This window comes from Peromyscus leucopus, chromosome 8b, assembly GCF_004664715.2.
Source record: "Peromyscus leucopus breed LL Stock chromosome 8b, UCI_PerLeu_2.1, whole genome shotgun sequence".
Taxonomy (NCBI): domain Eukaryota; kingdom Metazoa; phylum Chordata; class Mammalia; order Rodentia; family Cricetidae; genus Peromyscus; species Peromyscus leucopus.
The window spans coordinates 24,562,659-25,139,374 of NC_051086.1; the positions used below are offsets into that span (position 1 = coordinate 24,562,659).

General features: G+C 45.1%; 1 protein-coding gene, 1 long non-coding RNA gene and 1 pseudogene across 3 annotated transcripts; 2 read left to right on the forward strand and 1 right to left on the reverse strand.

Moving 5' to 3' along the window:
• Positions 1 to 25,002: 25,002 nt before the first annotated feature.
• Grin2a (glutamate ionotropic receptor NMDA type subunit 2A) lies at positions 25,003 to 462,012 on the reverse strand. Of its 2 annotated transcripts, XM_028872877.2 has the most exons (14): positions 461,208 to 462,012; positions 460,438 to 460,628; positions 458,496 to 458,927; positions 219,449 to 220,041; positions 164,496 to 164,610; positions 127,124 to 127,329; positions 118,874 to 119,042; positions 118,616 to 118,769; positions 112,631 to 112,756; positions 108,327 to 108,556; positions 99,786 to 99,946; positions 69,026 to 69,213; positions 41,575 to 41,813; positions 25,003 to 35,678 (listed from the first exon to the last, which is right to left on the reverse strand). In XM_028872877.2, exons 3-14 carry the CDS (start codon positions 458,907 to 458,909, stop codon positions 33,879 to 33,881), a joined length of 4,395 nt encoding a protein of 1,464 aa, XP_028728710.1. In that variant the 5' UTR covers positions 458,910 to 458,927; positions 460,438 to 460,628; positions 461,208 to 462,012; the 3' UTR covers positions 25,003 to 33,878. The 2 variants fall into 2 exon arrangements, with proteins under 2 accessions (XP_028728710.1, XP_028728711.1); XM_028872878.2 differs by lacking the exons at positions 460,438 to 460,628; positions 461,208 to 462,012 and adding an exon at positions 459,061 to 459,150 and having other exon boundaries at positions 33,879 to 35,678.
• Positions 268,658 to 268,896, forward strand: LOC114695533 (annotated as a pseudogene).
• Positions 462,013 to 531,692: 69,680 nt separating the features above from the next.
• On the forward strand, positions 531,693 to 539,087 carry LOC114695534. Its single transcript, XR_003734878.2, has 3 exons — positions 531,693 to 531,971; positions 533,311 to 533,740; positions 538,228 to 539,087. It is a non-coding gene; the product is annotated as an uncharacterized LOC114695534 (long non-coding RNA).
• The last annotated feature ends 37,629 nt before the right edge of the window (positions 539,088 to 576,716 follow it).

Sequence of the window (576,716 nt, forward strand, 5' to 3'; positions counted from 1 at the left end):
GTGGCCATTGAGCAAGGTCCCAGCACTGGTCTCAAGTACATAGCTTCCCCTGCTGCTTAATAAGATTCTTTTGCTTTCAGGCTTATCCATTGTCTGTGGGTTTCAATCTTTTGATGATTCATGTGATTCAAACTAGGCATTAGCCTTTGGTGTTGGGAGCTCAGGTAACCACTCATTTCCCAGTATCTCTGAACCGGACTCAGAGGCACTTAAGGAGACCCTGTGGCTCTTACTATGTTAAACACATACCCAAGACCACACGCTGAATGAGTGAGTGACCTGGACTGAACTTTGTCTATCCCCAAAGCTTACATATTTCAGCCTCATCCTGTCACTCTGGATAAAACATAACTAAATCATTGAATAAATTTCACTGTATTTGTTTCCTCTATCTTAGAAGAAAATGTCAAAAACCATTTTATAAAACAATTTCATCTAAACACACTTAAAGGCTTACCAGGCGGCTTGAGGGCTTTAGTCACAGACACTGGGATGAGAGTTTCTCACTGAAGTGACCAGAGGCAAGGGTTGGTCATGTTGTGTTCCTCATGACCAACACAATGGCGATGGACTGCACTTCATTTCTTCAAAGCTCACATTGGCTGGGGAGGAGGCCCAGTCAGAAAAGTACTTGCTGTGGAGGTGGAAGACCAAAAGTTTGAATCCCCAGAAGCATGTAGCAAAGCCAAGCAGGGTAGCACCTGCCTGTAATCCCAGTACAGGGGAAGCAGAGACCCTGCGACTGTCTGGTCATCCAGTCTAGCTGAATCTAGCTCCAGACCAGTGAGAGACCCCATCTCAAAAATAAAGTGGGGAATAATTGAAAAAGATATTGGACATTGACCTCTGGCCTCCATGCACACAACACATTTGTGCATATGCACCTACATACACGTCACATACACACACACACACACACACACACACACACACACACACACACACACACAAGTTAAAGGAGTAAATGCTGTAATCAAATCACTTAAAATTAAAAAAAGAGGCTGGGCAGTGGTGGCACACGTTTAATCTCAGCACTCGGGAGGCAGAACCAGGCGAATCTCTATGAGTTCAAGGCCAGCCTGGTCTATAGAGCGAGATTCAGAACAGGAACTAAAACTACATGGAGAAACCCTGTCTCAAAAAAAAATTTAAAAACAACCTTACCCACTGATTCTCTGACCCCAGTCAGGTGTGTTTGTCCTGATCCTTTAGAGGATGTGGGGGTTTTTATGTATACCTGGTACGAGCTTAGAGTCACTGCGTGGGGGACCTCAACTGAGAAAATGCCTCCAAAAGACTCAGCTATAGGCAAGCCTGTAGGGACTTCTCTTAATTAGTGACTGATGTGGGAGGGCCCAGCCCACTGTGGGTGGTTCCACCCTTGGACTGGTGGTCCTGGGTGCTATGAGAAAGTGGGCTGAGTAGTGGGAGAAAGCCAGTCCCCGACACCTTTCCTTGGTCTCTGCGTCAGCTCCTGCCTCCGGGTTCCTGCCATGACTTTCCTGGATGATGGACTGTGATGTGGAACAGTAGCTAAAATAAACCCTTTCTTCTCCAAATTGCTTTTGGTCATGGTATTTTATCACAGTAATAGAAACCTTAGCTAAGACAGGAGGTAACTAAGCATAAGTGAGGTCCGAAGTGTTTGATTCTGACCCCATAGTAATTAGTGTCCTTAAAGAGACACAAGAACACTCACCCACCTGCCCCTGCAGGCACATACCCATGGAAGAGGAGGATAAGAAAGCCTCTTCAACATAGGAGAAGGTCCTTCCAGACACTCAGTCATGGTGGAGTTTCACTGTGGACTTGTGCTGTGAGAAAGTAACTCCCTGTTCTTCAAGATCTGCCCAGTCTATGATATTTTGCCATGGCAGCCTGAGAATACCAAGACAGATGGTAATTAATTTTATCTGCCAGGAAGGTCAGACACGGCAAATTAAAGCTCTATCTAAATTAGCCATAGAGTAAGCATGGTTATTTATCTGTGGAGCCTAGTTGAGAGTGGAGGAGCTCAGAAAGTATGCCTCTGAAAACCCCAGAGAACCCCAGAAGACGTGTGTGCGCGTGTGTGCATGCGTGCGTGCGTGCGTGCGCGTGTGTGTGTGCTTGTGTGCACGCACGCTCTCCTTCCCTCCCTCCTCCTGCTCTATCTCTCTGTTTCTCTCTAACCCTCCCTCCTTCCCTCCATCCTCCCCCTCTCTGTCTCTGTTTCTGTATCTCTGTGTGTGTCTGTCTCTGTGTTTCTGTCTCTGTGTGTATGTGTGTGTGTCCTTCCTTCTTTTCCTCCCTCATCCCCTTTTCTCTCTCTCTCTCTCTCTTTCTCTCTCTCTCTCTCTCTCTCTCTCTCTCTCTCTCTCTCTCTCTCTCTCTCTCTCTCTGTGTCCCTTGGTCTTGGAGATCATTTCTAGACAAGCCTCAGGGCTCAAAGCAGATTTGCTTATTCTTTCTCCAAAGTGAAAGCTGCCTTGTTTACTTCTTCTCTGTTTATAAAAATAACATGCTCTTATGTGGAAAATAAACCAGCAATTTTAAGATGTAGAAAGGAGAAAGTAAAAGCTGACACAGCCCTCTGCTCAGAATTACTCCTGTGAAAATGTCGCCGCACAGCTATCCAGACCTGTTGTTTTTCATTCATTTCCATGTATATATAGACACAAAGAAATGATATATGTGCTTCAGAAATAAACATTGGATCGTATTACAACTCCAGTTTCAAGGCTGCCTTTCTCACTCAAGAAAAGTGCCAGAATAGCAGGCATCGCTTCAGAAGCCAGCCTGCCTGGTTGAAGTCCCAGCTCTGCATTGCTAACTAGGAAGCTAGCTTCTCCAAGATGCACGTTCCTAGTCTGGAAAATGGATACAAGCAACTTCTGTGTCTTAGGAATGTTTGGAGAATTAACAGTCTGGTGTCTGGAAAATACTTTGGGCTATGGCTATGACATAGGAAGTATCACAGAAGAATCCCCTAAGACACATACACACAAATGCATACATACACCCATACAAATACACACACGTACACACACACACACACACACACACACACACACACACACACATATACACACTCTGTAGCCGAGGACAATCTTGAAGTCCTGATCCTTCTGCCTCTACTACCCAAGTGCTGAGATTTCAGGTATGTAAGCCACAGCCACTTTGTATGATGTTTGAACCCAGGGCTTCATGCATGCTAGGCAAGCACTCTGCCATCTGAGCTACATCCTCATCACCCTGGGTCCCATCCTTGACAGATTGGAGTTGTAGACCCACTTAGCTCCTAGGTAGGTGGGTGCAGGTTGATGGGGTGGAGAGCCCTTTCTGGCTGCTGCCACGGGGGAATCTACATGAATCAGAAAGTGGCTTCCACCTCAGAGAGGAAGAAGAACAATGCTTTCTGTGACTAAAAAGGGACCTGAACTTAAAGAAGTAAGGTAGACACCCACACCCCAGCTTCTGCATTGAGTTCCAGGACTTGAACTTGCTGCCGTAAGGGGCCCTGCCACATGTCACACCTCTTAGTCATGCTAGGTACCTAGTCCTGTCCACTCGTGACCATGAGTGAACTACTGAGCTAAGCCAATACTCTGCCTCTCTGCCTATGTAAGTCTAAGCTACATTCTGTAATCGTCACTTTCCCATCACGGTGACCACAGTACCTGATAGAGACAACTGGAGAGAGTAGAGACTTAGGGTTCACGGTTTCTGTCATGGCAGGGAAGGCAGGGTGGAGCAGCTCAGTTCATGATGGTGGAAACATGCAGCAGAAGCTGTTCCCATCTCGAGGCTAAGAAGCACAGGGCAAGGCAATGGAGGTGAGGTCGGTTTGCAGTGGTCAGCCCTTAGCATCCTACTTCCTGCAGCAGGACTCCAGCTTCTCAAGCCTCCCACATCGGTATCAGCTGCTGGGGAACAGACATTCAAAACTCTATACGACTATAAAGGGAATTTTAGATTTAAGCTGTAATGGTCTTCACCCTTTGAAAGCAGCCATCCTGTATAACACAGACACCCAATCATGGCCCCATCCCTCTTTCCCAACCAATTTCAACCAAATTCCTTTCCTTCCTCAAGTATAAATAACCATGATGTCCATACCATTGTATGTAGAAATGAACATGACATAAGGAAGTGGCTACCTGAACCAGCCATGTGCCCAGCATCTCTTCTCACACACTCACACATGCACGCCCCCACACACATACACACACCCATGTAAAATATTTTCAATGTCATGAAAGTTATGTGGATCTAATAGCTGAGTAAATGACTTTAACCTGAATAAGAGGCATAGATTTTTTACTCAGATTTCCATCCATCTCATGAAACTTCCCATTAGCCCCCAGGCTCCTAGGATCTCAGTGACTCTGGCCTTTTTCATGTCTTTGTTTCTCCCTCTTAGGAGCACTGCACATTTCTCTCATTCCTTTATGCAAAGAGTCGCTTTCTCTCAGCTTCTCTATGAACCACACATCCCAGGCTCGTCTTCTCCATCAAATGCTTCTCCAATGTATTCTTTAAGACAGCAAAAGAATCTCAAGTCTGCATCCCTGAATACGCCTAGTCTATCCGACAGAAAAATGTCATCTAGGAAACATCACAGTGGACTGACAGTGGGTGGTCAGGTTACAAGTTAGTCTAACTTCTTTCTTTCTCTCTCTCTCTCTCTCTCTCTCTCTCTCTCTCTCTCTCTCTCTCTCTCATTCATTCTTTCTTCTTCTTCTTTTTTTTTGGGGGGGGGCTTCAAGACAGGGTTTCTCTGTGTAGCTTTGCACCTTTCCTAGAACTCACTCTGTAGTCCAGGCTGGCCTCAAACTCACAGAGATCCACCTGCCTCTGCCTTCTGAGTCCTGGGATTAAAGGTGTGCGCCACCACCGCCCGGTTTCTAACTTATTTCTTAAAAAAAAAATAAAACACGTAGTATTTTCAGATAACTTTCAATAGACTATGTAGCACCTTCTGGGAAGGAAAATAAAAACAACTAACATTAGTGGCCCACACAATTATTCTTACACTCCCAGAACCCTGGCTTTCCTGACAATCTATCAGCTCAGGAGATGACTAAGCTATCTGACTGTCAAGGATGCCTCTCAAGGATACTTTTTCTTCAAAACACTGACATTCAGAACTTAGGGCAAGCAGTTTCTCTGAGAATGCACAGCCAGACAGAGGCAGAGCAAATGCAGAGCTTCAACCATGCCCTGACAAAGAAAACATCTTTTGTGTTAATCACTTGTGTGTAGTTGCAACCAGGACACAGAGGAAGACAACTCATTGAAGGCTGGTCTTGGCTCATGGTTTTGGAGGCCATGGCTGCTTGGTTCCAGGGACCTGAATAATGAGAACATCATGGCATCATGGTGATGGAAAGGTGGGCAGAAGAGAAACTTTCACTTCATGGCTGACCAGAAAAGGGACCACACAGGCCCTGGAACATGCTGCTGAAGGATGAATGACCTTCTCATTTCACAGCCTGGGCAGCAAGCATGCCCCAAAAGACACCTAGAATTCTTTCTTGGCTGCCTCCAGTAATTCACTGGCTATGTGAAATGATGCCAGGAATGTCTTTGGGACAATTGTTCCTGTACAGTGATGTGGTTGAGACATGGTCTTTTGAAAATGGAAGTGATCAGACTCAATTAGGGAATCTTCCCACTTTTATTAGGCCCAGGGCATTGTCGTCATGGTTTTCTGCCTGGTGGTTTAGCATCAAGTTTTGTTCCTACTCTCTTACACTCTGTTGCAAAAAGAATATAATGTATAAAGAATGTGTTCTGTCTGTGTGAATTCCAAGTCAGTTCTCAAGCAGAAGAAACTAGCGAGGTTCGGAGTTGACCTACGCCAGAGAACGCAGTGTCTGTTTCCCTAAGTACTTCCCACAAGATTTGCCTCTGCTAATACTTGAATGATGACATATGGAAAATGAAATGGCATCATTTAATGCCTAGGATCTTGACTCAGTTTACATCCCAGAGATGCATTATGCATCGGATAAGTGTCAGGTGCCATTTTGGGTTCTGGGGTTCTAACACCAATAAGTGGTGGTCATTCTTCTTATAAAGTTCATGGTCAAATTCAAGAAGACAATATGATATAAAAATGTCACAAGAAGAGAATACTGTAGAGGAGAAGAGCAGATGGTGGCGTATGCCTGTGGGGGCAAGAGTTGCTCTAACTGGGTTCCAGAAGTATAAGAGAATACTTCTCTGTGGAAGTTACATTGAGGCTAAAACCTGAAAAGAACAGACCTGCCTGAGAGATGAACTCCTGGTAGGCACTGCTCTTTGCTGATTGTGCCCCTGTGGAGTGTCTTCTTTCTCTAGGAGTGACTGTTTGCATCTGTAAAGCAAGAGAACAAGGCCTGGGAAGAAGGCTTAGTGGATAAAGTGCTTCCTGTGTAGACATGAGGACCTGAGTTTAGATGCCCAGATAACATATGAAAAGCCAATATTATGATAATACTTTATCTGTGCTGAAATGTGATTTTATTTGTATGTTAATAAAGTTTGCCTGGAGATGAGAGGTCATAGTGAGCCAGGAATAGCAGTCAGGCCGTGGTAGCCCATGCCCTTAATCAGATCACATGGCAGGCAGAGTCTCTGTGTGGTCAAGAACACAGCCAAGTGTGGTGACCTGAACCTTTAATCCCAGTACCAACCATAGAGACCTGGAGGTCTGTATAGACAGGCAGTGACAAGGAAGTCATGTGGCTGGGCTTAGAGCCAATGAGAAAGCAGAACAGGAAAGCAATAAAAGCACAGGTTAGGCAGGAAGAAGTCTCTCTCTCTGGGGAAGCTACTGCTGGTGGTAAGCTAAAGCTAGTCATGGCTATTGCTCTGATCTCTTTGTCCATTTCCTCTGTATTTGGCTCTGTGTTTCTTATTTACTAAGACTGTTTAGAATTTTGTCTACACAATATTGGTGTCATCCATCTGTAATGCAATCCCACTCTGAAGGGCGTGTATAGCACCCTACTTCCATCGAACTTAGTAAGCTTAGGGATGTGGAGATGTGAAGTACAGCACAGCCAGTGTTACTCCAGGATGTATTGTTCACTTGTTTAGTGTGCATTGTTATGCAGCCGCATTATATATATTGACCTTAGAGAAGTACCTTTGTCCTTCAGAGCTCTATACTGGTGGCTCTCCATGTACTCAGCACTGCAGTGATACTACTGTGGGTAAGAGTAACTTGACTTTACCCTCAGGTACCAGGTGCTGGAACAGAAGTGGTCATGAGTGAATTGCACAAAACCCATTGATAACATAATGTAAGAGAAAAAGTCACAAAGAGAGTAAACTGAGGCCATGAGATGGAGTGTAATGCCTTTATCATAACTGTCTTAATGACACAGGCTGAACTTTGTGTTTGTCCCCAAAGAGATGCTCAGTGACATCTTATGCTCCAAGCTCTGTTTGGTGACAGCCCGTTTAGACAATACAGCAGATTCCCTTCTAATCCACAGTTCTACAGTTTCTGTAATTCATGGCCAACATTTGTCCAAAAGTATTAAGTAGAAAATTCTAAAAGTAAATCTTAAGTACTCAATTACATGGTGTTGTAGATAACAGGATGAAATCTCATACCTCTTAATCTATTCCACATGGACATGAATCATATCTTTAACCAGTGTATCCATGCTGTATGTGCTACTCATTCTTCAATCATGTGGTAGACATCTCAGTTGTCATATTAGTTGTTATGATGTTGAAGTGTTTGTATAGAGGTTAAATCATAGTGTCTTATGAGTCACTAAGGGAGGTTGGGTTTCCATTCTAAGGGTAAGCAGATAATAAAGAAGAGGATGGGAATTGAAACAGAATGACCACAGTTTCTGCAACAATCTGGGTGGAAATGGGATGAAGGAGTTAAAAACAGGCAGACTGGTGCCACGGGTTCAATATTTGTGGGGCCAAAAGAACAAGGAGGTAAGCATGTCTTGAGCTAGCCAAGTGGTAACCCCAAACTTTGTAGTGAGGGAGATTGTAGGATGAATTGATGATTTGGGGATGAGATCCAGGGTTTGTTGAGGGGGTGTTAAGTCTAAGATTAGTGCTTGGTGTTTAAGTGGCAATGTCATCTAGGCTAGTAAGTACTGTAAATCTGCAACTCATGGGGAAGTCTAGGCTAGAATTATAAGAGCTTTGAGCTGTCAGATTTCAGATTGTATTGAGTACTGTGATATTGAGAGGGGTCTAGTCAGAGAAAATGGAGGAAGAATGGTTTGGACAAGAAGGAGATTGAACTAAATGTACTCTAAAATTAAGTGCTCACTCTCACACACACACATGCGTGCATGCATGGCAGCAAGCACCAACTATGGACCATGAATTGAAGATCACAACTGTTTGCACTCTGGATCTGACCTTTATATGTTTGCTCACTCTGGACAAGTTCCTCCACCTCTCTGAACCTATTTGCGTTGTAAGGGCTTCAGCAATTATGTGTGCCTACCTCTGGTGATAGCTTGTGGTAGCAGGTTTCATGGTTGTTTCCCTTCTGGACTTTCTGTTCTCCCAGATTGTGTCTCCAACTCTGCAGTTCCTTGATTCCTGCCTCATCTTTTCCTAACCTCATCCCAAGCCCCCAGCCACAAAAGGCAAACCGTTGATAACTCTCTGTGGGGTTTCTTTATTTTACATCTCTCTCCCCTTTCTTGCCTCCGAGTAATATCTGGCTCATCTGAGCAATCTCAAAACTTCTCATGTGTAAAAACAGAGTATTTGGGATGAGCCGCTTTCTAAGCTGCATGCTAATAAGTCGTGTTCTTATTGTTATTATATTTGCTTTCAAATCAGCAAGTATTCTGATTAGGTTCTGTAGATGCAGATGATATTAGCCAGTGGTGTGGGAAAGATAAAAGCTATTCTTAGGCAATCTCTCTCTTGATTAGTCCCTGATGCTTATTTGATAGTTGATGACGTCAGTAGATAATCTTGAGATGCTGTCAGTGGTGCTTGGGGAAAGCTGCTGGGGTGAGACTGAGGATAACTATGAGGCACTGGTTACGATCCAAGCATGTCTTACCACCAGCATCCCTTTGGTAAGCACTTCCAAGGTATGGCCGGAGCCAGACACTTCCTGAGCATTGTGTATGAGGAAGGGTAGAGGATGTGTTAGGATCTTGGGTCCTAGGTTGCATGACTTGGGTTAAAGGGTGGTCTTTTTCTTATTCTGTGTATAGATGCTTGATTGTTTTAGGTCTTCATGCCTTTATGATAATCTAGGGAAATGATAGCCCTGTCTTGGGTCCTCATGTGAGGATTCTATAGGATGCTCCATGTGGAAGATTAATCATTGTAGTGGGGGTAGGGTGGCCATCCCCCAAGTGTCAGCAGATGACATCTTATTTAATGCTTACATAGAGCCCTGCATTCTGTCTCCTCATTCCCAACATACCCAAGCCGAAGATCAAAGAGGGCTTTAAGGGAGCAAGTTGGCTAAAACTGAATTTGAATCTTAGTCTTCCCTTCTTGAAGTCAGTGTCTTTCTCCTATGTTCAGAACAGCAAATGTGTGTCTGAAAACTAATGAGCAAATCTATGTCAAGACAGATGGTACCTGAGGCTGTAAGTGTGTAAGGCTGTAGCTCAGTTGGTAAAGTGCCTACCTAGATCACACAAAGTCCTAAATTCAATACCCAGCATCCAATAAAAGTAGGTGTGGCAGTGTATGCCTTTGGTCCCAAAACTCCGGAGATAGAGGCAGGAAGATAAGGAAATCAAGGTTATCTATAGCTGTATAGCAAGTTTAAGGCCAGCCTGAGCTACCTGAGACCCTGTCTCAAAACAACATCAACCAATAAACCAACAATCCCCCAAACAATAATAAGAAATAATAAAAATAATAAGAAGAAACAAAAGCCATGATCTTCTGGAAGATAGATTTATGGCATTCAACAGCTAACATTTACATCTAGCAAATATTTATTGATTTCCCAGAAGCATCTCAAACTGGCCCAGATAGAGAAGTAAATGAAAGTGGTCCACAGTATGAAACATACATCTCTCTTTCTTGAAGAGTGTGGAATTAAGTGGGAATGCTGATAAAAGGCAAAGAACCATCAATCGATGGAAGAATATTTGGTCTACAATGAAAACATTTGGAGTCATTTTGTGCATGTCTGCATACAGTATTTAAATGGTGAGTTATTCTACTAATGGGCAGCAAAATGAAGGTAAGACGCCAGTGTTACCTCAAATACAGTCATTAGAAATGCTAGTTTTTCTCAAAATAGAGCTACCTATCACATGACTCAGCCATACCACTCATAGGCAGGCACCCGGAGGACTCTAAGTCTCAAGGATGTGTGCATATCCATCTTTATTTCTACACTATTCCAAGAAGTGGAATATAGTATCATATCCAAGAAGTAGAACCAGCCAAGATGTCCTTCAACAGATGACTGGATAAAGAAAATGAGGCACATATATACAATAGACTTTTTTCAGCCTCCAATAATGAAATCATAGTATTTGTAGAAAATGATAGATGAAATGAAAATCAATATATTAAGTGAAATGAACCTTTCTCAGATGAATATCAAATGTTGCAATCACCTTTATTCTGAGGCATCTCACTGGACCATAGACTCTAGATTTAAAATGTATGTGTGTTTGTGTGTGTTTATGTGTATGTATATTTGTGTGTGTGTTTATGTGTATGTGTATTTGTGTGTGTTTATGTGTGTGTTTATGTGTATGTATATTTGTGTGTGTGTTTATGTGTATGTGTATTTGTGTGTGTTTATGTGTATGTGTATGTGCGTGTGCGAGTGCGTGTGTGTGTGTGTGTGTGTGTGTGTGTGTGTGTGTACATGTAGGTGATGAGAGCAGAAAGGAAAATGAGTGAGAAAGGAAGATGTGATCTTAGAGGCAGAGGGATGGAGAGTCAGGGCAAGCCCAGGCATGGAAGCAGAATGGAGAGCTATTTTAGGGAAAGGAGATCAGAAAGAGGGAAAAGGGAAGAGAACAATCAGGAAGAGATCACTTAAAATTAAGTGTCATCATAAGTGTATGAAAAAGGCCACAAAGAAACCCATCATTATGTATATGGACTCTGAAAGCTAACCAAAAGGAAATACTGAGTTTTCAAAATCAGTGTTTGTTTATTGTTTGAAGTAAAATGTTTTCTAATGGCATCTTGATCTATCCATATCACACACTTGGAGCCCACTGACCCTGTATTAGTCTTCCCTGCCCGTCTCCTCTCTGTCTTTCTCCTCTCACCACATTCCACACATGAAAGAAGCCTGAGTTATTTAATTGTATGAAGTCACCTTCTTTCAGCTGGTGATCTCCAGTTCCAATTTTCTGCAAGTGACACTCTTAGTTCTTTATGGTGAGCAGCCCCCATTTTGGGCACGCACTACATTTCTTTATCCATGCTGTGGACAGGTCCCTGGGCTGATTCCACAACACCACTGTGGGGTTTTTTTTTAATCTCTATTACTGCTGTTGATGTCCCTTAAAGGGGACTGAAGTAATTCTAGGTGAATCCAGAGATGTGGTGGGGGAATGCATTGAAGTTACAGAGATGTTGATTTTGCATTAGTGAGGAGAGAGGAACCTTCCAAGAAGCTGACCCACCATAACAGCAACAGCCTTGGGAATGGTTAGCTTGCCAGCACAGGAGCTAGCCTCACTAGGCTGGACATCACACATGGAAGTGGAGGGACCAGTCCATCAAGCTAGGTTATGCAACCTTCACAGAACTTCATAATGAGAATCTGATTCTCCCTCCCCCACTGGCTCTAAAGTGACGACGTTTGTTTGTGATGTGGAGTAAATCTAGGGCACTTGTTCCAAAAATAACCACAGTACGCAGAGGGAGGAGGTGGGTTGAGCATATATCACCTTCCCCTTGACACATTCCTCTTGTATCTTTAAAGGCCAGACAGGAGTGGGGACTAAAAGACAGAGTCATTCTGGCCCACCTTGACCTTCTGAAGTGTCTCACCTTAAGCCATTCCTGTCACTCAGCCTGGATACACGGGACCCTGCTTTGTGGATACTCCCAAGAGAGGACTCCATGACTTTGGCCACAGCAACTGTCTTAGGAGCTCTTAGGCCGCCCTTGTCAGTCTTCTTACTTGGTATTTCACAGTCACCATGGTGAATCAGCAGGGCCTCTGTGCTTAGCAACTGTAGTAAATCCTTAAGACCTCTGGAGACTGTGCATGGTGAATTGGTTGACCTTTAAGCAACACAAGAGCTCTGGAAAGATAGGAACTAGATTTTGTTCATATTTATATTTCTGCCAGCTGAATACAGCGCTTTGAACATAATGCATGCTCCATGAATATTCAATGAATGAATAAAGGAGTTAATGAGCAAGTATTTGAATGATGCGATCACTTTATTCATTCAACAAATAGCCACTTACTGGGCCTCCAGTTCAGTTTCGTTGTTACAGTAGAGGAATTAAACTTAATGCAATTGCTAGTATGTGGGTGCTAAGTATGTGGGTGATATTAAGAAATATCAAAGGGAGAGTGGAGGAAGGGAAGAGAGAAGAGGAACTGAGAGAGACAAGCAAGAACAGAAAAGAAGATAGGAACTCTTAGTGGGTGATGGATATGAGAGAGAAAGAGAGAGAGACAGAGACAGAGAGACAGAGAGACAGAGACAGAGAGACAGAGTTGTATGACCTTGTATAAATGAGGTGGGAAATATGGATCTCTGGTGCTCAGTTATCCATATGGTGGTTCTGAAATGTGGTCACAAACTTTGTAATGTTCCTTCCATTAAAAGGTGAAATCGAATTCCTCCATTTTCAGTGTGAGCCACGCATGCTTCATATGTATCTGTCTCAGAGAATATGGTGGATAAGTTAGGGTTTGCTTCTGAAGCTCCACAAAGGATTCCAGCTTCCTTCTCTCCCTTTTCCTTCTACTTCCTCCTCTTCTCTCCCTCCACTTTCTTCTCCTTACTTTTCCCACTTATTGCCTCCTTCTTTTCTCACATTACTTCATTTCTTTCTTCTTCCCCCTCATTCTCCTCCTTCTTAATCTTCTTTCTCCTCTTCTTCCCTCCTCTCCTTCTTCTTCTTTTCCCCTTCTTCCTCCTGACACAGACAATCTAGATGCAATATGCGTAACACTCTGAAACAGGTCGGTGGAGAGGCCTGGATGATAAGAAAGTGAGGCCTCTAGCCATAAGAGTCATTTTAGAGACAGAACCTCCAGTGTCTGCCCAAGTTAACATCCTGACGGTGGCCCTATGAGAGATTTTAAGCCAGAACCACTCCGAGGAGCCACTCCTGTCCTGACCCACTTTAGATAGCAAATTGTTGGAAGCTACATTTGGGGATGGCTAGCTTTATAACAACCGATAACATAATTTCACTGAATTCTTAGTATTTAGCCACATCAGTCGGGGTTCTGTCAAGAAGAGCCATCAGGAAACAGTTATACCGGGAGGATCTATTGTAGATCGATGGAGAGCAGGGAGGGATGGATAGAGCAGGAGAGGGGATGGGGACGTGACATGTTGGCTGCAAAAATTAGTTCACCATCTAGTTAAATGGTATCTACACAGCTGTTGTCCTGCCCAGCACTGAGACTTGAACTTTTCAGGGTGAAGCAGGTTGATATAGAGGGAGAGGAGACATAAGACACCTGTCAAACTCAGCTGGAACTCAAGATTGGGAAACAAACAATAGCCCAGCCAGTTCTGACTGTAGCACAGCACCCCTGACTCTCATGGGTATCCTGCCCTGGGTGCCCTTTGCCATGGAGCTAAGTACACAGCTGGCCTGGGAGCTAGAGAAGTTGAAAGAGGATCCAGGAGATCCTGGAGCAATGTCAAGGAAGCCTGCTGCCCTTTCCCAAAGAGGCCACCCAGGACACAAACTAGAGAAAGCTCTATCCTACCCTATCAAGAATTGAAAAGGTTGATATCTTCCTTCAGATCCCCTGTGAAAGACCCTTGTGGCCACCCTCATGAGGAGAATCAACAGCACAAACTCAGCATCGTGTCTCCCTGCTTCCATCCATACTCAATTTCTTAAATAAATGTCTTGGTGGCTTCCAAATCACCTCCAGTCAAGCCTTTCCCACGCTTCACGAAAGCCATCATTTTGAAGAGGAAGTCACAGTAGGGAGGCAAACCCACATGTAGGGGCACATGTAATATGTCACACTGGAGATGGTTTTTCAGAAAGAGAGAGAGATGAGTAGAGGTTGTCACAGACTCTGAGGGAAAACAGAAGGAGTGTGTGAAAGTGAGGCTGGAGTTGGCTTCACAAGATGGCCACTCATTTGTCAGGTGCTTAAAGGGTCTTCAGAAAGAAAAGGAAACAGTATTTACAAAGGTCAATAGGAGTTGGCAAACATTTGTCACATCTGGATTGGCGCCTGTGTGGGGGACAGTGCAGGACAGACATCTGAGTGTGAGGACAGTGTCAGGACAGACATCCGAGTGTGAGGACAGTGTCAGAACAGACATCCGAGTGTGAGGACAGTGTCAGAACAGACATCCGAGTGTGAGGACAGTGTCAGGACAGACATCCGAGTGTGAGGACAGTGCAGGACAGACATCTGAGTGTGAGGACAGTGCAGGACAGACATCTGAGTGTGAGGACAGTGTCAGGACAGACATCCGAGTGTGAGGACAGTGTCAGGACAGACATCTGAGTGTGAGGACAGTGTCAGGACAGACATCTGAGTGTGAGGACAGTCAGGACAGACATCTGAGTGTGAGGACAGTGTCAGGACAGACATCTGAGTGTGAGGACAGTCAGGACAGACATCTGAGTGTGAGGACAGTGTCAGGACAGACATCCGAGTGTGAGGACAGTGTCAGGACAGACATCCGAGTGTGAGGACAGTGTCAGGACAGACATCCGAGTGTGAGGACAGTGTCAGGACAGACATCTGAGTGTGAGGACAGTCAGGACAGACATCTGAGTGTGAGGACAGTGCAGGACAGACATCTGAGTGTGAGGACAGTGTCAGGACAGACATCTGAGTGTGAGGACAGTGTCAGGACAGACATCTGAGTGTGAGGACAGTGTCAGGCAGACATCTGAGTGTGAGGTACAGTAGCAGTGGTGATCAGTTCTTACAATCAGTAAGAACAGACTAGGGGTGTGTCTGGCAGACAGAAGAGACCTCAGGTTTCCTCTCCAGCCATCAGGAAGCTGCCAAAAGGCTCTCTGCTGAGTGATGCCTTGGTCAGAATTCTATTTCAATACCACCGCTCTGTCAAGTGTGCTGAGGTAAAAATTAAAGGCAGAGAGGCCCGTTATTAGACTGTCACAATAATCCACTAAGGGATGATGAGCGATGAAAATCAGTTGTGGGGTGGAGAACACAGTCATGCAAGAAGGTCCAAGTGGGCAATGGACGAAGCAGGAAAGGTCACGTGACAGTGGCTGTTACTGCTGGGACTTTGAGCTGGAGAGTGGAGGCTAAGGAAGCTCTGCTCAAGAAAGAAAGTTCTAGAAGAAAAAAAGAAAAAGCTGTGGCAGAGGGAGGAAGGTGCATGCTTTTCAATGAGTTGGGATGGGGACAGGTTGTGTCTTCAAAAAATCTAGGAGAAATGGGCAATAAGGTGTTGGGTATTGTTGTGATTTGTTTATTTTTACATAAGTTACTTCTCTCATTGTTGTGGAAAAGCAGCTCCAAGGAAGATTTATTTTGGCTTTAGTTTAAGGGCCTAGCTGAGGACAATGGGTGAGATGTGGTGGTAGGGACCCAGGGTGGCTGGTCACACTGTCAGCAGTCAAGACTCAGAGAGAGAAATGCTGCTGCTCAGCTCACCCTCTTCTTATCAAGTCTGGAACCTTGGTCCATGGCATGGACCACGTTCTATGTTGGTCTTCATACCTCCATTAACCCAGTCTAGAGGCTCCCCCAGACATGCTGTTTCCACGGTGATCCTAAATGCCATCAAGTTGGCAGTGGAGAGTAAGGGTGTGCTTGCTTTATCATTGACTGCTGGTAAACGTGGGTCCGTGACCCAATTCTTTACTCCTACTGCCAAACAAGGCAAATGCTAAACCCAGTAGAGTTCTTTCTGGGCCAGAAGGCAGTGCCAGTGCTGACCATGTTCCTCTAGGTTAGTCCCATCCATAGCTCATGGTAGGATTTGGGTTGCTAAGATCACAGGAGAGATGCTGGATGTGCATGGAATCTGGCCTGTGGTTTAATCTTACAGTCATGGATTTTGGATTATAAAGCCTTATGCTCATGTTGTGCTAAAAAATGGCTCATTTCACCATGTCACTCATTCTGGTGGTGGCTGTGAGTCTCAAGGTTAGTTTACTGTGCTGTGGTTTTGAGAGCAAGGCTGGTACCAACTTTTTCCTGTTGTCCTGAGCATGCTAAGAAGGCCATAAACAATAATCTTCTTAACGTTTTTTTTTTTTTTTTTTTTTTTTTTTTTTTTTCATTTTTCAAGGTGGAACTCCACATGCCCCGGCATGTGCATCTCTGTGTGTGCATTTCTGTGTGTGCATCTGTGTTTGTATGCACATATACATATAAGTGTGCATATGCCTGTTTACCCATGCTTGTGGAAGCCAGAGGTTGACATCTTCTGTGGTTACTCTCTGCAGTTTGGGGGAACAGGGTCTTTCACTGAACTTGGAGTTCACCTATTGTGTAGAATGACTGGCCAGAAAGCCTCCTGGGTCTGCATCTCTGATGCTGGGATTGCTGGAGCATGCTACCATGCCCAACTTTTTTATGTGGGTTGTGGCACTCTGAACCCAACTCCTCATGCTTGTGGCAAGGGCTTTACCTAGGCCTGACACACGGTTCTTCAGGGGACTTTTATGATGAGGGAGGTCTGTTCTCCATTCTGTCTCTTGCTGACCCTCCCTTTCCATCATTTCTGGCTTGCATTTGAGGCCTCAGGCAACCAGATAGCCAAAATGTTATGCTGCCAGAAGAACCTCTGTCCCCTGCCTCTGAAATGGTGGCTGGTATTTCCTAGATTTAGGAAGAAGTAGAAGGGAAGGAGCCTTCAGAGTTAAGAGACCCTGGTCAGTTTCTTTCTAAAGCAGAAACAAAGAGACACAGAGAGAGGCAAGAGAAAGGAGGATCAAGCCTCTGAGACAACCCCACGCCCACCCCAGAAGTCAGCAGAGAGAGGAAATGGGAAAGAGTAGGCTCTTCTTCGGGGGTGAGGAAGGAGTTTTGCAAAAAGAAAATGTAGGCAGTACAGTGCCTGGCTTCCTCCTGCATGAAAGCTGGATGGAAGCTTTTGCTGGGCCAGAGGGCAGAGGATTCATGCACACTCTGTGGAACTTTCAGTGTTTGGAAATTTCAGGAAAACAACTGCAGGTCTATTTTCTCTACATTGGCTTAGGGACACAGCACCAAAAGGGTTACATAAAACACCTTGGAATTTGATACGGACAGCACAGAGAAAGCAGCCAGGCTGCTGCCCTTGGAAGAGAGAGACTCTGTGGCTTTGTGGCTTTTAAAGTTTTGTGGGGTTTTTTAAAACATTTATTTGTTTGTTCCTTTATTAAGACATTTTCTATTCATTTTACATACCAACCACAGATCCCCCTCCTCGCACTCACCCCCAGCCTTCCCCCTCAATCCATCCCTCATTCCCTCCTCTGAAAAGGAAAGGCTTCCCATTCAGTTGAGGCAGGTCCAAGCCCCTTCCCCTGCAGCAAAGCTGTGCAAGATGTCCCACCATAGGTAGTAGGCTCCAAAAAGTCAGCTCATGCACCAGGGATATATTCTGATCCCACTGCCAGGGGCCCCTTAAACAGACCAAACTACACAACTGTCTAACTTATGCAGAGGGCCTAGACAAAGATGGTATTTACTCAATCACAAGTGGATACTAGATGTAAAACAAAAGATAACCAGACTACAACCCACAGCTCCAGAGAAACCAGCTAACAAGGAGGACCCTAAGAGGGATACATGGATTGACCTGGGAAGGAGAAACCAATGAGATCTCCATGAGTAAACTGGGGGTAAATGGGGCAATAGAGGATAGGGGGTAGGGGATAGGGGATAGGGGATAGGGGATAGGGGATGAGAACATAAGAGAATGGAATGGTCGAGCTGGAACAGGAATGGAGTGGGAGAGGGATGAAAGAGATATCTTGATAGAGGGAGAAATCATAGGGATAGGGAGAAACTTGGTGCTAGAGAAGTTCCCAGGATTCCACAAGGATGACCCTAGCTTAGACTACTAGCAATAGTGGAGGGGGTGCCTGAGCTGGTCTACACCAGTAATCAGACCAACAGCTGTGGGGTTGGACACATGCATGGGACTGGACATTTATTCTTTAAATTAGTTATTTTGAAAGTTTCAATTTCTTACGATGTGTTTGGATGATATTTTCTTCCTAGCTCCACTCCCTTTTTCTACCCACCCAATTGTGTGTCTTTTAATTTTTTAAAACCCTTCCAAACCATTTTTTGCCACCCAAAGTTCTTGGATGTGTGTATGTATATATGTGTGTATCTATTTGTGTACTCATGTGTATATATATATATATATGTGTGTGTGTGTGTGTGTGTGTGTGTGTGTGTGTGTGTATCTATCTATTTGTGTGTGTGTGTGTGTGTGTGTGTGTGTGTGTGTGTGTGTGTGGGTGGGTGTGTATACTTGTGGGACTCAGAACAACTTGCAGGACTTGGTTCTTCCACTATTATGTCCCAGAGGATAAAACTCAGGTCATCAGGCTTAGCCACAGGTGACCCTACCCACTGGGCCATCTCACCAGCCTGTGTCTCCTAGTTAGAGATTGGTGTACCTCAGAGGAAAGCTGCTGTCTGTCCTCAGTGAAGCTTGCTTGGATGCCGAGGCCCACAGCCACTCCATAAGTAATTTATTCTTGGGAAAGACCCTATACTACAAATCTCTTAAGTTACAGAGCTAAAATGGTTCAAAACTTTTTTAAAAAGTGTGTGTGTGTGTGTGTGTGTGTGTGTGTGTGTGTGTGTGTGTGTGTGTGCAGAACTACCATCATTTGTTAACAGTGCTTCTGAATAAGCTGATGAATGGACAGAAAGAGCTGGGGCTTCAAAAAAGAAAGAAAGAAGCTAAGAGTGAAAATTCTATAAAGAAATGTGCTACTCTGAAAGCTAATTTATAATTTAAAAATACTTTTTAGTTATTACTATTTAATTTTATAATTTATATATATATATATTATTTTACAATACCATTCAGTTCTACATATCAGCCATGGGTTCCCCTATTCTCCCCCCTCCCACCCCCTCCCCTTACCCCCAGCCTACCCTCCATTCCCACCTCCTCCAGGACAAGTCCTCCCCCGAGGACTGCGATCAACCTGATAGACTCAGTCCAGGCAGGTCCAGTCCCTTCCTCCCAGACTGAGCCAAATGTCCCTGGATAAGCTCCAGGTTTCAAACAGCCAACTCATGCAATGAGCACAGGACTTGGTCCCACTGCCTAGTTGCCTCCCAAACTGATCAAGCCAATCAACTGTCTCACCTATTCAGAGGGCCTGATCCAGCTGGGGGCCCTTCAGCCTTTGGTTCATAGTTCATGTGTTTCCATTCATTTGGCTATTTTTTTCAATAATTGAGTAAAACTGAAATTTATTATAAGCCACAGTCGTCCTAGGGACCTCCATGTTATATATATAGCCTCTATGGTTCTATGGGTTGTGGTCTGATTGTTCTTTACTTTATATCTAGAATCCACCTATGAGTGAGTACATACCATGACTGTCTTTCTGGGTTTGGGTTACCTCACTCAGGATGATTTTTTTCTAGTTCTATCCATTTGCCTGCAAATTTCATGCTTTCATTGTTTTTCTCTGCTGAGTAATACTCCATTGTGTATATGTACTACATTTTTTTCATCCATTCTTCCGTTGATGGGTATCTGGTTGTTTCCAGGTTCTGGCTATTACAAATAGTGCTGCTATGAACATAGCTGAGCATGTATCTTTATGGTATGAATCAGCATTCCTTGGGTATATGCCCAATAGTGGGAACATCCAAAGGTTTGCATGAGAAGACTTAGAGAGGTTGACTGACTAGCCAAGGATTACACAGCAAAATGTGGCCAATTCCTAGAATTCCAACTCTTCTTTCTACATCTCATATAATTTTTTTACAGTGTGTGTGTGTGTGTGTGTGTGTGTGTGTGTATACACACACTTGTGAGTGTATATATTGGTTGTATATAAATGGGGGCACATGTGTGCAGGTATGTTTACCCATGGAGGCCAGGGAGCAATATTAGTTACCTTCCTCTACAGGTATCTTATATTTGAGATCGAGTCTCTCACTGAGTCTGGCTAGCCTGGCTTGCCTGTGGGCCCCGGGGAACACTCTTGTCCTGCCCTCTGGTGCTTGGGTTACAGTTGCATGGCACCAGATTTTATTTGGATGTTGAAGACCTGAACTTAGGTCCTCATGCTACGCAAGCCCAACTAAGACATCTCCTCATATCCATTCATCTGTTTCCAAGCATGAACGGTCAGAAGTCTTAGGACTCAGAGGCAGCAGTGCACATGTGAGAACATGAGGCATGCTGATCACAGGTGTACCACAACTTCCTGGTTCCGTTATCTCAAAGGAGTTGCTTCTTCTCCTTATGTGAAAACAAGGGCCATAATTTCTGCGAACAGGGAATGCTCTAAGGGATGGTCAGAAGGTCCTTTATAAAGATGGGTTAACTTAGTGAACTTTGACAAATTTTATCAGAACTCTCAGAAGAGAAGATAAATGACCCCAATTATTCTGTTTCTAGCAGAAGACTATGGGGTTCTCCAAGAAAAAAATGACTTTATTGGTGGACTTACTGCAAATTTGACTGGCAAGTGAGAGTCTTCCCCTCTTGCAGGACCTGAACTGCCTGTTAATTAAGTTTAGAGTCTGTCTGTTCATTTGGCTGCAGTCAGTAGAATCTTGGGGGAAAAGAAAAGAACTGAGCCATTCCAGAGAGCAATGTCACTGGCAGAAGCAAGTGTCCCCAGTACTAAGTATAAATCGACTCCTCATTAGGAAATAATTATGCCCCTAAATGGAGCTACATGGATGTAAAAGCAACCCACAAAATGCCAATTAGTTTCATAGCAGTGATGGCATTTAGTGCCACTTCAGTTAATGGAAAATGTGTTGGAAATAGCCCATCATCTGCTGCTCCAAAAAAAAAAGGCTGGATCATGGAAGATCGAAGACAGGATGATGCAAGAGAAAAGGAAAATATTTCTTTGCCATGAAAGTTCATGGTGTAGAGTATCCGGGTCTGCAGATCCCTTCCTGTGCTGTGTACCAAAGTATGATGGGTCCTGGATTGAGTTGCTTATGTCTGTAAGCCTCCATCTCTACATCAGTCAAATTAGCATAGGAGGTAAAATTAGCATTAGGAGGTAAATAAAATTAGCAATGTAAGGGCTGGTCTTGTAAGCTGGAGGACTTGAGTTATCATAACCCCTGCTTAAAAAAAATGTGGAGTGATGTAATGGGTATGTGTAATCCCAGATCCAGGGAGGCAGAGATGGGAAGACAAGGCTCTCTGGCTAGCTAGCCTAGCCTACACGGTGAGCTCCAGGCCAGTGGGAAACCAATTCCAAAACACAAGGTGAAAATGCAGAAGAGTGGAGCCAAGTTGTCCTCTGATGTCCACGCTCATGGACGTACATATATGCGTTCACTCCCCTCCCACATACGCAACTGCAAATATACACAAACCCACATAATCCTCCCCACCCCCACCCCCACCCCCCGCGCGCCGCCCCCGCCGCTGTTCACTTTCATAGAAAGCAAAACATGTTAGTTTCCTCTGTGCTCTTCTGAGGTCAGCGGTTCTTCACTTTCTGTGGATTTAATTGTTTGGGGACTGAAGGGGTGTTCTCTTGCTCACAACAGCAGTACCTCATGACAACATTGAAAGATTGGGTCTTGGGTTACATACATCCACATTGTAGTGTAGTGTGTGCTGATCATAAGAGACCACGTTCTGAGCTTTCCTATGGCTCGAAGGATTTATTAACATGACATTTGTGAAGAGATCTTGGAATCTGGAACACGGCATGCAGAAAATGCTCAAGAAATGGTGACTTTCTTTACCCATTTCAGCAGCGTTAACTGACAAGGCACAGTCACTGTACCTGAGTGAGATATTATCCTTCATCATTATTCACAAGCAAGACAAGAAGTGACCGAGAGGCTGTTAAGGTCTGGGTCAGAAACACAAGAAAGGGTTAAGATGCTGAGTATCTTCTAGCACAAACTCTATAAAACCATCCATTTCTTGTAGCTTTTTTTTTTTTTGTCTTTTTCTTTTGGGTGCTGGAGATTGAACCCAGTGCCTTGGGCATGTTAGGCATACTCTTTTCCACTGAGCTGCACCCCAGGTCCCATCCACTTTGAGGGTATGATGCTCCTGAACACGGAGATAGCTATACTTGACACATACCACTGGGTGCTTACCATGTAGCAGACACCACACACCACACTGTGTTACATGCTAGTAAAAAGGTAACGAATGGATTAAGAACAAATCTGTGCACACAACAAATAAATAAAAATAAAGCTGTGATAAAAATTAATATAGTAAACATAATCTCTGAAAAATTTTCAGGAGAAGAAAGTATTGCAAGGATCCAAAGGGGTCCAGAAAGGAGACTGGATGCAGAAAGTGTGATGCAGAAAGGGTCTATTTGAGGAACTGTGCCCTATGGGCCTCACTTAGGGGATGCCATTTAAGCAGAAGTATAGTAAGGATGAGACCATGCAAAGGTCTAAAGAGAGAGTTAACTGGAAAGGCAAAGGCTCAGAGTTGCTTGTGTTTCAGAGTTCATCCTGGCAGGCCACTGGGAAGAATGGTGCAGACTGGCTGTACATGAGGTGGGAAAGGCAGACCAATTAGCACCTTGCCACCATGTGGGAAGGATTGAGGTTGCATTCTGATTTTGATGGGCAGATACTGGAGGCTGGAGTCAAGTGAGCCATATCTAATTTGTGTTTTGGCTATGGGACTCTGTGCTCTGCTAAAGACTAGGTCATGACGGAGGCAAGAGCAAAAGCAAGGGGAAGGATTAGCAGTTTTACAGTTGGATTAACAGCCACTGAAGGACTGAGCAACAGTGGCAGGGGTGATGAAAAGAAGATAGACTTGGGGTATCGTTTAAGGGTCAAGCAGACACATCTCCCAGTGGGTTGTATGTAAAGGGAGATGGAGTGAGAGATGACCACTGGACATCTGGCCTGAGAAATCAGTTCTGGAGCAGAGATGCTTCCTGGGATGAATGCTCTAATTGGCCACTCTAAATAAGCAGATCTGTTCATTCTTCATGAGCCAAAGGATGGGGCTGTGGAATGTCTGTGTCTGACCTCGGCATAGGGCAGTAGCAATGACAGTGATGAACCCACATGGTCGGATAAGGGAGTGGTTCTCATGTTAGAGGTCAACATCAGAGCCAAGACTGTGAGTATGGGGGATGCCCAGGAAGATAGGATATGGGCAAAGGATAAAAGCAAAGCTTTCAGCTGAAATCCTGAAGATTCTCCCCAGTTTCATGATTTATTCTTCCCTCCCCCACTACCAAAAGTGGGCAAGATCAAGTTTGTGGTAGGGAAGACCATTAGTAAGAAACGAACATACTTGATCCATCTCTTTCTCTCTCTCTCTCTCTCTCTCTCTCTCTCTCTCTCTCTCTCTCTCTCTCTCTCTCTCACACACACACACACACACACACACACACACACACACACAAACAGAGAGAGAGGGAGGGAGGGAGGGAGAGAGAGAGAGAGAGAGAGAGAGAGAGAGAGAGAGAGAGAGAGAGAGAGAAAATTCCTGCTATGAAATTTTTATGTTTGGTCAAAAAAATCTCAAACAAAATAGTCCCCCTCCAGGCAAATTGGAGTAGTCTAACACAGCACCGCAGAGCTGCAGCCTTGATCCAAGCTTCTGATCAAGACTGCACTTTGGTCAAACAGGATTGCCTTAATTTACATGTATGTGCTTTGATTTGCATGTGCCTGATTTGTATGATCCTTGTTTGTGTGCCAGAGATCACACAGCTGGAGATTTCATGCATAGCATCTGTTTCTAAACACACAAAACCGCACACACACAGAAGCCAATCTAGACTTCCCTTGTGTTCATGGCTTGAATTATAGTCAAGAAGCTGCAGACAAACAAACTCGCCCTAACAGGACAAGGACTTCTTTACAGCGGCTGCACCTGCCCCGGCCCATCACCTGATTGCTGGCAGCACACCATCACTGCCCAGACCACTTCTCCTTGCTATCCACCAGTCCTTCTCCACTAGCCATAGTAGACAGTGTTATTCTTTTCTGAGGAAGTCCCACACAGCAGCAACGAGAACACGACAAAGACCACAGATCCATTTCTCATTTTCATATCAATTGGCAGAAATTATCTTTATTAGAAAAATGAAATTTCCTGTATTTACATTTTTACACTGTATGATGGGCACTTTCATTGCCCTGGGAGTTATGTACATATCAGTTTGCACACACATGTCAAATCCCATTCCTTAAAACAGTTGATAACACATTGAACAAAATTAAAAAGACATACTACAAGAAGACAACCATAGGATATACTTCCTCTATCATAGAAAGGTGTTAAGCAAACGTGTAATTTTGTAGCTATGCTTGGAAATATTTAATACAGTTATTAGCACTTCCTCATGCAGTGGATCAGAACATGACAGGTATAAACTGCTGTGACTGGTAGGTGAAGATCTACTCCCAAGTGAAGACCACTGAGTGGAGCACACAGCTGTCCTTGGGCTCCACCATACAAGACATCAAGCCAGTCCTGATGTGAGTTATAGATGGTGTTTCATGTAGCTGTGGATGGAAACCCTCTGCATATGAGTTCAATCCCACTCATACTGGGTTAAAGATAGACTCATAGGTAAACCCTTTATGGATAAGCTGTTTAATTCAATAACTCTCCTGTGGGCAATGGGTGGCTTGTACATTATGTGAGTCTTGCAGCATGACTGGAAAATGAATAGTTTACCCTCTTTTACTGTCTGAGAAGGCCACTATTTATGAGTTTTATGACCTATTTCTTATTCAAGCCACCAATTAACTCACTGAATTCTTCCTGATATTCAGCTTGAAATATCTAAGTACACATACACAAACATTCCAGTGCCATATAAACTATGATGAATTCTACCAATTAATTTGGCAAGGATATGCTCTTAAATATGTTTTATCAGGGGAATGAACAAGATTAACATTCAGACTTTGAAAACAACCATAAAAACATCTTTGGGGACCCTCCGGCTGGGAAAACATCTGACCCACATTTATTTTGTGATTATTTGTGTTTTTTTAACAACCATGTTCCCTACATATTCCTGACTTAATATCTTCTTTGAAAAAAAAATTGTTCTCTTACATCCTTTCCAATGAAATATTCAGAGTAACATGAATGTTAGAAATGCTAGTTTGATCTTTCCAAATCCACCAAATTTTCAAAGAAGATGGCTCAGATTTGCCACAAAATCATGTTTAATCTTCTGTTTCTGACATGGAATATTTCCCTAATAGTCATGGCCCCAGAGCTGTGTCTGCAAACTTAATACATTTAAGATACTTTTTAAAGGAAAATAGGTTTTAAAAGTCAATACCATTTCCTAATGTGAATTAGCCTGACCTGGAAGAGAAACAATTCAATATATCATACATGCTTAATGCAAAAACCTCCAATGAATTCAAAAGGCTGTGATTGTTTCTCATGGAAAAACAGACAATGTATTCTTATATTTCTGGACCTTCACTATTAGCTCAGTTATCAATAGTCTTTGATTTGAGCCCTTTAAAAGCTTGAAACAGCAAAATGTCAGATCAATGAGAAATACTGAAAATGCCAAAGACAAACTTATGCTAGTTGGAGAACAATTAACCTTATTAATTGAAAAGGCATCTGTGGTATTGGCTATGTGTTATGCTAATATCCTTTTGAAGGTTTTTAAATCCTTCCCAAAGGTGTGAAAGAGAATTAACTGGAAGAGGTTATGACCCAGGGCTACTGATAATGAGGAATGTTCTAGAATTTTAAAAATGCAAACTCATCGGTTTGCTGATATGGTACCTAGAAGGGGTTGATGAGTGATAATTGCTTCTGTCTTATTTCTTCCTGAAGTCAATTGACACCTGATTTGTGAAGTGAATCTGAGGAATAATTCCACCTTAAATAGTTTGCTTGTGGTTTACTGGGGAATTGTGTGCTTTGAAATACAGCTCCAAAGAGGTAGAGCTCTCAGCCCTGACACTGGAGGCACTCAACTTCTGCAGAGTTCAGCAGCCCTGGGAGAGGCTCCTTGTCTCATGCAGAAACACGTCATCTCAGAATAGCTATTAAATACTAGTAACCTCTGTGTTTTTGTTTTCATTTTGATACAGGGTCTCTTGTAGCCCAGGTTGGCCTCCAATTCACTATGTAGCCTGGGTATAACCTTAACCTTAAACTCATGATCCTCCTGCATCTGCCTCCTGAGTGTTGGGATCCCAGGCGTGTGTCACCACACCATTTATGCTCACAGTGCTGGGCATGAAACCCAGGCCTTATGTGCCCTGTACAAACACTCTGCTAATTGAGCTGTACCCCTAGGCCCACACTCCTCTATACTGAGGCTTTTGACTGTCAGCTTGAAGGATGGAAACACCTGGAGAGCTATTCTCAGGAATTAAGCTAAGGGCATTTATACTGTGTTCAAAGACTCCCCAGAAGCACTTGGAGCAATGACTACATTTTTTTTTAATGAAAATGCAACTCTGGAGCCTTTCAAAGCAATTTTCCTTGTGATCCCAGCTCTATCTTCTCATCTATAAAATGGGCCTAGTACACCCCACCTCACTGTAAATATAAATGCCAGAAAAGAAGTGTGGTTTAGAACACAGGTGGGAGGGGATGCACAGATGGTACCTGTGTGCTTGGGAGCAACACCTGCATGACATATTAGACACCATGCCACTCTTGGCTCCTGTAAAGTGCTGTGGAAGGGTCCCAATTCAACACTCTTCCTTGGGATATTAACAAGTGTTGGTGTATCAACAATTATCCTGATACTAACGACCAGGAGTGCATCTCTAAGGCAATTTAACAAATGAAACAGACTAAGAAAAACAACAACAACAAAAACAACAACAACAGCATTTTAATAGCTGGCCCTCAATCACCCTGATGACTGAAACACTCCATCATTTATACAAAACTATTCCCCATTCCCTGCCCTACCTCTGAACCTCATTCTGTCTGCCTGGCGAAGATAAACCAACACAGATGAGTAGGAGGATCAGTGAGTCTGCAAATAGCATCCTGTTTAGAAAGGGGTCATGGTGCTTAAGAGAGCTTTGATTGAGGACCACAAGGCAGTGTGTGCATATGTGTGTGACTGTCTCCACACACTCTCGAAAGCATACTATGTACATATGTCTAATGGTACTAGCCCTGATGCCAACTGTTAAAGAAGAAAAGAGATTGGGAAAGGGATACTTAAGGTTAGGCACATGCTAAGTAGAGAAGGTAAATTTTCGAAGCAAAATAAAAAATGAAAAGGTTAATGCTGAGTGCAGGCACGTGGAAGAGAAGAGACATGAACAGTGTTCCAGGTTTGGAAGAGACTGTGAACAGAGGAAGGATCCCAAAGAGTTCTTGATATCCCCCAAACCAGGCATCCTGGGTAGGGACAATCCTGGGGACCTGAAATGAGCACATCTCTTTCTGCTTCTACTCTACCTCCCTGTTGCTAGTGAGGCTTAGAACAATCTCAGCCTTAGTTTCCTCATCTGCAAAATGGGAAGAATAACACTTAACTTCAAGGTTAAATTCATTCAGTGTAGACATAGTTAGGTATTTCAAGATTCAGACGCTGACCCATGGTGCATACTTGTGATGAGCAGAAACTGTAGCATTCTCATATACACAGAATGGCACATAGTGTGAAAGCATCTCCTTCCACACCCCTCCATCCCTCCGTCCTGCCAGAAACACACCCGGATTCCCTTCCTTCACACCCTTGTCCTCTTTTTTCCACTAGGGAACCTGGCATTTCTTTTGCCATCCATAACAGTAGGCACTTGGGACTCCACAAAGCACATTCTTACCCTCTCCCCTGACCGTCCACACCCTGAGCTATCAAAAGTCTTTAAAGGCCATGAGCGACCCAGCTGGGAGAACTTTCTGTTCTTCTCCTCTTTCTCCTTTACACCATGGTCTATTTTTCCACACCTCTGAAGGCTTTCCAGCCCTCTTGAGGCATCCGAGGCATGATTTGGTAAAAGCCGTGCAGGGCTGGCTAGAGCCGGAGACAAGAGCACTTGTGCGAAAAATAGGGAAGTGTGAGTTTTTCACCTGTTTAGCTGCTCCTGCCCCCCCCCCCATGTCTCAGATACATCAAAGAAATCAAGGCCATTTCCAACAACACCAACTGTATTTTCCACAATTCCTTAAAACTCGAGGAAGAACTTTTAAAAAAAGGTTTGATTATAGTATCGATTAATTTTGATCTTACAACAGCAAAGTATCGAATTCTGATTTTCACTATTTAATCTGTTTTTGTTGTATGGTCCTTGGTTATCTTTTGTATTTTGGAATTAACTTTTTCAAGCATGAACTACCTATAGGAAGAGAGTTTATTTTCCATTCCATTTGCAGCCCTTTACTCCCCAACTGGACTTAAGATGAAACTGCCCCTTGTCTAGTCCTATGGGCTGATCGGGGCCTCGTGCGCCAGCACAGCACACTCCCCGGGTGCTGCCAGCTTTCTTCTTTGGTTTGGAGCTTTAAACTAGATCCTTTGTAGATTTTCTCTAGAGGATAGGCTCCCCAGGAAAGATCCTCTCTTCCTCAGGACCCTGGGATTGCAAAGGAGCTTCAAGAAAAACCAAATTCAGAGAGTCATGCTTGGATCTGCAAAGAGCAAGAGGCAAAGCAAGCCAGGGCAGTTCTCAGTTTCTCTGGCTCTTATTCCAAAGGGACCCATGGGAAGTGTCTTCCTAAAAGAAACCTAGAGATATGTCAGCTTAGTAAAGAGTGCCAAGCCAGAAATCAGACCACAGAGTCTTGGGTTCCAGCCCCAACTCTGATGCTTTCTGATTTCACCTTAGACAGATTACTGTCCCTTAGACTACCTTAGACAGTCACTTGTCCCCTTTCCCTGAAGTCTTGGTGTCACTCCACAAAATCCATTTAATCTCAGATCCTCCTGGACAGGCATCTTGCACTTCTATACTGATAGCACTTCTAGGCACAGAACAAGCCAAGAGAGGGAAGAAATGTAAATAGCAAATCTATGTCTTTTGATGGGTTTACAAAAGTCACATGTAAATCCATATCAGCATCATATTCAAAAATGAATGTAAGCAGCATATATTGCACACGCCTAGCTCCAGAATTTTGTTTCTTAAGGGGCCAAGAACATCAATGCTCAAAGCCCCTTGAGCCCTGTCATCCTTCCTAGAGCTAATACTTAAAAAAATATAATGCCCTCTCTACATAAATACCCTCCTATCAAAATAATCAGAATGGGTTTCTGTGTGTTCACACCATCACCACCATTTAATTTTAACATAAACTTTACAATATGTACAGCTTTGTTTGGATAATACACTTAAGTGTGAATTGTAGAAATCAAGCATGTATAATATACACATGTGTACATGAGCAACTGTATTCACAGGAGTGCATTTGATCATCTCTGATCTGTATCAAGCTGACCTCATCAGAGACAATTAGAGATGAACACAGTACAAAAGAAAATGGCTGACTGGAAAACGGCAACTCCGCATTGGAAAAACCTTTCACATAGAGACCCACAAACTCCCAATGAGTGCTTCTGATCCTGTTCAACCAAAAGAAGAGGGAGGGCACACAGACAGGCCAAATTTTGACTCAAGTGTGAATGAGCAGTGTTTTGGGAAGGAAGGCCTCTTTTCTTTTCACCTTGAATTACTATTAAATACTGACTGATAAATTTGGCTTCCTCCTGCTTAAGCTCTATTTCTTGAAGTCCAGTTAATTCTAGGGTACAGCCAAGGGTAGTACCAACCAGCTCCATCTTGAAACAGTTCACATCCTTTTCTTAAGGATTCACACACAACAGCTCTACACAAAGAAACAGTACAGGAATGTGCATCACGCTAATGGGTACATTCAGCTCCTCTGACGGAGATTTCCGTTTCTCACATTAGTATTTATTTAGGTCTTAAACCACAAGGGACTTCAGTGCAAGGTATTTATTTATATGACAAGCAATTATTAAAGCTGCACTTTTTAGGTTTAAGGGAGATAAATTTTTAATCACCATTTAATTAACACCAACTTTCATTTTCTTTTTCATTAGCAATTCTATTTGCAAAGAATTCAGGGCATTTGTCATTTCCTGAGAAGGATGCAGAATTTTAAATACACATCAGCGGTAGACACATCAAATAGAATAAACAACATGAGACTGTGTGACTACCGTGGATCTTTTGACTAATTAACTGCCTTAGCTAAAGTCCCACTTAAATGAAACTATTTCATTTGTAAACAAGGTGTAATTTTCATTTTCTCTCCCCAGAAAATAAGTGTGAACTGATAGGATGTTTTTTGCTGAAATGGATAGATTTTAATGTTTCCACGAGAAAGCTAAATATTAACTCTTCTCAAGTATCCTTTGAGGCAGGGAGGGGGAACCCCAGAGCATGGCAGTCACTATTTAGATTGCTACAATAATGCAGAGGACAGAGCAGTAGCTAGTGGTGAGGCTATCACCCTTGCCCTCAGGAAGGTATTGCTGACAGGAAGACAGATCACTGGGGACTTGCTTTCTTGCAGCACTGAAGACAGAAGTGGCCTCAAACTTCCAGGTCTAAGGGTGGCAGAACTGTTTCCCAGAGCTCTGAGGTTTGGCAGGATGGGGGTCACGCCCTGGAAATTTTTCTTACACAGGATGTGGAATCCTGGCTATTTGCATTCAGGTACTTCCATCTGAAGAACGGTTTGGTGTTTTCCAAAATGGGCCAAACCAGCCAAAGCTGCTGAGATGTCAGGCTGCAGGAAACTGCCCTGACTTACTCCAGAAGGCCAGACAGTTGGAGTCAGGGATGCTGGCTTCTTAGCACCTGTGAGCCTAAGGGCTTGGAACTTGGGTTTTGCTCAGGGACCCTCTAACTGATACAGAGTCCAGGACTTCCTGTTCAGCCTCACCAGCTCCTACTGTATGTTCCATCTGCCGCTCCTCACGTTAGTTTTCCAAAGAAAGGTACTCACTTGGATTACCTTCAAACAGGTCCACATGATTACCCTGCAGTTGGAAATTGACCATCTTATGTTCTTCTTTGAAAACATCACATGTAAGAGCCAGTGAATTAGTGGAGGAGAAAAAACATTTTTACCACACAGGCCCTAACTACTAATGTTTACTTATATCTTAGTGTTAAAACAATTGTATTCTTTCCTATTGCATGATTGGTTCTTCTAAAAGCCTCATTTTAATTTCTTTTGTATGGGGTTACTAGAAGAAATGCTCTCTGGATTTTCTTGAGAAGGTTTTGAAGAGGCTGTAGAAGTGTAATTTGTGGTCTCATTGGAATGCTGTAGCATTGGACAGTGCCCCCTGGGCTTTGAGGACAATACAGGAAGCAGAGAGCTCTTGGGATTTATGGCAAGTCAGTACTCCGTATTGTGAGGAAACTTAAAATTCACTTCTGTGAGGACATGGCAGTGGCATGCAGTCTGGGATGCCACAGGGAGCCAAACTGGAGGAGTTTACCGACACTGAAGCCGACATTTAAGATCCGAAACTGGGGAGACTGTTCCAGGTTCCCTAACACAGACTTCTCCATCTTTGGGACTTGGGGAGGAAGGACGCTGAATCCATGGGATAAAATGTGACTTTGAAGTTTGTCAACTTCTAGCACTGCCTCAGCCCTTTCTGTGTCCTGAGGACAAGAGGAGACATGCTCGTGCCCACTCCCCTCTGCCACTGCATCCCCGGCACTCTGGCTTCTTGCGTCACTTTTTGTCATTATGGTATACTGCAGACTGAGTGGCCTGTTCCACGGCCAGCTCCATTTGAAGCATCCTCAAGCTCTATGATCACCTTCCTCTCTCCCGCTCAACTACAGGACAACACCAGCTACAAAACAAAACACCCCATGAGGGAAAGAAACACAATGAAGCTTCAACCCGTGGTGCTGCCCTTTTCTCCAAGAACCCAAATCAAAATTCGGTAAAAAGAAAAACAGGAAATGGTGAGTCTCTTTCATAGCAGCAAGACACCAAACTGGCTAAATCTCGTGCAAAATACCATCGCTGGCTAGCCCAGCTATTTCCAAGACAATAATGCATTGAAAATATAATAATTGATAGAAAGGAACCATATAAAATGATTAATTCATATTATTTGCTGTTTTGTGATATATCCTTGTCTAATAAATATCATAACTACCTTTTGAATCTTTATAAAAAATGTGGCAGAAATTTATGTGCTAAGAAATTTTCCATGCATGAATATTGCTCTCACTGTGTCCAATTTTTTAAAAATAATGAGTATCTGTTCTATCATATACGCACAGGCTTGAGTGGGCCAAGAATAGAACAACACAGGTGACTCAGGAAAGACAAAGGCATTGAAGACTTCTCATTTGTCTCTGTTGGTGCTGGGGAAATGGTTCACCTCCAAGAAGGTGCATCTTTCAGAGGAGAGAAATCCCTCGTCTTACTGAGTTTATCCATAGCTGGGAGAGTGCTCAGGGTATACGCACAAGTGGCTTTAATGTCTGAAGGCTTTTGATTTGAGGAGGTTTGTATAGAAATAAGTGTCTAATAGAGTTTCCTGATATTAAGGAAGATAAATGTAAAACCATGCTAGCCTTGGGCACACAGATGGCATGGTACTTCTTACAGATTACACATGGCTGCTGGCACATGTCACCACATTAACAACTCTAGGAACACAACACACAGCTAATTAGACACCATCATGGCTGTTGGGGGACAGAACAAGTTACAATTACTTTGGGAGGGATCGGGTAAGAGATACTATACAACCCTGAGTCATCACCAGAAGGGAAGAAATGCAAACTTACTTACATAAGAGTCTTCAAGATAAACTACAACGGCCACTATGTCATAGACAGAGGATCCACACCTAGATATCGAAGACATAAATGTGTTTATGCAGCTCCGAACAAGACCATTGAAGCTGAGGGTGAGAGATACACAAACATTAACATTCAAAGAGATTCTTATAGCTCTCCACCTGAGAGTCCCTGTGGCTATTTTTTCCAGATGTGTATTGGGGACAGACTACAAGGAAAGTAGCATACATACAATGAACACACTGATTTGCTATTCTTTGGGGGAACCTGGAGTTCTTGGGGGCTGAGCCAGGGTTGTAATGGAAGGCATAACAAGAAAGCTGAGAACTGTTACAAGCCAAACTTCTTAATCCTTGCACATGTCAATCTTACTAGAGTGCAAATGCATTCTTAACTGTCTTATTGTCTGTGTCAGACTTACATGCATACCATATTGCTTATTCTGTATTAGAGAAACGGTGAGGCATTTCTGATGGGGAAGGTACATGGTAGATTGATCTTCATGGAATTTGGAATATAGGCAATCACAATATCACTGTCGCCATCCGATGCACCATTATTGCCACCATACCCAGTCGGCATGTCTAGGAGCCTTGCCCATATTTATTTATTTGTTTTTGGTTAAGGATTTATCTATCTGGTATGTGCTGAGTACAGTACATACCTCATAAGATTCCTTGAGTGAAAGATTATGGCATGGAGCCATGTGCAAAAGAGCCAACAAAAAAGTACCTCCCTAAATCCTTTTCCTCTTAGTAGGGTGCTATGGGACATCCAACATTTACCCTCCAGAACGTTGGCCATTCCATGTTTCCTTATAGATAAACACTGATGGAAGATTTTAGACATCAGATTCGATACTAGGCATTTTCTTGTACACACGTCTATTGCTGCAGGAATTTAAAACCCTGGGGTTAGAGTACATGTTATTCTTATTTGCAGCATAAGGCATAACATGCTCTGAAATGTACACATCACTGTGGCCCCGACTGTCCCTGGAGCAATACGATGCTGTGGACCTCAAGGACGACCGAAGATAGCTGTCATTTACTGCCTGTGATGGCAATGAGTGTTTGTAAGGGTCCGAGGGACATCTCCCAATAACTAAGCGTTGGTCATCCCCATACGTGTGGAGGAAAGGATTATCAGAGGTGTGGTCTGGCAAGAGAGACTTGCTTCTCTTGCTGTCCTCCAGACCTTGGGGGAAGAGGGAGCTTTTGTTCCCCGAGAGTTTGCTTGAGGGAACACTGAACAGGCTCCCATATAAGTTGCCCTCCAGTAGCCGTTCTCTGTCCTTGAGGCTTATGCTCCGGGAGGGCCTGCTGAGGTCTAGCTCCCTGGGTTTGTCCAGAATGTTATCATAGGAGTGCTGTCGGTTAATCCTTAGCTTGTTCTTCTGGAACTGGAGGGCGTTGTTCTGGGACCAGTCCTGCTGGTAGACCTCCTCCTGAGTAGCTGGGTTACCTGTCTCCTGAAGCATCTGGTCTTCATCAATATCATAGAGGTTCCCCATCCGCAGACAGGCATCACACTTGAAAGGAGACCTCATGGTAAAGTGGCCTGAGTAGGTGGGCAGGTTGGAAAGGCAGCTTCTGCAGTGTGTGGAGTTCTGCCGGTATCGATCACTGCCCTCGCTGTGTGGGGAACCCTTGTCTTTTAAGGTAAAGTGCTTGGCATAGAGTTTATACTGGTCATTGTTGGGAAGCCCGTCTTCACTGTGTAACGGGTTCCTGTTCATGGGCAGCGTGGAGTCTCCCTTGCGGAAGTTCTCACTGTGGTCTTGGTAGGGATCTGGGAAGCCCACATTCTCAGGGAGGGCTATGTTCTCAACAAACTGTGGAGGATCCAAGTGGAAACTGGGCTCTTTCTCACCATCAATGGTGTAGATCTTATCCCTGGGAGAGCTTGCTTTGGTTTTCATGTAGGTACGATCAACCTCACTACAATCCTTGGGGTATTTGGAGGCCATTGACCTTTTGAAGTTATCCTTGGTCTTGTGGTTCTTATTGTTATCTGTCTCCCTGTGGCATGTGGCCCGACTTGAAGTTTCTGAAATGTCAGAGTGGGCTACCTCTTCTGGAAGATACCTAGGACTCTTTAGGGAGTGGGTTCTATTCTCTACAGTCTTTTCATCCCTCTGTGAGACAGGGTTCTGGTTCAGAGAATCCTGGCGTAGAGACTCCATGGATTTCTTCCAAAGCTGCCGCGGTCGGGAGTTCCCTTTGGATTCAGTGCTGACAGCCACCTCTACTGTGTTAGGGTTGGACTCATTGAGAGTGAGAGGATGCTGTCCTTGGAACACATAGTTACTGAGGTTATCTTTGTGCCTATTGGCCACAAATGTTTGGAGTTCATTCATGTTGTCCCCAAATATGCTCTCCTTCCCCTGAAAGGACCTGTTGTCTGAATATATTAAATTCCCCTTGTCTGAAACCATGTCCACAATAAGTGACCCTCTTTGGATGAAGTCAGTAGCTCTTTTGGGTGAGTCCATTCTTGAGGAGTTCATGTTGGACATGTTGGAGATGTTCTTGGCTGACCGAAGAAGCTTTAGCATGTTGCTCTGTGACCCAGTCAGATTGAAGTCTGGAGACTTCTTCTTTTCTTCAATGTGCACACCATGGATGCAACTGTAGATGCCCTGTGAATAAGGAACACAAAACACACATCAACAGAAGACACTAGTATGAAACCACTTGCCCATCAGAGCTTCATCTGCAAAGGCGAATTACAGATTTCTTGTGGGAGTCATGGAGAGATTGAAATTCATTCTAAATCCTGATTATCTTACTTCAAGATCTTACTTGTATTGTACCAGTGCTATGTAACTATTTATTCAGCATTGAAACATTCTATGAAGACTCAGGTAGTAAACACAACTCATAAGTTTCAGAAAGCTTCTGAAACTTTAATGATTCACAAGACTTCATCCAGATAATATAAGCAGTAACACTGGCAGGGAGAGAAGACTTCATGACCATTAGAGCTGAGAGATACTTGCAGGTAGACCATTGGAGCTACCTGCAAGGCAGCAGGAAGCTCCAGTAATGAAATTAGCTGTCTACCGTTGGCAGGGGAAGGGCTCTTTTCTCATGCTGCTGTAGTAGCTAGAGCATCAATACTCTTTGGCTTTGTAACCACCTTGCTTTCTTCTCCCCATATCCAGATTTTGGCCACCATACCTAATGCAAGCAATTGGATCAAATTTGTAGAATTTGATCTGCCTCCTCCTAAGATTGCCAGGAAACCATCCCAAGAAATGGATGCATGAAGCAGATCTGTTGTTGACTTTGGCACAAAGTAGCAAGAAGTTTTGCCATGTAACTCTGAACCTGGCTTTACCAACTCCCATGGCTGCATCAAACATAACCCAAGAGGGATGCTCTCGGAACTGTGAAGTCTTAATTCATCTGGACAGCTGCATTTACTGTCTGAAGACAGTCTCCAGCCTCACAAAAATGCTGCACACAACACATGACTGTCTCATGTTCAAGCAGCATTTGCTGACATTGTGTCAACCTAAGCCTTGTGGTTAAGGTCCAGAGCCCAGTGGCAAACCCTGCATCAACTTCCTTCTTCCTTCTTTTCTTTTCTCTTCTCCCTTTTCCTCCCTCTCTCCCTTCCTCTCCCTTCTTCCCCTTTCTCCTTTCTTCCATTTCCCCCTCATTCCCTCCCTCTTTTCCCTCTCTTCCTTCTTTCCTTCCCTTCCCACCATCTTTCCATTTTCTACCCCTTCACCTTCTCGTTCTTTCTTTCCCTTTCCCTCCTTCTGTTCTTCCTTCTCCCCTGGAATCCTTCCCTGCCTTCCTTCCCTTCTGTCCCCCTTTCTTCCATTCTTGGCCTCTCTTTCCCTCCCTCCAACCTTTCCTTCCCTCCGTTCCTTTCTTCTCTTCCTTCCCTCTTTGTCTCTCTCCTCCCCTCCCTCCCTTTCCTCCTTCCTTCCACATTATCTTCAGTCTCCTCTATCACGAGCAGTTAGGTGGCTATTGATCCTGCCACAAACCACACTTCTCCCCTTGCACTAACAATGCTAGAACATTCAGACTGTGGACATAAGAATTATGTCATACAATTATGCCGTAATCTGTCACACAATATGATCTTACATGTAATCTAGAGGGACTCTGCACTGATGGGTGAGAAACTGATGTTTCCTCTATGTCAGAGTCAGGTAGGGTCTTTGTTTCCTCTCCTTGTTGTATTATGAAATATATAGTCTTATTTTTTCTAAACCTGCAACTTTATTCTAACAAGCTCCTGTCCTCCTTCAGGAGGACCTATAGACTTCTCTGCACCTGTTACCACTGTGCAATGAGCTCCCCTGCCTCCTTGAACTGCTGGCTGTGCTCCCCTGCCTCCTTGAACTGCTGGCTGTGCTCCTCTGCCTCCTTGAACTGCTGACTGTGCTCCTCTGCCTCCTTGAACTGCTGGCTGTGCTCCCCTGCCTCCTTGAACTGCTGGCTGTGCTCCCCTGCCTCCTTGAACTGCTGGCTGTGCTCCCCTGCCTCCTTGAACTGCTGGCTGTGCTCCTCTGTCATCTTGAACTGCTGGCTGTGCTCCCCTGCCTCCTTGAACTGCTGGCTGTGCTCCTCTGCCTCCTTGAACTGCTGGCTGTGCTCCCCTGCCTCCTTGAACTGCTGGCTGTGCTCCCCTGCCTCCTTGAACTGCTGGCTGTGCTCCTCTGCCTCCTTGAACTGCTGACTGTGCTCCTCTGCCTCCTTGAACTGCTGGCTGTGCTCCCCTGTCATCTTGAACTGCTGGCTGTGCTCCTCTGCCTCCTTGAACTGCTGGCTGTGCTCCTCTGCCTCCTTGAACTGCTGGCTGTGCTCCTCTGTCATCTTGAACTGCTGGCTGTGCTCCCCTGCCTCCTTGAACTGCTGGCTGTGCTCCCCTGCCTCCTTGAACTGCTGGCTGTGCTCCCCTGCCTCCTTGAACTGCTGGCTGTGCTCCTCTGCCTCCTTGAACTGCTGGCTGTGCTCCCCTGCCATCTTGAACTGCTGGCTGTGCTCCCCTGCCTCCTTGAACTGCTAGCTGTGCTCCCCTGTCATCTTGAACTGCTAGCTGTGCTCATGCTCTTCTGCTGTGCTCCCCTGCTGTGCTCCCTGCCTCCTTGAACTGCAGGCTGTGTTTGGAGGAGGCTCACAGCATGGCCAGAGCTGGACTGTGCTATAGGAGATGGTTGGGCTGTGGCTTCTCCTTCCTGGTTCCCCTGGGACTGATAAAACACAGCTAAAGCAATTGATCTTCCTAGTGGGGCCAAGGAAGGGAAGAGATGTCATAGGATTGTCTAGGCTGAAGCTGTTTTCACAACAGCTTCCTCTATCTGGGTCAATCCATTTTCCCAATAGGCTGTTCAGGAGCGGGGGATACATATTCCAGTATAACAGGATGAGTCAGAGACCGCTAGATGTGGCCTCAAATAAGCTGTTATCCTCAAGTGAACCTCAACTTTCCCAGCTGAGAAGTGGGAAGCATATCCTCCTCTGGTGGGCACAAGGCAAGATAGACTAAAGATGTGATTGTGGAGTGGACAAGCTGTGGCCTGTCTTTGCTCATTTCTTCTTTCAAACCTGCTTGAACACATAATGCCCACCTTGTCAAAACTACAAAAAGTGCATGCCACTCACTGCTACAGAAAGATTGTTCCAGAAATCACACTCGCCTTCTGGTTAGTGAGGCTGGCTCCTGTGGAACTCAATGAGCCCCTGGCTAGAGCTTCTACCTTTGTTAGTTGGCACTCTCTCTTTCCCTCTATTACTCACAGATTCTGAATGCCTCCTATGGGTTATGGAAATGAGGTGCCCTCTTAGTGTACCTGGTGGGCTATGTGTCTCCTGGTCAACCGGCTTTGCTTCTCAGAGCCCCTGACTTCTGAAAACATGCTCAGTTGAACAAGGGCTCTATAGCCCTCCTTGGTCCCATTCATCCTGGGCTAGTCCTGATGGTGTCTAGCTTCTGTTGGTCTTAAAGGTCAGATAGTAAAAAGCATCTTTCATTCTTTAAGCTCCCTGCCTTGGAGCACAGTGGGAAGGCATCACAATCCACACCCCTTGGCTTCTGTTTTTACCAAGCTCTTATTGCTCACACTTCAAGAGACAGTCAAGGTGAGTTTTGACTGGAGATAGCAAGATTTTTCAGTCTTTTTTCCACAAATGGTGTGTGTCGGGGGAGGGACACTTTGGAGAGAAAACTAACATTAAGACCATCCCACAGATTGGAAGGTGGAATTGTTTAAGTCATAAAAATATGACAAGGGACAGTCATTGTAGAAGCTTGGTTCCAGTGTTTAATAAATGTCTCATTTGAGCTATTATATTTCCCTTAACAGTACCAGGAATGCATTTGTCCCAGGTTGGCATCCATATTGCATCTCCAGGAGCTCACCAGAGCCACTGAGCCTGCAAGGAGAGCTGCATGTGTTTACTGTATGGTGATTGTTTTACTGTGGGATGCAAGGTCAGTGTCTTGAAAGAACTGGCAATTAGGAGATGTATCCTCTGTGCAGCAGATACCTGCCTTGGGAGACTTCAGAGCATCACAGATCAGCATCCTTAGAAAGAAGCCCACACTCTGAACTTGACTAATGTATGTGACCCAACTCTGTATACAGGTTGTGTGTGTGTGTGTGTGTGTGTGTGTGTGTGTGTGTGTGTGTGTGTGTATGAGAGAGAGAGAGAGAGAGAGAGAGAGAGAGAGAGAGAGAGACAGGAGGGGAGAGAGAGGGGGAGAGGGAGGGAGGGGAAGGGAGAGAGAGGGGGAGGGAGGGAGAGAGAGGGGAAGGAGGGAGGAGGGAGGAGGGAGGGAGGGAGGAGGGAGGGAGGGAGGAGAGGGAGAGAGAGTTCACTCATGTCCATGACCACATAACTATTCACACATGTGTGTGAGGCCAAACGACAAACAGGGTGTTGCTCCTTAGGAGTTGTTATCTCTTCAGTGCCTCCCACTTATGGCCTGGTGGATAAAGTGCAAGCAAACTTGTTATTTCAGGGAAATACGATGAAAGTTTTTAAAAAGCCCCATTTTAAGCTTTGAGGCCCCAGTTTCCTCATCCACAGAATGGGTGTGATCATATTAACCTTGGGGGGGTGTTTCACAATGAGACAAGAAAGAAAACATGTCTGGCTCTGACCATCATCCACACAGTAGCTGCACCTTGCCATGTCTGCCAGTCCTCCACTGTAGGCTTTTTTATGTCAATCAACATCAGGAGCTGAACCTTCCACGTGTTTTCATAGTAAAGAAGGGAGGTAGGGAAATAATGGGACCTCCTTATTCATACTCATCAGGCTGCTCTGATTTAGAAGACAAATAATATTGGAGGAGGAGAGCCTCTGCCCTACTAGACTCCTTGAAGCCTCCAGGATGCATCAGTAGTGGCTGGGCACCCCCCTCTGCCCTGGAGGGCAGGAAAGTTCAAATTCTACCAACAAAGCTTCACCTACACTCCATAGTCCTCTCCATTTCCACCCCTAGCATGCTGGGACTCTGTTCATTTTTCATAATGATGATCCTACCAACTTGGCTGTCTGTTCCAAAAAGAAGCTAGATTTACAAGCAAATGCAACAGTGTGCATTTGCTTAACATAATCCCAGAACCATTTGGATATGAAAAGCCTTTAGTAATTGGCTGGGAGAATTAGTTTAAAGTTGGCATAATTCCTAGCTATATGCATGCACGTTGTTATTTTTAAGCAATCTGTGTGTTTAGATGCCATCAAGCTAATTAGGAAATATGTATTTGCACAGAACCCAAGTCAAGTGTAATTGAATGGAGAAAATAAATCCTTCTCACAAAGCTAATGTGTACCTTTTGAATCTCCAAAGTTCTCAAAATCACCTCATGCTAAGAATAAACAAATTCATTTTAAGCTGATTATTTCATTTCCCCCAATAAAAATCAGCATATGAAACTAACTGTTGTTACCACTAAGATGGGAAGATGAAAGAAACAGGTAGATAAATTAAGGAAGGATATATGATATATGATAGAAAGATAGCTAACCAGGTGATAGATAATAGATCGATGACAGATACATGGTGATAAGTATTAAATAGACGGATGTATTGACAGTTGGTGACAGATAGATGATAGAGTGATATATGACAGATGACAGAGATGCATGGACATATATACATACATACATATATAAAGTAGATAAATAGATAGACAATAAGTCACTGATAGATGATAGATGTATAGATGATGGATAAATAGATGTCATATAGACTGATAGATGATAGTTAATTGATAGGTGATAGAGATAGATAAATAGACATATAAATGTTAAAAGATAGTTGATAGATTGGCAGGTGATAGAGAAATGAAAGATACATAGATGATGATGGCGATGATAGATTGATTAAGATAAATAGATGATTATGATAAATAGATGATTGAGATAGACAGGTAATATATAGACGATCTGATAGATATTAAAATGTCTCAGCAATATGTAATATGTGCCTGATTCTCTGAAAGCCCTGTGTTGTTCTGGACCCGCCTGCTGTACTGGGAAGGAGCTGCTTGGGGTACTGACCCTGCTAATGGAGAAGAGCAGCCCGGGCCGGTCAGAACACACGCCGGTGAAGCAGAAGCGCAGCTTCCAGTAGAAGAGGTGCTCCCAGATGAAGGTGATGAGGCTGAGGGCCATAGCTGCGGCCAGCATGTAGAACACGCCCGCCATGTTGTCGATGTCCAGCTGGCTGCTCATCACCTCATTCTTCTCATTGTGGCAGATGCCTGTAAGCCACAGCGTCTCCAGTTCCTCCATCTCACCTGCATAGAACATAACACCAACTGGCAGTGAAGACCTTGCTGTAGGCATTTCTGAGTTGGTAACAGGTACATGACTTACAATTGTGTGACCTTAAGGTAAGTTACTGAGCTTGGCTGACCTTTGGCTGTTCAGTTGAGGATAACACCTCCCTGCTACTATTATGAACTCAAATTAGATGGTATTTACAGTGTGATGAATTTGGCAGCACCTGGTATAGTTTTGATCATGGTTGCAGCCTCCCCATTATTTTTTTTGTCCTCTATACACCCCAAAACCCTATCCACCCAAGTTCATGCAGGATAGGCATGATGCAGTGGAAATATTTAACCTCCAAACCCCTCACTTCCATGAATAATGTGTATAGCAAGAGTGCATACTCCAGGGAGTTGTGGTGAGGGTCAGTTGAGTCTGGTTCACATCAAGTTTCATAAACAATAGCTTGTGCTACTATTGATTGTAAGGAGGAAGATGCCTGGAACTATGCCTGACAGATGGTGGACCTCAGCTATATCAGTTTCTTCTTTCTCATGTTTAGAACACCCAAAACCACTTCAAAAAACTCACCCACAAGTGATGAGCATAAGATGCTAGACATTAGTGGAATAAAGACGTCTTGGCTCTGAATGGCCCCTTGCAAAGCAAACATCTTCTTCACTTCAATAGGTGACTAAGGAAACAGGTGTGCTTTTCATTGGGAATGAAAAGGAGGCACACCTTACACTATTTCTTTGGTGCATTTTATCCAGTCCCCATTGAAGATCAAATTCCAGGATCTCAGTGTCTAGTAATTACACCAACCATCTACAGTTTACTAAGCACTGACATTTACTCCATGAATCAGTCTTAAGAATTCTATCTCAGGGACATTAATCATCACAGAAAACTTATATGCTAAATGCAAATCATGACTCCATTGTGTATGTATGTAGCTGATCTCTAAGCTGAGTAGGAGGTATCTGATGGAAAATGAAAGGATGATTTTAAAAGTTTGTGCTGCCTCTCTGTTATCGTTATGGATTTCAAGTGAGTCTTGTTTTGAAGTTTTATGAAATCAGTGTATTATCACCTCTGTTTTTCTCTCATTTTTGAATGCAAGCTGGAGGTGATATTTTCTGGGCCTTGTGGTAACATTCAGTTTTCCTCAGATCTGAACTGCTGTCGTGGGGTCAGGGTCTGCTCACTGCCATTTGCTGGCTTCACGATCTCTATTTTCTCTCTTCCTTTTGACTTTGGTGTAGAATCTACATGTGGATTTGCTTTATTTATTGAGATTTTGGTCTCAGTGTGATTGTTCCAACTGATGACTCTCGGGGAAATGTTCTCACCACGGGCAAGTGAGATGACTTGGCATATAAGGGTACTTGCTGCCAAGCCTAAGACCTGAGTTTCATCCCTGGGATTCACATGGTGAAAAGAGAGAACAGACTCCTGATAGTTGTCCTCTGACTTCCACGTGTGTGCCTGACTTGTGTCTTACTCATGTACACATATATAAATATTAAAAAATAAAATTTTGTCTACTATTGCTTTAAATATTAATGCCCCCATTTTAACATTTTTAAATAATTCATACCTCTCTGTAAATCTTCCTAAACTTTGGTAACTACTTATCTATGGTGTTATCTTTTCCAGTGTCACGTAGTTGGAAGTATTTCAGACTGGCTTCTTTCGCTGCATAATATGCCTTATAAGGCTCCCTTGTCTCCTCAATACTGAGTTCCACATTTGGATACAGTTTGCTTATCTGTTCACCTGTAGATGTTGATGTTGGTTCTTTCCAAATTTGCACCATGACAAATAAAGCCACTACAAACATTGATTAGTGAAGATGTTTATGTGTATATTTTTTATTCATTTGGTTAAAATATCTAGAGAAATTTTGTGAAATTCTCTGGATTATATGGTAAAGAAATGCTGAGCTTTCTAGGAAACTGCCCAACTGTATTCCAAACTGACAGTACTGTTGGCATTCCCCGTACCCACCGGACTTGGATAGTTTTGTCAGGTTTATGCAGGACTTTTGCTCTTTTCCTAGCTGACAGTGCTACCTGGATGCTGTAATTAGCAATTCCCTGAAGACCTGTAATAACTCATTTTGTTCTGAAAATTGTAACAAAGAGTGTTGCCAGTCTACCCTTTAGGTTATTAATCTTGTTTTCATATTTATTTATCTTTGTGGGCTGGAACAGGTTGATCCACACAAAGATTCATTCTCTAGCTCATTTGTTCTCTAATTGGTAATATTTCACTTTATGCTTCCATTTTAATCTCTTTATTTTACATGAGCTATTTGTTTGTTTCTTTCAAAGCTTCAGCTGTTCTTTTCATTATGATTTTCAAACCTGTTTAGCAATTTCAAGCCTATAGCCAAGGGGAATCATTTTTAGACTTTTCATTCTGTTTGCTCTGTGCTCTCACTCATGGTAGTTGATTTCTTTGTGACAGTTGTAATCTTTTGAATTTTTTATTTAGTCTTTGGTGATTTCATATGTGCATACAATGTACTTAGATCATATCTCCCTCTGCTCACCTCCTTCAGCTCCTCCAGGTTGCCTCCTACATTCACTTCCAAGACTCACAACTTTTATTTTTAAATAACCCACTGAGTCTAATAAACGCTGCCAATTTATGCACAGGTATAGGGCATCATGCCCTGGAGCACTGGCGACCTACTATGGGCCACACTGCTGACGAAAGCAGATTCTTCTTTCTCCATTGCCCATTAATTGCCAGCAGCTCCTCTGCTGGGGGTGGGACCTTGGGAGCCCCTGCCCTGCCCATGCTGGAATGGTAACTGGCTGGATCTTGTCCCAGCAATTGTAGCTCTTGTGAGTTTGTGAGGGCTACGGCCCTGTCATGTCACAACAATCTCCCCCGACCTCTGGCTCTATCTTTCTGTCCCTCTTCTTACATTCTCTGAGCCTTGGAGGAGATGTGGTATATGATATAGACACCCCATCTGGGGCTAAGCATGCTCCTATCACTTTTTCCAATTTCAGGTTTCAGTATTAACTACTGCCTGCTGCATACCTTTCTAGTTTTTGATCCTGAGTTAATCCTCTGCAGAGTTATTCTTCCTCTAAGAATCATAAGCTCCCCAAGATCACAGGGTGACAGAAGTGTCCCTAGAGATGGTTTTGGGGTTGCCTTCTACCACAGCTCCAGGAGTTTTTAGCGTACTCATTTTTCTGTATGAAAAGACTGAATGCGGTTATTGCATCATTTAAGCGATGCACATGTGGATGCTCAAAGGCTTCTCGGTTCAGTTTCTCACTCAGCAGCAAGCAGATGGAAACCCTCCCTGCATTTTCTTTGCTTTGATGGACAGAGATTTTCCCAGTTTCCTTTTCATAGACAAAATGACTCATTGAAGGTCTCAGAAGTTGTACATTAGAAGGGAAACATGCATATTTATGAGAGGAAAAAATATTAAGAACTCTATCTCCCAGCAAGTTCATCACACAAGATGGCAGTTCTGGTGAATCAGCTTTGAGGACACAGTGGCAGGAAGGGCTGGCCTGGCTGAACTCCTTCCCTTTCAACATACTCCAGCACCACACACAGTTGGAAATGTCATGGAAGATGAATATTATCTCTTGTCTACCCAGCACTGACACAGACTCATCCGAAGCCCTCTGTCTACCATGAGCCTCAAGGCTTGTATAACTGCTTCCTCTCTTTCTAAAGCCACTAATGCCACTTCCTAAAAACACAATGTATTGTTGAGTTGCCCCCTCCCTTGAGTTTGTGAGGACACACATACAAAAATGGGTCTTTCTCCCTAGGATTCATACAAGTCCCAGAATATCTTCTCTTTAGTGTTGTCTCAAAAAGAGCCAGGTTTGTAAGCCAGTGACACTGGGAGTCTGGCTGAAAGAAACATGGCCTTGATTCCTTTCAAGATGCAAGTACAAAGATTTTTTTGTCTTTGTCCTTTGCCCGAGCATACCACACCTCTCTTTAGAATTAAGCCAACTTGGTAAACCCAAACCAGATTCTGAAAGGAGAGTGACGTTATATTTCTCAGCACCAATTACAGCCTATTCGAATCATTTTCCAGTTAGATACTTCTGGCCTGTGGCCCTCTTCCTAGTGTAGGGAACTGTGGTTCAAATACTTTCTTATTCTGTTTTTAATCTGCTCAAGTATATTATAATATCCTTGAGGGAGATCAGGGACCGTGCTTTATGATTTTGGCATTTTTCATGGCTTACAGCACATACTAAGCATCAGATCCATATTTTCTGTTTCTATTTTTTTTAATTTGTATCCCCAAGCTTAAATTGTGCAGGACTACAAAAATTTGCAGATCTTTTTTGCTGTTTTCCTGACTTATAAATAGATGGGAAACCAGAACAAATGGGGAGTGCTGCTGTGGTTTGGAGAGTGAGTCTTGACAATGAGGAAGCCCTGAGCTGGTGTGAGGAAGCCCTGAGCTGGTGTGAAGCATTGAATATCATTTTCATAAGGAAGAGCTTGGCATTACACATCCCATCGTCATTTTAACCTCTTACAAAGAGGTTCCAGCACTGTTAGTTTTATCATAGGAAACAGGGCTGGCAAATGAGATTGCTAAGTCTGTTTCCTGAAGGAGGCTCGTTCTTGCTGGGAGGACACAGACCAGATTCTCCCAGGAGCAGGGAAAGCGTGGCTTGTGGCCAGACCACATCATCTTCTCCCTTCCTAGGAGAAGACTGGTGGCAGCAAGGCCTCTCTTCTGTTCACGCCTCTAATGACAGTGACCCATGGGACACTGCACCTATGTCAAAGGTTCTTATTTTGGTCTTCCAGGGATGCATTGCCATGTGCAGGCATCACTGGCAGATGTCCTGTGTACATGAGTTCTGGAAATCACATTCAGGTTCCCACAAAGTGCCTTGCTAGCACATTAGTGGCTGAGCTATCTCCCTAGTCCACATTTTTTTATTCAACAAAATTACATAAAAGCTACTATATTCTGGTACTGTCATGATTTATTTTTATTTATTTTTTAAAACTAATTCATCACCCTCATATTGATGTGCTGTGGCTGGTTCCATTGCCATTGCCATCTGCAGCTGAGATTTAAGGTAGATAAGTTCTGGGATTTCCTTTTGCATTCCAGTTTAGACATCTTCCAAGTGGGAGCACAGGGCTATTGACGTCATAGGAGATTTGTTAGAATTAAATGATGTTGGGTGCATGCTACTCACATGTTAATGGTTCAAAAGTGTTTCTGGGGATAGTATTCTTACCACATGAAGTCAGGGAAGATGGGGAGTAGAGTTGGCCACACAAGCCTTCCTGTGCTCTTCTAACTAATGTATTCTGGAAATCCAAGAATACCTAGCCGTGGAAGAGACTCAGCTTTTAGAAGACTACTATCCAAAGTGAGAGGAACCAGCCTCTTACTGGCTGGAGTCTTCAGCACTTCCACACTTCTGGGGGAGTGAGTCCCCAGTGCTTCTGGGGAAGTCAGTATCACCAGGGGAAGTCCTCAACACTTCCAGGGAAGTGCAGGTGCTTTTCAGATTCAATTTCACTCTATCCTGTAAGACCACCTATGAGCTAAGGGGATTGCTACAGGAGGGATTTTATAGCAAGCAATGTGACTGTTTTCCCACTTCCCAGTATGTCTTCCCTGAGGTCAGTTTAAAAAAAATACATTTTGAACCTGTATCCTTCAGGCTTTGTCCGGGCCTAAGAATGTGCTAAATACATTTTAAAAAAAAAAAAAAAAAAAAAGTCATCTCCCATGTACAACCTCACAGGCAGACATCTACTTTTTTTTGTTTGTTTGGTTTTGGTTTTTCTAACCAAAGTCCTTGTTCCTCAGCAGGGATGATATGAAAAGATGTTTGGGTTTTCTGAGGACTTTATGGTTGGTTTTTTTTTCTTTACTCACTCACACATTTTTAAAGGTGTATATATTTTTCACTTAGTGATAAATAGCATGCTGCTTTTGGCATCTATGAACTCAGAGTCCTCCAGAAAGAGACTGCCATGCAAATCAGCAATTATGTCATGGTAAGATTAGGTTTTCATAAACATAGAGTGTTTGTGGAACAAGGAGGAGTTTGGAATTTTGGGGAAGGAGGAGGGAACTCAAATGATGGGCTAAAAGAACATAAGGACTTCCGGGTACCCTGGAAACAGCAGACCACTGGAGTCTTTCCACAGTGAACACTGACCTTGTAGCTCAAGATGCTTTGGCTGCCGCCCATGTTTCTCCACTCATAGTCCCCTGACAGGAAACCAGTGTTCCTTCACACAAAGTATAAGACCAGCTGGAATAGGGGTGTGTGTGTGTGTGTGTGTGTGTGTGTGTGTGTGTGTGTGTGTGTGCTATGTTGTGCCTCATCCAAACTTCAAATTTGGATGATAATTCTGAAGTATGGCAGAAGATTACTAGAAAAATCTATCACAGTGACATAATCTCTATTAGAATCCTGTCCTTTGCTCCAAGGCACCCAGAGCATGTAGAGCAGACTCTCCTGCTTAGGAATAAATTGTCATTGGAAGAAACTTGAGAGAACTGACTGGATTCACTGTAGGATATCATCAGGGTCACCATCACCCATAACCATCAGCTGTGGGTATTCTATGCATTTCTGAGCACAAGTGGGCATATCTGTGAGAGTGTTTCTAGACTGGATTGCTTGGGGAGGAGAGAACAGGCCTGAATGTGGACAACATTACTCCATGGGCTGGGGCCCTAGACTGAATAAATAGAAAGTAAAAGGAGCATCAGCATTTAGTTTTCTCTGCTTCCTGACTGTGGACACTTGGGAGTAGAGCCCTTCTAACTGATGGAGTGTGTGAATTAAAGAATGCAAGGCCAGGGAAGAGACTGCCCCATCACCGTGATGAACTGCCTCCCCCAGAACTGTGAGCCAAGACAAACCCTTCCTCTAATAAGTTGCCGCTTGTCAGGCATTTGATCACAGTGCTAAAACATGTATCTAATATAGGAAGAGACCACATTTTCTCCCAACATGGCATCCTGGATACTGCTTCCACATAGACAGCCACAGTGGAGTATAATTGTGTCTATGTCTTCATCAAGGGGAGGTACGTTTAAACAGAGAAGGGGTTTTTGTTTCATGTTTCTGGTATTCCCAACACACAGTGCAGGTCTTAGCATACTAACCACAGATGGTACAAGGGTCTTCTCTTCTTGTCTGTTTCGTGATGCACAGATCTAAGAACCAGCAAGAGCACCAAAGAGATCGGTCTCTGAAGCCGCAAGCACAGGCTTAGGAACAGTTTATGGAACTCAGCAATGAGGGCTGGCTTTTAGGGCAGACTCAGTCCCATCAAAGCTTTTGGACATGGAGATGGTGGTTCCCATGGGGTGCAGCTTCCATCTATAGCCCAAAGACGTCAGCATGATGTTGTTGCTGATCCCATTAGGTTTTCTTGAGCACCACAAGGGGAACTGACCCCATTCCATCTTGTTTCATGTCTTGCTAAGGCTTTGGGCACCTTGAGCTTCTCAGAAGCCCAATTGGAACCGAAAATGGCAAGGCAACAGCTTTCTTTGTGTGAAATCTAGGGCACAGAGCCACACACACTTGTGTTTTCAACAAGAACAGACTTTGTGTAGCTGCAGTCCTGGGAATGAGAAAAGTTTGGGTCCTACATAGTCAGGGACTCTTCATGTGGAAGGAAGATGCTGCTCAGATTGTGGGTGTGTGATCATCAACAGAGAAAGACCAGTGTGGTGCTTGACCACTGGCCTTGGGGCTTTTACTCATTAACTACACATGCTAGACTCAAAATCATGTAGGTCAAGTGCAGCTTCTCAGATGTAGAGGTGAAAAACTGAAGTCTTTTTCTTCTTGTAGTGACTCCAAACCCTTAAGTTTAAATAGGAAAGGAGGGAGGGTATGGCTAGAATGATGGCTCAAAGGGGAGGGGCATGGCTTGAGTGATGGCTCAAGGGGGAGGGGCACAGCTTGAATGAGGGCTCAGCTGTTAAAGTACTTGCTATATAGGACATGAGGTTGGACCCCAGCATCCATATGAAAATCCAGGTGTAGCAGTGTGTGCTGTGGGATGTTCTGTATGTCCTGTGGGAGCCCTTCTTGGGTTCTTTGTGGCGTTACCCAGCAGGTCCGTATAGAGGATGATTAGGACCATGGGCCTGAGTGCAGGTGTCTGAGATGGTTTGCACTTGGCTGTGCTGGGGGATGGTCTGTATGTCAAGTTGTTCTGATTGGTCAATAAATAAAACCTGATCGGCCGTGGCTAGGCAGGAAAGATAGGCGGGACTAACAGAGAGGAAAAATAAAAGGACAGAAAGGCAGAAGGAGACGCTGTAGCCGCCGCCATGACCAGAGACACTGCAGCCGCCGCCATGACCAGCAGCATGTGAAGATGCCGGTAGGCCACCAGCCACGTGGCAAGGTATAGAGTTATGGAAATGGATTAATTTAAGCTATAAGCACAGTTAGCAAGAAGCCTGCCACGGCCATACAGTTTGAAAGCAATATAAGTCTCTGTGTTTACTTGGTTGGGTCTGAGCGGCTGTGGGACTGGTGGGAGGGGCAAGGTGGAAAACTCAAGCTACAAGTGTGTACCTGTGATCCTGGTCCTAGGAGGCAGAGACAAGAGGCTCTTGGGGCCTTGACCAGCAAGCCACCTTTGACTAATAGGCCAATCTAGCCAAACTGACAAGCTCCAGGTTCAGCAAGAAATCCTGTCTCAGAAAACAAGATGGAGAGTGATAGAGGAAGACACCGATATATCCACATGCGCTTGCCAGAGTGTGTACATCTCTCCCCACATGTATATAGCACAAACACATGTGCACACACACACAGGGATGGGGAAAAAATCTCCTAAACCCAAATCTAACCCAACACATCTGACAAATAAGAAAGAAACAAAAACTAAGCAATGTGGGGCATAGGAATAACATTCTGGAGCCCATGACCTCTCAACCTGTGAACTCAAAGGGTCATCGGGTATTTGCTAAAAAGGCAAAAAATATCCTTGATGGTGGTATGATGAGAAATAGTACGAGATTCTGGATACCAGTAGACTGAGTTTAGAAGATAAATAGTCTTTATTTAAACGTCAGAATATTCCATTTCTGCATAATGCTGAGAAGTCACAAACTAAAATAAAAATAGGGCTCGGATTAAATGTATCCAGTTAGATGCAGAGACAAGATGTCTTTGGCATAAATTCTTCAACCAGCACCTTCCAGTTGAGGTTTTTGCTCTGGGGATGGAACTTGACTATTGCAAACTTGGTTTCCGCTTGTCACCGTCTGTCTGGGGGTTCACAGACCATGTGACCAACTTTGCAACCAGGACTCAGAACATTTAAATGCACACAGATTCCCAGTGTTTATCTTCTTGGAGAAGATGAATAAAAAAGATGAGAGGGTTGGGCAGGTTTTTGAATATCAAACAGTGTACATGGTCAAAATTTCCCATCAGAGGATGGAGTTGGAGAGAAATACTTTTCTAAAGTAAGGCTGAAGGTGTGTGTGTGTGTGTGTACAGTGAGGGGGACAGATGCTGACCTCAGAGATGCTGACACCAGGTGCCTTCCTCGGTCACTCTCCACCTTTTGTTGTCGTTGTTGAGAAGAGGCGTCCCCCTGAAACTGGAACTTGCCAGTTTTGGAATTTGGCTAAGCTGGCTGGTCTGTAAGTCTCCATCGTCATAGCACAGGGATTACAAGCACATACATACTACCATGCCAGGCTTTACAAATACATACATGCCACCATGCCTAGCTTTTCACATGGCTTCTGTGATGAACATCAGATCCTCACGCTTGAACATGGAGTACTTTGCCAACTGACAGCCTGTAAGAAAACTTGCAGGAAGCCCATGGGCATCTCTGTGGACTAGGCTTTTCTCATACCTCTCAGCCGGTCTGCTTGCACAGACACAGTCAACCTGATATAACTTCAAAGGCATATAAATATGGAACACAAATGAATTCACACTAATGTTTTGACATTGCACATTTTCTCCATCCAATGTCCTCAAAGTCTTATGACTCACACTGTAATGACATGAGGATTTTTAATATCACTAAGGGGCCTTAGTGTTTTAAAAGACTGTAGCTGTAAGAAAAGAAATGATAGCAGTAATTTCATATTTCATGCCAAGAAATATATCCTTTCTTTCAGCAAATAAAATGACCTCACTACTTTTCAATTCCATTTTTATTGCAGTGTTGACAACCAGCTCCCTGGGACTGTAAAATCCACGGTAAAATGGACTACTTCCATTTTATCGGTATTCTCCATGGCCTAGGACAGTGCAAAGAGTGTAAGGTACACTCATTCATTGTGGAATGAAGTTGAGAGAGAGGGAGGAGGAGAGGGAGGGAACGGGAAAGAGATGCTGAGGGAGACAAAGAAAGGGTTAAGGACAGAAAGGAAGGAACAGCCCCATCACGGGAAGGACCACATTTGCTTTCAGTACCATCTGCGGCTGAAACAGGAAGAAGACTCTTGCTTTGTGTGGAGTATGGAGAAGAGGGCTAGTGTACAAAAGATGCCCCTCCATCAGCTCAATTCAATTCAAGACAAGGGAGTCACTATATTCAGATTTCAACTTGGTATGTGAACCAGATATGGTGATCCTCTGTCCCTATCCCACTGATCTGAGGCCATGTCCTATGGACCAAGGTCACCAAATATATCAAGGTCAATGCTGGGGGAAAAGTCTAGGTTTCCATCCTGTTGGCTATGATCACATGACACTATTCAGCTCTGCAGCTAAACACTAGGAGTTCAGCTGTGCTTAGTTCTCTCTGTCTCAGCCACAGGCCAATTACCCACAGGAAGAGCAGCAGGTATTGCTGGTGGACGTGTGACTGGTTGTGTATCTCCTGAAAGCTGGTAGGACAGATCTACCAGCACTTAGTATGTGTGCTATGTGACCATCAACGTCACTCAATTGAGAATTCCAAAGCTAGTAAGTGAATGGTGCACAGACAGATGCACAGGGATAGTCAAGGCAGAAATAAGCTACAACTATTGCAAAGATCCAAAAGTACACGGAAGAAACTTTGCTCAATACAATACCTCATACCAATGAAAAGTTGGTTATCAGTGCCATAAAACGGCACGAAGGAGGAGCTGGAGCAGGGAACAGGGGTGTGTAGGCACCATCTAACATGATTTGTGTGTGAAATTACCAAATAATGAATAAAAAAGGATGAACATGAAATTTAAAACCTCATGTATGTGGTTTGATTCCACCATGTCTTTGAAGGTCAGAAGTAGGTAAACCTAACTCCAAACCATGGAGAGAAGAATGGTAGATATTGTGGGGAGGGGATGCAGGCTGACTTGGCCCTAAGGAAGCTTTCTGGGTTGTGTTCAGCATCTTAAATGAGTGGCATCAATGTACAAAAGTTAATGAGGCCTTGAGGCTTGTGCCGTGTAATGAATGCACATCATATTTCTCAATGACCAAAGGAAGAAAGACCAAGCATCATAGCAAAAGTACAAGACAGCCTTTCATTTGGGAAATTAAGAGGAGAGAGTAAAAACAAGTATAAGAAAACAGACATCCTAAGAGAGAGGAAAACCTTCTTCAATGTGTGATTTCTTTACAAAGAAAGAGAAATGCTTCAAGGGTAAAGGGGGAATGTGCTATATTTTGTTAAATTCATTATTGTTAGAGTTATTTTAAAACAACCACACTTAACTTTTATCACTTAAACAAGAGATCAGAACTCTTTTGTCTGAAGAGAGCCAATTAGCAAATATGTGCAGCTTTATGATGATATGGTCTCTGCTACTGAAGTGCCACTCTGCCCTGGTAGCAGAGAGTTCTAGGTGATGTGTGGGTGTGGCCGTGTGGCCATTAGTGCATAATGGGCAAGAGGGCACAGTCTGTAGAACACTGATTCAAAGAAACTGAGACTCACAACTGGCCATGTGGAAAATAAGTGGCTATGGAGTGCTCACCTTAATGGAACGTTTATCACACACACACACACACACACACACACACACACACACACACACACGCACACACGACTCAGGAGAGAAAAGACTAAGAATTGGAGGTTGGAGAAGATCACTGCAAAGAATGTCTTCTGGATACAACAGAGTTGTAGCAGTCATGAACCACAACAGTTATGGTTGCTGGGATGAGACCTGAATAAGATCAAGCTAGACACCATTCCAGCATGCACAGGGAAGTGGGGAAGAGGCTCCCAAAGCTCCAGCCCTAGCCAGGCGCCACTGACAGTTGGTGGGAGAGTCAGTTTTCTTCAGCAGTGTAGCCCACAGTAGGTTGCCCAGGCTCCAGTGCCTTACATACCTGTGTATGGGCAGCAACACTCAAGTTAAGTGGACAATAAAAAGGGAAAGAAAAGAAGGAGAAGGAGGAGGAGGGGAAAGCATGAAGATGGGAGAGAGAAGTGAGAGGGTGTCTAGGAGGAATTGGAGCAGGGAGCCGGCATATGTAGATATGATCTAACAGTGTATTTATATATGAAATAACGAAAGAATGAATAAAAAGGAAAGTGAATAAATTTTCAAACCTTATACATGTGGATGGGAATAAATTGCAGTGTAAGGAGACCCTAAATACATCACCTAAGCTTACTGGGCACTCACTGTTTCACCAAGATATTCTCATGAATTGTGTTCAACACCCAGTAGCACAAAACAAGCAAACAAAAACAGGTAATGTTTCCTTGGTTAAGTATTTCACCCAAAACTAAAACAACTGCTGCTATCAGATAATAGACACACATAAAAATGTTTAAAGTCAGCAAACATAGAAATATCTGTATGTGTGTCATTAATTATTATTTAAAGAAATGCACTCCACATGACAGGATCCAGTAGGCAATATATAAGTTGGAAATAATAGTGTGAAGGTAGTAGATCTGTGTAGTTTTTTATATCTATCTGTCCATCTGTCTCTCATTGCCTTTCCAAATGAGAGTGTTTGAACAGTGTGGAGTGGAAGGATCAGAACCCACTGTTTCCCATCCTGTCAAGCTTGCACAAGGCTGGCACTGCCTTGGACTTACCAACAAGCCACCATGTCTCATTTCTATCTTTGATGGTTCCCCTGACACTCGACTTTGCCTCGTTTAAGCGATTCGCTGCTTGTCAGCTCATGCTTGATGCTGCAGACTTTTTGTGAACCCGGTTGTCTGTCAGACTGATAACAGATACTGAGATTCTGAAAACCAAAGGGTCTGTTGGGAAATTCTCAGGGGGAACTCACACAGATGCAGATTCTAAGAGCTTCAGTGCCCAAGGGAGAGTCAATGACCCTTGTGGATATTTATGGATTTTTATCTGTTTCCTAAGTAAGTACTGTTCCATTATTATTCCAAGTATGTTGCTAGTTAAAATTAGGAGGGAAATAAACAAGTCTAATTTTCATGATACCATCTGGTCACAGGCCAATGAAGAAGCCATTAAGGCTTTATTGCTAATGTATGCTCAGAACTGACAGATCTCTTCTCTGAAAGCACTGTTTCTGAATGGAATAGTTTGTCCTGGGTACAGCTTTAGGATTACAGGACAGTCAAAGTGACTCAGTGGCTAGGACATTAAAATGGTCATTTATCAACACCCTCTTTGAGTAGATAGATAGATAGATAGATAGATAGATAGATAGATAGATAGATAGATGATAGAATCAAAGATGCTGTTCACATGTAAATGAATTTGTGTGCATGCAAACATTATCCATATTGACCATGAACAATAATGAGATCTACATGAGAAAATTAGGCTCAGTCAACTTACCATCCATCAATAATTATCTTGCGTCACATCGGGTGGCTTCTGATGAAACTACATCCACACATGTCAGGAATCTGACCATTTCTGGTCTCTCTCAGTCAATCAATGGCCCATTCTCCAACTGAATGTGGAGCTTCAGCCAAGCCTATATTATTTTCAACACCATTATAACAGCCAATAATGGAAAGTAAAATCTTTGGCAACAGCAAAGATTCCCATGCCTATTTTGATCCTTTCTGAATGAGGAAGCACAGCATTAAAGACTGCTGCTTCTATTCACGCCCTACCCTCAGCCTGCTATATTCTTTATTGTGGTTGCTATGGACTGATGCTTGGAGATCCTATGGCATCATTCCTCATGTTTTCACCCTCACCTGCATCTCAATGTAAGTCAATGGTGATCCTCGAGAGAAGGAGGATGGAGAAAACTCCAGGCCAGGATTGGATTTCATGGACCCCATTTGCCAATTAGAAGAGATGTCTCCAAATGTTAGAAGCTGTTATTCCAGAAAGTGACTCTTAAGTATTGGGTATTTGGGCCAGCATAGAGAAAATAAAGGTGCCTCAGGAGAGTGAAAATTAGTTGAATCTAAAAGTTTTTTTCTGACACACACACACACACACACACAAACACCCAAATTCCATACCACGCCCGGGACTGAGGAAGTAAGCCAAGGCCTCATGCATGCTAGACACATGCCCAACCTCTAATCTATATCCGGAGCCTCTTTCTGATTTTTATTTTGAGACAGTGCCTCAATAGTTTGCCATAGCTGGTGTTGAGTGTACTCTGTAACTTTGACAGGCCTTGCCATTTGTGATTCCCTCCTGAGCAGCTGGGATGACAGGCCTACACCGCCAGGGTCAGCTCCCAAGCAGCTTTGTAAGTAAAGGCAGCAGGACAGGGCTGTTTCATCATCATTCTGTCCCGCCACCGAGCTTCAAAGCGGCTGCTATTCTCCACTGAATGAATGACTAGAGGGAAGAGTGAATGAGTGAGTGAATGAACAGGTGGGTTAATGAAAACTGGGTGCTTTGCCAGTGGCATCTAGTCCTCACTAACTGGATTAGAAAGTTTGTAATTTCCACAGTTCAGCCCAAACGGTGACTCCAGCCTTTGAAGTCTCGATTTGATTAAAACACATTTAGCGAACAATGATAACATTCTAGAATGCTGCGGCTTATGCTTGGCTGAGAATCTCCGCGGGGGAACAAGAAATTCCGGCAAGCGAAGTGGGCCTTTGTGAATGTGGAAAGGCAGCTCTGCACGCCTGTATCGGGCCAAACATCAGACTTCTCTTAATTACATCCTGTCCTTGCTTCCTCCCTTCTCATCTCTTGCTTCGCAGTCCTGAGTTTCCCTAAAACAGCTAGGCTTGAAGGATCTCAAAAATTAGGATGGGTCTATTTCCAGGGCACCAGGGCCTGAGGCACAAACAAGTCTCCTTCACCGTGGAGAAGAGAATGATGGCCCAGGCCCCTTTATCATCCTCGACCTCTGCTGCTAAGTGAGCAGCTGTAACACATGCCACTCCACCATGCAAGAAAAATGTGGACTGAGCCTGGCAGGGATCTAAGATGTGAGTGGCCTGTGAGGGTTACAGCAGTCACACAGCACAAGACAATTAAAGCAGAGGTCCTGAGAACCCTTCACATAGGCCCCACCCTCAGATCTGCTGGTAGAAGCACTACGGTTTGGAACACTTCAGTTAATTTCCTTGTTACTCTGTTGTGAGGACTCAACAAACCAATGCACACGAGGCTTCAATGATTTGGTGACACACAGCGATCCCTCTGTGACTGTCAGTGTCTGTGAATGTGCACGGCGAACCTCGGGTTTTCTGCACCTTCTCACTCTCCATCCAGTCCCTACTCCATCCTTATTTTGCACAAATCTCTTTAAATTTGTGCTGCAGGTTGTCATAGGTGCTGCTGAGTCATCTGAAGACGTAGGGACCTGTGTCAGAAAGGACTCCTGGCGGGGAAAGCCAGAGACACAGATCACATCTCACAGGCAAGAGTGAATCAGCTGTGGTCCATTCCGGGAGCCAGGACGGGGTCGGGGATGGCTCTGAGGCTCCATTTTCCTCTTCAACACAGCTAATTGCTCATTTGCAAAAACCCAGCCTGCTTTGTGGATGCCTGAACTAAAAATGACATAAAGTAGCCACTCAGCAAATCTTTCTCCAGTCCCTCCTCCCCCGCGGCTCCCTTTCTCTGCTCTTTTCCTTTCCATGTCCTTCTTTTCCATTCCTTTTCCCTCTGTTCTTCTTTGCTCCTGCCAGCCTTCTCTTTTTCTTTCACTTTCTATTTCCCCATCATGGACCTGTGTGCTCCTCCCTTCCCCACTTGTCTGGCCCTTCTTTCTCCTCTTTATCCACTCTCCCCCCCCACACACACACAGAGCTAGTTGTTCTAGAGTTTCTGACCTTCTTTTCCTGTGCTCTTTGGTAAGTTACTTAAGTGTGGAGAAGAGGTTTTTGGATTCTCTGCACCTCCTCACCCTCCATGCATCCCTCCATCCCCCATTTGCACATATCTCCTTAAATAGGCTGAGGCTTTGGACAGTCCAAACAAGGGATCATCAAACTTACTCTGTAAGAGACTAAAGAATAGATGTGGACAACTCTGCAGGGCAGTTTCCACTGAAGCTGCTCAGTCCTGCTCTTGCAGTGTGAAAAATACCACAGCTAACACCTAATGCACAGGTATGCCTGCTACCCAATAGTCCTTCATTTTTGCAGACAGTGACAGGACTTAGCCAAGGCACTTCCGAACCCGATCAAGCCCAGAGGAAGCACAAGTTTCAGCAGTATGTTCCCAGTTTCCAGCTGCCTGGAAAGACCATGAGTTCTGATTTACATGGTTGCTAGTTACGTGGGCACACTCAGAGCCCTGTCTAAAGTTAGAGAATTTGGAAAACAAGTCTTGGTTGATACAATATATCAAACGTATGCATATGTGCACATACACAGAAATTATGAAGGAAACATTTGTGCGTTTTTATTCTTAGGGATTGCAGGAATGAATTCAGCAGAGAACACAGTGGGAGTCGACCCAGTTTAGCTGAAAGTCTGTCTAAAATGAAACTGCAGATATCATTCCCAGCTCTTGCTCTGATGATGCCTTTGCAGTGAACAAAGCCATACGTCAGTGAGGTAAAAACAGAAATCGAAGGTGGGGTGCAGCAGCTTGTTCTCATGAACCCTTCCTTGGGACAGAGACTGGGGTGAGTGGTTGTGGGGGGTTTGCATGGAAGCTGTGAAGTGAGGTGAATAGAAATGACTCAGAAAAATGAAAGAGAAGGGGGAGGGGCTGGAGGCCATGAACACATGTGTGTGCTTGAGGACTCAGTGTGCGCCTGCCTATCGCCCCATTAGTGACGCATTGCCTGAGAAGAGCCAGGTGGGCTCTCTGTCCACACACCTCTTCTGTCTGTCCACACTGTGCCGTAGCAGGGCAGGGGCTTGAGACACTCCTGCTCTTTATACTGGTCATGTCTCCATCCTGACTGGGCTGCTGGCCACTGCAAACGGCAGCTGTGCCCCTCATGCCTTGCTCTTGTCCCACACACCGAGTCTTCCTCCAAAGGAACAAGGCAAGGGGGTCACTACATGGCTTCTTCTCCCCATGTTTGTTTGGGACATGTTTGGCCTAGAAGGCAAGAAAACCTGGTTGTAGTCTAAACTCTGCCGCTCCCATACAACCATAGGTAAGGCCAGACCTTGTCTTTCTTGGCTTTAGGGTCCCAGGTGTGAGACAAATGTCAGTAATTGATACTTCTCTTCTGTCATAAGAGCCAGGGAATGCACCACCTTGCTGACTCTGTACATCAAGATAATTGTGTTGGAAAGATGAAATAAACCAGGGATATTGACATTATTGTACACAGATAAAACAATTGAGAAAAGGTCCTGCCTTCCAGTGAATATAGGGGTCCTGAGGACTGTGACACTGGACTGCGGTTCATTGATTACCTCCCACATCTCTCTCCTTACAACTACTAGTTATAGTTTGAACATAAGATATTCATAAGCTTGGGGGCTTGAAACGTGGTTCCTGGTTGGTGGCCCCACTGTGGGTGGTTGTAGGTCCTTGAAGAGGAGGGACCTAGGTGAAGGAAGTAGTCTAGTTTACACTTGTTTGAGCATTCAATCTTTAAACAATTCTGATTTAAAGATGAGGAAACCAGGACTCAAAGAAATGAATTTTCTTAGCACTGTGTGGCTTGGAGAGTTTTGACCAAACCCTGCCTCAGCCTTCAGATTGTTCTGTTTCCTAGGACACTTACATGAAAGCAAGCTGCCACACATCCTCACTCTATGGAATTGCCTGCCACCAGGCTTTTCCTGCCACAATGGACTATCTCCACAAGCAAACATAATCTTTCTTCCCTGAAGTTGCTTGTTGTCAGGTGTTGGTCATAGGAACTATTAATAATATGAGCATCTAATTTCTTTCCTTGAAAAAAAAACTCATTGATCAGAGGAGATAAGCCAAATAAGCCCTGCAAACATATTTGCAATACTGCCAGCTCACTGAATGGGTTTAAATTGAGCATCTGATGTGCAGAGGTCATCTGTGAATCCAGCGGAAGAAAGGGAAGCACAACAGACATAGACTTAAATGTGGTTCACCCTCAAGGGACTCCGAATCAGATCTCTTCATAGGGCCAGAGAACATGAAGCGGTCCCAAACAAGAACACGTCAAGTGTATGTCAGGCACCGAGCTAGTTTGTCTGAGATCACCGTGTGTGCGTGTGTGCGTGTGTGTGTGTGTGTGTGTGTGTGTGTGTGTGTGTGTGTGTGTGTTTGCATACCACAAGAGCCTCTGATCCTGCTATGTCTATTTCCCACCCCAGCACCTGGGTTACATGTTTAAGTGCTGCTTCACCAAGCCATTTGTGTGGGTGCTGGGGATTAGAACCCAGGTCCTCATGCTTGCACAAGTATTCTGGCCACTGTGTCACCCCCAGCTCCTACTTCTTAAAATGTAGGCATTTGTTGCTACAAACTTTCCCTCTATATTGCTTTGGTTGTGTCCATGGATTTTGGTAAACTGTTTCTATTTGTCTTAAATAAAGGAACTTAAAATTGTCCTTTTAAACATTGGTATTGACTCACTGATTTGTTTATACTCATTTTAACTTTTAACCTTTAAACAACTCAGATTTAAAGATGAGGAAATTAAAACTCAGAAAAATTAATTTACTCAGGTTCCAGGGCTGGGAAATTATAGAGCCTTCATCATTTGTCTTTTGCTTGGCTTGCATTGCTGAGTCCCACAGGATGCTCTGAGCTCAGAGCTCAGCAAGTTGAAAGGAGAGGTACCTGCCTTCAGGGGAGTCTTTATGGGGAGCAGAAGACTAAAAGACAGGCCACATTCAAATCTAGAAACAGAGTCAGAAGAGAGTAAAAGGAACTCCCTTTTCAAGAGGGCAGCATCAGAGAGTCTATGCTTGCCTAAAAATCCAAACAGCAGGATTTTAGATATGTCAGGAGAGCGTTAGGGTGGAGGATATTTAGGGACTGCCTTTGTTCACACAGCCATATCCTTCTGAGCCAGTCAAGGCGACAGCCTGAAAAGACCTCTGTGTTATTCCTCAGAATGGAGGCATGCATGGTCATTACCAGCCACACGGCAGGGTGTCCAGCTCCACCCAAGGAAATTAAGCTTGGAAGTTGGATCAGGACAGTGTTGAAGATATTAGCGGCTCATCCAGTGGCCCAGAGCAATTTATGAAAGTCCTAATTAGCTACAAAAAGAACATCTCCAGTTACAGGAACACTTTGCACTCCAGCTGGCAGCAGGGAGTCCCTAACTGTCAAAAGCACCCCACCATGTCCTTCAAAGGAAAAGCTGATGAACAAGGAATGATCAACAGTGAACCATTTAGAGCAGTGGTTCTCAACCCAGGGGTCACATAGCAGATACACTGCTTATCAGATATTTACATTATGATTCATAACACTAGCAAAATTACAGTTATGAAGTAATAATAGTTTTATGGCTGGGGTCACCACAACATGAGGAACTGTGCTAAAGGATGGCAGCACTGGAAGGTTGAGAACACTGACTTAGAGGCAGGAAGTGGTCCATTCAACCCACTTCCCTTCACTGTCACCTTACTTGCTTCAAGACTTGTGAGCATCAATGTGCTGGGTTAGTGTTGCCCAAAACTCTAGGGCTCAGTTGCTGTGGAACCCTACAGCAATCTAATTTGAATTACTAATACAGAACATAGCTGTGGTCCCCTCAATTCGTGTAAAATCTGGATGAACCTTTAAAACAATTACCACAAAACTGCCAAACAAAAGTGTGGGGTGTTCAGTGCATCCATCTAATTGAAATTATACATACATACATACATACATATTTCAATATGTCACAGATGACAACTATCAGAGAAGCTTAAATACAGTATGACAAGAGTCATGAACTAGCCTTAAGCCTTGGAGAGTCCCAGAAAATTTCAATAATTTGGTGACAATGTTTATATATTATTGTTTGTGTGTGTGCATGTATTTGTGGGGGGATGGGTTCATGTGCACATGAGGGTGTATATGCACATTTGTGGGTATGTGTGTGAAGGTCAGAGTTCAACCTTAGTGTTCTTCAGGAGCCATCCACATTGTATATTGAGATAGGTTCTCTCATTGAGACCTGGAGATCTCCAACTAGGTGAGGGACTTATCATTGAGCTGCAGGCTCTGCATCTCTGTACTCCCACAGCACTGGGATCACAATCTCATGCCACCGTGACTGGATTTTTACATGAGCAGTAGGGATTAAATTCAAATCCTATGCCTGCTCACCTTAGACTTTATTGATGAGCCATCTCCCAGGCCTTACTTATGCAAATACATAAACAATAGAAATATGTCATATCTTCCAAGTATTTTGTATATAACATTTATGTACCTAAATATGGCATACTACAATAGAATATACTATATAAAAATGTATTAAAACCTATGATGATATATTAATGTGATTATTAGTATTTTTATTTTCATTTATTTAGTGGACTTAGTGTGTACTGGGGACAAGTAACACATTTCTGAGTTTAAATGGAATTCCACAAATCTGAAAACAGAGCAAAGTGCAGACAAGTACAGATAAACATTAAATATTTCTGGGGGAAAAAAGTCCTGTTAGCGAAGGTGAGCTGGCTCTGTGGCCAGACTGTTTTATTTTTATTTATGTGTATGTGTGTCTCTGTGTGAATATGTGCACATGCTTATGTGTGTCAGCAGCAGCCAGAAGAGGGCATCAGATTCATTAGACCTGGAATTACAGCTGCAGAACATGCATGCTGGGAACCGAACTCAGGTCCTCTGCAAGAGCAGCATTACCACTGAGCTATCTTTCCAGCCCAGTCAAGATGTTCTAAAGCAGTGGTTCCCAACCTTCCTGATGCTGTGACCCTTTAACCCAGTTCCTCATGCTGTGGTGACCCCAGCCACAACATTATTCCATTGCTATTTCATAACTGTAATTTTGCTACTGCTATGAATCATAATGTAAATATATGTGTTTTCTGATGGTCTTTGGGGGTCATAACCCAAACCACTATTTTAAAGGCAATAGGATCATAATGTATAAATAAACTTGGTTGAGTTTTTACATCTGTAATAATCTATACAAGGTGTTGGACACAGTATTACTATTTGGGAGATGATAATTGTTAAATCTTAGGCCTTCTCAAATGAAATCTTTTCTTTGAAGTCTGAGCCTCACTTTCCTATACTGCAAAGGCACTGATAAGATGCACTCCAGCCGGACATTCTATAGTGCTATTGGGGTATATATGATGTACTTGGTATGATGCTGGGTCACCCCCCACCATGTTCTAAGCACCATTTGCTCACAAATAATCCGGACTCTCATTCCCGTGATGCTTCTTTTGTCCTTGGTTTTCCTGGGAACGGACCCATGGTCTGTGCATGTTTGTAAGTGTGCCCCCATGTGCTACACTCCAAGCCCTGGCTTCTTTTCTGCTCGTTTCAGCATCCTCAGGGCTGGGATTGCAGGCATGTGTCATCAGGTCTGGCCTCTCGATGTCTTGTTTACTAGCCTTTGTATAGCAGAGGGCTTGGCCTCTATAATATCCCTTGTCCCTCCAAATCCCAGAATCATGATGAAAATCACAAAACTCATGAGCCGTATAAGCACTAATAGGTCCCTGTTCACCTCCACTTTGAAGCTAGAAACACCATTCTTAATGTGCCAGGCTCAGTGAGCTTCTGTGGTCAATTACGTCACCTTTTAGGTTCCAAGGAGATACCAAGTGCCACAGAAATTTACTAGCTGCTGGGTGAGTGCCTCCCTGAGAAGCCTATGAACACTGGTCTGTTCTACTCAGTCTCTAAAATCTCACTGCTCAGTTTCTTTATGACTTATTCTTTCCATTCATTCTCATGAAAATCTAGTGTTTCATAGATGTTTGATGAGCCACTTGTCTATGCAAGATATCTAATAAAAGTGCCTATGTGTATAGTCTACATATTTTACATACATGTTCATAGATGAATTTTTATAAATATGTTTCTATTTTAAATTTACATATTTAAATGTATACATTGTCAGCCACCTGTGAGTACCTTGAAGAAAAGAAGAAAAGACAATTATATCTTGTCTTGAATCAGCAGTGATATTCCTCATAAATGTTCAGTGTTGGTACTGATGGGGCCAAATGGCACTTAGGAGCTTTTTGACCAAGGAACTAAAGATCCTATGGTGCATCCCATTGACCCAAAGGGGACATGGACAGACAAGAGAAGGAAACCAAGGCCTAACTGGGATACTGTGCATCTCTAGACATAGATTAGTAGTTTTCTTCCTAGGGAGGTGACTGGTAGATTTTACTTAAGAGGTCTTCCTATAACCAAACACTTCACTCAGAGGTTATATTTACACAGCCCATTAGTAAATTTTTTTATACTTTTGACACTCATTAGACTCATAATCGTCCACTGGAGCTACTCTATAACAAGAGATAAACACTCCATTCTAAGGGATGAATAATAATTAGGTACTGCTTGGCACTGTGCTCTTTACAGGTCTAATTTTAGAGCATAATTAATCCTGCTGAAACTGCATAAGATAAGTGAAATATTTATGCAGCTGTGTTAATTCATGTATTTACTCCTAGAGAGACATTCAGAATTGGACAAGGCTTTCCGGGAAGATTATCTTAAGATGCCCCCTGGAGCAACGTCATTTTCTCTCCCATGTCTTTGCTTCCAGATGGCCTCTGAAGATGAAGCTGAAAAGATACATTTCCCAATCCCAGCAGTGTAACTGGGAAAGCAATGAGCCAGGACATAAACTATCTAAAGAAGTCAATGCTCTATATGTAAGTATCTCCAGTCAGGACATAAACTATCTATAAGAAGTCAATGCTCTATTTGCAAGTATCTCCAGTCAGGACATAAACTATCTATAAGAAGTCAATGCTCTATTTGTAAGTATCTCCAGTCAGGACATAAACTATCTATAACAACTCAATGCTCTTACATGTGAGCATCTTGAAATGAGGCTGGGAAGATAGTCCCTGTTCAGCATCACAATGTTGTTTCTGGGATGTAACCTAACTGCATTATTGCTAATATATCACGGACTGAAATGCACTGAACATGAGCATCATGCATGGATGGTAATGGTGGATGAGAGAAAAGAATATGTTGAGAAGGTGAAAGAGGGTGATGGTGGAGTGGTAGATGATGAACACGCAATTATAGTGACACCAATGGTGATGATGATTATGGGAACCAATGGTCCCATGATGCTGGTGTTTCTGATACTAATTATGGGGCTAGATGATGGTGGCAATGGGAATAACAATGTAGGTGTGGTGATAATTATTTAGAGGCTGATGGTGTTGATGGTGGTGGTGATAATAATGAGGATGAAAATGTTGGTGATTATGCTGCTGGTGCTGATGCAATTAGAATTATGGTGGTGGTGGTGGTGGTGGTGGTGGTGGTGGTGGTGGTGGTGATAATGATAGTGTTGATGCTGATGATGGTGTTATTGTTGGTGAAGATGGTAGGGGAGTAATGGTGGGGATGGTGATAATGATGAGGACATTGGTGGTTGGTGATGCCAATGGTGTTTTTGTTAATGGTGGTGGTGGTGATGATGACGATGCTAAAGAAGAATATTTTGGTTTTAGTGACTGAGATGATTATATTATAAAAATGATGATCATCATCATAATGATGATAATAGAGAGAAGATGGGTTTGACAGCTTATATTTTTGAACCATATTATGCTGCAGATTCTGTGCTAAGCTAAGATCTTTACATATATCCCCTCATTTCATTTTCCATTCTTATTATGTAAATATATCTGTACCTATACACAAATGAGTAACTGAGGCTAAGAGAGGTAATTTCACAGAAGTATTTGTAAGAACAGCAAACACAGATTTAGTTCAGATATGCACTGAATCACTTCTTCTTGGAGTGCCTATTAACATCAAGTGTCCAATCAATCAACTTTGCCAGACATCTTAGAAAAATAAAAAGAACAGGATTCTGGCTTAACTGAATTCTTTCTAGACTAAATTCCCTGAAGTTGAGATATCACCACCTTCCAGCGAGGGAAGTTCCAAGCCCCCTGAACTTCAGTTTCCATCTTTGTAAAATAGGATTTCAAGAGGTGCTTCTGAAGATAAACTGAAGAATATGTGTAGGGCATCAACTACATTGATTGACATACCCTGTTTTCTAAAGATGTCAGCAGTTTCCTAACAGACACTCCAAGAGTGACAACAACCATGAAAAGGGCTAGAGTTAAGGCTTTCTCATTTGACAGACACCCATCACATTTAAACATTTCCTGTCAAATGAAATATACCTTGACACCAAGCATTCATCCATACATGTCTTTATGCACTCAAGCCTTCATTGACCAATTGCCTGCTGTGCTCAGGGTTCTATGGGGACATGGTCAGCCTGTGAGGAGGAGTGAGAAAAATGTCACCAAACTTCCAGTGTCATCACAGTGTTCATCCCCTATCCTTTCTCTTCCCATAAAGGAATATAAATCCAATATGTTGGGTTGGGGATTTGCCATCTGACTTGTTTTAGATAGGAGAATATTGGAAGAAAACCACGGAACCAAGCAGAAACATAACATGTCCCTACACAGCGAAGTGCTTCATTTGTGAAGAAAATACCTTCTTCCAGGTGACTAGTAACAGCCTGCCTGAGGCTCATAACCAGCAAGCACGTGGCAGAGGTCACACTTGACTCACTGACTTCATCTCCATCAAACTCATCCAACCCTGAATCCAGACTTGTCCACTCCATTTGCACTCCCATCAGAAGAGTAAAGGCATCTTGTTGTATGCCTCTGAGACCTCACAGCAACAGCTGACCAACATAGCCACAAATCACAGCTACACAGCAGAGAACATGACCAGTGATCCGAGGAAGAAACAAATGCCCGGGAGGGAATCCTGAGACTCAGATGTCCTCATTGGAGAGGTAAATAGAAAACACATTAGAATGTTTGATGGCCCTGTAAAAATTAAGGATTTAATTTTGTGAGCTAAGAAAGAAGGAAAGCTACAAAGAACTACAAACTCCATTCAAACCCACACCAACATGTGCATAAACCTTTGCTCATTTTAATATCGTGTTTGACTACAGTGGTTGCTATATTTTATCCTCTTAGCTATACACAGCATGGCACAGTCTGTAATATGTCTGACTATAGCTCCAACCAATTTTGAGCGAGGCTTCTGTCCTGCACTCTGAGCTTTGGTGTCTCACACTGAGGGAATACTAGCCTGCACTCTATGCTGGCATTCTACTTTTGTCTTTGCATCAGCCACCCAGATAGAAACTATGGCTCAGAGTGCAAGACAAGAAAACGTGTCTCGTCATGCTAAGAATGTGGCAGGATTATCAGCTGTTGAGGTTAGATGTGAAATGCACACAATAGGTTCATGTATTTCAACCCTGGGTCCCCCATCTGGTAACCTGTTTGGGAAGGCTGTGGATCTTCTAGGAGGTAGCACTTCACTGCAGGATGTGAGCCACTTGAGCAAGGCTTGAGGTTCTATAGCCAAGCCCCACTTCCTGTTCACTCTCTGCTTCCTGTGTGTGAATGCAGTGTGCCCAGCCTCATAATCCTGCTGCCATGATGGGCCTTACACTGTTTATTGTCTGATGTCTGATCCCACAGTGAGAAAAGTCATTAAAACACCAGTCATGGGCTGGAGAAGAGCAGGCAGGAGGGAGCGCACTGTAGTCCCAGGTAACCCATGTGCCAGTGTGCCCCAGTCTCATCAGTAAGCCTGTGCGAGGAGGAACTGTGGTTACTTTGCATGGTGGGCGGCAGAAGAGTGGAAGGCTGGTGGAAACCATGGGCTTCTTCCTTTTCTGGAGACTTTCTTTTCTTCACTCCTCCACAAGAAACTGAGAACCACTGAGTTAGTGGACCCTGACTTGCTCTGCATTCACTGCTGATAGGTCCAGAAAAGTCTTCCTTTAATTCAAACCCTATGAGGAATGCTTCTCTACTTTGAGATGTAGGGAACAGACATCAGGACTTAACTAGTGTGTTGGTTAACTCTAACTGCTAACTGGACACATCCTAGAACCACCTGGGAAGAGGTTTTCAACTGAAGAATTGTCTTGACCATGTCTATGTGGGGTTGTCTTGATTGTTTATTAAGGTAGGAAGACTCACCCAAGAATGTGAGTACTAGTTCATGAATACAGTCCTGAGTTTGGTAAAGTGGAGAAAACTCTCTCAGTATAAGCAACCAGCAAGCCAGGATGGAATATCCTCTCGTTGCTCCTGACTGTGATGTAGCTAACTCCTGGAGGTCCTGATTGGCTCCCCCCAGTGATGAACCATAATATGGAATTGTGCCACATAAGCCTTCAACTGTGTTCTGAGATAGGAATTCTGGAAGGTGTTTAGATCATGAGAGATGTGATCCAACCCATTCAAGCTCATCAACCAATTTACAGATTCATAAGTTAATGGGCTACTGGGACGTGGTGGAAAACTTAAGGCACTGTCAGAAGTGGGTCACTGGAGACATGCCCTTGAAGGCTGAACATTTGTCTTGCCCCCACTGCCACATCTTGGTCATCACAGGCTCGGCAGCTTCCCTCTACCATAAGCTTTACTCACAATGCACTGCACCACCCCAGGCCTAAAAGCAACTGGGCCATAGAGGAAAACCCCAGAAACCACAAGACAAAAAACTCGTTTTCTCCTTTAAGTTGCTCAGCCTGGGTATTTTGTCGTAGCCATGAAAAGCTGACTCACCCCGCAGCTGGGTTATGTAATGCTGTACAGCCACTGTCCCGAACCTAACCTATACTTGGGGTCACACAAATCTGCATGCTGAAGTACAAGAGGCCTGCCTGGGTATTTGCAGGGATTTGTTGACATCCTTCATTCTGAGTCTCACCTTGTCAAGCACAAGGTTCCTCGGGGCCTTACTTACCATCACCAACAAACTGGAGCAGCGCCAGGTCGATCTGCCTCTTCCAGGGCGAGCCCTTCTGGAGGGCAATTCCGTAGCCAGTGGTGGCAAAGATGTACCCACTCCCGATGGTCACCAGTTTACAGCCTTCGTCCCTTCCGGCTTTGTAATTCAAGACGGCCGCGTCGTAGATGAAAGCGTCCAACTTCCTGAAAAGACAAGACACCAGGGAGTCAGGGGGTGGCCAGGTGCCATCTCAGGGCCCTGCTCCCCCAGCCAACTCCAGCACCTCACACAGTGGAGATGGTGACTCATGGTTGCTCCAGCCCCTTGTCATAAAAGGATCTATTTTTAATGAGGAGATAAAAGCCAAAACCTTTCCTTTTCAACTTACAAGAGGCAGCTAAATTAAGACATGAAGAATCCATATACCCAAGTGAGTAAACAGGCAGGTTTTTTGTTTGCTAAGTGTTTGTCCTTAGCACCTCCCAGCAGTGGGGAAATGGTGGCCTGTTTAAAAAGTTTCCTTCGGAACACCATGAACCACTAAAGGACAGTAGAACTAGGTGGTGGCATGCAAGCAGTGAAGAGGAATTAATCAGGAACGAGGCCTTTTTGTTTTAAAGACTTACATAAATACATTTGTGTTTGTGTTATAAAATCATTACACAGGAACATTTAAAAACTCAAATAATATAGAAAGGTATTAAGATAGGATTAAAATTACGTAAGTGATTAAATAAGTTACAAAATTCTATAACTCACAGTCTGTAACTATGAGGTTACCTCAATCAGCATATTGATGGGTATTCTGGGGTTTATATGTATTCTCTCTCTCTCTCTCTCTCTCTCTCTCTCTCTCTCTCTCTCTCTCTCTCTCTCTCACACACACACACACACACACACACACACATTCAGGAGATAGGAAAACTTTTATGTAAAGACAAGATGAACAGTTAAGGTTTTGTGAGTCATGTGTTCTTGGGTGCAACTGTAAATTTGCTGTGGTGGGGTGTTGTGGATTAATGGTCCCTCTTTCCATCAAAACTCTCAGTATATGGTCTATTTTGAAATTCAGTCATTGTGAATGTGACCAGTTAAGATAAGGTCTTACTGAATGGGCCCCTAATCCAGTATTGCATACACACACACACACACACACACACACACACACACACACACAGGAATTTGCATTATGTAAAGACTATAATTATGCAGCTAAGAACAATTGTACCTGTGAACAATGAGACCCCTAAAACAGACCTTTCTATCTCCTTCTCAGAGGCAGCACGGCCCTGCCAACACCCTGCTACCTAACTCTGAACCTTCATAACTTTAGGACAGCAAATTTCTCTTGTTTAAGTCTGTTAGTTCAGGCTACTTTGTCAGGGAAACCCAAAAAAGCATAGAGTTCCCAAACAATCCGATAATACAGCATGAACAAGCTCAGTTCTGTTCCACTGAAACTTCTTTATAAGACCTGGCTGTCCGTCCAATGTCGTTTCCCTCCTTTATTTCATCCCCCAAATGGATCACACCAAGGCACATCACAGAGTGCTCTCTTTTCTCATTTCACATGTGCTAAGCACATCTTTGTATCAATAAAAATAGTCTTTTTTTCTAATAAGTTTACTTTTATTGCAATACTGCATCTGTGCTTTGATTTGCTCTGTAGATTTTTGCATGGGGGCACATCTTTGGAATCTCCATGAAGTTCAAAACTGGGGCCACAATCATCAATTCAGAAGTCCTGTGTGACACCCCCACACTCACCATCTCCCAACAGCAAGCATCATGGCATCTTATGAATGATGTGGCTGAACCCAATAATTACTCAGGACCCAATTAGTGAGTATACACATAATTTCAACAATTTGAAGTTATCTGAAAGGGCCAAAACTATTGCCCTGAAGTGCAGGGATGGATGTTTCCATTCTAAAACAGGTAGGAAAACCACATCACAGATTATTCAACTTCCTGCCATGGTCTCTATTTCATTCTCTTTCTTTCTCTAAGGAGGAAACATAAAACATTGAAGCAAAGAAAAGTAAGAGTGTCAGGAGAAGATGCAGCGGGCTGCCTTCTGTCAGAGGCAGCCGCAGGAGGACTCCCTGTGGGAATACCAATTTGCAAGCTTTATAGTTATGTTCATCATTTCCATTTTCTCTGCTTTTGTTATGGTTTTTGTAATGATTACAGGTGAGGCAACCCTACAGGGCTTATCTAACTTATAGAAAGACTCCAGATCGTCTATCCCAAACACTAGGTATTAATCTCTGGTCTTGTCAAAAGGAATCAGAGCATCCAAGCATCAGCACCAGCATGAAGTTGAGTGTGGCCAGTGGTACAGGCAACCAGAGCTGCCCAGAGAAGCAGGTGCAGCCTTTCTGCAAGGTCAGCTATATGGGAACAGCGGGGATAATGGGTGGAGAGCTGCAAAAGACGTCAGGTCTCAAGAACTCACAGCAGTGGTGGCTTCTTGTGCAACCCTTGCATAAGACTGGCCTGCCAACATCCCATCACAAGGGGTGGGGATTTATATTCCTCAGTAGTGTAGTCACTGGCAAGTTGTCTGTGGTCAAGTAAATGTCCCCAACCCATGCTCATGCAAGCAACCTTAATCAAATGCAGTGGGTCACAGGAAAGGGCATGAAAATAGGAGGTGGCTTGTTGGGAAGAAGAATGGGGTTCAGTAGGTGAGAGGGAAGGGAATAAGGAAGGATAATGGGGGATATAATTAAAGACGATATATGTACATAGTCTTTATAATAAATATAAAATAATATATAATAAATATAAAAATAAAGGAAAGGTTCAAAGTCATTCATAGTGTAGGACTAGAGCACTGGATTGGTAGATAGAGCATATTTGAGTCCTAGGCTGGGTTTGGATGAGGCCATGGCCTCGGGAAGCCACTTCTTCCCTTTGGATAGTGGGCTCTTCATCTGTGGGGTGAGGGGGTCACGGTGTTCTGCTGCAATTCTGAGACATCCTAGGATTCTGTAAGCTGCGAGTCGCCTCCCGTGACTATCAGAGGGTGGTCAGACATTGGATCCTGTATCGGCGGAATTTCTCCTTTTTGATAAAGCTGAGGTGCTTGTTATGTCAATACTTCACATACCACAGTTGCCATGGAGATACTGAGAACCTTGGTTTTATAAAGACTTTCTGAGTCTCAGCAAACTCCCTCAATTCCTCAAGAAATAACCATAAACACACATCTACAGACTTACATGTATGCAGAACAGTCTCGCCTTCAGCCACCCTACTGATATCCCTAGCATCTGTCATCTCACCATCCCTCTAACCCCCTCTAATACACTGTTGGGAGGGAAATCAAAAGATAAGCTTGGCAATCACGCAAGAGTTGTCCAATAGCAGCTTCAATTGGTGTTGTTAGGGACAGCCACAGAATTCTGCAAATCAGTTCCATATTTCATGACACGTTCTGCTGAGCAACAGCCAGATGAAGAGATAGGAAAAAGGCAAGACGATTCATGGCAGGGACATGGTTGATCCTGACAAAAACACTTATACACTGGATGGCTGGAGGGGCCAAAGAAACATGTCTTCAGGGCTATAGCCACAGGAAGCCACAGACAGAGAATCCTGTTCTTCTTGGCCCACCTCTCTGTGTTTCTGGGGCCACAGCAAAACACAAGCAGTGCTAACATTTGAAACTGGGAGTGCATGAAGTAGATCTCCTCTCTCTCTCTCTCTCTCTCTCTCTCTCTCTCTCTCTCTCTCTCTCTCTCTCTCACACACACACACACACACACACACATACACACACACCAGTAGTTCTAGAGTACTAGGATCTAGACACACATGGACAGAGATACCTGCATGTTCAAAACAATATCCTTGGGCATCAATCCAATTGAGACATCACCATTGCCCAGGAGACAGATGACATCATTCCTGTTCTTTTCTATTTTGTTTTCAAGCATACAAGCTTCTGGAAAGCTAAGGCAGTCTTGGGTGCAACTGTGGTATTCCATACTCTACACCTCAACACTCTCCATGGATGCTTTCTGCAGTGATGCAAATGTCCTGCTTCTGCAGTCTCCTGTGGGTAGTGGTCTTTGAACCGCAGTTAATGCAGCCAGCCACAGAACCGAGTTTGTAATTTCATTGAACTGCACTGATTTAGATACTAATAAAAATGGCTAAATGTGGCTGAGGGCTACAGGAAGGGACAATATCCACCAGGTATCCTGTCATAGGTAAGGGGAAGCCTGGGGTAGCCAGACTCTGGACTCTCTTCCTTGCTCACACTGCAAAAGTTTTATCTGTTATCTGTTTCCCATCAGAAACAGTGCTGTCGTTAGGAAGAAAAAAGAATTAAACTGCCGATATGCTGGAAAGTGGTCCTTGTGAGCTGGAGGCTTTGGATGCTGCACCTGTATTTCTAAGGCTTGGGTTTTGTTTTGTTGTGGGTTAGGTTGGGTTTTTTTTCTCTCTGCAAAGAGGAGCTGAGAGTATCTGCCCTCAGAGGGCTGTTGGGAACAAAGTGATGTTATGTAAGTAAAGTATGTGCAGTGGCCGGCTTATAGCAAATGCTTAAAATGCATAAACGCATTCAGTTAAGTTCAGTTTATGGCTAAAGGACCCACAAATTTTATGCACCCTCTGTAATAAGTCCAGTTCCAAATACTTTGCCAGAATTGCCTTCTTTTATCTATTCCCATTATTATTTTCCCACTTATGTTTAAACAGACACTTTTTTTTTGAAAGGCTATGGCAGCCAAGACTCTAGGTGTGCAAGGATGAGTGAATCCTGTTGTGTGCATTTGCTAACTCTCTGGTTGGGAAGCTGAATTTGGCTGGACACCATCACCCAGCTTCTAAGTGTCCCATGCTAGATTTAGATTTCAGGGGATGCCAAGGCCACTGAGGCCCTAGGACTTAAAACTAGGAGGGTGCAGTTCTGTGTACTACTTAGGAAATTCAAATTAGGATTTAACACTGTAAATCAAGCCAGATACACACATACACACACACACACACACACACACACACACACACACACACACACACGGCAAGGATGAGTCAGAGCAGTAAGAGTTTAAAGACATCAGGTGCGTGATTCAGCTTTTGTCTGTTCCCCCAGTAAACACCTAGCATGTAGGTGTGGAGTTACCTGCATGGGACGCTCTTTCTGAATTTAATATATCCTAATCTGTTGGTTAGCTGGTTGCTGATGGGCACAGACTCTTGTTGGAAACAAAGGTTGATGAGGAGGAAGAGAGCACCTCGAGGAGTCTGGTTGGCCACAGACATTTGAGCTGTGACTGCAGGAGGCCAGAGTGATGAATCTGGCTGCAGATGGTTAATTGTCAGTGCTGAGCTCTGACCAGCACAGAGCAAAGGCCAGCCCTGGGGGCCTCCATCCTTCAGAACTAAGCATCCACTTGAAAGCTCAGGCCTCAAAGGGGAGGGAATCTGACTACTTGGGTTCTCTACATCTTCAGGAGGAAATCATCCTCTCACCTATCCAGCCAAGGGCTTCTCCCGCTGTGCAGGAGGAGGTTCAAAGGTCAGGGCCTGCCTGTGGTGGAGACAGAGTCCTATCTGGCACCCTGAGACCAATACCACCTGTTCTCAGAAATTCCACCCCTTTTGTGGTAGATGAATTGACACTCTTGCTTCTTAACATGGAGCCTAAAACCCCAAACAACACACACACACACACACACACACACACACACACGCACGCACGCACGCACGCACGCACGCACGCACGCACGCACTCACACAACACCAAACATCACAGAATCTGTAGATGCCATTGCTCTCTCTGTCACCAGCGGTCTTCAAGAAACACAAATGATTAGAAATGGTGGTAATTCCAAAGAAGAGAGGGACCAGACCTATGCAGGGAAGCACAGGTGAGGAGGCAATCTCACAGAGACCTGAAGCTACTTGAGCCTGCTGACTTCCTGCTGGGGACTTTTGACAGCTCTGGAGAGCTCTACAGCCTTCAGGCATGTAGATCTGACCTCCTCACTTCAGGGGGTCCAACATGCTTGTATCTATGCAATGCCCTTGCAAGGCCACTCTAGGTTCCAAACTATTTTTTAAAGAAGTTGATTCCCCATACTCGAGTGATGACTGTACCCCATCATTGAGGAATGGGTCCTTTCTGGGAATGGGACTTGTGTTGCTAGGCAGCCTGATATTTCCTAATCAAAAGCTTCCGGTTTTAGCTCATCATCTTATGCATGTTTTCAGATGCTCTCTGGGGGTCTCGGCACATTTAAAGGCTAATTATATAGTTAAAGTTAATTATTCATTCATTAACATTCAAGAAGCCTCTAACAAGACAGTGACTTGTTCTGATGAATTAATAAAATTAGAGCGTGTGTGTGTGTGTGTGTGTGTGTGTGTGTGTGTGTGTGTGTGTGTATGTTTGGAGAACTAGTCTCAAGTGTTATGAAAACAGAAATGTCTCTTTGATGATAACCGAATGCATTTTTTTAGTTCATGCCAAAGCTTTGCTGGGGAGATGCTCAGTAGGTAAAACACTTGCTCAGCAAGCATGAGGATCTGAGTTCAAATTCCCAGAATCCACGTGAAATCTGGACACAGTATTCATGCCTGCAATTCTAGTGCTCCTACATCAAGATGAAAGTCTCTAGATGTTCATGAGTCAGATATCCTGGTGTATGCACACACACTGCACCAGGCTATTTTGCACATTTAGACAACTGTGAATTAGTGCACACCTCTCACATTCTTCTTCACAGCTCTGACAAGGAGGCCTCATCACAGGACCTCTCTGAGCCTTGGTTTGGCCTTCTGTAAGATGGGCAAATGACCCTTCTCCTGCAGTGCTGGATGTTGGATAGATAAAAATGGAAAAGAAGGTGCTTTGTAATTGCAGATCTTGATGAACCTTGGGGGATTGCAAATGTTAATTTTGTATGAGAAGAGAAGGGTGTATGGATCATGAGCAAGCACCAGACACGGGGCTGTTGGCAGAGGGCATGTGTGGTTCCCAGAAGGTACTCCTGAGGCTTGACATCCTTTGCACATGTTTACTAGGAATAATACAGTCAGTCAATACCCACCCTCAACCAGACTGGTCTACAGCTGGCATTAAGAAAGTAGCTTAGGCTCACAGTTGTCCAAATATATTTTTAAACATTTATGTATCTATTTATTTATTTGTTTGTTTGTTTTTTATGTGTATGTGTGTGCTTACATTATACACCCGCATGTGTGTTATGGATCCCATACGGAGATCAAAGTACAATTTTCAGAAGTGGGTTCTCTCCTTCTAACATATGGGTTTCAGGCATGAAAACCAGGCAAGTGCCATTACCCACTGAGCCATCTTGCAGGTCCCAGGCTTACACTTTAAAAAAAAAAAATGCGTTTATTTATTTATTTATTTATTTATTTATTTATTTATTTATTAGTTATTTATTTAGTTAGTTAGTTATTGTGTGTGTGTGTGTGTGTGTGTGTGTGTGTACTTGTGCATATAGGTGCCTGCTGAAGACAGAATAGGTCTTTGGATCTGGATCTGGAGTTAAAGGCAGTTATGAGGCACTCAACATTGGTGATAAGAACAGATTCCCCATCCTCTAGAAGAGCAAGCATTCTTAATCACCATGGTATCTCTCTAGCTCCAGGCTCACATTTTTGACTCTGAGTTTGTGAATGCAAACATTGAAATCAGAATTATACTGACATTGATTAATTTTATAGTAAATTCCATTAAGCTGACTTAACTCCTAGATCAATATCTTGCATGGCATAGTCACATTGTCCCTGTCCCCTTTTTTATTTTGGAAACTGTTTTCACTGGAGTCAATTCTGTCTAAATTTTATGAAGATTTGATTCATTGATCAACTTTTGGAGCACAACAAACTCAACTAATTTATGATTCCTGCCATTTGGGATTTTTCTTTTGTAGTTATTATTTTCACCAAGTCCAATTCTCTTGAGTCAAAATTGTGCAGAAATACAAAATTAGCAAAGAAGACTCCAGTCGTCTATGGATTTTTAATCAATAACGAATTTCATCCTGTGTGCTTTTAGCTGCTGTCAGCTTAATTTGTGTTGATTATTCCTACCAAGAACATGCACTGTGAGCTGGAAACAAAAAGACACATGCTTAATATTTATTTTTACTGTGAAGATTCTGAGTAAATTTGTAAGACAGACAAGAATGGTAGAGAAGTGGAGAGGATTTGAGAGGAGGAACAGATGTCAAGAAAAATAGGAAGAGAGATAGATGGGAGCGCAAGAAAGAGAGAATCAGGAAAAGAGGCAGAAAGAGAAAGAACTTCAAGCACCCGGAGGAATGAAGTGGAGAGCAGATAGTAAGGCTCCAAGAGAGGCAGAAAAGAGAGGCAATGGGATGGGAGGGAGGAGGGAAATGATGGAATCGAGGCTACAAGGTGGCTGTGTCCTTGGCCCCCAACTTCAGACACAGGAAAGGACTGAAATGATAGAAGATCGCTGCTTTTATTCCATTTCATTTACTTTGGACCCAAGTTGATTGCATCCAAAGGGTGGTAATATCATAGAATAGTGTGTGGAGTTTTCACAGAAGGGAATTGAAACCCACAATTCTCCATTCAAGAAGATGTACAGAGCCTGTATTTCCAAACCCACCCACTGCAGACCACTGCAAGTGCCTGCGCTGAGCCAGCATAGGGCTTCCCACACGCAGGGGACTCTGGAGGAACAGGGTTGGTCACAAGCTGGAGGAGACAGGCCAGTCTGTGTCTCACAAAGCCTTGATCCCCCATCTGACCAGAAGGGTTTCATGATCCTTCTTGTGTGTTTATAGTAGGGTGAGATAATAGCTGTAGACCTTCCTGTGAAGGAGGACATTACTCAAATGCCACTCTTTCTCCTCACCAGAGTGAGCTCTGGTGTAGAAGCATCATTCCTTCTGGATGGTCATTCACATGAGGAGTTCCTTGTCATACTTCTCAGTGGTTGAAATCAGAGCTCATGGTTCTGATAGCAAGAAACAATGTCCTTGTTCAGACTTTCCTAGAATGATCACTTCCTGACAGACACTGTGTTCTTTGCCTGACTATTCCAATAATTTCCACTCATATCCTATGGAGGGGACAAGCTAAAGAGCACTTTTGTTTAGAAAAAGAAAAACCTTCAGACATATTTATTTTACTTTATGTGTATGGTTGTTTTGCATGTGTGTGCCTGGTGTCTGTAGAGGTCAGAAGAGGGCATTAATCTCCTGGGACTGGAAATGTGGTTGTGAGCCATCATGTGGGTACTAGGGAATGATCCCCAAGTCCTCTCTAAGAGTCACAAGTACTCTTAATTGCTGAGCCATCTCTCCAACTCCTGAAAAGCATGTCTTCTAAAGATGTGTTTGCTTTAATGTGAGTACCTGCATGTATGTCTGCATATCATGTGAGTGCCAGGTGGCTTCAAAGCCAAAAATGGGTGACAGATGCCCTGGAATTGGAGTTACAGGGCTGTGAGCCACCATATGGATGCTGAAACCAAATGAGGTCCTCTACAAGAGCAACAACGCTCTTAACTACTGTGCCATCTCCCCAGCCCCCAGATAGCATTTTATAAGTGGGAAAGGTAGAGTTCAAGAGGCAAATTAAGTTGTGTAAGATGTCCCAGCTGAGTTTTAGCAGAGAACACATTTGAGTCTAGGAAGCTAAGTCCCAAACACCCCCATTACAATGTAGAAATGATGGGATATGAAGACTTTGTCGGGTTCCAGGACTGAAACACAAGGAATCTGTACAACCAGAAAATACAAAAATCCAAGAAAGATTCTAAGTCAGTCACATTCTAGAACGTGGGGACTCAGTGCCAATGGCTTCCCTAAGTCAGAGTATCTAATTCTCCAAGGAATTACAGGTCATGTGATATGGGACATGGGGTCAGAGAGGTGTCAAAAGACACACAGTGAACAAGTTAACTAGACCCAGGCTGTGAGACTGAGTCTTTCTCACTAAGTCCACAATCTACCATGAAGTCACTCAGAAAGAAGGCAAATTAACAAACCAATCAGTTGACCATAGGAGACTTGAAGTTTCAAGAAAGTCTGACTATTTTGATTGAGGAATTCTATTTACAGCTTGCAGAATGGAACTGAGGATTCATTAAAATGTTTAACATAGATGCCCAACTACTAGCCCTCAGCTTACCAGAGAAGCTCCAGCTTGAGTCAACTGTGATGCAAAAACATGGGGTTTCCCAGCAGCCCTAGAGAGTGAAGGCAAAAACACCTACAGATCCAGAAGCTCATCAAAACATTGTAATTGAAATTTTTGACCTACTGCATATAGTTGGGTTGCATGTGCAGAAATAAATATTGTAATTACAGATGAAGGTATAAATAGATGCAAAAATATACAGCAAAGGTCTAAGAGAAATGGACTATACATCAAATCAATGATTATCCAGCTAGGGCTGGTTTGATGCTGGCATGTGGTCAATGGGATATTTATTCATCTCCAGTTATTTTTCATTTTTGCTCCGAGAATATGTTTTATAATGAGAAGCAGAAAGCATGATAGTCCAGGACAAAGCTCCTAGAACTAGTTCACTTCAATTCTCAAGTTTGCTGGTTCTGTTCCTGAGCACATAAATTTACCAGTGATTAGCTGTCTGTACAGCAGAATGCTAATCAGCACAAACTCAACAAAAGGTAGCTATGAAGAATCCACTGATAACAAAGTGTGTGTGTGTTATACTCCAACGTGAATTGAGAGCTACCTAAGCAACTACAGGTGGGAGGCACAAGAAACCAGCCAGCACAATGGCCACCCAAGGGTGGGGTTCCCTCACAAGGTTTAACACTAGACACATGTGCATTGTGCCTTCCTGTGGGATACAACCCCATTTCCTACAGTGCATCTGCAGACGGGACCTGAGCAGTGCATGTACCCAGGCATCTAAGGATATTCTTCTCTGCAAGTGCTGACACTGGAAATCTGCAGGGAGGAGGTGCTGCAAGAGTCCCACTGTGGTTGGTGACTTTCATATGATGAACAGTGTCAGCAGGTGCTAAACAGGGTCTTTGAAGATGTCATTAACTGAGGATCTTGACATAACATTACCTAGGGTATATATGTCCAATGGCCTCAGCTTTATAAGAAAAGATACACAGGGAAAGAAGCCCATGTGGACATGAAGTCATAGGAGAGAGAGAGGCAGCTACAAGCCAAGGGAACCAGGAGCCCCCAGAAGCAGAAGCTGGAAGTGAGGAAGTATTCTCCACCAGAGACCCTGGAAGGAACATGTCCCCATCATCATCTTGACTTTGAACTTCTGGCCTCTAGAACTGAGAGAATGCATTTCTAGTTGGGAAAGCCAGCATTCTGTGGCAGGTGCTTGTGGGTGCCCTCAGCCATCACTGCAGGAGGGGACAGTGTCACTCTCCACCTACATTTCTTGTCTCTTGTTGTTTTGAGATAGATCCTCAATATGTAGTCAAGAACGTCTGCAAATTTGTGATCCTCCTGCATCTGCCTCTCAGGTGCCGAGATGACAAGCCACGGTTTTGATCACAGGTGTGTCACAGTGCCCAGCACCTACCTGCAGTTCTCTACAGGTGGGACTTGTCTGCCTTTGCAGTTGGGACAAGGCTCCCTTTGAGATGTGGATGAAGTCTTAAAATGTGTACTAGATGATTTTACAGCCTGAGCCAGCCCGACTAGTGGAAGGCTCACTTCTCCAAAGGCTTATTAGACAAGACATTGATAAGACCATCTAAGGTTGACACTTAGATGCTGTGATCATTAGTACCTGATGAGTGGAAGCCTGTTTGTAATTTTAGCTGTTGGGAGAAAGGAGCCTGTTACTAAGACACAGATGGTCAAGAGCACACAGATTCTCTGCTCCTGCTCCTACACCTTATAATAAGCAAGTCTGGCCTGTTTCAGAGTTCCCTTCTCAAGTCGAAAAGAGGGACAGCCCATTGTGGGTCAGACTCTGAATGCTGGCTCTACCTCAAGTAGGTCCTTGTGCAGGTTGCTGCTTATTCCCAAGCCTTAGTCCCTTCTGCAAAATGGAGAGGTTGCATAACCAGCAGAATGGAAGGGCAAAGAAGCAGTTACAGATTTGAAGTTCCTACTTTGGGTGGGAGACACACCCAAAGAATACAGAATCTGGGCTGGGACAGCGGCTCAGTCAGTAAAGTACATGACTTGCCAACAAGAGGACCGGAGTCCATCCTCAGAAGCCAACATCCTTATCATCACAGTGTTGAGGAGTCAGAGACAGACAGACAGAACGTGGTGAGTTCTAAGCCAGTGAGAGACCCTGTCTCAAAAAACATGGTGGCCAGGGTTTTGAGGAAGAAAACCCAAGGTTGAACTCTGGCCTCTACACCCATGTGTACACACATGTGTACAAGGCTGCACACATGCACACATATGCTTAAAAATAAGAATATCGAATCTTCTAGGGAGTTCTGACTTCTTTGAGTTTCTCAAGAGAAACCACACTGTGTATGGCTCTACTCTTAAGGAATACAGTTTCCTCCCTGGAGTCTTTGTCTTTTCCATCACAATGGAAGCAGAAATATTCTTGAAAATAGCAATAAAAATTTCAAAGAAGGAACAGACATGTTGAAATGAGAACTTGTACAAACTTTGCACTGGTTTTATATAACAGTGGGCAATTAGAGGCACCCTGGCTGTGTGTTGTCGCAGAGATGATCACCGCGTTACTGTATTTAAGTTGTGACTCAAAGCATTGGCTCTGGAGCGATACTTATGTACCCTAGAAACCCTGTTCCATCATTCTGTGCCTGTGTCTTCTGTTCCAGAATAGAAGGTGGCAATGATGGCAGCCATGGCCACAGTGTTGACAAAAGGTTTAAATAAGATTATGCTGACCAAGCCACCCAAACAGGACCTTCCCACAGGTCAATGCCCAATAAATGCTACCCGACGGTAAGAAATACCTCACTTAGTTCCCAAACAATCCAAAATGCAATAAAAAGAGCTTCAGATGGGTGGATAAAGCAATTTGAGTCAAGCCCATTCGGAGTGGAACAGTATCGAGGCTTCAGGGAAGCTAGGGACCATTTACACTACACACTCTCACAACTGCTGAAGGACAATCACAGATTGAGCTGTGAATTTTCAAGTCATAGCCCAAGCACAAAGCCAACCATTATTAGTTGCAAGATACATGTTGTCCATAGAAAAAAGTTTGACTTAAATGGAAAATGAAACAAAACCAAGGCTGTTACTGGTACAGAATCTGAGATGACACAAAATGACATTCTCAGCAGACTGCCCTGCAAGACGGTTGTTAGCAAACTTTTCAAAAGTAACCATTTCACTTGTGGGGGGGGGGGGGGGGCACGCGCGTGCGCGTAAACAGGTACACATGGAGCCAGAGGACAGCCTCGGGAATTCCACCTAGCTCCTTTGGCCTGGGGCTCATCAGGTAGACAATCAAGGCTGACTAGTCAGTGAGCCTCAGGGGTCCGCCGGTCTCCACCTCCCAGTGCATGCCACTATGCCCAGCTTTTTATGTGAGTTCTGGGGATGAGCTTAGTTCCTCACACTTGCAGGGCAAGCACTGACTGAACTGTCTCCTCAGCCCTCTGTCAACATTTTTCTGTATTTTCATTTAGTCTGCTTTCGTCTTCTTCCTGTCTCTCTGTCTCCATCTCTGAGTTTACAGAACTGTGAATGTACTTCTTTCAGTGTCTCCCCCACCTCCAGTTTTCCTATTTTTAACAGTTTTCATGAAGGGCCTTGAAAATCTCTTAATATTGTTTTTTATGGGGTATAACAAGAAGTCATTCCAAGGACAAAAAGAAGAAAGATATCTCTGATTTCTTGAGTTTTTATTAAGGAAAAACAACCCTAACCGTATGATGTGGTACCAATTATTTTTGAGCTGTATTTGCAGTGTGGGGGTGGATCTCAGAAACCAGGTCATTGTCGATCTGCTTTTCTCTGGAGATGACGCGATCCCATTTAGAACATCTCGCTGAGCGCTGATGTCTACGCCTGCTTTCGAACTCAACAGCTGAAAATGATCCACGCGTGCCTGATTCTGTCTGACTGATAAAATATAGCAAATAAGCCCCACTCAGATGGTATCCTTGAAAGAACTTGCTTGGCATAGCAACCATCCTGACACCCCACATCTACCTTTCTCTCTGTCTTTCCTGTATTGTTGGACCAGTTTCTTTAGAGAGTAGAAATAAGGATGCTGTGTTTTTTATCAGCTCTGAGGTCATCACATAATGAGTTACATAAGGCATATACATTATACAGGACCATACAACTCCACTTACCAATCCTGCCTTGAACTCTAATCCTATCTATCCAACTCTCTAGCCAGGATTGCAAGTGGGAGGTGAGTCTGAGTCCTGTGCTTAATAATTCTACAATACAGTGATTCTGCTAAACAGCTCATTGTACCATCTGTTCATCTCTGTGATCTTCATGTTCTTCATCTTCTGAGGAGAATAAAGTGGTACCTAGCTCAGAGCACCGAGAGTTGAGTGGGGGTATGCCAGTCACTCAGGGCTGCAGCTCATAAACTGTAACATCAGTAGGATGCAGGTGGCATAAAGGTAATGGTGTTGGTCAAAGATACTGCCAGCTTAATGTATCCAGACCTAAAGTCACAGTCCCCCACATCTCCAACACCCTGCACTTCCTCCTAAATGTCTCCTCCTCTTCCTCATCCTGTCTTCCTGGGGATAACTCCATCTCTCGATATTTAAGAGATTAACTTCTAAAAGCCTGAGGATCATGGATACCTGAATCACAAACCCAGTTCCTGATAAAAATTATGCAACCCTGAAAGCCTTGGGCTTTGAGAACTGGTGTGAAAGACTAAAGATCACTGTTTTGCAGTGAAGATGTTTCTGCCCTTGCGAAGATGTGGGATCACAGTTCAGTTTTTTTACAGGCATATCATGAAGAAAAACCTGAGACTTAGGGGAATGACTCAGTATGTGCGGAACAAGCAAAGGACCTGAGTTCAATGCCCAGCATTCAGTGTGATAGTGTGTCCTTGTAGCCTCAGTTCTGAGGAAGCATGGACAGGAGAATCTCTGGGGCTCACAGGCCAGCCCAATTAGCTGGATCAGCTGAGCAGGGGTGAGAGACCAGCTATTAAAAACAAGAAGTATGGTACCTGGGGGGGGGGGTGATGCCTGAGGATGCTCTCAGCCTCCACACGGAAGTGTACACAATGTATACTTGCACACCTATGCACCTGTACACACATCTGCACATATAATCTCACACCTGCAGGGAGGATCAACCTGAGCTTTGTAGATAAATGTTCATGCAAAAAGATGAACTTCCTTAATGCTTAAAAAATGTGTATCAAAGATATTGCCGACGGGTGGTGGCGCACGCCTTTAATCTCAGCACTCAGGAGGCAGAGCCAGGCGGATCTCTGTGAGTTCAGGTCCAGCCTGGGTTACAGAGTGAGATCCAGGACAGGCACCAAAACTACACAGAGAAACCCTGTCTCGAAAAAACAACAACAACAACAACAAAAAAGATATTGTCAACATAACTGAAATGTAAAATTCAGCCCACAAAATAGAAGAACATATTTTCAAATCATGTGTGTGATAAGAGATTAATATATGAATATGCAAAAGATAAAGAGAACCCCTAAAACTCAATAACTAAAACACAGAAAAAGTGGGCAAATCACTTCTCAGAGAAGGTATACAAATGGCCAATGAACACTCAGCTCAACATCACTAATCCTTATAAACAGTCACGGCTACTAACGAGGAACAAACAGGCATTGGAAAGAAAGCAGGGAAACTGGGACTCATGTATAAAATACCAGAAAATCTTACAGACGAGTGAGAAAAGAACAATGGATCCTCAAACATTTAAAAATGAAATTGTATATTTTAAGTAATTTTAAAATATTTTTGAGATTATAATATAATTATACCATTTCCCCTTCTTTTTCCTCCCTCTAAATCCTACCATTTACATCCTCATCACTTTCAAATTAACAGTTTTTTCTTCAATTGTTGTTACACACACACACACACACACACACACACACACACACACACATTCCTAAACATATAAATACTCATCTTATGACACAGTAATTCTACTTCTGTAGATGTATCAAAATAACCCATTCTGGGGACTCAAAGAGACATTTGCGTACCTATGCTCACTCTGCATTATCCAAACCAGCTGAAAGGCAAGGGCAGTGACATGTGTCTATCAATAGATGAATACAGGAAAGCATGTGTATAAAAACAATTGAATATTATTCAGCCTTTAAGAAGGAAATAAAAGTAAATATATACTATAATATAAATTGACCTTGAGGACATTGTGCTCAGTGAAATAAATAAGTACACACGCACACACACATACACATGCACACACAGACACACAGACACACACACACACACACACTGTTCAATTCTATTTAAACAAGAGGCTTGCAGTGGTCAAAATCATAAAAATAAGAACTAGGATGGTGGTTACCAGAGACAGAGGAGGGAGAACAGAATTTGTGTTTTCAGGACACTGAGTTTGAAGCTTAGAAAGTGAAGAGTTTGGGGAAGGGATGGTTTCCTAAGTGAGCTTTAGCTGTCAACTTGACACAACACAGAATCACTTGAGAAGAGCGTTTCAATCAGGGGACCTGGCCTAAGAGCTTGTCAGTGGGGCCTATCTTGATTGTTAATTTATGTATCAGGACCTAGCCTACAATGGGCAGCAACATTCCCTGGGAGGGTGATCCTGACTGTGTAAGAAAGTCAGCTGAGCATAAGCCAGCCAGGAAACCAGTAAGCAGCATTTATCTATGACTTCCGCTTCAAATTCCTGTCACGACTTTCTTCAGTGATGTACTATGACCTGGAAGTATGAGCCAAATAAACCCTTTATTCCCCTAAGTTGCTTTTGGTCCGAGTGTTTGATCACAGCAACAGAACAAAACTAGAACAGTGGTCACGATACTTGTACCACGTCTTGAATACATTTGACATCCCTGAACTTCTACACTGAAAACAACTAAGGTGGTAATTTTATGTTAACTTTGTCACATTAAAAAATCAAAAGAAAAGATAATTCTCTCTTTAAAATAATTCTTCACTTTACTGCGTCTAAAGGAGGACAATGAGATCGGTCTGTTTGCCTATGGTGTTGGGTTGGGAAGAAGTCCAGTAGGAAACTGGAGAGCGGGGTATGAGGGCTGAAGAGGTGAGCTTCTCAGGAAATGTGTATGACTGCAGTGTTCTGCATTTCCATGGATGGAAATGACATAAAGAAACTCATGACTTTGCAGGGATAATATATGCTAATAAAAATCGTAAATAAAAGAAGGGAAGGAGAGAGAGAGGTTAGACTTTTATATTAATGTACAAATAACTGCACATGAAAAATCAACTAAAATAAAAAACACCAATTATCCTACTGTGTCTTAAACTAGTAGCTCTCTGGAGTCCTAGGGACCCTGTTTCACTTAAATCTGGTATAGAAGCTTTTTAGTTTACCCCTTGCCAACCCTGGGTGAATGGCACAGCATTTGTAAGTCTAGATGTCTCTGCCCCACTCAGCTTCTGTCCTCTCTTCTAGAGCAGATGTTCTCAAAACCTGATTAGCATAAATCTCCTGAAGGACTTGTTCAGACCCTTCCCATGGGGACTCTGCTTCATCTGGCTTGCTGGGGCTCTTTCTGTCATTATCCCCACTGACTTCAATTTAGGCTACTCTGATAGCTAGTTCTGCTCATCAACATAACTGGACTGAGATGTACCTAGGTTCATATGGGCGTGTCTATGAGCAGGTTTCCACACAGGACTAGATCATCAGCACTCAGCCCTCATTAAGGATTTGAACAGGCTATTGGGAAACAGTGAAACTACAGAATGCCAGGATTTACTGGAGGAAGTATGTCATCCTTTCCTGTTTCAACTGTACTCTGTTCTGTCTTCCAGGATGTGGGCAGCTTGTCCACACCCTACTTCCATGAGAGTGCGAGCTCTTAAATTCTAGTCCAAACAATTATTGAGTTCCCAGATTGTTTCTGTAGGTAACTGGTCATACGATGACAGCTTTATTTAAAGAAGCTTGGTCTATAAACCTGGGCTTACTAACAGCTCTTCTTCCATAGCCCATCTCTGAGATCATTCTGATCTCAGCATTTACACATCAAATCTATTTTTTCCTGTGACTTTACTTGATAACATCTTGAGTTTCGTTTATTGCAAATCCAAATATACAGAGAAACATACTTTTAAAGACTTTCTCCCTCTCTGCTTTTCTTCTAGCCTTGATTTGTTCTAAAGAAAAGCATTTGGTTTGTCTACTGTTTATAAACCTGTCTCAATCCAATGTTTATGAGACTCCTTTAAAGTAGCTGTTCTTAAATCCTCTCATCCCTCAGAACCACTAGCACCTGGTAGAGGATGCTCATCAAAATGAAGATTCTCCATGGATACACAGAAAGCCACACAAGACCCCCAGGAATCTGCATTTTAACAAATTAACATGTGATTCATGTTGTTTTGGCTCATCAACAAGACTTGGAAACACTAGAATTAGAGTTCTTTTCCTTAATCTTTTATGATTTTTATGTGATCTGTCTGAATTCCAACTACATATATAGTTGATGCAGATAAAAGAATCTCAGGGCTATTTCAGAGATCAAAGTAGCCAGCACCTTTGCTTTTGAAATGGAGAAAGTGAGACTACGAGACGGCATGGCTTGTTCAAAGCCGTGGCTGGATGAAGAGCCAGAACTCAAACAGGGCACAGAACCTAAGCTGAAGCTACTAGGTATGCAAAACCGTCTCAGAAAACAACAGCCAGCACTTCCTGGCCATGCTTATGGGGCTTGTTTCCTATTCTGGAGATGCTACTGAGACCCATATAGGCAGGGACAGGAGCCGATAGTTGAACTCCACACTCAGGGTGTTCTAAGTAGTGTCTGTTGGACTATAGGGTCCCGAGGGCAGTACAAAGGAGATGCCATAAATCTCAGCAATTCGAGGATAGATTGGGTACCTATCTTCCAGAGAGATGAAGCTTTCCTGAGATGTTGTACATGGTAAGGCAGGGCACTGACTCATCATCATCATCATCATCATCATCATCATCATCATCATCAGAAACTAATATATTTAATAATAACAAAATTTAAGAACCAAGACGTGAAAGGAAGGAAAGGGGCATCTAACTGTGGCAGAGCTCATGTTTAAAAGACAGAAGTGGGAGGTTGTGGATATAGACACAGAAGATGCACGTGGGGTTTCTGGACAGTTCTGGGACAGCAGCGCATTATCTGAGGGTTTGGAGTCAGCTCTCATAAAATGACCCAAGAAAAATCCTAAATAATTGAAAGTGCAAGCCAGGGGCTGGAGATGGGGCTCTGCTGGTAGTGTGTTCACCTAACACGCGTGAGGTTCTAGGTTTGATCACCGATAAACCAGGGTGGTGGTGTGTGCCTGATCACTCAGCACTTGTGCGGTGGAAGCAAGATCAGAAGTTTAAGGTTGTCTTCGGGTACACAGAGAGCTGCAGATCAGCCTAGGATACATGAGACCCTGCCTCGATAAAAATGCAAGTCAGCATGGGAACCCATACCTGCAATTTTAGCACCTGGGAAAGTGTGTCCATAAGGCTTGCTTGGGCAACATAGTAAGATCTTATCTCAACAAATAAAATGAAATAAATAAATACATAAGTAAATAATAAAGTAAACTAAAATGGGAGAGAATTATTCTGTAACATTAGGGTAAATAAAGATTTTTGAATTATAACTCAAAATTCAAAAGCCATAGTAATGATTAATATATTTGACTACAAAAATTAAAATATGCATGGGAGAAATATCTTCAACAGGATCAAAAAATAAACTGGTTAAAAAAACTTTCTTTTAAAAAAAGGAATTACTGATGATTCTTAGTTATATAGAAAAAGATGTTCAAACTCATAGATAATGAAAATGTCCAAATTAAAACATATGTTGGTGCACTTTCCTTAGTGGGAACTGTTTAGAAGATCAACTGGGAACTGTATTGGTAACAACTTTGGAGAAACAGATTCTCTTTTATGGGGTAGATACACATTTCCTTTGAAAGGAAATTTGTCAACATCTGCTGAAGTTACAAGTATATGCAGTCTTTGACCAACTATTTCAATATGTTATATTTCATGAAACGTGGGGGGGGTAGTCTCCACTGCACTATCGCTTGCAAAAGCAAAATGTTGGAAACAACTTAAGTTTCTGTCAATTGGACATTGGATAAATCCAGCATGGTTCATTTACAAATAAAAGCCTATGCAGGACACAGAGCAATCTGGATCTGCCAGGGGTGGTAATGGAGCAAATGTACTGGGGTACTGGGGGGAGGGTATAAGGCAAATGAAGAGCAGCATGGAAGGAGAATCTAGGTATTCACTTTTTTTTTCATGTATTTTCTTTGTTTGGGTTGATACTGGGGATTAAACCTAGCTCCTTTATGCTCTACCATTGAACTATATCCCAGCCCTCTTTTTATGTTTCGTTTGGAGACAGGGTATCACTAAGTTGCCAAGGGTGGTCTTGAACTCATTTTGTAAGATGGCAGACCTGAATTTATGTTCTTCCTGCTACAGATTCTTGCATAGCTGTGATGATAGGCCTGCAAAATCAGGCCCGGGTACTATGTTTTTGTTGTTGTGGTGGTGGTTATGCTTAATTTTTGGACAATGCAGATGTCTTGTTTATTCAAACCTTATTCACATAATTAACCATGGCGACTTTTAAGAACACATGTTGTTTTCTGCCAGCATTAACCCCACTGAGCCCAAATCTCCAGGATGCAGCCCTAATGTGGTCTCGTCCCTTTCAGCCTACCATACAGCTGTCACCTGAAGAATAACTCCTATCCCTTTAGCTCTGGCTTCTACTTTGAAGAACCAGCCCAAAGCAGCCCTTACGTGGCGAGTTTACGCAGCAAACCACCATCTGCCCACGCTTTCCAAGATGGATGTCATAATTAGTACATGGTTTTCAGGAAACAATTTGTACAATTTATAGCCTTGGCTGATTTCTGCTTCTGCAATCCCTTTTTTGTATCGCATACTTTTTAAAAATGAAAGAAAATAACCCATTTTGAGCTCTGGGTGACAAATGAATAACAAGGAGACAGACAGCCCTCAACCACGTCATCCACACTGTGGTCATGGTCTGTCTGAAGCAATGATGTAGTTATTTGGGGAAAGAACCCATAGACCCACACCATGCCTAAGCTTGAAAGTCATAAAAAAGAAAAACATTTTATGGTATCTGCTAAAGTTGAATGTATACACATTCCATGCCCCAGCAATTCCATTATTAAAGGTATACAGGGAGAAGCATGTGCAAAAGAAGGTACATACGAGGGTCTCTTTAGACAAGTATCCAAATACTCCAAACAGGGCAGTCCTCACACATTCACCAAGACTGAGAGGGATAAACTTGTGAAGTGTACCAACCATGAAAATCTATACAGCAATGAGAAACGAGACCTAGGATTCAATGCAACAGTCTCACAATGAGAGTGCTGTGGTAAAGAAGACAGACAGAATAATGGAACAAACGAGATGATGTTATTTATAGATTGTTAGAGTAGGGAATGAACCTTCAGCCTGGAGGTGACAGGCTTGGTGGAAGACACTACTAAGGATGACCACTGCTGGGTACCACTAACCAACAGCATGAGTGAGTAGAGAGCCATCAATTTATTTAATATCAGAGTTCTGTGTTTCTATTGTGCATTTAAAAACTTAAAAAAATCATTTCAAGCTGGAACAAGCCATGTGTGAGTTTTAGGTGAGTCATGGATTAACCTCTGAAGAAATATTCTTCCTGTCTGTGCTAACATACCAATCAAAGTCCAAACACAGGGCTGGTGGGGAGAAATGCCCTCAGACGAAATTCCTGAAGAACTGTGCATTGATCTGGGTTTAGACTGACAGTGTAGAGGAGTTCTTAGTGCCCCAAAAGGTAAGAAGAAGAGGAAGCAGCTACTGAGGTGTGGGGAGATTGCTGCTGTAGTCACATGTCAGGTTCAGAAACCCTAGACGACTGAAATCCCCATCAAAGCTAATTTTCTAGATAATCAAAACTTCTCTCATTATACAACTCCTTCATTTAAAATGAAATCATTTTAATGGAATCCTTCTAAATTGTATTTCACACATCCCTGACTTTCTGAAGATCCACAAATGGAGTTTAACCTTTGCAACAAATGACAACAATAACAATAAATACCATCTTATGCCAGGTGCTACCCAAACTGCCCTTTCTAACACTTCCGTCCATCTTATTTGCCACATAATTCTAGTGAATTAGGTCCTATGATTATTCCCACTTTAAGTATGAGGCTCAAGATGCTTAAATAAAGGTCATAAACATAAAATAACCACAGAGCCAATAGTGGGGAGAGGCAGTGACTGTCTCTGACGGTGGTGTTTTTACTTCTCTTATGTATGGGGGGTTGGAGAGGGGTGCGTTCATGTGTGTCACATACATGTGGCAGCCATAGGTCAGTGTCAGATTCTTCCTCAAGTGTTCTCCAGCTTATTTGTTGAGAGTGGGTCTCTCACTGGCCTGGAGCCCACTGACTGGATGAGTCTGGCTAGCCAGAGATCCTCCTGTCTCCACATCACCACTCACTCCTGCACTGGGATTTCAGGTAAATACCACCACACCTGTTTTTTTTTACACATAGGATCTTGTGGATCAAATACAGGCATTCATGTTTGTGTGGTAAATACTCTGACCCGCTGACCTGCCTCCCCAGACCGCACTACCTTTTCTGTGTGTCTGTGTGTGCACGTGTGTGTGCACTTGTGTGTGCAGATGCCCTTGCCTATGGATGCATGTGTGAACTCCAGAGGAATCTTCTGTTGCTCTCTACATGATTCATTGAAAAGAGGTCTCTTATTGAACCTAGAGCCTGCTGCTTTGTCATGATTGGCTGGCCGGAAGCCCAGGGAATCCACCTGTCTCCACTCCCAGGCTGTACATTGTCATTTAGCCTTTGTCATATGGGGTTGTGATGGCTATTCTTGGTTGTCAACTTGACTACATCTGGATGATGTGACTGGGCACACCTGTGAGGGATTCTCTCCTCTCTCTCTCTCTCTCTCTCTCTCTCTCTCTCTCTCTCTCTCTCTCTCTCTCTTCCTTCCTCCCTCTTATCCCTCCCTCCCCCCTCTCTTTTTTTTCCAAGACAGGGTTTCAGGGTTTCTCTGTGTAGCTTTGGAGCCTGTCCTGGAACTTACTCTGTAGACCCTTGAACTCACAGAGATCTGTCTACCTCTGAATGAGTGCTGAGATTAAATGTGTGTCACCACCGCCCTGGCTGAGGGCTCTTTCCTTAATGAAATAATTTAAAGTAGGAAGACCCACTTTTAATCTAGCTCCTTTGAGCTGGGAAGATCCACATTTAATCTGGGCCACACCTTCTGCTGGCAGCCAAAATAAAGATATGAAGAAGGAAGCTTGCTCTCTGCCTGCTTGCCTTCTCTGGCAAGTCTATTCACTGGCATTAGAGCCTATTGCCTTGGGGTTCTAGTATATACTGAAGACAAGATGAGACATTCAGTCTCGTGAACTGAGAAACTACTGGATTCTTGGACTTTCCATTGGTAAATAGACATTGCTGAACTAGCTGGACCACAGACTATAAGCCATTCTAATAAATTCCCTTTATACTACATATACAGATATATACATATATAGTCATTACATTATATATAGTATATGATATATATCATATACATAGCCATTCTATCAGTTCTGTTTCTCTAGGAAACCCTGAGAATACGATGTTGATACCAGAAGTAATTCTAGAGTAACAGAGGTATAAGGATGAATTTTCTAAGTATCTAGCATAGGCTTTCCAATTTGCCAACATCTCCAGTTACTGAAGCCTCTCCTAGAAGCTCAAAGAGTTCTGAAAGCCCATGTATGAACCATTTTAAAACTTAAGGAGACAAATGCCTTTGATTACCCTTATTCACTGGCTGTAAGAGGCAAATGATTTGGTGACTCTGCAGAAAATGAAAAACCTTTGACAGATTGTGAAAAAATAAGGAAAATGATGCTGCTTGTTGGTTGCTCTTAGCATCTCTGGATAAATTGACAAAGAATAGGAATGAACTTGGGGATAAAATTAACCAACTCCTAGCATCTCAATACAGTGAAGAACAACAACAAACTTGGTGAGAAAATTGACATGCTCCAGTGATAAACGGTCTAAAAGTTCCTAGTGTGCCCTGGAAGAGAATCTTCTCTTCAGCAGCCACACAGCTCAAGTTGGGGAAAATCAAACCAAAGCCCTCATTATAAGGTTGGCTGAATTACAGCAAAAGTTCAAGTCCCAGCTCTGTAGGGTGTTGGCAGTTAAAATTAGGGCATTAATTGGGACCCTGCAACTCGGGATGGGGATGTGAGGAAGGACCCTATGGAAGCTAAGCACTTTGAACCCTCAGATTCTCAAGGGCTTATCTCACCTGAGGAGGCAGTCTCTCCACCCTCAGCAGAAGATGAACTAACAATCCCACCTCTTGAAATATTGCCCTTTCTACCGTTGACTGATGAAATCAAGCCTTCATTGTCTGCTAAAGCAGAAGTGACTTTCTCTGAGGGAAATGCCAGGCAAGATAAGACCGATGTCCCTCAGAACCACCAATAGTTTCCTCCAGACCTATACCCAGACTGAAGGCAAAAGCAGGCTCCTAGGGGAGGTAGAAAGTGCAGTCCATGGGGAGGTGCACTACACTATTCAAGATCTTAATGAGTTTGCTCATTCATTCAAGCAGAAGTCTGGGGAATATGTGTGGGAATGGATTTCAAGGGTGTGGGATAATGGTGGAAGGAACATAAAACTGGATCAGGTTGAGTTTATTGGCATGGGTCCACTGAGTGGAGATTCTGAGTTTAATATGGAAGTTTGAACAGTTAAAAAAGGTATCAACAGTTTGTTCAAATGGTTTGTTGGAGCATTTGTCAAAAGATGGCCTACTGAAAAAGAGTTGGAGATGCCTGCTAGTCCTTGACTTAGTGTTGATGAAGGGATTTTTTAAGACTCCGGGAAATTGTAATGCTAGAGTGGATATGCTGTGTAAATCCTAACCCTCCGCAAGGGGAAGGCCCAGCCCTTCCCTAATTCTATAAGATGAAAACGGAGAGGGGGCAACAGCATATCTGAAGAGCTGTTTGCCGCCCTTTTCCTTGTGCCAGACCTTAAGGCTGGAGACGCTGCTGCTCAGGTGGATGCATTAAATGCAATGGGTTTAGTTGGGTCCTGAGGTACAGGGGCCAGGTGACAGCACTGAGTCACCAAAGGCAAGGTGACCCTGGTTATCATAACGTCATCATAGGCAAAACAATGTTCATAATGGCCTGACCTGTAATGGTCAGCACAGACAAAGTGATTGTATGGTGGCATGACTTGTATGGACCTTTGGTACTAGCTAATCCAGTGGTTCTCAACCTTCCTAATGCTGTGACCCCTTAATACAGTTCCTAATGTTGTGGTGACCCCAACCACAAATTTATTTTTGTTGCTACTTCATAATTGTAATTTTGTTACTATTATGAATCATAATGCAAATATCTGACATGTACATTGTAGGGAGCCGCTATTCAAAGATGGCGCTGGCTTCCTGGTAGCCTAGCTGTAAACAACTCCATATTTGGCTATGATGCACGAGTATGGTAATTGGTCTTATGTCCTCAGCCTATCCCGTGGCTCCCCGTGCTAGCATTCTGGCAGGACCCAATCACAGTACGGCACGTTTGCCTGATTCCCTATATAAGCAGCTGCAGTTTAGTCCTCGGGGCCCCTCACCTCCCGCTCTCCCTTAATCAAGAGGCGCTCCAATAAAGTGTGTTCTGAGAAGGATCCTCGCATGGTGGTCGTTCTTCCTCGCTGGCCGAGGAGCGCGCCGCAGTACATAGTCTTAGGTGACCTCTGTGAAAGGGTCATTTGACCCCCAAAGGGGTTGGGACCCACAGGTTGAGAACCACGGGGGTGATCAATCCTGCTGTTTCTAAGCAAGAAATAGATAAGACTGCCAAATTTTTGTTTGATCTGCAGAAGTGGAAAAATTCTCAAACAAATGAAAGAAAGGCTGTATTGGATTATGGCAAAAGGGAATCTCAGTTCATGAATCAATTTCAAGACTTGAGCCAGTTTGCAAACCCAGAACCTCTTGAATGAAGGGGTAGCCAGGTTCTCCCAAGGAAGGAACTTGACAAAATGCCTAAAATTTTACTGTTAGCCTTTCTCCAGTTCTTCCCTAGAAGGTCCTTGGCCTTTTACAAGGGTACCTGTACACTGGGGGAAAGGAAACAATCAGACTTCCTGGGGTCTGTTAGACATGGGTTCTGAACTGGTGCTGATTCTGAGGGACCCCAAGAAACTGTGGCCCTCCAATTAAAGTAGGGGCTCATGGAGTTCAGACGACTAATGGAGTTTGGGCAGAAGTCCAACTCACAGTAAGTCAGTAGGTTCTCCAAATCACCCTGTGGTTATTTCCCCAGGCCCAAAATGTATAATTGTGATAGATATACTTAGAAGTTGGCGGAATTCTGACATTGGTTCGCTGACCTATGGAGTGAGGGCTGTTATGTTTGGAGTGGAACCTGGAACAGGAGGAGACTCTTTAACAGGTCCAGGCTGCTGTGCAGGCTGCTCTATGGCATGGACCATAAGATCCAGCAGACATGATGGTACTCGGGGTGTCAGTGACAGATAGGGATACTGTTTGCAAGCCTTTGGCAGCCCCTATAGGTGAATCACAGAGAGACCTTTGGGATTTCAGAGCGAGGCTCTACCATCATCTGCAGACAACTATTCTCCCTTTGAAAGACAGCTCTTGGCCTGGCATTGGGCCTTAAAGGAAACTGAATGTTTGACCATGGGCCATCAAGTTACCATGTGACCCAAGCTGCCTACATGAGAAGGGTGTTATCTGACTCACCAAGTTATAAAATAGGACATGCACAGCAGCAATCTGTTATCAAATGGAAGTGGTATATACGAGATTGGGCCCAAGCAGGTCCTGAAGGCACGAGCAAGCGACATGAAGAAGTTGCCTAAATGCCTGTCGTTTCTACTTCCGTGGCAATGCCGTTTTCTGCCAAGCATGCACCTGTATCCTCATAAGGTGTTCCCTGTGATCGGTTAACTGAAAAAAAGAAGACTAGGGCCTGGTTTACTGATGGTTCTGCACGTTATGAAGGCACCCAGAAATGCAGCATTATGCAATCCCTTTCTGGGACAACCCCGAAAGACTCCGGTAAAGGGAAATCTTCACAGCAGGCAGAACTTCAGGTTGTACACATGGTCAAACAGTTTGTTTGGAAGGAGAAATGGCAGATGTGTGATTGTTCACTTGTTGGGGAATATTGTTTTAAGCTGTGTTACTTTTGTTTATGTTTCATTTGTTTAACTCTGTGAAGCTGTGTTACTTTGCCTGTCTAAAACACCTGATGGTCTAATAAAGAGCTGAATGGCCAATAGCAAGGCAGGAGAAAGGACAGGTGGGGCTGCCAGGTAGAGAGAATAAATAGAGGGAGAAATCTGGGAGGAGAGGAAAAGAGATGGAGGAGTGAAGAAAAAGAAAGGAGCCAGGGAAGGAGGAGGACTCCAGGGGCCAGCCACCCAGCTACAAGCAAGCCACAGAGTGAGAGTAGGATTTACAGAAGTCAGAGAACAGGAGAAGCCCAGAGGCAAAAGGCAGACAGGATAAGTTAAGTAAAGCTGGCAAGCAACAAGCCAAACTAAGGCTGGGCATTTATAAGTAAGAATAAGCCTCCATGTGTAATTTATTTGGAAGCTTGGGTGGCAGGCCCCCCAAAAGAGAAAAAAACAACCAACAGCATTCACTGATACATGGGCTTTTGCCAATGGATTGGTCAGGGACTTAGAAAGAGAATGATTGTAAAATTGGTGAGAAAGACATCTGGGGAAGAAGAATGTGGATAGATCTCTGCAATGGGCAAAGGATGTGGAGATAACTGTGTCTCATGTAAATGTTCATCAAAAAGTGACCAGCAGAGGAAGAGTTCAGTAATCAAGTGGATAGGATGACCCGTTCTGTCAACAGGCACCCTCTTTTCCCAGCCATGCCTGTCATTGCCCATTGGGCCCACAAACAAAGTGGCCATGGTGGCAGAGATGGGGTTATACATGAGCTCCTCAATACAGACTTCTCTCACCAAGACTGCCCTGACTACAGCTGCTGCTGAGTGCTAGATCTGCCAACAACAAAGACCAATACTGAGCCTCAGGTATAGCACCATCCCCCTGGGTGACCAGCCAGCAATCTGGTGGCAGGTTGACTATATTAGACCACTTCCTCTATGGAAAGGACAACGCTTTGTCCTTACTGGAGTAGAAACTTATTTTGGTTATGGATTTACCTTATCAGAATATATTTGGACTTATAGAATGCCTTATCCACCACCATAGAATTCCACAGTGTTGCTTCTGACCAAGGAGCTCACAATACAGCCAGAGAAGTGTGACAGTGGGTCCATGATCATAGAATGCACTGGCCCTACCATATTCCCTATATCCTGAAGCATCTGACCTGATAGAAAGATTAAATGGCCCTTTGAATACAGAGTGAAAGAGCCAATTAGGTAGCAGCAGCCTGGAGGGCTGGAGCAATGTTTTCCAAAAGGCAGTATATGTCTTGAATCAGCATCCAATATATGGTCCAGTTTCTCCCATAGCCAGGATCCATGGGTCCAGGAAGCACGGGGTGGGAAAGCATATAGTTCTATTCACTATCACTCCTAGTGACCCACTGGTAAAACTGCTTCCTGTTTCTGAAACCTTAAGTTCTGTTGGCCTAGAAGTTTTGGTTTCAGAGCAGGGAGCACTCCTGCCAGCAGACAGAACAAACATTCCATTGAACTGAAAGCTCAGATTTCCCCCTGGCCACTTTGGACTTCTAATGCCCTTAAACCAATGGCTAAAAAGGAATAAGTATTATGAAGGGTGATTGGTCTAGGTTACCATGGGGAAATTGGATTGCCTCTCCACGGTGGAGGTAAGAAGGATTATGTATGGCGCTCAGGAGATCCTTTAGGGCACCTCTTGGTGCTACCACGACCTGTGATAAAGTCAACAGGAAACTACAACAGCCTAATCCAGGCAGGATGACAGGGGGCACAGACCCATGAGGAATGAAGGTGTGGGTCACTCCTCCAGGAAAAGAGTCAAGGCCTGCTGAGGTGCTTGTGGAGGGTGGAGGAAATGCAGAATGGGTAGTAGAGGAAGGCGTTATAAAGTGACCAGTTGCAGAAATGACGATTATGATTGACATGAATATTTCTGTCATATTTTGTTAAGAATGAGTTTTTACAGATATTTGTTTTCTTTCCTCAATTAATTTTTCATGTAATATAACATCAATTAAGAGATTATCAGGGATTATTATATTTGAGTTTGAGATACTAAAAGAATGTCCCTTGAGGGACATTGCCACCTATTCTAAAATTTATAATGTGTTTACAGTTGTATAAGTGATAGTTATGTTAGGTGTAATTATGACACAGTTATTATCATTTGTAAATGAAAGAATAATATAAGGAGATATGATTGTGTATCAGGTTGACAAGGTGTGGATTTGTGATGGCTATTCTCAGTTGTCAACTTGACTACATTTGGAAATAACTAAAACCTAAATGGCTGGATATACCTTTGAGGTTTTTATTTCTCAATTAAGTCATTTTAAGTGGGAGGACCCGCTTTGAATCCAGATCTTTTGAGGTGGAAAAATGCATCTTTAATCTGGGCCACACTTTGTGCTGTCAGCCTGGAGATATATATATATATATATATATATATATATATATATATATATAGATATAGATATAGATATATAGATATATAGATATAGATAGATATATATATGATGCATGGATGGAGGCTTGCTCTCTTTGCTTTGCTCTCTTTGCTTGCTTGTTCTTGCTGGCAGTCATATACTGAAGATCAGCTGAGAAATCCAACCTCATGAACTGAACAACTACTTGTATTCTTGGACATTCCATTGGTAGACGGACATTGTTGGACTAGTTGAACAACAGCCTGTAAGCCATTCTAATAAATCCCCTTTATATATATAAATATACATACCTACATATGTGTATATATACATACATACATTACGCATACACACAAACACATACATATTCCTTCCATCAGTTATGTTCCTCTAGAGACCCCTGACTGATACAGCTCTATTCCACCATGTCGATGAGTAGACCAGAACACTGGCTGTGTCTTTAGAAAGGATTTGAGTTCTTATTTCTTTCCTTTCTCCTTCACCATTTTGTTCAGTGTGTCTAAAATGAAATTTAGGACTTCTGCATTCCAGAATTTGCTCTGAGCCTCATCGCCAGCCACCTTCATCAATATTATACTGTCAAGCTGTTACCAGTATCCTACCCTCCCCAAATAATCTAATAGAAATCTAGTTTTACTTCTTTAAGCTCTCAACCTTTTTAGGTCTTTCTACTTGGCTAAAATATCCCATGGAGTTGGACAAACTTCTTTTATCAGCTTACAGAACCCCTGGGCTTTTCAAGTTTTCACACTTTGTGGGTTGCCTCGTCTTAACAGGAAGCCCATGATGCTCATCAGATTAACACAAACACTCCTCTACTGGCGGCCATCTAGCCTGCAGTAGCTCTCCAGAAAATAGACAGTCTCACAGATAAGCACTGTGACATGCAGAGTCTACTGCTGTCACCTTTAAGCATTGATGCCTGCAGAGAAGAAGAAAGCATTGTCCTTACCCTGTTTTCAAGCTGACCAAGGCGTCCTCCACTCCCCTCTGGTTGAATTTGGTCATGTACTGATGCATATAGGGGTAGTTGTTACGGATATTCCTCTCTGTGCTCCCATTGGGTACTGTCCCAAATCGGAAAGGCGGGGAATAATCATGAGGTCTCTGAAACTGGAGGGGGAGTTGGGGGAGGGGAAGGTGAAAGGAAGAGCAAGAAGAAACCAGAGAGTGAGCATTCATGCAATGACAGAGGTTGAGCATGTAGAAGTACAGAGTAGTAAGAAGATCCTTTCAGCTTTCTTTGTGCTTAATCCCATCTCCTGTGGGGCTGCAATCCCCAGGAAGGTGAAGACAGCATCTAGCTTGCGTTTTCTGTACTATTCCCCAGAACCAAACATGAACCTTGGTCTGTTGCTCAATGAATTTCTGCTGAGGTTAGCTCTCCTGTTCCATTAAGAAGACCAGCATCATGCTAGGCACACAATTGGCACCAAGATATGCTGAAGGAGTTAAGGGTCTGCTTTATCCAAATTCACTTACCTGTTTTGTGATGAAGATTTTTCTTTCTGTGATTCCTGCCAGTCATATGTTGCTCTCGTCTCCAGAAAATGGCTGTATGCTATCACTCGTTCATCCTCCATTCTCTCAGTCATTTACACAGACAGTATCTGTGGAATCCTAACAGTTGCCAGCTGCCGTGACTGGCTCATTACAGACCCACGGAAAGCCTATGGGCCGAAGCCTCCACTGACTCTGCTTCCTGGGATCCTCAGGTTTGCATGGAAGTTTCCTATGCTCCACGATTATTTCTTGACTGACTGGCTGGTACTACCTGCCACAGCTTGTGTGAGTGTGCGTGTGTTCATGTGTGTGTGTGGGGATGCTCATGTGTGTTCCTGTATGTGCAGGGTAGAAGCCAACTTTAGATATTCCTCAAGAGAAATCTATCCTGTGTTTTGAGACAGAGGCTTTCACTGAATCTGGAACTCTCCAAATAGTCTAGTCTGGATGGAGTTCTGGGAGATGAACCTGAGTCCTCACACCTGCAAGGCACTTGGCTGACTGAGCTGTCACTCCAGCCCCACGTTCACAGATTTAAAACATTTTATTAATATAACATTAATTATATGCAACTATAGGTTTTGTTAGAGCTTTTATGTACATATATAATGTACTTAGATCATGTTTCAGGATATTCAACCCAATTAGAAATCAACTGATGTGGCCTGAAATCCTAGAAATACAATTGATCCTAGAGGCAGCAGAGGCAGGGCCCATGCAGTAGGGACCACACCAGCAATTCTCTCATAGGGTCACTGTGAAGACTGAATAGCATAACATTTGGCAAATTGCTACAATGGAGAAAGCACTGGAAACTAATGCTTTGGTGTTTTTTGTTCACTGTGGGCAAAAACAATAGCCCAAGCTGCATTTTATACAGACCGTGAGCTATGAAACTAGAAGGTTATGGTCATAACGACCCATGTTGCCAGTTTACTTTGTAATAACTGACATTTCCCCAGGACTTACATGAGGAAAGCAGTGTGCCCCAAACTTCTAAAAACACTGATCATGTACCCTCACAGCCCCTCAGATATGAGTCCAATCTTATGCCTCCATTTTGTATATGAAGAAACTGAGGCTTGGACTATATGACTTGTGTAAGTGCTGGGCATGGTGTACACACTGTATTAGAGCACTCAGGCTGAGGCAGGAAGGTTACAAGTTCAAAGCCAACCTGGGTCACACATTAAGACATTGTCTCAAAAATAAATGAAACGTAGACAAGGACCTGGAGATGCTGAAGGGTAAGAGTGCCCAGCAAACCTGTGCCAGTGTGAGGGTCACAGCCCAGGGCATCTCTCCAAATGGCAGACCCACATGCTTTCCACAAAACTAAGAACTGCCAGAGAAAGTGTCCAAGTTTACTCAAGAGGCGCTAGTCCTGCCTCCAGAACTCACACTTCTTTTCACTGTCAACTAAAAGTTCCAGTTGAAAATCATTTTCTTTAAATGAGTCATACTGCTGCAGAATTGGCAGCTGTAACTGGATCTGGGAAAAGGGGCCATGCTGTGTCTAAGCTAGAGCCTCTTGCCTGGGTGCACCTTGCATTGTGAGAAAGTGTATGTGTACACATGATATGTCATGCATGTACGTATTACATGTGTGTATGTTTGTGGGTGCATGCATGTACAAGGAGATATATGTATGTATGTGTGTATGTATACATGTGTATGTGTGCACAGGTATGTGTGTAGGTGTTCATTCACATGCATTTATGTATGTACATGCATACATGTGTATGTTGAATGTATATGTGTGCATACATGCACATGTGTGTATATAGGTGTGCGTGTGTATGTGCATGTGTGTGTGTGTGTCGCGCGCGCATGCGCGCGCAGCATAAGGCTCTGTGCACAGCAACCTTGCTCATCACCAGAAGAGAAAGCGCAAGCTCAACTTGCAGAGCAAGCTGCAGGCTCTGGGGGAACAGGACTCACAGCACTGCTCATAAATCTAGTTGTTGTAACAGCCATTCCCCATCTCCAGGGACACGAGGAGAGGGTCTGTTTGACTAAAAGCCTTCCTCTTCGCTCTGCAAGTGTTGCAGGGATGCAGCATTAAGATGCACTTTCCCCTCTGCCTCTGGTTTGCACAGAGACAGACAAATCTGAAGTCTCTGTGATGGTCCCATGTCCTCAGACTTCAGTAACAGCCCCCCACAGCCAGGCCCAACACCCAGAAACCTCCCTTACTAGATCAAAGATTGTCAAATTTTCAAACAATGATTCACTGTAGACCTTTCGCTGCTGCCTGTACACACAAGCACACAACGTAGAGGAGCTCGTTCTTTCTACACGTGACACACTGAAGTCACAATGTTGTGGCCTTTTTTCTGGATTGTAAAGTATATTCATATATTTTAAAATTGAAATAAAATGTACAGAACATGTGATTTAAGACATTCAAGTGTGCCTTTCACTGGCATTAAACATGCTCCCTTTGTACGACCATCACTACCATCCATCCACAGAGAAGGTCCTTGTTTGAGGGTTCCAAACCCTTACATCAGTTCTGCAGCTCACTGAAGAGTCCTGACCCTCAGTCTGAAAAGTTAGGGTCATGAGTGGCTCATCTTTCTCAACCAGATCTACCCTGTAGACATCCCATGTTTCCTACTGGAATGATTTCTGGTGAGAGACCTCCTCCCAGCCTCCCAGCCAGGGTCCCACGCAAGCAGAATGGAGCCGGTGCAGCTTCAATGAAGGCAGGAGTGGCCCCTGTGTAGTGGGTGCACCGAGGAACGGCACCACAGGTCCAGATCAGGAAAGCCCCCCCCCCAACTTCGGAACTGGGTTGTTTGGAGCAGTCCATGAAGCTCACTGAGCCTGCTTCTCTTATCTATACATGATACATAGCTTTGGAAATCAGCTATACCATGCTTGAAATGGCATGCAATTCAATTGCTTCATGCAGATCATATTGCATGTGCCATAGTGATCACATGGGTGTTGTTCTTGGTAACTGTCATCACTGAGCATAGCTTTAGCCAGTCTCCTTCCAGTGTGGAGAACAGAGAACAGGTTCCTAATTTCCTCTCATCTATATTCAGTGTGAGGACAGGTCTGAAGGTCATTTAAGTGAATAAGTCATGGCATGCATTTATGATGGAGGAGATAGACACAGAGCTAAGATAAAATTTCAAAATAAATTCAGCAATTAACCAGTGCATTTCTTCACCCTGTATCCTTATGAAGCTAAAGCTATAGACTTGGGGAAGAAATGTCTCACATATCTATAAACTGGAAATACCTAGTAGGCAGGGCCTCTGGTCCTGGCATAGTCTTCAGAGGGTGAATCATGTGTGTACAGGTGCACACACATGTGAGTGTAGTGCATGCTGAGGTCAGAGGGTAACGTCCAGTGTGGTTCTTTAGGGCCCATCCACCTCTTTTGAGACAGAATCTCCACTAGCCTGGAACTCTTCAAGCAGGCCAGTGAGAACCAAGGACCAGCCAGATGCCTGCTCCCCAGCACTGGGAAGACAAGCTTGTGCCACCACACCTGCCCTTTTTGACGCAGGTTCGGAGGATTGAATTCAGGTCCTACTGCACTTCAAGACAAGCCCTTTAACAGCTGAGCTATCTCTGTAGCACATACCACATGTTTCGTGATGGGAGACCAAACAGACTTGGCCTTCACCAAAGTAAAGATTCCCTGCCGAGACTGACATGACCCCTGCTCAACAAGGCTCCATGACTCTGAGAAGGAACACACAGCTCCCCTACCTGGGAAGCCCCTAAAACCCTGCAGGGTTAGTTGCAGGAGTCCAACTCCATACAATAACTTCCCAGGCTCCAGAAGTGCAATGATAGTTTGAACAAGACAGTAATGAAGTAAAGAAGTAGGAGGAGGAAGGACAGGAAGGAGGAGGCAGTGCAAAGAGGAAGTGGGAAGGAGGAAATACCACAGAAGCAGTAGCCCACACGTGGTAAGGAGCTTATGCCTAATCCTCAGATCCACTTTCCAGAACAGAATTAGCATATTCTCTTGTCCATAAATTAAGGCCTGAGGATACTGAGATATGGGAAGCCTTACGCCCATCAGAGGTCAAGGTCGAGTTTGACCCCAACAAAGTATTCTTCCTCTCTCTGTGTACTGTATTAACAGATTTACATTTTGCAAACTTCCCTAATGTAGCTGCCTTTAATCTTCTAGGAGCATTTAGATTATTTACTCAGAACTTTTCTGTTTATCGAATTACATCAAACATTTAATTAAAGGTGCTATCAGTTTGCGTTTGGTGCTCTGAGCATGGGAGCAGAGCTGGGTCCCACCGGGATACGGCATCTGCTACTGGGTTCTTCCAAACCAGGGAAGGTCAGCCATGCGATTGGTGCTTTAAGTCAGTCTTTTTGCAAGTGGTCATATTTTTTAGACTCCAAACTACAATCCAACGGATTTCTTTCTCTTTGACTTTGAAAAATAGCAACAAGGGCTTAGGGAAATGGCTGGGTGGGTAAAGTGTCTGCTGCATAAACTTGAGGACCTGAATTTGGATTTCCATAAAAAAGTTGAGCATGGCAGCATACACATATAACCCTAGGACTGGGGAGGGAAAGGGGGATAGAAACAGGGGGACCCTAGGGGCTTTCTGATCAGCCAGTCTATCCTAAAAAGTGAGCTCCTGGTTTAGTAAAAGGTCTTGTTTCAAAAGCATATGTGGAAAATGACTGGGGAAGACAATTGGCATTGACCTCTGACCTCTACATGTACCCACAAAAGCACGACAGACAGCAAAATAGTTTGTCAACCGATTTCGTGGAAAAGCTTCCCATTCATGGCAGAGTTCTGCACTGGCTCTCCCAATCACTTCCTCTAGGAATTGCATCTTTGACCCTATCATTGAATAGTACTTTGGGTTTGTTGGGTTTTTTTGTTTTTTTTTTTCCGTTTTGTTCTCCATGTAATTTTGGTGCCTGTCCTGGCTCTCGCTCTGTAGATCAGGCTGGCCTCAAACTCACAGAGATCTGCCTGGCTCTACCTCCTGCGTGCTGGGATTGAAGGGGTGTGCCACCTTTGCCCAGCCTGTAGAAGACGTCAAGGGGCATAAAGTTGTCATAATTTTCATTAATTTGACATAAACCTAGACAAGCCTAGGAAGAGTGAATCTCAGTTGAGGAATTTCTTCCATCAGATTTGTCTGTGGGAATGTTTGAGGAGCCTTTTATTAATTGCTAATCAATGAAGGGGGGTCCAGCTTACCCTGCACAGGTGGTCCCGTTTATAAGGTTACATGAACCTAGAAGCAACCACTAAGCAACGCACCTCCACGGCCTCTGCTTCAGTTCTTGCCTCCAGGTTCCTGCCTTCAGCTCCTGTCCTGGCTTTCCTTTGGTAATGGCTATGTTGTTTTTGGTCAGTGTTTTGCCATGACAACAGAAAGCTAATTAGGACAAAGGCACATGCACAGTTCCAGCATCTTTTGACCTTCTCCAAAAGGGTGAATCCTAGATTCACAGAGAAGAACCAGCAGGCAGTGAGGTCATATGATGTGGCTAGTCCTGGAGGAAAGAAAATGGAAATCTAACTTTCCTGCCTCTAGATGCAATACCTCGGTGGCCTGTGGATGCCCCTTGCTTCAGATGGGGCTCTCACATCTAAACCATGAGCCAAAACTTCAGATGACAATCACTTAAGAATGACAGACTCCAGTGAAAAGCAAACAGGGAGAAGGGTAAAGAGTTAAAGGGGGCAGGAAGCTGGCCAAGGGTCTGTCTGGTCTGACAGAGGCAAAGTCTGTATCTCTGTGTGATTCTATGGCTAGTCTGAAGAGTCCACATGCCTCCATTTGTCCCTCTAAAGAGTGGGGGAGCACCTGGACTTTGCACTGCTCATATTGGTTACAGGTGACCTTAATTCTGCCATTGCAGCGCCGAAGACCTTTGCTATGAGCCTTTATCAGCAAAGCATGCAGAGAGCAGGTAAAGTGCTGAGGATACAGATCTGGAGAGGTTCCAGTGGACTCAAGTGAGGGGTATGCATGTCTAACATAGCATACATGCATTTATGCATTCGACCGATACTCATACCAAACACCCCCTAAGTGCTAGAATTGCTATAAAAAGGACTTTTCTACCAGAGCCTGGAGGCACAGACATCTCATTCCAACTACTCAAGAAACTGAAGCAGAAGGATTACAAGTTCAAAACTTGCCTAGACCAGAATGAGTTCACAGCCAACCTGGGCAATGTAGTGAGACCCTGTCTCAAAGCAGAAAGCAAAGAGTGCTGGAGATGTAGCGCAATAGCCGAGCACTCAGGGAGTATGCAGTGACTCTAGACTCAACCCCACTACTGAAAAATCAAAGAAACAAAGACAGACAAACTGACTGACCAACTCTGAGCCCTTCTTTCTGAGACAGCTTTAGTCTTATCAATGTAACCCCTTAAGTTCCTTCCCCGCCTGGCAATTCCCTTTCCTCTGCTGTTTACTTGTGCACTGTTTATTTCTTCCTACTCAAAACTCAGGTTTCTCCAGAGCTCTGGCTCAGTCTGCCAAGCTCACTCCAGTAGCCAGGAAAGATCTCTCTGAGGGCTTGATATTTTCTCTCCAACCTGAAATTCAAGGAAGAGCAGCCAGGAGAAAATCAAGGTGAAGCAGTCCACACAAAGGACCAGGAAGGCCAAGGCCGCCCAGCTGGGAATGAGCCTGGGGTGTATGGGAATGGGAAAGAGAGCTTGGTGAGCAAGAGGGGGGGAATATGTGGGAGAAGGTAGGAATGGAAGGGCAGCTACCCCCGTGGTGTGGGAGTTTTCTAGCCCTCTGAGGCAGGCTGGGCATTCCGAAGTCATGTTTGTGAAGGTGACTCCATCTTTGACCCTCTCGCTGTTTCTCCGTTTCTAGGACACCGTGTCCCCCTTTCTCCAAGAGTGTATGGATAAGCTGCAGAGGCTTTCCACAGACTGATTTTCTACTCAGCAGTTTGTTGATGAATGCTGAAAGGGTAGATGCAGACTTATGTCAACAAGATGCGACAGGGAGGTTTTATAAAGAGACAAATTATCCTCACACACGAGACAGAAAATCTCTGCTGCGCTGCAGGCTCAGCACTGCTGAGTTTAGCAAGTCGGGATTTGTTCCTGGGCTAAAATTTCAATAGGAGAATGAACCCACTTTACCTCTCTTCATCCTCCTTGAGGTTTCTGAATAGTTAGTCAAACCACATAGCCCTCTCTGGGATCCAGTGCGGGGGTGGGGATGGGGGGAGGGGTGGGGAGGAGTAGGGGAGGATGGAGAGAGAGGACAGGGAGAGGGAACCGGGAGAGAGGATAGGGAAAGGGGACCTGGAGAGAGGACCGGAAGGGAGGACAAGGAAAGAGGACCACGAGGAAGTACCAGGAGGGAGGACGAAGGAGGATTGGGAGAGAGGGTGCTATAGAGCCCAGCTTACTGGGCCGGGTTGTTGAAGAGCAGCTAAGAAGAAACCGAGGGGGCAGACACCTCTGTGCTCATTCCAGAGTCGGAAGTGCCCCCAACCAGGCTGACCTGATTACAGTAAAGAACAGACACAATAATTGTCTCTGGATGGAGTTTAGGGATGACTTTTTTAAGTGTCATATGCTGAGAATCCAAGGCATGGCATCTGGATAAGACCCATTCGAGTTCCCAGAGGGCAAGGGGTCCCCACAGCTCTTCTCCCAGTTGCTTCTTGTCCAGGGGCACACCCTCCTCAGGATCAAATCCCCGAGTTTTCACCAGTGCTTCAGGGTGATCTGGAGCTGCAGAGCTGCAGTATAAGCATCCTTAGGAAGAGCTTATAAATGTGAGAAGGGACCACACAGAGAGGCTGGGATCCAGAATCTGCTACACACCGGGCAGTAGCATTTAAGATGGCGTCTCTATTTCATGAATACGCAATTTATGGAAGAAATCTCCTGCTCTTGAGTTATAGAGTAGACAGTTGAGCCCTTAATCATCTGAATCACCCCTTTTGAGAATGGCAGTTAGCAGGGGACCTCAGTCAGCAAGGCCAAGGGGTCTCCTTACCTTCTTGTCACTGAGGCCTGTCACTTGGTCCACAAACTCCTCTTGGATCATGAAGGCAGCCAGGTTGGCTGTGTAGCTGGCCAGGAAAATGACAGCAAAGAAGGCCCACACCGACACCATGATCTTGCTGGTTGTGCCTTTAGGATTCTGGACTGGCACAGAGTTGTTGAAGACCAGGCCCCAGAGAAGCCATATAGCTTTTCCAATTGTAAAAGAAGGCCCATGGGGAGCTGCAAGTGGCAGAAAGAATAGTCAGAGCATTCTCTGGGAGTGCACACTCGTGTGTGTGTGTGTGTGTGTGTGTGTGTGTGTGTGTGCGCGCGCGCGCGCGCGCGCGCGAGCGCTGTACACAATGGCAGTCACTAGTAGCCCTGGAGGGTGGAAGACAGCAGCTCATTAGAGTTCTGCCTTTCCCTTGTCCCCAGAACCTTATTGCAGTCAGCTTCTTTTTGCCTTAAGATAATTTGCATTTTCCTCACATTTCTATCTAACTGAATTTTACCACATGTCTTAAAAAGAAAAGAGTTATGCAAAGTGGGGGTTTCCGTGAAAAGTGGTGTTAGGACATGTTTTTAAATTTGGATTTGGTTTCCATTTGGGGAAGACAAACTCCTTAAAAAATTAAAGGAGAACTTGAAGGAGAGAGAGTTGGGGGTAGATTTGAACAAAACACATTGTATGCATTTATGAAATTCTCAAATAATTAAAATACATAAAGTAAATGTAAAGGAAGCCTACAGAAGCATGTACATGGGGTGGGGTGCTTCACTATTGGCTGTCCCTAAGAGCCATTCAATCTGGCAAGAGCATGCTTGGGGTTCGAATTCAGTTGTCCCTGGAAATTGCTCCTGTTCAAATTCACATGTAAAGTGTGCACAATATACGAGTCAAACTCCTTTCAAATGGAGGCGTTCAGGAACAGAACAATAGAGCCTAATTCCCCCACACTTCACAGAAGGGAGACATTTCGCTGCAGGTCACTGAGAATGGACTGACATCCCATCCCTTTCCCTCGCTCTCCGAATCCTGTTGGCAGTGTGTCCCTTTCAGTTTTTAAGTGTTCCTTGTGACGGGCTTAACTGGGAGGCAGAACAATGTGTGGAAATTTATTGGGATAGGGCATATGAGGACAGTAAACCACTCAAGTGAGGGTTTTCAAGACTTCGTCTTGTACCAGAAGAAAAAAAATCAATTTATGCCCTCACTCTGAGAGAGAAAAACGCCTTCTTTAAGCAGAAGGTTAATTTTTATGTCATTTAAGTAAATGAAGATATGACAAAATGATCTACCGAGACCTCAGCTGGCAGTGTTAGCTGAGTGGGCAATAAATAAAGTAGCAGGAGAGGATTCGCTTGGATGGGAGTTAGGATGCTCTGGGCAGGGACCGAACAGAAGACTCTTCCTCCTCTGGAGACCAGACTCAAGCTCCCACATACCCACAGTGCCCACCATGCAACGAATGAAGGAGAAGGCAGTTAACCCTGTAATTCTCAACACATGAAGGAGAAGGTGGTTAACCCTGTAATTCTCCATCTCAATCTCCCACAATTCTCTTTGCCTAGTTTTATGATTTTCTGGACTTATTCCCAAGAGGTCGGGAACTCTTGAATCAATCTTGCTGACTTTATCAGCTACTTAATTACAGAATGGCTGACCAGAAGTGACAGGCACGTTAGAGTCAGACACAGCTAGCTGAGAGGGGGATCCTCAGGACACTTTGGGGAATTCCTGATGTGTGAATACTGTTACTGCACTATGTAACTTAGCCCATAAAATGCAGTGAAATGTAAAAGAAAACATTTTGCAGAGAAACGAAGTGCTCTTATTTCCTGAGCTGTCACGTGCACAGGAGCAGGACACAGGAAGCAAGTGGGTTAGAGGTGAGGGTTGTATGCTTGTTTAATATTCTTTTGATGGTTTTCTTATGGTAATCTTCCAGTGTGTACCTTGTCCAAGGGATGAACTCTGAAGAAAATGATCTTCAAATCATTTTTATTCTCCATGATGTATCACCAGTATATCCACCTGTTTCCACCTTCATAGCCTTTAGCCTACTCCAAACTACCCTAATCTTTTTGGTTTATTATTTTTGAAATTCCATAGGTATATACAATGCATTTTGACCATATCCATCCCTTACTTCCCACTCCAAACTCCCCTGAAGAACCCCCATCACATCTTCCTCCTAAATTCACATTTTCCGTATTTTATTTTTTGTTGGTTTGTTTGTGCCTCTGGGAGTGGAGCCTGGGGCCCTACACATACTCGCCAAGCACCCTGCCATTGAGTTGCATCCTCAGTCCTTCGGAAAGGTCAGTCACAACTTCCCCAGGCTAGTCTTTGTCACCCAGGCTGGCCTTGAGCTTGGACTTCTGCCCAGCCGCTCCGGGAGCTGCGATGACAAGCCCTCCACCACCAGGCTTGCTTTCATCCTCTGTTTCTTCAACATGTCAGGATGGGATCGAGCTCCAGACTTTCCTGTGGGTGGCTGCTTCTAATTGAATGCTCTTTTCTGTTTTTCCCACAGCTAAACTCTTCCTTTCCACCTCAGCTGAACCTCGCTGGTTTGATCCCTTCCTGGTCTTCGCGCCCCATCCCTCACCATGGCGTGAGACTGGCTTGTGCTCTTCCTGCACTTACCACTACCTGTGATGACAATCAATGTGCTCACCTCTTGTCTCCCCACCTAAGTCCTAGGAGGCCTCCATCTGATTCACCTTGTCGCCTGCAGCCACATGGGGCTTGGCACACAGAACAGACTCAGTGAATATCCACACGTGGTCTGTGTGAGGGCACAACTGCTCTGTTGGTGAAAGTCCTACTTCACTTTCGTGTGACCATCACGAGGAATCACCTTCCCTGCTGTGTTGAAAGATCCTTCATGGTTCAGCCCCTACTTAACACATGCTTATGTATGGCCCTTTCGTGGTTTGGGAGATGGCTTCTGTAGTATTCGCTGCTCTTCAATAGTTAAGAAGTAGAAAGATTTTAATGAAACAATGTCCCTAATAAATTCTCATGATTTCTTGACTGTTTCTAGTATTAAATCTTTCAAGTTACATGTGTATGTGTCAAAATAAAGGATGTCCTGTTCTGGAGGGATATTTGAGACACCAAGGTCTTCATTTTTTGTGTGTGTGTGTGTGTGGCAGGAGCCTTGAGAGCCTTGAGAGCCTTGCACATGCTGGGCAAGGACTGTAGCCCTGAACTCTATTCCTGCTCCCAAGGTCTCCTGTCTCTGCAATATCAAGTCGCCTTGGGGGAAAGGGATTGGGTGCTTTCTAATAAATAACATCCACTTACGAAGGTTCTGTGCATTAAGGGAAATCTACTCAAAACGATGTGATGTGTTTAGCAAGCCTCTTAGTGAGTTATAACCAAAGAATATCTTTAGATTCCACTTTCTACCTACCGATTCTTATCAAGTACAGTACACTACAATCAGCACCATCAGGGAAAAATTTAACTCTGAGGAAATACAGCACTTTATAGTTACATTTATTGTCAAACTAATGCAAATAAGATTCACTAGTTTGAAGAATGTTCTTAAAGTCGAATCTATTGAGTCATTTTATTTCCATAGATTGAAATTGAGACTTGCTGTGACTCTAATATTTCATTTGATCTACATTTTTAAAATAAATTGCCAAAACCCTTCAACTCTGTTTTCTCAACAAATTGAATATCAATGATTTTTTACCTAACCACTATTAACCTTGAATTTTAATAAAATTAAAATGTTTCATGCTTAAACAGATCATATTTGTCATATCAATTCTGTGCCAATACTATTCTTATGAAGATTCACCACAACAACTCAGCAACGTGTGGTAACGTGCTCTAAAACTAAAAGTCTCTCTCTCTCTCTCTCTCTCTCTCTCTCTCTCTCTCTCTCTCTCTCTCTGTGTGTGTGTGTGTGTGTGTGTGTGTTATGCACATATGTGCATGCGGGTGTGTTCAGCTGTGAGAGCTCATGCACATACACATGTGGAAGCCTGAGTTCAAAGTTGAGCACCTTCCCTCTATAACTCCACACCCTATTTTTTGAGACAGGGTCTCACTGAATCTGGAGCTCACCAACTGGCTAGATTGGCTGATGAACAAGTCCCTGGAACCCGCCTGTTTCTGCTCCGTGACCTCCAGTGCTGGTTATGGATGCTCACCATGGCATCTGGTTTTCACATGGGTGCTGGAGATAGGAACTCCAGTCCTCATCTTGCACAGCGAGCACCTTACACCCTGAGCCACCTTCCTGGCCCTGAAACAGCATTCACTTTGTACCAGGCTTGTGAAGGCTTCCTTACCTTTCCCTTTGGCTAAGTTTCTGTTGTATCCAACAGGACTGAAGTATTCAAAAACAAAGACAGCAATGGCAGAGACAATGAGCAGCATCACAAACATCATCACCCAGACAGAGGCGCTGAAGGGTTCTACAGGAAAGAGATAAGGACAATCACGTCATCAGTCAGTTCTTCCTCAGCCCCAGCAGGGAAGCCCACTCACCCAGCCGAAAGCTTATGGAACTTGCTGTCATCAAATCTGATCATTCCAAAGAAGCTGGTCATTTTTATTCATATGTGAAACCATTCTTTATAAAATGATTTGAGACACTTCATAAAACTGTACATGAGATAATAAAAAATAGAGAAGAGAATGTGACATTATACAAACCAGGTCAAGGATAATATAAGCAAAAAAGAATGATAAGATGAGAATGAATATGTTAGACTGCAAACAAACAGGTCACAGGGCCCCACCTAATCATAGAACCATCTAGAAAACCAAAGGTGAGGACAAACAAGCCAGACTCAAATAGGTAGGATATGGATGCTACAAATGTGTGGTTTAAATTTTTACTTTCATTTGTATTTTTATATACTAGTGGTGAGGATGTGTGGGGAATTTCAAAAGTAAATGGAAAATTTTAACCTGTTACAAAGGATTATAAAATCATGGACTTGATAAGAATATTAGAAAGTCACAATTTACCACCCTCTGCTGCAGATGGATGAGATTCCTGTGGCCTACATGTCTTACTGAGGTGGGTGATGGGCTTAACTACAACCAAAAGCTATTCTAAGCTATTATGTTCATGGAATAACACCATCAGACATCATTTAGAGCAGAGGTGATGAAGCCTTAGATGGGTAAAGAGTTGCTTTCCTTACAAGGCATCTTAATAGTTCACTGTACGTAACTTGGGCAGTGGGCAGGTGTCTCAGAAGCATGTGGGGCACAAGGTTCTAAGTCTTACAACATTCTAGAAAGGTCAGAGATCCTGTATATAAAGGAACACTTCCACTTAACCTGATTGAGAATATGAAAATTAGCTGATTAAAGCTGTGTTATCATGCATGATATGGATGGGCTAGAAAATTCAGCAAAAAAAAAAAATCTTAATGAATGCAACTCCAACTGATTGCATCGTGGGGAGTATATTACCCACAGACACAAATTAACTGAAAGTCATTTTTCCCCAGAAGAAACACTTTTGAGAGTAAAACATAATAAGCATGACAATGCCATTTGATGGTAAATACTTTACCATTCTTACAAGTTTTATGAAGTGCTCATGTCAGTCAGGAATAGAGCCTGTGGGTCCCTGACACAGGCAGATTCCAAAGAGATGATCTTAATGTACAGCAAGGAAGTAGTGTGGATGATACTGGATAATTTAGAGCCTGGTTTGGGATGCAATTTCAATAGTGTGAGTGTGTTAAAGGGCAACATGTGATGGGATTGCTTCCTTGTTTAACGCAAAAATGAGCTCAAGGAATTGAGGCTGCAACTGAAATTTATCTTAGCTGATTTCAGCTAGAGTAATAAATAACATTATGTTCCTGGAATCACTGCAGCCCGGTAATGAGGTGCATCCAAAAGGAAGATAAGTAGATGGATAATTAGGAAATCAAAAAATTATTTAATCATCAAGAATAAAGATGTTAAAGTAATTCTGCAAGTAGGGTGTACTTGCTGGGACCCATGATGAGTGCATGAGCTTTCCCGTGGAAAGCCTTTAACCCTGCCTCTTAAATACTGTATACATACACCACATAGTGGACGGAATGACTGATCCCACAATTAAAGCCAAAAATGATAAGTGAAATGCCATCCCCAGTGCTGAAAAAGCACCTTCAGTTAATAAAATCACACTTACTAATTAACTCCCATTTCGCTGTAGGACCTGACACCATCATAAAATTAAGGGTAAATCACTACTGCATTCTTTTCATGTGTCAGAATTTTTAAAACTGCAGCAGATCTTGTTTGGCAGAATACATACTAATCCCTAACATACTAGTCAGAAAACTGATCCTAGCCACTGATCCAAATGTTTCCTCACTTGAAGGTGACATCATTAGTCTCTTGGCTTGTGATCATGCCTCAGAAATCAAGGGCTCTGCTTCAGGAGTATGATTTTAAATTTTATTGAGTTTTTATTTACTTATTTTGCATATGTCATATATGTAGTGTGTGTGTGTGTGTGTGTGTGTGTGTGTGTGTGTGTGTGTGTGTGTGTCTGTGTCTGTGTCTGTGTCTGTGTCTGTGTGTGTGTCTGTGTGCTTGCCAAGGGTCATTTGTGGAGGTTATCAGACAACTTGCAGAAATCAATTCTTTCTTTCCACCCTGTGGGTCCCTGGGATTGAACCCAGTGGTTAGGCTTGGTGGTGAGTCCCTTTACCCACCGAGTCATCTTAGTGACCCAGTATTCTGGTTTTAATAGATGAAGTACCTGTTTGTGCCCTGCTACTTACAGCCCCCCCCCACACACACACAGAATGGACCAGTCCATAGCACCTGAGGGGTGACCCAAAAATATCTTAAATTGCTCTGAGTTAATATCATCCGATAGTTTAAAACAGATTCAACATTTATCTATGAAGGAACTTCAGTGTAGGAGACTCCAGGTTAGCATTTCTATGGATGTAAGAATCTAGCCTACTCGGCAAGCTCTTAGAAAGAACTGGATGGAAATATCACACGACGTCATCCCTGTCCTTGAAGAGCTGCCTGGTTATGGTTTCACACAAAAGCTCAGCAGCATTACCTGCCCGACGTTTCCCAAGCGAGTTAATGGAATTTGTGGGGGAGAGAGAATAGGAACTAACGAAGAGCGGCACCATCAGATTTGGAGTGTTTAGGCTCTCTGCATGGCTGAGCCCATGAATGGAAAAATGTAGCTTAGCTCGGCTCATTATGACTTTCAAAACCTGCACATGATGTCTGTAAATAAGGGGTGCACAGTCAATCAGACAGGGATGTAATCTGGAGACCAGGAAAAATATTTTAAGCTTACTGCATGAAAACAGCGTTGAAAGCAGCTCCCTCATGAACAATTTATTTTTAAAGAGACAGTATGAAGAAGGGGTGTTAAACTGGGCAAAAGAGTTGACTTCCAATGGAAATAGTCTACAGACAGGTAGGATTAAAAAAGTCTACCAAAAGGGTTGAGGCCAGACTCTATATCGGTGACCCATTTTTATGAGACAAGCCACTTGATACTCTTGGTCTCTGATTGCACTAGAGAAAAGTTTTCTCTGGTCAGGGACATGGGCATTTTGTGAAAAGAGATGCATTTCTTTCTACATGACTGCATGGATTCAGTCCTTCCCCCATCTTTTCTTAACCCCAAGAAGAGCTGTGTTATGTTAAACAGTCTGGTGGGCAATGCAGGAAAAATAAGCCAGGGAAGCTAATCGAACGCCCATCTCATAATGACTAAGAGTCTGCGTTACTTGCAGGATGAGCCAGTTGTATTTGGCTGGTGTAATGAGGCTCCCTCCAGATACGGATCTGTCAAACGAAAGGACAAAGGGGAGAACATAACAAGATATGTCTTTCTCAAGCTTGTAATTAGACCAACAAAGGTTGGAGAAATTGAAGTAACAAGTGCAAAACTCAAATGCAGTGAGTGGCAAGGATTTCAACAGCTTAACTGGATTATCAGAAATGAAAATAGTCATTCTATATGCTGCTGTGAATAAAGCGGTCTCCAAAAATCCTGTTAGTCAACACTGTACTCAAGAGAAAGTGGCTTGGCAGTGATACTGGCTGCTGACGTGACATAAATAAAGGCTTGGGGAGCAAGATTATAGGTTTGAAGTTGGTATCCACAAGTCAGTGTGAGTTTGTAATTTATTTATTCAATGTGTATGTGTTTGTGGCTGGGTGTGTCTATGTGCACTAATGCGTGTAGTGCCCATGGAGGCCAGAAGAGGGCATCAGCTTCTCTGTAACTGGAATTACAGGCCATCATAGGCTGCCATATGGATGTTAAGAACTGAACACTCATAAGTAGATACTAGAAGTAAAGCAAAGGATAACCAGACTGCAACTCACAACACCAGGGAGGCTACCTAGTAAGGAGGACCCTAAGAAAGACACAGGGATCGCCCAATGATAGAGAAATGGATGAGATCTACATGAGCAAACTGGCGGTGAGAAGGGATAATGGAGGGCAAGGATGGGGGCAGGGAGAGAGAGTTTAGGGGAGTGGGAGGTCCCAACTGGATCAGGAACAGAGAGAGAGAACAAGGAAAGAGATACCATGATAAATGAAGACCCCATGGGAATAGGAAGAAGCAGAGTGCTAGAGAGGTCCCCAGAAATCCACAAAGATACCTCCACTATAGACTACTGGCAATGGTTGAGAGAGTGCCTGAGCTGACCTGCTCTGGTGATCGGATGGCTGAACACCCTAACTGTCATGATAGAACTCTCATCCGGTGACTGGTGGAAGCAGATGCAGAGAGCCACGGCCAAGCCCCAGATGGAGCTCAAGGAGTTCAATTGACCAGAGAGAGGAGGAATTATATGAGCAAGAGATATCAAGACCATGATTGGAAAAAGCATAAGGACAAATAGCCAAACTAGCAGAAACACATGAACTGTGAACCAATAGCGGAGGAGCCCCCATGGAACTGGACCAGGCCTTCTGGATAAGTGAGGCAGTTGATTAGCTTGAACTGTTCAGGAGGCCCCTAGGCAGTGGGACCAGGACCTGCCCTTGGTGCATGAGCTGGCTTTTTGGAATCTAGGGCCTATGCTGAGACACTTTGCTCAGCCTTGGTGTGGGGCGGAGGGGACTGGACCTGCCTCAACTGAATCTACCAGGCTGGGCTGACTCCAAAGGGGAGACCTTGCCTTGGAGGAGGTGGGAATTGGGGCCATATTGGGGGGGATGCTGGGGGGGGGAAGAGGGAGGACAGGGGAATCTGTGTCTGATATGTAAAATTTAATTATAAAATAGAAATATTTAAAAAACTGATCTCAGATCCTCTGCAAGAGCAGTGAAGTGCTCTTAACCACGGAGCCATTTCTCCAGCCCTTGTGGTTTTCTTTAATGACGTTTTCCTGTCTCTAGAAAAGTATAAGAAATTCAGTTGACCTTAATAAAACATTTTTCCCCTGCTCCTAGAGTTTTCATCCCAAGACAAACCTCTGTCTTCACTGTCCCAAATATGGACAAACTCATTTATATGGGAATATCAGGGAAAAGTTAATAATCTGAACTTCAAGATGTTCAACAAGATAACTTCTAGAAAATAATTTCTGGAAAGCACACAGTCACTTTAAAGAAGAGATTAATTGCGCTTGGCTGTGTGCCAGGAAGTTTCTCTGACTCCCACCAGGATGCCAGCACACATCCAGTCCCGTGCTCATGGCGAGTGGGCACTGGGAGAGTAACTCCACCTTGATTGTCTTTTATGTAAACACATTTATGAAATTCTTAGAAGGAAAGTTGAAAGCACTTCCTATTTCAAATTACATGGCAAGAAGGATAGGCACACTTTAAAATACGAGTCTATTAATTCTATATCAGTGTATATTCCTCAGACTATTTCTGTTTATTATAGTACTGGAATAAATCACTCAGCAGTTTCCATTACTTCTAATAAACAAATGATTAGTGGAAGGTAGGTGTGTGTGGATGGTGAATCAAGACCTACAGGTTTATTTAAATTAACTGTGCACAGACAGGTTAATTCATTTTTTTAAATGTTTTCCTGGTTTTAGCAATATATTAATTTTCATTCTACATAATCAAGACCAATATCTAAATATGTGATGGTATTTACCAGCAGAAATACCCAAGTTAAAGATAAATGAAAAAATATGAGCTGAGGGGATAGGGTGGCCATTAGCTGGAAGAGTTCACATGTAACCTGGGGGACAAACTCAGGTCCTTATGCTCACACAGCAAGCTCCGTACCAGCTGAGGCAGTTCCCCGGCCCAGAATGCCCATGGTTTTTTCCCCAGGGGAGTTATTACTATGAAATTCGCATACCAAGGAAAGCAGAAGGGGAGACAGTGCCATTACTCCTGGAGACCATGACACTGATTCCTGTCTCCACAAAGGGCACCGAGAAGTCCACCACTTCCGAACGCTCCTCATTGATGGTGAGCGAGCCCACGGCCATGACTGCTCGCTGATAGACAACCTGGATGGAAGAAAGAACATGGTCTTCATCCTCTCTTCCCAGCACCACTGGACCCCAAGACCCTCTGATGGGATGAGAACCTGGAGGTAACAAAGATGACTTACTTCACCTATCATGCCGTTCCACACATTGTTAACCTTTTTCCCATGTTTCCCATTGGTCACCAGGTAGAGGTCATAGGTGAACTTCACAGTCCTGGACAGCTTCTTCAGGATGTCGATGCAGAACCCCTTGCAACACTTCTTCACGTTCATCCCTTCGTTGGTTGAGTTGCTGCCAAGAAAATCCAAGGATCACAGAAAGTTACTCTTGGAAGGCTGTGTTCTTGGCTACATATACATTTGTATTTTTGAATGAGATGTTGAAGCTCAAAAGGGGAAGTGAGTTCTGAAGTTCTTTAGTGTGTGTGTGTGTGTGTGTGTGTGTGTATGTGTGTGTGTGTGTGTGTGTGTGTGTGTGTGTGCATGTTAGTGCACATGTGTAGTATTCAGAGGAGAATACCCACACTTCTGTCACTCCCCACTTTATTCTCTTGAGATGGGGTCTCTCACTGAATCTAAGGCACCTGCTACTTTGGCTAAGCTGGCTGGCTAACAATATCTCCGAGTGTGTTTCTTCCTATTCCCTGTTCAGGGCTGGTGTTACAGGCACATACAGCCATGCTTACTAGCTTCTGACATAGGTGCTGGTATTCAAAGCCAGGTCTTTGTGCATTCATGTCCTGAACTCTTATCCACTAAGCTGCTTCCTGAACCCCTTGTTTTGTGAGACAGGGTTTCATAGTCCAGGCTGGCCTCAGATTCTTTATGTAGCTGAGAATGATTCTGAGTTTCTAATTCTCACATCTCCACCTCTTGACTGCCAAAAGTAAGAGCCATTGCATACTAAGCAAGCCCTCTACGAGCTGAGCTACATCTTCAGGCCCCCAAACTGCTAAATGATGACAGTTGGCATTAACTGAGTGATGCTAATTGACTAGGCACTCTGATAAGTGCTGTATACTAACTGTGGGCTTCACCTTCACAAAATATCTCTGAATTTGGTACAGTTCACACCTCCAGAGGAAAGTTACCAACACTTATTTTTTAAAGAGTTTTGAACACATAAAACCTCTTTAGACCGGACTGTTGTCATCTGATCTAAACTAATCTTGGGGGAAAAAACTTATTGGGAAATAGAGCAGAGAATTAGAAAGCCTTGAGGAGAGGAGGGTTTTTCTGCATCTTCACCCTGATGAGCTCTTAGAGCCAAAGGGAGAAGTGAGTGCTCCTAAGAAAGTGCCTTAGTCGGGGCACCTGAGCTTTCTGCTGTTCTGGAATGGTGGATTTCACCTCTCACCAGAGCTGCCAGTCTCCAGTGAGGGTTTATTATAACATTCTCTCTGTGTAAATGCATGGTAGGAATTACAAAGATGGCACTTTCACAGGACAGCTCCTCAGGGCAGGGAAAAGTCCTGGGAGGACACAGCAGAGTCTGGGGAGGTGGCTCAGGACGGAAAATGTACAAATTCCTGCACAAATGTAAAGATCAGAGTTCAGATCCCAGAACCCAAAACATAGAGGCCAGGCAGGCATGGTGGCTGCCTGTAATCCAGAGGTAGAGATCGTCAACTGGCGGGATAGACTAGGAGTAACTGGTAAATTCTGGGTTCAATACGAGATCTTGCCTCAATAAATAAAGTAGACGGCCATTGAGAAAGCAACCTGATGTCAACTTCAGGCCTCTACAAGTGTACATACATACATACATACACATATGTGCTCCACATAGTTGAACATACACCTACCTACACACCACATACACATTCATAGGCAAAAAAAGATTCACATAGCATTGCCATATTGAAGGTGACCTTGTAACCTCCAAGGGCTCTACTCACTCTTCTTTACAGTCACCTGGCTTTACTCACTTGACAGGTCAGATCCTAGAGACAGCCATACAAATCCTTCACAACCAAAGGAAGCACCACCATCTTTGAAAACAAGTAGGAAATTTCTCCCAGAGAACCTTACCAAAAGATCTTTTTGGTACTGCACTCAATTCTGCCTTGCATCAATGGGCATCCTGTGAGCTCAGTCCTGCAGGCGAGTCCCACAGTCATGGAATACCTACTCTATTGGAAAACTCCATTTTTCATACATCTACACAGTGGACTGTTAACTAAACATCCAAATAGTGTTTATGGAAATTCAAGATCAAAATAGGAAAAGGTTTACATGCCTTATGAAAAAGTAGGGTACAAAGAAATACAAACATAAGCACAGCTACACAAAATCAAACCTCTCAAAATACCATCCAGAAAAAAAAATTAAATAGGAAAGGTAGCTGCATTTGACAGGCAGGGTATTTTTTCTTTCCCATGCTTTTGAGATATTCTCCCCACATTTTCTAGTGAGTATGCATTCTGCATCTAATTGGATACACATGTCAGGCCTCCTAGATGTCTATTAGTGTCTGCATACATGGTGTGGAAATGTTTGGCAGTACAAATGTGGTGATGGGAGTGAGCTGCAGGTTAGATCTTTTTTCTTATTTCAAGGCCATGGTGGCCTCACTTGACTCACTGTTGTAATCTTTACACCTGATCCTATCCCAGACTTCTACTCAATGACCTGGCTTCCTTTGGACAGACGTGTCATGGTGACTTCCCTGTCTTACCCTACAACCTAAGTGATCTTCTCTGACATTCGACCCTCATCTAAGAAGCCACATCTTCCTACATCCACATATAATGACTGGTGGGGTCAATGTTATAACATTATAGGAAGTAAGTACCCACTTCTTCCCTACTGAATACTCAGAACAGAGGGTTTACAGTGGGCTGAAGAACAATAGAAACACAGCCTAGGTACACTCGGTTAATGACAAGAGCAGTTACCATTTTCCTTTCTCTATATGTAGCTTTGACATGTGTGCCCTGATTAGATTCTCTTTCTTTCTGCTGGTGACTGCACCACACACTGATTCCTATTCCTCCATCTGGCTAAGATTCTTGGGATATCAGACAAAAGTTACTGATGCTCCGTATGTTAGAGTCAAGATCACAGGTATTCACTGGCCTTGCTGAAAACCTCAGTCAGCCTGTAAGCTAATGACATCCCTTGACCACAAGATTTATTTCTAGATATAGATGGCAACAGTGAGTGTTCACCCCATATGCACACAGTGAGTGCCTCCTCTATGTAAGCAACTAGGTCCTAAAGACACAACATGATGCTGTTCTTAAGGTCGCTTACTTCTGCTTCTTCTACTTTGTGATGTTCAGGTCTTGCTGTTGGAGGAGGGCTAGGTTCCGGTGATGCCATATTGCTCTTTATGTTGTTGCATGTACTTCTGCCTTGACGTCTGCCCATCTCCTCCTCTAATAGGTATAAGAGGTGCCTATGTCTAAGGGAGTTGCTGTTGGTCCACTCTGTGCTTGTTGTGTCTGTGTCTCAGGGGGCCCCTCATGAAATAATCTACTTCATAGTGAGAGAGTAAAATTAATGTGGGAATGGAATAAGTCACCTGCAGTATTGAGGCTCCAATAGGGATAAGTGATCAAAAATTCTAATTTTAATTATGAACTGATACACTAAAGGTGGTATATATGTGTAGCTCTAAAAAAGAATAAAATTCTGACATATGAGTGAAGATGTGTAATAAACAAGTCACAAAAAGACAAACCCGATGGCTCTGTTCACACGAGGGACCTGAAGAAGTCAAATCAAGGAGATGGACCATAGAATGATGACTGTCGGGAGTTGGAGATGGGGGAGGAATGAAGGGTTGTTAGTCAATAGGAATGAAAAGTCATATTGGGAAGGTGAAAAACGCCATGAATGAATAATAGGAATGCTTACAATTCCAGTAAACCCTACACTGGTAGATTTTGTGTTATATTTTGAAATATCTAAAGTAATTTGTCAAACTAAAAACAAAACAAAACAAAAAGACACAACATGAAAAAGACAGGCAAAGTTACTAATTAAATTCATTATGCTGACTGAGTACAGAGCACCTGATGACTACAAACATCTGCTGACTCCTTTTCCAGCCTTTGTGAGTGTGAAGGGGGTGTGGCTTAATCACAGAAAACCCTAGGAAATGATACCCAGGCTTCTTCAGCTCTTCACCAGCACTCAAAGCAAAGACGATTCATAGAAACAAATACAAGGAAAGGGAGCCAATAAGATGCGTGGTTCAATGGCTTTGCAATTCTCCTCTGTGTCCAGTGGTGGAGAGCAATGCAAATCAGTGCTGTGTGCAGAGCCTGGGCCTGCTGTTACAGACCAGGGAGCTGGGATGAGTGCCCTGACTCCTGAGAGGAGAGGCCATCACTTTACAGGATGACTAGAAACATGCGCAGTTTGAGTGTGAAGTGTCTCCCACAGGCATATATGTTAGAATGTTTAGTCACTAGCAGGTGGCTGCTGTTTGGGGTGGTTGTGGAACTTTTGGAAGGTGAGGCCTCACTGGAGAAAGTGGGTTGTTGGGAGGAGGCTCTGGAGGCTTATATTCCAGCCTCACTTCTTCACGCTCTGCTTCTTCATCTGCTGTATATGAAGACATCCAGGCCAGTCTCCAACCACCATGGATGGAGCCACACTACCACCATGCCTTCCCCACTGTATGAGTTAACTTTCTAGTTATTGTGACCAAATACCTGATGGAAACAAGAAAGTGAGCATTTCACTTGGCTTTCAGTTTGAGGGTACAGCCCATCATGGACAGACAGGCATGGGAGCAAGAATGGGAAGCAGCTGATTAATTGCATCTATAGTCAAGAAGGAGAGGGAGAGAAAGAGAGAAACAGAGGGAAAGAGGTAGAGACAGAGACAGACACAGAGACTGATACAGAGACAGAGACACAGAGACAGAGAGACACAGAGTGGAATGCTGGCCCTCAGCTTGATTTCTCCTTGTTATTCAATTCAGGACTCCAGGCCAGAGAATGGTGCCTTCTACATTTAGGATGGGCCTTCCCATCTCAATGAACCCAATCTATAATCAGACCTGCCCAGAAGGGTGCATCCTAGGTGACAACAGATCCTGTCAAATGACAGTTTTAACCATCACATTGCCATAATGGACTGAAACTCCTCTAAAATTATGAGCCAAAATAGACCTTTTAATTTTGACAACTAGGATGGATGGTTACATGAAAAGGTATGTAAGGCATTTCTAGTATAAAAAAATTATTGATACTATAAATCTAGCCTATCACCTACAGCTGGTAAGGCTATGGAATCCTGAGGAGAACCTACTCCTGCCTCTTTCCTAAACCAGGACAATTCTAACCGTATTCTAAATATCTGCCTTTATAGCTACAGAGAAGTGTAAGCCTCACTCCTCAACAAAGATGCTTCTTTTCATAGCAGACAGGGTCCATTACAGAAAGCCATAACCGGTCAAGGTACAGAGAACAACTTATCATGGGTTCCCAGTCCAAATTGCTTTACCTACACCACAACCCCCAGACCTAAGGAACACTGCAGAAGAGGAGGCAAAAAGTTCGTAACAGTCGGAAGACCAGGACATCTGCTTCAAGGTAGTGTCTTCTAATAATATATACACACATGTGTGTGTATATATATATATATACACAGAGAGATATACAATACTTGAATATGCAATATATAAAATAATTTCATATATATACACATATAAATTTAAATGAACTCCCTCTCTTCCCGTCAATGATTTGACAGGTAAGGAGTTTATTAGTACAATGACCATTTCTCCACACAGATCAAGGCAAATAATCTTTCCAATTTTCTCTCCGTGCCTTCAACACTTGGTGGGGCAGATGGGAAGTCATTCCTCAGATTCTGAAGAGCCGTGAGTCCACTCGAGAATCCACTGTTTTAGAGATGAGATGTGAGGCACAAAAGGTCTTCCAGAGAATTACCAAGAAAACAGATGTCTGGTTGGGCTCTTTCTGCAGGCCTGCACAGAGCCTTTCACTTTGGGAAAGCAATTGTTCTCCTCTGTGTTAATGTCGGCATCAATGGATCCTGGTATCTTTCTACTGATCTAAGTGAAATCCAGCACCTTAATTTTTCCTCGACACACAGGCACAGCAAGCTCTTCACATTTCCACGTGGAAAAAGGGGAGCTGAAAGCTACCACCTCCCTGCAGGAACCCAAACCATGAACCTGAATGTATTAAGCTGTTTAATCTTCAATAGAAAAGTCAATTCTTTTAAAGAGAGTAATTTATATGGGTTCATGTTTCTCCATAGAAATATGACTCAGAACTTGGATCTACTTAGTTTTGCCTCTGAGGCTACTGATTATAATATATATGCATGTATGTATGTATGTATGTATGTCATATCATATCATACATTTATATCATAAACTCATGTACCCCAGGCTGGTCTCAAATTCATTATGTATTTGAGCATAACCTTGAACTTCTGACCCTCCCCGTTCCTCTTCTGGAGTGCTAGAATTAAAGGCTCACACCACTGTAGTCAGCGGTTCTGGGGATTGAACCCAGGGCCTCCTGCACACTAGGCAAGCTTTCCACCAGCTGAGATGGTTCCCAGTAAGGCTACTGACTTGACACTCTAACTCCTCCCATAGATTTGGAAACACAGGGAGCCCCACATGATTGGCTGCTTCAGGCAGAGTGCTGTGATGGTCAGAGGTGTCCTGCTGAGGTTACCCTCTTTGATTTGTGGGAGACACTGCTTTCATCTGATCAATCTCAGCTCACAGAATCCTGCCCCTGATGCCTGAGCCCCTTCCCACATTTTCTCTTCCATGATCCTTCCAGCTCCCTCCTCTCCAGGCTTCAACGGGTTTCCTTTGGTTTATCAAGCTTGCTAAGCTCTTTCCAACCACAGGGCCTTTGCACTTAGGATGTCCTTCTTCCCGGCCTTCGAATGTCTAACCCTTACCTTATGAGCTGTAATTCTTCTACAGATTCCCTTCACAAGGCCTAGCAGATTCATTTGCCCTGGTCCTTCATTGACTGAGTTGCTTTCAGACATTTTCAACGCATGACTGCAAGATCTTTGTCTTGGCCGTAAATGCGTCTGTGTCCCAAAAGGGTTCCTTCATGAAGGAGAACTCTAAACTTACTGCCAGCTTTCTCCTCAGAGTGACAAGAGAGAAAATGGCACAAATGCATCCTCTCCCTCCTGGATCCCCCATAAAAGTCATGTGCAAGGCTGGTGTCACCCCGAGGTCACCCCCAGCTCAGGCAGGTTTTCATTTAAACTTGGAAAGTGCCCATCTGGGAAATGTAAGAGGCAGAAGGGAGAAGAATGTGCTGGAGGGAGGGGCCCAGAGGGGCGGAAAACAGGGAGTGTTACAAGGAGAAGACAGAGGGGCAGGTATGGGGTGATACTGTTTGTTGGCCTTGTGTTCGAACCCCACCTTTCCTGCCCATTCACTGCAGGGCCTTAAACAGGTTTCTTCCTTGTGCTTTGTGTTTTATTTGTGTGTGTATGTGTGTGTCTGTGTATATGTATTTTATGTGTCTGTGTGTCTGTGTTGCAGTCTGTGGGTGTATGTGTGTATATATGTGTATATGTGTGTGTATGTATGTGTCTGTGTATATGTATATGTATGTATATATGTGTGTGTGTAGTCTGTGTATGTGTGTCTGTGTGTAGTCTGTGTCTGCATGTGTGTGTAGTCTCCAATGTGTGTATATGTGTGTCTATGTGTGTGCAGTCTACGTATGTGTGTGTGTCTGTGTTTGTAGTCTGTGTCTGTATGTGTCCATGTGTGTCTGTGTATGTGTCCGTGTATGTGTGTGTGTGTGTGTGTGTGTGTGTGTAGTCTGTGTGTGTGTCTGTGTGTACACATGTGAAGGCCAGAGAACAAACCTGGATGGTTTCTCAGCAAAGCTGTACACCTCACTTTAAGACAGGCTCTCTCACTAACCTGGAACTCAACAAGTAGGTTAGACTGGCTGCCCAATGAATCCTAGGGATCCATTTGTCCCTACCTTCCTAGTGTGCCACCATGCCTGACTGGTTTATTATTATTACTATTGTTGTTGTTGTTGTTGTTGTCGTCGTCGTCATCATTATTATTGGTTTTAGGGCTCAAACTCAGGTCTTGTGCTTGCAAGACAAGCCCTTGACCAACCAATTCATCTCTCTAGCCCTGAAGAGTTTCTTAATATTCCTATAATCTGCTAGTATCACTTTCCCATGAACAAAGAACACCCACTTCATATCAACATTGTAATTAAATGAATGCATATTTGGTACATCTCCAGGCATGTAAGTCTTCTAATCTCCATGATCATGACCATGGAATATATTTGATATTATGACTGGATTCTGGATACTGTTACATAAGCTCTTAGGTAGGAATGAACACATCTAGCCAAGAACATCCCCGGAACTTACTTGATCTTGACAAACTTCCGACAGGGCACCGTGTTCCTCACACAGGTCTCTGTCAGCGGGTCTATGTCTTCTACGATGACGAAGGGGGCTTCCTCCAGGGTGACAATGCTCAGGTGGTTGTCGTCTGGCTCACAGTCAGAAAAGGACTTGTACCTTGGCCACACAGCATGCCTCAGGCTCAGGGTCTGGTTCTCCCATTTGCCCACCTGCGTCACAAACACAAAGACACACTGTGCTTTCATACATCACCGACTTCAGAAAGGCAGGTGTTTCTCACAGGACACAGGACCTCTAACAACCTGAGGAGCTTAACTGCCACATGCCTTGATGTATGCTTTGCTTGTGTACTAAAAAAAAAAAAAAAAAAAAAAAGTGAAGACCTGAATATCGGGCAGCTCCTCCACCTCCCAGATCCCTCTAGGGGCTAATGAAATGTGCGTATCTGGCAGTGATGTACTTCTGGGGCTTCCCAGAAAGATCCAATGTTCTGGCAGAGTTCAGGGCCATGGGTGTCATGGAAACTGCATGGACTGTGATAGTCACAGACATATAGACTTGGATGTGCATCCCCCCACTTCTCAACTATGCAAGCTCTTCATTACAGGAGCATCTGTTTCCTCATCTGTCCCATGATGCAATTCCACCTGCTTCCTAAGTGTTAGGAGAATCAAGTAGTGCATATACAGAAAAGCCAAGTGCCTGTCACATAAAGGGGACCTCAGGCTTCTACTGCAATTAGAGAGGAAGGAAAATGTGAGCAGGAAGCAGGAAAATATGCTGAGAAACAGCAAGGAAAGGAAAGAGTAATGTGAAGTGAGTGAGCAAAAAAGGAGAGGAGGGTTGAATGAAGAGACACCTCAGGGGCCGAGGCAGTGATGGGATTAGAAGCATCATTTCACCCTCATATGGTCCCATTTAAGTTGCAAATGAAGGTGAACTTTTACTAATCCACAGAACGGAGACTGCTACTGCCTAGTGAGCATCAAGACCTGTCAAAACAGAATCGATTGTATTCCCTCTAAGCAGCAGCCGGCATCTTAGTGAAATCAAATTGAAGGCTGTATGTTTTGAACCTTAATTTTATTTGACAGTTTATTGGCGCTGTTCACATACTCGCCAGAAGAAGGCTGCCTCCACGCCTCGCTCTCTCCTTCCTCCTCCGGAGCAGCTGCCTGACACCGCAGGTCAGCGCTTTATTTGTAATACCAACCAAGGAAAACACCTCAGCAGAGAAGCTGGGTGCCGAGTGCAGGCTTGTCTGTGCTGATGTGACCCACTCACCTCTCCTCTGGTGACATGAGTGTCACCAGAAATGAATCTCAGGCCCTTAAAGAGAATCCAGACACACTGAGTACCAGAAGGTGAAGAGGGTGAAGAAGAGAAAAAGAGTTTCTGCTCTCTGAGATTACCTCATCATTTGCACTGGAAAATTTTTGCTGGCTGTAAAGAAACATCCCATGTGGCTAATTACAAAATTGTCTTTGGTGATAGCGTCCTTTTTTAGACAGAGGTTGGCAGACTCATTTGGTGAGGCAAGCATGCTCATCTATCCATGTTGTGAGGTAAAAGCTAGGGAGAAAGTGGAGCCTGTAGAATTCTTTCTTGGTTCATCATTGATTTATTGCACACCTACTGTGTGCTGCTACCAGCCTAGAATGGTTCCTGCGCTCCCAGTCCTATCAGTCAGATGAGGGACAGTGATCAAATAATAATACCAAATCAATACATACATTAAACCTTGCTGTTGGAGAGAGGGCACAGGCAGAGCTTGTAGCACAAGCCTGGGGACCTGAGCTCAGTCCCCAGGACTCACATGACAAAGTAGGGCAGAACAGATCTAATGGAATTCCACTACTGGGGAGGGAATGACAGGTGGATCCCTGGGTCTCGTAAGTCAGTGAATTCCAGGACACTGAGGGACACTCAAAAAAGGAAAAAAAAAAAAAACCTTCACCCCCAAGCCAGGTAGACAGCATCTCAGAAACAACACCTAAGGTCTGAGGTTGACCCCTAGCTTCCACACACATATGTGTACAACCCCACACACATACACACATGCATACATACACAAGCATAAACAAACATTTTTAACAATAATTTCCATTCCTTTCCAGTTGTCTTGAAAAACTCAAACCTGACCCCAGGAAAGACTGGGTGATGGAGTGGGTTCACCCTCTGGGGGTGAAGAGGTTCTGAGTGTTCCTACCAGCTTTACCCTTTAGCTGAATGACTTTGGGAACGTCACCTCTCTGAGCTTCACTTTCTCCATTTGCAAAATGCAGAAAACAACCGAGGACTGTAGTGAGGTCCAAAGGAGGCAAAAATGTGCACAGTGCACAAAGCCTAGGACCTAGCAAGGCACAGGATATACACAGCGGATGCTCTCATTCTGTGTTCAGCATTTATGACAGAACTCCAAAATCACATCCTCTGAAAAGCCATCTTTGCTGTCCCCAGAGATGGAGAACTCTGTGCCTGTCTCTACTACAGCATTCCATACTACAGTTACACAAGGTCACTTCTGTGTAGTGCAAACATGGTCACTTAGTCTGTGTGCCCTCACCACACCCAGATCCCACATGGTACACATGGTTCCAACTTAATAGTTCACCACAGAGGGGTTGTGTAACTTTCCCTAACTCACACAGAGAAGCTACTGTTCCTTTTGGCTCTCCGAGACTCAGACACACTGTCCCACCTACTCTTGATGTTTCTACTCATTCGTTCTTAAAAATCACACTACAGTGTCAAGGTTCTTCCTGCCTTCCAGGCCTAATTCCCAATATAAATATATGCACGTGGATGGATGAGCCAATGAGAGCTTTCTTTGGAAATGTTGCTCAGCCTATTAGGATACAGTTATCATGACGAGCACAAGCTGTTAGAGAGTGAATACTGAGCTAGGTAATAGAAAAACCATAACAATATAGTGATAACATGGTGCGTGCGCACACGTGCGCTCATGCTGGGGGTGTGTGCATACAAGTGCATGTGAGTAGAGGTCAGAGGTCAGTCTTGGCTGTTGTTCACCAGGCACTGTTTACCTTGTTTCATTTTGTTTTTGTTTATGAAACCATTTGTTTTCTTTTTGAGATTATATTTTAATGACATCCCTCCCTCCCCTTTCCTCCCTCCAAACCCTCTCATATTCCCTTCCCTCTCTCCTTCAAATTCATGGTCTCTTTGTTCACTAATTGCTACTGCATGCGTGCTTATACATCTCTAAATAGAACCTGTTCAGTCCATACGGTGTTACTTATATGTTTGTTTTCAGGGCTGACTGTTTGGCACTAGACAAACCATTGGTGTGCTCTTCCAACTGGCCACCTCTCCTCCTTCAAGCGCTCCCCAGTTGCTGGTAGTTCTGTAGAGTTGAGGTTGGTTTTTGAGATGGAGTTCCTCACTCATCAAACCAGCCTAGTTGGGCAGTGAGCCCAGGGACAGACGTGACTCTGCCTCCCTGGCACTGGGATTACAGGTGCACACCACCTGGGGGTGGGGGATGGGACCCAGGTCCTCATGCTTACAGGGCCTTTTACTGACTGAACCATCTCCTGGGCTCCCTTTGGGGCTTATGAGACTGAATGCCGACTTTTCCTGAGCTCTTATCAAGTCTGGCACCGCTCTCAGTACCATTTTAATTTCTACATACCTCCTGTAAAAAAAAAAATAAAAAATAAAGTTATGGGCAGATTTTTTTTTTGAAAAATCTCTATCATGAATATTTTCATCCTTAAACACAGCCCTCCACTCACCCAAATAGGCTGTGTGGGAGGAGGAAAAAAAAATCTTTAGCCTTCAAAATAAACTGAATTTTGATGATAGAGTTTTGGGCATTTTCAGCAAATATACTGAAGTTTGGAGGACAAAGAAAAATAATTGACCTCTGATGGAGAGAAGTGATTTCACTGAAAGAAAAATAAAAAGGAGAAATTAACTTTGTAAGGATTTTTTATCCATTCTTATTAATATAATTTAAATACAGTGCTTTGAGGATGCTAACTGCCTTCAGCTTCTAGAAAGTGCCCTGTGAATGGGCAATGATTACTCTGCAAATGTTCAGCCAATATGTTCTCAGAGCAGAGATAATTTCAGCTCCAGAAACTGCGTGTCTCAAGTTAATGTCTCTGCCTCTTCATGTCTGGATAAGCTCAGAGGGATGTGACAGGAACAGCAAGCAGCTGAAGAATTTAGGTTAATAGATGTGTGCATCTCTTTTTCCAAAGGGCTGTGAGTGTTTGATCCTATTTAATCTATTTATGAAATTCTTACAAGATACAATTAAAATAACTGCATATTTGGCTTTCAGATCTCCAAACCATAAAAACACATACATGAACACCAGAACACCAGAGGCGGGGGAGGATGTAGCTCAGTTGGTAGAGTGATGAGCTAGCGTACACAAAGGCCAGCATTTGATCATCAACACTGCATAAAACTGAGTAGCAGAAACTCGAGATTATCCTTGGCTACAAAGCCAGTTTGAGGCTAGCCAGGACAATATGAGGCCCTGTCTCAAAAATAAGCAACAACAAGAATGCCAACGAGTCTATCCCTGATCAAACCCTCGGGCTGCCTATGAAACTGAAGCCCCACCCACACACAGCTCCAACCAATCTTTCTCCATCTCCTCTGGTTTTGTCTGTCTGCTTCTCAATGTCCCATCAAACATTCTCTGCATTCTCTCATAGTATAACATGTACACTCAACCTTCATGCTCTTACAATAAATAAGCATGCACCAACATGAGCCAGCGCATCTATACATGAACTTATACATAAGCACATACCTGTACATGCTCATAACCTCCACATACAACCATACCTACAATGTGCTCTCACACATCCAGACACATGTTCATGTAAGCACACAGAGAGACAAGATGCTAAGCTATAATACATGACATACACATTTTTCACCAAACCTCCCCTGAATAGCACCCACTTGAGTACCTATAGCTCCTGGATTTCATCTAGCTGGACTCCTTCACCTGTAATCCTGAAATCCTACCAGATCTTTTCAAGTCCAACCACTTAAAATGCCAATTCTCCAGTAGATGGTAATTCTTCACATGAACTGCGTGTGTGCGCGTGTGTGCGTGTGCGCGCGCGTGTGTGTGTGTGTGTGTGTGTGTGTGTGTGCGCACGTGTGTGTACCTTTGTATTTCCCTCACTTGTTCTTTCATGAACTCCACACACCTGCATTGAATGATTCATTTCGCTTGCGGCAGGAGCTCCTGGGGCTGCACCAGTGACAGTCCTCAGAGAGTCCGCCCCTCTCTGCAGCACTTCCTGTCTGGCTGGAGAAAAGTGGAGGAGCTTCAGTCCCATTACAGGGCTGGGAACACAGATAACGTAGTGGTAGAGTGATGGTGTGGCATGCGCAAAGTCCATCTGTAGCACAACCGAAGGCATACATAATGTAGCCAACAGCAACAGGTGAGATGAATGCTGTGCTGGGTTAGCACGGGGCGCTAAGGAAGGACCAGTTTCCTGCTGTGGGCATACAAATGGGAACCAGTCCAAGAGCTGGTGTGCATCTTTGGGTTTTATCTTTAGCTTGTGGATGATTGGAATGTATGGGTGGGACTTAGGGGAGATTTTCAATGAGGGGAGTATTTTATGGCACACCCTCCTCCTAAAGCAGTGCAAAGAAAGAGGTTTTGCCGTAAAGATTCTGACTGCAAAGAGATGTGCATCAGGAGGCAGCTGATTAACTCTCATAGAACTCAGTGGTAAGATTGGCATAAACTCATAGCATCTCAAATTAGGAGAACTGATAGAATTCAAAGATGTATCCAGTCCTTACAGGTGGGGTGGGACTGGGAATGCCTTGAAAGAAAACTCTGCAGATGCTCCAAGTTGGTCAGCCTGCAATATGAAGCCCTTGGTTGTTGTAGTAGAGCAGTCAGTGACCAGCTACTGGTCACTGGAATACTTTCTGGATGGAGCCACAGCAATATCATCTATTCTTTTTAATAGAATTCAAAGTTAAAAGAGGGAAACTGCCCATTTACCCAACTCCTCTCCTTGGATACAGGGCAATAGAGATTATGAAATTAAAAATCAGAGACATTTATTAAAAGTGGCAATGGAAGCTGAGTTCACACCAACTATGCCCCAGTCTGTCTGGGCCCCGGAGCTCAGAGGGTGAGTTAATAAACAGAAGAAAGTCGGCTTTGAAACAAACACTTCGCTTGTGCAAAACATCAGAGAACATTTCACTCCAGTTAACAAGTAGAGATTTACTTTCGAGCTGGAGGGAGGATGAGGAACAAGCTCTTCAGGCTGAAGCAGCTACAGAGGAAAGTAAAACAAACAGGAGGCCAATGTCTCTCCACCTGAAACGTAAAAATCTCCCAAAAGGTGGAAGAGAAGCGACTGTAAAGGATCTCATGTCTATCTTTTGCCTAAGTAGGCCCATCCATTAGTGTCTCGGGCCTCTGCAAGCTTATCTGTGGACATGCAAGTCAACAGCAGGACTACACTGGGTCATTTAGTGTCAGAGGTGGCGGCTGGAAGTCCCAGAATGATCTGAATTTGATGGGTCTAGGAATGACAGCACAAGTTTCTGCGCCACTGCTCTAGCTTCTTGGTAAGCTACAATGTGCCATGACCAGGGTGTTTCACAATATGCTGTGGCTCAGTAGTTTGTCATATTTTTAAAACAAATCTGGTACTTCAGTTCACCAATGGTGGCTAGTACATGGAAGCCAGGTATCACTGTGGAACTCAGGTTTCCAGGCCAGTTACATGCAAACAAGCCCTACAAAGAAGTTGCTGAGAAGCAGTTGTAAGTAAGCCAGCCTTGTTTCAAGGCAGTAGAGATCCAGGGGCCACTTGAGAATGAGACATTTTCAACGCAGCAATTGAAGGAGGTGGAGTTGTGAACTTCACTCTTTGGAGATGATTAGAAAGGGAGCCGGGGAGGGCATGAATGGAGACATGCGCCTTTAATCCCAGAATTGAGAGACAGAAGCAGGAGGTTCTGTGCATTCAAGGCCAGTCTAGTCTACATAGTGAGCTTAAGACCAGTCAGGGATATACAGTGAGAACCTATCTCAAAACAAGCAAACAAACAAAAACACAAATAAACAAAAAGAATGAACTTGAGCCAGTGAGATGGCTTGATGGGTAAAGACACACTTGCTGCCAAGTCTGACGACTTGACGTAGACCCCTAGGCACCACGTGGTGTAAGAAGAGAACTAACCCCTTCTATTTGTCCCGTGAGCTCATCATTCACACGGAGGCTCACATGCACAAATGTACACAAGCAGAGTGAATAGATAAATGTAACATAAAATTTTAAAAGAATGAACTCATATGGCTGGGGATACTGAATTAATGGGCAAAGTGCTTGCCACACAGGCATGAGGACCTGAGTTTAGCTCTTCAGGACCAAAAATAAAAATAAAAATAAAATAGGAAATGTCATGGTGCCTCTGAAATCCTAGCACTGGGGAGGCAGGGACAGGGTCATCTCCTCATCTCACTAGTCACCTGGTGAAGAAGAGTCAGGGAGCCCCAGGCTCACAGAGAAGCCCTTTCTCAAAGAATAAAGTGAATAGACATGGAAGAAGACCTCAGATATCAACCTCCATTCTCTACATGTACAGACACACGTGCACACACAAACATATTCTTATACACCACAGGGAGTGGGGGGAAGAAAGGAGGAAGGGAGGGAGTCCGGGATTTCCACAGTGCTGGATCTGGCTGGAGGCCTGGGATCCAGACATTTCTGCTGGAGTCTTAGAGCTTTCTGCTCTGGTCATTCAAGGGCCCTATTTTGAGGAGCACCAAGAAGATTATACCTTTGGCTACAGGCAGAATTAAATGAAGCTGGAGAAATGGATGGAAATCTTTCTTCCTGGGTGACTTACATAACCAGTGGCAATTGCCAGCAGATCTAAATGAGTTTAATCAGCTATTAGAGCCTTAATTAAATTCCTCTCAGTTGAAATTTCAGAATTGCCTAATTGTTACACAGCTCACATTGAAGCTGTTGACTTTTTTTTCCTTCTGTAATCACTCTTGGGTTAATCTAATATCTCCACAGATAAGAGCACCAACCGTTGTAGAACTGGACACCGATTTGGTCATCTGTGGAGATGTGTTTTGGTCTTTAACATTTCCACAAACAACTCAGATATCTACATCCATTCTTTTTTTGATGCATATTTATTATATGGTGTTGGGTTTCAGAAAGACTTTTTTTTTCAAGTCTGTAATGTTCTTTGAGTATATCCCCTTTCCTCATACTCTCCACTAGTGTTCTTCCTTACCTGTACCCCCTCTTCTGCATTCACACTGTGTGCATGTGAGAGTGTATGTGTGTGTGCATGTGTGTGCATGTGAGTGTGTGGTTTTATATGTCTATAAACAAGCCTAAAACTCACAAATAAGAAAAAAATATGCAGCATTTTTCTTTCTGTGCCTGGCTTATTTGACCTGATATAACGGTCTCCAGTTGCAACCATTTTCCAGAAAAAGATGAAATTTCATCCTTTATGGCCGAATAAAATGCCATTGTGTGTAAATAGCAAGTTTTCTTTATTCATTCACCTAGACTATTTTGTTACTTGGCTATCACAACCTCTGCAGTGACAGACACAGATGTGCAGATATCTGTGAGGTATGTTGACTTAGAGTCCTTCAGATACATGCCCAGGAGCAGTAGAGAAGGATCATATGTAGCGTTCTTCTCTTCAGGCTCAGTCAATGGGAGAATAGCTCAAGGCTTGTTCACGTTTGAAATTTAAATTTAAAAGTGGAAGTCTTTGACTTCATTTTCTTCAGGAGCTTGTGTATAATCTTTGGAACTCCTCTGTTCCTAGGTCCCCAGGGGTGGACAAAAGTCCTATTTCTTCAGTATCCCTTTAATTATTAAAAGTGATGTGCTTTGCTAATTAGCTAAGCAGCTAATGTGTTTTCTTCCTCCTCTTTGATTCCACGTTGCAAAGATCTAACATCAGAGACTTGAAAATTTATGGAAAAGTAAAGGGACCTCTCATAATCACTAATTAATTTTTTGAACATGCTCCTGGGAGTCCTTCTTATTGTATAGTTTCTGTATCAGTCAGCTTTTCATGGGCTATAATAATAACTATTGAATAACTAGTAAGTATAGTCAGTGGCATTTATTGAGATACTACAGTCCCCCCAGTAGGCATTTTCTTATTTATTGACATGGAATAAAAGGAATTCTACAAGGAATAAAAGCTGTCATCCTCATTTTGCAAATTGAAAAACTTGACGACTTAAGTGACTTGTCCAAAATCAAACAGCAGGTTATAGACTCTGAGCTCAGCATGCCAGACTTCAGAGACCCCAAGGTTTCCAAGGTTGGCATCGGATCTACTTGTGGACTTTTCAAGGAAAATTTTAAATGCTTGAGTACTTTGCTTCAGCAGGGAGAGTACCCCATGACTCAGTCAGGGAAGGGAGCACTCAGCACTCTGCAATGGACAGAGTGATGCCCTGGGAGCTGGGATGCACGGGTTGGGGGCCCCAGTGTGTAACCTATTTCCTTTAGAAAGGGACTATGCTTGCTTCCCCTGTAGAGTACAGGGGAGAGAAAGAGAGAGAGAGAGAGAGAGAGAGAAAAAGAGAGAGAGAGAGAGAGAGAGAGAGAGAGAGAGAGAGAGAGAGAGAGAGACAGACACAGACACAGACACAGACACAGACACAGACAGACAGAGAACTGAGGTGGTCTTACAGCTTGCTTTCATGCATGGCAGCTCTATTTCCCCAGTTTTCCCGTGAACTTATTCTTCTAAGGACTTGAACTCTACATGGACAATGCCTCCAACAGCAGTGCTATTAGTGGGCTCTGCTTTGTGGCCTTGGGGTAGAATGCCAGTGCTATGCGCTATGAGCATGGACATCCAAAAGGCAATTAGAATAATAGATCAGGGGAAAGAATCCTCCGCTCAAATGTGAGCTGCGTGACAATCGGGTAATTTGGGGATTTCAAACAAGAGGAATGTAATTAAGGCTCTAGCAGCTGATTAGGCTTGTTGGACTCCACAGTAGCCTCCATCCCATTTCATAAGCGCCCTTAAAGGAAGGTCTGCCTCCTGTTGTGTTGGTGGGCTTCGGTGCTGGGGCTGAAGAAGACACTATCTGTCACATGGCTGCATCTGCTTTTACTGAAACCCAAATGCAAAACTGTGTGGAGCTCTTTACAGTGCCACTATACTGAAGAAGAAAGCAAGGTCAATCTGTTCAAGGAGGCATCAAAGGGGCTTGGCGCACAGACATTAGGATTGGGGTACGTAGCTAAGCACCCCACACTGTTAAAGGAGAACTCAGCCTGAGATCTGGCCTCTCTTAGAATCAGTAGTCCTTTAAAAAAAAAAAAGCCCTCTACAAAGACTGTTTAGAAATGTGGCAAAGGTTTCGTCTTGACCTTCTCATGTGCTTTGTTCTGGGTAAATTTCAAAGATCAGCATCACTTCTGACTGTAGAATAAATGAAAAGCTGTTTGCAATCAGGCCGAGTCAACAGCTCTTCGAGGAAGCATTTACCTGGACAATATTTAGTAGCTCTGTCCCCTTGGCCATGCTGCCAGTGAGTTAGAAATTGGTCAGAGAGGCAGGCATGCTCCCATCCTGGGAAGATGGCCTAAGACAATAAAGCTAAAATGTAAATACGGGTAAGACGCTTCCTCTTTTTTAATGAAATCCTTTAAAGTGGCAAAACTTTGGTCTGAGACTGTAACTATTTACAAAACAGATAACTTCCATGAAATCAAATGCAGACTAAGGAAGCAACAGGCATCAGTGCATCAAACGTGACTTGAGGGATGTCACAGGCAAAGAGCAAAGAGATTTCGTCACTCAGCACTATAAAGAAAAATAATAACAACAACAGTTCCATATGGTGTTAGGCCTGAAATTCAAATTTAACCTCCTGTATAGTGTCTACAAAGTTTTAAAGTAAGGCTGCAAGACGTGAGGGTACCAATTGGTTGAAAGACATTGCATCTCCTTGCCCGTGAGAAGTCAGAGAGCTGTGAATGCTGAAGTGTTGGGTCTCTGATGGGCATCTGCTTTTGTATCTGGGGCAAACTAATCAATTTAAATCCTGGAGGTGGACATTTGTCTGCTTCCAAGATGAAGGGGAGTCAGGGTTGATGCCTAAGGCACCAATAGCTGTTACAAGGATCCAAACCAAGCCCTTGTGCAGGGGTTAACTCCAAGGCCGTGACGAAATGCCTGCTGCTCAGAGCTGGTTCTCCTTAGATAAGATGGTGCTTTGACAGGCCTTTTTCTTTCCTGAGTTCTGGCCCTCAAATGACTTTGCTCCAGGCTGTCTGAGCCCTAGAGGGCTCCAGCAAGAGGATCCTTGAAATACTGAAACCTACAGAAGATTTAATGGTGAGGAAATTGTAACAAGCTTAGCCACAGTTCTGTCCACAGTTAGAAATAGGATGACCAGAGGCTGAGGAGACAGCTCAGTTGGTAGTACTTCCTGCAGAAGCATGAGGACCTGGGTTCAAATCCTCAGCACACTCATTAAACAGGGCCATAGTAGTGCATGCCTGTAACTCAAGCTCTGATTGGGAGAGCTTAGAGGGGCAGACCCCTGAAGCCTGATGCTCAGCTAATCTAGTCAATCAGCAAGCTTCAGGTTCAGGGAGATACCATGTAGAGAGAGAGAGTGAGGAAATGAGGAAAAATGCACACACACACACATACAATCATGATTATTGGATGTGTTGGAAGGGAAGATGGTCCTTATGGGATGTGACAGCTAAGAGTCATTATTTCATTAAACAGAGTCTAAGTAACTCTTGACTGTCCAGTCTTGCACATGAGTGTCCTTATCCCAGACATGAATGCACAATTCCAGTGCTCTGTAGAACTACTGAGAGGAAACCAGAATCAGACAACTGGCCCAGCAGCACCTTAGCATTGCACTTCTTGATAAACTACACCACAAACACAGCCACTGAAAAGAACTCACAGTGGCCAGAAAAGTAAAGCTGAGTGAACATCATCTCTGTTAAATTTTCAGATTCATACAAATTATAGTCAAATGTAGAATCCCAGGGTCCCTGGTTAGTGTCAAAACTAATTAGCAGAATCATTCTCTAGGGTTACACAACAGGATGTCTTGGTCCATTCACTCAATAAATGTTAGTGCCTATTCAATGACATCAGCCTTCCCAACAGCAGCTCTTCAAGGCGATTGACCTCTCACCCTGAGGTCAACAAAGTATCATACAGGGGTCAAATGTTTTAGAGTAAGTCATGAGTCACAGATAGGGCTTCCTGTTTCACTTTGGTTGTTGATGATGTTGTTGTTTTGAGTTGGGGTCTCCCAATGGAGCCTAAGCAGGTCCTGAATTCACAATTCTCCTGTTTGAGTTTCCAGAGTGCTGAGATCACAGGTATATACCACCACACACAATGGGGTTTCTATTTTTAAATGGTTGAAAGAATAATACTTATGACACATGAAAATTCTATGAGATTTGAATTTGTGTCCATAAATAAAGCTTTATTGGAACACAGCCATGCTTGTTTTCCCTATATGCCCTTTACATTTCTTGACATGCTAACAAGGGTTGAGGGCTTGTCAGAAAGACAGTGTGGTCCTCAAAGCCTAAAATATCAGTAAACAACATTTGCTAATCACCATTTTAAATGCCTACTGGTGAAAGATTATTAACTGGATAATAAGGAAGATAAAATAGAATGCCCTCATAATGAATTATACAACATTTTTTTAACATGGTAAGAGCAAAGGGTCAAAGATGAAATTGATGCAGAAATCCCTCAGAAGTAGTAAATAAGGAATTAGGAAAGGTGGCAGACTCAGGGTGTATGGAGTCTGCAAAGGAGGGAATTAGAACAGAGAGAGAGAGAGAAGCTGGTGGCGGGTTGAGGGTACAGTGTGAACAGAGGCTTAAGAGTTGAACTGAAGGGGTGTGGTTATAAGTCAGGAGTTCATCCAAACTGGATGAAGCACACTGAGTACAAAGGGAAGAAGAGAAGATCAGTAAAGGGAAAGGCTTGAGATGGGGTGCAGCAGCAGGTGGATGTTGCTCTAATATCCCTGCGTGCTCCCTGGATTCGGGGTGCTTTTGAGTTCACGTCTGTGCCTAGCTTTGCAATTCCTTCCGGACTGGCTCCGAACCTATGCATGCTGTGGGTGGCAACTTTACTTATGTATGCCACTATGCACCACACTGAACTTGTCCTGTTTGCAAATAATTGATGCCATTCATTTCCCAAATGTATTCACACTTCTCAGGTAATTTGGTTGAACTTGGAGGTCCATTTTTGAAGCATCCTCTCTCCATGAACCACCTCCAATCCACTTTAGCCATTTATCCCAGTGACATAAATTCCATTAAAAAAAAAACTAAACTTCAGTGATTCTAAGAAAAGCTACAGCCTCATTCATGGAAGCAAACTTCTGGCCTTCTCCAGTGTCATGTTGGCCCTGAACATCTCTATTTTCTTCCAAATGACCCCTCCAGGCTTTCTTTCACATCTTCACTAGTCCAGCCAACACTTTTCACTCTCCGTAACCACAGATCTGTTCCCATTTGCACAAGTGTCTGTCTCCACCTCTCCTCTTATCACACCCACTTGACATGTCCACCCCCATCTGAGTCAATCCAACCACTTTTGCACCTGTAAACCAGCTGTACAGGTGGAAAACATCACATGACCAACTAGCTTAATGTTCTCTGACTAGAAACATTCCTCTCTTTTCCTAATTGCATCTCCACCATCCCCTGGAAACTATTTCAAACCTTCACACCTGCCCACAAGGCTTCAGGCTGCCAGCAACATCTTTGCTCTCAGTTGATGAATCTATCTTTTCTTTCAGCTTAGATGGACAACCCATGTAATCCATCAACTTACCTTGCCCCAGCATTTGCCTTCCTTCGGCATTGAGATTGAAAGAGGCACCTTTCATCTAGACCATTGATTCTCAACCTGTGGTTCAAGACCCCTTTGGGGGCCAAACAACCCTTTCATGGGGGCTACCTAAGACCATTAGAAAACACAAATATTTACATCATGATTCATAACAGTAGCAAAATTATAATTATGAAGTAGCAATGAAAATAATTTTATGGTTGGGGGTCACCACAACATGAGGAACTGTATTAAGGGTCACAGCATTGGGAAGGTTGAGAAGCACTGGGCTAGACTAATAGGGATTCTACCCCTGTGCTTAGATATCCCTGTTCTGTAGTCAGCCCTCCTGTAAAACATGCTCACTAAGGTTTCTAGTGCATCACTCTTCACTAAATAACAAATGTATCATATATCAGTCCCAAGAATTTTCATTGTGGGCCACCCCAGCCTCCCCAAGTGTGTCTACACTAGGCTGCTTCCTGCCTCTTTGACTGATACAAGCCCGTAAGTCTTTAGTCTGCCTCTTGACCTCAACTCTCCGTGCTCATATCTCTCCTGCTCCTCAGTCTTCCGTTATCAGCCATAGGTCAACAGCATGTAGTTCCGACTCCTCCTCACCGGCTCCTTCCTGCTGCCCCCAAGGAGTCTCAGTCACTGACATGATTAGCGTCAGTGACTCACCCTCTTCTCTTAAGTCATAAGAGAAATACAAATTCTATCCCATCTGCAAGTATGAATTACTGAAATCCCAATGCTCCAAATGATCCTCAGCTCCTCTCTCTTCGCGTCTCCCCTGTACATATTAAACCAAGCACCCAGACTTGACACTACCAACACAGTGTGGGCTTCTAATCTGCCCTGCCTGTGAAGAAGCTTCTCATTGGATTGTCCTGCTTTGGGGTAATTTTCCCATCCGTCCATCCTCCGGGTCATAGACTCTAAAGGTGTCTGTTGTCTGGGCATTCTGCTGTCCCTGTTATGATTTCCAATTCCAACTGGAATGAGATGTAAATGTCGTGGTCTAAATGACTCAGTCTCTGGACTGGCCTTTCTAGCTTCTTGCAGTCATACCCATGTCATTCTTGATAGCCAACTCTTGACCCCATTCTGCCCCATGTGGATTCATAAAGCACAGAGAACTAAGGCCAGCTGCTAGGCACATCAGCATTTCTCTCTGTTACCACTTTTAACACTACCCACCCTGTCCAGAAAATCCCCGCCTCCCCATTTTCTAGGCACCCCTTATCTGTCATTCAGACCCCAACGCCAAGGAAAAGAGTCTCCAGTTCCACAGGATCGGAGAGGTGCTCTTTTCTCTACTTATTCATCAGTTATAGTACCCAAATGTTCATCTGTTGCTCTAGCGGACTCCTGCAGTTCAGGAACTGGGTTCTGCCTACCTTTCTGTCTCTTGTGTCCATCTCAGGGCTCTAAGTGCTCATTAAATAAGTTAATTAACAACCTAAACCAATTGGACCATCCTAACGGCTCCCTCTGTAGTCAACCATCAGCTTGAGTTGTTGTCTTAGGTGTGAAAAACAACACAGACTTGGGAGTCAGCTGAGCATGGGCTTTCACTTGGCTACAGAGCTTGTCCGTTATGTGAACTTGTTTAATGGTGCCTCTAGAACTCTGACCTCCTCATCTGTGAATTGGGCATAAGAGGAGTCATCATACTGTGTAATTCTTATGAGAATTAAACAAAACAAAGAAATAAAACAATTCAACGAAAGTGCAAAGGACTGATTCCAGTCTCTTTCATGTCCAATCAGTGTGACCTGGTTCATATTATTCAGGGATCTTGGAGTGATTCTATTCATTCACACAAGTAAACCATTGGACAAGACACCCAGCACTTAGAAAGCCTTCAGTGAATGTTCCTTTCCACCTCCAATGTGCATATCCTCCTACAGACATGACATGACTCCAGAGCTTATAAAGCAAGACACTGACTAGAAACCCAGTCCCACGGCTTGTCTACCAAAAGGACACAGGCATTCACTTCTTTCCTCTGTAATGGGAGACAGATCTGCTTTGCACTTAACTGCTGATGATTTTAAATAGAACTCATATTGTCTACTAATACAATTCTGTGCACAGAGAAGGTCCTGCCAAAAGCAGCCTGCCATTACCTTAGTTCTCCAATAAACCCAAAGGCCTGGAAATTATTTCATTCTCATTTTTCTGGATGGAAGTTTTGCACTATTAATGTGTGTCATTAATTTCATAACTATAAATGTAACTCAAACTTTCTTGGATCCGTATGCACTAGCTTGTTACTGTTTGATTGGCCAAGAAGCTGTACTGGGAAAAGATGAATAGAAACAGACAAAAAGAAAGCTTAGAAAACAGGCACATTGGAGGAAATATCTTAGTCAGAAAGCTGTATTATTATAGGGATGATAACACCAAAGACGCCTGAATTTATAAGGCCCTCTATGAATAGCAAGTTACTGTTAATAGAGCATTTTATTTGTCATTCATGACAGTCACATAAAGAGGAAAGAGAAATTGCTACCATTAAGAGGGGTAAAACAGTGTTCATTCAAGTAACTTGACCGAGAAGAGATAGTATTCCTGCCAACATTTGCTTAGCTGTGAGTACTTCACTATTACCCTATTGTGTGGGCTGTGCAAATGGCCAATGGTTCCTGAGGATGATGATCTTTAGAGTCTAAACCAGCTCCTGAGAGAAAGAGAGCATTGCTAGCAGTTCTCAGAAATCCACTCAAAATGCAAAAAGCAAGAGAAAATAACCCAAATAAGTGTCATTAAAAAATCTAGCCTGTACTCTGAATGTGCTGTCGCTCCCTTTGTTAAGCCCTTTCTACCAGGTCCCATGCTCCCTACTATGTATTTGTCATAAATTACCTATAACTCTCACAATTTCAAAAGTGGCTGGGTGATGATGTTCAATTAATTCACATCTCTGGCCTTCACTTGTCCCATCTGTAAAATAAACTATATCTACTGCTTAGCATTATGAAATGTGGGAGGGGAGCTCAATGTGCTTAGCTAGAGACCTTCTAGAGCTTGGAAACTATGATCATTTTGTTTTCATGGTTAGAAAAGAGATAGAAAAGCTAAAGTGTGATTCTTATTTGAATTCTCTACCTCTTACAGCACTGAGTGATATCAACTGCACTGTAGAATTTGACTGAAGAAGGAACATAAGAGAACAGTCAAAGCATGGGCTTTGGAAGCCAACAAATTAAGTCATAATCTAGCTCAGACTATTGGAAGTTGACTCTTCTTTTCCCCTTTGATTTCTCATTTACAAAATAGACATCATAACAATACTAATATCATAAAGTTTTTTTGTAAATAAAAGGGGTTATGAGGACTAGAGTTAGATTGGGGGCAAAGTGGTTGCTGAACAAAGTGGTTAAGCACGTGAATTCAGACCCCCAATACCCACACAAAGCCAGGTATAACAGCACATGTGGTCACCACAGTGCTGAAGACAGAAGCAGACAAGATGATCCCTGGCATCTATTAGCCAGGCTAGTTAAACAGTGAGCTCCAGAGTCAGTGAAACATTCTACCTCAAAAATAAGTAGGAAGAAGCAGAGGAAGACACATGATGGGAACCGCTGAGTTCCATAGACTCACACACACACACACACACACACACACACACACACACACCATATACACATGCATGAAAGGCCGCATATCTAAAGCCTCTCAGACTTACAGGAAGCCTTTGATGAATGATGGCTTTAATAACTCTCAGACACATTGTGGATAGGAAGGGCATCATCATTAACTCCATTCTACTGAGGTCTGAGAAATATGAATAATGATGTTTCAAGGTTGGCCAGGGTATTAGAACTAAATGAGTCTCACTGCCAAACTTACCCCCCAAAATATTCAACACCCACACCAGTGGTTCAGCTATTGGCCTGTGGCAAGCTCAAGGAAGCAGGAAGCTACCGATCCATGATCTCCACTGACCAAAACATTTACCCTATTTGTATACTTAATTATGTGCTTCTCTCTTGATGGTAATTTAGACTTCACATGCTTGTCTCTGACTCTAATCCCCATAGGTTAGAGCATCGCTCCATGGAAGTCAACACCCATACTCTCAAAACCTTGTCTGTTCTTAGTTGAATGGCAATTCCTGACTGCATAGCCTTAGGTTTTATTTTGGTAATGAAACCCAAATCTTGCTGTGTGGATTCAAGTGACCATATTGAATGGTCTAAGTGAAGTGAAATGAAATGTGCAGTACTGGCAGAAGAACTTTGAACATTTCTCTACCTGTGAATCTTGGGGTTATCATCAGGGAAATACCCTTGCTTCCATTTTTAGCTAGTGGCCATTGGGATGTGATAGTCAAAACTGATACTGGCCCTTTTGTTCATGCTGTAACTTGCCGGCCCATACAGAGGTAGGGAACCAGCACCAAGAATCAGAGTTCTGACTCCACTTCAAATACTGCTAAGAGAGAGGCCATTGGTTTCCAAGACTCCTTCCGAGGGCATACATGTCGATTCACGGGTGTCTTCTGCACTGTGGGTATTTGTCTGTGCTTCCAACAGGCTCTTCCCACATGGAGAGAATCCAGATGGTTCAGCCCCTGCTCTTTCCTTCTCTAGTCTCCCTCAGTCTTTCTAATTTACAGGATTATAATTCAAATGGCAGCAATATGGACTCTAAAGATGCTATGGATATGGCAATGATGAGTTCTGTAACAGTTTTCAAAAGACAATGGGTAGATGGTAGACCAGATGGTGGAGCCATAAGCAATGAAGAAGTGGTTTCTGCAGGGGTGGGGACTCATTTACATCCTCAGATTGTCAGACTGCAGAAGCTGATTGGCTTTGCAGGAAGAAGGGAGAACTGATTAGGAGACTGATTTGCATACAGCCCAGAGGAGGGCTGGGGGAATGCTGAACTGAGATGCAGAAGAAAAAAGAAGAGACCTGTAGCACAGCAGGGGCCCTTGTGCCTATAAAGCCCTCTTTGAAAACATTGGAGCCAGTCCTCTGCACAGGAACAGGGACTGCCAAAAGGGGCTTCCATGGTGAACCTCTGGCTACTTTCACTGCCTACATGCAAAGAAAGCACCCATGACATGGAAATGAAATGAACTTAGGAATCCGACAGAGCTGAGCTGTAATCTAGGCTCTGTCATCTTGGTCAAGCCACCAGTCACCTAAATCCTCAGTTTCTTATATGTCACTGTCATGGGAGGAAAGGGTGACACTAATTATCTTGACTATTAAAAAGTAATCAATGTAATTAATATAAAGGTCATGAAGCAAAATGATTAGCATTATTATTGTTTTATAAAATATAGGGAATTATTCAAGATATATACATATATGTACATATATACACATACCTTACTACACATCTATGACATGAAAATAGAACTATTATGTGTCATACACACATACCATGAAAACTGAGGGGAGACTATTTGAGGAGAGAATGAGAGGAGAGGAGGAAGTGGGAAAGGAGAGGGTATTGGGAATAAATCTGGCCAAAGTGCATGACAATATACTTGAACAAAATGTGATCAAGAAATATCTGTATAACAACTGTATACTAATGAGCTTCTGAGGAAAGTTCTGGGGTAGCCATAACTCTTGGCTGCAGAGTCTAAAAGGTACACATTAAGCTCCCAAAGCTTAGCGATTAACACTAGAGTATTCTACCTCTCTGTTTCTGCCTCTCCTGTTGGTCTAAGCTAGATTATGACCCAGGGTGGAGGGTGGAGGTAGGGTAGTTGCAAGAACCTCAGTTGAGAAAATCCAACTGCAGCCCCAGAAAATCCAGGCCCACTGTCAGTCACTTGCAGCCAGGAGCAGAGTGCCGGGGTGGAGTACCTCACTGTTCTGTCTCTTTCCTAGAGGACAAATGTCCTTCCTGTTCCACTATCAGCAGACAAATGGCAAATCACAGACTGACAGGGCTGTGCTAAGACCATGATAAACATCTCCAGAAAGCCAGCAGTGGGGTCTTGGTGCCTGTGGGTGGATGGGAAAATAAAGATACTGCTACCCAGGTGAGCTAGGAAATGAAGTAGGGCAGGGCAGTGGTGGCGCCTTTAACCCCAGCACTCCAGAGCAGAGGCAGGAGGATCTATGAGCTCAAAGCCATTCTGGTCTCCAGAATGAGTTCTAGAACAGGCAGGGCTATGCACAGAAGCCCTGTCCCAGGGGGGCAATAAAAAAAAAAAGAAAATGAAGTAGGCGACAAAAGGCCTCCTATGTCTTCGGTTCAGTGATCTCTGAGGCTGCGGTGGGTGCCTCTGATAGCTGTGAATTTGGAGTCACAAGATCTCAATTTGAATACTTCCTCAGCAGTTTGTACAAAATGTCACTGGGTATCTTCAAGTTGGCACTACTTAAATATAGTCAGAGACTGCCACCTACTTCCCAAGATGCGGCTGAGTGGAGTCATAAATGTGAAAGTCCGTATTTAAGGTTTGCTGTGGACTCCACGCTCAGCACAGCCTTCCTGTGTGCTTGTGTTGTGTTCTGAGGGCCAGGATCATTAAATCCAAGCTGAGGCTCAACTCACTTTCAAACTTCTTTTAGAAATATAATCAAGAAAAATATTGTATTTTCTCCAAACAAAACAGCTCACTTGAAACTTGGGAGGGAGGGAGGGAGGGAGGGAGGGAGGGAGGGAGGGAGGGAGGGCACAGATAGAACTCTACCACTTCTGCTTGAGTCTAGACTCTGCCTCCTCCATCTCCTCACTTACCCAGAGCGCCCAGTAGCGGTCTAAGCTCTGCATGAATGTACCATCCCAGAGAACACAGAAATAACTGTAAAGGCCCAGTGACTGTTTTCTTTCCTTTCTCCTTATCCTCCCACTCCTGTTCTTTCTCCTCTCCCTTTCTCTTTCCTTTTCCTCCCCCTTCCTTTCTTCTGTGGTTGAGATAAAGAATGTCTCCCAAAGGTTGATGTGTTACAGGTTTGGTCCTCTAGGGGACATCACTTTGAAGTGTTAAGACTTTTAAGAGGAGGAGCCTAGTGGAAGTTCTGAAGGTCATTGGGAGAGTGCTCTTGATAGGAATGGTGATACCCAGTCACTTTCTTCTTTCTATTTTAGCTCCCTAACTATGAAGAGAGTAATTTTGCTCCTCCACATCCTCCCACTTTGACCCACTGCAAGAATCAGTTAAGAATGAACTGAAACCTCCAAAGCTGAGCCAATACAAGCCTTTCCTCTTTATAAGTTGATTTCCTCAGGTATGTGATGTTGTTCTAGTTCACTTCTCTGTTACTAAGATAGAACATTGGCCCAAAACAACTTGGGGGAAAAAAAGGTTTGTTTTAGCTTGTAGGTTATAGACCATCATTGAGAGAAGGTAAGGCAGGAACATGGAGGCAAGAACTGAAACAAAAACCTCATAAGAATACTGCTTATTGGTTTGTTCAACTTGGTTTCTTATACAACCCATGCCCACATGCCTTGGAGTAGCACTGTTCACAGTGAGCTGTGCCCTCCTGAATCAATTGTTAATCAAGAAAATGTCCCCACAGACATGGCCACAGGACGGTGTGATGGAGGCAATCCTCAGCTGACATTCCCTCTTCCCAGGTGATTCTACTCTGTCATGTTCACAAAAACTAACTAGAACAGGTATGATGATGGAAATATGACTTTGACAGTCTGTCTTCTCCTCTTCTTCTCCCTTATTCCTTCTTTCCCACTCCTCCGGCCCTCATCAGTCTCTCCTTTCCCCCTGCCCAGAGACACTTAGTTCTTTGGAATCTTCCTCAACAGAGATGAGTTGATGACCCTGTCAGAAAACCTAAATGGTTTTCATTTGTCTGTTCAGAAGTTTCTAGAAATACTTCTGACTGAGAGGCTCTTTGAATAATTTACTCATCTGGGGTCATTTAAATAATCTTATTCACTCATTTTCATAATTGATGGCAGTGGCAGACTATGCAGGGAGCAGCTTTTGTCTCACATTTGTACTTTCTGTCAGCATGATTGTGCCCCCATCACCCTCAGACAGTTTCTGAGTTGAGTAGATGTGAGCACTGCCATGACACTATGATTGTACCAAGGTATCGAATCCAAGTCTCCTTTACCACTCTGTGACCTTGGACAAATCTTTCTGTTTTCCTTCATATACTGTTAGAAAAGAAGGACTTATGATTGGAACTGGCAGTTAGTGGACATTCTCCATGAACTTTTTTCCTTGTTAGCCTGTGGTGTCCATCTTCCAGTCAGTTTTCTAAGCATTTAATACACTATTCAAAAAACTCTATCGAAGAGTATTGTCATCATGTCACTTTTAGAGATGTGAAAATGAAGAGAACATTCTAAGATCAAAACAAGATATTAGAGTAAGAATACATCATTGTGCATGGTACATAAGAGAGCTCAACTAATGGTGGCTCCTGCCATCAAGATCGATGGTGGTAAGCTCTCTTTTATGGTCTGTGGCCTGTGAGCCACATGCTCTTGACCATGATGAAGACTCCAGGAGCAGGTTGCATCATCCAATCAGAAAATGTCTGGTTACCTGTCTGATGTCCCTGCCACTGTTACACCAGTGGGAGTGTCTTGTCAAGGTGGTCATTCCTATAGATTAGGAATTCAGAGCTTAATGAGATGGAAGTAGTGTGCACAGCACCTTCCAGCACCATGAAAGCTAGCCAGTTGTGATGAAGATTTCAGGTGAGTATAAACTTGACTTCTCCATGTTCTCTTACTCAAGTATGTGGTGTCTTCAGCAATAGAGTTTTGCTGTCAAGTTCTGGTAGACAACCAAGATCAATGACAATAACTTGTAATGTTTAGGTATCTATGGGATCTCAGTGGCCAACAACTCCATTTCCAGCATTGGACTTCTTTGTTACCCTATGATGTCTAGTAAGGGCATCGTTGCCCCCATTAAAAGTTAATTCCACTTAAACTCTTTTTATGTATCTACATACACATTTTTAGAAAGTTTCTACAGTAGTAGATTTCCATATGACTTTTTAAAAAAGGTCTTTATTTAGTGTTAAAGGAGAACTTACTATTATTATTCTGCTAAATGGATGCAGAATTAAACAGACTAAAATGACTTATTTTTATACCCATAAGTTAGTACATCTCTAAATCATAATTGGAAAAGGATTTTTGTTTTTAATTTTGTTTTGCAGTAGATTGTGATTAACACAGATGTACAGCAGGTCAAAGTTCAGAGACTCAGAGAGTGTAGAATGCTCAGGCCCCCTCCTCCCAAGGCTAAGGATCACAGCAGAAAAGGGACAGAAAGATTATAAAAACAAGAGGGAGCAGCAGCATTCTCGGACACACAGGGGCCATTGCACGTGTGAACACACAGTGATTATGACAGAATGCACTGTCCCTGTGCCAGCTCAGGCCGGACAAAATCCCAGCATGGAGAGGGGAAGTGGCACCAAGTCCCACCCCTAGCCAAGGAGCTACTGTAATTGATGCATACTGGAAGAGGAAGAACGTGTTTTCTTTAAAATTATGTCCACAGTTACTTGATTGTGTTCCAGGAGAAGGCCACACATCTAACAATTAAGTATGATCAAAAGGTATTATATGAAATTCTTAAAGAACAAATAAAATAAACAAAATATTCACACATCATCAACACTCATCATTAACACACATCATCACCATCACCGTTTCAGCAGCAGCAACATCACCATCATCATTCATTATCAGCATCACATAGCTACCCTACCATTATCACCTCTTTATAGTTAACAACCCTAACAATGCATGTTCCCACAGAGATGCCTTTTCTGTAAACTGCATTTTGTTGTTGCTGTTTTAACTTTTGGAATCTAGAAAAATTTTATTAGAATGTTGCCTTGTAGGATACCACTGGTTCAACATCAGTTTGAGGTGGGTTAAAACTATATATACAAAAAATTTAAACAAGAGAGAAAATAGAACAGCTTGTGTAAAACCAGAACATATACACCATTAGGAGACGGCATTCCGTATCCCAGCTGGACAAGTTAATTTACAGAGATCCACTGTACCTTCCCTCCGGTGACCTGACATATTGTACTATGTGGGTATTTAAAATAGTTCCTGTGCGTGACTCTGGGGAAGACAGATGATAATTTTAAGTCCTTTGTAATGACTTAACTTTCCCTCTCTGGTTCACATCATTTGAGAAACTTAATGATCATTATATAAGGAAACAAATTAAATTCCATAAGACTTTGCTAAGGTTGGTGATATTACCAAACTCATTTTACAAAAAGCGCACTTGACTTTAAATGTGGATTTGGGGAAAGGAGAAGAGGGAGGAGAATAAAGGAGGAGAGATGATCAGTATCAGTATCATAGAGATGCAACAAATTTGCTCTAGAACTGTCTAATCTATGAGTAACTAACTCAGACCTACACCTAAAATAATATTGTAAAAATCTGACTACCCACTTCCTCCCCGCTCTACATCTTTCAGAGCATTGGTTCTTCACAACTCCATTTTCCTTAAATAGCCCTTTAGGAAACTTCTCGAAGAGTCATGCCAACTACCACTTTTGTATGAGAAGCATCCCAATTTATGAGTACTGGCTGTTGGGTGAAATGTCCACACTTTGCAGCTCACCAGCTCTGCATGCAAGCTGAAGCATTTCTCCTGGCCTCTTTCCTTCTGCTGAAAAGAAAAGCCATGGAGTCTCAGTGCTGATGTTAGAGTTAGACCAATGCCCAACACCTTCCATAGCATGCCATAAGGGCTAAATAAAGATTTTTCTTCATTTTATTTGTATCCAGTCCTCTTACCTCAAGATCTTCAACAGTGCCTTCAAGGGTCAATACATAAAGTCTTATATTCTATAATGCTTATTACAGTGACCACAGTCTTAAATTCTTTTAAAAAGTTTGTATTTTTCTATTGTTGTACAATAAACCCCTGAATACAGCCATCTGTAACAACACCCATTTATTGTTGACAGCATTGTAGGTCTGAAGTCCAGGAGGGCTCAGCTCGGTTCTCAGGGCACCACAAAACTGCATTCTGGATCACCTGAGAGGATGCACTGCTGAACTCCCAGAGGGTGTTGGCTAAATTCGGGTCTCTGAGGTCAGAGGACTCGTGTCCTACTTCTTTTCTGCATAGAAGCAAGGACTGACTGCTCTCCTGCTTTCCACTTACACAGCGCCCTTGTGATGGTTACGTTGTCAACTGAACAGGAGCTAGAGTCACTTAGGAAAGGGGACTTTGGGTATGCCTGTAAGGAATTATTTTGATTGTCTCTGGAGGAAAGACAACACCCCCCCCCAAAAAAAGATGAGTAGCACCATTGTCTAGTTGAAGGTGTTTTGTTAGAGCAACAAGAAGAGAACTTCCTAAGACCCCCTTCTGTCCTTAAATCCGAAAAACAGGAAAACCCATCTCACGATAGTAGCATGGAAGCCCCTCTCCTTCCTGAGGAACCTCAGTATCAAATAACAAATGCCTTCTTGCCATGTAACACTATGCGACCACAAGAGCAATGGCCCATCAAAACCATGAACTCTAGGAGGGGTAAACAGCTAACACAGACCTCTACTGTGATCACTCTTCACAACTCCATTTTCTTTAAACGGCTCTTTAGAAAATTGCTCCAAGATTCATGCAAACTATCATTTCTGTTTAAAGGGTGAATGCTATTGAGCCATTCTTAGAATTCTCTGTCACAATCTCTGTTTAACACACACCAGTCACGCCCAAATAGAACTTGAGTGTGTTTGCCTCCAAACCTTGGTTTGAGGTGTTTCAGCTTGTGTGCATGGCTCTCCATCAGCTCCTGAAGTCCACCTCGTGCTTATTCCCTGAGACCCTGACCAAATGAGAAGCATTTTCAATAGATGCTCTTATTTTTTCTGCCTCATATGTATCTTCTCTGACACACTAGACTCACTTCTCAACATCTGCAGCATACCTCATGTTCTGCTGAAGTTCTGAGCACACCCCAGTGGCCTGTTAGACTCCGAGTCTCTTAAAGAGCAGATGCTTTATCTATTTTTCAACCCTTAACAAAAATGTGCATACAGCTGGTGTTCAAGAAAAAATCCTTGATAAAATGAATGTGAATAGATGAGGGTTAAGTATCCCCAATCCAGTTACTCCTGATTATGTGGGAAGATTTAACTGAGGTGATTATTTGATAAGTTCATATTTATTACACATTGAGAACAATGTAGGTTCTCAATCACAGCCATATCTAGCACTTCATTTGATCTTACTAGTAACTGTCTAATTTCTCAGAGTGAATTCAAAATGCAACGAAAGCTGGGGTTGTTGGTGCCTGCTTGTAATTCAGTGGGCAAACGAAGACGGGTCCCTGAGCCTTGCAGGCTTGCCAGGCTAGCTTATTTGGTGAGCTCCAGGCTAGTGAGACATTCTGTCCCGTAAAACAAGGTGGGTGGTGCCTGAAAAACAGCACACAAGGCTGACCTCTGGCCTCAATATGCACACACACACACACACACACACACACACACGCACGCACGCACGCACGCACGCACGCACATGCACACACACACTCCTGCGTGTGTACCCTCCACACACAGAAAGACTCAACAAGATTCTAATTTCTTTCCTTCTTTTCCTACATTTGGCCTAAGCATTTCAGCTAAGCAGAATCTTCCAGAGCAGAAAAAGAGGCAAAGGCCAGGAAGCAAAGGTTCTTGACAAGAGCTCTGATCTTGGAATCATGGGGCCACATGCATGTCCCTAGCAGTGGCTCCTCACCTTTCACAACCATTGGAATCCCTAGGGAAGCACATGAAAGCTGCAGATGCAGATTCGGACATGGTTGGCAGCCCAACTAATGCCTTTACCTCTCTCCTCAGCTGGTTCTAAAACAGCCCAAGAAACTGCACTCCTTAAAAAAAAAAAAAAAAAAAAAAAAAAAAAAAAAAGGATGACTGTGACCCCTCCTCATTGAGGATGTTCCTGGGTGTGAGTCCCATTCAGTCTCCTCTCCATCCTGTGAGTGTGTGCTGAGCATCTGAGCATCGGTATGTGGATACCAAAGATGGGATAGTTTAAAAAAAAGATGGAAAATACAAACCTAAACACAGAACGCCTTTAGTGCTGACTGTAATCAGAATGCATGGTTTGAACTACAAGCTGCTGCTGTTGTTGACATAAGCATATTCATGTGATTGTTCTACCCATTGTCATGTACTGACAGGCTCACAACTATGACTTTCCTTCGTGCTTTATTTTTAAAATATTCGTAGGAATATTTGTGCGTGTAAGCCAAGTACACTGTTTATACAAATATTTCAGTTCTTGGGCAAGATGGCTCTTGTTGTGAAATATTGAATTCTCTCTCTCTCTCTCTCTCTCTCTCTCTCTCTCTCTCTCTCTCTCTCTCTCTCATGAGTTCTATGATTCCCTGAACCATCCTAGAATGACCATGATAGTGGAGATGGGAAATGATGATGGAAAGAGGAGTGTACACACAGCAATTGAATGAACACACAGTCTCTTAAACTGAAAAGGATGGATAAAGGAGTAGAGAGCAGATCTGTAATGGGTCCAGGAGTAAGGTTGTGATAGAAAGAAAATGTCTACTATGCTGTAGTACTGTGGGGTAATTATGACTGACAATAATTAACTGTATATTTCAAAATAGCTAATGGAGAGGATTTGGAATTTTTGAAATGCAAAGAAATGATGAATGGATTTGTTAATTACTTGATCAGATCATTACACATGGTATATCACCATGTGTAATGGTGATATCACTCTGCATTGTATATATGCATACAATTATTATGTAGCAATTAAAATTTAAAGAGCTGGAGATGTAATTCGGTTGGTAGAGTGCTTGATGGGCACCTGCAAGGCCTTAGGCTTAATCCCTAGTACTGAAAAAAGGAAATAATACTATCATGTTAGACCAGGCATTGTGGGTGGTGCTTGAATCCCAGCTGCATTTTGAGTGTGAGGTCATCCTAGAATATATGAGGCCTTATTTCAGAATAAACAAAGTTTGGGCTGGGAATATGACTCAGTACTATAGCACTTGCCTACATGGGTAAGGACTTGGATTCAATCCTCCATACCACAAAAAAAGCCATTAAAACAATATCTATACTGTATACATCATCATGCCTCGTGTAATCACACATCAACACACTACAACCCGCCATAGACTCAAAGCAAGCTTAGCTTGTTTCTTTCTTTAACACAATCACCATCTAGGGGTGGAGTGATCCCTCAGTGGGAAAAAGCACCTGTGCCCAAGCCAGATGACCTAAGTTCTATCCCTGGGTCTGATGTTGTAGGAGGAATCAACTCATACAAACTGTTCTCTGACATCTTACCCCAACAAACATGCAATAAATAAACAAATGTAATGTTAAATTCTCTGCCGATACCAGAAATTATTCAAGTGGCCCCGATTTTATTCTGTGTAAGACATACAAGACAAGGTACAACCCCTTCCTTAATGACCCAAATTGAAAGATACATGACTGTGAGACATAATAAATATTTATATCTCACATTCCAATTAGTTGGCTTTAGTAGAATCTTCTGCATCCAGTGAGAAAGATGAGCATGAGTGTGGGAGGTCAAGCTCTCTGCCCTTCTCCTTTAAATATTCCTCTGCCCATTATTGGGCATGACACAGTGTTGGGGAGCACAGCTTTTGGATCAACCAGACCTACATTTGCTTCTGTTTTTGTCAGACCCTAGCTGGAAGATCTTCATCAGGTCACTAGCCTCTCTGATCCTGAATTTACATGTCTGAAATAAGAATTAAAAAACCTACTTTGGATGGATTTTTGGAAACACCTACATGAGATTATGAATGTAAAATTCTCAGTCTAGTTCTTGGTACAGAACAGCTCTTAACAAATGGAAAGTGAAGTCATCACGACTAACAGATTTAGAGGGACCCATCTGTGCCCATGTACAAATCCTTCTGATGGAGCTGAAGAAACAGATGAGCTGAACAGATCTTTCCCTGAGTGGGCTTCTAGTCTAAGAAGAGATGAATGTGCTCCCAAGCAATTGCAGAGCACACTGCTGATCCTCTTAAGAGTTGGCACATGGGTCTGCAGACAGTGCTAAGGACCCAGCCCACCTAGAACCACCCCGAGGCAGGGTTGCTGCAAAAGGGATGGATTCCTGACAAAGAAGGAAGAATGCTCAATGGGACAGAATTATCAGAGGGTCTAGCAGATGCAGACAGCAGCTGAATCTGAGGGCTTGCAGAACAGTGGGAGAAGAAGAACAAAGCTTTGCAGGCTCAGCAAACGAGCCCATTTCAAGGATGGCCTTGGCTTTGCATTGGAGGAGTATTCTGGAGGCAACTCTGTAGACTAGGAGACAGAGTTATGCAGAGGGAAGGATATGGAAGTGTCTCTGTGTGAGACAACCCAAACTAAGGTTAGAAATGAGAGTCATAAGAATGGGAGAAAATCAGATCTATCAGGTCAAGGACAATGGGAACTTTACTTCAGGAAAAATTAGTGAGGTTCTCCACTATCAGTGGTGATATTTTATTTGTGCTCTAACAAATAAAGCTTGCCTGAAAATGAGAAGGAGGAATCTGCCACTAGTTAACCATAGAGGTCTGGAGGTCTGTGCAGACAGACAGGAAGTGACAGAGCTGGGTGGAGAGAGAAAGTGACATGGCAGGATGAAAGGAGCCCACTCTCTTTTGGTGGAGGATTTCGTAGGAGTAAGAACTAGTGGCTCGCTCTCTGCCTCTCTGATAGATAGTTCAACTTTTACCCCAACATCTGGCTCTGGGTTTTTTTTATTAATAAGACCATTTAGAAATTTGTGTTATATCTGTCACTCAAAATGAGGGTCTCTCCCTTTTATTAGTATCATTCTGTCACAATGAGGGTCTCCTTTGTTAATATGAGTGTCTCCCCTGTTATAGTGAGGGTCTCCCCTGTTATAGTGAGGGTCTCCCCTGACATATTGAGGGTCTCCCCTGTCACTGTTATAGTGAGGGTCTCCTCTGTCATAATGAGGGTCTCCCCCATCATAACAAGGCTCTTCCTAGTTATAATGAAATTCTCCCCCATCACAGTGAAATTCTCCCCCATAATAATGAGGGTCTTCTCCCCTTCATAATGAGGGTCCCCATGTGTTCTCAGAAATCTCATCTTTCAATTGTTGGGCCCTGACTCTTGTTCCTTGGGTAGCTGTTGCCTTGCTTGCTGATCTTGACCAGATGTCCTCCCTATGCTAATTCCCTGCCAGTTTCCTTCATCCTGAACAGTTTACTGGAGGTTCCTTGTTTGTGTATTCTGCATATTGGTGTAAACAGTAGGATGCAAGAATGTAAAACATCTGTAGCGAACTTCTGCCCTCCAGGGTTCTCCCACTGTGCTGTAAGCCTGTATTTAAGGCTTCTTCCCTCCTTAAATAAACGGCATTCTACTGAGATGAATGACCGCTGTCTTGTCTCTGTTTTAATCCTCAGCCCCTTACTCAGACATGGTAAATGGGTAGTAGTGTTGAATCTTCTGAAGAGAATAAAATCTTTGTTTTACTTTAACCTGTGTTGGTTTTTGTCCTATCTGTATGTGATAGTTTAAGCTTCAAAATGTTTTAAATATCTCCTTAAATCTCTCCTCTAATCCACATTCCTTTTCTACCTAGCCTGGGATACATCGCCAGGCTGGACTCACTCTTTCTGCAACACACATAAGTACGAAAACCACATTTCCCACCACCCATTGACTCAGTTTTACTTATTAGTTTAAAATATAAAAATAGTCTTATGTGTGTATATGTGTTTACATACATATATCTTTTCCTTAAAAACTATTAAAACTTTAAGTAACTAATAAAATTGTTCTGAAGGCCCTGGGAGTTATTAATAAGAAAATGGTTGAGTCTGATAAAATGCAATTTATCACTAAGCCCAATCTAAAGTTCCCATCCTCAGATGACCTGACCCAGATGACAAGGTCAAGGTCACTTCCTCTCTTCTCTGTGATTGATACTATAGCAGTAGAATATAGACAGCACCGTAGAGAGCACTGTACTAAGGTTGGCTTATTTGTAAACTACTTGAGGATATGGATATCTGCAGTCTCATATTTAATGGACATGGGATGTTGGTTGCCCTGGACTGATTGTTCATTAGATCTCATGTGAGGTATTACTTTCAAACATCTCTAGAAACCCTGGACCCACCAAGTTCCATGATGAGCAGGTAAAAAATAGAGACAATGACCCAGAAATTCTGATTTGCAAGAGAAAGGTTGCTTAGCTCTGGGTTCTGGAGAGGTGTATGGCCTTAGAAGAATCCATGCCAGCCACACACAAAGGCCCAGCAAACACCAGCAACCCTCTGAGAGTCCTTAACGTTTTTCATAAAACCCTCATTTCATGCACTGCTTGCAGTGACGCCACTGGGTGATCCTCAGATGAAAAGAACATGCCTCTGTGTTCCAGAATTCCAAGTCCCCCCGGCAGTCTTGCCCCTCTGCTGACCTGCTGTACCAGCATGGTGCTCTGGGAAGCTCAGGGAAAGCATGTCTGGTGTTTTCTTGCTCCACTGGCTTCCTTGTCTTAGAGACAGAAGCACAGGGAGTTATTCTGAAGCTCTGGATCTCTGTGTGCCAGGAGAATAGAGCACTGACAGGAACTATTTGGACATGGTAAGCTCAACTGGGCAACAACTCCCAGAGCTGCATTTGGGGCGCTTGCTGTATCTCAACAGGAATGTGAGGCTATACAAAGTATTCAAAAGCATTCTTGTATCTGGAAGTGGAGAATGTCAAAGGCGTCTTTCTTTCATTCAATGTTATCGCCTGTATTGCAGCGACCTGCTTGTAAGCTGGCTCCTTGGCATATAAGCCCAATCCAAAGGCAGCAGAGAAATTTCACAGTTGTAAGCCAAGCCCAAGCCTATCAAGCACAACCAACAAGAATAATTTTGCAGCTCAAGGGTGACCTCTAGATTATGCCAACAACTTTCCTACTCAACAACACACACATTCTCTACCTCTTGTCATGATCACAAAACAAACCTTCCTATTTTGGTTTTGCAGGTATCTGTGGAAGGAAACCCTGGGAAATGGGGAATTAATAAAATAAGAGATACACAAAAGACAAAGAAACAGAATGTTCAAAGTCACAGATGACTTAGGAACACCATAGATGGATGGAATTGTAAGACCCTTAACATGGTGAGTGACAGAGTTTATCAGAAGAAAGAGGAGAGAAAGCCCAGGGTTGTTAAACCAGAAGATAATGTTTTATTCCCTGAGGGCATAACAGAAACAGCAAGACTCCCATCTCATCCACATCTCCACTCTTCAATCACTTGCCTTGAGTTTAGAAATTATCCTCTTACTTAGTGATAGAGTCCAAAGATAAAACAGTGCCAGGTACAATGGAGGCATGTGTTCATTTGTTCAATTAATACACAGTGTTTTCAGTCATATGTTTGGTAAATCATCAAGAGGATGAACAGAGCAAATCAATGACCATTAAATGATGAATATTGCTATTCTAGATAATGTCAGTACCTGGAGGGGTCATATGTATGAGTCCTCAGCAAAATCAATTGGTTACTTGTGCTGAGTATCACAAGCTATAGAACTTAATTTTTAAAGTTGGGTACAAAGAAATGCAATAAGTGAGCAGAACTGCTGCCATAGCTGGATGCACTCTGGGAAATGTTCAAGAGTGAAAACCCTTGCCATCACTCTAGCAAATTCTCTGAGTTTCTTTCTCAGCAACAGTCCTTCACTAGGACAGCAACCAGGGTTCTGCTGTCGAACCTCGTTAGAAAGTTTTACCTCTTTTTGAACTTCATATAAAATGAATAATGCATTACAGTATTTAGTTTCTATCTCCTTTGGTTCAACATAATGCTTTTTAGTTATCCCCATCAATATACATATTAGCAATTCCTTCCTTCCTATTAATGAGAAGTAGTTAATTTTGTGAATCTAGCATATTTTATTTATTCATTTCCTTATAGACATAATTAGAATTATTTCTGATATTTGCTGTATAAATAAAATTGCATTAACATTATCATACACATGTATGTTTGGATGTATACATATATGTCTTTAACAATGTAACTAGGGATGGTGCTCCTGGGTGGGAAGGTCTGTGTGTATTATGTATGTTTCTCTTTATAAAACCCAGGCCAAACAATTTCCCTTCTGGTTGTAATTTAGATTCTCACCTGCAATGTATGAGACGCTAAGCCCTCACCAGAAAATAATACTGTCAATATTTTTATTAATAACCACTAAGTGAGTAAGAACCTGAATCCTATGAATGATTTTAATTTGCCTGACCCTATGATGGGGATATAATCAGGGGTGGAGAACTTGCCTAGCATGTGAAACTAACTGGTTCAGTCCTCAGCACAACACACACATATAAATATTTATATTCCCTTCAAGAACAGTGATATTAAGCATTTCCTTGAATGTATCAACATTTGAATAGTATCTTTTATGAAGTATCTAAGACAATTTCTATTTTTATTAATACTGTTGATCTTTTTTATTATTGATTTGTAAGTTGTTTACATATCCTAAATATGTATTCTTCACAACATACATATATTATCTCTTCCAATTTGTATTTTGTCTTTTTCATTTTTAAAATGCTTTATATAAGCAAAATGGTTTTTTATTTTGAAATATTGCAATTTTTATGCTTACTGGATGTTTAAGAAAAAAAAGAAATCTGTTGTCAGATTGAGCCAGTTATATTTAAGGATATATATTATTAAATGCATATAACAATTAATGAAAAAAGAGGTCATGAAGAGAGCTAGGAGGTATATATGGGAGGGTTTGGATGGAATAAAGGAAGGGAGAAATGGTGTAATTATATTATAATCTCAAAAATAAAAGGAAGAAAAGAAATCTGAGGTCCCTTTGGGCCTTCCAAATCCTCTTTCATCACCTTCTAGAAACTTTTTGATTTTAGTTTTGACATAAGTCTACAATTTGCTTCAAGTAGTTTCTGTACATAGTGTGAGTAAATGGTCCAGGTTTATTTTTAGTTCCTTATGACCCTTGAGCTGACATGATGCCATCTAGAAAGTCTTACAACTTTTTATCATCAATCAATATCACTTCACTGTGCATTTTCAGATCTCTTTTCACTATTTCATCATTAAATAAGATACTAACTGTACTGTCTGATGGACATGACATGGCTGCTGCTCTCATGATCTCAGAGCAGCTGTGGTTGTCTGCACAAGACCTACACAAGGTCAAGGCAGTCAACAGCCCATCATAGGTGGGGGAGGGGCTAGTGAGCACTCTTGCCTAGTTAAAGAGTCACTGATAATTGATGGCTGCTGGGGGATGAAGAGTCAGTTTTCTTTGGGGGTGTAGTCCCATGAATGTGTATAGGAGCAGCACTAATTGGGTTCAATAAGCAATAAGGATTAAAATTAAAAATAAATAAAGTTTAAAATAGGACATGAAGTTGAGACAGAGACATGTAGGGAGACCTAGAAGTATTTGTAGGGGTTGGAGTAAATATAATCAAACTTCGTTCTATACATGTATAAAATTCTTAAAGAATGAAAGAATATTATATTTAAAAAGATACTAGCTATAGGATTCTCATAGACAGCCTCATCAGATTAAGGAATTAATTGGCCTTCTTATCAAGATGGATAGTGAATTTTGTCAAATGTGTTTTCTGCATCTGTTGAAATAACTATATAATTTCCCCCTTTATTCAGTTAATATGGTAAATTACATCAATTTAGTTTTTGAATGTGAAGCCAATATTGCATCCTAAAATAAACGCCTCTTCTCTGTGATGCATTATCTTTTTAGGCAACATTATTGCCTGCGATTAGGAAGATGGTGAAAACCTGGGTATATTGATTGCTCTTACTGACTTTTTAAACATTTGATTGAATTCACAGTGAAGCATTTGGATATGAAGACTGTCGTCCTAACACCACAGTAGAAAATGGGAGCACTGCAAATAAATTACTTTTTCCCACCAAAATAGGGGAAGTTTTCTGTTATATATTCAACTTCCTAGCAAATATAAACTATTCAGATGACTTCTTCCCATGTCAGTTTGGGAAAATCATGTTTCTCTGAAGTAGTTGACCAGTCTAACAATTTAACAAATATCAAATTGGTTGGCATGAATTTTATGTGATATTCTTCTTTATTACTTTGAACCAGTAATGTCTATAGTGGTGTGAGCTTTCTGTTTTAGTATTAGTTATTTGTGTTTCCCTTTATTAATGTTTTCCTAAAGCTTGGGTTCTAAATTGTTGACCAGGTTCTTTTTCTAGCTTTCCATGTGCTGTGAGACAGAAAGACAAAGTCAGGGTCTCACTATGCAGTTGGATACAGTTATGATTTGCAAGCCTTCTGGCTCAGTCCCCAGTGATGAGATTATAGAGCTATGTCACCAGATCTCTATTTTTTCATGGATAAATTATGGACTTTACAATTTGGCTTTTTAAAAAGATCTATTTTATTTTATTTTATTTTATTTTTTTCGAGACAGGGTTTCTCTGTGTAGCTTTGCGCCTTTCCTGGAACTCACTTGGTAGCCCAGGCTGGCCTCGAACTCACAGAGATCCGCCTGGCTCTGCCTCCCGAGTGCTGGGATTAAAGGCGTGTGCCACCACCGCCTGGCTGGATCTATTTTATTTTTATTTATGTGCATGTATTTGTGTCTGTGTGAATGTATGCTGTGTGTGAGTGGATACCCAAGGAAGCCAGTAGAACAGCACTAGATAGGTGGGAGCTAGAGCTGCAAACAGGTACAAGCCACCAACCATGAGTGCTGGACTCTAGTCCTCTGGAAGAGCAACAAGTACTTTCAACTGCTGACCCATAGCCCCAGCTCCACACACTCCCTCTAATTATAACGAATTGCAGCCATCAATTTCCCTCCTAACACATACTCAGCTTTACCCTTCCAGTTTTGATACGTATGTTTTCACTACCATTCTGTTCGAAATATTTTCTAACATCTCTTTTATTTCTCCTTTGACCTAACATTTAAGTAGAAGTGTGTCATAATTTCCAAACATGCATTTTCTGGATATATCTTTACTGCTGAATTTTATTTGAATATTGCTGTTATTAGAGTGTTCATTCTGTAACATTTCCATTTTTACAAATATGACTCTTATTTTGTATTCCAAAATATAGTCTACCTCGGTGAATTTTGCACATGTTCTTGAAGGAACACATGACTTTTAGCTGGTGAATGTAGCTGCCTTGTCACCCTCTAGGGGTTTGTCGCTGAGCCTGTGAAGGCTCTGCTCCTCTTTATAGTGTTTTCTCCTGGTCCCTGCCCTGGGCCTTCCTCCTCTCTTGGGCCTCTCACTCTTCCATTTGATGTGCAAAGCAAAGATAAATTTTAAGATGCCAATATCATTTAGATAAGGCATATTTTGTCAAATACTAGTCAACAATACCACTTTATATGTTGGTCTTTTTTTAATTTTATTTTTATCTGTAACTCACTAAGGCCAGTTGATGCTGCCTATCTATGCATGGGTCTGCTGGGGCATGGGCAAGTTCCTAGTGACCACATTCCAAAAGAAAAGTGACTCTTCCTTCCTAGCAGTCCTCGATGCGAAGAGCTCCTCAACTAGGTGTAGGGCCTCAGATTCTCTCCCACATACATGCTGGACTTTTAACTGGCTTGATCTTCTGCAGAGCTTGTGCAGGTGACCACGGCTGCTGTGAGTTCATGGAGGCAACATGATCCATATTCAGAAGATAGCATGTCACGGGATCCTGCTCCCCCCCACCTTTCATGTGTGTAACAGCCATGATCCATGTTCAGAAGTCAGCATCTCAGAGGGCCCTGCTCCCTCCTCTGGCCGTTACACTCTCTCTGCCTCTGCTTACCTGATGTGTCCTGGGCCTTGACCTTTTATTGCACTCCTTGTGAATCAGTGTGGGGACTGACTTGGTGGTTGGGATGTGGAGGAAGGTGTGCCATGGGGACAGGTATCATTGCGCATCTGAGAGCTCAGTGAATTCTATCAGGTCTCTCTTCTGTGACACAGGTTGTACAGTTTACGGCGTGGGTTTTTTTCTTTATGTTCTGACTTTTCAGCGTTAATATACAGTGCTTTGATAAGTGCTTTGTAAGACTTATATGCTCCATTTCCTCAATATGATCTACAGAAAGCCATAGAAGGGATACACTGAAGTTTTGAAAACTAGTTTACTTAAAGTAAAAGACTAAGTAAATAATACAGGGTGTTCACAAAATGGCAAATGGTGAACATGGTACATGCTTAGAAGAGTCAAGAAAATCAATGTGATCTTTGCTACAGTGGACATTTGGTACTGCTTTTCTGTAACTGGAGCGTAACCATCTTTAAATTGTCCTAAATCTGTCCAGAACTATGCCTGCTGGGACCTGAGAACAGCACACAACTGTAAGTGCATTCCTATACATTTGCCTGGTTCTCAGAAAGGCCAGCCTGGGCTTCTGAAGGGAGCTCAGAACCACTGCACAGGATGAGCCCTGGGAGGAGGTGCTCTCCCTCTACCCCTGCGTTCTGCACACACTTACCTTTTCCCACTCTCGGTCCTTGTTCAACACGATCACCACAAGTCTGGGGTGCACCTGATAGCCTTCTTCAGTGAAGGACAAGTCTTTGCCATCCCATGTCACATTGACCATAAATCTAGATGGAGGAAGAGAGAAAGACATGTTTTAGGGAAGACTTAAAGGAGCGTCCAACAAATGAGTAAGTGCCGCCATCAACACAGTATTAAGGAATGAATGTGCACAGCTATTGCTTACCACATCATACAGAGCCTCCAGCTGTGGACCTGTCAGGACCTATGGGGACACTGCCAACTACACACAGCCCAGTCCACCAGCCTGGACTCATTCTCGGAATCCCAGTCCTGTATCTAGGCATTAATAGTCAACTGTTTAACACTTTTGACTATTAAATCATTGGCCTGGGCTCACATGATCTTCTTATGTGAAAATTTGAACACACATCATTCTTTCCCCTCCAACTCTCTCTCTCTCTCCTCTGTCTCTCTCTTTGTGTGTGTGTAAGTATGGATGCCCACACATATATGGGTGACTACAGAAGCGAGAAGAAAAAAGGGCATTGGATTCCACAGAGCGGGAATTGCAGGTAGTGAAGAGATCGTGTATCGTGGGAACTGGTTTCAGGTCCTCAGCAGGAACATCAAACACTTTTAACTGCTGAGTCCTCTCTCTAGCCCTGTGTATTCTATTCTTTTTCCATAGGTTTCCCAGAAGGGAATTGCTTCCTCATAAACCACACAGATTTTGATTCAAAGCAATGGTATCCCATCTGTTTATTACTCATTCAGCTAATATTTATTTGCTACCTGTCAGGGCTTAGCTAGTTGGGTGGAGATAAAAAGGAAACAGATGTGATCCCTGCTCTCATGAGGTTTATAGTCTAAGGGAGAGGACAAATATTAGCTGATTAACTACAAATCTCTGACATGCTACAAGCAAGGGGATATGGGGCTGAGGAGATGACTCAGTTGGCAAAGCGTTTGCTATGTAAACATTAGGACCTGAATTCAGATCCCCTGCATCCTGTGAAGAGTCTGTGTATGGGCACACATGCCTGTAACCCCAGTGCAGCAGGAGAGACAGGATGACCCCTCGGGCTTGCTGGCCAGGCAATCTGGCTGAACTATGATCTCCAGGTTCAATGAGAGATTCTGTCTCAAAAAAATAAACAAACATGAAGAGTAACTGAGGAAGATACCCAGTGTCATTCTTTGGCCTCTACACACACACACACACACACACACACACACACACACACACACACACTTTTTAAAAAGAGCGAGAGAGAGAAAGAGAGGTATATTATAGGAAAGAAAAAAAGACTCAGGAAGTATGTTTTGATCTATGGGGTAAGTTGGCATTGACGGTGTAAAGACAATGGGAATAGGCTAATGAATCAAGGTCAGCAAATGTCTGTGGTACACACAAGACACCAGAAACAAATAACTGAGGTTGAAACAGAAAAAGAAAGAGAAGTGTGACGTTAGGAAAGATTGAGATGGAGGGTGAAGCAGAGAGTGTTGAGCTTTGTTGGCCATGTTTGGTTTTATCTTAATCTTGAAATGAAAAGCCATTGAAGGGTTTTAATCAGTGGAGTGAAAATAGCACTTAGTGATATAACTGTGCAGAGATTAGGCAAGGAGACTAGAAGCCATACAGGGTGCTATTTACAGGGCCATGCTGTTCCTTCAGTCAAGATGGAAGACGGGGTTGGCTTTGACCATGGTGGTTGCCAAAGAAGAGAGAGGGAAGGAGAAAAGGAGAGAAGAGCAGCAGAGAGAGGAGATGCCACAAGAAAGGGGATATGGGAACATGGAAAAGTAGCAGGATTCTGAGCTGGGTGTGAAGTAAGGACGAAGTAGCAAGTCATCAGGGGCCTGTGTCCTATCCACAAAACCAGCTCTGACCGGGGACATCTGTCTGCTTAATGGTTCTTGTTCCCTCTCTACTCTGATCCTCCAAATTCTCTTGCATGTGATCAAGTTGGATTCCAATGGGCATACCCAGCACAGTTCATCCACCAGAACTGAGATGAAAAGGTGCCCCAGGGGTTCAATATCTCCATGAAGCTTAAGATAGGTATGATGTTAAATATGTCTAAGGGCCAACAGTATGCCTCAGCAGGCAAAGAGACTTGCCACCAAACCTGGAATGGAATTCATGTAGTGGAAGGAAAGAACCAACTCCTGAAAGTTGTCCTCTGACCTCTACACACTATGACATATGTGGGTCCACACATGCACACAATAAAACAGGGAAAACAGTTTAAGAAAACATGGCTGTTGATCCTTCACAGAGACTTCATAAAAATAGTATGATAGACTGAGACATTTGAAAACTTCATCAGAAAGAGAAGGCATGAAAGCATTCTCTGGCTTTATATTCACCTCATCAAAAGCAGATAAAGAAGTGTAAGTATGTAAGGAGGAGAAAGAAACTACAAAGTCCCAAAATAAGAGACTGGCCTAGTGGATCACATGTCCACCTTTGACCTTCTATAGTGCAGAAGTGACCACATAGGAGAAACCAAATCTCCACGGACAAGTTGAAAAACACAACGGAAATGGTGAGGAGCCATGCTGCATATCCATCCATGGGCAACTGCACTACTGAAAGCCATGCTCTCGGGGCTGAGTAACTCAGTAGTTAGGAGCTCCCAATGTTCTTCAAGTTTGGTTCCTAGCACCCACATCAGGTGACTCACAACTGCCTGTAACTCCAGCTCCAGGACATACACACCCTCTTCTGGCCAGCAAGGGCCCCCATAAGCAGGTAGCATAGACACACATACACATGCCCATAAATTAAAATAATAATTATTGTTAAATATCATGTTCTCAGGAACAAGCTAATGATGTAGGAAAAGCACTAAAAAGCACTCGGCATTAAATGCTCAAGGAGCAGGAGAGGGTTAAGTAGAGAACCTGCCTATGCACCAAAGGGTTTCAGGTACTTCCCATTTCCTTTGTTCCCCTTCATTCTTTAAATTGTTTGTAATGAAGCACTTCAACAGAAACACTGTTCCGAAAACAAAGCTGAGCAATCACTATTCTACTTGAGGCATTGTAGTGTCTATGATAGTTTGCTAGAAAGACATCTTCCTTGAGTATGTATGCAAGGGGGCATATGTATATGTGTGCATGGATGCATGTACACATACAGGTGGGGGCCAGAGAACAACCTTGATATCATTTTCAGGAATGCCACCCACCTTGTGTTCTGAGACAGAGTCTCTCAGTGCCTTGTCAAATAGGCTAGGCTGGCTGATGAGCAAGCCTCAGGAATCCACTTGTCTCTGCCTCCCCAGTGCTGGATTTCAGGTGCTCCATAATGCCTGGCACTTTTACATGGGCTCTGAGGGTCAAACTCAGATGCTTGTCTCTGTAAGCCCTTTACCAACTAAGCCACCTAACCAGACCTAGAAAGATATTTTTTGACTCTGCAACTGTTTATTACGAGTCTCTTATGTGTCAAGCCTTATAGTGAGTCCTATAGATGCAGAATTAAAGGTACAGTCCCTCTCTTCCCTCTGGCCAACCATTCTCACATTCACAGACATAGGCACAGCAATGGAAGAATGACAGCTGGAGAATGAGAAAGTTGCAAAAGTTGATGAGGGGCTCCTAGATGAAAGCCATTTGGGCAAGAAACTGTTCTTGCCTGGACTGCTTGACAAAATGTTGTATCGACTGGACATGCAAGACCCATAGGAAGGTGACCACTGAACTTTACAACGTGAGATGGTCCTTTAGGTTCCTGTTTTGCAGAAAAAACTGCCAGACATTCTACAGGACACAGAAAGAAATGACTGAGAGACTAGGCCTATGGGCTGAAGGTAATGTCCCAACATTGCAGAAGAACTTTAGGTGACTGTCCAGGCAGCCAGCTGTCTCTGTCAGATTTTTAGAAGTTGCTTACAGTGCACTTCCTGTTTACTTAGGTAATATTATATCCTTCTCAGGTCTTTGATGTAGTTGAAGACTAGATAGTTATAATTATGGTTTTCCTTGGTTATGGTAAGAGATAAGGTAGATATGAAACCTTAGACTCACAAATATAAGATATATAGAATATTTTCTTTAATTTTGCCAAATACAAATAGACTAGATATAATAACTATAATTCTTGTGTGATAAATGTTTTATTATATGTAATTTTACTATGTTGAAGTTAAAAACCTTCCTTTTAAACAGAAAGAAAATGAGAAATGATGGGTGATATCATTCTGTATGCTGTGAATATGTGTTGTTCTGATTGGTTGATAAATAAAGTTGTTTGGCCAATGGTGAGGCAGAATAGGGTTAGGCAGGACATTCTAACTAGAGAGGAAGAAGGAGAAAGACAGAACAGAGGAGATGTTGCCAGCTGCCGCCAGGAGAAACAAGATGTAAAATACCAGTAAGCCACAAGCAATGTGGCAAAGTATAAATTTGTAGAAATGGGTTAATTTAAGATATAAGTGCTAGCTGGGAGGCAGTAGCACATGCCTTTAATCCCAGCACTCGGGAGGCAGAGCCAGGCAGATCTCTGTGAGTTCAAGACCAGCCTGCTCTACAGAGCAAGATCTAGGACAGGCTCCAAAACTACATATAAAAACCCTGTCTCGAAAAACAAACAAAAATAGATATAAGAACTAGATAACAAGAAGCCTGCCATGCCATAGTTTAAAAATAATATAAGCCTGTATGTGTTTATTTGGGTCTGAGCAGCTGTAGGACCATGAGGTTGCAGGAGCCAGACAGAACCAGGAAAACTTCAGCTACACATTAATGTCTGGGGAGCCCTTTTGGGGGATACTGAAGAAAAAGGGAGAAGTATGAGGAAGCATTCCGGTCAGAGGAATTACCAGCTGAGATAGTGATGTACCAGAAGAAGCAGGAAGCAGCTTCTTAAGGAGCTAAGTCTGAAGGACTCCAACAGTGGTTCATGGGGCCTTGTACAGTGTGCTAAAGCACTGGGAGTTTGTTCGGAAGTCATGGGAAACTGTGAAAAGAAGGTTGTAAGGAGAGAAGCATTCGTGTTTGCCATTGGCAGAAAAGACATACAAAGCCTCTCTGCATTAGAAGGAACGCCAAAACTTTTGTTCATGGATTGAACACCATTCATTATTTAGGCAGTGGAGACTTGTTTGCTCTTGTTCCTTCCCATTGATGGTTCTTGGCTGCTATATGATGAACCAAACAGAGCCACACAGGAACATCTAGGGAACATTCCATCTCACATTCTATCTCATACCCTTTGTGCATAGGACTCATGAAAAGATTTTGTGTAGACTGACGAATTAGAGGGACATTGGACTTCCATTAAACTCTTCATTGTCAGTAGGCTTTCAAAGTAACTAATTGGGAGCTAAATTAAGCTGCTTTTATCTTCCAAGCTGAATTTTTGGTTTCATTTCTCATAATTATTTTTGGTCCTATCAAATTGCCTAGCACACAGAAGGCACCCAGTTGATGCTTGATAGTTAAGTTTATTGACATATCATCATAAGATATGCCATCTATCCATCCATCAATACATTTTACTATACATAATTGCATTCATCACCCACAAATACATTTACCCACACATCCATAAGCCCATCAATACACTTATCCATCTGTCTATCTACCAGTCCATCCATCTGCTACACATCAATAGATTATCTATTCATAAGCCCATCAATAATTCATTAATATATCCATTATTCCATCCAATAGATACATTTAAGGACCTACTACATATCAAGCATGCTCTGTATCATATAATCTGCTAAGAAAGTGGTACAAAAACAACCATACAGTTTTCAAGGTTGGAGAGAAATTCACAAAAAAAAAATAACAATAACAATAAAGAGCGGCGAATAAATGAATGATGTCTACCCATTAAGCTGATAATGTGCATAAGGTACATTGTGTTAAGTTCTATTGTAACTCCAGGGCTAGAATCAGGAGACAAAGTAGAGCATGTTTGGGTCATGTGCAGAAAAGAGCAAGAGTCAGACAGACAAACAGACGGTAGGGGATAGCAACAACAGTTTGCATGGGAAAACTGCATAGTCAAAGGGAGAGAGGTGAAGCTTCATAATGAGTTTGATCAGAGTTAGAATCTGGTCAGAGGATCGGGAGATGCGGTATGGGGGGAGGGAAGTGGCTTGAGAAGAGAAGCTAGAGACAGAAGGAAATGTCTCATCAGCTGTACTGAGGGGATTGTACTCATCCTGTTTATTGGGGTAGAGGCAGGAAGAGCAAGTTCTCAAGGCACCAAAAAACAGAGAGGACCAGGTAGTAATCAAGGCAAGAAAGAGGGCAAAGGAAACAGTGTGTGAGGTAAAGTGATTGCACCAACAGGCCAATCACTAAAACAGGACATATGTTGAATGCTGTGTAACTGCTGTAAAGATGAGCCAAACCATTATAAAACAACAAACAAACACAAAACAAAACAGCCACCTAGGAACTTTCTGTGCCTCACATCCCAAACTTGTAGGACCAGTTCATAGAGATATCTCTCAATGAACCAAGTGCACTGTCATGCCAAATTTCAGCAATTCAACAATTTTGGATTAATGGAGCTTAGACGGGTCTAGTTCATAACCTAAATGTCTGTACAAATTATCAAGAGGTTTGGAAATATCCTGCTTATTTTCTGTTTAGAAAGGTAAGTGCTCCAAGTTGAATCTTGACTGTCTCCCACAAAGACCTACATGCTAAAAGACTGAACCCCAGGGTGCTACAGTTGGAGGAGGTAGAAGCTTTGAGAAGGCAGGAGGTAACTGGATGCTGCCCTTAGGAGGACAGTGGATACCCTTGTCACTTCCATTCTTTCATCTCTGTAGCGAGAGGTGAGCAGTTTCCTCTTCCATGGACTCCTGCCGTGACATGTTGCTCCACTCTGGCCCTAAAACTTAACTTCCCAGTCATACATTCCCAACCTGAGAACAAAGAAATGTTTCTTCTTCGTGGGTTGATTGAAGGAAAACTAACTAACACAGTGGGTCAGGGAATAAAGACTTCAGTTTGGGCATAGGCAGGTGGCCCGCAGGAGAAGCATTTGCAGGTGACATTATGTGACCTGAGTATCACACTCATCAGTATGGGTCACCATCCTTTTTTGGATTTATCTGTTGAATTTGCTCAAACCTCTAATTTCTCATCTTGATTCCTTATGCACCATTCTTTTCCCTCCATCTCCTAATTAAACAAGGTGCAGTTAGCAGCGTGGTTTTTCAGATTTGACAAATCAGCTTCAGATTATATGAAAGCAACTATACAGAAATCCTCATGTCCTGATTTTTACTGTGTTCCCTTAACATTCAGTATTCTAGAGTAGTGACTCCATGTACTAAATGTTAATATCGTCTCTTTCTGTCTAGCTCCTGTCTTTAGTCCTTTGGGAGAGGAAAAAAGCTCTAACAGAAATTCCTGCTGAACACCAATTTCATTATGAAGTTGGCAGGGAGCAAGTACCTATTCCCTTCAATTCCTCCATCCAGTTTCTAGAAAGACAGCCCATGTTTCCTTAGGCTTTCTTCCCACTTAAACTTAGACTAGGGCAAAATTCTTTACCTCAGGAGATACTATTATATACCACTTTGCTTTGTCCCCGTTATTACCTGCTGAGCACTTGTATTAAACAGTAAAATCCTATCACTGTCTTGCTTATCAAAATTGATTACACACCTTTAGCAATCAGATAAACATACCAGAAACCCTGGTGGCTGCTAAGCTTCAAATTACATCTTCAATATTTCCATCAGGAACAATAAATACAAGTATTCTAGCAAAATTCACAAGGCAGTGAGACCTGGTGCTCTGCAAAGGTTTGCCTCTGTCTTCTCATCATCCAGTGGTGGTGAAGTGGTCTACATAGCACTAATCCAAACAAATATGTACTACTTGCAGCACATGTACAGACAAGCTTCCTGTAGTAGCTATGGCCGTGGAGATGTAAAGCTGGTGCCTATATTGAATGGCCCTTTCTCTGCTGCTTGAATCTTCTGTTCTATGAATGGCCAAGGCCCAAAGGGAGAACAGGGAGGCCATCTTCCTATTTCACAAATGGAGTGAAACTGGACCAGAAATTCCAAGTTCACACTAGACCAGTAGTGTCTATGATGGAAGCATGAGTCACAGTGGGTCGTGGGGCACTTGCTATGTGGGTGGTCTGGATTAAGACATGCCATAGGTCTAATGCAAACCCTGTATTTTATTTTTTCAATATGTATGTTGAATAAATATTTCAATACTATTCGACATTATGCTGTTGTTGAATTACATGTGTCTGTGTGTGGGTCTGTCTTCATTTGTTCATGTACCTATGGAGGCCAGAAAAGGGTGTCAGATCCTCTGGAGCTGGAGCTACAGGCAGCTGTGGCCTGTGTCACATGGGTGCTAAGAACTGAACGTGAGTCCTCTTAACTACTGAGCCATCTCTGCAGTCCCACACCCTGGATCTCAGAAATGTTTTCTTTAAAACAAAGTGATAAGATCACATGAGGGTTTAGAAAGATAGCTCAGCTCCATGGATGGGTACACAAGCGTGAAAGCTGAGCTTGATCCCCCAGAACTCACATTAAAAAAAAAAAGCTAGCTGTTCTATTTCCATTGGACAGTTGGCTTAGGCTCTCTTTGGGTTTTGGTAATTTTGCTTTGTTTTCTAATAAGCAGAATGTAAACATCATAAAGAAAAACCCCTTTTTGCTTGCTTAATGTAACCTGAACATAGCACCTGGCAGAAATCTAGTAGTGATAACCATTCGAAGAACACAAACAGAACCAGGGTTTCTATGTGGTTGAAGTTTCATGGTGTTAAAGAATGAGATGCCCCTGATGCTTCCTGCTGGGTCCCTGGGCAGGGCAGCTTACATGCTCTGAGCCCCTTCCACCTCCTCCACTGTAGATGAATTTCTAAACAGTCTTATTAAATAAGAAACACAGAGCCAAACATAGGGGGGAGAGCCTTAGAGATCAGAGAAATAGGAATAGCCACCAGCTAACCTTAGCTCACCATGCCACCGTAGCTTCCCAAGAGAACCACCTTCTTCCTGTCTAACCTGCACTTTTATCGTCTTCCTGTTCTGCCTTCTGATTGGCTCTTAGCCCAGCCACCTCACTTCCTTGTCACTGACTATCTGTACAGACCTTCAGGTCTCTATGGTTGGTACTGGGATTAAAGGCGTGTGTCACCACACTTGGCTGTGTCCTTGAACACACAGAGACTCTGCAATTAAGGGTGTGTGCTACCACCACCTGACTTTTGTTTATGTCTGGCTTTGACCTCTGATCTCCAGGCAAACGTTATTTATTAACATACAAATAAAATATCACCACATTTCGGCACAAATAAAATATCACCACACTCCACTGTTGGAGAGTAAATGACTGTTGAATGCTGAGCCCCTAAATGGAACATCTCACCAAGGCTTGGGGACCAGAAGAGAGAACAAAAAACAAATGTAGGAGCTGAAGGAAGGACTGAAACGCTTCAGAACACTGTGTTAGGGTGTGGCATAGCCATTATATGCCTTAATTCTCAGCCGCTGTGATCACCTGCACAAGATCACCCAGACCAACATCCTATCACAGAGTGACAAAGAGGCTGCTTCTCTGAGGACCTATGGGCAATTAATGGTTGTCGGCAGAGAGAGACATTTTCTTCAGTATAGCAACAGGTAATGTTCCCATGGTCCTGCAAATAACCCTAATTAAACTCATTGAGTCACCAAAAAAAAAGAAAGAAAGAGAGAGAGAGAGAGAGAGAGAGAGAGAGAGAGAGAGAGAGAAAGAAAGAAAGAAAGAAAGAAAGAAAGAAAGAAAGAAAGAAAGAAAGAAAGAAAGAAAGAAAGAAAGAAAGAAAGAAAGGGAAGAGGGAGTCAGTAGAAGTGTAGGGGGTAGGGGAACAAGAGAGAATAATAGGGAGAATATAACCAAAATACATTTATACAAATATTAAAATGTCATGATGAAACTTACTATAATGCATAACTAATATATGATTAAAAACACTTCAATTAGAATAAACCTTATAAACTCCTCATCACCTAACATAGCTCAAAAACACACAGGACGTCTGAACATGCCTAGTATACAGCTGTTGTCTAATAAAGAGCAGTTAGTGAACCCTTCCCACATATTGTCGTTATTGTCCCACTCTGTCACTTTGCCTAACACCGTATTGTGATGCAGTTCTGTCTTTTTAAAGCCATACTTCTCTTGGGCACCTGGGCGTGGTCATGTCCAGGGCCCCTCTAGTCCTGCAAGAGCCGTGTGAGCCTGTGTGCACAAAATGCCTCATTCTTTCCAATTTCTACTTTATCTTCTTTACCTCACAGTTGTCTCTTTTAACTTCCACAATCTGATTATTTCAAATGTTCTCGAGACATATTTATTATTCACCCTTTCTCTTCAGACTTTAATTCTCTTACTCTTTCATAAATGCCACCATAACCTGTTTAGTGTTTCTCAATTTTTGGTTAATTTCCCATTTGCTCTGCCATTTCCCGAGTTCCAAGGGCTGGTTTCCTGAATTGCACTTAAATGCCTCTTCCAGCAGACCTGGGTGTCACAGGTTTTCCATTTTTCACTTTATTTACATGTTTTGGGAATCAGAGTCATTGTTTTTCTTAAATCTGTTCATGTTTTCCAGCTCATTTCTAGAAGATTTGGGTTCTTTTTTAAATGTCCTCCCCCAACTCCTCTAAGATGCTTCCTGTCCTCCTACCCAGCCAAGGTTATGTTCTCTGCTCTCACTTGCTCTCTGTCTCACTCTTCCTGGTGATCTGAAATCTCTTTCACACTGGTGTCTGTTTAGAGCTTCCTGGTTTAGCATTCACTGTTAGCTCTGGGAGGAGCTCTGGCCCAGACACGGACACTTGAGTCTAGAGTTGATCTCCAGCATTGCAAAAACAAACCTAACGCTGTGCCCTCATGAAGGAAGGAATCCTCAGTCCTCTAAAGCAACCCCTTTCTACTTTTTCCTGTGTCTGCCTCTCCCTCAGATGTCTCCGTTCGCCTCCCTCACCTTGCCCATCTCCTGTGAGCAGCATCTCAATGGGCGTGGCTTTCCATTTTTCCTCCCTTGTGCGCAACTCATTTATTTGTTGGATGTTTCTAAACACCTAACAACAGAGCCAAGATACCAGTGTAAGGGCTGAATTCCATGACTCCAGCCCACATTCTGCACTGTCCAGGCCAGTGTCACATGAGACAGACTCAGAAATGGTGACATAAATGAACCTTTTAAATGGAGAGAGAGAGGGGAGAGAGAGAGAGAGAGAGAGAGAGAGAGAGAGAGAGAGAGAGAGAGAGAGAGAGAGAATATCACTCTTCTAACACAAATTCTATTATTGTGGCCAACTGAAAAATACCTTGACTGACTGAAAAATATTGATTTTTGTTGTTGTTTTCTTTCTTTGTAGAAACTGAGAGTTAAATGCATACTAAGCAACTGTTCTGCCCCTGAGCTACATACCCAGCCCCCCTTTTACTCTGTTTTGAGACAGAGTCTTGTTAGATTGCCCAGGCTGGACTTGAATTCACTCTGTACCGAGGCAGGCCTTGAACTTGTAATCCTTGTGCCATAGCTTCCCAAATTAAATGGGATTGCAGTCCTGCACCACCAGACTTGGCTAACGCTGAATTTTAAAAATGTGGAAAGCAGGGGTTGTCTTTGTATCTACATCTAACATCTAACGCTGCTGATGGAGTGTGCAAGTCCTAGACAGAGCTTCCACGTGCTGCTGAACAAAGGAACAAATGAATGAGCAGACATGGGTCTGGAGGCTTTCCCACACTCAGCATTTACTTCCAGTGAACCAGCTGCAGAAAAGAAATTATCTAAGGCCACTTGTCTGTTTCTGGAATCTCGTTTATTTATTGAAAGTTACTGGAAGTCTGAGTGGCCATTAACGAAGTGTTTTGTGTTTTTTATCCCAGCTGCCTATTGTTCCTTATATGTAGGCTATGCCAAGGGACCTAGAATAGGGAATCTGGTGCCTGGGAGATATTAATAACATATTAATATAGCACTGAATGCACCCCTACTTACCTCCAATGCCTTGCTCGACTACTGGGAACAAGCTGGAAGAAGCCACCACTACCAGCTTCTGTGACGATTCTAATTGAGAGTACAGTAGAGGTGGGCAGCGAGCGTGACAGCCGGCAGCTCACTCAGTCACCTGCCCCCATGCTTCCAAACCACTTGACATCTTTACTTTTTAGTTTTTGGACAGAATCTCCTGCACCCCAGACTGGTCTTCAACATCTGATTCTTTTGCCTCCACCACTTAAGTGCTGGGGTTACAGGTGTGTGCTACCACAGCTGTTTTGTGGAGTGTTGTAGCTCATTCCCAGGGCTTCAGGCATGCACTCTACTAACTAGTCAAGATCTTGAGGAAGCAGATGTGCATGGGATCTTGTTTGTAGCCACAAGGAGGAGGAGAAGGAAAAGGAGATGGAGAGGAGAAGACAGAGGAAAAAGAAATATACAGGAGGAGGTATGGATCAATTGTCACTCAATGTAAGGTATAATCTTATATTCGAATCTCTAGATACCCCATAATGGGACATGGGTTCAACAGATGCAAAGGCTTGCTACTGTTAATAGCTGTGTGTCCCTTGTAGACTGTGGAACAGTATGTGGCCCTGTGTTCAGAGAAGCCACTGAATGAAGAAAGTCACAGATCTCTGTCTTTTCTTGTTTTCCTTTTGACCCAAGCCCAAGTCCAGTCACTCTCCACCTGTTCTTCACGGAGGGTGGGAAATCTGACAAGGCTGCCTGAAGGCTGAGAAGAAAGGCTTAGCCAATGGGACTCTAGAGTTCCTGTCTCCTTTTCATTCTTCAATACATCGAAAACTTCTTACATTATTGGGGGATAATTCTGTTTGTGTTCATCAAACCAGAGAGCAATTAAGATGTGTGTTCTTCCATGCTACTGCAGAGAAGAATCCGAACATTCAAACCAGGAGACCTCAGTTCTTGGCCCATCTCCTCAGATGTGCAAGTAAGAGCAACTGCTTAAAGTGAGGTACTTAACTCACTGAATTCCAGTTTGCATTGCATGCTGTTCAGGATGCTTTCTCTGTATTACCTCAGGCAGAGAGCCAGCTATGTGTTTCTCCTTCTAGAGGGGAAGAAGATGCTTTGAGGCTTAGAAACCATGGGGAGGCAGGCAGGGTGCCAGGGACTTCTGATTGCTCATCAATACCTTCCCTTCTGCTTCCAGAAGTGGAAATTTATGGACTGGGCATGATGGCTCAGGCCTGTCATCCAAGCTACCAAGGAGGCTGAGGCAGGAAGATCACAAGCTCAAAGTCTGCCTGGGTTACAGAGAGAGTTCAAGGCTTACCTGGGCAACTTAGTGAGACCAATAGGAAGAGAGAAGACAAGTTCAACTGTACAAATTATAGAAAGTATCTTGTACTGAGAAGGTAAGCCCACCACTGTTCCTTCCACTTCCTTTTGGTTGCAATGCAGATGTGATGGTTGGAGCACCTACAGTCATTTTGGACCAAGAAGTAGAAGCCACTGGCCAAGGCAGCAGAGTCACAAAGTAGAATGAATGTAGATAATTGGACTACCACACCAGCTATGAACAACCTTGGGACCTCTGTTACAGAACATAGAATCCAGTGCCCATCTTATATAAGCCATGTGTGTCTTAGATTTTATATTATTTCATATGTATTTATTTGCTCACTTAGTTTATAGTTTGGAAAGAACTATAGGGCTTCATGAATGCTAGATAAGCATTTTTTCCACTGGGCTATCTAGTCAGACCATTTTTTTCATTTTAAAACAAAATATGTCTTAGCAGATTTGAACTGTAGAGACATGACTATTTGAACCACAGTCTTTTGGGATGCAAAGTCTTTGGATGCGGCAGCACCAGCCCCAATTTAAACTCATCCTTTATCAACACAATCATTTGCTTCCAGCTCAGTGATGGGGGGATCTCTCTCCAGCTCCCCACTCCCAGCTGAACACATAAGGATGTGGTCCTGCCCCCGCCTCTTGTAACTCCTATTCAGATATCCCCCTGCCTCTTCACGTCCAATCGAAGCTCAATAGTCTTTTGTTGTTATTTGTTTTTTGGCTTATTTTTTGTTTTGTAAAGCTGATGGTGTTGGGGGGAGGGTATGTGCGTGTACACATACCAGCTTTTTTTTTTTTTTTAACATGAGTTCTGAGAACCAAACTGAGGTCCTCACGTTTGCAAGGCAAGCATTCTGTCTTAGTGTTCTTGTTGTTGTGATGGTACACCATGACCATAAACAACTTGGGAAAGAAAGGGTTTACTTCGTCTTGCAACTCTCAGGCATGGCTGTAGCTCTCCCATCACCGAGGGAAGTCAAGGCAGGAACCTGGAGGGAGGAACTGGAGCAGGAGCCTTGGAGGAGCACTGCTTACTGGCTCACTCCTTGTGGCTTGTTCAGCCTGCTTGGTGTAGTGCCTAGAGCCACCTGCCCAAGAGGGGTACATCTCACAGAGAACTGGAGCCCTCCCAATCACGCATCAATAAAGAAAACATACCACAAGCTTGACCATAGGCCATAGGCTTGGTGGGGGCATTTTCTCAACTGAGGTTTCCTCTTCCCAAATGACTCTAGCTTATGTCAAGTTGAAATAAAACTAACCAGGACATACTCTGTTGGCAGATCCATTTCCTCAGCCCAAGGCTGACTTCAAGCTCCATTTCTGCCCTAGGGTTTTGCCTGGTAATGTTTTCTTTTCTTGGTTCTTGTGAACCCACACCTCCTGGGGTAGCCCTTGGCAATACACTACATTCAGTGTTCTCAAAGCATCTCATTCTCACACACAGTTGGCCAGAAGCAAAAGCAGGGTCTTCCCATGGGTCATCTGTGTTTATTCAGCACCACACTGTTGGCCTTGGTCCCTTCAGTAAGAACTGACTTGACTGGAAAGCAATGTCAATGTTCACCTCAGGGTCATGCTGGTCCACCCCACAGCAGGCATGAGACTGAGCTGGGACAACAAACAGAACTGAGAGCTCCATCTCCACATCCTTGCCTTTCTATATTGCTGAGCCTTTACCAGCTCTCCACTGGATGGCTCTGGGGGTCCCACTTGATTTGGCCCTTGCATTTCTTTTTGGTGTTGGGGGTAGAGAGGTTTGCAATAGGGTATCATGTATCTCTAGCTGGTCTTGAGATCACTGTGTAGCCAAGGATGACCTTGAAATTCTGATTCTCTGACCTCTTCCTCCTACTATTGGATTATAGAACGCCACACCACTGTGACTCATGTATATGGTTCTGGGAATCAAACTCAGGGCTCTGTGCATGCTAGGCAAGCACTCCACCAACTGAGCCCCCTCCCCAGCCCTGTCCACATGACTTTATTCCTTTTGTTGCCTATATCATCCTTATGAGTCACCACTCTACAGGACAATCTCAACACCTTCCCTATGAAGTACTACTGACCTCAGAGTAGGTGAGTCCTCCAGCCATTAACTTCTAGCAAGTTGCTCCTCTCCTTTTTAAAGTATAATTCACCAATTAAATAAACCACTTGGAGTGGATTTGAAAAAAAAATACTTGCCTAAGACCTTTATTTTCATTTGCCAGAACATCCATGAAAATGAAACACACACCTTGAATGAATATTATACGAAATGTGTCTCTATTCTTTCCTGGTTCACAGTCTATACAACTGCATCACATAAGCTAGATTATAAACTTCTTAGAGACAACAATCTGTGGCCCAGAGTGAAGAATTTAGCAGCCTGTGAGCAGAGAGAACAAATTTAGAGACAAGCAGGCTAGAGTTCATTTCCGTAGCTTGTTCTGAAAGTGCTACTGCCCTCCTGCCTGGAGAGTGGCTGCATCTACTGGTCCCAGATTCTCTTTATTCTATCCTGTACATCTGATTCATCCCACTGTCAGGTGAGCGTCCTGAATCTGCAATAAGATCATGTGCAGCCTTCCTCAAAAGGCTGAAATGAAGGGCTGGGGACATGACTCAGTGGGTAAGAGGACTTGCTGGAGGAACATGAGAACATCAGTTTGAATTCCCAGCATCCACATAAAAAGCTAGGCATGGATGTGAGCTCATCTCAACACTGTGGGGAGATGGAGACAGGGGAATGACCAATACTTGCTGGCTGACAGTCTAGCTCCTAGTTTAAGATGGACTGTGATAGGGCAAGACACCTGACACCTCCTATGGCCTCCATGTGTGCACAAGCACACACACACACACACACACACACACACACATACACACACACACGTGCCACACACACACACCACAAAAAATATACACAATAAAATAGGTTGACACGGCCTCCTATTACTCAGAGGATAAAATCTCCATGTTCCTTAGTTTTTCCAACCCCATTTGCCATAACTGTTCTTTCCATATTGTGCATCAAAACAGAGTTGAGAACTCATGAGGTTCTGACAGACACTGTGATGCTCTGGTTCTCAGCTCTGACTCCCACACTCTGCACTATGAAAAAAGCAGCGGGGACTGCTTCTGGATGACAGGCTCCTAATCATCACAAGCATTGCTTCTGGCTATGGTGATTGGCCCCAGGATGGGTACTCCATTCTACCTCATCCAATCAGATTTCTTCTCTGGACACTTTTTCTTGCAGCTTAGAAGGAGTTATTGGTTTTCTGGATTTAAGAAGACATGATGTTGAAAGAATGTATGTCAACATTTATTTAGATGGAGGTAGGTAGATCTGAAGACATCACTTCAGCCTGAATCTCAACATGCCAAGATCACTGCATTCTTTCTATTGAATGAACCCATATATCCTTTGAGTTTTTGTTTCTCTGTTTGTCTTGCTTTGTTTAACAAGAATTTGTATTCCATCACTTAAAAAGCATACCTCTTGTCTATTAAGCCATAGAGGACAGTAAAGAATTTGTTTTCAGCATGGGGCAATTATGAAGAGAGGGTCTCTCTCCCTCTCTCTCTTTCTTTCTCTCTCCATATATATATATGGTTTACAGGTTTAATGTGATCATAAGATTTTATTTCCTTAAATGAAACATCTTAGAGTGTGATTTCTGGGAATGCATACAATGAATTACTATATGGTTATACAAAAAATAAACTATAGAAACACAAAAGAAATTGACTAACAAAGGAGTTCTGCTGGAATGAAAGGAGTGATGCTTAAAACATCACATATTGTAGGTTTCTATTTTATGGAATGTTTTCCAAAAAGCAGATGACAGGGACAGAGGACAGATGAGTGACTGCCAAAGGTTAAAGTATGGAAACATGTGACTGTAAATTGAGAGCATGGGAGATTTTTGTGCAGAGAATGGAACCATTTTGTAACTTGGTCTTAGTAATAATGATGACGTGAGTCTGTCATTGTGTGTTAATCAGAGTCTTTGCTACTGTAATAAAATGCCTGACATAATGTAAGGGATGAAGGATCTATTTTGGCTCAAGGTTTCAGAACACACAGACCATGGTGATTTCGGAATAGCCAGTCCCATTGTCTGTGGCACAGTAGAACATCCTGGCCATAAGAACATGAGGCTGAAGTGGGTCATTCAATGGAGCCAGGAAACAGAGAAAGGAAGGGACTGGACACCTGGTATAACTTCCCCAAACAAGTCCTCAGTGACCTGTTTCTCTGTTGAGGTGTCAACTCTTAAAGCTTCCAATATTTCCCAACACGGAGCTGGGAACCAAGTGTTCACTAGCCTATGAAGGACAGTTCAGATTCAAACTATAAGAGTTTGAATAAGCACTTGAGTTTGATTCCCAGAACTCATGTTTTTAAAGCTAAAAGCTAAGCATAGTGGTGTCTGCTTGTAAGCATGGCACTGGGGAGGCAGAGACAAGCGGATCCCTAGGGCTCACTGTTCAGCCAGTCAACCTAGTCAGACAGTCCCAGGTCAGTGTATTAACCTATCTCAAAAGAAGAACAGCACCTGAAGTGGACCTCTATCCTACTTTGCTTCTCCATTGCGTGATGAAACACTGACCAAAACCAATTTGGGGAGGAAAGGGTTTATATCAGCTTACAAAGTATAATCCAGTGTTGAGGGAAGCCAAGGCAGGAACCCAGGTGCAAGAATGGAAGCTGAGACAACGAAGGAACACTGCTTAAAGATTGCTCCCTGTAGCTTGCTCAGTTTGCTTCCCTATACAACCCAGGACTGCTTGCCGGGGGTGGTGGTACCACCCATAGTGGGCTGGGCCCTCCCACATCAGTTAAAAAGGAAGAAAATGATTCACAGGCCAATCTGATGGAGACAGTTACTCAGTAGAGATTCCTTTCTTCCTAGGTATGATCTAGGTTTGTGTCAGGTTGGCAAAACTACCTCCACATGCACACATATACACATGCACCCACCATAGCATATACCCACATAAGCACAGAGCTAGAGAGGGAAAGGAAAGAAAATATCACAGAAGTCTGCATTAAAATGCAGGGATCTTTCTCTCTTAAATATTTATAGACTTAGACCCTCCAAAACTGAGCAGAGTCCATGCCTTCTCGAAAAACCCATGAAGCTCCCATTGCCCTGGCTCCTCGGAGCTCCTGCCTTCTTCTGCATCTGCCTTTCCTCCCTGCTGCTGTAGGATCCTTCACACCCCTCATCTCCTTTGCTGGAGGGTGAACTCCAGGGGAACAGGGACGGCGTCTGAGTTGTCACCATGTGTCCTCACCACGAACAGCATCTGGCATATGGTGGGCGGTCAGTGCCCATTTACTGTATGAAGAGGAACAGATTTTTATCTGTCCAGTGCCAGAGTCCTCAGCAGTATGGAGAATTTCCTGGTGTGCTGGATGGCAACTCAGAACCATCAAGATAGAGTTAAATATGTCCTGGCCTAAATAGCAATCTCTATGCTGCCCAGTCTTGTAATGAAACTTGACAGCCCTGCGTAAATTCTGCAATAGCCATGTTTCACATCCCATCATGGGTTTCTGCTGTGGAAATGTGTCCTCTAAAAGGACCTAACAGGACCAGCTCTGCAGTTCTAGGAGGTACTGGATATTCTTCTCTATCCGGAATTGCAAAGGCCACCCTGTTGAAGGAGAAGATGATTCAATTGCCATGCAATGGGCACAAGAGTGGCTGCAGTAAAGAATGCCACGTTCTCCTGCCTGGCTTTAATTTCAGTGTTTTCTTTACCTTTGGCCAAGCACGGTCTGAATATATCAAGTTGAAACTCCACAGAGACTTTATACACCACTGCATCAGCAAACCATTCAGTGAGCAAAGAGTCTGCTGTGCTACTTAAGTTTGATCCTCAGAACCCACATAAAGGGAGAAGAGAAGTGACCCACAAACATGTCTTCTGACTACTCCATGTGTCTCTTAGCATGCCTGCTCCCACACACATCTCTCTCTCTCTCTCTCTCTCTCTCTCTCTCTCTCTCTCTCTCTCTCTCTCTCTCTCTCTCTCCACAAATAAAGATGAATATTTGGATTATAAAATTGCATTGAATAGAAAGATAAAATATTGTGCCGTCCACACCCCACCCCACCCTAGATGTGAATTTGTTGTGTCCACACTGTATATGCTCCCTCCTTCACATCATTAAGGGTCTATGATCGAGAACTACTAGAAGCAGAGGATCCCTTTTGAGGGGCCAGTAGTTGCTGTTTTACAGTCCCTTCATCATTTCAGCTGACTTCATCTCATCAAGTTGGCAGAGTGTCACCTGACATCTTCACAGGAGATACAAGGGTGAGTAGGACACATACAATATTCCAGGTGACTCTGGGAAGCTGGCTCAGTTGCTGAAGTACTTGCCATACTGAGTTCAAGACTGACAAAAAAAAATGTCAGGTGTGGTGGGGCACACATTTGAAAGCCCAGCTCTGGGTAAGGAGACATCTGGTCCCTGGCACTCACCGACCAGCCAGCCTAGTCAGTCAGTGAGCACAGGCCATCAAAGGACTGTCAAAAAACAGTGGATGGTAACTGAGGAACATCCATCCCAAGGTTTTTCTTTTGGCATCCACTAATACACACACACACACACACACACACACACACATCTGCACACATGCATGTATGTACCCACACACATGCAAACAAATACAAAATACTTTAAATTATAAAAGTATCTTCTGAAATAAAGGGGGAAAGTCAGATTCATATAACTTTTCCTAGAGTGGATAGTTAAAATTCATTTCTTTTATAATTAGATATTGCCAATGTCTTCTACCTAATTTTGAATTAAACTCCTCATATAGGGAAAGCCACAGAGGACTCAGTTTACCTGAAATTCTAGGTATCCACTGGGATAGCTCCCCTACAAAGGAAGACAACTTCAATGTAAATTATATACATATATATGTATGTTTATATGTATATATGTTTACAATAGCTTTCTTACTATGTATTTTCCAAATAGTTGTAAACCGTTAATTTTACAACTACAGAGAAACAATTAGGAGAAAAGGAAGAGGAGACAAGAGAGTTGAATGGAGAGATAAAAGCAAAACTCTTTTTGAAGAGGAGGAGGAGTGTGAGAAGTCTGAAGAAGGGAGCAGATGAGATGAGAGACGTGGCCGGATGATATGAGTCTCCTTCTTAACAACAAAATGGAGCTGGAAGCAGGGCCTGGCCTTCTGCAGAGCTGGCTAGAGCTCCGTGGAAGGAGGCCCTCCCGTCAAAGAGTGGCAGGATGGATCTGGTCCAGAGCAGGCAGTGAACAGGAAGGGGAGTGAGGAGAGGCACCATGCTGATGGTTGGCACCAGGCCCTTCCTTGCTGGTGACATTGGGAAAGTAGGTCAGTTTCAGAGCCCGCCAGGGAGGTGACCGGTCAGCCAGGACTAGGAGTGAGAAGTAAGGGCTCAAAGGGAGAGGTGTACTTGAGCAGAGGACCAGGGACACAGAGGACTTCAGCAATGCCTCAGTGCAGCCACCCAAAGCCCAAAGCTGTCTAGTAGCACTTCCTGCCATGGTGGTGATGATGTCACAGGTCTGTGAAGGCATCAGAGCAACTGCATGCTTTGGCTACTGAGTCCTGAGATACGGATGGGACTGAGGAATCAAGCTTTCAATTCGTTTTAATTGTGATCAAGTGCAAATTGAATAGCCATGTATAGTTCCTGGCTATTTTACTGGACAAAGCACCCACATGTGCAGAAAGGAGCTGTGTGGCCCCCACCCCAGAGGGAATGGACTGTATGTAAAGGAGCCAAAGGCTGTTGTCCACAGTTCCTTACATTTGCTGTATGGAATACACAGATTCATTTAGAGGACCCATGGTAGGCTCTGTTTTTTCTTTTAATTAAGTTATATTACTTCCACTTTGATTTGAAGAATAGAGCTAGCATATAAAGCCCAAATTTCACATATATCATTGCTAAGGAATGTGCTGTCCTATTAAATGAAAATCTCTTAGGATGTACAGTTATCACAAAAACTAATGACTAAATTTCATATAAAGTGAATCAGGTGATATGTGGGCCTTTGTTCTTGGATTCTTTCGCTTGGTGTCTTGCTTTCCATTTCTGTGATAAGACACCATGACCGAGGTGATTCATAGAGGAAAGAGTTTATTTGGGGATTACAATTTCAGAGAATGAGTGGTGACCATCCTGGTCAGCTGTTGATGGACGTTTGGGATGTTTACAATCTGGGTTACTATGACTGGTACTGCAATAGTCACATACTAGGTGGGTCTGAGTAACTGTTATTAATTCTTTGGGGCACATAAGTAGAAGTGGCATTGTGTAGAGTGATTAGAAAGCTCTAGAACAGTGATATTGTACAACATTGTGATATACTAACTACCACTGAACTGTGTGGTTTTAAATTATTAAAATGGTGCCTAATATGTTACATATGTTTTATTACAATAAAAAACAATTTTTACAAAAATAACAAAGTGGATTTCATGTTTTCACATCTGTAGGCTAGGTATCTTAGGGTTACTAGTGCTATAATGAAACGCCATGTCAAAGCAACTTGGGGAGGAAAGGGTTTTCTGGCTTACACCCCCACATCACTGTTCATCACTGAAGGAAGTCAGACCACGAACTCAAGCAGGGCCAGAACCTGGAGGAAGAATGCAGAGGCCGTGGAGGGTGCTGCTTACCAGCTTGCTCAGCCTGCTCTTCCCATAGAGTCTGGAACCACCAGCCCAGGTGGCACACTACCTACAATGGACTGGGCCCTCACATATCAATCCTTAATTAAGAAAATACCCTACAGGATTGCCTGAAGCCAGATCTTCTGGAGGCATTTTGTCAGTTGAGGTCCCTCCTCTCAGATGACTCTAGCTTGTGTCAAATTTATGTGAAACTACCCTCAAACTAGGGATAGTTAAAAAAAAAAAAAACCACTCATATCACACAGCTATTGTGAATATTTAAAGGGAAATGCACAAGAAGCACTTTGTGCAGAGCCTAGAACATGGAAACTCAACAACAATCATTAGGTCTTGATAGTATTTATGGGCACTGTTAAAGAGAGTGATTTAGTTCAAAGGGAAATGCTCCTGAGATCCATGCCTATAGGAACTGCTAAACTATGACTGTTGAGCAAGTGTGCATGGGAAGATTCAAAGACAGAATATTTTTGTTTTTACTTCTTTTTGTTTTTGAGATTATAATATAATTGCTAAATTTCTCCCTCCCCTTTGCTCCATCTAGACCCTCCTGTAAAACTTTCATTGTTCTCTTTCAAATTCATGGCCTCTTTTTTCATTAATTGTTCACACACACACACACACACACACACACACACACACATATGTGTGTGCATATGTATATATATACATATATGTGCGTGTGTGTGTGTGTGTGTGTGTGTATATATATATATATATATATATATATGTATATGTGTATATTCTTTCCTAAATATAACCTGTTCAGTCTGTATAATGTTGCATGTTTTCAGGGCTGACCACTTGGTATTGGATAACATATCAGTGTGCTCTTCCCTGGAGAAGACAGTTTCTCTGGCTCTCAGTATTCCTTAGTTGCCTGTGGTTCTTTGTGTAAGGTTGGGGCCTCTGGCTCCTCTCCATCCAATTTGGCACATCTATTGGTGTCTCTCTTACTCAGCTGATGCTGGTGAGACTTTATGGGTGGAGCTTCTGACGTTGCCAGGAGACACAATCTCACAGCAAACTCCCTGATCTTTTGGCTCTAACAATCTTTCTGCCCCCTGCTCTGGAATGTCTCCTGAGCCTTAGGTATGGGGGTTGTTTTATAGATGTATCTATTGGGACTCAACTCCACAGCTCAAGGCAGAGAATCTACGTAAAATAGCTTAGTTTATTTTTTTAACTTTTACATTATATGAAATTTAAGAAAAGCTTAAATTTTCTAAAATGCATTCCAGGACATTAATTATGAACATAAGTATCCACACTCTACATATATTGTTGGATTTATACTATGAAAAACCTCTACAATTTAATTTTCATTTGTACAATCTTTGTTTTTATCTGGGGTTGTGATTTATGAGGGGCGACCAAGTTATTCAGATAAATTAATCTAGTTACTTCACTCAGCCTTACATTTCGATAGTCAGAAGTGGTCTGTGTAAATTCTTTTCACCAGTATTTGGATGTTCATTTAACAAACATATATGTTATGTTAAAGCCCCTAGCATAAGCAAACTATAATGTTGAACAACAGGCCTTCGTGGAGTTCCTATTCTACTGTAAAAAATTAAATTTATTATTAATTTGGAACTGCTTCTAATCCTGGTTACATGGAAGGAAAATGCCCGAGGAAGGAATGACTTGGCAAAGCTCTAAGGAAGAAAAGAACAGCTTATATAAAAGAGAACATGTGATACAAGCAGAGGGTGGCCACGAGGGAGAGATGGCCATGCTGGGCCCATTTAAGGGCTTAAGGCCCTAAAGACCAGTGTAGTGTAGTTGACCCAAACAACAGCCAATGTGTTCTAACACACAGAGAGGGCAGATAACCCAAACCATCTCTTGCTGGCATTTGTTGAGGATTGAGGTTTTACCATAAGAACAATGGGTTTTTCGGGGTCTTAGACTCGACAGAAGAGAAAGTGAGGCATAGGCTTGAACTCACTGGCACTAGAGCCAAATAGTTTCCGAGCAGAAAGATTTGCCAAGTCATCTGTTACATGGACAGAACGTCTCGCTCCACCCTGCTCCACCCTTCACCGTTTCTGCACAATGCAGAAGCAACTCTCACGCTTCCTCACACCTGCCCTTCCACTTGGTGTCTCCAGGACGCTCTCTTCCTAGCAGGGTGCCTTTTACCGGAGCTGAAACATTTAGAGGGCTTCACGACTACGCAGGAATGATTTCCTTAAAGTTCCAACCCACTGATTCCTGTTTTCCTCTATAAGAAAATGATGGATTTTGCTGTTTCCAGGGAACATCTCTTTAAAACCTTGAACATGTTCATTGGACTACCTTAGACTCTCTTCGTGGGATCCGTCAAGTATTTCACAGGGTATTCCTGTGGTGCCCGCACTCTATTACATTGAAAAATACATGTGTAGGGGTAGGGAGATAATTCAATTGATAAAGGGCTTGCCTTGCAAGCATGTGACCCAAGTTTAATTCCCAGAATGGGGGTGGGGTAGGGGAGGGGGGTTAGAGGGAGGAAAGGGAAAGAGAGTGGGGAAACTTTAAAAATTATAAAAAAAGAAAAAAAGAAAATTTTTAAAAATTAAAATGTTCTTGGCAGGAAAAAAAGGTGGTAGCACACTTCTAACCCCACAGCTGGGAGGATGGGCAGATCCTCAGGGCTTTTGACAAATTTCTGTAAGTTCTTCAGATGAAGTCAACCTAACTAAACCAGTGGTCACCAGGACAATAAAAGGCACTGTATCAAAAAATAATCTGAACAGCTCCTGAGGCTGACCTCTGACCTACACACACACACACACACACACACACACACACACACAAATTCCTTCTCTTTTTTCTGGATACAGTCTAGAATTTTCAAAATGATACTTCATCCCAAAGAATTTTATGAAGAAATTCATTTTAGTTCCAAACTTGTATTTCAGGTCATAGAGTTAATCAAAATAAATTCCTTTGTGATTATCCTAGTTAGAGTTCCTATCGCTGTGATGAAACACCACGCAAAAGCACTTGGGGGAGGAAAGGGTTGATCCACAACACTGTTCATCACTGAAGGAAGTCAGGACAAGAACTCAAGCAGTGCAGGATCCTGGAGTCAGGAGCTGATGCAGAGGCCATGGAGGATGCTGCTTACTGGCTTGTTCCTCATGGCTGCTCAGCCTGCTTTCTTATAGAACCCAGGACCACCAGCCCAGGGGTGGCCCTGCCCACAATGGCCTGGGCCCTCCCCCATTGATCACTAATTAATAAAATGCCCCACAGCTGGATGTCAAGGAGGCATCTTCTCAATTGAGCTTCCCTCCTCTCAGAGGACTCTAGCTCGTGTCAAGTTGACAAAACTAGCCAGGACAGTGATTCACCTCTATGTGGGAATAATTAATTATCGCTGTAAACCAGGGGTACAACCCTTGTTAGCAAGGTGCTAGATGTTTAACAGAAGTTGTTTCTGCTGGAAACTTCAATAGCTCTGCATCTAAGCCTCTCCTGTTTTCAGTGGTGAGAGCATTTGCATGTCTGGGCTTCCCATCCTGCAAAGGATTCCCATCCTGTGCTTCTTTCGCACTTCCCACATCAAAACACTCTCTCTGTAAGAGCTGTTTGATGTCCAAGGGCTTGTTTTTTAGCTTTGCCTCTAAGAGTTCACATTTTGCATCCTCAGCTCCATTCCTTGGAGCTGCTCAGCCTGCTAAGGACATAGAAGGCAGGTAACTTTGAAGAGAATTCTCCCATCTTATGTTGCATTTCTTATGCAGGAATTGTTCTAACTGCTGATCTTCAAAAATTCACTAAAATAATGTACTAAGTCACAAGTGTGAGAAAACAGTGTAGTAAGGGGGTGGGGGGTCCCAAGAATCAAAAATCAAAGTTCTGGAGAAATCCATCTTCAGCCAAAGATGAAGTACCTCTGGATTAGCATAAAATCAGAGACTAATTTTGTCTAGTTGGAGTCAAACTAGGAGTAAAAAAATGCCAAGTCATCAAGGAAAAGGGGGAAGGGCGGGCAAGGCTGGAGTGATGGCCTGTGGTTAAAGTGTGTGCTGCTCTTCCGAAGACCAGAGTTCAGTTCCCAGCACCATCATCAGGACCGTGTAACTCCAGTTCCAAGGGATGTGTCATCTTCTTCCGGCCTCTGACACATGCTCATGGCATACACTCACACAGACACACATACACATATATCGACAAAAGAACAAAAAGAAATCCTGTTTTTTAAAAATAAAAATGGCCAATCTGGGTCTTTCTCTTAACAACAACAAAAATACCCAAACAGACAATACTAGTCTGCAGAATGGCAAGTTTTCAACATGTTGGCAACAGTACCCAACAGATGTACCAACAAGAACGGCAGACCTCCACCAGCCCAGCAGGGGGCACCGTTTGGCAAACAGGCTGCCTGCCACTATACTAGTTTCTATTTCAGAGGACAAAATTGTCCAACAGTGGCTAATGGAGCTAACTCAACCAGCTGTGTGGCTGACAGGTCCGTCGGCACCTGCTTTCACCGTGGATCTGGCTTCGGAACAGCATGGGTCTATTCTGGTCCTTCTCACCACGTTAAGCCACTCTAAAGAGAACAATTCCCCCCCACACGAGTTCTACAGCTTTACTCCTGTGCATATGCAGATGATCCACTGTGTGCTCAGGGAAGATGGAAAAATGGCTCCATAGTGAGAGGAGTTAGAGTCCTAAAGGACCACAGACTCAACGCTGAGGGAGAAGAGTGATTTGAAACTTGCTGTTGATGCCCTACTATTTCTGTCACCTGGCTATGACAGTAGTCAGACATGCCACCAGAGATGAGGGGGCTCAACTAGAAGCTGAAGCATCTTGCCACAGAGACAGTTCAGCAACCGCACAGCCAACAGTGACATTTCCCACATGCGGGGAGGTGCATATGTTTCCATTTATTTGCATCCTATTGACTATGCAGAGTTCTAAACAAGTTAAGTGGAAGAAGCCGAACCAGAAATCAATACATACACACAAAAAAGTAGGATTCAACTGGTCAAGGATACATACATTCCTTAGGAGGCAATGCTGGGGGTGTGTCTCGGTGGTAGAGAGCTTTCCTAGGGTGCACACAGGCCTAGCTTCTATTCCTAGCACTGAAGAGACAAATGAAACAAAGAAAGAAAACATCAAAGGACTTAAATTGAGCCTACAATCCTTAAGGTCAGCAGCTCTCTTTGCTTGGAAAGAGTGACATGGAGCTACCCAGTTACACACGCATTGTAGCTAACGCTGCTAATGCATACAATTTCTCCCATAGTGCCAGGAAGGTTAGACTTCAGGATCTAACTGTTTGCCTCGGTAGGCAAAGTCAGCATAATAATCATCTCTTCCTAACATGTTTGTTTGTTCCCTGACAGTTAAAAGGTGTGGTTCTCAAACAGAGATAAGGTCTACCCGGTGAATTGGTGCTATTGATGTAATTGTTCTTCTGGGAGAAATACGCCATCGACAGAACAATATCACAACGACCAATACTGGCCTTGAGATTAAATGTCTAGGGTTTGTGAATGACTTCGGAAGTTGGGGATGAGGGCAAGTTGTTATTTTGCCTCAGTTTTTCTGTGAAATGGACATGTTAATATTAATTAACCTACCTCTGAGGATAGCATTAAGTTAAACTGGTTAACACATAGAAGGAAGTGACCACGGTGTTCCAAACTCCAGACCCCGGATAAGGGCTCATACATGGTAATTTAGGATGATGTGGCAATGCCATTAAATCTTCATCAGTCTCTTCCTCTTCTCTGAGACTGCAGAGAGAGATGGAGAACTTTCAGTCTTCCAATCTTGTGTGGTCTTTCTTTCTCTTCTGAATCCTAAGGCATAAGAGCTGGACCAGTGCTTTTGAGGCATGTTAGTTGTATTGTATCTGCTTTGTCATCTTTCTGTGTAAACTAGGAATAACTTTATGTGACTCGGTTTTGTGTGTGTGTTGCTCTCTCTATTTTTATTATGTGTATTAATTACGTAGGAGGTAAAATGACCATCCTGCTGTGCTATGTGCCACAGCCTGAAAACATCATGACATGAGTCCTCAGAAAAGGCACCTGCATGTCACACAACTTCAAAAGAGCCCCTGAGGCTGGAAGTGTGGGATCTCTGTGCTCCCTGAACTTGCAGACTTTTATAAACTCGGTTGGCTCCATTTCTCCTTTAGCTTCAGTAAGGGAACTGAAAGTTCTGAATTGAAAACCATTTGGAACTAAAGACACAGCTCGCACAGAACAGTAAGGCATGGAGTGGTCCTTCCGCTGTGCTGCTGTGGACTAAGAGAGACACCTAGTGTCCTGCCATGGCGCTGGCTGGTGACTAGGGGTCAGCTGGAGTCACTGAGCATCTTCTAGTTCCAGCTTTTCTTCCACCATACCGACTTCTCTTTCTATTTCCTTATTAATGTCAAAGTCTTTCCCACTCCAGGGACTTGGCACACTCAGTTCCCTTCGCCTGCAGCAAATCTTCTCTGCTTCTTTTCATGCCTGGTTCTGCACCTTCCAGCTTTCCATTTGAATGTCTGATCCCTGGAGAGGAGTTCTCCCTCACCCCGATAGAGAGAAGCATCTCTCACATAGTAGGAACTTTTCCTCTCGGTGATCCTCACCCTCCCTTCACAGCCTCCAGCAGGAGGAAACATTTCGTTTCTCTTCTTCTCTCCTCTTTCTTACTTTCCTTCCTTCCTTCTTTCTTTTTTTCAAGATAGGGTCTCATGTAGCCTAGGCTAGCTTGGAATTCCCTATGTAGCTGAGGATGACCTTAACTTCTGATCTTCCTGTCTGCTCATCCCAAGTCCTGGGATTATAAGTGTGTACCAGCACATTCAGTTTGTGGCCCTGGGTATAGAACCTAGAACAGCCCCTAAAATACTTTCATTTGTTTCATTACTCACCTTTTTTCTAGATTCCCTATGAAATTGAAGTGCTGTGGGAAAAGTAAGAGCTGTATTCTTGTTTCCAGTTGCATATCCCTTGTGGGGTTTGGAAGGGAACCCTAGCTATGACTGTAGTTGCCTGTGCTGCCCACTGATAAGTGAGCTTGAGCCCCAACACACACTTTCCCTATTGGGTTCATTCTAGAATGCACATCTTTCACACTTCAACCTTGTAAAAAATAAAGTCATCTTGCAATCAGGGTCTTTCATTAAATAAAATATAAAATCTCACTTTCAGTCACTTGTTGTGTGTGTGTGTGTGTGTGTGTGTGTGTGTGTGTGTGTGTGTGCGCGCGCACATGTGCACACAGGCATATTAAGACTAGAGGACAACCTCAGGTGTCACCCTTCAAAAACAGCAGAGAAGAGTGTACCAATCGGTTATCCAGCACTGTCTTTGAAAGAGTCTTTCACTGAGCTAGAACTCACCAGTTAGACTAGGCTGGCTAGTCAGCAGGCCCCAGTGATCCTCACCCCTGCTCCCCGTCAGTGCTGAAATTACAGGCACACACATGGCATTTATATATGGGTTCCTCATGCATGCCAGACAAGAGCTGTACTTACTGGACCATCTCTCACAAGTTCTTCTCAGGTGTGAAAAAGGAAGTGTCTGTTGGCACAGTTGTGTGTCTGAGCATGTGTGCTGACTGCGAAGGGAGCAGACAGCCATCAGTTGTCATGCACCCTTTCCCCATGTGCCGCCTGCCCCTCTCAATTTCTACCTTGAAGATTGCCCCAACCCTACTCTCTAGCTAATGAGACTGTCTTTCTAAATTTTCTGGAAAATGTAGCTTTACTTTAAAAGCCCCAGGGATTTGGAATAATGAAACATACTTAATTAAGCTATGCAGAGAAATTCTGCTATCTAGGCGGCATTTTTTGTCCCACTTTCCTTGGTTATTCTGAGGATTGTGTTATTACATAAGAAGCGGCATTCATAGATGGCTTACTATGTACTGGGCACTGAGCTAAACGCTTTTCATGCATTATTTAATTCTCACAAACTCCCCCACCATGAGGGGGACCAGTAATATTTCCATTTTATGGAAGACAAAAATAAGCTCCACATACATTTAGCAACTTGTTCAAGGTCCCACAGCTATAAGTGGCAGAAAAAGCTGGAATCTGATCCCAAAGCTCATGAATACGGAAGCCTGAAGCCTCTAAAGACACAAACACATGCAGTGTAAGCCTGAACTATGTCCATCAAGGAGATTTCTGTCTGGAATCAAAGTGCCTTGTGTAGATCAGCCCTAGTCTACGTACCTGTTGGTCAATTCTCCTTTGTTAAATGTAGTCATGTAAGTTAAATAATACAGTAGTTCAACTATTAGCAAAATACAACAAAAAAAGCAGTTATATATGCATATACCTCAGAGTTCTTTTTACGGAACTGGACAGAGTGGCTCTATTCAACTTAGGTCGCTATGGGTGTTTGTTTAGTAACATCTGAGAAAGTTGGTGTCAGAATGGAACTCAGGTGTGGTTTGATTGTGGCTCTGGTGTGGGAACCCACAGAGGTTTCCTAGTGAGATCTGAGCTTGCTTTACCAGCAGGGCTGCATAAGAGGATGGTTGGACCACGGGCCTGGGTACCAGGTGTTTGGAAGGGGCTGCACTTGGCTATATTTAGCAAGGGAAGTCTTTTGCCTTGATCTTTGGCATTGTTATAAAAAGCCCCTTTGAATAAAGTTCTGGGCCAGTTGGTAAGGATCCGGGCCCTCCTGAGGCTATCCTGTGTTTCTGTTTCTCTCCCCTCTATACGTCTATCTGAATCTCTTATCCCTCTCTCCTCAAGAGTACCCTGGGGGAAAAGATGGGGGTGGGTCCCCCACACTCTGGCTCATTTTTTGTATGGCATTTGTTTTTTTTTTTCTGCCCAATTGTGAGTTCCCCTTATTCTCAGCCAGGTTTCTTTTGGAGAAAAATGTCAGGAGAAATTCTACTCCATACATTTGCACACTTGTCACATGTCAAATAACCCTGAACTTCTTCTACTAGACCTCCTTAGATTCCTAACCAATTGCAGAAGAGAGAAGAATGGAATTCTTCAGACTGGCTGTGGGAAATAGGACCTATCCATCTAGACCTCATGATGGTGGAGAAAGGCATATACTCTGGAGAGGAAAGTTCTTCTGCATCGCTCTGTGCAAAGCTTACTAGAGATGGCATTCGGGGGACAGAAGGGGCAATGAAGCACATGCACAGCTGTGTGAGCTGTGGAATCCATCTTCCCCACCCTGACAAAAACCACCAAAGCCTCCCTAGTGCTTCAAAGACACCCCCGAGCCACTGTGCCTCAAAGGCACAGACTTAGCCCCCCTCTCTAAATGCATCCCACTCACCCTTCAGTTTCTGCCAACTGAATGCCTTGTGGGTCTTTGAACCCTGTAAGTACTTTTCTTGCCCTTTGCACAGGCTAGCACCTCATCCTACACCCTCTTTCCAGATCTTCACATTTTTTCCTCATTCACTTCATCTAGGTATTTGCCAAAACTTTTCTTTCCAAACCAGGTATCTAAAATGGCTCCTCCCACCCCATTCTCCATCTCTTTAGCTTCCCCATCCATCTGCCCTAGTTTACTTTCTGTGGCTGTGACAGAATGCCCTGGCAAAAAGCAACTTAGGAGGGTTTTATCTCACAGTTCCAGGCTACAGTTGATAGCATGGAAGTCAAGGCAGGAACTTTAAACAGCTGGTCACATCACGGCAGCAGTCCAGAGCAGAGAGACTCAGCTGCATCCATGCTCACTTGATTGTTTGCTAGTGCTAAGCTCAATTTCTCCATCTTAAACAGTTCAGGACCCCTGTCTAGAGAATAGCGATGCTCACAGTGGGCTGTGTCTTCCCACGTTAAACAATGTAATTAAGGCAATCCTCCACAGGCATGCCCACAGACTGACCCAATGTAGACAATCCCTCATTGAGACGCTCCCCAGGGGAATCTAGGTTGTGTCAAATAAACATCTCAACACCAACTTGTCTTGACATGATTATTTATCTTTAATCTGTTCACTAAAATAAAAGTATCAGGCTGTGTGCACATCACTGTATGTGCCTTATATCTGCTCACAGCATCATGCACACAAAGTGCTCATTGGATGAATTCAGAATACATGAAAGGTCAAGGGAATGAAAACAAATGAACGTATGCATGGAGCAGAAGCTATTTGGGTGCCAGGTCCAAAGAGCTTTCTCCCAGAGTCCAGGAAGATGCTGCACACCAGTAAGGAAAAAATCTACTTATCTGAGGGTATAAGAATAAATCTAGTCACACTGTGCACTTTTAGCCATCTCTTTATTGTTCTAAGTAAACTTCTCTAAATCAACAGCTTCTTTTCAGCTCCCATTAGCTCCTCTGTTGCCTGACTATCTGTACATTTCTAACAGGAGACTCTTTGCAATCCTGAGAAAAGTTTCAAAACCCTCAAGGTCATAGCACATTCCTAGAATAGACAATAAGGAGTAGAGCCATTACCATGATAATATAAGGTTCCAAGGTCTCAGGACCAGAGGGAGGGGGCACAGTGGCCAGTGCAACAAACTCTGAGACATAACTTTTTGTCAGCAGACTTGGCAAGTGAAGAATTGAGAGGCTTTTCTTAGGATGGTTTGTGTTAGTAACCTTGGTAGACACCTGCAACTCTGACCTTGTGCATAACTGTAAAGTTTTAAACTTCTGATCTATTTACAAAGGTCTTTAGTCTAGTTTGAACTTGCTCTGAAGTAAAAATGAGCTAAATGTGTGCAGTTTGTGTTAGACTGAGGAGAGATTATTATTTTCTGTGTAAGTCTAAGCAAAAGGAACAAAGCAGGTTTTAAGAGTCTACAGTCTCGTGGGACAATGGATCTGGCTATGAAGCATCTCCTAGTATATTTTCTATATATCAAAATTATACAGCTAAATGAAAAGTCATCTTCCTGACCACCCACAGATATATGTGCCCATAAGATTGAGGTGTAATCATGAGATTACATATATACATTTTATGAAAGAGCATGGTAATGGGGAGCTATTGTAGCTGTTATTGCACAAGAAATCTACAACAAGAAACAGCCAATTCATCCAAAAAGCAATAATTCCAAAACACCCTGCATTTTGGTTTAATCATCCATCAGAATCCTTGACTCTGGTGGGTTGACCTTTTGGAAACTAGTTATCACCTGCTGTATACTCCCACAGCCCTTTGCTACCAGCATCTCTCAATATATACCAAAGGAAAGAATGAGTTATACAAAGGCTATGGATAAACATGGCTAACAGATGTCTCAGGACAATTTTTATGTTTTGTTTTCACCTCATAGACTAGAGACAAACACTTTCTCAAAGATCTGGATTCAGAACTCTGAGTCTGCTTCAGTAAAACACAGTATTGAAAGCCAAATATTTATTAAACTCAAGATAGAGCTTAACTCAAGTCAATGGTGCAGAATCACACTGGCTCCCTTACCACTGCCCTGAATTGAAAGTATTTACTAGTAATTTGGCCTCGATCATATACCATGTGGGAATCAAACACTTTAAAAATCAAGGCAGACAGCCCCATTATGAACTGGACTGCATCCAGGACCAAAATTAAACCTCGGCTTTCCTCTCCCTTTCTACTTTTATTTCCTTCTTTCTGCTTAGTCGGTATTGCTGAGGTTCCTTGGTGACATTTTGCTCAATTCCCCGAAGAGTTAGCATCTATCAGCCCTTCTTAGAATTCACAAAGTCCAAGAGACCCATTCTAAAATGAATTGGCAGGGACTTGATCTCATTACAATTCTCCCAGAATAGACCAGCTCCTCCCCTCTCTTCTAAGCTTGTTTTATTTTCAGTAGTGCTCAAACCTAGACCCTTTTGACAATAATAATTATTGGTAATTGATGGCAAGAACATTAGCATTTTTAGAATGGTTTTGTAGCTTATAAAATGAATTCTGGTCAATCACATTTTGTAATAAAGACAAGCAGGCAACTCTGGTACACAGTATAAGGCTTTCTATGCAGCAGCTTTACCAAATCAGAAGACATTGCAGGACCTCTTGAAATGTACCTGACATGCCTTCTTTTTCCTACAAAGGCAGAGAATTAGAGGACTGAATGTGAGTGTCTGAAATAGGAAAAAAAAAAAAAACACCTTCATCTGAGTCTTCCATGAGGATATGAGGCAAAACTTGGAAAACCACTCTTCTCTCAGATTTTCCTAATGTGAAATGGGAATAATAATACACCCTATTTTATAGAGTTGTGAAGATAAAAAACAAGGTACATGTAAGAATCCCTCATCTTATGAGAGCACCCTCATCAAGATGAGTACTATTTTAGGATTTATCCTTATTAATTCATTCAATACCTATTTATTAACTGGCCGCAATATGCAAAGATAAAATGGGCAAGGTCCCCATAGCCCATCCTAGTCATCACCATCATCGTTATTGTCGTCCTACCATCACAAGTTGTGGACTATTAGTTGAAGATGTGTTGCATTTGTTTATGCTGTGGAACACTTGCTTAATGATGCAAAGATGTGTTGCATTCTTTTATGTTGCATTTGTTTAACTCTGTGAAGTTGTGTTTCTCTGCCTGTCTAAAATGCCTGATTGGTCTAATAAAGGGCTGAATGGCCAATAGCTAGGCAGGAGAGAGAAATAGTCAGGGCTGCCAGGTAAGAGAATAAATAGAAGGAGAAAAAGGAGAAGAAGAGAGGACACCAGGGGCCAGCTGCCCATCTACACAGTAAGCCAAGGAATAAGAAGTAAAGAAAGGTATATGGAATAGAGAAAGATAAAATCCCAGAGGCAAAAGGTAGATGGGATGATTTAAGTTAAGAAAAGCTGGCTAGAAACAAGCCAAGCTAAGGTCAGGCATTCATAAATAAAAATAAGTCTTAGTGAATTTATTTGGGAGCTGGGTGGTGAGCTCCAAAGAGGAAAAAAAAAAACACCTACACTCACACTCACACTCATCATCATCATCGTCATCATCATCATCACAGTTGTCATCACCATGATCATCACCATAATCACCATCCTAACCATCATTATCATCATCATAACCATCATCACCATCATAACCATCATCATCACCTTCATCATTCTCATCTTACTATCATCTTCATCAAATTGTTACTACTAATTACAAAGAACCTGGAAGGGAAGAGAATGGTATGATAGGAGCAGCATCACATACTCTTGGAGAAGGAAGACTGAGGCTTTTGTCATTAACTGAACAGTGAAAAATTAATCTTGTTTCTTTTGGGCCTCAGTTTCCCCATACATAGATAAAGTACTTTGCAATAACTGTTATAAATCCAGTCAAAAACAATTTGCTACAACTAGAAATATATTTTATTATTAACATTAGCCAGATTCTATAAATAATTTATGAAACTATAAATTAGAGCAAAGCTATTGTTAGTGCTCACTTGCACTCTGATGTGGTATTGAATTCATCACACATACTCTAACAACTGTGGTGATATTGCACAAGCATCCAGACCCTTCCTTAGGCAAAGTGAAGGGAAATCAATAAACATTATAGAACATCTGCCTGCTATGACACCTGCATAGCATCTGCCTGCTATGACATTGCACAATCCAATTCCAGATCATTTCATCTTTTCCAATATGTAGATGTACAGTGAGAAAGGCCAGACCCATAAATGTTTAAAAATTTTCCAAGATATCCACAAGAAAAAGTGTGGGCACAACTTGATGTCCTAAACTTCAGGATTCAGGACTATTTCTACCACAGCATAAAATTTCTGCAGAGGGCAAGTAATGTGGATTGCCTGTGACTAACACCCACACACCCATCTGGACTCAATTTCCCCTCATTTTTGTCAGGCAGTGAAATTCTCATGGCCTCACACCCACAACAGTCTGTATGGACAACCACTCATGACTGTCTTAAGTAACAGGTAACCAAGCAAAGAACCAGTCATTTCCATGAACTGGTGACATGCTCCACACCTCAGGAAGAACGCTGTTCCAATCAGGCTGCACAATTTTTAAATGATAATCTGGATAATTTTTAAAATTTCTTCTTTGGCATCTGAGATATTTTAAAGTATGGTAGTTAATATGCAAATATCTAGGAGTTTCTAGAGATCTTTTGTTGTTGAATTCTAACTCATTCCAGTGCCTTCTTTGAAATACTTTGAAACTGTTCCTTTCAAATGCATCAAGACTTATAGCCTGAAACATATTTTTGTGCTGTTGCGTGGAGGGCTGCCTGTTATGTCAGTTTGGTTCTGATGTCAAGATCATCTGTATGCTTACTGATTTTTCTGCTTGTTGTATCAATTATGAAGACAGTTGTATTAAATCTCCAGCTGTAATTGTTAATTTTAAAATTCTTCTTTCAGTTCTCTCATTATCCCTGTCACTTTTGCCTCATTATTTTGAAGCTCTGCTATTGTATATATACATATTTAGACTGATAATGTCTTCTTGTTACATTGACTCATTTGTCATTATGAAATGACATTCTTTCTCACAGAAAATACTCAAGCTCTGAAATTCACTTAGTTTATTACTAATACAGCTAGTCTAGGCTTTTTCATTCATGTTGGTATGTATATTTAAACGTTCAAAGTGTTTACATTTCATTTATTGTCTGTTATCTCTATATTTACAATGAGTTTCTTATAAGCAGCTTATAATTGGAATCTGCTTTCTAATCTAATTTCGTGACCTTTCCCTTTTAAATGACATGTTTATGCCACTTACATTTAATGGAGTTAGTGAGGTAGTTGATTTTAAATGTACCATCATGATTTTTAATATTTGTTGCATTTAATATTTTGCCCCTTTCACATGCTTTCTCTTTTCAGGTTTTTATAATTACCTTTTGTTTATTTTGTATGATGTTAGCCAAAGATCTGGTTCTTTATAACGTAGCGGCTCCTTCGGAGTCTGTTGTTTCATATTTATTGGTCATATTACAGTTCTCAGGTTACATTTCACTTTATGTACAACACAAAAACCTTTACATAATTCGCTTCCTTTCACTTGCAGCTCTTGTGCAGTTGCTCCTGTAGACATTTTACTCTTTACCACATTGTAAATCCCTTGACACAGTTATTATCTTTGTTTAAAAAACATAACTTTTAGATGGATTAGTTCTTTACAAACACGATGTATGGCAGGTTGTTTTCATTTCAAACACTTTTCACTGTGTTACACTATCCAGCTTCCCATTTAAAATCACTACCCTTCACCCTAAGGGTTTTCTGGAATGTTTCTCACAGTTTGGATTTGCTGATAATGAACAACACAGTTATTCTGTATGTTAGAAACTAGTATTTCACTTTCATTTTGGAAAAATATTTTCATCATGGAAAATATTCTAGGTATTTCGAATGTATACTCTGTGGGTAAACTGTCATGTGCTGTTTAAGGTTGCTGAAAGTGAAATTTTGGAGTGAAGAGGCTTTTCAGAATGCTTATTTCAAGCTTCCCCCCAAATGCCTTTTCCACGGGCCAGCTAGAGATCTTAAGTCTGTGACAAGAATGGAAGAGAAGAGAAAACCGGCCCTAGAATCAAAACACTGTGTCCTTGAGACTAGCCAGGAGGAAGCTGTTTCTAACAGTTATTACTATTGTTTATCCTGGTGAGTGTGTATGTGTGTGCATGCCTGTAGTGGGACAAGAAGCCAGGTGAGCCATGAGATGCTCATGGAGAGAAAGCTGATTTTAAATTCTAGCTGATCTCCTTAGTTTCTTCAATCAGTTTCTGCTGGAGGTTGTAAGCACCCAATTCATGATGTCAGCTGCCTGCTACTGTCTATTTTTGGAAGCCTCACCTGAGGGAGTGATTTGATCTGCTCAGGACTCTCAGGAAGGGACTCCAACTGCCTGCTTCAGGGGAGCCTCCCCAGTCCATTTCTGCTGGGTGTTTGTAAGCTCTCAATTTGAAGGGATTACCTTCGTCTGCTTTCTCAGCTGAGCTTCTCTAGTCATCTCTGATGGATGCTCAATTTAGGAGACGTTTTGCTCTCTGCTGTCCCTCTATCTGCTACTCACTATTGCTTCCTTGCTTCAGCTTGCTATGTGTTTAGGATGCTCACTCACTGAAAATTGAAAGTGCAGCTCTCTTAGCTCTCTCTCTGGGCTGTAGCTGGAGGTGGCAGCTCATGGTTGTCATGCTAGCACTCAGCAGATAGACACAGGAGAGCTGAAGGTTTGAAGTCATCCAGGTTGGCTCAGTAAGAATCCATCCTAAACAAGCACGTTCTAGGTTGGCATCGATTTTCCCTGTCAGGACATCAGAGTCCCCATTATCTTTTACTTTTTATTGTATCTGGTGAGAAATCTGCAGTTGTGATTTGTGTTTCTGTATACAATGTCATCTTATCTTGATTAGTATCTTGTCAACTGGACACAAGCTCCAGTTATCTGGTAAGAGAACCCTCAATTGATAAAATGTCTCCATCTGATCATCTATAGGCAAAGTAGTAGTGCATTTTCTTGATTGGATGGTTGATATGGAAAGCCTCAGCCCACTGAGGGTGGTGTGACCCCTTGGGCAGATGGTCGGAGTAGTACAAGAAATAAGAGGGAGCCATTGAGAGCAACCTTGAGTTTCTACCCTGACTTTCCTCAATGATGGACTTTGATGTGGAAGTATAAGCCAAATAAACTCTTTCTTCCTCCACAGCAATAGAAAGCAAAATAAGTCACCTTTAGTAGCTTTAAAGTCCAGTCACTGGTAAGTATTTAACACAGACCTTGAGAAATTTGATTGTAACATGCCTCCATCATTCTTCTCTCAAGATTCAGAATTTCTTAAACTGTGGATTTATAGTTTTCATCCAATTTGGTGGTGGAGAGGTAAAGAACATTTGAAATAAGCATGCAGATGTCTAGAGCAGAGGAGCCCCTCCCTGTCTCTGCCCTCTGAGACTGGAATTACAGGCAGGTTGTGAGTCCACCCAGAATTTTGTGTGGGGTTTGGGGGTCTGAGCTCTGGACCTCATGCTAGTGTGGCAAGTGCTTTAACTGATGAGGCAGCTCCTCAGCCCCTCATCATCTTCCTTGGGGACTCTGGGACCTTTGCATCCTTACACTCAGCTTTCTTTCCATGTCACCAAGTCTCCCAGGATTTGCCTGGGTTCCCCATCTTTAGGCTTCAGCCCATAACTCCCTGGGAGTTATGAATGATAACTCACTTGTTTACTTCTTATTTTACCCAATATCCACTGTCACAAAAATGATCATTTCACTTTTGTCTGTTTTGTTTTCTCCAGCCCACTCTGTTTATTATTTCACTTTGGTCAGAAGAATCAGTCAATGTTAATAAAAAGGGGTGTGTGTGTGTGTGTGTGTGTGTGTGTGTGTGTGTGTGTGTGTGTGCAACCTCTGGTACTACTCCTCAAGATCCATCGGTATTGTTGTTGGGTTTTGTGGTTTTTGAGACAGTGTCTCCCACTGGCCTAGGGCTTACCAGTTCAGCTGGCTGACTGGCCAGCAAGCCCCTACCTGCTTACCTCGCCAGCACTGGAGTACAAACGTGCACGCGCATGCCTGTTGGTCTATTCCGTTTGTTTGTTTTCATGTGGGTACGGAGGATTGAACTCAGGTCCTCACGCTTGCCCAGCAAACGCTTGCCGAGTGTGCCGTCTCCCCAGCCTCCAGTAGGATAAGATTTAATAAAGGTGAGCAGGACCATCAAGTTTGTCTGATATTCCCCTAGCAGTTAAAATTTACAATCCAAAAAGTTATATTTATAGCAAATATTGAAAACTCCACAATCATAAAGAAGAAAAATCAGATTTTAACTGTGTACCATGCCAGGTTAAATGATAAACCCGACTTTCTCGGCAGTGACTGTTAGCGGTGGTTACCGCAACCTTCACTGTTTGCCGCCATTGAACAACCAGAATAACACTGCAGAAAAGCAGGACACCCACTGTCCTCCCTTAGAAGGGAATCTACAAACTAACTCTCTTTCATGCTTGGGAGCTGCCCCTGAGTAGTTTACAGAGCTTTTGACTTAGGGTAAGCTATGCTCAGCACAAACAATTGAAATTTTCAGTGAAATGAAAAAGGTTCATGATCTATGGCTACACAAAAGGATGCCAGTGATGGTTGGTGGTTTTTTTTTTTTTTTTGTAATTGTCAACCTGAAACAATCTAGAATCATCTGAGAAGACAACTTGAGTGAGGGTTGTCTAGACCATGTTTGCCTGTGGACCTGTCTGTGGGGGCGTTGTTTGGATTGTATTAATTGGGGTAGAAAGACCCACCTACTGTGAACGGCACCATTCCCTAGGCAGAGGATCCTGGACTGTATTTGAGTGGGAAAATGAGCTGAGGACAGGCAAGCAAGCATGGTCCTCTTCCAGTGACCCCACTTCAAGCCTTGACCCCTGCTGTGACAGACTTCGACCTGAACCGTGAGCCAAAATAAACCCTTTCTCCTGTGACTTGCTTTTGTCAGGGTATTTGATCACAACAGAAAGCTAGGGCAGTCTCTTAGTCTCAGGTGATTGTGGCCCAGAAAACTCCAACAAGAACTCTGGGTGCCAGTTTTATTGATCTGCTTTGAGAAAGTGGGGGTGCAAGGTTAGGATAACTCTCTAATCCCAGAGAGTCATCTGTGGTCACAGGAAACCAGAGACCCACTGGTGCTTTGTGATCTCTCCAGAAGCTCTAGGTGAAAACATCCCTGCAATGAGATGCTGTTGGTGGAGAGGAAACAGGCAGAGCCAGGTCGTGGAAGACTCAGTTTCCTAACATGGGATAAAGTTCCCTAGAAGCATGAAAACAAACTTCCCGTGTGAGCTGGGGGGCGGGTGGCACAGAGGGTAAATCACATGTCACTGATCATGTGCATGTAAGATTCAGAGTTGTGAGCCTCAGAACTCACAGAAAAAGCCAAGCAGGCAGGGTGCCTGCCTATAATCCCAGCACCCGGGAGGTACATGGAGAAAATGAATCTTCAGAGCAAGATAGCCGGAGTGGCTGAAATGGAGAATTCTGGGTTCAATAAGAAAACTTCCTGGGTATATAAGATTGAGTGCAATCAAGGGAGACACCCACCACCAGTCTCAGGTGCACATGCACACATAACTGACACATATGTGAACACAGACACTTAACACACATGCACACCACACATATACACATGCAAAATAAAACAACATTAAACTTCCTGTCATCACTCATATTAGTGTCTGCCAGGGATCGGTCATTCTGGTTGTGTTTAAGTAATGATGATCAATACTTAAACAATAAAACTAACACAATAAATATATTCGTGTGCGTGTGTGTGTGTGTGTGTGTGTGTGTGTGTACTCAGATACTCATGAGCACAGCACGTGGTAGCTAAGGAACAACCTCAGTGGTCATTCCTTAGTCAGCATCCAATTTTTGTTTGTTTTTTGTTTTTTTTTTTGTTTTGATTGATTGTTTGCTTCTTTTTGAGACAGAGTTTCTCATTGGCCAGAGCTCATATGGGAGGCCAGGCTGGCTGGGCAGCAGGTCCAAGGACTTGCTGTCTCTGGCTCCCCAGTACTGGGATTACAAGTGCACACCATCCTGCCTGGCATTTTTAAAAAATGTGGGTTCTGAGGATCAAACTCAGGGCCTCATGCTTCTGAAGCAAGCATTTTACATACTGAGCTATCTCCCTAGTACATTTTTTAAAAAACAAAATGCTTTAAAAAGCCATAGAAATACTATGAATGAGGGAAGCTGGTGGGAACTAAGGTCCCCTGGGGAGGTCCTTCCCAGATAAGAGTTGCAGCCATTCCAAATTTCCAGTTGACCATCACCAAACAAGGACATAGGATCACTGTCCACAGCCCTTTGTATGTTTCAAGATGTTACACAACGTCTGTAAAATCTTGGAATTCCTTTTTTTATGTGTGTGTGTGTGTTTTGCCTGCATGTATGTCTGTATACCATGTGCATTTCAGATGCCCATGGAGTACAGAAGAGGGCATTGGATGCCCTGGAACTGGAGGGAGGAATGGCTGTGAACTGCCCTGTGGGCACTGGGAATCAAACCTGGGTCTTTTCCAAGAACAGCCAGTGCTCTAAACCACTGAGCCATCTTTCCAGCTCCAGCATTCTTAATCATTGGGACTTATATAAGCACACACACACACACACACACACACACACACACACACACACACACAGGGGAGGGGGAGAATGAGAATATAGGTAAGTCTGCAACCTTTGAAAATGTATGCTGGGGGGCTGGAAAGAAGGCTCAGCAGTTAAGAGCACTGGTTGTTCTTCCAGAGGTCCTGAGTTCATTTCCCAGAACCTATATGGTGGCTCACAGCCATCTATAGTGGAATCTGATGCCCTTGTTGGGCATAAAGTTGTACATGCAGATAGAATACTCATAAACATAGAATAAATAAGTCTTTAAAAAAGAAAAGAAAATGTATAGTGGGATGTAAAACCAATAAAATGAAATTTGAATCCTAGCATTATTTTATATTAGCTGTGTGGCTTTTGGGAAGGTATATAACATCTCTGGTACTGTTTCCTCATCTGAAATAAAAGGATAATGGAAGGGTATTCTATCCAACATTTACCTGTCTCTCATTCTTAACAGAATTCATATATCCCATGCCCTCCATATGAACCTGTGTGCTTTGGGGGATGTTCATCCCTGTCCCAGCAACAGATGTTCCGATTCAATTTAACTGTGTCTGTCAGCCTTGTCAATGGAATTAAACCAGCCAATGAGTAGCACTTTCACAATGTTGTCCCAAAGATGGAAACATCACTGGCCTTGAACAAAAGTTATCTCAGGTGTTGTTCACAGAAAACCTAAAAGTAATAGAAAATATCCAGCTAGAGAAAAAAGTTGACTCTCACCAAAGATCCAGAACCTTGATCACACTGCATGTGAAATCCATTACACGTCTGGAATTTCCCTTATGTGAAATAATCCACTATATTGATTGAGTTAAAAGGATATTGCCTAAAGGAGAAAACATTCTAACTCACATCTAAAACTTGCAGGGAATGCGTTAGAACTCACTGACATATAGGAAGCAGCCAGTGAGTTCATGGCAGCCTCATCATTAAGACACATTCACATTCCTATTACATCATCTGTATAGATGTATAAACTACCTAATGAAATGTGTGGAATGAAGTCTCCACCTCCCTCACACATAATGGTGCATTAATTAAATTTTTAGAAGTTCTTTTTACTACTAGTGGTAAAAATGTAGAGGAAGTGAGCTCTTCTCAAAGCACTGTTTGCTACCTTGTGGGAAACTGAGCAGTATGGTTTATTCTTGTGGCTAGCCAAGACTTGACGAAATGAGGTGGATCTCAGGAAACTGTGGTGATTTGGACAACACACCAGCCCTCGGCAGATCTGTCAGCTCATTCACCAAACTTCGGGGCTGTGGTAGAAATGTGGCTGGCCTACCCTGCCCACGCATGCAGCCAGTGTCATTGGGCCTGACAGTGATTCTTCCATTCCTGGGATCCATGCCAAGCTCTGTGTCACCAGGAGCTGGACAAGGGCTCAGAGGCACCTGCAGCAGGCAGCATCCAAGTGACAGCAAGAAGAGGGAGCAGAGAAGCCAGGGACAAGGGCAGAGAACAGGTGAGGACACCCAGCCTAGCTCTCTAGCTCCCCCACCTGGCTGGGACGGGGAGGGTCTCAGCCCTGCATGGGAGGAAGTGCATGTGTAAAAAATAATAATAATAATAATTAAAAAAAAAAACGGTTCCAGGATACCCACTCAGGGGCAACCTGCACACGCACACTGCCTCTTTGCACTCAGCCACACCTTCCTCCTCTTTCCATAGCAAGGATATTTAATATGGTCGCTTCATGGAGTGTCAGTTGCTTTCCAAATCACTTCCATAAGGAAACAAATCCAGAAATTGTTTCCCTTTCCGAAACTATCACCTCATCCCTCTCCAGTTCCACAGCCTCTCACCTCCTCATCAATCCAGATCAAGCACGTGGCTTGCCATCTGCATCCTAGCTCAGGCTCAGTATAATATGGGATTGACTGCCTATGACTCAAAGGACTAACTGCTGAGAAGAGCAGTCTGATAGTTCACCACATGGGACTTTTTACTTCCTCCAAGTATTGATTAAAATTCTTGGTGTGATTCTGCTAGGTTGTAGTAAGCCAGATATATCATCAGTGGCCACAGTTAAGACATCTTTAAAAGGGTCACAGTACCTGCCTCAATGTGGAGCACCTAGTAGATGTTACAAATACCCACCTGGCTCCAGGACAGCGTAGGACACGAAGCCAGCATACCCACATGAACAGGCACAGCTGGAAGCCACAGTCTAACACTGTCTCTCCTTCTCCTCACACTAATTAATATTCAGGCTCCTCTCAATTTGAACCTGTATCCTCCTATTTCTCATTTTCCCCTAGACATCTGTATTAGTTGTTTTCTCATTGCTCTGAACAAATACCTAATAATTAGCCACTTATTGGGGGAAAGGTTATTTTGTCTTACAGTTTAAGGACACACTCCACTGTGGTGGGAAGAAGAGGCTGCAGAAACAGACAGCTGGTCATGCAGTACATAGTCAGGAGGCAGAAAGCAGGCAGGAAATGGGGCCAGGCTTTTTTGTTTGTTTGTTTGTTTGTTTTTGGTTTTTTTTTTTTTTTTTTTTGGTTTTTTGAGACAGGGTTTCTCTGTGTAGCTTTGCGCCTTTCCTGGGACTCACTTGGTAGCCCAGGCTGGCCTCGAACTCACAGAGATCCGCCTGGCTGGGACTAAAGGCATGCACCACCACCGCCCAGCTAGGGCCAGGCTTTTAAACTTTAAGGTATACCTCCAGTGACTCACTTCCTCCAGCAAGGCTCCGCCTCCTGCAGGTCTACAATCTCCCCAAACAGCACCACCAGCCGGAGACCGAGTGTATAAGCACCTGAGTTTATAGGGGCCTTTCTCATTCAAAACACCACAGCAATCTCACTCAATTTGGGGACTGTGAGAGCCATCAATAATCTCAAACCCTGTGCGTTGTATCTTTGGTGTGAGTTGAGACACTCCTTTTGAATTGCCTACTTGAGATTTCCACTTGAATCCTTCAAAAGTATATTCAGTTCAGCATTTCTGAAATGTACACTATCTCTGATTCCTACCTACCCAATGCTTCTTTTCCATGTTTAGTAAAAGATGTAACCATCCACCAAGCTGCACGGGTCTAAAAAGTGGTCACTGTCTCCTTTCATAGCGTCATAGTTGTTCATCGGGCCTCGTTAACGTGGTACCCACGTGCACCAGGTGAGTCACTTCCTTTTGAAAGCAGAGCTACAACTCCCACCAAGTCGCCATCTCTGCCATCGCCTCCTCGCTGGTCTCTGTTCTTGCACATCGAGACCTCCCACTCCCAATATGCACTCTGCCAGCAGGCCCAGAGTAATGAAGGTAGTGCTTTTATTTACTTTATCTTTCACTGAGCTGATTCACAGCAAGCAATCACTATATATTACTAAGTGACCAGGTTTCAGAATGAAAGTGTCTCCAGTACTCCACCCTGAAGGAAAAGAATCCATATGTCTTTTTTTTTTTCTAAGTGTACAGGTTCCAAGACCTAACATCTGGCCTTGGGCGAATTTGAACAGTATCTGTGCTCCTGGGTGACCCGCCCCCACCAACAACCCAACCACCTTCCCTTCAAGGTAAAGTCACAGGCAACGGCTGCTTCTTCTGAGTTGCCAACATCAAGTTTCCACCATTTGTCGAGCTATTCACTGGGTGCCAATTGGAAATGATTGACTGGCATTGCGGGGTTGGCATACGGTGCTTTTGACTTCCAGCCAAGAAAGAGAAGGCTGGGTTCCAGGAAAGATGGCACAAAGAGCGACAAAGCTGAAACGAGACTGTTGACTGAGCTCCAGGGCTGGGTACCCAGAGCACTCAATCCGCCCCTCCTGGGTCCAGCAAGACAACCAAGAGAGACAAGATCAAGAAGCAGTACCCTGTAGAGTGCTCACTGTGTCCTGAGTGCTTTGCTGAGACGCTCACATGCATGTCATCATCACTACCATCCTCCAATACTCTGGGTCATGTCACGTTTGCGGATAAGGAAATGGAGACGTTCAGCCACTTGTCCAAGAGAGGCGGGGTCATGGGGCCAGCACTGTTTAGATCCACACTCTACCATCAGAGCCTGGTGCAGAATACCTTGTCTCATCTTGGCAGCCACCCCTGTGTTCATGACATCTGTCCCTTGAAGACTTACTCGGCCACTTTCCCCATTCCTGAGTTGAGGGTCCCCATCATCAGAAACGTAGCCCAGGCTCACGGGAGAGCTTGCTCTCTGGAGTGGCTAGCGCACTAAGAAATGTTTGTGCAGCAAAAGCCGATCCCACTGATAAATATTTGCAAAGAGTTATCACATTCGCCCAGGGAAGCTTGACTGCAGTCGAGCTCGGAGAATTAACGGAGCAGGCTCTTTTATTGGCATTTTAAAAGAAACCAACAGCGAGAGTTCTGATTATCAAATAAAAACACACCAAGCAGGTTTAGTGCAGTCTCCCGGTGGCCATTAAACCCTAAACCTTTCTTTCCTCTGCTTCCTTGGGAGACAAAGCTGAAGGGGGAGTAGCAGTGTTCCCGGATACTGGTTAGACTCGCTTTCTCTCTTAGACTGCCCTGCCTTTCCCTGTCCTGTCAGGAAAACTGAGTGCTGCAGATTCAGCAGAAGCCTGACTTGCAGTTCAGGCCATAGATGGTGGCCACGCCAAGTACTAAGGAAAGTCAGTTAAGTTTCTTTCAAATACTAATCTACAAAACCAGGAGGGAATGTTTCTCCCACTCCTTTGTGCTAAAGATGTACTTGAGTGATTCCAGTGCGCTGAATTCCTCACATTCCTGCAACTAAAATAGTAGCCACAGGACATAAGTTGTAAGGCAGTCATTAACAAATAAAATTGGAGGCTGGAAAGATGGCTCAGTAGTTTCAAATGCTTCCTGTTCTTGCACAGGACCCAAGTTCAGTTCCCAGCACCTCTATCAGACAGCTGGAAACAGCTCATAAATCCAACTCCAGGGCATCCTCCACGGGCACCTACACTCATGTGCACCTACACTCATGTGCACCTACACTCATGTGCACATACACTCATGTGCACATACACTCATGGGCACCTACACTCATGTGCACATACACTCATGGGCACATACACTCATGTGCACATACACTCATGGGCACCTGCACTCATGGACACCTGCACTCATGGGCACCTACACTCATGTGCACCTACACTCATGTGCACCTACACTCATGTGCACATACACTCATGGGCACCTACACTCATGGGCACCTACACTCATGGGCACCTACACTCATGGGCACCTGCACTCATGGGCACCTACACTCATGTGCACCTACACTCATGTGCACATACACTCATGGGCACCTACACTCATGTGCACATACACTCATGGGAACCTACATTCATGGGCACCTACACTCATGGGCACCTACACTCATGTGCACATACACTCATGTGCACATACACTCATGTGCACATACACTCATGGGCACCTACACTCATGTGCACATACACTCATGGGCACCTACACTCATGGGCACATACACTCATGGGCACCTGCACTCATGGACACCTGCACTCATGGGCACCTACACTCATGTGCACCTACACTCATGTGCACATACACTCATGGGCACCTACACTCATGTGCACCTACACTCATGGGCACCTACACTCATGGGCACCTGCACTCATGGGCACCTACACTCATGTGCACCTACACTCATGTGCACATACACTCATGGGAACCTACATTCATGGGCACCTACACTCATGGGCACCTACACGCATGTGCACATACACTCATGTGCACATACACTCATGGGCACCTACACCCATGGGCACCTACACCCATGGGCACATACACTCATGGGCACATACACTCATGGGCACATACACTCATGGGCACCTACACTCAGGCGCACCTACACTCATGGGCACCTACACTCATGGGCACCTACACTCAGGTGCACATACACTCATGGGCACATACACTCATGGGCACATACACTCATGTGTACATACACATATGGGAACCTACACTCATATGCACCTACACTCACTCATGTGCACCTACACTCATGGGCACCTGCACTCATTCATGGGCACCTACACTCATGTGCACCTACACTCATGGGCACCTACACTCATGGGCACATACACTCATGGGAACCTACACTCATGGGCACCTACACTCATGGGCACCTGCACTCATGGGCACCTACACTCATGGGCACCTACACTCATGGGCACCTGCACTCATGGGCACATACACTCATGTGTACATACACACATGGGAACCTACACTCATGTGCACATACACTCATTTGCACATTCACTCATGTGCACATACACTCATGTGCACACACATTTATGTGCACCTACACTCATGTGCTCCTGCAGTCATGTGCACATACTCCCACACAAACACAAACACAGGCACAGGCACAAGGTGAAAAGATAAAATAAAACCTAAAACGATGCAATTCAGATACAAAGACAGCTGTTTCCCTCTCCCCTGCTTTCTGCATAGCTTGCAGCATGACCAGTGGAAATTACAGGATGGGTGAGATGAGAACGGATGACATGATGGGTACTGGAGAAAGTCTCTCTGGCTTGTCAGGAGCCACAGTAAGTGTTTGGCATGTAAATGTTCATTTAATTCTGCTAAAAGCAAAAAGATATAAATGGATAGTGCTCTGTACACACGTACACACACATACACAGACAGAGAGAGAGAATGTGTGTACGTGTGTGTGTGTGAAAAAAAAAGATATGATAAAGAGACAGAGGGGGCCTGGCCAACTTCAGGAGAAAAGCCAGTGTTCAAAGTGGTTGGTAAGTTACATTGGTGGATTCGTAATAAGTTCAAAGTCAAGCCCACTACACAGCTAACACAACCACAAGTTCTTCTCCCCATCAGACACACTTCTTCTGAAGTAAATCTATGACAAGATTTGGTCTGAAAAACACTCATCTTCTGTTTCCCTGAGTCCAAAAGGTGTCCCCTCCCAAAGTGTAAGCATGGCCACATACACACACTCATGCACAGGTAGACACACGTGCACACTCACAGCAGATGTAACTCTCTCCAGCCCATAAAACCACAGTCCAGGTGTGATAGGGAGTTCACCTGGGCCCACACTTGTGGCCTGAGAGACAATACAGGGGTTGGGGCAGAACTTTAGTCATCAACAGAACAAACTAAAAACTATCAAAAAGAAGCCTGGAACCCAATCACAGAGCACTTTGTCACTGGACCCTGCTGTCTTCTTGAAGAGCTGTGCTCACTCCAAGAGCGCCCCTCCTCCCCGCACCTCTGCTCTAGCCCGCAGGACTCTGCCTTGCTCCACTTTGAGCATCTTGCAGAAGACCAAAGGTAGAATCAGTCCTCCCTGGCCCCACAGTCGTGTGCTGGGCTGCGGGCCTCCACCCCCACAGAGAACTGGTGCTAGCATGCCAAAGGCTCACACTGCTTTGTGTAGTGTGAACACCGGTTTTGTGGGCTGTGGTAAGCAGATTCATCTGCTCTGTGCACAGTTTTATTCCTTTGTGTGTCATCAGTCCAGGCTGCGGATCTCAGAAATGCTCAGGGCTGGAAGGATTGCAGCTTTCAGAGTTCTATGGATGTAGAGACATTTGTGCAGACATAATGGAGTGTCTCGGGCATGGGACCCAAGTTCTAAACCCTGGAGTCATCCTTCCTTTTCTCTCTTTTCTTTTTCTTTCCTTCCTTCCTTCCTTCCTTCCTTCCTTCCTTCCTTCCATCCTTCTTTCCTTTCTTCCTTCCATCCTTCCTTCTTTTCTTTCCCAGGGAGACCCAGGCTGGACTCAAACTCACTATGTAGCCAAAGATAACCATGAACTCCTGATTCCCTTGCCTCTACCTCCCAAGTGCTGTCGCCATTAGAGAGAGGTGTTCACTACCACCAACCACAGTTTATGCTTCACTGGAAACTGAAATTCAGGCTTTCCTACATGCTAAGCACACTCTACCAACTAAGCTCTAGCCCAAGGCCCATTTATGTTCCTTAAGCACCAGGCCTGAAAACAACTGTATCCTTTTAGTGACCCCAAGAGATTCAGTGTGGAATTTTCCACTTGTGGCATTATATCTGCACTTAAAGTTTTGAATTTTGGAGCATTTAAGAATTTGTATTTTCATACTAGGGCTGCTCAACTTATGACAGCATCCATTTATAATCTGCTTGTCCATGTGCAGGCACTGGCCAAACAGTCACATGCCTTCCTCACCTCCATAGGACTTCCAAGAGAGTAGACGTGAAAGAGTTGAGAGGCTCTCCCAGAGCCTTAAGTCTAGAGACCCATACATCAGGGACTCAAGCCACAGCAGCCCAGACTCCAGGGAACACACCCTACCTGTGCTGCTGCCCTGGCGGCTCCTGAATGGGACAGAGCGTTGGCATCGAACTGGGATGAAGAGCCTGGCATCCACACCAGGAAACAGGTCATGGTTTGCCCTCACATTCTGGGAGTTACGTGTGCTGTGCTCTGTGCTTGGTGAAGGAGCAGATGTTTAATAACTTTGCAGCAGCAAGGAAGAGGTTGCATAACGTGGCTGAGCTATTTTTGAACTTTGGAAAATGCTGACTGCTCTTTTCAAAGTATCTTCTATAAAACCAGGAATATTAAAAGATGGAGACATTTCCCCTTCTCTACGCCCCACCATTTGAAAGCATGAGGGCAGAGACGAGTCTATGGTAAGATCAGAAACACTCTATGCCCTGCAAGCTGCCCCTTGCACACTGTGGGTGACAGTGCATCACTCCAGTACCCCAAATGCAGGAACTCTAAGATAATAATCAATGAACTTGGGAGCCATAGAGTCAAACACCCGGATAGCCCCAAGGAGATCTCAGTTGGCCAAAGCTGCTCTTAATGAGCCATCCTGAGAAGCAGGTATGGATTCAGCTGAAACTGTCTCCATCTTCCATTCTACACAGTAGAAGTAAAGAGAGCTATCTGTTCTCAGGATGCTTTGCAAATTAAGGCTTTATCCAGCTGAAAATTTAATAATAATAAAAAACTAAAGTAAGAAACCTCTAACTCAAGAGTCTCCAGTCCCACTGAGCAAGCTCATGTACCCAGTTCAGCCTTATCTGCTCACTGCCTTCAGATGCCCAGAGCCCGTCCTTATCAGTAACCCAAATGCCGATCACCCAGGCATCGTTAGATAAACAGTGAGGCATGGGCGTGGTAGAACACAGAAACAGCAGCTGAGATGAATGCACCGGAATGACATTATCTTCACGGTGATCTTGAAAATACAAGGTTAAAGGCAAGCAGATTGGAATGCATTCGACGTGTCTAGGATGCATTGAAAAGAGCTGTGGATTGGGCATGTGGATGCACAGGTATCGTTAGAGAAAATACACGAGCACACGTACAGATTGCATATGTACTGGATTCACTGTAGCGATTCTCTCCCCTGACAAGATTGAAAAGGGAAGCAGCAGCAGGACTTCTACACTGCCACTAATATGCTGTTGGTTAAAGCGTTCAAACAAACGTGACATGCCACCCTCATTCTGTGTTGAGTATTGGCTGAGTGCACCATCATATTCTCTACCACTCACTGTCTTTTTCAGTATTTAAAAAAAAAAAAAGAACTCTTGAGCCAGCAAGATGGTGCAGTGGAGAAGGAGTCTTGCTGCCAAGCCTGAGCGCCTGAGTTCAATTCTGGGACCCGTGTAAAGGAAGGAGAGAGCCAACTCCCAGAAAGCTGTCTCCTGACCTGTACATGCTCACAATGGAGCGCGCGCGCGCACACACACACACACTAAATAGATGTAAAAAGTGAATTCTTGGGGACGAATTTCTCCTCTTTTCATCAGACTGCATGGTCTTTGGGGAAAGAAGCCACTTCTTAACTTCACTGTGTATTCCAGGAGCCTTCACAGGATTTTCTAGGTGTGATGAATGACAGCTCAGAGCCAGAAGAAGGATGCAGGGCCCTCAGTTCTTCTCAGTTACTCCTTTGGGGTGTAACAAGGGCACCCCAGCAGGGCTCCACTATTTCCTTGTTGGGGTGCCTGTGAGGAGCACTGTAGAGAAGAGGAGTGTGGCAAGGAGAGAAGGATGGAGCCACTGTGAGCCACTACCCGGCCCGCGTGTGGTGACCAGCCGTTTCAGTCCAGGGGCAGTGGGTACCACACTACTGTGCATGGTGTGTTTCTTCTCTGGGGTGGAGATGCCATTGACAAAGCAGAACATCTAAAGGAGCCAGCACAGCCACACTTCACCGCCTCAGGTTTGTTGTTTTCTCTCCTTAAAGAATGGAATCTAGGGTGGTCCCTGGAAAGGAAACTGAATGTCTTGGCAATTATCCCGCTCAAATTCCTTTTCCTATATATATATATATATTACATTTCAATTGCCTTACAATTGAGTTATGTTTCCCACAAAATGATAGATTTCTAAGTCTGCCAGCTGCAGGGCACATCTTATTAAAGTGAATGTGAATTCATTAGCCCAGCCCTTGTCTTAGGCTGGCAGCAAGCCTGACTTCCTAAGAAACTCCCATGTCCACACTGAGTTATCCGAGTTCTTTCCTGATACGCGGATGATTATTTAGGATGCTAAATGAGGCTATCTAGAAATGGGATGGGGGGCATTGTCAAAGGAGCTTGGTTTCGTAATTCAACAATCCATTTTTCTCAGGTGTACGTTAGTTATGAAGAAGTACATCCTGGGCTAGGAAGATGGCTCAGTAGGTTAAAGTACTTGTCTCACAATTTTGAGCACTTATGTTCAATTTCCCAGAATGCACATAAAAGGACACAATGTGAGGATCTCTCATCCCACTGACAGAAAGATGGAGGATGGAGCCAGGACTGTGCACAAAAGCTTTTAGGCCATCTAGCCTGGCACCACAGTGGGAAAATAATGAGATACTGTCTCAAACAAGGTGATGACTGACAACTGACATTGTGCTCTGACTCCCCAAACTCAGGCATGGCATGGGCATACCGATACACACACACACACCCCTCTGGTCCTGTTTCAGAGGTAAACTCTGGAAGGTAGCAGATTCAAACTCACAGTCTTCCAGAGATGTTTTAGAATGGCAGACTCTGCAGGCAGCCAAAATGGCCCGCTGACTACAATCTTGGATGGTGCCACATTTATTGATAACTCTGATTCTTACTGAATGGTCAGCAGGTGTCAACACATAAGAAGCATCACTTCTCACATATCATATACCCTCTTTTCATACTCATGAAAACCCCCCAGAACCATGATTCTCAAAGAATGGCCCCCATAGCAGCAATGTCAGCACCATCTAGGAACTTGTTAGAATGTCAATTCTATGATCTCACTCCAGACCTACTAATACAATAAAAATTCTGAGTGTAGACCCAGAACCTTACCAAGCCCTTCCAGATATCTCAATACATGCTAACATTTGAGAATGAAAGCAGGGGCCATTATTACCATTTTATGACAAGCACTTGAGACCCAGAAAGGTAAAGTGATTACCTATGTCCAGTAGAATGTGAAGGAGACAGGACTTTCTTTCTTATTTTGGGTTTTTTTTGGGGGGGGGGGGTTATTTGTTTGTTTTGTTTTTTCAAGACAGGGTTTCTCTGTGTAGTTTTGGTGCCTGTCCTGGGTCTCGCTCTATAGACCAGACTGGCCTCGAACTCACAGAGATCCACCTGGCACTGCCTCCTGAGTGTTGGGATTAAAGGCATGCACTACTGCCACCTGGCAGGAAACAGGATTTGAACATGAACAGCACCGATTCCCAGCCTAGCCTTTAATCACGGTACCACACTGCTCATTATTGAGGAATGAAGCACAGATTACATCATCAAACATCAGGCAAAAACATGCAGAATGGGTGTCTGAATAATAATTCTAAATCTTAGCAGCTGAGCCATAATGATGGGCCACAAAGAATAATGACACTTTCCAGAAACATAAAATTTAACTCAAATGCCCACCATGATGGGTCAATTAAATAAATTATGCTACAGGCATATGGCAAAATGGAAGTAGCTTTAAGAGTGATTGCCAAGATCTCCAATGACCTACAAAGATTCTTGCCATAAGAAGAAAAGAAATTCAGACTCAGCCGGAGACCAGGAGCATCAGTGTGGACAATTTTCCCAAATCAGGCCAAGCTGGTGAGGATGTGAGATATCATATGATTCCACAAACTCTCGTGTGAATATAAATTGGTGCCATTGTTTAGTAGAGTAGTTTGACAATGGATACTTAAAGGTGCCCACATTGATCCCCAAGTCCTACTTCTTAGAACCAATTCTAGACAATCAGCTGCACACAGGCAAAAAGAGATAGCAGAACTTCTAATGGGAAAAAAAATCTGGGGAAAAAACCTGAATTCTCATGAATGTAAAGAGTGAATAAATAAATCATGGTATATGAATATGGAAGAATGTGGCACGGATATTATAAAGAATTTACCTGACATATAAATAGATAATAGATAGATAGATAGATAGATAGATAGATAGATAGATAGATAGATAGATATGAGAAAGGAAGAGAAAGAGAAAGAGACAAAATGGAATTCTCAAGTAGATGTTTCCAAGGTATGTTTTGAGTAAAGGAAATAAAAGCAAGATGCAGAAAGCCACTAAAATATATTATTATTTGCCAGGTATTACAGCATTACTTGTAAACCCAACACTCTGGAGTTTACAGTAGAGTTGTAAGATGGAGGCCAGCCTGGGCTACATAGCAAGTTCCAAAATAGCCATGGCTATACAATGAAATTCTGCTTCAAAAAATAGCATTATGTTACTTATTATTTTTAAAGTGTGATGGGTAGAGAGGAATATAGAAATGAACATAAAATCAAAACAAACTTCCTCCAAGTAAATACATACATTCTGTATGTCAAGTCTATACTTTCATCAATGACTATTAACCCAAACATTTATAAGCAACAAAATTCTGACCCATCTTTGGGAGACAACAAAAGAGCCCTTTCTTACTGGTGCAGAGTGTGATGAGGGGTCTCTGGCTTCTCTGCCTGCCCATAGCAGCTGGTCTTGGCCTCAGGGATGTAGGAGAATTTCTCCAACATGGAAGATGCGGCAGTGGTTAGGATCCCAAGACCATCCCTCACTCTCGCCTCCAGGCTGTAGTCCCAGTCATCGTAGGAGACTGAAATGAGTCCTGATGGAAACTCTTTGGGGATAAGCTCTGTGTTCCCAGAGACCAAACTGGGGACAATCCAGAAGAAGTCATAGCCAGTGAGGCCAAGCGAGCGAGCCTCACTCAGGATGAGGACAGCCTCATCTTTGGAACAGTAGAGTAAGATGACAGAAGAATGGATCTTCTTCAGCTGGACCTGTGTCTTGGCATCCTCGAAGGAAGTGTCCAGTGTGATCACGTTCTGCATGTCCCAGCCCACAAAGCTGTTGTCCACTGTTGTCTTGATGAAGCTGATGAAGTCCCTGTAGCCAGGAAAGATGGTGGTCACCAGGGAGAAGACATGCCAGTCATAATCCTGCATGATCTTCAGCATAACCGTGGCTTGCTGCTGGATGGACGCTCCAAACTGGAAGAATGTGGACGTCGGATCCTGCCGACAGATAAGAAGACAGAAAAGCATAGGGTGAGGCCAGAGGCTGTGCAGTGTGATCTGTCTCTGTAGACCTAGAGATGCCCTTTCCAGAAACCAGAGAAAAACATCAACTCATTCCAAACACTTCTGAAGAACTTGGGGCATGACTCGGTTGGTAAAAGCTTGTCATGTAATCATGAGTACCTGTGTTTGATCCCCAAAAACCACATTAAAAAAGAGAGACAGGTGGATCCCTGGAGCCAAGCTGATATGGCAAGTTACAAGCCAGTAAAAGACTGTTTAAAAATGAAGTAGACAGCTCCTGAGGAACAATACCTAAGGCTGTCACTTAGTTTCCACATGCATACACACATTGGCACACACATGTACACATTGATCACACACATGCACACATACATATACACAAATAATAAAAACAAGCACTGCTGATCTGTGCTGGGCTCTGGAACATGCACAGAAAATGCAGACTTGAAGAATTCATGCTCAGAAGCCTGTGGCTAGCACAAAGACACATATTTACTATTTCGTTCATCATCATGCACTCTAATTTCCCTCTAGATGCCCTTTCCCTACCCATTCCTGTCCACATAGTTCCAATAATACAATTTGGTCTAGTCCTCAGGCTCATGTCATGAAAATGAAGTCAACAGACACAAAGAAGCATCAGGAAGTACAGAAAGGTGCACTAGAGCACAGTTGGAGCTCCTGGACTCTGACATACCTGAAGCGGGTTAACCCCAGAGCACCAGCTAAATGAGCCCCTCAGTTCCCCTGTTCACATGATCTAGTGCAAGCAGGGCTTCTGTAGCTTCAACTTAAGAGTCTCGTGTAGTACAGTACAGACAATAATCCGTGTGACCATCTACCCACTTGATCGGCCAACATTTGCAGAACACTTTGCTATGTGCTTTAGACCTTGGGAAATCATGACTAACAGGACAGTCACATCTGGATCTCTGCTGTCACAGATGTAAGGTGAACTTGGGAAAGAGCAGCTACTGTGAACTGGAGACTGAGAGAGACCTGTGGAACTGTAGAAGAATTAAGGCAAGGGAGAGGGGAAACAGGCAAGCATGTTGTGGGGTGTATTTTTTTAGTATAATAGATAAAGGCATTATGTTATATGAGGTAAAAAGGATGAAATTCTACTGAAAAGCTTGTGAGACCATATCTAAAGGCTTAGGCGCTATTCTGATGAAGCCCTGGTAACTTGTATTGGACTAAGGGGACACTATGATCCTAACAGCTTCACAAGCTGATATATGATCATGAGAACAAAGTTTCACTTGGCCCAGCAGGTGATTATAGGGTTGTCAAACATATAATCCCCCACACTCCTCAACTCATTAGTTCCCACAGTGGTCTTATGACATTGGTGCTATTGGCAGGGAGACCTATGATTAAAGTGTCATACAGCAACCAAACTTAGGTAGGCCCAAGAATGCCACATACCAGTCTCCCCTCCCATCTGCAGCCACAGCCCTCTTGGGATCATTTCAAACAAGTACATGGTGAATGCATAAGCCACGTTGCTCTAGTTAATGTACTACAGAAATGACAACTCAGGGGATGGAGCTCGTAGCTCAGCTGGTGAAGTGTTTGCCTTGCAAGTGTGAGGACCAGAACACATTGTTTTTGTTTGTTTGTTTGTTTGTTTGTTTGTTTGTTTTTGTTTTAAAGCTGAGCATGTGCATGCACCTGTAATCCCAGTGCTGGGGAGGTGGAGACAGGGCATTCCTGGAGCTCATTGGTCAGCCAACTCAACCTGCTTCGTCTCTCAAAATCCAAGGTAAAATGGCTCCTGGGGAACAAGGCTAAGGTTTCCCTCTGACTGCTATATGCATGTGTACATATGCATACCTGCACATACATATGCCCACCACTTGAACACAAAACAAATGCCAGCTCAACAAAAATATGCCTCTGTGTTACCACAAGACAGGATCCGACCAAGGCTAGGGTATATTATTTATTCCGGAAACTGAAAGAATTGCCAAGGTGGTCTTACCCTATTACAACCACATTTTCATTTGGCACTTTTTATTTTCTGTTTAATGCCACCTCAATTCAGCAGTAATACTTATGTGGACTGCATTGTGTGTACACTCGTGTGTGTGTGTGTGTGTGTGTGTGTGTGTGTGTGTGTGTGTAGAGCGGTTCCACGATTCCAGTCATGTCTTTCAGAGAAATACTTTGTAACTATGAATGTCAACTTTTTCCATTCCATTTTCTTGATCTCAGTGGCCAACAAGCTACAGTTCTTGGAAACACTGTTCTTTCTGGAAGGCATGGGTTTGGTGGATTACTTAGTGCAACATGGCCTGAAAACAGAGAGAAGAAATGGGAATAAATAAATGGTTTCTGGGCTCCTTCCAGCATTACAGTTCTATGAATTTTACCTAATTAAATCAATTAAAATGGGTAACAGATTTAAAGACTTGGGGAAATTATCCTTTTCCCTACTGTAGCATTTGGAGGAATCCAATATTCTTGAATTGATGGATTTTTTTTTTCAATCACATCTTGACAAGACTGTGAGCTCTTCAAGGGCAGAGAAGCTGTTGTACTCATCACTCTGTCCCCACGGCTGGCAGCAGGCTTAGCCCATGACACATCAGTGAGTGGAGAACAAGGACATGCATGAGTGTGGAATTGAAGTCCCAGAAGAATGTCCTTGGGTTACACAGAATGCTCCAAGGTATAATTCAGTCTGAGATTGTGTGCTTTGTGGATCCTGAATGTCACATCCAAAGCAAGACCTTTATTAACATCACCACCCACTCCCACACACTCCACAGAATCACTTCTGACCAAAGCCCCAAGTACATACATATTTGTGAGCATGTACATGCATGCCTTTGTGTGTGCATGTGTGTGGGGGCCAGAGGACAAACTTGGATGTCAATCCTCAGGTACTATCTACCTTATTTTTTCTAACAGTTATCTGTAATAGGTTAGTGGGTGGGAGCATGGAGGCCATAGTGCATGTGTGGAGTTCAGGGACAATTTGTGGTATCCACTTCTCTCTTTCTAACATGTGAGTCCCAGGGATAGAACACAAGTCATGAGGCTTGAGAGCAACACCTTTACTCCTGAGCCATTTTGCCAGCCCCTTGTTTGGCTTTTTTGGACAAGGTCTCTCACTGACTTGAGACCTGCCAATGAGGGAAATCATGCTAGCCAGTGATCCCCAGGAATCCACCCGTGTCTGCCTCCCCATCGATGTGGTTACAAGTGTGTACTATCATATCCAACTTTTCCTCTTTTAGGTTCTGGGAGACTGAACTTAGTTCTTTATGCTTTCAAGGAAAGATCTTTAATAACTGAGATATCACTCCAGCCCAAACACACAAAAATTCGGTGTGCACTTTATTGATGGGAGGAGGAACATAGAAAACTTATATGCTTCATAAGTGTCTCAGATCTTCATTGAGTAACCAAAAAAGACAAGAACATATAGAATCTAGCAGATGACACAGAAGTCTAAAAGCAACTATAGTAGTCAGCCCCTTACACCATTGGATGCTTCCTAAGATGGGACCAAAGTGTTGCAAACTGAATTACCAAAGACATGCATTAATTTCCAGTGGGCACTGAAACATCTGAGGATGGTGCCACCAGAGCCACAGTGTGACTGCAGAAGACAACTTGGTATCTTCCTGCACTGCATCCATGAGGAATAGAGGAAGTGCTCAACATGATGCAAAGAGGGCCCAAGAGGGAATGCACTAGAGTCCTTGATGCTGTGTGCAGCTTTAAACAATCACTTACACACTGCAGAAGAGGGGAAAAGGGAGGTGAGGTGAGGTGAGAGTGGTTAGCATGTGTGGCATACATGTATGAAATTGTTAAGTAAATAAGTCTTTGAGACAACCCACATATGCACACATTTTCAAACAACTAGAGGTGGGGCCCAACATGCTAGATGTGGCTGGAGTTGGGGCTCCCGAAGGTTCCTTGCCCCATGTGCAGTAAATTGTAGCATCACCAGGCTGCCTGTGAGATGCTCTATGTACTGAAGAGAGCTGTAGTCGGATGCAGTCTTGCCTCGTATTCTCTAGATGGAAGAGCGTGTGCCTTCAATGTGACCTTCAGGGAGAAAGATAATGACACACAGCAGTTCAGCAGCCCTGGGAAAAGGTCCGTGCAGAACACTGGCCTGGCCATCCTTCCTCTCCATCGTAGACACTTCAGCATGAGCTTCTGCTGAGCCTCCAGTTTTGTTAGGACCTTAAATGAGTTTGTGTGTTGAAGGCTTACTGCCAAACACAGTAGTACCCAGAGTCAGGACCTTCAGGAGACAACTAAGCTCGTACAGCTCTGACATCATGGGTAGGTTTATCCATGAGGGCTGTTGGAAGGTGCTGGACACTGCAGGAGGGGTCTCACTGTAGGATGAACGTCACTGGGAACACACCCTTCAAGGGTATATTTTGTCTCTGGTCCATGCCCCCTCTCTGCTCTCTCTTCCAGGAGGGGAGCTGCTTTGCTCCACCCACGCTCCCTGTTTTGATATTCTTTCTGGCTCAACTCAGGACCAGAAACAATGGAGGCAAGTGGCCAGGGGTTAAAAACTCCAAACCATGAATCCAGATAAACCTTCCCTCTTCACACTGCTTCCTCTCATGTATTTGGTCATGAAAACAGGAAGCTGACCTCCACACTCCCATTCTCACCCTACTCCAATGGAGCACAGTGTACACCTGGGGCCAGATTGCTCCACTGCAGACTTAATTGTATGCCCTTGGGGAAAGTTCCTCATCCGCATGATAGGTGTGGGTCTAAAGATAACTAAAGGGGCTGGAGAGATGGGTCAGTGTGGAGTCGCTTGCCGTGCAAGTATAAGGACATGAGCTCGAATCCCTTGAGCCCACACCAAGCCAAGCACATTAGCACACACTGTAATCTCAGTGGTTCTCTAGTGAGGTGGGAGATGGAGGAGACAGGAGGATCCCTGGAATTTGAGGGCTAGCTAGCCTGGTTTGTGCATTGGAGAACTACATGTTTTCCTCTGTCTAGAATGGTGGAAGGCAAAGATTAACACCTGAAGATGTTCTCTGAGTCCATACCCACTGGGGCATGTGTGTGCTCCCACTCACACATACAAATATGTTACATATTAGACACATAGACAAATACACATAGGCATGCACATTATCTATATATAGAGAGGCAGGAATCATAGTTAACATGCAGAAGTGCTTACTGGAGAGTTGTATTGCTCATTACATTCTAGTGACTGTCAGCTAATGCCAATCTAAACATTCTACAGAAAGCTGACCCTTATACCCCGATGAACAGCCTGGCCCTAGGGTGGACAATAGTGAACCAGGGCTAAGCCCAGAGGGGCAGAGATTCTTCCAGGATGTCAAGTGATCCACTCCTGTGCTTTGCCATTAGGATATTAAAATTAAGTGACCCCACCCTCACCCCATGCCATGTTGGCCAGATACCAAGTATTCAGCAAATGAGGTTTACCCAGGGGTCAGGATCTATTGTTATGTTCAGCAAGAGATTGTGTTACCCCAAAGTGCTCTGGCCTTGGAGCTCAGACTGTTCACAGTTCCAGTGCAGGGCAGTCAACAATGGTCCCGCATGCCTCTTTGTGTATACCAGTCAGTTTCTAAGTTGGTATACTGTGAGTTCTGGGACATTTCAGACCCAAGTTCAAATTCTGACCCAAAATCAAATACTGTGATAAGTAACCATGTCACTCTAGGCAATCACTTAATCATTCTGGGTTTGAGTTTCTCTGTATACTATCTGGGTATAATTAACACAATTCCATAGGTGAAGAAGGAGATGAACTGAGAAAAGTCTGAGGTTTGTCTCTCCTTGCCTCCAACAGTCTGGGACTTCCTCTTCACTGTCTGTCCTGTGGACTACATGAGAACTGCCAGAACCCTGAGGGTCTCTACCCTAGCTCATAAACTGGGGTATCCAGACCCATCGATACATTGCAAACCAGCCCACGCTCTCTGAAGTAGGAGCCTTCACGAAGAGTAGGACAGGGAAGGTCAGACCGTTCTATAGTGAGAAACCCACACCAACGCCCTTCACAGGCTCATGTATCCATAACTACGTTGAGTGACACCTAGACTGACTCCACAGTGTGGCTGTTAGGATTTGTGCGACAATAGACATGGATGAGCAGATGTCTCTGTTCTGTGCTGACCTGGAGACCGTGGGTGTATTCCCAAGAATCTGCACCATGTTTCCTTTCTGTTTGATACGCGTTAAGCTCCACCTTCAAAACCACTGAGGGTTAGGCTTGCAGCCCTGTAGTAGAGTTGGCCTAACATGCATGAGGCCGTGACTTCAATCCTCAGTAACACACACACACACACACACACACACACACATACTCCACTGTAGACATTGTATATCCTCTTGAGAGACAGAAATGAGGAGACATCTGCAAAACAATTGCAGAATGAGGCTCCTTTTAGCCTTGATTTTTTTTTGTCTATGGTGATTTTATGGACTGGCAGAAGGTGATGGGGAGTTTGGCCACCCGCCCAGGAGACAGCAGATATGCCAAATGGCCCAGTCTTCCATGTTCCCACTTCCTGCCTTGATGGTAGAGGCGGTCCCTGATACATTCGCCCCTACCCCTGCCTGTCCTCTGTGGGCTCAGGAGAGCTGTCTCTGACCACCTCTGGCACTCTGGCACTGGGCTTCCCTTGCCTGTGCAGTCAGGGGAGGGAAACAGATCTCACACGCCCACTGTGATGCTGTGGCAAGAGCAGCTCTCTCCCCAAGCTCAGGAACTGCAGAACAAACTGTTTCAAACATAGCAAGGGAGGCAGGGACATTCAGGATGCTGTCTGTCTGTTCTAGACTGTTTCCATCCTGTGATGTATGAGGTCTCAGTCCATCAGATCTAAAGCATTAGTCCTATTCTGGAACATTCCAGAGATCACTGAGTACCCATGGAGACACCCGACTCTATCAGGTCCAGGGATAATAACTAGTTGATTCAAATATCAACTTTCATTTCACTCACCTACTTACCAAGGTATATATACATAAACTACTCAAGAGATGAGGCAACAGTACAATATCTACAAATGGTCCTTCTCATGAAGACACAGTGGTCAGGGGACTCTCCTAAGATCCTCGTGGTTCCAGAATGACAATAGTGTGGTGGTTGTTGCAAGATTCACCCAATGTTCCCTGTACATACACCATGGCTCTCATCTCTAGCTGCATATCATCATCACATATACAAATATCTTTTTAAAAAAATCCACGCTGCTGGCCCTGTGCCAGTCTAATGGAGACACAGTTTCTCTGACAGGATTATTTGAATCACAAAACTAATTCTTTTGATATCCCCTGTCTTATCTCAATGGCAGGATGAGTTTCATCAACTAGCATCTTTTCAGAGACTAGAGCTATGCCAGACACACAGAAAGAGCCACATAAATATTTGGTGAGGAAATGGGTGAGCCAGAAGCCTGTCCCCAGGAAGCATGGTTAACTAGTCACTGCTGTCGACTCTACAGATCTTTCTACGGCATCTCTTCTGCTGCTTAGCAGGGTGGGCATGGCTGGTAAAGAAAACAGCTCAGCCCTGGCAGCAAAGATGCATGCAGAAAAAGAATTTGGGAAGTTGTTTTGTTCTACAAGCAGACTGTCCCAGAGAGCTCTGACATACTTTACAATGTTCTCCTAATGGACCAATGGAGGTTTTCAACAGATTTTATCTTCATCCCTATAAGTAGAAGGAAAAAAAAATCAAGATATCACTCAACTTCAGTCAGAAGAGTTTTATCTGCAGTGGGTAGTGGTTGATCAAAGTCTCACAACTGGTTCAAGAGCTGAGAATAATCACCGTCAAGGCTCAGGGAACATTGCATAAGGGCCTAAAATAATGTAAGAGCTAGAAGGTGGAGAGGAGCGCTGTGAGATCATGTCTTCTGGACAAGGCATGACCATTACATTCAGAACTCAGAGCAGCTGTGGTTACCTCTATAAGATCAAGCCAGCCAAAACTCCAGCACAGATGACTGTGGCCTTCAGGCCCACCCCTTTGCTGAAGAGCTATTGGCAGATAACAACTGCTGGGGCGGGGCATTCTTCTAGGGTGTCGGCCACTGGTAGGTTTCGCATGCTGCAGTGAATGGTCTCACACCTATGCATATATGGGCAGCACTGATGTGACTTAGTAAGATATTAGAAGGAGAAGAAGGGAGGAAGAGGGAGAGAAGGAGAAAGAGGAGGAGGGGAAGAGGAAGAAGATGATGAAGAGGAAGAAGGGGAAGAGAATGAAGCATGAAGTTGAAAGAGGAGGTGTGTTAGGGGACATGGAGGGAATCTGAAGGGGAAAGAAGAAGCACGTATGATATTTTATTGTATACATGCATGAATCTCAAAGAACAAAACAAACAAGTTATCAAACTCAATAAGCCTGAAGGTTTGGATAAGAGCACAGAACAGGCACATAGGATGAACAAGTTCCATTAGAGAAGTTTATTAACTCCCATTCTCCTCCTCCATCATCACATCTAGCCTTTCTGCTCACTGTCACCACCATAGTCATTGTCACAGCCAATATCCAACATGCAGCACAGTGTATCACGGGAAGTATGGTCCACCATCCCTACATGCCAAACTTTCAAGCCGAGGCTCAGAACGTGACTTTGCTAAAATTCATATAAAGTAGGACATGGCAGAGCCAGGGGTCAAAACCAGGCCATCTCAATTCAGCATCTAGAGGTTTATCCACCGTGAAACACTGCTTCCTTCCAGGTATCCAGACCATAAAGGTGTGCATGCTCTCCATTGAGGCACCCAGCCAGCAAAGAAGATCCCCAAGAAGTTGGAAAAATGACAATTATATGTCATTTCATTGTCCTTTGATTCAAGGAGGAAACTGAAGCAAGAGAGGAATGAAGTGGCATCCGAGCGTCACACCCTAACATCATACCAATCCCACCACCGCCACTGCAGCACTCCATCTCAAGACACCCTGACTCCATAGACCATTTATCATCTGAATTCCGTCCTCCAGTTTACTCCTGTTAGGAAGAAAGGGTGTCCCTCCCTCGCTGACTCCTGCAGCCAACCAACACCCAAGCTGAGAGGCAGCCATTGCCTCTTCACCACCCTGTGGGTTTCTTTACTTTTCCTCTCCTGGTTGTACCTGCCTGTGTTCCGGTGCTGGGTGGCACAGTCAAACCAGAGTGCTGGCTTCTGTCTGGCGTGCTACGGTGGCTTTCTCGGCTCACCGTTCCCCACCTGCTACTGGAGCTGTCATTCTAAAGTTCACACTGGAGCATGGCTCCCCTCCCACTCCTCTTTAAAATGGTTTACCAGTTGCCACAGCCTTCAGAACAAGACTGCACCTCCCGGCAGCCCCGTTGCAAGCCGTCTGGGACTCGGCATCTATTGCAGTGTCTGGGGGGCTTGTGTAAAATTAGGTGAGGTGTCTGACACATTAGTAATGAACGCAAGAAACGTGTGGAAACTTTGGGATAACAAGCACACGGCACCATGCCTGTCTGTCTTCCGTGGCTTCTGGAGCCAGAACACAGGCCCTCATGGCTGCACAGCAGGCCCCTGACAACCGAGCCCTCCTCCCACCCGACGGCCTCCTTCCTGTTAACAGAGCACCATCTTCATGTGTGCGCTCCCTTCTCTTCAAATCAGAGTTCCATTGTTTCCTTTATTTTTCTGCTTTATTGAGGAATAATTAACAAATAGAAGTTGTATATATCCAAGGTGCACAAAATAATGTTTTGATATGTGTATACACTGTGAAATGATTACCATAATCAAGCTAATTAGCACATCCATCTCCTCACAGTTACCTCTGTGTGTGAGAGATGAGAATATCTGAGATCTACTCTCAGCAAACTTCAAGTACACAGTACAGTATTAGTAACTACGCTCACATTAGGTCTGCCAGCACTTCCTAATTTTACAAATGCAAATGCATGCCCTGTGACTGACATCTCCAAACTCCCCCTGTCCTCTGGGCCCTGGCAACCATCATTCTATTCTCTTCCTCTGAGATCAGCTTTTTATAACCCATATGTAAGAGAAATCATGAAGTATTTGTCTTTCTGTCTCTGGCTTATTATGTCTTCCAAATTAATCTATGTTGTCACAAATAGCAGGATTTCTTCTTTTAATAGACATTATATAAACACACACATATGCATATACACCTATACATATGCAACCAACCCTCTGTACAGATGCACAGATTCAACCCACCATGGGCTGGAAATATTTTAGAGGTGCATCTTCATAGGGCACACGGGCCTTGTCTGCCCATTACTCTCTCAGCAGTGCAAGATAGCAGCTCTTTGCGTAGGATTTGCATGTATTGGGTATTATAAGTAGTAGGGGGTGTCTATTCAAATTGCATGCAAATATACACCCACCTTCTGTAAGGGACCAGCGTGTCTGTGCATTTTGATGTCTGGATGAGGGTTCTAGAAGCAACCCCTTGAGGAAACCAAGGAGTGCACAGTGGTTCTCAACCTGTGGGTCTTGACCCTGTTGGGGTCCACATATCAGATAGCCTGCATATCAAATATTTGCATTACAATTCATAACACAGTGGCAAAATTACAGTTATGAAGTAGCAGTGAAATAATTATATGGGCAGTGATCACCACAGCATGAGGCACTGTATCATAGGGTCACAGCATTAGGAAGGTTGAGAACCACTGACTGGGTCTAGAAGGTTTTCGAGGTAGTGACTTTGTTTCCTTTGGATACACACCGGCCGGAGGGAGGAGTTAAATGTGCAGTTTCTGGTGAGCACTGAGTCCCCAGCTAGGGCAGCTATGTCAGGCGCCTGAAGTGCTCCAATACAGGGACAAGAAGAACATGATCTTTACTCAAGGTTTGTTCCCTGGGCTCTCAGAGTGTCAGGATATGCTCAGAGTAAGACAATTGCCACCGCCACTTACCACCCCAAAGCCTCAGCCTAGAGTGGCTCTCAGAACAGGACTGCTGCATGTGACCACTTAATTTTAAATCGAAGGAATTTGATCTTGACTTAGAGTCACGCTCCTCGTATCCTTGAACTTGAAAGCCAATGTTTCCTCACCCTTGCTGCCTTACCCCTAAATATGGTCTGAGTGCAGCTCATAAACATTATTTGATTCCTTCAGGGAATCTAACAGGATCCAGCATTGCAGAAAGCTAAGCTGAAACTTCAGATAAGGAAACTGAGGGTCCGGAACCACGATGGCTTACTCTAAATTTCATGTGAGCTGGTGGTACAGGGCAGACAGTTCTCTGACCCCACACCTGGCACTTGTCTTGCTGAGTCGGGACATCCTCACATAGAAAGCACACCGCACAGAGAACCTACGAAGTGCCGGGGGCCTGGGCTATGGGAGGACATGAGCAGGGCTGGCAGCAAGCAAGTTGTTAAACCTTTCTGTTTTGACATCTGAAAAAAATGAGGAGAGAAATAGTCACACAGGCTGCAGAGATGGCCCAGTGGGTAAGAGCACATACTATGCAACCATAAGGACCTGAGTTCAGATCCTCAGCACCCATGTAAAAAATGACAGGCATAGCCATACACTCCTGTAACTCCAGCTCTGGAAGAAGAGGATTGGAGACAGGAGGATTGGAGACAGGAGGATTACACTGGCATGCTGAGCAGCCAGCCTCTCAGTAAAACAGAGCTCCAGGGTCAGTAGTAGAGAATGACAGAGGGCACCTCACACTCTACCCTATGCATGCACTCACGAGTGCAGGCATGCACACACACACACACACACACACACACACACACACACACAGGAGAGAGGGGGGGGTGGAAGGGAAGGAGGGAGGGAGGGAGGGGGAGAGGGAGAGGGAGAGAGAGAGTGAGTCACCCAGAAATTATCATACATATTGTGAGAGACAATGAACATGAAAGGTCAGCCAAGTTCGGTGGGTATCAACAGTGGAATGATAGCAGCTTTAATGGGCCCTGGGACCCACATCCATCACCTACTTCTTAGGTCCTGCTTCCCACTTACTCTCCTCTTTTGAGTTCCCAGCACTCTGTCTTTAGCCCCACATCTAAGCCCTGGTTCACCAATGGTCACCATGTCCAGATGAAGGCAAGGCACCATCCACCTGGAGCGCTCCCATGCACCTTGCAGATCCCTAGGCAGATGTTTTGGGTGTCTTCAAGGCTTCCAGGACAGGGAAGGATCCACAAGTCACTTATCTGAGCAGATCTGCCAGGTCTACTGTGCAAGGAGGAAGCTATCATCTATGGGTTACCTGTCATTCACTCAACAGGTTCAAAGGATTCCTGCTAAACTCCAAGTGTTTTTCCAGGATACAGAATCTGGGGAAGAGGCTGCCTAAGGGAAGGTACCTGCTTCTGTGGATTTTATCTCATTACAGAAGGAAACCGACAAGGAAGAAATAAATGTATGAGTGGAACAATTTCAAAGGAATTAAATGTCATAGTTCAGGCCTGGATTTCAATGGAGACACTTTGGTTATCAGTCAGGACACTGAAACAGACCAAAGGAAATGATGGGGCCTGGGGGATGGCTCAGTTGCTAACGTGCTTGCCACATAAGCACCAAGAGCTAGGTGTGATCGATCCCTAGCACCCACGGGAAAAGGCAGCATGCCTGTAACCCCTGTGCTCAGGGAAATGGGGGTGAGGGCAGGAGGATCCCTTGTTGGCCAGCCAGTCTAGCCAACTGGTGATCTCCAGGGTCATCAACAGAGCCTGGATTTTAAAAAAAAATATATAAAAGGAAGCAAGAGCACACTGAACATTGACCTCTGACCTCCACACACGAGCATATACACTTGTACACACATACAAAAACACATATGTAAACATACAGTCCCACACATACACACCAAAAACAAAAAAAAGAAAAGAAAAGAAAATGTAGGATGAATCAGCCACGCAAAATTTAGGGTTGGGGCAGAAAGAGTATCTGAGCAGGAAACTATGGGAAGGTCAGAGCAATTGAAATTTAATTTGCAAGACAGATGGGTGAGAGATGAGCTAGGGCAGGACACAGGGGCTGTTTGGCACAGAAGGCGCCCCCTAGAGAATGAGACACACTCAGGGATCCTCCTGCCCCCACCCTCCTGCATCAACACCCTAGGGAGATGATACTCCCAGCAACTCCTCGGCTTAGGTGCTATAGGTACCTGGGAAGGATGCTCGGACTCCCAGGCTGTTTCCCCCCTAGAATTCTGACGCAGGCACTCAGAGAGCAGCCAAGCAAACAAATGCATGCTATGCCCTTTCCTCAACTGGTACCCAAATCTCACTGCCATGGCTCAAACTTTCAGGTCTTCTGAGGACACTGGGCCTTTCCCTAACAGGTCATCCAGACACATCCAGGGCTTTCCCTCTAACAAGAGCTTCAGGGCTGCAGAGAGGAGTGCATTGAAGAAGGGTGAGGCAGTACACTCCTATGATCCTAGCACCTACACTTGGGAGGCAGAGGCAGCGGCTGGTCTAGCAAATCCCAGACCGATCAAGGCTGTATAATGAGACCATGTCTCAACAAAAGAAAAAACTAAAGACCATATCCATGCATGGAGAGGTACACCACTTGAATTCTGCTGCAACTCATTTAAGAAAGCCCAACACAATCTACACTAGCCAGAGCCACGGCCATGCTTTCTAGATCATTAGGAGCCAGGCATGAAGGGCTGAGAGGCGGGCCCTTGTTTCTAAATAAGGACACAGCAAAGGCCCATGCTGGCTTCATCTGTGCTCTGACAACTCCCAGGTGAGCCTCTGGCCCCAGCCTGCCAAGCAGGGCCACTAACAATTATGGAAGTCTGCAGTATGGTCCGTGGAAAAGCTCGCTCCCACCAAAGCCAGAGAGAGATTCTACCCGCTCAGAGGCCACAGGGTCAGGTGTCTAGGGAGCTGAGAAATCAAAGCTTCCTGGAGTATCTTTGTTTGGCCACTTCTGGCTGTGACTTCTCTGAAGCCACGTATCTGAGAAACCATTTTATGAGCCACGTGATGAACAGCTGCCATTCTGACCACTAAGTATTCATTATTCCTTTACTGATAGTAGTGAATTTTCTTGGAAAGCCATCATTTCCCCTCTCCTAGACAATCCAATGGACTCATTTAATTCCCATGGTGTGCCCATAATTAATTTCAGGGTAAAAACTTGTCCTAAGGTAGTCTAGACAGAATGATTCTCAGGGTTAGTGGAAAAAGGGGTTTTAAAAACTGTAGGTTTGCCGGGCGGTAGTGGCACACACCTTTAATCCCAGCACTCGGGAGACAGAGCCAGGTGGATCTTTGTGAGTTCTAGGCCAGCCTGGTCTACAGAGCGAGATCCAGGAAAGGCACAAATCTACACAGAGAAACCCCGTCTCAAAAAACCAAAAAAAAAAAACAAAAAACAAAACAAAACAAACCTGCAGGTTCTTTCTCTTCAACCTGGAAGTTTCTTCAGCTAAAATTTCTGGCAGCCATCAGACTTCCTACCTTATACTATCTTGAGAAAGAAAACCAATGGAGAGGCATGGGAAAGCTGGAAGATGGCATTACCAAGCCATGATATCCTTCTTGAGTGCCTTGGTCAAGCCACGCCTGAAGCCAGCATACCTTTGTCAGATGCATGTCTTAACTCGTTATCTTCTTTTGCTTAAAACTAATTGGAATTAGCTTTTCTGACCCTTATACCAGAAGATTTCTAATGCCCCTTTGGGTAGGGAAAGAAACAGAGACTAATATAATAGTCTCCACTCATCTTGATGAACTTGGATCAGAAGAACTCAAACAAGCCTCTTCCCTCTACCATCTCCACTTTCTTTATCCATGTTTCCCAGAGGCACCTGCCATCTCCACTCATCTCCTTCTTCCCTTCATGAGCTCTGCATCCTTCTTCTGTTTCTCTGTTTTTCTGCAATAGACTGCCAAGATTGGCTCTTCCCAGACAGTCTGACAGCCACAGCTGCTGCGACCTAGACGTGAGACATGACAAGTTGCCACCAATAATAATGGCTTGTCATTAAGTCATTGCACTGAGGAGAAGAAGCAAACAAGTCGTGTGCTCATTAAGATATCATCTTGGGCTATGGAAGGAAAGAAGGAGGCAGCTTTCGTTTTGGAAAAACATTGCCCCAGGCTTTCCAATAACTTTTGCAAGGGGAAAGTCCTAGTGGTAAATATTAAAGTAAAGTGACCTCTTTAAAAATGTTCCCCAGGTCTTTGGAAATGTCTATGAATCACCCTGAGACCTCAGCCTCTAAAGGAAATTGCCCCTCCCACCGTGTGTACACATGTTTTCATGTGCGTAAGTGCATGGGTATGGAGGCCTTTGTTGAAGTTGGGTGTCTTCCTCAATCATTCTCTTTTAAGACAGGGTCTCTCACTGGAATGCACTGATCCAGCTGATCACCTGACCAATGAGCCCCAGGGAGCCTTCCTATCTAAGCCTCCCAGGACTGTAAATATTGTGGATGTGCACAGCCACATGTGGGTTTCCTGTGGATTCTGGGGATAGGCCTCTGGTCTTCATTCTTCCCTAGGATGTATTTCCATCTTCTCACCCCAGGTTCAAGTTCTTAAAGGGACAGATGGTATCAGATAGAATATGCTTCAGGCTTGGACAAAAATCCCCATAACTCAGAGGCTCTGTTTTCTCACTTTCAAAAGGTTGTTGTGATTAGAAGAAAGCATGCACTGCTACTCACACACCGAAAGCATCATTAACGAGAGCTGTGATTATTGTGGCTGTGTAATCATGAACGAACCAACCACAATGATGACAGAAAACCCAAACAGGACAACCCACCAGAACAGCAACACAGCGAATACAAAACAAAATCTCCCCGTGACTCTTTCCCAAGTGTCCTAACTGACGCAGATGGCACAAGTATGCCAGGGATTGGGCATCAAACAGGTGGAAGACTCTTCTCAGGGTTAAAACGCAAATCCCTACCTCCCAGGATCCCCTTCGGCTCTGGGCCAATTGGCCCAGGAAAGCCACTAGGAAAGATTCAAATATGTTTAATGCTCACACTGACTTTGGGGGAACATATTCCATCCCCAGTTTCAGTTAAGGAAGTGAAGGGGCGGCTTCCTGACTCTAAGGAGCACAGGAATCATTTTCGAGAATCTTGTTAAAATGCAATTCAGCAGACAAGGCTGGTGCATCGCTAACAAGCTTCCAAGTGATGCCAGTGCTGCCAGTCCACACCCATGCTGTGAGCTGTAGAGGTCAAGTAACATATCCAAGGTCACACAGCTAGTGTCTGTCTGCTTGGAGTTTCAGACCTGCAGGTCTTTGTGTGAATCTGCCTGGGCCATGGCACCAGGTGACCTCTGCCTCTACCAGGAAGAAGTACAACATGACACAAGGAGGCATCTACTGCCTGGCATCTTCACCCTGTGTTTCCATCAGGCATTCCCAGCTGAGACAGCCGCACGTCATAGCCTGTCAGTCCCCATCGTCTCATCCAACAAAGAGCATTGGGGAGAAGCTGTGAGTTAGAGCCTGCTGCGTGGGAGGGGAGGAAGAGAAGCCATCCTGGGGTGAAGCATCCCACTCCTGAAAGAGCTGGAACCACTCAGCATTAGAAGAGCCTGGAGAGGTAACTTCCAGTCAGCCAGGGACTCACCACATCTGCTCTTTAGCCCCCAGAGAATACACCTGCCTTCTGGAGCAGTTTCAGCTGCAAGTAATGTTCAGGAAACTCTCCAAGCCTCTGTTTTTCATCTATAAAATGGACTTAATGGTATCCAAAGTGTGCAGGAACCTCTGTGACATGGTGATAAGCCTTAGCTCTGTGAACTGCTAAATGAAGGACCTATTCATGAGTCTGCTTGGTAAATGACAAGAGGATGCCACCTCCTTTCTCCCTTCTACCCCCACTGTGCTCCCAGAACACACTGTCCAGGCTTCTATTGTTGATCTTGTATTTTAAGTGTCTATTTGAATATCTGTTTCTATGCTACCAGATTAATGTCAATTCATCTCCGCAGTAACAATACCCAGCTCAACTCCTGGTACATGGTGACGCTCAGAACATTTTTGTTAAAGATACAAGTAAATGGATGGGTGACTGGATGGATGCAGAGATGTAGGAATGAATGGGCTTGTGAATGAATGGATATATACTGAAATGGAAGGATGTAGAGGTGGATGGTTTGATAGACGGTTGGATAGATGAGTGGGTGGATGAATGTATGTACATGGGAATGTGTATGTAGAGGGATAGATAAATTGAGGAATGAATATATAGTGGATTCAGGGTGGGTGGATGGATGCATAGGTGAATGCATAGGTGGATATTTACAGGGATGAATGTAGACGGATACATGAATGGATGTGTAGATACATACAAAAATGGAGGGATGAATGGATGGGTGTAGGATGGATAGAGGAATAGATGATGGATGGCACAGAGGGACAGATATATGGAGGTGTAGATGGATGGATGAATTAATAAGTAGATAGATGGATGAGGAGATGTATGAATGTATGAATGGGTAGATAGAGTGATAAATTAATTGAGAAATTAATAATGAGTGGATCCAGGGATTGATAAATAAAATGGGTAGTTGGATAAATGAATGAGTAGATACATAATAGATTGAAGGATGGATGGATGGATATTGTGATGGGTGAATAGACAGAGGACAATGGGTACAATGATTGGTTAATGGATAGGTGCATGGATGGATAGATATAGAGACAGAGGAATGCACGTATGGGTAGATACATGCAGTGGTGGAGGGCTGCAGGCATGGATCAATGAATTAATGAAGTTATGGGTATGAGTGAAATAATAATGAACATTCAACAAGAGAAATAGTGGTTGAGATAGGGTGTATCAGGAGGGTTAGAGTGGGTTAGAGTGGGGTGTGGAGAGAGCGGCAGTAGGGGAGGTGCTGGGATGATGGAGGTCAGAGGCCGAGCTGAAGCTCTGAAACATGGGACTCTTGCAAATCTTCAGGTCCTGAAAGCAAGCAGTGAATGCACATGGAAGGGGGTATCCTCATCCTCTTCAGGACTCAGAACCCAAACACCTTCAGACAAAGAGGAGTACTTGTCCATCCAAAGCCAGAAACTGATTCCAGCAAGCAGTGTGTCCTGACTGCTCTCAGAGCTGACCCTGGGCTCTCCTTAGCACAGGGACCATATGTAGGCCGTTTCTCTTCTCTAGCTCACTCCCAGGCCCCATCACTTTCTCCACTTTCCTTCAGCAACAGCAGCCAAGGACAAGAGTCATGGGCACTGTGTGATGCCATTGCTATGACACGTCCTGAACAGACAGATCCATGGGGACAGAAAGTAGTGGACCATGGAGCTATAATTGCATTTAAGAACCAAGAAGATGCCCAGAAGTGGCCTGGGGGAGCAGAAGACATAGGTTCTGGGGTGACACTGACTCCTAATCTCGGTTGTTCCTCTTACTGCATCTGTGGACTTGACCGTGATCCAACCTCATTAGGCCTCCATTTCTTCTGCTATATGATGAGAAAAGTTGTCACCACTGATGCCCATTGCTTCTGTCTACTTGTATTTATTGTGTCAATCACTTCTTCCATGTGACCTCATTGATTCTTAGTACACCCCTATATTAGCCACTTTTCTCATCGTTGTGAGGAAGTACCTAACAAAAGCCACTTGGGAAGGTTCAGAGAGTGCATTCCCCCCTCATCACACACACACACACACACACACACACACACACACACACCATGAAGTCCCTCATCTCACACACACACACACACACACACACACACACACACACACCATGAAGTCCCTCATCACACACACACACACCCCATGAAGTCCCTCATCACACACACACCACAAAGGAGGTCATATTAATGACAAAACACATTTGTTTGAATGCTGCTGGATTCCAAAGCCCTTGCTTGCCTTGGCAGGGCACACACTTCCCATTTGTCAAAGATTAACTTGCTTCTTCCACATCTTGGCCCAATCATGGCTCCTGGAGCTTATGTTCGCATAGCACCTGGAGATCCCCCATTCTAGAGCAGTTTCTGGCTGTGGCCAGCTTCTTCCTCTAAGACATGCAGAAGAAAAATGAAGCCTGAACTCAAGCCAGCCAATTTAGCAACCTTTTACTCGAGCAGAATATTCTGCTTGCTACTCACTTTCCCACCGATGCTAACAAATCACATGTCTTCCTGTAACTTATGTAGATTGAGAATCTTATGAGCATCAGATTTATGCACCTCTCCTACACACTCTTGGGACCAGCAGACCAAATATAGACTATTACCATCCCATTTAATAAAGTAGCATGATATCTCCACATGCATATTTAGGTACAGGGTGTGCATGTGCATTCCTGCGTAGATGTCAGAAAGCTAATATTTGTTTGTTCCCTCCAGTAAGTGTTAATCCAAGCCACTCATCTAAGCCCCACTTGATGACCGCAAAAAGGAAAATTGTGACCAGTGTTCACCGTCACAATTGAACTCAGCGGCATGAACAAGGGAAGGAAGGGAGAGATTTTTAACAGAAAAATGGAGGGTTTGAGTGTCTTTCTGAGAAGTGATATAACAGGGGAAATTGGATGCTGGTCTCTGCAAAGGGTTCCAAATTACTGTTTGAAAAGAAAAAAACAAAATCGATGGCTGTCCATTTATATCTGTGCCCGGCCACGGGGCCTCCTGCTTACAGTCACACAGATAGCATCAGGCAAAACTCAGTCAATGAGCACCACCACTCGCCACCACCCCCACATTGTCCCCCGCCCCAGCCTCAGGCAGGAAAGTGTCTGCAAGCAGAAGCCTCAGCGGCTACAGGAATCCTGACATACTCCAGCCACTGATGTCCCAGTTCTTAGGAATACCTTATATTTCAGCTGCTGCAGTTGCTGTGATAAAATACCCAGACAAAGGCAACTTAAAGGAGAAAGGGCTCACAGTTTGAGGCATAGTTCATTGTGGTGGGGGAGTCAGGGTAGCAGGGGCTTGAACCAGATGGTCCCCTGGCATCCAGTCAAGAAACAGAGAGCAATGCATGCATGCTAATGTTTCACTCTCTTTATTCACTCTATGCATTTCAGAGTCCCCTGAGCAGGGAATGGCCCTGACCACAGTTAAAAATCTTCCAACATCAATTAACATAATCAAGATAATTTTCCACAGCCTTGCCCAGAGGCCCATCCTCCAGGCTATTCCAGATCCTGTCAAGTTCATAAGTAATTCTAGCCATCACAATAAATATTGCAAATTTTACAACAGCCATAGAAAATCAATAGAAAGCTCTCTTTCTCCCCATGTTACATATAAGAAAGTTGAGGCTGAAGCCTGAGATCTCACTGGCCTCTAGGCTCACCCAAGAAAGAAGCCACAGAATGCAGCCACACATGGCATAGTCTAGGAATGCTGAGAACTGTAGCCAAAGAAAGCTGCATGTACTGAAGACAAGGGGACCCTGAGCTGCTTCTGAATGGACAGCAGCCAGACAAATGCTAGAACATTCCAGAAATAGCAGAGGGGTCAGTGTGCAAAAATGCAGAGATATGAAGAGCAGGTGTGTGCTGGGACGGTAAGCAAAACAGGAAGAGCACCAAAGCTTGGGTCTGGGAAAGAGTCAGGACTCAAGAGAGGCCCACGTTTGGCTGGCTCATGCTGTGGACCTTGAAATAGGCTCTATGATTCACATATACTGCACTTTTTAATGCATTCATCTCCCCAAATGACAAATACAGCATGTTCTCTCTCTTATGTGGAACCTAAGTTATATACATAGATAGACAGACACATAGGGAGGTATCATATGCATACATGCATAGACAACACACAGACAGGTATCATATGCATACATGCATACACACATTTGATGTGAAAATAGAAAGGAAACTGACTATTTGGGAAGAGGATGTTGAGGAGTATGAGGGGGTAGGAAGGACAGGAGAGGCTAATGGGAGTGGGTTTGGTCAAAATACTTGATATTCTTCAACAAAAATATCATTATGAAACCTGTAGCTTTGTAATATGTATTAAATATAGTTATATTAGCATATATGCATATGCTAATGAAAAGGACTGAAGGAAACTGGGGAGGCTGGACAGATGGGTCAGCAGTTAAAAGTGCTGCTGCCCTTCCAGAGTCCCTAACTCTGTTCCCAACACCCATGTCAGACAGCTTACAATGGCCTGTAATTCTAACTCCAGAGAATCCAGCACAGCCTGCTGGCCTCTGGGAGCACCTGCATACACATGGGAAATACACACCAACACATATACATATAAAAAAGTAAACCTTTAAAATTTTTAAGAAGTCAGTTGCATGAACGATGTCATCCTTAACTCTGACATGATTTCCACGCTTCCTTGTGCCCTTTCCTGCTGGAGTGCTGTGTTACCTGGGTGACAGGTTATAAGCACCAGAGGTCAGAGGTGGTTTTGTTTGTCCATTGATATATTGTAAGTGTGTGTAACAGAGCCTAGCACAGACAGAAACTCAATATTTCTACTTGTAGAGCCGAATTGAAGACATTTAAGTTGGTCTTGGAAGAAAAGAACAAAATGGGTAAAAAGCAAGGGAGGAAGGGACTCTGAAGAGACCCAGAGCAGAGAAGTAACAATGTGTTCATGTTTCCTAGGCTTGGTGAGAGGAGACCATTAAAGAATTCACAGAGATGTTATGTGATCGGATTTCTGTCCCTGAGAGGCATCGCTCTAGCTAGCATGTGACGAGTGTCCTAGAGGAATAAAGGAGTGGCCATTAGATGAGCAGGCCAAGAAGCCACTGGTTCGATCACAGGGAGGGGAAGATCGCAATTAGGAAAGGGCCAGAACAGTTAAAGAGAACAAAAGCCTAATGGACTTGGAGGGAGTCGATTCAATTGGTCCTGGCAGCCAGGTGGTAGGACAGGCTGGGGTATTGAGTGCGAAAGAAAAGGGGGAGCCTCAGATGACAGTGAATGGGGGTGCTGCTTACAAAGTGGAGAGCATGCTGGGCTTTCTTTCTCACAGCTATCCCTGGCACCCAGCATCCTGGCTGACCAGGATGCATACAGCTCATAAATGTTTACTGAGTGAGTGCATAAACAAGGACAAGTAAAGAGGAAGGAAATGCATGTGGAACTCGGGGGCTGTACACTCAGCAGCCCTCCACATCAGGAGCATGAAGAACAGCCAGAAACACATGGCCAAGGCCAGGCGAGTAGTGGCAGCTGCAGTCCGAGATGAGGGTTCTAACAGCATCTCCTAACATGGGTGGGACGAGAAGTCTGGGAACAGAGGAAGAGCCATTAGCAAATGGGGACCAGCATCAAGAGAAACTTCACGTAAGGAGGAAGCAGGGATGAGGACCAGAAGGGGAAAATCACCGCTCAGAAGCCAAGAGAGCAAGGAGAAGCCGTCCTGCACCCACGAAGACAGAGGCTGGATAGCACTGCTGTACAGTACAGAGGGACAGTCCCTGTGGGCTCTGTAGTGGGCAAAGGACCAGACCATGGCACTGCACAGAAGCCCCAGAGACACAAGACCTGAAGAAGGTACTGTGACACTTTCTAACCACCATAGACTTCTCAGACCTGAAGGCGTTTTGGAAACAGAGAAGTCTGCTTCTAAATGCTGGGGTCAGAAGGCTCCCCATGCTTCTCCACCTCCGCAAGCCTTTCCTCTTGAGCTAGACACCAAGTAACCTAAGCGGCTCTACGCATGCTAAGGGAAGGTAGAGTGAATGCATTCCTTTTTCATTAATTCCTAGTCCATGCTTGCATGGTACCTCCGCTATCAAACAAAGCTCCCTGAGCTCTTTGCTTTGAACTGCCCATTTTCTTTTCAAAGAAAACCTAAAATCTAATCCTCATTTCCCAGAGAATGGGGAGGAAGCAAAGGTTGGATGTGCCCATGGGAGGTGGATGAGGATGAGCAGCTTCATGGGGTTCTGGGGAGTCTGGTTGGTGGCTCTGTCTGACTCACAGACACTGTTTCATATCCTGTTGACATCTTCTGGAGGGCTAGTTCCAGAACCCTTGAAACTGAGGAAGGCAGAAAACAGAGCTCATTACAAAATGGACACTACATTTGATTGGGGGAACATGGAACCACAGCTTGTTTGTAAGCTACGAGGTACCTCCATTTCTAAAGCTCACATGAGATGCCCAGCAGGCGTCCTTGGCCTCTCTCCATCTTTTTAACCCCTGACCAAGCAGATGTTCAGGCCACGAATAATGAAAAGAGATTCCATCGGCATACAAAAGAAGTTCGTGTTTGAATGAATCCTCTGATTCTAGATGAAACCCTCTGCTCATTCACCAGTGTTCTCCACTCTAGATAAATGAGTCAGTAAGGAGTCAGACCACTGTCCAAGTCCCAGAATCCAGCAATCAGAGTTCTCTCTCTAGGCCCATGTGTTGTTCATTCCTCACGTCAAGGAATGGCCAAGTGTGAGGAGGACAGCATTAGACTGCCTTGCCTGCAAAGGGTGGGGCGATGCTGTGTTCCTCCCCCCTGGGATCAGGGCATTTGCTGGGGTCTTTCCCTCTTAGCCTAACTTCTGCACTGCATTTTATCACTGGATCCTGCTTTTCTCCTTTTCGTGTGTGTGTGTGTGTGTGTGTGTGTGTGTGTGTGTGTGTGTGTGTGTGTTTGTACATGTATGTCTGTGTGTGGGTGGCAGAGGTTAACTCCAAGTTGTGTCCTTAGATGCCATCCTTACTGACCTGGAACTTGTAAAGTAGACTAGGCTGGCTGGTCGAGGAGAGCAGGGATCCACCTGTCTCTGCCTCCCCAGTGCTGGGGTTACAAGCATGAGCCCCCACTGCCTGGCTTTTTTTAGGTAGTTTCTGGGGCTTGAACTCAGGTACTCATGCTTGCACTACAAAGACTTCACAACCGGATGCTCCTTTCCTTGGGGGTGGCTTGTATAATCTCCTGGATCGCGTCAACCCCCTCTTGACTCTCCATAGGTTCTCACGGCATCTCATGTTTAAGACTGAACTTTGTGCAGGCATCACTGTGAGTGAGTCTGCCTCCCCTGAACAAGTGCTCCTTCCCCAGAAGCAGGGACCGTTTGGAGCCCTGCTGTGTCTCTTCTCTCTGCCCTGTCGCTCACCGCATCTCCAGCACACACAGGGCCTTTGGGGTTTGGTTGAGGGTCACTGGCTTGCTTCGCATGAGGTCGAACCCCAGTTGTCCTAGTAAGCAAGTGGTTCAAGTGGCACCAGGGAAGATATTGGGTTGCCTCCCACCCCCAACTTCGAGGAGCCAGGGAACATAACGAGCTGTGTCACCACGGGGCAGAAGCAAACAGGTGTGGGAAGGTCCTGTGACCAGCTTCCTGCCAAGTGCTGATCCCCATATTCCGGCACCATCCTTCAGGCTTCCGCCATCATCCTCGGAGAGTTTTATCGCTAAAGTGACCAAGATACAAAGCACTTCCTGGCTGCCACCAAGTGAGCATGCAGCTTCGTGCCAGGTGACCTAAGAGGGGCAGGTCTCCCAGAGCCGGCGGCCCTGAAATGAGATGTCGGAAAACAACCCCTTGTTCCGCTGACTTTGGGTCTCTCTTTGGCATCCATCATTTTCTGCTTTGTCCCTGTTTTAACTGAAAACAAACAAAAAAGACCTTCTACTGCAAAGCGTCATAATAGCCACATTTACAGCAAAGGTGAGGGACAGACTCTCAAGGGTCCCAGAGGGGTCCTGGTGTCACCACACACGAGCCACGTGCTCTTGTTAAAGTCACCTCATCATATAGGACGCCCCCCCGGGGAGGGGGGTTTCCAGGGAATGGAAGCTCTCCAAGGCCCGGAAGCTGACATGGCCTCGCTGGATCTGCCCCCAGTTCTCTTCATCCGGCCCACTCTCCTCATCTCTGTGCCAGGTACTGTGTCGGAGGCTGGGACCCAGTGCTCCACAAGAACAGCCAGGGAACCCACGCCCACAGAGCTTATGGCTGAGATGGAGGAGACAGCCTCGAACAAACTGCCACACAAATGTGAAACTGCCTTTGCTGCTTGCGTTTCCACAGAAAAGTTTACGGTGTTTTAAGGACCCACCGTGGGGGCCCATGGACCTATCTAGATGATCAGAGACCTCCCTAAAGCACATGCTGGAGATATTATCTCGTCAAACAGGAGAAAGGAACGCCTTTGTGAGAAGAGCTCATGTGCAAAGGTCCTGTGGTAAGAGGCAAGCATGAAGCTCTGAAGGGGAGCCACTGAGGTGAGGGTGGCTCCCTGCTTATGAAACATGTTTTCTTTCGTTCCTGTACCAGAGAAAAGGCAATACCTTCCTCTCACCTCTTAGCTGCCTGAGCCTCTTTTCACAGTTTCCATCTAATCCCTTTCAATAATTCTCTGGCTGCTAATCAGAGGAACGTGCTAATTACCTTCTTAGCAATGCCTGCTTCTCTGCCACAGCCACATGGGCCTCCTTCCCCCCCCTCAGGAATACTTCTGTCTGTCACAGTGGCCCTGCGTGCTCCTTGGCAGGGCTGTCTTCAGTCAAGAGGATCAGAGCCTTCTCAGGCCAGAGCCCACTGATGTGAGGGAGCCCCCTGGGCTCAGCACAGGGAGGGCAGCTGTAGGACTGAGCTGAGGCCTGTGGCGTCTTTCACTGAGCCACTGCCCCTCCCCACAGGGAAGTGGGTTCTTTTAGGGACACCTCACCTTCCGGCTTTCCCTTGTGAAGCCCCAACTCCCTTCCAGAGAAGTAACCAAGAGCCAAATCACAGCCCACAGCTGCGCTCTGCACACATCTGGCAGTTAATGGCAGAACTGGAGCAGGTACAGCCCTGAGACCCTGGGAACAATGCCAACACTCTGTGCTTGGTGATGGGGCCAGAGTCCCCACCCACAGCACAGGCCAGGGACATGGGTGCTGCCTCGACTCTTCTTTCACAGAGCGATTTAACAGCATTAGAGTAGCATGTGCCACTTGTGAGACTAGGCTACCCAGGGAAGCTCACTGGGCTACCCCCGACCCCTACCTGGTAGCTGTCCTGTAGACCTGGGTAGGATGGCATTGCCTTCCATCTTTCTAGAGGCTTCAAGAAGCCACTACTTTTGCATCATGTGGGTCACTCACATGGGCAGCACTCACCAATAATATAAAGACCTCCCCAGAGACAAATAGGCTCAATTTGCGTTCTTCTTGCCTCTGAGGCTCTTTCCTCTCACTTAGGCCAGGAAGAAGGATAATAGTGAAGTGCGCTGGGCTCCCAGCTCTGCTGTCTACTACAGCCAGCTCTGGGTGACTCTGGGGAGTTACTTAGCCTCTCTGTGTCTGGTTTTCTCCACCACAGATTGAGACAAAAACCAGTATCTTCTACGTAAGTGGAATTTGAGGATTGAAGATGGGGTGCAGTGATCCTCAACTCATTTAATTTAGTTTGTTAGTTGAGTTCTGGTTTTGCTTTGTTTTTGAAACAGGGTCTCATGAAACCCAGCCTGTGTAGTTGAAGCTGACCTTGACCACCAGATTCTTCTCTCTCCAAAAGGCTGGTACTGTAGGCATGTGTCACCACACCTGGCCCAAAACAGTCCTTACTCTAGGGACAATAAATGCAGCCAGTTCACCCTCCACATGACCAAGTCCACCCTCCCTGATTCTGCATTTGTCATAGGACCAGGTCTGCTCTGCCTGATTAGTAATGCTGAACCTCAAAGCTTGTGTGATTAAAACCCAACTTCTTCTTCTTCTTCTTCTTCTTCTTCTTCTTCTTCTTCTTCTTCTTCTTCTTCTTCTTCTTCTTCTTCTTCTTCTTCTTCTTTGTCTTCTCCTCTTCCTTCTTCCCCTTCCCCCTCCTCCTCCTCCTTCTTCTTTTCTTTCCTTTTTTTTTTTTTGAGACAGGGTTTCTCTGTATAGCCTTGGCTGTCCTGGAACTTGCTCTGTAGATCAGGTTCTACTCACAGAGATCATCTGCCTCTGCCTCCCAAGTGCTGAGATTCAAGGCATGCACCACCACGGCCTGGCTAAAGCCCAGCTTCTATGGGCAGGTCCTCCCTGGCACCACGATCACACATACACACATTCACACATACATGGCATCATGATCACACACACACACACACACACACACACATACACGCGCGCGCACACACACACACACACACACACGCACGCACACACGCACACATGCACACACGCACACACGCACACATGCACACACATTTCAGTCCATTTCCACATCTTTACCCACAGTAAAGGTCTGAGGTGTGGACCAGGAATACATATATTTTGTTTGCTCCTGTGTTAGTTGGGGCATGGTCTCTTTGTAGTTCAGACTTGAACTCACTGTGTGACCCTGTATTTTAGGGTTGCTGAAGAGGGCACAGGGGAGGCAGCACTCGTAAGAGCATGGGAGCATTACCAATGGCTGTGTCACTGAAGAAAACGTCTCTCCCTCTGCAGAGCAGCCATTAACTCACAGTCGTGCCTGATCCTCCTGCCTCCACCCTCTGAGTGCTGAGACGACAGATGCACCCTGTGCCCTGCAGGAACCCGTAAATGCTAAATAAATACTTTAGCGTCCACTGCCCGAATGGACTCCCAGCCCACACCAGCAAGGGCTTGCTCAATATTGAATCTGTGGTGTTGGGCCTGCAGGTATGGATCAATGTTTATGGGGTGAACGAATGGACATAGAGACAGTGGCATGAGAAAGGCACAGGATGAGCAGAGTGGGTGTGAATTTATGTCGGTTCAGACAACATTCAGTGTCTGCCCCACTGCATACTGTTTGACATCATCTTCCTCAAGACATGCAGCAATTGTCAGGGCCTCCAGGCATGGTCTGTCTCAACCACTGCATAATACTCCCATCCATTTAAATCTGCATTTTAAGGGGAGCTCTTGGGGTGCTCAAGTGTATCTGCATGTTCGTGTGTGCAAATACACATGTGTGTGCTGATGAGAACACACATACACATGTGTGCATATGTGTGCACATGCGTGTGCAGATAGAGGCCAGAGGTCAACCTTGGGTGGTGACTGGTCTGGAGCTGGTGACTGGTCTAGGCTGCCCAGCTAATGAGCCCCCAAAAAGCCTCCCATCTCCACCACCAGTGCCAGGACTATGAGCACCTACCATCACACTAGATATTTTAACTTAGGTTCTGGGGATCGACCCCAGCTTCACATTCTTCCTAGGTGTGCACTTTATCGACTAATCCCTATTCCAAGTCTAAAATGTTTGGTTTTGGGAAACACAAAGATGAGTAATTCTAGGAAGCAGAGATCAGGCTGGATTAACATTCATGTGTCACCCTGAAATCAGCCTTGCATTCAAAATCCCTTGAAAACATCCCCCACCTACGAGTTAAAGAGCAGCTTCATCCAGTCCCCTCATGCCCACCCAGTAGCTTCCACCCCTAAGCCCAGGAGAAACAACTGTGGCAGCCTATCCTCCTGTTTAAACTTCTTACACTCTCTCACCCTCCCAATAAAAACTCATCATGGGTTTGATGGTTCTTCCTGACTCAAAATTGAGTTCTGGCCCTCAGCTTTTGAATCCCTCGAACCCACTTACACAACAAGCCTCATGAGTATGTCGACATGAAACCCAGGTCTCTGAGCATCCTCTGACTTCTCACCTGGGATGATGTGTTCTGGGAGCCCTTGCTCTGATTGGCTACCCAGCATTCCTGCTGGGCCAAAGCAAGGAGTATAAAGAATCTGCAGGGAGCTCTTGATGCTGTTTTAGCAGTTTGGTTCTTTCACTAATTAAAAAGTAACACAGCAGCAGCAAGTCTAGGAGTCTATTCAAGGCACATAATCCAGCAACACTGATACTTTAAGGTAGAGATAGTGCCACCTCCCTATTGGGACCCATGAAAGCCACGTCAGGGAGGAGACAGTGGGACCTGATGGAAAATAATGTGATCGCTGCACAATGCTTGGTGTTTGGTAGAGCTCATTGAACGATGTCCACAGTACACAATATCAGCTGTCAGCTAGATGAAGTAGAGTACAGCCATTGAGTATACCTTAATGGTTTCTGGGGAAGGAGAAAGCTTTTCTTCAGTAGTGTAGCCACTGGCAAGGAGCCCATATAAATAATGTCTCGCCCCTTTTCCTGTAAGCAGCCCTATTTGAGCTCATTGGGTCACCAAAAATAAATTAAGACAGAAAAGTAAAAGCGGAACTATTTGGGAAGAGGAAGGGGTCATCAGGAGTGGAAAGGGGACCAGAGAGGGTAAAGGGTGAATATAATCAATATACATTATATACATGTGTGAAGCTGTCATAATGAAACCTATTATGCATGACTAATATATGCTAATAGAAGTTTTCTTTAAAGTTTCATGGAACTAAAGTATAGTTTTGTATGCACTATGATTATAAACAAAGAAATAGCAAACCATGCACAGAAATCAATGCTAACAGATAATAGACTCCCAAATCTGAAGGGTGACTATGCTCTGGTAGAAGTGCAGTGTGGCCCTCAGTGTTGTGTCTTCTCCTTTATGCATTTCTCTGTTTCTCAAATGTCCTATAGTTTACCTATGCTTCCTTTATAAAGAAAAATCAATCACCATTAAAGATGGCTCATAGACAGCTGAGCAGGTGGGTGAACATATGGTTGCAATCAAGCAGTCCATCTATTATTAATCATATCACCTAGGTCCAACAGGTAACTTCCTTAGCACCAATTTATTAATTTATATCTTAGAGTTAACAGTACTTACCACTCAAGTGAGTTGTTACTGTTATCATTTCAATTGTGTGAGATAAGAGATGTACAATGTTCAGCACCATAGTGCCCATGAGATGTCTAGCACCAGGTAATCATTACAGAAGCATTTGCTTGTGTACTCATTGATTTAATGATCTTTTATTGAACCTCACCAGCCTACTAGGAACTCCCTCTCACTAAAACACTAGGCTTCTGAAACTTCCAAGAAGACATTTTGAGCCAGAATCGGCAGCTATGACTCATATGTAAATGAAGAGCTCTAATGCAGTGGTCAGTCACACAATCTACACCAGGACTTCATCTAGATGGGGGAACATAGACACCAGATGAAAAAGCATAGAAACAGAGGGCTTTCGACATCCGATGTGATAGGTGACCCTCAAAACGCCATGCTAACTCAAAAAAAGCCAGCACAAATAACACACCTATATAGTCCTATGTACAATGGGGAAGAATGAGGATGTTGTGTGATATTCAAGATCAGGCAAAATGAATCGACAGTAAATCCACAATAGCAGGGCACTGGAAACTCATGCTTAACCTGGGTGGTCACAGGGCTGTGCACTTGACATTCATGCATGTCATCATATGTAAATTATAGATTATTGAAGTATGGGTAGAGGCTTGTAGATAATTACTACAGGTGTGTGAGCCTCCGGTCCCATGGGTATAGTTATGGAGAGGATGTCATTTACTAATTCATCCAATCAACAGGTATTTGTAGTATATCTACAATGCATCATGCACTATTCCAGACACTGTAATGCAGCTGTGATGCATGAAGCCCCTGTGGACTAGCCTTTGAAAAAGAATGATTGTCATGCAAGAAGTAGGGGGAATTCAATCTAAAAGATGTCCACAAAGTTAGCACACAGTGTGTAGCAGTCTACATCCATTCTCTATGAAAATGAAAACAGTAACAATAACTCACGTGAATAGTAAACATGATAGTAAGAAGGGGTGATCTGTTGGGCTTAGCTGAGGCTCTGATTAGGAGAGGAAGCCACTGATGGAAAGTACCATAAGTACTACGTTGAGACCTGTAGATGCCCTAGAAGCACAAGGGATTATGCTACCTGATTGCAAACATGGCTCTGAAACCAGCAGTACCATTTGATAAGTAGATGACCTTGAGCGAAGAGTCAGCCTGGAGCTCATCTTCCTCAGCGTATGACTGAGGTTAGAGCTTGACTTAGGGGTCTTGTGAGGACTTGGTGAGGTCAGCCATGGTGTGTTAATTCTCTATTGCTGCCCTTAAAAAAGAGTGTCCACTGACTCGGCAGTGTCTCAAATAATATCTGTTTTTATTATCTCACACGGTAGCTGAGAAGTGTGAACTAAAGAGATTTTAGTCTCAGGAAGACTAAAATCAAGGTGGTGGCAGGGTTGTGCTCCTTTTCGAGGCTCCAAGAAACAACTCACTCTCTTGTCTTTCCAGCTGAGAAGCCAGCTCCAGCCCTTGGCTCATTGGCCCCTTCCTCTGTCTTCAAAGCCAGCGCTGCTGCAACTCTGGCCATTCTTCTGCCTTCACATCTTTCTCTGATTGAAGTCTGGAAAGACTCCCTGCTCTTAAGGATTCACGGGATTAAACCGGGCCGACCTAACAAGATCCCTTCCGTTACAAGGTCCTGAACCTTAATTGGAACCACAAAGTCCCATTTACCATGTAAAGTAACACATTTACAGATTCCAAAGGTGAGCACCTGGGTGTCTTTAGAGACCATTATTCTTCAAAGCATGCATGATATTACTTCATGCAATGCCTGGCTTGTACTATGCACCTAATAGTTGTGATATTACTGCTGCTATCCTGTGAAGAGTATGAGGAGGGGATGTCAAACCTGGCCCCAAGAGGCATGCAAATGTGAGCCAAATTAGTTGTGAACTTGGGAACAAATGCTCAGGGCTTAAAAGATGCACAGAGTTCTGCTTGAGTACAAGTTTTGAATAAACAAAGACTTCCTGGCTAAGTACCGTCTGCTGCGTACTTCCACACTGGCAGCACAGCCCTTGAACCTCGTTTCAGCATTTCCATCCCAACAACTAGAACAGATTTCTCTCCCAGCCCCATGTGCCATACCAACCAGCTGGTCTGGGCTGACTCATAAATGGCTATAGCCTGGTGGTGGGTGATGAGAACTCTATAAACCATTTGTAAAGAACCCCAGGCAACTGGTGGGATGGAATCAGAAATGTTCCCTAAAGTTGCCTCAACTTCACTAGGAGTTGGGTAGTCGGGGAAGCCAGGAAGGAGAGTGTAAAGAGAGTTAGCCGGGCTGTGGAACACAGACTCCAGAGAAGGCAAGTCATTCCTCCCCCTCGTTTAAAGCACAAGCCACAGTAAATTGTAATCCATGTAATTATCCCCACACTAGATAGACTGTAGATGTGGGAGGAAGGGTCTTTCCATGAAGCCACCAGTCAACCTCTGATGTCTGATCAGGTTCTGGCAAATAGCTGTGACCCAAGAAAAGGTATTGGATTAAAGAATGAATGAATGAACATGAACAAAAAGTACCAAGTGGTAGGACAATATGCAAACCAGAAACACAATGGAGAGAAGGTACGGAAACCATGAATGGATGGTATGGAAATCAAAACCACTATGATTAAAGCTGTGCAAACCAGGATTACAATGACAGAAATGTCCACAGACTAGGATTTCTGTGACAGCTCATGTTCAGACAAGTATCACAAGGATGGGAAGACATACAAACCAGGATCATCAAGGTAGGAACATACATAACTGGGTCACAACCAGAGCAAGGCTTAGATTCTGAAGCAGAGTTGGGTGATCCATGGCCCACGGGCCAAGTATGCAGTGAACATCCTCAGAGCACAGCCACGCTCTTTCCTGAGTGTCTTGATTGTGGCTGATTTTGTGTGTCCACAGTAGTGTGGGAGGCCCCTTGGTTTGACAAGCATAAAGTGTCTGTCATCTGGACACTTTCATATGGAACATTTGCCAACCTGGTAGCTCATTAAAACCATCTTCTGACCTTTTCAACATGTTGGTTGCTGGGCCCATGATACAGATTTTGAACTGTCTTTCCCAGTGTCGAGACCCCTTGGAGTAAGAGAATTGATCTAATTCTACCAGGGCCAGGTTCTCCACCTTTGGGTTGAAGCAGTCTCAAGAACAGCTTGTTAGAGCATGGCTCCAGACCTACAGTTTCTGATTCAGTAGAACTTATGGTGTGCACATTTGGCCACACTCCACATGAAGCTGATTTATCCAGGGACCACAGTCAGAGAATCATGGCACAGGCTTCTCAGTACCCACGATTCAAGCAATGGATTCTGGGAAACTAGTCTCACATTCAGAATTTTGAATTCCTCCTTCAACTCTGTGTCCATAAGGAATATGGACTATGTATGTTTTGTGGGTATAAGCACCTCAGGACAATGGGTGAAATTCTTTCTAAAATTATTTTATTTTTTAGTTTTATATTTTGTGCATGTGTGTGTGTACGTGCTTGCTTGCCTGCACAGAGATCCCCTAGAACTAGAGTTCCAGGCAGTTGTGAGCTACACAATTCAAGTGCTGAGAACCAAAGGCTGGTCCTCTGAGCCATCTCCCCAGTCCCTGAAATTCTTTAATGCAGTGTCATATCAGCTCCAAGTTGATCTTTAGTCTTAATCTCATTCAAACACCAGGACAAGCCTACAGGGAGGCACTGTTGTTGAAACAGGTCCTCATTCCAATTTCGCAGGAGAAAAGAATGAGGCTCTAGGGAGTAGAAGATGGGTCCAGTGTATCTCCCCTCCACTCCTCCTGCCTGGTTGAAGAGGATCTCTCTAAGCCTTATATTTTTCTTCTTTTTCTCTCCTGTGGCAAGTGACAGTTTGCACGTAATGAGGTTTATACTTGGCCTCAAGCGTGCCCTAGTCTTTCCCTCCTCCAAAATAAATCCTCTGTAGCAAGGTCCCTTCTCCCAGCACACAGTAAATCACCCATCTTCCATGTCTGATCCAAGAACAGCCAGCCCATGCACTCCGATGTTTCAGCTCCCTGTCAGCAGTTTTTGGCCCTCACCACCACCATATCCACCAAAACCTTCCAACAGAGACACACGGCAAGCTGTATAGGTCATGTAACATTTTCTAGCAACTATGTTTTAAAAAGTAAGACCACATTGAAATTAACTTTAGTAATGTAACTTCAGATCAATTATTCTAGTTTCATTTAAAAGTATAATCAATATGAAGCCAATTACTGGTATATTTTACATTCTTTTTTTAAATTTTGTTTGAAATCCAGTATGAAGGTGGTATTTGTGGCACATTTCAGCCCAGACTAACCATACTTCAATGACTCAAGGGTCGTTCTTGGTGTCTTGCCATTTTGTTTTGTTATTGTGGCCCCTGTCGGTGGTGCTGTTTGGAGAGATGCTGTTTAGGAGATGGAGCCTTGTTGGGAGAAGAGCACCACTGGGAGAAGTGCGGGGTTTCCCAGCCCTGCCCCTGCTTCCTGCCCCATCTTTACGCTTCCTGTGCAGACGAACTGTGATCTCTCTGCCCCTGCTCTCATGGCTGCACTTCCCCACCACGGTGTGCTGAATCTTCTCCTTCAGATGCTCGGCCATGGTGTTTTATCACAGTAACAGGAACGTTAGCAATACAGTGGCCACTGTGCTCTATAGCACAGACCTTCAAGGTCAAGGTGGCCTCCTGGAAGTCAGGTCCAATGGGCCATTTGTGGACTTGGTGCTACTTAATCTCTCTGACCGTCGGCCGTATTTTCTCCTGAAATACTCACTCTCTGTGCTTTCCCCTTTTGTCTGCCTTTGATCATGTTCATGGCTCCCAAAGCCAACTGTGGAGGTCTGATCACTCCTGAGGTCTTCTATTGCAAAGAATGGAATTTCACTCTCTAAACCAAGGAGCCCACCAAAACTAAAAACCAACCTTATGACCCATCCCAACCTGCTCAATAAATGAGCCACCAATCTACTGGCCACCTAGACCAAGCAGCCTTGTCTTTAGCAGTGATCATGACCTACCAGGAGACATTGGGCAACGCCTGGACACACACTGAGTTATCCAAACTGGAGGTGAGGTGGGTAATGAGTCCTTGGGTCTAGGTATGCTGCTAAACACTCCATAATGTGCAAGCAACTCCAAGAAAGGCTTGTTTGCTCCCCCCCAAACCAGTGTCTTCACTGTTAAGAAATTCTGCCTTCGATCGTTCACAACATCAGGACCACAAGCAAAACCAACAAACATACATAAGCCTGGGCCTCATTCCAAACTTACCGAATTAGAATTTCATAGAATGGGGTCCGGAATTGGTGTTTCAACACAATCTTCATAGATTTTTTTATTCTGCTTATGTGTGTGTGTGTGTGTGCGCGCGCCGCGCGCGCGCGCGCGCGCGCATCTGAGTGAGTGAATGTGGATGCATGCTGCCATGGCGCATGTACAGAGGTCAGAAGACAACCTCAGGTTTCAGTGCTCACCTTCTGCTTTGTTTGAAACAAGGTCTCATCACCACTGTGTACACAAGGCTAGCTCCTGGAGATTCTCCTGTCCCTACCTCCTGTCTCCCTGGGATTGCATATGCTCATGCTCTGTCCAGCTTTTACATGGGTTCTGGGAACCTGAACTTGGGTCCTCCTGCTTGGATAGTAGACACTTTTACCATCCTCCCAGTCCTCCACATGACTCTTTTTTTAAATTTAGTCTTCATTTGTCTTCCCCCTCCCCCCTCCGGAGCTGAGGACCAAACTCAGGGCCTTGTGCCTGCTAGGCAAGCGCTCTACCACTGAGCTAAAGCCCCAACCCCTGCATGACTCTTAATGTACACTAAAGTTTAAAAGTCGCACCTCTAGAGCCCTTCTTGGTATCCGAGGGACCCACTGTGTTTCTGCTCTATTCCAAACAACTCCATCTTAAAACAGAAAGTACAGCTCAAGTTTCAAGTTCAAATAAACATTTGATCTCAGCCTTCATGGTCCAACTTAGTGGGCTTTTAACTTGCAGTTTCCCTTTTAACAAAATTATTCTAGAGACTACGGGCCTGGAAAATTCATGGTCTAATGCAATGTCTTTGGTGAACTCTCTCTCTCTCTGCCTTTCAGTCCTGGAGCTCAGAGCTTATTTCTTTAAATTGAAATCTAGGAAACAGAGCAGGGTTTACTATACTGTTCACTAGAGAGACGACACCCCAGAAAAATCCTCAAGACTTCTTAAGCTCAGTTTGTGTTTTAAAACATATGAAAGCAAGTGGCTCTTGAGATATGGGGATAAAGGTATAACTGGATATACTACAGAAAAGAGGCCCTGAGGATTATTTAGCTACTTGGGAGTCTGAGAAAGATTTAACTTAGAGGGAGACAAATCTGGAACTCAGTCTTGGTTCTGTCTTAACAGATTGCACAAATTGTTTAAAAAATTGCTCCAGTTAAAGAACTATTTATTAAGTACCTCTGATAAGCGAGGCATGAAGCCAGGCACTGGGTATGCATGCAAGCAAAACCCCAGCCTCAAGGAAATTACGAGTCTATGGACCCTCTCATAGGGAGGATGCAGGATGAATCAGATCTGGTCCTTTCCCCTAAGAAATCCAGACTAGTTGGTTATAAAAACCAAATCAATCTGAAAATAAAGGTGTGGTGTGTACAGAATTCTCTAGAATATGGAAAGTTCATTCATCTTGGGAGATTCAGGCTTTCAGGAAAAGTAGGGAGCTATGTTGATAAATTTTGAGAGAAGATAGCCTGGAGAGAAAGGAACAGCCAGAAGATTATCTCAAAGATCCGACAGAGATTAGGCAGGCATGAACAAAGGCCCAAGGAGGAGCCAAACTAGCCCAAAGTAGTGTGAGAGAGCTACAGGTGTTAATAGAATATGCAGGTGCAGAGCAATCCCTTTACTGGTGCTAATGGAGATTTCACGTCTTCCTTCCAAATTTGGATGGCTTTTTTTCCCCCACAATCTCTCTGGCTAGAACTTCTCAGCGGGAAGAATGGGTGTCTGTGTCCCACTCCTGAACACAGGGGGAAGCTTGCAATTTTCACCATCAGGTATGTTGTTAGCTGTTAATTACAGTCTTCATCATGGAGCCATAGAATTCCTTCTATAACTACTCTGTGAACATGCAAATACCATTTGTATATGTTTAGATGATCATTTGAAAAAGATCTGCAAAAACAAAATTCTAAAGTTTCCTCAATATTTAAAAGAGGACAGGAAGGTAGACACGACTCCCAAAGATGCCGATATCTCCATCTTTAGAGACCGTAAATGTGTTTTAATTACATGAAAAAGAGAGACTTGAAGATATCATTAAGATTACCTTAGACCTTAGGACAGGGACAATAGGTACCCGGGGCCCACCGCTGAACAAAAAGAATGAGAAGCTTCTTCTTGTGGAATCAGAGAAACAATAAAAAGAGGCTCACATGTGGAGGGTCTTGGCTCAGCACTGATGGAGAGGGACACAGAAAGAGCAAGGCAGCACCTGGAGCAAAGGCTAGACCACCCTCAGACAGCAAGCAAATAGGGACCTCCTACAGGCGCTGAGTGTGTTATAATCATTACAGCAGCAACAGAAAACTGGTTCGGCAGGAAATGGAGTAAAGAGGAATGAAAGCAGAGAGAAATGAGGATTGCAGCACTAGAATGACATAAATTGGAACGTTAGACTCCAAACTCATCAATTGCTGCTTTAAGTGACAGCAGAGTGAAAGGCAGAGGCTCTCAAGATGGATTGTGTAAAAAACAAGACCACCTAAACATACAGACAAACTGGCAGTCAATTAATCAAAGACACACCGTGCAACCAGTCAGCATGTTCAGGCCAGAGCATATCTGTTAGCATCGGATAAAATAGAGTTCAGGCCAAAAAGAATCCACAGAGAAGTACGTCATAATGAAGAATAAAGGGGGTCAAATCACCAGAGAGACACAGCAGGTGTAACTGTGTAAATCTAGTCACAGAACCCCAAAACACTATGGAATTGAGAGGAGACACGGGTGAGCCCCAGTTGTAGCTCCTCTTGAACTTCAATTGCAGATGTTTAGCATCATTTACTAGTAATCTGTAAATCAACTCACTTTTTAAAATGCAATTAAACTATTTAAGAGGGATTTTATTGCTCACATAAAAAGGAAGCTGGAGTAGTTCCATAAATAATGATACAAAAATAAAACAAACCATATTATTAAAGCCTACTTGGACACCATGGCATGCCTACAGTGGGACTCAGTGTTCTCTATGACTACAGCTGTGTACCACCTACCAACATTTCTAGTGCCTGAGGTGGCATGCATTCTCTATTCTTGGAAATACAGATGTAGCTCAAATCTCATGCATGCCAAGGAATATACTAACTGACCATATATCACAAAGCAAGATACTGCAAGAATTCAGAGTAGAGTGTTCCTTCCTCCACACAGTTGAGTTCCTACCAGCAGTGAGAATGGGACTTCCATCCACATCCAGGTTGGTACTTAGAACCCAGTGGAAATCATAAACTGTGGGGTCCTGAGCCAACTCAGAGTCAGGTGTGCTGGGCGCCATCCCCAGCCAAGACCATAGCACCAGGGCTGTGCTGTCTTTAACAGAGCTGATGTCATCACTCGTGTACAGAAGAACAGGAGCCAGCCTGGCAGTGCCAGGACTGGAACCACAGGAAGGCACGCTCCCCGCTCCCCACTCCCCGCTCACAAATGATGCATGTCCTCCGAAGCCATCCGGCCAGCGAGACTTGTAGATTTATTCCTCGGAGGGAAACCACTATCCATCAAGTGGCCAGCCAGACTCCACATCGGGTGACGAATGAGAACTGGGAAGCAAGGCTTATCAGGCAAAGGCTGTCGCACTTATGGAATACAAAACAGCTCATCCTGCTGTGGTTGCATCACAGTTATAAATGCAGCTCATGGAAGACCAGAGGCAGGACAGCCAGGAATAACTTTGGTTCTGTCTCTACCAGCAAAGAGAGAACCATCTTCCCTCACTGGGCATGGTGATTAATTTATTTTAATTTAAAAGTTTGATTTATTCATTCTTTATTTTTTTGGTGAGTAAGTGGATGGGTGCACATGCCACAGTGCATGTGGAGGTCAGACAATGACTTGTGAGGGTTAGTTCTGTCTTTCCAACATGTGGGATCCAGGCATCAAACTCGGGGCATCAGACACAGTAGCAAATGCCCCTACCCACTGAGCCCTCTTGCTGGTCCTATGATGATGAATTTATGATCAACCAGTTTGCTACATGGCCCCCACTTGGCACAAAGCCAGCATGCAAGCTACAAGTGCCTCAAATCAAACAGACCTGGATGTGAATACCAGATCTTTTATTTCCTGACTGAGTGACTGGCAAGTAGTTATTTAAGACTTTAAATCTTAGTGTCTTAACCTATGAAATCAAGCAAATCATCTTTACATCCTAAATGAGATAAGTACAATAAAAATTAATTTCATTGCATGCCATTTGCTCACCATAGTATGGTGAGCCATTCATGAATATGGGACACATATGTAGGATACAAAGAAGGACTCTGGGGGCCAAAGAGATGGCTCAGTGGTTAAGAATGCACACTCACACTGCTCTTGCAGAGGAAGCATGTTCAGGCAACTTACAACTCCCTGTAACTCCCAGCTTTAGGGGAATCCCACAACCTCTTTTACTTCAAACATGCCAGAACATGTATGTACATACCCACATACAGAAATACAAATACATACTCTAACATACAACAGAACATGCATGCACATACATACACACAGAGAGAAACACAAATACACGTAATTAAAGGTAATAAAATAAATATTTTGAAATGTGTTCTGTGCTCCTGCCAAATGGTCAGTGTACAGCAAAATGGTCACTCTGAAAACAAGGACCAAAGCTCAAGCAGCCATGGACCACAGCACATGTTTAGGCAACTCTGCCACAAAGCTTTTAATACATACATAAATGTGCCTGGCTCTCTACACCCCATGAAAACACACACACACACACACACACACACACACACACACACACACACACACACACACACATGCTTCCATTCAGTGGGTTGGTTTTCTTAGGAAAGTATGCTTGGGTGAATACCTTACTCTAAATCTTAACTCCACGCAAATCAAAATTATTCCCCTATCAACAGACGGACAGTCTCAGCCGGTTCATCCTGGAGCAGAACAACAAAGGCAAAGATGAAAAAGGCTTCACAAGAGGGGGGCAGCGCTAACCTGAGCACACAGGGGCGGGGCTAACCTGAGCACACAGGGGCGGGGCTAACCTGAGCACACGGGGGCGGGGCTAACCTGAGCACACAGGGACGGGGTTAACCTGAGTACACGGAGGCGGGGTTAACCTGAGCACACTGGGGGGGCGGGGCTAACCTGAGCACACGAGGGCGGGGCTAACCTGAGCACACAGGGGCGGGGTTAACCTGAGCACACAGGGGCGGGGCTAACCTGAGTACACAGAGGCAGGGTTAACCTGAGCACCCTGGGGCGGGGGGGGGGGGGGGGGGGGCAGCGCTAACCCGAGTACACAGGGGGTTGGGGGCAGCGTTAACCTGAGCACAAACGGGACAGCGCTAATCTGAGCACACAGGGGCAGCGCTAATCTGAGCACACAGGGGACGCCAGCTCCGCTGCCTTTGCTGGATGAGTTTGGACACATTCTTCACCTTTATCATTTATTTCCTGTGTGTGAGAGAAGGCAGGCAGTTGGATGTGCTCCTGAAATCCTGCGATGCTGTCACACATATAAAGGCCACTTGGATAGCAAAGAAAAAGGCAGTGTCTGGCCAGTGTCCAGCACAAGCTAGAGTTGTGTGTTGTTTAGACTGGAAAGCACAGGATGCTTACTTCAGTGTCTGTGTAGAAGTTGTGTGACTTGAGAACATGGATCCTTAGGGCCTGGCTTTAGATGAGCCTTGATTTGCTCATTTGTGAAGAGTGGTGAGAATTCCTAGTCTCCATGGATCATTCTATCTATCTGTCTGTCTGTTTGTCTCTGTGTGTGCATGTGTATTCATGTTGGGGGTGGTACATACGTGGGCACATGCATGTGGAAGCCATGGAGGCCATTCCTCAGTAGGCTGTTCACTTAGTTTTGGAACACAGTCTTGGACTGTCCTGAAATCAGCAAACCCAGTGATGCTCCTGCCTCTGCCATCCCAATCCTGGAACTAAAAGGGCACACCAAAAAGCCCGGCTATTGACATAGGTTCTGGGAACCGGAGTCGAGCCCTTGTGTTTGAATGACAGGTACTTGACTCACAGAGCCATCCCCCAGCCCTCCCGATGGATTTCTGTACTGATAGTGCTTATTGTCTTGTCCAGAGCTGGCATATTCCTCCACCTCTGACTGTCCCTCACCAAGCAAGGCTCTCCTCTCCGGGACAAGATTGAGTTTCTCCCACTCGTTCACTTGGGCCAAGTTCACTGTAAAAGCTCTTTCTTTCTTCCAGAAGGGAGGCTCCCCCAGGAGGCTTTCCATTCTGACTCCCATAGAAGACAACAAGCCAGGAATCAACTATTGGCATCCATGTAAGATGAAAGCCAGCAGATCTGATGCATTCCATCCCAGCAGACCCAGAGTGTGGTCTTAATGGACTGTTCTAATGGCGTAACTCAGGTCTGGTTCTGCATCTCAAACAGCAGCTTATTCGGAAGGGCAGAGAGAGAGCAGCAGATGCATGTGGCATTGAGTCCTGCTCTGTGCCCACAGGCACTTCGGAGATGTTCAGAAGCTGCGCTCACATTTCCTCTTCCCACGCCGGAGCCTGTGAGGAACCCTGTTTTCGCTTTGCAGAGCACGTGACCCTCCGCCTCTCTCTTCAGTCTAAGTCCCTCATCTTGACCACAGCAAGCAATGCTTCAAGTGACCCCTCTGGTTGTGAGAAAAGTAAGGGTGGAGGAGACTAAATCTGTAGCTTATCTTTCTGGGGTGTATTCATGCTTCTGTTCTGTGATTTACTAGCAGTGACGTAGGAAGTTGTCTACATTGTGCCAGCCATGAAATGGGAGGAATGATAAGAATAGATTTCCACATGGTTATCTAAAGCCAAAACTAGATCCTGTCCTTTGGGCCACAGTCGCTCTTGTTCACGACAGTCTCACCACACTTAGCCTCCATGTTTCCCACACAGAAATCATTTTCCTTCTGCCTCAGTTTTCCCTGCACTCTGGTTCTTTTCCCTTAGCTCTTCCCGATGTTAGATGCTCCCTCTTCTTCACGATCCATCTAAATGGCACACACTCTGAGAGGCCCTCTGTCTGCAGCAGGACCTGGCCACACTAGTGCTCACAGCTGTGCATACGTTTTTTCTTGTAGTACTTTTCAAAGTCTGCAATTTGGGGTGCCAAAATGGCCAGGTAGTTAAGGCCCCAGACTCAAAATCTGTAATTGGTGTGTTTATGTGTGTCTTGGTGTCATCCTACACTGGGATGTTGATTAGAACTCAGCCTTTTCATACCTCATGTTCATCATCTGGTATAATGCCTACCATTTAAGCATTTGAGAAATACTCATTGAGTGAATAAATTTAGTGGAAAACACTTGGGGACTGGAAATCCCTGTATATGCAGACACTAGTCCTTTATACATATTATATTCACATGTGATAAAAGTATATATGTATGTATGTATGCATGTATGTATATGGGGTGTGTGTGTGTGTGTGTGTGTGTGTATTTATGGCTTCATTGAGAAATGTCCCCCACAGGTTCGTGTATTTGACCATTTTGTCCCCAGCTGTTAGCACTGTTTGGGAAGGTTTTAGAACTTGTAGGAAGTGGAGCCTTGCTAGAGGTAGTGAGTGTCTGAGGGCTGGCCTTGACGATCTGTAGTCTGTCCCCACCTCCTGTTCAGTCTGCTTCTTGAGTGAAGATGCAATGTGAGCGCCAGTCCCCTGCTCCTGCCACCTCACCCTTCCTGCCTGTCACCACCCTTCCCACCGTGATGGCCTCCATCCCTCTGATCTGTGAGTGGAAACAAATCCTCTATCCCCCAGCTGCTCCTGACAGGCATTTTATTACCGTGATGAGAAAAAACCCAGACAATATGTGTCTAAGATGCATGATGCACTTTAACCTAAGGTAATAAACAGGGAAGGTAGCCCTCATTCTGGCAATAAGGGGCCATCTTCTCCTTCTCCATAAGACCAGAGAGCGTTTCACCCTGCATTCCTCAGAGCCACTTAAAGACGGAAATGGAATTGGCATGGGCTCCAGATTTAAAAGCTCCCAGTACTTGGGGCTGTCAGGCTCCCACTGAAAGAACAAGAAGACAGCGAACACAAAATTGTTATCAGAATAAAATCGGTAAATGCTGCCTGTGTCATGCGAGTGTAATTCCTGACTGTGTGGATTCCCTTCTGTGGTGTCCAGGGGCCTTGCCACTCCAGTCCAGAGCTCCCAGCAGGGCTTGAGAGGACCTGGGTTAATAGCCAATCTACAAGACGGAATCATAAGCAGTTCAGTCATTTATACAGATAGCTACAGAAACTTAGGTCCCTGTATCTTCTTTTCAACATTTACCTGTTTGTTTGTTTGTTTATTTAGTGTGTGTGTGTGTGTGTGTGTGTGTGTGTGTGTGTGTGTGTGTTTGCATGCACATACTGTGTCACACATGTAAAAGTCACAGGACAACTTGCAGGAGTCAGTTCTCTCCTTCCACCATGTGGACACCAGGGATCAACCTTGGGCCATCAGGCTTGGCAGCGAGCTTCTTAACCCACTGAATCATTTTGCCAGTTCCCCCCGAATTGTTCTGAAGGGAACCCCAAGTGTCAGATCATTTTATCTGTCGATATTTCAGTTTGTATCTCTAAAAGTCAAGGACTCCTCTTATCAAATATGTCCACAATGCCATTACAGTCAGACGTCATCTGTGTTCATATTTCTTTGGATTGTTCTAGACACTTTTTAAAACACCATTTTATTTGTTATGATTGAAAAATATACCACTTCCACATAAGATCAGTTAATACGATTCAAGACCTTTTGATGTGCAAATTCATCCTCCACCTCTTAATTTATTGCATTGTATTTGGGTCTGGAAGTGAAAACTGGATCTACTTGTTATAGTTTCCTATAGCCTGCGCTTTGTGTGGCCTCCCATGGGGTTGTACACTAGACTTACACCTCTCTCCCTTCCATATTTGTTGAAAATTGATAATTCAATCTAGAGGCTAATGCAAGCTTTATATATTTTTTCCAATCCTATTGCCTAGGTAAACTGTGAACCTTCTTTAAGAAGTACAATTTTCTAGCTGTCTTTTTGTAACCGTGGATAGTCCTGGTGACAGTGGATGGTCCTGGTGACTGTGACAGTGGATAGTCCTGATGACTGTGACAGTGGATGGTCCTGGTGACTGTGGATGGTCCTGGTGACTGTGAATGGTCTTGGTGACTGTGGATGGTCCTGGTGACTGTGGATGGTCCTGGTGACTGTGACAGTGGATAGTCCTGGTGACTGTGGATTGTCTTGGTGACTGTGAATGTCCATGGTGACTGTGGTTTGTCTTGGTGACTGTGGGTGGTCCTGGTGACTGTGGATGGTCCTGGTGACTGTGACAGTGGATGGTCCTGGTGACTGTGGATGGTCCTGATGACTGTGACTGTGGATGGTCCTGGTGACTGTGGATGGTCTTGGTGACTGTGGATGGTCTTGGTGACTGTGGATGGTCCTGGTGACAGTGACTGTGGATGGTCCTGGTGACTGTGGATTGTCTTGGTGACTGTGAATGTCCATGGTGACTGTGGTTTGTCTTGGTGACTGTGGGTGGTCCTGGTGACTGTGGATGGTCCTGGTGACTGTGACAGTGGATGGTCCTGGTGACTGTGGATGGTCCTGATGACTGTGACTGTGGATGGTCCTGGTGACTGTGGATGGTCTTGGTGACTGTGGATGGTCTTGGTGACTGTGGATGGTCCTGGTGACAGTGACTGTGGATGGTCCTGGTGACTGTGGATTGTCTTGGTGACTGTGAATGTCCATGGTGACTGTGGTTTGTCTTGGTGACTGTGGGTGGTCCTGGTGACTGTGGATGGTCCTGGTGACTGTGACAGTGGATGGTCCTGGTGACTGTGGATGGTCCTGATGACTGTGACTGTGGATGGTCCTGGTGACTGTGGATGGTCTTGGTGACTGTGGATGGTCTTGGTGACTGTGGATGGTCCTGGTGACAGTGACTATGGATGGTCCTGGTGACAGTGACTGTGGATGGTCCTGGTGACAGTGACTGTGGATGGTCCTGGTGACTGTGACTGTGGATGGTCCTGGTGACTGTGACTGTGGATGGTCCTGGTGACAGTGACTATGGATGGTCTTGGTGACTGTGGATGGTCCTCGTGACTGTGGATGGTCCTGGTGACTGTGGATGGTCTTGGTGAGTGTGACTGTGGATAGTCCTGGTGACAGTGACTGTGGATGGTCCTGGTGACTGTGACTGTGGATGGTCCTGGTGACTGTGACAGTGGATGGTCCTGGTGACTGTGACTGTGGATGGTCCTGGTGACTACTACTCGAATTATTAGTACATTAGCATTCACAAAACAGAAATTTCCAATTTACAGTCCTTCATCATTTATTACCCGGAATGATGCCAAAGAGAGAATTTTGTTCATTGGCCATTTGATTAGCCTGAGAAATTGTTGAGCTAAGAAAGGCAGAATCAATGCTTGGTTATTTCCCTTATGTAGTTTTCAAAACAATGAGCAGGTTTCCTAGCATCCCCCAAAGGGCTCACAAATAAATTATGATACAGTTATGACTTTTCTGTGTTTTAACTCTTTGTACTTAACATCTTCATTGATCCTGAATATTTCATCTTTAGCTTGTTGGTTCTTTTCAAAGCTGGCTTCTGTGGAGGTTAATCTCATTATCAACTTGATTGGATTGCAAGCCACCTAAGCAATTCATAAATCACACCTCTAAGTGAGTCTGTGAGGGTGTTTCCAAAGATGATCGTGGGGACTCTTACATAATTAATGGACTAATCCATTGATGGATTCAAGTTTTAAGTAGAGCATTTTCGGTGGTTTGAAGGAAAATGCCCCCCAAAGGGGGTGGCACTATTAGAAGGTATGACCTTGTTGGAGTAGATGTGGCCTTTTTGGAGGAAGTGTGTCACTGTGGAGGCAGGCTTTGAAGTCTCATATATGCTCAAGTCATGTCCAATGGGTCAGACCACTTCCTGTTGCCTTCAAGATAAGATATAGGACACTCAGCTACTTCTCCAGCACCATGTCTGCCTGCACACCACTATGTCGCACCATGATGATAATGGACTAAACTTCTCAAAAGGTAAGCCATCCCAATTAGATGTTTTTCCTTTATAAGAGTTGCCATGGTCATGATGTCTCTTCACAGCAATAGAAACTCTAAGACAGTGTTGAAAGGTGATGGAACATTAGAAGTTGGGAAATTGAAGGAAACAGGTCACTGGGGACATGACCTTGGGGGTTGTATCTTGCCCTGGTCCCTTCCTGTTGTAACTTTCTCTACTTCCTGGTCAGCCAGGAAATGAACAACTTCCTCTATCACATAGTCCTACTCCCATGATATTCTACCCAAGTTCATGAGGGGCCAAGTGATCATGGACCAAATCTTTTGAAACTGTGAAAATGACCCCTCCTCTCTCCCTGGAACTGTGGGAACCAGCCCCCATCCCTAAAACTGTGGGAAACAGCCCCCATCTCTGGAACTGTGGGAACCATCCCTGAAATGGTTTCTGCTGGGTTTTCAGTCACAGCCACAGTGACAACTAACATGACATATGGGTCTTTGTGACCTGTGGTCTAGTAACACTTTGTTCTTTGCTTTAGCAAATCCTGGAGCGGTGTGTTGTGCTTCTACCCCCACTTTAGCGATCAGCCACTTTCTGGGTTGGTCTGCTGTCATGGAAAATAAAACCTAAAGCCTCAAATCTGGATACAGGGATCCTTTGTATTGCCAGGTTGATCACTGATCTAGGTGTATGGATTTTGAGTTAAAAATGCATGATGCATTTCTAATTATCACATATGAATTATGTCTTCTTACAGTGCGTCGTGTTCTGTTTTCATACATAGACACATTGTGTAATGATCAAGTTAACATAATTAGCATGTACATCACCTCAAACATTTACCATTTCTTTGTGGTACAAAATCCTCCTTTTGGTTACTCATATTGCTGCTTTTTTTAAAAATTATTTTTTAGTTAATGTATGCATACTTATTTCTGGGGTGTACAGTGCAGCCATCTGATACTTCCACACAATACTAATGATCCAATCACAGTCAGTCCATCTTCTTGAATGCTATCATTTCTATGGGGTGGAAATCTGCATATTCTCCACCAGTTATTTAAAAATGTCCAGATTGAAGCTGCTTTGGTACATAACAATGATCCAGAATCAGGACTCAGCCTCACAGATCTTTCTCTCATGACAAAATGCTCATTTTGCCATTGTCCGTATAGTTACGAACATTCCGCGCATCCCACAATACAAGAAATGAGCCTCAAGGAGGTAGTCCTGTTCCTTTCCTGTCCTCCACAGTTCTGACAGTGGCTTACAATTTGCTTGCTGTTTTTTTATACTTGGAATGTGCACCCTCAGGTCTAAAAAGAGGTCCCTCTGATGTCACTTAGACTGGAGTCTTTCTGTGTCATTGAAAAATTAAAGTTGTTTTATCTCATATCTGGCACTTCAAAAACGATTTGTTTTATTTTTTTAAATGGAGTAAAGCATATATAGTCAAGTCTGAAAGGCCATACACATTTAGAAAATATGGCTATTTCCTCTGTCCCTGAATGTCTTCTATTTTCACAGTATCTTATTTTGCAATATATACTTTATTCTATGGCAATTTTTATTTTAATGAGCTGGTGGTTACTTTTACATATCTGTCAGGAGTTGAATTGTGCCCCTCCGAGTTTGTCAGGATATGGTGATACCCATGAGTTAGTTAGCTACTTTGTTAACCAATTCATTTTGCTGTTTTTATTTTTATGCAAGTGGATTCACAGACATTGGGAAGCTCTGTTTCTGCAAGGCTCCCTACTGAGCCTGCTCCTGGTGTGAAATCATTCAGCTCTAGTCTCACATGAACCGGCATGCCTTGCTTCTCTCTTGTGTGCACTCACATGTGTGTCAGACACACACAAGAGTAACTTGGAGTGTCTTTATCTTCAGATGCGCACACTGCTGAGCCGACTGAACTTCTCTGAAGAGCTCCATACCTGTCGTCCCACAGATGGCCATAGTTAAACTCAGTGGGTCACAAAACAAAACAAAAAGATGTGACTGTGGGAAAAGTGTTGACCGAGGAGGGGCAAAAGGAAGAATGGGGTGATCAGGAAATTAAATACACTTATGACATCACCAAAGAACAAATTTAATTAATAAAAAACGTAGCTTGACTCAGCACTCGGTTAGAAACTGCAGCTCTCACAGAGGTTGCCAACATGCCAGGCTTGCCTCTTAGTTAAGCTGAGACCAACCCTAAGTTAATCAGTTCCTTTGTCATCGTAAGACGAGGTCTGATGGCATTATTACAGTATCCAGCCGTGGATCCAGATGATTTATGTTTTCATTTGTGTGTGGCTCCATACGGTGTGGGAAGAGACTACAATTTATCCTCCTGGCTCCTATCTGCCTTTCTCATCAGGCAGTGATATGTACTCATCAGTGTTTTAAATGAAAACACCATTACCTGGCCAAAAGCATATGCAATCATAGTCATCTGTGCTTTGGGAAATAGAGGATTCTTCATCATTTCATTGGAATAACAGCTTTGAAAGAAAAGAGAAGCATCTATCCTTCTTCAGAAGCACAAGTGATCAACTGCACTGCCCCTGGCTGGGTACCAACATACACTGAAGAGCAAAGACATCCACCTGGGAGTAGGCAAGAAAAATGATTATCTTACAACTGAAATAAGTAGGCACTACCATGGGAGATATTAAAGCTGTGCCCAGAGTATACATACGAGACTGTCTTTAAAAATACTAGCATGAAAACTGATCAGGTGTAGACCGGGTGACCATGGCAGTGTTTCACAATGAGATGGAGATTAAGGATTTTAAATATGATGAGGACTCGGAGACACATTTCTATCCTTGCCCCTGTGGGAATAACTTCTCCATCACCAAGGAAGATGGTTCTTGGTTGCAACATGTCATAGCTGCTCTCTCATTATAAAAGTGATTTATGATGAAGATAAGTTTAAGTGTGGAGAAACGGTCCCAGCACCTTCAGCCAAGAAAGAGTTAGTTAAATGCTGAAGAAGCAAGCCCCTGGGAACCCAGATCCTGAAGAGCAGGGAAGGAGCCCGGGTGGCTGGATCAAGTGCTGAGTAGACAAGCTCTTCCCAGGACAGCTGTCTGTGGCTGGCTCTTCCATGTGGATCTTCATCAGCCGCTGAATTCATCATAAACTCAGGAGCCTGTGACGTGTCAGACCTGGATTTCATGTTCCCATGGAATTGGAAGGATTCCTAATTGTCCATCTAAATTTGAAGCTGCATCATTTGAATATCTTAAATCTAAAAATCTTCTGAAAACAACATCATCCACTTCAATCCTGAGGCTCTTTATTTTTTTTTTAAGATTTATTGTTTTATTTTTAATTATGTGAATGTGTGCATTTGTGTAGGGGTATGTGCATATGAGTACAGTTGCCCAGGAAAGTTAGAGGCACCGGATCTCCTGAAGCAGGAGTCACAGGCAGTTGTGAACCACCCGACATGGATGTTGGCTGATCTCTGTGAGTTTGAGGCCAAGGCTACACAGAGATACCCTGTCTTAAAAAAACAAACAAACAAAACATATATAAAATAAACAAACAAATACATTAGCTTATGGAAGATACTCTCATTCAAACCTCAATCAGGAAGTTTCGGTGTGGCCTTGTGAAGTATTGAATGAGCTAATGACAGACACTGAGTCTTTTGTGCAAGGATACAATGCTATTGTAACTCCAAAGGGAATGCAGCATTGTTTGGCCATGAATCATATCCTAACAATAAACAGAAGTGCCACTCTCAAAAAAAAAATACGTTTGTGTGTGTGTGTGTGTGTGTGTGTGTGTGTGTGTGTGTGTGGTGTGTTGCCCGATGACATATGCATAACATACAGTGATTACATCGAAATAATGGCCATTCCCTTCCTCTCAGATACATAGCATTTCTTCAGGTAAGAACTCCCTTAACAACTTTGAAATCATTACACTGTCACCTCCTGTTATCCATTCTCCACATGTGTTCATAGCTAGAGGCAGTGTTCTAATGAGCATCAAAAAAATTCCTAAGGAGCTTGTTAAAAAAACATACTCAGAAATGCTGTCCTTTGAACACGAGACAACTGCTGCACACACAAACTCACAACAGCTGTGGTTACCTATACAAGATCTGGACAAGATCAAACCAGTCAAAATTCCAGCATGTGCTGAGGAGGGGCAACTGAGGACCCAGCCCAGGCTGAGGAGCCATTGGCAGTTGGGAGAGTCACTTTTCCAGGGAAGTGTGGTCACTAGGAAGTTACCATCAGTGCATGCCCCAAACCTATGCACATATGGGCAGCATTGATTCGACTCAATAATCCTGAAGAAAGAAAAAAGAAGGAAGGAAGGAAGGAAGGACGGAAGGAAGGAAGAAGGGGAAGGGAAGGGGAAGGGAATGGAAGGGAAAGAAGGAAAGGAAGGAAAGGAAGGAAAGGAAGGAAAGAAGGAAAGGAAAGGAAAGGAAAGGAAAGGAAAGGAAAGGAAAGGAAAGGAAAGGAAAGGAAAGGAAAGGAAAGGAAAGGAAAGGAAAGGAAAGGAAAGGAAAGGAAAGGAAAGGAAAGGAAAGGAAAGGAAAGGAAAGAAGAAAGGAAAGGAAGCCCATGAAATTGGGAAGGAGATGGTTAGAGTGGAGGAGTTGGAGGTCATGAATGGATGGAGAGATATGTATGTATGAAATTTTCAAGGAGTAAATTTGAAAATACTATTTTAAAATGACATATTCCTAGATTTTTATCATGTCCCCTTCAAGTTGGAGTCTTCACCTCCTATTTCCAGAAATCTGCATTCTGAATCAGTATCCATGGTCATGGGTGGACACTGTCCATAGACACTGCTTAGAATAACTGTGCTGTGGATACCACAGGATTTGATGTCTGAAAATGTGGGTGCTGGTTTCTGCAGAGCATGTCTAGTATCTGCAACCAGATCACTAAAGGCCAGAGAACAGTCACAGCTGCCCCAGAATCTCTAAAGGTTTTGAGGTAACAAGCCAATAAATATGACCCAAAGATTTGGTAGACTTTCTTAGAAAAAAAAAAAATCCTGACATAGGTGCACGTCTGTACCCATGCACTTCCTCCTGAAACTTAGAGTCAGGAAAAGACAGAAAACAGCAGTTGCAATAATGTAGCTTTGTGTGAGGGCATTAGGTTCATATGTGGGATTCCCATCTACTCACTAAAAACAGTAAGGACATGATAACAGAGAGTTTATTCTATGTCCAACTGCAATAAAGTAAGTGCAGTCACCATAAAGCAAACAAATATGCCAACATGTATTTTTAAACTAGTGCACTAAATATATCTAGTCACCTCTCCCTTAAGCTAAGAAAATAAAATCAATGGCCTTAATAAAAGAAAATTATTAGATGGTCTAGTTCTGTAATATTTACCTTAAATAAAAGCAAAGAAGTCAGGGAGTGCTCACTCACACACTCTGTTGACTTTGCTAATTCTGAGTCAGGAGAAATGGCCTCAAATAGTCACTGATAGATTAATATGGATTTGTATCCAACCCAGGTAGGTACACCCATCCTAGAAGTCAGCCACGCCCAAGCATGAGATCCAATAAATACCAAGAGGCCATGTTACCACAGCTGCAACACTTCGAGACCAGAGCCAGGGTGGTCTTGAGAGATGACTCTAAGGGTGTGCACCCAATCTCCGAGCCCGACTGCTTCAAGCTTGGTAGTGAATCTGAGTCATCTCTAGTCTTCATAGCAATCAGTTTGCATACAGGAAATCTATAGCATGTCAAATGAGACCCAGGATTTGAACCCTGATCTCCCTGCTGCCAGAGACAGCAGAAGAATGTCTGGTCAGAAAGAATAGGGATACACTACATCTATAGGAGGGGGGAGAATCAGCAGTGAAGCGGGGGACTGGGATACTTGGGGGTTGTATTTCCTGTGGACACAGAAAGAAAGAGGCTAGTAGCTATAGAAACACGTGTGACATGTCTCACAGACACACTGCTCAGTCACAGTTTTAAATACAAAAGCAGTGGGTAAGCGATGTTTTTATTTGAGCATGTTCGTGTGACCTTTTTTCAAATAAATATACCCAGCCTCTCCAGAGACTATATCCCCAGAGACGTCATCCCCTCCAAGTCTGCTGGCCATGATTTATCTGATTCTCTGTCTCTCTGTCTCTGTCTCTCATTCTCTGTCTCTGTCTCTCATTCTGTCTCTCTTTCTCATTTTGTCTCTGTCTCTGTCTCTGTCTCTGTCTCTCTCTCTCTCTGTCACACACACACACACACACACACACACACACACTTTTTTAAAAATCAAGGACAAATGATATTTACAGATCAGTGAGTTTGAGCACTACAATACACGCACATATTGAAGGCTCACTCACTACCCCACAGCCACATACAATTTTTTGTTGTTGCTGTTTTTTGATACACAGTTTCTCTCTGTAGCCTTGGCTGTCCTAGAAGTCACTCTGTAGACCAGGCTTGCCTCAAATTCAAACATTTACCTGCCTCTGCCTCCCAAAACACACACTGCACAATTTTTATGTTATTCAAATAAAGGACATCCTCTGCATACTAGGCACTGTGGCTTGCCTTCACTTAGCTTATTTAATCTACACAAGATCCCACTGAACGAGGCATGACTGTCTCATTTTGAAAAGCGATCAATAGCTTTCCTGTGTCTATTTGAAATACCCCAAGTCCTGATTTCATATACATCACACTAACTCCCAGCCCACACGATCCCATACATGGATCTCCTCCAAGATTCCATTTTGGATGCAGGTCACCCCAGATCCTTGTTGATCAGGATGATGAACAAAGCTCCATAAGTGATCCCTGTTTCTTCTCCCTTACGCCACTGTTGAAGACTTCCATTGGTCCAATCCTCTATCCTAATAAGGAAGGAGCACACAGACTCCTGATTCTGGCAAGGTTTTGATATGCTCTGAAATATCTATGCTTCTACCTTAGGTTGAGGGAAATAGATAATGACCTTATTTGCTGTCTGTGAGTAGAGTTTTGACTATATTGTCTGTTTTTTTTATTTTTTTGTGTGTGAGCATATGTATATATGACAATTTATGTGTGTATGAATAAATGTGAAGGACCAAGGTTGATGTCAAGATTATCCTCAATTGCTCTCCACCATATTGACAGTCAGGCTCTTTCAGTCAAACCCAGAACTCTCTGATGTGGCTAGCCTTGCTAGCCAGTGTGCTCTGGGGATCCTTTGTCTCTACCTTGGAGGTTGTGATTGCAGCTGGTTGCCACACTCTCCCAGCATTTACTTGAACTTAGTGGACTCTGAATTCTGGTCCTCACAAGTGTCCAGCCAGCATTTTAACCACTAAGCCATCTTCTCAATCTCTTGCCTGTATTCTTAGCATTGCATTGGTTTTGCCTCTGTGAAGATTAAGGGCAGGATAAAATTTGGAGAACAGATTTTTAAGGTAAATTTTGGAAAACAGATTTGTAAGATAAATTTTGGAAAACAGTTTTATTTTTAACATATAACCTAGTTCTTCTGAGGTGTTGGTATCCTCATTAAAGATAAAGTAGAAAACAGAAAATATCTGGTCTTTCTTAATGACATTATGTGGATCAGCAGATATATTTGCTCCAACAAGGTCCTTAGAGGTACCATTATCAACATTATTAAGATGAAGAATCCAGGTCCCAGGGAACAGAAATGATGTCCTCAAATCAGAGAAATAGGTGATCTTGGCCATCTGGCCCCAGAGTCCAACTCTGAAATCTTAAGTGCCTCACTTGGCAAAATCAATGTGATTTCAAGTAGCAGCCATGACTCTTAACAGGAAGCAATTCAGAGGGGAAGACAGTGAGTTGTGAGGACAAGAGAGAGGGCTGTGTACATCTGTGAACTCTCAAACTGATGTGCCCTGTGTGGAGATGGAACAGGGAAGAGAGATTCCGCCCCTGTGAAGATGGACCAGAGAAGAGATTCTACTCCTGTAAAGATGGAGCAGGGAAGAGAGATTCTGCCCATGTGAAGGTGGCGCAGGAAAGAGAAATTCTGCCATGTGAAGATGGACCATGGAAGAGAGATTCCACCCCTGTGAAGATGGAACAGGGAAGAGAGATTCTGCCCCTGTGAAGATGACCAGGGAAGAGAGATTCTATTTGCTTGGCAGAAAAGAGGCAGCTTTGTCCTCAGCAGTTGAGGCTAAGATGTTTGTGACTTACTTCTTTATACTATCAATGGGAAGAAACAGGTCGATACACTTCTTGGTTCCTAGAGCTAAGGAGAAAGCATCGACAGTGAGAATCATCTCCCCTGCTTTAGCACCGTCAACCAGAGGCAAGGAGACAGGTCTAGCCTAGGTATTTCTGTGACTAATGGGCTAGATATTTGATGACCAGAGAGGTTATAAATTGGTTGTGGCTTTACACGATGTTAACTTTCCATCAACTAATAAGTCACGTAAAAAAGGACTTGGAGAAGAATTGAGAATATAGCTCCACACTAGGTCTGGTAAGGAACACCTGCAATCCCAGTGCTTAGGAAGTAGAGGCAATAGGGACAGAAGTTCAAGGCCAGCTTCAGCTACTTAGTGAGTTTGAGGCCAACCTGGCATATATGAGACCTAGTCTCAAAACAAAACAAAACAAAATAAGTACTGGAAGAAGTATGCAAAATACAGATCCCAGGGAAATGTTTGCTCCAAGCAAATCTAAGATGTTTTAAAGACACTATCTTGCTCTTCCTCAGAGTTGAGGTCCACCCTTTCAGCTCTCTCATATTGCAAGGGCATGCCTCTGTCCTATGTTGAAAACAAAAAAATACATTGTACACACATAACAACTCTTTTAAAGGTAAACAACTCTGCCCCATCCCCAGGGGCAGACAAAGGCCTCAGGCTGCCAGTCCATGAGGCGCAGGACCTCAGGGTGTGTCACAAGTCAGTGCAGGTACCTCAGTGGGAAGATGCAGTCTTTGGGCTCCCTCTGTCACAGACTTCAGAAGCATCACTGCCGATCTGGCTTCCCACTGCACCGTCGCTCCTTTTTCATTTCTCTCGAGTGAGAATATGTGATGCGGGGCAGGCATGTGTGTGCCGCAGTATTCATGTGGACGTCACAGACAGACTCAGGGGTCAGTCCTCACCTCATACATTGTTTGAGTTAGGGTCTTCCACAAGAGCTAAAGGTTCTCCCATCTCTTCCCACAGTGCTGTAGGAAAACTGGGATGGCAGAGACAGTCCAAAGAGGGGAGATTAACTCCCAGAATGCCATGGTCCTGCACACCGCAGCCTCACATCTCTAGCACAAATGCACTGCACTGGAGGTGGTGCTGTGAAACATCTCCCTCTTGCTTAAAATAATTAAATGAAAACTCCACACTTTCAAACTACTAGGTCCATTGATCCGGTTTCCAAGGTAAACCGCTGAAGAAGGCTTACTGCTTGTCAGAGCACAAAGCCCATTTGCTGGCTTTTGGATCTTTTTGTTGTTCTGTTTGAAGAGGTGAAGTGGGTTACTGGACTCATATTGCCTGTGCCTGCCCGCACCTTGTATTTCCTTCTCTCCCAGGTAATAAAGCAAAATGTCATTGTTGGGGGGTGTTTCTGTGAAGCCCTCCACATCCCTAGATGGGAGGAGGAAGAGGGTCTCGGCGAGAGAATCCAATCAATTAGAAGAAAAACCTCTTAACTACATTGTGCCCTGAGGACCAACTTTCCAAAGATGCTAACCTCTCCATGTCAATGGGATAGGGAGACTGGAGAGTCAATTTGCTATTTGAAATGCAGGGCAAGACAAGGTGAACTATTGATTTCTATCAAAATAGACAAGGAGCAAATGGAAGAGAGGATGGTGGGCAGCAAGAAATTTGAATACAGATGGAAACTGCCCAGTGTAGCATCGTGAGCTTCTGACTGCTTCAGGCCAGAGCAGCTACAACACCATAGCACGGAAAAATCATGAAGGAAATTGGCTCAACAGCTCCATGTCATTGGGTTTGTTTTATACTGAAAGTCCTTCCTGTTACCTACAGTTGCTATGGTAATGGAGGTATTCTTGGCTGGGATCTCGATGGTGGAAAATAAGCAAATAAACAGTCTCATTTTAGCGAATAAGAGGCCTAAGGCAGAAATAAATGGAACCTAATGCAGTGTGGTGGGACAAGGTTGGGGGGCTCTTTTAGAAAACTGAGTTCATAGGAGAGCTGACTTCAAAAACCAAGGGTGAGCTTCAAGTTACTGAGATAGCCCCTAAAATTTAGTAAAATGAAAACCATGCCATGTGCATGGAATTTTTCCTTCACATACGCCAAAGTGTCACCCTACACACAATGACTATACACATGACTACATACGATCACAAGAATGAATGGCTGGAGGTGATCCTGAGGAGGTAGCATTTTATCTGAGATCATAATGACAAGAAGAAACTGGCCAGGTGAGGACCCAGAGCCCTTGGGGAGTGGATAAGGCCCCAGAGAGGAGATGGGGTATCAGCATGAGCCAGAGATGTTCAAGAGAACCTGGAGAGCAGATCAAAAAGAATCGCGAAAGCACACAGCTTCAAAGGCTTCCAACGTGACCATGCCACAGAAGGTTCAATGAAGACAAAAATGTGTTTATTTGAGCCCAGACATCACAGGACACTCCTGCTCTCTTGACCATGCAAATGACCACAAGAAAGGATCATATCAGGCCATCATTCTCCCGTGGTCAGAATGAAGTCAACATAAATGTTCCCAAGTTCATGCTCCTGTAATAATAGCACCACCTGATCCCTTCTGCATCCTGTGTTTACATCTTTTATTCTTGCATTTGATATTCTTTAATCCCCAGCCACTCTCCTCTGAATGACTCCTATACCCACACATCTGAGAATAAATTTTCCATGCAAGAAGTCTGTGGTCCCCTATGTCCCTCACTGCTGTGGCAGGTGGGCAGAGTGAAGCTGACCCGGCACCTGGAGTGGTCCCTGAATCTAACATGATAGTGTCAGGGTTAGAGGAAGGTAAACAACATTTTTACAAGGGAGAGCTAGACAGCTTGAACAAGATGAGTAGAGAGGTGAATTTATAGACCAAAGAGAGAAAAATGAGAGGGGAAAGAGACAGCAAAGATGGAAAGGGAGACCAGGAAGGGAGATGAAAAAAAAAAAGGTGTAAATGAAATAAAGCTTCAGAGGGCTAAGAGAGGCCATAGGAAAATTAAAATGAGGAAGATTTATATGCAAGCAAGGGAAGACGCGAGACAACCAGGAGAAGGACAGTGTTACCATTACCACCACCTGCATTATATGCAGCTGTTGTTATGTCCAGCTGTTATATCCAGCTGTTCTCTGACTTGAGGAGCAAAGCCTTGCCTCCTCCCCTGCAACTCTCCTTGGGAAAGCATTTACTTTGGTCTGCACTGCAGGCTGCACCTGGGAAGGTTCTGAGGTCCTGCAATGCTGCATGCTCCATAGCTCTCACAGACAGTTTTCCAGGCTCACACGTGCCAGAAACCCGCATGGCTAAACACAAACCTCCCTGGGAAACATGCCCCTGCCCTTCTCCATAAGCATTAACAGAGAAAATTGCCTGAGGCCAGAGCGCAGAAGCCCGATCAGACATCTCCTCCCAAGTGATGTCCCTGAGTGGACTGCAGTGGTCACACCGGCAAGTGACATTTCAGCCCAATTGTCTACACGGAATTTCCTGTCGGGATGGGTAACCACATATATGTGTTTGTGTGGCTGGTGCTGTCACCTCCATGAAAAGAGATCACGCCTGCTTTTTTTTAAATAACACAGCATCTTAGTGCAGAAGAAGCACCCATTAAATAATTCTGAGAATGAATAAATGAATAAGGTATGTATCTCAAAACAGAACTCAACCATCAACAAGAAAAACAATATAATGTTATAACATTTACACTAGTAATGTGATTCATCCATGACCAGGGGGTTCTGGTCTTGTTTTTAAGTCATGGAATGATTCCTCAAGAACTGGTTAGTTAGTGCCTCTCAAGCACCTAGCTTGAGCAGCACCTGGCTGCTTCCCCTCCCCACCCCTCTTTGAATAGTATTTTTTTATTGATTCTTTACTGACTTCATGCATGTAAGCAGATGGAGAGATGGACCCACGGCTAAGAGCATTCTCCCAGAGGTCCCAAATTCAGTCTCCAGCACCCATATCAGGCAGCTCACAACCACCTGCAACTCCACCTCCAGGGAACGCAGTGCCCTCTTCTGGTCTCCTCAGATACACACACACACACACACACACACACACACACACACACACACACAGAGAGAGAGAGAGATACAATCATACAATTACACAGAGAGATATATAAAAATAAATCTTAACTTTTCATACATGTATACAATGTCTCTTAATCATATCCAACCACCTCAAACGCTCCCTCCAGTGACCCGTACTCCCCAATGCATCTCCCTTGCAACTTCATGTCCTTTTTGTTTTTAAAGCTAACCCACTGAGTCTGATTAATTAGTACTGTTCCTATGACATGGATGTAAGGCAATGCCCCTGGGATTGGGAACCTACCAGTGGCTGCACCCCCCCCCCAGAGAAGTGGCTCTCCCTTCCCCGGCAGCCATCAGCTGACAGCATCCCCCCAGTTTGGGGTGAGCCTCTATCCATGCTGGGGTCTTGACTGTCTGGATCGTGTGTGGCTAACCACAGCTGCTGTGAGTTAGTGTGTGCAATAACCATGTCACGTCTCCTCCCTAGCCTCTGGCTCTTACATCCTTTCCATTCTCCATGACTGTGCCTGAGCCTTGGCAGGGAGAGGTTGGGGTAGATGTCCCGTCCACTGCTGAACACTAGCTTGTTTTTCCTTTCAATTAAATACAGTCCTTGTACAAATTAATGGGTTTCATTATGGCATTGTCTCGCACCTGTATCTTTTGCTCCTAGGGTTACCTTCTCTCCCCCCCCCCCTTGCTTCCTCGTTTGACCCCTTCTCCCCATAAAGCCCCCTCCTACTGCCATGGTGTGTGTGTGTGTGTGTGTGTGTGTGTGTGTGTGTGTGTGTGTGTGCATATTTAAGTATAGATTCCACATATGAAGAGAGATAGTGATGTTGATTTTTTTGAGACTCACATCCCTTAACATGATGATCTCCCGTTCCATTCATTTACCTTGATAACATCATTTCATCCTTCCTTATGGCCGAGAAGGACCCACTGAAGAAGCACCATTGTTAGGAAATTCCTTCACATATGCTTCTTCCTTCATTTAAGTAAACTACAGTTTTGTCTTATCACCATCACCCCAAAAATTTGTCATCCTGACAACCCAGGAAGAATAACTCGATCGAGCTTGGGAAACTTCCTACGAAAATGGAGACACTGATGCTGAGTGGGACTCAGAACAGTGTCTCTTCCTGGACTGGCTCCTGACCCCTCGCTCTGAAGCAAACAGCATAAGGGTGTGGTAAGCAGTCAGCTTTCAATGGGGAGGCATGAGAACCACAGCTCTCCTCCAATCAGCTTCCCCCATTCACAGTTCTGCTCCAAAGGGTCCCACAATGGTGTGATGTTTTCACCCAAATTCTCTCTCAAAGGGTGTCTGCCTTCATGCCCCTGTGATTTCTCTGTGTGTATGTGGGTGAGGTAAGTGGGTATGGATGGTGGTGTAGGTATGCACACACACACACACACACACACACAGACACACACACACACACACACACACACACACACACACACACACAAGCAGTGCACGTGCACGAACATTTCTGTGAAGGCTAGAGGCCGCACTGGGTGTTGTCATCCAGTGCTCCTCACCTTATTTTTGAGGCAGGGTCTCTAACTGAACTGGAATCCCCACTTTGGCTAGACTGGGAGGCCAGCAAGTCTCCTGGGATGTATTTGTCTTCATGCCCTCCATGCTGGAATTATAGATCCTGTGCCCAGATTTGATGCGGGTGATGGGGACTGAACTCAGGTCCCCACACTTGAGTTACAAGGACTTTAGCCACTCAGTCCCTTCTGTGCTTTTTCTTGACATTGTTGGTGCCTTTCCCCTATCTTGCACCCTCTCTGTTTTTCTTTCAAGGAGTGCCATTTATACAGACACATTTAACATCTGACTGTGTTCTCCACTAACAACTGAGACACACTACAGCCCTATTACCCATTCCCTAGTCCAGGACATCCTGTTGCCACACGCCCCTGTTCTGTGCATTTGTTACATAGCCCAGCACCTCTGCAAGTGCATACATTGCCAGCTGGTAGCAGTGCATACTTCTTATTCCGTCATTTATTGTTTTCTTCTGAAGGTGTGTCTGAGACCACCCAATGTCAGTACAAGGCTCTGCCCCATTCAATCACATCATTTTTCCTTTGTGGTAAAGGTGGGCACTACATCTATTCATTCATGTTTATGTCAGCACTATTTACTATAGCCAAAATGTAGGACCAGCTTAGGTATCCATCCACAGAGAAGTAGAGAAAGAACATGTGCAATCTACACACACCCGTAAAGACCAAAATCATATCATTTGCAGAAAAGTCTATGGAATTGAAAAGCATCGTGTTAACAAATGAAATCCAGACCCATGGAAATAAATATTACATATATTACATGTTTTCTCCTGCAAGCAAACCCTGGTGTCAGAGAGAGAGAGAGAGAGAGAGAGAGAAGGAGGAGGAGGAGGAGAAGGAGGAAAGGAGGGAGGGAGGGAGGGAGGGAAACCACTCAGAAGAACAAAGAGGTACAGAAGATAACGGGACAGGAGGGGATGATGAAAAGTGGATACAAGGCAAATGCCATTATGTCACTTTGTAAAAGAAATGTCCACTAATCAAGTTTTAACCTGTATCCTAGCTTAAACATGGAGCTTTAACTGACCTTTCTTCCATGTCTAATTGTGGGTCTTCTCACTGGCTGCAAAAGGACGGACATTGCAAACATTATGCTTAATGGAAGAAGCCAGGTCCATTTCAACGGTAAGATTCCCTGACATGATGTCATTTGAATAAAACATCCCAAATGGGCAAATCCAGAAAGACAGACACAAGTTGCCAGTATTCAGGGATGGGATGAAGTGAGATGCCACATCTGGTAGTGATGCATGTTTCCACTGCAAACACAGAATGTTCCAGAACTAGAGAATGTGGCCACCAGTAGTACAACATAAATATGCTTCTGCACTCTTGTAAATGGTAAACTTTGTGTCTGGGTTGTAGGTGTTTTACCAAACTAAGGAGAAAGTGAGGGGTGGGAAGATGGTTCAATGTGTTAAAAGCATCTGCTGTGCAAGCCTGGGACTTAAGTCCTCATCCCAGCATCCACACAAAATGTCAGGGATGCCATGCATGTGCCTGCAATCCCAGCACTGTGGACTGGGACAGAGACAGGAGATGGCTGCGGCCTACTGGCCACCAGCCTACTTCAGGTTCAGTGAGAGAAACGGTCTCTAAAGGATAAAGTGGAGAGTGATAGAGCAGGACACACACAGCCCTCCTCTGGACTCCATGCATGCACAGCTGCATTCATACACACTTGTGTATGCACTGTTCGCACACACACCAAAGATAAGCAAACCCACAAGATCATTGTCAATGCTCTGGTCATTGTAGCAGGGTTGGCAAATTGCCCCACAAAATCTTCCTTCTGTTTTTAAATTGTTTCATAAAATCCTTCCTGGGCATCTTTCTTACCCGTTTCAGCTCATACCCTCCCTTCCTTGCCCTTTCCCTATCCCTCAACACCTTCTCTGTTTCTTTCTCCAGCGAGTGGAAACACCGTCTGTCTGGATACCTCTGTCTCCTCCCTCCCTCCCTCCCTGCAGAAATTCCCAGCTGATGTGTCATTTCCAATGACATGCATGGCTTTCTCCTTCCAGCTGCTCACGGAGGACTACCTGGGGGGCTAGCTAAGGCACACATGTGTAATGATGCAGCGGTCAGAGGTGAATAATGGTACTTAAAATCATTTTCTATTTAAATAGATCTGAACCAACAGAGGTTTCACTTCAGGAGGATATAAAAGTTACATTAGAAGTTCCAGTCTGAAAGGATGCCTTAAAAGTGATCTATATGATGGAGCCCATTGGTGAGTGATGTGTGAAACAGCTGATGGAATTTAAGGGTGAGACCTCAGTGTCAGTTACCAAAGAAAGACTGGAACTTCCAGAAAATGCAAAGGAGAAAAAAGAAACAGGAAGAGAAAAAGACAAAGTTTGAAAAGCTCTACAAAATTATGAAAGACATCTTGGAGAAAGGGGTTGCATCGGCTGATTGGTGAAATCTCCAGGTGACACTGTCACAAGTGCATGTGGGTGGACAGCAACATGGAGAGAATCCTGAAAGCTCAAGCCCTCAGAGACAACACAATGACGGGTTACAAGGCAGCAAAGAGACTCCTGGACACAGACCCTGACCGCTCCAGTATTGCGACCCTACGGCAGAAGGCAGAGGCCGACAAGTCTGGGAAGGGTCTGGTCATCTTGCTGTGTGAACGGCTCTCTCGTCTCCTGGCTTCAGCCTGGAAGATCCACAGACACATGCTAACAGGATCTACAGGGTGATCAAGCTTGGTCTCGGTACTGATGAGGCTGATCCTCCTGTGGATGATGAGTGGTACTGTAACACTGTAGGCTTAACTGAGCAGGTTGGCAGAGGGCTTGCTGTATGACATAAAGTAACCTATTGTTGACTTTGTGGTTGAAGTGTTTAGCTGTTGATCTGGATTCCTTTGTCACTAAAGTGTTCTGAGCTGTGTCTTCATGTTTTAAAGGAAAAAATTGTGAAGATGGCTTCAGTTTCATCTCCTAGGACCTACTTTTAAATTTTTCATCCCCTGTAGTTAATGCTGCATGTACCAGTCTTAGAAGCAAGAATATAAGCTGAAATAACTTGGTAGGAGTTCCCCATGTGGCTTGTTTTCCAAAGTAAAGCACTGAGAACAAACCCTAAGCTTCCCTGAGTCTGGTAAGACAGAAATGCTTGCGAATGGAAATATAGTGCCCAATCACATTCTGCTTTAAAAGGTAAATACAAATGAGATTAAAAATAATTTAGGCTGGGCAGCGGTGGCACACACCTCTAATCCCAGCACTCAGGAGGCAGAGGCAGGCAGAGTTCTGTGAGTTTGAGGGTAGCCTGGTCTACAGAGTGAATTTCAGGACAGCCAGGGCTAAACAGAAAAACCCTGTCTCGACAAACAAAAACAAAAAAGTAGAAGTTCCCATGGACCACTGTCCCCATTCTGCAGGTGTGGTACTTCCCTCAGAACAGCACAGAACTATATGCTCTCTCTCTCTCTCTCACATACACAGTTTTAATTAAACAATATTTTTAAGGAACCAAGTAAGATATATACCCAAAACACTCAGCACAGGCCAAGATGTGATCAGTAGGTACCATTCACTGCTGTAATTACCAAAGGCATGAAGGTTAAACACACATTTATCCTACAGTTATGGAGGATGTAAGTTCCAGATAGGCTTCACTGATCTATAATCAAGATGCCAGCAGGACTGTGTCCTTCTGGAAGCTCCAGGGGAAAATGCATTTCTTTATCTTTTCCAGTCTCTAGAGATTCTGACATCCCTTGTATCATGTCTCACTGCACGGTGACTCCACCCCTGGCTTTCTGCTGTCACCTTTTCTAACTCTCTCCCTTCTCCACTAAGAAGGGCTCCTTCGATTACACAGCACCCCAACCCCTGGTGAGCCAGGCCAACGCTTCCATTTGAAGAATCTTAATCACAGCTGGGCAATGTGTCAGGTGCCAGTGATGAGAACAGAGAGCCTTTGAGAGATGTGCTGCCTACCATCCCGGAAGAGCCGTCCTGTGGTGAGTGCTCCTTCACGCACACTGCTCTGACCACCACAGGGAAAGTAGAATCTCCCCATGGAAAGAAAATGAAAGGCTGTTATATCTCAGCTGTCAAGAGTAAAAGAAAAAAATCAACATTATCCCTCTCTTGGAATTTTAAGGTACTTGATACCCTCTCCTTTTCTACCAATGGGCTACTTGTTGGAAGTTATGTTATGTCATTGACTGGGGAAGAGAAAGGCAAAGATTCTCTTCTAGGTATTGTGGCTCCAGTGAGGCCAGCATCCTCTGAGTGTCTCTTTCATCTCTTCCTTCCTTGCCCCCCTGGTCTCATTCACACCCTTCTTCCTTTCTCTGAGAAATGGTGAGACACTGGGCTCCTTGTTTTCCTCCTGATTCTTTAGTGACAGCCTTTGGTACAGGGAAAAGGGGGATGTGCAGACTTCACATATGAGTCCCAGACCCTGCTACCCCTGGAGTCTGTACCACCAAATCTATTCATGATCTGTGGCTGTGACTCCGCCTTCCTGGGAGAAATGCATGCAATTAGCATGTGAAAACAACGAAGTGGAAAAGTGCTCAGACTAAAGCAATATGCTAGGACCACCTATCTAGCCTGAATGCCAGTTGACTGAGAGAAACTTCCAGTCCCTCCTTAGCTTGTTTTCTTGTCTGTCACACAAGAGGCTGAATAAGACAATCCTATGTGCCCCTCCCATGCTGATCTCTTTCCATGAGTCTACCTTAAGAAAGTTCATCTAAGCTAAACATCAAAAAGCTGAAATGCCACACATTTTCCTCCCAGAGAGATCTGTCTTGGAGTTACAGTTTCACTATTGACGAACGGGCAGATGGCTTTCCAGTATTCTGATTGGAGGCATGACCACATGCCTGGCTTGTAGACCTGAGTTCTGAGGACTTACCTCAAGTTCTCACACTTTCACACAAGAAAGGCAGAGAGGTAGTCATGTGGGGCTCATTGGCCAGCCAGCTTAACCTAATCGTGAGTTCCAGCTTTGCTGGAGAACAGTCTCATAAAACAAGATGAGTGCTGTTCCTGGGGAATGACACCTGAGGATGACATCGGCCACCACACATGCATGTGCACCTGTACACACACAAACACAGACATGTGCACACACAGGCAGGCATATTATGGGAAGGCGCAGGCCCTGGTGCTTTGTGATCAGTAAATGCAAAAGTCAACTTGCCAGCCCTTTCAGGACTGGAGCTCCTTAGAACACAATGAAAATCAAGACTGGGAAGGATAGAAAAATGTAGACAGATGTCCTTCTGCGGTTCTCCAACCAAGGAGGAGAGTCTAAGAGACTAGAAGGCTGTTACAATCCTTAGAAGCACTTGCCCAGAGAGAAAGCTGGTTCCAGAAGGGATGACCGTGAAGGAAGGCAGCAAAAACTTCATCTTTGAGGCTAAATGACCCACTTTAAGATGGAGGAAATGGCCATTTACGGACAGGGTAAGTGGGCAGGTGAGAGGCAATCATAGCAGGCTGCTACCGGTGCCTCCCCATTGCAACTGCAGGGTTCCGTGAGAACAGCTGCAGAGTTACATGCTATGGAAGTCAGACAGGCCACACTTCGGGAAGGTAGAAGAGAGCTTAAGATGAACCAAGCGTCAACACTTCATCCCCGGGTCCAGACTCCGGCTGTGCGTAGTCACAAGAGAATGTTCCACATGGCGTTGACAGATCTTCCTGTATTCATGCTAAGTCAGAAATCAGGTTTTTCTGCAGAATCTGACATTTAAGGAATTGCTCAACATCCCTAATCATCAGGGAAATGCAAATCAAAACAACTCTGAGATACCACCTTACGCCTGTCAGAATGGCTAAGATCAAAAACACTGAAGACACTATATGCTGGAGAGGATGTGGAACTAGGGGAACTCTCCTCCACTGCTGGTGGGAATGCAAGCTTGTACAACCACTTTGGAAATCAATATGGCGCTTTCTTAGAAAATTGGGAATCAATCTCCCCCAAGATCCAGCTATACCACTCCTGGGCATATACCCAAGAAATGCTCAATCATACCACAAGAGCGCTTGCTCAGCTATGTTCATATCAGCATTGTTTGTAATAGCCAAAACCTGGAAACAACCTAGATGCCCTTCAACTGAAGAATGGATAAATAAATTGTGGCACATATACACAATGGAATACTACTCAGCAGAAAAAAAACAATGACATCGTGAGGTCTGCAGGCAAATGGATGGATCTAGAAAAAAATCATCCTGAGTGAGGTAACACAGACTCAGAAAGACAAATATGGTATGTACTCACTCATAGGAGGATGCTAGATGTGGAACAAGGATGACTGGACTGCTACTCACATCACCAGTGAGGCTACCTGGAAAACGGGACCCCAAGAAAGACACAGAGAAATGGATGAGATCTACATGAACAGCCTGGACATGAGTGAAAGCAATGAAGGGTGAGGGTCGAGGGAAAGAGAGCGGGAGATCCTAGCTGGATCAAGAAAAGAGAGGGAGAACAAGGAATAGGAGACCATGGTAAATGAAGACCACATGAGAAAAGGAAGAAACAAAGAGCTAAAGAGGCCCACAGAAATCCACAAAGATACCCCCACAAAAGACTGCTGGCAATGGTCGAGAGACAGCCGGGACTGACCTACTCTGGTGATGGGATAGCCAAACACCGTAATAGTTGTGCCAGAAACCCCATCCAAGGACTGAGGAATCTGGATGCAGACATCCACAGCTAGGCCCCGGGTGGAGCGCTGGGAGTCTAATTAGTGAGAAAGAGGAGGGTTTATATGAGTGAGAATTGTTGAAACCAAGGTTGGATAAAACACAGGGAGAAATAACCAAATGAATGGAAACACATGAACTATGAACCAAAGGCTGAGGGGCCCCCAACTGGATCAGGCCCTCTGAATAGGTGAGACAGTCGATTGGCTTGATCTGTTTGGGAGGCATCTAGGCAGTGGTACCAGGTCCTGGGCTCATTGCATGAGTTAGCTGTTAGAAACCTGGGACTTATGCAGGGACGCTTGGCTCAATCTGGGAGGAGGGGACTGGACCTGCCTGGACTGAGTCTATCAGGTCAATCCCAGTCCTCGGGGGAGACCTTGATCTGGAGGAGGTGGGAATGGGGAGTGGGCTGGGGGGAAGGGGAGGGGGACAGGAAGGGAGAGAACAAGGGAATCTGTGGCTATTATGTAGAACTGAATAGTATTATAAAATAAAAAAAAAATAAAATATAAAAAAAAAAGTTGTCAACTCATTCACATTGAAAGTCACATGTAAATCAAAGTACCCAGGTCACCCAATTGATGCAAAATTGTGAATTCTACAAGAAAAATAATTTCTCTACATGAGGTCATGAACCTATTTATTCATGTCAAAATTCATCAATATTTTTTGAATGGAATCAACAATTTTCTTTTGTGTGTGAGGAGGGTGCACACAGATGGTTGTGCAAACTCATGCACAGTGAGCATGGAAGTCACAGGAGGGAGCCCAGAATCTTCCACCCTTCCCTATTATGTCTGGAAACAGGGTCTATCACTAGACTTGAAGTCCACTGCTTCCACGGGTGTGGCCAGTTGGCGAGCTCTTGGAGTTCACCTCTGTCTGCTCCCTAATGCTGAGGTTAGGGGCACATGCACCACAGTCAGCTTTTTAAAAAAAAATGGACTCTGGGGATTTGAACTCAGGTCCCCATCCTTACATGGCAAGCGCTCCTGCTCACTGAGCCATCTCTCCTGGCTCATTCAATGGAATAAAGTTCTAAACACCAACAACTTTCAAGGCATAACACATTGTCATCATGTGGGCCACAGCTGATAATTAAGGCCATTGGGGTCACATTAGTTCCTGAGGCATGTTTCAGGGGAAAGAGACGACAAAGAACTCATTGCAAAATTAGAACTACATTTTGTGGAGGCCTCCATATGTCTTTCTATATGGAGAACATGATCCTTCATCCATTTTTTGGAGAGATCCAGCCCAGATGGAGGGCAGAAACGGAATGTTAGATTCTAGTTCCGATGGGGGAGGCAAGGAGCAGCAGGGAGGTGAGAGGAGAGAAGGGACTGAAGATGGTAATTACCACAGAGGGATTCCAGATGCTCTGCACAGGGAAGGCAGAAGAATTCTCTAGGAGCTATTAAAGGGCCATGCTAATAAACTCAGAAACAAATCCATATGCCTGCTAAAAACATTAATAAAAGTATGAACAGAGATGATCGTGGAATCGTTTGCACTATTCTGGCTATGGAAGACAAGAAAATCAAGAATGCAGTGGGAGTATACCAAGTTGATCTGAGTTCTTGGACAAGGCTGAAATTGTACACGCTCCCACTTCTGGTTGCCTTGGCAATGAGACTCCCACTTTATCCCAGTGACATGAGAATGCGTAACCCCCATGTAAATCAAGCACATTGTAATTAGAGGCAGCGCCTCATGCCTCATGCAGCCTGGTTGGGGCCTTGTCAGAGCAAGGTGTAGGGGATCGTTTAGGAGGGCTTACACAGCAAAGGTTGGTGTAGCAAGGTGTAGGGGATCGTTTAGGAGGGCTTACACAGCAAAGGTTGGTGTAGCAAGGTGTAGGGGATCGATTAGGAGGGCTTACACAGCAAAGGATGAAGTCACAGAAGCAGAGATAGTGAGACATAAAATCTGAGTAGGGGAGACCTCTGCAGCCTGTGCCTGCCTCACACTGACTTAGGTCACGATGTGGGTGACAGACCCTATAGTCATGTGTCCACGTTGTCTCATCTGCTTTATTGTTCTCTGTTCCTCCTGGGAAGGAATTCTGGGACAAGGAATGAAGGTGCCCTAATGTGCTGGTCTCTGACATGCAATGCCTCTCTTTGCCTATAAAGAAGAATCAGAGAAAAGATGAATGAGATTCATGGAGAGACTTGAGAAGGAGGCATTCACGAGATATATTAGTAGCCTGTGGTTACTGTAACAAATTGCCAGAAACTTGGTGGCTTAAAACAACATGCATTTATTCTCCTACTGTTCCGACTGCTGGAGTCTCTCCATCTGTTGCACTGGGCTGCAATTACAGTACTGTTCTCTGTCCTGAGGCCCTAAGGGAAATTCATTTCCATCTCCTAAAACTGTGGTCCTTATTGCCCTTGGCTCACTGCCCTTCATCTTTCAAACAAGAAGCATATTCCTCCTCAGCTATTTCCTAGAATAATTTTCCTTTTCTCCCTGTATTAGACTTTACCTCTCTCTTCCGTTATATGGACACCTGTAACTATGTTAATGGGGCTATCTGGATAATCTGAGATAATCTCAACCCCAAATCTTTACCATAATCATGTCTGAAAAGTCTTTTTGCCATATGTCTTTGTTTATTCCAGTTCTGTAATAAAATACTCTGACCTGAGCGATCTAAGGGATATTTTGTTTTAGCTCACAGTCCAAGGGTGTAATCCATCATGGTCAAGAAGCCAAGGAAGCAGCAGCTTGAAGCAGCTGGCCACATGACATCCAGAACCCGAACCTGAGTCTAGGATCCCTGTCGGAATGGTGCCACCTACAGTGGGCGGGCCTTTCCCCCTCGTCAATCAATCTCCTACAGGCACGTTGTTGTGTACCAGTTCCTTCCGAGATTAAAACCTTCCATCTTTGAGGGGAACTTCTTAAGACTGGACAACGACAGGGAGATGAAACAACTGCATGTTCTAAGGGGAGGTGGAATACTACGGGGAAAGCCTGTAAAAACAGAAAGTAAACGACTCAAAAGAGTTTCAGGAAGTCCCTGACCAAATCACTAGACCCCTCTCTCCCCAAGGGTATATAAACAGTAAAGACCTCTGCAGTGCACTCCCAGACAAGCCTGGGATCCTGGAAGAAGCAGCGAATAGCCAATTGCCTATTCAGATTAGACTTTACCTCTCTCTTCCCTTATATGGACAAATATATATATATATATTCTTTCTTATATATAAAGAAACAAAAAACAGATTAGCTACCTGGAAGAGGCTCAGACCAACTGAACCACCTAAAAGGACACTCTCCGACCTGCTGAGCTGCCTGCACACTGTGTAGTATGCTCTAGGTTTCCAGCTTTTGTGGGCTGTCACCCATACTGGGCAGAGCTTTGGCAATGCAGAAGTCTTTAAGTCGTTTCTGCTCCTCTAAGTAACCCCTCACCCATATCACTGTAAGTAATCCCAATAAAACTCATTAGTTCACCAAAGTCAGACTTCGGTGATATCCATACTTTGATCTGTTGTCAGCTCCCTATCTGGGGATGAGTAGACATTGTTTACATTTCCTGAGGAATAGTGTCACACAACACAAATCCAGAGACCCATCTCTAAGGTGACCCTAGAGTCCATTGGGGTGACAATCAACACTAACCACTACACCATATGAGATAACATTTCAATTAGAAGTCTAGAAGCCAGGGAAGGACATCTTTGGTGTCTGTTATATAACCTCTTACACAGGGCAAAAGGAAAGAAATACAAAGCAAGGACAGTATGGAGAACTGTGCCCTGAAGTGTGTGATAGGTTGGATCCACTCATGCTGCTGGCAAGACACAAATAGACTTGGGAGAAGAAAAGGGTCTCGATAAGCATTTGCTATGTTTCTCTGAATTGGACACAACTCTGACCCTGGACTGGGCACTGTTGTAAGCACAGGTCCCCAACACAGATCAATTAAAATCGTCACTGAGAACAGTCATTGCCAACAGCATGGCATCACTCAGTGTGATCATTTCAAGATGTTCCCTTTTTGTCTGAATTTATTTTAAATAAGTATTGGTGTGCAGATTTAGATGTGAAAAGCTACCCACACAGAGAGCCAATGTGGCCTTAAATGTTTCCTCGCCTGCTCCCTCAGTCCCCTGCTTCTTGTATGGGTAAGCTCAGGCTATTGCACAAGTTAACAGACATGAATACATCATTTTTATTTTTATTATTCATTACTTGATATTTCCTATGCTGAAGGAAAACATATAAGGAATTTCAAAGTGAAGGGCATTGTACAGCTACATTTGGAAAAGCTCTTGCCTAGCAAGTGCAAGGCCTTGCATTCAATCCCCAGTACTGCCATAAAAGAAAGAATAGATGTTAAATTGGACCTGGGACAGGAAGTACCTGGAAGGTAGTAGGCTCTCTATGAACCTGAGCATGGTGGATGGGGAGGGCAGCTCTAGTGGAGGAGGTGGGGGATGAAGAAAAAAGGCGACTTGTTCCCTAGCATGTTGCTAGCTCCCCCAGAGAGGCTGTGATGCCCCCCTCCCTTGTTGTTATGGCTCATACCCCTGTGCCGCTGTGCCCAAACTAGCATCCTGCAATGGCTTCCAACAGCAAAACTAATTTGGTTGTGTCATGCTGAGACATCCATCTTCTCATACAGATGTAACAGGTTAACACACAAAGAATAGATTGCTGCTGACCACAGGGGGCAGCAAGACAAACTTCAAGAAGCCGTAACAGTGTGCGGTCACTCCCCACCGCCTCTGTTCAGCAGAGCCCAGGAAAGTGAGTTGCCTTCCAGAATAACAATCAAAGGACTGAAGATGCACAGGTACAACAATTTCTCCCTGAGTATACAAGAAAATAATTAGACAATATCAACTCAAAAATAGCAACACAGCCATGGGCCCAGCAGCTCCTCATGTAGGAACTTTCTTACAGCTACTGCCACATGTGAGCACAAATGTCTGTGCGAGGATATTCAAGGCAACGTGTTTGTAGTGGCGAGAGGCTGGGAATAACCTCGGAGGCCATCAGAAGGGGATTGGTTGTATCCATTAGATTACCTCCTCTCTATGAACACACGTCCCATGCAGCCACTAGAAACAGAGCCTACTTCACGTACTGAGAAAGAACCATCTGTTCAGTGGGTAAGATTCAGAACAGTGCTTAGAGTTTGCAAGTATCTGTTTAAAAGACAGTGGCATGTTTATTGATTGAAAGCTGTTTTGATGCCAGGTAATGGAGGTGTAGTAGTGAAGAATGCTGGTCCTGGTTCAAAGAAGCTTATGTAAGTAAGACAGAATATGTCACATACCAGCAGTAAAAAGATGTGAGCCCCATAGGTATGCTTGAAGGTGGCTGAGCCATATGAAATTTCAATAGGTGGCTGCTTTGACCTATTAACAAAGGATTTTCATAGTTCTAACCTAATACACACCTGAGAATGTGATACGGAAGAAACAGGTAGTATTTGATCCTGGAAGGGAGACTAGGAGGGGGCATGCTTGCTGGATACATGGTGAGATGATTGATGTTTTTCATGTTCTTGCCTTACCTATTCCAAACAAATTAATAACAGAACATATATATGCATAGCAGCATGCCTACAGAGAACAGCAAGGATGGGGTCAGGATTCAAAGCTAAGAGGAGGTGGACTTGTTAAGAACACTGAAGTAGTCAGGTGATGTGGCATGCTCAGCCCGAAGCTGTAAGCAGTCTTTCAGTCGCCATGCATCTCAGTCTCCAAGGCAGCAGAAGCCCTAGAACCAGGGCAACAAGAAAGAGACCTAGGCAGCTCTTGGGAAGTGCCTGGCCTCCCTCAGTTCTGTGGCCCTCAGCTCACCCATGCTCCTGAACTCCTATGAACCTGGGCTTATCTGTGCACCTCAGCTCTCCTGGGCTTCTGGACTTCTCCATGAAGCTCAGCTCTCCTGGGCTTCTGGATGCTCCTGTGCTTCACCTGGGATCTTGAGCCCAACGACATGCCTGGCCTTATCCATGATCCTGATCTTTTTCACTTACACTGGGTTTGGTTAAACAGTTTTGGGTTGAAAAATACCACCTCCCATAATCCCCTCAGCACCTCAGCTCAGTGCCTGGCTCGAGAGAGCAAGACTTGCTAACTTGCTCTTTCCTGCAGGAAATGAAAAACAATAGATCTTTCCAACCCAGAACAGAGAAATGTCTGAGCAGCAAGATCACATGGCCAGAGGCAACCCCAGCAGGGAGAGGTCATGTGGGGCAGAGATGAGCAAGAGGCAGAAATGGGCAGGCAGACAGCCAAATGCAGACTGGACCTGAGACTCCTACAGATACTGGCCCAGGATTGAGCAGTCCCTGCCCTTGGGCTAAACCAGAGCGTTGTCTCCTGTGCTCTATGGGTGGGCTGTGAGACACAGGAAACAGGTACAGCTTTTTAATTATTAGATGGCATACGTATTACACATGAGGAAGGGGTTTCATTCATGGATATCAGGTCTTCTGACCATCTCAACCTTGTGGTCTCTCCTCCCTCCTCCTTCCCCTCAGCAGGTCCCTTCTTTCTCCACTTTCATGTCTTATGATATTAGAAATATAGAAGGTATCATGTAAAATCTAAGATCAACAAATGACAGAAAACACAATGGTTTGTCTTTCTGAGTCTGGCTTATTTTTCTTAACACAATGATTTTCAGTTCTACCCAACTTCCAAGAAACAACATAATCTCATTCTTCTTTCTGGCTGAATAGAAAGAACTTCCATATATGGCACTTTCTTCTGCTGATGGACACCGAGGCAGATCCCATAACTTTGACATGATAAGCAGGGATGTGTGAGTACCCGCGTAGAATACTAACTTCAGTCTTTCAGTAAATGCCAAAAGGGTGAAGGCTGGGACTGAGAGGAGCTCCATTTTCACTATTTGAGGAATCTCCACACTGATGTCCACAGTGGCTAGACTAATTTGCATGTGCATCCACAGCGGATAAGATGTTCCCTGTCATGTCTGCATCCTCACCAGCAGGCTCAATCTGAATTCTGGTTCCCTACTTCCCCAGACATCTCTGAGCCTCTGTGCTCCAGTCTGTCCAGGGAAGACAGAAAGTCACACCCGGTTAATTTCTTTCTTTGATTATTACTTATCAAATTGTATTCATTGACAATAGCTTAGCTTTTTTTCTCCATGTTTATGCAAGAATAACCCTTGCCTAACAAATTCCCACATACTTCTTTTCTGAGTCCTCAAGGGCTTCCAGGTAGGAGTCTGTTCCAGGGACTAGAGATTATTTAAAGTATGTTTAGGGGTGACTGAAAAGATGGTGCAGTGGTTAAGAGCACTGGCTACTCTTCTAGGGGACACAAGTTTGATACCACATAGTGGCTTGCAATTATCTGTAAATCCAGTTTCAGGGGAATCAACACCCTCTTTTGGCCTCCTCAGGCAACAGGCATACATGTATACATGTCATGCATACAGACATACATGGATGCAGAACACCCATGCATACAGGTATATGTTCATATATATGAGGATGGTGGTATATCTCAATGGTAGAAGACTGGCCTAGTATCCAGTCTTTCAGTTGCCATGCATCTCAGTCTCCAAGGCAGCAGAAGCCCTAGAACAGGGCAGGTGTGCTCAGAGGCAACAAGTAGGAGACTTAGGCAGCTCTTGGTGCAGGGGAAGTGCCTGGCCTCCCTCAGTTCTGTGCCCCTCAGCTCACCCATGCTCCTGAACACAACTATGAACCTGGGCTCATGTGTGCACCTCAATAGATATATATTCATACATATGAGGGTGGCGGTATATCTCAATGGTAGAGGACTTGCCTTGTATCCAGAGTGCCCTATGTTCTATCTCAAGCATCAGAGGGAAAAGCAAACACTTCTACTTTCTATTAGAAATGCTGGAAAACAGTGCAGAAATGTAAGACTTATGAACATAAGAGAACATATCTGGAAGGGAGTTACAAATGGCAGCACCTGTTCAAAAGTCTCCCTGATGCACAGTTTTTTCACATATATCTTGTAGGACACAGAAAAACTAAATAAAAACCAAGAACCGTGAGCACATTTTATATATTTAATACATCATGGATGTTTGTGCAAAAGGTCATACCTATAATAAAACACTAACAATAAAAATAGTGATAGCTCCATTTTTAGTAATAGTATCTACCTCTAAAAATTACTGTAAAATGAACTAAAACAACACATGGGAAGTGTTTGGTACCATTCCTAACACTTCGCATGTTTTCAAATGTCCCCATTATTAATATTCTGTGAATAATATGCATCTAGCATTAATGAGTGGTGATCAGAGAGGAGAGGCTACTAAGAGAGTGTGAGTAGGCTGGTGCTCGCTTTTCTCACTTCGCCTCACCAGGGGCTCTGTGTACTCACCCTGTGACAGTCTCTTGGCATCCACATTGCACAACAGCAGAGGTAATATTCCCACTGCATCCCGTATGCACAGTGCCCCACTCCACCGGGTAGCTGGGATGTTGTGACACGCCACGACTTAAAGACTCAACATACAGGGTTATTACTGTAGCATGTTTCCATGGTGTCTCCTCCACCGTCTTGGTTTCTAATCCTCCTAATAATTAGAGCCACACCTTTCCTCAGCATCAGTCACCAAGCAGCTCAGGAGATAATCTCCATCCTCTCCCTCTTTTTCCGGTCTATGAATCAATACAGATTGCAAGGTGAGAGAGGAAGGGGAAAGGGTCTTAAGCAGGTGATGTGATATCTAACATGTGAAGAGAAAATAGATGGGAAATACTGAGGGCTAAAGGTTTAAGTGGGCACAGGGAAAAGAAGGCCTTGGAATAGATGAACTGAAGGCAAGGATTTATGAGAAAGTTAATAGAAACCCCACTACTTTGTGAGCTAATTTCACCTTTAATGCCTGCACTTGGGAGGCAGAGAAAGGCAGGTGCATTTCTCTGAGCTCAAGGCCAGGTCTACATAACAAATTCCAGGCCAGCCAAAGCTACATCCTGTGTGTGTGTGTGTGTGTGTGTGTGTGTGTGTGTGTGTGTGTGTGTGTGTAGCCTCATAAATAATATGAGATGGAGTTTGGTTGCAGGTATCCTGAATGCTTCTCTCTGAAGCAATGGGTTATTAAATGAAAAATCTCAGTTCCAAACAGTGGGAGAAGCTCCAGAGACCCCCAAAATAGTACAGGCTCTTGCCATTGTTCTTGGTTACCCACCATAACCAGAAGTTATTCATATTGCTGAAGACACAGCACATTTTGGTTGCAGGACACAGAGAAATCAGGCTGTAGCTGACCTGCAGATTCCACTGATGATGACCTTTCATAGTGCCAGGAGGTAAATGCAGAGGTACTGGGGAAGAAAATTATCAAGGATCTTACACAGTGCTGGACCTTGCATGCTACAACACCAGCCTGCCAGGCAAGAAGTACCCGCTTGTGCCACAGCAGCATCAGTAATAGGGAGATAACCAACCACTTTCTGACTGGATCTGAGGTCTTCTCCACAAGACGGGATTCATGCCTGGTTCTGTAAACCTTGTCACAAACCCACAGCTGGAGGGGTCATAGGTCCTGGGGGTGGGAGTATCTACTACCATTGTTTTGTTCAATGGACATGGTGCCAAACTACCTGCTGAATATTTATGTTTCTATCTATAGATTAGTATTGTTCATAGCCTTGGCCAGAGAAGACTTTTCACAGTGGTTAGCAGTTAATGAAGAGACTCCTCAATAGTCAAAGTGCTGGTAACAACTGACCATTGATTGTTCAGTCCTCAGTGAGACGCCTGTATCAGCTCCACCGAGGCGTAGGGACATTATGGAAGAGGAAACAGAAAGAATGGAAGAGTCGGGGTGGAGGAGTGCTGTGGAGCACTGGCGTCTGGACAGGGCATGACTGCCACAGTCACGGACTCGCTGCAGCTACAGCCTCCTGCCCAAGACCAAGGCAGCCAGTACTCTAGTGGGCAGTGCGATTGAGGTCCAGTGAGTTACTTCAAAAGAACAAAAGAGGAGAAGGAGGAGGAGGAGAGGGAGAAGGAGAAGGAGGAAATAAAGGAAGGAACATGTCGGGGTGTTTCTGGGAGGAGTGGTAGGGAAGGCTTGGAATAGACTTGATCAAGATACTTGTATACACATATAAAACTGTCCAATAGTAACCCTAAAGTACTCTTTTAAAAACCACAATGAATAAATATTTTGTGTTAAAAAAGAAATTATGGGACAATATTTGTGTTTGTACTCTGAAGACAGCTCTCATGATGAACTGGGAGTACAACACACTAATGTTTTATTGCTAAGGATTGTCTTTCCAAGGTGTTTATCCTAGAAAGAGGTCTACATTTGGAGTATAGGAAACTTAAAGATCTCTAGGCCGCCACTTCTTAGAGGAGAAACTAGAACCCCCCACCAAAGGAAAACGGACTCAGCCAAGCTCAGTCAGCTACTTAGCAGCTCTCTTCACTGCATCAGAGCATGAGTTCTCCCATGAGGATGTAGAGAGATGCTCAGAGCCTGTGGAACCACCTGCATCTCAACCATGAGAATCATCTCAAGGAAAAGTCACAGCTGCCGTCACTATCCAGCTTGTCTCTTTTAGCTATATCCCACCACTTTTTATATAGGTGAGAACCATTGGTCAAGTTATCTGCTCCTTCTGGGCCATGCTGGGACTCAACTCAACTAATTAGGCATCCTCTAGAAAGTAGATGGGAGGAAGGGAGGATCTCTGGTTGAATCTGACTTGCCGTGCCTTGAAGGACCTGCCCAGCAGGTCCTGCCTTCTAGGTGCCCGGCAAGGTTTTTCTCCCTGCCTTTTGCAAGAGCATATTTTTCTGAAACACCCTGGAAATCTTCCAGTGAATAAGTTCTCAGTCTAAGTTACTCGGGGATGTTTTCTTTTCCCTTCCTGCCCTACTGCAAGATCCAGCAAACATCTCCTTTGTGGCAGAGTGGTGGTCACAATTATCTTTCAGAACTGGATGGCTGTGATACTCTCTTAAGCCACTTAGCACTAGTCCACCACACACATGAACATACAGTCACACAGTATGCCGTGTGGCTCTTAGTTGGAGACATAACACTTCTTCCTGCAAACAAGCGGAAGTCTTTCTGAAGGTCAAAGACGATATCATAAATAAGAGGTCCTCAGTCCTAATGGCTCATGTTCGGTTATGAGGTTTGACACATTTATTGGATTCCCAGCTGAAACAGTGACATTTGAAAACTATTTGGGTTTCTTGTGAGTTGCTGACCATCCAAGGTCATTTCTCTACTCAAACATTCTTGCTAATTCTGTGCAGAAGCATTCGCTCGAGGAGGGAGGCAGTGGAAGCAATGTCTACTGCTTCATGCTTTGTCGTAACATATTTCTAAACCCATCCAGAGAGAAGCACATGCTGAGTCATATGTCAAACTGATCATGTGATATCAGGCAAACAATGAAATCATGGCTCCCAAGTGACCTTTAAAATCCTCCTCTTTTATTCATGGCCTCCAATTTCTCAAGAAAGGTTTTGGTAATGTGTTAACTCCCCCGTGCTATCACAGGAAGAACAGTTGGTTGTTCAGGAAAGTCATTCAGCCCACAAATCACAGAGCAGAGGCCTCTGGTCCAGAGGCCTGAACAGAAACCCACAGTCTGAGAGCTAAAGGAAGAAGATGGCATCCTAGGCCTCCACATCCTAAGCCCTGGGACCTGTGACTGTTATTTCCTATGATGACAGGGACTTTGCAGGTTTCCTTTATCCTAGTTTGCCTTCTGTTCCTGTGAGAAGACATTGACCAAAACAGACTTAGAGGGGGAAAGGATTTACTTCATCTTGCGACTCCCAGGTTCATTGCCAAGGGCAGCAAGGGCAGGAACTCATGGCAGGAAGCTGAAGCAAGAGCTGGAGTGGACAGCAAGAGGAGAAGCTCTGCTTACTGACTTCTTAAGCCTGATTCTTCTTATACAACCCTGAACCACTTGCCCAGGGGTGACACCACCCACAGTGGCCTGGGCCTTCCCACATCAATCAATCACTACTCAGGAAAATGCCCCACAGGCCAATCCAATGAAGGCAACTTCTCACCTGAGGTTCCTTCTTCCCAAGTGACTTAAGTTTGAATCAGGTTGATAGAAACTAGCCAGCACATTATTAAAGTAAGACTTCTGTTGTGTTTCTTGTTTGTATGTTTTGTTTCTGTTTGCTTGTTTTGAAGCAATGGGGAGTGAACCGAGGGCTTCACACATGCTGGGCAAGTTCTCCACCACTGAACATTACCTCCAGACAGGGTCTCACCAAGCAGCACAAGCTAACCTTGAACTTGTTTTGTAGCAAAAACAAGTCTTTAAATCTCCCTGCCTGAGCTTCCTAGGCAGCTGGAATTACAGGCTTGTACCAACAGGCACATAGGTGAGGGTTCTGGAATGCAGAAGAGACCCTGGGTTATCAGGTGGATTCATAGTCATCACAGAGCTCTTTAAGGGGATCAGAGAAGGAGACGCACTGAGCGGAGCAGAGTCAGAGAGAGACTGGAACACACTAGACTGGATGCTGGCTTTCAGACAGGAGAAGGGTTCATGAGCAAAGGCCTCCAGGAGAGCTCTAGGAGCTGGGGACGGATGGCACAGAGATGAGCCCTGAAGGCCTGCAGAAAAGCCATGACTCCACTACTCCATGACTTTGGCTCAGTGAGACTCGATAAGACTCCAACCTACAGAAGTGTAAGGAACACTTCATGTTCTAAGCCACTAAGACTATGGGGGTTCACTATAAAAGTGGAAACAATATGGCACGTGCTCCACCACAAACAAGCACTGTGGATTTAGAATGCAGGCCCAATTTGCCAGTTTTTCTGTATTTTTAAAAATGTAGACATTTTAATAAAAAGTGACTTGGTTTTCCTAACACTATGACCCATAGCATGTCCACAGGCTGCCTTCAAACTCTGGCTGTACCCCACAAAGGCCTTCCCCTGGCTTCAGTCCACAGAGCAGCAGCCTGCCGTGTGCTCAGCATGCTCCATGATGGCAGCTGACAGATTTCATAAGCATCATTTCCATAACTGAAGCTTTTAACAGTGCATGGGATCTGCTCAAAAGCAGAGCTAACATCTCTCCCACACAGCCCACAGGCCCTCCGCCCTCCCCCAGGACAGCAAGGGGTCTTGTCTCCTGCGGGACAGCTCTTCAGATTCTTAAAGACTGCTCATGTGTACCTGTTTAATTTTTTTTCTTGAGGCCCTCCCCAGAATCACCTGTCTGCTGTCTGACCCTTCCAAAATGAGGAGAGCCTTACTCAGCAGTAGCCTCCCTGTCCCCTACACACACACACACACACACACACACACACACACACACACACACACACGCCTGCTTAAAGCCATCCCATCCCTCCCCGGCTGAAGAGATGTTTCTCTACTAATGGCAAAAGGTTGGACTGGAGCTGTGGCTCCACTGGAAGTATGCTTGCCTAGCCTTCACAACACCCTAGATTCCTCCCAGGCATGGAGGCACACACCTATAAACCATGAGATCAGAAAGCAGAGGAAGGCAAATCAGAAGCTCAAGGTCATCATCAGCTATATACAAGTTAGAAGTCAGCCCAGGATACAGGAGACCATGTCTTCAAATGCTTCAAGTGACAGCATGGTTCTTCCTCTTCATCCCACTGCCACATCCTTCATTTTCCTAGCCATAGTCAAGCTCCTGTTCACACACTAAATCTGGCTCAGGCATGACCTCCTTGGTATGGTGATATTTTTTTTTGTGCTGAAATGTGATTTCATTTGTATGTTAATAAATAAAATTGCCTGGGGGTCAGAGCTAATAGCAAGCCATAGCAGAAGCTGGGCGGTGGTGGCACACACCTTTAATCCCAGCTCTTGGGAGGCAGAGCTAGGCTGATCTCTGTGTGTTCAAGGATACAGCCAGCATTAGCCAGAAAGAAAGCTTTAGCCAGAACTCGTGGCTCAGCTTTCTTGCTTGCCTTTTTTGCTTGCTTCTCTCTCTCTCTCTCTCTCTCTCTCTCTCTCTCTCTCTCTCTCTCGTCATACCTCAGACACTAGGTAGCTGTTTGAAATTCCCTTGGATTTCTACTGTTCTATACAGCTTGGTAAGTCAATTAAGATATCAGATATTTTAAAGGAAACTATTTAAAAGAATTTTTTTCCACATTAAAAAAAAACGGGTTTTATGTGTACATTGGAAGAAAATTGGGCTTTGTTTGAAATTTTAGGCAGTCAACAATGGGACAACTATATGAGAAGATTAATGTTGATCAAATTATGCACTTTATTACTTTTCTTATCCTCATTTTACTATTTAAAAAGATAGTCAATTTAAGTGCCAGGATAAAAGTTTTAGAAAAACTTGTTAAACCTGTTAAAATGAATTATAGAGAAATTCAAATTCAGACAGAAGAAATTAACAGTGAAGTTGTTTCAAGATTGGATCATAAGGTTACAGAAAGAAAGCCTGTTTTCACACAATCACCCCTAATTTATCCAGTAACTGTACAGCAGTTACTTGATCAAGTGAATACACAAAATCTTTGGACTCCAATGGAAATGTTAGATTTACGAAGGTTTAAGGAAGCAATAGTATCTTATGGCATGCATTCACCACCATATGTAAAGCAAATGTTAAACACCTGGTCAACTTATAATAGGATTATACCACAGGACTGGCGGGAGCTGGCACAGGCTGTTCTGGAACCTGGACAATGGCTCCAGTGGCAAATGTGGTTCAAAGAGGAGGCAAAAAACATAGAAAAACAGTAGGGGATACCAGAATACAAGGCTTCCAGGATCAGCTTGCTGGAGAAAGCCAATATGCTTCAGTACAAACACAATGTTTATATGATATCCAAACATTAATTCTATGTCGAATCGCAGCCTTGAATGCATGGGACAGAGTTGAGGAACCAGGAAAGAAAACTGAATCATTTACAAAGGTTATACAGGGCCCAAAAGAATCTTTCACAGATTTTTTTTTTTTTTTTTTTTTTTTTTTTTTTTTTTTTTTTTTTTTTTTTACAAAGACTGGCTTCAGCAGTAAAGAGAAAGGTCCCGGATTCAGAAATTAGTCAGATAAAAATTGAATCTTTGGCTTTTGAGAACTCGAATGCAGCATGCAAGAGAATAATCAGGCCATTAAAGGCAAGATCTGCACCCTTGGAAGATTGGATTAGAGACACGGTTAATGTTGAGGCTCATGACCAAGATGATATGTGGGTAGGAGAAGCAATTTCAAAAGTTTTGAGGAATGTTAGATGTTTTGGATGTGGAAAGCAAGGACATTTGAAAAGGGACTGTAAACAGGTCATTCCTAGAAACAATGTTTCTTAAAAGAACAAAGGCAACAGAATGCCCCTTCCTTCTGGAGTATGCAGAAGGTGTGGTAAGGGAAAACATTGGACCAACGAATGTAGATCAACAAGGGACAGGCAAGGTAATTCTTTGCCTCAGTCTTTGGGAAACTCCCAGAGGAGTCTCAGGCAGGCCCCCACAGCAAATCCAGTTCAAACCTTTCCTGCAGTTGTAGAGGAAACCCCTACTCAAAGCAACTAAAAAACCAAATGCCTATTGGAATAAATCATGTTGGTCAGGATGATGAAACAGAGAGAATAGAAAATTCAGGAGAAAACATAAATAATTTTTTTGGGCAAACTTCTATTAATGAACAAAGACCAAAGTTAACAATAAAAATAAATGGTGTTTTGTTGTCTGGTCTAGTAGACACAGGTGCTGATGTTACCATAATTGCACCAGAATTTTGGCATCCAACTTGGCCTCTTCAGGAGGGAAACATTCAACTGTTAGGAATTGGAACATTATCTCAAGTAAAACAGAGTGCAAAATGGCTCGAATGTAAAGGTCCAGAAGGACAGAGAGGAAAGTTAAAACCATATGTGGATAACATAGCTATGAACCTGTGGGGTTGAGACCTGTTCCAACAATGGAATACTCAGATTAACATCCCTCCAGTATCAGAAACAAATCATAAACTAACACATGTTTCTGAGAGAAATATTAGAAGATATTATTCTAATGAGTGGTCACCAGCCATCCACATTACACAAGAACAGGGCACAACAACTGATGATCTCCCAAAGACACCAACAGCTCTACCTTTAAAATTGTTAACAGACAAGCTTGTATAGGTTCAGCAATGGCCTTTAACAACAGAGAAACTCCAGGCTTTAGAAGAGCTGTAGAAAAACAGTTAAATGTTCAGCATATTGAAGAATCAACCAGCCCTTGGAATTCTCCTGTATTTGTTATTAAAAAGAAATCTGGTAAATGGAGAATGGTAACAGAACTTAGAGCAATTAACAAAGTAATTCAGCCAATGGGCTCTCTACAATCTGGAATTCCTTTGCTTACTCAGTTACCAAAAGGATGGCCTCTCATAGTTATTGATTTAAAAGACTGTTTCTTTTCAATACCCTTACAAGAAAAAGACAGAGAAAGATTTGCCTTCATGGTGGCTACTTAAAATAATTCTCAACTGGTTAAAAGATTTCAATGGAGGTTCCTCCCACAGGGAATGTTGAATAGCCCAACTCTGTGCCAATATTTTGTACAACATCTATTGAAAGTGATACGTAAAAAAAATTCCTAAATCTATAATTTCTCATTATATGGATGATATTTTACTAGGTGACTCAAATGCAGATACTTTAGAAACAATGTTTGAAGAAGTAAAGAAAAATTTGCCTTGCTGGGGATTACAAATTGCTCCTGAAAAGATACAAAGAGGAGATTCTATTAATTATTTAGGATATAAAATAGAGCTACAAAAAATTAGACCCCAAAAGGTACAAATTAGGAGAGATCAACAACAGACACTTACTGACTTTCAAAGATTATTTGGAGATATTTCTCATCTACAAACTATTATTGGGGTAAAAATGATGAACTGACTAATTTGTTCAAAACCTTAGAAGGTGACAAGGACTTAAATAGTCCAAGAGAATTATCACCTGAAGCTGAGAAAGAATTGGCCTTGGTAGAAAAGAAAGTACATGAAGGGCACATGGATCGTATTGATCCAAAGCTGGATTGCATTTTGGTTATTTTACCTTCTAGGCATTCTCCTACAGAAATATTAATGCAGAGGGAAGATATTATATTGGAATGGATATTTTTACCAAATAAACCAAATAAAAAATTAAAAACTTATGTGAAAAAAATCTCTGACTTGATTTGGAAAGGAAAATTGAATCTTTGCCAATTAGCAGGAATAGACTCAGCAGAAATTGCTGTACCTTTAACTAAAGAGGACATTGAAAAATTATGGGCAGAAAGTGAACCTTGGCAAAGAGCTTGCAGTATTTTTTGAGAGAAATTAACAGCAAATATCCCAAAAGCGATAGAATTGATCTTTTAAAGAGAACTGAGCTGGGCCGGGCGATGGTGGCGCACGCCTTTAATCCCAGCACTCGGGAGGCAGAGCCAGGCGGATCTCTGTGAGTTGAGGTCAGCCTGGGCTACCAAGTGAGTTCCAGGAAAGGCGCAAAGCTACACAGAGAAACCCTGTCTCGAAAAACCAAAAAAAAAAAAAAAAAAGAGAGAGAGCTGATTGGATCTTGCCTTGAATTGTACAGGGAAAAACTCTCATCTGGAGTCTGTACATTTTATACAGATGCAAACAAACAAGGAAAGGCAGGTTACAAATCAGAAAATTTAAGTAAAGTGGTTCAAAGTCCTTATAATTCAGTTCAAAAATTGGAATTGGATGCTATTCTGTTGGTATTGATGGATTTTTCAGAACCTCTCAACATAGTAACTGATTCTCAGTATGCTGAAAGAGTGGTATTACATATTGAGACTGCAGAATTTATCCCTGATGCTTCAGAATTAACTTCACTATTGATTCAATTACAAGATACAATCATGAAAAGGAGTCATCCTTTATATATAAATCACATCAGATCCCATACTGGTCTGCCAGGCCCCCTAGCACAAGGCAATGATGAGATTGATAAATTATTGATAGAAAATGTGCTGGAGGTCTCAGAATTTCATAAAAGACATCATGTCAATAGTAAAGGTTTAAAAAATGATTTTTCCATAACATGGCAACAATTCAAAGAAATAGTAAAGAAATGTCCTACTTGTTCCTTCTACAATCAACTGCCATTACCAGCAGGATGTAACCCAAAGGGTACTCAGAAGAATGAAATCTGGCAGATGGATGTGTTTCACTTTGCAGAATTTGGAAAATTAAAATATGTACACTATGCCATCGATACTTATTCAGGATTTCAATGGGCAACTGCTTTGAGTTCTGAAAAAGCTGATTCTGTAATCACTCATTTGCTAGAAGTTATGGTCATCATGGGTATACCTACAAAAATCAAAACTGACAATGCTCCATCATATGTCTCTCTGTTAAAATGAAACAGGTCAAGCAGTTATAGAAAGATCAAACAGAACTCTAAAGGATATGCTAAATAAACAGAAAGGGGTAACAAAAACCCCCAGAAATAGACTGCATAATGCTCTATTAACTTTGAATGTTCTCAATGCCAATGAGAAAGGAACAACAGCTGCAGAGACATTGGATAATAGAAAAAACTACAAAATTAAATCAGCCTATATACTTTAAGGATGTGCTGACCTCAGAATGGAAAGCAGGATATGTGTTACATTGGGGACAAGGTTTTGCTTTTGTTTCTACAGGAGAAGATAAGCTGTGGGTACCACCAAAATTGATAAAGGTTCAATTTGAACAAGAGAGACCTCTTAATTAGAGGAGGTGATAGTTCATCAATCAGCATGAACATCCAATTTAAACTAACTTATACCAGTAACACATGCCTTTTCATTTAATTAGATAATAACTTGCCAAAAAGGAACCTCCCCAAAATTAGTCTTGGGAAAGGTTTTTGTTTTTGTCATTTAGGAGAATGAAGGCTAAGGAATCTGAAGAACACTGGACAAATGAGACAACTGAAGAAAAGGGACAAATCAGCTATCCCAGGAAAGAGAGTAAAATTGCCTATTGATATATCATCTAAAAAATTTTGTAAGTCTTCCTAAATGTTTGTTTCTGCTCTTCTCTAAAGAAATTAACACTATTAGTCTTCTAATAGTCCTGGTTCAATTAAAATTTAAAGCTGACTTTGGAGTTGGAGAATGGCTCTCTCCTTCTTTAAACTCAAGCATGTTGTTAAAGGAAAATGCAAACTCCCTGTATCATGCCAGAAGAAAAGAGCCATATTCTGATATGGGACAGGTGAAAAAACCAAATTAATTAAGGGACTATTCTATTACTAGTCTCAATTCTTTGATTCTATTCTGATTCTTTAAACTTTTCTTAAAGTATGAATTTTATATCAAATTTACAAGATTAATATATATACATTTATGTATATATTTTATAAAATGTATACATTTTAAACTTTGTTAAGATATGAATGTTCATATAGAGTACTAACTAATTCTAGAAAAAGGCTTCAATTAGCTGCATATATATGTCTTTGTGTTCGAGTCTCTTATCAGTTTTCTACAGGAAATCATGGCTAGGCCTAACATCAACTGAAGTCTCCAGGAAGAAGATGGGGCCCTACAACAACAACAATTCCACGTGGACAATAATAATATCACTAAGCTGACAAACATCATCTACAGATCAGCTTTGAACTACAAAGTGCTCAGAGCAATTTTGAGAGGGCTAACTGAGATGATCCAGTCTCAAAGACTACTTGAATAAGGACTTGAGATGAACCCTGAACTTTGGCATTATACACAGACTGGATATCGTTACCTTTCCTAGAATTTGACTATTAACCTAGAATTTTTCTTTTCAGGATAAAGATACCTTCGCCCATACCCAGCAGGAAGCAATTTTAAGAATATGATGCCCACATTCCCAAAGAGGTGGTGTGGGGCAAGTGGTTTTTTGGTCTTTTAATGGGTTTTGGGTCTGGGATAATTTTCATTGTTTAGGGGGGTTGGTTACAAGTTGTTGTCAAGGGTTAGGAAAAGGGCTAAGCAAAGGAGATTAGATTTAAGGTTCTTGTTTGAAAAAAAGAAAAAGAAAAAGAAAAAGACAATTACTAGTTTTAAAAACTTTATATTGGATTAGATTATTTTATATTATATACAAATTATATATATTGAAATTGATATTTTTAGAAAATGCTATATGTACATTTCTAATTGTACTTATACCGTTCATTTAACAATGTAATGCAATTTTCTGATCCTTGAATATTATTATTACCAACTATTAGGATATAAAGAAATAAAAGTTAGTAGTTAGACATTATAATAGAACTTGTAGTCATATTAGTATGTTTTCAAGATTGAGCAGATATATTTTAGATAGACAGGTCATCTTCAAACCCTACAGAGATCTACAGAATATGGTATTTAAAATGTTTTAATAACTTAGAAAATTTTCCTTTTTTGTTATGACTATGACATGTCGGCTCCTGGCAGTACCAATCTACTTCAGAGAAGATATGGGTATTGAAGAAACTGCATATAGAGTTAACTTTCACTGTGGCAAAAGTTAGCCATTGAACAACAAAATATCCTCGAATCAACTGCTGACAACAGGACAAAATGGACAGACAGGACACGAAAAAAGGACTACTGATTCTTGCCAAAACAAGTATGGTTATGGTTTTATCAAAAGGCATCTTCTGAGGCCAGGACAATATGGCACCATCCCTGAAGTGGCCTTCGCAATTCGGAAAAGGTACTGTGCCATTTTCTTCGAAGGCAGCTGAACAGGCAGTGGGCTGATGGCTTCTGATGTGCAATGGAACAGCAGCTGAAACAGTTATTCTTGAAGAGTAACTAAACTCACACCTCTCGATAGTAGACTGGCATTTAATAGGAGGATATGGAGAAGAATGGGATGGTGAGATGAAGCCACACACATACAGTTAAGAAGAATGGACAGCTGAATTCAAAAAACATTAACCATTTCCAGAATTTAAAATCCTGAATCATGACATGACACTACTGGAATTCAGGTGTTTCTGGTACATGGACTGCTCTCACCCAATGAGAGGTTGAACTATTGACCTTGCATACATCCTACTTCACAAATGAGTCTGTCAGATACGCTAAGCCTATAGGCTGAAGATGATGCCCCAACACTGCGGAGAAACCTCAGGTGACTGCCCAGGCAGCGGGCTGTTTCTGTCAACTCACAATGTTTTTGGAAGCTGCTTGCATGCACTTCCTATTTTCATTTTTTATTAGGTAATATTATTTTCCTTCTTGGATCTCTGAGGGAGTTGAAAATTAGTTATAGTTGAAGATTAGTTAGAATATAAAGTGAATTAGGTATATTTTGGACTTACCAAAATAGGATAGATAGTGGAATTATTTTCTCCGAATTTGTCAAATACAAATAGACTAGACATTTTTTAGGTATTAATTGTTTATATATATGGTATATAGTTATTGTACTTTTGTATATAGTTTTTCTTATGTTAGTTATAACCTTTTCCCTTTTTCTTTTTATTAAAATAGAAAAGTGGAAATATGGTGATATTTTATTTGTACTGAAATGTGATTTTATTTGTATGTTAATAAATAAAGTTGCCTGGGGGTCAGAGCTAATAGTAAGCCATAGCAGAAGCTGAGCGGTTGTGGTGCACGCCTTTAATCCAAGCTCTTGGGAGGCAGAGCTAGGCAGATCTCTGTGTGTTCAAGGATAAGGCCAGCATGGAAACACATGCCTTTAATCTCAATACCAACCATAGAAGACCTGGAGGTCTGTACAGTCAGGCAGTGATGAGGCAGTCATGTGGTTGGGTTTACAACGAATGAGAAGGCAGAACAGAAAGTCTATATAAAGACAAACACACAGGGAGTAGGTCTCTTGGCTGAAGAGGATAGCTGCAGCAGTGAAGGATAAGGCTCTTAGCTCTGACCTCTTGGGCTTTCATCTCTGCATTGGCTCTGGGTTTCTTATTGAATAAGATGGTTACTTCTACACCTTGGGGAAGCCCTTTAACCAGTGGCAGGTCTGGGCCAGTACTCCCTTCCCAGAGTCCATCTCTGACTATAATTCTGCAGTTATCCTGGCTGCTGGCTAGTGTCTGTGCCTACCCCACCCCCTCTGACTCTGTGGGAACAACTCTGAAGTCTGCATTCACTGTCTGGTACCCAGTTAGTAAACAGTAAGTGAATGTGGGGGGTCTAGGTGCCAATATTCTGCTTATAAGCAGTGCAAATGAAAGTCACAGCCTCTGAACATCTTCAGTCATTTTCCTGTGGACAGACACCTCTTCATTTGATAGTTATATTCCATTTATTCCAAATGTCATAACCTAAATTCATGACTTCAGTATTTTTTATCTCTTTACAACTTCATTTCACATTGTAGGTAAGTGACCCACATTTGGTCCTTGATTTCATTGGTTACTGTATGTCCTCTCCTCACAGCTTCATAAATTCACTAACATACTAGGAAGCCTTGGGTCTTCATTCATTCCCAACAATGTGGCCAGGCCCAGAAGGTGGAAGAAGTTCATAAATAAACAAAGCATGGTCCCTGCCTTAGAATACAGTCTATTTGGAGAGGCAGAATCATAGACTAACCAGAATCCAAATGTTCACAGTGAAGAAAACTGGGCACTGGGGATATGGATCAGGGGGTGAATTATTTGCGGTATCACAGAATGTCTCCAATTCTGATCCCTAGCAGCCACATAAAAAGCACATGTCTGTAGCCCCAGTTCTGGGGGGAGTAGGGACAAGAAGACTGGGGAGATCCCTGGTTTATCCAGGCAGTTGAAATAGTGGGCTCCAGGTTCTGTGACAGATCCTGCCTCAAGTTGGAAAGTAACAATGGATGATGTCTGATGTCAGTGTCTGGCCTGTGCGGGTGCCCACATGCAGGAATTAACCAGGTTACTATAGACAGGAGTCACTGAAAAGAGGAAAAGCACCACCAAGTCAAGGGCACATCCCAGGAAGGGACAAATACTTTAAGGGGCTGAAACACCAGTGACAGTAAGGAAGCATGAGCCTGAAGAGCTATGAACAAATAGCATTAAGAACCACGTTCAGCAACACAAATTTTTAGCAACAGAACAATGGGCCATTAACAGGTCATGGCACTGGTATTTTCAAAACATACCTAGTGTATATAGCAAGATGGGGAGGAGAGAAGCCGAGGGCATTTAAAAAGTTGATGTGAAAGTCCAATTTAGACATAATTAGGACCTCATTAGGCATAGGGTGACAGATGGGAAAGAGAAAACAAACACTTGAGGGACCCGCAATGTTGTACAGTGGATCTACACAGAGAGAGCTGTGCCATAGCTGAGACCTGCTTCCAGGTGACTTGCTTCAACTCAGGGAAGTTACTAGTTCACACAAAACAACTTCCTGTCTATTTTGAAGGCACTTCACACATTGAAACATTCTTTGATTTGGAAAATTATGTTGCCCTTCTGTGTGTGCTTTGTACAGATTCGTTTACAGGCATCTAACACTGTAGAGCACACTTGATCCTGGGTATTTCACTTAGTCAACCACCAGTGCTTGCATTCCTTCAGCAAGCATTGACTGAGCACACACGATCACCAGTTGTAGGCAACTGAAAGGTTCAGGGATCAGAAACAGCTCAGCCCCAGCAATGGGAAAGTTCAAGGTTGGTGGGGGGGTGTCAAATAATCTCCTCTTATCAACCTGATGGGTATTGCCCATGATATGAGGAGCTCAGGGGTGTGGGACATAAAAAAAAAAATGGTGCCTGATTCAGCCTGTGATGGGGTAGAAGACAAGAAAAGCACCCTAGGTATGCGTTATTGTTCTGTTTCTCAAACATGACTGAACGTTCACGATGAACATTCCCCAGGTGAACCCCGACTGAACTCTTAGCACACAGCTCAAACAAACATGGCTGATCTCCATTTCATGCACAACACACACACACACACACACACACACACACACACACACACACACACACACAACTGCAGCCCCGCGGATGCACTGCAGCTAGTATTAATATTTCTACAGGGCTGTCACTGCTTGCCAAACACAGACATGTGTTACTAGACAGTATAAGTAGTGTTAAATTTCATGCTTTAGGAGGGCAGGGAGCCTAGTGCCCCAGTCAGAGGTGAAACCTCAGAGTCTGGCAAAACCTCTTGGACCTGCTGGGGGCCCAGTAGAGATGCATGGTGTGAACAAATCACAGCAGAGAGACCAGTTTGATTCAGCTGGGGTTCTGCAGTAGTTTATCTTCCCTTTTGTGTGGTCAAGTCGCTTCTCCCATATCAAAGAAAAGTGATCTAACACATCTCCAGCTTCCTCCCTGGGGCCCAGGAGCCTGGGCTCCCATGAGTGGGTACTTGCCTCTTGCAACCCTCATTAGTACAGAACAGAGCCTCCTTGCCCCCACCACTCTAGTGCAGCAGGACGGAGTTAGGTACCAAGTCCAAACATCCACGCCTCCTTTGCCCAAGCTTCAAACATGATCAGTCATGCTAGAAAATGGTCCCAGGCCACTGTTGCCTAATGGGCCATGATGGATGAGCACAAATTAGCAGAAGGCTGTGTTTACCAAGAGATAGGTATGGAGGGCCTTTTTGTTCTTTCTTTCTTTCTTTTTTTTTTTTTTCCTCCAATGAGCATGTGTCTACTGGAGCAAATGAGGTTGAGTCCAGAGCCAAGACAAACAGGTACAAACACCCAAACAAAGTGGCCCAGGTTTCCTCATCCTTGGACCATGAAGTGATGAAGACACTGCACTTAGGAGACAGCTGAGCAGGTAAGAAGGTTATCAGTGCATGGTGCCCCATCATGGGTGCCCCATGAGTCTGGGCCATCAGAGAAGACTACCTAGAGGAAACCATGGCAGAGAGTGGGACCAGAAGGTGATTCTTCTAGGTTGTAATGGCCTGCATCCATGCCAAACCCACAGCCTGAAGGCTGCATGTGACCAAGAATAACTGTGAATGTAGTCCTTTATGCAGTTTTTGAAACTAAATTACATAGTTCTCAGGCATAAACTTTGTATATGATGCTGGGTTGCCATGACAAAAAGTCTGACCCTGGTGTCAAACCACCTGGTTCCAGGTATGTTGGTACAAGTGTCTACTTCCTGAAGGTGCTAATTGTCCTGAAATATGTGAACAGTAACAGTTCCTAGACCTCAGAGCTCGTATGGGGGACATGTCTCCCTAAGAAGAAGGCTGGGACACAGTGAGCAGTCAGCAGGAACTGGCTGGGCATTGCTAGTGCTGCAGCTATAGGGGAAGAAGAAAGTGCTTGTATTCTGTGCAAAACCCAAGGTGGACCTGTACATTTCATCATATAAGGTGAGCAATATCTTCATGCTTCATTTTTATAAATCAGATGCAAGAAAAATCCATGCTGAAAAAAATACCAAAATCTGAAGTAAGGATGCAGCCTGAGTCCTCACTACTGAGTCCTCTATTTTAAAATCCCACATTTGGAAGCCAGTGGGATGGCTCATGGGGAAAAGGCACGTGCCCGGTGGCCTGTTTTCAATCCCTGGCACCCACATAAAGGTGAAAGGAGAGAACCAACTCCACAAAGTCAGCCTCTGACCGCCACACATGCCCATGGCACACGTTCCTGCCCTAATGAAAACAACAGTAAATCATTTGATTACTTTTGACCCCGAATTTTGTTCATCATAGAACTCTTTGCATTGACTTTTATTTTTTAAAATACTGTATGAGAAAAACTACATTAAAATGTTTCACTAGAATAATATTTATCTTGACAGATGAACTCTGGAAGCCCCTTGAAGTTTTGTAGTAATGACCCAATGACATATGTCCCAAAATATCTGTGGAGAGATTTCCTGAGGATTCTGAGTGTTCCCACCACAAAGGAAAGATAAATGTTTAAAGATGCCAGATATGCTAATTAATGTATTTGATCATTATAATATATATACATATATATAATCAAAACAAACCACATTGTACCCTATAAATATGCATAATAATTGTATGTCAATTGAAAAAAAAGAAAACTTTTGAAAAGTTGTACCCAAAGCAAGTTCCTCACTCACCCTTATCCCAGCTTTGATATAGTTCTTTCATTTGTTTCCCCAAGTGTGTAACTTTCCTAAAATAGTACAAAAACAGGGAAGAATGCTGTTCTTTAAAGAGAGGAGTTATCAAGGTGAGGTTGATGAGAGTTTAGTCTGTTTGGGAGGCAAAGCACAGGCGTGTGGGCTGAGGAGGAGGATGCTCAGTTGGTAGAGCACTTCTCTAGCATGCAGGAGGCCTGGGATCAGTCCCCAGCACTCCATCCCAATGGGCACAGTGACACAAGTCTGTAATCCTAGCACGGGAGATGGAGACAGGAGGCTCAGAAGCTCAAGGTTGGAGGCCGGCCTGTGCTACAAGAAACTGTCTCAAAAAATCTAAATGTGAAACTGCCTTACAATTTATAAGGAAATAATAGTGAAAATTGCAAGGACTGTGCCCAGTGACCGAAGGCAAGGTAAAGAAGCGCCAGAAGGAACACCTAGACAGACAGCCATCCCTTGATGCTCCATGGGAGCACAGCCCTGGAGGACAGTTCTCCACGTGGAAGGGGCAACCAGGCAGGCGGCTCTGCTCAGCCCTATGACCAGACTTGCATGTGGTCAGGTGAGAGGTGAGGAGCCTGGAGGCTCTTCCTGTCTGTCTACACAGGGACACTGTGCAGGGGGGGGGGACACTGTGCAGGGGGGACACTGTGCAGAGGGAGGACACTGTGCAGGGGGAGGACACTGTGCAGAGGGAGGACACTGTGCAGGGGGGACACTGTGCAGAGGGAGGACACTGTGCAGGGGGAGGACACTGTGCAGGGAGTGGGGACTCCTTTTGTAGCCAGTGCCAAGGCTGTGAGAGAGGAGCTCAAGGCAGAGAGGTAACTAAGTGCCTGTGACCCCACATTCAGTTGGCCTGACTGCAGTACCCTCATCCAAGGTACCATGGAGGCCACAGAAAGCAAACCTGCCCCTTCACTCCAGGACGCTCTGACACCCCAAGAGCCATCCTCTCAGCATCAGTCTTTCTTGTGGTCCTAAAGTGAACCTGTAGTGGTGGAACTGCCACGGCCCCTCTCCGCCCCTCTCCGCCCCTCTCCGCCCCTCTCCACCCCTCTCCGCCCCCTCCACCCCTCTCCACCTCTCTCTACCCCTCTCCAGCCCCCTTCGCCCCTCTCGGCCCCCTCCGGCTCCCTCCAGCCCCCTCCGGCCCTCTCCGGCCCTCTCTGCCCTTCTCCACCTCAGGGCTGTAGCTTGCACATGATTACAAACTGTACCTGCACCTGATTCTTCTGATTCCCCCAACCCCCAAGAAACAATGATCTCTTCTTTGTAAACCTATTTTTGGAAGGTCTGGGAAAAGTTCATCAGCGTTTAAAAGGAAAGCAATAATAGGAAGCTACAAACCTTAGCAGCTGCAAAGAGGAAGAGTGAAAGCCAGGCCTTCCTGACTTAGGCACGCAGGTTCTGCAGGCAGCCACACAGCAGAAGTGGAGGGAACAGTGTGAAGAGTGAGAAAGTCTAGATTATCAAGGAAAGCATACCAGGCCAAACACAGGCTTATTTTTATCAAGACTGAATGAGGTAAGGACCATTCCATTAGACTCAAGGAAGGAGAAATTGCTGAGAAAGCCCCAGACCCCCATGTAAACTTGTGACCTTGTGATCTCTCTGTGCTCTGGTAAACCCCATCAATAAAAAGAGGAGTTTGGGCCCATTAGGCAAGTTGGTTCAAGACTATAACCCCAGCCCAAGTAGGTGAATTACACAGGTTTTAGGGTAGCTATCAGGTTCCAAGTCACTGTGGGCTACAGTGTGAGAACCTTACCCCCCCCCCCAAAAAAAAGAAAGCACACTTCATTGTTGACAAAAAGACACTAATAACACTTCTCTATGTGGCAATGCGGGAAAAGATGAGCTGGTGTAGGTAAAATGTGTACTCGGTAGATGAATGTGGCCTTTCACACCAGCAGATGGGAGGCAGAGGCAGGAAACTTATCACGAGTTCCAGGCCAGCCTGAGATAACATGAGACTGTGTCTCACACCCTCCCATCTACCTAAAAAAATAATGTTTACCTGGAATATGACTGTTTTCTGATGTATGAGAGCTCTTGTTATAACCATTTTGTAATTATTGCTTCCATGGTTGCTACTAGGGCATAAGGCCTAGATGTTAAACATCCATCATCCATCACTGTGTGGGACACACCGACGTCCATAAATGGTGGGTGTTGAACAAGGATGGCACAGAGGACATGCACGGTCCTGGGCATCCCAACACAGGGGAAATCAGCTCCAACAACTTGTCTATAGTTAGCAGCAGCATCCGTACAAACAGTCATCGCCCAAGGCAAGAAGACAGTGTGTTCCCAAGATGACTGAACTAAGCCAGCCTTCTGCCTCGGTGCCAGTGGCAAGTGCTTCCTTCTGAGATCACAGCCTGAATGGGATTGGGGACTATCAGAGGCAGGAGTTCTGGTCCTAGACTGACCTCATCTTCTCCCAGACCGGTTTAGACATGATACCAAAGAGAAGATGTAGTCTACAGATACAAACTCTCTCAGCTGTAAGATGAATATACTCAGGAGCTCTAAATCCTAAGCAACTTGTTGACTACAGCCAATAACACTAGTGTCTACTAGAAATTTATGAAGACAGTAGTCAGGCAGGCAGATAGACAGACAGATAGACACAAAAAAAATAGGAACTACACACTGTGATGAGTGTGCTCATTAATTAGGTGATAGTTATAATTCCACAACCTCAGCCAGATGTCTACATCTCTAATTCCAGAATTTTGAAGCACAGACAGGAGGATTACCACAATATGAAGCCACCATAGGCTACATAGGGAGAGAGATCATCTCTCAGATGATTGAGGAGGAGGGGGATGACAGAAATTTGACAGTTTCAACCGGTCTTAGGGTCTTGTTGGTGCAGGACTAAACCGTGGAAGCTAGGGAAAGAGGAAAGACAACTTGAACTACAGAGTTCTACAGGCCAGCCAGGGCTACAGAGTGAGACCCTTATTATAAGAGGGAGAAAGGGGGAAGGAAAGGAAGAGGAGGGAGGAGAGAGAGGGAGACTAGGAGAGAAAGGAAGAGATGGGGAGGAGGAAAAAGCCATAGCTCAAGTTGGTTCAAGTCATCCAGTACTAGATCTGGCTCCATCATAAGCCCAGTCTCTATGGTGTTCAGTTTTCCTGCCTGTAAGAAACAGTAAGAATTAGGAATAATACCCCTGCCTCCCAGAGAGGGCTGTTCCAGCTGAAATCATGTATGGAAATAGTCACAGACCACCTCCACAAGACTTCACTTTTTTAAAGACACAGGTGTCTTTAAAAAAGCACAGGCTGTGGGGCCCCAGTCCAGAGCAACTGAGTCAGCAAGCTCGCTGGGGTGCATGCAGGGTTAGAGGCCACAGGTGACAAGACACACCATCAGCAGAAAAGTGGTGAGTGTCAGTGGACTTGTGTGTGACAGCCGGCATCAGATGGACACAGATCTGGAGAGTAACTGTTTAGAGACAGTTACCTAGTAGCAGTTGCAACATCCGAACACAGGAGCACTTCTCTCAGAGTTGATATTTTTTATTGTCTGACGGTGAAGGGTTAATCAGTTCCAACAAACACGTATCGCCTACTGCTGCTCTTCAAGAACTTAGGTCGTCAGACTCCAGCCCTGCTTCTCAGCAGATGAATGCTTTTCCCCATCCACTGATGTTCTTCGGGTTCACATCTTCATCTGGAGACTGGGAATCCATGCCCCCACCCTGTCTTTGATTCCTAAGAAGTTCAAAGACCAGTGGTACCAAAGAATGATAATACAAATGATTAAGAAATATAAAATTGAGTCTTTGCATATTGCTATTTTGATACAAGGTGTGGGAATCTTTGTGCATGCAAAAAAATGTAAAACTAGAGTTTTCCAAATTGAGTTTCTGAACCACCAAGGAGAACACGGGCTCTGAAGTCGAGAGATCAAATGTGTGCTTGGCTGCTCAGTAACCATATAATGCAGAGTGAATTAATTAAATGGTGCATTCCTCTGCTTCAAAATGAGGATAAATAGTCACGAAGTGACCTGTGATGTTTCCAAGAGGAGATGCAATTAAGTACATAGAAAGCATGGAACAGGGGCTTGGCCCCTTGAGTGCTCCATGTGCAACATGATTTTACTGCAATCCTGTCATCGTTAATACCATGGCTGCCTCCCCACCAGGTGAAACAGGTCCTCCCTGCAGCAGCCACAGCTGCACGCACTTCTCTGCCCAATGATGGGGACACCAGATAGAGCTGTCTGGTTCTTACCCAGAGACCCTGCACCTTTGCCACTATATTCTCCAGGCTTCTCACTGTCACCACTGAGTCAAGTCATCAAAATCTAATCATCTGTGATTGGCTGATGTTCATCAGGCTGGACTCTGGGATAAGTCCTTTCAAGGGGCAGGGTGATGCAGAACACCTCTCTCTTTCTCTCTCTCTCTCTCTCTCTGTCTCTCTCTCTCTCTCTGTCTCTCTCTCTCTGTGTCTCTCTCTCTGTCTCTCTGTCTCTGTCTCTGTCTCTCTCTGTCTCTCTCTCTCTCTCTCTGTCTCTCTCTCTCTCTCTCTCTCTCTCTCTCTCTCTCTCTCTCTCTCACACACACACACACACACATCCCTTTCCCAACATATTCAATCAGTGCACCATGATAAGGGCTGAGGACATAGCTCAGTTGATAGTGTTCACCTATCATGCACTAAGTGCTGAGTTTGGTCCCCAGCACGACATAAACTGGGCATCCCAGTGCCTATCTGTAACCTCAGCAACTTGAGAGGTAGAGTCAGAAGGCAGGAGGATCAGGAGTTCAAGGCTATTCCTGGCCATACAATGACTTCAAGACCAGCCTTAACTACATGAGACCCTGTATCAAAACCAAAAGGTTTAGGCTTCATTTAGATATTTAAGAAACATTGACAGCAGTGGCATTGCCCTCTAGAAATGCCAGCGCAACAGACCCACCACTGGGAAATCACACAGGCTGCTATGTGACCAGCATGGCTGCGCTATTCCCAAGTTTAGCAGGAATCTGGAGGAAAGGTCAGCACAACCTGGATGATGTAACTTGTTTAGACAAGCCAGGATGCCCCTCACACTCTCCGAAATGTGCATCTTCAAACCAGGACGGCCAACAGCATTCTCACGCCTGGAAGGAGAGGGCTCTGCCTGCGACAATGAGCAAGCACTACATATTGAGACAGTGGATTCCAACTGAACTCTGTAGGCTAAACATGGTGTGCATCATCAACAAACAGAGGGTGACCTCAAGCTGCTCCTGGTATTCCAGTTGCATTCCAAAGCTAGAGAAGGAGGCTTTTCCAAATTGGAGGCAATTCAGCCAGCTATGGCAGTGGTTCCACAAACATCCCCAGAAGCCAAGAAAAATATGTTGGACAAGGACTGCATAGCATTTCCTGTTCCCTATAGCAATTCCCATCCTGCGGACAGGAAGCCCGCTTTTGACAACTCTTCTAAGCAGGTAATTTGTTTGGTTGGTTGATTTTTGTTTTGCTTTGGTTTTAGAGTTAGGGTGTTGCTATACAGCCAAGGCTAGCCTTGAACTTGCAGCAATCCTCCTGCCTCAGCCTCCTGAGCACTGGAATTAAAAGCATGAACTGCCACCCTCAGCCTCAATAGTGTATCTATGACTGCAAGTTTAGAGGTGAGGGAAACAAGACCAAGCTTGTTAGTGGCCTGGCATAAATCTTAGAGGCAGTAACAAGCACATCAAGATTGAAACACTAAATGATCACACTGTCTGCAATCACCACTGCTGTGAGCACTAAGAACTCATCAGTTCAAAAATGAGTATTGGTTGGGGGTGTAGCTCAGCTGTAAAAGTGCTTGTCTAGCATGTGTGCACAAAGCCCTGGGTTCAATCCACAGCACCACATGAACCAGGAGTGGTGGCTCATTCCTATAATCCCAGTATTCAGGAAGCAGGAAGATCAGAAGTTCAAGGTCAGCTGCAGCTACATCTCAAGTTTGAGGCCACCCTGGATTACAGGAGACCTGTATGAAAGGAAGGAACAGAAGAAAGAATGGAGGGAACAAGGCAGAGAGGGGAAGGGAGGAAAGGAAAGGGGATGAATTAAAACACCAGAAAGGACCTCCTGGTACTTCTTGCCCTGGTTTCGAGGCTGTGTGGAGATGGAACTTTTCCAATGTGTTGATATAAATGTGCATTGCTGTCCTGCTGGCTGAGCCTGCGCACGGGAACAATGTAAGTTCATTCATTCCCACAGACCTTGCCACAAAGTTCTGTTCCACAGTGTCTCAGGGAGAACAGCATGGGTGTGGTTTCATACACCGGGCAGACAGCTTCAGAAGAGCGACAACTGAGTGGCGTACAGTGCCTACCTGCCATGTCTGAACTCAGAAGGCTGACACAGGAGGATTATTAATTTGAAACTAGGCTGAGCTACATCATAAAATGCTTCTTGAAAGAAAACAAATTAACAACAACAAAAACAATGGCAACATCCCTGACAAATATTTACCAGTGTGCATCTTCGGCTGGCATTTCACACGTGTCCTGCCGTGAACAACCACAGCATCCTCTGATCAGAACGAACTGAGACCCAGAGAGACTGAACGACCCATGATCATGAAGCTGGCCGTCTGTGCCAGAGCTTGTGTGTTGGAACATGAGCCCTAAGATGTGTTCAGAAGACACCTCACACCACTCTGAATGGTGTGAACTGAGCCATCAAGTTCCTGTTAAAATTGATTTCATTCATTTGGCTCCTCTCTCTTGTTTTGAAGATCAAGTGATCTTCTTTGTGTGTGTGCATGTGCATGCACATATGTGTGTTCATGGGTATATGTATGTGTTCAAGTACACGTGTAGATGTGTGCACCTGTCTATGGAAGCCAGAGGCTACCTTTCTCTTTGGAGGCTGATTCTTATACTGATCTGGAACTTGATGATTAGGTAAAGGTGGTTGGCCAGGGAGTCCCAGGGATCCACCAGTCTCTGCCTCCCTAAGTCTCATTACAAGTGTGTACAACCATGCCCAGATTTTCTGTGTGGGTTCTGGGGACTGAACTCAAGTCCTCATGATTATGTAACTAGCATTTTACTTTGTCAACTTAGCTGTCTCCCCAACCCCTGACACACACACACACACACACACACACACACACACACACACACACACACACACACACTTCTAGTTACAGATAAACTATGTCCTCACCACCTCTGTCTCCCATTTCACATTTGAAATCACACACCATACCTTGGTGGGTGTGGCTTGCACACACTCTTATTTTACAATCCCACGTGAGCCCTGAAGTTGGAGTAGCATCTAGAGGAGACATCCAAAGAGCCCAGAGGAGGCCCGCATGCAAGCACACACTTGCTGAAGAGGGAGACATGGCGGCTTTCCCACTCAGCAATTATTTCACATCAAGTTTAAGAGCTGTGGAGAGGCTACTTGTAGACACAGAATGGCTCAATGCTTGGTTAATTGTTTGTCTTTTTGAGCATGTGAAATGAGCATTTAATTCAGACACAGCCTTCCACAAAATACTCTGAGGGGGAATGAGAGGATAAATGAAGAAAATCTATGGGACAGTCAGAGAGGAGAGAAAAATGATATAGAAGGAGATACAACAGGAGAGGTAATTCAGGCACTTGGAGAGGCTGAGGTGGGAAGACCCTCAAGAGTTTAAGATGACTCTGGGCCATACAGAGAGAGTTTGTTGAAAAATAAAATAAAGCAAAATAAAAGTATTTAAAAATAAAATAAACGAAGGGGAAAAGCTGTGGAGGGCATGGGGAAAAAGATGGGGGAAGAAAGGGGACCCATTGAAGAACAGAAATGGGCAGAGAGGTGGAATGGGCCTTTTCATTAGTTTCATTATCATCATCATCATCATCATCATCATCATCATTATAATCATCATCACTGCATCACAGAAGAAGTATCAAGCTTTCCCGTTGATGGAAACTTGGCTGGCCTCAGGGTTTAAAGGGAGTTTAGGTTTCAAACTTATCATATTAAGCATCCTGGTCTCTGGAACATGTTTAGTTTTTAAAAAAAAAAAAAAAAGCTGCTGAAGTATCTCCCCATTTGACCCCAAGATAGGCCATTTACCCAGGGCTGAAAATAAAGACACAAGGCAGCATATGATAGATCTGTCTGAGGATGCTGCATACACCCTACCCCAGCTGGGCCATCCGGGACCGGGAAGAAGGGATGCCGAACCTCAGAGACAAAGAGGCAACTTTGCCTCCAGGAAACCTTGTGGCAAACCTGAGACCTGCAGGCCATGGCTTTGCTGGGATGCTGCAAATCTAGACAGGCAGAGCCTCCTCCAAAGGAACGGGAGAGAGCTGGGGTACAGGAAGAGAGGTAGAACTTACTGAGTAGCCAGAGCCCTGTAGTTGGCTCCTAGGTGACTTTCCTGGCTCCACCTCACCCTGTCCTCAGTCTACTTCCTGCTTAGGAAAGCTCATGTGGTTTCTACAGTGAGACCATCCCAGGAGTAATTAAGTCAGGAAGATATCCAGAGGCAAACGACAGAGCAGGGGCTATGCATGCTCAAGGGCTAGATTCAAATCTCCATGTGGGTTCCCACTAACTGGACAGCCTGGTCATGTCATCACCTCTCTGCACCCACAAAAAATAATAGAAAGTGCCTCTCTTTGCTCTTAGGAATGCTGTGAAAAGAAAAAGTGTGTGTGTGTATGTGTGTGTGTGTGTGTGTGTGTGTGTGCACAAGAGTGTGTATGTAGAAGCTACTGCTGCAGCTTATCATTATTCTTAACATTAAGTGAGTTTGCTTTCTGTATGTCCTTATTTCTGTATTGAATGTAGTCCATACTGTGTACCACAATCATGGTAATGAGTTCTGTCTACCCCACACAGCCAACATAGCCTGAAGGATTCGCCATTAATATAAAAGCAAAACCACTTCCTACATTCAAATTTGAGATAACTTTGCCCTTAGATTTAGTAAGAGCATGAAGACCAGTCTCTAAGCCTCTCCCCTTCTTACTTGTATGTGTGTGTGGCGGTGCCCCAAGAGGCTGGAAGAGAGCACTGGGTCCCCCAGAGCTGGAGTTACTGGTAGTTGTGAGCCCCCTGGTGTGGGTGCTTAAAAGCAAATGCTGGTCCTTTGCAGAGACAGAAAGAGCTCTTAACTGCTGGTCCAGCCCTCCAGCCCTCTAAGTCTCCCTTTCTATCAGCAGAAGGCAGAAAAATGTGATCCATCAGCTAGCTACACAGCTAGGCCAGGAGAGACTGGAAGATGAACTCCAGTAGCAAGCACGGTCATGACAGCTCTTAACACAGACCCCTGAAAAAACTACTAATGCCACTCAAAGAGAGACATCTCAAACAAGTCATGATTTCCTGTCTTCCTACTTCCATAAAAGGAAATAAACTAGAGAACCCAAATGTTGAGAAATATTAGATGTGTTGCATTTGTTTATGCTATGGAACGTTGGTTTAATGATGCAAAGATGTATTGCATTCTTTTATGTTGCATTTAATTCTGTGAAGCTGTGTTACTGTGCCTGTCTAAAGCACCTGATTGGTCTAATAAAGAGCTGAATGGCCAATAGCAAGGCAGAAGAGAGAAATGGGTGGAGCTGCCAGGCAGAGAGAATAAATAGAAGGAGAAGAACATTAGAAAAGAGTAGAAGGAGCAAGAAAGGAAGGAGAGGACTCCAGCCAGCCAGCTACACAGTAAGCTATAGAATAAGAAATAAAGAAATAGAGAGATAAAAGCCCAGAGGCAAAGGGTTGATGGGTTGATTTAAGTTAAGAAAAGCTAGCTAGAAATAAGCCAAGCTAAGGCTGGGCTTCTAAGGAAACTTCAAAGGGAATGAGCTACTAGATGGTTCGATCAGTCTTTCACCCCTATACCCAGGTCAGACGACTGATTTGCACATCAGGACCGCTATGGACCTCCACCAGAGTTTCCTCTGGCTTTGCCCTGCCCAGACACAGGTCACCATCTTTCAGGGCCTGAAGTGTGCGCTTGTGCTCCACCTCCCCAGTGTAGCAGGTTCGTGCGAGAGCACCAGCTATCCTAAGGGAAGCTTCAGAAGGAACCAGCTACTAGAAGGTTTGATTAGTCTTTTGCCAGGCAGGAAGTATAGGCGGGATAAGCAAACAAGGAGAATTCTGGGAAGAGGAAGGCTGAGTCAGGAGACACCAGCAAGCTGCCCAAGGAGCAACATGTAATGGGATGCTAGCTAGCAAAAGGCTTGAGCCATGGCTATGCAGTTATAATCAATATAAGCCTCTGTGTGTTTACTTGGGGGACACAAGTGGGAGAGATTTGTCCTGACAGCTGCCGGCCGGAACACAGAAAATCTTCGGACTACATTGGGCATTTATAAGTAAGAATAAGCCTCAAAGAGATAAGAGGGAGGGAAAAAACAACTACACCTACAAGGTGGTATTTTTAGAATCTTTCTGTCAAATGTAAGAACCTCAGGACTTTTGCACCTGCAGCCCCCTCCTCCTCCATCACCTGTGGAAGGCTGTCCTCCTCTGCTCCAGACCCCCTGCACCTTCTCATTCAGACCTTACTTCTCCAATTGGCCCCAAGCAAGGGGATGTTGACTGGTCAACTTGAGAACTAGAGATGACATTGCACCTACCAACCAAATGCTGGTTGGTCCCTGTGTTCCACTCCCACGTCCCAGAGATGCATCCTTGTCCCTTTCTGCCCTGTTTGTCCATTCATATGGATTCCTATGGAGAAGTACTCATTACAGTACACTCTAAATGATGTTCTGGGAGCCTCTGGTTTTTATGAAGCCAATAGAAATATCATCTTCATTGATAATTGGCATTTGTTCTATTTGTCACATGCCAGGCCTACACTGAGTGCATCATAAATACTATGTCATTTACTGCACATGACAACTCAAGAGCCAGACACTAACACCACGTAGCTTCAAGGCTAGGAAAGCAAAACCTGGAGTGTTTCACTAAATGCTCGAAGGTCCCAGCTGTCAGCGGTATTGTAGTGGTGCCGAATGCAGCATAGCACAGGAAGAGCTTGGTGGTGATGGCTCGATATCCCAACTAAGTGTGCACCCCTCTTTGCAGACTGTGACCTTGTAGCCAGGAGGCAGTGCCCACTTAGGGACCACATTTGCCTCCTCTAAATTGTCCTTGCATCTGGTTGCAGCACAGACCCCACATTAGCTGTTTTCCTCAAGGCTGTGCAAATGGCTGACAAGAAGCCCCTGAAGGAAAAGGGATTTATTCTGGTTTAAGGTTGCAGTCCATCACAGCAGGAAAAGGACGGGGGTGGAGCTGCTTGTTCATACCTCAGTGGACTAGGAGGTAGAACTTGAGGACAGAAAGTGGTGCCAGGCTCACCCCTCAAAAAAAGCACCCCCACTCCCTCCATTGAAACCTTACCTTCCAATGGTTCCACGACCTCCCAAAACTAGCTGGTCCAGCCAGCTTGGGACTAAGTACTCAAACACATGAGCTTGAAAGGGGTGGGAACATGACACATTTTATATCCAAATTGAAACAGACTTCTTCCCAATAGGGTACAGGGCAGCATTATGAAGACGTAACACCCCTTTTCTTTCCTTCTTTCTGCTCCACTCTCTGTTCACCCCAAACTGTAGGGTTCTAGAGGATGACAGGCTCACAGATGAAAGAGCCTTGTCCCTAAATCCCCATGCAAAGAAAAGTTACCCTGTAAGCCCACGAATACCTACACTGGGCCAGAAGGTGAGTAAGAACTAAGCTTTGTTATAAAGCCAAAGGTCAACAAGGTTTGTGTTGGGTTTTGTTTGTTTGTTTGTTTGGTTGGTTGGTTGGTTGGTTGGTTGGTTGTTGTTGTTGTTGTTTTGGTCATCTGGTTGGCTGTTTGGTTTTGTTTCTGTGGTAAAGTCTAAGCCCACGGCCTTGCCCATGTTGGACAACAGCGTCCACCATTGGACCACAGCCCTGTTTTAACATTTGAAAAGGAAGTCTCACTTACTAGCGTGGGTTGGCTTTGAATCCACTCAGCAGATCTTCACCTTGTGACCCCCCTCCCTCAGCTCCAGGGTAGCAGGGATAACAGACCAACACCACTACACCCAATTCAGCAGGGTTTTTCCCAAGTAGATGATTTTTAATCTACACGTTGCCTAAATTTTTAAAGCTCTGTTTATTTCTTTTAAATTAAAATAATTTTTAAAATTTATTCTTCTCTTATACAATACATCCCAACCACAGCCTCCCCCCCCCACCCAGTGACCCCCTCTCTACCCTCAGATCCACTGCTCCTCAGTTTCCCTTCAGAGAAGAGTAGGCCTCCAACTATACATAGCATAACAAGATGCAATAAAACTAGGCACAACCCTCAGATCAAGGCTGCTTGAGGCAACCCAGCAGGAAAGAAAGGGTCCCAAGAGCAGGCAAAAGAGTCAGAAATATCTCCAATTCCTGTTAGGAGTCCCACAAAAACCCCAAGCAAACTACAACATATGTACAGAGGACCTAGCACAGACCTACACAGTCTCCCTTCCCTTCTTCCTCAGGGTTCCCACTCCCTGCCCAAGCATAGGTCATGCCTGTCAGAAGACCATGTGGGCCAGTTCAGCATTTTTAGCTTTGCAGACCAAGCAATCTGCCACAGTAACTCAACGCTGCCATTGTAGCATAAAATCATCCTTATGTGTTCTGTAAGGTAATGGGTATGAGTATGTTCCAATAAAGCTTTATTTATAAAAGCAAACATTGGGCCAGTTTCACCCGAGGGTCATCTTGGGCCGTTCCTGTGTCACTGTTGCTCATGTTAACATTGAAGTGGACAAAGAACAATGGAATATGGACGGCATCTCTCCCTGATGATTCTCAGTCATGCACCAGTTCCGGGATCTATGTCTACACAACTTTCCCCCCTCAAAGCTGGAGCAGGTCATAAGCCCCACCCACAGGCTGCAAAGTCTGTGGGAAACCAAAAGAGAAATCTTCAGAAAGAACACCGTGCCTCCCCAGCCCAGCCACACAGTCCCCTGCGGCGGCACTGATGTAGATGCAAATGAAAAACAGCACCTTCGAAAGAGAACAGAAATGGTGAATAAAACATTACACAGACAAGCCCGACGCAGCACTTAGAAGTTAATGCCCCAACATTTATTTTGGGGGACAAGGCATATGTTTCTCCTCATCTGCAATTAAAACGTCCCCTGCCTTATTCATGCAGTAGCTGCAGAACACAGCCAATTAAAGCAGGAAGTCAACAGAGGCTACAGCATGCTGGAAGCTTGTGGCGGGTGAGGGAATCGGATCCTGGACAAGGGGCAGCTGCACTGCCCACAGACAGGAAGGAATCCTTTTCAGAGACTCTCCAAGTCATCTTCATGTTCTTGGGAAATTTTTTTAATCATTAAATGTTACACAATGACATTTCTCTCATCACTCAATATTGCTGTCAGTTCTGGCGGAAAATATAATAGACACATGCTCATTTCCCTCCTCCTCTGCGCCAGACGTGAAGCGACTGCTTTGGCAGCATGCATACAACCTAGATACCGCCGCCCCCTGGTTCAGCCATGTGGTCAGGCTTTTGCCACTACCATGGTGAGGGAGAGTCCAGGGGGCCACCTGCACTGGTGTGGCCATATTTTGTCCTGCCACCTAGAACTCCACACATCCCAAGAAGGTCTACACAAGGACCAAGCCCTGTCAGACAGGAAGGGTTTTGTTGGTCTTGTTATTTTGCGCTTTTGTGTTGAAGGTAAGAAAAGAGAGTGTGGCTCAGCTGTAGAGCACTTGTCTAGCCTGGGTCCGGCCCTCCATGCAACTCCCAACACGAAAATAAGTAAATAAACAGACAAATCTTTAAATAAAGAGATAAACCTCTCCTTTCTTTCTTTTCTTTACATCCAATATTTTGTTCCTTTATTTGTTTGAGACAGGATCTCATATAGTCTAAGATGCCTTCAAACTATTTGATGTGTCCTGCCTTTGCCTCCTCTGTGCTGGGATTCCAGGTATGTGTCGACATGCTAACTTCTGCATGCTGGGAATCAGACCCAGTGCTCCAAGAATGCTAAGCAAGCACACCGTGCCAACTAAGGCCAGCCCCTCTTTCCTTCATTTCAGCCCGCCCTATGTCCTGCTGCCCTGCTCATTCTCTACTTTCTGGCTGTGAGTCATTAACGTAGAAATGGAACTACAGGGTGATCATCTAGTCACTCAGCAAACATTAGTGACATCTGTGATCTCAGGTGTTGTTTAAGTCTTCTGACATACAGTGACATGGAGTTACTTCTGTCCAAGTGCCTACATTCTAGTGTGGAAAGTGAGGAAAGCATCCCTACTCTGTCACACACACACACACACACACACACACACACACACACACACACACAATGTATGTCTCCCGTGCAATGCTGTCTGCTGATGTAAAATAACAACAGGCTGGGGAGAAGGCTCGGTGGGTAAGCACATGTGCTGTGCAAGCAGGAGGAACTGAGTTCAGATCCTCAGCATCCATATAAAAAGCCTGGTGTGGCGTGCCTGTAACCCCAGTGCTCGGGGTATCAGAGGAGACAGGTCAGCCAGCCTAGAGGAGAAACGGAGCTCCAACCAGTGACAAGGCAGAAAGCAGACACACCCAATGTGTCTCCTGGCTTCCACACAAATGAGCACAGGCAGGCACACCCACCCATGCACACATGTTCTCACCTACACATGCACACATGTACTCATCCACACATGCACACACACACATACTCACACCTCACCTACACTTGCACTCACCCACACAAGCACTCACCCACACATGCACACACACACACATGCACACACATATGCACATATGTGCACACACACGCACAGACTCATACCTCACCTACACATGCACACATGCGCTTAACCACACATGCACACACCCACGCATGCACTTATACACACATGCACACACATTCATCCCTCACCTACACATGCACACATGCACTCACCCACACAAGCATAAATGCACACACATACCACATGCTCAAAACATAAAATAATAATTAATAATAACAACAATGATGATGCTAACAAGGGAAGCCAGGAGGAATCTGAACTTGAGAGAGTGTTGGGGGAAGGGCCTGGGATTAGGAAAAAGAAATATGGGGGGTTGGAGAGGTGGCTTGGCCATTAATAGTGCTTGGTATACTTCCAGAGGACCCAAGTTCAGTTCCCAGCACCCCACAGGACAGCTCACAACCACCTGTAATTCCAGCTCCAAGGAATCCAAACACCTTTTTCTAGACTACTTTGGTACAGACACACATGCAGCAGATACAATCATACCTAAAAACGAAAATAAAGCTTTAAAAAGAAAAGAGAAACATAGAATTCTCCCATCCTGTTCATGTCCTTTCCCACCACTCCATGTTCCTTTGACCTCTTATCAACTTCTGAATAGAAACTACACTTCCATAGCCCTTCCTGTCTGCCTCTGCTGCTTCCTGTCTCCAGCCACACTGACTTCCATAGCCCTTCCTGTCCGCCTCTGCTGCTTCCTGTCTCCAGCCACACTGACTTCCATAGCCCTTCCTGTCCGCCTCTGCTGCTTCCTGTCTCCAGCCACACTGACTTCCATAGCCCTTCCTGTCCGCCTCTGCTGCTTCCTGTCTCCAGCCACACTGACTTCTTGGCTGTTGCCAATACCTGTTTCTTCACCCAACAGTGTGGCACCTACAGTACTGTGGAACCTGCTTCCAGCTATCCACATAGCTGTCTGCTCCCTTCAACACCGGACACTCAGGAAGCCTTTCCTACACACGTGCATGCACACACACACACACACACACACACACACACACACACACACACACACGCCCCTCTCTTCTCCTGCTGATCTCAGCCTTGCTTCCCTCCCCACACCACCGCCCAGCAGGCATGCAGTCCCTCACATGTCTGTCTGTCTATTATCTGTGTCCCTCTGTGAGAGTGGGAGCCTTGTCAGCCTGCCACCATGTTCTCTGTGCCCAGCCTGCTCCCTGTACAGACAGTGGATGCTCACTGGTCTCAGGAGCTGTGGACTATTGCTCTCTCTCCCTCTCCAGCTGATCTTCCATTTGGTCTCCAGTGGGCGCTTCTGAGCAGTGAATCAGATACTCAGCTGCCTGCATCCTGGCTTAAAAGTCTTCATGGTTTCTCTGTGCTTTTTAGATAAAATATAGGGCTAGAAGGACGGCTCAGTCAGTAAGCCTTGCCTCGCAAGCATGTGGACCTGAGTTCCACCACCAGCAGCCACATAAGAATTCCAAGTATGTAACCACATGCTTGAAACCTCAGTGCTGAGGAGAGAGACAGATGCGTCAGCTAGCTAGACTAGCCTAATTGGTGAGCTCCAGGCCAAACACACACACACATACACACACACACAAACACATGCACATACACATGCACACACGCACACATGTACACACAGAACTAGAAGATTGTATGGTAGGAGTTTAAAGGAAGGAGAAAATGAGAAGATAATAGAAGAAATAAAATACCTTATGTTTTCTCTTACATGGAATCTAGAATATATATGCATATAATGAAATGCAGTAAATGAGGCATACTTGGGAGTAAGAGGGAGCAAGAGAAGAGATGAAGGAGGGTAACTGGGGCCGAACATGAGCAAAGCACAATTAAATACACATATAAAAATGTAACAAACCCCATTATTTTGCTTACTAACTACAAAAGTTAATAATGTAACAAGAAAACCAAGTTGTGGAGACAGATAGCTCAGATGCTAAAATGCTTGTCTCATAGCCCCTACATAAAACCCGGTACAGTCGTGTGTACCTGTAACCCAGCCCTAGGGAGGTGAGGACAATCGGATCCCTGAGCTTACTGGCCAGCTAGTCTAGCTGAATCAGAAAGCTCCTGGTTCAGTGAGAGACCTCGTCTCAAAAATCAAGGTAGAGAATGATAGAAGAAGACACATGACAGGGACCTCTAGCCTCTACATACATACACACACACTCTTCCATGCACCACCACCACCCACACACACACACATGCACATATCACACTAGAAAGGACATAAAAAATAATCTAATAAATAACTCAAGGGCTGTGACCTTCAAATAATGGGCTGTGAGTTTATTGAGTTGATGACAGCTAGATCCCAGAGATACAGGAGACCTTAGTGAGATTATGACAACACTCTGACTATGTACACACTGTGATCATGGACCAATAGTGATCATTTGAACATTCTACTACATATGTTCGTAAGCCTCTAATCTCATCCCATGAATCTGACATACCTCAGGGGTACTTGGGCCCAAGTTTCATCTCTGCTACGTTTTTTTAACAGTCTTTTCTGCTGTGAAAGGTCAATATATGGTTGGATCTTCTCACCAAACCATCAGCCCAAGAATGAGACCTTCCTGTGCATCCTGCAAGTTTTATCCAAATTAACACATTCCTCCCCCACAACTACCCTCATCATCCTCATTTCACAGATGGGGAGATTGAGGTATGACTGAGAAAGAGGATGCTCCATCATGGAAGAGGAGCTGGAAAACGTAGTATCTGGACATGACAGGGCCATTGTACTCATGAACTCCCAACACTGTGATGGACAGCACAAGGTCAAAATCAAGCCAATCGACACCCAGCAATGGAGAGAGGGAGGGTCTTCATGAGACCTACACCTATCTGATGGATATTGGCATTGATGATTATTATCATTTTTCTTCCATGGTGTAGCCTGTGGTGGGCTGTCCACGCTCCAGAGAATGACCCTACACCCATGCCCATACAGCCATCAGTGGAATCAGTGGGTTATCCATGAAGTCAGGAGAAGGATGTGGAGAGTATCAGGGAGGAATTGGAGGGAAAAGTGGGGTTGGATATGATCTAATACATTGTGTTTGTGTTTAAATTGCCAATAATAACTTTAAGAAGAGGACATTCCAATAGATGCCCAACCAGAAAGCTGGGGTTCAGGGCTTGACCCAAGCACCCCTGTGCCAGTCCATGCTCTGAAGCATCAAGCACCAGCAAGAGACTCATAGTAAAACGTGAAGGCAGATATGGAAGTACAGACAAGTCTCATCACCTGTCTGCCCTGCTGCTAGACGTAACCACCTCCACAAGCTCTGGATATGGGAAGATCAGTTTCCAGTGCCCTGGGCCCAGGGAAAGTCCCTGAGCCAACACCAAGCAAGGTCTCTCAGCACCCCAGGCTCCTACCAGTCTGTACCTCTGGGTGAGTTTGCCCTAGGCACAAGATTTCCCCTTTATCAAGGTACAGTTGTTCTCTGGTTTTCTCACATGAGCAGACCACCACCTGTCACTCCAACCAGGGACCAAAATTCAATTCTATCTACACTTGCCAAATGAGATCTTATCTCATGGAGGTCTACTGAGAGCAAAGGAAGGCTTCTTTTTCAGACAGGCTCAAGCTGCTCATTCACTCACTTGCTCATTCTGCCATTATTACTCTATTAACAAGTATTATAGAGCACTAACTACACTATGGCTTTGTGCTGTGTACTCAGGGCACCAAGATGAACCCAGGAGACAGGGGAACTTAGAGCCTAATGGGGAAAACAAACATCCAAACACTTAAATTCATCCAGAAGGAAGAGGTACCATGATACATGCATGCTCTGATGGGCATAAGCTTGAGGAAAGAATGAGAGGGAGAGGTGGGGCAATTCCTCAGGGATCTGCTCCTGGCCAGCTATGCCTGTGAGCTTTAATAACGCTCCAAGCCTCAGTTTCCAAATCTGCAAACAGGGATGAGAATCTACTGTGTAGCTGCTGCTGAGCCCCAGTGCCAGGCATTCGGGTGTGAACATAACACCTGTGTGGTCCAGAAGTGGAAAGAGCAGTGTGAACACACGTGCTCCATCCAAACACAGCCACCACCAGCCCTCTCTGTCCCCGGACCCTCGAGACACAGCCTCCTGGGCATGAACTGCTGCACTGGATCATTGCTAGTCTATGACTCAGCAACTCCTGTGGGCAAGGGAGAAAAGGACACATTTCCTCTCCCACCTTGTGGGTCTCTGAGCAATGAGCAACTCTAGGTATACAGACCCACTTTCTCATCAACTCTTGATGATGTCCAGGCAAAACAAACTAGCAAGAAATGGCTACTGGGTGACCCTGCTAGAAGAACACAGACTATGACAGAGATGACTGTCTTCTTCAAGCCAGGCCACAAGAAGAGCTGAGATTATTAGTGTAAACAGACAGAATGCTCAGCTTTCCATGTCACAGAGTCATATGACTTCCAAGACAGAGACTCTGTTGCTCCTGCTTTGAGGCTGGTCAGTGACTATGGGGAACTTAGCAAAATGGGTCAAGACTGACTCATATCTGATGATGCCAGGCTCCACGCAGAACAGACTGGTTGGCCAATGTGTGAACCAAGAGCCAAGGAGTCACTTACCATTTAAGAGCCCAGGAGAAGCAGCCACTTCAACACACGGGGCTTGTTGGCTCTTGGAATCCTTAAGGATTCCCAAGGTCTAGGTTTCTCCTGGGATTACGGTGACATCTTCCCCATGCCCAGTTATTGGAAAACCACAGAGAGCTTGAAACCCACACTTTGATAAAGAGAGATTGAGACCTGCATGCCTACAATCCCAGGCCTTGGAAGGTACATGCAAAAGGAACGAGAGTTCTAAGTTCAAAGTCAACACAGCAAATTCTAGACCAGACTGAGCTACATGAGACCCTGTGAGAAGAAAGAAAGGGGGAGGGGGAGTAAGACTGGGGGAGGAAGAGTAAGACTGGGGAAAGGAGAGAGGGAGGGAGAGAGAGGAAGGAATGCAAAGGGAGGAGAAAAGAGAAAAAGAGGAGAGGGGAGGGGAGGGGAGGGAGGGGAGGGGAGGGGAGAAAAGGCAAAAGGAGCAACTGTGCTCATTGCTTGGTCAGCTGGCAAGAAGCATCATAAAAGATTCCATGAATCTGAGAAACACACACCACATCCATGATGCCCTCTCCTGTAACAGTCATCCTGAACGTATTCAATGGCTTCGTGCTGAGCATGAATGCACCCTTGCTTTCAAATGCTTTACACCATGTTGATACTTTGCCCCCATCCTCACGTCTCACACTCTTTGCTACATGCCCTGTTCTTGAGCAGCCCGCCCTTTAGCTGCCTATCAAAGCCCTACTCATCCTTCAGGGCATGTCTCAAGGGTCACCTCCCTCATGACAGTTAGTATGTGGAATACACCCCAGGAAGTTCATGTGTGGAAGGCATGGTCTCCAGCTGGTGACACAAGGAGGTGGTACAAGGGTTTGGAAGTGGGCCCCAGTCAAAAGAAGCAGGCCTCTGGTGTGTGACCCAAGGAGGCTTCGGGGACCTTGGCCTTCTTCCTCTTGTTCCGCTTTCTGGCTGCTTGATCCACCACACGTCTCCACCACAATGTTGACTTCATCTCAGGCCCAAAGCAATGGAGCTAAGCAACTATGGATGGGAACCATGCACCAAACCTTCCCTCCTTTAACTGGCTTTCTCTGGGATTCTGTCACGGTCCTGGAGAGCTGACTGCACACCTGCCTTCTCTAGAGTCTCGCACACCCTAAGCCAGTGGCTCTCAAGCTGAAACACATATTGGCATCACCTAGAATTTCTCACTCAGGAGATCTCAGGGGGAAACCTGAGGTTCTGTGTTCCCAGGGGATGGTTGATGCTGCCAGTCCTAGGAATGTATGCAGTCGCCACTGCACTGGGAGATCCACAGATGTCTGCATGCTGCTTTCAGGGAAAGCTGGTAACTAAGTGGCATTTCCTGCAAGCATCCCCTCTTGCACCACTGAGGTCATGGGTCCCTCTGAACTTCACCAGACCACTTCTGACCTCTAGTGTGGTTGATGTTAGTAGACGCTGGCTGGGACACAATTACCTTAGTGATTTGAACAACAGAAATACATTGTCTTAAAAGTTCTAGAAGCCATGGTCAAGGTATAAGGAGGTTGGTTCCTAGTGGAGAGACTGAGAGAGACTCTCTGGCTTATAGACAGCTTTATCATTTATACCATAACAGAAATAACATTTGGCTCACACCTGTAATCCCAGCACTTAGAAAGTGGAACCACAAAAGTTGCCAGGAGTTTGAGGCTAGTCTGGGCAACAGAGCAAAATCCTGCCTCAAAATCACAACAGCGTTGGGGGTTGACCATATACAGTTGTAAAGCACTTGCCTAGCATGCCTAAGGCTCTAGATTCAACCTCTAGGAGGATAGATAGATGACATGTAGATAGACAGAAAGATAGATGATATGTATGTAATGGACAGACAGAGATATGTAGAGAAAGAAATATGTATTGGCACTTTTGTTTTTGAAGATTTATGCCTGCCTTTCCATTTTCTTTCTTCTATCCATGCCGATCCAATTTTCCCCTTCTAAAATGGCTAATAGTCACTTCAGTAGGGCTGTTTCCAAAAACCCTGTCTCCAGCCAAGGTCACATTCTGAGGTACCGAGGGTTGGGACCTTGACATATATTTTTGAGGGGAACATAATTCAACACATGACATCCTTCTATTCCAGGAAGGATACACGATATGGAGGTAACAATCATTTGTTTCCATGACCTGTCATGTAAGTGGATGTCACATCACCAGCGAAAGCATCACAATTTGGGCTCCTGGAGAATTCTGCTTAGGTCAGCAAAAGTGTTGCTCAACTCCTTATGCAACATGCTGACCTGGTTAGTGATTTCAATGAGAAGCCATTGCCTTGGTGGCTATGCTAAACAATGGAGGCTCAGCTCAGTGATGCGGTCCCTCCCATAGCTTTCTTCTGGAGATATAAAACAGATCCTTTCCTATGGGTTAACTGAGCTGAGCCTTCCTCTCTGCTCCCACATGGTAACAAGAGCCTCACATCTGCCTGCCCCTGCCATCTTTCCCTGAGCCACACATTAGCCAAGACGCCCTTTCTAAAAAGTGTGTTTGACTACGTTACCCCCTTACTTGTCTACTTGTGATCAAGTCTGAACTCTTCAGCACAGCAATTCAAGAGTCTCCCTGCATCTGCAGCCAGCAACTTCTCACCCCTTCCTAAGCCTTCCATGACCTTGTTGTCCTCCTAGACAAACAAACCCGGAATGCTTACAATTCAAATGTAAGGCAGGACACCAAACACTGGGCTTCAAAAAAAAGGCAGAATTATGTTTTTATCTCAGTTCTGGAGGCAAGAAACTCAAGGTCAAGATGCCAGTAGGCGTGGTTTCCAGCCCACTTCCTGGTTCATAGACGAACCTGCTTGCTGTGCTCCTGTGGAGTAGAGGGATGGAGGTTCTCCTCAGTCTCATTTCACCTCTGAGCCAATCACCTCCCTTGGTCCCTGCTCCTAACATCACAAACGCAGGACTTGGGTTTTCAGCCGATGAATGTGGACAAGGAGGAAGGGGGGAAACACAAATCCCCATGACTTTGCCCCTCACAGCTCTCCATCTCTAGTGTGGACCAGAGCTTCTCAGACACAGGCAGCTGGACACGTGCTGACTGAGAGGTCTGCAGCACAGGGGCAGGCAACTCACAAGCACCCAGCCTGGCCTCCCTAGTGGCAAATCCCCCATAAACCTGACTTGGACAACCAAAAGCATTGCTAGACATCAGCAAATATCTCCGGCCTAGACCATTCCAATCAGTCTTTTAAATGCCAGGGGTAGAATCCCCTCCTCCAGGAAGCTCCCTGCTCCTCCTGGAGCCTGACATTGGTAGGACTCAAGGCTGACTCCAACCCTGAGTGCTCCCTTGCTTGGATGTCCCTCATCCCTCCCTCCTCAGGTAATGTGGCTTTGATGAACCCTCACTTGGTAACTCTTCCTCTTCTTCTTTTATTCTTAAAGCTCATTCTGAAGGATGGCTTTGTTCTGAAGCTCCTCTCCCAGAGGCAAAAGTAGAGCATGGCTGCCCAAGGCCACACCTGCAGGACAGAGGGCAGTAGAACTTTGCAGCCTGGGACACAGGAATACATGGGGATGTGAGAGACGACCCTGGGAGGACATCTTTTAGCAGCTGCTCTGAGAACATGTGCTGGCAGCAGAAAACACACTCTCATCTACAGAGGTGAAGGAAGTCCCTGTGCTACCCCACACCAAGCCAATGGTGTTCTGGAAGCCAGAGACATTTACACCATACTCATCCATATGCTCACAAATGCACACACAAAGTCACACAGCAAACAGGAATCCACATCACATACATTCCCAAAAATGAACTCCCAAACACGCACATATCCATCAACACTATGCACACAGATCACACTCAGACCCTCACATTCACACCATGTGCACCACATCCAACCACAAAACCACACAAAAAATTGTTCACACAAACACATACACACAGGTAAGCCACACACATACAAATAAACACATAATTGTCACAACATCTGCTTCTCATTCTTTTCATATCTGCTTCTGTAATCCATGGCAGAGGCTAAGGGGCATCTGTGGGGAACACGTAATAGTGGGAATCAAAGGTATGGGGGAGATGAGCTATGAGGATGCAGGGGTGAGGGAGATGGCGCTGTGGGGAGACAGGTTGGGGGAGATAAATGTACAGAGGATTCTGACTTGCGAGAGGTGCCATCGTGGGGAGGCTGCTGGCCCTGCACTGCTCTGGTTGGCCATGTGGTGTCTGTAGGAGCAGCCCAGCCTGCTGTCTTTCCTCAGTCTCAGCTGGAAGGGAGGATTTGCTCTGAGCGTCTTCCCAAGAGTCCTCCTCTGCCTCTACCTGAGCCAAAACAGCTTTCTCTCCCTAAGCAGGAGCGGCTGGCTGCCAGGTGGGTGGCGTTAATTAACAGCGAGAATGACTCTTTTGCTTCAATAAATCTTACTGCCTTCATCATAACAAAGGAGGAAGGAAAGTGAAGTTGAAGGCCTCCCTTCTCCTAAGCCGTCCCTTAACCAGCTAATTCACCGAACAACCCAGAACAGGTTCATTACACAAAAGACATAATCCTGAGTAGGAATTCCAGGGGGAAGGGGCACAAAGTAAATCTTAATAAATTTGAATCATATTTCCCATGTCTTGGGTGGGGTGCAGGCTTGATAATTAAGGAGAATCTTCTGTAAAGGTTCAATAAAATGACAAATTCTTTTGTGGGGAGATTATTCATTCTCTGGGCCTGTTCCCTGAAGCTAAATTGTTACATAAAAGCTATGCTTTGAACAAGCCAGGAGAGCTCCTTTAGGCAAGATATTGGCCGTGTTCTCTGAAGTGCAAGAGCGTCTTAGGTGAGAGCTCTGGTGGGGACTCACACCGCCTCTTGGTCTCAGAAGGGTCACCGCATGTCATGTCTCCAGCCTTGTTTTCGACTGTCAAATGGGGATCATAGTGCTCATCTCCAGGAATACCATAGGAGTTAAAGCTCGTGTAAGTATAGTGTCTGGTACACATTAGGTGTTCGGTAAATGCTCACCAACACCTTTGCTGTGAGTGTGCACCTCCTAGTCACATTCCTATTACTGCAATAAAAACCCTGGCCCAAAGCAACTTTGGGAAGAAAGGGTTTATCAGTTCTATCTGTCCTGTGGGGAACTCACAGCAGCAGGGGCTTGAGATAGCTGGTCACGTCCACAGTCAAGGGCAGAGAGATTAATTAATTTATTTAATTAAATTAATACACCCATGCTGCTTTCTTGCTCAGTTACACCTAGCTTTCCCCTGTCTCATATAATTCAGAATCCCCTGCCTAGGGAATGGTGCCACCCACAGTGGGCTGAATCATGCTACATCAATTATCAAGACAATCTCCCACAGACATACTGTGCTTGTTATTCTAATGTCAGCCTGATACAGGCTATAGTTATCTAAGAGAAGGGAGCCTCACCTAAGAATGACCTTCTAAGATCTGGCTATAGGGCACTTTCTTATTTAGTGATATGAGAGGACACAGTCCATTGTGGGGGGGGGGGCACCATTAAGATTTTGGTCTTTAGTGCTTTAAGACAGAAGGCTGAGTAAGCCATGAGGAACAAGCCAGTAAACAGCTCTTCTTCCATGGCTTCTTCATCAGCTCCTGCCTCCAGGTTCCTGTCCTGTTAGAGTTCCTACCCTAACTGCTTTTGATGATGAACTTTTATACAGAAATGTGAATGAAAAAAACCCTTTCCTGCCTGTTTTGCTTTGGGCCATGGTGTTTCATCGCAGTAATAGAAATCTTAACTAAGACACATGCCCTTGGGTCAACTTGATCTAGATAATTCCTCCTTAAGATTCTCAAGTAATTCTAGGTTGTGTTGACAGTTAAAACTGACCAGCACACCAGCTGTATGTGTAAACCTAACCCACTCTGCAGAGGGCAGTTCAAGTCTCACTCCCTGGGAAAGACCGACATGATTACACTAATTGGGAGGTCACTTCCCCCTGTAATCTACAGTTGGCTTTCAGTACTTGGTCTATCCCTGTCTCCATTCATATTTCTATCTGCTGATGCAGTCCTAATGTATGTCCACTCTTCTGTGACATAACTCCCCAGATCCCTGCCTGATTCCTCCCTGGAACAAGGGAGACACAGGAGAGCACCGTGGAGAGAGCTGGGGATGGGGAGGAGTGCTTTGAAACTGTCCCCTGAACACAGCATGGCCACTGCACTCATGAGCCCACGGCAACTGTGGTCATCTGCACAAGACCTGCACAAGATAGGGCCTGTCAAAGATCCATGAGGGGGGAGGGTGCTTGGGAGGTCATACTCCTCTCTGAATAGCCATAGGCAGTTTATGGCCCCCCGGGCAAGGAACGTCTTTTCTTCAGTGGTGTAGCCACCTGTTAGTTGCCCAAGCTCTAGTCAAATACCCCCTCTTGCAAACAACCCTAAGCTCAATGAGTCACAAGAAAAGAAAAGCATGCAAGTGGGAAGGGGATTGTTGGAAAGGAGAGAAGACGAGAAAGGATGATGAGAGCAAATGTGATCAAAACACATTAAGCACATGTATGAAACTGTCAGAGAATATATTTAAAAGCTTCCCAAGATTAACTCAGAAGGGCAGCCAGTACTACATCCTCAGCAAGCCCCAACTTTCCCTACCAGCTCCTTCTGTGTGGGAGCTAAGGCCCGCAGGTCTTCCGCCATTTTCCACTTCTCACTATTGAAGGGATGAGTTCTCACTAACCTGCAAACCCAGCACTGAGCTCCAGTTATCTCCTGGGAAAGCCCCTGCCTCTGTGGCTCCCTCCCTGTAGGATCCCTGCTTGGAATCTGCAGTGTGCTGACAGCTGAAACCCCACAGCATGCTGATAAAGGGTTTTGGGATTGGCTCCAGCACTTTGACCTGGCCCCACGAGCTGCCTGCCAGTAGAGACCAAATCCCACTGCTTCCTGCTCCGCTCATTCAGTCCCCTGAGTCTAGATGTCACAGAGTCTAAAGTGAGAGCACTCAGCTCATGCTTGCTGACTGTCCATTGGTGGAAAAGGCTTGCGTTCATACGGTTTAAGTGGCATCACGTGGCTCTGTGGTGTCTGCCCTCCTTTCTGTATCCTCTTTCCTCCAATTTCGCTCAGTGCTGTGAAGTCTTTCCCAACACTACTATTTTACTCCCAAATTAAACCTCTGTTCATTTAGGCTATCACAATATTCTACAGCTATCTTTAATACAAGGGGAACCCTACTGCTTTATGCTAGACCGCCTGAAAAGCACACAGGGAATCCACCATGTAACAGAAACACACTAAATTCTCTCACCCCCAGGGGCTACAGTACAGTAATGCTGGATAAACGTTGATGAAATCTGAGCCAGTGAGATAGCTCTGCAGGTGAGCATGTGTGCTGCCAAGCCTAGCACCTGCATTCAGTCCCCAAGACCCCATGCTGAGAGGAGAAAGCAGCCGCAGCTGGCTTCAGAAATGGCTCCCCAGTTGCTCCAGCCCTGGGAAGTCTGTGCCCTCTTCTGGCTTCCATGGGCACCTCATGCACTTGGTGCACATACAGATAAGCAAGTACACACACATGCATGTAAATAATAAATTAAAGTATGTAATGACATGCATGTATGAAAATGTCACAATGAAACTCATTTCTTCAAATGTTAACCAAAAATAAATAAATAAAAAGAAACAAACAAACTATTACTTTGGGCAACCATTGCTTGTTGTCATGAGCATCTCCAAGGTGGGGATGACTCCTTGCCCATCAGCCCAAGCATTGCAGGTGCCTTGGATTACCCACTTCAGACCTGACTCAAGGATCCTTAAGTTTGGCCTAGGAAATTGTGTCCCAGGAATCCAAACACTATCATGATGTCCTCACACAGAAATTTATTTTTCCTTCCCCAAAAGAAACAGTGTGGGAACGGTCTTCCTTCCCTTTCATTTGCCAGGAGCCTCCAGCTAGTTCACGGACTTGGGCACAGCAGCCTCCATGCCAGACCCCCTCCAACAGATCTGCAGAGCTCGACTACGTAAGGACTGAGGTTCAAAGTGGGACACAGCTTCACCATCAATTAATCCTGACTGGCCTTCTGCCAGAAGTGACATTCTACCCCTAGTGTCTGGCGGCAAGCCTGATGGAGATAAGAAATGCCACACTGGGTCAGGCCGATGGCCCGTTCAGGCTGTGGCTATCTGGCAGCAAGGAGCTGCATGCGTCTCCTGCAACTTCAAGGATGCACAAATTGCAAAGTCCTTTCGCTGCAAATTCTCTTGGTGCCCTGCACGCTCCTGAGCCCCTTCCACGCCGCCGGTACCCCAGCTTCTTTGAGCGTTTGTGCCTCCCCAGTAGAATTACTTCAGCACCACAGACATTTTAGACTGGATGCTTCTTGTCTGTGAAGACTGAACGGGACACTGCGGAATATCTTGCAGCATCCAAGGTCTCTACATGCTAGATCCTAGTGGCAACCCCACCCTTACACACTGAGTTTGGGGAGTCAGAAATGTCTCCAGGCATCATCCCTGAGGATAAGAGAGGCAACGTGGCCCCTTGCTGAAAAGCACTGCTCCAAGTCAAGATGGCAGCCTTAGTTAGTGATTGGTCAAGAGTAAACACGTGATCCAATTTGGCCCAATGAGATGTAAATCTACACCATCTTGAGGAATTCTGGGAAATGTCCCCTCCTTGCTAAGAAGACAAAACCAAAAAACCTCCAGCTCTCTGGTTCCTAGCATGCCAAGCTCTCAATGGCTCTGAGAGTTAGCCAAGGAGAAGGATGTAAGAAATGAAGACCTGTGTCTGTTCAAGCCAGAGCTTCCCACTTAGGTTTGTTTTTATTGTCTGCTTGACACAAAGTGGAGTCACCTGGGAAAAAGAAACGGCATTGAGGAATTGCCTCTATCAGAGGCCTGTGGACCTGTCTGTGGGCATTTTCTTGATTGCTAATTGATGTGGGAGGGCCCAGTCCTCTGTAGGCGGTGCCACGTGGAAAAAAACTCACACCTCATTGGAAATACTAATAGAGATGTTAACGTTGATCAGACAAAAATACTTGTTTTCTGTTCTCAAGGCAGGGCTTTCTTACATAAAATGATGCTTATAATGCCATAGGCTTACCGTAAGCACAGGCATTATTTGATCTAAAGTTAATAGATTTAAATCTACATTTGGATCTAAATCTAACTCATTCACCACTGGCCTGTGGCCCTTACTTGCCCAATCTTAGTCTCTTCATGCAGAAAAGAGGGCGAAAATAAAGCCCATCTTTCTGGATCATTTTTAGGCTTAAATTCAGTGATACCTAGAAATGCCCAACAGAATGCCTGGCCTACCTGTGGTTCTCCACAAATGCCTTATTTACTTACGTGTTCTTTTTAAATGGTGTGTGTGTGTGTGTGTGTGTGTGTGTGAGAGAGAGAGAGAGAGAGAGACAGAGACAGAGACAGAGACAGAGACAGAGACATGGTGTGTGGGTGAAGATCAGAGGACAGCTTGCAGCAGTCATTTCTCTTCTCCCATCACCTGGGTCCCAGGGGTTGAACTTGAGCCACCTGACTTGGCGGCAAGCTCCTTTACCCGACGAGCTAGCTATCTCCCCGGCCCTTTTTGCTGCTATTGGTTCAAAGCTTGTTTTCTGGTTTGGGAGGTCATACCTCAGGCTCATTAACCTCCTTTACTATGCTTTGTGGTTTCACAGGCTTGAGTCTCATGCCAGATTTGGATGTTGTCAATGATCCACCTGACTCCTCCTATGTTCTCCTGCCATTTCAGCAAAGCCAGCTTGACTTCCACATCCATCTTGATCACAAAGCATCCCTCTGGGCCTCATGTGGCCAGCATGCATGAGAGACAGAACTTCGTAGGAGTTAGCATCCTCCTCCCCACTCTGGAATGGTCTGCAGAAGGACCCTTTTCCCTCCTCTGCCCCAATGGTGTAGAGTGTGAATGTCTCGGCACTCTCCCATACTGGCAGGATAATTCTCATGCATGTGTTTTACCCTGATGCGGAGAGAATCTCTGTGGGTCATTTCAACAGCCCACCTGTTATCTAACTGACTTGGTAACACACCTCTCAGGGGCAGCCTTCTCTCATTGGTACCCCCTCTCCTCTCACTGGTTAGTGTCCCAGGTAAATCCACACTCCATCTTCCATGGAGATCTGTTTCCAGGGAAATCCAACTACATCCCTCTCCCTTTACATAGGAGAATAAGATCTGGATTCTAGTGCATCACTGCCTCAGAAAAGTCCTTTTTTCAACACATTAACTTTGTGACCTTGGACAAATTCTTAACCTCTGTAGCTGTCTGATTTACATAAAAAGCGGCTAATAAGTCCCCAGTTGGTCATCCAATCTCAAATGGTCAGCCCTAAAAACATGTAAGTGCAAGCAACACTAAATGGGCTCAATAGATTTGTGTGTCGTGTGTGTGTGTGTGTGTGTGTGTGTGTGTGTGTGTGTGTGTGTGTAATAATAGTAATTAAGGAAGAAGAGGTTATAAATTTGATATGGAGGCATGGGAGATGTTTGAGAGGGAAGGATAGAAATGATGCGAATATAGTACACCTGTATGAAATTTTCAAGGAATAAAGAATTTAAATTAAAAAGGAGCTAATAACACTTCACAAGACTAAGCGTCAGGTTAACATTTGCTAAATGATACCTGCTTTTCAAGGGCAAAATCAGTTAATATTTATATAAGATTTAAATATTTAATATAAACTATTTAAAATGTAATTGACACCTTGAAAGTTTCATGTAAGTGCTTATGTTTTAAATTCCCTGTCTCCCTGGATGCCTTGTCAAGTTTCCAGTCTTCAGGATTGCTGCTCCCCATCCTAATCAGGAATTGAACAATCTGATTTCCTAAAATGGCCAACAGCAAGATGGAAGTTCCTCCAACATGCCCAGAGCACAATCTTCCTACTCTCTTGAGGAAACACGTGGAAACATATTGCCTCAAACTGCCTAGACTCCTGAACCTGAAGAAACACTCAGGTGTGCCTGCAGCGATCTGTAGGGCTGAAGAGTCCTTCCGGTCCTGGGCACAGCAGGAGCAGCATCCCCAGCTGCCAGCATGCGCCAGTCCCAAGCTCTGTAAAAATGGACACTCCCCAAGCTGCGTGGTGGGCAGGCATTCAAGGCCCTGGAAAACGCCCTTCAGGCTAGTTTTACATTTCAGAAGCTGCAGATTCCTAACAGATTTCTCTCTATCCTTTCCATCTGCCTCAGCCTGGTCGTATCCCTGTGTCCTCACAACCCTTCTACACGACAGCTGGGATCCCAGTGCAAGATCTAGAGGTGTTTCCTAGAAGCCCCTCTCCTGACATGGATGAAGGAGACAGCACAGAAACCTCCAGATTATTGCAACAGAAACACTCTCCTCCCTACTCTGGGCCATTCGCTTCCTGGCTGTTGGCACCCCAAAGGAGACCCAAAGGGAAGGGAAAACCTCTAACAGGGTCTTCTCTACATATCATGTCTCAGTGTGCAGTAAAACAGCCCTTGCAAGCCTCTGGGTAAAGGTCCTTTGAATTTCATTCATTAATATATTGACAGAGTGAGGTAACTCAGTGGGTAAAGGCGCTTGCCACCAAGCCGACAACCTGAGTCCAGTCCCTGGGACCCGCACCTTGCAAGGAGACAGCTAATTCCTTTAAGTTTGCCTCTGTCTGTGGCAGGTACACACCACACATACACACACACATGCATGACACACTACACACACAAACACACCCATGCACGTACTACATACTCACACAACTAATTTCAACTGTTTTTCTAATGTTGAAAAGCTAAGATTTTGTTTTATGAGTAGTAGACTGACAGTGAGCAGGTAAGTATCTGTTTAATTTGTCCTCAGCTTACACACAGGAGCTGTATTCTGTGCATAGCCTATGGATAGTCTATACATTCCTTGCCTTAGAATCACTTTATCAAAGTCAACCTGTACAATTCCTTGTTTAAATAGGCTGCACCTGTCCAGCTCACCCAGCCCTCTCTCTTCCTGGGGTCTCCTCCATCACATCTACTTTCTTCTGATGCTGGAGGCAGCTTGTGTGTTTGTCTGTCTGTACTGAAAACCATGAAGCTCTATGTGGCCAGGGTGTCGTTTCATTCATCTTGGCCAAGAGAACATAAAAATAAACAAAGCCCCCGGAATCATTCCAATAGCCCAGTGGAAAAGTCACTCTTACAATCATATCCATATCCATATGTACACTCATGTCAATATACCTGATAGACAAAATAATGGGTCTTTTTTTCCAAGACAGGGTTTCTCTGTGTAGCCCTGGCTGTCCTGGAACTCACTCTATAGACCAGGCTGGCCTGGAACTCAGAGATCTGCCTACCTCTGCCTCTGAGTGCTGGATTAAAGGTGTGCACCACCACCCAGCTCAAAATAGTGGTTCTTAAAGATGCCTATGTCCTAATACCAAGAATCCATGAGTATGTTACCTCACATGGCAAATGAGATGTTATAAATGTAATTTAAGAAATAAAAACACTAGAAAGAAAGCATATTCCCAGACAACATGATTGCCTATATGGAAATATCTATCCAGGATATTTCAAGATAATGACAAAAAAAATGAAAACCTGATAATGTTTTCAAACATCAATACACAGAAAACAATAATTCCCTTGGAGAAATTTCTTAGCAAACATTAATTTGCTCTACATCTGTAAATCCACAACAGTTTTTAATTAATCAATAGAAATTTTCCTAGATTGTGAGATGGTATGAGTGAAATGTATATCTAAGGATAAAATAAGAGAAGTAAAAGAGAAAATTATGGCAAAGAGACATGGGCTTGTCCAAAGAAGTAAAGCACCAGCAGAGAGCGGCATTAGTGCCAAGGACACTTGGGAGGAGAGGAAATAAACAGTTCGGTGGGACACAGCGCAGCCCAGCATTGTGACATCACATGAGAGCTGTTGGAATCGCAAGGCCGTGGTGGGACCTTCAGTCAGTAATGCTGAAGACCCTGGCACCTTCATGAAGACTAGACACACAATGCATGCAAAATGTATCCCAAATGGGTCAATATCTCAAGGTCAAAGGCAAAAGGTGACACTTTGGAGAGATCATCTTCTGTTGTTAGGAAAGAGTGGTTTCCTTCAAGAGACAAAGAGCAAAGCCCATTAAGAAATTTTTTTCATGAATAATCATGTTAAAGAGGTTTGTTAAGATGTATTTTTATATTTAATTATGCATATGTATGCATCTGTATGAACATTATGCTGCATGTGTTCAGGTGTCCACAGAGTCCAGAAGAGGATATCAGATCCCCGGCAGCTAGAATTATAGACAATTGTGAGCTGCCCTATGTGGGTTCTGAATCTCCAGCTCTATGGAATCTGACACTGTCTACTGCCTCTGCAGGCACACACACACACACACACACACACACATATACAGACATACACACAGACATACACAATGCACACACATGCACATACATACACCAACATACACTCAGACATACACAGATACATACACACACACACACACATACAGAGACATACATGCACAGACACACACACAGACATACACATGTGCACAGGTATACACTCACACACACATACACACATGAACAGACACACATATGCACACACACATGCATAGAGACATATACACATACACATAAATACACACATATAAATGAAAATAAAAATGTTTTTAATTTTTTTAAGAAAGTAATTGTTTCAGTTTAAAAGTAAAAATCCCAGGACAGTTCCACGTGTCTTTCTGGGTCTTATGGGAAAGCACATTTCTCAGCTCCAGGTTGGCCGTTTCCTGTGGTGAGGGAGGGAGCTGACAGGCTTCAGCAGCATCTTTATTTATGGTCTAAAAATCTGAAATAAATGTGACAAAAATGTTAACATTTGTTAAATCTGGAGAGTCGTACATGGGTGTTTGCTATTTTATTCTCAGCATGTCAGAAATATCCCAGCGTTAGGAGTCTTTTCTTTTTAAAAAGGAAAAGGAAAGTTTCCGAACATGATGATATGACGACTTCTCTGATATTGCAGAGTTCACTCAAGATCTCTGGAGCTCTGCCCAAGCAGACAGAGTGTCAGAGGGACCTCTGACACTTGAGAAACTGAGTCCAGCTGGCAGCAACCTACAACCCTCCTGAGAGCCCCGGCGAGTCCGACCACTTCAGCAGATGACATCAAGACGGTGCTTCTCAATCCCCACGTGCCCTCTCTCAGGCAAACAAAGCAGAACCTCACAGAAAGCAGTGTGCCAACCCTTGGAGGAAGCGACATGGCTTCAGCCTCTGGTGAGTGTGAAGTAAGGAGCATCCGCACATGTCTGAAGCACACTCATTTGACATCAGGTTAAGATTTCAAATATATAATTGAAGCGTGACATGGTGGCCTCTGTCCATCGATAGACAGTGAGGGAACACCAAATAACCAGCCAGTGTCTTCCTCTGAGCTGTGCTAGGCACCGGGAGCACAGGGGGATTGAAGTAGTTGGGGCGTAGTGAGGGAGCTATTTGTAGGATGGCCCTCCATAAACACAAGTGCACATGCCTTCAAGGGACTTGACTTCCCACGCTGTACCATGGAGAAGGCTTCAGCCTCCTCCCCAGAGCACAGCTGCTAACTAACTAAAACCCAAATGTATCACAAGGAAGGAAGATTAGATCAAATTGGGTCATAAAACTTTTTGGCACTAAACTTGGATATCATATAGGTTGGCACTAATGTGCTAAATCACAAGATCCATGTGGCATCTACTAATTGCCATGGTTTCTAAATGAAATTTAGGAAACAATGGTTCTGGGTTATTCGCACCCATGGCAATGTGACACAGAATGTAAAAGGAAAAGCTGGAGTTACGTGGCTTGTTGCTGCCATTAAAAATGGAAAAACAAGAAATTTTCAGTCAGAGGTAAAGTGACTTTCCCCCATCCAGGTTCTCAGTCCTCTACACTCCATCCACAGTTCCCTCAGGGCCCCTTTATGTGATGTATGTGTCCAGGTATGTGTTCGAGGATCTGTCCAGTCATTTATGTGCACATTATCCCTTAAATCCTGGCTGCTTAAGGCTTCCCAGTCAGGTAAGTGCCAGGAAGGTACTGAGGCAAAGAGACAGATGGGGTATCTCCCTAATGAGCTTGTATTCAAGTGGGCAGGCAGTCAACAAGCAGGTAGATAAAAAAGACACTAGCAGATTCTGTAACTGCTGTGAAGGGGACCAAAGGGTGACATTACAGAATCAGCAGTGCTGCTGAGACCCAATCAGAAGCAAGCTCTGAGTGTTAGGAGCCGCGTGCAGGGAAGGGCACTTAGACAAAGACCCCCTAAGGTGAAGGAGATTGGGTGTAAACAGCAAAGGGGGGAGGCTTATCCACTGGACTGGTGACAGCCTAGGAGATGGACAGGACCAGGAGAGATGGGGTAGCTGCCATCATTCTAGGGCTTGTGGTCATCTGAACAGTGTGGGTTGCACTTAAGAACCATGGGGCAGCCCTTTCTTATTTGTGAATAGAAATCGAAGGCTCGGGGTCTGGAGAGATGGCCCACCACCCACGGGCTGCTCACAATTACCTGTGTAACTCTAACTCTAAGGAAATGGCATCCTCCTGTGGCCTCCACCAGCACCTGCACGTGCCCACACACAGACACTCACAAATAGACACATAATTGAAAAATAAATCTTTGGTTTAAAGGAAATTAAGGCTCAGCAAAATTGAGAAGCACACTTAAGGCTCCTCAGCCAGTAAGCTGCCAAGTGGGCATCTAAATCTATGTCTTGATTGTCCTAGAATTTATATTCTTCTCTCTAAAAACCACCATTCTTAGCAGAACAGTGTCTTCTAAGCATTAAGTGTTAAGGACACGATAAACCCTGAAGCTTTGACAAAGGCTTCATTGCAGAAGAAAAGCACGATGATTGTTCCATCTGCACCACCATTATCTCTGCAATGTCATCATCATTCTCAATTTACAGATGAGGAAACTGAAGCTCAGAAATGTTAAATAACCTATTCCAGATTTACAGCTAGGGCCGGGGAGATGGCTCAGTGGAGAAAGCACTAGCTAGCCACGCAAGCCTGGGGACCTGAGTTCGGATCCCAGAACCCATGTGTCTTAGTTTCTTGTACAGATGTTATGAAATACTCTGACTAAGCAATTTAAGACAGAGGGGGTTGTTCTGACTCGTGTTTCTGGGGTACAGCCCATCGAGATGGGGCACTCACTCAAGGTCACAGAAGCTGGAAGCAGCTGGTCATAACACATGTTCGGGACCAAACCAGATTTACAGTGAGACTGTAAAATCAGGAAGCAGAGAGCAGTGAACAGATGCATTTTATACCAAGAGATGTCCGTGGGTTCCTGGAATCTGGGCTGCACGTTACGGTTTGAATGTGAAGTGCCCGCAGAGGGCTCATGTGGCTGAACACTGGCTCCCCAGTTGGTGATTCTATTTAAGAAAGTGGAGGAATCTTAGGAAGTAGAGCCTTGCTGGAGGAAGTAGGTCAGTATGGGTGGGCCTTGAGATTCATGGCCAGCCCTACTTCCTGTTCATTCTCTGCTTCCTGAGTGTGAATGTGAGATGACAACCAGCTTCCTGTTCCTACTCCCATGCCTTCCCTGCTGGCTGTCACATCTTCTCCACGACAATGGGCCACATCCTCTGGAACTGTGAACCAAAATCAGTCCTTTCTCCTTTAAGTTGCTTTGATCAGAGTATTTTATCATAATGTGAAAGTAGCTAAGATCCACCTAGAGTCCAGCAGGCATGGTGACTTGTTTGTAATCTCAGTATTCAGGGAGAGATACAGGGACCCCCAGGACAAGCAGATTAGCTAGATGTCCCAACTCTCCAAGCTCCAGGCTTGACAAAAAAAAAAAAAAAAAAAAAAACCACTGTCTGGATAAGTAAAGTGGATAGTGATGGATGGATGGGTGGAGATATCAAACACGAATATGGAAACACATAGGCACACCACACCCATATACACACAATGAAAAAAATTACGAAGTTGCTCGCACACCTAGTAAAGGGTGGATCTGGAGCCAGAGCAGCTGAGCAAAGCCTGGAACTCGGTATTTGTGCTCGAATTTCCCGCTGTCCAGAGTCCAGCTGCTCAGACAGACATGGGAGCAGGAACTCTGGCCTCCAGCTCTGAGCCTCTCCTCTCTTTCCTTAGTAACACAGCTCCACTTTAATCTATTACCCAGGTTTCTGGGTAAAATATGTCTTCCCCAGCTTCCCCTTCTGTTGAGATGGCCGATGATATATAAACTGAAATTTTCTGAGATCATTAAAAATGCATTTACGGCAAGAATGTGCTCTTTTTCTGCTTCTTGCTTCCCACCTAGAGCATGAATGTGTTGGCTGGAGCCCCAGCAGCTCTCTTGGATCATGAAGCAACTTTGACAATGCAAAAACTGTGTGCTTAGGATTACAAACAAAATGCAGAAAACTCAGTGATGACATCATAAAAGCACCTTGCCGAGTCAGGCCACCCACCTACCTCCACATTGCTGTCACCCAAAATAAAACCTCTTGGCAGCTTGTCCCTAGAACCATTTACTGGCACACCGACTCCTTCCACCATGCTTACCACACTCCAGGTGACTAGGCACTCTTACCCAACGTCATTCCACGCACTCACTCTGCTTCGTTAACTGTGGGTCTCACTTGATTGACTGGCTGTCACTGGAAGCAGGCATGCCTCCCTTATCACTTCTGAAGAAAAGCTTCCCAAGTTCACAATGAACTGACTCTGGGGCATTAGAACTCGAAGTGCCTCTTTTCTGAACTCTTACCAGTCAGTAACGGCAAAGGAATAAAAGAGGAGCCACACTGATGAATGGGATAAGTTGGAAAGCAGGGACTCACGGGTACAAGCTCCCACAAATGTCAGGTGCCAATCAAAGGCGAAGAAAGGAAAGCAGTCCCCGCAGACAAGGAAGGGACAGGCAGAGCACAAGGCCGAACACACCTCTGCAGCAAAACAAGTGGTGTTCCGTGGAACCTGCCGCTTTGTAAGACAGCAACAGGTCGCTCCATCGGCTTGATTTTCAGCTCAATCCCGGAAAGCACGGAAAGGGACTTTGGAAGTCATTCACTTGATGCCCGTTATGTACATCACCTAACTGAGGCTCCATCGCATTACAGCCAGAGCAGGCATGTAGGTAGCACAGCGGTGGCTGGGCCAGGCTGGGAATTCAGGTCTTCCTACTGCCCATCCTTTGGCGGACACACCCTCTAGGGTTGTGAGGACTTGCTTTAATTTAAAGCCAAGGGGCCTTCTGCAGAAGGTCAGGTACTAACACTTTAGGTCACAAACTACAAACTCAGCTCTGTAGCTTGTGCGGGAGAGGAACACGATGGACAATAGCAAGCGTGCATGTGGATCTGTACCAGGAAAATTAATGCATAGCAGTGGGGAGACAGCCCAGTAGGCAAAGTTTTTGCCTTGCAAGGACAAAGACTTGAGTTGCCTCCTTATCACATTAAAAATACAAAAACCAAAAAGGTGCTGGGCAGGATGGTAAGTGCTTGTAGACCCAGTGCTGGGGAGGCAGAGATAGGTGGGTTACTGGGGCTCACTGCATAGTCAGCCTAGCCTAATCAGTGAGTTCCAGGTCAGTGAGAGACCCTGTCTAAAACAAGGTGGGCAGTGAATGAGGAGCACACGAGGGAGTCCTCTAGTCTACACACACAGGCACATTCGCATAATGCCCAACAACAATTCATTTGCAAAAACAGATAGTTGGCTTAACCTGCAGGATATGAGTTGCCATGCCTTGACCCAAATCCCTGGGCCCCTGCACCACAACTGGAAGCAGCGGTGACAAGTTTTCAGAAATGGCTATAAGTGCAGGTTCTCAGCCCCCTCGATGCCAGACTTCACAGCTCAGGGGGTCCAGGCATGGCTTCCAGACATCTACTTCACAAGCCCTCCGGTGACTCCCACACACATGAAAATGAAAAGTACTGGGCTGCTAGGAAATCCTTGTCCTCAGCGCCCATCCCTGTCAACATCATTTCAAGCACATCGCCTGTTGTTGGGCTCCCAGGGGGTTACATTTAATTGAGGTCCCATGGAAACACCCAAACAACCCAGGCCATTGGCAAAACAATAGGTTCTTCTCCACAAACTGAGAGCAAGACCCCACCACTGAAGACAACACCCACACAACTCAGTAGACATGGAGAGGTAGAGCTAGTGCCTGCATAGAACCTTCATCCGTGTGTTCTGGTGTCCTTGATACAGGAGGTACTCTGTAGGCTACCAAAAGAGAGGTGTAAACATCAATCAGCCATAATCCCTTTGATCTACAATCTGTCCTGCCTGAAAAATGTGCTAGGGCAATGGTAGCACAAAGCCTGTGGGAGTCACCAGCCAGTGCCTGATCTGATTTAATGCTCACTCCACTCGATAGAACCCATACAGGATACTGTTTGGGTGACCAAGAACCAGAGACTAGATAACCCAGAGGTCTAGGGTAAAATCAAATAATATTGGTCAAAACAATAAAAAAGTATCAATAAAATGATCCCTAATGACATTCTGCTATACTCATAGATCTGTGCCTTATTCACCCATCATCAGAGAATCTTCCTCTTGAAGCAGATGGCAACAAATACAGAGACCTACAGCCAGACAATGTGCAGAGAGAGAAGCCTTGGAACATGCAGCTCTAAATGAGATGTCTCTATCAAATCCCTCCTCACAAAGATCAGGGAAGATGGAGAAGGAATGGGGAAGACAGAGGGGACAGAGGATTCTGGAAGAAAAAGGCCTCTAAATCAACTGAGCAAAGCTCATATGAGCTCATAGAGACTGAAGCAGCAAGCACAGGGCCTACACAGGTCTATACCACATCCTCTGTGTATATGTTTAGTACTTTTATGAGACTCCTGAATGTGTGAACGAGTGAGTCTCTGATTCATGTGCCCTCTCTTGGGGCTCTTTTCCTTCTGTTGGTTTGCCTTGTCCAACTTTGATGTGATGGTTTTTGCTCTATCTTATTATATTTTATTTTGCTATGTTTTGTTATTTTAAAAAGGAATAGAAGAAAAAATTAAATCCTGAACCAAAAAAAAAGAAAGAAAGAAAAAAGAAGGGGCGAAATTGGGTTGTAGGTGTGGAGTTGGGGAAGATCTGGGAGGAGTTGGGTTGGTAGATGTGGAGTTTGAGGAAGATCTGGGAAGAATTGGGTTGGTAGGTGTGGAGTTTGGGGAAGATCTGGGAGGAGTTGGGTTGGTAGGTGTGGAGTTGGGGAAGATCTGGGAAGAGTTGAGGGAGGAGAAGCCATTACGAGAATAGATTTATATAAAATATATTTTTAATGAAATACATACACATAAACAAAGCTCTTTTTTAAAAAAGCACAAACTTTCCTTGAATGATATAACTGCTACCATTACTCTTAGAAGAAAAAGCATGTTTCATTTTAAAGCTGGACTCCTTTTTTGAAATTGTTCTACTTTTTAACAATATATTTATTCATTTAAATGTAAATGTTTTCTTTGATAACCTCAATAAAAAGAACTCCCCCTTCAATATAACTATTTTTGTTGTTTCTTAAGTCTCACTATGTAGTCTAGACTGGCCTTAAACATGAGACAATCCTCCAGTCTCAGCCTTCTAAGTACTAAGATTTCAGGTTACTAGCACTACACCTAGCCAAACAGCAGTGATCTCTTTTCAATGCTGGGGACAGAGCCCAGGATCTCACATGTGCTAGGCAAGTAGTGTACCTCTATGGTCATCCCAGTCCACAGATCATCCGGTGTCATAAGGGGCAAAGTCATAAAGTGAACCTCAACAGGCAGCATGGACTTGTGCACACGGGGCCTGGCTGCCTGCATCCCTTGTGCCACACACAGCCAGGATGATAATGGAGCAGCCGCCTCTTCTCAGGCTCCTAGGGAAGGCAACTAAAATATCCAGCTCCCTGGTCACCTCTTCCCTGAAGCCTTTCTTCATCAGAGTGCACAAAGAATTCTAGGATTTCTGCCTCTGCCGGACTCAGGGTTGTTCTGCCCTTCTTCCTCGAGTCACACTGATCTGTCATTTTTCAACAGTCCTCAAGCTGCTGCAGGAACAGAGAGCTCTTCTTACCCATGGCAGGCTCATAGTCAATAGCTGTGGAATTGAACTGATTTCATCAGCGATGTTCCATTTCCCCCACTAGGACAGCAATCCCAGTAGGCAGCTGGGACAGGCTCTTCAATTTTTAAACAAGACCCAGGCAGCCGAGGTAATGCACAGGTGTGCCTAAGGAGCCCGTTTAACGCATCCCAGCATGCCCCCACATCTGCCCCATCAGTGCACTGACACATTGACAACATCATCCCTGGACCCTAGCATCCTCACTCTTAGAGTGGGAGTCTGGCACGATTCCCAAACCCCGCAACACAGACCTTCAAACATTTAGAATGAGGACCTTACCTACCAATCCAAAGATGATGAGGACTGTGGAGATGGCTCAGCTGGCAAAGTGCTTGCCTGAGAACCTGAGTTTTACCTCCAAAACCTTTGTAAAGAAGAGCCAGGAGTGGCTCCGAGTACTAGCCCAACACTGGGAAGGGAGGCACAGGAGGATCTCTGGGTCATGTTGTCCAGCCAGCCTAGCTGGCAAGCTACAGGCTAGTGAGAGACCCTGTCTCAGGGAAAACCTACACACACACACACACACACACACACACACACACACACACTCACAGGCACTCACACACAAAGGATGATCTGTTTCTACATTGGTTCATATATTTGCTGCTTTTCTGTAGCTATCATCAAATACTTTACATAATGGATTTTTAAAAGGAAGGATTTATTTGAGTTCATGATTTTGAGAGACCAGTTCATAGCTATCGAACCTCCAGGAGGTTAGAAGGACATCATGACAGAAGTAGAAGATGGTATTCTCCACATCACAGTGGACCAGGACAGGAAGAAGCCAGGATGAGCTACAGCCCTAGGGACAGGCCCGCAGTGGTCTAGCTCCTCCCAATAAGGTTATCCTCTTATGAGCCCATGGGGCATGTCCCCACAGGTTAAAGCAGAGCCACGCAGCAGCCTAACACTCTCTGGAAAGATCCCCACAGATATACCCCAAGGTGTACTCTACCAATACCCTGAGATTTCCTAATCTAGTCAAGCCATGAAAAATAAACCACCATACTCCAGTTCATACAGCAAACTGACTCTTACTTATTAGATTTTATCTTATTAGATTTGTGTGTGTGTGTGTGTGTGTGTGTGTGTGTGCACATGCACACACATGCTACCCAATGCATGTGAAAGGCAGACAATAGTCTTCCAGAGCTATTCTTCCATTCACCATGTGGGTCCCAGGGATAAAACTCAGGTCATCAGGCTTGTGGCAAAAGCACCTTTACCTGCTGAGCCATCTCACCGGCCCCAAACTTATGCTTTTTCCTTCCATCTGCCCTCTCCATTGTTAGCCTTCAGGCATTTGTAACCAGGTGTCCCCTTGACAAACATTTTTTTTTTCTCACATTTTCCTCTAATATGATCCAAAGTCTCTGGGTGGATTACTATTGTGGCAGAAATATATCAACTGTTGTCACTGTTCAATCATCCCTGTTGTCACCACCCCCAGGATTAACTCACACACGTCTCCACTAAAGACTTGCCTGTAGTGCTCTTCTCTAAGGGACATGCTCAGCAGTACAGTGCTCTGGGTTCCATCCCCAGCAACTGCAAGAAAGTATGCCATTCCCAGACGCTTGCTTATTCTGACTTTGGGTTCGTTCCTCTGAATGCTTCAATATGACACAAACTCTTTGGTCCCATGGCCTAAGTAAGCAAGAATCTACACTGTTTCTGGACAGGACTGATGTCCAGCCAGCTGTCCATGACCATTTGGTCAATGCATCCATTCAAGGAGACCAGCCCCCCTGCCTGAATGTCTCTATCCCACAGAGAGGCCAGGGATCTCCTTAACTCCCATGTTAATGTAAATAAAAGGAAGGGTTAGGACCATGCAACAACAAATTACATGGAAATTTGGCAAATTCTGATGGCAATGTGGAAGAAGGAGGTACCCCACACAGCATCTCATACAGACAGACCCCTGACCAAGCTCCAATAGAACTGCACATTCTCACGTGCCTCATTTGTGTAGGTATACACATGGATACATGTTTGTGTGTGTGTGGATGTGCATGTGTGTGGAGGCCAGAGACTGATGTCAAGTAACTCCACTGGTTGTTCTCCACCTTATTTTTGAGACATGGTCTTGCACTGAACCTGGAATACATTGATCTGACCACCCTTGTTGGCTGGTGAGCCCCAGCCTGTCTGCTTTGTGCTGGGATTAAGGTACAAGTAGACCTACCCAGATTTCTTTACATGGGTTCTGACTCAGTTCCTTGTGCTTTGCACAACACTTCACCAGCGGGTCCATCTCTCACTTGACATGGGTCTCATTTTAAGGTAATTTGCACAGTTGGCACTACTTGGGAGGATTGATACCCATCATATGATTGGCCACCATCATCAAAGCAGTTGCCTGTTACTGCCCACCCAAGAGTACAGCCTGTGGAAGAACCATGTTAGGGACTTAGAACATCAGGAAAAGTTGGAACACCTGTCAAAGCCACCACGTCCTATCTCCATCTGTTACAATTAAACAGACTACAGAGGCATCTTGCTATTTCAGGTGAATCACTGCTCATCTCTTCAAGGTACACCCAGGATAAACCTGCCCCCCCAAAAAAATTTATTTCATACATGCTATGATTTGAAGGTACCCTCACAGGTTCAAATGTTGAGTTTTATTTCCTAGGGTGGTGTGGACTTTTGGAGAAGAGGGCCTTATGGGAAGTATCTAGGTCAATTGGAAATGGGCCCATGGAAGAGATTAAGGTAGTTCTCATTAATCCCTTTGGTAGTTCTTATAAAGGTGCTGTTACAAAGCCTGAGCCCGGCCCCACCCACTTTTTCCCTGTAGAGATATGAGCAATGGGTCCTGCACAGGCTTCCACCATTGCCACCCTCCATGGTGAGATACAACAGAAAGGCCCTCAACAGTAACTAGCTAATGCAGGTGCCATACTCTAGAGCCTCCCTTGTGAGCCACATAAACTTCTTTGCTTATAAGACAACCAGCTCGGTTATTTTGTTACAGTCACGAAAATCTGACTCATACAATATGTATATTTGAGTACCATTTGCTCCGGTGACCTCAGCCTCACTAACTTGAGTTTTCTCATCTGTAATTAGAGATTTCAGAGAATTCATGCTAGCACAGCTGTGATGTACCCAGCCTAGGGTACTCAGTACTCTGGTCAATGAATTGGAAGCTTCTGTAGACAGTTAGACCTACTACGTCAACTACTCCAACACTATCTCAAGTCAAGACTACACTAACAACATGTCAAAGGTCACCTGGCACATCTCAAAAGTGATTTTCGAAGGTGACTGATAGCTGGAAAAGTACTTGCCTTCCAAGCACAAGAACCTGAGTTTGATCCCCCGCACTCATATGAAGAGTCAGGCATGGTGGCATGCACCTGCCATCCCAGTGCTGGGAGGTAGAGTCCTGGCCTGGCCTACTCGGAAAGTTCCCAAATAAGGTATACAGTGCCAGAGGTATGACACCTGAGGTGGCCAGCCATTTGGCCTCCACACTGTTAACACATATGTAGGTACACTTGAATGCACGTGTGCATTCATCCACACCCATGTGCACACAGAAAAAATAAAATACAATATAATAAATGTGATTCTTCCCTGAGAGCAAATGGGGCCTTGGTAAGCTGAGTTAATTACCATGGCTCCAACAGACAGGGATCTCTTCTTCCTGCCCTCCTGCTGCCTGGAACAGCCACTCCAGCCAGCCCTCCCTGGGAGCCCAGTGCAAATGCCCTTCATTCTTCAGGAAGCAGGTGAGGCCCTTCACTGTCACAGGATCTCAAGTCTCCCAGCAGTGCCTGACAACCTTGTGAGTCTGGGAGACGTCTCCCTCTCTTCCCTCTCGTACCTCCCAGGGTCTTTATTTCCGCTACACGGCACATCTGGGAAGGGCTGGCTGTGTGCGATTCAGATGCAGCCCCAGGGCCCTTCCCAGAGTCTGTTCCTGCCTGTCACATCATGTCCTTCTTCCAGGATCATCACCAACTTATTTATCTCCCTGTCATAAGGAAAGAGGGGAAAGAGAGGTAGAGAGCCAGGGCCTGCACAGCAGAAGCGGTGTGCTGAAGGCAGATGTGCCCTGGAAAGTAAGCCACTCTAGACACACAGCAGGGACTGGGGTCACCAAGCACAGAACTTCAAGCTGTGCCGTTTTGTCACCGAATAAGGCCCCACTACCAACCACTTATTGTACCTATAAAACACTGAGTTGTCTCCCTCTGCCAAGACTCAGAGAACATCACAGAACAGGGGACAGAAAGAAGGTAAGAGCCAGGGGCTGGGGAGGAGGGCCGTTGAAGCACTGGCTTCTGGGTAGGAAGCAGTTCCTGTGCTTTTGAACTCAGAGCATTGCTCACTACCTGCCCAAGGTGTGCACAGGATTGGACCCACCAGCATCCTGTCATGAAGGAAAGAGGGATGCACAAGGCCACGCTTTCCACAGAGGACTAGTCAGTAGGTAATAGTTGAAGTTAATAGGAAGGTAGAGATATTTTCCTCTGGGCCCCTGTAAATAACCCCTGACCCATGTGCATGTGAGCAATTCTAATTAAACTCATCAAAAGTAAAAAAAATAATTACATGCAGAAGGGAGCTGGTTGGGAAGAGGAAGCAGATCATCAGGAGGAGAAGGGGACAAGGGAGGGTAAGGAGGGCAAATATGATCAAGATACATTAGATCATGTATGAAAACGTTATAATACAACCCACCACTGTGTATAACTAAGGTACACACAGGGCTAGAAAGATTGGAAAAGCAAGGAATTTGAAAGACCATCTGTGCATTGTCAAGGCTGGACAGCATTCCAGGCTCGCCCTCCTCCTCTCCCACTTAGAGCTCCAAGGCAATGCCAAGTATATCTTGCCCAATTACTGATACAGCAAAACAAAAGGATGCAGATATCTAAGGAAGGAGTGAGGAAAGTAGCCGGCAGGTGACACTGGATGGATCCCATTCGACAGCTCACATACACAGGAGCCAATCAATTGCACCTGAATCTTCCAGCCTGGAGATGCTCCAAGATGCTATCTGAAGACTGTGAAGAGAGAAGCGTCCACCCTCTCGGAAGAGATGAAATGCAGGGCAACTTGGCCAAGAGCCAGGTAGGGAATCCCCTCACATAACAGCATAAACCAGGTGCCAGCCTTTTCATATGTCACCTCTGATTTCAACAACCCTGAGAAAGGGGTACTTAGATCTGGACCATGGTATCACCTCATAACAACACTGACCTTGGGGAGGCTGAGAGGGTGATGTGAGACCATTCATGTGTGTCCACAGAAGGTGCATGCATCAAAGATGAGCAGCGGTGATGTGAGGCACACACAGCTCCTCCATCCCCTCATCTGAGCCTCCTGCTGCAAGTGGGCCATGTCTCACAAACAGGCATTCACAGCAACTGAGAAGGGTGAGGGCTGCTGGGAATCCTCCACTGACTCCCTTCCTGGAGGCATCCCGTGGTTGTCCCTGTATTAGTTACTTTGTCTGTGACTGAGACAAAAATAGCTGGCAAAGAAAGGAAAGGCTTATTGTCCTACGATCCACAGGGTCCAGTCCATTCTGGGAAGGCACGGTGTCAGGAGCACGAGGCTCACATGGCTCCCACAGTCAGGAAGCAGAGAGTGATGAATGCCGGTACTCAGCACACTTTCTCCTTTTTATTCAGTCCAAGACCCTAGCCCGTGGAATAATACAGCTTGCATTTAGGGGTCTTCCAACCTTGATTGACGTAATCTAGAAACTCTCTCTCAGGCGTGTCTCTGAGGCTTGTCTCCATGATGATGATACACCCTGTCAAGTTGACAATCAGAATTAACCACCACAGCCGCAAGGCTGGACTGGGCAGTGGTACACATGGCTCTCCATCCTTAGTGCTTGATTTGTTTCCCAAACACCTAGAAAGAGGACACAAATGTCTACACAATCCAGCTTCCCCCCACCCAGCACATGTCTTGGCATTGAATGAATAAATGAATGAGTGAATGAGTGAGCACAGTGGGAGATCCACCTCCGATTGCTCCCCTGGCTAGAGACTTGATCCCTTCCATTCTCTCTTCTTTTTCTCTCTCTTCATCCCTTGTGCCTATGGATGTTTGCAGCTGGAACTTTTTCTGAAGTTTCTTCCACTCAACTTTCTGTACACACACACACACACACACACACACACACACACACACAAAGAGGGGTGGGAGGGAGGGAGGGAGAGAGGGAGGAAGGGGGAGAGAGAGAGAGAGAGAGAAAGAGAGAGAGAGAGAGAGAGAGAGAGAGGAAGTATGTTTTACTTTAAAGGTACACTCTAGCTCTGGATGAGGCTTCTCAGCAGAGAAACCACGGGTCTGTTTTGACAGGTCATCTCCCTGCAAACACACCAGTTTATTTCGTGTTAAACAGCTGTGTATTTAGGGAAAGGGAAGAAATATATGTTGTGTACTTTCCAGTCAGCCTGGTAGTGTTATGGCACATGCTTAGGGACATGATGCTGATGTCAAATACGCCAGAAGAGTGGATGTCCAGCACAACCTGGAACCTAGATAACCCATGCCTTACCCTCAGGGAGGCATGACAGCATGTGGAGGTCACATCCACAAGGGAGCAGTTGCTCTCTGAGAGGACCAGAGTAGGCAGGAACCAGAACAGAGGGGCAGGAGGGAGGGAGGCTGAAGTTATCCACAGATTAAGCCAGTGGCTCTCAGCCAGAAAATGTCTGCCCCAGAGGGACATGACAATCTCTGGAGACATTTTGACCACCCAATATTGGACATAGCAGTCATTAAGAACACAAACAACAACAAATGCTGGAGAGGATGTAGGCAAAGGGCAACCCACACACACTGTTGATGGGGAAATGAATTATCTAACCTCTATGAAAACAGGTCTACCACACAACATAGAGATCGCCATATACCATACACCATATAGACAGCTCCTGGGTATTCAGTCAAAGAACTCCAGGTCAGTGTATCACTGAAAAATTGACCAGTGTTCCCTGCAGCACTAGTCACAATTGCTAGGTTATAAACAACCTGTCCAACAACAGAAGAATGGGTAAGAAAACATGATTTATACACAGTGGAATTTTTAGCCACAAAGGAGAACGAAGTCACATCGTTTGCAGGAAAATGGATGCAACTAGAGACAATTATATTAAGCAAACAAAGGGTCTCAAGAAAACAAATATGTTTTCTCTAATATGTGCTTGTAGATTTTATATAGTCACATAACATCATGCATGGATGGACATATTAAAGAAAAGTAGCCGTGAAATCGCCCAGGGGAACAAAGGGGAGAAAGGAGGGGTGGAGAAAGGGGGTGGAGAAAGGAGGGTGGGGAAAGGGGGTGGAGAAAGGGGGTGGGGAAAGGAGGGTGGGGAAAGGGGTGGAGAAAGGAGGGTGGGGAAGGGGGTGGAGAGAGGAAGGTGGGGAAGGGGGTGCAGGGAGAGGAAAGCAGGAAGAATACAGTGGGGAGACCTGTGAGAAAAATTTTAAGTACTTAATTTTTAAAATTGGACATGATGCTCTGTGGGTAGATGTAACATGTCCTAGCAGATGGCGGAGAACAGCCCCCCTCGTGGGCCCACAGCAAAGGATGATTCTGTCCCAGATGACACCAGAAACCCTTAGTATAAAAATAAAGCAGAGCACAAACCAGTGGGCTGCTGTGGCTACGGGCAGGTCAATGGATGTCTCTGGGCTGCAGAGGTCTCTGACTGCAATGGGTGGGGAGGTTAAAGGAGATGGTGTTTGTCCATCTACCCTAAGCATCCAGCCCCAAGGTAAAGACTTGGTCTCAAAATCAGTGGACCCCACCTGAGGCTGACACACACACACACACACACACACACACACAGAATAACAAACCAAGTTTATGATTAGCACCATCAAGACCAAGTTCAAAGGCAGAGGACGGTGGTCAGGTGTTTCTCCTTACTCAGTGTTAAAGAGGACTGCTGACCTGGACAGAGGGGCAGAATATACAGACTACAGGAAAGGGGAGAGAGATGGAGTGTGTTTGGGTCTGAAAGAGATAACAGGTTCAAGGTGGGGCAAAGGGAGAGAGAAGGACAGAGGGTGAGGGTCTCTCAGGTCAGGAAAAGAACCTGGGCTCAAGCCAAGGTGTCCTGAGAAGCCCCAGAAAGCCTTTCAGGAAAGAAGTGGCTTGAGCCACCTAACTCTGACGGTCCTAGGACTGGGTGGACAGGGACACAGGTGGCACTGGAGACCAGTTAGCAGCCACTCCAGTGCTGCTGACAGTGGTGGCATGGAGTGAAGAAGGATTTGAGAGGTATGCTTGAAGGGTGGTTGCAAACCTCACTACACAGAATGTGGAGCATGAGTAGACAGTGTTCTCTGCCCAGTGTGCTCAGAATGAGCAGCTACATTCAAAGGCAGATAAGCCCTCTCCAGAGGAGGAGCCAAAATATGAGTGAAGGGCTCTGAGAACTGGTGACAGTGAGTCCTAAGGATGCTGCAGTCTTCAGCCTCAGCACCAGTAATACAAGCAAACACAATCATGCCTCTGTTGTCTGTTTATGGGTCCTGGGGACTGAACTCAGGTCTTCACACTGGCACAGCAAGCATGTTTCCAACCAAGCCCAGCTCTCCATCCCCTGGAATCTGCATTTTAACCAGAACTCTGACATTGTGCACAACTGAACCTGAGAAGCTGAATTTGTATCTCAAAGCCAATGCCATTGACATTCCTCTCCAGCAAGTTTCAGGGCTGCTCAGGAGCCAAGATCCCAAGACACCAAAAGATTTATGAACATCCCTTTGTGTTCTCTGATCCCCGTTTATCGCCCATTCTCTGGGCACTACATAGTAAGTGGGCCTTTCTAACCTGCTCCTGCCTGGATTCTTAGACCCATGTCTACAGTTTCAGGAACTGGCTGTGGCTTACTCAGTGGTTGAGTTCTCAGCTCTGGGAGTGCCTCACTTACCAGCCATCTGGACCTGTCAGTTTCTAGGGGAGACGGGTTCCAAGCATCCTCTTCCTCTGCCCACTTTTTTCAGGGACATGCTGCCCTCCAAAGAGACTGCTCCCTTCTGTCTCTTCATTCCTCATCCTTGCCTCCTCTCACTACCTCTCTTTTGGGGAAGTCACCAGCATCAACATGAGGCCACGTCAGCATGAGGACTCTGTGTCCCACTAGAGTAATGACCATCTTTTATCTGGCACTTCACTTAAGCTAGACAATGACAAATATTGCTCAAAACAAAAAAATTAAAGTTGGGAACTATTTTATTTTAGTAGCATACACGCACAAAAGAGCTGTGCCTACCTAGTATGCAGTCTTGTGTGTGTGTATCACTGTGTCTGTGTGTCTGTGGTATGTGTAGTATGTGTGGTATATGGGTCCATGTGGCTGTGCATGTGTAGACAAAGGCCAGAGATCATTTTGACAAGGATGACCAGCCAGCAAGTTCTTGGGATCTGCTAGTCTCTGCCCCCACAACACTGGGGTTACAAACATGTGCAGCCATGCCCAGCTTTTCATGTGGGTGCTAGGGATTTGAACTTGGGTCCTCACGCTTGTACAGAAAGCAGTCTTTCCCACTAAGCCGTCTCTTCAGCTCTGGTACATAGAAATGCTGAACACTGTTGAGCAACCTTGAGGTCTGTGTCTAGGGGTTTCATAAAGGAATCATGCAGATGTGAGCCCTCAGGGATGTTATAAGAAGGCGTGAGCAGAAATGTTGTATAGGAAATGAATTGGTTCTAGGACAACCTGCAACTCTCAGGACTTCAGATGCAGACCAGGGGAGAGAAGAGGAGCAGAGGTGTCCAATTTTGACATTACAACATGACACTGTCACCTCCAAATGTGCTGGGCTATATTCACAGCTATCTGGGGTACACAAGGCCTGTGGGCTGCAGGATGAACAAATCAGGTGGAGTTCACACACGTATAACCACAGCCAGAGTGTGGCAGGAGAGCCAGAATCTTACAGAAGGAGACAGAGCTTCCACTGAGACCCTAGCCTTGCCCAGAGGCAAGTAAGTTCATCCAGGGTGTTCTAACATTCAGCCTAGAATAAGAAACAACAGGTGTACCTCTCTTGTGGGCTCAGACAAGGCTGCATTTGGATACTTCTAGAAAACAGTGACACCTCACATCCTGAGGCTCTTGACATCAGAATTACCTGGGAATTTGACTCTGCGTGCATATCAAACCCTGGGCTTTACCCTAGAAATTTGGGTTCTGCTGTGGAAAGGTCTGTATGTCAAATTGCTCTGATTGGTCAGTAAATAAAACTCTGATTGGCCAGTGGCTAGGCAGGAAGTATAGGCAGGACTAACAGAGAGGAGAAAAGAAAGAACAGGAAGGTGGAAGGAGTCACTGCCAGCCATGACCAGCAGCATGTGAAGATGCCGGTAAGCCACCAGCCACGTGGCAAGGTATAGATTTATGGAAATGGATTAATTTAAGCTATAAGAACAGTTAGCAATAAGCCTGCCACGGCCATACAGTCTGTAAGCAATATAAGTCTCTGTGTTTACTTGGTTGGGTCTGAGCGGCTGTGGGACTGGCGGGTGACAAAGATTTGTTCTGACTGTGGGCAAAGCAGGAAAACTCTAGCCACAAATGGCGCCCAACGTGTTGGCAAGAGTTTCCACCTAAAACCTGAGTAAAAAGATTCTAAAACGGAACTAAAAACAGCTCCCTAATTGTCTCTCTCAAATGAGCAGCAGCTGCCGGTTTGAGTTACTGGTGGGTTCCTGGCGCGTGCGCTTGACCTGCAGTATGGCGGGAATGAGGCCTCTGCAAGTGGTGCATTAAGCTGCGTGGTGGATTTAGCCTTTGCTAATACAAAACAAAAAGAGGTTTCTGGGCTACTCGCTGCTTTGATAGAAGCGTAGACCCACTATTTATGAGAGTTGATGGCTCCCAGAGCTGGCGGAAAAAACATACCACCGCCATGTTGGGAAGCTGAAATGGGTGGAGCCAGCAGCCACAGCGCCTTTTCAGGCTTAGAAGGCTGCAGTTTAAAGCAATAGGCTCAAGGTAATATAAAACATAAGCCACATAAAGATAGCTACCACACAGAGAATCTGGATTATGTTCTCTTTGATATTCGTAACTGAAGAGAAACATTTGATTGCAAAAGCTGTTGAGTTATGCCAAAATGTGTATTTTAAAGGTACCTTAACTTCAAAATTTGGATTTAAGGATATCTTGCTTTGGAAAGGAGGCTCTGCTTTTGTTTCCACAGAAAGCCAGAGGCTATGGATTTGTTCCAGATTAAGATACATCAGGTTTGACCAGCCAAGACCACCTGAAAGGTCTCCAATGACACCATGGCTCAGATGATCCAACATCCAGAATCGTTTCAAGTCACGGACTACTCCACGATCCTAAAATTTTCTTTGTGTCCCCATAAGATACAGCGCCCCCCTCCAGCAGGAAGTAGTAAGAGAAGCTATGCCCAAATTCCCAAATATACCAAGCTGACTTTGGAGATGTGTAAAAGTTAAAACCTTCCTTTTAAAAAAAAGAAAGGGGAAGTGCTGTGGGATGGTCTATATGTCAAATTGCTCTGATTGGTCAATAAATAAAACACTGGTTGGCCAGTGGCCAGGCAGGAAGTAGGTGGGACAAGGAGAGAGGAGAATTCTGGGAAGCAGAAAGCTGGGGTAGAGAGACACTGCAGCCACCGCCATGACCAGCAGCATGTGAAGATGCCGGTAAGCCACCAGCCACGTGGCAAGGTATAGATTTATGGAAATGGATTAATTTAAGCTATAAGAACAGTTAGCAATAAGCCTGCCACGGCCATACAGTCTGTAAGCAATATAAGTCTCTGTGTTTACTTGGTTGGGTCTGAGCGGCTGTGGGACTGGCGGGTAACAAAGATTTGTTCTGACTGTGGGCAAAGCAGGAAAACTCTAGCCACAGGTATCGCCTTCAAAGGCCCACCCCCACTGATCCACTTTCTCCAGCTAGGCCCCACCCACAAAGCCTGCACCCAACATGATGAGGTAGTGACCAAGAGCTACAACATGACCTAGAAACAGCAGCAGCAGCTGTGGACCAAGTGTTCAAAGCATCAGTCTGTAGGGCACATGAGATTCAGATCATAACAGAAGTTTCTTACAAGACCACCGGAGAGAGTAAAAACAGGCCGGCTGCATCACGAGAAGGCACAGCAGAACCAGGATGTTCCTCAGACCAAAAGAGAGCTGACCAGGCCATTCTGCTAGCCCTGTACCTACAAAGTGGGTCAAGAATGCCTGCCCACAGCCTTCCTCTGACTCACTGGTGGGAAGCCTGTCCTGTGGGTTATGATTATTTACACACCCTGCTGCGTTTGGCTGCCAACCTTTGCAAATTAACTCAGGATGGCATCAAGTGGGCTGCCCCTGGGTCTTCATCCACACCCACACCCCGCCCCCCCCCCACACACACACGCACACAAAACACACAAAAAAAAAAACACTTCAGGAGAATGCTCACACAGCAATATCTTCAGAACATCAAACTATAATGAAGAACGACGAAGATGGGATCAGAAAACTAAAACACAAGGAAGTTGGAGGTCTGCAGAGCCTCTTCCCAGATCCTGCTCAGCCTGGCCAAGGCAGCACAGAGAACACAGTCACTCTCTGGAGCTAAGACCCACAGTGTGCACCTCTAAGAGTTTGTGTGCATCCAACCTTACACTGTTCGTATCACAGGCAATCCACAGCACCCTTTGGGGATGCATATGGAGAAGCACAAAGATGAAAATCCAGGCTCTGCTGATACCTCAAGGCACTTACAGTCTGGGGCAGAGAGAGTCATAGAACAACAGCCAGATGTGATTGGAAGAGTCAGCAACCCTGCAAACTCCCCAAAGTTGCATCTTCAGCCATGGCTCTGCCCTGAAATCCAGGCTTCAACATCTAACATCTCCCAGCATCTCTGTATGGGTTTGAGAGCCGAAAGAACGGCCACCCAACAGGGTCCACCTCCTGATTCTCAGTCCCTGTGTATGTTTCTTTCCACGGCCAAAGACACTACGTGAGTGACTAAGGTAAGGATCTGGACGTGCAACCGTGACCTCCAGTGTTCTGGGTGAGCCAGTCTCATCCCATGTCCTTAGGGACGGTACGCCTTTCCTGGTCTTTGTTGCAGGAGGGTGTGACTACAGAAGCACAGCAGAGAGAAATACGAAGCTGGCAGTTTGGGGATAGAGGAAAGGATGATGAGCCCCCGTACACAGGCAGCCTTCAAAAGTAACCCAAAGCTGTGTTCACTGTCTGTCAGTATGCCTCTGCGTGGCCGCGGGAATGGCAAGAGCTTAAAGGCCGTGATGTCAACTGTAATCAAGAGATGGGGGCTGGAGAGATGCTCACTCCTAGTACTTGCTGCATGAGCATGCTAACTTGAGTTCAGATCCCCAGAACTGACATGAAAAAGCCACTCCTATAATCCCAGTGCTGAGACAACAAGAGGCTCCCCAGGGCTCACTAGCTTCCCAGCCTAGCCAAGTTGCCATACTCCAGCTAAAAGTGGAAGACTGTAAAAAAAAAAAAAAAAAAAAAAAAGAAAAAGAAAAAGAAAAAGAAAAAAAAGGCAAAACAAAACAATACCTTAAGATGACTTCTAGCCTATATACATACATACAGAGAGAAAGAGAGAGAGGGAGAGAGAGAGAGAGAGAGAGAGAGAGAGAGAGAGAGAGAGTTTAGTCCAGTACCTGAAACCCCTTCATTAAACATGAGATGCCATCATTAACATATGGGACAAATGTCAGATAGCGTCACCTACCATGTGCCCAGAACTGAGCTGGGAAGGAATGGCTTCATCTAATCCTCATGACCACACCATCATCTAGTACAGTCCCCATTTCACTGATAAGCAAAGCAAGACTCAGAAGCCACACGTGTAGAATGCTCTAGAACACTGAATGTCCTCTTTCCCACAGGCCCTCAAAGGGAATAGGCATGACCATAAATAAAAGGAAGAGTCCCCAAAGAGGGAGGGCTGGTGATACAGTTGAACAGGACTGGAGGAGAATTTTCCTAGACAGGAGCAGTGGTGCACCTGAGATCCCAACACTTGAAAGGTAGGAGCAGAATGGTAAGAGTTCAAGGTCATCTTCGGCTATATTGCAAGTTCCAGGCCAGCCGAGGCCAAAGATTATTAAAAAGCAGTTATTTTTAAAGAATTAAGGCAAGGAAGACAAGAACCTCAGAGAGCTCTGAGACCTGGCCTGGCTCCATATGCTGGGGCAGAGGAGCCAGGCCACAGCGTGATACGCCCAGGGGCTGGAGCTGCACCTCTGGTTCCCTCTGCGGGCCACCATAGCTTGCTGGCCCCCGGGAAACCAGGTTTCTCTTTTGCACAAGGAGTGGCTGTCCCTGTCCTCATTGGGAACCAGATGCTACCGTCACCCCCACCGTCACTGACGAAGAGGCTGCCTCTGGGGTGCAAAGCTCTCCACGGACAGAGGCCCCGGCCTGCACCATTACAAACGCTCTGCCATGCTTTCCAGGTCCTTGGTAGCACTCTTCCTTCCCAGCCAGTTACGACAATAAAAACAGAACCACACAGCTCCCAGCTCTGTTTATCCAAACAAACCCTCAACGAGGCCCTCTAGATGCAATCTACACCCGTCAGAACTGACAGCCATGTTCTCCCTGTAGTCACTGAGCCAATGTTCCCCAGAGACATGCCGTGGGCCAGAACCATCTGCCGACTGAAGATGCACAGGAAAGAAGAAACACTAGGTGTGGTAGCATGGATATGGAATGTGAGGGCTGTGGAGGTGGAAATAGGCAAGCCCCTGGGCCGTGCTGCTCACCAGCATAGTGTACCTACAGAGCTCTAGACCAGTGAGAGACCCTGACTGAAAAACTAAAGTGGACAGCACCTGAAGACACCAGATGTTGTCCATGGGCCTCTACACACATAACATGCATGAACACCTACATACACTGGCACTTGCATACACATGAACATACACACACACACACACACACACACACACACACACACACACCCTATAAAGAAGGTACACAGGACTCAGGACTTCAGTAGCTTAAATTCAAGTGAGACCTAAGGAGAAGGGACTTAGGAATTCGGCAATGTCTCAGTGTGACAAACTGCTCAGCTACAGAGGAAGAGAATACTAAACTCAGTGTCCAGTAGACCTTTTAGGAAGCTGGCCTCCAAGCTGAGCCCTGGAGGATGAGGACATGTCAATGCAAAGATGCTGTGGTCTTCTCCAATTGCCTTTGACATGTATGCATTAGCATCCTAACCCCCAGGTAACAGTGTACGGAGGCCAGGCTTTGGCAAGGTAACAAGAGTGTTATCTGTGAAACTTCTGCCCTTATGAAAGAGGCCTCAGAAGGTCCCCCAACCTCGTCCCCCATGTGAGGACATTAGAAAATGACAGTTGTCTATCAACCAAGAAGCAATCCTCACCACAAACTAATTCTGTGGTATTCGACTTTCAGGATCGAAAACATGAGCTTGAGCTTCATGGTTTGTGAGTTCCTGTCAGAGAGCCCTGACTTGGTGCCTGAGTGGCCACCTACCAACTGTCAGGGGCCTAATAAGCACATTCCCCAGGGTGCTGCTCCATCCCTGACCAGTACATGGGAGGGTCATGTAGCTGAGCACACAGCATTATGTGCAGTTAGAGGAGCTGGAGCATTTAAAGTGCTTGATATTGATGATTCAGTGGCTAAGAGCACCTGCTGCTCTGCCAGAGGACACAAGTTTGGTTCCCAGCACCTACACTGGGTGGCTCACAACGGTCCGCAATGCCAGCTTCAGAGAGATTGGATGGCCTCCTCGGGCATCAGCATGCATGTGATACACAGATATATATGCAGGTCAAACAACCATAAAATACCATAATAAAACTGGAAACTTACTTATCAATACATGACCCACAGCAAGTGCTCCACGAATGGCAGCTCTTATTTCTTCACCTCCTTCCCACTACCTAGCTGCCAAGACGCAGTCTGGAGCAGGGAGATCTGAGTCCCCTGTAGAGGATCCTGTTGTGGTTCTCACTTACAAGGCTTCAGCCAAATATTTATGAATAAGCGGATAAATGAATGTGTGGGCTTGCTTATTGCCTTATCTTTCAGCTACCAAAGTACACACACCTCCTTGTGAATAGGTTTCCTCTGTAAGCAAGGGGCCTGGCCAGGCTTTATGAGTTTTTTGCAGAGCAAAGATGCAAGGGAGATGGTTATTAGCTCCCATTCTCTGCAAACGCCTCGCCATCTGCACCCCGTTACCTAAGCACAGTCCTCTGTGGGTGCCAAACTTCAGAGCCCAGAAAGTTGGAAGGGATTCCAGGCTTGGATCCCTCAGGCTAGGCTATTCTTGGAAGCCAAGCACCTCGCCTGCCACAGGGAGATGAGTCATGCCCAGGGTGAAGGCTTGGTTTCTCCGTGGAACAGAACAGCTCTGTATACCTCAGAACAAAAAGAGATGGAGCCCTGCCTCGGTGCTGCTTAAAGCAATGTCCCCGTCCCCTCCCTGAATCTTCCCGTTATAGCAGGATGATGCCCAGAAACCTGTCACCGAGTAAAAGTCCACCTCGAAGGAGACTAAACGGGCCCAGCTGACACTGCTCTCTCCCACTGAACATGCAGCCCTTCTCGGACCGTGCGGGGTGGTTCTCGGCCACACCACCACTCCTCAGCTGAAGCAACCCATTAACTTATCCCATGTTCTGTGTTCTACCCCTGTCTTCGCCTCCATGTTTGACACTAAGATCTTCCATAGAACCCCCCACGGCTTCTCAAGTTCTGGGTTGAGCTGGGGGCAGAGTCACAAGCACCTTGTTTTATTATGGTTTGGCCAAGTTCCAGGAGAGAGTGACATTCTTTAAATGATACAAATGATAACAGTCTCACCATGTAGCACGGAGAGTTTCCCAAAATTTCACATACTTCATCCTGAGTTCTGAGAGAGGCACCTGCACGCAGAGATGAGTCACCCAGATCACTGGCAGGGGACAGGGGCAGCTGGGACAGAGAGAGAGAGCTGCTGCTCTGGATCCCCTGCTTGCCTAGCACTGTCTCCACACATACTTCTTAAGCTCTGCTCCTCACACATGTGCAGAAATTGCTCTGAGTGAAAGTAGTTAGTAAAAAACCACATTCAATCAAACTGTCACTTTGTTTATGAGAGTGTGGAGTGGCTGGAAGTGGCGGGAACAAGTGCTGGGGATTAATACTCTAAATTCGTTCTGATTAGAAATAGAATTGAAGCATTAAAAAACAAAGTTTGTGCCCCGTGGGGACCGTGAGCCCCGAAGCTGTCCATTCTCAAAGACAGCTCAGGATGGCTTTAAGTTTGTGACCCTACGGAGACCAGGGGCCCTGAAGCTGTCCATTCTCAAATGGACAAGCTGAGAACAGCTGTAAATACATATCTTGGCACAGAACAAGCTTCTAGCTAGAAATAGTTGTTTTTTAGAAGAAATATCTGAAATGGGTCCAGCCACATCTCAGCAATAGCTACCTAGTCCATAATGACATCGGTCTTACCACAAGTACCCATGGGATCTGGGTCACTCTATGCAACTAATTAAAATGAACAGGTCCTCGAACCCATTGGTTTCAGGAAAGGCACACATCTCAGTGCTCAAAATAGACACAGTTCTGGACCAGAGTGGGGGGACGGAGTCTTACTCTGTAGCCCAAGTTGGCCTCCAAGTCATCTTTTTCCTGCCTTAGCCTCCCACTGTCGGGATTCATAGACACACAGCACCATACCCATCTTCATGTCAGACTGTCTGAAAAACTAACACTGCACAGAAACCTGTGAAATGACAACTGAGTGTGAGCCACTCAGTTGGTGGTGACCTGTTACACAGCCGTGGAGGGCAAGTGTGAGCCACTCAGTTGGTGGTGACCTGTTACACAGCCGTGGAGGGCTAGCACACCAGTGAAGTACCAATTATTTCTAAAGAGGTAGAAATGGAGATGACATCAGCGGTGCTGAGCCAAGGAGCGAGCACTGTGTGTTCCCCTGTGGGTCTCCTTTAATAATAATGAAACAGAAAAGGCTTCAAACCTACCTTGCCCACTTCTTTTTCCTGCCATGTTCTTTTTAAAAATTGAAGGCCACCATGGGCACCCTGGGCTGACTTGATCACAGCATGATTAAATAAGTTTTCTCTAAGAGCAGAGGAAGGAGGTCCACTAATAAGGGAGGAACAGGTTGCTCTTAGCCGGGGAGGGGGGGGGAACGACACCTATTTTCAAAGGAAACATTCAAGTCTCAAACCTAAAAAAAAAAAAAAAAAAAAAAAAAAAAAAAAAAAAAAAAACAACAACAACTTCAGCCAAGAAGAGACTCCCACCATTTGGCATTTTCAGGAGCTGGAGGAGAATGGTAGAGTGGAGCCGGGTTGGGCATGCAAATCTCAGACAGATGTGCGAGACACAACAGCTCATGTGAGCTCTTCCAACCCTGGCTTCCAGGAGGTGGCAATAAACATGGAGAGGTGGCATTGCATTAAGTTCTAAGCTGTTCACTTGTACACAACCAGTTGGATCGTGGGACACTTCTCTGTCTGAAATTCCTTGCATGGCTACCCAATGCAGAAAAGATGAATTCTCCACAACTAAGGTGAGGCTGAGAGCCTGCATGAGCTACTTCTGTGTGACTGAGGTGAGGCTGGGAGCCTGCATGAGCTACTTCAATGAGGCAAGCCACCTGACAAATGCCAAGGACGGGTTTATTTGGGCTCATGGTGTGAGGATACAGTCCATCGTGGCAGGGTAGGTGCAGCAGCAGAAACAGAAAGCTGAGGGCACACTGTCTTCACAGACAGGGAAGGTACCCAGCTGCATAACTGCACAAGCTTGCCCAGAGGCTCTCCTTACCAGTGATTCTAGACCTTGTTGAGTGGACAGTCTATAGTAACCACCCCTACGCGCATGCTCTCCTCCTGCCTTCTCCCAGGCCCTGCTGCTGGACCTCAGGCTCAGGAGTTTGCTCAGTCAGCTGCTTCTCTTCCCAATTTACTCTGCCCTGCCCCCTCCTCCCTCCTATCTAGAGGGCTACTCTTTACACTTCAAGGACTCTGTACCGGGCTATGATGCAGTTCAGTTCGTAGAGTGCTTGCCTGGCGTAAATGAATTTGATTCCACAAATGGATATGATTCCAGCACTGCATAAACTGGGCATGATAGCGTACGTGGCAGGTAGGAGTGAGATCAGAAGCACCTGGCAACACATGGAGCATGGAAGAACACACAGGAACTATCTCTGCTGTTTACTGAGCGCCTACCAAGCACCCATTGCTGTGCTAGTCACCAGTGTCCTCTGCAAAGTGCCATGGAGCACAGCACAAAGGCTTGTATACACCAAACGCCTCTCATGTCAATCTTCAAAGCACCTCAATCTACTGTAGAACCCCCAAAAAGAAGGAGGGGATGAGGAGAAGAAGTTGTTGATCTCCTAGAAGCTGCGAGTAAAACAATAGTGCTGAGATGAGGAGGGGAAGGAGGGGAGGACAGGAAAGATGGTAAACAGGTACAACGTCACAGTCTGATAGGACAAATAAGCTCTAGCCGGGTGGCAGCGGCACATGTCTTTAATTCTAGAGACAGGCATATCTCTGTGAGTTTGAGGCCAGCCTGGGCTATAGAGTGAGTTCCAGGACAGCTAGGGATACACAAAGAAACCCTGACTCAAAAAAAACTGTCAACCTGGCACTGTCTCGATTGAGGGATTGCCCGGATCAGATCAGCCTGTGGGCATGGAGCATTGTCTTGAATGTTCATTGATGTAGAATGGCCTGCCCACTGTGGGTGGCACCATCCCCTGGGCAGATGGAACTGAGCTGTAGAAAAAGCAAGCTGAGCATGGGCCTGTGAGCAAACCAGCAAGTAGTGGTCCTCCACGGCTTCTGCTTCAAGTTCCTGCTCCTGTCTCCACCCTGCCTTCACTCCAGGATGACTCACACACCAATCAACCCTTTCCTTCCCTGAGCTGTTCTGGTTGTAGTTTTTATCACAATAGAAAGGAAACACAATAGTATTACATCTCTCAAAACATAACAGGGTGTTCTGAATGTACAACTCATAAAGAAATAATAAAAATGGAGGTGTTAGATATGCTACCTACCTTGAGTTAATTGTTACTCAAATTATACAAAAATCAAAACATCACATTGTGTCACGGACTGGCCCCATTGTACTCATAAATATGTACAAATGTATGTCAATCGGAAATTTAAATTAACTGTGGGCCTGGGGATGTAGCTGAGTAGTTAGAGTGCTTGCCTGGCATGAACAAAGCTCTGAGTTCAGTAACCAGCACCATATAAACCAGGCATGGTGGTGCATGCCTCTCTAATCCTGAAGCTTAGGTGGTAGAGGATCAGAAGTTTAAGGTCATCCTTGGCTACACTGAGAATCTGAGGCCAGCCTTGGCTTCATAAGGCTATGAATGAATGAATGAATGAATGAATGAATGAATGAATGAATGAATGCTAAAAAAATAAAAATAAAAAGTGAATCATATCCTAGAATCTGTCACTGGAATAAAGAAAAGTGTCCACCAAGGGGGACAACAGAAGAGAGGAAGGTGACCAGGGAGAGAGCAGAGGGAGCTAGGAGAGGGTAAAGAGAGATAATGAAACACATTGTAGACATGTGTTATGTGATCTGAATGGGAAATGCCCCACAGACTCCTGTGTTTGAACACTGTCCTCAGCATGTGCTGGATGCTGCTGTTTTGGGAACTTGTTGGACATTTGATAGGTGGAGCCTAAATGGAGGAAGTGGGTCTCTGGGGGTGGGCCTTGAGGATTTCAGTCCAGCCCAGCTTCCTGTCTCTCTCTGTTCAGATGTGAGAAGGAACATCAGCCACAATTCCCGCATCCTAGCCACAAACTCCACACCATGCCTCCCCCGCCACAGTGGACTGTACCCTCCGAAACTGTGAATCAAAATAACTCCTTCCCAGGGCCAGAGCCAGGGCTCAGCAGGTAAAGGGGCTTGGCGCCAAGCATAATGGTCTGAGTGCAATCTCCAGAACCCACATATGTCATGGAATAATAAATAAGTTAGTAAATGTGGTGAAATTAGCAAATCCTTCCTCCAAGTCGCCTCTATCGAGTGTTTTGTCCCAATGAGAGAAAAATGAGTGATGCAGAAAAGTAACAACGGCATGGAAATGTCACAAAATACCCTGAACTAAGAGGAAAGAAACAAATTACTCCCAGAAGCCAGTACCCAAAAAGTCATCAAGCAGAAATTTAAATGCAGCCAGAAAACAAGAGGTAAGACCATGTGACTCCTGAGGAGACCATGCCTGTGTCCTGGCAAAATCTGTACAGCCCCTCACAGACTTCCTGTCTCAGCTCGCACCACCTACCCTGGGGAGTTCCCCACTCTGGCCCTCTGACCTCTCTACTGTCTGATGTTTCTCCCTGTGTCTTCAACCCCATCCGATTCTTTGTCTATTGATTTTTTCCCTTGGACCTTCCATCCTCTGACACATGACCTCCACGAGGGCTAAGCTGTGGACGTGGCTCCACACTGTCTCCAGGACCGGGTCCTTGGCTGACTCACACTAGACACTCTACAGCTCCCTGCTGAATGAATGATCACAGCAGTGTGGGCATTTCCTGAGCAAGAGCAGCTGCCCCCGCACTTTGTGTATAGTTATGTGTAATCCCTGCACCAACCCACCGCTGGATCTGGTTACTGTGGTCATCCGAATTAGAGCAGAAGAAGCTGAGGAACGAAGAATTCCAGGCGTCTACCTACTTCTATAGCCAGTGAGTTAGAGGAAGGATTAAAGCTAGACAGATGGGCTCCAAACCTAATGTTTACAACAGCATGGATGGATGGATGGACGGACGGACGGACGGACGGACGGATGGATGGATGGATGAACAGATAGACTGACAGATGGACGGATGGATGGATGGATGGATGGATGGATGGATGGATGGATGGATGGACGGACAGATGGACAGACAGATGGACGGATGGACAGACGGGTGGATGGAATTTCCTACCCATCATATTCTACAGATGGAACCCAGGTGTTACATTTGGGCAGGGGTGCTTGTCTCTACCTACAGCAACATTCTATGCTTTGTTCAAAGTAGGTGATCAGCAAGGTTTTGTCGAACTGAGTCACATCTGAGTTGATATTTCTGGAAATTCTCAATACCTTGTCATGCACATCTCTAGCTCCCTTCCTAGATGGAGAGTCAGTTCCTGTGCAACAGTGTGCACTGTCGGTCCTATCTGAGGATCTTACCGAGAGCTTTTGTCAAAAAGCAAACAGAAGCCAGAGTAGCTCCCGGCACTGCCATCCATTTCCGGACCAGAGGGAGTGTTCAGCACATGTGGATAATGGGTTTGGAGGAGCTGTGGTGCCAAAAACAGCCTGGTTTGCTGGGCCTTCTCAATCCACCTGGTCCCCAAGCAGGAATGTGCATCCTGCCCACTCAGGAGGGTAGATGAGGTTGCAAACATCCAAGATGTTTGTGGTAAGAACCAGAAGCTCTTTGGCCAGACTTAGGTACAAGTGAGCAAGCCCCACCATCTCACTGGTTCAGAAGCTACTGGACCCCACTGTGGGTCCCCAAAAGATGAAGGGGAGAATCAACTCTGTAAATAGGGAAGCAGCGAGGGAAAAGCTGGCCACATTGTCTGCCTGAGACAATCTGTTTTCTGAACAGCACGGAGGCCTGTGTTCCAGGACCAGGCAGGCAAAGCGTGGGCATATGCTACTCCTGGGCTAATCCACGGACCTCGGGGAAGAGCAAGCAGCCCTGCTAGGCTGCCTAGCTCTAAAAATACATTACCATTGCGGCCACGAATGGTAAGGTCTCAGTGGGAAGGCATTATGCCAGACAAATGCTTAGCTGCACGGTCCATCACGGGTCCTAAGACTGATGACAGCCAACACACAGAGTGCAGCGAGGACAGTGGTTTTCATCCATCCCTGAGAGACAGGTGCCATTTCAGGAGAACTGCTGTGTTGAGATGACACAGTGAGAGAGAGGAGCAGGTGCCTGCTGCACCACAGCTGTGGACATCAGGGCAGAGCAGTGCAGGAGCCTGGCTCTGACAGCGACCACTTACACCCTGGAAGTACCACTTGACTGTGCAGCCCCAGCAGAAAAGTTCAGCTAACCGAGCCTGTTTCCTCTTTGGCAAAAAACACAACCATCATAACTGACAGCACAGGTTTTTAAGAAGGTTCTAGATTTCATTCTTTCTGGGGTTTGTTTGTTTGTTTGCTTTGAGACTGGGTTCCTCTGTGTATCCTTGGCTGTCCTGGTCCTGTAAACCAGGCTGGCCTTGAACTCACAAAGATCTGCCTGCCTCTGCCTCCTGAGTGCTGGGATTAAAGGTGTGTATCCCCACCGGCCGGCTTAGATTTCATTCTTGTTTAAATATTCCTTGTCCCTCTCAGCAACATGCTAATAGAACAAAGAACTAAATGAAAACTCCCAGATTTGACAAAGTCAGAAAGTACATGCTTAATAAAATCTAGAAAGTCCCCATTATACAAACCATCAACATACTTGAAAGGAGAAGAAATATTTCCAACCTAGTTAATGGCATCTACAAAACCCACAGCTAACATCTGGTTTAATGAAAAAGCAAATATAGCCCCCCTAAAGTCAAGAACAAGATAAGGCTTCTCATTCTTACGAATTTCCCATTGTTGTATGATAGTAAGAAGTCTGGTCAGTACAATCTGATAAAAAGAAAGTAACTTTAATTAGCTAACATTATCCCAATAGGAAAGGAGGCAGAAGTGTCTTCACTCCTGTATGACATGATCACACATGTGGAAGATCCACACATCACATCCATAAAATGTTATAGAAATAATGAACAAGCGTAGGAAGGCTACAGGAGGTAAATTCCAAAGACAAAAAATAAAATAAGCTGTATTTCCCAGCCCAGAGACAAACTGTGCATGTATACAACATGGATGCACACATCAAAGGATCCTGTAGCACATTTTGATATTCTTATGCAAAGTTTAAAAATAGTTAGGTATGGCGGTGTTTACCTGTAATCCCAGAACTCCAGGAGACTGAGGAAGGAAGATTGAAAGTTCAAGGCCAGCCTGGGCTATGTAACAAAATCTTTTATCAAAACTTGAATTAATTAGTTAATTAAAAATGAAACTAAGAAAGTTGTTTTTACACAGTAACAGCAAAACCTTAAAATACTTAGACAAAAATTACTTGGAAACAAAGAAAGTAAAATGCTTGCACCCTTAAGACTAGAAAGCATTGCTAGGAGAAATGGGAGAAAATGTAAATAAAAATAATGGCATCTCATATTCGTGGATTGAAAGACTCTGTGTCAGTACAGACTATTCCACAATACACTCAATGTAGCCCTCATCCAAATCTCAACAGATTGTACCCAAAACAGATAAAAACGATGCTAAAGTTTATATATATATGTGGCCAAAGTGGTCAAAGTAAGTTTGAAGTTGAGAAACAGTTCCGGGTAGTCATGCTATCTTTGAAGTTTACCTTAAAGCCAGAGTGAATAGGAAGGCATGTACAAGGCAAAGACAGACAGACATACACATGGATGGACTCCAACTGAAGGCTTAGAACTCAAGTTGTACATTTATGTGAAATGGTTTCTGACAAAATGTCAAGTTCAAGCCCTAGGACCCACTTTTAAGAACCAATGTTTGGCATTTTGTAATATCAGAGGTAGGCCAGCCAGCCTAGATTTGCTGGTGAGTTCTGGGCCAACGAGAGACCCTGTCTCAAAAAACAAGGCGGCCGCTCCAAATCTTCAGATGAGAGTAAATATTCTGTAGTAACTACAGAAACCAGGAAAGTAAAACAGGACCATTGCCAAGAGAGGGGGTGGGAAGGAACAGAGAGGGGACCAGCAGAGTACAAGTGACCGGATCAGAGAAATGGGAAAGGGAAGGAGAGCATTTGGTGGAGGAGTAAGGGGAGTCGATACCGAAGAAGGGAGGAGAGGGGTGATATAACAATAAGGATATTTGGGAAAGCCACAAGGAATCATGCTATTAACTGTTCACCTTAAAAATAAAACCTATAATACATGTAATTCTAGATACACACACACACACACACACACACATAGGTTTAATGAACTTTTATCATCTAGACTGATGATACTCCCTCCAAGAGCCCAACACCACTTACCAAAACCCCAACACCAGACATAAGAAACCTATTACTGTTGCCCTTGGTTACCCTCCAGAGGTGGAAGGTAAGTTCTTATTGCCAAAGACACCATGCACTTTAGAAACAGGGCCCAAAGACCCCTCAGTCTAGAATTGACCTGAATGTTCCCTCTTTGGACTAGCCTTTTCGATACTAGAAAGCACCATATAATTTCCCCAGAGTCATTAGTGTGTTCATGTGTGTGCATGTCTGTGTGAGTACACATGTGTATAAGTGTGCACGCGGAAGCCAGAGGCAAGCCTAGTGTGTCTTTCCTCATGTGCCATTCACTATGTTGTTGTTTTAACATTTAAAACTGTTTTTGAGATTATAATATAATTTACATTTCTCCCTTCTCTTTCCTCCATACAAGCCCTCACAAGTATTCTTCCCTGCTCTCCTTCAAATTCATGGCTTCTTTTATGATTGTTACAGCATGCATATATGTACATGTATATACATATACATTCCTAAATTCAACCTTCTTGGTCCATATTATGTTAATTGTGTATTTGTTTTCAGGGCTGACTATTTGGCACTGGACAACCAATTGATGTACTCTTCCCTAGGAAAGACCACCTCTCCCATTCCCAGCTTTCCTCACCTACCTGTAGTTCCTTGTGTAGGGTGGAGGTCTCATGGGATTCTCCCCATCTGGTTTGTCATGTCCGTTGGCATCATCCTTGTTTAGCTTATTTTTGGGCATTCAGGCTGGTGAGACTTTATGGGCATAGCTTGTGGTGTTACTAGGAGTCACAGTCTCACAGCCAACTCCCTGATCAGTTGCTTTTACGATCTTTCCAGCTGTTCTTCGGCAATGTTCTCTGAGCCTTAGGTACAGGAGTGTTTGGAGATGTACCATTGAGACTAGGCTCCACAACTCTGCATTTTGATTGGTTATGTGTTCTATTTGTTGCAAAGAGATATTTCCTTGATAAGGGGTGAAGACAATAACTCTGGGGAAATTATATATTCATATGTGGAGAAGCAAATTTAAATCTTTATCTCAAACTACACACACACACCTACAAACAAACACCTCAGATTAATCAAAGAAATTAAAAAGAAGCTAAAACTATCAAAACTTCTGGAAACATAATTCTGAAAAATTAATACAACCCTGGATTAGACAAAGAATTCTTAGTCATGGCACTATTTGTTATTTTTATGAGCCATCAAAGGGGAAATGGATAAAGTGGTCATAAAAATTAAAAACTTTTACATTCCGAACATATCATTAAGAAAATTAGAAGGCAAGCCACAGACTCGATGAAAATATTTGTAAGTCATCCATGTGATAAAGAACTTAAGTCCTGACCATCTAAAGAACTTGTGAGCTGAGAGTACAGCTCAGTGACAGAGCTGTGAGCTGAGCCTGGATGAGGCCCTAGACTCTATGCCCTATGCCGAAATAAAGTAGAATAAGATAAAATGCTCTTGTAAATCTAAGTAAGACAAGACACAATTGAGTAAAACATGGCAGCCCAGTGCTCATCTCCCAAGGGACAATATACCAGCCGTTCTGAAGCAATGGCCATGCACTTAGTGGCATTCAACACTAAGAAAAAGAACACTCGGAACAGAAAGAGAGAGCAGGTACTCCCTGGAATTACTGTGGCAAAAAGACAGAACACACAAGTTTGAGCAGGGAGACAGGGAAACTGGGATGTCCTGACGCTGCTGAGAGCATCAGATGCTGTGGCTACTGCAGAAAATAGGTTGTCCATTTCTTAACAATGTAAACGTGAACTGACAACTGTCTGACCCAACAACTGCTCCTGGATATTACACAAAAGGAGTTAAAACAGTTGTCTGAATAGACTCCTATATGAGTAGTCACATGACTTCATTGCTAATAAAAGGCATAAACAACCCAAATACTAGCTGGCAAATGGACCAATAAAATGTTATATGTCCATACAATAGGACTTGGTTCTATCCCCGGTAACAGAGGAGAGGGAAGAGGGGAGAGAGTGCCCAGTAAGTTCTGTCTGTCGGAGGACATCAGAGGGGGAATTAGAAATGCCTTGGTCTTCTATCGTTACAAGTCCTTTAGATTCCTCACTATGTGTCCGGGCACCTTATGTGTGTGCCCTGACCTACTATGTGTCTGGGTACCTTATGTGTGTCTCCTGACCTAACACTCACAATGAACCATAAGTTCAGTTTCATCTCATCCTTTTGGACAAACAAGGGAACTGAAGTACAGAGAGGCTCTGTGACTTACCCAAGATAACACAGCAACAGTAGAAGCCAGAATCCAACTCAAGCAGCTAAACCTAGATCCTTACTACTCATACACAGAGGAGCTAAGTCTCAAAGGATAGGAAAAATAAAAGTAACTGTTGATGCTACCTCTTATTCCCAGCCCTGAGACCCACAGAAAAGAAATCGAAGCTCACAGGTCCCATTTCTCACACTGCAGACAGGGTGGTGTGTTGAAATGGCAGGTGGGGGTGGACTCAGTTGTTCTATCAACCTGAAGCTCCCGGAGGAAACTGGAACGTTATGCTCATGTAGTCTGGAAGGAACAGCATCATATCAGAGCATCTCTCCTCTCAGAGGCATGTCTGGATGTGTGCTGTGCTTTCCCATAGGGCTGCCCCACCTCTCTGGACCACACGGGGTTCAGCCCTGACCAGTGGGAGTGCAGGGCAAACATGTCTTCTGAAAGCGTACAGCTCAAAATCAGCCTCACCCTTACCTTGTCACCAGCTGGGAACCACAACCAAGTGACTGTCACAATCAGCTGGGGGTGTCTTTTCCTTTTTTTTAATTAGTGTACATGCATTGTAAAAATGATAGGTTTCATCATAATATTTTCATACATACGCATCATCTAGGACACATATGTTGGCACATGGGGGATCTGCAGCTGTTGGCACATGCTGGTTCCTGAAAAGCCAGCGGTGGGCAGCAGTGGGGGACGGTGATGGCTGATCAGTGTGGACAGACTTCCCACACTTCACCCAGGCTCCCTGCACATTGTCTCCTCAGCTTCCTCACCACGGGCTGCACAAGCTTGAGGGCCTGATGTGGGATCCCCAGCACCCATGGCTATGGGCAGTGGTGCACACTCTGACCATATTCCCTCCTCATTACCCTCTCTTCCTGTGTTTACCCTCCCTTTGTCCCTTTCACCTTCCTGGCCCCCTTTCTGCTCTCATATATCTTCATTTCGTGTGTGGATATCGTGAATATAAATGTATACACAATGAAGGCAGAATGGGCTGATTTCACTTACACTCAGTTCCCCTGTAAACTACCCATTTCTATATAACATAGGTCAGCGCCACTTCAATCACCCATCACCTTCCCCATAAATCCCCCAAGGGGCAAAGTCCAGACACAGCCTCAAAGTGGATCCTTCCCCTGTGCATTCCAAGTCCCAACACTGACTGATGACCTTGTTTCCCACCAGATACTCCATCTTTTTATACTTCCTCAACTGGTGAGTACCAAGTCCAAGGTCCCCAAAAGACTGACACTAACCCTTTGAAATGACCCTGTCTCTGCACCTACCAAGGAAGAAAAAGAAGTCATCAACAGAGTGGTTCCCAGGGTCTCTAGACAAAGCCTAGAACTTTCCCTTGAGCAAGGCTGCCCCTCTTGGGCCAGCCATGATGCCCTTTAAGGGGTACATGGGTAAAGAATTAAACAGCATCAGATGGCATGGCTGGAGTTTTTCTTTTTCAAGTCCTTACAGCTTTGACAAGAAAATCCCAAACCCCCTACAACACTTACTAATCTCCCTTTTTAAGCAGGAGATCAGGCCCGGGGCTCAAAGCCTCGGGCAGGAGCTGTCTCCAGCCAGAAGGGGATTCCTGCTTGGTCTCCTTCGAGTGTGTTTATTTTTGCACACACTTTCTATTTGTGGGAAGTGATACTGATTTTCCATATCTGGCTCTGATGCCAAGTCGCTTCTGTAAAATATGTGCACTTACATTAAAAGCACGTGACTCAAAGGCACACATGGAACAAATGACTGCAGAGGTGCTTGAGGAACCAAGAGGAGGGACAAGGTTTTTTTCCCTCCAAAATCTCCATCCCACCCACGTCACTGTGCAGTCCTGACAATGGGGGTCATCTTACAACCTAATCTTGGGGCACTGGGTGTGGGACAGAGCCTCCATCCAGAGAGGACCAGCTCCAGAGGCTGAGCAGTGCTGGCTCTGAAACCCAGGAACGGAATGTGACCCTAACCAAGCCTGAAGCCGTTGGCACACTCTGGTTTCTGCAAGTTAGAGGAGGGCAGCAGTGGAGGACAGAGATGGCTGGTCAGTGTGGACAGACTTCCCAAATCACTCCCAGGCTGCCTGCGCTTGTCTCTCCAGCTTCCTCACCATGGGCTGGGGAGACAGCTTGTGCTTTGCTGAGTTGGGATCCCCAGCACCCACAGAGAAAGGCTAAGGACAGTAGTGCATGCCTCTAATCACAGCGTCAGGAGATAGAGATGAGAGCATCCCTGAGGGCCCTCCAGCTGGCCAGTCTAGCACAATCCGCAAGTTCTTCAGCCCAGAGAGAGACCATAAAGAAGATGGAGAGTGATTCGGGGAAGCGGTGAGTGTTGACTTCTGCCCTCCACACACTCAGTCACACATGTACACCTGGGCATGTACATATGCATGAAGAAGCACATATAAACACAGGAAGGAAAATTATAAACACCCTCATGTAGAGTAATTCAGATCAAAGCAAATAGGTTTCTAACATTCCCCTGACCTTGTAAATCCGACCCTTTCTCCCATAGGGCATTAACGGCTACCTGTTTTGAGATAACTCCATGTGCTCAGCAGAGAAAACACTTAACACTAAATCTTCGAATTTTCATCCCAGTAGAAATGTCTCTGAACGTAGCAAAACGGCTTTTGAATCTTATAAGACAAGACTGTGCTCCATGATTAAATGCAAATAATCAGAGCTCAGAACTCAAGGCCATGTCTCTTGAGTACCCAGACTCAAACAATGCAGAAATAGAAACAGGATGTCGTCCTCCCTGCCTCCACATTCTCCCTTGCAGTTAGTGCTCCCATTGACAGGAAATGTGAGCATACATGCTTTTCACCAGAGAGATGCTGGAGCTGCTTTCTCTCCAGGGGAGGGTGGGCAGAGAGTGTCTGTTTAAGACTCTGCTACCTGGTCTAGACACCTCTAAGGTTTGGTTTTAGAATTTCATTTAGTCCAGGATAACTCCAAACATGCTATGTAGCCAAGGATGACCTTGAACTTCTAACCCCCCATCCCCATCTCCTCATCCTTAACACGGGGATCCCAGGCCTACACTACCACACCTGTTTTATGCAATGCTGGGGATCAAGCCCTGAGCTTTGTTCGTGCCAGGCAAGCACTCTAAAAACTGAGCTACATCCCTAAGGTCTCGATTTATTGGTTTGCTTACTGGAGCTGGGGCCAAAATAGAGGTAACTAGTTTTGAGGGTTGGTTCAAACACTTCCGAGATGTCTGTAGGACCCTCCTCTCACTACAGTTAGGAGAAAGTGCTCTTCATGACACTGGAGGCAGGATGCTCAGCTTCATGACACGAAAGGCAAGACGCAACCCTCATGACACTGGAGGCAGGATAGGATGCTCACCCTCTTTTCAAGTACCATACTGAAATGTGCACCTTTACAGAGGCCTTGAGCACCTGCCATGTATGCGGTGACATGCTGGGTGCTAAGGATACAACCCACAACTATGACGGCAGGGAGACAATTCACACCCTACAGAGCTGTAATCTCAGAAGGACAGCAGCCAGGCAAACAATCACAGGAGGAAACAGAATGGCACACATTGCAGCAAGTGCTATTTAAGTACTTTAAAAGAGTTTACTAATCAAGGAAACAAGTGCAGAAGGCCTGCATCAGACAACAGATACTCCTTGAAGAGTGAGGGGCAGAGGAGCAGTGGGGCCAGGAGGCAGCGGGAGCTGGCAGGAGGCAGCTGGAGCTCGGCAGGGCAATGCTTTCAAGGAACAGAAACAGTTGGTGCCTGAGGCTCCCCTCACCCAGCTCTCCTCCTTCTGACCCTTGTTCTGTATCTCACAGGTGTGAAGCCCCTCCCCAGTCATGTCCTGAACCTCTAACTCCATCACATCATCTACTCCCTGGACTGCCCACTGGCTTACCCTGGGGAGAAGAGAAGCTAAAAGCTTCACTAGAAAGAGGTCTAAAAGCCAGCGCATACCTACAATCCCAATACTCAGGAGGCTGAGGTGGGAAGATCATAAGTTCGAAACCAACCTGGGTTATATAGTAGTACTCTATACTTTCAGAAGAAAGATGAGGATAAGGAAGAGAAGAAAGAGACAAAGAAGAGGGAGAAAAATAAATAGGAGAAAGAGGAGAAACGGACAAGGAGTTGGGAGAAGTGGGGATATGGGGGAGAGGTATTCAGAGAAGGGAAAGGAGCAGGGGGATGAAAAGAAAAAGGAGAGGGAGGAGGGGAGGGGGAGAAGAAAGAGGAAGAAGAAGAAGAAGAAGAAGAAGAAGAAGAAGAAGAAGAAGAAGAAGAAGAAGAAGAAGAAGAAGAAGAAGAAGAACCCGCCACCGGTGGTGACAAACCCAGGAAGCTAAGTGACTCAGAGCTGTTCACTATCTCAAAGGAATAAAAGCTCCAATGAAAGAGAATTGTCTACTTAATTAAATTGGCTCAAATCATCAGGAAGCTTTCTGAGCAATGGCAGATGCTGGGGTTCTAAGAGAGATCATTTGCCTGCTCGGGGCTAGAATGCCAGAGGTCATTTAGGGATGTGATGTAACCATCTCTCCTCCCTTTTCTGGCTAGGACCTCTCAATTCCTTGTTTTAGATACTAATTATAAATCTGGGACAAGCGTTTCATCTCCCCACCCAGTCTTTCTTTCCCCGTCCAGTCTGGATCTAGTCTGGAGCTGAGGCTAAAAGAATCAGACAGACGTAAATAAGAAAGACCTCCCTCAGAAGTTCCCAGCTCCTGCTGGAGAAGCCGCTGCACTCTGGGAGGAAGAGATTATGGCTGTAAATGCTGTGGCAGGTCTGGGAAAAGCTACTCAAAGTTGATCTGGCTTCAGTTTCCAGGACATCAAACCAGTTTCATGCAGGTAAAAAATGACCCCAAACTGGTGATCTTAATATTCAGTGTGATGGTCAGTATTGGCTGACAACTTGGCAGGCTCTAGAATCAGCAGAGACAAGGCCTTGGGCATGTTTGTGAGCAAGTTTCCAGATTGTGTTCCAGGTGGTTAGGGAAGAAGCACCCTAAATGTGGGCAGCACCATGCCCTAGGTCCTATACCAAATGGAAAAACAAAGTGAGCTGAGCACCAGCACTCTTGGCTCCCTGCTTCCTGACTGTGGACACGATGTGACCAGTCGCTCCACACTCCGCACAGACTCCCCAGATCTGCGCTGGTCGTCTTCTTCTGGTGAAGTAATCTGTCTACAGCCACAGGGTTGGTAAGTGACAGATCTAGGCTCCTAACCTAGTTCTCAGAGGCTGGAAGAGATATTTCAGGAAATCCAAATTTCCAATACCAACCTATAAAGCTGGCATGACCACATGCTCCTGTAACACCAACACTGTGGGGGGCAGAGGCAGGATGGGGCTCGGGCTTGCTGGCCTGAAGCCTAGCTCTAGATTCAGAGAAAGACACTAACTCAAGGAATAGGGTGGAGAGCGCTAGAACACGACACCTAACATCCTCCCCTGGCTTCCATGGGCACCCGTGGGGCACGGCTGTCCACTCACATGTGAAGATACACCACATGACCACATGCTCATGCGTGTGCATGAACACAGACAGGCAGAGACAGGGAGAGAGGAGAGGAGAGGAGAGAGAGAGAGAGAGAGAGAGAGAGAGAGAGAGAGAGAGAGAGAGAGAGAGAGAGAGAAATCCCTAGGTTTCTCCAGGATCAGACTATGACTGATCCCTTCTCCATGGCCCAGGACCACTCTTTCCCAGGAGTGCTGATTCACAGGTAATGCACATTTTAGATGTGCACCACTCCAAAAGTATTTCTTATCTGCTCCTTTCATGTTTTCTTCTAGGAAGGGTGTTCATATGTGATGTGGGGAAGCTAAGAGAGGGCACTATAGTTCAATCCCTTTCACATTCTCCATGAGAAACAGTCTGCAGTGGCAACCGCTGCCTTTGCTGATGAATGAGGACCCTGCAGATAAGATTCACATCTAATCCAAGACCTGCATCCAGTGCTGATGGAGCCAAAGTGCACTCTCAGGGAACCCTTGGCCACAGCTTCTGAGTCACCAGTGTCAAGTAAAATGGCACACTCAGGCACAGAGATGGATTCTCTCTGCACAAGTCAGGATATGATCTGCAGACATTCCACAGAGCACAAAATACATGAGTCTCTGAAGGGCAATGATCAATCATTTCAGCTACATTAAGTGAGACCAGAATAGATGCAAGGAGAATTTGGCTGCATAGAGGATAGCTATCAAGGGTATTGACTGACCCCTTCTGGAAGTTCTGCTGGCAGCCCTGAAGCTTGGAGAGATACACAGAGATTCTGAATCAGGCAGTTGAGGGAATGCCTGTGATAGGAACACTGTCAGAAATCCTCATAACCTCACAGAATCTGAGGAGTGGAGAATATATATACACACACATACAAGTCAGACTCAATCCAAACCGCTTTCTCTGAGATATGATTTAGCTCAGGCTGACCTCAAATTCAAAATCTTCCTGCCTCAGCCTCCTGGGAATGTACACATATGTCTCCATGCCCAGCTCCATGTCATTAAACTTAATTAGTTAGTTCGCTGTTCTTTCTCATTAATTTTTAGAAGTAAATTTTATTTCCTATGGCCTCTAGCTTCTTCTTTTCTATTCTAGAGCAATGTGGACTATACCCATTCTATGTTCAACATGATGAAAACCCTCCAGATGGGCTGGGAGGGATAGATCATCTGTTCACCTGGTAAAGAGATTTTAGAAAAAAAACAATGACCTAATTTGAGACCCCAGGACCTATGTTTAAAAAGCAAAGTAATTTAAAAAGCTGGATTTGTGATTCTAGCACTCAGGACACAAAGACAGGTGGACTCTTGAGGCTTGCTACTGGGCAAGCTCCAGGTCAGTGAGAGACCCTGTCTCAAAAATAAAATAAAATGAAAATATAGACACTTCCCAAATAATGACACCCAAAGTTGTCCCTAGTCCACCACAAGTATGCACCTTCACACACATGAACACACACACATACATACAAACGAGAAGAAAACCCTCCAAATAATCATAGGTAGCAATCACCTGAGTCCACTGCCATCCTTATTTTTCTCTACTTTCAGTCACATGAACACTAATCACCCCACTGATGTTTTGGGAATTCATTCCTAGCAGCCTGTACCTCCCTAGTCACCTTTCTCTTAATGGGACCAGTTCATTAACATCTTTCTTAAAACACAGACTCCAGAAGGAACAGAGCCAAGGAGGGTGAAATATATGAAAAGCTTTAAAACCTACATTACACAGAAGCAAAGAATTTTTAAATTTTTTATTTCTATTTGCTCATTTATCTTTGGTTTTGGAGGGTACAGGGTCTAACTGTGGAGCCCAGGATGACTTTGAGTATGATCCTCCTGCCTCAGCCTCCACAGTGCTGGGATTACAGGTATGTGTCACCAAGTCCAGCTAAATTTTTCCCAATAGGACAAAACAAAAATGTAACTGTAGTTCTTTGGATACAAAACAGTTTGAAGAAACTATTGGATGTGGTCTTCCTCTTGCTGCACGTTCATCTCACAGATACATGGTAATTCTAAAACTCTAACCTCTCAAAGACCCCTCGTTCCTGAGGAATCTTAGGAAGTTAATGCTTGATGTGGGAGGTAAAGGTATTTCCTTTGGTAGTGTAGCCGCCAGCCAGCTGCCCATGCTCTGCAAATAGCCCCTCACTCCTCTGTGCTCCCAGCAGCAAGCCCAGTGCAAGGCACTGGGTCACGAAAAGGCATGAGATTGGAAAGGAGATCAGAGAGAACTGAGGGCAAGAAAGGGTAACAGTGGGTAATATGACCGAAACACATCATACACGTGCATGAAAATGCCATAGAAACCCATCAGTATATATAATTAACATACACTAATAAAAACCTTAATTAAAAATAAAACTACAGCCTGGGAGAGGAGCAGTCTTTTTAATCAAGCATCAGGTTCAGCCCACAGCCATCCGCTTTTCCCTCTCTTCTCTCTCCCTGTGGAATCTGATTCCTTCCCAGACCTGCAGCCAGCCAGGTACCCACCTGATCAGTGCTTTCATCAGAATGATCCAGTGTCCAGCAAAAGCTCCTACCTCCCTCTCCACAAGCTAAGCCCCTCTTTGGAACACAGCACTACCCTCTCCCAGACACCTAAGCTAAGACTCTGAGACATTTGCCCCTTCCTCTCCCACACACCCCACACCCCTTCCCTCTGCCTCCTGCAGACAGCTCATATCCATCCACTTCTCTTTCTTTTCTCCTGGCCCAGATCCCTTGTCATCTGTCACCTGGACAACAAGTTCAGTAACATCTCACTCTTCTTTCTGAGTCTAATATTGTCTCTTACAATTCATTTCTCCCATCTAACAGAGAGGTCTTTTAAAAGACAAATGTCTGATCATATCTGTCTCTTGCTTAAATAAAACCTTTCTTCAATGATCTTCCGAGAGCTGTCCACTCAGCCCGGTGTGGTCTGTCTGTTTTCTACATTAGAATCATTCTGCTTTGCCATCACCATCCCATGACCTTCAGGGTATAATAATGGTGACCTTCGGTACTGCTGGGTTTGTCAACAACACAAGGTGGGATCATCTTGGAGGAGAGAATCTCAACTGAAAAAATGCCCCCCATCAGATTGGCCTGTAGACGAGTCTGTGAGGCATTTTCTTGATTGATGGTTGAAGTGAAAGGGCCCAGCCCACTGTGGGTGGTGCCAACCATAGGCAGGTGATCCTGGGTTGTATAAGAAAGCAGATTATGTAAGCCATGGGCACAAAGCAGTAAGCAGCACTCCTCCATGGATTCTGCTTCAGTTTCAGCCTCCGGGTTCCTGCCTTGAGTTCCTACTGTGACTTCCCACAATGATTGATTATAATCAGAACAGGTACCCTTCTCTCCACAAGTTGTTTGTGGGTCAGTATTTTGTCACAGCAATAGAAAGTAAACTAAAATGCATTCTTTCTGTTCTTTAAAAGAATTACTGGCCTTCTCACTGTGGGCTGCTTGTACACTTAGAGAGTCATCCTTTCCCGTTGCTCTCTCCTCCAAGCCTCATCTACACCTAACCAGCTCCTTACCATCTCTCCTTAGAGCCCCACATCACTGCTATGGAGAAGCTCGCCTCTAGTGCCGCCCACACCCAGGTCCCTCGGAGCAGCTTGCACTTTCTAGTATCGTGGTTATGACAACTCATTGCTTGGTTTGTCGTTCTTTGAGAGAAGTCAGTGAGGCTGAGACGTCTGCCTAGCACTCCCACAAGTCTCCCATAGCTAGCTCTGGGTGCTGTATAAAGTGGGTGACCAATAGAAGATTGGCTAGAGATGCAGTCAGAAAACACAGGTGTGGTGGCTGTGTACAAAAAGTAGTTGTGGCTGAACTCCATCAGAAACAGTTCAGCTGGAACACAAAGATGGTAAGAGTAAAGTTCCGGCATCATAACCAGCCTACGGAGAGAGACACAATCCTGATTAGTGAGTCGGATGTGGCTCAAAGTATTTCTAGTCTAGATGGGAGGCTCTCAAGGGGATCTACCAAGCATCATATTTCTTTTCTGTGGCTCCAAAAGAGACCCTACCCTATCCTACCCTCTCACAAGTCCTGGGAAGGTAGAAGAGTGGTCAGAGGGAAACCAGAAGGGAAGGCCACGGAAGAGAGTCCACAGTTCGGTGCTTGTTCGTGGCTGTGCTGGTGGATTTGTGTTCTCCTGCTGTCCCTGAGAGCCTGGCACATGATGACCTACATCCTCATCACTCTGTGTTCTCAGTGTTAGAGTCCAGCTTTTAGTCTGTTTCACTTACTGATGCAACTCCCCACCTCAAACAATAGTAGGCACCTGGTAAGTATTTGTTAATGAAGCAACAGCTGGGACTGCAGCTATTGTTACAGCACTTGCCCAGCACCCACGATGACCTGGTGTCAATCTCAGAACAACAAAAGGCCATGTGTAAATGGATGGCTACAGATATGAGCACTGAATAAAACTGAGAGGCTAGCTTTAGGGGAATTATATCTGCAGTACATAGCAGAGGACTTTGAACATCATGAATCCAGTAAATACAACTGGAGCCAATGACTTAATGAAGTAATTAAGCCATGAGTACGCAAGTTACAGTAACTCACCTCTGCTACTAGCTTCCGCTTTAATTAGACTAAAAAGCATTTTTTTTTTTTTTGGCATGGAAGCTCACATGAGTGTCTTCTTCCAGTGCCCCTTGTATATACAGTTTCTTTTCCAATTACCCAGTGCTTCGGGTTACATATATGACCATACCAAGTCCCTATACAGAATCCTGATTCCCTGAAAAAAAAAAAGGGGGGGGGGATCTGTGACTAAAAAAAAAAAAATCAATGAATGCATTGGTCAGATTTCTGTGTCCTCCAGGAGCTCTGGGCATCTGCGGGATTTAGAGAAAAACCAAAGTTAAGCAGCTTCACAACAGTGTAATGAACAAGAGGAGGGTGGTAGCTTAGTGTCGTGGGAACTCAGAAGACAAGCTACCTACAGACTTTTAACTGGCTAAATGTTCTGTTTCTATGTTAGAATGGGGCCAGTCTAGGTCTGGTGATGGGGCTGTCCATGCGGTTCCCAAAGAATCTGATTTCTTCAGAAACTCACTGAGAACAAATGTCCTGGGAAGAAATATGGGTGAAGTTAGAAGGCTTTGGGTCCCTAGCCAAAGTGGAGGCATCTTCATCTGGCAGTGCTACCCATGACATTTGACCTATGCTAATCTGCCAAACTTGAAAGCCAGACCCTTAGCAAAGCTACAAAAACCCTGCAGATAACAATAAGCATGGGTCTTTCTGCAGACATAGAGAGATGGGAGGGGAAATCACACAACCATACCAGAGCTCTCTGGGCTGTAAAGTACTCCCCTGGATGCCTGACCCAGCACTGAGAAGACCCAGAAGGGGGCTGGGTAGGTGCTCCCTCGATAAGTAGACTCACACAAAAAGCCTAGCATGGTGGCACTCACCTTTCACCACCAGGAGGCAGAGACAAGGAGGATTCCTAGAGTTTACAAGCCAGCCAGTCTGACCAAATCAATGAGGTCTAGGCTCAAGGAAATATTTTCTAAAAAAATAAATAAATAAAGTGGCAAGCAACTGAGGCAGGCCCCAATATCAACCTCTCACCACGCATATGAAACCAGAAAAAAAAGATGGGGTACTTTGCAGCTATCATAAATGTAAGTGATTCCAATGACAGGGGTACCCTATTGTTCCCTAAATAAATAAAGCAAAATAAATATATGCTCATGTAAATGTTCATAATGAATAGTCTGCCTTCAGTGCCCACTACCTAAGCCTGCAGATGCTCACGTCTGTATAACATGGCTCAGTGTTGACATATAACCCACGCACATCCTCCTGCCCCTGTCACTGCCTAAAAGTCATCACCTGATTAGTTACAATACCTTAATAAGGCCGGGCGGTGGTGGCGCACACCTTTAATCCCAGCACTCGGGAGGCAGAGCCAGGCGGATCTCTGTGAGTTCGAGGCCAGCCTAGGCTACCAAGTGAGTTCCAGGAAAGGCGCAAAGCTACACAGAGAAACCCTGTCTCGGAAAACCAAAAAAAAAAAAAAAAAAAAAAAAAAACCTTAATAAGGCACAAATGACATGGGAATGTTGTGCTATATTGTTGAGAGAATAGTAACAGGGTTTTAAAAGTCCATATCTGTTCAATACAGTTAAGGTTTTTCGGAAAAAAAATTGGGGTAATTGAGTTTGTTTATTTTGTTCTCTCTCTCTCTCTCTCTCTCTCTCTCTCTCTCTCTCTCTCTCTCTGGCTGTGTGTGTGTGTGTGTGTGTGCGCGCGTGCACATGCACACGTGTGTGTACAGGTCCACATGTGTGTGAAGGACAAAGGTGAAGCTCAGAAGTCTTCCTCTGTCACTTTTATTTCCGTTGTCTTGAGACAGGGTCTCTCACTGAACCTGGAACTCCCTGACTAAGGTAGACTGGACAGCGCTCCCAGCTCTGCCTCCTCAGCACCAAGCGTGCAGGGCCCTGCTGCGCTCCTCTTCCTCTCATCTCCTCATACATGCTTGGTGAGTATTAGACCAGCGCCCAGCTCCAGGATCTTATGTTTTGCTTGTGGTTTGATTGAACTACAGACACAGAAGTCACCACTGTAAAAAAAAAAAAAAAAAAATCTACTGTATACATACAGTGTGGGGGGGTTGGGAAACTTTCCTTATTTTTAACTAAAAGAGAATTTGAAGAGGGGTAAAGGAAAATTGAGTGTATATATATTTCCCAAATATAAACAACAACCTCCTTCCATTAATTTATTCCCATATAATGTTTACTATTTGGGTCAGTTCTGGTGAGGATACATGCATACTTCATCTTACTCATGTGCCCAGATGCTTGCAGTACCCACACACATTCATAAGTGTATGCATGCAGTTGTTGACACAGTGAGATGCAAGAGCCTAGCAGGATGGACCAGCCTCTGGTGAAGGCGTCCACAGGACACAAATAACAGCATAAGCCCTAGGAGACAGGCATCCATACAGCTCTGGAATTAACACTGCCAAGAACTGGCTCTAAATTTGCAGCAGGTCATTGCATGGAGGGCGCTTAGAACATCTTGCTGGGTCTGTTTTACTTTATACTAGCATCCTGGAGATCTTGAATGGCACCCAGGATCCTGCCAGGCTGTGCTAGCAAATAACAGAGTGCCTTGTCTGGAGTTTGCAAACCGGCACTGGGGGAAGGTAGACACATCCTGTTAGGGAGAACTGATATAATGCTGCATTCACAAGGTGTCTGAAGGCCGATACCTCGCCTAGAGATCTAGGTAGTTTAGAAGATTCCTGGAAGGAAACTAAGTAACTCTCTTGAGACAAGAAAATGCCAGCTCCAATATGGCCTAGCCTTTTAAGATTGGTTTCCCTGTCAAGTTTTAGGGTACTGGTTCATAAACAGGGAGAAGACTCTCATATTTATATTAGACATGGCCTCCTGTGATGAAGACTGGCTTCAAACTGACCATGTGGCTGAGAATGGCCCTGAACTCTGATCTCCCGGCCTCTGTCTATCAGGTGCCAGAATTATAGTGTGAACCTCCATGCTACAGTGCTGGGGGTCAAACACCGTACCCCATATGCACTAGGTAAGCTCTGCGGACAGAGCTACACCCCCAGCCGGAGGAGATGTCTTTAAGAGTCTGAGATCGGGCCGGGCGGTGGTGGCACACGCCTTTAATCCCAGCACCCGGGAGGCAGAGGCAGGTGGATCTTTGTGAGTTCGAGGCTAGCCTGGTCTACAGAGCGAGATCCAGGAAAGGCGCAAAGCTACACAGAGAAACCCTGTCTCAAAAAAAAAACCAAAACAAAACAAAAAAAAAAGAGTCTGAGATCGGGTCACAGTGACAGGCAGCTTTATGTAAAGGTGGCCAGGACATGTGAGTCACTGCTGTGGTGACAAGGACACCTGATGCAGACAGCCAGTGTTGGGGGGTCATGGTGCCTGAAGGATTGCTCCGCTTGCAGCAGGCAGACCACAGTCTAGATTCTTTGCATGTATGTCTCACACAAACCTCCCAGTGACCACGTTAGGCACTTACCACATCAGATCATCTTAAGGAAGAGATAAACAGGTCTCAGCAATGTTAACTCATTGTCACAGGTCACCCGACAATCAAGTAGCAGAGCCAGAGCTCAAATCCCAGACCTGGGGATCACAATGTCTTATACTGCAACCCAGGCAACTACCCACAGCTGAAGAGGGAACAGACCCTAGAGGAGAACCTACTACTTCCATTTTTCCCAAATCAAGATAGCTTCTAACGGTATGTTAAATATTTATTCTTACACTCACAGGTAAGACCAGCTCTCAACCCTCATAAAGGTGTGTATGTGTGTGTGTGTGTGTGTGTGTGCTCAGAGGCTACTTCAGAGATCTACAACTGGTGAAAGTGTAAAGAATAAGTGACCATGGGTTTTCTAGCCCCAACTGTTACACCTTCAACACAACTCTACACTTAAAGCTCAGAACATTTCAGAGAAGAGGACAGAAAGACAGCAGCCCAGGACACCTGCTGTGAGATAGTGCCCTCTGTATACACCAGGAAGCTGCGGCCACGGCCTCTCATTAACATGATTACCTACACGAAATTTGTACAATGGCAATACCAACCAATATGCCAAGGATGATGGAGAAAATTTCCTAAGATCCCGTCCCTATGTAAGGGCAGTCAATGATTTCTGAGGGAGGAAGAATCGTTTCTCCAGGAATGAGCCCCCTGATAGATTACCCATTCCCAAATGGTCAGCCTTAAACACATGTACATACAGATAACACTAAATGACTGAGGTGAGATAATAGACGGATGGATAGACAGACAGACGGACAGACTGATGTTGATTTATACATATATATAAGAATAATAATTATAAAAAGATCATAAATTTGAGAAATAGTGGGGACACAGGAGGAATAGGAGGGGCAGAGGAAGCGATAGAAATCATGTAAATACAGTGTACTCATGAATGAAATTCTAAAAAAGAATAAAAATTTCAGTTAAGAAAGAAAATACCTTGCACAGTTGTTAGGAGCTAGAAGAGGAAACACTACCTAACTCATTATATCTGCACATGGCTGCCCAGCCCTGCACATATGGGCAGCACTAATTGGAAGGTTATTTTTTTGTTTAATGATAAGAAATCAGGAGAGGGCGGTGACGGGTGAATGTGTACATGAACATATTTCATTGTACACATGTATCAAAGTCTCAAAGAATGAAAAATTGGAAAGCAAAATCAATGAACTGATCTTGGAAATCATATAGTCAATTAAACATTCAAAAATGAGGGGGCAATAATAACAGAAAATAAATTAAAACTAGTTTAATGAAGACCTGTGCAGCCCTTAGTGAATGAAGGGAAAGGCCACAGAGCAAACAGGGGCTAGTCACATGCAGGAGCCTCAGAGAGAGAGGAGGAGTTTGGATTTTACTGTAAATTCGAACACTATTAAACAGCATTCCCAGTTGTCATGGTTTGAAATGGAAATGTCTCCCTGCACGATGGTGGGTTTGCATACAGTCCCCAGCTGGTGGCGCTGTTCTGAAGGCCGTAGAGTTGGGGAAGGGAGGCCTGGATGGCGGAAGTAGGTCACTGGGGTTGGGCCTTTGAAGGTTCTAGTACCTTCAGCCTGCTTGTTGACGGTAATGTGAGGGAGTCTCCACCACACGCTCCTGCCTCCAACTGAGCTGCTTCTCCCATGCTTCGCTGCCACGACGGACACGGATCCTTCTGAAACCACTGCTGAAAGAAACCTGCTTCCTTGAAGTTCCTTTTTGTCAGGTATCCACAGGAAAGTGATTAATACATTGGAGGAACGCCATGAGATGGTTATGTTTCAGTAACATCTTTTTAATAGAATACGAAGAAGCAAGCAGCTGAGGAAATAGGAGGGAGCCCAATGTCAGAAGCTCTGAAATGATGATGCAGGAGAGTGCCGTGTCATGCCATGGTGTACCATGGCAAGGGACAGCATGGTGAGCCCAAACCAACAGGATTTTCTGAAGATATGTGAGACATAGAGAAGGATCTGGAAGTGACCATGAGCCTAACTCCCTTTCTGCCCCAGGGATATGTGGCTGAGAAGGACCTCCTCACATCTGCTCAGCCACAGCTCAGTGCAGGGGAGTCCAGCACAGCACTGTGTGTGAACATCACAGCGGCCTTAGGAGCTACATGTAGAGCAGAGTGCAGTGGCTTTAATCCCAAAACTTGGAAGACTGAGATAGAGGATCACAGTGAGTGTGGAGCCAGCCTGGGCTATGCACTGAGTTCTAGGCCAGCCTGAGCTACAGTGTGAGATCCAATCTTGAAGACAGAGCCGCCACAAACTCAAGATGGCAGAGTAGAAAGGTAGAAAACCCCTGAATTCATTCATTCATTCAGTTCCTGAATTCATTCATCAAAGAAACACTGTCTGGGCACAAGCAGACACATCAGCCTTCCAGTGAGGGAAAATCATTGTAAAAGTATTTATAAGTTAAAGGGACTCTTGGTTAACCCAGAGCTAAGTAAAACAAAAATAGTTGGTTTAGCCAATAAAGTCGGAATATTCTTTCTCCATCCCTTGGAAGGATTGCCTGACATTAGACAGTGTAGGGGCCCTAAAGAGACTCCTTATCTACCATTCAGAAAGAGCACTACGCTGAGGAACTAATAACTGAAATAAAACCCATGCGCAAGCTGTTTATCACAGCATTGATAACGTCAGTAAAAGTTTCCATCAGAATGACCCAGGCATCTAGCGTCAGGCAAGCTGGTAAGTGAACATCATCACAATATGTCCTCCTGTAAGCATTGAAAATGAGACTCAGAGGCCAGGCAGAGTGGCATGTACCTGTAACAGCAGCACACAGGGTGCTGAGGCAGAGGGATCATGGGTTTAAAATGAAAGTGAGCTACCCAGGGAGACCTTCCCTCCAAAGAACAAGCAAAATAAAACTAGACATTTACAGATAATGTGACAGTAAGCAAAAAAAAAGTTTGACTAATGCCCAACTGTGGAGAGACATCAGTCTACTAATACTTGCATATTATATGCACACATATGTGCTCCAGTGTGGAGAGAGAGAGAGAGAGAGAGAGAGAGAGAGAGAGAGAGAGAGAGAGAGGAGGAAATAGGAAAGAAATGCCACTTTTGTGTAATACATATGACAAATACACTGATCATTTTTGTTTCATTATGTATTTCCAAAACTACGGGTCTATTACTCTTTTGGAATTAAACTAAATTAAAATGAATAAAATAGATATTCTTTTTATTTCAAAAACCATCTCATGATCCTGAGACAGAGTCCTGAATAACATCTCTAATGAGAGAATACGTTCAGTCCTCCAGGTATGTCACACAACAGGACTAAATCCCACTGTGCTCTGCAATGCTGGGGTTCTCTTGGGAAAGCCCCATGAAGCTACATGAATCCTCGAGAAACATTAAAGAGGTTATTCTCATCCACCCAAGATGATGTTTGCATGCAAAGCCCAGAGAACTTTAGATTCAGAGAACCCAGGCTGAATGAAACAAGCAGAGAGTGGATGCTGGAAACCGCCCACAGAGCAGTGCTAACCTTTGCAAGCTGACTCTGTAAACACATGAGAGAGGAGGAAAGCATGTCATCTGTGTCCCCAAAAGCCCCCAGGCACCACCTCGCTGGTCTCGGGACACACACTGCTAGCTTGCTTTGGGGCTGCTGAGAACACTGCCCACACACCCAAAATAGAGTGACTCCTGCAAATGACTGCATATGCATCGACTTCTCTGACAAGTGCTTCCCAGGAAGAGAACAAAACCCAGACCCTGGACTCAGAAGAAGAAACGCAAGATCTAATGACCAAGGAATCAAAGTTAAAATGGCCTGGAGGAACACAACCAGCAGAAGGGGAGAGCCATGACTCATTGGCCAAGTCAGGCCCCAGGTACTGATGTTACACACTGTTTATGAAAGCTTTTATGTACAAAAGTGCGGCTATTTTTTTTTAATTTTTTTTATTCATTTTGTACATAGTGTTCTGCCTGCATACCTGCAGGCCAGAAGAGGACACCAGATCTCTTTATAGATGGTTGTGAGCAACCATGTGGTTGCTGGGAATTGAACTCAGGACCTCTGGAAGAGCAGCCAGTGCTCTTAACCTCTGAGCCATCTCTCCAGCCCAAGTGTGGCTATTTTATTTAAAAATCCCAATTTGTAGTGTTTATCTAAAAGCTTAAACTGGCAACATTCAGCTCATACTCCCTCAGACGTGGTTCAGGTGACCGACCTCATCACCACCCATTCATCATCCTTGTCTGGTTCATTTAAATGTCTTTAATCAGCAGCCCCTCAGCTGTATGTAACCCCTCCCTACTTAAAATGTGATGTTTCTCATGTTCTGTCAGAATCGTGTGTGCAGTTCAAGCAGCAGAGGCCTGAAGCCTAAAGCCTTAAGCCTAGGCAGGTTTTTTGGTATAAAGGCTGACTTTAAATGGTCTCTGCTGGTTTTTTGTTGGTTTCATTGAATACGTTCTTCTTTGTGGTTTCCTTATGAGTTTAAGGTGCTAAACTGGTCTTCCAGTTTGTGCAGTGCTTCTCAGGACCTTCCTTAAAGCTATGTATTTCACTTGTGTTTTATGTTTTCATCCCTAGATTATACAAGAGACCCTTCAAAAATGGCTCCACTGGGTTGTGATGGATATCTCAGAGTTTGCTCTGCAAGTACAGGGGCCTGACTTTGATCACGAGAACCCACATAAACTCTGGGCACAGTGACACGTGCTTGTAATCTCAGCACTGGGAAGACAGAGACAGGAAGATGCCTGGGGCTAGATGGTCAGCCAACTCAGATGAATAGGCAAGTGTCGGGCCAGTGAGAGACTCCAGATCGCAAGGTGAAGAGTACCTGAAGAATATCTGAGATTGACTTCTGGACTCCAAAAGCACATATATGTGCAAAGGCACCTGCAGCCCCCAAAAACAGACAGACAGACAGACAGACAAAAGCCCTATAGAGATAGAAACTGTCCTTGTTGTCACAAACCCCTCCTTGTGATAGATGCCCATAGTCTATCTTGACAAAGATGGTCAAGAGCATCCTTCCATGTGAATATCCAGAGGCTTCTCCATCTAAAATCACTACCTGAAGCAGCATTCCAGGCCGCTGGGGTATCAGAACCTTGAGCACCCACAGCAACTGCTTGCCAGCTTCTGCAAGGACTCAAGCCTGACCCTCAGCCTGGAAATACTTAAAGTATTATGGGTAAGCAGGGTAGGAATACAGTTCCTCTAAGTTTTCTGTGACTCCATGCTCTAACATGAAATATTAATTGGAGATAGAAAATATAAGGCATAATTACCTAGGACTCTTTTTATGGTAAATATGAAGGTTATATTAGTTATTTTTAGTAAAACTATGAGTCAAAGACTACAGGTTTATTTGCAATCATGGTTTCCAAGAGCTTCAGTCCACTGTGGCAGGGAAGACCTGGCCAGCAGCTCCTTTCATGGTGTCAAGACCATGTGGCAGAGGCTGTCTATGTCGTTCATGGTGGACCAGCAAAGAGTGAGACAGAAAGTGGAGCCAGGTAGAACCTCGAGAGGCCCACCCCTAAGGGCCAATTTCTACTAACCAGGCCCCACCTCCTAAAGGTTCTATACCCTCTCAAAGTAGCGCCACCTTCTGGGGAATAAGCATTGGAACATGAGGCTGTGGGGTGTCAAAGCATGCAGAAGGCTTGAGCAGTGGGGAGAGGATGCAGGAGAGAAAGGGCTGGAGAGAATGGTTTAGCTGTGACCTCTGGGGAAGGGGAAGGGAAAGGCCAACTGTCAGTGTAGTTAGGGGACAGTTACCACTGAGGCAAGGCCTCAGTCCCACCCTGGCTCTGACAGTGCAGAACACACATCCTTGTCTTCCCACCCAGCCATGTGGAAGCTAGGACATTTCCTACTAACTCCTGTCCTTTGTGCTTGAAGGTAGCTCTAGAGAACACTCATTGCCTGCCACATCTGGCCTGCAGATGCAAAAGCAACGCACAATCTTATGACCACAGAATGCCCTACTGCTGGGAGACAACTGTGCTTAAGGAAAGAAGCCCTGGATGCTGTGGGAAATATCTGTGCAAGCTCCAGACGCCCCTTAGAACTGGCAAGAAGGTTTGAGCAATGTATCAACAACACGGCGACAGGGAAGATTCTGGCTCCCTGAACTGGAGTGGTGAAGAGGGCAGCCAATATGCTTAGTTCCTGCATAGAGAAATTCAGGACCCAATTGAGGTTTCAGTTTCTCTCCTCCTTGCTCTGCTGTCTTCCAGGAAGCACCAGTTCCCAGATCTCACTGGGAGCAAGATGGCGCACATGACCTCATCCCCTGTTTCTTCTTGGATTCATTTTTAATAGGAAATATCAAGTCATTTACCCAAGAGCTCTTATCTTTAGAGACACATACTGAAAATGTATAGATGAACTGATATGGCATTGGGAATTCGCTCCAAAGTAATCTACTGTGGGTGGCGATGGAATGGAAAGATTGCCCATGAACTGATAAATGCTGATTCTGGAGAGTGGGCACATGAAGGTTAGCTCTGTCCATTATACTCTCAGCTCTATTTGTGTGTACATTAGAAACTTTTCATAAAAAAATTAATGTAGAAAAAATAATTTCTTTTGCTCAAGTTTGCGCTAAGCCTTTATTCCATCCAGACAGGATGTTTGGAGACAGAGGACAGAAAATCTTGGGGACTGGAAGAGCCACAGTATTGCAGAAGCCTAGATTCCTGAATTACTGCAGATAGAAAGGTTGTTTGCCAACCAGGAATACCATCACATCTGCAGGAAGCCAACATCACGTTAAGTCACTGACAAGTGGGGGCATATTTATTACAGCATCCACATTTACCCTAATACACTGTGAGCTAGAATGCAGTTTTACCCATTCTGCACAGTTGAGCATCTAGGCAGTTCTCACACACACAAAAAGATTTTTCCAGCTTTACTTGATAAACTGTTTTCATGCTTAGTATTTTCCAGGAATCTATGGGCTCTTCTGGGTCAGAGACTACGCCTTAGTCATCGCGGAATCTTTCACGTCACAGTACAAACAATGGATTCAAAGAAACAAACAAAACATCTCCAACAAGAAGAAAGAAGTTGCATATGTGAGACTTATATCCCAGCATTCAGGAGACTGAGGCAGGAGGATCTCAAGTTCAAGACCAACCTGGGCTACATAGTAAGTTCGGGGACAGCCTAGACTACATAGTAAAGCTGTGTCTCCTACACTATCCAATCCCTAATATCTACTTTCAAGCCCCACATTTAAACACATCTTTTCAAACCCAACCACAAAAGATCACCAGACAGCCTGGGGACAAGAAGCACTTTATCAGTGCAATACTCCTGCTCACACCCTTTGTGCTCAGGAAACTGAGGTGGAGCCTCAGAAGGCAGGAGTAATGGACAGAGATCTCATGATTGACATACTCAGTCTCCTACACTCCTATTCTTCAACCCTGAGTGATGTCAACATAGGCCAAGTGAAGCTGATCTACTGTCTCAATTAGACTGCCTACCTCCATGCCCAGGGGGTCCCCAAAACATGTTGCCTTGTGTATCAGCTTACATCCTTAACACTAGGGGAAAGTCTCATGCCTTGTTGGGGAAAATCTGTTTAGAGGACCACAAACCTTGGTTCTCAGACTCAGAAGCTATTCAGAAGAAAGACAGTTGACTTTCCAAAGAGCAGGGCTTAGCTCCCCCAGAGGCAGTCCCCACTTCTGGACTGTGTAACAACAGCATCCAGCACAGCTGGAACCCATCCAACAGGCTGCGGATCCCTGTGACCACAGAAATAAGGACACTCAAGACCTCCCCCAGGAACACAAAACCAGTGGCTCACTGCCCATCCCCAGAATGTCAACACAAGCTGAGCACCAGCTAACTACAACTACACATCTTGAACTCCAAGCCATCCTTCCAGAGATGACGTCATCAGAAAGCTTCTTTCACTTCCACAGTGCAGGAACTTTGTGTTTCTCAGCCATGAATCTCATACTGAGGCATGCAGACAGGCCCGGACAGGAACCCTCTCCCTGGGACAGGAGAGCAAGGAGATGCTGACACTTCCACACCCCAGCACAGCACTGGCCTTGGCTGCCTATACTAAGTATGAACAGCTCCAAATAGAGGCTGGGGAGATGGGTCAGTGGGTAAATTGCTTGCTGCCCAGGTATGAGGACTCAAGTTCAGATCCATGGCACTCGCAAAAAGCCAGATGTGGCTGCGTGTGGCTGCTCTCCAGCCAGCCAGCCTGGCTGAAACAGCCAGCTCCAGGCTGAGTGAGAGTCCTGTCTCAAAAAGTCAGGGAGAAAGTGGCTGAGGAAGACACCAAACTCTGGTGTCTAGCTCACACACATGCAAGCACACTCAGACACACATATGAAAACACACATGCACACGTTTGTTTGTTTCTTTAATATTTCAGATAATGGAAATACTAGTAGACAATTCCTTTCAAGAAAAAACCTGCATCAAATCTCACAGCCCTACAAACAAGAGAGAGATGTGGTTTAATCAAAATGAACAATTGCCTTAAGGCTCCTGAATGTCTTTTGCACAAAGGCCTTGTGTCAGGTTCCTGGAGTCCCACTGGGGCTTTTTACTCCATACCCTCCCTTTCTGGGCTCTATGGCTGTGAAACTGGTAAGCTATAGGCAAACACATTGTATTTTCCAAGCTACACCACAACTCTGAAGCATGAGCAGTCAAATCACCCCTAATATCTGGCCTTGTATCAGAATGCATTATGCACCTCCTGTAGACAGATCCAAAAGCCTTGGAGGAAACCTGGCACCATGTAAACGATGGCCATTTTTAGCCTGAGCTGTCCATTTTTGCAGCTCAGTAAAGCAGGGAAAGTTTGATTCATGTAAAATCTCTTTGGGGGGCTCTTGGTAAGGGGGCTGCAGAGGAGGGGGAGATAGGATTGTGGCTACAAAGTGAGGAACATGGCAGCAGGTCAGACCATTCAGAAGGAGCTATTTTCTCTCAAATCCTGTAATTGCCTGGAGCATGTGGTCTTCCTGAAGGTTATTAAAGACATGCTGCTGTCACATTCCTCACAGGAAGTTTCTGCTTTGATTAGCTCATTCCTGGTGCTTATTTCCTAAAAGCATATATATATTAAAGACCCTTTTAGGAAATATATATATATTATTAAATTTTTTTAAAAAGAATTAGACAATTCAGCTTGGCAAGATGAAAAAAGGTGGAAAGCACTGTGGAGAGGGAGCCGACCTTCCTGGGCCCCCTGCTGGAAGGTCGATGGCAGAGACGTGGGTGCAGACTCAGCAGATCCTCCCGGAAAGGAGGTGACTCAGAGACACAGGGCATCAATCACCTTCCAGGAGAGCGGTCGTCCTCTGGACTCAACATGACCACACACATCATCGGTGAAGCCCACAGGGACACCTTGGGGCCTACAGGGTGCTTCTAGGTTGTAAAGGTTACAAAATGAAACCCTCTCCTTGTTTAAAAACTCAGGTGTCTAAGAGAGCATCCGTGGGGAGGGAATAAATGAAGAGGAATGCTGAATGATAGCTCAGAGTCTGGAATCAGCTACAGAGCTGCCAACGCCAACCTTTCACATCAAAGGAGAAAGACCAAAGTTCTTCCCCTGACAATAAGGCCGGCCTCCTGGGGTCAAAGGCTCCTGTGTCCTGCTCACATTTGCACCTGTCAGTTTTAGGCAGATGTGAGTCAGATGACGTAATCGTCTGTTCAAGCCTTAAACTGCCATGTCCACTGTCCTGGCTCTGTGGTGTCCTGTCTGCTGAGGTGCTATGATAGTCTGTTAATAGTGTCCCATGGGGACCAGGGATACAAATCAGTTAAAGTGCATGCATGAGGATCTGAGTTTGATACCCAATGGTGATAAAATGTACTTGAATCCCAGGGAGGCAGAGACAGGCAATGCTTGGGGTTCAAGCCAGCCAGCAGAGCCTAATACGTGAGCCCCGGATCCCAGTGAAATATCCTGTCCCCCCACAAAAAAAAATGGGTATTACCTGAAGACATCTGAGATTGTCTTCTGACCTCTACACATATGCTCATACTTGTACACACATGCACACAATTGTATCCTATGAGCTACAAAAAATAGCCTTATTCCTTGACTGTGTAGAAGGCAATAAATGAATTTGTCACCACATTCATGGAAGGAAACAAAACCACTGCTTCTTAACTCCACGATTCATAAGACGTTGCTGAAGCCACAAGTTGGTCCTGAGACCTTGCAGCCTTCAGTAAAGTGGCACTTACTTTATATATGCAGAATTTCTGGAGCGGCTTTAACAAGGCATCTGGTTAAAATTCAAATTCTGACTCAGTCACAGTCGGTCCAGAGGATACTGTGGATGCTGGCTCGTGGGCCAAACGTCCAGCAGCTGGGGTCTAAAGATGCTAAGCTGGTCAGTGTACCTGGTGGCTGAGCCTCAAGCTCCACAGTCAGACTGCTGAGCTGAGCCTGCATCCAGCCACGGCCACTTATCCGCTCTTCCTCCCTTGTTCCCAGGCTTCTGCCTTGTGAAATGAAGTTCACAATCACCGTGCGGCTATGCTGTCAGGATGGAAGGAGGCCATGCCCAGAGCCCCCACACACACCACCAATGTGGGGCACACGGACATGCAGGAGATGCGTGCCGCTGTGCCATCCCTCTCCCAGGTCCCTTACATACACCCTTTTCTCAGAAGCAAAACTGAGGTTTCTGACATCGAGCAGCCACCAGCTCGGGTGTGTCTGTGTCTTCTAATGCAAGGCTTGGAAGCTTGTATCTATTAGTACCATATGAGAGTGTGTGTGTGTGTGTGTGTGTGTGTGTGTGTGTGTGTGACAGAGAGTGTGTGTTAGCGTGTGTGGGTATGTGTGTATGTCTCTTTCTTTGTCTGGGGGCGGGGGAAGGGTATGTGTCTTCCAATAGGCAAACCACATTGTGTGAGATATGAGCACAAGGCCAGGTCTTGGCATCGGAAGCCTATGATCCCAGCTGCTCGGAGACTGGGAAGCAAGAGGATAACCAGGCTTGCTTCAACTACACAGTGAGTTCAAGGCCAAGCCTGGTGAGACCCTTTCTCAAAATAGAAAGAAACAAGAGTGCCTGGAATCCACCAGTGAGGAGCCGGGGGCATGGTTAAGTGGTAGAACACCAGCCTAGCATATGCCAGGCCCTATGCTAAATGCCATTCTTAACAAAGCCAAAGTCTTTGAGGCTGGTGTCTCCACATGCACATTGATCTCTGAGAGCCTCCGTTTTGTCTGTCACACGTCGAAGGTAACAACAACCACAAATGGATAATGTTTGCAAACTACGTACCATGTACACAGTAGGTGCTCAATAAATGGTGGCTGATACTTTGTTTGTCATTCAAACCCCATCCTCCAGTGGCACACAAGAGAGAGAGTCAGCAGGACTAGCAACTCCCTCTTGATAACTGTCCCATCCTGGCGAGGCTGGGACTGTTTCTTCGCCTGTAAAGGACACTCGTGTGGGGGACGGGCGGCTGGGAGCTATGGCAGAGGCTTTCCCGGGCCTTCCATACAGTCAGGGACACTGGCGTTAGTGTAGACGTGGCAAGAGACTTTACATGTAGCTCGGCTGAGCGTGGGCTGGGAGATGGCAGGAGAGGAAATCCAGCATTGCTTTCCTGAAGAGATTGCCCTTCATCCATTAGCTGTCCATTCATGACATTGGTTTAATCTTTGTGCTTGTATGATTTGTGTACGTGAGTGTGTGTGTGTGTGTGTGTGTGTGTGTGTGTGTGTACATGTGTGCGTGTACGTGTGTGTGCGCCCACGCGCGCGTGTGTGCATTTCCGTGTGTGAGTGTGGGGGTGGGCATGCCACGGCACATGTGAAGGTCAGAGGAAAACCTCGAGTGTCTGTCCTCACCCATAAGCTTCCAGGATTCTCTTATCTGCACACCCCACCTCACCACAGGAGCACAGGGATGACAGACATGTGCCACCACAGTCATCTTCTCATGGCGTCTGAGGATCTGAACTCAGGTATTTGCACTTATGCAGGCAGGTGTTTCACCCACCACGCCATCTCCCCAGCTCTGTTCAGGATGTTTTCAAATGGTCTCTATGCCAACGCCTCTACTGGATTCTCAATAAGACAGAGAGGTGTTGCCCTAGAAAGACGTTCCTCTACGGAAGAAACAAAGGGAAGTTAAAATTTCTGTAGAGCTGATGGCAGGAGGGCTCCTGTGAAACCTGAGAGGGTGGTCAGAAAGCATCTTGAAATGAAGTTTAAACCAGATCCTGGAGAAGGGGAGAAATCAGCGGAGTACAGAGCAGTGAAGAAAACATCCCAGGCATAGAAAAAGCGCAAAGCCTGGGGTTGGAGAGGAAGAAGAGCAAGAATGAACACACAGGAAAGCAGCCGGCCCTCCTCTGAGCAGTCAATGGCTCCCGGAGAAGGAGAACTCTTTCCTCAGTGGTGCAGCTGCTGATAAGATGCCCGGGTTCCAGGAAACAACACTCCACCCCTGCTCCTACGAGCAATACTTATGAAAGCCAGGTGTTTCAAAAAACAAGATGAAAGGAAAGCTTAGGGGAAGGAAGGAGGGTTCAGCAGGAGAGAGGGCAATAAGAGAGAGTGATGGGTATCTATGTTCAACCATGGTATATACATGTATAAAATTGCCAATGAGTTTTTTAACAAGAGTAGCCTCCTAGGCCATAGAAATAGTACTGGATTGTATTCCAAAGTCCAAAAGATGCCACAAAGGTGTAAACACATCTGGCTTGCAAAATCATTTACTACACACTGCAAGAACCAAGTCTCACTATGGCCTGAGACTGTGGAGTCGGACCTCTGCTTCCTGCCAGACAGGGACAGTACTTGGGTCTGGGCTCTAGGAACACAACCCCAGGATGGAACTTCATTGCTGAGGGAAAAGGGAAGGCAAGGAGGTTTAAATGGTGCTGGAGAGAGCAATACCACACCCAAAGCCCCTCAGGAGGAGTCCAGGAAATCCTCCCCTGTCAGCTCCATGCTCCTAAGGAGTAAGTAAACCTGACATAAATCTCTCCCAGCAGCCTCCTCGGCTGCACAAATCCAAGACATGACAGAGAACAGTCAAGATTCTCCTCCAGCAATTCTGAGAGCTGAAAGCAAAGCGGGGAGTTTAGGCATAATCCCCATGCCATGTCCTGGCAGGGAGACGCAGGCTGGCAGAGCCTTCTGCCCTGATGTCTAGCTGAGCCCTAGGCCTGCCCTGAAGCTGAAGATGGGTGGTTCAGAGCACAGCTGTCTTCCTACTGTGGAAAGGCCGAGGACAAGCGTTCATCCTACAGGAATCGAGCCTGGGAGGAAGCTGGGCCCGAGAAATGCCTGCGGACAGGCTTTCCGAGCACTCAGCTCGTCAGAGAATGCTGGATCCAGGCTTCAGGAGACGGCTCAGCCGGTAACACTCTTGCCTTGACGTCATGAGCAAGTTGCCTTAGATCACTAGGACCTGTGTAAAAAAGCCACACGCTGTGGTGTGCACTTGAAATCCAGCACCAGCCAGGCAGAGACAGATACCTGGGTCCATTCTGGACAAGCAGCCTAGCCTACTCGGTGAGCCCCAGGTCACTGAGAGACCTTGTCTTTAAAAAAGGAGAATGGTGCCTGGGGAGAGATACCAGAGGCTGACCTCTAGCCTCCACACACACATGTAACCACACAAACACATTCACAGAGGAAGGAGGGAGGGAGGGAGGAGGGAGGAGGGAGGGAGGGAGGGAGGAGGGAGGAGGGAAGGATCGCAGCTTGTTGCCCCCAAGCTCTGGACTAGCGTTTGCAAGTTTCCACGCTGCACCACAACAAAAGGGAGGGGTTGGGGTTGCTTCAGCAAGTTTTCTCCGACTCCTGCTCAGAGTAGCTCTGCACAGGACATCTGGAGAGAGGATCAAGGGCCAGGGCTGGAGACACAAAGAAGACACTGAAGGAAAGGGCTGGTCTCCCAGCACCCCGATTCAGCACCCCACTCAGCACCAAAATGAAGCAGAGGGGCTTTGAAGAAAGCACCTTCTGGCTGCCTGCTTTTCATTTGTTTATTTAGCCCAGGACGGCCCAGAATTCACCATGTTGGTGGAGAGGATAGCCTTGAACTACTCATTTATCTGCCTCTACCTCCCAAATGCTGGGACTACAAGCCTGACTTGCTTTTATTAATTATAAGAACAATACAGAATCCCCTTAGCATTTTTGTATTCCCTGGCCATTTTCATTATTTTACTTTGAAAATTTTGTACTTTATTAACAGGATTTAACATTTCCTCAGGCATTGTTTAACCTTTGTGTTTTTTCTCTAACCGCTTGTTAGTCCTTTGTACTTTTGTGCATACTTTGTGCGTGTGTGTGTGTGTGTGTGTGTGTGTGTGTGTGTGTGTGTGTATGTGTGTGTGTGTGTCCTTTATATACTAAAGTTGGTAACCCCTTATCAAAGATCACTAATTTTTGTTGGACTTCCTGCTTTTATTAGTTTTGCAATGCTCTGGGTTGAATCTAGGCCTCACATACACTAGGCAAGCACACTGCCACTGAGCCACACTGCCACTGAGCCACACTGCCACTGAGCCACAACCCCTCTTTTTATTTGGAGACAAAGTCTTACTAAGTTGTCTAGGCTGGCCTTGAACTCACTCTATAGGTGAGGACAGATCTTAAAGATGTATTTACTGATTATGTATACAGTGTTCCTCCTGCATGTATGACTGCAGGCCAGAAGAGGGCACCAGATCTCATTACAGATGGTTGTGAGCTGCCATGTGGGTGCTGGGAACTGAACCTGGATCCTCTGGAAGAGCAGCCAGTGCTCTTAAGCACTGAGCCATCTCTCCAGCCCTATGGTGTCCTTTGCTATAACAAGCCATTACTCTCCATGAGCATGCGTGTAACCACCAGTGATTTCAGAATTCTCAGATTATACCCTTGTCTCAGAGAGCCTCAGAATTGCCATTTGTGCCAAAAATTAGAGTAGTGTGCTGGGTTTCTGTCCTCTGACTTTACACCTATCCTCCTAAGGATGTTATGAAGGAAGTGACCACAATGGTCCCATCTGGGACTGGGGAGACGGCTCAGTCAGATGCCAGCTACAAAAGCATGAGGTCCTCAGTTTGCATCCCTACCACCCTCATAAAAGCCAAGCTCAGTTACCGTATCTGTAACCTCAACAGTGGGGTGGGGCAAAGACAAGCAGATCCATGGAGCCCACTGCCCAGCCAGCTTAGCTGAATCAGTGAGCTCCAGGTTCAGTGAGAGACCTTGTCTCAGAAGACAAGGTGCAGAGCAACTGAACAGGTCATCCGAGGTTGACTTCTGACCTCCATGCACACACATGTGCATGTACACACACAAACATATATGTACATAATACATATACATACTAAAATAACAATCATCTGGAAAGCAAGGATAATATGACTAGGCCAAATTATGGGATGCCCTATGTGGCAAGGCCACCCCTGTGCAAGCTTTGTTCCACTAAAACTGGGCCTCGATGCAGGTCCTCTGCAGCCCTGTCCATCCAGGATGGAGATGGGCAGCCCTCTCCAGACAAGAGAATGACTCATGGATGCCTGGTTACTGCTCTCTCCACCCCAGCAGATGACTGGGCAAAAAATAGAAGAGAATCCCTCCTTTATAAATATCTTTACACGCTAAATGTCTCTAAAAGCACCATGTGCCAAGTTCGTCTGCTAAGAAGCAGATGCCGTGCAGATGCAGATCCCCAAGGAGCTGAGAAGTGAAGGTTTGGATTCAACACCAGGCAGAAAGTGCATGGGAGCAAAATGTGACTGGGGAGGCCTGACCCAGCCCCAGAGTTCCAGGAAGCCTGCCTCCTGCCCGGTCACAGCAGCACTGCCTGGCACAGTCAGTGGCTCCGTGCTTACTGGAGTTTGAGCCCTGGCACCAAAAGAAAAAATGTCTCACCACAGCTATTTCAGTATATTTGTAAGAGTGTGTGTGTGTGTGTGTATGTGTGTGTGTGTGTGTGTCTAGTGTGTGCATGTGTGTGTGTATGTATTTGTTGTATGTTTATGCGTGCTATGTGTGTTTGTGTGCATGTGTGTTGTATGTTTGTGTGTGCATGTGTGTGTCTATGTGTCTGTGTGTCTAGTGTGTGCATGTGTGTTGTGTGTATGTATTTTTTGTATGTTTATGCGTGCTATGTGTGTTTGTGTGCATGTGTGTTGTATGCTTGTGTGTGTATGTGTGTGTTGGTCACTGTTCTATTGCTGTGAAGCAACACCATGACCAAGGCAACCTCTAAGAAGAAGCATTTACTTGTGGGCTTCAGAAGGTGACTCCATGACCATCACGGAGTGAGCATGGCAGCGGGCACACAGGCATGGTGCTGGAGCAGTAGCCGAGAGCTACATGTTGACCCGCGGGCAGAGTAAGAGCTTAGTAAACCTCAAAGCCACCCCAACGGCCTACACAAGTTCAAACCAAACAAGTCCCAGCATGGAGAAACTCCCATCGATAACTGGAAAGCCTTTCACACCTGAAAGCTACCAGGAGAAGGCAAGTCAGGATTCTTCAGTGGAGTGACACGGGACCTCAACCACACTCGACTACCCCAACAGACCCCCGTGCTCTGGGGTAGGTGGCCAACACAAAACAGGCTCCCCGTGTTGTGTGTGTATGTGCTTTTTTTGTTGTTATGGTTTTGGGTTGGGGGTAGTTTGCTTTGTTTTTAAGAGAGAGAAAAAGAGCATGAAGATGAGTGGGTAGAGGGGGGTCTGGAAGGAGTTAGAGGAGGAGGAAGAACATGATCAAAATATATTCTGTGCAAAAATTCAAAATAAAAAAAAAAAAACTTATGTAGCCGGGCGGTGGTGGCACATGCTTTTAATCTCAGCACTCGGGAGGCAGAGGCAGGCGGATCTTTGTGAGTTCAAGGCCAGCCTGGTCTACAGAGCGAGATCCAGGAAGAGGCACAAAACTACACAGAGAAACCCTGTCTTGGGGGAAAAAACTTATGTATATGTGTTCTATGTGCATATATAAAATAAAATTATGTGTGTGTTTCTATGTGTATAGAAAAGTCATAAAACTAGAAAAGTGATTGTGAGAAGTAGTGGGAAATGGAGAGGATAACAGAACACAAATGTAATAGCCATGCAAAAGTAGGAACTAGCTAGAGGGGAAGAGAAGCAGCTGGAGAAGGGAGGTACAAGGAGGTGGCCATTGGGGAAAATGAATGAGAATAACGTATGATAACATATATATACAAAGATGCCTTGATGAAACCCACTACTTTGTGTGTTGGCTTCAAGTTAACTTTAAAATAATGATCATAATCAAAGTTCCCAGACAAAGGGAATAGCAACTGCAAAAGCCCTGAGGTGGGGTCCCAAGGAAGGGGCCACGTGAAGTGGGGAAAGGATTTGGTCTAAGATATAAGCAGGAGATTGTGTTAGGCCTTTCAGGTCACAACAAGTAATTGATTTTACTTCTAGGTAAAAGAGAAAGCTGTAGGAAGAGTTTAATAAGGATAAACGCAGGTTAGAGTTGTGGTTTGTGGTGCTGTTCTTAATCACTTGAGCAGCTGGACCACGAATTGATGGCAAGACATCAAAGTGGAAGCAGAGAGCAGCAGGTAAACACTGTTCTTGTCGACAGTGGCTTTCAGGGACAGCTGCATCAAAGATGGAGAAATGGTTCCTAGGTATGTTGTAAAAGTAGAGCTAGCAGCACTTGCTGGTGCTTTGAATGTAGCAGATAAGACAGACAGACAGCGAGACAGAGACTGTGTTAGTCCCAGAGAGCCTGACCTAATGGCTTAAGCCTGTAATTTCAACTATTCTGGAGACTGAGGCAGGAGAATGGCAAGTTCAAGGCCAGCCTAGGCTACAGAGTGAATCTAAAATCAACCTGGGCAACTTAACAATACTTTTTTTCAAAATGAAGACTAGGGGTGGGGATTTAGCACAGTTGGTAGAGTGCTTGCCTACCATGCATGAGGCCCAGGTTCGATCCTCTTCATAAACTATGCATGGTGGTACACACCTGTAATCCCAGCACCAAGGAGATGGAGGTAGGAGCATGAGAAATTCAAGTTATTCTCCACTATATAGGAAGTCTGAGCCTTCTTAGGACATGAGATCCTATGTTCAAAAAAATACATAAATAAAGGGCTAGGGATGTAACTCAATGGTAGAGGACAAAGCCCTCGATTCAACCTAGCTTTAGAAAATGTTGAGAGTTGGGGTACTGGATCTGTAGTTCAAATAGCAAAGTAAAAAGCAGTGAGTGTCATTTACTAAGAGGAAAAGGAGGAGGAGGCAAGGATTTGAGGGTGTGCTAAAGATGAAGTGAGACTCACAGAAGATGCTGAAGGTCACGTGGCTGGGGAGGACACCAGGGCACACTGGGCACGGCAAAGCAGCTACATTGCCAAGCCATGTCCAGAGATGAGTTGGAGGAGAAATCAAATCAGCAAACCAGTTACATTCAGAGCCTGCCATACAGCTGATCTATTTCCGGCACCCACTCTTGTGAAGGCTACTTGTAGAATCACAGAATTAATAGAATTTTTGAGCTGAGCAGATCCTTCGGCTCAAAAGGGCACCTGCCTTTGCAAACATGATTCACAGGGTACCCCTGAGTAGGCAGATGGGTCAGGCTGCTCGGTAGACTTCGCTTTGAATGGCGCTCGAGACCCAGACCAATCTTCCAAGCAACCTATTCACTTTCTCCCCGCTGTCAAAAAGGAACAGGACATTATATAAACCTTCCAAAATGCCAAAAGGAGGAATTCTATATTTAACTCCCCTCCCAGCATCCAAATATCACATGATGGAATGCTGAAGATCCGACTCAACAATATTGAGTAACAGGAATCTAACCCAAGGGACTTTCTCTCCCCTTCTCTCTCCAGCTTCCCATCTCCAGCCACCCACCGCCTGCCACGTCTTCATTAAGGAGATTCAAGAGCAGTGTGGCTCAGGCAGATCCCCAGGAAAGCAAACAGCTGGGGGAGTCAAAGACATTATGCTAATACAGTCACCATTAGCACAGGGGACTACACGGGGAGCTGGGACTCCAAGCTAATCCTAGCCTCCTCTCCCACCCCACTGATTCTGAAAAGTATGGGGAATGAAGGATGGGAGGCAAGGGGGCAGATGTATATCTATATAAAACAGTGCCCTCAAGGCTTGAGAGGCAAATGAAATAGAAACTCAGTTACTGCGCCTCCACAGCTGGGACTTCGGTTATAAAGGTTCCAAGGAAAAGTCAAGGCTCCAAGATCTCAGAGCTGAGGTGATGGAAGGAGCATCAGGGGCCCATCAAGAAGGAAAGAGTGAGGCTCCTGAACACTATTGACCAGCTTGCATGCTGTGGGCAATCAATAAATATTAAACACGGAGGTCAGGGAACAGCATGCAGAATGGGCTGTGTGGTGAGGGCCACGGAGGAGCTAAGCAACCAGCCTCAGGCCTCCGAGGCTTGCAAAAAGAGAAAGTGTGGAGAGGCAGCTAGGAAAGCAAGAGAGCTGGAGGGTCCCCTCTGCCACTCTAGGCTCAGCTCATTGTTCATCCGATTTGGGGTGTGTGTGTGTGTGTGTGTGTGTGTGTGTGTGTGTGTGTGTGTGTGTGTGTGTGTGTTCAGGATGTAGCTATAAATAAGAAAGAGTTCATGGGGACCCTAATACCACAGAGAGTTTCTGGGCTCCTGGGAGAGCCTCAAACACATCAACAAACTGAAGCAGGAAAGCACTGAGTGTTAGAAGTCCAAGGAGAGTGTCCACTTGGCCTAGGATCAGGGAGGCCTCATGAGTGAAGCACATTTTGAACAGGAAAGCAGATGCAAGATTGGTCCCCAGGGATTCAATAGCAGTCAGTCCTAGTGTACATGCTAGCATCAGCATCACCCCACAGTGCTACCAGACTGAAGAAAAAAGTCAACAGATCCAGAACTGTAGCGTACAAGGACTTACCCGTAAAAGTGCAGTCCTGGGCAGTGGCAGCAACACAGTGGCCCCCTCCCCCGCAGCCCAGTCTGGCTCAGTAGAGGGGATGCATTTATGGATTAAGACAAAAGCAACTTCATCCTAGTTGAATGTGCCTGATTTGTCTCAAGCTCATATCCACACACAGACACATCCCTAGAGCCAGGGTCCAGTTGTAAAGCTCCACGTGGCTGTTTATTGATAATCTTCTAGAAAACTATGAAAAAAAAACCAAACAGGGCAATGATGCTGGGTAACCACGCAGTTATGACTCAAGATGGCCGTTCTCAGGTCGGTATAAATCCATACAATGAGAACACAGCACAGGCAAGGCTTACAGGACACACTCTTGTTTTGCTTGTGATATGCTTCTATCCCTAACCAGCCAGGGTCCTGTGCTCTGCCCCAGCCCACATTGCTCTGCCTAGAGTTACACAGCAGGAGGAAAACCAATCCCCAGTATTAGCGCTGTCACACTTACCATGGCTGCTGGTGTCGCTACCGTTGTTTTGATCATGAGCATTTTTCAAATGTCTTTTTTGACGATTTCAGACATGTATACAATTTATCCACCCCTCTCCAGATCCTCCAAAATCTCCTTCCTATCTCAACTTCATGGTCTCTTTTTCTTTTTTTTTTTTTTTTTTTTTTTTTTTTTTTTTTTTGGTTTTTTCGAGACAGGGTTTCTCTGTGTAGCTTTGCGCCTTTCCTGGAACTCACTTGGTAGCCCAGGCTGGCCTCGAACTCACAGAGATTCGCCTGCCTCTGCCTCCCGAGTGCTGGGATTAAAGGCGTGCGCCACCACCGCCCGGCCATGGTCTCTTTTTCTAACCCACTGAGTCCAATCAATGCTGCCCACGTGTGCATGAGTTGGGGGTCATCTACCTGAACATGGGCATCCTACCAGGGCCCACATACCAGAAAAAAAAACTAACATCCCCTACTCCATCAACCTTCAACTGCTAATAACTCTCTAGCTGGGGCAGGGCCTTTGTGAGCCTCTCGCCCTATATATATACAGGAATTTTGACGGACTTAATCGTGTGGATGTCTTTGGCAGGCAGGCAGAAGACACTGTTTCACAAGAGTCTTCCCCAACCTCTGACTCAAGCAATCTCTCCCCCACCATTTCTGTGATGTTCCCTGAGACTTAGACGAAGGAGTGTGGATACTGATGTCCCATCAGGACGGGGCCCTCCATACTCACTCTTGTGAGCATTTTTGTGTGTCAGATACTAACTTAAGCATGTTGCCCAGATTATTCTCTTTTAAGCATCTTATCTCTATAAGAAAGATGATACTGTACTCCTCATTTATAGGTGAGAAAGGTAGAGTCCAGAGGGTGAAGCAGTTTGTCCAAGAACACGATCAATGAGAGTTACAGAGATGGATTTGAGCCAGTTGTGACTGGTTACCATATGGTCCAATAAAGCTCCAGCACCATGAAGCAACAGTCAGACCATTTCCCACAACTCACTGCCCATCATCTGCAAACCCTAGGCCGAGCTACATCTCTCTATGGCTCTCTAAGCTACCCGCATGTCACTTGACGTCCCGTCATTTAAGACCGAGTCTGCAGACATGGGAAGCAGCTGCAGCAAGGCACTTGAACTTTCAGTGCCTCGGCTTCCACACCACGGTGCTGGAGGATTACACCTGCCTCATAGGAGAGCATGGAAACAATTAAACAAGATAATTCGTCAAGAGACTAGCAGAAGACCTGACATTTAACAGGTTGTATCAGTCACCTACAAACGTATGGCTCAAAAGAAGGCATGTCTATTATCTTAGAGTTATTGAAGCATGAAGAACCTGGCTGCGCCTTCAGTGGTTTCCTTGGCAATCTCCTCAGCCACCCATCTAAGCTCATTATTTACAAGTTCACATCACCACAAAACATAGGACATAATTCGGCCACTCTACAAAGACCCCCTTTGTCTTTTTTTTTTATGACATGTCCCATTTCCATCCTAAGTAGTCCCACTGGAGTGTCTTTAACACAACACTTGTATGAATTGACCATGATACTGAAGTATTCTCTTAAATGATGTGTGTTTTCTTTACCGTACCCCTCACTCCTTCTGAGTCCTCAGTAGCAGGGTCAGGAACATATTTCTAATAACTAGGCCAAGAAAATCTTGGCTTTTTCAAAGGGTCTCTGAATTTGTTGTTAGGTTCTGTCTACTGCCAACTCCAAAACCACTTTCACTTTTTAGGGTTTTTTTTTTTAAGTTAGTACCTCATTTCTGGCACCCAAAACTCAAATTGGAGTTGATCAAAAAGAAGAGACAATAGGAGATGGAGACGTTAAGAGAGTCATGAAAAGGAGTTGTTTTCATGATTGTGGGGAAAGACAAGGCTAATCTAAAATTCACAACACACACACACACACACACACACACACACACACACACACACACACACACGAATGTCAGAGCATGGGCCTCAGCTTCTGTCTGAGAAAAGAGGTTCCTTTTCTCAAGGGAAGCCTCTGCTTTGTTCTTAAGGTCATGTCATTATTTAGTCAGACCCACCCACACAGTCACCACCATTTCCCAACTGATCAACTGACTATATCAACTTCAGTCATGTCTACGAAACACTTCACAACCACAGCTAGATTAGTGTCCGGCTCAATAACGGGGAACTGTAGTCTGGTCAAACTGACACATGAGCTGACCATGACACAGGTACTGCCATGCTATATCTGTAATGCCCCTGCACTCTGTGTGCTTTCACATGTGTGTGACTGTATGTGCACATGTATCTGCATATATGGGGAGGCCAGAAAATAACCTTTGCTATCATCACACCAGTGCCATCCACCTTTTCTTTTTTGAGGCAGAATCTCTCATTAGCCTGGAACTCACCAAGCAGGTTAAGCTCTGTCTTAGTTAGGGTTTCTATTGCTATGATGAAACACCATGACCAAAAAGCAAACTAGGGCCGGGCGGCAGAGCCAGGCGGATCTCTGTGAGTTCGAGGCCAGCCTGGGCTACCAAGTGAGCTCCAGGAAAGGCGCAAAGCTACGCAGAGAAACCCTGTCTCGAAAAAAAAAAAAAAAAAAAGCAAGTTAGGGAGGGAAGGGCTTATTCAGTTTACACTTCCACATCACTGTTCGTCACTGAAGGAAGTCAGGACAGGAACTCAAACAGGACAGGATCCTGGAGGCAGGAGCTACTGCAGAAACCATGGAGGATACTGCTTACTGACTTGCTTCCCATGGCTTGCTCAGACTGCTTCCTTACAGAACCCAGGACCATCAGCCTGGGGATAGCACCACCCACCATGGGCTGGGCCCTCTCCCATTGGTCACTAATTGAGAAAATGCCTTTCAGCTGGGTCTCATGGAGGCATTTCCTCGACTGAGGTTCCTTTCTCTCTGATGACTCTAGCTTGTGTCAAGTTGACACACAAAACCAGCCAGTACAGACTGGCTGGCCAGTGAGCCCCAGAGATCCACCTATCTCAGTCTCCCCAGCTCTAGGATTTCAAGCACATGCCACTATGCCTGTCTTTTTTCATGGGTCTAGGGGATGAAACTCAGTGTCTTGCAAGGAAAGCACGTTACAAGCTGAGATATCTATTTCCCCTCTCCCTGTGTTTTTCTATATTCCCTCTGGCCCATGCCAGGTCCTGATAAGGACAGCTAAGTCAAGTGACAGATCCACAAGCAAATGTACCGATCCTCCCATCATCTGTTTGCACAGCTCCCCCTTCACCCTCCCACTCCATCCAACTCTGCCTGCTCTGAAGATACATGGTTGTCCCAAACCACTCATCAACCTACATATTGGGATGTCTGTATTTTATATATCTATTGAAACACAATATCCCCCAGCACACACAGAGGTGATTCTACCTCTTCAGCAAATGAAGGCTAAAACATCCCAAGTCCAGGGGTAATTTTCTCTCCTGCCCACAGCTAGAAATGGAAGATCAAATATCAACAGGAACTTCAAGGGTGACATTCATTTGCAACTAGATGCTAATAAAGCCAGTTCCTCTTCCAAGAAAACCAGCCCTGGTAACTCAAAATGACCAATTTAGGAAGCAGGAGGTACTTGCCAGTCGTAAGGACTTGTACACCTGCTGTGCATCATGTCAGACAAGGTTAAACACGCTGCTTAAAAATTAATAAACTATCTTCCTAAAAACAGACACCATTGCAATATTTTGCTCCATATATTCTGGTGATCTTTTCCTTCTCATTATTCTTTGTAATTTGGGGTGAACTTATCTGTCAATGGCAGTATCTTTCTTTAAGTTCATTCAACCTTCATGAGATGATGATTATGACAGCAGCTACAATTTTGGGGTTACCTACCTTGTGTCAGACATCTTTCTTCTTGAATTTTTTAATTCCTTCAGGCATTCGACTCTTCCCATGAGCTTTCCAATAATCACCCCCTTAATCAGCTCAAATGTTATTTTTCTTCTTTTTCAATAAAAATTCCCTCAACGTCTAGCCTGGGTGAGGGTCCCTAAGCCCTGCTATGGTTTGATCTTAAATGTCCCCAACTCATTGTAAACTGATCTCACCATGAGTTTAGCCAAGAGCCACTGTTTGGGAGCTGTCTATATAACCCAGCTGGTAGAGTACTTGATTAGAATAAACCAAGCCCTGGAAAACACCTCCTAGACCTGTATGGTGGAATCTTGCACTCGGGAAGTAAAGGCAGGAGGATCAGAAATTCAAGGGCACCCTAAACAGCACTGCCAGTTCAAAGACAGCCTGAGCCACATAAGAACCTGTCTCAACAACAATAAAAACAAAGAGCAATGGTTACATCCTCCAAGCCTGAGCCACACAGCGTTTGCCATGAACTCCCGAACGTCAGGCATGGACTCCCCCTCTGAGGAGTTGGCCTCTTGAGAAAACTTGTGTACCCGCAAGGATGGAAAGATCCCTGGATGGGCATCAAGAAGCCAAAGTCCCAAATATGAGTTCTAACAATCCTTGGCCATGTGAACATAGCATATTGGTCTACTCTCAGACTCCCGTTCTGTCAGAACCAAGGGAGACATAGCACCTTTGGCAGTCAATAGGGGGTTCAGAGGGTCTGTAGATAGCTGCTATTCATTTTTTTCATTCCTGTAACCAAAACACCTGAAAGAATAATTTAGAAGTAGGAAGGACTGGGAGTTGGGGGCTTAGGCCTGGGTTCCTCAGCTCAGAAAGGAAGAAAAAAGACACAATTAGAAAGGATTTCTTTTGGCTCTTAGCTTCAGAGGCACCCACAAATCCATCATGCTAAGGAGAACACGACAGAGTCGGGTAGTTCATATGATAGCCAGGAAGTAGATTAAAAGGAAGACACAGGAAGAAGCCTTGGCAAGATATAGCTATGATCTACTCAGCCCTAGAAACATTCTCACAGATACACCCAAGGTGTGCCTTACAAATCTCTAGGAGCTTCTCAATTGTGTCAGCGATCAAGATGAACCACCAAGGAGTTCTTTTCAAGTGTAACTTGTCCTCTCATGGGTCTTAGTCAACAATGAAGGCTTGGAAATCGAGAGCTTTGGGTTGGAGTCCACTTCAAGCTATGATACATGGGGCACTGTGACTCAGTTCTCTCTGCCTGGATTTTCCCATCTATCAAACAGGATAAGGGAGGGATAAAAACATCTCAGAGTCACTTTAAGCATTAAATGAAGTGTTTAAAGTGCACATCATAGTTTCTGGCTTAATGTAGTGTTGACAGGCAGGACATGGTGTGCATGTGGGGGTCAGAGGACAACGGGGGTATCCGTCCTTACCTTCCATCTTCTTTGTGTGCGAGGCTAGATGGCCAGTCAGCTTCCATGTGTCCCCTAACTCAATTTCTCATCTCACTGTAGGAGTGCCTGGGATTGCAGATGTACATGTTTCATGCCTGGCTTTATGTAGGATCCAGGGATCCTATCTCAGGTCCTCAGGTTCACACTTGAACAGCAAGCAGTTTTCCTACTGAGCCATCTCCCCAGCCTTTCATAATACACTTTTAGTACGTGTTAATTGTTATCATTGCCATTATTATCACTGGGTCCTTGCTATCAGAGTGCTTTCAATACAGAATTGCTTAAGGGAAATTTGCTAAATGATGGATGGATGGATGGATGGATGGATGGATGGATGGATGGATGGATTCTGAAAGAACACTGCTAAGCCCTGGTAGTGCCTGGATTCTAGAATCCTTCATACACAAGTTCTCCATTGGGGAAACAGAACAAACAAACACAGAAAAAAAAACTTTGCAATTAACTAAACTAAAAAATAACAAGGTGGGTCTGGCCCAATTACCTAAGCCTAGCCATGCATAAAACACTCAGAACACCTGGTAGAGACAGCAGGGATCAGTCAAGTCAAAACCAAGACCATGAGACACACCAGCTTTCAGATCTGAAGCCTACAGAGGCTTTCTTCTTCCAAGACCTAGATGCTGAAACTGGAGCATGAGCCTATCTTCCCTCCGGAGCCAGATCTCAGGCTGGGAATAGAACACCATCTTGTTCCATCTCAGTGATGGGAGGTGAGAGGTGGACATCCTGTCTCCACTATGCCCTCATGTCTGGGGAAGCATAGGAAAATGGCTGTTGTAGAAAGGCTTGGGCAAGAGAGGCAGAGTAAGAAACCTTGTTCAAATGAAATCAGCAAGGTTGGATCAGTTTGACTAAGCTGAAGGAGACAGTCATTTTTCTACTCAAATCAAATGGTGCCACAAGGAAATCCAAGCTGTATGTATCTCTGATATTTCAACAGAAATCCCAGATTCAAATGTTTCCAGTGATGTGCCCTAATCACACACGTGAGTGTGGGGGCCAAAGGGTACTTTCCTCAACCACTTTCTGAAGAGAGAAGTTTCTCTGGTCCCACCCAGCCCCGAGGTCCCACAGCCCCTTATAAAATAATCATTCAGAGGCTGAATGTTAATTGCAAATTCTATGGCCTATTGGCTCAGGCTTCTTGCTAGCTAGCTCTTACAACTTAACTCACCCCATAACTATTAATCTAAGTATCACTGCGTGTTCCATGGCTTCACCTGCGTCCTATTACATATTGCTCTGTGGACAGTGGGTTGGCGTCTCCCCTTACTCTTCTTCCTCCTTTCACTGCCTCTCTTGGATTTTCCTGCCTGGCTCCATCCTGCCCTGCCATAGGCCAATGCAGCTTTATTTATTAGCCAATGGAGTGACACATATTCACAGCAGACAGAAAGACATCCCACAGCAACTTTCTACACTAGATTTTGAGACTGGGTCTCCCACTGAGCCTGGGGCTCATCTGTTGACTAGACTGGCTGATCAGGGAGCGACTGGAACCCTCTTTTCTAAGCATCCTCAATGTTGGGGTTAGGAGTACATGCTGCCATACTCAACTTTCTACTTAGGTCTAAAGACATGCACTCAGGTCCTGATGCTCACACATCAGGCACTTTACCAACTGAGCCATCTCCCAGGTTTTTTGCTGTTTTGTTTTGTTTACTCATTTTTATTATTTTAATTGTTTTAGTTTTGAAATTAAAATATAATTGCATCATTTTCCCCCTTTCCTTTCCTCCCTCCAATCCTTCACACATATATACACACATACCTTTGCTCATTCTCAAATCCACAGCCTCTGTTTCTTTAATTTACACACACACACACACACACACACACACACACACACACACACATTCCTAAATATATAAATACAGCCTACTTGGTTCATATAACGTCATTTTTATGTATATGATTTCAGAGCTTGACCATTTGGTACTGGATAACTAATTTGTGGACTCTTCCCTCAGGAAGATGATTTCTCCTGCTTTCAACATTCCTTAGTTGCCTATAGTTCTTTGTCTAAGGTTGAAGTCCCATGAGATTTCCCCTTCCATGTTAGCACATCTATTGGTGTCATCCTTGCTTAGGTGGCCATATTGATGAGACTTTATAGTGTAGACTCTCTGACATTTGTAGGGAACACAGTCTTATAGCAAACTCTGTTTGTCTGGCTCTTTCAATCTTCCCACCTCTCTTCCACCGTGATCCCTAAGCCTGAGGTACAAGATAGATACATGTATCTACTTAAGCAAAATAAATATATTTATAGATGATCCAATAGAGAGAAAAAGAGACCCCAGGCTCTGTTGAATATATTGTAACACCTAACAGAAATAACGTCGTAACAGGATGTCCTAACTAGCCCACATAATACTAAATCAGCATTAAGTTTCTTGGCTTTGGGACAGAATAGATGTAATTCAATGCTGCATCAGTTACTTTCATTTAATGGTCTGACATTTCTAAACGATAATTACATGTTGATTAATGTTTTACAATACAGTAGATTTTTAATTAATGTGTCTTGTTTTGCTGACAGACACATAGCATAGCATAGGATGGGAGAAACGGCAAGAAGATAACTTTTTAAATGTCTGAGGAAGGAAAGATGAGGGACTCCTGAATAACTCAAGCCCAAATCTACTTCACAGATGTGGGGATAAGTTCCAGAAAAGATAAACCCAACTCATGGAATTAGTGGGTATCTCTGCCAAGACTAGAACCTGAGTCCTCCCTGACCCCCAGCCCAGTGAACATTTCTGTCATAGATCAGTAGGTAGACAATGGCAAGTGTCATCTCCAGTACAAAATATGCTCTTTCTTCTGGAAAGTTCAGCAAGCCAATGGTATTCACCTTTTGTTCTCTGTAGTTTCAGAGACAATTCAAGCACCTGTACCTATGAAAATACACATGTGGCCAGCCTGGCCAGTTGGTTCCATCCCTTGGCCATCAGGACCAGAAGCAGCCAATCAGAATTTGTGCCAGGAACTTTTTTTTATTTTTATGCATGATCATTATAATTCATGTGTGTGAGAGAGAGCATGTGTGTATGTGTGCAGACGTGAGCAGGTGCATGTGTGTGCATGGAGCGTGTGTGGATGTCAGAGGACTTTTCTTCAGTTCTCCCCATGAGTTTTGAGAATGTAATCAGGTTGTCAGACTTGCCTGCAAGCACTATCACCTACTAAGTCATCTCACCAGCCACCATTTTGTATTTACATTTGTTCTTTTAATCTATGTGTATACATCTACGTAAGACATTTGAGTGTGAAGGCACATGTGTGCCACAGCATGTATGTGGAGACCAGAGTCCATTCTCTTCTTCAGTGTGGGTTCCAGGGATCAAACTCAGGTCATCCGGTCTGCATGGTGAGCTCTTTACCTGCTGAGCCATGGCCCTGGCCCTGGCCCTGCCCTGGGATTTTTGACAGTGCTACTTAAAGGCGATCTACACTCTGCTTCAAAGTCACCAAACTGATAAAAATGAGGACATGGCATTTCTGGTGGACCCTGGTCATCCTGGAGGTGGCGAGGGGGAGACAGCCCCGTGAAATTGATGCCAGTCTACTGGAGAACCAAGCTGAAAGACGAGAGAGAACAACTCCCAACTATGCCTAGACCCAGCTAATGTAGCAGACAACTCCAGACCACCAGTGAGGTCACGTGCTTTGTCTGTCTTTGAGCAGCCCCGGTGGTTAGTAGTGACTGTCATCATGCCTTTTTATAGTCAGACTCTGGCTGTATTGATGGTGCTCATTTACAACATGGCATGTCACCTTCAAAGCACCTCTAGGAGTTCCTTAGCCAAGGGCCTTTTTTCCATATTTTACAGATGAGATAGCAGTGCTAGGAAGGAGCAATGCTTTGTGGAAGGTCAGATAGTTCTCCAACAGCAGGACAGGGACCATAAATCTGGCCTTATAACTCCAATTCAGCACTCTTTCTGCCACAGCATAACCTACAGGAAATACAGCAATTCTGCCACCACCACCCCCCCACTTAGGAGAAAAGTCTACCTCTCCTCTAACACTCAGCAGAAATATTTTGTTATGGATTTCTTCCTTTTCATAATAAACCAGTTTTAGTACTGAACAGGAGGCTTTCTCCATACTGACTAGCTTCCACAGGACTAGAAGGTGCTGCATAGGCTGCCGGGAGGGAGGGGAGTCACCAACAGACTTACCCAGATGTGAACTTGTGAACTATGATAATTACCTGCATAGCAAGATATCCCCAGGGTTCGATAGTGGCACAAATGTTGTGGAGGTAACCAGCCACTTTCACATTGGATTTCAGTCCTGTTCCACATGAGGAAACAAATGTCTCTGCAAATCCATCAAGAACCCATGGTTAGGGAACTCACGGGCCCCAAGGGTTAACTCACAACTATTCTATTAAATAGACAGAGTGTCAAACTGCCCTCTAAATTCCTATCTCTATACCCATAGATTAGTGTGGCCTCAGACCTCATCAGAGAAGGTTCTTTGTACAGTGGGTGGTGGGTGGCAGAGAATCTCACAAAGTTTCAAAAGATCAAAGTACAAAGGATACGCATCACCTGCTTTCTTAACCACAACTGGAACATCTGTACCAACTCCCAGAGACTCAGGGGGCACTGTGGAGAAGGGGACAGAAAGACTGGAAGAGCCAGAGGTCAGGGAGGAATGGAGTAGAATGGTGTCCTCTGGGCACAACAGGGCTGTTGCCCTCATGAACGCACAGCACAAGATCAGCCAGGTGACACTCTAGCATGGAGGAGGAAGGGTTGACAAGTCCCCACCCCTGGCTGGGGAGCTATGGATGATGGCTGCTGGAAGATGGAGAATCGTTTTTGTTAGGGGTATGACCCGGGACAGGTCAAGCATGCTCCAGCGGATGGCCGCACACCCAGGACTACGTGAAAAGAACAAAGTGGACACAATGCATTATTAAAAAGGACATAAAGTTGAGGGGATATCGGAAGATTAGAGGGGCTGAATATGATCAAATATATTGTGTAACGTTCTCAAAGAATTTATCAAAAAAATCTAAGAAACTAGGCTTGTAGGAGCTGAAGAGATGGTTCAGTTGGTAAAGTGTTTGCTCCGCAAGCGTGAGGCCCTGTTCTCAAGAACTCATGACTTTTTCTGAGTCTGGGTTACCTCACTCAGGATGATTTTTTCTAGATCCATCCATTTGCCTGCAAACCTCATGATGTCATTGTTTTTCTCTGATGAGTAGTATTCCATTGTGTATATGTGCCACAATTTATTTATCCATTCTTCAGTTGAAGGGCATCTAGGTTGTTTCCAGGTTTTGGCTATTACAAACAATGCTGATATGAACATAGCTGAGCAAGTGCTCTTGTGGTATGATTGAGCATTTCTTGGGTATATGCCCAGGAGTGGTATAGCTGGATCTTGGGGGAGATTGATTCCCAATTTTCTAAGAAAGCGCCATATTGATTTCCAAAGTGGTTGTACAAGCTTGCATTCCCACCAGCAGTGGAGGAGAGTTCCCCGAGTTCCACATCCTCTCCAGCATAAAGTGTCTTCAGTCTTTTTGATCTTAGCCATTCTGACAGGTGTAAGGTGGTATCTCAGAGTTGTTTTGATTTGCATTTCCCTGATGATTAGGGATGTTGAGCAATTCCTTAAATGTCTTTCAGCCATTTGAGTTTCCTCTGTTGAGAATTCTCTGTTTAGTTCTAAAGCCCATTTCTCAATTGGACTGTTGGTCGTTTTGATGTCTAATTTCTTGAGTTCCTTATATATTCTGGATATCAGTCCTCTGTCACATGTGGGGTTGGTGAAGATCTTTTCCCATTCTGTAGGCTGTTGCTTTGCCTTGTTGACCATATCCTTTGCTCTACAAAAGCTTCTCAGTTTCAAGAGGTCCCATTGATTGATTGTTTCTCTCAGTGTCTGTGCTACTGGTGTTATATTTAGGAAGTGATCTCCTATGCCAATGCATTCAAGACTCCTTCCTACTTTCTCTTCTAGCAGGTTCAGAATAGCTGGATTTATGTTGAGGTCCTTGATCCACTTGGACTTAAGTTTTGTGCACGGTGACAGATATGGATCTATTTGCAGCCTTCTACACGTTGATATCCAGTTATGCCAGCACCATTTTTTGAAGATGCTTTCTTTTTTCCATTGTACCCTTTTGCCTTCTTTGTCAAAAATTATATGTTCATAGGTGTGTGGGTTAATGTCAGGGTCTTCAATTCGATTCCATTGATCCACATGTCGGTTTTTATGCCAATACTAAGCTGTTTTTATTACTGTAGCTCTATAGTAGAGCTTGAAGTCAGGGATTGTGATGCCTCCAGAGGTTGTTTTATTGAACAGGATTCTTTTGGCTATCCTGGGTTTTTTGTTTTTCCATATGAAGTTGAGTATTATTCTTTCCAGGTCTGTGAAGAATTGTGTTGGTATTTTGATGGGGATTGCATTGAATCTGTAGATTGCTTTTGGTATGTACTCACTCATAGGAAGATACTAGATGTGGAACAAGGATGACTGGACTGCTACTCACATCACCAGTGAGGCTACCTGGAAAACGGGACCCCAAGAAAGACACAGAGAAATGGATGAGATCTACCACAGAGAAATGGATGAGATCTACATGAACAGCCTGGACATGAGTGGGAGCAATGAAGGGCGAGGGTCAAGGGAAAGAGAGCGGGAGATCCTAGCTGGATCAAGAAAAGAGAGGGAGAACAAGGAATAGGAGACCATGGTAAATGAAGACCACATGAGAAAAGGAAGAAACAAAGAGCTAAAGAGGCCCACAGAAATCCACAAAGATACCCCCACAAAAGACTGCTGGCAATGGTCGAGAGACAGCTGGGACTGACCTACTCTGGTGATGGGATAGCCCAACACCCTAATAGTTGTGCCATAAACCCATCCAAGGACTGAGGAATCTGGATGCAGACATCCACGGTTAGGCCCCGGGTGGAGCGCTGGGAGTCTAATTAGTGAGAAAGAGGAGGGTTTATATGAGCGAGAATTGTTGAAACCAAGGTTGGATAAAACACAGGGACAAATAACCAAATGAATGGAAACACATGAACTATAAACCAAAGGCTGAGGGGCCCCCAACTGGATCAGGCCCTCTGAATAGGTGAGACAGTCGATTGGCTTGATCTGTTTGGGAGGCATCTAGGCAGTGGTACCAGGTCCTGGGCTCATTGCATGAGTTAGCTGTTTGAAACCTGGGACTTATGCAGGGAGTGCTTGGCTCAGTCTGGGAGGAGGGGACTGGACCTGTCTGGACTGAGTCTATCAGGTCAATCCCAGTCCTCGGGGGAGACCTTGATCTGAAAGAGGTGGGAATGGGGGGTGGGCTGGGGGGAAGGGGAGGGGACAGGAAGGGAGAGAACAAGGGAATCTGTGGCTATTATGTAGAACTGAATAGTATTGTAAAATAAAAAAATAAAATATAAAAAAAAAGAATGAAGTCAAACACACACAAAAAAAAATTTGGAGGCATGAAGGCGGTTTTGCATACTTTGTATTCACGGAATCATTTGTTTACGTTTTGCTTTAATGTCTCATGCTCATTAAAGGATACTCTCCACAAAAAAAAAAAAAAGAAAAAAAAAAAGAACTCATGACTTTTTCAGATTCCCTCTTGTCTGTTGACATGTCTGCCCTTCGATTGCTCCATCAAACCACTCATGACATCTTATTGTTTCCATCATTCTTAACTTGTAACATTTTCATTTTTTGAGATGTGGTCTCACTAAGTAGCCCTGGGTGGCCTAGAACTCACTGTGTAAAGCAGGCTGATCTCACAGAGATCTGTTTTTCCTCCCAAATGCTGGATTAAAGGCACACTACCACACCTAGCTAACCTAATTCCTTATGTCTGTTCTCTCAAGTTTCAACTAATCTGAGATATTCCCTTAACTTTGCATTCTAAATCCACTACATCTCATGTGTGCATTCATATTTTTAATTTACAAGAGCTCCTTTTTCGGTTTTTGAATGATAAAATATTCCATTCTTATTTCATGGACATGATATCTTACTGATCCTAGGGTTTTAGTAGTATCTGCTTTTGCTGTCATCTTCTGATCTGTGCCTTGTTCAGTTTGCTTTGCCCTGCAAGGAGCCAGGTGTTCGTGCTGGATATCTAACAGGGATGTTTTGTTGGGGCTAATTCCCCTTAAAATCTTCATCGAAAAATTCATTTAGGCTATCTCTCTGGAGTCATGGGAAGGAAGCTGTATCTGTCCCCAAATGCCCACTTCCCCACATTCCAGGGTATAAAAGGACACCAATCCACAAAGAAATGCTGGGAGATTTACTGAGTCACAAGAAATAGAGCCAAGGCAGGACGTTACATAACCGCTGTGGAGAAGATAGAACTTAGAGTCGAGTTAGATGGAACAGATTTCCCGCTCAAGGTTAATCAAAGGGACCAACTTGAACTTTGACTTAATCTCAGCCCTCCAGGCTCAAGCACAACCAACCAGAGATGCCCAAACCCTCTCCACTCCCACGGGTCTCTTACAACCCCTGCTCCACTGCCAGATCCACTTGCTCTGATCTCCCCCGATCCCATTCCCATGAAGAATCCTCGGGTCTCGGCCCTTTTCCAATTAGGTACTTAATACAACTCGGATCCTTGTGCCACCACATAATAATTTACACAGAACACTTAATTAGCTTCTTAGATAAAAATAACATGTAATTTGTTTGGTAATTATATGTTTCTACAACTACTGAAAGCGACTCATTACAGGAATTTGGTACACTTAGGATAGATTACCTTAATTCTATTTTCTGTTTACCCAATTATATCTGCTGGTCTCAATCGTATTGTAAATCCCGTTGAGCTGATGGAGGTGACTATATAGCTGTGGTTGGTTCAGATGACATGCTTGGGCTGTGTCCCTGCTGTTTGCTCCAGGCACTGACTAACTCTGTTGTCCTTCGAAGCACAAATACCATCATACTCACCATGCCAAGCAAAGAGGAAGTGTACAAGCTCCTTAACCTATACACTTAATCTCAGCCCTCCAGGCTCAACTGGGGCCTATCAGTGGTGGGAGAGATAAGTTTAAAGGGTATATGAACACAATTTCCTTGTAAACCTTTAATTAGTCAACAGTTATTCTATTGCATAGGAGAAAATACATATAAATATCACATCCAGATCATCATTGCTTGCAGCAAATCATGATGTGTTGGGGGATAGCCGATTCTGTTAATAAATTATTTATTTTAAGTGTGGCAATAAAGTTGTGTTTATTTATAGTCAGCACATGGAGTCCTCATCTTTACAGATGCCTACTGGTATTTTACAATAAACCATGTAATCTCTGGCATTTACATTAAAATAATTAGCAGCAGGGAAAGTATTAGCAAGAGAGAATTTTTTTGTTGCCATTTTGTTTTTGAGACAGGGTCTCACTATGCAGCCCCAGCTGCCCTGGAACTCACTATGTAGACCAAATGGCCTCAGAGATCCACCTGCCTCTGCCTCTGCCTCTGCCTCCTGGGTAATGGAATTAAACATATACCACTTAAGAGAGTTTTTTTCTGTTGGCTGGCTTGCTCCTGTGCAGACAGCCAGAGCTCCTGTGAGCTCATGGATGCAGGGGTTCTGCCATGTCCAGAAGACTCTGCTTCACTCTAGTCCTCTCTGACTTTTGCTCTTACAATCCTTCTCACCCCTCTTTTTCGACATTCCCTGAGCCTTGAGCAAGGAGGGGTGACACAGATGTCCCATTTATTGCTGAGCATCCCATAGACAATTATTCTCTGCATTTTGGCCAGTTGAGTGTCTATCAGCTGCACAAAAAAAAGTTCTGATGTGGACTGAGAGCTACACTAATCTCTGGGTATAGAAATATGTATTTGTAAGACAGTTTGAAACTATGGTAATAGTTACCACTTACCAAAGTAATAGTAGCAAGTTCACCCCTGGTGCCTGTGAGCCTTGAACCATGGGTTCTTAGAAAGATTTATAGTAGTAGGTATGAATTTTCTCTGTCAAGTAGGCCTTAAACCCAATCAGAAAGCAACTGGTTACCTCCCCTGGTGTCCATGCCACTATTGCCTTCATGAACAAACCAATTATAAGAGAGAATATAAAGAAAACAAGACTGTTTGTATTTGGGCTGTTGTGAATGATGAATGAACATGGAGATGCAGCTATCTCTTCAAGATCCTGATTCAAGTTCTTTTGGACATGGACCCAGAAGTGTAATTGTTTACTCAGATGGTCCTTCTGTTCCCAGAGGAAACTCCACACTGTCTTCTCCACAGGAGCTGCACCATTCACACTCCCACTGACACACAAAACCCCAGCTCCTTAACATCCTTGCCCACGTGTGTTATTTTTGGTTTTTTATGATTTACTTATTTGTACTTTATGTGTTTTGTCTACATGTATGTCTATGTACCATGTGCATGCAGTTCCCACAGAGACCAAAAGAGGGAGTCAGATTTCTTGAAACTGCAGTTACAGATAGTTGTGAGCCACCATGTGAGTGCTGGGAATCAAAGCCAGACTGATATTCTTAACTGCTGAGCCCTATCTGCAGCCATTCTTGTCTTTTTGGTAAGGACCATCCTAACAGGTATGGGGTAACCCTCACAATCACCCACTGCAAAACCTTGCAATACTGTTGACTACTTGTTTGCTTGGAGAATACACTATTTAACAGGCTTTGACCATTTTTTAATTGAGTTATTTGCCTTTCACTATTGAGTCCTAGTGTTTTCCTAAATTATTTTGAATAATAGCCCCTTATCAGATATATGATTTGTAATTATTTTCACCCCTTATGTGGAATGTCTTTTATTCTATCCATTGTTTACTTTGCTATGCAAAAGCTTTATATTAGTATAATTCATAATAGCCAAACTGGTTGGGGGTGAATGTACACCAAGAGACAAATGGATAAAGAAAATATAGTATATTCTGATGTGAAATATACAGGGATTTTTTTCTTTTGGTGTTTATTTATTTATTTTACTTATTTTGTAGCACTGAGATGAACCCAGGACCATCAGTGTATGTTAAATAAGTGTTCAGCCACTGAGCTGAATTCTCCACTATTATACAGACTTTTAAAAAGAGGAGCATCTCATGTACTCCAGGCTGGCTTCAAACTCGCCATGTAGCTGAGGATGACCTTGAACTTCCTGTCTTCCTGCCTCCACCTCCCAAGTGCTGAGGTTACAGGTGTGTGCCATCATGCTCAGTTTTATGTAGTGCCAAGGACTGAACTCGAGCTTTTCACAAACTAGACAAGCTCTACCAACATAATTCTGCAATTTGCCGCAACATGTGTGACTCTGGAAGACTTTCTGCTAAGTAAAATACACAATGCACAGAAGACAAACCCTGCATGATTTCATTTATACCAGATACCCAAGGCACTCGAGTCTGCAGCATCAGGGACCAGAATGACGGGCTCCAGCAGCTGCTTCTCTGCAACAAGGAGAGGTTGTTGATGACGTGCAGTTCAGTCATGTAAGATGAGGAAGTTCTGAAGAAGTGCTGGACAACCCAGTGAGTGTACCTGACAACACGGTGTTGTGCTGTTAGAACTCTGAAAGCTCATGATAGGTGTTCCTACAGAATCAGCACAAAGAGGCATAAGGAAACGCTCGGAAATAAAGGGAAACGCCTCAGTTGTGGTGATGGTGTCACAGGTGAGTGCCTATGTCCAAACTCACCAAACTGTATGTGTTAAATATGTGTAGCTTTGCATATTAATTGTACATCAACAATGCTGTTTAAAACAAACATTGCTGGGCATGGTAACACATGCCTGCTTTTCCAGCACTCAGGAACCTGGGGTGGAGAGATCATGAATTCCAAATCAGTCTGAGTTACATAGTAAGATTCAGTCCCAAAAGGCTTAAAATAAAATAATATGAAATATAAAACAGAAAATCTAATGTGAGATGAAGCTGCATAATGGAAGCTTTATGTATTCTCCCTTCTTATATGTTTGATAATTTCCATAATAATAATTTTAAAATGAATTCAATATAGAAAGAAATTGATTAAATAATAGTGTGAGTTAAGGGTCAGTATACTTTTCCTTAAAGGATAAATAAAAAGTATCTTCAGCTCTCCAAGCCATACAGTCTTTGTGGCAATGGCTTAATTCAACTATTGTCAAAAAAAAAAAAAAAAAAAAAAAAAAAAAAAACATCAATTACTTTTACAAATGTATGCAATTCTGTCCCAGTAAAGCTTTGTGTACTAAATCAGATCATGAGCTTCGGTTTGCAAGCCCTTGCAAGAGGTGACAAAAATCATGAAGATGATGTAATAAAAACTAAAAGGGAGAACATTGTTCAGTGGTGGGGACCCAGCGGCTCCTTATTAATTCCGTCTTCCTTGGCAGGCAGCTGCAGGACATGCCTGGTGCTGAGTAGAGACATGGTTGAAAGAGGAGAGCAACCGATGGGTGCAGGAGGACTATCCACTTACTCATTCATACCAAGGATTGCATAGAATCCCCAGCGGGAGGCTGTCCCGTGTGGTGCGGTGCAGGGAGAAGCTGGTGCGTCACCTCCTTCTCACCGTGTCAGCTCCCACGGATAGTAGCTCACACACCGGTGCCCTCTAACCAGTGTGGGGTAGAGACTCCCCACGGAGTGTGAATTGGTACGGCTGCTTCACGGGAAGAGTTATTAACACTCCAACTGGAAAAGACCCCTCACTCTGAGTCTCCGACTAGAGGTGAAGGGCGGGTGCTGAGCTGGCTCCAGGGACTCTTTGGGCAGCTCTAGTCCGAGAAGTAGAACTTCTACTTAAGGACAGTGCTTGAGAAAGCTGCATGGTTTCCTAGCTCTTAGGGTCATTAGGCAACAGCAATATTCTCCAATGCATGAGAGAGGTGGGGATATGAGAGACACATACCCTGCCCCTGTGGTCCAGAAACTACATAAGAAACGGCAGCCAAACATGGCCAAACCCTGTTAACAACTACAGGCACTTCCCAAGTGCAGTGACAAACTCCTGCACCCCAGCCAAGATCAAACCCACTGAACTCCTCTGTTCTTGCCCACTGGATTGCCCAGGGATTACCAAAAATGAGTTTTATAAAGATGCCCACCAGTGATCCGGTCACTCAACACAATGGCTCCCAAGCCCCTAAGAGTACACCTTGCATGATGTTAACCACCAGAGAGGCAGAGAGCACAGATTTCAGCCTTGTCTGTGAGAGGTCACACTGCTTCTGGGTGATTCCCTGCTGGGAACAATGGTGCCCAGAAAATAGTAGACAGTTCTGGGCATGTTTTTAGTTGTTACAATCTAGTGAAAAAAGACAGAGATACTGTCAAGCGTCCTGGAAAGCACAAAACAGTGGTCCATTGCAAGGAGTGACGTGACCTAAAATGTGAGTGTATCAAGACCCTGCTAATGAATGGGGCAGGTTTTAAATCACTGACACTGTGGAAGGTACAAAGAGAGACATGGGCTCAGGAGGAACAGAATGTGTAGCAACAGGAAAGAAGCCACTCTGAAGTTCAATATCCAGACAGCTTAAAAACAGAGCGGTGGAGACCTGCCTAGCATGTGGAAAGCCCTGGTTAGACCCTCGGTGCCACCAAGAGGGGACAACAAATCTCACCGTTTGTTTTCCGTGCGAAACACCGGCCACAGCCGAGTGCTTGAGCACTTGGGCCCAAGGCAGCAGCACTGGTTTGGAAAGCTGTAGAACCTTTGGGGTGTAGCGATGAGCTGGCAGAAGTACTAGAGGTCGGCCTTGAGGGTTACAGCTTGGCCCACTTCCAGCTGGAGCTCTCACCTTCCCAGTTATGACCACGTGACCAGCCACACACCAGCCTACAAACGTATCCCCAAATGTAAAAGTGAGTTAAACTAAAATCCCAGGGGCCATTCTTCCTCTTTCACTCTTAACTTTCCTTCTTTCCTTCCTTATATCCAATCAGCAAGTCCAGAACATTCTACATTCCAACAACATATCAAATGTGATTGTCCTCACCACCTCCATGAGAACCTTCTAGGACATCCAGCTGGCCAATCCTGTCTCTACCTAAATTAATTATCATTATAACTTCCAAATAATCTCCTCAGTGTCCCCTCATCTCTTCCCCCTTCCCTTCTATAAATGCAGCACCGACAATGACATTTTTAAACTGTAAGTAAAGTTTTGCCTATCCTCTGCTCAAAGTCCTGGAATGGCTTCCTATCACACTTAGAATAAGACCCAAATGTCTTCCTTGGCCACAAATCTTGTGGGAGCTGCCCTCTACTGCACCTTCCAGGTCCTATCTCCTCTCTCTCTCCCTGCTTGGTCTCCTATAGATGTCCTGTTCTTCCTACTGCTCCCGAAACATGACCAGCCACCTTCCTCTACCCACTCGGGCTTCAAACACTTATCATCATGACCATGGCCCTGCCCACACTCCACTGGGTTCTTCCATCATCTACTTTACTGGCCATTCTATCAAGAAGCTCACCCCTCCCATGCCCGATGCTGGCCTCTCGCCTTCCTTGGCTTTAGTTCACTGCTTGGGACACATCACTGCCTGAAATTATCTTATATTGTTATTCCCCATATTTTCTACATTTACACTTGGAAAATAAGCTTCCTGGTTATAGAGATCTTCTTTATTGCTGTACCTGATGCCTTGAGCCATCTTGATCTTGCTCAGTAATTTCAGCTTTCAAAGATATTCAAATCCATTAACTTAGGAGCCCCACCAAGGTCTCTGAGTTAAGGCATCAAAGGTTCATGGTAGATACTCACCCATCTGTTGAACATTATTTACTGAATGAAATCTACCCTAGGGAAGTTGAGGTTGCTTCCCAGAGGAGATCAAAGTTAAGCTGAAACCTGGACAATGAAGGAAAAAATAAGTATGTATTTGTTTCTTTTGCTGAAAAGCAAGGGCCACTTCAATAAATGCTTTGGAGTGCTTTGACCAGTCTCCTAGGGAATGGTTGTCATCTTGGAAGATCTATTAAATACCTTCCTTCCATCAAGGGCTCAGACACAAGATGCAAGTTGTGTTTAGAGGGATTTTTAATTTTTAGCATCATTCACCCCACCAAATTCCTAACTGGATTTCTAAGTAAGCTAAGCACATCTAGATTGAGTGGTTGCCTCATCTTGCCCCTTCAGAGCTTCTTAATTTTATGAGCTCAAACTCTTCTTCCCTTCTCAACTTTATCCTCAGTAATGTGGACTTAAAAGCAAGGAAAGACAGATATTGCTCATTAGGTAGACAGAGACCTTCTGGACAAAAGTAACAGGACACAGCACCAAGATACTGAAACAGGGAGCAGTAGGAAACAATAGTATGTGGACAGCAAATGTTCTCAGACATATTCCAACAGAATTCTGAAATGCCCTGGGGAATTGGCTCAAAGGCAGATGTCGTAAAAGGTTCATCCAAACAGCTGGACTATAAATGCTGAGCTCCATGTCCAGCTCTTCCTGCCAAGCACACACTACCCCATAGAGACACTGAATCTGTCCTCCATCCTGAGAAGTCACAGTGTGTTGGAGGTAACCCATCACAGACACTTTTCACCCTGCCAGAGACCACCAAGACAGCCAGTACAGTGTTGGTCTAAGAAAGAGAAAATTGAGACATGTTTCTAGAATTGGACACCTGGCAAAGCCAAGAATGTGGCTCACACCATTTCTATACACCCCAAATTAGCATCCACATCAAGAAGAGTTAGGGTTAAAATGAAAACACCCCATGTTCCAACCACAACCATCTACATATGGCTCCCCATACGCACCCTGTACTTGGCCGCCCACATGTCTTTATTCAGGCTGTTCTCTCGGCTGGATAAGCTCAGGGAAATTGTTTGTTTTTGCCAAAGTTAACATTTAACATGGATATAATTATCATTCAACTCCATGGATGTCATATGTCAATCTTTCTGCCTATCTCCACTATTATAGACCCTATAAAGTGCTGAAGACATAGATAAGTGGGTAGTGTTTGCTGTGCAAGCATGAAAATGTGAGTTCGAATCCCTAGAATCCATGTAAAGCCAGACACAGTAGCATTCAAATCTGTAAGTCTTGCAATCCTTAGGGAAATAAGAGGTGAAGACAAGAGAATCCTCAGCAGATCCTGGGCCAGTTAGCCTCATGAACACAATGAAAAACAAAATAGAGACCTTGCGTCAAACAGTGGAAAGTGAGAGCAAATGTCCAGGCTGTCCTCTGACCTCTCCGTGGTGCATGTGTGCCCACACTCACATGCACAAGTAAATCTTTTTAAATCTCTATGTCCATCAAGCTCTCTCCTTTCCAGACTCTTGCTAGTTTCATTCTGCTGGAGCTTCTCTGATTGTCCTCTAGCTCCAGCCTCTTGCTTGGTTTGATGCTTGTTCCTCCTCCAGTCAAATCCATTTTATTTTCTTGACAGGAAAACGGCCCTGAACCTGTCATACTTTAAAAGATGGTACATCCAGACTCTGGAATATTACCCAGCATTAAAAACAAATTAGCTAGCCAACCATGCAAAGACATGAAGGGATCTTGCCTGTGTATCAATAAGTACGAGAAACCAATCTGAAAAGGCTATGTCCTCTGTGATTCCAACTGTATGCTGTTATGGGAAAGGAAAGAGATAGAGACAGCGCAGACCTCAATGTCCACCGAGGTCAGAGAGAGAGGGAAGCACCACAGGCAGCACAGAGAGGATGTTTATGGTGATGCAAACATTCTCTGTGGTATTATAACGGTGAACATGGCATTGTAAATTTGTTCAAATCTATGGAAGGCACAACACCAAGAAGGAACCTTCAAAACTATGGCTTTGGGTGACATGTCACATGAGTATACACTCATAAATTGTGACATAAAGTGCTTGCCATCTGAACATGAGGACCTGTATCCACGCTAGAGGCCAGATGGCCACGCCTACCTGTAATCCCAGGTCTGGGGAGACAGAGATTGGTGATGCCTGCAGCCTAGACTAACCAGTGAGTTCCAGGCTCAGTGAGAGACACTGTCTCAGAAAATATAAGGTGAGAAGCAACCTCAGGTTAACCTGTGGTAACATGTATGTGTGTGCACACACAAGCAAATGAGCAAAGAGTTTTGTTATCAAACAGACTTGGGAAACATTATTTTAACACACTGCTGTGGAAGACTCATCTGTACCTTAAACAGGCCACCATGCATTATAAATACCTGAGGACTGTAAACTGAGCCTCTTTTGGATGGGACTCTTTCTAGAATAGAAGAGTAGAGCTGTCCAGAGCTGTCCTTGGGAAGTACAAGGCTAGCACACATTTCAAAGCAGGAACACCGCTGAGTTGAAGCTGGAAAGGTCTTCAAGAGTCAGACATTGGAATATGTGTGCGGCCATGAGTTTACACTTTCTCTGAATGCAGTGTGGTTGCATGATGCGCTTTCAGCGAGAGGTGTCATGACTATGCCCCCTCATAGATAATGAATATCCTTGCTGATGTCTTCACCAGCAGCAGTAATCAACATCTGATGAAACAGGACACCCTAAGCTGGGATTCAGGAAGGACGCACTTCAGCAAATCCCTGGGCTTCTCTAAACCTCATCTTCCACATCTTGGAGGGGGGCCTCTTTAACCTCAGTCGGCTCTACCTATCCATGGGTTTTGTATACATAGATTTAACCAATTGCAAGTCAAAAATATTCAGGGAAATACACAACTGTACTAAACACATAAAGACTTTCTTATCATTATCCCCTAAGCATTTATAGATACCATTTGTGTTGCTTGGGGATTGTATGTAAGTCATCTACAGATGAGCTGAAGTACATGGGAGGCTGTGCATAGCTCACAGGTACATGCTACACAATGCATAAGGAGCTAGGGTGTCCCAGACCCTCCACGGATACAAAAAGAACTAGGGCACCCTCAGAGTTCGCAGGCATCCTGGTTATGATCCTGGATCAAGATGTGAACTTACAGCTACTGCTTCAGCACCATGTGCCACCTGCCTGCTACCATTCTCCCCACCTTGATGGTCATGGACTCTAACCCTTTGTAAATGTGAGCCCCAAATCAAAGCTTTGTTTTATAAAATTACTTGGTCATGGTGTTTTGTCACAGAAATAAAAATGTAAGTACAACCGTGTTTGTGAGGGCATTTCAGGGGCGTTAATTGGAGAAGGGGGTGCCATACCATAGACTAGTGCCCAGGTAGAATAAAAGGCGGGGGAAGAGAGATCCAGCTAAGTGGTGGTATTTCCCAACTTTCAGTGTCCTGCCCACCACTGAAGATGTTTCCCAACCTCAGCCCTACCACCACCTCACCACAGGCCCAGAAACATACTTATGGACCCCTGCATATGACCTGGTTTTACCATAATTACCTAAGACTCCCAAATGCGTTCACACTCTGAAGCTCTGGAAGTTACATCTTAATTAGTGATGTTTGGTTTGTTAGGGCTTTTTTTTGTTTTTATTTGATTTTGTTGCTTTCTTGTTTGTACTTTAGGCTGACTTCAAATTTGCTATGTGACCAAGAGCAGTCTTGAATTCCTGATCTCTTGCCGCCATCTCCCAAGAGCTGGGATTACAGGCATGGCTACGTGCACCTGGGAGTTCAGAGCTAAGCACAGGACTTCATCCTGAAACACCTCTCAGTCATAAATGCCTATGTATTTCAGTCTTCTATCCTCAGATGAAGCTGGAAATGGGCGTCTTTCCTCCTGGAAACCACTGGCATTGGAAATCCTCCACACCACCACTGAGATGTGAATGTCCTGATTACATGGAGGTAAAGAAGACCTCAATGAACAAGCAAGCCCACAAGCCCATTAAGATACACCCCAAGCTGACTTTAAAAGTCTGTGAAGCATTTTTGAGAGTTACACAATTTTATGCTTATGTAGATGACCACATTGAACCCTCAGACCAGAGACTGAAGCAGAGCCCTTTGGTCCAACCAAAATGGAAACAGGAACTTCTGGGGATGCCCTTGCCCTGGGAAATGAAGAGTTGAGGTGGGGAGCATGGTACCCAGACAGCTAGAAAACCAGCTCATAGGAGAAAGGCTGAAGCACCAGGTATAGCAGGTGAAGGCTAGAAGAAGCACCTCTCTGTTTCCATATTTTTGGAAAGGATATTTTAAAAATGTATTGAGCCTCACCTTTCCATGTTCATTGTTGGTTTTAATTGTCAACTTGATACAATCTAGAATCAGCTAGGGATGGAGTCTCCATGATGGACTGTCTAAACCAGGTTGACCTGTGAGTGTGTCAAATTACATTCATTTAAGGTGGAAAGACCCATCCACTGTGGTTTGCACCATTCCCTAGGAAGGAGACTCTCAACTGTGTAAGAGTGGAGAGGGCAGGTGGGTGGTGGTGGCGCCCCTTTAATCCCAGCACTCAGGAGGCAGAGGCAGGAGGATTTCTGTGAGGTCGAGGCCAGCCTGGTCTACAGAGTGAGTTCCAGAACAACCAAGGCTACAGAGAGAAACCCTGTCTTGAAAAACCAAAAGAGAGAGAGAGGGAGAGAGAGGGGGGAGGGAGGAATGGAGAGGACTGAACTCACACGGAAGCGTCAATTAATTGTGCTCTGCTCTTGACCGTGAGCAGCACGTGACTACCTGCTTCACGTTCCTGCCTCATGACTTCCCTGAAGCGGATTATAGCCTGAAATTGTGAGTCAGTACACCCTCTATTGCTCGCTGCTTTTGTCAGGGTGCTTTACCACAGCAACAGAAAAGAAACTGAAACAGAGTCTCGGGCATCACTGGCTTCTGGAGACAGCCATCGTGGGTCCTGTGCTGAGCTGTCTTGCTGCATACACCCCAGCATAAAGGACACCGAGCCCTCAATAACATCCTCTGGGATACCTGACTGGTTATTAAGATGCTGGCATGCTGGCAGGGTGACACACATCTGTCACCCCAGAACTCAGGAGGCAGGAGCAGGTGGATCTCAACTTTAAGGCAAGCCTGGACTGCAGAGCAAAACCCAACGTCAGAAAGCCGAGGGCTGGGGGTGTGACCCAGTGATGGTGCACTCGGCTAACTCGCCCAAGGCCTGGGATTTGATTCTCCGCACTGAAAAAGAAATAAACTAATGAAATACTTTGGTTTCTATTGTGACTGTCTACATCCTCCAGATCCAGGTTTCCCCATAGGCAGACACTGGAAGACTCACACCGGACACAGCACGGGCTCAGGGATTTGGCAAAGGAAGTGTCATGTCTGATGGGCCGTAATCATGCTGTCAAGTACTGTACTTCTCATGCTGGTACTCTCAACCCCTAGTCTCTCCTGCTGCTGTTATTTAAAACTTTTTTCAGGGGGAGAAAATTAGTAAAGTCCTTGCCTGAGTTCAGATCCCCAGTACATGCATAGTAGCCAGACATGATGGCATATTCCTATAATCTCAGCAATGAGAAAACAGAAACAGGTGGACCCCTGAAGCCTGTTGGCCATGTACTCTAAGCAAATCACACACACACACACACACACACACACACACACACACACACACACACAAACAAACAAAAACCCTCGGTGCCTGCTGGCTACACCACGGATATAGAAAACCACAGGATACAGCTGCTCCGTGAAAGGTCCCTCTCACTCATTACATGTGTGCTTTCTGTGACTTTCCAGTGAGAGGAACAAAATGCAGGGCACACATCTCCACAATCTGCCGTGAAGCCTGTGACCTGAGCCCCCTGCAGGTCCGCTCAGACGTGACTCCTCACCTGGCCTCCTGTCCAGTCCCTGATGACTCTCTGCTGGGAAGCCATCCATTTTACAGCAAATTTAGAAACAGTGTGGATACAGAGACGGGACTGGCAAGACCTAGTGCCTAAGCCTGGAGAGCCACAGAGCGCCCTGACAGCCTTCAAAACACGTATTAGTTTTTAAAACTTAAAATTGTCTCACTGTACTTTATATTGGAATCCATCATTATCTGAGTTTTTTTCCATTGACACAATGGGAAATATCAAAGAGGTTGAAACATGAAACACCCAGGGAATATAAAAACTATGACTAAATGAAAACACATGTCACAGCAGGTGTCAGAGAAGCAAATTAAATCAAAAGATAACATTTTTCATCAAGCCAATTAGAAGTTTTTGTGTTTCAAGCACTGATGAGTTGGATGACAGCTACGTCAAGACATGATTAATGAAATGAAATGTCCAATATTTCAAGTTTTCTAGAACCCAATGAATGGGTTCTTGTTTGGGGGCTGGAGGGATGGCTCAGCCAGTAAGAACTTACTGTCTCTTACAAAAGACCTGAATTCAGTTCTCAGCATGCATATCAGGCAGATCACAACTGCCTGCAACTCCAGGTCCAGGGTATCCAATGCCTTCCTCTGGCCTACAACACACACTTGCATGTATGTATGTATGTATGTATGTATGTATGTATGTATGTATGTACATTTGTATGTAATTTGAAATTGGCATAGAAAAATTACAAACTGTCAGGGAAAGTCTGTAACTGTGTATATGCCAGGAGCACAAAGGTCCTTGTGCTCACAGATAAGTATTAGGGAAACCAGGAATGTTAAACACTCAAGGCTGTCACTTCAAAGAGATGTATTTAATCTGTTTTCCACTCGGAAGGCTGGGGATGAAGGTGGCCCAGAGCCTTGGTGACTCCTGAACTATTTGTAGGGCCAGGCAATACCTTGCTCCCCCAAGTTTTCACAAGCAGGGCTGGAGATGGCTAATAGTCTAGATGACCTCTGTGCTATCTGCACGGCCAGGAGCTCCCTCAAGCTCCCACAGTCAGGACCAGAGGTGGAGAATAGCCCGCATGGTCTCTGTGCTGTCTGTGTGACCAAGACCACACCAGATCCTCCCCAGGCCTTTAAGATAGCACATGTAGTCTATCTATAGAACCCATTTCTATGGGAGAAGTGACATGTACTTTGAAAATAGTTTCAATGTAATTATGCCTCATTGTTCATATGGGATTGTGTTGCACCAGGAACATCTTTCCAAATTGTACTGTACTTAAATATGCTTAAAATAAACTGCCTGGTGTCAGTCTCTAGGCGTTTGAACCAACACCGGCTCCTGAGTTTGAACCTGATTTCCCTCTTGCTCCTCTTGGATCGTCACCTGCCAGCCCTGATGTGTAGAGACCCCCACAACTGTATATGGACATATGTGTGCTTTGCATATGAGGTATAAGGGGAGGATTAGAAGGAGTACAGAAGTGGGAACAAGCATCTGTAAATGGTAGGATTTAAACAACATTTCTTTATCCTTCTCTGAATTTCACAATGTGCCTGCATTTGATTATATTGGCTGGTTGTGGGGTTTTCTTTTGTGTCCTGGTTTGGAGGGAAGAGTTGTTCTAGCTTATGTATGTTTTCTGAATTTGCAGCTTTGAAAGGATTCACCTGGCACAGTCCACCCTTTCTCGGCCCTCAGACTCCAGACAAGGACTGTAAATACCACCTAGTCTTCAGGCCAGGTAATCCTAATTTGAGGAGAGAAGATAGAGCAGAGAAGATAGAGCAGGAGACATTCAGCCATTTGTAACATCAAACAGGAAGCTGCCAAAAGCTCAGTGTTTGGGTTGGAAAAAAAATGCCATCCTGAGAAAACTCTATCAATGTCACTCATGCCTGGCAGCCTCAGGAAGCCGGTTAAGAAGAAAGAAGTTTCTGACTGGACACTGGCTTCCAGTCCCCTACACGCTAGCCTTCTCTGTCTGCTGCACATCCTTGGGCACAGCAGAAGGCGACCCTCAGGGGACAGTAGTCTGTTTGGCATCAGCTCCCCAGTCTGACTCAAACCACACAACAGCCCCTTCTCCACCTTATGGTAGCCCTTGAGCCACCCTGATGGGTCACATGATGCTGGGCTGCAGTTCCAAGTCTCTGCCAACCAGAATATGGGTTACATCAAAGCAAATATTTATCACATGTCCACAAAACATTTTTACCCAAAGTGTAGTCACAAAACTGTGAAGTGGGCTGGAGAGATGGCTCATCAGTTAAGAGCTTTAGCATAGGATCTGATTCAATTCCCAGCATCCACATAGGGGCCTCACAACTGCCTGGAATGCCAGATCCTGTGCCCTCTTCTGGCGTCCAAAGGTACTACACACACATGGTACACATACACATAAAATAAAATAAACATTTTTAAACTGCTTTAAAGAAATGAAAGCATTGATAAACCAATAAATGTGGTAGTCTCCACTTATCTGAGGATCACAATCAAGTCCTCCAGGAGATGCCTGAGATCATGAATAATGCTTGGCTTTGTGTATATATTAACAAGCCCTGTGTAAGCTAGGTATTTCCCTTATGCACATACCTATGATAAAATTTAATTTTTACTTTAGAAACAATGAGAGACTTGCAACAATAACTAAATAAAATGGAATTTATGCCAATACTCAATAATAGAAATTAATTAAACTTGACTATCTCACCCATCCTTTATTTCACATGCACAAACGAGACATCCAGAGATGACAACAGCGAAAACTACTGAATAACAGATGTGTAGGCGGCACACACACATGGATGCAGGGCCAAATGGCTGGTTTTACCCAGAAAGCACAGGAGAGGAGAGAACAAGCTTTCATCGCACCACACAGGACAATACATGATGTTAAACTTGTGTGTTGTTTATTTCTGGAACTGCCCATTTACCGTTTTCAAACCACAATTGAGTGAGTAACTGAAAGTACAGAGGGGGACCACGGGCAAGGGGAAGCACCGTGAGTCAGTCCCCGAAGGGCTGTGAACCCCCGAAATCACACCTGCTCTAGTCGTGTGCAGGAGTTAACACCACGTGGGAGGAGTCCAGTCACCTTCATCAGAGATCTGACCCTATCACGGCAGATACGGCTGTGAGCCAAGTACTCTGTCTTGGTTTTTGTCAACTTGACACAAGTTAGAATTTTCCGTGGAGAGGGAACCATGCCTGAGAAAATGTCTACAGATTTGTAGACAAGCCTGTGGGGCTTTTCCTTAATTAGTGATTGATGGGGTGGGGCCCGCCTGAGCAGGTGGTCCTGGATGATATAAGAAAGCAGACTGAGCAAGCCATGAGAAGCAAACCAGTTCCTCCATAAATTCTGCTTCAGTTCTGCCCCCAGGTTCCTGCCCTAAGTTCCTGCCATGACTTCCTTCGATAATGAAATGTGCTGTGGAAATGTAAGTCAAAAAACTCTTTCCTCCCCAAGTTGCTTTTGGTCCTGGTGTTTGATCACAGTAATAGAAATCCCAACTGAGACACACGTATTTCAGAATGAGTTTACTTTGTTTTGACAAGATAGGCTTTGTTAAGAACCTAGGAGCCGGGCGGCGGTGACGCACGCCTTTAATCCCAACACTCGGGAGGCAGAGGCAGGCAGATCTCTGTGAGTTTAAGGCCAGCCTGGTCTACAGACCAAGATCCAGGACAGGCACCAAAACTACACAAAGAAACCCTGTCTCAGAAAAACTAGAAAAAAAGGAACCTAGGGATAGTAGCTGCAGAGACGGCTCGGGGGTTAAGAGCACCTGCCCCTTTTACAGAGGACCCAAGATCAGTTCCCAGCATCCACACTGGGTGACTCAACACCTGTAATTCCAACTCCCAGAGAACCAATGCACTCTTCTGACCTCTGCAGGCACTGCAGATACCCACACACCTACATATAATTAATTTTTTTAATCTTAAAAAGCAACCCAATGGATAGTGATAAACTACACTCAAGTCAGGGCTTAAATTGAAGAGGAGCCTCTTTATAATATGTAAAATTCAGAAATAATTACAGATAAAAATAAACTGCCATTCCAACTCATATTCTTCCTCTTCAAGTCAGCAACATGGTAGATAATGGAGATATGGAAATATGCTATTTATTTATTAATTAATTAGACAATTTCTTTCTTAATGTTGTATTGCATTTTGAGGATTTTTTTGCTATGCATAAATAAGTAACTAAAATAGCATATCCTAACTGGGTGTGATGGTGCATGCCTATGACCCCCAAACTTGGAAGTTAGTCACCAGATACAGGACTTATCCTGGCTACAAAGTGATTCCAAGGCCAGCCTGAGTTACATGAGACTCTGTCAATGAGAAAGAAGGAGGAAGAGGAGGATGAGGAGAGACAGAGGAGGAAGGGGAAAGGGGAGAAGAGGAGGAGAAAGAAAGCCATTTCCATTCTATGGGAAGTTATAAAATCTAAAATGGTAGCTCATTCAGAAAGCAACTTCTGCCGGGCGTTGGTGGCGCACGCCTTTAATCCCAGCACTTGGGAGGCAGAGCCAGGCGGATCTCTGTGAGTTCGAGGCCAGCCTGGGCTACCAAGTGAGCTCCAGGAAAGGCGCAAAGCTACACAGAGAAACCCTGTCTCGAAAAACCAAAAAAAAAAAAAAAAAAAAAAAAAAAACAGAAAGCAACTTCAGGTTGTTTCCCTTGGTGGCGGTGGGGACATTAGGTGAAACAGATGGCAATAGAACTGAACCAACGTTTCCTACAACAAGCAAATGTTACAAACACAGGGAATACAAATGGAAGAAGAGGGGGAACAATAACAATAATAATAATAACAATAATAATAATAATCTGACTACTGGGAAAATCAGACTGGATTGTCCATTAAATATAAGCACATTACTATATTAAGAGGTGAAAATATGAATATGCATAAATAAGTACTGATTAAATGGAAGCAGTTGCAGAAATGTCTACTTAGAGATCCTTGGTTATTAATCACCCAGAACACTGTTTCCAGTGGTGAATATGGTGCCACCAACCTGCTTGTACCCGTTTATGTATGTGAGTCAGCTGGGCTGATAGACACATAGGTCTCCTCCTTTTCCAATCGCATATGTCCTTTGGAAGATGTAAAGACCTTTGAGATTCAAAGTGAGGATGCAGGGATCATAAATTTCTCCCCCATGCCAGTCAAATCTAGATCAAATCTCTCACACATTTGGAGAAAGTGAGCGTGTTGGTTTTCAGCCAGATCCCAAGCCCTGAAGCACCAGGGTTCAGAGATTTAAAAACAGATCAAGAGTTTGAGAGGACCAAAGTGTCTGAACAAGAGCTGGCTAGAGGGTTCAGAAAATAAAGGCCCTTGCCACCAGGCCAGATGACCTGAACTCACTCCCTGGGATCCACATGGGAGAGAGGGAGAAATGATGCCCACAGGTTGTCCCCTGACCTCCAGCAACATACTCCCACTCACACATGTATACACACACACACACACACACACACACACATTATAAATAAATGAATGTAATAAAAACTCAGAGGTGGCCCTATCCCTGACAGTCAGACAGTCACTGTTATCTCAGCCACATCCCAACAGGTACTTCTGACTCTGTGGACCCCGATTGCCAATGCCTAACCCTCACCTAAACTGAAACTCTACCTCTCAGGTCCATCTCCAGATGGAAGAACAAAAATTAAGACTAAAACCTTCCATCCTGCAACTGGCCACATCTCTCTCAAATCCTCCCCTGCCGAGATCTCCTTCCTCAGTGGAACACACCTCAGTGCCTTTTCTGGAACCCTTTACACATTCCATTTGGATTCTGCACAATGCTGAGAGAGCCTCCCTGGCACACAGTGCAATATCTCAATAGAGGAAGTTGCCCCCAGAACTAAGTGCAACTCTGCAGATGCTGGAGAGCAGGGCAGCTGCAGTGCTTAGAATCACGTTCCAATGCTGCTCACAGAATCAAGTTCCACTCGGCAACATTGCCTGTTCTCAGGAGGGAGTTCTGGACACATTCTGAGTTTGCCAGTATATGCCTGCAAGCCAAGCATGGGAAGTTGATACAGGAGAACTTCAAGTTCAGGACCAGATTGGGCTAGAGAGTGAGACTCTATCTCCAAGAAGTCAACGAGACTGGAGCGCTAACACTGGGCAACGACAATTGCTGTGCAAGCATGAAGACCTGAGTTCAAATCCTTAGCACCCACATAAAAAACTGGTGTGACCACATGCCTGTAACCTCAGAGCTGTAGGGATGGAACAAAAACAGTCATCTGATAACTAAGGGAGCCAGCTGCCAAGGAAAGCAAAATAGAAAAATAGAGACAGGAAGGACCTGAGTCCTTTAGGGTTATCAAGTTACTCAGACATGGGGCTCCACTGCAACAGAAATGCTGACTCTCTTGAGGATTTCAGCCACCATCGATCACATATTCTGTTGTCTGCAGCGGAAAGCACTCCTAACAACAGTGGTATGTAAATGGAGCTACTCCCTTTAGTTAGACATTACAATTTGAAAAGCATGGCCCTGAGGTAATGTGAATGTAATTGGCCCCCATAATCTCACAGGGAGTGGCACTGTTAGAAGGTGTGGCTTTGTTGGAGTGGGTGTGGCCTTGTTAGAGGAAGTGTGTCACTGTAGGGGTGGGCTTTGAGCATTTTCCTATGCTCAGGATACCGCCCAGTGCCTCAGTTGACTTCCTGTTGCCTGCAAGACACAGTACTCTCAGTTACTTTTCCAGCACCACGTCTGCCTGCATGCCACCATGTACCCCGCCATGATGGTAATGGACTGAACCTCTGAAGCTGTAAGTGAACCACCCCAATTAAATGTTTTCCTTTATAAGAGTTTCTGTGGTCATGGCATCTCCTCACAGTAATAGAAACTGTAACTGAGACAAGCCCTACTCACTAAGAGTTGGATCACGACTTTGAACGTGTTGAACTATTTGGGGTTTTGTTTTATTGCTTTCAGGTTTTATTGTTGCTGTTTTGCTTAGGTTTTTGTTTGAGACCGGGTCACACATAGCCCAGGTTGTCTTACACATAGCCTGGGCTAGCCTCTAACTCCCTATGTAGCCAAGCATGATCTTAAACTTCTGATCCTCCTGCCTGTATCTCTCAAGAGCTGGGGTTACAGGTGTGCACTCTTACAAGCAGCTAGAGTTCATGCATATTTTTTAAATATTATGCTGGTGAACAATGCATCTAGTCAGGTTCAGCACAGTCCACTGTTCATGGTGCTGCAAAGCTTATCCCCCAGTGAGTTTGAAGGCCATCTCTTCCTTTCCCAAAATAGTGAAAATTCTCCTTAAACCTATGGAAGATGTTGGGCAAACGGCACCAACTGACTGAACAGGTTCCAGAGACTTGGTATTGATCCTTCGAGGTGTCTGCGGTTAGCAAGAAAGCTGGAGGCGGCTCAGCAGGTACAGGTGCAGTGCTCGCTGCCAAGGCTGATGAGCTGAGTTTGGTCCCTGGGATCCACAAAGTAGAAATAGTGAAGTGACTCCCACAGGCTCACCAGCTGCCTTCCCACCTCCACAAGTATGCCATGACCTGCCCATGCCCATGCACATACACACGATCAATCAATCAATAAGCAATTAAAATTCTAATGTGTTGAAATTGCTGGAAGTGGAGATGAGGTACCACCCAGCAAAGATTGAGATATAGATATATATCACACCACACACATAGAGAGAGAGAGAGAGAGAGAGAGAGAGAGAGAGAGAGAGAGAGAGAGAACAAGGATCTGTCGTTGGCTAGGCTATGTATTTCATCACGTATTAGCATATGGAAATATCATGTATACTTCAAATACACAATTTTTATTTATCATTCATGTATCAATAAAGCTGGGGTGGTGACCCCTGCAGTACAGAATATGGTAGAAGTCCATCATTTCAATGTTTAAAAAGGGTTTGAATTTTAATTTCATCACCAGCATCTGAATCATGCAAGCGAAGACAACCAAAATATTTTTTTAACTCTGTTGTCCATAATAAAACTTGGCCGTTGTCTGTGTTGATGCTAGTCCCCAAAACCCACTGAGCTCACAATTATGCACTTAGAAGGGAAATCAAAGAAGCAAAAGAATAAGAACAATAGACCTGCTTTCTAGCTGTGTGGTTCTCAACAAATCCCCGCAGCCCTCTGGGACCTTAGTCCCTCATCTGAACACAGAGGACCTTTAAATAAATGTTTCTGGGGCTGCCAGGTTCCCCAGGTTCCCACTGAGTCACTAATCCCCGGCAGGGCTACATGAGAAACTATATGCAGTAGTCTACACTGCAAGGTCCGATCCCCAGTGCGACATACGCTCCAATTGGAGGAGTCATGGAGCGCCATGGTCAAAGAGGTGATCTCCACTTCCAGCTGCTCCTGTATCACCCACACTACTTCCGGTTCGAATCTGATGGTTCGTTTCCAGAGGGACCTCAAGCCAGCTTATGCCCAGACACAGGCGATCTGGAAACACTGGACCTCTGCTGACAACTTGAGGTACTCCCGGGCGCCCCAGCCAGCTCTGGCAGCCCTTCCACTCCAGAACCAAAAGTTGAGAGAAAATTACCAACAGCCGCGCTTGCCTAGTGACCTACAGACACAAGCTTAGACACCTAACAGGTTTTTAAATAAACAGGATGTGAAGCGTAGAGATGAGCCCACGGGTGTGGGGCTTCTGTGAGAAAAAGGTGAACGTGCAGGGAAGAGAGCAAGGAAAGGCCCGGACAATGTGTAAGATCGCGCCCTCCTGATGGCTCAGCGAACAGCGAAGGGAGGAGGGCGCTTGTTACAGGAGGTTCGGACAGGGCTCTCCTCACAGTCAGCACGCCAGCCATTCTTAGCTGGTTTCTCAGCTTTACAAAGTTGAACCTTGCTTCCCCCACTCTGAGTCCCAGTGCTCTTATCACGAAGTGGGGAGCGTCGTTTCCCACACCAGGACAAAGCTCACACTGAGACCTGAGAAGGAAGAGCCGGGTCTTGACTGGCCCTGGAGGAAGGATGAATCACACCACGCTGGACCCTTCGTTTCCAAAGACTCAAGTTTCTCACAGGAAATGCCTTTAGAACCTCATATCACTGTTAATCCCCCATCTGTAAAAATCCCCCATATGTAAAAATACATATTGGTGAAAAATAACAACCACAAAATGTAAGCACTGTACTTTATATCTTAAGAATGGTTTAGGATGAGCCAGACACTGAGGTGAACTCTTCACCCATGACCTCATTCAACACCCAAACTCACAAGAGCCAGGTGTGACCGTTGTTCCAGTGTGGTAGCTTGTGCCCCACAGACTCAGTGTTTGAACAGTTGTCCCGTTGGTGGAGCTGTTCGGCAGGCTATGGAACCTTTTGGAGGAGAGCCTTGCTGGAGGGAATGTGTCCTGCTGGCCGGTTTGGGGGTTTCATTGCTTGGCCGTACTTTCTTTTCTCTCTCTCTCCCTGCTTCCTGTGTGTGGATGAAAAGGTGACCAGCCAGATCCCTGCTTCTGCCACCAGGAGAGCATAACCGCTGTCTCGCCTCCCGGCCAGGAAGGACTCTATCCCTCTATAACCATAAGCGAAAATAAGCCTTGTCTCTGCTAAATTGCTTTTGATAATGGTATCTGTATCACAGTAACAGGAAAGCAACTGATACATCCCATTTTACAGATAAAGACACTGAGGCTCGTTCTTGGTAGTTGCCCAGCTACCAAGTGGTGAAGCCTGAATTTAAACACAGGTGATCTAACTCAAGAGCTAATATATTAATCATTCGGTCACAGCATTCTCTAAAAGATTAAGACAGACACCTTCTGCCCCCAGTGTCACAAGTCTCATTTTGGTGAACTTCTTGAAGCCTTCCCTGAAGGCAGAGAAAAATTCCAGAGCTAGAAGGGACTTAGAGATGATGTCACTAAGACTCTCATTTTGCCAAAGAAGAGCAGGAGATTGAAAAAGATGAAGGGGTGTCCCGAGGCCACACAGGTATGTGGGGATGGAACTCGGGTTCTCAGACTCTTGGCCCACGGTTCTCTGAGATGCTCCAACTCAAGCTACTTAGTAGCAGCACCCAGAGCACTGTGCAGAGAAAGGCAGAAGGTCTGCAACAGGCAGACAACTGCCTCTGGGGATTAACAACAGCGTCAAGGTGACCACACACACTCCACGAAGGAGCAGCCCCTGAGGGAGCCGGCCCCGTGGGCGAGAGCACTTGCTGCGCAAGCGTGAGGACCTGAGTTCCAGTCCCTAGCACCTACATAGCCGCACCGATAACCCCAGCACTGGGGGGAGCAGAGGGAGACAAGAGGCTCCACAGAGTTGATGGCCTTCCAGTCCAGGCAAAACTGTGAGCTCCAGATTCAGCAAGGGGCCTTGCCTAAGGAGGACAAGGTGAAGAGCTGGTGTAACAGAGCAGGCCATCCGACCGTCTCCTCTGGCCTTGGCCTTTGTATGTACAAGCACATGAGCCCTTATCCAATGCACATGTTCTCTCCCATAAAGAAAGGGAAAAGTGAAAGGCAGGCAGGAAGGGAGGAAGGAATGAGGAGAGGAAGGGAAGGAGGGAGGGAGGAAATATTAGTGGGGTGTGGCTATTTTCTTCACAAGCATCAGGTCTCAATTCCCAAAGCCTTCAGAAACAACGTCATCACAAAGCAGGGAAGTGGGGAGAGGGACCTCGAGAGAGAGGGCGCCTGTCCTGTCAAACGGAGAGGTGGGGAGGATGCCTTATCTAGCCAGCAGTTGCCATGGAGAAGCGGCAGTGTGGCCAGGCCTTCGAGTTTTTTTAAGCTGTGATTTAAACTTTAAAGTGTTGGTAACTAATTGAAATTGGAAAGATAAAGGCTGTGGAGGTGTGAGTGCAGCACCAGTTAATGGCCTTATAACCACTCCTTTATGCGATGACCTCGTTGCAAGATGAGTCAGTAGATGCCCCTGACTCGCTCATTGCGACCCAAGATTCAGTCCTGTTCCTCCACTCTCCCTCTCCCTAACCCCACTCCCTCTGTCTGGAGCACTGCTTTCCATCTGAGACTAGGAAGACACACACAACCCTCAAACCATGAAACCACAGCCATGAAGGGTCAAAGCCATTCCCAAGAAGCTGCAGGGCTGTGTGGAGAGTCAGTCAGGCCTTCTGAGATGCTGCTGCTGCTGCTGCTCCCTGCTGATTTACGTGGGTGGGAGTGGATGACTGCCTCTGACATGCCTTCTCCATGCGGCTGGAGGTAGGCTTCCCACCCTCCCCAGCTCCTTGCCGATGCCGCAGCAGCCGCTGAGTGGCCTCCTCCACCACTCAGATCTGCATGTCTGCCCTGTTCCTGAGCCTTGGGTGTTTAATGGCCCATCACTCACAGCCAACTCAGGAGCTGCCAGGTTGCAAGAGGACCAACTTCCTCCGCCTACCACTGAGCTGTCACTTAGCGCAGCTCCAGGGGGTTTCATGTGCAACCCCTAATTCATGCTAGTACCCAGGATGGCTAATAATTATCTCCTGCTAAAGAGAGAAAAAGAGTTGGCACACATGTATGAGATCAGTCCACACTTAAGGAACAAAAAGAGCCCTGAAACATAGTGTGACATGTTTGTCCATCCGGAAGCAGCATCAAGCTGGAATCAAAACCAATGGCGTAATTCATTCAATCAACAAACATTTGCCACGTATCCGAAGCATAGGGACAGCAGGCAGCACACCCATGACCCAAAGTGACTGTGTCGATGTGGGGACAGAGGAGCAGCAACTCTGCCGATTATAGCACAAACCTTCTGCAGCCTTTTAAAATCAAACCTAAACATCCAGTTCACGATAAGGAAAAATCCCAAGAATGTACAATCAAGTTAAAGCCGGTTAGGAAATAAAACTAGCTCAAAGCCAGAGGGAACACATTCAAGTCTCTTCCTTCTGCTGCTCCTAAGACACAAAATTTATACAGAAGTCTTCCATTTTTTATTGGTATAGTATTGCTTAGGAATTAAAGAAAAACAAGAAATCAAAGATCATTAGTACAGAGGGCTGGGCCAGGGAGCCAAGTCAGCATTTGCCACATATCCTGCGGGCCTGAGATCCACTCCCCAGAACCCATGTGAAAAGCCTGATGTGCACATCAGTAATCCCAACACTCCCACAAGAAGATGGGGAGGAGAGAAAGGAGACAGAGACAGGAGCATCAGCTGGAAGCTCTGGACCTCTTTTCTGAAATATGCACTGTGGTAGAAATAAGGTGAGAGAGAATCAACTTCTGAAAAATTCTCCTCTGAGTTCCACATACATACCATGGCACATACAAATGCATGCACACATGCATTCACACATATACTCTCACACGCTCATGCACACACACACATACACACTCTCACACCCACACATGTATACACATTCTCACAAGCACACACGCTCTCACACATGCATACACATACATGAACACACTTACATGAACACCCATGCACACATACACTAATATATATATATATATATATATATATATATACATATATATATATAGTTACTTAAAAGACAAAAGATAGTTGGGCAGTGGTGGCACACGCCTTTAATCCCAGCACTCGAGAGGCAGAGGCAGGCAGATCTCTGTGAGTTCGAGGCCAGCCTGGTCTACAGAGCGAGCACAGGAAAGGTGCAAAGCTACACAGAGAAACCCTGTCTCAAAAAAAAAAAAGAAAAGATAAAGAGGAGCCCCTAAAATTACATGAATTGACAGATGAAAGCTGGAACCATGGTGCAGCTCAGTGGCAGAGCACAGGCTGAGCACTTAGGCTTTCCATCCCCAACACCAGAAAAAGGGACCAAAGAAGAAAAGAAAGGGAAGATCAGACTTCTCAGTTTCATATAGGAAGATGGAAGCCGTGAGGCCCATGGAGAAATGGATCCAACACAACCGTGTGAACACAGGTACTAACACCCACCCAAGGAGAAGGGATAAACACAGCGAGATTGTGCCACTCTCCATGAACCAGGCTGGGACAGCCACACCATGCTCTAAGAGCTGCATCTCAGGAGGCCCCTGCCTGTGTCAAGGAGCCATAAGGAAGTCACCAACATAGACCGGTCCAGCCTACACAAAAGCCATGGAGAGAAAAGGAAATGTTCCTGACGGAGTTGTTGATGGGAATTCTGGTTTACAAACCCAGGTCTGGGGTGAAGCTTGACAGGAGAGCACTGGTCTAGCACATGTAAGGCCCTGGCTCTCATCCCCAACACCACAGGGAAAAATAAATAAATAAATAAATAAATAAATAAATAAATAAATAAATAAATAATTAAATAAATAAATAAATAAATAAATAAATAAATAAAAGCACACTCCCTTACAGATATGAGGCAGAAGAAATTCTTAAGACCAGGGGCTGGGGCTGTCCCTCAATTGGTAGAGCGCTTGCCTCTAGTGCCACATAAACTGGACATTTGTCAGCTGCACATAATCTCAGCACTTGGTGGGTAGAGGCAGGAGGATCAGAAGTTTGAGCTCATTGATGAACTATATAACAAGGTTCAGGCCACTCAGGGTTCATGAGACCCTTATTGGTTGTCCAACTCAGAGTGGCCAGTCATGAAACCATATACACACAAACAACAAAAATTGACTCAACACGGTCTATTTATATATATTTTGCATACATATGTATGTATGTATGTATGTTTGTATGTATGTAGCAAAGATAATCAAAGTAAGGGTGACTATCAATTAAGGAAGAATGTGGAAGGGGTAAGGAGAAGGTAAGAAGTACCAGGGGCTGAAGGGAGGAAAGGAAGTGATATAATTCTATCTCAATTAAAAATAAAATATAATTGCTCTGAAAAAAAGCTCAAAAAATATAAAAATAAGTCAGCTATAGGAAGGCTTGGTTGGGAAATTGCTGCATAGAATTATACATGTACACAATGAAGAAAGGACAGTTCAAGATAGTGGAAATAACCAAGACAGGAGAGAAAGTATCCGGCAGACAGGCCAGAGATTTTTCCAGAACTGAAGATACTTGAGTCTTCTGGCCAAAAATTCCGGAATGTAAAATACAAAAAATAATAACATAAAAATAGTATAATTCACCAGGCAGTAGTGGTACATGCCTTTAATCCCAGCACTCAGAGGCAGAGAAGGATCTCTGAGTTCGAGGACAGCCTGTTCTATAGAACTAGTTTCAGGACAGCCAATGCTACACAAAGAAACCCTGACTCGAAAAAAAATTTTAAGAAGTATAATTCTGACATTATAACCCAACAAACTGTTATTAGAAGGAAGACATCTACATGTTGCCTAAGTTAATCCCACTGATAAAATTTATGGTGAGCTTTTTATTTTCTTCCTTAAACTTTAATGTACTTCCTAAGTGTTCTACAATGAAAAGATATTATTTTTATAGTGTCTATGGAGAAGAATTCATTATTGCAAGAATACGTATACACATAAATACTTTTTTAAATCTTCCCTCAAAGACTTATATTCTTAGAAGAGGAGGTTGGTGGCTCGTGAGGAACAATACCCAAGGGTTCCTCTGACCTCCACATGCGGCTGCGTACACACATGCACACACACATTTAAAATAAACATACAAGGGCTGGCTGGAAAGCTGGCTCAGCAGCTAAAAGGACTTGTTACCCTTGCAGAAGACCCAGATTCTATTCCCAGCACCCACAGGGTGGCTCACAACTAGTTCCAGGGGACCCAACAGGCATCCATGTGATAAACATTCATGCATGCTAGCAAAACAATCACATACATAAAGTAAAATAAATAAATCCTTTGGTGACTCTTAAAATAAATAATTAAAAATAAACATACCAAACAAAATCCACACAGTGACTGGCATGGATAGATGTAGGTAAAATATGGACCCAGCCTTTTCCACCAGGGGGCGGACCAGGGGGAGAGGGAATTCAAGGATGGTGAGCAGAGATGTAAAGGTCTAATCAACTTGCTGGGTTTCCTGTGCAGCAAGAGTCTGTTTCTCTTGGACAAGCCACGAGGAGGCGAGAGGTCATCAACACCAATGCTCACCTCCAATTTAATGATATTGCAAGACCACCCACGGATACCACCCAAATCAACACCACGGTAAATTAAAATAACACCCAAACACCTGCCACTTGACAGCATTGCCCCTAGCTGAGAGCAGTGGTTATCAACCTGTGCTCTCCACTCCTTTTAGGGGTGAATGGCCCTTTCACAGAGGTCACCCAAGACCATTAGAAAATGCAGGTATTTACATTATGACTCATAGCAAAATTACGGCAACAAAATAACCTTATAGTTGGAGGTCACCACATGAGGAATTGTATTAGGAAGGTTGAGAACCACTGGTCTAAAGCTTTGTTCAAAGGTCAAGTAGACTGAGAGATAGGTAAAAAGTGTGCTGAAGGCTTAAGTGTGTGAATTCCTGTGTACACATGTGCTTGTGTGTGTGTGTGTGTGTGTGTGTGTGTGTGTGTGTGTGTGTGTGTGTGTTCCTTTTAGCTGATAATCAACTATTATCACACTGTCAAGTCAGAAGTAAGAACACATAGGTATGTTCTGGGTGACATTACCCAACTGGAATCCCTTTATGGAGTCTTGTCAGTCTGGAGAGGTCACAATACTGTCATCTTTCTGGTCACAATACTGTCAGCATGCCTAAGCAAGGCAGTTTTAGACAACATCTTATGACTAGTTCCATAAAGCTAAATAAAGTCCACTGAATGTTAAGCAGTAACCCAAACAGGTGGTAAAGAGACAAGCCAAACTTATGCATTCCTAATGAAAGAAAGGCTGATTGCATTTCAGACAACTTCTTTCCTTTTTAAACACACACAGGTTTCTCCAAACCCACTCCTCCCCATATCACCTGCTCCTCCTCTACATGAGACCCGCATGATCCCAGTGGTGTCAGTGACATCCTGCCATCGTGACTCATCTCCCGTTCTACAATTGGAAATCTCTCCTAGGCCAGCTCTGGAGAGCACCAGTTCAGTGAGGAGAAGCCAGCCCCTACGAGGTGCTAACAATGGACACTTCAGCCCTCTCCTCTCTCTTGCTCTTCAATCTCTCTCTAATCTTGTCTTCTCTGGAAATGTCTTTTCACACCATCGTCTTACCATTTCCTGGGTCTTTTTTTTTCCTTTACTCTTAAGCACATGTTTCTGTTCACTTAAACACAATTTTAACCACATCTCCAAAAGGCAATTTCACCCCAGGAGAAAACACACACACACACACACACACACACACACACACACACACACACACACACCCATTCCTCTGACTTCTCAAAACTCAGTTTCAAGGGAGGCACAGTGGCTGAACTAGCTAGACAGAGACCACCATTTTACCGATCAAGGTTCCTTGGTAGTCAAAGACATAGTGTACCAAGGAGTGCTCACACTGGGATCCTCTCCGTACCCACTTTTCCACCTGTACTGTGTGAGGGAGAACCTGCCCCAAACACTTGCCAGCTCATAGTCAGAAGAAAAAGCCAGAAAGCTACCCAACCCTCCCAACCTCAAACCACCCTCCCAGATCACCTGGTAGCAGAGTTTCTCTGATGTCTTTCACTGTGTAGCCCTGACTAGCCTGGAACTCACAGAGATCTGTCTTCTGAATGCTGGGATCAAAGGCATATGCCTTCTTACCCAATTTTTTTCCTGTACATGCCCTGCAATTCCTATTCATTTTTATGCCTTGCTTCTATAATCAAAACTTTTAAAAAGGAAAGATCAATGATAATAGATTTCACAATCTAATCCCCTTTCCCTTCTGCTAAATAGGGTGGCCTCTTCTTAATTGAACAAGCCCTCTGAGCTGATTCACTGCCCCTCCCCCATGGCCTGGTGCCTCGTGTACAATCAACCAAATGTCTGTCCCTCTTAAATAAGGAATGATAATGTTAGAGGTTAGGTTTAGTTTCCCTAGATCACAGCTTGAGACCAGAAAAGCAGGATTCTGTTTTCATTCCCCAGCGTGTGTTTTTGGTGAAGTCTCTTACCAGCCACATGCTTCGGCCACTCTGTCTGGAGTTTCGGGTGTTTTAATAACCCTAACGCCCTCTGCAGTTCTGACATGGCCCACCCACTGTAAGCGGAGTCCAGCCATGCCCTGCTTTCATTATACCAGAAAGGTGCCTCCAAAACAGAGAGGTGGCTGAGACTGCTCACCTCCCATGAGACCCTGCCAGACAGAGGACCATCTGAAACCAGTGTTCACTTAGATACTGCATCAGTGTCTGTTTTCACTGCATGTGCCACGGCCCAGGGGACCTGGGAGAATTTACACAGTCCCCAGAGGAGGATGCACTGAGCAGAGTGGAAGCGATTAGATGAACACAGCAGCGATTCGAGAAAGGTTGTGCCCTGATCCCTAAGGAATGCTCTCCAAGGTCCTGCTTCCGACACTGCACCCAGGTGCTGCCAGGCCCTCCTTCCCAGCCCTCCAGAGGCTGATGTGGACTGACAGCACACTGACTCGGTATCTCCCCTTTCTCATTTTCTGTTTTATTTCTCTCTTCCAACTTTCTTCCCTCTTGACCACAGCGTCATCCCTAACATCCCATTCAACCTTCAAGCCTCTCTCATGTTCTCAAAACAATGCTTCAAAGAACTGTGGTCCAAAGTCAAGAAGGTCAGACACATTTTCTCTCATTTCTGAAATTCAACTTCCACACCAAGGTCAATCTTCCAGAGCCAATGCCTTCCATTTGACAGTCTTTGGATGCCCTGTAGTGAAGTTGTCAGCTCACACAAGAGCTACCTAAGGAAACCTCCGGGCCCTCAACACTCTGGGCTTGGAGTTTCTTCCCTGCACACACTCCTACTCCCTAGAGGTAGAGTTCCGCCCACATGCCTCTAGCCTCACAGTTCTCAGGCTCCCACCTCCATTCCTGTAAGTCTAGGCAAACACGAATCTGTCCCCTTTTGTGTTTTCTAAAAACCTCACATACCCATCCTTAGTATTTTTTAAGTAGTTTTAGTCACTTTACCAAAAGAAAAAAAATGGAGATTCTGGTTAAAAAAAAAAAAAAAGAAAAAAGACCCAAGTGCTGCCATGCTTGCCTCTGAGCTAGCTGAAGATATCCAAGCATTCCATGACCACTCCTCATCCTACTTTTGTATTTTCTGTACTCATCTGGGCACACCAAGCTGCATCTGAGTACCAACCGCATCTTCAGAACCAAAAGCAAAGGGCGTTTCCATTCACGTCTGGGTCAGAGAGACACAGCACAGTTCTCAGGCCAGAGGCCACTTAACCTGCTTTGACAGCCCACAGTTGCTAGGGGCGCCCTAGGCCACCATGGTGACTGCCATTTGTAGAATCCGACCCTCTAGGACCCTGGCAGCCCATCTCCTCCCGGCCTTACCTTGTCAGCCATAATCATAGATGCACCCCCGTGAATGCCCAAGATGGGGACGAAAGTCTGTGAGGAGATAAAATCCAGCATCTGAGCCACAGCCTCCTGGTCGGTGTCATCTCCAAACACGAGGCCATGGATGCGCGCCCCAGACATGAGGTCGCACACATGCGTGATGAGGCTCTTGGGGTCGGTGCGGTTCATCAGCAATGCCACCACGTTCACGTCCAGGGGCAAGCCGGTTGCCTGCTCCGGGCCCCACAGATTTCGAAGTTCGCGCTCTGTCACGTCGTGGCTGTGACCCAGCAGCACCGCAATGTTCAGCGCTGGGGGACCCTTCTCCGCCGCTGCGTCCTGCGCCGGACCGCGCCAGACCAGAAGGGCCGGCAGTACCAGCAAGGTCCAGTAGCCCAGTCTGCCCATGGTCGCCACTTAGGGTCCCTGTGAGGTGGAGGAGAGCGAGAGGCAGGGCAGAGGTAAGTGAGGGGCCCAGGTGACAGGAATGACTGCCCCAGCACCTGCTCTAGGAGCCGTGTGAAACAGGGCCCCCGCACTGGCTGCTTTGGCCACTCACCGGAGTCCTCATGGCTGATGCCATCCACATCCCTCGACCCATGTCCATCTCCTTCCACCACTCCAATCCAAGCTATTTCTCCATCCCTGTCCCCAAGCCCATCCTAGCACCCTGCCTCCTCCTTTCTTGTCTCCAGCGACTTCCCCCCACCCCAGCTGGGTCAAAATTCCACACAAGATCCCCCAAGTTTGATGCAGACCACAGCTCCTGAGTGCCCAGAGAGCCATGAACCCCACCACCACCCGCAAGCAGATGCCTAGACCTAGCCATCTCCAACCCTTTTCCTCCGCAGGTGCGTGGACCAAGTTATCGACCCCGCCCCCTGCTCACGCGCAGCGAACTCCGAACCAGCCCCAGCGTGAGAGGCGGTGCCTGCATACCGCAGCCTGAATCTGTCGCGTGTCTGGAGGGTTAACTGACCCCACCCCCTGGGAGCTAGCCCAGTGCGCCACAAACCTCGCTCCACTAGTGGCACCCACCAGCTGCAGATCCCGCTTCTCCCCTACAGGATACATCCCAAGCGTTTGAAAGTGAGGAAGGATGCTCTCTGTGACCCCAAGCTCCCAGGTTCCTGGAGGAACTTGAGCCCCGACCTTCCCACCTTGCCCGGAGAGGCCATGAACCGGCTTTCGCTCTATGACAAGCCGCCCCAGGACCCGCCCCCTACACACGGGTGCACACAACCAAGCGCTCACACAGTCTCTCACGCCGTGTGAAATGCAAAATTCTGGAGAGTAGGCACGCCACCCCCAAACCCCCGCAAGCCGGCCAGCGTGTGGGAGCTGGCAAAGAACGTGCGGGGGTGGCAGGGGGTAGGCTCCCAAAAAGCTCTCAGATGGGCTCGGAGTGTACAACCCCTCCACAGTCTTTCCACTGCAGACCCTGGAGCCAAATCTTAGATGCACGTGGGCAGTGGGCTGCACATGCTAACAGACACGCGCGCTTTTCTGCGCACATCCGCAGGCCGCCGTGGAGATGCCCACGGCCAGCTGGAGCCTTCAAACGTCCTCAGGCGGTGCGCAAACAAGTACTGTACCAGGTGCACAACGGTGCTTGCCTGCAAATGCCTGTACAGTCGTGCACGCATGTACAAGCGCGCGCCCCTCGGCCCGGGTGTTGTTGCACCCGGGGGAAGTTGGGGCAAACTCCAGCCCTGGCATTTAGGGTGAGAAAGGTGGAGTGCAGGGCCGCAGCGCCACCTGGTGCTCCTCCAACGCCTCGCTACAGGGCTCTCCCTCTCCTGCTTTCTCGTACTGGATTTCTCTCGCTCGCTCTTTTTCCCCCCTCTCCCTCCTGAACCCTCTCCTGCTCTCTCCTCACCGGTTGAGCCTATCTCCTCCCAGGCCCACGGAGCCGGTATCACCAACCAGGACGTACCTGTAGCCGGAGAAGGTGGAGGATGCAATGGGGCGTGCTGCGCGCACGAGCATCTCGGCCGCCTCAGCAGCCACCGGGTTTAGCGGGTTCCCGCATGCTGCGGCCCCCGCGCGCTCCCCTGGCTGTCCCGCGCTGTCCGCATCGCCCCCACGGGGGGCGGCTATCCCAGCCGGAGGCTCTGCAGCAGGGCTCTACCGGGGCGGAGGAGAGATGGAGAGGCAGGGTCAGCCCACCAGCGCGGGGGAAGGTGGGGGAGGGATGCAGTCTGCAGTGCTCACAGCCCCCTTATGCACCCTGGGGGCTCGACCAGAGAGGGAGCTGGAGCTTGGTGCCCACGACACCCTCGGTGCGGATCTTCAGTCCCTGTGGCTGATAACCGGAGCTCCTCTCAGGGACGCACCGGAGAGTGGGAGCCCCAGGTTGGCCACCCACGAGAAGCTTAGTGGGAACCTCCACCCTCACCCCCTACCACCACCCAGGCGCCGGCTACTGGGAGTTGTGCGACCAGGAGCTGCTGAGAGAGGGGGGGTGGGGTAGGGAGAGAAAAAGAGGAGGGAAGGAGGGGGCGCTGGCTGAGTTTGCGACGAGCCGGGAGGAGAAGAGGGGGAGGGAAGGACGCGGGCTCCCGCGGTCCCGGATCCCCGAGGGAGGTGTGATCACTCCCACGTAGCGACCCTCTTGTGCGTCCTGCCTCCCCTTCCTATCCAGACCTCCCCCCACCGGCTTCTCACAGGGCCCTCCCAGGCTCGGCGTCCCGCGCCAGCACTCACCGCAGCCTCTCTCCACATAGTTCTCAGCAGTGGCCGCCCCTGGTCATCTCCAGGGCTGATTGCTGCGGCCGCGACTCTCAGAGCTCATCGGGCCCCATGCTCCGGCACAGCACCTGGGGAGCCTCTCTCCTAGATCCCTGCCTTAGCTTCCTGCTCCACTCCGGACAGCAGCTGACGGGTCCTCTGAGCGCGCCTGGACACCCTCTCCGCAGCCCAGCTCCAGCCTGGCGTGCGGGAGAGCGAGTGTGTGTGTGAGTGAGTGTGGGAGCGCGCGCTCGCGTGTGGCCGGGGATCCCCGCGGTCCCTGGCCGAGAAGGTTGCGGGCAGAGAACCGCAGCTCCCTCCGGGCCCTTCGCTGCGGGGCCAGCTCGGCTCTGGGCGTTCGGTCCCTCACTTGGCCAGCGGGAGCTCAGGAGAGTGCCTGGCCACCGCGGTTCACAGCACTGGAGAAGCCAGGATCCTGGGGCGCGCTTCTGCCGCGGTCGCCTCGGAGGATAGACGAAGGCAGAGGCACCCACCACACCAACTTAGGACTTGTTCTCAGCCAGCGAGACGCAACGCAGCAACCCCCGCGCAATCCGAGGATGTTTGGAGCTCCGGCCCGCCTGCAGCCGCCCACCCTGGAGGCGGGCCGAGGCAGACCCCGCAGTCCCTAGGCGGCGACGCGGAGCGCGGCTACCCTCTTCTGGAGCGCAAGGCGGCAGCGAACAAGGCCAACCTAGGTGTCTGGCTGGTGATGGGGGGGAGCCTGCGGTGGCGCGCAACCTGGGTGCTGAAACCACGCTCTCCGCCCGCTCCCGGGCGTCTGGTGCTGCTGGAGAATCAATTATTCAGATCTCTGCTACAGCTTCCTCCTCCAGTGCCTCGCGCTGGGTACAGCAATCCCTGCTCCACGCAAGGCACGCCGACACGCACACACCCGCCCCAGAGAGTCTGCTCGGATGCTTCCCTCAACGCCTCACCACCCTGATAAGGGAACCCACTCTGATGTCAGGAAGCCAGGAACCTAAAAGCAAAAACATATACACTCCTTCCACGCACAGACGCGCGCGTGCACGCGCACACCACACACACACACACACACACGTGCGCGCGCACACACATACACACTTGCTGCTTTCTTCTCTAAGTTGTACCAGACGAAAAGTAGCCCTGCGGTTGCCACTGAGTCACCAGAAGGGATGAGCTGAGAGCCCGGGGCTAACTGGACTTGAGAGCTGGCTGGCTTTAATTCTAGCGACTGAGCATGAGGCTCATTGTTAGATGTCTACATTTGACCTTTGTATAGTCACCTGTATCCCAAACACCTACCTCTGCCCTTCTCCCCTCTGGAGAAAGGTCTTAAACTCCTAATGTCACCTGAATGCTTATGCCCCAAATTCATATGTTAAAATCCTAAACCCTAGGGGATGGGGTTAAGGGTACTGGCCCTCAGAGAGTGATTAAGTCTTAAGAATAAAATAACATTAGTTTCTTTATAAACGAGGTCCAGCCCCCAGCCCAGCCAGAAGCAGCCTCACGTTGATTTCAGAGAAACAGCTTCAAGGAACTTCTTGTGGTTCATAAACTGAGTAGCTTTTGTTATTGCAGGCCCACCAATAACATACATCATCATCCTCCTTTAACGACTGGATAATCTGGCAAACAGGGGCGGGCAACAGTAGTTCAAATGCCAATTACTCAGGGTTAATTTGAAATGAAAAGACAATGGCCTTGGCCAGAGTCAACAAGACCTGGCACATAGTAGGTGCTCAGGAAACCTAAGAGCCCTCTGAAGTGACCCATCCAGGAGGGTACTTCTAGATACATTGATGGAGCTAAGCAGAGCAGACAAGAAGGGGTGCTGGTCCAGGAGACCTGTGGGTTTACTGTTGTGCTGCTCGCTGTGTATGGAATTCCTTGGGGTTTTTACACAAAAGAGAGAGCGAAGGCAGACAGAATCTGGAAGGTAAGTAAAATGTGGGAAGGATGCTGTGATATGATGGAGGCAGAAAAGGAGGCCATGGTCCATTTCCTGAGGTTGTGGGTAGGCTGGACAGAGCTGGGCCTCTCCTGTGTGAGGTATCATTGGGGACTCATGGGGAGGTTAGATTGTCTTAGTTCAAGGAGCAATGAATCTGCAGCCGGGTAAGTGCACACCTGTAGCCCCAGCCTCCAGGAAGGCTGTGCAGCCTGAGAAACGTAGTAAGAGCCAGTCTTTAAAAGATAATTAGCAAATAAGCCTCAAGTATCAATCATCGACAATGCAGGGCTAAGGCCCGGCCCAGTGCGAAGCTACTTGGGAGCTGAGGTGGGAAGATCATTAGTTTCTGTGAACTACAGATTAAGTTCAAGGACAGCCTGAGCAATTTAATCAGAACTTGCCTCAAAATAAAAAGTGAAAACAGGGCTAGGGGTGGGGCTCAGTGGCAGAAACTGTGGTCTTGAGTTCTAATGCCCTATAGCAGTTTTGTTCATTCTGTTAGCTTCATACAACGGGATCCTAGTCACAGCCTTGATTTTGTTTTTGTTTTCTGACTAAAACTGGTAACTCAAAGGGTCACCCATTTGGTTACATGTGTTGATAGCTTTCTATTTGTATTTTTCAAATATTTATTATGAGGGGTGTCACATGCCATGGCATGTGAAGGTCAGAGGACAACTTGCAGAAATCATTTGCTTCTCCCCCCTCACTGAAGCAGGGTCTCTCTTGTAACCCGCGTCTATGTATTCCAGGCTATCTGGCAGGCAAGCTTCCAGGGGACACTCTTGTCTCTCCTCCAGTAAAATGTTAGTATGACTGATTCACGCCATCACATCCGGCTTTTTATATAGGCTCCAAGGACAGAGCGTGGGCTATCAGGCTTGTGTGGTTTTGTGGTTAGTAATTTTCCCAGGGAACCATCTCCCTTGCCCCTGTTTATTTGAAATTACTGAATTGCTAGTTTTCTGTATGAATAAACACATTTTGTGTCCAGTCTCCTATAGGTGGACATGAGTTGTAGGCTGGGGCTTTTAAAATTAGCATTCTGGGCTAGAGAGTGTGAAACAAAACGCTGAGGAGCCACATTGCCACACATTGTCGTTAAGTCTCCATACCTTACAAGAATAAGCTTCTGCTTTTTAAGCCTAATGATCCTGCAAACCATGTTTTGCAACCCACACCGAACTTGTGACCCCATGATGTATGCTTACCCCTTTGTCTTGTTAAACTCCTGAACCTGCGATATGATTACCCTTTGACCTTATGAAATGTGTCTTCCCTGATATCTTGATGACTCCTCTTCCACATGATATGTCCTTGTGCTTATCCACCCCACAGGCAGGCTTGAGCCCTCGTCCCCCTCCCCGCTCCCCACCCCCACATCCATGTGCCCCTCTTCTATATAGGCCCTAATAGTCAATTGTCTATTTTCTATCAACCTTAACCCTTCCCCACAAAAGGGACCTCAAAATGCAGGAGGGGCTGCTCTCCGAAACCCCGACTTTGGAAGAGGCACAGGCTAGCCAGTTCTGGACAGCTTGCTTCAATCAGACAGTCGTGGAATTGGTTTTGCCCCTTGTCTAACTAAGAGATGGCTCAGGGGTGCAGATTGGGGGGAAAGCTGGGGGATGGGAGGAGGGAGGACAGGGGAATCCGTGGCTGATATGTAAAATTAAATTAATTATAAAATAAAAATATTTTTAAAAAAGAGAGAGAGAGAGATGGCTGAACTTCTCGCAGTTCCAAGAGGCCATGCGAGGCAGCTCACAGTCATCGGGAACTTCAGAGGATCTAATTCCCTCTTCTGGGCTCCTCAGGCTTTGCACTCAGGGATACAAACCCACAGCAAGACACATACATACACATAATAAAAAGTACAAATAAAATCTCTTTTTAAAAATCTTCATGCTTACAACCACTTTATTCCATCGGAATCTCAGAAGCAGGACCAAGCACAGATAGTTTTTATATTTTTGTTTCAAATGATAGAATTTTATCCTTCTTCATGGCTGAATATTGTTCAATGATAGACACCTGGGTGGGCCACAGAGAAGCAGGCCAGTAACTGTGGAGTCGCAATTGCTGGCTGAAATAGCAGTAGATTAAGGTGCAGCCCCTGGAGAGTGTGGGCCGAGGGCAGTGCTCACACATCTCCCGTGGAAGTGGAAATGAGTCCAGCCACTACAGAAGTCAATGTGGAGGTTTCTCAAGAACCGAGGATAGATCTACGTACGAGGCCGTTGTACCACTCCTGGTGTTTACTTAAGGGAGACATTTGCACATCAGTGACCAGTGCAGCACCATTCACAACAGCTAAGTGATGGAGCAAACCTTGGTGTCCATCAACACAGCCATGGAGAAAGAAGTTTGCTCAGCCACACAGAAGAGCCAAGCTTTGTCACTTGCAGGAGAACAGATGTAACTGGAATGATCAGATTGTGCAAAGTAAGTCTGTGTCACAAAGACAGTTATCATATGCTTCCTCTCATGTGTGCATGTATGTCCTGAAATTTGAAGCAAGTGTCAGAAACAAAGAGGACCAATGGGTGATGAGAAGGGGGGGAGGAAAGGAGAGGAAATATGCTTAACTTGTATGGAAATGTCTTCGCAACACAGTACATGTACAATGAAAATTTTTAAAAGATGAATTCTTGTGTTAAATGATACGAGAAGTCCTGCAGTTTAAAAAGTTTTTTTTTTTTTAAAATCTGGCAGTATCAAAGGAAAGAGGGAAAGAAAGAAAAAAAGAAAGAAAGAAAGAAAGAAAGAAAGAAAGAAAGAAAGAAAGAAAGAAAGAAAGAAAGAAAGAAAGAGTGAGGGAGGAGAGAGAAAGGAGTCTAATCACAGGAACCTATTGTACCCACATGAGAGCTGCTACCACCTGCAGACTGCCGTTTCTCAGAGAGATTCCGTATTGAACAGCATCTTTATTTTGCATATGAAAAACCTGTGGCTCAAGCAGGATCGAAGGAGTTTAACAGTGGAGATAAGATGAGAAGGATGAGTAAAATCCTGAGGCTCAAGGTTAGAGAAAAAGGAGGGTTAAGGTCAGGGTAGCTGAGTAGCCCAGGTAGCAGATTAGTCATGACCATTGTCCATGACACATGTCCCTGATGGCCCACCTTCACCATCCCTCCGAGTTCCAGCCTGCAGGTTCCAACTCCCAGGGCTTCCTACACTGCCTTAACCCCAGCCCTGGCCTTCTGATAGATTTCTTTACCTTGGGGGCAAATGACCTATATGTCCTGGGCCTAGGAATAAGGCTGATTGGTGGACTGCTTGTCTAGCACATGTAAGGCCATAGGTTCAATTCCCTGCACACACACACACACACACACACACACACACACACACACACACACACACACAAAGATCTCCAGCTTGTACCAAAGTAGACATCACTGATTGATTCATTAACTGTTTGCCTCAAAATTCATGCTTACCTTACAAACATGCTCAGGCCTATGTTCTATGCGTTTCCATCAGAAGAACAGCATCAGCTTCCGTCTGTGGCTCTGGACCTTTTCCAGCTCTCACGGGTTCCTGGTTCTAGCACGTCCTGACTCTCACACCTGTTTCCTTTCCATTCTGTTACACCCTGACCTATGTGCCATCAGCCTGGCTCACTCCCAAGATCTCGGTTTCCCCACTTGTAAGAGAAAGGTTTAGGCTGGTCAAAATGAGCTCCAAGTTACCTTTTTCTTCAGAGTTCTGTGGCTCTTCTTGGAGAGCTAGACTCTGGGCTCAACCAAGGTTCAGATTTCTTATTTCATATTATTTTATCCAAAGGCCTCATAGCCCATTCTAGCATGTCTTGAAAGGCCAAGGCTCTTTATACCCTTGCACTGCCAATCTTGGGATGAACATAGAGGTAGATTTCTTTCTTTGTTCGGTCTTTATGTGATGCAACCTGGTGTCCTCTGGTTCAGATGGCAGCCTAGGGGACACCTTGACACCCTGTAGAGGAAAGACATGAGAGGCAGTGGTCCTGCATTCCATTGCTTTAGAAAGAGTCAGTGCTTTTTCAGGATTCAGTTTCTCCACTCTGCCCTTCACTGGCAAGGGTCATCCGGGACCATTTATGCTCATGCCCCAGATGATGCTATCTGTGCTCAGAGGGACATGAGCTCATGGTGCTCATGGTGACATGCTTTATGAGAAGCCTCCAAAGGGCCAAGGAGATGGTGTTGGGATCTGACCACACCATCCAACACACAAGAAGTGCATAGGCCAATGAGAGACCAAGGAGATAAGTGACCTCTGTGAAGGGATCTGGTCTCCCACCCCAGGCTGCAGTGTCAAGCACGTGAGCCGGTCACTTGCCACTGCAAAGCAGGACCTGGGGCCAGGCTGGTGGCTCAGGCAGCAAAATGCTTGCAAATATGAGTTTCTGAGTTCAACTCCTGGAACCTACATTTTTAAGGCAAGGTGAGGTGACACTTGTGGTGTGGTCCCAGAACTGGCGAGGTGGAGACTCGAATATCTGTGGGACTCTCTGGGTAGTCAGGGAGTTCAATCAAGCCGGCGAGACTCTGTCAAAGAAGTCTGTCTTAGGTAGGCAGTGCTGAGGAACAGCCCGATACTGTACCATTCCTTACACACACACACACACACACACACACACACACACACACACACACACATGCACACACACACACACACACACATGCACACACACACACACACACACACACACACACACACACACACACACATGCAGGTTCACCTGTGTACACAGAGACAAAAATTTAAATCAGGCCGCAAGATAGCTCTGTGGATAAAAAACACTTGTCACCAAGCCTGAGGATCTGAGTTCCATCCCTAGCATCCACTTGGTGGAAGAAATAAAAAAATATTTATATTTATATTTATATTTATATTTATATTTATATTTATATTTATATTTATATTTATATTTATATTTATATTTATATTTATTTACCCTCCCTCAAGGAATACCCTCCTTACTTGAGGGAGGCTAGTCCTTGGATGCTGTGTTAATCAGTTTCCCGTCACTGTAACAAATGCTTGAGATAAAACAACTTAAAAAGAAGAGGCTGGGAAACGGCTCAACAGATAAAAAGTTTGCTTTGAAAGCAGGAGGACTTGAGTTCAATGCTCAGCACACACACTTAAAAAGCCAGGCATGATGACAGAGTACTATAACCCCAGCACAGTGGAATTAATCCATCCAAAGTAAATAAAATTTAAAAATAAATAAAATTAACTTTTAAAATGTCACTGTCGACATCCTGCAGTCTGACTTACCAAATTGGCAGCTGTTCCTGTGGTGCAAAGCACATGCAGGGGTCACTTCCGAGCCCACTCCAGCTGTGGCGCTGCCCCCAGCGAGCGAGCCTTGGGAGCTTGGCTCACAGTTATTCCCGCAGTGCATCCTCTCCTCTGGGAGCCGTCCTCCGGCAGGGTTCAGCCTTCGCCGTACAGACACTGCCCCTGCCCAAGGCCCTCCGGCTCTGCCGTGGCTGAGTCGGGACAGTTCGACAAGAGCTTTAGTGTCAGATCTTAGCAAGCCAGTCTCCCGTGGCCAGGAGGGCTCCAGCGCCACATCACTCACCAGCAGAGGCAGCATGAAGATTGCCTTCTGATTTGTGGTCCATGCAAAGGGAGAGGGCTTTCTAGAGAAATATCTAGAGGCCAAGGACATAATCTTATTTTCTGGTGTCCAGAGTTGTCAAAGCATGCCACCTTGGAGCTGCAGGGGCCCTTTGGGTCATCAAAACCCTAAGGCCACTCTCTGAAGGTGAGAACACTGGAGTCAGGAGCCGTGAAATGAGGTCACCCAGCTGCTAAGAGTAATGCAGCCTTCTGTTCATGTCTTCTCATCAGATGCCTCCCCTGCTCCCAGGAGTACAGGACACTCGATGGGACTTGAATTCCAGAAGATGTTGCCAAATAGAAAGCCACTAAAAATTATTCCTTGAGGGAGGGTAGTCCTGTGTTAATCAATTTCTAGTCAGTGTAACAAATATTTGAGATAAAACAACTTAAAAAGAAGAGGCTGGGAAATGGCTCAGTAGATAAAAAGCTTGCTTTGAGTTCAATGCTCAGCGCACACATTTAAAAAGGCAGGCATAGTGGCAAAGTAGGGTGATGCCAGCATGGTGGGAGAGGGAGGCAGAAACACGCAGATCCCTGCAACTGACCAATCAGCCTGGCTCAACCAGTGGGCTCCAGGGTCAGCCTGAACCCCAAAAATAAGGTGGAGAATGTTTAAGTAGCAAATCCAGCATCAAAATCAAACTCTGATCTCCACATGTACATATACAGACACATGTGCACCTGCATGCGTGCGCGCGCGCGCGCGCGCACACACACACACACACACACACACACACACACACATGCACAAAAAGGAAGAAATTTTCCCTTATGGTCAGTTTCAGAGGCTACAGCCCATAGTCAGTCAGCTCTGCTGCTTTGGGGGCCTGTGATGAGGAAGCAACATCACGGTGGGATCAAATGGAGGAAACTGCTTACTCTTGGCCACCATCAAAGCGTTACAAATAGATAGATAGATGGATGGATGGGTGGGTGGGTGGATGGATGGATGGATGGATGGATGGATGGATGGATGGATGGATGGATGGATGGATAGATAGATAGATAGATAGATAGATAGATAGATAGATAGATAGATAGATAAGAAAGAAGGGTCTAGGTCCCAGAACCCCCTCAGGCTTACACCCATAACAATCTAACTTCTTTTCACTCTGTTCCACCACCTCCCACTCATACTGCAGGGTAGGACCAAGCCTTAAACAAATGGGCCTGTTAGAGGACATTCAATAGTCAAGCCTGGTATATGCGCCATAAATGGGCAAATAACCCAATATCCACATGCCTTGTGCCCCTTGCATGGGACTTGGTGTTAGAAGGAAAGAGAGTCAGGAAAGATGACAGTTACTGAGTCTTTCCATCAAAGAAGTAACTGAGGACATCAAGTACCCGCATCAGAACTGTGTGGTAGCAAATGGACCCGTTACTCGTCCATCCGACCCCATCCTAAGGACTCCAGTCACAATGGCATGGCTGAGATGTAGGTTTGAGTCAGGGAGGACTGCCTGGTTGGTTTGCTTGCTCACTTGTTGGTTTTTGAGGTGTAATCTCATGTAGCCTAGGCTAGCTTCCTCCTACATCTACTTCCTGAGTGCTTAGATCCTAGACATCCCCCACCATACCCAGTTTATACAGTGCTAGAGAACAAAGCCAGGGCTTGGTGCATGCTAGGCAAGAGCTCTACCAGCTGAACTCTGAAGCCCAGAGGTGGGATCTGAATCCATGGATGTCTGCCTGCTGAAAGAGCGCATTATCTGACTCGTGTTGGTCATTCCTTCGCCTCTTTAGAAGGTGATCTCTCTGAGATTCATTTTCCTTCCCTGTGAATCACAGAATGTTAAATGTAATTCCTAGAGAGTTCACCCTTGTCTTAAGCCGCAGGGCCTTTTTTGCGAGCCATCTGTCACCCATTGAACCTGACACAGGAAGCAGCTAACCTCAGAGGCTGGGACTCAGGTTAGAGGTGAAGACGGCAGGACATTCCTGCCTCCTTCCACATCTTTCCTTCACACCCGCTCTTCCTGCACCACAGCTTATGGTGTGACCTGGAAGTCTGGTGGGCATCTTTGAAACATATGGACCAGTCTAACACTGGGTACCAGAAAGAGCAAGTGACTGAATAGAATTGCCCATCACCAGAAGGATGAACAGAGATTAGAACCCCGGGAAAGATCACTCACCAGATGTAAAAACAGACTCTGAATCTCGGCTCTGAAATGTCCTGACCTCATGACCCCAGGTAAGCCTTCCTGTACCTCAGTTTTCTCATCCACAAAATAGAGACAATAATGTACTTAACATAATACTTCCCACTAATATTAGCAGCACTTCCGATGTGCGGGTGGAACTAATCGAGCGAGACAGTTCAGAAGGCCCAGGCCTAGGCGACATGTAGTGTGTGTCAGTTGTTAGAGTGTTTGTGCTTGCCTATAGGCTTTGGAGCTTGAAGAGGTTCCATGGAGGCATTTCTGTCCCCCAGGGCCCTGACAGCTTTGCTAGGCCAAGCGCTCTGGTAGATGCTCAGGAAGGTGTGACCGTGGGCGGAGGAAGCAGCCATTGGTTGATGGTGGCTCTTCAGTTCAGTGGGTCCCAGATGGTGACCATGGGGGTGCTGGCCTGTGACACGTTGGCAAGCCTCCTTCCCTTGCTCAGTTTACAGAGCCACACAGTGCCCAGAAGCCTGAGGCTGCAGCCTGTTCTGCCAAGGAGGCAGGCTGCCCTGCCAGGACCTGTGGAAGACAGGCTTGACTGATCCCAGGAACTTACCCTATGCCTCCAGCCTCCAGACGATGCCCAGGGGAGGCACTTGTCCAGCCACCTTTCCAAGCTCTTGCTGCTCCTGCAGCCTCTCAGAGAGGAAAGAGACGCCAAAGCCGAGAGTTACATGTGCCTGTCATAGCCCTTCTTCTAAAAGGGAGTGTTCTCAGAACACAGCAGGGAACCAAAAGGAAATGACCCTTTTCTAGTCAGTTTACCCATCTGAACAGTGGAGGCTTTGCTAAGAGTCAGCACTCTGGACCCACCAGATCCGCATCTGCAGACTGAACTCTTGGCAAAGAGAGACTATCTGAGGGGGAAACCCTGAGTAAACTACGCAGGTGCAGACTCTCCCATTGCCAGCATCCCCTCAGCAATACTGTACAACGGTTACCTAGCACCTACATTGCCTTGAGCACTAAAAGTCATCCACAGATGACTCAAAGCACAGGGAGGGCTGTGCAGTGACATGCAAATGCCACACCATTTTGCACAAGGACGAGAGTGTCCTTAGAATTTGCAGTCATGGGCCTCCTGGACCTGCCTTCCATAGATACTAAGGGACTACAGTGTCCTGGGAGTTCGGTACTGCAGGCATCCTGGGTCTAACTCCCCTCCCACCATAGATAACAAGGGATGACTATATTGACTTCTCAGAATCATAGTGGGATTTGATGATAATTGCACACAGAAGTTGGAATAGTGCATGTCACATAGAAAAATGAATATTAGCCACTTTCTATGTTACTGTTATATTTGTATTCGCAAATGGAATAAAATAGTGTGGACAATATAGGTTTTTGGAATTTTCCATCCAAGTTCAAATTTGGAATGTGTGGGTCAGGGTGATAGGTCAGTGGTAGAGCACTTGCCTAGCTGGGTGAAATTCCCAGCACCATACACACATACATACACACACACACACACACACACACACACACACACACACACATACACACATGCACGCACACACACACACAAGTTCAAGATTAACCTTTTCTACCTACCTGTATGGTCTTGAGCAAATTGCTTGGTTTATAGAGACTGTGTCTTCTCAGATGTAAAACAAGGACATTATTTGTGACTTAGCACGATATTGATAAAAAGATTACCTTAGGTTAGGCAGTACCTGACACAGGATGAGAGGTCACTAAATAGAGGCAATTGCTGTTGTTAATGAGACTGGGGTTGTTGCCAAAGCCAACCAGGATTGAAGCAGGTGCTTACTAACTCTATTCTGTGCTCACTCTGCTACGCAATGCTTCCTCTCACCCAATTAAAATTCCTGGATCTGCACTCACAGAGTCCCAGTTCCTATAAAAAGAACTCCACTATACCAGGAAGTCACAAAATAAATTGTCATGAAGTCCAGTGGTCAAATCCAATCACATAAAGAATGCTTCTCAAAGCTGCTCAAGGGTGTGGTTGCTATCGAGAAAGAAAGCAACTTGCAGGCCCAACAACCTGTAGGCTGGGTCTACAGTTGCACACCTCCTCTCCAGCTGAGCAAGAATGTGCTGTGGGATGGTCTGTATGTCAAATTGCTCTGATTGGTCAATAAATAAAACACTGATTGGCCAGTGGCCAGGCAGGAAGTATAGGCGGGAATAACAGAGAGGAGAATTGAGAGAACAGGAAGGTGGGAGGAGACACTGCCAGCCGCCACCATGACAAGCAAATGTAAAGATGCCGGTAAGCCATGAGCCACGTGGCAAAGTATAGATTTATAGAAATGGATTAATTTAAGCTATAAGAACAGTTAGCAAGAAGCCTGCTACGGCCATACAGTTTGTAAGCAATATAAGTTTCTGTGTTTACTTGGTTGGGTCTGAGCAGCTGTGGGACTGGCGGGTGACAGAGATTTGTCCTGACTGTGGGCCAGGCAGGAAAACTCCAGCTACAAGGGTGGGTGATTCACCAGCCTTCCCAAGCCTTAGTTTCCCCATCTGCAACAAGTCTGTCATGCAAACGGAATTCATTGACGTGTGTGGCATATATCAACTAGGTTTTTATAAGTAGTTCAACAAATAATAAGTAATATTTGACTTCATGATTTCCTTTGTTGCCTGAGGTTTTTGTGGGCTAGCTGCCATGGTTACTTGGTTTGGGCATTTTGGTTTAGTCTTTGAAAAGGGATGAAGGATTTCCTTTGGGTATCATCTTCATCTATGAAAAATGCATGCCTCAAATTTCAGCCCTTGGGAGGTGGTGACAGAGGGGTCATGAGTACAAGTCTGAGCTGTATTGAGACTCCCTCCCTTCCCATCTGGTTTTCAAGGTTCAGTCTTAATACTGCCCAGACGTGGAACTGGAAGCTGAATCCTCCAGCAGCGTATTAGTGGGAAATCCTATACATCAGAACAAAGCTAGAAGGTTTTCTGTTTGTTTTGTTTTGTTTTAAGACAGGGTCTATAGACCAAGTTGGACTTGAACTGGTTATGTAGCCAAGAGTGGTATTGAACTTCTGGTCCCCCTGCCTCTATTCCAAAGTGCTGGTATTATGGGTGCATGCCCTCTCACCTGTCTATACTGTCCTGGGGTTGAACCCAGGGCCTTGTGCATACTAGATGCACATCCTACCAACTAAGCCTGGAGTTTGGTTAGCAAGTAATGTGCCATTGTTCATTTCTCAGTTGTAACAATAGCCCCAGAGTCGGGTAAGTTGCTGTGTTGGGGGAGACAGGGTGAGGTATCTATAGGAACTCTTTATGCCCACTGTTCAGTATTTCTATAAATTTAAAATTACTCCTAAATTAAGAATTTATTTAAAAAAAAACAAAAACAAAAACAAAAGAACAAGGGCTAGAGAGATGGCTTTGTGAGAAAAGGTTCTTGCTATGCAAGCTTGATGGCCTGAGTTCCCTCCCAGAACACACGATGGAAAAGAAAACTGATTTCCCCAAGTTGTCCTCTGACTTCCACATGTGCTCTGTGCTCTCTCTCACCCCCACACACTAATGAACACCAATTTAAATAAATAACAGAAAGAAAAAATAAATGCAAATTATTTTAGAAGATCATATTTATTTGTTTGTTTAAGAAAACCGAGTGTGCTTATATATACACTGAATATTTCTAGAATCCCCCAAAGGAGCTGGTAGCAGTGGCTGTATGGAAAGAGGGACAATAGGTGCCTGAGCTATGGAAGAGGGCGTGGGGGCATCAGAAAGACATGGAGGAAAGGGAGGACCCTGTCTCCCTGCGGCGCTCAATTTGGATTTGACGTGATGTGCAACGGCTTGCTTAAGGAGTAAACAAAGGCAGGGAGGGAGAAGGTGGGTAAGCTCATAGGTGTTGGCTAGATGGCCCAGTATTTTGGACAACACAATTTAAAGAGTTCATCAAGAAGCAGAGAGGGGCTGGGCACGCAGCTCGGTTGCTAGAGTGCCTATTGTACACATAGCCTCAGGTTCAGTCTCCAGACTGAATAAAAGGGATGTGGCGGTGCACAGCTGTAAATCCCAGCACTTAGGTGGTGGAGACAGGAGAATCAGAATTTCAATCTTCTCAGCTACATAGTGAGTTCAAGGTCAGTCTGGGCTACCTATCTAAATAAATAAATCTCTTGGCTTCCAGGGCCAGGCAAGGTCTTGGGTTGTAATCATCCACACCTCTGAGTCCCTCACTTGTTCCATCTCTTCAGATGGAAAGAGTCAAGCTGACTGACAGGGCCAAGGCCCTGGGTGATGGAGACACCCAGTTCTCTACGCACAGACCCTTTTCTCAGCACCTGCATTGCCTGAGTTCACTGAAAACCCAGAGCAAACCCACAGGTTGGAACTATGTTGTGTTTGTGAACATGGAAGCTCTAAGAGGTGGAGGCATCTCCCAGCTAATTAATTACCCAAGGTCCACTGTGCTAACAGAGCTGGGATTTGGGGCTGAGCTTCTGGTGTCCAGGCCAATGAGCCTCAGAGATATGAGACAGCAGTGGGAGATGGTAGTGCTGATTTTTGGCAACTGGGCCTGATCCTATTGAATAGGAAGAGGTTTGCTAGAAGCCCTAGCCCAGCTCCTGGTACTGCAATTCTTACCATGACCCATAGAGGGCAGCAGCCAGGATCCAAACACTTAGAAATAACAGACCCACACACCAGGCTTCAAGCAACTGAGATACTATACACCCGGTTTTGAAGGTGAAATGAGAGAAGAGTCAAGTAAGCAAACAAGACAACCTGAATTTCCTATGTCTTGGAACAGTATGGTGTAGGAGACAGAGGCTTCATATGCAAGTCACTATGAACTCAGGTCCTCTTCTCTCCTTGGACAAGACAGTCAAGCTTTGAGCCTCGCTTTCCTCCTCTGTGAAATGGAGTTGTTAATACTCAAAAATTCCAAAGAATGGCTGGCCTGGTTCAGGGAGGACCGTAACTGTCACTCTGACCTCTGCAAGCAAATCGAGGGGCATCTTTACGAAGACTTCGGCAGTCATGACGAGGCCATTTGAATGCTGACTGCACCAGTCACCCAGCTACGCATGTCATTTGCCTCCTGCCACACAGACCTCAGAGTAGTCCTCCGAGTCCTGTACAGTTATCACCACTAAGAAGAATGACCCCAGAAATAGTAACCACTTGCCAAAGTCACCCAAGAAACCAGCTGCACAGCCAGCACAAAACCCTGTCTTCTAGCTGCTGGCCAGCCCCTCCCCCCCTCCCGCTCTGTTCCGGTGTTTTATAGACAGTATAAAACTGCAACTCAAAATTCAGACACCAAAGAGGCTCTACGGTGAGAAGGGATTAAAATGCAGATTTGGGCTCAATTTCCACAAACCCTGCTTCGGCAGTGAGTGATGGGATTTGTATTTAACAGAATGGGCCTTCCTGTGCTGGACACAGTGCTGTGTCGTCCCCCGCCCCCTCCCCCCGCCCCCGCGCACTCATTTTCTAGAACTTGTCACTTGTCCCATCAAGATACTACATGAATAGTCTGTGATTGCTAGGCAAGCGAGAGGGCCTGAGTTCAAATCCAGTGCTCATGCAAAAAGACAGGCATGGCCATAATGTGTCTGCCATCTCAGAGTCATTGGGCTGGGGCAGACTCAGTGAGAAAGGCTGTCTCAAGGGAATAAAGTGGAGAGTGACAGAGCAGGACACCCAACATTGTCTCTGGATTCTGTGAGTGCAAGAGTGGGCACATACATACACATACGCATATATAGCACACACAAGAGCGTGAGATCATAAGCTCTTAAAATGGGTGGGCCTAACACCAGACACGATGGTACACACCTGTAACACCGGCAGGAGAAAGTGGAAACAGGGGGATCAAGAGTTCAAGATCATCCTTGGTTATTTAGCAAGTTCAAGACCAGACTGTGTAGGCTCTTTTATGCTCGCTCTTGCAACCGATGTAATTCAGTCTAGCAGCTGAGAAAAATGCAGCGTGATTGTGCCTTGCTGATTGTGCCTTGCTATCACAGGACACTCGTGGATCCCAGTCACCATGCTGTAAGGATGGCCAAGCAACTCCGAGGGGTTTTTACAGAACAGAACTCTGACAGAATCCTCAACAGATGAGCCCTCTGGTGGTTAGAGCACCCATGCTGGGCAACTCACAGCATCCTGTAACTCCAGCTCCAGGGGATCAGACATCCTCGTCTGACCTCCGAGGGCACTCACACTCATGAGCACCTATATACAGACACACATATATACAAAGAATGTTAAAATAAAGTAAAATATTTTATTTTAAATGTAAGGATTTCATAAGAAAGTATAATGCCAGCACTCAGGAGGCAGAGCCAGGTGGATCTGTGAGTTCAAGGCCAGCCTGGACTACAGAGTGAGATCCAGAACAGGCACCAAAACTACACAGAGAAACCCTGTCTCAGAAAAAAAAGAAAAAGAAAGAAAGAAAGAATTTGCTGTTTTATACCACGGAGACTGTGTCACAGGTAGGGAGATAACATGTGCACTGTATTTTAAGAAGCCTCCCCAGGCAATGCCATCACAGGTGGTCACAGTGGGAACTTTGGAACTTGCTGTCCTTAGATTAGTTGACTATCCCTGTCCACCACATCGGAAGCTCTGTTCAGCCATAATACTGGAAAGACCTTGAAAACCTCTGGGCCCAGGATGGACACAGCTCAGTACTAGAGCACTCACCTGTCACAAGACCCTGTGCATAATCAAAAGTAAAAATTCTTTCCACAGATGAGGATTATTTTTTTATTGTGCTGATAATATTGAGGATGTGTGCATATATCCAAAATGATCACATTATGTACATTAAATATGCACGGTTATTTTGTGTAGAATTATATTTCAGTAAAGCCAGTTTTAAAGAAGAATATCTTTTGAATTGGGTGTGGGGGTGCACACATTAATTCCAGCACTTAAGAGGCAGAGGCAAACAGATCTCCGTGAGTTCAAGGCCAGTGTGGTCTACACAGAGTTCCAGGACAGCCAGAACTACACAGAGAAACCCTTTATTGAAAAACCAAACAAAAGCCGGGCGGTGGTGGTGGTGCACGCCTTTAATCCCAGCACTCGGGAGGCAGAGGCAGGCGGATCTCTGTGAGTTCGAGGCCAGCCTGGTCTACCAAGTGAGTTCCAGGAAGGGCGCAAAGCTACACAAAGAAACCCTGTCTCGAAAAAACCAAAAAAAAGAAAAAAGAAAAACCAAACAAAAGAAGAGGAGGAGGGAGAGGAAGAAGGAAAGAAGAAGATGATGATCTTTCTGTCTCTTTGGGTTAATAAGTGAAACTCGGGGCTGAGAAGAGTGCTCAGTCATTAAAGGGCTTGCCTTGAGATCACGGGGGACCTGAATTCAATCCTCAGAACCCATGTGAAAAAGCCAAGTACGGTGGCTTGTGTTTCTAATCCCAGTGCTGGGGAGGTGAAGGCAAAAGGAACCCAGGGCTCACTGGCCAGCCAGCCAGCCTAGCCAACTTAGATTCAGGCCAATGAGAGACTCTATCTTTAAACAAAGAAAAGTAAGCAGTGTCTGAGGAACAGCACCTAAGGTTGCCCTATGACCTCCAAATGCACGTTCACACACACACACACACACACACACACACACACACACACACACACTGAAAACTCAGAGCATGTTTTGTGACCTCATATGATCTCATCAGTGCCTTTCCCAGAACGTCCGAGGCTCTCCCCAGTTTGGGGTAAGCAAATCCAATTTCCTGTCCATATTTGCAGAGGTTATTTGCTACCTAAGCAAGAAGCAGCCTTGCAAATTCTTAGGTAAATAACACAAGTCCAAGAACAACATACCCAGGCCAGTAGCCACAAGGTACAGAAAATGACAGATCTCCTGGGACTACTCAGCCAGGCACTGTCCGAAGGCTTGTGTGGGCACTGTGATTCTAGGTAGAGCAGGATACAAAAGCTGGGGTGGAGTCGCCTGATCAAATGTGAGCAGTCATGGGCCATGTACCTTGAACTTGACGCCTGGCAATGACTTGTTAACTGTGGTTTTTTGTTTTTTCAGCAAGCTGCTTACAACTTGCTGAACGGCAGTCTCCCACTGAGCAGGAGTGTGAGAGCCTCTCGATGTGAAGCAGCTGGGCTGGTGAGGTGGGTCAGTCAGTAAAGGCATTTGCTGCCAGCCCGATGGCCTGAGTTCCATTCCTACCACAGAGTAGGAGAGATGTCCTTCAACCTCCACACAGGTGCCATGGTATTCATCTCTGCTGGCATGCACGCTCATTTTTAAACAATTTTCTATTAAGTACATAAAGTAATAGCAACTGTCTTGTACAGGGAGAACTAAGTACATGCTTAATAAGCAGTAAATGTTGCTGGTTTTCAATGTGGTTTTGTTACTGTACACTACTTATGGCATAGAAGAGGAAGACGAGAAAGGGCCCTGAAATGGGGGTGAAGAAATCTGAACTCGTGAGTTGGTTTTGCCACTCACTTGCTTGGACATCTGAAGCAAGGTGATCCTGGACTTTTCAACTGAGGGGAGGGACTTGGAGGGGCTCTCCCAGCCCCCTTCTTTGGGTTACTAAGAATTCGATTGCCTAGTCTAGCAGACACTTAGCAGTGGACTGCAGAAACACATCCCAAGGGAACCTCTCCCAAGATAAGAGAAATAGCTAACTCTGAGAATCCAAACCCAGGCTTGCACAGACAAACCCCAGTGTTCCAGCTAGGTTTTCATCACTACAACAGGAAAAAGCAACTTGGTGGGGGAAAGGATTTTGTTTTTACAGGTTAGAATACATAACCAAGGGAAACCAAGGCAGAGGTTTAAATCAGAAACTACAGAACACGCTTATTGGCTTGCTCCCAGGCTCACATTCAGCTGGTTTTCTTTTCTTTTATTTATTTATTTTTTAATTTATTTATTTATTTATTTTTCTATTATCAGCTTGATACAGTATAAATTCTTAATAGTGAAATGTTTCATTGAGGCTTGCTCAGTAATTGAGTAAAACCAAAACTTATTATAAGCCACAGTCATCCTAGGGTCCCCCCTGCAATATAGCCTCCTTGGTTCTGTGGGTTGCAGTCTGATTGTTCTTTGCTTTATATATAGAATCCACTTATGAGTGAGTACATACCATGTTTGTCTTTCTGGGTTTGGGTTACCTCACTCAGGATGATTTTTTCTAGTTCCATCCATTTGCCTGCAAATTTCATGCTGTCATTGTTTTTCACTGCTGGGTAGTACTCCATTGTGTCTATGTACCATATTTTCTTAATCCATTCTTCAGTTGACAGGCATCTAGGTTGTTTCCAGGTTCTGGCTATTACAAATAGTGCTGCTATGAACATAGTTGAGCATGTATCTTTGAGGTATGATTGAGCATTCCTTGGGTATATGCCCAAGAGTGGTATGGCTGAGTCTTGAGGTAGTTCAATTGCCAATTTTCTGAGAAACCGCCATACTGATTTCCACAGTGACTGTACAAGCTTACATTCCTACCAACAGTGGAGGAGTGTTCCCTTTGCTCCACATCCTCTCCAACATTGACTGTCGTTAGTGTTTTTGATCATAGCCTTTCTGACAGGTGTAAGGTAGTATCTCAGAGTTGTTTTGATTTACATTTCTCTGATGATTAAGGATGTTGAGCATTTCTTTAAATGTCTTTCAGCCATTTGTGATTCTTGTTTTGTGAATTCTCTGTTTAGCTCTTTAGCCCTTTTTTTTTAATTGGACTGTTCAGTATTTTGATGTCTAGTTTCCTGAGTTCTTTATATACTGTGGAGATCAGTCCTCTGTCAGATGTGGGGTTGATGAAGGTCTTTTCCCATTCTGTAGGCTGTCTTTTTGTCTTATTGACTGTGTCTTTTGCCCTACAAAAGCTTCTCAGTTTCAAGAGGTCCCATTTATTAATTGTTGTGCTCAGGGTCTGTGCTGTTGGTGTTTTATTTAGGAAGTGGTCTCCGGTGCCAATGGGTTCAAGAGTGCTTCCTACTTTCTTTTCTATTAAGTTTAGTGTAACTGTATTTATGTTGAGGTCTTTGATCCACTTGGACTTGAGTTTTGTGCATGGTGACAGATATGGATCTATTTGTAATCTTTTACATATTGACAACCAGTTATGCCAGCACCATTTGTTGAAGATACTTTCTTTTTTCCATTGTATAGTTTTGGCTTCTTTGTCAAAACTCAGGTGTTCATATGTGTGTGGATTAGTGTTAGGGTCTTAAATTCAATTCCATTGGTCCGTATGTCAGTTTTTATACCAGTACCAAGCTGTTTTTATTACTATAGCTCTATAGTAGAGCTTGAGGTCAGGGATGATGATGCCTCCAGAGGTTGCTTTATCATACAGGATTCTTTTAGCTATTCTGGGTCTTTTGTTTTTCCATATGAAGTTGAGTTGTTCTTTCCAAGTCTGTGAAGAATTGTGTTGGGATTTTGATGGGGATTGCATTGAATCTGTAGATTGCTTTTGGTAAGATTGCCATCTTTACTATGTTAATCCTACCTATCCATGAGCATGGGATATCCTTCCATTTTCTGATATCTTCTTCAATTTCTTTCTTTAGAGATTTAAAGTTCTTATCAAAAAGGCCCTTTACTTGTTTAGTTAGTGTTATCCCAAGGTATTTTATATTATTTGTGGCTATTGTAAAGGGTGATGTTTCTCTGACTTCTTTCTCAGCCCTTTTATCATTTGTGTATAGGAGGGCTACTGATTTTTTTGAGTTGATCTTGTATCCTGCCTCTTTAATGAAGGAGTTTATCAGCTGTAGGAGTTCCCTGGTAGAATTTTGGGGGTTATATATATATATATATATATATATATATATATATATATATATATATATTATATATGTATAATATCATATCATCTGCAAATAGTGAAAGTTTGACTTCTTCCTTTCCAATTTGTATCCTTTTGATCTTTTGTTGTCTTATTGCTCTAGCTAGAACATCTAGTACTATATTGAATAAATATGGGGAGAGTGGACAGCCTTGTCTTGTTCCTGATTTTAGAGGAATTGCTTTGAGTTTCTCTCCATTTAATTTGATGTTGGCTGTTGGTTTGCTGTAAATTGCCTTTATTATGTTTAGGGATGTTGCTTGTATTCCTGATCTCTCTAAGACCTTTATCATAAAGGGGTGTTGGATTTTGTCAAAGGCTTTTTCAGCATCTAATGAGATGGTCATGTGGTTTTTTTCTTTCAGTTTGTTTATATGGTATATTACATTGACTGATTTTTGTATGTTGAACCATCCTTGCATCCCTGGGATGAAACCTACTTGGTCGTGATGGATATTTTTTTTTATGTGTTCTTGGATTCGATTTGCCAATATTTTGTTGAGTATTTTTGCATCAATGTTCATGAGGGAGATTGGTCTGTAGTTCTCTTTCTTTGTTGCATCCTTGTGTAGTTTGGGTATCAGGGTAATTGTAGCCTCATAAAAAGAGTTTGGCAGTGTTCCTTCTGTTTCTATTTGTGGAACAATTTGAAGAGTATTGGTATTAGTTCTTCTTTGAAAGTCTGGTAGAATTCTGCACTGAAACCATCTGGTCCTGGGCTTTTTTTGGTTGGGAGACATTTGATGACTGTTTCTATTTCTTTAGGGGTTATTGGTCTATTTAAATGGTTTATCTGGTCTTGATTTAATTTTGGTATGTGGTATCTATCCAGAAAATTGTCCATTTCTTCCAGATTTTCTATTTTTGTGGAGTACAGGTTTTTGAAGTATGACCTGATGATTCTCTGGATTTCCTCATTGTCTGTTGTTATGTCTCCCTTTTCATTTCTGATTTTGTTAATTTGGGTGCTCTCTCTTTGCCTTTTGGTTAATTTGGCTAGGGGTTTGTCTATCTTGTTGATTTTTTTTCTAAGAACCAACTCTGTTTCATTGATTTTTTGTATTATTCTCTTGTTTTCTATTTCGTTGATTTCAGCCCTCAATTTGATTATTTCCTGGCGTCTATTTCTCCTGGGTGAGTTTGTTTCTTTTTGTTCTAGAGCTTTCAGTTGTTCAGCTGGTTTTCTTATACAGACATGTCTGAAGGGAGGCATTTTTTTTTTAAGATAGGACCTTACTATGTAGCCTTGGCTGGCCTGAAGTTCACTATGGAGACCAGGCTGGCCTCAAACTCACAGACTGACATCTGCCTCGACCTCTCTAGTGCTGGGATTAAAGTTGTACACTATCGTGTCCAGCCAATGGAGGCAATTCTTCAATTGAGGTTCCCTCTTCCCAGGTGGATCCCATCACATCTGTGGATCCAGCTAGATCTAAGAACAGCTGGGTTCTGTCCTCCCTCCCTCCTCCCTCCTTCCCTCCTCCCTCCCTCCCTCCTCATTGCACGTGATCCCTGAGGTACCCTCACTCATCAACCTGACTTCCTCCATAGTTAGAATGTTCATCCAATGCTTCCCATTTACAGTTCAGACTTAGACCCAAGGGGAGCAGAGGGAGGATGACTGGTTTCCCTGACTCCCCAAGTCCTGAATACCCAGGGCAGAAACTCACAGGCCCTGTGAGGATCAGTTGCCAACTCCTTGGCCAACAACTCCATGGGGCTTTGAAGGAGGCTGCATTAGAACTCGGCAGCTCTCGCCCCCTCACCAGGCCACACAACTGAACTCAGGAATCTGGCAGGACAGCCTACGGGAGAGGTCTTTTCCCTCCACTGCTCATCTCAAAGAACCCCCACTCTTGCCCTCTATAATCTCATCATGAGCTCCCAATGGAAACAAAACTGTCAACCTTATCTACAGTGAAATACAGAGGGGGTGTGGCCTGGGGAAGCTGGGAGCATGCTGCAGGGGTAAGGCAGATGACAGCAGCCATCTTGGCTGTCTGTACTACTGATTTCACCTCTGTTGCTGAGATAAAAAGCCCAGACAAAAAGCAAGTTAGCGGAGAAAGGGTTTATTTTAGGTCACAATTCCAGGTTACAGGCCATCACAGCAGGGGAGTCGAGGTGATGTGAACTTAAAACAGCGGTCACATCACATCCACAATCAAGAGCAGAGAGAAATGAATGCATGTATGCCTATACTTGCCTAGCTTTCTCTATTGTCGCACCATCCAGGGCCCAGAACCGCAGAATGGGGCTGCCCACTTTTTTTGTTTGTTTGTTTGTTTTGTTTTGTTTTTTCCGAGACAGGGTTTCTCCGTGTTCTTTTGGTGCTTGTCCTAGATCTCGCTCTGTAGACCAGTCTGGCCTCGAACTCACAGAGATCTACCTGGCTCTGCCTCCAGAGTGCTGGGATTAAATGTGTGCGCCACCACCGCCCGACTTGGGGCTGCCCACTTTCAGCCTGGGTCTTCCCACATCAATTAAGGTAATCAAGATGCTCTCCCAAAGACATGCCCACCGGGCCTATCTGGTCCAGTCAGTCTTCTCACAGACTCCCTTCCCAGGCAGCCCTAGACTGTGTCAGGTGGACAATTAAAACTGGCCATCATTTCAGCTGGCCACTGACTGCAAGAACCATCTTTAACTGATGCTTGGCATGTCTTATGGTTTAATGTGAACGTCCCTCACAGGGACGTCTGTTTTGGGGACACTGTTTTGGGGAGATTGTGGGGTGTTTAGGAGGTAGAGCCTGGCCAGAGGAGGTGGGTCAATGAAGGGAGGTCCACTCTCACTCCTACACTCTGTTTCCTGTTTAGCAAAAGTACGAGGAGACGAGAGACCTAGCTGCATGCTGCTGCCACCGTCTAAGTTGCCTGCTGACATGCCCTACCCTCCATGACAGGCTGCATGCCCTCAAACTGCAATTCAAATCAGCCCTTGCCCTCTTAAGGTCTGGTTATAGAAATAAGTAACTAATACAACATGTTAGGTGTTTTTGAAAAAGTCTGGGTACATTCCAATTGGCTGTGGGCCACCTTTGCTAGCTCCTTTTCTCCTGCCTAGAATGTGGGACTCCCCCTGCCTCACTGACTAACCAAGGTGCACTTCTGTTTGTGAGTCCCTGATAAATACATTTGGGGAGCTGAAGAGATGGGTCAGTAGTTAAGATCATTGCACACTCATCCAAAGGACCTGGGTTCAGTTCCCAGCACCCTCATGGTGACTCACAACCATATATAACTCCAGATCCAGGGAATCCGGATCTTCTGGCCTTCTGTTAGCACCAGGCACACATACATGCAGACAAAACACCCATACATATAAAATGATATATGAATATGTGTATGTATATACTTTGTATGATACTGGATTTTTTTCTGACTCCTTTTTCAGTCTCTCTATGCCTTCCACCTTCCTACACTGGTTTTTTTTCCAAAACATGGCCAGAAATACACAGCCTGCCTGGGACAGAGGCAAACCAAGCTAAGGATCCAGGGGACTGAGCACCTGTCAGGGTCCATTACCAAAATATATGATGTACTTGCCTGGTTTTTCCAGAATGCTCATGAATGAAGACCCAAGAGCATAATCACTAGAAAGCCCACGGGCCCCCACCCCATGGCTGCTGAGGCCCTCAAGTGAGGTGCCTCCCAGAGGGCTAGCAAATCTCTGTAGGTGAGGTCTCTCTCCTAACCTGTAATAGCAAACACTGGGGCTCTCATACACAGCCCAAGTAAAGCACAGGCTCCTTAGGGACCCTTGTGCCTGGCTGACAATGGCAGGGATCAGAAGCAGGGGAGGCTTGAGACAACCAAGAGCAGCTGTGAGCGCTGACGGATGTGACAGTTCACCGACGGTGCCCAGGTCTCCCTCAGCCCTGTCCTCAGCATTGGAACGCTACTCCAGTTTTTCCCAAGCATCACAGGGAGGGCAGTGCCCCCATCCTGCGCAGTTTACAGAGTCACAGGAGGGCAGTGTGTGCCCCTGTCCTGTGTGCAGTTTACAGAGTCAAAGGAGGGCAGCGTGTGCCCCCGTCCTGTGTGCAGTTTACAGAGTCACAGGAGAGCAGTGTGTGCCCCTGTCCTGTGTGCAGTTTACAGAGTCACAGGAGGGCAGCGTGTGCCCCTGTCCTGTGTGCAGTTTACAGAGTCACAGGAAGCAGTGTGTGCCCCTCCTGTGTGCAGTTTGCAGTCACAGGAAGCAGTGTGTGCCCCTCCTGTGTGCAGTTTACAGAGTCACAGGAGAGCAGCGTGTGCCCCTGTCCTGTGTGCAGTTTGCAGAGTCACAGGAAGCAGTGTGTGCCCCTGTCCTGTGTGCAGTTTACAGAGTCACAGGAGGGCAGCGTGTGCCCCTGTCCTGTGTGCAGTTTACAGAGTCACAGGAGAGCAGCGTGTGCCCCCCCCCCCGCCTGCACAGTTTGCAGCGTCTCTTCCCAATCTTTCATTAACAAATTATTTTGCTTCTGTGCTTTCTTCCTATCATTGATTAAAAGAATATTTATATGGTTATTGTGAGAATTAAATAAGATAGTAAAACACAGTACTCTAAAGAGTGTGATTACTACCATTTTCTATGCAGCTGAGAAAGGGGCTAGGAACTCTAGAAGGGGGTTTTGTTTTCTTTCTTTTAGGACTTGGTTGGTCAGTTGATATTCACAAGACAGTCTTGTAAGCGCTAACACCCACGTTTGGTTCCCAGCACCCACTGCTGTCTCTCCAGCCACCACCACCCTAAAAAAGTATCCTTTCCCTATCATTATTTAGGTCATGAATTTTTTGTTTTTCTCATTCACCTACTGGAGTGTTTTGGCAGACAGGTCCTATTCTACAGGTACATTCTCCAGCTTCTCCAGTGAAAACCATTACTCCTTATCCTCAGGCTGTTGCTCAGATTATATTTAAGGGAATCAAGATCATTTTGGGTAGTTGTTGCCTTGCTTGCTGACCTTGACCAGATGTCCTCCCTATGCTGATTCCCTGCTGGTTTTCTTCCTCCTGAACGCTCACTGGAGGTTCCTTGTCTGTGTATCCTGCATATTGCGCGTTAACAGCTTAGATGCAAGAATGTAGAACATCTGTAGCAAACTTCTGTCCTCCGGGGTTCTCCCATTGTGCTGTAAGCTTGTATTTAAGGTTTCCTCCTCGGCATTCTGCTGAGGCGAAAGACCTACTGTGTCTTGTCTCTGTTTTTTGGTCCACAGCCCCTCGCTCGGACATGGTGGTGGTAGTAGCAGGGGGGGTTATCGCTACAAGTCTCATGCAGCCTAAGCTACTGTCTTGAACTTGTTATACACAGAGTTATATACAAGTATATCATATATTTCAGCTATTCTTGGTTGTCAACTTGACTCTGTCTAAAATGAACTACAGTCCAGAAATAGAGGGCACACTTGTAATCTGGATCTTGAGTCACGAAGACACAGGCTTTTGATCTGGATTTTGAGGTGAGAAGGTACACTGTTGATCTGGGCCACACCTTTGCTGGAAGCCTGTATAAGGACAATGGAAGAAGGAAGGGGGTGTGTTCATTCTTCACCTGCTTGTCCTCACTTGCCAGCACAAACTTTCCTTCACTGGCATTGGAGTCTACTTCTTTGGGATCCCAGCACATTACAGAAGACCAGCAGAGACACCCAGCCTCTAGGACTGAGCAAATACTAGATTCTTGGACTTTCCATTCACAGCTAGCCATTATTGGCCTACAGCCTGTAAACCATTCCAATAAATTCCCTTATATTTCTCTATATATAGACTCATCCTATAAGTTCTGTGACTCTAGAGAACCCTGACCAATACACACTCAAAATCACATTGAACTTCTGATCCTCCTGCCTCCCCTTTCCAAGTGCTGGGATTACAGACATAAGCCACTATGTGTGGTTTTGTGGAGTACTGGAAATCAAACCCAGAGCCTCAGGCATGCTAGGAAAGCACTCTCTCAGCTAAGCTGTACCCTTAGTCTGTGGAATATTCCTTTACACTGTATGACTATATATTGCTGTGATTGATTTAATAAAGAAGCTGACTGGCCAATGGCTGAACAGAATAAGGTTAGGCAGGAGAGCCAAACTGAGAATGCTAGAGGGAAGAAGAGCAGAGTGGGTAGAGTCACCATCAAATGCAGAAAGAGGCAAGATGGGTATGCATGCTGAGAAAAGGTACCAAACCATGTGGCAAAGTATAGATAAAAATATGGGTTAATTGAAAGCATAAGAGTTAGCTAGTAACAAGCCTGAGCTATTGGCCAAGCATTTATAATTAATATTAAGCCTCTTTGTGGTTACTTGGGAGTGGCTTTTGGGACAGAAACTTTTGCCAACATTATCCCAAGAGTTGTTTTTCATAAGATTTATTTTTCATATTAGAATAACATTGTGCAATGGCACCATGGCACCTATCCATAACTCCTAGCTATGCAGTAGGTCAGAGCAAGAGCATCACTTGAACCCAGGAGTTCAAAGCCAGATCAGGCAACACAGTAAGACCACACACACACACACACACACACACACACACACACACACACACAAATCAAGAACAAAGAAAAGGCAAAGACAGAAGTTTTTAAATATTCAGTGGAGCCATTTGTCGCAACAAAATCTCTGGACGGTGATTCACATCTGTGATCCCAGCACTCAGTAGCTGAAGCAAAAGGATCCAGTTCAAAGCCAGCCTGGGCTACATGATAAGTTCCAAGTCCACCTGAACTACACAGTCAGAAAACATTTTGAGGCCAGCAAAATGGCTCTGTGGGTAAAACTGCTTACCACCGAGGCTGACAACCCTAGTTCAATCCCCAGGACCCACAGTCAAAGGAGAGAGCAGACTCTTTTTTTTTTTAATTAAGAAATTTTTTTATTCACTTTACACACCAACCACAGATCCCCTCTCCCTCTTCCCACCCCCCCCCACCTTCCCCCCATGAGAACAGACTCTCAAGAGTTTTCCTGGGGTCTCCACATGTGCACCATGGCATGTATGCGATCTCCCCCTGACCCAACTCTCTCCTCTCTCCCTCAGGGTATCTCACTATGCAGCCCTGGCTGGCTTTGAAACTTGCTATGTAGACCAGGCCAGCAGAATTCACAGAGATCCTCCTGCCTCTGTCTCCTGAGTGCTGGGATTAAAAGTGTGCACCACCACACCCAGCTGCAAGCATCTCGTCATCTTTGCAACCTGTGAATTTTTGAAATTTTATTTTATTTATTATGACCTCTGTGTTCAAGTGGGTGAGTGAGCAAGATGTATGTGTGAATGGGTGGGTGAACAAGTGGATGTATACATGCAGGCACAGGCACATCAACTTTGCCTGTTTGAAGGTCAGAGGACAACTTCCTGGGAGTTGCTTGCCCCTGCTCTGTTTACAGGAGCTCCTATCTAATCCTCCCATCCCCTCCCTCCAGCCTCACTACAGAGCTGTATCTGGGATTACAGAGAGTCACTGCGTTTGACTTTTTTCATGGGTTCCAGGGATCGAACTTAGGCCATCTGGGTTTCTCAACAGAGGCTTTTATCCATGAGCTATCTCACTGTGCCTCGGCCCCTGTCATTACTATATTATCATCCGCAGGAAAAGAAACTGATACTCAGAGATGTTAAGTGGTCCACGCAGGTCACCCAGCTGCAGGCAGCAGAGCCCAGGCCCACACTGGCTGTGAAGCACAAAAGGGAGCTGGGTCTCTTTTAATTCACTTCTCAGTCATGGGTCAGATTCTCACACCACAGGACCAGGAAAGAGTCAGCCTACTCAGGCCAGAGGTTGCAAGAGCTGGCCGCCTGGAGCCTGGGTCTCCATACATGCATTCCTTCCTCCAATACAACAGATGACAAGCGAGACCTCAGACTTCTCGGAAAGACTCTTTCTGTCAAGAAAGAAAGCTTCCTTGACATACAGAAAAAAGGGTGGGGTGGGGTGATATACTACTGATAATTAATGACACCAGAACCCTGTTAATATTCATCTTATTTATTCTTAGCCCAGTCTGGCTGCACCAATGCTAACAGTTTGTTGTTAATGAGATTGGGAACATTTTAAATCAACTTAATTGACATTTTTATGGTGTTCAGCAGGCCTTAGACACTGGATTTCAGCTGGGAAGCTTCCTAAGAACTAGGGGGTAGATGGGCCATGTAGACCTCTGCCCAAGGAGTAAAGTCACTGAGCTGAGGAAGCAGAGCTCCATGGTTCTATTTGGATTAGGAATTGGTGCCGTGGAGACTTTCCCCCAGTGTTTATTATGTATGTATTTATATATGTGTGTGGGTGCCCATGGAGACCAGAAGAGGGTGGTGGATCCCCTGGAGCTGGAGTTGTGGGTAGCTGTGAGCTGCCCAGCCTGGGTGCTGGGAACCAGACTCTGATCCCCTGAAAAGCAACAGGTGCTCCCAACAGCTGAGCCATGTCTCCAGCCCCCATGGTGCCCTTCTGGTCCTCATTCTGTTCCTGTCACGGCTGCTGTATGGCTAGCATCTGGGCCAGAGACTCTTAACTCCATCATCAGTGTCCCTCTCTATAGAATAAAAACCCCTTCCTCACAGGGTTGTAATGGCCAAAACGTGGGAAGAGCTCAGACCTCCTGTTGGGCTTCTGTAACTGCTATAAAATGGATGTTTAAAGTCTCCATGTTTGATTCTAACTTTCTGCCAAATATTCTAGAGAAGCTGCGGGAAGAAAACTCTGTCTCCATCTGAATTCAGCAGTGGCCATATGACTGGCTTTGACCACAATGGAACTAACTGACACATGTCACCTCTCAGCCTATCAATAGTCAACACTTTCTTCATTGTCTTCTTTCTCCTCAGCACACCATGAAATTGGAGATTTTCCTTTTAACTGTTGTTCCAGCCTTTAAGTGGTTAACAGTTGACTGCCACCTTCCAGAGTGACTATGACAAAGAGCAGGGCCACTGCCAGCTCCCAGTGGGCTGCAACTTGAGGAAGAAAGCAACACTGTTGGGGAGGGGTGGGGCTTTGTTGCTGCAGCAGAAGCTGACCCTGCAAACCCGTGAAATGCCCTTCCTTAATGCGCTCTCAGTCCAGTGGGGGGAACACAGTAAACAGATAAGGAGTACCATAGCAGGAGTGATGGGGGCCATGGAGGACCCAAGGACCCACACCCTAGCCAGCCAGGAAAGGCTGCATGAGAGGAGCTTGGATGTTCTTCTTCCTTTGAACTGCGCGAAAGGATTACATCACAGGGCACTACTGTGGTATAACCACATTTACTGACTGCTGATGCTATTCTCATCTAGTCCTCAAAACAATGATATGGCATGGTGATGATGGTGATGATGGTGGTAGTGATAATGGTGATGATGATGGTGGTGGTGGTGGTGACTGAATCTTTAAAAAAGTTATCGAAGAAGAAATGAAAAAGGAAAGAAAGGGAGGGAGGAGAGAAGTTTTAACTGTAACTGATGGAGAGTAGCCATTGATCACAAAATCCAGAACGGAGGTATTTGACCACTTTGTAGGTTTGGGAATGTCTGTGCTTGGTCTGAACTCTGACATCACAGGAGGAGCCTTGTTTTTGTCTTGACCCATCTCAGCCAACAAGCTGCCTCCATCTTCTCTCTTCCTCCTTCTGTCCACACCTGTGAAATCCCAATACTTCACCTTGGAGTCTCTGCCTCCATGGAGCATTCTAGTCGTCCAATCTCTAATGAGATCGCTCACTCACAGACCCACTCTCTCAGAATCCTTTGGTGCTAGAAGCTGCTGCACACACGATAAGACAAGCCTGGACACTGGGGCTGGGTCTCAACCACGGCAGCTGTGCAGCTATTTCCTCCACATTCAAGCATTCCCAGAGTGGGAACACTCATAAGACGCAGGGAGTCACAGGATCCACAAGCCTCTCCCCATGGTAACAAATCAGTAAATGATGACTGGGAAGAGGCCACTCTTCAGTGGAACAGCCTACAAATTGTGCAGGAATTTTCAGTGATGCCTCTTAACCTGTGCTGGAGTGGGCTTTTTGGAGACATGGGTGCCTTTGAGTTCATAATCCTGTAAGCAACCCAAGTAAACTCACTAGCTCACCAAGCTGGACTTGAATGAGATTGTTTCTTTGTCTGTAATTGGTACCCTATCTGAGGTGAACAGATATTTATTACACAGCTGTCTGTGCCAGAGACCAGTGGAAAGAAACAAAGGCTGGAAGGCATCAGTCCTTAATTATGATGAGGAGATCCCACCACAGTGAGAAACCTGGGACCTCAACCAGAACACCCTGCCCTCCTCCTGAGAGTAGGGGCTGCACCAGGCTTTTTTTGGGGGGGCCACCAACCAGCTCCCAAATCATGACACAGAGACTTATTATTAGCTTTGAATGCTCAGGTTAGCTTAGGCACATTTCTGGCGCTATCTCTTTTACCTTAAATTAACCTGTTTCTCTTTACCTACCTTTTGCCTTGGAGCTTGTCACTTTCTTAAATCCTACTTGCACTGCTTCTCATGTCTTCTGGCTGGCAGATGCCTGGCTAGCCTTGAGGGCATCTCCCTCGTTCTCTCCTCTCTTCTTCTCTTGAGCCTAGATTTCTCCTCCTATTGATTCTCTCTGCCTGGCAGCCCTGCCTGTCTCTCACCTGCCTAGCTATTGGCTGGTCAGCTTTTTATTAGACCAATCAGATGCCTTAGGCAGGCAAGGTGAAATAGATGCAACACATCTTTACATAATTAAACACATGTTGCACCTTTACACAGTTAAAGTAATATTCTGCAGCATAAACAAATGTAACACATCTTTGCCCAGTTAAAATAATATTCTACAACAAGGGATCACTGTGAACTAGACCAGAAAGCTACCCACCTGTGAATTCCTCAGACTTTAAGATGACTCCAAGTTGAAAGAACTCATTTGTACATTATCTGAGACCGTTAGCAAGTAGTTTTAAAAATTATCATTCTTGGAACTCAATCAAGTGCGAAGAGCTGAGCTAACCACATCCAAGAATCATGGCGGTTACAAGTTTGCAGGGTCGGCTTCCTTGAATAGGCTCTATGCAAGCTAGAGTTCTCTATTCTATGAGGGGAGAGGTGTCTAAGTTCTAAGGATGCACCTGAAAGCTGAGGTGTTCCCTGAGGACCTCAGCTTCTCAAAGTCCTCTGAGCAAACTCCTTTTCTGCTTAAGGAGCCCATTGACTTGTCTCAAGCATCTTAACAGACATGCTCACAACTCACAACTGGAAACAATCATTGTCAAGTCCAAAGTGTCCAAATTCCAAACCTGTTTCTGGTCTCACATGAATCTTTTTATCATGTTTTACATACCGTATGCCTCGCCACAACTCAAGCATTCACCAATTATTTGACTAGTAAGCTCTTTGCATGTAATCTGCTATTTTTTTAAACACTTTGTTCCAACTAATCCTGATTGCTTCCCATCTCCCTTGCAGAGTAGAACCATTTGGCTGAGAACGAACTGTAAGGGGAAATCCCTCACTACCTCCTAGCTCTTTAAGGCAAATTAAATATTCACTTCCAGGTTTTGAGTGCTTATTGTGTGGCTGACACTGTTCTGATTTTTTCTTTTAACTATGATATATGACAGTTAACTATGCTTGTCAAGTTGATGGACTTCAGCAGCATCTAGGAGATTAACAAAGACACTCTGGGGTGTCTATCAGGGCCTCTCAGGGAGGAGTAGCTAAGGAGAGAAGACCAGGCCCAGAAGGTGTGTGGGTATGTCCCACTGCTGGGGACCAGAGGCCCAAGAGGAACACTGCAGAGAAGGATCCCCCACCGCTCTCTCTCTCCCACTCTGGCTTACTGCTCTACCCTGTCACACTCTCTCCTCACCATGATGGGCAAGTCCTTCTTTCTAGATAGTTTGTTACTCTCAGGTATGTGTCCAGTGCCAGGAAGCCTGGCTGGTATTGACAGAATTTACCACTGTGATCATTTGCAGATGGTCAGCACCATGGTCATAACGGTATGCCTATCACCAGAAAGTCCATGTGCATATCTAGAACCTTCCTCTAAGAACACTGTAGCATGTCCCTTTGTGCCTCTTTCATCCCTCTCCAGCACCAACAACTTGTTTTATTTGAGACAAGACCTCATTCTGCTGATCCCCCTGCCTCAGTTCCTAAGTACGGAAATGACAGACATGCACCACCATGCCTGGCTCCATCTACTCACTGTTCCTATGAGCTTGACCATTTTTGATCACTCCTGTAAGTATAATTATGCAGTATTTGTCTTTGGTGACTGGCTCATCTCACTTGGTACAATGGCCTCAAGGATTATCCATGTTGTAGCATGATGGGAATCTCTTCTTTTTAGAGGCAGAATAACATCCCACTGCAGTATCTATCATACTTTATCCATTCACCCCTTGGTGGACATTTAGGTTTCTTCTATCTTTTTACTACTGTAAATAAACCTGCAGGGAACACCCATGTAAAAATATTCCTATTTATTATTTCTCTCCCTCTCCCTCTCTCTTTCTCAGTGTGTGTGTGTGTGTGTGTGTGTGTGTGTGTGTGTGTGTGTGTGTGTAATATGTTGTAGGCATATGCCCACCATGGCGCATGTGTAGAGGTCAGAGGACAACTTTCATACGTCAATTCTCTCCTTCCATGATGGGATCCATGGACAGAACTCATATTGTAGGCTTCTGCAGCAAATGTGATCCCTCGCTGAGCCATTCATCAGACCAAGTTCTTTAGGCTGTTTACAAGGCGAATGTGAATGTGAGATTGCTAGAGCAGATGACCATTTATTACTAATTTTTGCAGAATTTCTGCACTGTTTTCAATGGCACTTGAATCAGTTTACAATTCTATCAACAGTGCTCCAGGATTTTTATCTCTTCCACGTTCCCACTGGTGATTGCTTTTTTTCTGGGTTTTGTGGGTGTGGGTGTTGTCTTTATTTTGTTTTGTTTTTCATTGTTTTTGTTTTTGAGACAGGAACTCATTGTGCATCTAGGCTGGCCTCAAATTCATGATTCTCTTGCCTCCGTTTCCCAAATGCTAATAGATGATAGACAGAAAGACAGATGACAGCTAGATAATGGATGGATGAATAGATAGGCAGGCAGACAAATGGTGATAGATAGATATGAATGGATAGTTTATACAGTCAGAGATAAAGGTATGCATGCTATCAGCATATGTGAGGAGATATAGATTTGATTCTAATTTCTTTAACAATTAGTGATAGTGACTAACTTATCAAATACTGTTAGCTATTTTTTAAATCAGGTTACTTGGAGTTTTATAGTTGTTGTGATATTTTTATAGATTATACATACTTTATTCCCTTATCAAATGCAATCATTCCTTGGTGACCTAGGAAATTTGTCCCAGTACCTCCCAAAGGTGCCCAAGTCTGCAGATGCTCAAGTGTCTTATATAAAATGACATGTTGTCTGGAAACGTGACTCAGTTGGTAGAGTGCTTGTGGCAAGCACAAAGTACTAGATTTGATCCCTAGAATCATTTATACCAGGCAGAGTGATGGATGCCTATAATCCCACCACTATGGAGGTGTAAGCTGGAAGATCAGAAGTTCACGACCATCCTCAGCTACATAGTGAGTTCAAGGCTAAGGCCAGCCTTGGCTACATGAGATCTTATCAAGTAAATGAATAAATAAATAAAATGACATGTTACTTGCTTATAACACACTCACCTTTCCATATACTTTAAAAATATTTAGGTTATTAGTAATACACTTTAATAATTAGTTAAATACTTTAATATTTTTCCAATGTCTGACACAAGGCAAATGAAGCATAAACAGTTGTGTTGTTTATGGAACAGTGACCAAAAAAGTACATCCTCAATTTTTAACCCAAGACTTTTAGGACCAGAGAACACAGAGGAGCAACTGCAAACTTCACAACCATTTTCTCCCATGATGCAGATTGCCTGGTCCTTCTGCTCTCTGCTTCCTGTGCTGAATCTAATGCTCCATACTTACAAATTCATTGACATCTCACCCAAATTCAGGGTGGTAGGAGGGTTCCCATAGTGTGATGATTTTGTTGTTGTTGTTTTGTTTTGTTTTTTGTTTTTTTTGTCAGCTTGACAGAAGGTAGAGTCGCCTAGAAAAGGGAAACCTCAATTGAGAAAGTGCCTCCGTCAGACTGGCCTGAGGGCACACCTTGATTAATGATTGATGTGGGAGGGCCCAGCTCACCTGGGGCAGTGCTGCCCCTGAGCAGATGGTCCTGGATGCTATAAGAAAGCAGACTGCGAAAACCACGAGAAACAAGCCAGTAAGCACACTCCCCCATGGCATCTGCTTCAGTTCCTGCCTTGAGTTCCTGCCCTGTCTTCCCTAGATGATGGACTATATGCTATAAGATGAAATACCTCCTTTCCTCCCCAAGTTGTTTTTGATCATGGTGCTTATCACAGCAATAGAAAGCAAATGAGAATAGATGGGGAACTGAGGTCTGGGACTCTGCCTGCCCAAGACACACAATTGCAACTTCCAGAAAGTTTCTACCACTCTGGAGCAGTGACCATTCTCATCCTCTGGATGCTGAGAGATGCTCACAAGACAGCCCTGGCTCTGTAGCATGTGCCTGGGTGCCTGAGAAGCTCAGAGTTCACCCTCCTCTATCATTACCACCCTGCCCTTCCACCTTGTCTCCACTCTAAGGTTAACTTGTCTCTGTGACCAGAGACAACAGGTGTCCCCTCTCTCTCCTCCAGAATCTGATACAGTTGAGTACTGATCTTTTCCCTGTAAGTCTAGACAAAAGCTCAGAATCAATCAACCAATCTTTCCTCGTTCCTTCTCTTCTTTGTCCTTTCTTCCTTCTTCCTTCCTTTCTCCTTCTTTCTTTCCTTCTTTGAAGCATCAAGGATTGGATCTAGTGCCTGGCAACATGCTAGGCAAGTGCCTAGCATGTTATATTCTCAGTTATATTCTCCAGCCCTCCTTTACATTTTCACTTTGATACAAAAAGTCACAAAGTTATGCAGGCTACACTTGAACTGACTTCATAGCCCGGGCAGCCCTTAACTTGCAATCCTCCTGCCTCAGCCTTTCTAATAGCCAGGATGGCAGAGCCTAGCTTCCTCTTTCCTGATACAATGCTCTAAGCAGTTTCTGTCGACCAGGCATTGCCATGTGGGATGAAATTCCTTGCTGTCTGCCGTAGGTGGTGAGCGTTTCCAGAGCAGTCTCCCCTTCCTCTCTTTAATAGCTTTAAAAACGGTAACCTCAACAGCAACAGCCAACACTTGCCTCACATGCTTCACGTGAGTGAAGTTCAGTGGGGTGTGCATTCCCTCCTTTATCTTCCAAGAGGATCTTTATCACACTCTCCTCTCAGGTGAGGAAAGGAAGACACAGGATGTTCCCTGGACATGGAGAAGACCGCTGCAGCTAAAACAGTGGCGTCAAGTTAGAGCTTGGCTGGCGGGATGGACCGCTAACCGCTCCAGCCGTGCACGCCTGCCCCTACCCCATCTGCATCCCCAGGCTCTCTTACGTAAGTACATTAGTATATGCATACATAAGTACATAGCCAGCATGTCAGAGTGGCTTGCAAAGCATGAAGAGGCTGACAGACCTGAGGGTAGATGGGCAAGATGAGAGAGACCACTGGTCCAGACCCTCAAGGGGGGAGGGTGCTGGGGAAGCTGGTTTCTGACTCAGACTCAACTCCCTGAGCCGGCAGGAGGAACTGCCTCCCTGCCTCTCAGCCTCAGAGTCAAGCCATCCAAGATTATAATTATCCCACATGCCCCACCCACGGCCCTGCTTGTCTCAGGAACCATGGCTCACAAGCCTGGGGGCTCCCAAGGCGAGGGGGTGGCTGGGGGCTGGCAGAAATGGGGCCTCACAGAAGTGGGGCCTCAGGGGTTCTCTTAGTCACAGAGCTGGAGATTGAGGGGGAGCAGACTATAGCCATGGCTAGGGGGTGGAGAGGAGCCTGAGTCCAGGAATCTCCCTGAAGTGCCTGACTTGATGTAGGTGGGCAGCCTCATACGAGCATGTTGCAGAGCATGTTGCAGAGCATCAGGGCGCAGAGGGTCTGTCCCTGAGGTACCATAAATAGTGGGGGGATCTTAGACTACTGGGTAGTTCTCCTGGCCTCAGTTTCCCCACTCTGAAAGTGACTACACTGAAGTCTGAGGCTGGAAGCCAAAGGAAGTAAGCTCATGGTGGGTCAGGATGCTGCCAATGTTTCCTTCTAAAGAGTATGCTGGTTGCATGTGGCTCAAAGGGCCTCTGTCCTATCGTTCACAACCTAGGGCTTATGACAGTCGCTTGTGACCATAGTGCCTTCTTGGCCCCTGTGCCCAGCAGAAAGATGGGGGCAGTACTACCTGGTGCATGGCTGAATTAGAACACACACTTCAAGATCAACAAACCAACTGGGGGCAAGGCACATGGGTCAGTTGGCAGAGTGCTTGCCTAGTATGCCTGATGCCTGGATTCCATCCTCAGCACCACATAAACCAGGCATGGAGGCACATGCCTCTGATTCCAGAACTCAGGAATGAGCAGGGAGGATCAGAAGTTCAAAGTCATGCTTGGCTACATAGTAAGCTTGAAACCAGCCTGAGCTACATGAGACCCTGCCTCAAACAAAGAAAGGGGGAAGAGGTAAGAGAAAGGAAAATAAACCAGCAAACCATTTGACCTGTGTTCCTGGCCACCCTAAAGACAGCACCCCATAAATACTAGCGGGGAATTTCCCAAGCTTGGCAATCCAATACCTTGAGTTCCAAACCTGCTGCTCATACTTTGTGCTTTGGGGAAACCTCCACTGCTCTGGTTCCAGGCTCACTGTCTGTCCAGTGGGGACCGAGAAGACAGCTGCCAGTGGTTAGGCAGGGCACAGCAGTAACTTTGCCATTTTCCTAAGCCTTAGAGCTGGCACCTCCTTCATAGCAAGCAGAGCAGTAAGATGTCCAAGTACCTTCTTCACTGAAACCACAAGAAACTGGAGGTGGCCCCTTGAGCGTCTGGGCAGGAAGCACAGATGAGTGGGTACCTACCTGCTCACAGAGTGGAAACACATGAGGTCCCAGGGCTTGAAGCCCAGTCCTAGAAAATGGAGCGGCCTGTGCCTCTGTCTCCTTGTAGAACCATGTGTTAGGGGAACAAGCACAGAGGACAGCTATCAGAATCCACAAGACAAGGTGAGGCCTCTCAGCGCCTACTCTCCAGCAAACATCAGCTGCTGCTCTGATTAAAGGAGACTGCAGGGGAAGAAGTTGGGGAGACACCTCAGTCAGTAACGTGCTTGCCTTGCAAGCATGAGGAGCAGCGCACAATCCCCAACACCCACATAAAAAAAGCTGGGCCTGGTGGCATACGCCTGTGACCCTTGTGCTGGCTCCCCAGAGGCAAGATGCCCTGGCCAGCCAATCTAGCTTAATTGATGAAGGCCAGGTCCCGCTGGGAGATCCATCTCAAAAAAATAAGGTGGGAAACTCCTGAGGAAGGAAAGACCTTCAAGGTTGACCCCTGACCTCCACACACAAGTGAATACACGCAGTAGCATACACATGCACACATACATCCATACCTGCATGTATATATGCCTACACATACATACATACATACGTACATAGAGGGTGTTCAAATTTGGACCACCCAGTGCAGTAAATAACCTAGCCACATCCAGGGCTCGCACTGGTGCAGGCTAGTGAACGCAGATGAGGACTGAGGGTGGGAAAGAGTGAGAGAAGGAGAAAGGCCCCCTGACAGCATTGTCTAGCCCAAAAGGAACCTGGTGGGTTGGGCTGCCAAGAATCTGTAGCTTTCTGAGCGTTTCCCTCTGGCCGTGGGCAGCTGCTTTGCACCTCCTTTTAGCCTCGCAGAAGAGGAAGCAGGAAGAAAGCGGAGCGAGGAAGATTCTCAAACTTTGGAGTTCAGGGAAGCCGTGAGACTGAGATTGGGCTCTGCAGCTTGAGTGTTCCCGTTCATGAACCACATCCCCTGACCACTCTCACTTAACCTTCCCGGTTGGCTGCAGGTGTGTGCTGAGTCAGTAAACATCATAACCACATTCCTTCTCAGACCTTCTGTCCTTCCACATTTCTCCTTCAGGATATTCCCCAGAACGTGGGGTCCCATTGCTGAGTCTCCATGCCCAGAGCAGCCTGGGACTGCAGAGTCGCACTCATCAATGGGTACGAGCCAGACTCCCCTCCCATGGAGGAGACAGTGGGAGCCTGCTCCGGTAGATCTTCGTGGTCTCCAGAAGCACAAAGAGCCAGTTCCCACTTTTTAACACACCTTCTATTGGCTCCCTCCTCAATCCGAGATTCACTCTGCCTGCTGTACTTCGCACTAGGCCGTGTGCCTAGTGATGCCCATCTCAGTTTCTGGTCCAGAATGTCATCTTTGATCAAGTTTGACCTCCCTCCCAACTACTTGATCCTATCTCTCCCATAGGAGATCTGTGCAGTGACCCCCCAATTTCCCATTCCATGACTACATGGACTGAGAGTCCCACCCCTCCTTTATTCTCATTGCAGTTATTATTGTAAAGCAGGTGTGGGTTCTAGAAACTTCTGCATTGACACTTTACATTTCCAGACAGTAACATAAGCCTGTATAAGAAAAACACAGACTTGAGAACTAAGACACCTACATTTGCTTACTTAATTTTGTTTATTTTGAAACAGATTTTCAAGTAGCCCCTGCTGACCTCAGGCTCACGTTGTAGCTGAGAATGGACTTCTGATCCTCCTGTCTCCACTTCCTGAGCACTGGGATTGCAGGCATGCACCACAGCACCTGGTTTATGCAGTGCTAGGGCCTTAAGTATGCTAGGCAAGCTCTGGCAACTGAGCTACACGCCCAGCCCGAGATACCTAGCTATGTAAACATTCCCTGTAGACTCAATAAAGAAATAGTTCCATGAATAATGATACATTCACTCAATATGGTACTGTACAGCCATTTGCAACTTTAAGGAGTTTTATTATAATAATAATTTTTGCTTCTCAGAATATACCACACACTGAGCTAAAAGCTTTTACATGCTTTTTATCTCATTTAATCCCCACAATAACCTTGTAATGTAGGTCCATGTACTGGCTTTATCAACATCAGTATTATTATCGTAATTCCCATTTTACAAATGAGGAAAGTGAGTCTTTCATAAAATTATCAATTAATGCTTATACTGTAATATTGAGGTAAAGGAGAATACATAATGATTTATTCAGTATTGTGCATACACACACACACACACACAAATGACTCATAGGTAACAATTAAGGTTGATTTTAACTTTTTTGTGACTATGGGTACCTTCTGGTTGGGTCTCTGCCGCTATGGATACCTTGTGCTCTCAGACAGGGTCTCGCATCTTTGAGCACCTCACTCAGTAATGTTGGGTCTCTGCAGCTATGGGCACTTTAGACCCCCAGGCTGTGTCCCTGTGACTCTGCTTCTCTAGGAGATGTAGGCTACATCATCATCATTATCCTCTCCCTCCTCCTTCTGAGAAGAAGGTCCCAGGCCCTAGGAACCATGGGTTGTCTATGATATAACTGCCAGGACCTAGGACCCGTGGGTGATCTATGATGTAACTGCCAGGACCTAGAAACCATGGGTTACCTATGAGGTGATTGCCAGGAGCCAACACCCAGGTTCCAGAGAGGATGATGCTACACTGAACCAGATCATGGCAAAGCCTCGCAAGGTTCTGTAAAGTCGTAAAAGGTTTATCACAAGCAGAGGACACAGAAGGATAAGAATGAGAAAAACCAGAGAGACTTCAGAAAGATCTATGGCATCCATAAGCCATCTCCAAGTCAACCCCTGGCCTCACAGGACTTTGCTTGGCCTCGGGCCATGAAACAAGAGATGGTTGGAGGGGAAGTGGGGCCTGAGTGACAAGGTGCAAGTTGGATGTGAATCTGTTCATTTTATTTCCCACTGGTCACATAGCCAAAACCAGGCTAAGTAACCAGGCGTAATAACTGCAACCAGGTGCAGCCCATCTATCTATGTTTTCCCAATAAGCCATGTAGCAAGTTGGCTCAAGGCATCTCCAGGCAGGCAACTTTGGATGACACCAGCATGTTATAAATCACTGATTAGTACATTCTCTCCATTCTTGAACAAGACCATGGTTCTAGCACCTTCGGAGATGACTGCATCGTTGGCTACAAGATGGCTCTTTGCCCAAAGAGGCTAACGAGAGAGATCAGTCATCCTCCCCTCAGGCCACACCCCAGCCACACTTCAGGTGACTACCTAGAATCCTGGGGTATCACAGCTTGGGTGCCTGGTGAGTGAGACACCTCTCTGGGCCAGGAGGAAGTTGCCTGGCTCTTCTCCCTGGCATGTCTCATCCGGGTCCACCGATGCTCTAATTCTCGAGTGGGAGGGGGAAGGTCAGAACTGGGACTGTTCCTTCCACTCTCTCACTCCTGAGTCATCCATCCCCTTCCTACTCTGCACAAGCCTTCTGCCAGCATCCACAGCCCGCACTGCGGAGAGGAGAACGGGATGCAGGGAGAACAAACCAACCTGGTTTCTGTCTTCATTGAATAAATGTTCGTGTCCCACATGCCAGGAGCTTGCTGGGCGCTTGGACCCTCATGGAAGTAGGCAGCGGCCATCCCCAGTCACAGATCATTAAGAAATAGATTCCCAGGGAGCTGGGGAGGTGGCTCAGTCAGTAAAATACCTGCCACACACACACAAGGACCAGAGTTTGGATCCGCAGCACCCACATAAAAATCTGGGCATGGTAGCAAACTGCTCAAATCTCAGCTCTGGGAGGTTGAGACAAGAGGTCTCATAGAGTTTGCTGGCCAAAAAGCCTAGCCCTGATGGCAAGTTCCAACTTTAGTAAGACCTTGTCTCAAAAAACTTAATGAGTTAATTAATTAAAATAAGAAAGCAGGCTGGAGAGATGGCTCGGCAGTTAGGAACACTTGTTATTCTTGCAGAAGATGCAGGTTCCATTCCCAGGACCCACATGGCAGCTCACAGCGTCTGTAAGTTTAGCTCCGGGGCAATCTGATGCTCTCTGCTGGACTCTCAGCACTGCACACACGTGACACACAAACACACATGCAGGCGGGCCCGGTTAGGTTCCTATCGCTGTGATGAAACACATGACAAAAGCAACTTGGGAGGAGAGGGTTGATCTGACTTACACTTCCATGTTGCTGTTTGTCACTGAAGGAAGTCAGGCCAGGAATCAAAACAGGCCAGGAGCTGATGCAGAAGCCACGGAGCGGTGCTCCTTACTGGCTTGCTCTCATAGCTTGCTCAGCCTGCTTTCTTATGGAACTAAGAACCACCAGCCCAGGGGTGGCCCCACCCACAATGGGCTGGGCCCTCCCACACTAATCACTAATTAAGAAAATGCCCTATAGGCTTGTCTACAGCCCAATATTATAGAGGCATTTTCTCAGTTGAGGTTCCTTCCTCTCAGATGGCTATTGCTGTCACACTGACATTAAAATTATCCAGCACAATTGACCCCCTGTCAGCTTGACACACAAACATACCACTGTTAAGCCATAACCATTCTTGTTCCTTCTCAAGATTACATATTAATATGAATAAAATATAAAATATTCCAAGTTTTAAAACTCCCACTATTTAAAAATTCAAACATTTAAGTTAAAAGTTCCTTTAGAAAATCCCAAGTCTCTCAACGGTAGACGCCTATAAAATAAAAAATAAGTTAAATACTTCAAGAGAGAAGAACCAGAACACAGTCATAATTAAAAAAGCAAAACTCCAACTGTGTTTAAAAAAAAATCAGTGTCCAAAGTCTGGAATGCACTCATGATCTGCTAGGCTTGGGTCCCTTCTCCAGCTCCACCCTCTGCAGCACACACAGATTGTCTCCTAAAATCAGGCGGCTCTACTCCATGGCTGCTGCTGTTCTTAACCATCACCACATGGTATTGGCATCTTCAAAACACCAGGGTCTCTTGTTGCAGCTGGGCTTCACTTTCACCAGTAGCCTCTTCTGGGCTCTCTTAAGAACTCTAGCCTTGCCACTGCCAAGACTCAGCTGTCCTCCATGACCCCTTCATGCCTTCGAAACCAGCACCACCTGGGTGACTCTTAGACTACCAAGTCCAGCTGCCAACAGAATGTAAAATCTCAGCCGCTTCTGGAACAGCTTCTGTGTGTGACCCTGAGGAAACACTTCCCAGATTTCACCTCAATGGTGCTGCTCTCTGCTTAGTCACCGCTGTTTCTCAGCTCCAACTAACCAGCATCAGTTGGCCAGGTAAAGCAAAGGTTTCACTTTATTGGTGCTAGTCTCTTGTTAATCACACACAGCCCAGTCTTCAGCCCCTGTTTTTAATTCAAAATATGCAATGACTCAAGTAGAGTCTTCAATGACTCTCAGACTTCCCTCTGGAACCTCACAAGCTAGGCCTCCATCCTCTGTGTTTCTCTTACATTCTTATTTTCCAAGCTCCCACAGAACAGCTCACCAAGGTTTAAATCCTCAATGGCTTGTCCAGCCCAAAGTTCAAAGTCCTTCAACAATCCTCCCAACAAAACATGGTCAGATCTGTCACAGCAATATCCTACAGTCCTGGTACCAATTTCTATCCTTGTTAGTGTTACTGTTGTTATGATGAAACACTATGACCCGAAACAAGTCCAGGAGGAAAGGGTTTCTTCAGCTTACTCTTCCACATCATCAAAGGAAGTCAAGACAGGGCAGGGCAGGGGCCTGGAGGCAGGAGCTGATGCAGAGGCCATGGAGGGGTGCTGCTTACTGGCTTGCTCCCCATGGCTTGTTCATGCTCTGCTTTCTTATAGAAACCAGGAAGGACCACCAGCCCACAGGTGGCCCTACCTACAGTGGACTGGGCCCTCCCACATCCATCACTAATTAAAAAAATTCCAAGAAGAGTGACTGTTGCTGGAGGGCTTCTCTCCAGGTTCCCCAAGCCCCGCAGTCCCACAATCCACTTATAAAATAATCACTCAGACGCTTATATCACTTATAAACTGTATGGCCGTGGCAGGCTTCTTGCTAACTGTTCTTTTATCTTAAATTAACCCATTTTTATAAATCTATACTTTGCCACGTGGCTGGTGGCTTACCAGAGTCTTTACATGCTGCTTGTCCTGGCGGTGGCTGCAGTGCTCTCTCCCCTTCTTCCTGTTTCCCCAATTCTCCTCTCTCTTTGTCCCGCCTATACTTCCTGCCTGGTCACTGGCCATCAGTGTTTTATTTATATAGAGTGATATCCACAGCAAGTGACGCTGTCTAAGAGACTGACATTGAAGCTGAGACTGTAGCATGATGGCAAGACACAGAAGGGTGGGGGAGGGCCTTCTAGTCCAAGGGAACATCCAGAGGGAGGGAAATCTGGGCACGTGAGGAGAACTGGCCAGAGGCAGGTGTGGCTAGAGATGGCAGGCATGGTGGAGAGCAGTGACTAGGAAGGCTGGGATGGTGGAAGAGCATCATGCAAAGCCCTGAAGCCATGTAGGGAGTTCAGACCTGGCTCCAGGTGGATTGGGTTTTCCAAAAGCAGAGTCTGAGACAAGAAGCTGGGTATGGGTAACCATTTGAGAGGTTATTTCTGGAAGAGAGAACAAAGGGGAGGAAATGGGTCATGGGGTTGAGAGAGGGGTACAATGCTGCCAGGAATCCCGAGAGACGCTCGGGAAGCTGCCCATGCATCTTCCACCCTGAGGAGGAAGCCACAGGACATCTATCCAGTTTGCCTTTCCATTGGCTGATGACCACTCTCCGGGTGGTTAGCCCATCACTTCCAGACTTCACTTTTGCACAGGACGATCAAGTTCAAGCTACATCCAAGAAACATGGCAGGACACGCTCTCACAGTGACCACTGTAACAGAGAATTGAGTCTCAGCTCCGAAGAGGGTCACAAGGGTCAGGTGCCAACACTGGGGTGTAGAAAGCTCTGCTACCAACAGGAAGCCTCTGACAGGCTTCAAGTAAAACAGGCCCCATCTGATTCACATGTTGGGTGACATCTGCAAAGAATAAGCAGCTGTGGTTGCTCATTCATAGATGGGATGTCTGTGTCATACCCACCCTGGGGCTTGGGGCCATCGTGGGAGAGGGAGCAGAGAGAGCCTAGGAGCTGGATAATGGGATACTATGGAATGTTGTCTTCTGGATATAACATAGCTGCTGTACCCATGAACTCACAGCAGCTGTGTTGACCTGCACACGACCTTCATGAGGTCAAGCCAGTCAAAAATTCCAGCATGGATGGAGGAGGGCTCCTGAGGCCCCAATCCTACTTGGTGCCTGATAGGGGAAGGCGGAGTCAGTTTTCTTGGAAGTGTTGCCACTGGCAGGCTTTCCGTGATCCAGTGGGTGGCCCCATATCTACGCACCTACACACGCATCAGAGGCGCTAATGGACTTGGTGGCTTATTTTTAAAAACACGTAGAGGATATCTGCTCAGCTGTGCACAGAAAGGAAATAAGGGGTCCTATGTCCCAGTACCAGGACCTTAATGCTTCCCAGCAAGACTTCCCAGCAGGTGGGTCACGTGAGCCACCTTAGCCAGCTTCCCCATTCATTTCAGTTCAGCCTAGAGAGGAAGCTCAGACACCATCTGAGGACGAAGCGTTTCTTCTGGCAGCACTATGCAAGATGTATACTGGGAGCAGGCCAGTGGTGTGGACCAGACACACTTTAGGGGGGCAGAAGATGGTGTGATCACTGTGATCACAAGGGTCTCCATTCCAGACACTACTCTCAAAGAGTCCAACAAACCCAGGGCCTCCCATCTCTATCCCCTCAAAGCTGAGATCACAGGTGGGAGTTGCTTTTTACATGGGTTTGGGGGGTCTGAACTCAGATCCTCATGCTTACACAATTTACAAACTGAGTCATCACTCCATCCCACCTACCCTCCACCCCACTTCACCCCACCCCCACCCCACCCCCACCCCCGTGCCTTTTTTAAAGGCATGATCTCATTTGTCCCAGGCTGGCCTCAAGCTCCTGATCTCCCTGCTTCCACCTCAAGTGTCTGGGTTACAAATGTGCTCACCACACCTGCTTGCCGCTAATCTACCTCTTAGTCCCCATGTGTCTCTTCCAGCACATGACACCACCCTAGGCTAGACATGGAGGCTCAGGGCATCACACTCCTTGGCAGAGGACTCACCAACAAGGAGCAATAGACTGGGTACCCCACCCGCCCCCACTGCTCACTCTGAGGCTGCAGCAAGATGGCCTCAACCCTGCTGTACTTGTGTCCCATGGGGTCACCTCTCACCTCTAGCCTAGAAGGCAGCTCCTGCGAGCTGGTCCCTGAGTCTTGACTTTCTAGCCTGCAGGTGTGTGACTCCTCCACATGCGGAGCTCAGCCGCCAGGAAGGCTAATTATAAATGTCTGGTATTTATAGTGAGTTTCTCCACCCAAGGCTTCCAGCACCTCGGGGAACTATTTACAGACCCCTCCAGCACTTCGGGAAGAAAGGCAGAGCCTCTCAGAAGAAACTGAGGTGAAAGAGACATGGAGATGGCCTCTGGCCAAGCAGTCACTGCCGGGATTTGACCAGACAGCTGTCTAGAGAGACAAGGGACAAAGGGGAACATAGGAGCCATGCTGCCCACACACCGGAAGGCCAGCGTTGGCCCTGTCACCTCTGACCATCTCTGCAGAGTGGGACTGACGAGCTAAGCCTGGCTCTTTGTTTTGTTTTGTTTTGTTTTGTTTTGTTTTGTTTTGTTTTGTTTGTTTTGTTTTGTTTTGCAGGATAACAACCTGCAGGCAATGATCCACCGCTGACCCAGGCATCTATTTCAACTGGAAGGGACAAGGCCAGGAAGTGTGGGTGGGGGACTTTGTGGGACTGAGGAGACAGCTCAGTTGGTAAAGTGTTTCCCTGAACTCAGTCCCCAGAACCCACATTTAAACAGAAAGCCAAGTATGGTGACACACTTATCATCGCGGCACTGGGGCCAGGTCAGGCAGATCTCAGGGCTCCCCAGTGGCAGGAGCTTGTACCGAGGGTCTCACCACCTCACATCCCCTCAGGAAGAAAGCAGAAGCTCAGGCTGGGAAGGAACCACAGTCAAGCTATCCACTTTCTCCAGCTAGGCCCTGCCTGCCAACAACTCTATGGCTCCCCAAACTGCAGCCAGCTGGAGACCAACAGCATTGGACTCATCCAAGAGCTCACGGGTAGAAGGAGCCACGGCTTTAGTGCAGACCTTCCGACTCTGATCTGCCTTTAAACAAGGTCCCCAAGAGACCCTTCACACATGGTTGAGACAGTGGGCCATGATAGCTAAGATAGCCAGGGAGATGGCTCAGCAGGCAAAAGCTCTTGCCAAGCAAGCCTGACAAAGCCTGAGTCCAATCCCCAGGACCCACGTTAAATAAACCAATTCAGTGGCTCTAATCTGTGACTCCAGTACTCCAGCAGGGAGCGGGAGGCAGAGACAGGGTAACAGCCTGAAGTTCACAGCAAAAACAAGAGAGACCTTGCCTCAAAGGCAAAAGGCAAGAACAGCTGTGTCTACGGGCCTCTTACACTTACTACTACTTACACGTATGTTCTGAGACTTGCATGTGTGACTTGCATGCTGGGTAAGCAACCCTCCCCCTGGGGGGCACCTCTGAGACCGGTGTGGTAGCACTAATGACTTTTAGCAAAGCACTCAGGAGGCAAAGGCAGGAGAATCTCTGGGAGTTCCAGGCCAGCCTGACCTACATAGTGAGACCCTGTCACAAAAAAACAAAACAAGAATAAATGCATAAACCCTGGCTCCGAATGTGTTTGTGGGGTGTATCTGCTGCCATGAGGCCTCCTCAGCTCTTCCTGTCTATGTTGAATCACACCCACAAGGGAGTGGCCTGGAAACCCCAGGGGTCCACAATGGTCCAGGAATCCCATGGGCAGCAGCAACAAGACACTCACTACCTACCATGGAAAGAGACTTGAGGGACGAACATGGAAAAGCCTCCCGAGGAAGAAGAAATTTCCGTGTGTCATATCAAGCACATTAGGAAACAAAGCCCACGGGAATTAGTCTGCACTTCAGGATTCATGGCACACACTCGTGATCCAGCACAACTAAGAGTCTGAGGCCAGCCTCAGCTATATAGCCAAGTTCAAGGCCATCTTAGGCTAGATGATTCCCTGTCTTCAAAATACTTTGTCTTCTGTCTCTTTAAAAACACCTTCTTTAGAAAGGTTGTGTATCTAGACCTTCCGCTTTCAAACCACTGAGTGAGTATGTGCTGAGGGTGTGTGTGTGTATGTGATGTAGTGTTGTGTGTGGTGTGTGTATGTGTGGTGCGTGTGTATGTGGTGTGCAGTGTGTGTGTGTGTGGTGTGTGTGTGTGTGTTATGTGGTGTGGTGTGGTGTGATATGTGTGTGTGGTGTGGTATGTGTGTGTGGTGTGTGTACTTGTATGGGATGGGTGGTGTGTGTGTGTGTGTGTGTGTGTGTGTTTAAAATCATGACATCATCAAAAGTTAACCCATCCTGGGTCAGAGAGATGGCTGACCAAGCCTGACAACTTTCATTCAGATCTGAGGAATGCACATAAAGCTGGAGGCAGTGAGGTGTCTGTGTGCAGAGAGATGGGAGGCAGGCCGGAGAATCCCCCAGAGGCTCCGAACGCTGCCCCGAGTGTACAGCACAGCTGCACACCAGAGAGACCCTGCCTCAAAAACAAGTAGAAGATGGAGATCAAAACACAGAAGTGCAAAGTGCCCTTTGATTTTCACACGTGCACACGGCATGAATGGACCCTCACACACAAACACACACGTGCACACGGCATGAATGGACCCTCACACACAAACACACACGTGCACACGGCATGAATGGACCCTCACACACAAACACACACGTGCACATGGCATGCATGGACCCTCACACACAAACACATACACACATATACATAAGAATAAACATAGTTTTTTTTTTAAAATAAACCCATCCACTATACCTAAAAAAAAGAAGGCTTAATTGGGAAGAGGAGGGTGATCCCCAGAAGCAGGAGCCAGGACAAGCAAGGATAAGAAGGGTGAATGAGATGAAAACGCATCATATACATGTCTAAAAGTGCTAAAATGAAACCCATTGTTACGTAAAATCGATATATGCTAATGAAGACATTTAAAAATAATAGGGGGCCAGTAAGATGGCTCAGTGTGTAAAGGTGCTTGCTGCTCAGGCCTGGCAACTGGAAACCAGTCTGCCTCCACCTTAAGTTTGAAAGCTACCTCATAGTAAAAACAAACCAGTTCGCTCCTGTAAATGACTAAAGCTCTGTGTCTCGAGGCTTGGCCTATGTCCACCTGTCACCTTAACTGCATGGTTCTGTACGGCCTGTTCCAGGAATGGCAATCGTGTCTTTGTTTCTCAAGTTGTTTATAACCGCCTTGCAACCCTACCTTTGTTTCAAAAGGTTACATGATGTATTAGTCAGGGTTCTCTAGAGTCACAGAACTTAGGGAATGAATCTCTCTCTCTCTCTCTCTCTCTCTCTCTCTCTCTCTCTCTCTCTCTCTCTCTCTCTCTCTCTCCTCTCTCTTTCTCTTCCCCCTCCCTTCTCTCTCCCTCTCTCTCAGAATTTATTGGAATGGCTCCCAGGCTGCAGTCCAACAATGGCTGGCTGTGAATGGAAAGTCCAAGAATCCAGCAGTCGCTCAGTCCCAGAGGCTGGGTGTCCCAGCTGGTCTTCTGTATGTGCTGGGATCTGGAAGAAGTAAGCTCCAATGGCAGTGAAGGAATGGACCTGCTGACAAGGTGAGAGCAGGCAGGCAAAAAAGAAAACCTTCCTTCCATGTCCTTATATAGGCTTCCAGCAGAAGGTGTGGCCCAGATTAAAGGTGTGTCTTCCTGCCTCAAGATCCGGATCATAAGTGTGCCCTCCATTTCTGGATTGTAGTTCATTGCAGATATAATCAAGTTGACAACCAAAGACAGCCATCACATATGACCACCTATGACTACCTTGTTATGCCCACCTTGCAACCATGTCTTTGTCAGTCATTAGTGTTAGCATTCTGAACCCACCCGTGGATCCGCCCTGCATCCTAACATAAAAGCCTCCTTTTTAAGGAAAACCCCTCCCTTCCTCTCTGCCTTCTGCCCTTCCTCCCTTCCCCACCATGCGGTGTGCACCCCGGCCCCCTCTACTCCCTCTTCTTCCTTCCTCCACCTCTCCATCCCTCTCCCCTCCCCCCAAGTCCCAAAATAAACTCATTTCCACATGGATACAGTGCCGGGGTGACTGTCCACGTCCACAGCCCACCATCGAATCTACCTGACATGTTTCCCTCACCCATGGGACACCTTGGCCGGGCCAGCCAGGGCCTCCCTCGAGCCATAATATCATTACGTAGATGCTGTGACTTGTCTGCTCCTATAACCCTTCTTTTTGCCCACATTTGGAAATCCCCTATTTAAACAAAACAAAACAAAAACAAAAACAAAACTGTAGAAGCCTTGTTTCCTCACATTCGGTGCTGACCTCTAGAACCGCACCCTAGGGGGAGGCAGCCCACGTACATGAATAAAAAAAACTTGTTTTAATTAATTGCTTGCTTTAATTAATTTGGCCATGATGATTTAGGTCGGTGGTCTTTCTCCTCCCATCTTTGGAATTAACAACCTGAGTTCCAATGCCGGAATCCATATGAAAGAGAAAAGAAAAAGTCAGTTCTACCAAGCTGTCCTCTGATTTCCATACATGTGCCTTGGCATGCACACTCAAGCGGGAGCACACGCGTGCACACACCATGCACACATAGAGACAACAACAATCATAATTTTAAAATAATAATAGAAGCATCAAGGGATCCAAGAGGAATGTTCCAGGAAGTAAGAAAGTCCTTAATCTGCTCCCTCCCTGCTGAAATCTGACACCAGGAGAAACCAGGAAAGCCGGATCTTTCCCAAGAAAGCGGTAATTCTCCGGATTTGAAACAGGAATAAGGAATTCTCCATTTGCAAGGCTCTCTGCAGCAGGCCTTTCTGATGGAGGAGGCAGGCAGGCTATACTTAGAAGGGGATGCTTGGTGAGGAGCAGTCTGTTACTATAAATTCTTCTCCAAAAGCCAAACATGTGTGCCTGCACACACACACACACACACACACACACACACACACACACACACACACCCTATATGTGCAAGAGAAACGTCTGCACGTGGCACCTAGCCTTTCCTAAATTGGGAAAAATATAAAATCCTTACTATTTTTTCATTTTTGCTAATGTGGAGAACATGTAGGAAGATATCTCATTTCAACAAGCTCAGTCTGGTTGTGTCATCTATATTTCTGAGCGTCCCTCATTCAACCATCCGGCCACCAAATGGCTGAGAGCATCCGTGTGCCAATCAAAATTGAGACAGATGCAGTTCCAGGCTTCCTGAGGCTGGTAGCCTGGAACCCACTTCTCACAGTATGATCCTGGGCCAGAAAACTGATCTTATTTTGGTTTGAGTTTGTTAGCTAGCAGATTCTCTGAGCCAGGTGAGGTTGCACACACCTATCATCCTAGCATTCAAGAGGATGAGGCAAGAAGATGCTGAGTTCACAGCCAGGCCTGGGTTATACAAAGAGAAACCCTGTCTCCACAGACAAGATGAACAGTTCCTGAAGAACACCATCCAAGACTGTCCTCTCTCTCCCTCTCTGTCTCTCTGTCTTTCTCTCATTCACACACACACACACACACACACACACACACACACACACACACACACACAGATAAAGCTACCTATATCCAATTTGATCACTTCCCTCCATCATTGAAGACTATAAACTGGACATTTCTGATTTGCAAATTGTCTATAAGGAAGGGGCACAGTAAAGAAACCACCAAAATGACCACTCTGTGATTGGGGAAAGGTTTTTATTGTGAATTAGAGAGAGAGAGACATTCATAGGCATCTGGAAGAATCCAGAGCTGAGAGAAAAAGAAACAAACTGGACATGGCCAGGGCTAGAGAAGGGGGGGGGGGTGTCATAAGGAGGATGAGAACCTGGTGGGGAGGGAGCCATGAACTGGAGCAGACCTGGGAGTTTAGGGTAGAGGAGGAGGTGAGAAGGGCCAGGATGCTTGCAATTGTGTGCTTTGAAATGTATAACAAATGCATGTGACTAGGGACAGGGGGAGCCTGGAGGCCAACATGGGCCTTAACATGCAACCACGGGTGCGTCAATGGAAGAGCCTGAAGACCCTTCTGCCAGGGCCTAGGGAAATGGTTCTTTTTGGCTGACAGGACTTGTTTCACAAGTTCCTGAGGAATTCAGGCATTTATCTAACTGCCAGAAATTGTTCTGTAGTACAGCTTGAGCCCACGTCTGGACACATGTACTTACTCCCTCAGACCTAACATGAAATCAGCAACTGACTGCTACAGGTCTAAGGAAACACAGCACAGCTGTTGGTGACTCCTGATTCACCACTGCCTCCACATCCAGGGACTCTCAGGAAAAGACCAGTTTAAGTTGCAAAGTGAGGGGTTTAGAGAAAAAGGCTTACCTCTCTAGGTACAGAAACCAAAAGGCATCAGATTCTAACTCTGGCACTCATGCCCACTAATGGATGCATTGGTTCCAAGATCTGCATGGTAACAGATGGACACGGAAGGAAAATCACACCCTTGTCCCCATCCCAAACTTGCTGAGTTCAAGGAAGATGTCAGAAGATCCGAGTGCAGCCGGCATGACTAATCTCACCAACTTTGCCTGAAGTTCCATCTTTGGTGGGGGAATGGTATTAGCTTAAAAGTTAATTACAAGCAAGAAACAAATCGTGAAGCTGATATGTGCATTACAAACAAATTAAGTTCTTAAAATAGGTGCACACCACTTGGAACGATGGTTCTTGAGCCTAAGGGTGCAGGAGAACAATTGTGGAAGGTGAGCTGAGACATGTGATTTAAATGAGGACAAACTGCAGATATTAACCCGAAAGGAAAAAGGCACATGATTGACTTGGCATTTTGTAAACAACAAGCTAAGCGGAATGATCTGAGATGCAGCCCCCTGTGGAATTAGGGGGGTGGCCTGAATGAATACCAGACTCCCTAAAGATGCAGAAGCAGCTGGAGTTGAGAGAATCAGGGCAAGAGGAGGGGAGCTGCACAGCAGGAAACCTTATCAGAGGCAGAGGCCCCAATGGTAAACTCAAAGGTGTGTGGGAGAGGAGGCTTCCATTGCAGGGGGCTGGAAATTCAGACCAACGTTCTCATAGTGCAAATGAAGCCACCAAGCCCAGAGATGGGCGACTTCCCAAAAGTCACACATAAGTGTCATAGCCCGAACTTGAACTCAGGTCTCCCTTCTCCTTGTGTAGCTGGGATTGAAGACCTACATGTCTACAAGGTCAAGTGGAGAGCAGAAAAGCAAGAAACTGACATGGGGTACTAGCGAGCGATGTATGCTCCATGAGGAAGCCAATGTGAACCCCACGTGGATTGGAAGGGTCTGGGAGCTGTTCTAAATCAGAAAACCCACGTCTTCGTAGCCATGTGTCACTAGTGGTCACCTTACCGGCAATACAGCAACAGAGAGATGGAAGTTGTTAAAAACTGGAGAGAAGTGACGGCTGGGCCAGGACAGCAGCCACCGTCCCAGCCAGGAGAGAACGTGGAACCAAAGATCCCGGCATCCATGGAAGGCCACAGTCCAGATTTCCATGGTGAGCACAGTGGTCGGTGTCCCTGCAAGCCAGAGCGGATAACCAAGGAAGACCCGACACAGCTCTCACCACCCTCGTCCTCGGCCAGGCTGTTTTGTCTTTGCTGTCTCTGCTGATCAGCCCCCCTCCTTGCTCTCCCTCGACCCTCGATGTAAAGATAAGCCCACTCTTCTCAAACGCTAAGTATTTGAGAATCCCCCTGAACCTCTCTAATTCACCCAAGGTCTTGGACTCTGGGACACCAGAAGCAAGCACTTACAGATTTTCTTTGGCTTTTGTCTATTTGGAGACGCTGAGGAGCCAACTCTGGCCTTCTACATGCCACACATGTATAAGGTGGCGGTTTCTAAACATTCGTTTGCTCGTTGGAGGGGCATGGTATGAATGTACAGGGAGGTCAGAAGACAGTTTTCAGGAGTTGGTTCTCTCCTTCAACCCTGCATGTTTCAGAGATCAAATCCAGGTTGTTAGGCTTAGCAGTGAGCACCTTTACCCACTGAGCATCTCACGGGCTCCAACCCATGATTTTTTTCCGAGTTGAAATCTTGCTATGTAGCTTAGGTTGGTCTCAAACTGGTAGTTCTTCTGTCTTTACCTTCCCAGGGCTGAGATTATAGATATGTGCCACCATGCCTGGCTTCTTTTGTACCTTATCCTACCTTTTCTGTCCCCTTAGGCTACTCAGACATCTGCTTAGATTGGTGTAAAGAAATAATGAATGGGGGAAGGGGAAACGGTGTAAAGGTACAGCAGCCAGTACTATAAAAAGTACTGTTGACTTATGAAACTCACTGGACCGTTCCTTTGCCAACTCCCTGGGAGCGCTCCATTCCAACATTATATGTTTTCAACCTAAATTTTCTATTTGCTTCTTTTTTATTATTGACATTTTGACTAAGATTTGTTGTATTTTCATTTATAGTGGGCATGCCTTCCTTTATATCATCCTACTAAAAATACTGCTCTCGCCGGGAACTCCTTTGATTTCAGGAGACAGAAACAGGCAGATCTCTGTGAGTTCAAGGCCATCCTGGTCTGCAGAGGGAGTTCCAGGACAGCCAGGGCTACACAGAGAAACCCTGTCCAAAAAAACAAAACAAAACAAACAAACAAAACCTACTTTAAAAACCAGCTGGATGTCTCAGTGGGTAAGCTGCCCATAGCACACACCTGACAACCTGAGCTTGCTGTTGTCCTACAGGAATGGGTCACAGTTTGAGGAATAGTAGATATTCCAGCTGTTGAGAATGTTAGATTATAGAGACTGGATTCTCTTCTACTTCCCTACGGAGTATTGTTACTGATTCTATAAGTCATTTAGCGGGTGATTAACTTGCTTTGACTCAAACTGTAAACTCCTCCACAGTCAGACAACTGGCCCATTCTCAGCTCACCCATCTAGTTTGGTCTGGGCTCAGGATTTGTCCGATGCAGAGATGCTTCACAGGTCCGTCAAAGACCCGGGTATTATTTATAACAGAACTGGCATCCCTTTCTCCAACTCCTCTTCCCTACCGTTCCCTGAGTTTCCCATTAGTTTCATGTCTATGTGTGTCTGCTTCATGAAGTCTTCCAGCCAAGACTGCAGGTTTTCTATGAGGCTTTGGTCTATGAGGCTATGATTATGTGTCCATGTGTGTTTGAGGGCAAGGGGTACATGTATGAGTGCAGGTGCCTGTGGACTCCAGAAAAGGGTGTGTGATCCCCTGAAGTTGAAGTTTCTGGCAGTTGTGAGTCACCTGAAGTGGATGCTGGGAACTGAACTTGGTACTCTGCAAGACCAGGAAGCCGTGTTAGCCAGGTACCTAAGCTGTCTCTCCAACCCCATCGACGGCCAATCTCTAACGTGTTCAGTTTTTAATATTATTTCTAGGAGATGTGTTTGTCATCTGCGAACAGTTCAGCCCCTCTCTTGGCCATTCCCAGAAGGCAAATTCTTTATTTATACTGTGGAAAGGTTTTCAGCTCTTAAAAAAAAAAAAAAAAAAAAAAAAGATAGAAAACATCAAAAGTGGGCCAGGGATTCAGACCAGTTAGTAGAGTGCTTGCATAACATGGAGTCCTGGTTGAGTCGCCATCACCATATAGAGTAGGTGTGGCACCCTGTGATCCTGCCACTTGAGGAGGGGTGGAGGCAAGGAGATCAGGAGTTCGACAACATTCTCAGCTACACAGCAAATTCAAGGCCTGAGTAGAATACATGAAGCCCCAAGCTAGGGAAATGTCCTGGAGCAACTGCTGCTTCTGGAGCATCGGCTGCTTTTGGGGAGAACCTGAGTTTAATTCTTAGCACCTCATGGTGGCTCACAGTGCCTGTAACTCTAGTTCCGGGAGACACAGCGCCCTCTTCTGGCCTCTGTGAGTACCAGGCATGCACGTGGTGCACATGCAAACATACACACGGGCAAAATACTTACACGCATAAATAAAAACTCCTATTTTTAAAAGAAACTGTCTCAAAAAAAAAAAAACCAAATGTGTTCATCCTTAGCAGAGGGCCGGCCTGTGGACCTGCGGAGCGGCAAATCTCTATTAGTGCATGCCTGCTCTGCCATTTTTTTCCTTTCATCATAACCCTGTGAAAACCACCTGGATGTGAGAGTCAAAAATCCCACCTCACCTGCAGATCTGACCTTAATATTTCCCCTCATTAGAACAAAATTAGTCTTCAAAGAGCACCTTGTAGGGCCAAGCCCTTGGCTGTAAGACTCCCCAGGTCAAAACCACAGGGTTTTGTTTGGTTGGTTTACTTTTGAGAAAGGTCTCACTGCGTAGCCATGGCTGGCCTGGAACTGACTCTATAGACAGGCAAAAATCAGAGTTTTAACTTGGTTGACAAAGTTCCCTAAGTCACAAAGCAATGGGCCTGGAGCTTCCCCTTCAGTGACTCGGACGTTCTGCAGAGGCAGGCATGGTCAGACGAGACCTCTGCTACGCCACGCCACCTAAGCTATCAGACCGTCTCCTGCCTTTTCTTTACACAATTCTACCAAAGGCAGAGTCAGGGCCTGAGGCTGTGTTCAGTGGCAGCATGTGTGCCTCAAATACATGCCACCCCAGGTTTAATTACCAGTTGAAAAAAATAATAATAACAATCCTAGGACTTAGCCAGAAACCGCACAGCTAGAAGCAATGGGGTCTGTCAGTGGGAACAAGGATACAGACATTCCCCAGTTCTCTGCAGGGTCACCTCCCAACATCGTGTGTGTGTGTGTGTGTGTGTGTGTGTGTGTGTGTGTGTGTGTGTGTGTGTGTGTGTGCCTCCCTCCTGGCCCTGTGGTGGGACTTTAAATTACCCTTTCTGGGGACAACTGGGAAACATCTTATTTAAATTGCTCAGACCTTCTCACCAAGGGATTTTAACACTAGGAAACAGCCCAGAGACCAATCACAAGCCACACTTAGATTTATAGGCAGAGAAGAATACCGCAGACCATTTGTAACAATGAAAAATTGCAGAGAATTGAAATGTCCAAAAGAAAAGAATGGTTAAATAAAACACAATGCAGCTCTACCATAGAATATTAGTATGAAGCTGCTAAAAGCCATGTTCTGAGGCAACATTTAAGGATGTAATGAAATGATGTCACATATGATGCTGAACTAAATAGTGTAGAAGTCAGAGCTCTGTATAGTAAGATTGTTTGTAGAGGCGTTTGTGTGTAGATATATGCAGCTCTTCTTGTGTGTGTCTAAAAGAACATAAAAGGCTGGAGAAAGCTCAGTGGTTAAGAACACTTGCTGCTCTTGCAAAAGACCTGGGTTCAATTCCCAGCACCTGTGTCGGGCAAATGGATCCACTGCCCTCTTCTGGTCCCCTTGGGTACCTGGATTCACACATAAATATACCCACACATAGACACACACCCATATACACAATTTAAAAATAAAAAATAAAATCTTTAAAATAATATACAACAGAATGTCAACATCTGTTATGCCTTAAGTATGAAATGATACATAACTTTTAAGTCTCTTTTCTCATCTCACCTCCTAAAACAAATGTTTTTGCTCTCTAAAGTCCAGAAAGAAATATTTAACTTACAAATGCCATCCAGAGAAACCAGAATGCCAAAAGGCAAAGACAATGGCAATGGGAATTCAGGCCATAAAAGCTGGAATTTCAAATAGTCACCGGTTAGCACTTCAAGCCCAATAATTAGCAGTGGTGTCTCGGTGAACCTCTGCTCCATGGCAGTTTCAAACCTCAGCAGCTTCTAACCAAGGATGCAGACTTGCCTGTGTGCCTGTGAGCTGGCTGAGGTTGATGCATTCAGGCTGAGTTCATGCATGCCTTCCTCTGGGATGGATGAGACTGGATGGCGGAGGCCGGGCTGAGCTCAGGTGTACAGCTCTGCTCCCCTTGCTTCAACTCCTTGCCCTGGTGCTAGTGAACAAGTGGCCTCATGGTGATGAGTGGGACAAGACAATAAATGTCCTTTGGTAGTGGCAAGAACTTGCCACACCACTGAATGTGGTGACACATGCCTTTAAGTCCACCACTTGGAAGGCAGAGGAGCTCTGTGAGTCTGAGACCAGCCTGGTCTATATAGTCAGTTCTAGGCCAGCCAGGGCTATAAGTGAGTCCCTGTCTCAACAAAACAAAATAAGCAAACAAAACCCAGCTTGACCCACATTCACATCTTTGTGGCTAAGGAAGTAGAAGTTCTGGACTCAGTCAGAGACTGGTAAGAACTTGGAGGCCCAGTACCTGATGGCTGTGTCAGTGAGCAAGGTCCCACATCAACCTCTCAAGGCAGCACCACGGAGCTGAGGACCTGCAGCATTCACACATAGCAGTGACCTTGGTCAGTCGCACCCATTGTTCTTCCTGTGGCTAAGGTGAATGAGACCAGGAAATCCTAGTCAAAGACTATTGCCTCTTAAGGAAAGAAGTCATGGGATGGTTACTACCACTTGTTAACTTGACAGAATCTGGAATCACCTAGGGGTTGTGCTGCAGAGGAACCTGTGGGGAATTATCCTGATTGCAGTCCCTTGAGGTGGGAAGACCCACCCACTGTGGGTGGCAGCATCCACCCCCCTCGGGATCTGGAGAGTGAGCGGAAGGCTGGCACTCATTGCTCTCTTGTGACTTCACACGTCAAGTCAAGAGCTGCCTCAAGTCCCTGTCACCATGGACTACACGTTGAACTGTGAGCTTTCTAAACCCTCCCTTCAGAGTATTTTATCACAGCAACAGGGAAAGAAACAGACACAAGTTGCAACAGTCTAGAGAAGCAGAGAGCAGCGAAGAACTGAGGACGTTCTCACCATTTGCCAACTGCCTTCACCTTAGTTGAAAGACGTTTGCACGGAGTGTGAGTCGGGTACCGAGACTCTGCAGATGTTCCCATATAGTTAGCCACAGAGTCCGGCAGATGTTCCCATATAGTTAGCCACAGAGTCCTCTCCACCTCCACCCCCGTCAGGAGTGACATGTTTCTCAATGACTGATGATTTGAGTTTGTTTGTTGTTTGGTTTGTTAGTTGGTTGCTTCTGGCCTTTCTGCATCATTCAAACCCTTAATTATCTTTGAGCTGCCTGTTAATTTGTTCCAACGACACAAAGAAAAATAACCATGTTCTGAAGCATGCTGCGCACAGACAGGGCACTGCAATACCCCAGGGATACTCTGTCCAAGTGGAAGCCTCTAAACACAGGCAGCAATTGAAACTGAAATTTATGTAGCTGACCTTGAATTCTTGATCCTCCTGCCTCCACATCCCAAGTCCTGGGATTAAAGGTGTGTGCCACCATGCCCGGTTTATACCAGATCCAGAGTTTCATGCACACTAGACAGTCTGCCAACTGAGCTACACCCTCAGCCCAATACAGTTTTTTTTTTTTTTAATTAAGTCAAATTTAAAATACAGTTCCTCGGTCATATTAGTGACATTTAAAGCACTTCCTAGGCACTGGAAGCCACCGAAGTGACAGCATAGGGTGGAGGACATGGCTCAACTAGCAAGAATGACAGCCTGAGTTCAATCCCCAGAACCCATGTAAAACCGCCAATCATGGTGGCACTTGCCTGCAATCCCAGCTCTTAGAGGAAAACTGGAGGGTCCCTGCCTGGGGCAAGCTAACCTCGTGAACCCAGGCAGAGACCCTGTCTCAAAGGAGGTGGATAGCATCCCTGAAGGTTGTCCTCTAGCTTCTATATGCAAATATGGGCACATACACATGCTTGTGAGCATACACACACACACACACACACACACACACACACACACACCAGGAGGCAGGGAGAATATGAATACCAGTCACACAGACATAGAACAGCTCCACTTCTGTGGAAAGTGCCCTGAAGAGTGCTGCTGTAGCATTGCTGACCTAGACCATGAAGTGGAAGATGTGTCCGGAACTGTGCAGTCCAGCAAGCCTGACTCAGCAAGCCAGACAACCCATGCCTGGTAACCTGGCATTCAGCTTAACTCCTTCTGGAGTGTTTCAGTCAACATTCCTAAAGGCAGTGGTTGTTTTCAACTTAACACACATGTCCCTGCTATCCTCAGCTTTAACCCATTTCTGCTCTCCGCTCCACCGGGGAGACTTCTTCCAAGAACTAATGTCTCTTTGACTGCCTTGCTCCTCCTCTTGGTGCCTTTGACGTCTAGACCAGCACCACTCCCTGACATTCTTCTCACACCCCTGTCTTGGATGTGTTGGAGTTTACCCCATATACGGTGTGCATTTCTGTGTCTCTGGACATTAGGATTTTAAACATTCAATCCCGTCACCCCATCATCACCTGGTCTGTGAGGCTGGGCCAGCCTCCCACCTACACTGTCCTGGGCCCATCTTCATCCTCTGCTCTGTGGTCCAGCTTCCTTTCCAGGGGGGCCCTGGACAGCCAGTTTAGCCAAAACAGTGATGACCGGGTTCAGTGAGAGATCCTGCCTCAAAAAATAAAGTGAAGGCAGACTCATCTTCTAGACCCCTCCCTGCTTCAGGGAGCTGTTATTATTCTACCTCTGGATAAAAGTCTACCTACTTTCCCTTCACATAATAAAATAGTGAGGTGGAGAGCAATAGAGGCAGCACCCAGCATTGAGTTCTGGCCTCCACATACACACTCACAGGCAATCACACCTACACATGCACACTATACTACACACACTAAATTAAATTAAATTTTAAAAGCAAAATGTTCCACAGTCTCCCCAAACAGTGCCACCATCTGGGAGCCAATTGTTCCCACACATGAACCTGTTCATTTTGTTCATCCCTAACATGGATGCTACAGTGCAAGACAGCCCTGTGCTAAATAATTACCCAGTGAGATGGCTCAGCAGGTAAAGGCACTTGCCACCAAGCCTGACAACCTGAATTCTATCTCTGAACCCCACATTGCACTCGCGTGCATGCACGCTCGCACGTACACGCGGCGCGTGCACACACACACACAGAGACGTTAAGGGGGCTGTTGAAGCTCGAATACTAATAACAGGATGAGAAGCTATTCCAAGGCAGGGAGATTTACGTTTCATTTAATCCTCATGAGTGAAGCACTGTGGCTACCCTCGCTGTCCCCCAGCCATGGCAACTGAGGAGGAGAAAACTGAGGAACTGCCCAATCACAGCAGAGTGATCTGATCCAACCCAGAGCCCACACAGTGGCCGCCATGTGCCCCTTTATGCCAGTGTGATGAGACAGCGAGAAGCTGCTAGACCTTGGTGGAAGCCTCCCTGGTTACTCCGCAGGTGTGTGGCCTTGGGTACTAAGGTTCTCCTAAGCTTCTCCTTCCAGTCTGGTGTGTGTGTGTGTGTGTGTGTGTGTGTGTGTGTGTGTGTGTGTGTGTGTGTGTTGGCCTGGTGTGTGTGCGTGTGCGTGTGCGTGTGCGTGTGCGTGTGTGTGTGTGTGTGTGTGTGTGTGTGTGTGTGTGTGTGTGTGTTGGTCTTACGCATGTATACTCATAGGCATGCACTTGTGGAGGTCACGTTTCTTCCTCAGTCACTCTTGCCTTGTTTTTCAAAGCAGGCTCTCTTCACTGAACCTGAAGTTTGCCATTTCATCAGGACCAGCTGGCCAGTGAGCTGTCTCTGTCCACTGCTTTGGAGTTAGACTCACACAGTCACACCCAGCTTTTTACATGGGTGCTGGGGATCTGAACTCAGGTCCTCATGCTTGCACAAATACTTTACCCATGGAGCTATCCCCCAGCCCTTTTGGCTTTTTTGTTGTGCTTGTTGCTGTGTGAGACAGGGTCTTATTATGTAGCTGGCCTCAAACTCACAGAAATCATTTACCTCTGTCTGGCTCTAGAGTACTGGGACCAAAGGCATGCACTGCCATGAACAGTCTTGTTTTTTGTTTCTGAGACAGGGTCTCATGTAGCCCAGGCTGGCCTCAAATTCACTGTTCAGCCAAGAATGACCTTGAACTTCTCCTGCCTCCACCTCCTTAACACTGAGATTGCAAACTGGCACCACCATGCCCAGGTTTATGCAGTGGTGGGATAGAATCCAGAGTTTTATGCATGCTAGGAGGGCACCGTACCAACCAAACTTCAGTCCCCATCCCATAGTTCATCTGCAAAATGGGAAGAACAATCCCAACTTGACGGAGCTGCTGCAGGTCCAACCTGACCATGGCTGTAATGTTTTATTATTATTATTCCCGTCGCCTGGTGCTGGAGGCCCAGCTTCCCCCCACCCATCCTAAGGAAAGAAGAAATGAAGTTGTGTAGCTGTTCCAGGGCACCAGCTGGTACTCAGAAGCCAGTGGGATGCCGCCTCGAATGCCAGACTTCCCCTGCAGGAGGAGGTGCTTCAGGAGACCACTTCCAGGGAAGGAGGTGCCCTGCTCAGGTCCCCACTACTGAGAGGGCACCTGCATGACCTGGAGTGGGCACTGGATCCCTAAGTGTGCTCCTCTCTGCAGAAGAGACCCTCTTCCCGGCTCCTGCACTAAGACGTGAAGCCATCAGTGCCCCTGATTCACGCTGCCCTTGGAGGCTCTGTTACCCAACACAGGCAGGGAAACAAAACGCTGGCCGAGAGGAGAGCTGAACCCTTTAAAGAGAAAAAGAATGTCTCTGCTGTCTGCGGCTGACTGGGCTTTGGAAGGCACCAAGAAAAACAAGAGCCAAACTGGAGAGAATGTGCTAGAAAAGCTTCCAAAAGGTTTGCAGAAGCTTGGGTTGAGGAAGGCAGTGCTTGTGTGAGACCTTTAAAACCCAAGACTGGCTGGGCTTCAGGTCTCTGCTAATCACAGTGACAGTGAGATCACCATGTGTCAAGTGCCGAGTGCTCAGCTCCGCCCTAAAGCCTTGGCATTTGCCATCTTTACCCAATCCCAGTACTGTTCTGTCAACACAGAAAAGTCGCTGAGGAGGAGACAAACAGGAAGAAACTCGCATTCCTCTGCCACCACCATCAGTGTTATCACTACAACTGTTCCTGTCCTGAAAAGTACATACTGTCCTCATGGAGCCACAGGGGAAACTAAGGTATGGACAAGCTGCCTCGTGCAAGATCACAAGAACGTGGGAATGCGCTGGTTAAAGACACAGAACTCGGCATCAGGTTGCCAGTGTTTACCTGAATCCTGCAGAGGTGGCTCAACTGGTGAAGGGCTTGTTGCACAAGCGTGAGGTCCTGAGTTCGAGCCCCAGCACTGGTGTGGCAGCCCACACCAGTGACCCGCGTGGGAGACAGAAACTGAAGGGTCCTTAGGATGCACTGGCCAGCCAGCATAGCTGAATCAGCGAGTGTTGGCTGGATGGGAGACGGAGGATAAAGCAGCTGGCCTGAAGGCCTGGGCCTGATTCCCCCACACCACAAAACCCGGGCCTGGTGGTGCAGGCCTGTAATCCCAGCGCCTGAAAGGTGAAGGCAGGAAGAACAGAAGTCCAAGGTCAATCTTGGTTGCACAGCAAGTCTAGGCCAGCCTGGGCTACATGAGGTCCTGTCTCAAAAAGAAAAAAGAAAAAAAAAGAAAGAAAAATCAATGTTAAAAACTCGGAGAAGTGATTGAGGAAGTCATCAGCACAGACTTCTGACCTCCAAACACACAAACACATACCCACATGTACACACAAATCAAAATCTTGAGATGTCTGTGTAGTCAGGGCATACCAACCTACACAAGCCAGCTCTCACTCTGAATTTCAGTTTCCTCTCCCACAAAATGAAGAAACCGACAGGAACATAGACTTAGGTGATATGCTTTGTTTGGTGACTACAATGAGTTCAGAGAGTAAAGGTTGGGCCCTCTCTGCCCTTAAGGGAACAGGAACACATTTTCTATGGCTCACATTTCATTGGTTCTGTTATTAGTGGTCAGGAAAGGATCGTCTTGATTCACTACCATGCTTACTGTGAGGGATAAGAAAATATGTGGTCTGAGGATTGGAGGGAGGAAGGCGTAGGGTAGAGAGACCATCACAGCATTGACGTGGAACCCGAACCCAGGTGAGAGATGAGGCAGTGGTGGGGAGACCCTCTGACACCCAAGGCCTCTCCTCACAAGAGGCTGCCCTGCCTAGCCAGCTCCTCGGTTAATCCTCTCAGGCAGGAGTAGCCTCGACCCAGATCAAGGCCTTCGGTCCTTCCACTGTGCAGCTGGCCAAGAGCACGTGCCAGGAGCAGGGTAACTCAGGAAGGCATGCCTGAGGCAGCGCGTGCAGAGAGAGAGAGACAGAGAGACAGAGAGAGAGAGAGAGAGAGAGAGAGAGAGAGAGAGAGAGAGAGAGAGAGAGAGAGAGAGAGACTGGACACCAAGGAGGTCGGTGAGGAAGAGCCCGCCCTCTATGAGGCTTGGGGACTCTGCGCTGAGACAGGGCTGAGTGGGTGCCACCATCCACTAGCTACTGTCACTGCCGTTTCAAGTTGGGCTGCAGACTGAAGAAACCTCCGAAGCCTGATCTGAAGTGTGACCCCCAAAGCAGCCTCTTCTCCCTCTCCCCACCCAGACCTAGGAGGAGAGCCCTCGCCTTGCTGTCGACCACAACGGCCCCTCAGCAAACATGAGCCTGAGCAGAGAAGGAAGAACCAGGCAAAAGCTGGCACCTGGTTTTTTGCCTCCAAGGCAGAGGTGGTGCGGGCTGGGGGGAGGGAGGAGTCTTTTATACACAAAGCAGATGCACCATCAACTCCTAATCCCTGGGCACAGACATTCCGGGGGAACGCTGCTGACTTACCCACTCGTTCCTCTGAAAATAACCGCACACGCTACCTGCCAAGTTTCCAGAACAGAACAAGTGTTGAAGAATAGCGAACTGATGGAGAGAAGGAGTTCGGGGAGGCGGAAGGAAGCCGCGCGGCTCTGCCCGACAGCAGGCCTCGGAGAGAGGAAAAGCATAGGCAGTGAACTCAGGAGGCTTTTGGTAACAGCAGCATTGGCTGCTGTCATTTTGTTTAAGCAACTACTCCATCCTGGCTCAGCTGAACTCTGCTGACAATGTTCGTGTTCCCATTTATGCATATGAGTAAAGTGAGGCTCAAGCAGGCTCTGTAACGATCCCCACTTGCAGAACAGCCAGGGCTAAGCATGTGGCTCGGTTGGTGGGGTGCTTGCCTAGCACACTTGAAACCCCCAGCAACTCATAGTCCCCACGAGGTGGCACAGGCCTGCAGCTCCAGCACTTGAGAGGTGGAGGCACGAGAATCCAAAATTTATGATCATCCTCAGCTAGTGAGTTGCAGTCTAGCCTCGGCTACGTGAGAACCAGTCTCAAAAAAAACGGAGAGGGAGACGGGAGGAGGAAAGGAAAGAGCAGTTAAACTCCATAGCGACAGTCATGAATGAAAGGCTTCGGAGTCGCCTGCCAGCCCAGACTCCTGTTTGGACAGCAACTGTGTGTTAAAAGAAAGTCAGTGGGAAGTGGGGAGCTGGATGCTCTCCAGGGGCCCAAGAAAGCATTCTGATGAGGGCTGGAAATTATTACCTGGGTTGTGAAGTGACCTCTAGGCACTTCTGTGTGGAGACCTGGCCTCTTGCTTACTAAGTCCAGCCACTGGGAGCCAACCGACTCCTGGGGGCTCTGACCTAACCAAATGGGATAATCCATGGATGAATCCATGGTGTGATAGCATTATTAGAAGGTGTGGAAAACAGGAAGCAAGGCCTGGAAGTAGGTTTCCTAGGATACAACTTTGAAGGGTGTAGCTTGTCCCTGGCCCTTCTGTCTGTCTCCAGTCCATGATAAGGGAAGCTTCTTCACTGCCACACACAGGCCCAGAAGTGATGGAGCTAACTAACCACGAACTGAAACCGTGAGCTGCGGTAAATCCTCTTCCTTTAGTTGATTTCCTCAGGTGTTTAGTCACAGGACTGGAAAGTGACTAACCTAGGCCCCAAACATCTTCATGAAATATGCATTTCCTTCCAATGTCCCACTAAGCTCCTCAGGGCTATGAATCTAATAGAACAAGTAGCTTTGTATCAAGGACTCCATGTAGTCACAATAGCTCCCTCATAAGCTGGGAAATCTCCAGTTTCACATGGGTTTCTAAAGCATGTGCGAGCTGAAAGCAATGCAGTCCCTGGAGAGGAGGGAACTATGGGAGCTAGGAGAGAGATGGGCAAGCGGTCTGCCGGCAAGATCTCAGAGGCAGGCGACTCTCGGGAGTCTCGGTGTGCGTCATGAGCCAGGCCAGCCCAAGGGTCAGCTCAGCCCCAGATATCTCCAGTTCAAAATAAAACATCTTTTGAACCCCAGGGTCTATGAAAGAAAAGAAGAGATTGAGATTTGGAGGATTATAGTAGAGGCAAATCAGGAAACTCAGCTGTGGGAAGGTCAAGTGTGGGACTAGGGATCTAGAGGAGGCAGGTTTGGGGGAGAAAACAGTTCATACTGGGGCCCTAGACCGGCCAAGTCTGAGGCATTTCTTGTTGAGCATTGGCTACTGTCGTTTTGTTTAATATCCTCTAATGCACAGGACCTTCCCGAGTCTATGCGTTATCTGACTCATACCGGCAGTGATGCCAAGTTTGGATAACCCTGGTCTACAGCACAAATGCATGCAGGTTTTTCATTTGTTGCTGACTTCCTTTGTTTTTGCTTTTTGTTGTTTTGTTTGTTTATTTGTTTGTTTGTTTGTTGCTCTTGTTTTAGTGGGCTAGAGGGAACCAGCCAGACGGCTCAGCAAATAATGTCTTCTGCCAAGACTGAGGACCTGAGTTCCATCCCTGGAACCCACATCCTGAAAGAGGAGAACTGACTCTCATTGTCCTCTGACATTTACACATCTACACACAAGCACACATGCATGCACACACACAAAATGTTTTTTAAAAACTGCAATAGAATGGAGGAAGGAAGAAGTACAAAATTAATAAACTGGCACATGGATAAAGAAGTGGATGAGCAAGTGATGGATGGGTGGGTGGATGAATGTGAGTGAGTGGGTGGGTGGGTGGATGAATGTGGGTGAATGGATGGGTGGATGGATGAGTGAGTGGGTGGGTGGATGGATGGGTGAGTGGGTGGATGAATGGATGGGTGAGTGGGTGGGTGGATGGATGGATGGGTGAGTGGATTGATGGATGGATGAATGGGTGGGTGGGTGGATGGATGAATGGGTGAGTGAGTGGGTGGATGAATAGATGATGCCCTGGTTAGTTTTTTTCAACTCGACACTGCTAGCATCATTTGAGGAAAAGGAAACTTGATTGAGAAAATGCCCCACCAGATTGGCCTGTAGGTAAGCCCGTAGGGCATTCTTGACTATTGATGTGGAAGGGTCCAGCCCACTGTGAGCAGTGCCACCTCTGGGCAGGTGCTCCTGGATGCTCTAAAAAGAAGGCTGAGGAAGCCATGGGAGCCTGCCAGTAAGCAGCATTCCTTCATGGCTTCTGCTTCAGTTCCTGCTTCCAGGTTCCTGCCTTGAGTTCCTGCCCTGACGAACTATGGCAGCTGAGAAGGAGGCAAGCCGGGCAGCGCACACCTTTAATCACTCATAAGGCAGAGGCAGGCGAATATCTGTAAGTTAGAGACCACCTTGGTGTACAGAGAGAGTTCCAGAATAGCCAGGGCTTCACAGAGAAACTCTGTCTTGGAAAAAAAGAAGAAGAAAAGAAAAGAAAGAAAAAATGATGGGCTATGATGTAGAGAAGTAGACAAATAAATCCTTTACTCATCAAGTTGGTTTTGGTCATTGTACTTTATCCCAGCAATAGGAACCTTAACTATGACAGATGGATAGATAGGTGGGTGGATGGATGGATGGATGGATGGATGGATGGATGGATGAGAGGAAAAATAACTATAAATATATAAAGATACAGAGAATACTAATAATAATAAGTATGTAGAAAGATGAGAGGAATAGAGAAAAATGGTAATGTTTGTACCATCATGGTGGTCAATCTATGGGAAGACCTGAGGGACACTCAGAGCATCTCAGACAGCAGTTTATGCCTGTGCCAGAGAGACTTGCAGCCTAAGCCATCTTCCACTCCACTTTGAGGACAAAGCCCGTTCCAAAGCAAGTTACCAGCTCTTGTAGGAGAGAACCATGGCTGCTTCCCAGGCTCAACACAGGGTGGGACGTCTGGCTGCATCTGTCACACCACGACCTCACCTCATGCTCCTCTTAAAGAAGGCTGGGGGTGAATGGTGCATCGCTGAGGGGTGCACAGCTAGGACAAGAGTCGGGGTGGTGACCCCTCAAGCTGGATTTTATTTTTTGCATGTCCCCAGTCTTCTGTGTGGTTCCTGATGTGATTGTGATTCCATGACAATTAGAGCTGTCATTTAATTGTGCTTGCGGGACCACAAGCTCCAGTACTGCTGGACACTGGGAACCCTGCCCATTACAGCATCTCCAGCAGCAAGCAGGAGATGTGATTTATCGGATGAAGAGTCGGCTGTCTGTGATGACCACACTATCAGAACCAGTGGATGGCTGAAATCAAGGCTGCTTTCAAACACCCAGGATGAATCATCTTTCCCCCTGCCTGCCTAGCTTCACCCTCTGCCTCAAAGTCAAAGAACCTACTTTGAGTCTCCCTTACTCCCAGACTAGAGAACACTGTGGAAGTCGATGCTTTAGAAAACAAGTTGGAACACTCTGGGCCACGTGAAATTAGGCCCAGAAAGAATGCCAGCATAACTCAGACCGGTATGTGGACATGTTTAGCATCTTATTTTTCTTCTAAGGATCCAGCACTCACTCTGAGCCCAAAAGATTTCCTTTCCCCAAAGGAACAGATTGCAGAAACCGGAGGAGAAGGGCAGAGGGGAGACGGCGGAGGAGAGAGGGCACTTCTGCTGCGGACAGTGAGCGGGACACTGAGGACCCACTGCTGTCTTCCAGGACAGCGGCAGCCTCCTGCAAGGTCATCCATAGAGGGCACAGGCTTGAAGGAGGCACAATAAAAGTGAGTCATCCTCACCCGTGTGAGCCAACTGAGCCGCCTGGGGCTCTGCGAAGCCTGGCCCCAGGTGCAAAGTTACTCAGGTTCTGGAATGAGTTCTGCCTTAATAAAGGGCATAAAAACGTCTGCACCCATAAAGGCCAGCTGCTGTGTGGGCCAGAGTGGCCGACAATGTAGAAGAGCTGATCAGCGACAAGTGCCATCTGAATTGAGCTCCAGGCTGGAGACAGACAGGGTCAGCTGCCTGGCTGTGTGACCTTGGGAAGGGACACCACCTCTCTGATCTTTACACCGATAACTAAAACAGCTACTGAAAATGGGTTTTGTTTTTGTTTTGTTTTTGAAACAAGCTCTCATATATCCTGGCCTCAAACTCACTATGGGGCTGAGGATGACCTTGAACTGATCCTCCTGCCTCACCCTCCTGAGGATCATAGGTATGTGCCGCCACACCTCATTTATGCCGTGCTGAAGCTCTAAGCCAGGCTTCAGGCACACTAGGCAAGCGTTCTACCACCCCAGCCATATCCCCAGCCCTAACACTGGAGTTTTAGTAAGTGTGCCATCTCCCAGCATCCCAGCAGTGAATGCTACGGGTACCTAAATGTGGTTGTCCAGGTCCAAATCACAGCCCCATCATTTTTCTGCTCTGTGTGTTCAGGCAGCTACCGAACCTCTCTGTGTCACCAGGGAGAAAAGAGGGCATCATATCCCAAACCTCTGATTGTCCTTCTTTTCAACTGCTGGTGATGAACCCAGGGCCTTATACATGTTAGATGAATACCTGACCAGTAAACCGTGGCCCAATCCTGGCCCCCACCTTTGGGCTGGATTCCCCTTTATCCAGGCATATTTAGGCTGACGTTCCTGAATCATTCTCTTTGGGGCAAATACAGGAGCATCTGTGAGCTATGTGTTTGCCAAGGCCCCTCGGCACTCTGTTTTCTCTCCCATACTCTGCGCTACCTTCTTTGAACCGTCTATTTCATGATCCAGGGCTCGCGATGTGTTTACTCACTGCCCATCTCTCCACCAGACTTAAGCTCCATGATGCCACAGACTTCTAACTCATGACTGTAATCCTAGCAAACAGCACAGCACATGGGCCAGGCTGGGCGCTCCATCGGAAGAATGAAGACTGAATGACTGAGGCCAGGGGCTGTGGCTCAGCTGGTATGCTTACCTACCATGCAGGGTTCGAGTCCTGGCACCATATACACTTGGCATGGTGCTGTACTCCTACACTCCCAACACTTGAGAGGCGGATAAAGAAGGGTCAGGAGTTCATGCTAACCCTTGACGATATAGGGAGTTCAAGGCCAGCCTGAGCTACCTAGGACTCTAAGACAAAACAATGCTATTGGACTCAATGGGTTATAAAGAAAAGAAGAAACAGATATGAATCTGGGAGGGTGTGGGGATCCTGGGAGAAGTTGGAGGGGGAGAATTGGGCATGAATATGACCAGAGTACATTGTGTACTTGTATGGAGTTCTCCAAGTAGATACATAAGAAAGTAAAGACTGCTTCTTTCAAGAAATCGGCAATACTAAAAAGAAGTCTAGGAGGCCTGTGGTGGCCCGTGGTGGCCAAGTTCCAAGCCAGCCTGGGCTACATGGGAGTCCATGACTCAGAATAGCCACAAGGAGTTAGCTGCAGCGCGAGCCTTGCGTCTGACTGCCTCCCTTACTACGACGGTGGCCTGACTGGGTCAAGTCTCCTGGTCTGCAACATGTCAATCACCTCACTCTCGTGTTTCTCACCCAACTGAGATCATAAAGACGACAGGTACAGTTCTCAGAGTCTCGCACTTGATAGGGCTCCCTCCATAGCTGTTAGCATTCACTGTCACTTTAGCAACATCCTTGTCAAAACTCATGCCCGGCTAAGTGGTCCCTCTCTACGCCCCAAAATAAAGCCTCCCAGCCTCAAGTGAATCCCGTGGCCGTGCCCCACTGCACCATGAAAAGCTCACACATGAGTTTCCCACACGTGATCCGGTGCAGCTCACAACCTCGGTTCACAGCCTCAGGCCACGCACTCCCCAGTTGTAGCTGACTGGAGGCCTGAGTCCTCCCGTGTCTCCTCCGCCGCCCACCTGCATGAAGCGGGCACACGGGGGCGCTCGCGCTCCTGCAGCGAAAGCTTCTGGAGAACCTGCTGGGCCCAGGCAGAAGCTCGCTAAGATCAGACAGCAGCAAGCTCACCAACCCTCGCCTGGCGTCCTTTGTGTCTGCTTTCTCCCTCTGCTGCCCGGTCCTGCCGGAGCCCAAGTCATCATGACGCCCACTCGCTCAGGTCAGCATCTTTTCTGCCGTTTTGTGTGCGCTTCCTACAGCATCATGTTAATGTCCACTACCCTGGCACCGCCACCGTTCTCTCCTTATTCCCTCCTCACCCTGAACTCCGGCTCAGAGAGTATATGCGAAGCACCCCCGCTAACCTGTGCTGAACGTTACAGGGTCACGAGCCAAGCAGGCAGGCATTAAGGAGACGATGAGCGAGAGGAGATTTTGCAGCAGCTGCGGTACCACCAAGTCTCAGCTCTGCTGAACTGCAGGCTGTATGGCTTTGGTAGCTTACCCACCCCTCGCTGGGCCTCCCTCACCGGGCCTCCCTCACCACCTTTGCAAAACGGGACTCGGGACTCGGTTGTGGAACTGGGCCAAAGCTTATGACGCCTCCTTCCATTGTTGCTTCTTCCTGTCCATTTTCTGCCTTGCCGCCAGGATGAACTGGAGGCTGCCGCTGAATGGTGGAGCGCCTGCCTAGCACGGTGAAACCTTGGGGTTCAGCCCCTAGCACCACAGAAACCAGGCACTTAGGAGGTGGAGGCAAAGGATCAGAAGTTCAAGTTCACCCTGAGTACACTGTAAATAGGAGGCCAGCCTGGATTACATGAGACCCTGTCCCCAAAATAAAATAAAATAAATGAAACCATAGCTAAGGTCTCAACAGTTTCTCACTGAAACCCCTTGTGAAGTCAGGTGTAGTGATACATATGTGGGATCCCAGCATGTGCCAGCCGGGCTAAGGCCTGAGTCTTGCATTCCAGGACAGCCTAAGCTATATTTTGAGACCCTGTCTCAAAAACAAACAGTAATAACAACAAAAAAAAAATTTAAATCTCCAATGTTCATCACCGTGGTTTCAAAGCCCCAAGCAATCCTGTTGAGCCAGTATTCCCTTGGCTCAGAAAATCCTAACCACACTGCTTTCTTTAAAATTAAATATTAATTTCAGCTATTAATTAAAGTAGTAAATGATTTAACACATTAAATTAAATAATTTGATCTAAAATTTAATATGAAACACACCAAGCACACTCCTGCCTGTTCTGGGGGAGGGCGCTTTGTCTTGTGTCTATTGCTGGAGACCCTCCCTGACCATTAGGGGACAATGCTACCAGGCTGGGGACTTGGGCACCCAACTGGGCACACCTACAGCCCACCACGGAGCTTATCCTCAGCTGCCTTGCCTGGACACACCTGGGGAGATTCACCCTCCCGGTGGCCAATGGCTGACTCCTGAAGAATAGACCTCTGGTAGGACAGCATCTGTGACGCAGTCACACTCCAAAGCCCCAATAGCATCAGACTGGACAAACACAGTTTCCTGACATCCTATCTTTGCCCAGGTCCTTCCCTTCCCTCCTCCTTCTCCTGAAGGCATCCCTTCAATGACTCACCTACACAAGAGCAGCCTCTTCAAACGCAGTGTGATGGCTCATACCTAGAATCCAGGCAGGAGGGACGCAGATGTAGGAGGATTCAGAGAATCTGAGACCAGCCTGGGCCACTTCATCAGCCTTGCCTGCAGTCTTCAGTAGTGAGAACAAGGACCAAATTCAGTAGACCGCTGCACAGCAGCACACACCAGGCCAGACCTCACGCCACAACACTGGAGTGATTGCAGAGCTCGCCAAAGAGCAATCCTAAGGAAACTGTTGCAACAAACTGCTAAGCATTCCATAGAGGAACTTTCACTTGCTTGACAAGACTAACACAAGTCCACAGAAAACAGTTCTTGCTTCAAAAGAAAAGAAGAGAGTTTATTCTGAGGCAAAGGTGAGTGACCTGGGCCCATAGGGTCAGGTTGTCCCCATCACAAATTCCACTGACCTTCCTTAGTCACAGAACAGAAGAAAGTCATACAGTGTGGTAGTGTGAAGGTAATTGGCCCCCATAAGTTCACAGGGAGTGGCACTATTAGGAGGTGTGGCCTTGTTGGAGTAGGTGCGGCCTTGTTGGAGAAAAGATATCACTGTGGAGGTGGGCTTTGAGGTCTCATATATGCTCAAGATACCACCCAGTGTCGCAGACCACTTCCTGTTGCCCTCGAGATGTAGAACTCTCAGCTCCTTCTCCAGCACCATGTCTGCCTGTAGCTAGAGTTTTCTCCAGTCCTGCCTGGCCCACGGTCGGGACAAATCTCTCTCACCCGCCAGTCCTGCAGCCGCTCAGACCCAACCAAGGAAACACACTGAGACTTACATTGCTTACAAACTGTATGGCTGCAGCAGGATTCTTGTTATCTAGTTCTTCTATCTTAAATTAACCCATTTCTATTAGTCTGTAAGTTGCCACGTGGCCTGTGGCTTATCGGTACCTTACATCTCACTTTTCATGGCCATGGCTGGCAGCATCTCTCTGCCTCAGCCTCCCACTTCCCAGAATTCTCCTCTCTCCTTGTCCCACCTATCCTTCCTGCCTGACTACTGGCCAATCAGTGTTTTATTTATTAACCAATCAGAGCAACACACTTAACATACAAAACATCCCACAGCATCTGCCTGCATGCCACCATGTCCCACTGTGATGATAATGGACTGAACCTCTGAACTGTAGGCCAGCCACACCAACTAAATGTTTTCTCTGTAAGAGTTGCCGTGGTCATGGTGTCTCTTCACAGCAATGGAAACCCTAAGACATACAGCCATTAATTTAGCGAACACATGGATGGGAGCCAGGCAGACAGGCTGGAGAAGCTATTTGATGGTATTTGTAACTCAAGGGTTGGTGGAAGCTGGCATTCCGCTAAGCCACACACTCCAAATGTTCACCTAATACTCACAGAGGTGATGGGTCAGATGCACATAGCAAAAGGCTACTAAGAGAACTAAAGACAGCCCAGGATAGCTGGGTTCCTTGTTTACAACAACAAAAAAAAATCAGTAAGTTATAGCACAGCCGCGACTCATAGAACTCGGCCCCAGGAGCTGGAAGAAAGAGGCTGGAAATTCACTTTTTCTGAGAAAGCCCAGAAGGGCTCCAGGAGAAGACAAATATCCTCAGAAAGAGTAAATAGCATTTACAGCTCGAAAGAATAAACAAGAAGGAGCCCAAGTGGGAACAAAAGCAGCTGGAAGAAGACTTGGGACAGGAACCCCAAGGGTCTCCTGGCCATGGAGGTGCAGAGCTGCCTCGGGCAGAACAGGAGCAAGACCTGACTTCCCAAGGTGTCTGAGGAGGCTGAAGTTTCACTTATGGCCACAAGGAGGCGCTAGAGGCCAGGCTGGGAATTGCAGAAAGTGGCCCTGAATGGCATTCACAGTGAGGCTGCTGTGACAATGAAGAGTTTATAGAGAGACACAAAGGCCTGAATGGGGCCCACAAGGGCAATTCACTTGCTTTCTGCAGCAGGTTTCTTGGCCTGTACGTGTGTGCATGTGTGCTTACGTGCATGGGTGTGTGCATGTGAGCCTTGGAAAGTCCTAGAGCAGCAGTTCTCAACATGTGGGCGCACGACCCTTTCAGGGATCAAAAAGACCCTTTCACAGAGGTCACCTAAGACCATCAGAAAACACAGATATTTACACTACGATTCATAACAGTAGCAAAATTACAGATATAAAGTAGCAATGAAATAATTTTATGGTTGGGGGTCACCACAAGAGGAGGAACCGTATTAAAGGGTCACAGCATTGGGAAGGTTGAGAACCACTGAATTATTAGAGGGACTAAACCATCTAAAATGTATTAGCTGAAGTGGAGCTTTCCAGCCTCCGAGCTGCTCCCTTTTGGACTGAGACTCCTGCCTGACCTAGCACCCTGAGCAGCATCCCCAGTCTCTGCCTACTAGATGCCAGCCACTCTCTCCCATCTCAACGAGTGACGAGCAAAAACGTCTCCTGAAATTGCCATTGTTCACTGGGACAAAACCCACTGGACACAGCAAGAGGCCGCTGCAGTGCTTTGCTTCCCCGATGGGGACCTGGAGCCGACAAAGGCCTCTCCTCGGCACCCGTTTCTCCCTTACTGAACAACAGCCACGTCTTGACTGCGTAGAGTCATTTAGACATTAAATACAATTCTGTGGACTGGCAAGATGACCAAGCTAGTAAAGGTGCTGGCTGGCGCCTGACAACCCCAGGACCCACGTGGTAGAAAGAGAGAACCACCTCCTGCAAGCTGTCTCCTGACCTCTGTATATGTGCGGTGGCACACACACACACACACACACACACACACATACACACACACACACACAAACGCAACTGAAAACATTTAAACACAGTCCACGTGTGAAGGAAGAAGGGCACATCAATGCACACGGCATTATGTTGTTGATGGAAAAACAAGTCTCCCACTTCAAAAGGAGTAAGATAGAGTTTATTCTGGAGCCAGAGTGGCCACAGCCTAGGAACCCCAAATACCTACCACACTCCCTGTGTTCCCAGGTGGAACTGGGTTTGTGAAGTTTTTGTAGTGATATAACAAAGAAAGTTGTAATCCAGACATGCTTCACAGGCATGTGGAGGGAACATTGGGTGGGTGGTTACAGAGCAGGAAGCCTCTGTTACAGACCTCAGATGTTATCTGAAGACATTCTTAGCCTTTGGGGTGGTGGGAGCTTGGGGGTCGTACATTCCAATTGGTTTTGCCTGGGAGCCATAAGGATGGATGCTGAGTTGGACACAGAAGTGAGCAAGAAATATCTAGGGAGTGCTAAAGACAGCCCAAGACATTTATCTCCTGACGGGCAGCTTTCCAGCTCTCCGAAATCACAGGACTATCAGTCAGCCTTGCAGAACCGGACACAGACGTGGCTTCCCTCTGGAAACGCAGCAGTATTTAAAGGAAATGGACACTTGGCCCTTGTTTTCAGTTGTGTGAGCCACAAGGCTGTATTTTAGCTAGTTCTTTCTCGCTTTGCTAAGCTTTGTTCTGTTTTATTCATTTATCGGGTGTGTGGGTGTGACGTGCATCACAGTGCACGCTGTGGAGGTCAGACGGTCTGCAGGAGTCAGTTCTTCCTCCTCCCACCACGGGGTCCTTGGGGATCAAACTCAGGTCATTGGACATGGCCGCAAGCCACCCTACTTGCTGAACCATCTTTGATTGCCCCTTGTTGTTTGCTTGGTGTGGGGGTTTAAGTGTTTTGTTTTGTTGCTGTTTGTTTGTTTGTTTGAGACATGGTCTTGTTTCTTAGCCCTAGCTGGCCAGGAACTCACTATGTCAATCAAGACCTGACTCCACAATTTGTCCTCTGGCCTCCACACCCATACCATAACATACTATCACACCACACATCACACACATACAGAGAGAGAGAATAAAATAAAAATTTAAAAAAAAAAAAGTCAGTCTTAAAATTTTTTTCAGAGACGTGTGGTGGCTCACCCCTTTAATCCAAGCAGACACATTAAATAAATAGATAGATTTTAAAATAGGTAATTTTTGAAAAGCTGTACAGGGTGGCCCATACTTGTAATCCTCGGGCTAGGGAGGTAGAGACAGGAAGATTGCTGGGTCTCCTGGACAAACAGCCTAGCAAACACAGCATCGGTAAGCTCCAGGTTCATTGAGAGACTGTCTCAAAAAAATAGAGTGAATGGCTCTTCTGTGGCTTCCACACACATGAACGTAGATACCCATAGCAAAAATAAAAATTAAATCAATTCCTTCATCCTGCACAAACACAGACTATGAGCTTCAACTGTAACATCTCCACTGGCCCCTAACTTAACCTGAAAAGCAGGCATCCACCCCATCTTGCAGAAAAGTAGACTGAGGCCAATGCCATACACAAGCAAAGGACACAGTGGGGATTCTAAATGTCCAGGCTCTGCTTTGAAGCTGCAGCATCTACTGCCTCAGTTATGGGAAGGCAGAATCACCGAAAAGGTCCCTCAGAACTCAGAGGGCAGGAAGCCAGGGATGGAGGATGCTTTGAGTTCAGGGACCTCAGAGGACCTGAAGATGCCTAGGTGTGATTACATTTGCAGGCCTGCTTCCTGGGAACTGTGACAGACTAAACAGTCATCTCTTCTCCCCTGCACCTTCGGGTGGCTTGCTGAGATTGGCAGATCAGCTGAGCGACGATGACGGTGATGAACTAGAGGGTTTAGTATTAAGACTCTCAGGAGAAGACAAGGCCAGACCAGCACACTTATGAGCCGGACGAAGCATGTGTCAAAATCCTAAGAATGGCAACAGTACCGCATTTTCAATTAATCAGAATACAACATCTAAAATAGCACTTTAGTGTTTTCTACATTGATGCAGATCGAGTGACAGACACTAAACCTCTCCACGGGTTTTGTTTCTTTTAGGTGCAAGTGTGTTTTTCCAGATTCAAGCATGAAGTCTCTGCAACTGATGGCTGCTCCTGGAGCACCAATCACAAGGCTAGCCCTCTTCTGGCCGAGAGCAGTCAAAGCTCCCTAGATGGACCACTTCTCCCAAGGCTCTCACAAGGTCACATGGTTTTCTGGGACATACATCCCAAACTGTGGGGCTAAGAGAGCAGCTGAGAGGCACCCATGCCAGAACCTTTTGAATATGTGAATCTGAGTTTGAAATTCTTCTCTTAATTGAATGAAATGGTTTGAAGCAGCAGTTTTATATGCCCATTGCTGTAGCTAGCAATGGGACTAGACAGAGGAATGAAAAATGAATTAAGGGGCTCAGTTGGTAGAGTACCTTCTCAGCATGCACAAAGTCTGGATTTGACACATGTGTAGTGACACATGGGAGCTGTAATCCCAGCACATGGGAGGTGAAGGCTGATACAACATAGCATCATTTCTGCTACAGAGTGAGTCTGAGGTCGGTCTGGGCTACATGAGACCCTGTCTCAAAAACAACTAGAATGGGTAGAGTACTATCCCCTTACAGATTCTGCTCAGCTGGTCCAGTAACAGATGCTCAGAATCCCAGTACTTGGGGAGGCAGAGGCAGGAAGATCAAGAGTCTAAGATCATCCTCAACTATGTAGTCAGAGGCTGAGTGGTTTGAATGAAAATGGCCCCCATAGGCTCATAGAGACTGACACTATGGGAGGCGTGGCCTTGTTAGAGTAGGGGTGACATGGTTGGAGGAAGCGTGTCACTGGGAGCAGACTCTGGGGTCTCGAAGCTCAAGCCAGGCCTAGTGTGTCTCAGTCTCTTCCTGCTGCCATTGGATCCAGATGTAGAACTCTCAGCTCCTTCTCTAGCACCCTGTCTGCCTGCATGCTGCCATGCTTCCTGTCATGACAATGATGGACTGAACCTCTGAACTGTAAGCCAGCCCCAATTAAATGTTGTCCTTTGTAAGAGTTGCCGTGGTCATGGTGTCTCTCCACAGCAATAGGAACCCTAACTAAGACAAAGGCCAAACTGGGATACATGAGACTCTGTCTGGGAGGAAAAAGCATCCACTTCCTAGTCCCACCATACTCATGCTGACGACATTGTGTAGAAATAATGTCTTGGTGCACAGTCACGTTAAGCTGCATCCACTGGGCTGGAGAGAGCCCTAAATCCCAGGAGTAAGAACTCTCTTTATAAGAAAAAGGAAATTTTGGCCATCAAGAAGCTCAAAATTAGGTAATGTAGGTAAAGACACTTGCAAAATAACTGGGCATATCAGTTCCTATGGTGGAATGACCTTTTGTACACTGTGAAGATGTGTCACTGTTATCGGTTTAATAAAAAGCTGAATGGCCAAGAGCTAGGCAGGATTTCCAGGCACAGAGGACACTGGGAAGAAGGGCAGAGACACCAGAAGTCACCAGCCAGATACAGAGCAAGCAGGATGGGCAATATGGAGACAAGGTAATAAAGCCACGAGGCAGAAAGTATGTTAGTAGAAAAAAGGTTAGTTTAAGTTATAAGAGTTAGTTAGAAACAAGCCTAAGCTAAGGCCGAGCTTTCATAATTAATGGTAAGTTTCTGTGTCATGATTTGGGAGCTGGCTGGCAGGACAGAGAAAGACTAGATACAAATGGTGTCCAACATGGGGGCGGGGCACATATTTCCACATAAGATATAAGAAAGCTTTAAAAATAAAAGGTTCCAAACACACAAAAACAGAGCCAAACTCGGCTTCCTAATCCCTCAGTCTCTCATGCGGGCTACAGAACGTAGACTCATCTCTCGGCTGCTGCTTGCAGGCTTGAGTTAAGTCATGAGCTAAGCTTCACGTGGTTTAAGATTTTGCTCTTGTGGACAGAAAAGGTTACAGACACGAAATAAAGCACGTTCAGACGAACAACACCTCTAAACAGGTTACAAGTTCTACCGTCGGAAACAGAACTGTAGGAGAGAACCAGCTCTACCAACTGTCCTCTACCCTCCGATCTGTGCAAGCACACACACAACATATACATTTTTAAAAGAAAAGAGAAGCTGGCAAATGGCCATAAATAAAGAAAAGAAAGTCCAGCTGGGCATGGCAGCATAAGGATTTAGTCCAAGCACTCAGGAGATAGAACAGGTGAATCTCTGTGAGTTCAAGTCTAGCCTGATCTACACAGTGCACTCCAGACCAGCCAAGGCTCCATAGTGAGGTTCTGTCTCAAAAACAAACAAACAAAACAAAAAAGAAAACTAAAAGAAAAACAAACATGTTTAGCTTCCATGAAAGTACAAATCAAAATTTCAGGATGGCTATATGGAGAAAAAAGCCCAGGCATGGCGGCACAGGCCTGTAAAAACAGCATTTAAGACATGGAGGCAAGAGAATCAGGCATTTAGATCATTAGCTCATGTAGGCATCAATGCTTGCCTGAGCTATATGGGCTCCTGAGCCAGAAAAAAAAAAAAAAAAAGATTCCAGGGCTGTAAGAAGGCAGCCCAGTGGTTCGGAGCACTGGCTGCTCTAGCAGAGGACCCAGCCTCAGTGTTCAGCACCCACAGGACAGCTCACAAACATCTGTAACTTTGATCCAGGGGATCCAATATCCTTTCTAGTTTCTTGGGGTACTGCAGGCATGTATCCAGTTTGAGGCTAGCCTGGACTACATGAGATTCTGTTTCAGAAAAGAAACAAAAACTTGGCTTTTCGTTTGTGTTGTGACAAAGCAGACTTTGAACACACGTACTCCAGTGGAGACCGCCATTTGTTCCGTGTCTTCCGACATTTCTTAGCATTTCGTTAAGACAGAGCTGTGAGAGGTCAAGCCCACACCTGAGGTACTCCTGTAATCCCCACACTGGAGGCAGATGCAGGTGGATCTCTGTGAGCTGAAGGCCATTCTTGTCTACATAAGGAGATCCAGGCCATCCAGGGCTACATAACGAGACCCTGTCTCAAAGGAGAAATAAAGGGATAGACACAGTTGTGCACCCCTTTAATACCGGCAGAAGCAGGCAGGTCTCTGTAAAGTTCAAGGTCAGCCTGGTCTACATAGTGAGTTAAAAGGCAGCCAAAGCTACATACGGAGATCTTGTTTCAATAAATAAAGAATAAAAAAGAATAAAAGAAATATAGATAGATGGGTAAAAGAAAGGAGGAGTGGACTAGAGCAAGGACTCAGTGTTTACAAGCCTTGTGTGTACTGAGGACTGAGTTCAGCTCCCAGCCCTCATATCAGGCTCGCAAACGCCTGCAACTCCATCTCCAGGGGGTCTCCCAGCCTCTGTGAGCACCTGCACTCACGTGCACATCCCCCCACACCCCACACCCCACAAATAAAAATGAAAAGAAGAAGGAGAAACTTTCAGCTGGTGGCATGGCTCTGCTTGCCACCAGGTCTGACAGCCGGAGTTCCATCCCCAGGTGTAGGTCGGAGGAAAGGCTGAAGGAAGACCCCAGACTCAAACAGTGTGCAAGAACAAAGAGCGTTTATTAGACCGGCATGCATGTGGGGTCGTTCACCTGTACAAAATGGCAATGAACCCGAGAGGGAAGTGTAGTCTCCTTTTAAGCACAGCTAAGGGGAGTTTCAGGGTCAACTCCATAATTGGTTAAGCAAGCAGCAGTTGCATTAGTATATTTTTAATGAGCTGAGGTTTGGTCTTACCGTTTTTGGACACATCTGCACAAGCTTGGACGTGACTCAGAAGGAGCTGCTGGGTTTGTCCTTGAGATACTGTGAGGCTGACTTAGACCCTCTGTGTTCATTCTCTCCCTGGACCCTGAACGTGAGGGCCTTGTAGATAAATGTCCCTTTGTTGGAAAAGACACCTGTTTGTCCTTCTCAGAGAACTGGGACCTAAATTCAGTTGTGAAAGTGGGGGAGTTTAACCTCTGCACAGGTCCCACACAGCAGAAGAGACTCAGTTCCCAAAAGTTGTCCTCTGACCTCCACAGGCACGGTATAACAAATGTGCCCCGTGTATGTACCTATCATGTGCACACTCAGGGAAGAAATGTTTTTTGAAAAAAGAGCTTTCTTATTTTGTAAATGATGAGTTACTAAGTCTTATCAGTATGTGTGTGTGTGTGTGTGTGTGTGTGTGTGTGTGTGTGTTCACAAGTGGTGTTTACATACTAGGTGCCCTGCTCTGTCTTTCTTGCCCCTGGTCCCTCACATAGTCCCTCACTGAGCTGGAAGCTAGACGGGCAGCCAGCACGTCCAGTGGTCCTCCTGTGTCTGCCCCACAGTGCTGGAGTGCAGGTGTGTGCTGTCACACCCAGCTTCTTACATGGTGCTGGGGATTAGAACTTGGGTCCTCCTGCCTGTTCAGTAGGCACTCCCACCCACTGAACCATCTCCCCAGTCCCCTTAAGTCACATCTGGATGGATTTGGCAAGGGTGTCACATGGATAAACTTACTTCTGTCAGGAGGGCATTAATTACACAAGGACCACATAGCATGACTTACCCCATAAGAACAGGAAGAATACTTCACTCACTCCCTGGGGTGAGTGACTGCTCATCTTTAGCTGGTCTTAACTTAAGCAACGTCTTTAAGGGATCCAGAAACGGTCAAAGCCTCTGAAATTTCTAACTCCTATGAATCAACCTGTTGACCAAACAGGATCTCCAAGAACAGCTGACTACATTAAGTATGATAAACAATGTAGCAAATGACTTCTCACACAAGTACAAGAACAATTTGTAGACAACTTCATTAATGAATATTGGCTAGACTAAAAAGCGTTGATTTTGCACACTCTGTCTTTGCTTACATGCTCATCTAGGCACTGCCTGCTGTGAGCCACATCAAGTATGCCCTTGGTAAACCATCCCAGGGCCCTGCAAAGCTCATGCTACTATTCCCATTTTATGGACGGCCATCTTTTCTGAACCAAAATGTGGTGAACAACATTATACTGGTAGAAGCAATGGCAGGGGCCGGGCCTGTAACTCAGCTGGTAGAGGGCTTTGCCTACCATGCATGAGGTCCTGGGTTTGATCTGCGTAGTGAGGCATACATCTATGATCCTAGCACTGAAAGGTGCAGGCCGGGAGACTAGGAGTTCAAAATCCTCCTCAATTACATAGGCAGTTCAAGGTTAGCCTGAAACACATGAGACCTTGTCTCAAAAAAGGTAAAGAACAGCCCAGGCCCATGGCACACGCTGTAAATTTCAGCACTTCGGAGGCAAAAGTAGGCAGAGCACCGTGAGTTCAAGTCCAGCCTGGTCTACAATGAGTTCTAGGCCAGACAGTGTTACATAGTGAGATCCTCTCTCTGAGAAAGAGTGACAGAGAGATGAGGAAGAGAGACAGAGAGATAGACAAGGGGGAGAGAGGAAGAGGAGGAAGAAGAGAAGAAAAGAAATCAATGGCATGGGACAGCCAGAAAAATCTGGAATATGTAAAATCCCCTGGTGTCTTAGGCTGGGGACACAGCTCAGTGCTGGCTGCTCCTCAGAGGACCTGGGTTCAGTTCCCAGCACCCACATGGTGGCTCACAACCATCTGTAACTGCAGTTTCAGAGGAACCCATTTCCTCTGTGGGCACCAGGTACACACATGGTACACAGACATACATGTAGGCAAAACACTCATGCAGATAAAAGAAAATAAATTTTAATTTCCTAATATTAAAGGGTGCTCACTTTCCAAAGTCAAGGAAACTAACATTTGAATAAGTGTGTCACTGGGGTCGGGCTTTGAGAGTTTAGACTTTGCTCTGCTGTGTGCTCTGGCCATCTGCTGCAGACCCTCCCCCATGTGGACTCTCCCACTGAAGCTGTAAGCTGTTGCTGGAGGGCTTCTCTCCAGGTTCCACCAAGCCCTGCAGTCCCACAATCCACGTATAAAACAATCACTCAGACGCTTATAGTACTTATAAACTGTATGGCCATGGCAGGCTTCTTGCTAACTGTTCTTATATCTTAAATTAACCCATTTCTATAAATCTATACCTTGCCACGTGGCTGGTGGCTTACCGGTGTCTTTACATGTTGCTTATCCTGGCGGTGGCTGCAGTGTCTCTCTCTCCTCCTTCCTGTTTCCCCAATTCTCCTCTCTCCTGGTCCCGCCTATACTTCCTGTCTGGTCACTGGCCATCAGTGTTTTATTTATATAGAGCGATATCCACATCAGTAAGCCTAAATAAACTCCTTCTTCCTTAAGCTGCCGCTGATCATGGCATTCAATCACAGCAACAGAAAGTAACAATATACACTCGCAAATGCAAGTGTGTTCTCTCCCTCCCTCTCCCCTTTCTGGTCACATGACAAATGGAAACTTCTAAAATCATGGGTAAAATAAAGCCTGCCTTACATAGGCGGCCTCCACCTCCCTACTCCCATCCCCCACCCTGGGCCCTGTGTCACAGGATCTGAAAGCCTAAAAACACAGCTCCCTGCAGGTCATATGTGATTTAAGGAACCAGAGGTCTACAGTTGAGCTGGAAAGACAACATTATCCCAAGGATAAACCATCCGCATCTTCCCACGAGGACCAGGACCACCCAAGCCTCTCATAGCTCTAACCGCAGCCCCACAGCCCAGTCTGTCAGTTCCTATGGTGACCTCCCATAGGTTGTGCCAGTCCTCCAAGGAGCTTCAAGTGTCAATTGTTGTAGGTCACACTGTTCAAGAAAAGGGGTCAGCTGGGCGGTGGTTGCGCAGGCCTTTAATCCCAGCACTCAGGAGGCAGAGGCAGGCAGATCTCTGTGAGTTCGAGGCCAGCCTGGGATACAGAGTGAGTTCCAGGAAAGGCACCAAAGCTACACAGAGAAACCATGTCTTGAAAAGAAAAGAAGAAGAAGAAGAAGAAGAAGAAGAAGAAGAAGAAGAAGAAGAAGAAGAAGAAGAAGAAGAAGAAGAAGAAGAAGAAGAAAGGAAAGAAAGAAAAAAGGGTCAAATTCCATCACATTTAAGAGGAGAGTTTTCCCTCACCAATGGGACAAGAAGGCAATCAAAACCACTAGAAAGTATTCTTGGAGTAGTTGTTGATAACAAGCTTGCCACAAACACATTTGAACCTGTGTTTGGTGCCCAGAATCCACATAAAAAGCCAGTCACGTGGGGCTGGAGAGATGACTCAGTGGTTAAAAGCATGCACTGCTCTACCAGAGGACCAGAGTTCAATTCCTGGCACCACCATCAGGTGACTTACAAACACCTATAGCTCCAACTTCAAGAGACTCAACTTCTCTGGCCTCTATGAGCACCCATGTAACATGCACACACTCACACAACAGATACACATAATTAAAAGTAACACATTTTTAAAGGCTGACACGGTACCACATACTTGTAATGCCAATGCTGGAGAAGCAGAGACAAGAGGAACCCTAGGGCTAACTGGACAGCTAGCCTGGCCCAATTGATGAGCTGCAGGACAAGAAGAGACCCTGTCTCAAAACAAAACAAACAAACAAACAAAAGTGGACAGCTCATGAGGAATGGCACCCAGTGTTGACCTCTGGCCTCTACCTGTACTTGCACACAAGTGAGCATGCAGCTCCCCACATACCTGCATGTGCACACACATACACATTCATGCACACATACCCACACACACACACCTGCTGTGGATATCATTCTGTATAATGCTGATTGGCCAGTAGCCAGGCAGGAAGTATAGGCAGGACAAGCAGAGAAGAATTCTGGGAACAGGAAGGCTGATTCAGGAGATGCCAGCCTGCCGTCCAGAGAGCAGCATGTAAAGGCAACAGGTAAAGCCATAGAACACATGGCAACATATAGATGAACAGAAATGGATTAAGTTTAAGTGTAAGAGCTAGACAATGGTAGGCCTGAGCTAATGGCCAAGCAGTTTAATTAATATAAGCTTCTGAGTAATTATTTTAAAGCGGTTGTGGGGTCTGTGGGGGCTGGGCAGGACTAGAGAAAACTTCAGCTACACACACCAGCACATACACACACATTTATGCATGCATAACTTCCCCAACATGCACATACAAGTTCATGCACAAACACACACACACATACACACACCACACATATACATGCACATGCACACATGTTTGTGCACACATATTTTCCACAAATACACACCATGTACATAAAGATGTTTAAAATTGCGTGAAAGACATACACAGGAATCATTTCTAAATCTCAACCCATGAATTGGATGTAAGGAGTTCTCTAAGTACCACTGCTGGTAAATTCTCTGCAAACTAAGAAAGAATTCTCAGGTCTTACTGCTAATAGGTAAATAAGACCATGCCCAATGCTGCATGTACCTCCCAGTTTTGGCAGCTAAATTGAGTTGCATCCTGCATTGCATTCTTTAACACAAGTACATTCTAATGAGCAGTAAAGCCTGAACATGTTTCACTTCTTTTCAGTCCTTTTTCAACGTTCTAGAGCAACAGTTCTCAACCTGTGGGTCGCAACCCCCAAAGACCATTGGAAAACACAGATATTTACATTTCAATTCATAACAGTAGCAAAATTACAGTTATGAAGTAGCCACAAAAATAATTTTATGGTTGGGGTCACCACAACATGAGGAACTGTATTAAAGGGCCTCAGCATTGAGAAGGTTGAGAACCATTGCTCTAAAGCATAAAGATTGGATAATCAGTTTAACCGAGTTAAATTCTGGAGGACCCACCCACTTCCAGGCTTTGAACAACCTGTACAGATTGCTGACTTGCTAATTCATGTCCCTCACTCATCCATCCCACGCCTGCTCGGCCTCCTGTCTCTGCTATGTCACAGGTCTTGCAAGCTCAGCAAGCCCCAAGCGGGTCCCCAGAGCCTCTAGTTTCTTGTATATCCCTTTGGACCAGCTTTTTGCACCTTGCTGCTTTCCTCATTAATAAATCAAATGTAATTCTGGCACATTTATGATGCCTTTGTGTAAGAAGTATGCTTTTAACATTTTGAGAATTGCATTTGAACAATCATTCTAAAAAATATGGTAATCCCCACCCTCTCCTGTATATTACATTTTGTTCTTTCCAGATGGCTTATGGGAAGAAAAGTTATAAAAGCCATGAGTCACCCTTTCTCAGCCAAAGCCAACCTGGAAGTGAATGTCTCCACCAGACCCTGAAAGCCAGCAGCGAGACACTAAGATCCATTCAGCAGAATATACCTGGTCTACCTAAAGTACCTGGAGAATGGGGGAGTCACCATTGGGACATTCTGTTTAGTCCTCGTAATTAAAGGATAAAATAAGAAGACACAAGCCCGAGTACTCCCAGGAGATGACTCATCCTTGTCGCTGGGTATTCGTTGATCAATCCAAAAGTAACTCTGAGCAAGCAGGCAGCTCCATCTGACAGGCCGGGCGTTTGTGCATTACATATGCTTTTCATTTCTGTTCGTAGGTTCAGTGTAGTGTTCGATTAGATATGTGATTCACAAGTTGAACTTGACAAGGCAACTCCTTGTGCCAACAAAATTTCTGAAGCAAATACCACCACCCCCCATGCAACTTACTTGAATTTTTTCAAAGTGATAAAGAACTTTAAAAAAAAAAAGTTACATTTATAAGGGGAAGGGAGGCATTTGTACCATAGCACTTATGTAGAAATCAGAAGACACTTGGCCAGAGTCAGGCAGGGCTCTCTTCTACTGTGTGGATGCTGGAAATCGAACCCAGGTCATCAAGCTTGGCAACAGACTTCCTTATGCATTAAGCCATCTTGCTGAACCAAGAATCTATTTTTCCTTTTTCAGACAGAGTTTCATGAAGCCTAGACTGCCCTTGAATTTGTTAACATCTGAAGATGACCTTGAACGTCTGGTCATCTTAATAAAGCCAGCTAGAAAGACAAAGAAAATTGAGGGGGCATGGAAAAGAAAAAAGTCCTTTGTCCTGGAGTCTGGTTGAAGCCTTTTGCCAGAATAAAAAATTCAAACATAATTAACATTTGCTGCAAAGGTTGCCTAAGTAGAAAGAATATTTCTTTTATACGAGATGTTTCCAACATAAATGTTAAAATAGCAATGCTCCATGCTTCCGGCCTGAGTGTACAGGACCAAGTCTAGCCTTTGTCCTTTCCTAACTGTAAACCTGAAACTCTCAGGCCTGTGCCTGAGGAATGATACCCAAAGTTGTTCTTTGACCTCCATATATACACACAATCATATGTATGTGCACACAAGCGTGCACACGACAGTGTGTGCACATTCATACACATGAGAGAGAGAGAGAGGTAGACAGAAACAGTGAGACAGACACAGAGAATGCTTAGCCCTAGGAAGTGAACTAATAGTGACAAAATTCCAGGAGTATCATCTAATAAATATTTTTCTGAGCATCTGCTATGTACTGACACAATAATACACCCTGTGTTTGAATACATGTCTCCCAAATGCTCACAAATCCTATGGTGGTATTAACAGACAATGGAAGGATATTCTGCTACACTAACAGATCAGTGCCTAGTCACCAGAATCACCAGAGAGGCTTCCTCCACCAGCAGCTGATGGGAGCAGATGCAGAGACCCACAGCCAAACGCTGGGTGGAGCTCAGAGGACCCCACTGAAGAAGGGGAGGAAGGATTGTAGGAGCCAGAAGGGTCAAGGACACCAGGAGAACAGGGCCCACAAAACCAACTAATCAGGGCTCATAAGGGCACAGAGACTGAAGCAATAATCACAGAACCTATGATGGGCCCGAGCTAGGACCTCAGCATACATGCTGTGGTTATTTAGCTTGGGGTTTTTATGGGGTTCCTAACAATGGGAGTGGGGGTGTCTCTGACTCTTTTGTCTGCTTGTGAGACCCTCTTCCTCCTACTGGGTTGCCTTGTCCAGCCTTGATAATGCAGGTTTGTGCCTAGTCTTATTGCATCTTGTTATGCTGGGTTCAACTGATATCACTGGGAGGCCTGCTCTTTTCTGAAATGGAGGGGCAGTAGATCTGCGGGACATGGGAGGAGGAACTGGGAAGGGAAAAGGGAGAGAAGCCGCAATTGGGATGTATTGTATAAAAAAGAGGTGATGGAGGGGCTGGAGAGATGGCTCACTGGTTGAGAGCACTGACTGCTCTTGCAGAAGACCTGGGTTCAATTCCCAGCACTTACATGACAGGTCACAACTATCTGTAATTCCAGTTCCAGGGGATCTGACACCCTCTCTGACCTACTCAATCACCAGGCACATGAGTGGTTCAGAGATATACATGCAGACAAAGCACCCATACACATAAAATAATGATAAAAATAATTTAATGAAAAAGATGTGTGGAACCTTTAAGAGGCAGGGACTATGGAAGAAATGGGTCACAGAGGCACACCCTTGAATGCCACTAAGACCCCCACCCCTCCTCTTTTTTGCGTTTCAGCTATGATGAAGTAAACAGGCTTTCTTCACCACATGCTCCCACCTTGACATGCTATGAAGCCACAGGGCCAAGCAACTGAGTCACAGTGAATGTCCTATCTCTGTAAGTTTTTACCCTGGGCATTTGTTACAATGCAATCAAGCTGATGAGCATAGAGCACAGTGTTCTCTTTCCTCAGAAACTCGGCAGACAACTTCTGGAGAAGATTAAATAACCAGACAGGCTTGGGAACCTCTCTGGAAGGAGATAGCTCCCTCCAAGAGAGGATTTGTTGCTGGTGTCCATGCAGGGTCTTGCACACAAGGTTTATATGTAGTTATGGAGCAATATGAAAAGCTGCTAGGTGACCTGTGCCCTTGCTGACCATAACTTTGCCTCCTTCTACCCGGTCCCTGAAGCTCTCTCCAGTGGTCTCCAAGTGGCCTGGCAGCCTGAGGGGCCCCCAGCCTGCAGTGTGTTATTCTCTGTTCTCTCTCCCCTCTGTTATTAATGGTCATTTCCAGGCTGCTTGGCCATTAGCTCCAGCAATTACTCAGTGTGCTTTGTGTGGAGCACACAAATGTGTGGGGTAGGGGCTGTGGTTAAATGAAGGCACTAGACACGTCACGGTATAGTTTTGAAGGATTGAAGCTTGGGTGAGTAGCCTGACCTTAGTCATGCCTAGAACAATTGTAAAGGAAGCTGAGACGGTAGGGACAGGGGCCAGCCACCTTCTCATAGGGGACGAGGGGAGTTTTAGGTAAAAGTACAAAGACTCAGAGAAGTGGGAGAGGAGAGAACAGAGCAAGTGTGTGATAGCATGTGCCAGTAACCCAGCACTCAAGAGGCTGAAACAGGAGGGTTATGGGTTCGGGACTCCTGAGCTACATAATGAGTTCCAGGCCAGCACAAGCTGTATGGTAAGACTATGTTAGGAGTAAACAGCCAGGAGGAAGTGCTAGCACATGCCCACAATTATTCCCAGCACTGAGGAAGCTGAGGCAGGAGGACTGCCACATGTTCAGGGCCAGCCTGGGCTACATATTGAGACCTTTATAAAAAGAAAGGAGCTAGGTCTGGCAGCATAGACTGCCAGCTCTTCAAGGAGATGAAGCAGGAGAATCAAAAGCTCCTGCCTGTCTGTGACAGAGCGAGTTCAGGGCTAACCTGGGCAACTAAGTGAGAGCTTGTGTCAAAATGAACTGTAAAAAGAAGAGTGGAGAAAGGCTTGCCCAGCACACGTGACCCTCAGGTTCAGTCTCCAGTTCCAGAAAGAAGAGAAAGAGAAACAGAGAAAGGTGGGGAGAGAGGGAGAGAGAAGAAAACATTAGTGGATTTAAATTGTAGCTTCAAATGTGTTAAGTAATGTATATATGTATGTGTGTACGTGTGTGTCTGTGTGTGTATGTGCATCTATGTATGTATGTGTGTATATGTGTGTATCTATGTATTACGTCTGCATACATGTGAGCATCTATGTATGTATATACGTATGTATGCGCATCTACTTATGTATGTGTGTATGTATACATATCTCTGTGTGTATGTGCATTTATGTATGTATGTATGTGTGTGTGCATTTGTGATTATGTGTGTACGTGTGTGTGTTGCATCTGTGTGTGTGTGTGTGTGTGTGTGTGTGTGTTTACTCGTCATGCCTCAGGCAGTACTAACTTCTCATTAGGTACATTAACGCCATGCCCAGGGCTCACAGTGCTTCAAACACCGAACCTCATAGTAAGATTCTGTCTCAAAAACCAACAACAACAGCAAGAAACACTCAACAATTTGACAGTGTGAGTACACAGTAACAAACCACCCTATCTTTTACATTTCCTACCAAACAATTGTAAAATATAATGTTTTTCATATGCAGGAAGGAGCCTGTGGCAACAAACGTGCTTTTATTAGTCCAAGTTCTCTAGGGGAGCAGAATTGATAGGATGAACACATAAGAAAAGGGGACTATTAGACTGGCTTACACACAGTGCCTGGGCAGTCCAATAGTGCTGTCTTCATCGGAGCAGCAGAGAATCCAGCAGCTGCTCCATCAGACCAATTGCAGTCCAGCCCAGCCTTGCAGGCCTCTAGGATCCCTGTCGAGTCACTGGTCCTTAATCTCTGCTGGAAGCCTGAAGAAGCTGGTCTGGTGGCATCACAGGATGGCAGTGCAGCATTGGCGGCAGCAGCAGAGAAGATGAATTTGCATGCACATGAATGCAAACAGCAAAAAGGACAAGTCTTCCCCCCTGGTCTTCCTTTCATTTAGGCTGTCACTGGAAGGTGTCACTCGCATTTAGAGAAGGTCTTTCCACCTGGGTTAATTTATCAAGAAACTGGCAGTCTCCACATTTAGTGAGAAACCCCATCTCTAGGGGGTGAAGTGGAAAGTGATGCACACGGCAGGCCACTCAGCATCCTCTGGCTTCTGTGCTTGTACACAGACATGCACACCTGCACAAACATGTGCGCACACAGAGAAAAACAAGATGTTTAAGGCCAGGACTAATCTCAGAGATAAAGAGCTTGCCAGGCATGCGGACAGTTGGTTCCCTCCAGCTGTAGAAGAAAGACCCTGCTGTGAAAGTGGCAGGTATTTGCATAGTGTACAGGAGGTGAAAGGGTTAATCCCAGAACCACACCTGGGGAACTCACCACACAGCAAACAGAAAGGAGGCCTTGAGGGCATGAAGTCCCTCTTCTGTGAAGTGTCAAGTAGGTGTGTTTCTCGTCTAACAGCAGGGATTCGCTATGAACAGTAAGAGAACTCAGGCAATACAGAGAATAAATAAGGTTTAGAGTCAGGAAGTGCAAAAATAGACTTGGAAGGGAGTGAAGCTAAGTTCTTCATAACCCAAGCAGAAACCGCAAATGGAAAGGGGAAAGGAAAAGTCGCTGGTTCCTTTGCCTGCTACAATCCCGTTTCGTGTTCTAAATCGCACTCGGGATATAAATGCACACACGTAGGTGTCATCGCGTTACACCATGGGAGAAGAACACTGGAGGGGTCCTTGTGACACTGTACACTTGGGATGTCGCTTTGGGCCCAAGATATCACTTCCTGTTTTATTTGTTTTGAAATTATTGATATGATGAAGACACTCTTAACTTACCCTTTAGTAAAGAGAAAAAGGCAATATATCTAAAAATGGAAAGAGTCTAAGCACTTTTCAATTCCTTCCATTTTATCTCTAACATCCAGGCGCCGGTTAAGTAAATTTAACAGAGAATTTATTCGTGAGCTGGTGAGATGAGAAAAGTCATCAACAGTCCTACCCAGGGCTGGACCCTCATGTTGTAATAACGACCTGCCAAGCAAAAGGTGCCCACCAGTGCAGCAACGGCCTGCCTTTTCAGGGGCTACCAACTGCTTTCTGACTTCTCCAGAGGAGGGAATCCCTGCCTGGCGCTATAAACCCTGGCTGGGAAGAACATAGGCCCTGGGGGCATCTACTGCAGATTTGTGGCTAAGTGCTCATTCTGTTAAACTGACTTCTAAATCTTTATGTTTAGACCTATAGATGAGTGTAGTTCTCAGCCTTCATCAGAGAAGCTTCCTTTTGGGGGCTGTGAGTAGACAGTGGTTAACGCAGAAGACTCATGATTGTTCAGTGTTGGGAATAAGCCACTGTGAGTGCTCAGCCCTAAATGGGGCATCATCCCTCCCACAGGGGTTAGGTGCACCTTTAAGTCTCAGGATCCCTCCCATAAGGGTGGGGGTGTACCTGTAAGTTCCAGGACACCCTTTGCAGGGGTGGGGTGTACCTGTAAGTCCTAGGATCCCTTCCACAGGGGTGGGGTGTACCTGTAGGTCCCAGGACGCCCTTTGCAGGGGTAGGGTGTACCTGTAGGTCCCAGGACGCCCTTTGCAGGGGTGGGGTGTACCTGTAGGTCCCAGGACGCCCTTTGCAGGGTCTTCCTCTTCTACCCTCAGCTCTGACATTCGGCTGTGGCACTGAGAAGTCCTGCTGTGGTGGTGATTAGCAAGTCAGTAGTAATTATAGATAGCTTCCTTCTCTCTTGCAATTAGCATAGATGTGGTGTTCCATTGGTGTACATCTTATTCAATAATACTAAACAGGCTTTGATAATAAAAAAATACAAGTCTGTTGTAAATTATATAATAATATTTACATAATTGCTGAGCAGCCTCAGATTTAGTCCCTTGAGGATGAGTCTCAAAGGATAGTTTTGAATTTCTTCCTAACTTTCTTTACTTGCATAGTTGGTGTGTGTGTGTGTGTGTGTGTGTGTGATTCAAGGTCTTACTATGTAGCCTAGAACAGCCTTGAGTTCGAGGCAACACTTCTGCCTTAACTTCCCAGTGTCAATGTTACAAGTGCAAGCACTACACACCCAGTTCCAATTTCTTCCAGTTAAATCATGTTACCATTATAACTATATTTTTTAAAGATTAAAAAATAAATAAGTAAAATAACCATAAACTGTATTGTCAACAGCAGGAGGAAGACCCAGCCCACCACCACCACTGGGCACTCCTCTAGGCACTGCCTCCTCTGGGCATTACCACCACTTAGTGACTGCCATTCAGATAAAGCCGGATCCTTAACACTGCCACAAAACGTAATTTCATAGTCAGAGGTGGTGGTTCACATCTGCAATATAATCACTTGAGAGGCTAGGACAGAAGAATTGCCATAAGTTCTGAGGCAACTTGAGCTACATAGTAAATTACAGAGCACTCCAAGCTACACAATAAGACCCTGTCTCCAAAAAGAAATTGAACAGTAGCCAAGCATGGTGGCGGTGGTGCACAAAATTTAATCCCAGTGGTCAGGAATATCTCTAGGAGTGCAGGCCAAGCAGGGCTATAGAGTGCGACTTTGTCTCAAGAGCAGCAGCAACAACAATAATAACAATAATTTCCAGGTAAGTTAGAGTGAAGCAAAAGTTAATGAGTTTGCTGAGCATGGATAAGTAAGTATACATGGACAGAGAAAGAAACACTCTCCAGAAGAAAAACCAGTAAGCTAGGTATGGTAGCACATGCCTGTAATCCCAGCACTCATAAGGCTGAGGCAGGAGGATCATTTTGGAGTTGAGGCCAGCCTGGAATACATATCTGGACTCTACCTCAACAAAAAATGGGACCATACAATGAATCCAGGAATCCTAACCATGGCTATCCATTGGATACTGTGACTTTGGAAACACAGTCCTCAAATGATGTAATTCACAAGGTTTAATGACCAAGAAATCTTTAGAAATTAAATCTTGCCTGACGGTGGTGGCGCATGCCTTTGATCCCAGCACTCAGGAGGCAGAGGCAGGAGGATCTCTGTGAGTTCAAGGCCAGCCTGGTCTACAAAGCAAGTTCCAGGAAAGGCTCCAAAAGCTACACAGAGAAACCTTGTCTCAAAAAACCCGAGAGAGAGAGAGAGAGAGAGAGAGAGAGAGAGAGAGAGAGAGAGAGAGAGAGAGAGAGAGAGAGAGAGAGAGAAGATCTTAAAGTGGAATAGGTGCTAAACACAGAGTCACATCCCTTTAATCCCAGCACTCAGGAGGCAGAGGCAGGTGGATCTCTGAGTTCAAGGCCAGCCTGGTTTACATAGTGAGTCCCAGACCAGTTCAGGTGATAGTGCAACCCTGTGTCAGGGAAAAGAAAGCACAACAACACATAGGCTGTTTACTTACGTCTCTGTCTGAAAGGTCTTTTTGTCAATGAAATGAACTGAAAGGCAGTCACAAGGTTGAAAGGGAGCACTCACTAAGGTTGAGTCTGACCATTCAGTATTAGAGTCAGAGAGGATGGGCTAAGAGAGGATAAGGTTACGATCAAGATCCAACCATCCTGGTCCTAAAGTAAGCATCCTTTTTTGTTTTGAACACACTTGTTTGAACATTTCTCCCGCAATTTTGATTTTTCTTAGTTATGCTAGAGTGTCTGACTTGCAGCCATCACCAAACCTTGTTAGACTCTGGAGTGAGAGGCTTCCCCTGTCTCAGGCCCCTTCACAGCCTGTTTTTCTGTTCTGTCTCCGTGACTTTTCAAAAAGTCTGCATCTGTTGGTTTCATGGTAAAGAAAAGAGGGAGAGGGAGAGAGAATGTGTCTATGGAGCATTCCTCTCCTGCCTGGAGCGTTTGCAAAGACACACAAGGGTCATTATTCTTTCCTCTAACCTTTTTGTTTGGTTTATAACTCTCTTCCCTGACAAGCAAGCCTCCCGCCAGCATGAAAGGCAGCAGTCTATCAAAGGCTGGGTCCATCCCTCCAGAAGGGTAAAGCTTCGAGCAGAACACCACAGACATCACTGGGGACGTCCAAGGCGTTCCCGAGGACACCTTCTTCAGGAGTAGTGGGATGGCGGAGGATTTATTTACACAACTTTTCAGCCCATTTAAACAGGAAACCCAGTGTCTTCACCAACCATCCCAATAAAAACCCTTAGCTACTTACAACTGTCCATAATGTCAGTTCCAAAGGATCTGGTGTCCTCTTCTGGCCTCTGTGAATATGAGGCACACAAGATCACTTACATACATGCAGGCAAAATAGTCGTACACATAAGTAAAAATAAATAAATCTTTAAAAAATACAATAATAGAGTTTGGCTACATAGGGAGTTCTGGGACAGACTAGGCTGTAGACAAAAATTTAAATGGTCTTATTAAATAAAAAACATGGAGCCAAATATAGGGGTGAAAGTCTTAGAGAAAGATCAGGGAAATAGGGAAAGCCATAGCTAGCCTTACCTCACCAACTTGGCAGCTTCCAAATGCAAGTTACTTCCTGTCTACCCACATCTTTATATGCCTTGCTGTTCTGCCCTCTCATTGGCTCTTAGCCCAGCTACCTTACTTCCTCTTCCTACATAGGTTTGTCACTTTCTGTCTGTCTGTACAGACCTCCAGGTCTCTATGGTTGGTACTGGGATGAAAGGTGTGTGTCATCACGCTTGGCTCTGTTCCCTAGTGTGGCCTTGAACACATAGAGACCCTGCCTGCTCAGTGATAGGATTAAGGCCACGTGCTACCGCTGCCTGACTTCTTTGTTTACAGGAAATGGTTTGCTATTTCCTCTGATCTCCAGGCAAACTTTATTTATTAAAGCACAAATACCACACTAGGCAACAGAGTGAGGACTTGTCTTGTTGGAGACCGACTCTGGACAGCTGTGTCTTGAACCTTGTGTTACCTTCCACGATTTATCAAGCCTCCTGTAAATAAGAGGCTTTTAGTCTAACCTAGGAATGTAGGATTAAATAAACCTCTTTAAATCAGCTAGCTGCAGGGGCCTGGGACCAAAGTGACCTCCTGCTGACCCTCCCTTAGGAATTTTCTTTGTCCTCTCCTCACTCCTGCTCCCCCTCCCTACCTGAAGCCCTGTTTATAAGCTCTAACACCAGTCAATAAACGAGACCTTGACGCAACTCAGACCGACTCTGTCTTTCTTCATGCGCTTGGTCTCCTTTCCCTCTCGCCCCCCATTGATTCCTAGGTGGTCCCTCCTCGAGACCCTCGAATAACCTGGCCTGCTGGACGGGTCATTGTCTAAATAAAAAGCCAGATGTAGTGTGACAGACCTGTGACATCAGCACTTGGGACAAGGAGCTCCAGGCCAGCTTGGCTACATGAGGCCCCATCTCAAACAAGCAAAACAGAAAAAGGAAAGATGACATACTGGTTAATATTGATTGTCAACTTGATGAAATTTATAAACCATGGAAATGAGTCTCAAAATGTCTACAAGGAAGTTTCTAGAACAGGCTAATTGAGGTGAGAAGACCCAGTACATTTATTCCTCCCATACATATATACACATATATGTGTGTGTGTATGCATATATGTGTATATATATACATGTATGTAGCCCAACTCTATTATTGTATTTTTTAAAGATTTATTTATTTTTACTGATGTGTATGACTACTTTGCCTGCATGTATGTAAGTGATCTCATGTGTGCCTCATACTCACAGAGGCCAGAAAAGGACACCAGATCCTTTGGAAATGGAATTATGGACTGTTGTAAGCAGCCATGTAGGTGCTGGGAATAAAACCCTGGTCTTCTGCAAAAGCAGCCAGTGCTCTGAAGCACTGAACTACCTCTCCAGCTGATTATTTTTATTATTATTATTAATTGAGACAAAGTTTTGCTATGTAGCCTAGGCTGAGACTGGTCAGCTCTTAATTCTCAATATATGTATGTATGTATGTATGTATGTACAAATATATATGTGTGTATGTGTATACATATACATATACATATGCATGTTTTAAATAGGGTCTCGCTATGTATCCCTGACTGACCTGGAACTCACTATGTGGCCCAGGCTAGCCTCAGATTCACCTGGATTCACCTGCCTCTGCCTCCCAAGTGTTGGGATTAAAGGTGTACACCACTTTGCCTGTCTGGCAGTTATCATTTCACGGACTGGAGTCCCCAGCTAAATAAACAGGGAAAATACTTGAACACCAACATTCATTACTGTCTTAGTACTATTGCTGCGATGAACCCCATGACCAAAGAAACTTGGGGAGGAAAGGGTTTATTTGGCTTACATGTCCACAGTGCTGTTCATCATTGAAGGAAGTCAGGACAGGAACTCAAACCTGGAAGCAGGAGCTGATGCAGAGGCCATGAAGCAGAGGGGAGCTGCTTACTGGCTTGCTCTTCATAGCTTCCTCAGCCTGCTTTCTTATAGAGGCCAGGACCACCACCCCAGGGGTGGCACCATCCACCATGGGCTGGGCCCTCTGCCATCAATCTTGGAGGCATTTTCTCAGTTGAGGTTCCCTCCTCTCAGACGACTCTAGCTTTGGTCAAATTGGCATAAAACTAGTCAGTACATTTGCTGGGCGGCAGTGGTGGTGGTGGCGCACACCTTTAATCCCAGCACTCAGGAGGCAGAGCCAGGTGGATCTGTGAGTTCGAGGCCAGCCTGGTCTACAGAGCAAGATCTAAGACAGGCACCAAAGCTACACAGAGAAACCCTGTCTGGAAAACAAACAAACAAACCAAAGAAGTAGCCAGTACACTTACTCTCTGCTTTCTGAGTGGATGCACTGTAGCCAGACACCCGGTGCTCTGCTGCCATGGCTTCCCCTCCATCCTGGAAAGTGTCCCTCTCCAGGAGCTGAAAGCCAGAACAGAGCCTTCCCTACCTAAGTTGTGCTTGTCAGGTATTTTATGACAATGAGACAGGCAGTTAAACAGATGCTTCTTGTAGACAGAATACCGGGTAGTAACAGCTTACAGGAAAAGGACCTATTCTGGCTCATGGTGTGATGAGATACCTATGGTCCACCACAGAGTATGGGATGCAGGGATGCAGTGGCTCACAGACGAAATGAGACCGTGAGATGGCTGCATACATCCTGCCAGCAGCCAGGAAGCAGGGAGATGAGCCAACAAGTGGAGCTACTCTGGAGCCCCTAACACCTGTCCCCCTACACCTGTCCCCCTACACCTGTCCCCCTACACCTGTCGCCCTACACCTGTCCCCCACACCTGTCCCCCACACCTGTCTCCCCACACCTGTCCCCCGACACCTGTCCCCCTACACCCCCTACACCTGTCGCCCTACACCTGTCGCCCTACACCTGTCCCCCACACCTGTCCCCTACACCTGTCACCCTACACCTGTCCCCCACACCTGTCCCCCTACACCCACTACACCTGTCCCCTAACAACTGTCCCCCTAACAACTGTCCCCCACACCTGTCCCCCTACACCCCCTACACCTGTCCCCCAATACCTGTTGTTGCTGGAGGGCTTCTCTCCAGGTTCCCCAAGCCCCGTAGTCCCACAATCCACTTATAAAATAATCACTCAGACGCTTATATCACTTATAAACTGTATGGCCGTGGCAGGCTTCTTGCTAACTGTTCTTTTATCTTAAATTAACCCATTTTTATAAATCTATACCTTGCCACGTGGCTGGTGGCTTACCAGAGTCTCTACATGCTGCTTGTCCCTGGCGGTGGGTGCAGTGTCTCTCCTTCTTCTTCCTGTTCCCCCAATTCTCCTCTCTCCTTGTCCCGCCTATACTTCCTGCCTGGTCACTGGCCATCAGTGTTTTATTTATATAAAGTGGTATCCACAGCAACCTGTCCCCTAACACCTGTCCCCCGACACCTGTCCCCCCACACCTGTCCCTCCACACCTGTCCCCCTACACCTGTCCCCCCACACCTGTCCCCCTAACACCTGTCCCCCCACACCTGTCCCCCCACACCTGTCCCCCCACACCTGTCCCCCCACACCTGTCCCCTACACCTGTCCCCCCACACCTGTCCCCCACACCTGTCCCCCCACACCTGTCCCCCACACCTGTCCCCTACACCTGTCCCTCCACACCTGTCCCCCTACACCTGTCCCTCCACACCTGTCCCCCTACACCTGTCCCCCTACACCTGTCCCCTACACCTGTCCCTCCACACCTGTCCCCCACACCTGTCCCCCCACACCTGTCCCCCTACACCTGTCCCTCCACACCTGTCCCCTACACCTGTCCCTCCACACCTGTCCCCCTACACCTGTCCCCCCACACCTGTCCCCCAACACCTGTCCCCCTACACCTGTCCCCTACACCTGTCCCTCCACACCTGTCCCCCACACCTGTCCCCCCACACCTGTCCCCCTACACCTGTCCCCCTACACCTGTCCCCCCACACCTGTCCCCCTACACCTGTCTCCCCACACCTGTCCCCTGACACCTGTCGCCCTACACCTGTCCCCCCACACCTGTCCCCCTACACATGTCCCCCTACACCCCCTACACCTGTCCCCTAACGCCTGTCCCCCTACACTTGTCTCCCCACGCCTGTCCCCTGACACCTGTCCCCCAACTTTCTGCATTCTCCAGCCAAGCCTCATCCCTTAAAGCTTCCACAACCTCCAAACCACCACCAACTGAGGACCAAGCATGAGACACATTTCACATTCAAAACACAGCAGGTGGACCGTGGATGTGGCTCACAGAGAAAGCACTTGCTGAACATGTTGGGAGACATGTAAATTTGACCCGGCACCACAGATCATTACATAATACAAAGAGGAATAAATTAATAAATAAATGGAAAGATAGCAGACAATAATGCTTCAGGCCATGTTCATTTCAGCATAACGGTCCAAACTCACTAGGTCACCTAAATGACCGATTGAGCCAAAGGGACCCAATGACCCGAGCCAGTTCTGCTGAACTTTGTTCAAAGACTTTTAGTGGAAAAAAAAAAGAAAGAACAACTTCACAGGTGCACTAATGTTGCTCTCAAGGTGGCGGCAGCTGTAAGACAGATGAGACAGACTCCCCCCACCCTCCCATCCCCCCACCCCACCCCTGTACCTGGAAGGGTTTTAGTGGCAGTCCTTTGTCATGCGCATTCCTTTTAATGTCTATTTCCTTCCCATACACTAAGATGTTGGGAGCATGGCAACTGTTACTACCTCCTGCTGCTCCAGCTGCCTTTAGTGATGGGTATCACCAAGCAGCTAGCCTGGCTGCCATCGTGCTGACACAATCTGCTTTGAATACTCCACTGTGGGTGGCCCGAGGAAGCTGCATGGCATCCACACCTGACCGCTGTTATATAATACAGCCCTGGCCCGGTATAGTGGCACACACCTGTGCTCCTGACCCTCGGGAGGTAGGAGCAGGAGAATTTGAAGTTCAAGGCTATATTTGGTACATAGCAAGTTCAAAGCCAACCTGCAGAAGACCTGTGGTCTGAATGAAAATAGATTCATAGAGAGTGGCCATATTGGAGGAAGTGTGTCACTTAGGGGATGGGTGTTGAGGTTTCAGACGCTCAAGCCAGGCCTAGTGGCTCACTGTCTTTTCCTGCTGCCTGGGGATCAAGATATAGAACTGTTAACTCCTCTCCAGCACCATGTCTGCCTGCATGCCATCCTGCTTCCTGCCATGATGATAATGGACTAAACCTCTGAAACTGTAAACAGAGCCAATTAAATGTTTTCCTTTATAAGAGTTGCCATGGTCTTGGTGTTTCTTCACAGCAATAAAATCCTAAGACAAGACCCTTTCTCAAAATTAAAAAAAAAAAAAAAGGTGTGTGTGTGACGGCTGCACTGTTATCCCAGCACCTGGGAGACTAAGGTAGGAGGAAGGAGGACTGTCTTCAGTTCAGCACCAGCCTGGATGACAGTGTGAGTTCCAGGTCAATCTGGACTAGAGTGAAGGGGGGTGAGCAGAGGAGGGGAGGGGAGAGGAGGGTAAAGGAAGAGAAATCACCCTGGTTCCAAAAGGTAGTGTCCCAGCATGGCAGTTTCAAATCCCTTGCCCCATACTATCTACCATCCCAAGACTCCAGGAAGTCTGGATGACTCTGCAGCCATTTCCACCTGGGTCTGAAGGTGTGCATTTCATCATTTGCATGAGGGACTCATGATGGGTGCAAGCAGGGTCCCTCATTTACACAAAGAGCTGCTGTCTTTGGTGCACACATCTTTGCCACACCCTCATTTCTGACTATGAGCAGACTGCTCACACACTTCAGGAGCCATTTGCAATGCTCCGCCCCCCAACGTGACACTGCAACACTGAGCCCAATAAAGACTTCCATGAATGGTCTTTCTCGCCTACCTTTGACCTGTTGCGTTTAACACAGCGGACCAAGCTGGTAACAGGAAGAAAGGCTGCAGGAGAAGAGATGCCAAAAGCTGCCACAGTAGCAGATGTCACAATATTGCATGGGGGGACCCCTGGCTGGCCGGACCAGGGTGTCCCGCACATGAGGGGCACATGCTAAGCAGATGTGGCAGCAGGCGGCGGCGCACGAATGGACAGTCACTCACACCCAGGCGTGGCATCCATGTGGAGAGAATCTATCAGAAAAATAGAGAGAAAGAGGGAGAGAGGAAGAAAGAAGGGAGGGAAAGCAGAGGTGTGTACACCTCATGGCAGGGAAGGGGGAAGGGCAGAAGAGAGAGAGGAAGGGAGAAGTTTTTCCTTCAAATGAGACTTTTATATCAGGGTGCAGGACAACCCCTCAGGGGCAGGTTTCCAAGGGGTGGGTCAGAATATTAACATTTCTCTGTTTTGATTATTATAAAAAGGTGAGTTGTGGAAGCAAGTGGGGGAACGAGGGTGCTGAATTTCTGAGACTGCTTCAAGCTGACTAGGGGCGAAGTGGTGAGGGGGAACCAGGAGTCATGCAGGGTGGGAAATCTCAGGCATCTGTTCCTTGAGGGAACTGAGAAAGCAGGTTACAGCAGTGATGCTCCAGGAGCTCAGGGGGAACGGCATCCCAAATCAGGGGCATGGAAGCCATGACATCTGCTGTTTTTGTGGAGGTAAGGCAGGAACAGTGAATCTGCAAAATATGCTCAAAGAATAGGTGGGGTCGACATGGGCTCTGGAGATTGCTGGTTTTCATCAGACCAGATGTCTTGATGGAGTGGCACGACTTTTCCCAGGAACCTGCAGGTGTCTGTCAGACAGCTATAATGGATTTACATCACAGCAAAAGGGGTAAAAATCTTAAAAACTGTTTGTAGTCAATGCTGTATCAGTTTATCAAAATTTCATTTATCAATATGAAAACTTTGAACCTCTGGAGTTCTATCTGAAAGTTGTACCATGAAGTCTGTGAATGAGGCACGCCTGTCTGTAATTTCAACAGGAAACTTATTAATGAACTATCAAGGAGCTTGTAATCTTGGGATTAGAGCTGTTTAACTGATACCCTAGTCTTCAAACATTGTTAAGATCTGGGAAGGATAAATTTAAGAAAAAGCTACCTAGGCAGCAATCCCAAGTCTCTCCATGGCCTTCGGGGGACAGAAGCCCCAAAGGCAGCACTTGTTCAACTGATAAGCCCAAAAGATCTGACAGATTTTTTTTCTGTGAAATAGAAATCTGGGGAGGTCATCCTACCTGTCTTGGCAGAGAGGCAACCGACCCTGTTGTTCCTCTTATTCACAGTCTGGACAGGATCTCAGCTTTTCACTGTATGGCCAGCCTTACCATAAGCTTCCAGATGGAAGTTCTTCTGCTTGGAGAAAATACAGGACGCTGCCAGGAGTTGACAAGTCTCTCTTTTATTGTTTTATTAAATTTTATTATTTTATATTTTATTAAATGCCATATTCTCAGATCTCTAAAGCTGTTTGAGGACCAGGGGAACAAAATCTATTAGATGTATTTAAATTATTAAATCTGGATATACAGATTTCCCAATTAGTTACTGCTTAATGAAGTTATCAAGGACAGGGAAGCTTACATTCTTAAACCTGGATAGACCTTGAATAAGGAGAGATATTTTTTAAGTCATTGGCAGTGATATCTGAATCTATTACCATTTTTAAGGCCCTGTAGCTGTGGTTCTGATTTTTTGAGTACAGCTAGATTATAATCCTGAATAATTTATATAGAAATAATTTTTTTTTTTTTTTGTTTTTTCGAGACAGGGTTTCTCTGTGTAGCAGAAATAATTATTTCTTAAGATCATGTAATACGCCAGGTGGCGGTGGCAGCAGCGGCGGCGGCGGCACATGCCTTTAATCCCGGGAGGCAGAGTCAGGTGGATCTCTGTGAGTTCGAGGCCAGCCTGGCAGAGTGAGTTCCAGGAAAGGCGCAAAGCTATACAGAGAAACCCTGTCTTGAAGATCATATAATACCTCCATGGTTCTGCATAAAGAAGGTCAAGTGTCTTGTTGCAATATTGGGTCCAGTTTCCTGTTATATCAATGGGTATTAGGTAGCCATTCGGTTCCCTGTGCCAGGGGTTCCACCTTTAACTTAGCCCTCCAGCCTGCCCTGAGAACAGGGAACATAGACATCACATTCTCCTCCATAACTGCTTCAAGCTGAAATGGGGCACAGGTGGTCAGGACTCTGGCTCGTCAGAGGTAAGGAGAGAACCCAAGCAATGGGGCATTTATCAGAAGTATGTGGTCATCTGACCTAGCTGTAGAGAGAGGAAATAATTATGTTTTGGCTGGACTGTTACACCATCAGCCTTCAGCCAGTCCATGTGTCACAGGCTGAAGTCAGTAGCCAATGTCTGGATATGTCAGTCGGCCAGATGGAAGCCCATTGAAACAGATAGACTAGAGACAAGAGTTAAATTTTTATGAACAAGCATATCAGCATTGTTTGTAATAGCCAAAACCTGGAAACAACCTAGATGCCCTTCAACTGAAGAATGGATAAATAAATTGTGGCACATATACACAATGGAATACTACTCAGCAGAGAAAAACAATGACATCATGAGGTTTGCAGGCAAATGGATGGATTTAGAAAAAATCATCCTGAGTGAGGTAACCCAGACTCAGAAAGACAAATATGGTATGTACTCACTCATAGAAAGATGCTAGATGTGGAACAAGGATGACTAGACTGCTACTCACATCACCAGTGAGGCTACCTGGAAAACGGGACCCCAAGAAAGACACAGAGAAATGGATGAGATCTACATGAACAGCCTGGACATGAGTGGGAGCAATGAAGGGCGAGGGTCGAGGGAAAGAGAGCAGGAGATCCTAGCTGGATCAAGAAAAGAGAGGGAGAACAAGGAATAGGAGACCATGGTAAATGAAGACCACATGAGAAAAGGAAGAAACAAAGATCTAAAGAGGCCCACAGAAATCCACAAAGATACCCCCACAAAAGACTGCTGGCAATGGTCGTTGTGCCATAAACCCATCCAAGGACTGAGGAATCTGGATGCAGACATCCACGGCTGGGCCCCTGGTGGAGCGCTGGGAGTCTAATTAGTGAGAAAGAAGAGGGTTTATATGAGCGAGAATTGTTGAAACCAAGGTTGGATAAAGCACAGGGACAAATAACCAAATGAATGGAAACACATGAACTATGAACCAAAGGCTGAGGGGCCCCCAACTGGATCAGGCCCTCTGAACAGGTGAGACAGTCAATTGGCTTGATCTGTTTGGGAGGCATCTAGGCAGTGGTACCAGGTCCTGGGCTCATTGCATGAGTTAGCTGTTTGAAACCTGGGACTTATGCAGGGACGCTTGGCTCAATCTGGGAGGAGGGGACTGGACCTGCCTGGACTGAGTCTATCAGGTCGATCTCAGTCCTCGGGGGAGACCTTGATCTGGAGGAGGTGGGAATGGGGGGTTGGCTGGGGGGAAGGGGAAGGGGACAGGAAGGGAGAGAACAAGGGAATCTGTGGCTATTATGTAGAACTGAATAGTATTGTAAAATAAATAAATAAATAAAAAGAAAGAAAATTTTAAAACACTAAAAAAAAATTTATGAACAAGAGTTAAAATTTTATGAACTTATTTGGAAACTCTTGGCCCACAGTCTTAGTAATTGGGAAAGGGAGACCAAGAGGGAGAGAAATACCATCCTCAGGAATAGACAGGTGAGGAAAACTCATCTGGAGCTCGTTTGGCCTGATGAGTAGTTTAAGTTTATATTTAAAGGACAACCAAGGAAAATTTAAAATCCTGAGCTTGTGACCCAAACTGTATCAGAATTGTATTAATGTTAAATTTTTATCATCTTAATGATGCCACCTGCATGTGGTTTTGCTGATGCCCTGGAGGGGAGCGCATAGACCTGCAGGCCCCTCCCACATGAGCAGCTATGGAAAAATGAATGCCAGGCCACAACTGGACCTCTGCCCTGCCCAGATGGCTAAGAGTGCCAGGCGCCCCACCCATGCTCAAGCCATTGGCAGGAAGTGGCTTTTATACTGCCCTTAATAAATATGGCGGTGAGGTCATATGACCTGTTCCCCTTTTATCTTAACAAAGTTGGCATCTATATAACCACGTTATTGCCTTATCAAATATGGTGACTCACCATGTGGTCATGTGTTTGTTTGTTTGTTCTCCAAAATAAACTGAGCAGATAAGAAACAGATAAATTGAAGCATTTAAAAGTGCTGTGGATGATTGATTGTTAAATAAAGGTGATTGGCTAGTAGCCAGGCAGGAAGTATAGATGGGACAAGGAGAGAGGAGAATTCTGGGAAGTGGAAGGCTGAGGCAGAAAGATGCTGCCAGCCACCACCATGAGAAGATGTTAAGATACCGGTAAGCCACGAGCCACATGGCAACTTATAGATTAATAGAAATGGGTTGATTTAAGAACAGTTAGCAAGAAGCCTGCTGTAGCCATACAGTTTATAAGTAATATAAGTCTCTGTGTGTTTACTTGGTTGGGTTTGAGCAGCTGCGGGACTGGGGGTGAGAGAGATTTGTCCTGACCCTGGGCCAGGCAGGACCAGGAAAATGCTAGCAACATAAAGTCAGTCAGAAACACATTTATGTGGCCGTCTCTGGAGCCCTGGTAGTGGTGGTAGCAGCAGCGGGAAGGTGGGCTGCTGTAGGAGAAAGGAGCTTGGCTCTCAGGGGAGGCAGAGGGGCAGGAGGGAGAAGGGCAGGAAGTTACAGAGTTAAGTGACAGAGAGAAGAGATGTAAGAGATAAAATTACAGACAAGGAGAGGAATTACAGGCAAGGGACAGGCAAAGAGAGCGAGCTTTTTCCAGTGGGCAATTTTACTTGTCTCAGAAAGGAACCTGGTGACAAGTGATGATGTAATTGTTTAGTGGAGATTGGTAGAACATGGGGGATGGGCAATAGGAAGGACCTGGGATAGGAGAGGGTAGGCGCATTTCCACAGTGAGGCAAAGGTCCAGTAGACTGACCTCCAGTGTCCCAGAGGGTCAGTGAGGGCCAACAAACAGTACAAGAGGGCCGATGGACCGTGTTACCAAAGGCTGTGGGCCGTGGAATTGAGTGGGCACAGGCTGTCTCCATATGCCGTCACACAGAGACAGAGGGCAGGGCTATGAACCCAAAAGACAAGTGGTTCTGGTACCAGCGAGAGAAATGAGACAAGTCTTCACTTGTGGGAAATGGCAGAAGAGAAGGGAGGAAATCTCACCTATCTGATAAGGTGAAGAGTCCCCAGCGGTCCTCCGGCTGGAAACATGGTGGGTGGTACAGGGTCCCAAACTCGCCCAACTGCTGGCGGGCAGGAGAAAGCAGTGGGATTGCCTGCCAACCAATGTTACGATATTGCGCATGAGGGACCCCCAGCTGGCCGGACTGGGGTGTCCGCCATTTGAGGGACACATGTCGCGCAGATGTAGCAGTGGGCGGTGGCACAAAAACAGTCACTCAGACCCAGGTGCTGCATCCGTGTGGAGAGAGTTTATTAGGAAGACAGAAAGGGAGAGAGGAAGAGAGCAGGGAGGGAAAGCAGAGGTGTGCACACCTCATGGTGAGGAGGCGGGGAAGGGCAGAAGAGAGAGGAAGGGAGGGGTTTCCTTAAAATGAGGACATCAGGACACTGGGCGGCACCAAGGGTGGGTTTCGGGGGGGAGGGGTCAGAATATTAACAGCAGGAGCAATGAGAAAGCAGCTGAGGAATTCCAGAGTGGTCGGGACAGCAACCATGTGAAGCAGAGATGATAAAGTAGGCTATGAAGAGCTGAAGATGTGAAACTGGGCCTGGGTCATCGGAAGTGTTTCAGGGGGTAATCAAGGACCAAGGGCCTAAGACACATAAGCCTCAAGACCTTCTGTCCAGTGCTAGGGATTCCCACACACTAAGCCCAAGAGCCAAACATGGTGGCTGTGGGACTAAGGAGTCTGAGGGCTGTAATGATGGAAGACACCAGCCACTGCTGCTCTTTGCTGCTGTCTCCGAAGATTAAAAGCTGCCAAGAGACAGGACCAATGCAGATCACATCCATGAACCCGAGTACCTAGAGCTGTGTCAGTCTTCTGAAGCCTGGAGTGCTTCTGGATCTGTCAGGTCAGCTTCTGAGTTTCACTGTTCCCATGACAGGACTGCCCTCACCAGTGGGGCTTCTCACCTGCACAGTCTCTGTGTATAGAGCTAAAGGCTGGCAATCTAACTGGTAACTGCTACACCTAGTCATGCAGACTTGCAATTCCTGCATCTGGCAGGCTGACTGGGGGGGAGGGGCGGTATGCTCTCAAGAGCAGCCTGATGAGTCTCCTGCCCCTCTCCCCTACTTGCCATAGGATTGCTGGTATTAAAGGTACATGACGCCACATCTGGTTTTCCCATGAATAATAGGAGTAGAAGTCATGTCCCCAGACCTATACGGCAAGTTTTCACCCACTGAGCCACATCTCCAGCCCATGATGAATGTTCAGGTATTCATCATCTCATTTAGTGCTGTTGTGCCTAGATGGTAACCCCCAGAGAGACCACCAAAGACAAGCATGCCAGAATGCAAAAGCAAGGTTTAATTCTGGATATCCAATACAAGCCTAGGCAGGGACTTCGTCCAATACATCCAACGCAGTGGAGGCTGGAGGAAGTGCCCGCCTGTCTGCAAGCTCAGTTTTTAAAGGGAAAAATCACAAGGTTACATCATTTAGGGGTGCTAGTACGGGTACAATTCTGATTGGTTCGCTTCTAGGGGCTTTCTAGAAATCATGGCTTAATCTTACTTTTACGGGAGTGGTTACCCGCCACCATTGCTCATTGGCTGCCCTCAGGTGGGGGCATTTCTGTGGTCAGTTACCCTGGAAACCAGGGAGAGGACATTCCATAGTCTGGCAGGCATTACCTCATGACTACCTTGTGACTCTGTACTTTTACACTTTCTGGTTTCTGGAATCTGGACTGACTTGTTTCAGTAACTATTGGCCTATTCCTAGAAGGAGAAATCTTAGGCCTTAGTTTTTAGGTGAAAGCATTTTGGTCTTATTTCTAAGATGGCTCATTTTGGTCTCACAAGTGCCAGATACTAGCTTTGTGGGCATCATCTGAAGCGTTACTACCTTTCATTCTTGCTCTTGGGGTTTTTTGGTCTTTAAGCATGTTAACCAGTAAGTGAGTCAGCCATCTTTGGGAGCAAACTTCTATAGTTAGAGGGTAGAAATATGTTGTGTGTTTATGATTTGTTTGTGGGACAAGGGTGATATTATTGTTATGTCCAGATGGCAGGGACCCCTAAAAGACCACCACAGAGACAGGATCCCATATGTAAAAGCAAAGAGCCTTTATTTTCAAGCTCCAAGCTTGGTCTCACTGTCTGAGGAAGCTATGAGAGTAGAGAGCCCTGAGTCCAGGCAGGTTAGAGTTTTTATCATAGCAGAGGTTGGGGTGAGGAGATTTCTAGGGTTTAGGACCCTGATCAGCTGACATTTGTCTAGGGGTATCTGTAAAAGGGAACTAGGTATGTGCTAGGCTCAGGGACATCTAGCAATCTTATATAATGGTTGAAATGTTTGGGCTATCAGGTACTTCCTCTTAGATGTAGGCCCTCCCTGGATGGGGTTATCTTACAGCTTTTCCTGGGTCTGGGTGTTGCCTGCCAGTATGTGATGATATTTTCTTTGTGCTCTAACAAATAAAGCTTGCCTGGGGATCAGATGAAAAAGCCAGCCTCTATATTAAACATAGAAATCAGGGAGTGGTAGCTCACGCCTTTAATCCTAGCATTTGTGAGGCAGAGATCCATCTGGATCTCTGTGAGTTCAAGGTCACACTGGGAACAGAGCCAAGTGTGGTGGCACACGCCTTTAATCCCAGAACTAGTTAACCATAGAGGTCTGGAGGTCTGTACAGACAGACAGGAAGTGATAGACCTGGGCAGAGAGAGGAAGTAAGATGGCAGGGCACAGAAAGGTATATAAGGCGGGAGTATACAGGAAGTACTCTCTTGGGCTGAGGATTTTCTAGTGGTAAGAACTTGTGGCTGGCTTGTTCTACTCCTCTAATCTTTCAGCTTTCACCCCAATATCTGGTTCTGGGTTGTTGTTCTTTTATTAATAAGACCATTTTGCAATTCATGTTACAAGTAAGCCTGTTACAGAAGCTGTGCCTGGGCCTCTAAGCCTGTCATGGCAGCTGTGTGGTCAAGCTGTTTTGGGTCCCCACAGTTGTAACTGGAAAACTCAGTGCAAAATTCAAAGCGTTTTTTTAAAAAATGTTTCTAGATTTGTTTATATTCTTGATGTGTGTCAGTGTTTTGCCTGCATGTACGTGTGTGTACCACGTGCATGCCCAGTGCCCACAGAGATCAGAAGACGGAGTTCTAGGTCCTGTGCATGAGCAACAACGTGCTCTTCACTGCTCAGCCACCTCCCCAGTCTTCAAATTCAAGGCAATTGCAACCTCAGTAAGCCAGACTTTGCCACCCGCCCCAATCGGCAACTCTGATGAGCAATGATGAAATCAGAGTTGACTTCTCTGTACCACTTTGGGAAGAGGATAAAGGGATTCAGTGACCCCCACCTCTGTCATCAGGGACTGACACAAAATTACTTGTGTGGGTCCCTCAGCTACAAGTGGATCTGAGGTCTCAACAAAAAGAAGGTGCTGCTTTCGATACAGTAGCTAGCTTCCCGGAAACAGGAGAGACTTTGCCTCAAGGAAATAGAAGGCAAGAACTGCCTCTCAAAAGCTTCCCTCCGACCACAAATGCACACTATGGCAGGGGCATACCTGCACACGATTGCACACACATGCGTGCCCATGCACACACACACACAGTTACACATAAATAAATAAATTTACATTTTAACATATTTCGTGTGCATGATGTGAGTCAATTTTCTCCTTCCTCTGTGGGATCAAGGAACCAAACTCAAAAATTGCCAGGTTTTCATGGTGAGCACTTTTAGCTGCTGGGTCATCTTGCCAACGCACATTTTTTTTTTTTAAATATTCATTGACTTTCTGGAAAATTCAATCATGAAAAAAATCCAGATTGGTTAGCCAAGTAACATTATGCAGACTGAGCAGGTGGTATTTATGCACTTAGGAATATATATGTATATATACATACATATATGCATGCCACAACAATTAATGAAAAAAGAGGCCATGGATTTGAAAGAGTGCCAGAGGGGATATATGGGAGGGCTTAGAGGGAAGAAAGGGAGGGGGAAATTATGTAACTTTATTGTAATCTCAAAAATAAAAGAAGTACTTTTTTCAAACTCTAAAAGTAATTTCTTAATTTCTTGTGTCTGGTTTTAACAGTCATAAATGAGGAGCCAATGTAAGAACAAAGTGAGGAGCACTTCAAACAGAGACTATGGCTCGGGGCTGGAGGGGTGGCCACAGGAACTCAGCTTGATTCCCAACATGCACACGGTGGCTCATCACTGTCTGTAACTCCGGTGCCCATGCCTCCTTCTGGTGGGGGGGGGCACATGCATGGTGCATAGACAAACATGTAGGCAAAATACTCATGCATGTAAATAAATTAAATAAAAATATTTAAAATCGATGCAGAGGTATTCAGAGAGGGCATGTGGCCGGATCACCAACATCACCAAATAATGTTTACAGCATAACGGAAACACAGGCTCCTAAGACCCAGCCTTATTAGCACTGGTGATCATGTATTCATCTGGCAACCATGATGCAGCTGGAGACAGCCCAGAACTGCTGCCAGCATTCTGAGGCCACTCAGGTGAAGCCAGATCCTTGACTTCACTGGAGAGAAGAATTTCAAAATGAGCAATGTGAATCAGAGTTGGAGTTACTAAGGCAAATGAGAACCTGAAGTAAGATCCCCAACACGCATGTAAAAAGTCAGCACGGAAGTGTGCATCATGACCCCAGCACTGGGAAGATGGAAACAGGGACCCCTGGGGCATGCTGGTTAATGGGGAATTTCTGGAGAGAAGTTGTGTCTGTAAAGGCTAACTGACTGATGTGGAGAGGTTGGAATGTTGCAGCTCCTGAGCCTAATTACAGTTTACCTTGAACTATCTTTTCCCTCTGAACAGCCAAACATCCTGTGACTAACAGATAAAGTCAGACCTAACATCCTACGACCAACACATAAAAAGCTTTGGAATGAACTAACCTAACAAAACCCTAGTTTTGCTGGGTGGCACGATGGCGGCGGCGGCGGCGGCGGCGGCGGCGGCGGCGGCGAGTGCACACCTTTAATTCTAGCACCTGGGAGGCAGAAGCAGGTAGATCTATGTGAGTTCAAGGTCAGCCTGGTCTACTGAGTTCCAGGACAGGCTCCAAAGCTACAGAAACAAAACTCTAGTTTTAACAAACTGAAGGGCTAAGGACATACCAGATAACATCTGTGGCCTATAGCTGAGATTTCTCCACTTGGCTATAGGCCACCTTTCTTCTGTCCCCACCAACATTTTGGAAAGAATCTTGATTTATGACCATCTTTGATCTGTTATTATAAAAGAAAAAACAAAAAACAAAAAACACAAAACCTACATTGGAACATGGAATTTGGAGTAACGTAAATCTGTGTTCCCAGGCCAGGCCACTCATATTTGATTCCAGAGTAGTCTCTCTTGTCCCTTTTGAGGTAGAAGTCATGGTTTTGCCTTGACACAGCCAACTCAAGCTTCATTGAGAGACCCTGCCTCCAAAAGTAAGGAGATAGAAGGAGACACCCACATCAACTCCTGGCCTCCACAATGAGGGATAGGTAAACAAATAATAGAAGAAAATGTAAGATAGATTTAAGCTCAGGAAACACGACACACCCAAGTGTGGCTATGGGGATCTGGATCTCGTAGGACAGGCACATTTAAGTACCTCAACACTAGCCACATGCAGGATGTTGGTGGCTTTCAATTTACATCTCAAAGTGTTGCTAAAATAAGTAAGATTATAGGCTCTGGAGATACCTTGGATGGGATTACCATCTGATAAGATAAAACCATGAGATGCTAGAGCTACACAAAGGTGTCAAGACATAGCTTTGGGTGCAAATGATGTTTCTAGTGAACTACCTAGAAACTGGAGGTTTACTGATGGGAAAGGAGAAATGTCAGACATACCCATGCATTAAGCATGGCTAATTGCTCTTGTTAATGCAAAAACATAACCCTAACCTCAAGGAGGATAAGAGATGGTTTATTCTGGAGCCAATGTGAGTAATCATGGCCTGGGAACACAGATGCAGATCACCCACTTTCATCAAAGTTGTATGAAAACTTAAGAACAGCGGAAAACACAAAGACACTTTTCAAATAAGATGGTGGAAACATCAGAGAGGTGGGTAGAGCAAAGCAGGGATCTTCTGTTACAGGGAGGGTCACATGCCATCTGAGGATGATAATTGGCTTAATACATTCCGAAGGAAAATTAATGCTTGGCTTGCACATTCCAATGCTTTACCTAATGGTCACAGGCTGTTAAATCACACACAGAGGAGACACTAAATCACACACAGAGGAGAGACAGAAATGGTTAATAAGGGGTGAAAGACGGCCCAGGATAATTTGGCTCTGAACTTGCAACATTCCAAGTTCTAATTGGGTCATCAGCTTTGCAGAAGGCTCAGTTTAAGCATTCTTTGGGGAATTTTCATTCATATCCTTTAAACATTCTTATATTAGTATCTCTGTATAAAAGAAATATTATTTCTATGTACTGCTTCATTGTTTATCCAGTACCTGACCAGTAACTTGTATGTCTTAATTATCTTTAACAGTTTACAAGTTAGTAAGTTTCACGAGATTGGGATTTTATAATTTTAATCCCTGTTAAGATTTTAAGCCTTAGAAGTTACAGTTTTGATTTAAATAAAGTCAATTGGAGATTGGAAACCTCATTTTCCCAATCTTTTAATGGTGTACTTTTACAAAATATCATAGTTTTTTTTACATGACTCAGTTTCTCCAAATAGTCAAACTTGACAAAGTTAGCCAAAACACAAGCGATTAGACGGACATCTTTAAATTAGATTTTGTAAGCATGACTAGACCATTGTAACCTTAGGAGTGTATACATGGCATATTGTAGCAACCCAAGACTACCTGTTCTAAATTAACCTTTTTTCTTTTTGGTTTGGAATTTTACACCCTTTTAAAACCAAACACCAAACAGCCTTACAAATCTTACATTTCAGCAAGAACTTTAGCGATATCTATGACCTTGAATGAGGGAATATTTTTGTAAACAACCAAGAAGTGAGGTGGGATTCAAAGAGTGAGACATCTGTAATTACATTTAGCCATTTTAACTTTTATATATAAATCTCTCTTGATTTAAAAAAAATGTAAATACCCTGAGATGTAACAGTATCAAACTCACCACTTGTTGTAAGAAAGGGAGGTATTAGGCAATATTTTGGGTCTTTGCTCAGTATCTGTAGCAGCTTTTCCCCATTTCTAGTTTTCGGCCTGTACACCCAGAAACCTTGACGTCTATAATTATATGATTAGGGTCTAATGGCATACAGCCAGCTTCGGGGAACGACTGGGAAAGTACACTGCCTTACCTAGCTCCCCTGCCTTGAAAAACTATTAATGTTTTACAAGCACAGCTGTGATTATTTTAAACGGGCACAGCTGGAGTTTCAAAGATGGCCGTTGTTGAGCTTAGGAGAGACATGCAACATCGCCTTAGTCAAGAAAGTCGAAACAAATGACACACGCCGAGAGATGCAGTAGATTAACATGACCTGTGCACACACTGTAAAACCATCAGGACATCTAAATTTCCAGGTAAGCCTTTACAGAAAACATAAGACAGCCTTTTTAAATCATGTATCACGTAGTTTTTTGTCATAATCATCCTTAAATTTAGGTTTATATCATCTAACAATTTATCTGAGAGAGCTCTGTTAAAACTATGATGTTGGAGTTATTATCCAGAAATTTTAGACAGAGGGTCCTTTTTATCCTTTCGTGTATGAGCATCCTGTTAGCTGGTTTTAGCATAGACATCTTTCTACTATGAGATAAACAACAGTAGCTTCTATTGAAAATAGTTTACCTCTTAGCTGTTTTTTTTTAAGATTTATTTATTTATTTATTATGCATACAGTGTTCTGTCTGCGTGCCAAATCTCATTACAGATGGTTGTGAGCCACCATGTGGTTGCTGGGAATTGAACTCAGGACCTCTGGAAGAGTAGGCAGTGCTCTTAACCGCTGAGCCATCTCTCCAGCCCCCTCTTAGCTGTTTTTAAGCATTGTCTTAGTTAGCGTTTTTTGTTGCGGTGAAGAGACACCATGATCATGGCAACTCTTTTTTTTTCCGGTTTTTCAAGACAGAGTTTCTATGTATAGTTTTGGTGCCTGTCCTGGAGCTCACTCTGTAGACCAGGCTGGCCTCAAACTCACAGAGATCCACCTGCCTCTGCCTCCGGAGTGCTGGGATTAAAGGTGTGGACCACCACCACCCAGTGATGGCAACTCTTACAAAGGAAAACATTTACTTGGGGCTGGCTTACAGTTTCATAGGTCTAGTCCATTATCATCATGGTGGAAAGCATGGCGGCATGCAGGCAGACAGGGTGCTGGAGCTGAGAATGCTCCATCTTGAAGGCAATGGGAAGTTGGCTGAGACCCAGGGCAGAATTCTGAACTCAAAGCCCACTCCCACAGTGACACACTTCCTCCAACAAGGCTATACCCACTTCATCAAAGCCACACCTCCTAATGTCACTCCTTATGGGGGTCAATTACATTCAAACTGCCACAAGCCCATAATTTTTTTCCTGGGTTGTTTGGTTGTCCTCCTTCTCCCTGTCACAGAGTCAGGAGACAAGCCTGACCCAGGATAGAGGCTTTGGAGGAAACTTTTGAGATAAACATGCTGAGGTCTGAAACAGGCAGGCCAAATCCCATTTCCAGAGCCAGCTTTTTAGTGACACAAAACAGCATGTGACAGTTCTTCAATATTATCCATATCCAAAAGACATTTGAATCTCTGTAAGAGTGGACCCAGTGATCTACATCGCCATAACCAGTGTGTGTGTGTGTGTGTGTGTGTGTGTGTAGATGGGACAAACAGCCTGAAGAACCTAACAAGTAACTGAAAATAGAAATAAAAGCTAGAGTGTCCATCCAGGCTTGGTGGGGCTGACCAGAGGCGTCCTATCTCAGGGGAAGCAAGCTTGGATTCCCAGTAGAAAGAGCAGGCATTAGGACCCAGTGCAGCTCTTATCCCAGTTTTTTCCAAGCTGTGCTGGGCTCAGGCTCTGGGCACTGTTTTAAGTGGGAGCTGAGTGGCAAGGATGAGAAAGGTTAAAGTGAGCTGGGAGGGCCGAGTGTGGTGGCGCAGGCCTTTAATCCCAGCACTCGGTGGCAGAAACACTCAGGTGGCATTCACAGAAATGTGAGTTCAAAGTCAGCCTTGTCTACAGAGTGAGTTTCAGGACAGCCAGGACTGTTACACATTGAAACCCTACCCTGTCTTGAAAAACAAAACAAAACAAAACAAAAAGCTGGAGGGTTACATGGAGGAGGAGCTCAGACCCTTTGTCATTTCATTTGAAAAAGTTGTCTAGGTCTG

Bases quoted from the DNA above. Each gene is read 5' to 3' on its own strand.
- Grin2a (XM_028872877.2), bottom strand. From the start codon at position 458,909: ATGGGCAGACTGGGCTACTGGACCTTGCTGGTACTGCCGGCCCTTCTG. The intron at 164,611-219,448 runs GTAAGAAAGGGC...TCCTCCATCTAG, and splicing joins CCTCATCACACTCTGCACCA to ATTTATGGTCAATGTGACAT. The intron at 99,947-108,326 runs GTAAGGAGACCC...CTCCCCCTCCAG, and splicing joins CAGGCCTCAGTGACAAGAAG to TTTCAGAGACCTCATGATTA.